We start from the raw sequence: 576,716 nt of genomic DNA on the forward strand, positions 1-576,716 counted from the left end.
TTTATGGGTTTGAGTTTTGTCCAGCCCATGTAATGTCCCTTGTTGACAGAGAAAGATGTGTTTAGCAGAATAATAGTGAGGAGCTGGGTCAGGAGATGGGGATATCAGAGTTGCGCTGCCCATGCCTAACTCTCTATTCTTAATCGGTTTTTTGAGCCAAAAGCTATTGCTGTGAAGTGCAGCAGCACAGATTAGTGGTAAAAACTCTGCATACAAATATATTTGTGGAAGATGACAGTGTCCTGTGCTTTCAGTTTGGGTGGAGAGGCTGAATTCATGATATTCAGTTAAAGCTGGAACTTAATGTTTTTTCTAAGGGGAAGTGATGAACTTAAACCACTGTGTCATCCAAAGTTGGTTTTGATAACCTCTTGAGAGGACCCCAGCCTATCTTATATTACCTCACCAGGGGGATCATACAGAATCTTGCTGTTTTCATTAATTTGCATTGTGCATACTTAGTTGACAGGTTATGAGCTACTTTGTTTGTATTTCCAAACATAATGATTTAAAAAAATGTGCTACTTTTGCTGATAAAATTAGTTTCCCTCATGGCAATTCAGTTAGAATTTATGTGGCTAATAAATATCTTGGCTCATGGTTATTAAAACTATAAATGCTGTTAAGAGCCTGATTTGCAAGTAATATGGCAAATTTGAGTTTTAATATATTTCCATTTCCTGTTAGTTCCACAAGCTTGGCACAGCATGGCTTTGATTGCTGTAAGGAGTGTGAACACTCATGTTTTTATTGGCTCCTTTGATAACTTCGCTTAATGAATGTATTTTCTTAAATGATACTGGATGGAACATAACCAGCAACTGCTGCTTCCTAAATACAGTACAGTTATTTTGGTCCTCCTAGTGTGTCCCTCCTCCTGCACTGACTAGTGATGGGGGTAGTTCTCCACTTAAGAAACCACCATGTGTGTCCTGACTGATCCAGGGCTGTAATAGCTACATTTTGAAAACAGTCCATAGAAGAGAATTCAGTCCTAAATTTGAGGGAGAGTGTCTGTAAATGCTTGAAATTCTGCTTTTCCCAGTGTTAATACAGAACTTCAGATAATTCCCTCTTAAATCCTGTTAATGGCTCTTGTATAGCTCTCCTGACACTAGAGACTGCACTTGGAATTGTTGGTTTAATGACGGAGTGGTGGTTCTTAAATGCTTTTCTGATTGTGAGCCACTTAAACCCACTATTTTTCTTAAAGAGTCTCCTGTGTCCTGGCAACACTCTTGTGGGTCCTGCAGGACTTGAACCGCCCAAGAGTGAAGGATGAAGCTGAGGGGGAAAGACACTTCTCAAGATCAAGTAATTAAAGCAGTGTTGTGGGAGACTAGATTCCAGTTCCTGCACGTTGGCTGCCTTGTGGATTCGAGGCTTTATTGGGGTTGTAAAGGAGGCAAAAGATTGTAGGGTCCCGGGTATTTAACCTTTCCTCTCTTGCTTTCCAGTTTCTCAGGGTTTGGATAAATCTCAGTGCTTGAGTTAACACTAGCTGAAGCTTAACTTACTGACAAATCAGCAGTATGGAGAGAGTACCTGCTTTTAAGAAGGTACTCAAATTGTGTTCCCCCTCCAAAAGAAGCATCTGGAATTTGAGTCCTGATCTGTGTGTCATCTGATGGGCAGTGCCACATGAGGTGTTTCTACCACAGCAGCTCAGCAGCTTGGCTGTTCCCTGAAGGGACCAGGTCCCTTCAGGGAGCACGTTTTAAGGAACTGGCATGTGTCCAGAGGTGAGAATTGGGCAAGCTGGGGCTCTATGCTGGAAGCAGCTCTTCAAAACAGCTGCAGTTATTTCCTCCATGTTTTCTGCCTCTTATGCAATCCATCTAAATCAGAGTTTCTGATGCCCACAAGCTAAAAAAAGAATCATCTACACAGAGCATTATCATGCACAGGGACAGAGCTGCAATCAACCTTGCTGACTGGGAAGTGCCAGGGGGAAACACCTCCAATGTTTCTTGAACTGAGGACTGGCATTATTTCTGTGGCACTTGGCATGCCTTCAGTACAGCACCCAAGGGTCCTGCCTTGCTTGAGTCCATCAGTTCCGTGGCTGGGAATTAAACTCTGTGCAAATGTTTTGGATGAGCTGATTAACATAGCGGTAGAGGTTGTCAAATTCATCCACAAAGAAGGAATGCTCCTTAGCAGGGTCTGATGCAATGGCTTCCAGTTCATCTGGGGCTGCCCAAGCAACTCCAATGGAATAAGCGATGACTCCTGGAAAGAAACCCAAAGCTTAGAAAAGCATAAAAGTTTTCATTGTGGTAAATCTAATTTAAGATCAATACTGCAAATGTAGTTTCCAGGCCACAAAAAAGTGGGAAGTGAGTTTCAGTGGTCTCTGTATTAAATGGGTATTTTCAAACTGGGGAAAAGTTCTAGCTTGTGCTTTGGAAGTACTTTTTTCCAACAGCAAAAAGGTTTAAACAATAGAGAAGCTTTTGCTCTGGGTCTAAACAACAGAGCCAAACAACAGAATCAAGAACAACAGGATCTTGTTCCAGTGCAAATGTGTTGGAAGATATATGCCTATCTTGACTAGAAAGGCAAAGGAGTCCTGTGTTACTAAGACAGCAGAAATCCCTCGATATCTCCAAGACATAGCTGTGTTTGTGATGATTTATAAGTTTTTTTTCTGAAGTTCCTTATTCAGCTATTAAACAGATGCTGATCTTGCTGGAGCTCAGTGGGACCCAGGGAAAAGTAGTACTCTTCCTTCATAAGGTTTCATACAGTGCCTTCAAATTACAGCAAACTGCATTTATTTGACGTGGATAACTGCTGGGGCATAAGGGGAGAGCAGGCAGTGATAGAAGACCTTACCATTTTGGTGAGCTGCCATGGCTGGCACGCTGACATCATCGTAAGACCTGCCATCTGTGATGAGAATCATGATCTTCCTTTTGTTGGGTTTGGACTTGCTGAACAGCTGCTCTGAGGCGTAGCTGATGGCTGCTCCCGTGCTGGTGCCCCCACTCCAGTAACTGATCCTCTTGATAGCGTTCAGCACGTCCTGCTTCGTGCTGTACTTGTCAAAGCTGAACTCCAGCCTCTGCTCGTAGGTGTACTGCACAGCTCCAATGCGCGTGTCGGTGTCTGAAATCTCGAACTCCTTGCTGATGTTGGCCACAAACTGGAGAACCGTGCGGAAGTTGCCGGTGCCGACGCTGCTGGAGCCGTCGATCACGAAGCCGATGTCGGCGGCGTTGAGGCAGGTCTTGCTGCAGGCCAGCCGGTCGGTGTCACACACCCGCTTCACCAAGGGCTGCACCACCTTCTGCAGGCTGAACCAGCTGGGCACATTGATGGAATAGAAACCATTTGTCCTGCACACTGCCTGCAAGGCAACACGAGGATAAATGCAATGGGAATTCAGTCTGCCTGTTTCTGCTGGGGTAGGTAGCTAAACTGTAAATAAAGGCTCCTGGAAAGAGCAGTGCTGGAGTCTGAAATGGCTTCTCCAGCAATCACCATCTTCTTCCCTAGGAAACGATGTCAGTGTAACATCACAGATACTTGTGCAATGTGACAGTTTTTCCTGCCTTTTTTTTTAAACTGTGGGATGGAGCTGATATTATAGTAATGAAAGAACTGTAATAAGCACGTTTGCACCTGCCAGGCTGTTTTGCTTGAGTTACATTACTCATGGGAAAAGCATCCTAATCACAGAGCTACTCTTAGTGTGGCTCCCGTGGATATTACAGGAGCCTGTGCGTTTGCCAGGTCACAATTTCAGCACCCATCATTCAGGAAAAGAAGGAAAGTTTTTTCCTGCTGACAAACCCTACTGCTTTGAAGTGAAACCTGGGACTTAAGCTGAGGCTAACTTGGTTCATGCCCTTCTAAGCAGAGAAAACCCAAGCTCATTGTGTTGGTTCTGCCAAATAGCAAAAAATCCAAAATAACCCCATTAACATTTATAAGTAAATACTCATTAGGGCCAGATCTGCGGGAGGCTTCTGTAGGGTTAGTGGGAGTCAGGTGAGCATGGGAAGGAACTAGGACTGGCACAGAAGAGGATGTGAAAGAGGTCAAAGGGTGGAGGAGGGGAAGGGTGGGGCAGGGAGGGGAGTGATACAAACAGGATGGATCAGATTGTCTTTGGCTTTGGTGCCATTTAAATGCCAATTCCTCAGATCTCTGGGTGAGACTATTTTGTTAAGCCAGGCTTTATCTATCAGCTTTGTGATAGTGTATCTGACTGTTTTAAATGACCAAGGCACTGGCCTTGACTTGCATGAAGCCTAACAGCACCCAGGAAGTTACAGCTCCTTCCAGTCTGGGCTCCTCATTGTGTCCTGCTCTCATGTGCTCTTCTTACTGTCTCTCTTCTACTTTAGTGTTATGATGCAGCAGTATCAAGCCACCATTCTCTCCTTACTTTCCTGTTCTGAGCCCACTCTACTCTCACTGCTGGTGTGTCCCTGGCAGGTTTACAGAGCCTCACTTTAGCTTTAGTCTTTTAAAAACATTAAGTGCAAATGAGACTACAATCCAATTATATGCTGACCACAGACAGTGTAGCTCTTTGGAGCAGCTCTGAAACCCATGGGAGATTATTTCATGGCAGAGCAACCCAGCTCAGATGGGAATCTGTTTTCTGAAAATACCAGATGACTCAACCCTGTTTCCTAGGCCCAGCCTGGTCTGCCACTTGGTAGATACCTCCTGCCCTAACTGGGTACCAGCTTGTCCTGAAGCGCTGTTGATCAGACAGTGTTGGTGCCAAATACAAATCAATCAAAGCTTGAATTCTCTTTTTTTTTTTTTTTTTCTGCACGTGGCAGGGATTTACCCTTTTTCGAAGAGCTACCATGAAGTCCATAGCAACAAAAAGAAATAACTGAAAAATATCCTTCATCAACAGTGAAAGGAGAATGTTTGAGTTATCCAGTATAGCTGAAAAACTAGGATGTGCCTGTGTTGGGACTGTGGCAACCTTTGCCTGTGTGGGACCTGTTTGTAAATGCAGCATTGGTATTAGGTTGACAGGGCTCCTCACCCTTTCCCTGGTGGGCAATGCACAGCAGGAGGTGCATGAACAAAACAATTTCAAATTGCTCAGGCTACAAATGTACTTTGTCACACATACTTGGTGTATTTGGAAAACCACTAGTCTCGGTACAACTGCAGGTATATGCTAAGGTTTAATCAGTCAAAAGCCATTTGCTCGATGGTTTTTGTACCTTAAACCAGGACTTTACTGACTTCATCTCCTTTCTGACCTCAGCATTGCTGCCTGGTTTTTGAGAGAAACATAAGACAGTATGTTCAAGAAGAAAAAGAAATAGCCATAAGTGGTAAGAAGGAAAAGAAAATGTCCTGAACAAAGTAGGTTGGAAAGTTTAGTCAGAGCCAAGCTCCTGGTCAGACTTAGCCCACTAAGTACCTTGTCCACAAAGTTCGGTTCAATAACGTTCTGCTTTTCACTTTGAGCAGCTGCTTCAACAGTGACAAAGAAAATGTTGATCCCTGATTCCCTGGCCAGCCTGGAGGCCTCTTCCACCCGGTCGGTTGGCCACCCATCCACCATCACTACAACCACATTGGGTGCTCCACCTCGGTTTCCATTACCATCCAGAAAGAAGTTTTTGTTAACAAATGAAAGTGCCTTCCCTGCAATAAAAGAGGAGTTGAGGAGTTAACTGATCTGGAAACACTTTGTCTGATAATACCCCATGAAACAGTAGGCAGAGAGCTGGGGAAAGCAGTTTCTGTGGCTGTGTGAGCAGCAGGGGAGGCCAGTGCTACTGGTGCCAGTGCTTCCTGAGCCCTCCTGCACTGAACCCCCTCCTTATGCCCCAGAGAGGCTGGGGATGACGAGCTGGGTTATCAAGGATCCCCACAGCATTGATGGGAACTGCCCACAAGGAGATTGGTATGTCCTGTCAACTCGTGATGGATTTGCAGTGCCTGGGATGGGGTCACATGCTGGTCATGGGGGGAGCAGTGCTCTCTCACCAGCCTGGCCCTAGCACTAAGCACTGTTTGGTCCCAGTCTGTATGCTGTGAGGAGGTGTGAGCTTGCTGTAGCCCAGGCTTTGAAGCCCTGCCTGAGCTGAGGATGTGCAAGCAGCCACATCACCTACCAACATTGGAAAGGCCCCCTTTCTGTTGAATTTTCTCAATGGCATTCCTTAGATCCTTGGAGTTGGAATAGGTTTTTAAGTTAAATTCTGTGGAAGGGTCATCACTGAAAGGAGAAATTAGAGCAAATGTCAGTGTTTTGTTTCACATACAACACAAAAGCCTTAGGGCTGGTCTGGCTGCAGTGCAAGCTGGTGAGGCCTTTAGCACGTATCAGCTTAGAGCGACAGCTGCCGGAGTGTGCAGTCATGCCCTATGGCAATGAGAATGTCTGGGAAACTCTTACCCATACTGAACAATGCCCATCAGAGGACCAGCGCTGCCAATGCCAAGGGCTTGAGCCATGTTACCAAGGAACCGCTTCTGGAGCTGAAAGCGGCGTTTGCCAATGCTCCAGCTCCCATCCATTAAGAAGGACAAATCAACCTTGCAATCTGAGGAGAGATAAAGAAACATGGAAGATATTTTTAGTCCTTTCTGATTGCTCTGCTTCTTGCAAGCAGCAAAGGACTTAAAAGTCTGCATCCAGTGACTTGTCCTGCTATGTAAAATCTACAAAAAAAGCCTTTGACAAGGACAAGTCACATCTGGCAGCTCAAGTGTGTCCTATTCTTTGGTAAACACAGTTCTTGGCATGATTTTGTCCCACACAACATCTAAGCTTGGCTGTGTGATGAAAGGGCAAGAGTCTTTTCACAGGGGTCGGTCTGGGAGCACTGCATTTTGGGGGCCGGGGAGGTCAGCACCACAGGAGCAAGCTGACTTGTATATCCTGTGCCCTCAGAACCACACCTTGGCTCAGCACGCTTTATTGGCAGCCCAGAGGTGATGGGAGTTTGTAAAACCAGCCATGGTGCTTGTCTATTGTGGTCTGGTCACCTGCAAAACACAGACTAAGGGGATTTCCTTGGTGACACTTTTGTGGACTTAAAATAGACATAACAGGAACAGTTAATGTGTTAATGTTGCTCAGGAGGGAGGGAAGTTCCTGAAATGTGTGATTCCTGGGATGAGCCTCAGGGAAAGGATACTGTGGAGTCTCTTCAAGGTGATTGCAGTCCAGGATTACTGACAACAATCCTGGAAGCTCTGCATTTCTGAATGAGAATTATTAATCTGTTTCCTTCTGGGCTGGAGCTAACATCAAGGGTGATGATTTTGCTTGGGATGTTCGGACTGAGTGGGGGTTGTTCTTTTGCAAGTTATTGTAGCCTTGTACCCGTGTGTGCAGCAGCAGCAGTGTGATATTGTGTGTTTCCTCTCTGGGCTGAAAGCAATGTTCTATAAAAGGTATGCCGGTACCCAAACAAACTCTTCCCTTTAATTACACAGATGAACCTCATCTTTATGCCGCAAATGCTGCCTTCATCACTGCCAGGCTGCCTTCACATTTCTGCAAGTTAGTGGTGAAAAATTCATTTTTGGTCTGCGACTGGGAGTGGGATCAAAATTTGGCTTACAAGAGCGCTAATTAACATTTTCCCCCTCTGGCGTCTGGGTCATCCCCATCTCTTGATTTCCCTCTGATGATGCCTCCTACCAATCAGACTGTTCAAACTACTGTGTTTTAATCATTAGGTTGCCCGAAGGCTACAAAGCACCAATTGTTCTTAGTGGCTTATGCAACTGCCTCCCATCTTGTTACCTTCAATTTTTTCTCCCATAGCTCTCTCTGTTTTCTAATTCTAATAATGCTGAATTACAGGAGCGTGACTGAGAACTGTGTCCGCTCACAGCAGATCGTGAGGCAAGGTCGGGAACCCAAAACAAATACCTCAATTAACAGCCAAGTTTTCCTGAATTTCTTGTCCTTTCAAGGGAACTAGCTCATGAGATCTGTATGTGGAAAGTGGGTAGTTTGTTAGCCAGCAGGGTCTGGGGAGGCAAACATTTGCATACACTTATAGACAGACTTGGTTTCTGGAGAGGATTCAGATTCGGTGCTGGGACACAAGAGGGACACTGCAAGAGCACAGTCAAAAGGTTCTGCGTAGGGAGGTGAGCACTTTCTGATTTTCAGGGAGGCAAGATCTGAATTAGGGCTTTTATGGTCCTACAGTTAGTGGGATGAAAATTTTGTTTCTGGTGTGACTTATTTCAGTTTAACTGCTGGAAACACAGCTGTCCTTGCTGGTGTCTCCACTGCACCGAGCTCTGCTTTCCTGCAGTGCAATGGGGTCTGTAGGGCAGAGCCTTCCCTTTTTCTTCTTTCCCTTATTTCTGTATCAGTTTCAGGTGTATTTGACATCTTTGATAGGGAAAAGAATTCTTTAAATATTAAGAGCAGTGCCTGGGAAAACACAGACATTTGGCTCAGTAGTTACCGTAAAGAGCCCAGACAGTGGCCCAAGGATGGGCAAGTGAGGACCCAGGCACTGTTGGGAGTGTGAACCCCCTCTTTGGGGTGGCTTCTAAAGAAGAGGTGGCAGGCTACCCCATCTCTCCACTAAGAACTTGCTTTGTCTTTCTTCTGCTACTTTGGGCCTCAGCTAAAGACGGGTTAATGGGTAAATCTGCCTTTATAAAGGGCTGTAGAAGATTTCAGAGTAGGGGAACCTGCATTTTCCTCTCTGAACTTGAGTGGTCCTTGATGCTCCCTCTGCATCCTCTCTCTCCTGGCTGTGGCAGGTGCTGGATCCCTTTCTCAGGTGTTTTCCTTCCCTTCCACCTATTGCAGTGGGAAGGGTACCTGCACACAGCATAGCCATAGGAACCTGCTCTGGTCAGCAGGGCTTGCTCATCTAACCCTGGCTGCAGCACACTGGATTGCTGTCCTCTGCCACCAAAGTACCTGAGTGAAGAAGCTCTGTACACTGGGAGCATGGAGCTGATACTGCCTGGGAAGAGGTGGTAGGGAGCAACCACTATCTCACTGTCCAGGTAAGCTAAATTTTGGATGTTATTTCTTTCCCTGTAGAAGAAAAAAAACAATTCTGTCTATAAGAGGGGTCAGCAGAGAGTGCTCACTTTCTTTCGGCAAGGGAAAAACATGCTCTTGGATTTTCTTAGGTTGTCTTCAAAACTTACCTTTTGCTATTTAATTTGAATACATTCTAGCAATATGTAATTAATAATGTCATTTAATTATGAAGTTAATTCAGAAGTACGTACTCTGATTCCCCTGGGAGATGGGTTCCAGTGGCTTTGGATTCAACTCTTCCTTTGTACTGAAGCCTAAACAGAGAAAGGAAAGGATCTATCAGTGTGTGCTTGGTGGCTGCCCTTGCTCTTTAAGGAAATGGGTCACAGGGTCACTGCAGAGATTCCCCTGGCCTGAGGATTGATGTGGGAGGGAAATGAGGATGGGGAGAACATCCTTGGAGATTACCTTTTTTCATCTACATCACTCTTGGGGTAAAAGAAGAGCAGAGACATTTCTAGGAAAGCCACCAAAATCTCTTAGCACCAGCTGGAGGTGCTTCTCTTGGGAAGTCAGTCCCCTAACTGCAAGGGCTTGGGAGCATCATGCACAAGTAGTGGGCTCCTCATGAGCAGAGGCTGGTGGCCACAGTGTGTGATGGGGACTCCCAGCAGTCTTCCCTGAGGACCAGCACTGCCACCCCTCTGGCTCCCTTTGCCTTGCAATGAGCTGTGCAAGGTCTGAAGTGGATAAGCAACAGATTTATCATATTTTTTGTCTGGAGAGGAAGGCACAGGCAGCGACTCACTCCAGTTCATTACAGATGGGGAAATAATGCAAGCCACAGCTCTCAGGTGCCCCCAGAAGTCTGGGTTATTTTGCAAAGCACAGAAGAGATGGTGACAGAGAGCTATGGTTAACTCACGGGAAGGTCTCGTGGGTCACTAGTGGATTCTAGTGAAGTATTTGGTTTGTAGCAGCCTTGAAAATATGAACTGATGTCCTTATAAAAGGTACTGACTCACAGGACACCATCAGACTGGCGTCAGAAGGTCTAAAAATGCTGAACTTCACTCATGACTTGAATGTCTGGAAAGACTCTCCTACAGTCCAGCATCTCCCTTCCAAGCAAGGGCAAAGAACTCTTTCTTTTCAGTACAGCATGACAAGATTAAGGGGGTTTAGCTGGGATAATCCTCAGAAGAGACAGCAACCATCAGACAAGCTACAAACTGAGCACTCACCAAAAAAGCTGTTGGTCTAAAGAACAGCAGAACAGCTTATTATTTTTGTAAACTCCATGTTAGATTTTTTTAAAGAAAAGTAGGAGGAAGACCTTCTTAAATCTTCATCACCAAGTTAGTTGAGGCAAGATTACTGACTTCAGAGACACAGTGAAAAGGTAATTTTACAAAGTGTGAGCTTTATAACAAAAAGGATGGAAAATTACTAGGTACCACAGAGTTTGCCTTTCCACAGCAGCTAACCATGAGCAAGCCAAGCACAAGAGCATCAGTATATGTGAGGGGACTTCAGGGAAGGTCACCACCTAAATATGATGGGAGGTAGAACAGCCTAAGCTGAAGGTATTCATGATCAAGTTATAATAAGGCAGAGTACTGTGAAGAAAATGGGGAGAAGTACCAGCTCCATCCTTCTCTGAAACCACTCCTGTTTCTATTCTGATTAAGTCTAAAAATTGACCTCTCATAATTGTCAAATACAATATTTTTGAGTCCTTCTAGCTGCATGCCCTTCTAGCTGCATGCTGAAAGCTGCATGTAGTTTTGGGTCAGGGTCTATGTTTGTGTCAAGTCTGAGTATGCAGGACCTGGTGCAAAGCTGACTTGATTGGTACCTGATCCCTGCTGGGAGGGTTCAGCACACCACAGCATCCTTACAGGATAGGGGAGCTTTGGCTTCTCAGTTTGGAATTCAGCTGCCAGTGCACAAAGTTTCTACTGCAGGGATTAAACAGAGCTGCAAACAGCAGCACCAAAGCAGTGATTTCCCTCTGCTTTGCTTGTCCCCAGGCATCTGCTGATGCCTGTTGCTAAATCCAAGACATGGAACTAGCTGGAGCACTGTGCTTGTATGGGAGCCCACGGGGCTGCCTGTGAGTGAAGTAGGCAGAGGGTACAGAGTTGTCCTGCTTTGTTTACAGCAAGAGTTGGTGATTGGTTTGTGTGTTTTGTTTGAGAACTTCCCTGCTATGTCTGGCCAAGTTAGGAGAACCCCAGGGCTGGTGTTGCTTTTTGTCACTGGGTATGTGGTGCCTGCAGTGCCTGCACTTGCAGCCTTCCTGTGCTCCTGCCCAAACTTTGGACAGGATACTTTCTGGACTGGGAATAGGAGCTCTCCCCCCATCCTGGCACTGGCTCTTGTGACAAAAACGCCTCTCTCCCACTGTTAGTGGAGCTGGCCCTCTAGTGCCAGAGCAGGCTGGACGTGTTCAAAAGCAGGCTGGCAAGCCAGGCTTTGGCTGGCTTCATCTCTTTTGGCTGGAGCTGGTGTCCAGCACATTGCTGGCTTGTGCCTCTTGTCTTGCGTAGTGGGGATGAGCTCCCAGGCAAGGAGCAGGGAAAAGTGTGCCGGGTGTTGTGTATTTGCCCATGGGAGCCCATTTGGTTGGGGGGAACACCAGCAGGGAGAGGCAGAGTGTTGGAGCTGGGGCAGCACTCCGGAAGTGGTTGGACACTATTCCTGACTGAGGAATAATGGTGTGGAACAGGGGTGACACCAAACAGTTCCATTCAGTGATATCTGCTGCAGGAAAAATTTCTGACCTCTCTCAGGCCTGAAGGCCTTGCTGACAGGGACCAAACCTGCTGCTGAAGGAAGGCAAATCTTATGCAATTTATGGTTAGTTTATCTGATGTGGAAGTTAAAGGCAACGTGACTTGGCCATGCACAGCCTCTCTTTGTCAACCACACGGATGACAATGATTTGGTTTGTTTTTTATTTTTTTTAAAAACCTGAAATAGTAATCAGCCTACCTTCCTGACTGTGTATATTCCAGTACAGGCTTTAATTACACAAGCACATAATAATTCCTCAGCAACAGACCAAAGCCACACTTCATCCTGCAGACTGCACAGTGCATACCTCGTATATGCCAGCTCGGTATCCCATATGTGCAGTTCCTCCCCCCACCCCCCTTGCCTTATTTGCAGAACAGAAAGTAGGTGGATTTAACACTGCAGTGAAATTAGAAATTAACATGTGCCATCCATTTTAGCAACTAATTTGTATATGAAGGGTAATTTATAGTTAGCTATTTGCCTCATGCATTTATCTACATCCTTTAAAATCCATTTTCTTTTCCCAGGCATACAGCTGGCATTAGCTTTGTCAGCATGGAATGCTCAAGTGTAGGCAGTGCAGCATTTTAAATTTTTATTTGCCATTGCAATTATCAGTTCTTGAAGGTTGTGGGTCAGCTGGCTGATTTGTGCCTAGTGGAACAATATGGTCACCCACCAAATACTCTTCCCCAGCTAATTGGGGAGGTGGTCAGTCTCTATGGGCCTCCCTGTTCTGCCAGTACAATTTAATGTTGGTATTGCCATGGGAATTTCAACTCGCTGCATGGGCAGTCTACACCATGCTAATTAAAGTTCCCTTCACTGATTGTCACAGCTGTCCATACTGATTCCCATTCATTTAAGTAAGACAACAGTGATTATATCCAGGCCAGAAACCACTCCTTTGAAGTGACAATCTGAATTCATCAGACTTTATCACACTGGTCTATGCCAGCACTTCAGTTGCTGAGAAACTGTTAATTCAACATCCCTTCCCCCATGCCTAACCTTTCATTGCATTTAATGCAATCTGCCATTTTCTGCCTTAGAATACCCCTCTGCACCCTGGCCCTCATGCCATAGCTTTTCCTGAATAAGCACACTAACAACTTGGAAACAAGAAGAGTATTCAAGGAAATGGCCTTTACAAGAGCCACCAGCACAGCCCTCTCTAGCATCAAAACCAGTGGTGGGAAAGACCTCTTGCACTGGATGGTCAGGCCCCTTTTAAGAGGGAGAGTACCATGTCGTGAATTGGTCTGTATCTTTTGTAGTCTGCTTTTAATGTTCCCGAGGAAAGGGAGCTGTTAAATCTGCAGTTGGGAGCTCCTCCTGATTAAGGGTTGTACAAGTCTTGGTCTTGTTGCTACTAGAGCCTGTTACAAATGTAGGGGTTTTTTTTTACCTTCACCAGTACTCATAAAAAATATTCTTGTCTCCATATTGTCAGTTTTTAAAGCTAAAATGTCAGAAAATTTCAATGATGTTCATTATTCTTTACGTTTGACATAAATCCTCCTTTTCTTATCTCAATGTCTTCCCTAAGTACATTGATATCAGGATAATCTGTCATGTTCTTCACTGATTGCAGCTCTACACTGTGATCTCAGCTGTTGCATTCCCAAAATACCTTCTCATTTACAAATGGATTTCAGTAGCTAGAACCCCTTTCTTGTAGTGTAGCTGCCAACTCTTTCCAGAGCTCATCTCTTCTGCTCCTGCTTTAAGCAGGAACTCAAAAGTGATAAAAGCGCAGCACAATCAGCTAAAATGTAAACAACATGCCTTATTTATAATTTCAAATGCTGTAATTACTTCTTAAAATGAGATTGTTATCACCAGTGTCATGGGCCTATTGAATAAATAGATTTTGCTTTTCCCATGAGTGATGGAAATTACTTACTCCTAGACTAGTTACTAGATGCTTTAAGTATTTACCTGTGTCAAAAAGGCTCAGTCCAGGTTTCCATGAGTCTATTTCCATTGCTTTCACACATGAAAGAGAAAAAAAGACAAAAACAAACAAAAAAAAAAAACCCAAACTATTACTGCTAATAGTGCAAATACTAGAGATCACAGTTCTGACTCAGTTTAGAAAAGTCAGTTCAGACAGTAACATATTAACGACTTAGGAGCTGAGGAAATCAGTAAACCTGGGAACTTTTATGTGCACATTTCAAGCCATAATTAGGAGCCTTATATCACTGCCCTCAGAGCACTAACCTTTTTTCAGGTTTTAAATACACCTCTCTAGATCTGTTTTGGTCTCGTTCCTCTAAACTGCATTGACGCTGAGGCACAGATCCCACTATGTTTTTTTGTTTGCTTGTTTAGATTGTTTTTCACTGAAAATCTGCAAGTACCTCTCACCTACAGATTTCTCTATCCCCTCAGCCCATACAAACACAAAGAAGTTGTCTAAAAATTGCTTTCCCCTTATTAGGCATGGATAACTCCATCAAAATTGCTGCACTTATAAATAAACCCCAAAATGTCTTTGTTTTTGGAACCTGCTGAAATATGCTCCCAAGAAATGAAGTTTTACTCTGGATTGCAGGCAGATGAATGTCCTTGCATCTGACTAGGACAGAAACAGTTCCTGGGAATCCCATTAAGAAAATATTTAACTCTATTGAAGACCCAATAAACTGCACAGAGCTGGTGTGCCCTTGACTAGAGCCAGTGGGTGAACTACAATATAGGCTTCAACAAAGATATTCATGGGCTTGCCCGTGTCCTCCAGCTTAGAGAGAGCACTGCCTTGTCCTTAGCTTGCTTTTCCCATGAGGAGCTATCAGCTTCTCTTTGGGAGGGAGACTTGTTGGATGAGACTGATGGCTGAATAGGATGTGTGGTCTCCCTTAGGGTAGGAGGAACCCTGTCATGTTTAATTGCTAAGGTGACTTCCCTCCTTATGCTGAGCCCTACTTAAACACCCTATGAAGGATCTAAAAACTGAGGAAAGCGAAGGGCTAAGTCAATCATGATGAACACAGAAGTTTTTTCATGATTTTGCTTGGGAGGAGAAGTAGGGTAAAGGAAGGGAAGGCCTGGGTGGTGGGAAAAGAAACTAGGAAATCCAGGAGGAATATTCTTATATTCTGGCAGTGATGTTTGCCAGTTTTATACGTCCTTCAGCAGAGTCATGAGCAAACAGCAATGACAGGAGCTAGGAGTGACGGTTGCAGAGCAGGGGGACCCCACCCACAGGGAAGAGCTGATGCTCATTTGTTATCAGAGTGACCAACATGTCTCCTGAACGCTGTCACTGGGAAGAACAAGTTTTAGTGAAACCAGGTTGTGAGTAGATAATCTCCAAAGGTGTGCTTCCTCCTCCCAGTGACTGTGAAAAAGAAAGATTCATATGAAGCTGATATTCATCCTGGCCAGCTGAAAAGAAAAAAACAGATAAAGAGCAAATTATGAAGAAGACCCTTCACTTCTCAAATCTTCTGTACAAATATGCCGCTCTGTGAGTTGCAGTGGCAAACCTGTTTAAAGCAGTAGGAGCTGTATGGCACGTGGAACCAGCTGAGGAGCTGCCTAAAGATTTGCCCTCTTTTCTCATCTTCATATGTAGTGATGTGGGGTGAAGGATCAGAGCAATGGAATGTGCCCATGTCACATGTCACAGGTTTGTTTCTGCTGCCACCCCATTGTCAGGGAACATCCTCAGAAACCAGGCTCCTTTAACATCTCTGACTGTTTGCAAAAGACAGGCAGATGCTGAAAAAGACTGGTTTTTATCAGTAGGAGCAATGCTGAGGTTTTTCTAGATTAACAATTAACAACTTTAGCTCAGATATCCACAGGTGCTCTAGTCTGTCCAAATCCCTATAGGTAGGAGGTATCTATTTCTTCTTCAACCAGTCTTCTCAGTTCACCCATTTAGAACTTTCTGTGGCAGTTTACTATCCTAATGAAGAAGATAAGTACCAAGAACGCAAGATTAGTACCTAGAATTTGGAGTAGCTGGCTGCAAATATGCAAAATATACAGCTTTTTGAGTGACCTGTTTATCCAGGCAAAAGCTCTATTTCTTGCATATTGTCTCAGACACTGAATGAAGAAAGGTGTCCATGAAATGCATATCTGAAAGTGAAATGACAATTTTTATAACTAGGGCTTTTTTTCCCCCTCACTTGAAGATGCCCATTAAAAAAAAAAGGTTGATTTTTAAAATAATCCAAGTCCGGTCTCTTTATAAAAGAGAAAGACCACTACCAAAACTCTTCAGTACAATTGCCTTGGAAAACATTCTTGAAAACTCAAGACTAAGTAAGTATGGGATTTCAAGAGAATTAGTGTGCATTTCACAAGTAACTGGTGTGTTGGGGAAGGCATTTTTCCTACCACACCTTTTTGGTAACCTGAGCTGATGGGAGGAAGTTCCTCGACATGACAGCCAAACCCTCAGAACTGACTGCTGCTGCTGCTGCTTGCACACACTTGGTGGGATCAAGAAGAACAAGCTGCCTTTCCAAGACAGCAACTTTGTTCAGGAACTTTCCTTTGATTGTTAGAAAAATTTGCTGCTTGAAAGCAACACATCTTAGTGGGCCACATTCTGGACTGAAGGAAGGGTCAGGGCATACTGAGAATGCAGCAACTATTTGTTTGTATTTCTTTTCCTCCTTGTTCTGTGATGAAGAAAACAGAATAATTTATGATGGGAAATCTGTGCTTTGTAACTTTAGGGTGACATTAAGGTGCCTTCAGCAATTAGGTGAGGTCAAACAATGACTGATTTAAATAAGACTCAGCAGTATTCTCCTGTTTTTCTGTATTTGCCTTGCCTGAGAATTAGCCACCACATCCTGTGGTATGGCCAAAAAGGTATGAGAAAGACAAATACAGATGGAAAACGGAAGAAAGAGAAGGAGATTGAAATGAGGAGTAGAAAAGTGAGGGAATGGAGCACATCTTAGGACAAATACATTTTAAATATGCTGCAACTAGGTCAACTACAAATTGTCATTTTGATCAGGAGATTGCTGGGTGAGATTACTTGGCTGGAATTATCTGGAAAGATAATAACATATCCTGCATAATAACATCCTCTAACCTCATAGTGAACGACCGCTGGGCTCTTCCCTGCCGCAGCACTCCTCCTGTGATTCCCAATTCTCACCAAAGCCCTCAGGGCCCAGGGACACCTTCATCTGCTGGAGTCTCTCCCTCCCCAGAGGGTTTGGCTGTCCATGCCAGAGGTCAGCACTAGTACAGGACAGCACTTGCCTTGGCCAGGGGCTGTGTGTGAGAAAGGGCTGTGGGAAGCATCCATGGGACAGCACAGAAGTGCACACCCTCGCCTTTGCCGCTTGTACCTGTGCCTTGGCTTGTGCTTTGCTATCTTACCCTAGAGTTTGCCTTTCTTACCTGGTGCCCTGCCCCAGCTGGTCAGACCTGTCTCATTGCTGGGGACTTGCCTGGCAGCCTGGGCTGTCGGGTCATCCTGGGAACCACCATGGCACCTGCTCTGCTGCTCTTGTTGGAGTTTTGTGGCCCTTGCTGCAAGCTGGCTCCCACCCTGCATCTCACCCTGAGCTCCCAGACAAAATGTGTCTCTGAGAAACTCTGCTGTCCATCATGGGAGAGGGAGTGCTTGGTATGTGTGCTGAGAGCTCTGGAGCTCCTGGGATGAGGTTGTAGACCTTGTAAAATGCTTGCTGACTGGGCTGCTTGCTGGGGAAGGGTCAGTTGCACTTCCAGGAAGAGAGAACAGCACAAGTGGTGTTTCTACCCTCAGTATTAAAAGCAACCTCTACTTTCACTGTCAGCCTAGAGGTTTCTGGTTGTTTGTTTCTTCTTTTGACTAACAAATAAGAACATTTGAAAACACTTTGTAGATGTTGATTCCCATGGCCTGAAAAAACAAGTCACCAGTGACCGAGCTTTCCTTTGCCTTTCCCTTTCAGGAACCTGCTAGTTGGCATTCAGTGCACGAGCCTTGCCCTGGTCCTCCTCCAGGATGCAGGAAAACAATGTGCACTACACACTGGGCTAATTTGTGGTTTCTAAAACTGTTAAAGAGAGTGGAAAACCTGCTGCTAGCAGTCTTGCTCACCCAGGTGGACTGGAGAGCTGGCAGCCCTCTGGAAGGTGGCAACAGGCTCTTGGCGCTGAGCACCTGCATGATCAGACAAAGAGGCAAGAGGTTAAATAGGGGCCAGTGAGCAAGGAGAGAGAACCATCAACCCAAGGGATCCAGTGGCCCCAAATTGTCTTTCTGCACGTTTTCAAACCACAAAGAAAAGGAAGATGGAAGCTATGAATTAATTAAAAAAAAAAAAAAAAGGCCAGAAGGAGGCTAGCAAAAGAGTTTAAATGTTAGTGGGTGCTGCACAGTGCTGCTGTTAGCTGGTCTGCTGGAACAACTGGCAGTGAGTCCTGGGATGCTGACCATGCTCAGGGCCTGTGAACTGGGTCAGTCCTGAGTCCTGCAAACTTACACAGACACAGTGCTCACCTCACATTTTGCAACAGCAAGTGTTATAATAGATCTCTATAAATTATTTTAGACTACTGTTTTAAGAACAATTCCAAGTTTCATCAATCTTCTTTACTTTTTTTCCTTAGAAGTTACATTATTGTCACACAATAACCACTGTGATATCTTCTCTCACTGCATCCTGCTATGAACTTGGTTAGGAGGGAAAAACAGTGTGCTACTGCATGACTTAGTAGATGTAAGTGGTAAAAATATCTGCGGGGTGGAAATAGAGGAGGAGTGCAATGCCTTTACCTGTATTGTGTTGTAAAATATTCCTGTTACTTGCAGAGGTGGAAATGCCCCTGAATGCTTTGAAAATATTATATTGATTAGCACATGGAACTTAAACACAAGATTTTCTAGTATTTGAGCAGTAAAAATCTAGTGGTTGTTGTTAAATTAAAACATACCTGTATTCTGTCCTCTTCCTTGTGCGGCCTGAACCTGTCCTGAGTAGACATCAAAGTGGAAAAGTGATTTTTTTTAATTGAACCATGTTTGGTTCAGTACTACTCCCACCTAGCTTTTTCATTGAATTTCACTTTACAGCTGTCAGAGTTAATGGTTCATATATACAGTTGTCATTAACAGACTTTCTTAGATGTTAGCTAGATATTTTGAGCCTGTTTAAAAAGGATTGTCTTGCTCTGTCTCTCATACAGATTAGCCTTGTTAACGTTCCCTTCAGTTATGGATATTACTTGCAAAGGTCTCTTGTCTGCATTTAAAATATCTGCAGTTACTTCTGTGGTTTGGTCTCATCTGTAATTTTCTTTCTCTCACTCACACTGGTGCTCTGTGTTTATTTCAGTAGCATCCAATTGTCCTGGTTGTGTGAGGAAGGTTTTAACCTCAACCCCAAATGATCCCCCCCAGACCAGATACTACCATTTCTGCAGAAATTAAGTGGATATGAGCAAGCAGGTAGACTGTAAGTAACGAGACTGTGGAAAAACAATGTGGGAGAATTCCTGTGTCTTACATGTCTTCTATACAAAAGGCTTTTTTAAAGGTGATCGGGTTATTAAATTCCCATTGTTCAAAAATACTGAAAGCTCAAAGCATTTGCAGATGAAAACCATGTCTTTATTCATGCCTTTAATTTCATTAATTATTCTTAAAAAGCCTATTAACAAACTTCTCCTTTAACAAGCCTTCATTCATTAGTTTTCCTGGAGAGATTAATTTGAAAGCCTGGTGAAATCAGTGGGAATGTTCTAGCTGACTCTATGAAGACTGGACAAGGGTGCAAGAGGTTAATTTATCAATAAGATGTCATCAATGAGACCATTTTGAATGGCTGTCTCAGAAAACAGGAATTGTTGCTCCTTGGGAACTTGACATTGCAAAATTAGGTGACAGTAAGTAGCTTGTGTTTGACCCAAACCTGAACCTTCCAGGCCACTAGAAGGTCTTTGATGGGATTTCTAGGAGCTGTCCTGAGAGACCCTGTAAACTCCAGATGCCAAGGAGATCCTGTTTATGGAAGTAATGGGCTCATCTGCCAAAACTGGTGAGGCTTTTAAAATCTAAGCTTGTAAGGCTCCAGATGGACCACAGCTATACCAAGCTGAGTATTCAGATTTTGGAGGGAAAAATATGTGTGTACAGCAGTCAGTGTTGTATGGGGTTGTGCAGGGCAGGCTTTACGTGCAGGAGATGTGTATGTGCCAAAGTGGTGGTAGAAACTTATCTGAGTCTCAGAGCTGCCCTTGTTTCATGTTTGCCATGACTGAGCCCCAGTGTGTATCTAACACTCTTTACAGGGTCAGTGGAAACAGAGTAAAAGAGGGTAAAAGAGATATTACCTCAGTATCCAAGTATTTCATGCCACTTTTAAATTTTAATTTAATGTTAGCAATGTGTGTTTCTCTCTATGCACCTTTTGACTGTGCTGGGCTGTGGGGCTGGTGCCTCTTGCTGTACCTCCCAAAGGCACATTACCCCCATCCCTGCAGTAAGCTGCTTTCTGACAGGCTTTAGTTGGCTGGGGAAAACATGATAGTGGTAGAGAAGGAAAAGTTGGAATTGCACTTCCAGGTTGCAAGGCTTGTTCTTGCTTCAAATCTGAGATGCCAGTGAGGCTGTGGCATGGGAATATGTGTTCGTAAGAACAGAGCTCTCTGCAAGCTGGAGGCTGAGCCAGGACTATGAGAAGTCTGTATGGGGATGGACAGTCACTGAACAAATTCCAAGAACTGGGTCAAGAATCAAAGTAGTGGAGCAGAGAAACCTTGGTTGGAAGCAAGTTCTGTGGTGAGCAGGGAGGCATGGAGGCAGGAAATGATGGGAACAGCAGTTTACATGCAGTTTAAAGTGAATCTTGTTAAAAAAAAAACGAACTGACTTGAGAAGAAGAGCAGCTACTCTCTGCACAAAACATGTCTGGCCATCTGCAACTTGGTTGGCACCCTTGATGGCCTTAAGTAGTCAGGGATAACTTGGGGAGAAGGGCAGCATCCAAAAATAAACACCAGCTGTTCTCCTTGGTGCCAGGATGGAATGTTTGTCCAGTGCTTCCTGAAGGCATGAACCCTACTTGTCTTCCTGCTGGAGAAGAGCTTTCAATGCCCTCTCTAAAATTTACACAGGCTCATATCCTTTCAATACTTTTCTGTTTCCCACCCTATTAAGTCACAGCTGGGGATGAAATCTGTGTAGTGTACCATGGTAAGCAGTGCCCAGATTAGAGTCCCTGTCTGAAAATAGATGCAACCACTGAACTCATCTGGGCACAGAGGGCAGTAAAGCACCTCACCTGAGGATACCCAGGCAATCACTGCCTGATGCTTGGTTGTCAGCTCAGTGCTTCAATGTGGCACCAAGGATCATGACATGATTTATGATTGCAGTCTTCACAGAAGCACTGGATTTAGTCCCAGTCCAAGGGTCCAAGCTGCTGTGCAAAAAAGTTTGCTTGAAGAACTGGGATGGGAGAGAACAAGTGAGCTTGTATCCCTTGGGAGTGTGCTGGGTTAACTGCTGTTGGACAGAGGCAGAAGCCCTGGGAGGGCAGGCAGGAACCAGCTGTCACATGTCACACACTAGTCATATTAGTATTTTTTCATTTAGCAGTTTTAGCACATCAAGTCTTTGAAGGAGGGGTCTGGCAATGGAGCAGAGTCTCCATTATTTTTTGTGTTACTCTGTCTTTGACAACCAGAATATAAAGGGGAAAGAACAGCAAGAACTAGGGCAGCAGTTTTGCCCCTGCTCTCATGCTCTAATCTGCAAGTCCTGCTTTTCTTTTGCTCCTGTGAACTACTGCCAGTACCAGTGGCTGGAAATGGAAATGGTGTGTTCATTCTGACTGTGCTCTGTTTCACAGCTATTTACTTTTGAGGTGTCTTTTGTAGGCAAATGACCAGTGCACAGTGAGAGGTAGATTTGTGAGTCTCTGTGAGCCAGGACGGACAGGAGAACATTTGATTCTGTTCAATCAGGCCAAACTCTGGTTATGACCAGAACAGAACAGAGCAGAACAGAACTCTTGTTAACAACCAGAAACTCTGGCCTGAATAATAGCAGTGGGTCCTAAAGGCTCCCCAGACAGAGAAACTGATAAACTGCTTTATGTACGGTCATAACATCAAAACTGTATTTGTTATTTCTGTATTTTTTAAAATTTTTTTCCAGCTTTTCTCTTTCAGAATCAAGATAGGTTCAGGAGAACTCAGGAAGCCAGATATCAGGCACTGACATGCTGGACAAAATCCTAGAAATTAAGTCTGTGAAATCAGAAGTGGGTCTCTACCACTCCAGCTCACAATAACCTGTTCTTAGCTCTGATCACTTTAATATTTTGGGAATTAATTTATGCTTAGAACTTCAGTAAAGAAAATCATGAAGAAAGATGGATCCAAATTACAATTAAGTGACCACCAAAAGCATTGGAAAACATGAGAAGTTTTTGTTTTGGGATTCTTGGTTGTTTTTTGTTTTGATATGTTTGGGATTTGTTTTCAATTTTTTACTAAATTACTTGTCTTGTTAAAGACAAATACAACCTTCCCACTGATTTCAGTGTTGCAAAAACTTTACTCTCAACATGCATCTCTTTCTGACTGGGGAACCTCAAACAGGGATTCCTAATTGCTAGTAAAGACAGCAAAGGCCTCCTAGTCTGTGCTCAGCCTGTGGCAATAGGAAACAGAAAAGAAAGCAACAAGCAGAACCAAGTTAACAGGCACATTAGGTACTGAATGATGCAGATTTCCACAAAATTTAAGCCCCTTTGAATTGTGTGGTCACTTCTGTAAATCCTGCCATGCACATACCTACCTGCCCGTTTGACTTGGTGAGATTAATCCCTCCAGCCCTGCCATTATTCTACACTCACAACTGAATTTTACTTAAGTATGCTTCTCTTCAAGACCTGAATTACCCAAAAGATACTTGCCCTGCCATGTTCTTGGCTGTGAATTACTTGGCAGTGGGGATGACTGCAGTAATGTATGTGAAAAGAAAGCTGGGTTGAAAGCACTCAGAAATAGCTATGGAGCATGAAAGCTGATGATAGCCCAGCTCCCTTTCCACTCAAAAGCAATCATATCCCCATGCTCAGAACCTTTCAAACAGTTGAAAATATTCTCCTTTTCTTGACTGCACAGCTGAGCAATTGCACAGTGTGTGGAAAAACACCTCTATATGCTTGCATTGCAGGCTGTGGGCTGGACTGGGAGCATGCTCCTGGACCGCGATGCAGAGCTCTGAGCAGCCACCAGTCTGCTGTCAATAACAAGTGGCAAGCCAGGAATAACATCGCATGTATGCCAGGCTCAGAACCACAGCCTGAGGTTTTTGAGAGAAGAGTGCTTTAATTTATGTCAGCATCTCAGATCTTTCAGCCCTAAGCTTAGATGGCTGTGCTGCCCCCTGCATCGTGTATTTTACAACTAAATCAAGTCTCCCTTTGTAAGAGTAGCACAGAAGGATGTAATGGGAAAACATGATTCAAACAGCAAAATATTTGTCTCAAGTTCTGCAAAACCCAGCTTTTGTCACAGCTGAAATGGGCAGGTACTTGCTAGAAAGGCTTCCTCAGGACTATGGGTCACCAGCACCTTTGACATTCAGGCCAAGAGTCTGTTTTTCAGTTCAAATCCAGACTTGGATTCAGTTATTGATTTGCTGAGGCCTGAAAGGTTATTGAATCATTGCTGCCCTAAAATACACTGTGCTGCATGTCTTGTGGCATACTTTCTTCACCATACTTACTTGCTGCTGCAGCTACCACAGATGCATACGCTGGGTGAACACTGCTAGAACCTAAAAATGAGAGATTTAATTTTCAGCTATTGAAGCAAAACCCCACAATGCTAGTGAATAATAATAAATGAAGAAGGAAAAATTGAGGAAAATCAGGTGTGCAAAAAAGGATGAGAATTCCTTCACAATGTTTTAATCTTTAAAATTCAAAATCTGTTACAAAAAATATATTAGAATTTTAATCTATTGAAAGTTATCACAAAATTAATTCTAGAATGAGTATTCACCTATCTGTTGAACTCTCAGTCTAGGCTTGAGAATCAAAGAACTATTTATTGACTTCTATGCCTGAAGATCATCACAGCATTTAGGGATGGAGAGCTTATTCTCACATGAATCGGTCTGCTGGATTTACATATTTTTTTCCACCCCTATTTCTACCATTTTCCACACAATTTCTACACTGAATTACTGAACTCATGATTCTCTAAATCATGGTATATCCAGCTGCATATCTTGTTCCTTATATTTTAGGAAAGCTGTCAGTCCGGAGGAAAGCAATGCAAACATCCATGCTACTGACCCATATCTCTGACCCTGTGCAGTCCAGGTCTAGCCTTGGCTGGAGCTGCTGTGGTTCTGGTTGCTGCAGGTGTTGTGGTTGGCTGTGGCACTGTGGTGGAAGGATCTGTCGTCGTGGTCGTCGGTGTGGGGGTTGTGGTGGCCATTTGCATGGTCGGGGTTGGCGCTGGAGTTGTCTGATACTCTTTGTGGACTGTGTCCCCTGTAGGAATATTGACATGTCACTGTGGCTGGGTGTGTGGCATGTATGGAAGCATCAGCAGCAGCATTCAACATTTAAGGCAACCCAGAAACTGGCATTCTCTTCAGGATGCCTACAAGCATCCTCAGATGTGGAGTCATTAGTGCCTTCATTGTGGATGTGTAGTGCAGGTGCCTGAGTGATGCTCTGCTCTCACAGGGTTCTGACAACAGCCTCTTGCAGCATTAATGTTCCCCCTACACTTTCCTGCTTTGGCCAGGAACACTTATCAAACTGACAGATGTCTCAGACCTTTGAAATGTTTCGACCAGCCAGTTGCAGATTCTGTTTTGGCATTATCTTTTTTCAGTGTAATTCAGCACTTAGAGGGTCCATATAAAGGGAAATCAGCTGCCATCTGGTAGTAAAGATGGCCAATCTGAGTCATAAAACAGAAAAAAATTGCAGCACTGAAATGTTTTTGACAGAAAGGCAACTTTCAGATAAGGATGATTTGGGGGAGTTGGTCAGAGCCAGAGCAGGGAGCGCTGGGGCTTTGGCTGAGGGTAGTGGGGGAGAGCACCACCTGGAAGGTGCCAATCTCATCTAAGTTTGACTCATCTCACAGTTGCTACTACTTTTAAAATGTGTCATCTGTTGTGAGAACAGTGACAATTCTAGTTGCAAAATATACATCCTAAATATCCTTTTAAAAATCGTCAACATGCTCAGGTTCTTCCAAGTAACTTTTTCCAAAAATGTTCTTCACTGTTATCTTTTCCATCTAGCCACAAAAAAACTGCCCTAAAATATATTCCATGTTAACCTTGGTCTTGTTCCTTTCCTCCCTGCCGATAGCCCTGGGGATGGCCTGACACTGACACACTGTCTACATTGAAAGGGAATGGTGCACACTCTACTCCCTGCTGCACAACACAAGCTTGTATTTTATTGCTATTTCTGGATGTTCTCCTTTTGGAAGGCATCGTTGGGAAACTGTCTGGTGGATTAATTATCACCTAATGCTAGGCTGTGAAAAACTCAGATCTCAGACAGTTTTAATGGAATAATGCTGAAAGAGGGCTCAGAAGAAAAACAAAACAACTCAGCTGAAAAAATCAGCATGAATGGCTCTTTTTGGGCTGAACACTGTGCTGCTCCATGAAACTGCGCTAAAAGAAAGAAAACAGAGGGCACAGTGAGTCTTCCCCTGTGCTACTGAAGGAGGGAACAGGCACACTGGCCAGCTTTATACCCCAGTCTGTGAGGAGCAAGGAAGCTGGAAGCTAACAGTATTAGCAGAAAACCTGAGAAAGCAGCATAGTAAGAGCAGAGAAAAGCTGTTGCCTTGGTGCATGTTGGCTGGGTTTCTTGTGAATCCTTTAACACAAGAGGAAGGCTCTCGAGGGGTAGCTGTTCCCAGTGCTCCTGTGGCAGGCTACCCATCTCTTTCACAGTATCTTCAAAGGATTTGCAGGGCATGTGCCCTGCATAGGAGATTGCCACGAACCATAACGCAAGATTTTCAAGTTCACAAAGTCTGAAGAAATGTCACAAAGAAATTAAACTCTGCGGGTGCCCTCTTCTCTGAATTAGCAGAAGTCCTTCAAGCACCAGCGTAATTTGGTTTGGTGGGAAAGGGCTATGGAGAGGAGGTTGGATGGGGGAGGTAAAGCTCTCTGTGTAATCAGTGTCAAAATGCTTCCTGTAAGCACCTGCAGACAGACTAGGTGGGTTGGATACTGTAAAAAGCACCAAGATCCCCATCCCTTACCTTGGTCTGATGCTTTTTCTGATGTGTAAGCTGTGTCTGCACTCTTCGTACCTTTTAGGTCTTGCTCTGGTTTTTTAGGCTCTGAAGCAAAATTCAGTGCATTAGAAAAGAATTTACTGCAGTGTTAATGTTTTCCTAAAATTTTGTACTCTTTTTCCAAACATCTTGTAATAGTTTTGAGCAGCTGTGAAAATTAACTATTTTGGGAAGGCTTTTCTTGCTGTGCTCAGCATTTGAGAAGTCCTCTAACCACCAGGACCATTCAAAAAAAATGTCAGGCACAATGAATCTTTGGCATCTCTGGGATGAAGATTAAAATTGCATCTCAGACAGCTGATCAGGTATGAAGCAGGATTTTTTGTTAATCTGACAGCAGTGAGTGTAATACTCAAAGGTCTGCTCTTGCCTCCTCCAGATAATGGATTTAAGTATCAAAGTGAACGGTGTGGTCTCTAAAATTAGAAGAAAAAAGTAGCTTTTTTTAAATATTAGAAAGTCAGTAGGAAATTCTCTTTCACAAGATGGCCCTGGCTGCCTATTACAGAGATTTTTATCTTAGGGATAAGCTGTTTCTAACAGAAAACAGCTGAGATGGCTGAGTTGAGGTGGCAGATCTAAGGAAGGCTGATAGGGAAGCCCTCAAGTAGGACTTGAGGAAGATAGGTTGTGACCATTGGATCTCTTTGCTACCTGTGGGACAAGGCTGGGCAAAATCAGGCAGTGACATTGGGTTTGATGCAATAGTTGCTTGCTCCTCTGATAATCCTGGGCTTTCTCTGCATGAATGCACTGTCTTTGTTGTTAGGATCCTGACATTTTCATACACATTATTTGATTCAAGAAAAAAGTGAAGACTTGTGTCTTTGGTTTGCTGCAGGAACAAGTTCCTGGTATTTTGTTTGTGTGACAGAACCCTGACTGATGATGCTCCCCATTTCTACACTGATTCTTGTATTATGTGGCTTTTGGCACTGGTGGAAGACACCATTGCTTATAGCCTGCTGAGCTCAGTCCTGATTGTGATCGTGTCTGATCTGCTGTGAAGCATTTGGGCTGATATTTCAAGTATGGCTACACTTGGGAATGACGAGCTGTGATTTAACAAACATTTTTCAGAAAAAGTCAAGATTCCTAAGGTATTGCCCTCCCTTCTATCAGTGCATAATATTTGGGTCAAGTAATTTCTGCATATGTGGTCAAGAAATGTACATTTCTCTACCTATTTGTTTGTAAATGCGAAGATATTGCAAATTAAAGGCATGGAATTGAGCGATGCATATTTGGTCTGAACAACTACAGCTTTGAGATTTAATTTGCTTATGTTCAAGTGAAAAGATGAAGGTCAATGAAGCCAGTGAAAAGGCAGGAGCACAAGCCTTAGGAGGAGCAGCTGAGGGAACTGAGTTGTTCTAGCCTGGGAAAAAAACCCCCAAGGCTCATAGGGGACTTAATGACTCTTTACAAGTACCTGAAAGGAGGTTGTAGTGAGGTGGGGATCAGTCAAGAGGAAATGGCCTCAGGTTGCTCCAAGGGAGGTTTGGACTGGATATTAGAAAGAATTTCTTCAAGGAAAGTGTTGTCAAGCATTGGAGCGGGACGTCCAGGGAAGTGATGGAGTCACCATCCCTGGAGATATTTGAAAGACGTGTAGATGTGGCACTTAAGGACATGGTTATGATGGACTTGGCAGTGCTGAGTTGTACTTGATGACCTTTTCTAACCATTGTGATTCTGTGAGAAAAGAGCTCTGTACTTTTCTTCCAAGGACTAAATGATAATGTGCAGGAGAAGAGTAGGTCTCCAAGTAACCTCTCTGTGATCTTGGATGAATGCACCCAATGCCAGGCATTTGAGTTCATGGAGAAGATACTACACATTTCCTTTTACCACAGCTCACAGTGGATATGCTCAGGAAGGCTCAGGCTCAGCAATCAGCAAAAGGACTGTGTAAGGGAAGTGCACTGTAGTATGAGACATTCACTTTCTTTTTTGCTTGCATCCCCAAGGAAGAGTTTGAAATTTACACAGCTGTAACAGGGAGCAAAACCTAAAGTCATTTCAGTGACAGAAGTAATCCATGCACACTTGAATGTCAGCTACTCACCAGTGTGAAACTTGATCAAAGACCTCTTCAAACAACTAAATTATTTAAACTGAGTTGAGTCTTACGGAGTAGGATGCTGACTAAAATGATTATACAGAGTAGTGCTTTATTGTAGCATTCTTATTTAAGCTGCTGTGCATTGCCATCTCTGTCATTTGTATTATATTACTATTTAATATTATACTCTCAGCACTGACTATCCCAAGAGATAACATGAGTAACATTAGGAGAAAGCCAACAAGTATAACTTGAAGTGCTTGCATAAAACCAGCACAATATCATATTCGGTTACAGATCTAAAGCAAGCAAGAAGTTATTTGGAAACGGAAGTCTGTGAAACGTGGTATGACCAAAAAATAGAAATTGTCTGAGATGATTTCCATATACTTAAGATAAAAAAAATACCATGAGTGATTTGGATAATGTATTAATGGATGCATGAACTTCTGCCTCTGAATAGTTATGACTTTGCATTATACAACTGTGAAGCTATGGCAGATAGTTGTGAATAGATGTAAGGGAAGATCAGTCACAAATACTTGCCTGATTTAACAGCTGTACTTTTTGAAGAAGAATATTCAAGGGTTGATGGATACGTCACACCTTTTCTTGGCTTGCCCTCTACAAAAAATATATATTAGAAAACATCACAAAATATCCTAAGTTTTCATGATAAATTTCTCATCTAACATAGGCATTCAGAATCAGATCCCTTTTTTTACTGCCCAACTCATTTTCATTAAGATTTCTTTCATCTGACAGCAGAATCTCAAAACCATACCACTAAAAATATTGGTCTCTAAATCCAGCATCATAAAAAATGAGTTAGAAAGCATGAAAACACAGTACAGGGGAGGATTTGCAAAGGTCAGTTCACTCTTTTGCTCTCAGATGATATTAAGCACAAGGGGACCATTCCTGAAGGACATCTGCACAACTTTTAATTAAACCCACAGCTTCCCTAGGCAGCCTTCTCCAATGCCTGACTATGCAGTTGACTTGGAAAGCATGTTTGATGTGGGATTCATTTCATCACACACACAGCATTCTTCTCTGACCTCACTTCAGCAAGATGCCATTTCTGGCAACAGTCTTTTGCAGTAATAACAGTGAGAGAAGGCTGTGCTTGTGTGTGGGAACATATGGTACCTATATTTAGATCTAAAATGAGAGTCCTGTCTTGAAACAATGAGGTATGTTTCCCTGTTAAGCTTTAAACCACAAATCTTTTTAGTGCCAGAGCAGCTATCTCTGTTGGTACGTGTGGCCATGTAATTCCATCTCTTGGGACAGTTTTTATATTCACATACAACACTGAATGAACAGTGTTGCAGAAAAGCCCAGCAGGGAAGACTGCTTTGGCCTCTAGGAGTTGGTGGATATGGGTCTTCCAGACCCTGGTGACTGTCTCTACGAGATGCTGTGCTGTGTCACGTATCTGGACCACCTCTGGTGAGACCACCTGACCACTTCCTGCAAAACCTGAGTCATGATGATCTCTCTTCCCTTGGAGGATTCTTTAAGGAGGTACATATGGCACTGCAAGCATGTCAGTTGTCATCCCGGGTGATTAATGCAGAGACCAACAGCATGAACAGAATTAATTCCTACATACTGAGCCACTCCTGGGAGCTGGGGGCTGTTTCCCCCATAATGGTAATGCCTTAAGTTTTTAGCTTTTATATTTTTCAGATCCTGTATTGAATGTGTGAAACTCTGAGCTCCATATAGAGTATTAGTAAGCTCCCTTCACTATTTTGTCAGGTAAAACAATCCTTCCAGGCCTGAGAACTGAGGACATGCTCTGCCTCAGGCCCTGAAAAGTATAAACAAAAGTGAACTGGAGGGGGAAGCAAACCAGGGGAATATGACTTCATTACCTGAAACTATAATTGTACAGTTAACCCCTGATATGCAAATAGACCAAACTTATATCTGTCTGAGAAACTGGGGACTGTTGTCTCTCTTGGGTGTAGCCTCTGCAAGGCTTTTGCATTGCCCAGGGTGTCCAATCTATTGGAGGCCTTTATGAAATACCTACTTTATTCTTTTAGCTCTGTCTAGCCTCTGTTCTAGGTAGCCACTCCAAGGCATCAATGGCACACAAAGGTACGTGCTGGAGGAACTCTAATGAGCAGGGATGTCCATGGAGCTGGAGAGTTCCTGTCTTTTGTCCCTTTTCATATCTCTATCTCCTTTGTTTTGCTGCTCTCTGAAATTTCAGATGTCATTACAAAACAATAGATAAAACAGTTGGAGTTGCTAACAAGGTAATGCTGTAAAAAGATATTCTATTTCTCATTTACAGTGATTTAAGCTGAGAAAAGCTCCACTAAAGTCAACACCAATCCACCAAAGACCAGAGCTGGTAAGTTAGCATGCGTGCACAAACTGGAAAGAGCTTCTTTCTCCCCTTCTGGGCTTCTCTCACAGAAGCTGGTTTAAGTGAAGGGCAGCAGGTTTTCACATCCATTTCCCCCTGAACTAAAACTGGGATCAGGAGCCAAGAAGGACTAGGGAGATATGCTAATTTGGTAGAAAGACAGAAAAATTACAGGTCTACAGTTGATTTCTAAATGCTTTCCTTTATCCCCAACAGAGAATGAGTTGTCAGTATGAGCAGCTGATACACAGATGCAGCAATAGCACGATAATCTTATCTCAATTTGGAATATTTCTGTGCTAAACTTTGACCTAATGTAAACCTGAAGCCTGCTGCTGTGAAAATATGCTAGCTAGGGTAGGGAGGCTAGATTCTGGGATTTTTGATCAACAGAAATTTTCATCCCATATGTGACCAAGAGGCAGGCCTGAGGCATGACCTGAATGTGGCCCTGCTCTCTGGGGCAATGGTAATATGTCTTTTACACTATTGGAAAAAAGTTACATCTAGGTTGGAGTTTGCTTGACATACTTAAAAATGTGTTTTCATGTGGGCTGAAAACATCAGCTTTGGCCATCGAAATACAAGCTGTGGCTTGGTGGCTGCTATAGTGCAGTGGCTGCTCACCCTCTCACACTTATTTGTGACTAGCAAACCCAGAAGTTCAGGACTATTTTCTTAACCCACTAGCTGCAAATCTCCCACTAAACTGAATGGAGTCATTCAACGGAGTGTCAAGGCATTTCAGTGCTTGAAAGTGAATACCAAGGCGTTTGCATATCTCCTGGTGTGCTGGCTGCTTTAATAGAAGAGGACAGACCTCCTTCTCCACTGTCCCTTATTTCCTGGGTCCCCCAAGGATTCCTCTTCTATGCTCTTTTGTGTGGATGTTAATTCACAGTTTAAACATCACAAACTCAGTGACAATATCCTAACTAGGAATAAGCTGTTGGCACATTTCCAGGGTACGTTGTTGCACATAGTCTGGTCTGATGAAAGAGAATTTCTGGAGAATAGGGGACTCAGTTCTAAAGCTCTAAAGCTGTCCTGGAATTAATGCCTTAGGTGACTTTATATATTTATTGGGCAATGCTTTATGCAACTCTGGCTTTTTATGACTCATAATCATAAAAAACATCCCCAGCTCCTTTCTTTCTGAGAAGGAGATCTGAATGCATTCAGCCTCAGGCTGCTGAGATGAGTAGCACAGCCTTCCTGGGTTTTAGGATTCTAAAATTCTCTAACATTCTAAATTTCTCACATTTTCAGTAGGTATGGTGAAAGTTTTCTTCCTGTTCATATACAAAACATGGTATGTATGTTTATAATATGTTAGATTTACATTTGAGCTGATTTATAAATTAAGAGTTCTACTATCATGAGTGAGAGCACGCAATGTGCATAGAATTAAGTGCACAGGGGAAAAATCTCATTATGCCTACACATACCCAGGTTTCTCATCATCTCCTTTGATATGCTCTTGTAATTTTCTCTTGTATCATCTTTTATAAGTGTCTCATTAATTAAGAATAAAGACTTATTATCATAAATAAAAAATTTCTAGAGTTTTATGGGATGACAACTGAGCAGCTGCTGAGGCTCAAAAAAAGAAATCCTGTTTCCCACTTATTTACTAGAATTACAATGTGCTGTTTGTTGGAGAAAAAGACTGCAACAAGTACAAGTAGCGATTCAGCTATTCCAGGAAATTCCTACTCATTCAAAATAACTCCTTCTCATAATATGGCAGACTCATGGCAGACTACTGTAAAAAAGTGCATCCAAATACATGAATGCAAAATTAAGATGACAGTTTGTTTTGGTCAGTTTCTCAGACCTCCTTTGCTGTCTACAGATTTTCATATTAAAATATTATTTTTAGTAGCTGTTCAGTTGCTTGAGATGTTGATTTTTTTCAGGAATACTGTATTAACTAACAACAATTGGTTGTACCTATCTTAAACCTCCAAAAGTGCAGACCAGCAAGAATTTGTCCAATGCATCAAGAAGTTAGATTTAGAATTTTTACATAAAGCAATGTAAAGCAAATTCTCTTTTACTCAGGTAGAGTGAGTGCAAGTAGGTTTAAAATAATGTGAAGTTGGTGTAAAGGGGGTCTAATTTGAAAAAAAAAAATTAAAGTCTGTGAATTGGTAAATGCAAGTGAGTTCCTATATATACTGTGGGGAGGGGAAAATAATGGACATTAAATTAAAACTCATTTACCTGCACTGATCAGATATCAAAACTATTTGACTAACAGAGGTGGAGAGAGTTCCTGACATACTTGGGATGCACCAGTCAAATTGCTTAATGTAGGGTTTACATACACACAGTAGGGCTACATGGGATTTGACATAAGTCTGAAGTCACTTCAGGAGATATAAGTTCAGGTACAGGGTGAGGATGTTTCAAATAGCCAAAAGGCCTTCCAGCTCCCTCAGCAGCACTGCTGACCAGGGTGGAGAGCAGTAGATTTGATGGATCAATAGAGGGAGTTAAGGTGCCTTCCAAGGCTCAGTCCAGAGCAGCCATCACCACTGCAGTGGGCTCAGGTGCGTGTCCCCTTGCATGGGGAACCCAGAACAAACAGTGTCTCAAATGCCCAAGTTCCTGCCAAAGCTAGCTGGGGTGGGCCTGTGGTGATTAAGCAGGTGTGTAAAACAAGAGGCTGCTTGCCCCTGCACCCATTGCTGCTCAGCAGTCAGTGGTGGGGAGTGCCCCAGCCCGGAATGGTACCTGACACAAGGAAGGACTCCCTCCAGCGCGGCAGTGACAGCGACCGGACACCATTGGAGAAGCTCCCGCGGTAACCAGAGTGCCCGGCGACTTTCTGGACAAGAATCTTCCCACCTGTGTTGTCAATTATACCACTGCAAGGAGGAGACATAGTGTCTGAAGGTAGAAATTCCACAAAAGCCTTCAAAGATGTTCTACAATGCAAGAGGTATGAAGCGATTCCTTTTACCTTTAAAGCAGGGTTGGTGGTGGGGCTATGATAATACTACTAAGCCTGCTGCTAAGAAATATTTGTGCTCCTTCCACATAGAGAAGGGCAGTTTGTTGCAAAGTGCTGTCAGGATCTGTTTGCTCTTCCCACTGATCTACTGGTCCTCTGTTTAAGCTTGACCTAGTTGCACACAAGAAAAAGCTACTGCCTTCGTTAAAATTCTTGCAAGCTTGATTGAATGGCTGAAGATACAGGCAGAGGTTCTCAGAGGAGTTTTCAGGCCAACCATGTGACTGAATGTGTTTTCTTTGAGTTTTCTGCAAAAACCCGAGCATGTTTCTGACCTCAGCCTGGAGCCTGGAATAAAAATATTGCTGGAAGCTGTAGGAAACCTGGCAGACTCCAGGAGTGGTGCACATCAATGATGCTTAACACATGCTGTAACATGTACCTCAAAACAAACAGAAAACCTAGAGTGTATGCAGCCTGCTCTGGCATCACTAGGATAGCAGGTCAAACGGGAAGCAACTGCAGCTGTAGGGGAATTGTAGGGCTGGGCAGTAATGACCAGGCAGGAAAATAAATGCTGGGCAGCAAACAGGGTTGAAGAGTATGTCATGGGTGTATTTTGCTGTGGTAATTGTGAGAAGCTGCTGTTAAAATAAATGTATGGAGAAGAAATTCACTTTCTGTGGAGCTGCAACATGTAAGCTAACAAAGCCAAAACCAGCTGGCAAATGAGAAAAACTGAAATCCTCACTGTAACAATACAGCCAGACAGGCTGCAGGGAGACTGCAGTTGCCACCAGTATTTTTGAACTTCTCTTTGGTACTAATTCTGCATACCGAGACAATTTCCATTGCACACTGGTGTCTGGGGGAGGAATTTGCCTCTGGAAAGCCATCACCTACCTGGCCGTCATCTCCCCAGCGAGGGCTGAGCTGCAGCCAGGAGGTGGCAGCCCTGTGCCCGCACAGGCACATCAGCCTGAGTGCTGCAGGGCCAAGGGGAGAGCTCCCCAAGCCTGAACTATCCCACTTCATCCGAGAGCCCAGGTATTTCACGGAACCGGAAGCACAGCAGTTGCTCAAATAACTCCAAATTAAGTCGAGTTGTCAATCAGGCTTTTTAACTTCATGCTGCATTTTTTAGCTGGATACATCCTGCCTCTGCATCCCACCTCCAACTGCAGTGTGTTTTGATTGTGCAGTTAGAATTCTCCATTAGAATTTTATGCACATTTTTACATGGCTAATAAAACTCTGAAAAACTTTTGCTGCAAAATTTATGTTACTCATTTCTTTGTGCAGCGTCCTTTTATGTGGCAGGAAAGCACATTACTCAGTCTTTGATGTCAAGGACAGTTAAATTCAAACCCAGAGAACCAAACCAATCCCAGAAGCATGAGAGTTATATGTATTCATCACTGGTGATATGCCTATTTTTTTCTGAAGATTTATTAGTAGTAGCAGCTCCATCTCTATCTTCCACTTGAATAATAATAGTACAATAGTAATTTTTTATGCATGAATGAGAGATCTGGAAATCTCAAGACACTTCTCCAAAGGCTGAGAAACTTCTTCAAACAGAGCTACTTTCTATAGGAATACAGGATTGACAGCACTTTGTAAGAGTGGATCCATTCCATCACACGTGGACTTTCTCTCAGGTTTTCTACAGCAGCCTGCAATCAAACCTACAAGGAAGTGGGAACTATAAAGAATTTGAGAAGTCAGATTCTCCCTGCACTGAAATGTTTTATCTGAGCGCCTCAGTCATTTCAAATCACTCACCTGTGAATTGCAGCATTGCAGACACTGGAAAAAGAAGCATAAATGTCTGTGCCATAAACACGGTATTTTACATCTTGACATCCAGGAGGGCATTTTGCAATGAATTCTGGATTGATTATCTTCCCCGCCTTGACATCACAATCAATCTGGGGTACATCTGTGAGTGCAAAATCCTGATAAAGTCAGATTGAATACTTTCATGGTTGAGTGATCTTGTCATGAGACAGTGAGTAACCGAGTGACAGGGATGCCCTCCACCTAAGCCTTCATACCAATGGTTTTGGGATGCAAGACATCTGTGTCTTCTGCATCTTCAACATAACACATAATAACCCCTATACCGAGGGATGTGGCAGTAACTAAGGATGGAATAAAGAAGCCTGTGGGTATTTCTGACCTTCAGTGTTTGCTTCTCCGAAGGAAATATCTGTTCTGACACTTTGTTGGAGAGAGAAAGAAGTGTAGTCATCCAGCCTGTGGTTAACACGTGGGAAGGAGGGGATGGGGATGCTTCCCAAGCCTCCTGCTGTGCTCATGTAGCTCTTGTGCCATCTATAATGTCAGGCTGAAGTCACAGCCCATTATCTTGCCCTTAATTTTTAAAACTTTTTGTTGGGTACAATTTACTTTGAGCAAGGGATTTAAGTGTGCATTTACAAGCTCACAGCAGGCTTGTTTGCCAGCTACATGAGCAAAATAATCTGTGGACAGAATGTTCCTGCAGCAGGATAGCTGAAAGTTAAATATCCTTGTGCACAGAGATGCAGCACTTGCCTCAACACTAATCAGCTACATATGCTTTGTGTTACAGCTGGTCCATTTCACTTATGTCTCTCTCTGTGAAAACCTTAGTGCCTGCTTTGATCCTTGTGTGGTACCTAATACCTATGAAGACACATTTTATTAGTGAATTACAAAATTTTCTCTTTATAAATGTCATGTGACACACACTTTACTTAGTGATTTGTTTTCAATAAAACAATCTTTTAGCTAATATAATGCCGTTGACTCTAGACAGTTGTGAAGAGTTACCAGAATATAATAATCTCTCTCTGCATCTTTCTTATGCATTGGACAAGTCTGCTGTAGAACAGCAAAAATTCTGCTGAGACCACTTACATAGCTTAGCCTTTTTTGTCTTCTTTGTGGCTTCCTTGGCTGTGTATGTACATGTAAGAAACACACCTAGAACAAATAAACATAGTATCAGGAGAAAGGTGGACTATCAATATCAGTCACCACAAGCTCCTCTGCATGAGATTTCTCAGATTCACATCAACAGGCTGAAAACCTGAAACAGGAATATTCTCAGCCACATCTAGGTTTCTATTTGGTGGTTAACTTTGCAGTCAAGATGGCAACTGCTATGGGGAAGTTCTTTGAATAGGATTAAAGATCAGTTCAGTTCACATGTTCATCTATGGAACTCACTACCTAAAGATGCCATGGAGTCCATGTGGTCCATAAAACCACAAAAATGTTTCCACAAGCAGTGGGAACTATTTGAAATTGGTGTGATAGGTGTGTTAATGAAACAGTGTGCTCTGTGCATAAAGCAACTGGGAAGTTTGGGAGCCAAAGGTTCTTCTTAATAACCCTTTGGGAAGGTTATTCTGTAATTTTGTGTTTTGACATTTCACTCACTGGTTGCAGCAGGTGTGGGATACTGGACAGCATTACAGACCTTATGAGGTTCTAGGGTGGCATGTCCCAGCAGGGGCACTAATTTTCTTCAGTTAGCAGGATTATGATTTGAAAAGTGTAAAAGAGACATATACTGTTACATTAAAAGATACATCCCAATATATGCATCTGGCTTACCATGTTATGTTTACTTGCTGAGTGATGACATACAAGATCTCTTTATTCTCTGTGCTTATTTTATAAGCACTGCATTATGGGTAATTGATAACTGCATTACAAATATCTTGACTTTCCTATTCACCTTTCCCTACTCTGGGCTTTCAAAGAGAATTGTAACTCTCTATGATGTGTCAGCTGATCCTTTTATCATTTGTTAAACTTATCTTACTAGAATGTGCAACAGAAGTAATATCCTTCTTTTATTCTCTTCTCCCCCTAGACTGATTACAAAGAGTTTGTCAACCTGATAATGCTTAGAACTTGCTCAAAAATTAAAGCAGTCTCACGCTGTCTGAAGTGACAATGCATAGGTGCAGTATCTGGGCCTTTGGTCACCAGTGCAGATGTGTAACCATGGCAAAATTGTAGTTAGTTAAAAAAAAAAAAAGAATGATTGGGTGGAAAATAAAGTGCAATATCTCAACTACTTGGAATGTTAGAGCATAATCTAATGTAGGGAAAAGTAATCTGGTATAATTTATGTAGAAGAACTGTATAGATTGCTGTGAATTCGAGTTAGGAACAACTGTCCTGACAGACTTGAGGATAACAGCTAGCAGGAATACTGTCTGGGAATGTCACAACCAGAGTGTTCATGTAAGATGAATTGCAAGTTCTGGAGTTTATACATGTTCCCAAAAAGTGAGATCCTGTCTGACTGCCAGGGGAAAGAAAATAAGATAATTTTGTAACCTTTTGGTACCTGTTGTTCATGGAAAGAGCAAGAACAGGGAGAACTGAAACAGCTGATTTTTCTTTAGAGGGAATTTTTATATTATAGACATTTTTCCAGGCCCACCTGATATGGACTGCATAACTGGTCATATACTTGGAGATTTCTGCAAATAATCAATATTTTTTTTCTATGCCAAAGTCAAGAAGTTTGTGTAGCCCTTTTCTGAAGAGCTGTGCCAAGGCTTACACCTGCCACTAAGAACTTCATCAGCCATGGAGTCCAAAGGGAAGAGAATTAGTCAGTAGCCACTGGGCATGCAGGATGGGAGACTACCAACCCATAAACTACTAATTGCAGCACTTCAACTGTACTTACCAAAGAAGGTTGCAATGACTGTGGCCTTCATGGTGAGTAAAGCAAAATCTGGATGTGTTGCTAAGGAGTACTGAAAAGGAAAAGAAGAGTACATCAGGCTGCATTTGGAGGTATTGCAGGTGACACTGGAATGGTGGGGGAAAAGGGACTGTGTGCTCTTCTTTAACCTTTCACAGTCCTCATGTGCTGCATCCTCTTATTACTCTTTTTAGAGCAACTGATATCCATCCCCAGAGGAGATGGTGTTTGGGCTATCACACTCCTATGGACTCCAAAATTTGTCTTTTGCTCCAGGAAACAAAGATTTTATTCACACACTTATTCATAAACTGTTGTCAGGAGAGACCATGATAGGCATGGACATGCTCTGACATCTATTCTAATCTGTTCATTGCTCTTCTAAGAAATAATCACAGAACCATACTTTCTGCACATCAAAGCACACCAGGTAATCTTACATAGGTATGGGGAACATAAATCCATTTACTCCCGAAGGAATGTTGCGTAAAGTATTTTGCAATTGTTCCATCTTTTGTGAGCCAAATTACTGGTTTCTTTCCTTTTCTGAGGATGTGTATGTGTGTATATGTGTGTGAGCACCTGAGAATAAGAGGATTCTGTCAGAACATCTGGAAAACATTTTTTTTCTGGGTCTGCATACATAGTTCATGACCCCAGCCATCCCTGAAGCCCTTGGCCAGGCTACAAGAATTCAAACTTATCAGAGATCACCCCTCTCAGCCCCTCCTGAGCATCACCTGCTGCTTTTGCTATTATTTCATGATTGTTGAGAGAATCCTGTGTTGGGCACTCATAGTTAATCATAGTCATTAAAATATTATATAATGTTTGACAAATAGAGTAAAAAGTTTGAAAGGGAGAATATATTTGTCTGTTTTACAGGGAGAATCTCAAGGATCAAAATAAACTTGATCTTTAGAGAAACTTATTACATGTGTACAAGTGGAAAGATTTGTGCTAAAAAAAAAAAAAAAAAAAGAGTTCGCTATCCAGAAAAAGATATGAACGTTAAATAAGAATGTTAAATCTGCATATGACCAGGGAAAGCAAGATATCTGCCTCCTAGAAAAATGGCAGATTTAATCCAATTTCACATAGCAGTTATTATACTCAATAGCAGAGCTTTGGTTGCTCCAGAAAAAAAATTAGAGAATAAGGCAGACACAGAAGAGAAAGTAGAAAAAAAAAAAATCTGCCTTCTGTCTTCATGTACAATATTTCCATATTTTTACTTTAATTGCTCTTCTTTTTCAAGCAAGTCACATGCTATGAGTGAGGATGACTAAAATAGTATGCTAATCTAAACTATATAATTAATATATTCTATATATTTTCTGTATAATTTATAACTCTTTTTACATAGAGCAGGTCCGCCTCTGATTTTCTTTTCTGTGCTACAATTGGAGAACTTCAAACACTAGGACTTACTAACAGTGTCACTTCCTAATAGCACAATGTCCTTCCTTGGTGATCTCCCTGAAAAGGTTTTCTTGCTAGGCTGCTCAAACTGAAAGCAGCAGAGGTTTCTCAGAAGTCACTGAAATCCGGGGTGTATGGAAAATGGCTCAACATGGTCACTTTATCTTTCTGAAAAAAGATGGGCAGTGCAGTGGGGGTGACCCCAGGCTGTACAAGCCATATCAACACTATCAGTTAAGTGGTGATATTCTGCTCTGAAGGTTATTTTCTATTAAAAAGTTGCCCATCTTTGGAACAAAAATCCAATTTAAGCATTTACTGCAGTTTATTTACTCTGTTAAACTGTTATAAGCAATGGCACCAAGATGTAGAAGAGTGCTCATAGAAACTTAGCTCAGGGGCTTTTCTCCTCCTTTTTATATTTCAACCCATTAACACATCGGAGGTATCAAGTAATTTCTCCCCTTCAAGGAATTCTCACTTCAGGTCAATCACAGTAAAAGGAAAGGCAGAATAAGAGTTGCAATTCATTTACAGAATTACCATGCACCATTAAAGATTGTACTGACACTGGCTTAGATTTTGCAAAAGACATCTTAATATAAGCATTCCCAAAATTTGCAGTGAATAAATTCAGCATTGGCATTTTTATTTAAAGTCAAAGAGATCTATGTGAATTTTCCCTGACATCATTTGGCTTGGTGCTGAGATGTTTTCATCACCAGTTTAATTAGAGTAGAAGAGGTCTGAGATGGTAAAGCATCCATGTAAAATCTGGCTTCATGGGTGGGCTGCTGTGTGTTGTGTGGAGAAGAGTCCAATACTGGCTTTACTTTTCCTGTCTTACAAAACATGTAATCACCTGTATCACCAGTGCTGCACAAGACTTCCCATTGCTTCCTGAAGGTCCTGCTGTCCCCAGGGCATGGCCAGCCACTCCAGGAGCCATCCCTGTCCTCCAGGGTGGCAGTGCCCTAGGCTTGGCTGCAGTTGCATTCTCTGCCTGGTTGGCTGGTGGGCATTGCTCTTCAAGGCAATAGGAAGTGGGCTTTTGTTCCTAAGTTATTATGAATTCACTGCAGAAAGCAGCCAATAAAACTAAAAGGATTTTAGACTTAAAGCCTGTCAAGGTTTTGGCAGAATTCAGCAGACCCCTTAGCCTGCAATAAGATATGTTTATCAATAAGAAAGGTACTGGAAGCATTTAGACAAGGCTATTAGATTTGCATAAGAGTTTTGTTGTCACAGCTAAACAGAAATGCATCTTATTGTGGACTCTGTATCTTTGGTGGCACAGTTTATACTGGTATCCTCGTGGTAATAAATTATAACATTAAAGAAGCTTGGTTTTGCCACCACATTAATTTCTACGTTAGGCACTGGCATATCAGGAAAAATGCACAGATATCCTGTGACACAGCTCTGGTGACAGTGCTCCAAGGGGTGGTCCTGGCCTTCAGACCTCGGGCTGTCACATGGGGAAATGCACAGGAGGATTTACACTGCTGGCTATTAAGTATGAGGCATAGAAGCTTCAGGCTTTCTGTTGTGGGAAATCTGTGTGCATTCATTGTATTGAATGCCTAGGGTGTCACCTGATTTAAGCTGTGTGAGATCTCCTATACTGTGCACCAGCATGGCATCTGCTTCTTCAGACTGGTAAAGGGAGCAACAGCATGGGAAAAAGCAGTGTTTTTTTGTTTTGTTTTGGTTTTTTTGGTTTTTTTTTTTTTTTTTTTTTTTGTTGTTGTTGTTGTTTCTCTGGGAGGGAAAGGGAAAGCAGGGAATTTTCTGCTCTGTATTAGTCTGGAGCATGAGTTTTGCTGAGATTTTTCCTAATGAGATTTCCATTAAGGCATTATTTACAGTCCCAGTCAGAACTGGGAAGTAGTGAGTATCTCTATAAAATCTCCTACACTGTGTGCTGGATCTCTGTTTATCAGAGTATATTTTCCCATCTGAATCTTTCAGACTGTCATAACAGAAGTTACCTTTATGCCAGAAAAGCTATTAAGTATATGCATGACATTAACATGTGCTTAAATTCCTGCTAAGTACAAATGTAGTAAGAAGTATCTCCTTCGGTGTTTCCCAGTGCCACTGATATTTTTCCTTTTGAAAGATCTAAGTCCTATTTTAAAGAGTGTGGATTACTTTTTCCTGACCATAAACACTTGAAAACTCTTGAATGTTAGTGAAGAGACAGAATTAGCAAACTATTCTTTCTGCATATAAAGTAAGATTTTTATACTGACCTTTTATTAGCAACTTGACGTTTATAAAGATCTGAGAGAGCTGCTACATACTACAAGCAAACAGATGGTTTAAATGCACATAAACTGTCACTGTATGGCAAACTGTAACATTTTCTGGAGGAAGTGCAGATTTTAAGTTCTTGATTTTTGGTGTCAGTTTTGCTGTCCGTTCCACATGCAAGCTGAAATTCTTTGCTAGTGCCATGTGCTTTACCTCTGCAGGAGTAAGCAGTTTATCTCCTGTAATCTCCTGTGCCATAAAAATTTATTTGTATACTCTCTTTGTACCACAATAGTGTGTGTCATTGTTCCCCTTTTCAAGGGCTTCTAATATCTCAGCAACACTGGCACCATAAAGAAAAACAGAAGTGGACTTTGTCTGAAAGCTATTTGAGCAAGTAGCATGGAGCTAACAGTATGATCTCTAAGTACTGTGGGCTGAGTTAAATATGTGCCCTTTATGGGAGAATCAAGTGGGCTTTGTGTAGGTGTGAGTAAACTGGTTTGGATAAACAAGAGCTGATCATTGTCTTCTAGAGGAAAACATTTTTGATTATTTTTTGTTCTCTTTTTCTTTTTTTATTTTTTAAAAATGTGTTAATTCTTTTTAACCCTTTCTTTGTTTCATGCTCATACTCTGTACCCATGGTATTATACCTTGCTTGACAGTGCAAGAACTGTTCATTTTGGAGCACACTAGGTAATATGACTAGCACTTGCTACACGTGATTTAGTTTCACCCCCTTTCTTGTCAGAGGGATGAAGTTACATACCCTCAGTATACTTCATTACTCTGAAAGTTTGTACATAAAAATATGTATCTAAGTTTTCTAAGGCTGTTTTCTGAAAAACTGGAAGTACTGAGTTCTGCTGAGACAGAAAGGTTGAATTGATAGCTATAGTTCATTTCAGAGGCTTAGGCTGTCCTATAGGAATACCAGGCCAGGTCACAAAATATAAGATCCAAGGTGCTGTTTTGTGAGGTGAGCTTATCTGCATAGGAGGATAGACTTTACACTTTGTGTGGTCTGAAGCAGAATATAAGCATCCAGGAATTTAAAAATATCATAGACTTCATCACCTACTGCCATAAAAAAAAGGTGAATGAATGCTCACCTGTTTTCCTTCATACATGAAAGAACCCAAAAATGCTTCCTGGAAGCAAGCTGAGTTTCAGAGCACTGTAGTATTCTCTACTTAATTACCCATTGTCTCAGCAAGCTCACAAGGAAACCCAGGTTTCTGTGGCTGCAGGTCTTTCCCTTGTGGTGGATTGGTTGTGAGAAGTATTTGTGTGTCACACATTCAGCAGTTGTGTGTTTAGTAAAACAAACAAGGGGACCACTATTAAAGGCATCTCTGGGCCTGGGGACAGCTTGAGCTTTTCCCTTGAAGAGTCTTTGTATTACCATACTCCTTTACCTCCAAGCCACAGTAGCCACAGCCTGTTGGCCAGATGTTTTCCATGGCCATGTGAGTCCCACACCCAGGCAGTGGGGATCCCCCACCTCCAGGGCAGCCTCTTCTTGCTGCAGCCCTGTGGTTTGCACATTCACATGGGGAACAACAGGAGGCAGGCACCCTTTGACTCTCCTCTGCTCCCAGGCAAGTGGCTAGTGGGTGCCCTTTTCACTTGCTTTCTTTCTGACCCCACGTTTGTCATTCGTGGTTGCACAGGGGTCCTTCTTTGTCACAGAAAATTGGGGTCTCCCAGCTTTTTGTGCCCTGGAGGCTGGTGATGGGGGACTTCTCCAGTGATGAGGAAGACATGGGCCCAAACTCTCTGAGGCCATGGACAGTTATCCCTGATTAAGGATTCTCAAAACTTCTTTCTTTTTGCAACACTTGGATTGCTGTGGTTGCCACATAATGTTTTAAATGGTGCCTGCTCTGCTCTGTGAGGTTTCTGACTCATAAGAGGGTTGTGGGGACTGCTGGTAGCCATTACCTCTTGCAGGGTACCTCTCAAGTCACTCTCAAGTCATTGAAGTGAGATACGGGTGGATTCAGAGGTCCAAATTCTACCTAAGTTGCACTTTGGGCACAGTAGTTTTTTTCCGAGGTGATTGAACAAGTGTTTATAGGCAGGTTGGCAAGAGGAATTTAGTTCAAAATAGCTCTCATTCAGGTAGGTATAATGAAGAGGTTATATACCCAGAAATTTAGAGACAAATAGAAACATGCAAGCAGCCCTGTACTACTCATTTTGTGTTCATGCAATGCCCTGAAATTAAAACACAAGGTTGGAGTAGCAGTGATGATGACTTCTCTACTTTCCACAGAGCTCTTTCAGAAGAAAGTAATTTATTTAAGACTGCAGTGTGATTTAACTTGCCAGACCTTTCTCAGAGCTTAAATAAAACCGCAATGATTATATATTTTCATCTGTCTCAGCAAGAAAACCATCAATTATGTTGGTCAGACCTGCCCCTTCCAGCAAAGGAAGAGATACATTTAGAATATGTCACCCACCTACAGAGAAAATATAATTTAGACTATCTGTATGATGATGTTGTTGGGGGCCATTACACTGTACTTTCCTGGTTTCTGCTAATGTATTATGAATTAATTTTTCATTTTGATGCACAGCTTTCATGCTTCATTGGGAATTGCTGTTAGCTTAAACCTGTGAATCACTGTCCATAAAACTTCCTCCCTCTAATCTCCTCCTCACCATGGTTTTTGTCTGCTCATGTATCTGCCCCCTCACTCTCAGGTAAACTTCTACTTTTCTAATTTGTCTACTACTTCTGCTTAATATCATTCAGACCCCAGTCAGATGCCATTGATCTCTGGCACTCCAGAGATCCATTTTCCCAAGAAATAGAGGGCAGAGGAAAGTACTTGCAATTCAGTAGTGCTGGAGGGCTGTGCTAGCTTTGTAGCATGAGATTTGTGACCACATTTCTTTCTTTCTTTTCTTTCTTTTTTTTTTTTTTTTTAGAAAATGTGTCATTTGCTATTTCCAACAAATGGTTTAAACAAGTCTAAGTGACTTTAAAGTGCAATACATGGTTTCTCAGATTGGATGCATAATAAAGAGCACTGAGTAGCCATGCTATTGTGCTGCCTGCAAACTAAGAATTAGTGTCATGTGTCAGAATTCCCCTGAAGGTACATATTTAGTCTAGAGGTGAAGAATTTCTGTTAAAGGCATTGAAAAACAGCACATAACCCTGGGAATGGTTTTGGAATTTCTGTAGCATGTTCAAACAAAACAACATTTTTTAGGTAGAAACTTAGAAGCAGAAATTTAGAGAAACTTTAGGATATTTACTCTCTGCTTAAAGCTACACTTAACCCTTTACTACAAAAGTGAATTATATGTCTAAATCAAAAGCCAAACTCAAGCATGCTAGTAAATTTATACAGCAGCTCACAGAAAACTTTACTTGATCCAGTATCTCCTACAGTTTGATTATTAGTGATGTCCCATGCCAAAGTCATGGACTGGTTGGATAAGGATTCAGAAAACATTTGTAATAAAAACAAAACAAACAAAAAAATCTGGTACTACTCTGGCATGTGTCACTTGTTTGAAGTAAGGTTGAATGTCGTGAATTCATTTATGTCTAGTAATGACAACTTGATCAAGGAAGCATATTTTACAAAAAGTCTTCAGCAAATCAGGAAGCCTTACTTCTATTTGGAAATGTTTTATCCAGGCCTTCTCCATTAAATATCTTTCTGATAACGTTAATTTCAAAAAAACTAACCTGTGCTACAAGGGAAGCAGCTACCAAAGGCAAATCAGAAAACAACCCCAAACCACCTTCTGCCCCTGGGTCATCTTCTACTGCTGCTTTGTTGGAACCTCCAAATCACTTGTCTCCTTGCAGGGTCAGCTGCTGAGGATGCCCAGCCCCACATCCCAGGATATTCTGCATGGCCACCTCCTCCTTGCCCTGCCCATGACCCTCCCCATCCAGTGGTCATCGCTGCTTTGGCTTGGCTGCAGACTGTTCCAGTTGTATCCCTGCCAGCTGGAGCCGGTCTGCAACCCACCTGCAACCCAACAGGTGCTCTCAGGCTGAGGTCTCTCATCTGACCAGGCTGTTCTGGGGAACAGCTTGAAAACCGTGGACCTGTGAGTGGCGTTTCCATTTTTTAATGACTGAAGAGGACTCCCAAGCTGCTTTTGGGAGGAAGGTGAGCTATGGATTAGAATGAGTGCCAGCATTATAAATGAGGTTATTACGGGTGGTGCTGGCTTCCCGAAGACATGCTGGTGGTGGAGGGGCTGGTAAGAGACATGACATAGCATGGCCAAGCTGTGTAGACTTATGGCATGGGTGTTGGTAGCCCTTGGCAACTGGCAGGAGAGGTCTCTGTGGGTCATGTGGACAGCATGAGGAGTAGCTAAGCTTCCAAAACTACATTCCTCAGCATCTGAGTGCCCTGGAGGGGAAATGAAGAGCTAGAAAACATGGTGGCAGAGAAAGAGGCCTTCAGAGACTGGTCCTGGGAACTGTGACAATGTAGATGCAGACAGAAATTGCTGAGAAATGTGTCTCAGAACCAGGCTAACACTGTTTTACTAATTTTGCATATTAGAATATTCTAAAACCTGCTAGTTTTGCATAGAGATGAATCACAGGATTCTGTTTCTGAGAAACCAAGATCAGAAAGGGAAACCATATGGACTGGAAGCAGGAACTTGTAATTTGTGGTCTTCTGTTTTGAAAACAAACAGTCCTTAGTATTGCATATTCTACTTCCATGCTCAGGAATTTTGAACTTTGGCTTTAGGAGATTACCATAAGAACTTCTACTTCAAATCTAATTATTACCTAACCTATGTATTTCTTTCTACATACAGATTTCACCAATAAGAATAGAAGATGTAGACCACAGAAAACTAACTTTCTGTCCCAAATTGCCATGTATTTTGACATGCAGTTTGGGGGAAAGGCTTTCTCCAAAACAGGGTGCGAGTAGGCTTTTCTGACTTATGCCAGTATTTTCCTTTGTAACGTTTATAACAAGTTGCTCCATTGGAACTATTCTAAACTTTAACCTCTCACCCCCTTCATCTGGACACTCTTCTCCTTCCCATGTAGCCTCATTTCCAAACACCCTCTTTCTTCCTTTGCTTCTTGTCCTAAAATCTCTTCAACCAAGCCCAGAAGAACAAAATTCTCAAGTGTGGAAGATGCATTGCAAAAGAGGTGAGAAGGATGGGCTCCCACCAAGGCAAGCAGGATGGACTTCCATCATCCTCAGCTGGCTGGCAGCTGTGAAAATACCACTGCAGTCAGGGAGTCCTCACCCTTTTGTAGCTCTGACTCACTCAGGTTGTCCACAGCCAGAATACACAGCCCTGCTGCCAGCTTTCCTCTATGTCTCACCCCTGTTCTATGGGCTGAAGGGCAAATTATGTATTTGGGGGAAACAAAAAAGAATGGAGCCTTCTGAGTCCCTAAAGGAACCTGGCAGTGAGATTGAGAGGCACAGACATGGCCGTGTCCAAAATTCCCTGTAAATGAGGGATTTTTGAGAGGTAAAAATTTCCACAGTTTTGTGTACAAGCCTGAAGGTGTTGGAAATCCCCAGATCATCCTGGTGGGGACATTAAAGGACTGCATGAAGCTACACAAGAGCATTCAGAATTTTCCCAAAAATTTTCGCACATGCCTAACTGTCACTTGGCAATTTGTGCTTTTTTTCATGTGAAGCAAGCTGTCAGCTGAAGGACTGTTGGCTGCTGTGTTACATGTGTTACATTTACAAAGGTATTTTATAAGGTGGTAAGCTGAGTAACAGTTTGCAAATGCAAGCTGAGTGTATTTCTTATATCTGTGTCTATGGGATGTTCTGTAGAATGAGGCACATTAAGGATAGCTGACACAGATTGTGTTCTTAGTGTGCCACTGACCTGTTAATGCTCTCCAAAGTTCTGGAGATAAAGCAAAGAGGGGATGGACTTTTATGGGTGCTAGAAATTCAGTTCAGCCACTACAGTGAGACTGATGCTAAGAACGTCGGGTGAACCAGAGATGGTTATAAATACTCTTCCAAGTGTGAATGTCTTTCCAGGTTGGGATGTGAGATATAGATTTGGGTGTTCTGCTTAAAAAGGGAAAGAAAAAGGCTGCAGATGGTGTTTTTTTTTTTTTTTAATTGAAATGTATTTACATGAGAAATATTGATGCTTCCAAGCCATTGGGAAATTTTCTTTCTGATCAACACTTTCTGTTTTTTTCCCAGGCCTCAGTCACTGAGAAATGAGCCCAAAGAGGAAAGGCAGCCCAAGGCAACCCAGCCATGTCCTGCTGCACAGGAGAACAGAGGAAATGGCAAGAGAGACAAGGGTGAGCTGGCTGCAGAAAGAGGGTATGGGCTCTGTTCTCTGCTGGCAGGGCACCTGGAGAGGATGTGGTGGCAGCCCTCAGACACCACTAAATGTAGAGCTGCCCCAGAACAGAGCTAGAATGTTTGCAGAGCCCAGAGCAAACACTTGGGTAGCTAGCCCATGAGTTCCATGCTGCCAGGACTGCCCAAACCTGGCACCTCCCGGTGTTTGCCAGGGGCAGCTGTACCCACACAAGCTGCAATCACAGCCGGGCAGTGCAGCTACCCCATAGATGCCTTTGGAGCCTACAGAATTTCACTGGATCCTGACTTGTCTCTGGGCCACAGTGCAGGAAGAAAAGCTCATCAGCAATACACTCTCCTGTTTTATCTGAACAAGTCCCTTCCCATCCCTATCTTTTTTTTGCATCGGCTTGTTTTCCACAGGGCATTATCACGAGTCAGCACAAAGCAGTTTTACTCCAGCCCTGTGTCACGCTCACAGCGGTGCCTGCAGCCCCTTGGGGCTGGGGGCTTAGAGAGCTCACAAGGGCGGTGCAGGCTCTGGCAAGACAGACAGAGCTTCATTTGCTAACAGAGATACAATCCAAACACCTACAGATTTTCTGGGCATTTCTGTGCCTTTCTGAGCCTCTTGTGTGGCAGCGGGAAGCTGTGCTGCCTGTACAGCATTTACCCGGGTTTTCCAAGAGGCAAATGCGCAGCAAATAAAGGAACTGGGATGCAAAAGAGTGGCAGCTGCTTTAGGATTGTTAGAGAGGCTCTTTTACAGACGAATGAACCGTCAATTTGTAGTAAGACATTGTTTTCTAAACATAGCATGAAAACTGTTATCTTGCCTGGCTGGTCATTAGAAGAGAGATAATTATAGTCTGTGCGACAGCCGGACCCAGAACAGGGGCTGCATTGTCCCAGGTCCCAGCTGAGCTCTAGCACAGGCTCCTCAGGCAGCGCTGGGACAAGGGGGCTCCTTGTGCCCCGGCAAGTTCAAAAGAGGAATTGAAGTGCTCTAAGTAGGTGTTAAGCACCTATTTCTCTCTCCCACTCTGGGCTTAAAAATCTGTTCCACAAGAGAAAGATGTGGAGGGCAGACCCGTGACTACTGTAGCAGCGTCATTCCTGGCTTTTTGTACAACACATGCTATGATTATTATTATTTTTCTTTTGTAAAAAAAGAAAAATCAAAAATCAAAAGGAAACAAATCCCAAACCATCAGTTTTGCAGTTCTGTGTTTCTGTTTTTCAACACGGACTAATAGGATCCTTAAGAAGGAAGGACATATTATATGTTCAGTGTCCACTTCCTGAGCCCTGAATAAGAAACCTAAATCTCAGCTGATGCTGCAGCAGGCTGGAGGAGGCTTGGTGCGCACCCAGAGCTTCACGGGGTTCAGAACATCCCTCCAGGACTGCCGGGAAATCCCAGACTTTTATTTTTCCTTACCCATTCAGAAAGGACACTGCCACTCTAGCCAATTGCAATGGGCCGACACACACCTCGCTGCTCTGGCCCTGCCCATGCCAGTCCCACTGCAGGGGCAGCTCATGTTTAGGAGTGCCACAGCACCTTTTTTTCAGGAATACAGTCACAGCTGCAGGTAGTGAACTGAGCTATCACTTTTTCTTGCTCATTTCATCCAGGCACCTTAAATGACTTACCTTTCAACACTTAAACTGAAAGAGAGTAGGTTTGGATTAGATATTAGGAATATTAGATATTAGAAAGAAATTCTTCACTGTGAGGGTGCGAATGCACAGCCACAGCTTGTCCAGAGAAATTGTGGATGTCACATGAAGTGTTTTCTGACTAGAGCTTTATTTGTGGTTCAGAGGGGAAAAGGAAAAAGTTCAAAATTCTCCAGGCAGAACAGATACAATCAAGTTTTTGATGCCATCATTACATAAACTTCAGGTTTCTTTTTAGCAATGTTTTCTAAGAAGCAATGGCCGGAAATAATAGATAATTCTGACGTTTCACATGAAGTAATTGGCATTCTGTGTTCACACTGTGCTCAGGTAGTCCTCTTTAAGAAATACTCTAATTAATTTTGACAAAAAGGAGTGTAATTAATTTCCTGTGAAATTAGTAATTAATTTTCTGTGAAAGTCAGTAACTGGGTGAAAAGGGAACACCTTGTTAATGCCTCCTCTAAAGGAAAGGCTTTTGTAGGATCTCATCGTTGTTAGACAAAAAAGAATCCACGTGGAGTATCTTTCCTGCATTCCACATGTGAGGAAACCTGGTGTAGCTAGTAAAACTGCTTGGTTCAAACAGTCAGTGGTAAGTACTGCAATTATACCACTAGGGAAAGAAGTGTCTTACATTAAGTAAAGGTAGGAACAATTAAAGACCAAATTAAGAACATAACATTACTACTACAGGTGGAAACACAGTATTTGCAGTACATTCAAAGTTTCTTCTTGAAAAAATACTTTTTATGTCCTGAAAAACTAAAAGACAGGAAGTCCTTTCTGTCATCCCAGTAAGAACCACCCCAAAAACTCAAAGGATTAAATAAAACAAGCAAGCAAAATAAGTCTATTTAATATGAGATTATTAAACAGCATTTGAAAATTAATGTGCTTGTAATAGAGTTATTTTTGCTTGAGTTCTCTTTGCATCCCTGAAAGAGAGCAGTCTTACAACCATGACTGTCATTCAAGTGATGAACTGAGTAGTCTGAAGAAGATGGTAACAGAGAAATGTGGATTTTCTTTGAGTGTAGACAAATGCAAAGTGTTTTTAACTTCAGGATGTATATAGGAAAACACAAGCTATAAACATATACAACTCCATGGCTTTTCTCAGTAAAATGTATTTTAAAAGACATCTAAACAAAATTTTCTCTATGTGTGCTTTCTTGTTTTGATGTTTTGTTTACATTTTGGAGAGGTTAGAGAAAAAGCAGTGTACTCTAAGGAGGACTTGCCTCTGTAGTGTGTAATTTTGCTTTCTGCTCTGAAAGTGGTGTAGTTCCCATAAACTCTAGGAACAAAATATTAACTAGAGTTGATATTTAGCTTGGAGCATTTGGTTGGTTCATGTTTGTACTAGTTGGAGAGAAATCACATTTTGAAGAGACTTATCAAGACTCTAATCTCTCTGCAGAGGGCTAAGTGGCTGTGGCAGGCTTGACAATGCTATTCATTTTTGGAGCCTCACCACCAAAACAAGCATTCAGCACAAAAGGATGTATGGAGTCTAGGCTACTGTACTGTTCATACATCTGTATTTATCCATTACCAAGAGAGTTCACACCACAGAAACACACATCACTGGAATAATACCATTTTCCATTCTGTGCCTTGGAGATTAGTGTTCCCTAGTGTCAGGCAGAGTTTATTAATGATACAACACACACCTTCCTATTGATCAAAAAGACTTTGCAAAAAAGGCTTGAAACTGAAACAGTTTCAGACTGAGGAACTAGTTGCATTGTCTATCACAAACTGTTTGAACAGAAGGCTTGAATAAATATCTATTGGTGTGTGGCTTATATACACCATTCTTTATCACACAGTTAAGCCCTTGCTGTTCAGGCAGTGAGTGTATGTGTCCACTTTAACAGTAGGGGCTTAATGCTTTCATAAACACTTAATGCAGTATATATGAGTAAAGTACAGTTTCATTCTACATTTATGTTTTCATCTTCTTAGGTCTTTGATCCTAAGCACACAGCTGGAATGCTGAATAAAACATTATGTCCCTACAGTTTCTCAGCAGTGAAAATATTTTACTATTATCAACAGGCAAAACCCACAACTTCCCCCTCTCCCCCCTACATAAATATAGCAGAAAAACAACATCAGAATTACCTTGCTTGAGGTGTGCAAGTTTTTATTCCTTTTCTCCACACAGTATGAAAGGGGACTTTTTTCCAATCTTTTCTGTACCCCAAACTTCAGCCAACATTATTCTAGAGAAGGAGAGGCAGGCAGCAGAGGGAGGCCTGGACACCTTCTTTCTTTCAGAGAGGAGCTAATCAAACATTCCCATCAAGCTCCGAGCTCTGTGAAAGGCACATTGCTCTCTCTCTCTCTCTCTCCACCTCCCTCCCTCTGCTCCTCTCTCCCTCTCTGTCTCTCTGTCTTTCCCTCTCCCTCCCGCACACAGACGTACAGAGCTCCTTACACTGATTTAGCAGCCGAATTAGGCGGTCCTATTTTAAATATACGTTCCCTCCCACATATTTTTGGTAGGGATTTCTATGCTCCTTTTGCACTAGCCTGTCAGATTTGTCAAGTTTTCTCCCTTTTGTGAAGTGAAGCTTTACTCAACTGATGTGGTGGCTCATTTTTTTTCAGTCTCCCTCTGCATTTCAGCACTGTAGTGAAATGACTAGAACTAGTAGATGAGAGTAAATCACACGGTCTTAAAGATTTTAGCTACCAGATTAGTTAACTGCAGATCAGGTTTAAAGAGAAAAAATAACTTTTGAAGAGACAGACTGTGATGCCTTTACTTACGTGAATAGCATCGTATTCCCCCAGCAGTTTTCCTGAAGTCAGAGAATTAGTGACAGAATAACTCTGTGAGTCTGGGCACAGAGAAGTAGAAGTAGAAGTATGGCATGAGGACTCTTTCTGATGGAGTTGGATGTGAGAATTTAATGAAATGCACTCAAAGGCTCATAAACTGGTGCATGTTGAATGTGACCTGGCCAAATGAGATATACAAAAGGACTCATTTCTTTAAGTATCTATATGCAGATTTCCTAGGATTCTTGGGTAACTTTAAGAAGAAAAATGTACTGAGGTTATCAAAATAAATAGCATTTATGAGATTATCACAGAAAGTGCTGGTATCATATTCCAGGATACTAGAATGTTAACTGTAGTTTGCAATTCAATCTAGGTATTCAGAAGTGTATAGGTAACACCCAGTGGTGGACATACACTGTTTTATCTAAGATCATTATGGATGAAAAAAAATAAAAATCTAGTATACAGGAGATTGACTTCAAAACACACATCAGAAAGACTTCTAATTCCTGATGTAACAACCCCCTAAATGTGTTTAGTTCAAAGGGAAAGTGATTACCTGGTACTTGTAAATATCTATTCAAGTACCTACAGCAACTGTATAACATCTCAGCATATTAATAAACAGTACAATATCAAAAGTTTATCAGCAAGTTCCAACTGTGTTACTAAAATATAATAATCCATAATTAATTTGATTCTCTTAATTCAGGAGCTCTGGCTTGCCAATGGTATGTCCATGCAAGGCAGGATGCAGTGGACTGGCAGAAAGCTTCTTCAGACAGCAAATCTGTTAGCAGTTCTACCTAGAAAATCTACTGAGAAAACCTGAAACACCACCAGCACCCTTTTTATAAGGCTTTGTGAGGTTAAGTTATTCCCAGATAATGAGGGACAAAAGGGCCAAGACCTTAGGACTACAAGTTTAGAGGTATATAGGTATTAGGGGACAAATATCTAAATACTGGGGTTCTGTAGCTAAGTGGCTATGTGTTATTTCCCAGTGCTGGTGAAAGGCTGAAGTCCCCATGACAACTCCTTATCTGCAGATGCTGGTAGATATACTCAAAAATCCTTAGGCACAGACCTAGCAGCTTATTTTCAGAAATCCATGGGAATCTATGTAGATGTTGATTTGCCTGCATTGCTTTACAGTCTCATGTCAGTGGGTTACCAGAGAATCTTGATCTCAAACCAGTGCAAGTGAGAAGACTGAAGACTGAGCTTCTGGCAAACCAAACCATGGCTGGGTGGCAAAGGCACCTGCAGAGCATGCAACAGTACTGCATCAACCTGGCTGGACTGGTGTTGAGTGATGGAACTGAGAAGCCAGACACAGCAGATGATTGGAATAACTGGTACAGGCAAAAAGTCCTCCTGAGGTTCATCTTCTAGTACCCGTGTCAGCTCACTGAGGGTTGTAGCTGTTGGTGTGTCGAACGTTGTTGACAAGGCGTCAAAGTGAGAGCAACAGCGCCTACACCAAGGTCATGCTTCATTGTTGTTGCTGCAGGGTGGCAGTTTTACGAAAGAAACAGCTGATAGATCCACTTTTCATTTTCCATGGATGAATTATCTTATTTGTGGGTAAATTGTACCATGGGCAAAAAGCCAGCGTGGTCCTGGCAGGACTTTGGTCAAAGTCAATGGTGTGAGAACAGAGCTTTATTGCTTCCAGAAAGACAACAGTGGTGCAGTCCTGTCCACTCTGCACCCACCTTACTCTCCCAGCCCTTGCTGGCTCCATTCCTGGCTCATGGTCAAGAATGCTGCCAGTTGGGTGGCACATTTCTGCATTACTGCCTGCGAGCTAACCCGCCATCCTGGAAATGAGCATCCCAGGAACTGTGAAGCAGAAACACTGAGTGGGCAGAAAAAGAAAACTATCTGGTTTGTTATTATTCAGGGTATTCAGCCTCTCATTATCGTTTGTAATGGAGAACTGAAGAGTATCAAAACAAAACACTGAGGAGGGCATTGACTGTCTCTTTTTATCACAACATTTCTGAGTGCCATCGCCTGTGCTCTTTCCTGACAGAGGCAATTTCCAGCCACCCAAGAGCTGGCAACACAAAGAGCAAAAACAAGAGGTAGGCCACATTGAATGGCTCTACTTTGGTGCTGGGATTTGCCACAGGGAAAAATTTGTTTGCAAAAGAGATTGCTGTGCAGTCAGGAAACCACTAATTTGAAGACAAAAGTTATTGAACACAATTGTCTAGGGTACGGACAAGTGCTCTGTACCTATTTATATGTGTTTATGTCTCCCACCATTGCTTCTAGTCTTAGGCCTCCACCTGAGTTTTCTGCTAACTCTTAGTAGTATTTGTGGTAGTAGTTTTTAAATTTTACTGTACTGTATTTTCATTTGCATGTAAGTTAAAACAGGATGTATCACAACCAATTGAAACAAAACCTGAAAGCCAAAGAATGCAGACCTCTTATCTGTCCCCTGAAGCAGCCAGTGAATAAGACAAGAGAGTCAGAGAGAGTTGAGAAGGTTCTTAAGTTTTTGACGAAAATTTAGTGACCTACTCAGGTATTGCCTTCACTCTGGAAGATAAAACAGCAGAAAGAAAGATATGATGTAAGCAGTGACAGAAGAGATAATCTGCCCAAGACTCAGTATGGAAGTTTTGTATTTTCAAACAGAGGTAGCATCAACCTGGAAGACTAGACACTTGCTGATAGACCTTAGTTCCAGACCCTTAAATAAATCTGCATTTTGAGAGCATATGTCATGCAGAATTTTCAAGGTACGCGGTGTTTGTTTAAAAAACATTGCTTTGGGTAACAGCTGGGTGATAGCAGCTGAAAATCTGACTTCACTGAAGGGAAGCTCACTGCACTTAATCTAATCCTCATTAAAATCTGATTTCAACAATTTTTAACAAAGCATTTTTTAAATAACTTAACTAGTAGACTTACATATTTCAGCCAACACAAAAATGTAGGATTCCTCATGCTTCCCTCTCTCTGCACACAGTCATTCACAGGTAAATGAAATAGGGAAAAGCTGCCCTATTTTGAAATTCAAATAAATTCACATGTTCTGGGTCTGATGCTCACCAACTGGTATGGCCCCTGATCTGAGAAGAGGCTACTGTGGGGGAATCCTCAGAGACAGCTGTAGTTTTGCACTTTTTACACTTACATGCCCAAATTCAGTCCAAGCTCATTAATGACTTGGTCCAGTGTATTCTTATATATACTTATGTATACTTATTCACATGAACAGGTCAAACTTTTGTTGGAAGAGGAAGAGAGAAAGGTTTTACTGTGTTCACAGAGTAGGTCAAAATCTAAGTGAGAGCAGAGGATGGTGATTTCAAAGGTCATAAATTGCTTCCTAGAGGTCTGTGCAAAAGGTTGACAGGCATATAGATCCTGTGGAGCAGGTGTGTGCTGTAGCTCAACCCATTCTGTTCATCTCTTCAACACTCAGAGGAATTTCTGGCTCCACTGCTGTAGGCATAGGCAAAGAAAATACTCCTCAGGTATGTTATAAAACAAGACATGCCTGCACAATTTTTAGAGAAATCTAAACTTTGCAAAATTTTCCCCACTGGAAAGCAGAGAGTTTCTCACAGACCAGATCTTTGTCCCACTTGTGGGACCCAAGGTGCACACTGCTTGTCTGGCATGAGGCTGTAGCCACTCTTCTAAAACCACGAAATTGTTTGCTCACCAGGTTATGAGTAGGAAATATATAAGACCCAAGACTGAGCTAACTGGTTTGTGATCATTACACAGGAAGTGCTGAATGTATCTTCTCAGCTGATCACTGTGGGCTTGATAAGGCAGTCCTGACTCCGCATACAAGGACAGAAAACAGACAAATTAAATTTTTTCTACAAGGGAATATGTAGCTATGTGACATCTAACCCAATCCAGGTGCTTAAATGGAAAGGAAAAAGTTTTCTGCTCTCAAGCAATTACCCTCAAGTCTTTTCAAGCAAGTACTACCACAGGAATCAGAAAGCAGAATCTTACAACACCCCAAGATGTCACAGAGAGCCTGGCAGTGCTGGCTCTGTTCAAAGAGAGCATGGTTGCACATGTTAGAGTTACCTCTTAATAAGTGGCAGTGGAGTTCAAATTCTGCAGTTTTTCCATATTTCTCAAACTCGGTGTAATAAAATCTTATCTTATGCATTATTACACTTAAGGCAAATTCTTCTTAAAAACCATTTATACCTGAAAAAAACAAGTCAGAGAGAACAGAGTGGGAAGTTAAAAGTAAAATTGGGATGGCAAAGCAGCTAGGGGGTTAACATTGTTTGGCTTTAGCTGCTTAAAGCACTTATATTGAAATAGGCCTGAGGTAAATAAAACAACCAATGTCCTGCAAGGCTTATATAAAATACACTGATGTGTTTGTCTAGTTTTTGAGAAAGGTAGGGAGGCTGAATTATGTGTGCTGTAACCCTTGCCAGCATCAGAAACATCTTTAAATAATTAGAGCAATTGGGTAGCCAAGGCTCTGTTTTTACTTTGTTTTTATGAATGAAGAGACCTCTTGGGCCAAATGAATACATAATATTGGCATGCTTGGTTGAATGGATTTATACCAAACTTAGAGTGCGTAAATGTGAACTACTGTGGGTTTCTCAGAGAAGATGGCAAAGGGCACGTTTCCTGAAACTGTAGAGAAGTAGGGCTCTGTTAGCAAGTCCCAAGTCCCAGGTTCTTTTGTGTGCCATTGAAAAAAGTGACAAAAGATGGCAAAATCAGCCCTTTTAGGTTTGCTGGAGCAATATTCAAGAGAGAGCTGATAAACTCCTTACCCTGGGTCTTCTGCAGCATATAGCAAGGGAATGGGGTCCTGGGAGCCTGCTAGCCCTATCCCAGCTGGGCAGGCTCACAGGCTCCAAGGATGAAGGTTTGTAGTGGGGAATGGGAAAGAGACCCTTCTTCTGTGATTGGCGTGTGAAGAGCCCGCGTCTTTCCAGATGAACCGTGGCCATTTTAGCTATCATGGATTTAATTGCTGGGGTTTTTTTTAAAGCTCTGAGAAGTCCCTTTTGGAAACTTTTGACCTTGCCAGCCTCTACAATTATCAAAAGACATAAGAAAAAGTGAACTTGGTCTTGGAAGAAGAATCTGATAAAGCGTTGGAGTAAACTCAGAAGTTACTACTCTGTTATGTTTTTGTACTCTGAGAGCCTTTTAACGTGTACTGCATTAACTGTGGACATGCAGAAAATACTAGTTAGGACCAACAAGTTTGGTGCATTTTCTTACAGTTCTTGGACTGTAGCAGAAAGAACTAATGCTCAGATATTGCTATCCTTTAATTATTCCAAGATATATCTCTACAGAAAAAGAGAAAACAAGTGGAGGATGCACTTGCACTTGAAGTACAACACAGAGCTACCATGGGCATCAAGAAATCTTCATTTTTTTTGCCATGCAGCTGAATCTACCCATCCCTCCTATGCCCCATACTCCCAATGCCTGAATTAGAAGAGAGGCTGCCACAAATGCTATGTTGAAACATAAATACAATGAACAGTAAATACAGGGGCTGGAAAAACCTCCATCACGTTTGGGATCAGGAAATGCCGAAGGTGGTACTGAAGAGGAGTTTGCCTCAATTGTGTCAGCAGACCTTTGGATTTGAAGAGCTGTAACCAGCTTTAAAAGCTGTGACATTATGGAGGTGGACGGTGATGTTTGTATCTCTCCAGTCTGCTTTCAGAAACCAAGATGCTGCCAAAATGGAAATCAATTTTTGGCACCATTTTCTGAGCAGAACTTGCAGTTATTGCAGACAGAAGCGTATCGTGACTGAACAGAACTGGGTCTGTAAGAAGTGCAGCCAATGAATTTTGTTCATTTAGAATCCAGTGTAGGTAGGGATTGAGTCTTCCCAAGTTAAGTGGGATATATTTCATTGCTCTACTACCTCATATAAAACCTGATTCATCACCATAAGACTTCTTTTATGAGGAATAAAATAATCTGTTCAGGAGAGTGCTCTTTGTTAATCAGAAGTCTCAGAAGTGATGGATTCAGTGTTGAAATTTGCAGCTGGGTGCCAGAGCCCTCAGAAAATACAAATTACTTTTCCAGCATGGTTTCCCTGTTTGCCCACTTCCAGTGCAAGAAGCTATGTACTACCATTGCCACTGTCAATTCTATTTGCCAAGAATACCAGGTCTCACTCTGGATCCCAGTGCCCCTTTCCTTGGCGGTAACTATTCACAGCAAATCAGGCCTGGAAAATGTAAACCCAGTAACAGTCTTCTGTCTGTTTCCCTGACTACTTTCCTGATGTGTTTTCTGTTTATGCTCTGTAGGGCATCAGGTGTCAGAGTAAATAGGTGATGCCAGTAAAAGTCACTTCGCAGTAGAGAGCTTGTGGCAGCCTCCCAGCAACTGAATGCATCCCCTCTGTGGTGCCCTTATCCTTGTCTCCTCCAGCTTTGGCTCTCAGCACTAAAGACTGTTCAAAATGCAGGTTGTTTCTGGAGGCAACATGCAGAAATTAGAGTGCTGCCCTGGCAAGCAGAAGTGTCCAAATATAAAGCAGGGCCAGAACTGCCAGTGTGTTTAGCGGATGGATTAATGGATTTTCTTTACTGCTATTTGCCAGAGTTCACGAAAAGCCCTTCTGCACGGGACCCTGTGCCTTGTAAGGCCTAACACTGTTCTCTCCCAGTTGCGTAGTGGTGGCTTGGCCACCCTCTAGGGTCTTCTTGTCCACTGTTCTTGTTGAGACCTTTGCCTCCAGGCAGGAAAAATTTCTGAGGGATGTAACCGGTGGAAGGGGAAATGGTTTGGCCTTGTGCTGGTGAGGGTTCTCAGTATGGGGCAGCCATACATAGGTTCCCTTAACTCCTAGACGGTGTTGCACCCATATGAATCTGTTTTTGTGTGGATTCAGGTCCCAGCAACATCATTACTGGAAGATGGTATGCACTGTGGAGGTAGAATGTCCCATATTTCAGCACAGTTGAACTGAATTGGGAAGCAAAGGAGTGAGACCGTAGGGTCCTGGTCCTGGGGGCTGACAGAGTGGGGGAAAAAGAAGGGGAAAGCTGGGACTCTACTGGAGGGATGGGGCAGGAAGAAGGTGCTGGGGGTGCATCTGGAGACCTATGATCTAGGTACAAGGAGGATATAGATTGGCAGAAATGCCAACACTTTTCCTTCTTGTCAACCCTGTCCTGCCCCTGTGCTCCTTTCACTTTCAGCAGGATGGGAGAGAGCATTTCTTGTGGGTTTTTTTAACTTGGCCACCACAAAGGTGTTTATTGCTGTGAACAATACTGTGAGAGCACTGAAGCTCCAGACTGCTGTCAGTCACTAAAACCATTCATAAAACTAAAACCATTCCAAAAATTATCCTGCATGTGTGAACCAACCTGACATTGGAAAGGCTTTGTCTGCCCAGGGCAGCAGAGCAAGCACAGCTGCAAACAGGAAACTCACTGCCCTTCTTCCCCCTTAGGATATTTGTGACCAAGGTTTTATTGCTGTATTATGTGCAAAGGGGTCAGGGTTGGGGAATGCAGGCTGTGCCCCTTTTTGCTGCTCATTTCCACCAGGCATCAATTTTGCAGCCCTGCAGAACAGTACATTTCCAGTCACAGAGAGGGATAGGGTATTCCCTAAGGGACAGATGTAAACAAAAGTTTCTGCAGTGCAGTAGCCTGTATCTCTGCTTTTTATAAGGCAGCCATTTTTCATTATCAATTTCCACTCAAAAAGCAGAAAACAGGCAGTCTGCTTAAACCTGACTCAACACAGTAGCAATTCCATTAACTATAAACTTGATAACATAGAAATAGAGTAGCAAAGAGAGTAATCTTTCTTCTATGATGCTTTTGAGGGCCACACAAATTTCTAATGCAATTTTAAATCCTTCTCTGAAATCAAGCCTTGAGAAGAAATGCTGCTCTTTTGTTACATGTAAAAGAAAGGAAAAGCCTCCTCAAATCTTATTAGAAAAATAAATCTGTCTGAATAAACTCTATTCCCCATTTCTTGCCTCCAGTATCACAACCATATATCATAGGGTGAGCTCTGTGTTTTGATACCCAAATCAAGTAAGTTACTTCTAATATATTGCTCAGTCACAAGTACAGTTTAGCTGGAAACACCATTTGCATTCTTATAATTACCAGCATTAAATCTTCCAAAGAATTGTAAGAGGAAAGTCTCTACATTTTCTGCTTGCTAACTCCTCAGAGTATTTTATACTGTGAAAAATACTGTAAATGCTTTCCAAGTATTTCAATAATTGACATTTTCTACCTTAGGTTTTCAAAGCTCTTTTCAAAGAGGGACAAACAATGAAAGAAAGTGACAAATAGTTTTGGGGGACAGAAACTTAAATCCCTTAATGCATGTTCTTAAAAAGTATCAGAAGAAAAGAAAGGCAAGCAGCTCTTATAGAAAAAAAAAAGCTGAGAAGTGCAAAGCTTACAGAACCAAGTCTGAGAAGGTATTTTCAGTACTTTCAGTACTATAAGTAAGACAGGGATAAACATTTTAACAGGGATTGTTGCAATAGGTCAAGGGGTTTTAAACTGAAGAAAGGTTGATTGAAATTTAATAAAAGGAAGAAGTCTTTTTATAATGAGGGTGGTAAAACACCAGAACAAGTTGCCCAGAGAGGTAGTGGATGCCCCATCCCTGGAAACATTCAAGGTCAGGCTAGATGAAGCCATAAGCAACCTGAAAATGTCCCTGCTCATTATAGAGGGGTTAGAGTAGATGACCTTTAAATGTCTCTTCTAAGCCAAACTATTCTATGATTCTATGATAATTGCCTATTTTTAATTCAGAAAAAAAGAAAAAGAAAAAGAATGTTGCAGACAGGTTAGGGGTTTACCAGCCCTATGAGGGGTGCCCACAATCCCACAGGCATTAATAGAATCATAGAATCAAAGAAGATTCAATATTGAAAGAGACCTTTAAGATCAAGTCCAGCTGTCCACCCAACAGTACCACTGCAATCCTTAAACCACGAAACCACCACCCAGGGTCACCCAGGTGTCTAAAACACCTCCAGGCATGGTGACTCTGCCTCTTCCCTGGGCAACCTATTCCCGTGCCTCACCACCTTAAAAGTGAAAATATTTTTTTCTAATATCAAACCTGAATCTCTACTACATCAGTTTAGAGCCATTCCCTCTGGTCCTCTCACTGCAGACATGGTAGAAGAAACTGGCCCCAGCTCACTACAATCTCCCTCCTGGTGGTTGTGGAGAGCCATGAAATCCCACCTGAGCCTTCTCAACAAAAGACCAAACAAATCCAGCTCTCTCAGCTGTTCCTCATAAGATATGTTTTCTAGTCCTTTTACAAGCCTTCTTTCTCTTTGCTGAACATGCTCCAGCACCTCAACATCCTTTGTAAAATGAGGAGCCCAGAACTGAATGCAGTGCAGCCTCACCAATGTTGAGTGCAGGGCAATGACCACCTTCCTAATCCTGCTGGCTTCATGATTGATTCTTGAAACATTCCAGGTTGTCATTGGCTTTCTTGGCCACCTGGGCACATCTGGCTCATGTTCAGCCTGCTGTCAACCAGCACCCCCAAGTTCCTTTCTGCAGAACAGTCCTCAAGCCATTCTTCCCCCAGCCTGTAGTGCTGCAGGGGATTGTTTTGTCCCAAGTGCAGACCTGGCACTTCACTTTATTGAACCTCCTGCAGTGTGCTCAGCCTCATTGGTCAGGTCTTTCCAGGTCTCTGCACAGCCTTCCTACCCTCAAGCAGATCAACATTCCCAGCCAACTTCGTGTCATCTGGAAATTTACTGAAGGTGCACTCAATCCCCACATCCAGGTCATCAATGCAGATGTTAAATTGGACTGGCCTCAAAACTGAGCCCAAAGGAGCACCACTAATGATTGGCTGCCAAGTGGATTTGACTCCATTGACCACAAATCTCTGGGCTTGGCCATCCAGCCAGTATTTTACCCATCAAAGAGTCCACCTGTCCAAGATATGAGCAGCTATTTTTCCTATGGGGATGCTGTGGGAGACAGTGTCAAACACTTTGTTGAAGTCTGTAGAGACCACGTGCACAGCCCTCCCCTCATCCACCAGGCAAGTCACCTTGTACTAGAAGGGCTGTGACAAGGCCACCGTGTCATTCAGGGTTCTCCAGACACATGCTGTGAAAATGCATGTGCTGGGGAACAAGCAGCTCAGGACCAGGCAAAAGGGGAAGGTTTCCTACTGGTTCATCTGCAGCCCTGCAACACCCTGATGGATCAGAGCTTGGGCTTCGGTTTGCAAAATCTAATGGGTATTTTTGTTGCATCCAGGTAGGGGTTGTGAGCCCTAGACAGAAGGCATGGGAAAAGTAAAGTCAAGGCTGAGTGAAGCCTCTCTTGTGTTAATTTTGGTGAGTTACAGCCACAGCCACACCTTGGTGTGTCCAGATCCTGGTTCAACCCTTTTGTGTCTCCATTGACAGCTCACCAAGGCAGAGCACCCCAAAATTGCTTTGAACTCTGCATGGTGAGTTTTTGCTATGCTGTTCAGTGCTAGTGATGGTTTCTGTGAACCCCTTACCATAAAGATATTTATGATTGGAGAGAGACATCTGGCATGTTGTGTTTGTGCAATGCACTTACGGGAGGAACAGAGGAGACAATCCTGATTCACAGCAGTATGACAGAAGGAGGTGTCAGGCCTGCAGAGATGCCTAAAATGCTGTGTTCCCCTCCTGAGTGAGCTAATAAAGTAGGAAACCAAGCTGTGCCAGCTGCAATGTGAAATATTACATGCTTGCCTCTGTTACAGCTCCCCGAATGCCTTGGCTGTTTGCTGCAGCATGCTGGAGCAGGGAAGCTGCTGCTGCCAGCCCAGGTGAGCTGTAAATAGCAGCTGCTGAGCTCTTTGGTGCAGTGGTTCTGTGTACAGCCCCCGCTGTGCTTGGTGAGCTCCCCTTTCATGTGTCCTCCTCACAGGCTTTCTGCCATCCAGCCATCACTGCTGTGGATTATCCATGGATAATCTGAATCTTATCCATGGATACTCTGAATCACTACTTTCAGGAGTTACCTGACAGGAGACCATCAGTGGCTCACATTGTCTCCTTTGTGGCAGTGCATGAGAAAGCCTGTAAAGAACCTGCAAATGTTAACTATAATTGTTTCCATCCAACTATTCTAGCCCAGATAAGCAGACACTAATTTTTTTTGAAGTTATATTTTAGAGATTCTGCTGGTCTAAAGTGAATTTCTTTGGTCTTCAGAAAACTAATGTTTACAGCTTTCTTTTTAAATTTTTGTTTCTTCTACAAGTGAATACATTTTATCATCTAGAAAAAAAATCAATTAAAAAGAATGAGTAAGAGAATTGAAACAAGTCCTGATTTGTATGTAATAAATTAATAGGGTTAATTTGTGGAAAGTAATTGGTTTCATTTTTAAGTCTTTTGCTTCATTTGTTGAGGTTTTTTTTTCACATGCAGGAGTGGGGAAAAGGAATTAGTGTTACTGTGAGTGGTGCATTTTGCCAAACAACTCTGCCTAACTATGGGAAGTTCTGAGTGAATTCCATGTTCAGTTTGTTCCACATTTCCAAGGCTAAACTTTCTGAAGGCCACAGAGTTGGGGCACAAAATCAGGGTGATGTCCACTAAGGATCCAAGAAATGAAAGACAAGAGATAAATTGAATTCAAGGGACATCTGCACAGCGTTTTTTTTCCATCATCACATCTGCTCTTCTACAGTGGCAGTTCATGCAAATTAAGACATACAAACAAGGAGTGCTTATAAAGTGAGTGATCAAGAGCTTAGAATCACCTGTAGGAAACTGGTACAAATCCTAGATTTTATTTCTTTCTCTCTGTCTTTATTTTTCAATTTTTGAAGAGGTTTTTGAAAACATCTTGTAATGTCTTTGGTGTTTGAACCACAGGAAATTTTGACAATGCAAATGAACCTCCATGGTATCAGTTGGTATGAAGAAGATGGAAGTTAGGAACTAGATGTTTGTACTGGGGCTGGTATTTCAGAAGAAATTGGCACCATCCTCACTTCTACCATCAACTGTTTCATAGAGTGGAAAGCAACTGGTTTGGCTAAGAGCTGTCTCAGATACCCCTGAGACGGTGGGAGAGTGGAAGTGGTATGGGCATGTTCTATGCCATAAACAGTTGATGGAGAGTGTCTAATTTTCTGCTGCCAGTGTGGTTATTGTTTCTAATCTACAAAACTTCAAAAAGTTTGGGAACAGTTTGAAGCACAAGAATTTCAATAAAAGAGACTAACCTTATCCTGCAGCACCCAAGCACTTGGCCTTGGTGTTCTTTCTCAACATTTCACATGTTCCATGACTTGGCCTCACCTTAAGAGCATGTGGATGAAGTCTTTGCAAGCTGCAATTAATAATTTTGCTGTTGCTTGCAAGGGAATAGGATTTCTGTCTCATATGTCTAGGATAAAGGGATGACCTTTTCTCCCCCTGCTCCAAGGGACAGACAAACATGTAAGCAAGGGCATGATGGAGAAGGGAGAGGGGATGTTTCCTCTCAGATGTCCTCTAATCCTCCTTCCTTCCGTACTGTGGGGAGAAGTTGTAGGGAGGCTGCAGGCATGATCCTGGCTGCTTGAGTGTGTCAGGAGAAAATGGGGAAGACCAACAGCTTTTTCCTCAGTCTATCAAGAACAAATCTTACAAGCCTGGTTGTGTCCTGATATTGCTGTGGCCATAAACACTAATGTTGAGTTGTTACTTGGGGCTGGGAGTAATTTAATCCTGAATTTGCAAGGGTTAATATTTGTGGTGACTCTTCCTGAAAAAAGATGTGCATGGTGGGATTTGTTGTAGTCACACAGCTTCTTTATCACTAGATTTTGCACAGTGAGGCTGAGGATTGGAGAACTGACACAAAGAATTTGAACCAAAGCCTTTAATTTTCATTCTTCCAGGCAGGCAGAGGAATTCTCTCTCTCTCTAAATGATATTTAGGGATTTCTGCAGCTGAATGCCATTATCAAAGAAAACATTTCAAATGAATAGCCCTACACATATTCTCCATGGTTGCCATATGAATAACTACGAACATTTCTCAATCTTCCTCTTCCCACTCCCCTCTCCCACCTCAGCTAAAGCACAAACACTCATTTCAAGTCTAATATACTCTTAAATAACTTCTGACATTTCTTTGTTGCTGCCTAATGAAGGCTGAGTTGATGAGCTAAAGAGAAGTTTTATATAAGCCCTTGCTGAGATGTCATCGTAGGATCAGAAGTGGGCAGCTCTCACAATTGTTAGCTTTTGCCCCTGGAGTTAATTTAACTGCAGGTCTGTATGTCTGTATGTCTGCATGTCTGCATGGCATACAGGGCTTTGTTGTATTGGTTTGGAGCCCCAGTGATGCGTCACAGTCCTGAGGACTGTGGGGTTCAAAGAGCAGGCTATAGTGCTGTCCCTGCTGTGCTAACAAGGGATTTCTGTGTGCCCATGTTTGGAGGGACACATCCCACCAGGGATATGCCAGCTGCTCTTCTTGGCTTTTCCAACCCTTTTGAGACACTTTTACAGTCTGCTTCTTCCATTAATTGGATTATTTGTTTTTTAAGCTTGTTGCTGAGGAAGTCAAATTGATCACGCCTGGTTAACAAAGCCTGAAATAATTGTGAGTAAGTCAAAGAGCAGTGCTGAAGGGCCAGCTACAGAGACCAGGCCAGTTTCCTGGCCCTGCTGAGTGCTTAATCATTGTTGGGTTTATCCAGGTGTTATAGAATGGTACCTGGATGGCAGCCGGAGATGGGAAACATGTCCCCTTGTTACCTGGTCTGGTCATTCATCCTCTGTTTGTAACCTGTGCTAACACAGGGATTTACAGACCAACAGGAATGAGCTGGTTTTCCTGTGGGGTATCTGGAAAAGCTGTCTTTTCTGTGTTGATCTTAACAAATGAAAATGCTCTGCTCATAACAAAAGCTTTCTGTTGTTATCGATAGGTAAGGGTGGCAGGATGCTTCTGCCCTTTGAAATTTAGGTAGGTCAGTGAGATGCTGTGAGTCTGGGAGACCAACAGATGAAGGAAACCTGCTGTTGTGATTAAGCAGTGAAAATAATTCAAACACTGCAACTGCCTATATAATAGCTAGTTTTTTACTTTGCTTCCTATACTAAGAAATTAAGATAAGGGTTTTTTTATGGCAGAAGTTCTTTGAGTACTTATTCTGCAACTCAGAAAGCAATCAAATTCTTCAGGATTAGAGGCAGATGAGGTATGTCATCTTCTTCAAAACCTTTGGGATCTACAGCTGAGAGACCATATGTTTAGCATCCTTGGACCTGACTGTGCCCATTGAACTACAAGTGAACTTTCTGGGTGAAGTCTATACCAGATTTTGCAGATGGAAACATTAGGGAAAAGTCTTTAGGTTATTGAGCAGATTCACTGAGTGGGTCTTATTTGGAGACTATAATTTTATAAGACCAGAAATATCATTCCAGGAATAGATTGTGGCAATATAACTAATGTTGTTAGCTTAATTTGTATTGCATACACTTGTTAAGGGGAGAGGACTGCAAAATCCATGTTGTCTTTGCAGGATAAGTTCAGGGAGATTACTCTCAGTAGTGGTTTTTGGATGTATATACTAGACCTATTCTTTCTGCTAGTATGGTAAATGTTTAAAGGGTTCTTTGTACAAGAACACATAAGAGTTAACCCTGTGGAAACTCCCCATGTTTTGCTATTCTATGGTGACCCTCCATTTTCATAGTAGGTTGGGTGAGAGAAAGTATTTGACAAAAATTGCCCTTATTAGGAAGTGTTTTGGTGGTGCATTTGTCCCTGCTAACTTTCTGATTGTCGGCTGTGCTCTTCCCTATCTGTTGTCGAAGCCCCTCCCGATAATGCATGTTGGGTTATTATGGAATGTGTCAATAAAGCAAGCTGAAAACATGAAGCTTGAAACATGGGATTTCTGTTTGACTGAAAATGAGGAACTGCAATCCTGCTTCTCCTCAGGTCATGGTCAATCAATGGAGAGGTGAGTGGACACCACCAAACATTGCAGAGAGCCAGTGAGTGGGGCACAAGCAAACAGGAGGTCTAAACTAACCTGAGAAAGATTCAAGTGTGCTGCAGCCCAGGAGCTGATAGAGTCTTCCTCTAACCTGTTCTAATTTCTGATGTTAAGCTTTTTGGCACCTTTATCAGCATACATACCAGTCTAGTTATCGCAGTGCTAGCCAGATTTTTTTCTCACAGCCCACTAAGAATCACATTTCCCCAGACTTCCTGAGTCCATGTGCTTTACCTCTTGTAAAAGCTCTGCTTTCCTTCAAAAGTCAAAATACTTAAGACTTCCTTGTGAAGAATGTGTAGCATCTTTCAAACAACAAGGTGCATATGCTTCCCAAAGTGGATGACTCCAGTGATGTGGAATGGTCTGGCAATAGCTCCTCCAAGTTGTGGGCGGACATGGGTCTCATCTCTGGAGCCAAGAACTAAAACTTTCAAATTCTTGAACTGGTCATTTGCCTGGTATGATTTTTTCTGGATGGATACACAATAATACTGATGTACTGGACTGCCTTTCAGCAAAGGAAGCTGAGGGCTGGATTGTCAGGTAACATGGTATAAGTTAAAGATGAGCTAAAGCCCATTTTCTAGCCCCTTTAAATCCTTGTATAGGCTGCATGTTATTTCATGACTGGTTATCTTGTTATCAGAGAAGTTAGTGTTGTTCATTTCCCACAGCAGTTTCCAGTGGTGCAAAACATGCTCTGAGTTCTCCCAGTTCACTACATGAACATTAATGTGATATGAATCCATCAGAAATTTGTCTTTGGCACATGATAAGGTTTTGCCAGGTCACATCACAAAGAGATGCTCATGCTCTCACTTGTGCTGCCAGACATTATTCTTGACTTCACACTTTGTTTTGCAAATACTGTGACAGATGTGACACACAGAGGTGCCTTGTGCTTGGGCAGCTTGCAGTGACCTTGTACTGGAGCCAGCAGAGGTGCCTCTGGCCGCACATGCACCCTCCAGGACCATCCCAGCTTTGCTCTAGCAGTGATTTTTTTCCAGGCTGGCTGGTGTACAGTGTCAAAGGCTACAGAATGCTGTCCAATATCAGCCAGGGAGGGAATTTATTGCAGTGGTTTCTGTAAGTCCTTCCACTCTCCTTTTACTAGGTTACATCCCATTACATAATTAAATGCTGTTTGTTATACCCAGAGGGCCTTTGTCTCGTTCACTGAGCATCAAAGAAGATTATTATTGGCACAGACAGCTGGTTGTTCTTTTTTTATTTTTATTATTCAGTGTAGCCCTGTTTTTTCTATTAGCAACGGGTTTATTACATTCCATTTAATAATTTTCTTATTGTTTTCTGTTCCTAGTGTAGTATTATTGGACATTCATTGAATCTTGTATTTATTCTTTTGCTTCTCCTGCACACCAAGACATTTTCAGTGTTGCTTCCCTTTTATGATGATACAGAAATAATCCAACCCAGAAAAGAAAGTCCTTGAAGAAGTATGTATTAAATACATGTATGTGGGTATGAAGCTATAGAGAAAAGCATAGGTCCAGAAGACAAGCTTCTGCTCTCTCCTGCAATCAGTGCAATTCATTTACCTCTTTTATTCTGAATCTGGGTATATGAAGCTCTTTAAGACTCTTCCAGGCACAAAGCTTCTTGCAGGATCTGTGGATATGTATATCCAGTCGTAGTTTTACTCCATTCTTCTGGGGAAGACCATATTTTCAGTTTTGACCTGTTTCATCTGGAATCACCTGATTGCCATCTCCCAGGAAGCAGAAATATCTGATGATCATGAGGATCTTAGAGGTATTTTTTCCCAATTGCACAAGGTTGTAGTTTTTCATATTCCTTCATCATCAGTGCAGGAAGGGATTAGGGAGTCTTTCCTGCAGGCAGGAATTAGGCACTTCAGACCGAAACAAAACACAGCCCTTTTTGCCCTGCAGGCACTGTCATTCTGGTCTGCAGAGTACCTGAAGTGCTTGCAAAAACCTTTACCATTTGTTGATTTACTGAGAAGGTTGGACTCCACGTTCACAGCAATTTGAGAGGTAGACAGAGAGACACACACAGCATTGCAAGAAAACTTGGTTTGCCGGGCTGGCTTGAAAACAGAGCCAAGGTAGAGTTACCAACCCATTTCATTATTGCCTGAGGTGAAACTATTAACCAGGGTAGCAGCAGAAGAGTGTTCTCGTTGAACTCTCTCCTCAGGAAGGGGTTTTGTCTCCATCTGTCTCTTCTGAGGAAAGTGCTAAGCCATAGGCCATGCTTGGATGGGCACACTCTAGATCTCTCTTATTGTGTCAGTCTGTGCAGCCAAGAATGAAGAACTTGTAGGTTGAAGAGACAGCCTGCAAGGGGGTCCAAGCCTAAGTAGTTCACACTGTAATAAAATTACTGTCTTAAGGGGGGGATGAAGGGTTTCTTATTTTCTGGTCTCTGCTACAAGAAATATTTTTACATGAGTCATTAGATAAAAATGCATAACAGCACTAAGAACAGGGACTGGACTGGAGTAGGCTATCCCACTCCCTCCAACTACACACTCAAGTTATTCATGTTTACATTAGAAATGTCAAACTATTAAGAAATGTTCTTATGTATTTAAATGTGCCAACATCCTGAAGGGTTTTCAGCTTGGCAAAAATGCTAGCAGGGGAAATGTGGGCCCAAGAGGTTTTTTAGCATAAATAAACAAAGGATTATCATATTTTTTTCCCTCTCCTCAGTTCAGAAGAGGCTATTTTAAAATGTGGAAATTGAGTAGAAGTAATCCTGAACTAACAAAATTGTTTGAACTCTGTAGCCCCAGTGAAAGGGTTGTGTCAGTGATGTTGGTAATCCACTTGCAAGGCCAGGTTGTACATGTGAGTATTAATAACTTCACTTTATGATTAATAACTGCAGTGATTTTGGTATAATACTGATTTGTTGATAATTATGAATAATATTGATATGAAGAAGTAATCAAGTAAAATCTGATGAGATTCTAATACACATGAATTATGTGGCCATTAAGAACTCACCTGCTGAGTGTACTAATCAATAGCTAATCAGAACAATCGGGAAATGGTTGGAAATGAATATGTAGAGTAGATAAAGGCATCATTCAAAGGGTGGCTTATGGGCTTCAAGCATTTTTCAAGGTGACTTCATTATGCACATCATTTTTGCCAGGGTGTTTTAGCAATGTCAAAAAGGCTGTGATTACAGAAATGGATAATGAACAGCTATCAAGGAGATTTGGGGTGGGTTCCTTGCATCTAGAATAAGATCTCTGTCCCAGATCCTGCTGGAACAAGACAGAAAGTGCTGACAGCATCCTTCAAAAATGGTAGAATTGGTTGGCCTGCTACCTTCTGCCAGATGGTGCTATTGCTTTGGTGTGCCATACATGTAAACAAACCCAACAATTACAAAATCTCACTGTAGAATCCAGGGCTGATCAAGAGAGACAGTAGGAGCCTACAGGTCAGAATTTCTATGCCAAAGGGAGAGAGATCTAAATATTGTTGTCCTACCTCATGACAAGAGACCATTTGGATACTAGCAATAGACATGAGATCTCATTTGTGCAGGCTGGCACTAAGCCATTCAATGCAAACCACACTGAAAGAGGCCCATGGCTGAGGCAGTGGGAGAAATAGGTCCTGTTATGGGGTCCATGCAGACTGCCCACTCTATGCCTTCACAACATGGGAAGTGGCAGCACTAGGATGGATATCTTGTGTCATGCAGATACAACATACAGCCCTACCTTTGGTACACCTATCAACCTTTGGTATTAGAAAAATGTAAAAATATAGTGTTGCTAAAGAGAAAGCAATGGGAGAAGGTAGTTCTTTGCTTCATCAAGATGAGCAGGACCTCCCTTGTAAGACCATCTCAGCTGGAGAGCATTCAAACCTGCAATTTTCCATGGAAGCCTCCTTGCCACAAGAATATCAGTCAGGACAACAGTCTTCTCACACTTCTGCTGCTAAAAATCACCAGCTGTGAAATAAAATCCGAGGCTGAGAGGAGCAGCAAGGTTATGGGGAGAAGTGATTTGACTTTAGGACTCTCTATGTTGTTTGTACTTCATTCTTGCTAAATAAAAATCATGAAACCCCACACCCATCTCCAGCATACTTACTCTTCACTGCCTGTCTCCAGTCACCAAACCCTTTGCTCCTTTCTGAGAGGCAGCATTGGCTCAGCAGGCTGTGGATGCCGTAGCAGGGGTCAGACTTGTTCAGGCACATGAGGAACCAGAGACAATGGGAGGAAATCCAGGATGCAGGAAAAGTGTTATACAAATGGATTTGTGCTGTTTCCCACACTTAAAATGCTGATATGCATTTCCTTACATGCACTCCAGTAATGGATTCTGGACCTTTTTTCCTGCCTTTAGCCACTTGCTGGTGTGGGTGCAGCTACAGGGCACTGATGCTTTTGGGCTGGAAGCTTTTTTACCTGGGTAACTTTAGTGACAAGTGTGGTCTTGCTGTTGCTGAGCCTGGAGCACAAGCTGGTGTCTGGAAAGACACCTTGTGAAACCTGTGAAACCAGCTGCTCTACAGCTGTGCAATCCTGTGGTATCACCATTTATCCACAAAGGGCTGGAGCTGCTGGCCTTGCAGGAGGGAGGTCTTGGATGGTCCAGGAAAGGCTTTTTCTGTGTTGTTTATTTCTAGCTCTCTTTCAGCAGGTAAGCATCTTTTGACTCCTGGCCTCTTGCCCCCCTGCTGATCTGGTTTCCCCCCTTTTATATTTTTCCTCCACTCTCCTCCTATTCTATATTGTTTTGTACTCTCTCATCTTCCCCCAGTCTAACCTCATCATATATGCTCAATGGTGTATGAAACATTAGAGATTTTCACTGGAGTTAGGGGACAGTCATGGAAATGGTCTTGTGCTCTGCCTTCCTCCTTGCCTGTTCCACATCTTTCTGTGTACGAGTCTGAATCCTGCAGATCAACAGCATTTTTGAAATTTCCTTCGGTATCTGTAAATTAGCAGAAATACAGATTACTGGCCAGGCTAGCACCTATGGCCAGAGTGCCTCTGGGCAGGTGCCTGGCACACCTGTGTCTGCGAGTGCCTCTGGGAATGCAATGGGGCTGCACGGCACTGCTGCCTCTCTGTGGAACAAAACCCAAGCATTTTCAGCAGTGAGAAGTCTTGATCCATCATGGTTACTAAGGTGGATTTTGTTCTACACTTAGAAGCTTTCAAAACAGTGTGCTAGCTTTGGTTAGCTCAGCCTGGCATTACCCAGCTGCTACAGGACTTCACACCAAACAATTTAATCTATTTCTACAGCTACAGCATTCACTTTATCTGGAAGCAAACTATTTACTTATTTACTTATTCACTTTTCATTATTTATGGTAATGAAATGGCATCCATATATCAAAATTCTCCACAAAAATGAATACTCTTCCAGTTCAGATCTGTGGCCATGAAAGAAAGCACAGTTCCCCAGTGTTGCTTATAATGTTTATTTGTTTTTAACTTCAAAACACAGATAATTTTCTGAAAATAAATAGAGTAATGGGGGAAATGGAGGTGGGCTCTCTTAGTAACTTTTCCAAGAAACACATCTGGAAGAGCATATTTTTTGCAAAACAACTACATTTCAGCACACCCAGATAGCAAGATTTCAAAAGGTCATAAATAGCAAAGGCTAGCAAAGAGTGTTGCTCCTCTATTAATTATTATTATTAATAATTATTAATTATTATTATTGTTATTATTTCCCTTCTTTTTCCCTTGTTAAAGTTGAAAATGGCACTAAATGAACCCACAATTTCTATGGCTAAGACAGGGACATTTTAAAAGAAATTTTTGAGTATGTAGCTAATTTACAAGATGGGGAATTATGAAAACATATCTCCTCATTTTGATTCTATAAAATAAACTTGGTGATATAATTGGCTATTGCAACATCTGGTAGTCTGGCAACTGATTCAGGCCTACAGTATAGTTATTTAAATCAATATCCTTAGTTGCTACTTTGTTAGGTTTCAAAAAAGTCAGTCTTTACCCATAGGCAGGTAACAATACTTTCTTTAGAAGCAAAAGTGAAGTGTTGGATTATATTTTGTAAATACCTCTGATGTACTAATGACGATCCTCATTAGAACTCTTAGAACCTAAGTTTTGATTTCATTACCTGAACATCTCTTGCTCCACCTTCAGAGGAAGGTAGAAAAACAATCAGTTTGGTGACAGATCAGTAAAATCAAAAGCCAGCTTTCCTGAATCAGAATGCCACAGCCAGACCCTGCTCACCAGGGAGGTTGGCAGGGGTGGAAATAATTCTGCAGACTAGTGGGGAAAATATGAAGCCACTGCTTAGACTACATTTTCTAGTGACTAGAAAATACCAGGTTAGTACTTTCAATATATTCCAACTCCTAGTCCTTGCATAGACACACACAGAGTCAGGCACAGGCCATCAGAAGATGCCCTATGAAGGCGATCTATGAAGACAGGCTGAGAGCTGGGGCTGCTTACTCTGGAGGAGGGTTTGAGGAAACCTTATAGCAGCCTTCCAGTACGAAAGGGGAGACTACAAGATGGAGAGGGACGTTTTACAAGTGATAGGACAAGGGGGAAGGACTTTAAACTGAAAGACAGTAGGTTCAGATTAGATATGAGGAAGAAAGTCTTTACTGTGTGGCTGGCGAATACTGCAACAGGTTGCCCAAAGAAGTTGTGGATGCTCCATCCGTGGAAGCATTCAAGTCCAGGCTGGATGGGGCTCTGAGCAACCCGGTCTACATGCCCCTGTCCATGGCAGGGGGGTTGAAACAAGATGATCTATAATGTTTCTTCCTAAACAAAGTATTCTCTGATTCTATAATCAAACATACTCCTATGAGGTTCTTGTGGGGCCTGGGATCCCTCTGGTGGGCACACCTGGGTACCCTGCAGGGGGAACATGGCTTTTTCTGCCACCTTGCAGCATTTGGAGCTGTAGCAGCTCAACAGCTATCTTAGAAGGGCTAGTCCTATCCTACAGCCATGGCTGTGAAGCACCACAGAGTTACAACAATCATCTACGGCTGTGACTGTTAAAGAGCAAAAGACATATTTGGAAATGTAGTCCAGAACCGATAAAATTTGGATAGGAATGCATTAGTTAATTTTGCTAGCTAATGCCTGCTTCCCTGAAGTCAGTCTTTCTTTTCCTGCATGCATGTGAAAAATCAAATGTTTCTGGCACTGGGTGTGCTGCCCACATTTTAATGTTCTTTGGAGCATTTTGTACCTACACAGAAGGAAAATATCTCTTTACCATCTGATTTGCTTGAGTTGCATAGTCACCAGTGCTATAGCAAGAAACAGATGGAATGGGAATTAGTAAATTACTCAAGCGCTTCTCTATAGAGGGTCTTCCTGAACACAAAGTGTGTCTGCATTAAGCAGCCACAAAACTTACAGTCTATCACATTCAATATTGGGGTTGTTGGATGGTGTATCGAGAATACCAAAATACACTTCCCTGTTTGCTGGGGGTGGGGTGTTGGTTGGACTTCCCACCCCGGAATCAGGGCTTGGCGCCGGGTGCATTTCTGGTGTGTACTTCTCCTCTTTCTGAGAAGGCTGTGGCTGCTTTGGTTTGAGGTTTTTGAAACGTTTGAGCTTCACAGGGTCCTTGACTTCCTTGGCACAGTGGAACAAGATGAAAATGTCCCTTCGAAATTTGGAGCTCATTCCAAAGTAGATAATGGGATTGTAGAAGCTAGCAGACTTAGCAAACAAACTGGCAAGGATGCTGGTAAGGTTGGGCACAGGGTGACCATAGGCAGACCATATAGAGATCACAGCATATGGTGACCATGCAATAATGAAGGCTGTGCAAATGACAATAGAAACCTAGAAGACAGAAGAAGAATAATCTTAAATCTGTTTCTGCAGATTACATCAGGGGAGCAAAACACTGAGAATAGTAACTTGAACACTTGGCTGGAAGGGAGAGGTCCGGATTACCCTGAGGGTATGGCTTGTAGGAGAATATGGGCAGGCAAATGGTTTGCTTTGTTGCAGCCAGGCAGACTTAGGAGCTACGTAGTGAATTTTGGCATGGTCTTGTGGTGGAGAAATGCCTCATCTAACGGAATAAAAATAGCTACATTCTCATATATTTTAGATGAATATGGAGGGTTTCAGGTAGACTCAACTAAACAGTGAGTAAACTGAAATCTCCTCTCTAAATTCTAAGTATGCTCAGAAGTAGTGTAACTTCTGAAATAAAAGAGCACATGCCAAACCAAATTTCTGGGGTTTGTGCTGTATAAACCACTCCAATTATATTTAGATTATTTTTTAAATGTGATGTAACACCAATGTTAACCAATTGATGAAGTAGAAATTTTAAACAAGCCTCATGTTCTGCACTGACTTCAGACTCTGTCACTAGATTTATAAAGAAAGGAAATGAAATTGATTGGTTTTGCTCTCTTCTGTTCTAATTGAGATCAATTTTTGGAAAGACAGATTTCATTGAGATGAATCCCACTTGATACAAAACCCAACTCACCCTGGTGACATCCCGCTCTATTCTCCTCTGTCTGTCTGTGGGATCACCCAGTCCTGTCAATGCATGGCTCAGTTTGACAGTGTTGATGATTGACACATATGAGAAGACCATGACTGTGACGGGGAGGAAGAAACAGCAGATAAAAATGGAGATGATGTAGGACTTGTAGATCGTAGAGAAGTTGGCTTTTGCCCAGTCTATCTCACACGTGCCATACATACGATCTGGAAAGACGGAATATGTTGGTTAGCATTTTTAGAATATTTATCTGCTTTTGAGCAATTAACTTATTAGTTAAAATGCTGTATTTTTCTTCTCTTAAGTACTATAGAATGGATTGATCTTTCTGATTTAATGAGACATGACATTACTTCCTACATAAACAATTTTTCAAGACCATTTAGACTGTAAAAAATTTAATGTGTATTATCATTCTGTTGAGTTTGTACTGCCAGTGTAAATCCATAATGCACAAACTGTTGTTTCAGAATAGGAAACTGTGACATTTTATTGAAAAAGAAAAAGGTTTTATATCCTTGATTGATACATACTCTTATATTTGTCATAATACTCTTCATAGTCACTTCCTGAGCACTGCAACAGCATAACAAGGAATTCCACAGAAAACATGCCAAATGTAAGAAGTCACCACTTAAATAACTAAGCAGGAAATAAAAATATTGAGGCTCCTTGAGGTAATGGAACTTCTACTGCAGTGAGAGCCATGATGCTAAATTGATACAGCTAATTATAAAGATTACAAGAAGATAAAAGATATAAATAATTAGAAAGATATGAGACCTTTCAATATTTGGGAAACACATAGTCCTGCAACACAGAGATGCAGACTTTTGAAAGCAAAGTCAGGCAGATTGCAGGGTCAACTACTAGTGAGACACTAGCTGATCAGGGGCTTAAGGAAAAGGCAGTGGGAATAACGTGTAGTCTCTGTCTGTAACACTTTTATGAATAAAAGTTGACTTCATTAGGTTCCCTGATGTGTTTGCAAAGATGTCTTGATAGAAAACATGAGTTCTATAACTTTAGAGGTCTTCTTATAGATGGTGAATTGCTTATTTTTTCCTTTTAAGTGGAAAAAGCATTTTTTGTTTGTTTTGTTTTGTTTTCTCTGACAGATATGAATTATAAATAAATGAAGCATGAATCAAAATTAGGTAAATCAAGTATTGACAGGTCCCGCAGATACAATACAGGTGAAGACAACATGATTTAGCAGCAGATCCCTCCCTAACATCCAGAGGTAATTTTGAAGAAAAAAAATTTCCTTAATTCCTCACAGGTGATAGGAGATTTAAACAGGAGGAATTAATGAGCAAAAGCTTAAAATCTCTTCTGTGATTTTCATCAAAAAAGCTTGGTATTTTTATCACCAAAAGCTCTAGATGTTGCTGTCTGAATGTGTTCTGTAATAGAAATAGATTTTTCTCTCTGCATTTTTTTTGTCAGTAGACCTCAAGGTTCAAAAATATGACCATAAAATCTGGCTTAATTCTGGGTTTCTGCTTTTGAAAACTTTTGCCTGAAAAATGAAACCAACCTTCAGATGACAGGAAAAGAAAATCTGGCAGATTTTCCGCAAGTAAGAATTCAGAGCTATGCTTTCCCCCTCTGCAGGGACCCAAACAAGTGGCTTTCCCAGAAATCACTGGGGGCCCCTGAAGATGTTTTGAAGTCCTGAAAGGCCCAAGGCAGCCAGCTGTGATGTGTGTGATCTGCTGGTGCCTGCTGCTGGACTTGCCACTGCTGAGCTCCCACATCTCTGTGGGTGCCCTCACTGGAGGGGTGTTTAGAGACAGATAGATAGCCCAGGAACTCGATATTTCTGTGAGTCTCAGTAGGGGAAAGCACTCCTAGAAGTCTTGAAAACTTCTGTCAAGGAATGGAATTCAAACAGGGTCTATGGAGGCATTTGAATGTCCTGACAAAGTAGTGTCACCCAAAAATTCCCTGGCTCCATTTTAAGGCCAAAACCAGACATCAGAAGTCCCCCCATAAATGAAGAGCTGGTAGATTAATGTAAAAGGAGCACAGATCACCAGAAGATACACAGAAAATTACCAGTGCAAAACAACCAAGTTCACTACACGTACAGAATACAAAAATATGACACAAAATTCAGACCGTCTAATAAGCAGTTTGAATTTGTCTCAAACCAAAGGTCCACTGAGCCTAATATCTTGAGAATATTTTGGTTTGTGAAGGATAGAACATTTAACCAACCATAGGAATGGCTGCTTTTCTCACTCCCATACTTCAAGGGTCTAGAGGTACCTCAAAGCTTATGTATTTAGTAAGTAAGAGAGTCTATGTATGCAGATGCTTCAGTAAGCCTCCATAGATTTCATGACTTCTCAAATAATGCAGAGGCCTACAGCATGCAGACAGGTAACTGCTGGACAATGTCAGTCACATTATTTCAGTTGTTGGGACTTCTGTGTCACTACCATTTGTTCCTAGACATTTGTTTTGTTTACTTCTTACGGGCTTAAATGGAGGCAATTTCTCCATCTTTCCTCCACAAAGAGATTTTCTGGTCTGTCACGTGCCTTAGCCATGGAATTTCTGCAGTGTTCACTATACAAGTTTTTTTCTTTTTTTCTCCCTCACCCTCCTTTTTTTGATGGCCTTATCTTGCACCCTAATTCTTTCTTGGACTGTCAAACTTTCCAACACCTTTGAGTTCCTTTGCTATGTAAGTTTTCATATTTTCAACATATTGTTTTGCCAGATCTTTCTGGCTTGTCTTATTATAGTTTTAAATTTAACTTGCTGGAACTTAGGTTCTTTGCTAAACTAAACTTTTCTAAACTTTGCTAAACTTGACAGTTTTTGAAAGATGTCTTTTGATAGTTTTCTTTATCTCACTCCATAACCACGCCAAGTATTTCTGGCCTCTCTTTTTCCATAGGCAATACGCACTTGGTCCAAGTCTTTCCTGTGATATCTTCAAAAAAATCTCTTTATAACTGATACCAAAGCAGGCAAAACTTTGCACCTACGTGACACACGATGAATGATTTCCTCAGCCCCACTGATAATCCATCTGTCTTATCACAAACATGGAGAAAGAAAGGCAAGTATCTCTGTTAAGTGGAGAGGTGCCAAGTAGGTACAACTGAAAGACATCTGTTACCTGTATAACTGCCCCAGCCAAGCAAGGGAGCTGCGGACCAGAAGAAAGCTGCCACCCAAATGAGGACCAGCGCCACTGACATGCTGCTGTTGCTGATGCAGTGACCTGCAATGGCATGCTTGGGTCAGGAAATAATACTGGGAAAGGTAAACATATCTCTGAAACCCAAATGCACTCTTATAGCGCTGTCTTATAAGTAAAACAGCTATTAAAAAACTAATGGAGAAAAATGTATATTCATAAGAAAAGTTTGATTTTGAAAACATCTGTCAGGCTCGTGTTCCCACTGAGAGTGGAAATGAATGGTTTTTAAGATGTAGACAATGAGTTTGTTGAGCACCATGGAAATAGTGAATTCTGAGTTAGAATCGTGCTTTGAAATTTTGCAAAATGCAGGAAACAGTTGTATTTTACATAGAAATTAATAAGATAAATCTAAATTAAGGGAAATTTCTTACTCACATCAAGGCTTTTCCCTGTTAAAAAGGAGAAAATAGCCCAGCCTCTATTAGCCATTCAATACAAAAGATTCAATCTCTCCTGCTGTTTTCATTCACTGTGGCTATTTCTTCATTTATGTGGGAAATACTTACGCATCCACCAATCTCTGCACCTCAATACTTCTGTAATGTTATACAATATACTGGGTACTTGCTCAGATTTACTTGAGATTCAAACATAAATTATGCACACAATCAGATGGATATGTGGTAGAGCACCACAAAAGAGAAATGCAGTCTTTAAATATGACTTCTTAACAGTCAATGAATAGAAGATGTAGGATTATATCACAGCCAAATTCTATCAGCTCCAACAGCAGTTTGTGCTGAAAGTGTACTTCAACAAGTCTATCATTACACCAAACTTCAGAAGAGATTTCTAAGGAAAAATTACCTCCCTGAAGAAGTTCTTTTCACAGCAAATAGTCCTCGTGCTAGTAAAGAGAAGAACTCATCTGATGCGTGCCATGCACTTACACAGTGCTTTACTGCAGACATTGGTAGGCTCCTGCCTGAAAGATGGTGCAAGCCACTTGCAACAGAGGCATGAAAGTGATCTGACCCCTGACCAGAAACTTCTCAAACATCATTCCATAGAAGACTGATTTTTTTTTCAGTGAAATCCAGACAACGAAGTATCACTTAGGAGCAATTTGAGTCATTTTTGGAGGAATACAGAGGGTCAGCAGTATATTTGTGTGGTATCTTTGGCACAAGGATGAATTTAACCATGGTGACCCAAGCACGCTTTTAATAATTTAGCTTTTACTGGAGTTAACCCTGAAGGATTCTGTGCAAACATTTTTGCAGTGTAAATGACTGTATTATGTCCTGGTTTTCAATGTATTTAATTGATATTTAATATAGCCTGCCTGCCTGATAATAGTGACTGAGAGAAATACAAATTTGTACCAGGTTCAATGAAGGCAGAACTGGACTTGCCTTTATTGCTTACCTCTCTCAGGATGGCAGCCCTTGATATAGCGTGTCACACTGATCACTGTAAGGGTATTAATGCTAGCCAGGCCAAAGAGAAGTGTCAGGAAGCCATCAACCTGAAAAATAAAGCAGTACAGGATGTTTTGTTACTGCAGAGAGTTGAGGGGTAAAAGAACCATAGGAATTTCTCCTGTCATTTTCATGTTAATGAACTCAACATTTTTCCAGAAACCCAACTAGCAGGGAAATACAAAATGTCAGATGCAGTTATCTTCTATAGGATCAGTGAGCAAGTAAATGTTCAAAAATTATATAAGTGCTCTGTCATGTACATACAATAAGCAAGCAAGCACACCCTTACATCTCTGTTTCCCTTAAATGACTTGCTAAATGAAGGAGAAAAACTTTGAACTGGAAAGAAGAAAAACCCTGAACAGGCAAAAATGCCCTGGATGCAGCTGCCCTGCTTATACAGAACAAACATGCAAACTGATCCTAAAAAATTTAGGCCAAAGAGGGAAGAATGCAGAAGGTGAAGGGCTGGGCTGAGTGAGAAAAGATTAAAACTTTTAATTTTTAAAATTTTAAATTTGATTTTATTTTTAAAATTTATTATATATTAATTTTTAAATAAATATAATTTAATTTTTTTTAAAAGACTCCAAAACCTAAATAGCTCCAGTAGACTGAGTCTCAATGTCTGGTGCTGCTGTTTGCCTGCTATTTCTGAAGCCCTGATCTTTATCCCCTCACTGTGACGCAGGCAGAGCTGTGCAGCTCTGTGGCTCCTGCTGACATCAGTGCCTCAGCCACATCCCAGGATGGCCACAGCTCTGAGCTTCACATCTGGGTATAACCAGGCAGTTCTGCTGGCTCTAGCAGACCTGGATGCAGCCATCTGCTAGGGAGCACTGTGTGACTGGGAAATGATGCAGGCAAAATGCTGACAGCCAGTCCCTTATCTTTTGGGAATCTTGCAATGATATATTAAACTGTCCAGAGCAGAGGAGCTCTTGGAGGTGCCAGTTTTACACCTAGTGAAGCAAGAAAATTAAGCAAGTATCTCTGGACCATAGTTTGGCATTAAAATACTGAAGTTATCAGTGGAAACGCACATCATTACTCTACAGGAACAAACTCTGTCTTTGTATGAATGGCCACAACTCGTGTGGAATTCAGTTTATCCCAACACTGAGTCTGGGGCTTTAATCCAGGCTTAAAGTTAAAACCCTGGCAGATTGTATAAATTAAATTGGGTGAAGGGTTAGAAAAAGGACTGCTTCATCACTTCTTTCACTGGTGCTTTTTTCTTACTACAAGTGCCCTCATACTGACTCTAGATACTTCTTATTGCCAACATTTACAGACCCACCACATTTTAAATGCAGGCAAGGCTTGCTACTACAATAATCTACATTCACCTGTGCTCTGATTGCAGTCAGCTCATACTTGGTGCATGAATGCAACCATGTTTAAACCAGACTTTCTTGGCTGTCTCAGCTACTTACTAGAAGCTGCATCTGGCTGATTTTGGCCTGCTGTGTGTTGTGGATGCTGGTGAAATACCAGGGAGTGTAAATGTGCTCTGTGTTTCATTAGCCTTATTGGTGCAAACAGCTGCCACTTCTCCAGTTGCTCTAACAATGTTTCATAGATGTGGAAAACAGAACGGCCACAATCTTAAGGAATTTAATTAGTTATTAGAATAGAAAAGAAGCACTATTTCAACAAGGATGCTAATAAACACTTTGAAGTTAAGTCTAAAGAGCTATGAGATTGAATACTAAAAGATCAGAACAGGCTTCTGACCGTGTACCATAGGCCTATGTTAAAAGCGGGAGAGTTTTTCTGAAATAGATCCATTTGTTTCATCACTGGCAGATGTGATCATTCTTCTCTTGCCCTCCTTCCCTGGATGTCAGACCAAAGAGGGATGATTATATCAAGTGATCTGTTCAAACAGCCTTTGAGCACGCGTACAAGGGAGGAAGGTGGGTCTAAAAATACACTCTTGGCCTTTAAGATGAAGCTGTCACCATAAGAAAAAAAGCCTAAATGTTTTCTTTGGAGTAGTGCCTTGCTTAAAAAAATGCAGCTTTTTCTAAACCAACATAGTTCATAGGTTTGAGCCATTGTCAGAACCACATCTTGTTTTCATATTGTTTCCTGCCAGCATTTCATCAGCTCTTCTGCAGGTGTGAGGGCTACCACCACAGATGTTATCAGGGCCAAATTGTTTGTAAGTGGCTGAGTGGCAGAAGCCTCCCAGGGCAGTCACTGCCCCCATGCTGGCCACAGGCTCCGTGGCTCCGGAACAGGTGACAGCAGGAAACATCATGAAGCAGAGGGAGCTCTGGGGATGACAAGAGCTCTGATGAAATGAATAAAGGAGGTGGATGGTGGCTCTCAAGCTGAAGAACAACCCATGCAGAAGCCACATCTGGAACATTTAACCACAAGAGACCATCCAACAGGCTGCTTTGGGAGCATGATGCTCAGACCACTCTTGTCCCAAACTTTTTTCAGCAACAACTGGCTTTTGAGCCCTGCTATGCATAAACCATTTCCCAGCAAGTTTGTCAATGCTGCAACACTTTGATATCATTGTCACATAGACATATGTCTTCAGAGTAAAACAAGGGATCTTCCTCTAGATATAGCCAGCTTGCTTCAAGCTTACACCTACTGGATGTGGAAGAAAGATCTCTGCATTTTTTTCTGCTCTTGAACAGACAACACTGACTGTAGGTCATGAGGCAACTGCTAGGCACCCAAGTAGGTAACAACAGAAAAACTGCTTTAACAAAGTCCCAGTTTCTACAGTCAGAGATTAATATCCACAGGTTACAAAAATATGTGAAAATTTCGGTTTTTCTGCATCTTTAAAGATATATAGAATGACAGCCAAGGTAATACTAGAATATTAAATAACATTTAAGTACTTTGGAAGATTGATGCTCTTTCCTTACACAGTCCTAGTTTTACTTTTATTCTATCCCCCAGCCAGATCCTTCCTTTTATAGTCGTAATATTTTCTGTGTTTTTGTGTAATGCAATTTTGTCCTTCCTATTATTAATTATGATAAATGGCAGCAGTGTTAACAGGCAATAATGAATTCTGACATAAACACCAAGTTGATTGCATGGCAATTTTAATACACCAGCTATCTTTTTTACCCAATAACAAGCAGAGGTAGATGAGCCGTTTTAAAAGCTTTTCTCTCAGTGCTCTACCAGCATTACTCCCTTGGCTATACAGATACTCATAGAAGGTGCTCATTATCTTTATGCTGCCTGGAAGCTAAGACACAGCTGAAGAAGAAATTGTGGGGTTTTTTTCTACTTTGTACTTTTTGCCTGATTTTAAATCTCACTAATGCTCTTGGAACACTATTTACAACCCACAATACATAGAGTCCCTACTGCATGCAAATTCATTTCCTTCCACACAGGGAGAGTTAGGAATCTCAAATGCACTATGAAACTTTTAGCTGTGAGCTTGGGTGTGCCTGACTTTTACTGCATTTAATACTTATGAATCCCTACTGATTCATAAGGGTTGTCTTCATTTAAAGCAGAGTAAAATATAACCTATTGTTCTTATTATTGGATTAATCAAGGTTTAATTGCACAGAAGCAGATTGCCAAAATAGCTGTTACATTTCACTTCGGGCCAAAACATTGATCTCACCAGCCACAAAGGCTCCTCTGGCCAACTGCTAAATCTGTTGCAATTTCCCAAAGTCTGTATCCCTTCAGAACCACAGTGTCCTGTATTTTTCTTCTATTGAAAATGAGATAATAAATGTGCAAAGAAAAGCATAAACTTCAAACAGGGATTGTTTGCCCACAGCATATACTTAAAGTTGCTACAATAAGCTCTCTCAGAATCACTGTTGCTTTTTTTTTTTTTTAAATATGGATCAGGGTATTCTGAGATCATAATGTAAATAGATAATGGCCATAATCCTCATTCAACATCAAGAAATGAAAAAGCACTTAAATAAATCTTTGAGAAACACATTTGTAAAAGTAATTGCAGATACCTTTGAATATATATTTTACAATTAAAAAACTTAATTTTAAATGTAACAATTTCTTAAAGTTTGAGGCAAATGCAAAAGTATTCCACTTGAGTCTGATGACATAATTTTCCCATGTCTCAAATATACTGTGATGTGTCAATTGGGCTACAGTAACTCCTTAGTCATAAGTTCCAGAGGAACTACTGAGTTCAATAATCAAAATTAGTTTTCACAGAAGACTACTTAAAACTCACAATGCATAGTGTTTCTAGAGCGCTGAGATAGCTTCTTTGACAGCTTCTTTGACATCTTCTACAATACAGGAGGTGAAAGAGACTTATAATTTACTACAGTTCCCACAACATCTTTTGGTCATGAGACATTGCTCTGGTATGTTTGCATACTGCCTTTTAAAATGTCTTAGTAGGTTTCACGGGTAGCTATGCTTAGAGGTGATGGCATTAACCCAAGCCATTAGAGGCCTCTGACACAAATGCCACTCCATGGATAAGTAAACAATAAGAACTGATATGCTGCAGGATTAGAGAGTTTAAACCATTAAGTGAGAGCATCAGACATTCAGTATTTTGCACCCACAAAGTGATTAAATCTTTCTGTGGATGGCATATATTCTAAAGATAAAAAAACAAGAATGCAGTATTTAGACTATACTATAATGTGTCCAGATATGCAATTATACTAAATAGTTAAAGTATGTTCAGTGCCACTATTAATATATGCAGGTCAAGTTTTGGCTTTAGTAAACCTGGGGAATCCAGTTTCACCTACTAGGTTAATCAATTGAGGTTCAAGGTATACTTTGGGCTGACCTTTAGTTACTGTAGTTGTAGCCTCTCAGACCACAATTTCTACTCCTAGTGGTAGCTGCCCCTATCAAGGAGCACATCTACAAATGCAACAACCCCATCTTTGGTGGGGATGCCCTTGAGGGCATGGCATTTGATGAACAGATAGAAATTGTTTGCAGAGTTTCCTTACATAACCTCTTCAGATAATAGTCTTACTTCAAATACTCCATCTCCAAACACTTGGGAACGCCTGCTTTCTAGCTCTGGGTAGATGCCATGGAATCATGGCAGGTTTTGTGCCTCTCATCTCCCCCCATGAAGAATAAATGGGGAGCATGTAGTTCATACCACCAGATGATACAGACACAACGGGAAGATTCCCACCTTCAGGTTAAATGACGAATTGCCATTGTCTTTCTGTAAATTAGTGTAGAGAGAAATTAAGAAGCACTAGATAGGAAAATCTAGCATTGCCCTTTGAGAACATCTGTGCTACACTGTAAAATTCTTTTCAGTGGGCCTGAGCCTAAACTATACTTCAGTGATGTTAATTCAGAGTCTATTTCTTTACTGTTAGCATCACCAATAATACAAACAAACAAACAAATACACAGATAAAAGAAGAGTCACCTGTCTCATCTTTACATTATCATAGAAGGCAAGGCTTAGCTTTGTGGCCTGTAGATAACTGAGATCCATGAACATCAGATCAGAAACACACTTTTGTTTTCAAAGTATTTTCTTAAACATTTCAGAATACCATGTTAATTGTTTCTTGGGGTTTATGCTCCTCAAGGGGATCAGAGGTCCCACTGTTCATGAACTTTGCCAGGACAGCTCAGAGACTGTAAGACCTTTCACATTCTCCAAAGGACAATCATCTGTGCTGCTTCCCAGCAAGAAGGAATCTGCTTATGTAGCCACCCTCAAGTTTATACAAGGACACCTCTGAGTGCTGGCTGAACGTCTACAACTGAACTTGCTCTTCTGCTCATGAAGGTCCTAGGCAAAAGACAGGGCAGGTTAGTGATGGTACCAGATCAGCCTTAAGTGGCCAAGACAGGAACAGGTTATTTTCCTGAAAACCTGAAAAAGCTGCATGGCTGCTAGCAGATCTCCTCTTAGGTTAATACTCTAGTCCCCTATGGATCCTGTACCAAAAGAAAAGGAGAGTCACAAGCATTGCCAAGGAGTCCCAGTAGATCAGGGAAAGCATAGAAGGAAGTGGAAAAGATACAGTTTATTCTTGGCCTTGAAGAGTGATTTGGAAACCCATCAGATGCAATGTCATCCATTTCTGCAGGGACAGTGGTGTGGAAGTTCTGGATATCATGGCATATGCAGCCCAGTGCAAGCAGGAGTCAACTTGTCACTGATTCACTCAGCACAAGATCCAGGTCAGGACCTGATTTACTTCCCAAACACTATCAGTTTACTCACTTAATGGAATATATTTTTGTGATAGAGAAGATGAGTAAATGTCAGATAAACTATATAAGGTATTTACAAATTTCATCAGAGTGATATTTAAATTTCAGATGAAATTTTGCTTAAAAGCCAGTGAGAGGATGTGGCACACAGAAAGGAATCAGAGGAATATAATTTGTTGAGTCTTATGGTGAGAAGATCTTGAATAATAACGGAAAGCATTTTTTGAAAGAAAATATTTAATATTCTAGACATCAGCTCAGAAGGATATGGAAGGCTACTATTTTCCACACAGAGAAATAAGAAAAGGATATTTCAAAACCCACTGGGAAAAAAGCGAGTACAGAAATCAGATCTTATGCTTTGTAAATTCCTGGTTCTGTAGGACCACTCTCAGGCAGCAGTGTGTCGTTTGACACTGTCACAGCAGGGGCCATATCAGACTTGTTAAACAAGGAAACAGATAGTTTGGGCATTCATAATTTTTCACTACCAAATATTTAACTAAATTAGTTGCAATTCACTGCAGAAATAATAATCTAGAGAAAAATGAACGAGAATTCATGACTAATGAAAACTGGCGGAACTTCCCTGAAGTCACATTAGTTACACTGAAATGATCTTCTATGTTACTAATGATTCTGTTTGTGCAAAGGCACTCTTTTCCCCCTTCCCTGCAGATGAAATACGTTTCTCATTAAAATTCAGCTCACAGATGCCTGCATGACTTGCCTTTACTGCTCTGACTTCAAGGTGTACACTCTTTAGATTATATGAAGGCAAGCCAGAAATAAAAAAAAAAAAAATAGGGAATACTAGTACCTCTGCAACTTTATATTTCAATATCCAAATCTCAGGTAGGCAAGGAAACAAAAGTGGGGATACATTCCTGTATCCCCATTACAGGATATAGGATGTCCTATATCCTCAACATTCCTGTTGAGATATAAATTTGTTTCAGAAAAAATGAAGGAAAAGAATTAATGGATGACGGATCAATGTGCATGGGTGGTTAAGTTGGAACAAGTCTGACAAACGATGGGTACAGACATTTGGCAGGATGGGCTGTCTGGCATTTTCCTTAGTAATCTCCCCAACAGCAGTACTGGAAAGACAGTAAAATGAAAACTTACAAGGTTCAGTTTTGGGCCTTCCCATCTGACATGCTTTTCTCACTGCACTTCACATGGACTGTGAAGCTACCACTGGTCTCTCATCTCCCCAGAATGTGAGAGAGTACTACTCCACATAGAATAATGTGTAAACACTTCCTTGGAATTTATAAAACACATAAAATCACTAACCAAGTCAAGAGAGTAAATAGTTTAGCTAAATAAACAATTGGTTAGTTTGATGAGATGTACTAAATGGAGAGAAATCAATGTGCTCCAAATTTACTTTCTTTCTAAGAATATAAATGACTTTAGGGTTTTTGATTTATCAGACAATTTACAGATTTTGTTAAAAGAGGAAAGTATTAATCCTCTGTTTCCTCCTCACACAAGATTTAGCAATATTTTACAATCTGTGTATAGGAAATTAGATAAATGCATGTTCTGAGAAAGCAAATGCTATTAATAAAATGCAAAAGAATTTATTCAAGATTAAAAGCCTTGCCCTCAAAACTTCTGAAAAGATCCCATGTGTTTTCATCATACTTTCCTCAGAACTTCCTACAGTTGCAATTTTCTTTTTGGTGTTTCAGATATTCAATTCTAATTTTTACAAAAGGTGGACGTTATTTCTCCTCAGAAATGTCATGATAGAGCCCTAGATATTTTTAGAAAGCCTGACATACTGTAGTTTTTTAGGTGCTAGCAAGAGGGAATGGCTGGAAGTTGAATCTCCAAAAAGGGGCAAGGGCCAATGTGCTCAGCTTTGCAGGCTTTGGTCACTTGACTGATGAGAGGAGGATTGTGGCTCTGAGCTCTGCTCCTAGATTGGAGGTGGCAAAGCTGGTGAGCAAATGAGGCTCCTCAAGAAGCCAACAGAACAAAGTGAAGAGCATGTCTCACACTCTGTTTTATTTTTTCCTTATTTTATTTCTCATCACAAAAGATTGTGATTCCTTGTTATTCACAGCCATTTCCTTCCCTTAACTGTACAAGACCTTTCAAAATTAAGCAGTGTCACTACAAAAAGCAGAGGGATTGCTGATCCATTCTCCCTTTATCCCCATGGACTGTGGGGAAGAGCTGGATTCACTTTTCTCCATTTAAAGGTGCTCGGACCCACATTCCCATCCTTGGAACATAGACCCAACACTATTCATCATAAGGGGGTGCCCAACTAATCCTAAAGCAAACAGATGCTGGGGCTAGAGACTAAAAGAGGCTCCCTGTGTTAGTGACAGACATCCATTGGAGGGAAGGAAACCCTCCTTGTCCAACAGCAGCATTGTTAAAACAGGGATTTCATATGTCTAATTTGGCTTTTCTTAGACATCCTTATTTATCTGGGATTTCAGATGGCAACTTGATCAGCTACACCACCACAATCTGGAAAATCTTCTAAAGTGAAAGGAATCCCAGACAGCTGTGGGCCACTTACTTCTCAGTGCATACACACTAAGCCTGGTGCCTCCAGATAATTTTTGACTTCCTGGCCACACCATGCCCTTTTGGGATGCACATATTGCATAGATCTGGCCATGTCAGGCAAATTGTGCATGAGCATATTGGGGCTAAGAGAGTAAAACAATAGCTGTGTGCATTAGTGCTGACCAACACACTGCTCTGTGCTTCTGTCCAGGGTATACCAGACAGGAATAAAGAAGCACTGTGTGAAGCATGGAAGCACTGAAGGATTCAAAAACAGATTTCCTCCCTGCTTTGTAGTAAACCCAGCCACAGGATGAACCAGTCGTTTCTCCCTTTTCTGCTTCCTTCAGTGCATTTATTATTCTGCACAACATGAAGCAGCTTTGTGAGGCTGAAGGCAGGTCCTTGAAGGCTGGCCCTTGTGATGGTGAGGGCAGGCTGCAGGGACAGAGTCAGTGGGGGCTGGATCCTGTCACACAAGCTACTCTGGTGCTCACTAATATCTCAAAGTGGAACTTTTTTAAATGGCTGCTCCAGAGGCTTTCTGAGCAGAGACAGACCTGCTGGGGATGCTCTGGCACCATCTGGCTGGCCAGATGGACTGGGAATACCTAGGCTGAGAGTGAGGTGAGTGCATCTGTGGTAACAGCGTCAGTCAGCACGTCAGGGACAGGGGGTATGTCTGTGACAGTACCATGACCTGGAGATAAGCACCCTGTGCTCTGGGGTGCACAGCCCAGACACATCTTACACGTAAGAAACAGCCAGAAAGAAGAAATGTTTTATAAAATAAACCAATGACAACAGAGGGAGCACACGGTAAGAGCAGTCAGTTTTCTTGATCCTCATAGTAAAACCTTTAAGTGTTTGAAAAATTAATGTATAAATAACCAAACTGCAATTTCAAAACTAATTTTTAAAAATTAGGAAAGTGGACTACTGGAAACAAATTTAAACTGAAGTACGAGGATTATGAAGGATTTTTCAGACATGACTGCAATGTACCTATGGAGTTCAGATAGGTTATAATCCTTTCCCTGTATTTAGAGTCTCCTGAAATCTGCATCTTTTGTTGTATTTGCCATGTGATTAAGAAATACAAGTAAAACTTTCTGTCATTAGATTAAAAAAAAGTTCAGAAAAAGCCATATTTGCCTGTTGAGAATGATATTTCTCTACTTTCTACATGTAGGAACATTTGCACACAATGTTACTTGCAGGTTTCAGCGCCAACTTCTGATTCAGCACAGTATACAAATAAAAAAATATGTCAAGGACAAAAATATATTCTGAGATTGCTTTTCACTAGAAATATGGTCAATGGGGGAACAGATGGCTCTTAGTCACTGGGTTACATTCCCTGACCTGAAATTTACCATATAAACCAATTTACTTACTGATCATACTGGGAGAGGCTAAAAAATGGATGTGCCAGACTGTCCTTCCTCTGTCCACTTCAAGAATGATATGGTGGTAGAGCACAGGTATAAGAGTGAAAGCAGATTCCAAAAGCCACCATTAGAAAATTGTATTTGTACAGAGCATTCAGCAGAGGCAACATTTGGATATAGATATGCCATGTAACCTCATTCATGAGAGAAGAGCCCCGTCAGACTCAAAAAATAATGTTTGGCATGGGAAAGAAAAGCATCATTGCTTCCATGCAGAGGAGAAGAACAGAATTCCTCTCTGTCCCTTTCAGCAGGTATGCTGCAAGATGGTCCTTGTTGCTGGAGATGCATTTTTGTTACAGAGAGTTTTCAGAGACTAGGCTTTTTTGAGAAAAGTACTCTTTGTCTGTCTTTTCCCCACTCCCTTCAACCCAGGCAGCCAAGCATGGTGAACCTTAATGTTGAAAAATGTTACCTGAGGGCACAGAAGGAGACCCGAGTCAGAGGAAAACAAAATAGTTAGGTGGATTAAGTGAGGTGAGCTCATGAAGTTTCTTCATAAACAGAAATGACAGGCTAGCTTGGGAAAATAAAATTTCCCTAAGCATACCTGACAGCAGAAGCTGATTGATCAATGGGAGCAAATGTGTAGTGAACCAGACAGTGACAGAAAACCAAATGAGGCTGTCCTCTGGACTTGGCAAAACAACCCAAATAATGGAAAACACATGGGCTGTGCTAAGGAAAGAGCCATGCTCATGGATGCAAAGGGCCACCCCATCTACTTGCAGAGAAGCCTGGATGCATGAGGGGAGCAAGAGAGACATCAACTTCAGTGGGTCCTCACAGAAAGCATGGGCTTTACCCAGGTACCCATGCTACAGTGGTCCTCATTCCTCATGTTCTACCTGTGAGATCCCTTCTAGTAAGGCTACAAGTTCAGACTGCAGCAATCAAAACACTATTGCTGTTCAACATTAAACATTTTCAGAATTACCTCTGTGCTGGCTGCCCACATATATGTGGAAATTTTCACCTTTTTTTTGTACAGAAGCTTCCTGATATTTCTGTACAATACTCCTCCTAGAATCCAGCTGCTTTATTTCCATAGCCTATTTTTTCATCACTAGTTTCTTTTTTTGTCATGTTTATTAATCAAGAAGATGGATATCAGGGTTTACACAAGTTTTTGTGGTTCCCCAAGATAGAAGAAAATCTCAATGGAAACAGGAATCCTACATGATGTTGTCTCAACAAGCCATTACCAGCTTGACCACTCAACAAGCCACAACAAATCCAAACTTAATTCAAATTACAAATTTAATTTTCCAGATTACTATTAATTTTTAATTAGAATTAATAACAGTACAAATTCATATTTTGAATGGTTAATATTACCCTCTAGAGCCTACCAAGGACTACCAAAGCAGAAATGTCCTTTAATGTTCTGCAAATCAGGGTGTTAAGAAAGTCAATACATTATTAGTGTCATGCACAAAATCCTTGGACCCCAATACCTTAAAACTTTGCTTGATATCCAAATTTTAGAGAGGAACTATCTTTAAAACAAAAAGATCCAAACCAAATTACTTAACACACCCTGACCAACAAACTATCTGCATACCCTAAAAATGTTATGGACCACTTCTCCCCTTGAAAAGGCAGTTCAAGTACAACAGGATTAAGCACACCTCCATCTCGCAAAGTTCAAACAACTCTCTACCCCAGTATTTTTAAACCTTTAAAAAAAAAAGTCAGCTCATCATAACAAGACTTAGTAGCTCCAAGTCAGCTGAAGAGGGATTCCCAGGCAGAAGATTAATGAAAGAAATCTGTAAGGCTGCTGCCAGAAGTTCCTGTGCAAACCAAGTTGCACAGACACAGTGTGCCATTCCTTGTGAATTGCTGTGTGCTGTTGTATACAGCCCCCCAAAAAGGAGCCACAGACTGGACTCTGAAAGAGCTTGGAGTAGGGATGAAGAAAGGTCACTCAATGCTACCTCAATCAACCTTGTGGGTTGTAAGCATTAAGTTACGCCTCTGACCTTGGGTCGGGATTTCACACTGACTGGCTTACCCTGTCTTACACAGGAAATCTGCAACAAAGCCAGAACCAAAGCTGGAGATTCAGATTTTACCTTTCCTTTCTCAGTCATAGTTCTAACCTTCCTTGAAAGAAGGAACGAATTCATCTGTTTAATTCCATGTATGGTTGTGAATTTTACAGTTTTCAGATATATGCTTGTTTGTCTGATGACTTCAAAGTTTTCCAGTAATGAAAAAATTCAGAGTTTCTGCTCAACAGACCTTAGATTGTAACTGCAGGTGATCTCATTAGAGAAAGAGTGCAATTTTGCTGAGGAAATAATTAGCTTCATTTTGATAAATCCTTTTCTGCCAAATGATTATAGAGATACATTTTAAACAATGAAATAATATTTTTTTAGATCAAGCTGCAGCTCCTAGGTTAATCAGTCTCCTACAGGAAGCCTTCCTCTCTGCATAAACTGAACATTTTTATTGAAATGGAGGGGACATGACCTGTAAATATTCTTTCATCTATGTTGCACAATAGCTCAACTTCCTCCCTAAAAATCCCCAAAAAACCAAACATCCAAGAAAAGAGGATTATTTCACTCTCTTTTTCCTTCATCATGATCTTTCTTACACCTTGCTGTAGGCTATCCTGTCATTTTCAGATTTTTGATTCCCTGATGAAACAGAGTATAATCTTTCTCAGAGATGTTGCTGAAAGCACCAGGGAGCCAGCTTTATGCCTATCTGTCCATAGGGTGCATTTATATTCTGCCCACACAGGTATGTTTTAGAATTAGCGTTAAAAACTTTTCCCAACAAAATACTCCAACAAAAAGCTGTCTCCAAGATCAGGGATGACTGTGCCTTAAATCACTCATTCAACCACAGGCAGTGAATTAACCAAGAGTTTAGAAATCTGATTGAAGAGTTATAACTGAGTAAGTGCAAAAAGTTGCATACTGAAATGTATGGTTATGCCCAAATGCTGCGTGGAGTCTTTGCTCTACACGCCTTGTCAAGCAGGAATCAACACTGGCACTTTAACATTTGACTTAAAGCAGCAACCAAGTCGGCTTCAGGTGACCTGAAGACAAGCACAGCCTATCCCTTCATTTTCCAACATGAGTGTCAGCTCTGACATAAAGTAAAAAAAACCTCAAGCTAGTAAGAACTATTGTGAATACACAGGAAAAAAAAAAAAAAAAACACTGAAAAGTGATGAAGCACCAATCAAATGCTTAGATTTATAGGTGTAACAAAAGAGAACACTGTCCTTTTAAAAGGTTAGTGACTACCTCCTTTCATTCTTTCGGTCTTTACTGGTTATTTATATACAGCACACCCACAGAAATAGCTACACCCCTTTTGTCTAATTAAGCATAATCCAGTCTTACCTGGCAAGTCCATACTGATGTGATAATGAATCCATCATCTCTGAAGACATTGAAGATTTCAATGATGCCCCGTGAATAACCAAACACAGAGATACTGGCATCTGACACTGCCAAGTTAAATGTGAGGTAGTCGGTAGGCTGCAGAAGATGTCTTTGCTTATACAGGACAAATATCACAATGCTGTTTCCAAACCAAGACAACCAACCTGGAAAAAAAATTAAATTCATGGAACTTGATGATATTAAAGTCCCTTCCAACTCAGTCCATTCTATGATTCAATGAAATAAAAAAGCAAATAAAGAAAGGACCTGTTGAGTGTGTAAATGTATCTTCTAAAACTCCCTTTTGTTCCATTAGAAGCATATTAAACCAGATTATCCACTAGAAAACTGTGCATGAAACCTTTCTGAGCAGCTGAGTGCATTTCAGAAGCAGGAGCAAGTGAGTAATTGAGTGTAGCAATAAAACAACAAACACAAAGAGCTGCTGCTGCACCTACTGAAGATCCACCTTTTAAAGGTCTAAAGTGGACTTCTTTCCCTAATTTTTTTTTTCTTTAAGTGGATAGATGAAGTGGCTTTATCAATTCTCCTTAGAAAAGTGCAGCTAATACAACTAGGTTTGTTCTCTTAGAACCAGCTGGGATCTGCTTGCAGCAAAGTCTGTCCCAGATAGGAATATTTTTCAGTAATGCACATGATAATCTATATGAAGAGAATGTTTGGAATAGAACTCAAAGTCCCTTTTATTTAATTTTACAGAAAGTTGTATTCTTTCTTACTCTCTAGGAACAGAGATGCCTGACTTGTATGTGTCTAAGGATGTGAGCAAAACACAAGTGAGACAACTGTAAAGATGATGAAAGTCAGATACTCACTCTGCTGGAGAGACCTAGAGTTTCCAAATGTCCACAGCTATTGCTGTTCCCATCAGTGCAAGACCCTGCTGGCTTGCATCCCACTTGTTGAAATTACATATATGGGTAGGAATGAATGACTTTTAACAGAAAGCATATTGCTAAGTGTCAGATTCAGTGTTGAAAATGTGGCTTAGCCAGTTAAGGGGGTGGAAGGCTGAGCAGCATGTCAGGCAGCACCTGACTCCCCACTGGCTCTTGCTTCCATCCCACAAACCAGCTCTGCCACTTGTGATATCAATGTCCTCACTTCACCTTGGCAAGGTAGAGCAAGACATGACCTCTTTTGAGTGTCTGCTGCCTGTGACAGGATAAGGAATGCAACACCTGGTGGCTTATGCCAAGTTACAATATTACCAGGTGAGGGAGAAAGCTGACCCACAGCCCTCTGCCCAGGCACAAGCAGCAGATACCCCAGAGTAAGGCAGCTGTATATTGACCCAGCAAGAGATGAACAAACACAATAAAGAGGGATGTGACATGATGGCAATGCACAGCACCTCTGGATATTCAAAGGAGTCTGTATGATGAAAGATGGCTGATAGGTTTAATGTTGTAGCAAGAGGGCAGCTTGAAGGCAGATGCCTTCCTTTGGGAAGCACCAGTGTCAAGAATCCAGCACTTCACTGCCAGGCTGCTGGGGCTAGGAAGGGAGGGGAGGAAATTGCCTCTCAGTCTCCAGGCCATGTGGGAGTCTCAGGAGCTGAAATGCCAATAAGCAAGGCACTTGTTCTGTAAAGAAAGAGATTGGGCAGATAGCTCCCGGTGAGGTGCTCGGGGTGCTTTGAGGTGGGAGGGGGGTGGTTGAGGGGACAGTCTCTGTATGGTTGTATTAACTGCTTCTTCTGAGGGGCAATTTACTTTTAATAGCTTTTATTTGCAGCATTGCCAAGTTGCTGCTGCTCTGCCTTGTTTAGTAAACACACCATGGTTTACTGCAAAGCATTTGGACTGGGAAGAGCTGAAATGTCTTGACCAGAAATAGTCACTGGTGCAACGATAAACTGAGATACACACTATATATATATATTCTATATATATACCTTGTTAAAAGAGCAAAAATAATAAATATATCTTGTTCTGGCCGCTAGGTGACAAGGTTTCTTAAGTCTTGTTTTGAACAACTGCATGCACTTTAACTCGGGGATTTTCTGACTTATGTTTGAGTCTGGGTATTATAAATAGGCAGAGCAGGGCACTGGTGGAGTAAGGCTTTGGGAATGCATGAAGACAGCCTGAAATGCAAACATGAGAGTTGTGTTGTTTGTGCATGTTGGTTCCACCTTCTGCAATGTAAGACAGTTATACAGGCAGTAGGTTTGAAATATTTTTCCCTGTCCATATGAAGACATAATGCTAAAAGGGCAGACAAAATAAAATGGCACCTCCTTTGTAATTAGCAAAATTTTGCCAGTGCAGTGTAATAGTGGATAGGAGGGTTACCCTCACAGTGTCAGACTCCTGCCCTTCCTGGGAATATACAGAGTAAACTTCCCCTAGCCTGGAGGGTAAGGGAGTTTACAGTTAAAGTGTTTAAAGGAAGAATTTGAGCAAAAACATCACATCAAACAACATTGCACATTTCAGAGCAATAAGAGGTGAGAGAGACACAGTTCTTGTAATAATCTTTGGGATCTACATTCACAAACTGAGGTTGGAGATGAGGGAAGCAGTGAGGGAGATAAGGTTACAGAGCGAGTATGATTTCTGCAGGTAGGCACAGTCCTTTTAAGCAAAGGAGTGGAGAACTTGCACTGGCATATCCAGTCTCTAAAATGGTCTGTCTGGGTAATAGACCATATTAATTCAGATTTTAAAAAACAAACAAAGGCAAACAGAAGAGAATAAATTCTTAGTAAACAATGCAGTAACAAAATCAGTGGTCACATAAAAGTGCTGTCAGCTAGAGTAGTGACTGTGGGACACTGGATCTCTGTGCCATCAGAAATGTGTGCTAGTCTGGGTTGCTGCCTGTATTGACTTAAAAAGCCACAAACAGACCACTCCCAAAACAGAAAATCACCCCAACCAAAAAGAATGCTTCAAACCAACCAACCCCTCTCCCTTCCTATCCCAAGCCCTGAGAGCATAATAGGGAAGAAGGTTGAAAATGCAAGGCAAGCCCAGCAATAGCTCTGACACTCTCAGTGAGGGCAGAGATCTCCTCAACTGCATTGCAGGTGGTGTGTGCCTCAGGGGACATCAGAGGTAGATCAAGAGCCCAGAAAGAAACCTGTGAACTTTGAAGAGCCTTCATGTTACCAGGCGTCATCTCAGTAAAACAGAAGATAGAAAAGAAACAACCGAGGGCACTTGTTCCATCTTTTGCAAGTTGTCACTAATAATTACTCCTAAAGGTATGCAGAGAAAAACCCAAGCCAACCCCAGAATCCAAACCCAGCATACTAAAGTAATCCTGGTGAAAAAATATTTCAGCTGAGGTCAAAATGTGGCAAGAGAGGGAAAAAATGGCAGCTAGGTAGAAACTGAGCACTGCCATCCAGCATAAGGTTTAGAGAGGGATCACTACATCTTTCCCATAAGCACAGTCTGACATGAGCTGTTCATCAGAGAGATGCTGTATCTTCTGACATGGCAAAATATACAGATAATATGCAAATACTGAAGTAGTTTTTCAAACATTGTGAGGTAAGAGGAATAGGATGGACAGAAGTGTTAAAAATGCTGTATCGCCCCTATATAATTAATTAGTAATCCTCCTCTTAGAATAACACTCCCTAAGAGAGCATTTTAATCCACAGATGTCAAAAGCACTCCACAAGGGAGTCTGGTGCTGTTATCCATGATTTCTTGGGGAGGTACAGAAGAGCTGCCAAGCAAGCTGGTGAAAGTCATCTTGCTTGGCAGCCCTTCAGCTATTCACAAACTCCTGTGTCAGTGTGATGCCCACCAGTCCATGCAAAGAAAGCACCAGAAAAGTAGCCAGAAAAAGTGACTAAGGAGGCTGAAAATCTTTCTGCTGAAAGCGACTGAGAACACTGAGATTGTTTAACTCTTAAGAATATCGAAGAAGTACAATATAATTTTACAAATATTTCTGTCAGATCACTCAAGCCTGTGCATTGAGACATGCCCTGTTTTTCTCTCAGGTACCTGAGATGGTCTTTGAACAAGCAACAAGCACTTGAGGCTGCATGCAGTTTCATGGTTAACATTGTTTCTGAAGAACCAAATTTGGCACAAGTGAATTGATAGCTCTGAGCTGGTCATCCACAATTCCAATAGATTTGTTCACCTATGCCCAGCCAAAATAGGTTAGTATGCTTTCTACTTAGACTTGCTCTTATTAGAAATTGTTGCACGGCCCTCACTTGTAAAACCTGGCAAGACTGAAATAGAAACATGGGTGCTACAACACAGCCATATTGAGTTCAAAATATTTATGAAACCTTAAGCGGAAGAATTCAAGAAATGAGAGCAAAAGGTGAGGCTCAGCATTACAAGACAAACTAGGCTCTTTCCTCAGCAAATAACCTTTCTCTAGGACAGGAATTGGATCGAGCATCTTAACGCAGAGCAGGCACGAATGGAATCAGTTACTTACGCAGCTACACATACACAAGCATAAATTCCTATCAGAAGAGGCTTGCTGCAAAAAATTTTCTGCCCAGGAAACTTTAATGAAAACAGTGATAAAATCCAGAGAATTGGCAAAGCTGTCATTAACTATTGCAACTGTGAAGTGACCCTATTCTGTTTTCAGACTTCACTGCCAATTATACACACACAATATCCTGTCCAGGGCGTATTGCCAATTCTGACAGGAAGGAGAGGACTCATCTTGTTTTAGAGTTGACAAGGCATGGATGGATTATTTGTTCAATAAAAACAATAATTTTGGGGATGAATGTTCTGTGAATAGCTTGTTTCCTTTTCCACCTTCTCAGATCTATCTGTCAAACAAAATCCCAAAATAACACTCATTCTGTCACTTGTCAAATAACAGTTTACTATTACCCTTCGGAAGTGTGTGCCTTTTAAAGGCATGTTTGGATCTTGTGGTCTGTTCTGATGGGATTGGTAATGCAGTCAGTATGCCTTTCTGATGGAACCACTCACAAAAAGTCAGAATTTGTTCTCTAATATAAATACTCTCTCCTATTGATATATATTTCCTTCTATGCTGCCTATTTACTCTAATAGGCCCAGCTAAATGTGAAACTAGGGGAAACAAACAGAGAACAAATTATGTATAAATGCAGAAGAAAACCAAGAATTCCAATCAATAATTATGAAGCGAAAAATGTTTTCTATTTTTCCCTGGTGACTAACAACCAGAAGCAGTGGGCAGTGCTTTTCAATTTCATTTCATAATTTAAACTGTACAAGGACCTTCCACAGTACAGCACAACTTATGGCATAGGCAAAAAGGGGTCAGATGTAATCCCAGCAGCAGGACAAGTTTCACCTGTCTGCTAGAGACAGTTCTGAGCTCATTGAAGGGAAGGATGAGAGCAGAGTGCTGCCTTCAGAAAGAGGATGCTGATGCAGGTGACCTAGCACAGGTTAACACAGTGGCTGATATCACTTGCAGTCCTTCCAAGAATGGATCACTGCTGTTGGATGGGCATTGCACCTTCCCCCCACCCTGCTGGTCCCATGGCCAAAGCATTAGCAAGGAGAATGATGGAGCAGTGGCCTGGGTGTCAAGAAGCAGTGCAGTGGTCTCAACATCCATCAGCATTTGCAGAATGCACGGTGCACTCTCTGCTGGTTTGCTCGTGGTGTCAGCGTGTGACACCACTGTGCTCAGGCTGCCAGGCAGGGTGCTCTTCGGGATCCCTCATCTGAATCCAAAAACTGCCTGGCTGCTGTACCTGTATGTACAGGACATACATCAGTGTCCCGTCTGTCACAAGTGACAGCTGGGCTACCTGTAACTGGTGAGAACTTCCAGAAGGGGACACACAGAGGTCTTATCTCAGCAAAAGGTGTCCATGATTCTTGGATATTCATGTCCTCTGTCAAGATGTGTGACTCTGGGAAGATTTAGCCAAATATAGTTAGGTTTTTAGGACTTTATCCTGTGAAGGTGAGGAGGTTCAGAGGAACCCCAGCTTCTGGATAAATGCTAATACCAATCACATACATCTCTTTGGTTTTGGAAAAGTACATCAGAAGCTACCAGAAGCTGCACTGCCATACTTAGATCCAAAAGAGAAGAAAACATTTAGTAACTACAGAAGTGTTATTCCTGAAGCAATTTTCCAAGGCATCAAAACACCAAGAGTATGAAATATGAACATCTTTGGGGCTTTGTGTTAGACTCCTGAAAATGTAGGCTGTCTTGCCAGACCCCTAAAGCACCAGAGGTAAAAAGAGCTGGTGAATGGACTGGTCTTTTTCTCTGCTGCCAGAAGGGCAAGAGGGTGTGTGTATGACACAGAACTTGTTCCGCCACATCACAGCTGCCTGGATAGAATGAGTTATTGGTGTACATAAAACTATTAACTATAAATTGCTGTAGCTGGTGCTTGCAGAAGTGTGACAGTAGACCTTTGAGGAGAAAAGAAATTAAGACTTTCCTGATTTATGTATGACTAACAGATTTTTTAAAAACTTATCATTTCCAAAAGGTATACCTACATCCATCAGTTTTAACCAGATCTACACTACACTTAACTTGGAGTAGTGCTACTGCTGGTTGTACATACTCTGCAAGAAAAGGAACTTGAGTTTTGAATCTTGAGGTAAGTTTCAAGAACAGCAGCTATGACATGCAAAGCACTTGTAAGCTTGGCTGAAAGATCCAAAGAGATCAAACCCCAACAGCCAGGCTCAGGCACCTAGATATTTGCTAGAAGATGTGAGATCAGTACCAGGAAGCAGCAGAGGAGGACATCTCTGCGGGTTGATTGATGGAAGAAGTTTTAATCACCAGCGTGATGCAGAGGCAATACTGGGAGGGATCAGTAGAGTTGATAGAGTGTAAATATGAATCCAAGACCTTGCTTGGATGCTGTATTCAGTCCTGGCTATAAGGTTGCTGGGATGACAGGGGAAAAGATGCTATGAAAGGAGATATATATATAGATATAGATATAGTTATATATGTTACCCCCTGCCCCACAATCAACCAACCAACAAATTAAAATTCCCTCAACTCCTTAATATAGGGATACAGAGGTTGACCCCAAGGTATGATTGTTCCTTCAGGAAGACAGATTGGCCATAGGATGTCATTTGCAGGCAAAAAAATTATTTCAATTAAAAGGAGTGACCAAAAAATATATAAAGTTGTTGTGATCACTTTACCTAAGAATTTAGGTGAAGGCTCCTATCCAATAGAGAAAAAAATCAGGAACATGCTTTCCATTGGAAGAGTGATAAAAAACACCAAAAAAAACCCCAGCCAATTATATGAGGGAGCATAATAGCTGTGTAAATGAGATTATACTTTGTCTCAGTAGGAGACTGGCCTTGCTGACCTAAGATGTTCTTTCTAGTCTTAAGTGCAACTGCTTAATTCTTTAGCTGATGGTGCAGACATTTCCCAGCCATTCAAGAGGGGATATGCAGATGTGAACAGAGTGGGGATAAACTGGAATACCTCTGATTTACCTTACAACCACTCCACTAATCAACTCTGTTAAGATAGAAGCCGTACATATTTCTACTGGAATCTCTGTTTTTGTTCTAAGCACAACTTTCCCTAGTTCCTATAGCTAAAAATAAGAAAGTCTCTCCCTAAAATACTTAGCATTCAACATTTTAACTTCCACAGGCCTTTGTCAAATATAAGCAGAGGGCTAATAAGTTAATTGAAATATGTAATAAGTTTAGAATTTTAAAAATCCATTAGACAAAAAGAAGAAACCATTTTTGTACATGCTGTTTAGAAGAACTGATTTTAAAAAGTTAAATTTTCTTCTTTTTTTTCTGTGAGGTTCTATGGTTGATATTTTTTTATCTAGCATGCTTGCACTCTTTGAAATTTCATAAAAATTCTTTGTGTTAGCCAATAACTCTGCCCAAAATAAATTTAAATAAACAAAACAAAATTACAGTGGTGTCAGAATGTATTTATACTGAATGCCATTTTCAAATCCCTGTTACGTACTTACAATAGCTGTCTTCCAGCAGAACTAAAAGAGACAATTTGTATTGTGACTGCTAACACAGGATAAGGTTCCAGTACCTAGATCTTCCTTAGATCCAATTTGAAGAAGTCAGTTTCTATATGTATCCAACATTTAAAGCAAGAACAATACAAACAATTAAAGCTAAGAACCACAAAACATATTTTGTGTCTCTCCAGAAAATAATTATAGGATGCCAACTCATTGTCAACAGCCAAAACTCTGAGAATCAGGGAACATTTATTCAGTACTACTAGAACACAAGAAGGAATTATCATGTACTTCTGATAAGGTACTTCTTTTATCTTCCCACATATTAAGCTTAATGAATATTGGTTGAAAATTTACAGGCTTGACTATTTATCTTTTCTCAAGATTTCTGAATTAATTATAAATCTCTTCTTAACAAAAGCAAACTGTGCCTCTCTGATCTTGCAATTGGTTAAAAAAAGTGACATTTTCTACCATCCTGATCCATTAGGGATAAAACCCAAATGAATCCCTTTGAATTTGATAACAACATCTATTTAAGAGTTTCCTTTCACACCCAAGCCAAATACCTACCTAAAGCCAACAGGTAGAAACCTATGATAGTCTCTCCTTGCTCTGTTACAGCTGCCTCTCTGGTCAGAAAACTGACGTTGTTGTTCCTCCAGGGTGCCTGTGCAGAAAACTGGACAGACATTTTCAGTGGAGCTTCTGACCCAGAAATCACCCTTCCCCAAAATGTCCTGGTAAAAGAATGGTTCCAGTCTTTCCCTCAGTTTCTGCTCGCTGTATTCAAGGGAGCTCTCTATAAGACTAATGATCTAAAGAAGGAAATCTCGAGGGACAGGAGCTTTGCAGCCTTCTGACTGATTCTTCTTCACTAATCCTATCTATTAATACAGCCTGTGAACCTGTGGCCAGCAAAAGACAGCAGATTTCCTTGTATCCTCATTACTGCTATGTGCAAAAACCTCTAATGAAGACTGTATATCTGACAAAAGAGACAACTTCCTTTAAAATAAGGTGGCACCACATAACCTACAGGCTCACAGGCTCACCCACACTATACTGATACGTTGCTTATATAGCTGTACTTTCATCTTTTTTCTTCACTGAAGGTGAGTGGAATTTTAGTTCAAATAAAATTCAGGAAAAAATTCACACAAATTAAAAAATGGCACAGTGAAAAAAAAACCCCACAAAAACAGCCAGGGAGGTGTCATCAACTGAGAACAAAGCAGAAAAAATAATTTACTAATTTACTTTATCAGCAGGATAGTTGTTAATTTAAAAAGAAAGGAAGGTAATTTCCAGTACAGTCTGGAAAAGAATGTAAGTGCTTTGGATCATATTTTTAGACTGCTAAGCACCCTCCAGTCTTGGAGTAAGCTCCAAGCATGATGTGGGATTTTTCCTGTATTATTGAAAAATTAAATCTTGTTTTGGTTGAAATGCATAGGAATTGAGTCAGCCAGGAATACCTTTAGTCTTTTCTGAGGTATCAATGATTGTAGTTTAGATATGGCGTCTCTTACCAGTCAGGTTGTAGTCATAACTAAAAACTGAGTCTAAATTAATTCATCTGGATCAGCAAAGTTTCCTGGTGAGCAGCACATTCTCATTGCACTGAAATCCCTTTGCCTGTCTTGCCCTGGCTTGTCCTTCTCACCCTGGGCAGCAAACTGTGCCCAGTGGTGGTACCTAGCTGAAGGAAGCAGAGCACCTCACTGTGAATGTCCCCTGTCTGTCCACAGGCTGAATTTGTCCTTCCTGGAGCACACTGACTGCTCCAGCCAAGCTTCCCCTGTGTTTATTATGGAAGCATCACCACATGGGAAGGGAATTACGGTAATGTGACAAGAATTAAAAGGGAGAGCAGTCCTTAACAGTGAGGAGGGACACGGTGCCATGTTGCCATGAAAGAAAAACCTTCCTGCTGAAGGTGAGGACAGTGACCCACACACTTCAGCAGTGTCTTGCAGGGGTCGCAGGCTTGATTTGTCCCCAGCCTCTTGCTCTTGTACCAGGCCCTGGACTGCTGCTCTTTCTCTCTCTGACCTAAAGTGTGCAAGATGGGTCTGGCAGATCCTACAGGTCACGTTTCTGCAGCTGAGTGGTCTGAATTTTCCAGCCACTTGTCATAGCTCACCTCCTGACTCCTTATGAGACCTATCAATAGACAGCTGGAGTTGAACCCTGACAAGTCTCCTTGGCAGGCTGTGGTGGAGTGACCAGGGCTTACCAGCTCAGTGACTAAAAATGGCCCTAGCAGTGCCCTTTATGCCAAAGGCCTTCACTGCTGTGCTTCTGCAACAGTTCCAGGTTGCCCCAGTATTCCCATCCCACCTACTTCAGGCATCTCTTGATCATGCAACATCTCTCCCAAGGCTGTCTGGCATGCCTGGCACACGTGGCCTTTTCTCTGCTGAGGTGCTGCTCTCTGAGGTTGCCATTTAGGTACTCTGGGCCCCCAGCAAAGCCCTGGATGTGCATCAGCTTCCCCAGGGATCATCACACATTTCCAGCAATGAGCTGCAGCAGCCATTTCTAGCTAGTTATCCATCTGGGAATGGATCGGATTCCAGTTCAGATGGAGGGCAAGGATAGACTTCTTGCTGAAGGCAGTACCCGAGGATAGCCACAAATGCTCAAGAAGGCCCACAAAAAAGCACAGCAATATCACTTATTTCAGGACAAGGAACTTGGGTCAGAGAAGAGGTCCTCAGCATAGAATCCATCACAAAATCTCTGTCCATGAAAGCTCATGTCTTCATTGGAGTGTAATTATCAAATACGAAGAGAAAGAAGTACAAAAGCATAACACTTTACATCGGGAAGAAACCTGGGCCATACTCCCTCTACTCTCTCACTGGAAATGAAACAGCCACCCAACAGCCCATCTGTGGGACAAGTCCAAGGCCCCTGGGCAAGATTCCTCTGCTTAGTGAGAGGAAAGAGAAAAGTTCTGCAGGAGCCTCCCCTTGCAATGAGGGCCAGCTCACACAGTGCAGACCTGTCCTGCTGTGCAGCAGGACCTGGTATCCTGGAACAGGGTGTTGTTTCCCACCTTGCAGGAGCCCACACTCATGGCAAGCATAGGGTGTACTGATCTGCTACACCACAGGCAGTGCTGAGGTGGCAGAGCACCCTTGCTAACCACTTCCCTTCATGCACAAGCTGTTTTCCATGGCATCTGACACAGGCCCAGGCTTCCAAGTCTGAGCTGGCATCTGTTGTCACACTAGTGCTAGATCTTCCTGCTTTGATTAAATAGGGAGAGGGATGACCAGCAGAGAGTGTTTTTCATGCAAGGAAATGGTATTATTTATGTGTCCTCTTCAGGCATAAGCACTTTAAATGGTAATAAGTAATAATGATAATTATTCCTTTTTGCCAAAATAAATGCCAAGTTATATTATTTACCCTGATACCCTAAACTTGAATTTTGATTTTTCCCAGCTGTGAGTTTCTTCTGGCTTCATAGAAATACCTCAGCTCCATGGACACTTCAACTTAACATTTCAATGAGAAAGTCTTCTGCCAAGCCTTATCCCTTGTATTAATAATGAGAAGGAAGAGAGACAGAATAAAAAAAGTCTTCTTTTGGCATTTAAGGAAAAAAAAAATCTGAGTCAACTGCTCTCCATGGTTAAGCATCTTTTTTGACGATTGTTTTCCCCCCCACTCCGGTCTTCACGCACTAGGAGTGATTAATACCTTGACCGGCTTGCAGTTTTGTGCGTCCTCCCTCTGGTGGCATCCTCCAGCGAAGAACAGAGAACTTTGCGAAGTGCTGTGGTTTGTTTGGTCGGTCTGCAGGTCACCGTGCTTCCAAACGGGAGAAAGGCTCCCTCTGCAGATGGCAGGAGCCTGGTTTCATGTCTCAGTGCTCCGGCGGTGACCAGTTCAGTGGCTTCACAGAGATTATCCCCGAGTGCCTTCACAATCTTCACCGCGTGCTTTGAAAGGATTAGAGCAGCATATGCTATGGGCAGCTCTATAAAAGGACAAGAAAACTAAAATGCCTTCGTGGTACAGAGAAATTACTGTGTTTGACACAGCTGTGACTGCAGGAAGGCATGTGAAAAATGGACTTGGATATGAAAGGAGGTGCTAAAGCATCCACCCGTGCAGGGAGAGACCTCCGGAGCGAGCCCCGGCTGGGAGCAGCCTCACAGCATCCCAGTCCTGCTGTGGGGCGAGCTGCGCTCCGCAGACCTTCGGGGTAGGGGGGGAGGAGGGAGAGGGGAGAGGGGGAGAGGGGAGAGGGGGAGAGAGGGAGGGGGGGAGAGGGGAGAGGGGGGAGAGAGGGAGGGGGGGAGAGGGGGGGAGAGAGGGAGGGGGGGAGAGGGGGAGAGAGAGGAAGGGAGAGAGGGTGGGACCGCAGTGCCGGGGTCAGTCCCTCACTGCCCCCAGCACTGCTCCCAGCACTGCCCCATCCCACGGCCGCCAGGGAATCACCGCTCGGCCGGCACCGCAGGGCTCAGGGCAGCTGCTGCCCGAAGGTAAATGGGCGAGGAACCCCCTGAAAGCACCGATACCGCAGGACACCCGGCTGGAGAGAGTGTGGAACGACCGGGTTGGGACACACAGGGCGATAAAGCCCACCTGACGAACATACCAAACCAGTCCGTGGGCTCTGCGGCAGCAGGCAGAGCCAATTTAGGGCAGACATAAGACAGCAGCACCTTCTATTTGGGCTGCTGAAATGAGCAACAGCCTTGAATCCTCCCTATTTGCCTCTCTAAGTGCTTTCAAAGTGACATATGTACCAGCACAAAAAGGCAAGTGCCACAGCAGCACGGACTGGCTTGACATACTCGGACTGCTTGCATTAGAATCCAGTATACTGTTTCCAGAATAGAAAAATCCTAAAAATTCAAATGTGTGTGTGACACAAAACACACGATGAATGTTCCTAACAAGCACCTGCTCTCCTGCAGGAGCACAGAGATTTGGGCAGTTGCCAAAAGGAGTGATTCTGTCAGGAAGCTGGTGGAAGTTCTCACAGCACTATTTTTTACACACTACCTGGTATAGATGGGTTAAAGGAAAGAAACATAGAATGAGGAGGCAAAAGGAAAACTATTCAGAAGGGATGGGTTAAAATAAACCGTAAGAAGGTAAAAAATTGGTTGTGTGGAATGAAAATACAGCTTGTCTCTGTAAGGCATAAAATTTTCTGAGATTTTACAGAAATGTATTTGAGGGTTTTCAAGGCAAATCAAATGATACATTAGTTGGAACATGTCTACGTAGAGTATTTTTGATAAATTATTTTCATTTTTGCTTCACATTTTTAATTAGAATAGTCACTACAAAATGCAAAAACTATAACTATCCAACAAGACATCACTTTGTCTTGCAATGAACAGTCACACAGTGATGAGTTACGCCTATAGATTTCATCGAAGTAGCCAGAAAATGTATTTTATATCAGTGACAGGAGATCTTTTCAAATTCAGATCGAGTATTTTTTCCCTGGTTAAAATAAAATACGCTTATTGAAAGTATTTGCACAGATTCTTCTCTAACACATATTGAATGAAAAGGAAAAAAATCCTGACATCAGGTAAGTTAGAACTTGCTGATGGACAAATGGAAATGACTGTGCCTGCTGCAAGCTATTTGGAATTGCTTACCTGTAAGAACCAAATCTTTCAAAACGTGCCTGTTTAACCCTAGACATTAACCCTTGCTGTGATATTTTAGCATGAAAACAACTGCACCCTATTCATTCTCTAGTTAAGTATCTAAACCACATTTCTTCACCTGTGCTGGGTTTGCCAAACTCAGTTTAGAAAATGGTTACATAATGTAATGAATATATTGTAAAATCCATACTTCTGCCATGACTTCCATGGACTTTAGCCTGCTCAGTTTCATACATTACTCTTGTCTCATTACTCCTGAATGCTAATGTTTCTCTGAGGGGTTGTGTTCTGTAATTTGTGAGAAACCCAGAAAACTACCTGACAGAAAAAAAATTCTTGGACAGTGCTTATTACTGCAATATACAGTTGGAAATGAACTATTTGTCAAGGAATACTGTTTAGATTTATGCTAATATGAAGACAGGCTACCTTGCTGCTCCAGATACATGCTGTTTTCATGTTGAAAGGTGATTGAAGAGAATGGAAAATACTTTGTGCAGATTAGGTGGTTGAAGCATTGTATTATTTAAGCTCCCTGCTCGGAGATGAGGACACACCGAGTAGGTTATATGGTAGTAAAGGAAATTAAAACGTTTTGGACAGCTGAATCAGTTTGTGAGAGATCTCAAGTGAAGTGTGGGAAATCCTGCTTCTGAGGTGACAGAGAGTTTCCTAAAGAGAGGGAGGGCCACTCTTGGCAACCACTGATAGGGTAGCTAAAAAGCAGGAGCCTCTCTGTGGCACAAAGCATACAAGATTTGAGCTCTTTTATTTCTAACCTGTCTTCCTGAGTTGCACTGAATTTTTTATTTTTTTTTATTTATTTTTTTAAAAAAACTTGGCTTTTTGACTTTAAAAGCCTTCCAGTCATCCTTGGTGAGCTCATTGCAGTAGCAGGTTGAAACAAACCCACTTCAAAAGAATGGCTGGCTGTTTTTCCTGTCACTGGGGTGCCTTTACTGTCTGTGTTGCAGCAGGGCTTCACTGCTCCCATTCGGAGGGGAGCCCAGTGAGAGCATCAATTTTCTCCAAATATGGGTTTGTATCATATGCCTGCAACTTCAAAATGGTAAATGTTTTGAAACATGAAAACTGATCCTTAATTTTTTAGGTGTTGGTGCAAAAAAGCAGAATGTACTGGGGTTTTTCATCTTACCAAGCTCTGGAGCACACTAACAGGGGCAGATGCACTGAATGATCTGTGACTGACTTGTGAAGAAATCACTCTCTGCAGAAAAGGCAGAACAAAACCTCCAGCATTTCATGTATCAGCAGGACTTTAATGTCAGGAGAAACTTAAAGTGACATTCTAGATAATGAGCAAGCTATTGCACATTCAGCAAATTAGGTAATAAAATGGGAAGAAAAAGGGAAGCATAACGCCTTTCAAACGTATTTCATTTATGACAAAAGAAAATAAGTAAAGAAAACTAACATGGGAAAAAGTCTCAATAACTATTCAATACAATGCATGCTTCCTAGCACCTACCATTCTCCCTGGTGTTATACTTACCTTTCCACTCTTTCTCTTGAGTCTTCAGGCAGTTGGCTTCAGTAAGGGGAGGAAATGGTCACTGGGAGCATCATTTTTCCATTTTTTTTTCTGTAGGGAACACGATGGCAGTGCCCAAGCAGCATGATATTGAAATCACTGATTTCTTCTTCCTTTTCCTGAAGTCTCCTCAGGGCTTCTTTTGGTACATTTTCTTTCTTACTTTACAGCTTATTCTTTTTATTTGGTCTGCAACTCCACATTATGTCTGAATGACCCGAATGATAAAATAATCTTACATTTGTTGTATACCTCTTTTCTATTTCCTCCACTACCTATAAACAAATTTTGCCTGTGTCCAAGGTTTACATTTAATTGTTTGCCTGTTTGCAGCTGAGCTGTCCATGGCTCATAAATGACATTCCCATGCCCTCTTCTCTTATTCTCTTCATGTCTGCACTCCTCTCCCCTGCATCTTGGGTTGCCACAGGCAGTCCTTAATTGCCAGGCCAGACCAGACATTTTTTTTACACTGCAATATTAAGAACATGGAATAAATATTTCTCTTTATACAAAATAATTACTCACTACTCTTGTCTGTACAAAAATTGTGGTTCTATCCCATGATCAAATCAGGAAACAGTGACGTGATAATTGAAATAAACTGCTATCATGGCTAAGCCAGCTAAAATGAAGTTCCAGGCAGGCTAAGACAATTTGAGGCAAAGCAAGCCTGACGTGCCTTGACACTACAGTGTCAATACTGTGGTGTATCACTAGCAGTACCAATAACTGTATTTGTGAGCCTACGGGTTACACAGATCAGCCAGCCCCGGGATAGAGCTACACTGGCTTCACTAAAGTTTTGTTCATCACAAAGCAAGAAAAAAGCTTGCCTCCCTGCTGAACTTCATCTGTTTTTGTGCTGTGTCAAATTATGCACAGTTTGAATCTGACCACTTTGAAAAAGTGTGGGTTTCCTTTTGATGATGGTTTTGATCACTTTTGATGACACTGAGCATGCTCAGCACCAACATCCAAACTAGCAAAACAACACAGACTTTTATCTTAAAGTGTTCATATGAGCTTATATGCAGGCAGCATCAAATAGAGCAAAACCTAGGGCACTGTGCTTTCATTGCATTAGCTTTCCCATCATGTCAGAGAGCAGAGCCTGTGAGGGCTCTGTCTTCATTACTCTTATTTGTGTTTGCCTTGCACAAAACATCCAGAATTTACAGGGTAGTAAAGTTCACACCCTGAAACTTCCCATTCAAACCTCAGGTATGTCGTCTTCCTAGAACTTCCATTCAAAGTGATGAGCTTTCCAAGGATTTAACCACAATTAGAATTTAATCCTGGATTAAGAGAATACACAACAGGAAGACGAAATCACTGAAAATATAAATAATCTTAACCTGGTGTTGTGCTTCTGTCAGCCGAATCCACTTCAATGTTTCCAGGTGCCAGCTACTATTACAAAATACATCCTGTAGACTCCTTTGAAGTGTTTAATATTAGCATTCCTGCAGGTGTGGGAGCAGGTAATAGGAGTGGCTCATAACAATTGACCAGTCTAGGAAACTGCTGCATTAGAGGAGTCCTAGAGATGCTGGTTTCTTCTCTTTATGGACTCTTACCCTTTATGTACCTCCTGTAAGTTTCTGTTGAAAATCAGAAAGAATGCATCCTCCCAGAATCCTGAAAAGGAGAAATATTTCTCTTCTGATATCTGATAGTTCATGCTCTTGCACACCTCATGCACTCACAAGAATAATGGACATTTCCAGAACACTGAGAATGTCATTCCCACAGACATGATTAGAGCTTGGAAAGCATCTAACATTTTAGGAGGTAGCTTGAAAACGGTCTAAGTATTTAGACAATCACTTGCAAGCTATATAACAATACACAGCCAATTCGAGGCTATAAAGTTTTCTGGACAATAAGACAGTTTTCCTTACTTCCTACTTTGTTGCTTAACATCAAATATTACCCTTTTAATTATTCTCTTATACTGGGCTTGGATCCATACATTAAAATATCGGTACTCACAAGCATTTTTGTCTGAGCTCCCAAGAAAGAGGAAAACAGAAATTTCTTTCCCTTTATATGATTTGGTTTACTTCATGCTAGTACTTTTCCATATATCAAAAATGAAAAAGACCCAAATATGGTATTTATACTTACACAATGGTAAATGTCCCTTGTTGAACAGGATATATGACTCTAAGTCTAACATCCACATTCTGGAAAGTTAGTAGGACCATTATTCTTGGACAAACCACTTAAGTTTTTCTGCCAAACTTGGGGAAGAAGTCAGGAGTGCAATTTCTAGAAAAGCAAACTGAGATTAGGATGGCCACTATGTACCTACTGGCTCTTTTGTGTGAGTGCCAAAGGAATTCTGCATGAATCCCAGGTATCTGGGGCATAAGGTAAAACCCACAAATTTTATCAAAAATATTATTTCCTCACACAGTTTTAACTGAAGCATCATTATGCCACAGGATCCAAGTGTTGCGTGAAGGGACTCCATTCTGTCTCAGAATTTAATTTGGCATTTTATATCAGACAGATTTCTGCCAATACACTGTGTATAGACAATATTTTATAATCAAATTGTACATACTCTGTTAGAGAGGAAGGAGCTGCACATCCATACAAGCAGTGGGATTTTACAGAAGAAACTTTGATTCCATTAAGCTTTTAGTTACTAAAGACAAGACTCATGCTCATTAGCAACAACACCAGTGAAAGAAAGCAAAAAAATGTCACAAACTCTTTGTAGTTCATAATGCCAGAAAGCTCTGTCAAATTTCAGGGCTTTGGCTTCCCTAAGAACATTTTGGAAACACGTTAAGTGCATTAGAGATTACCCTACAGGTGAAACACAATCAGTTGGTGACTCCAAAGCAGTGCACCTCAGAGGCAGAGCAGGAGAGGCAGCACTGCTGCCCCACTGACTCTGTAACACCTGAGCCCCAGCACCAGCTGTGCTTCAGCACCAGCACCTGTGAGGAACAGCTCGTGCCTCTTGAACTCCCAGTGCAAGAGCCCCAGGTTCCACTTTGAAGGTAGAAAAAGCCTGCATGCAGACACACACATTTGCCAAGGAATGGGGGTGATGGGATGACAAGAGCACAGGCAGATGCCTGTTTCTGTTGCAGCACTTCAGCCATCTCTCCCCTGGTCACCACTGCCCATCTCACCTTCTCTTCCTGGGCTTTTATGTGGAGAGGGGCTGATTCCCTTTAAAATCACTTCTATAAGGATTTAATGGAGCTGAAGTACTCATTTATTTTCTTTCCCATCCAAAACCCAGGACCTGTACAAAATCAGAATGTATGCTCTCAATTCACTGGGTTTATTTTGAGCTGACTGCTTTCTAAAGAAAAAAAATCAGGTGTGCCATCACCCTATCAGCCTGCTCCTCTCTGAAAATTTAAAGCAATGTGCCAGTCCCACAACCTACAACAGAGAAGTAGTTTCAGATGTAAGGACTACAAGAGGTTTCAGGTAAAGCTTTCTCAGCCTATAATAATGTCAAGTGAGAATTACTAATAAACTTTCCTAGCCTCTTCTCTTAAAAGGACATTAAAAAAAGGACAATAGCGGTTATTTGTCTGTGTCTTCACTACAAGGTTGGGATCAACAGTCTTACAGAAGACAGAGGTACCATCACCTCAGCAGTCTTCAAGATGCCATGGTGGTACACAGACAGGCTATAGATGCCAGTCTTCCTCGTGGGAAACACTGATGCAAGACATATGTAAAGACATTTTTTTTTGTGGTTAAACTTCCAAGCATTTCACATTTCTAAATTATGTCTATAAAAAATGGTATTGATACCACAACTTCAGATTAAAAGTTTTGAAAAAAAAAGGTAATGGGTACCAGTAACTTCCACTGAAAAACACTATGGAGCTACAAAGAGCTTTTCCAAGTGAATGAATGCATCATTTTACAAGAGGAATAGCTTCAGCAGAACATAAGACCTACAGAAGAGAAAACACTGTCTCTTCTTTCCCTGGAAAGTTTTAAAACATCAATGCTCTTTGCAGGAACTCTGCTCCGAGATGAATTTATGGAAAGAAAGGAGGCAGGTGACTTCTTAGAGAAGAAACAGGAACAGAGAACTCCAGCAGGGATTTCAAAATGGCTTGCCTGAAAATCACAATCTCTTTGATAGTGTAAATGAATGGCAAAATTCTTCAGCACTGCAAAAGAAGCAGTATCAGCTTTACAGGGCTGTTTGCCTGGTGTATAAATTAATGGGCTGCTTACTTGGGCAAGAGCACATGCTACCAAGCAAGGTCAGAAGAGGTGAGGAGATACATGCAAACTGGAGCTTGACATGGCCAAAGAGTTGGGCACTTCATCACATTGCCCACTTTTGCTCATAATCCTTTGAGCAGGTCAGCCAAGGCTGTATCTGCTGAGGGAAAACAGAGACCATCACTGTTCACAGACACACAAGCAGTGAGCTTTTAAAATACTTTCAGTTCTCAGGTCACTTTACCAGTGCAAACTGGAAAAATAAAGGATAAAATTTGAACAGCATTTTTCACCATAAGGGTGCCAAGGATTTTCACAAAGGACATTTTATTTTCCCAGGCAAACCCAAAAATCCCTGTCAGTCTCTGGGCTTGACCACAATTCAGCCAAATGATCTGAGACTTGCTTGCACCTGAGGGGAGTTTTAAGGTTCTTTTCTGATACTGGGTCAGAGATACTTGTTTTCTCATAATGCTTTCAATTACATGTGATCTCTTGAGAAGGAGAATTATAAAGCTCAAGGCTACTGGAACTTTCCTTTAAAAGGCTACAATAACTGATTCTCTAATATCCTGACTAGAAAGAGGAGTTGATAGAGCTATCCATATTGTGGCACTACTACTACTGAACATTCACTTCCACTTGGAGCAAGAAAAAAGACTGAAAGACATCTGTGTAATTTCAAGTGACAGAGGTAAACGCAGAAAACAATAGCAAGTAGACAGAAGGTTGTGTCTCCATTCTCTATGATGTTCCTTCTTTCCCCAAGCAAAACACCCAGGGAAGCAATTCACAGCATGGCAGCCAAGATGGCTCTCTGCAGAAATGCTGAATTTTCTACTCTGTTTGGAATTTCTGGGAATGAAAACTGATGGCAACAGGAGACTGAGAATGGAAGAATACCAATACTGCAATCAGCTGTTAGTCAAGAACAAGAAGCGTTTCCTTCTGACCTGTGTGACCAGCAGAAGGAACTCTCCTATCAGATGCTTCTTGATGCCATCCACACGATGAGGTGTACAGCTCAGGAGCCTGCATTGCTGTTGCAGGAACAGCAAGTGGAGAGCTCTGAGAGAACACACCTAATTCACAACTATTCTCCTAAATCTTTACATCTATAACCTAGATCTGTGTGCCACGTGGGATAGTACAGACCTTGCCAATAGCTCAATAGTTCCCTGTCTTTATGTATACCTGCTAGAATCTCAGCAATGAGGAGGTATGCTTTGTTAAACAGATCCTTCATCCCACCTCTGGCCTGACAGCTTCAATGATGGTAGATCTCAGCTGTGCCTTTTCTACCTCCCTCAGGGTTTTCCACGTTTTGTTTTCTGACTCTAAGCATCTTTACACCCATCACCAGAGTATGATTTCTGTCATTAAGATTTGGATGTGCCCCAATTTATCCCCATTACAAGCAGCCAACACTGGAAGGAGTATGTCTCCCACAACATGGGAAAAGGGGTTCTGCAGTAAAGAGGAGCACAAGTCTTTCTTCTGTCAGTATTATTCCTGTAACAGCCTCAGATTATTTACTCTGGTGATATAAAAATGTGTCATCCCAGTATTACACTGTCTCAGGATATATTCCTTCAAATGCCTGAAAATGACTTCTCAGACCTCAAAGGGACATGGCATCAAACAGCTGGGCAAAGACTCTCAAGGCTTTCCATCATCTGTGCAAGGAAAAGAATTGATTGATCTGGAACAGCAATTGATACATTGATACATTGCTGTGTAGACTAGCAGAAGCAGACAGGAAAGTCTGGAAAGTCTACCTGTCAGAGTGCTATTAACAGCTTTGAGAAAGTCCTGTGCCTTCTCTACTACTGGACTCTCCTTACTGAGTTATATGAGAATATTATCAGCAAGACAGTTGTCATTTATAGCAACCGTTTGTTGCTCATGGTGAAGCTAAGACTTGCCTTCATCTTACACTTTTACTTTGTTACCTTTGTCATGGTGAAGCTGAGCACCCCGCCTGAAGGAGCTCAAGCCTGCTCCCCTGAAGTCCAGGGCTTTCTCTCTGTCACTTGCCTTCCTCACACCCCCCTTCACATCAGCCACCATGCAGACTGGCTCATCCCTGGCTTTATGCCCTGCTGGAGGAGTTTCTAGTCTCTAGTGCTCCCTAGGCATAGGATAGCTCTGGTTCTGTGAGAAGCTGAGACACCTCTGCAGAAGCACCATTAGGATTAGCACAGCTCATGTTTGTAATCATTATTGGGCTTGGGGGTGAGACACTGACTTGCACTCTAGTGCTGGGGTGCACTCCCGTGGTGCTGGACAGGGAGATGTGTATCCCTGGCTGGGGGCAGCATGATTTACTGTCTGCCAGGGCAGAGAGCTTGCTAGCTACAAATCCTGTTTTGCCCCTGCACTTTGTGATGTTTAAAACTGTCTTCTCTAACAGAAAGGCTCAGCTTTCATGAAGTAAGGGCTTTGAAGAATAATTTAATTTTACAAGATCCTTTACATGGTTATGGCAATAAAGTCCCCTCGGCTTTCACAGAGTCTTCTACTCAGTGCTGGGGCAAATCAGTGACCACAGAAGCAACCCGAGACTGCTACAACTGACTTAGATGCATGGATATAAAAGTTATTATTTCAGAAGAAAAAATAAATAAATCACGTTATTGTTTGTTTTCAAACTTGCTGTAAGTAGTTGTACCTACACATGAAAATAGTAATTACTGGCTCCAGGCACTGAATGTCTTCAAACAGGCCCTGAACTCCAGGGAAACAGAAGGTATATTGCAGATGAGCATCACACTGTAGCCATGTATCATTCAGATGGCCTTAGGAAGAAGAAACACATGCCTAAAGGTGAAAACCCCTCAGAGGAATTGATACATACAAATACATACTCACGGGGGAGCATTAAAAAGGATTACTTACCTTACCCTCAGCATGCAACCCTCCACAGAATGAACTCCCATACCAACTGCTATAAAAGTAAGTATTCAGAGCTCATCCCATTCAGAGCTCATCCCTAGGGCCAGCTTTTGTAGCTGAACAAATTATCACATTATAACAAACGTTGTAAGCCACAGCTCAAATTAATTATGAGTGAGTGTACACAAAGTCGTTCCTTCTACCCCCACAAAGGTGATGGCCTGTGATTAGCTTGTCTTTGGGCTTCATCTTGAGATGCAGCACTCAGACAGAGCGATGCTTCAGTGGTGACGGATTGCTGCCATCCTGTGGCAGGAGCATGCATTTCAGACTGACTCCTGCCTGAGAAAACGGTCCTTTCAGCGTGTCGTTTTAGAAAGAAATAAACAGTGTTATTTATTCTTAAATGCCACAGAAGAAAGTCGTCTGTAACCTGCAATATTCAGATCTTAGAAAGCCATGAGCCATTTCAGCGACTGTACTACAAATTACTCTCCGAAGCTGAAAATAAGGACCAGGTGGGAATGAGCTCATGTCACCTATTTACTAGGAGAGGTACTGCAGCATTCAGCGGTCAAACTCCAGAAAGGATGTTAACCCTACCCCAGTTCTAGTCCTGACTATTTCATACTGCTAGTTCCAGAATGGACGAAAATAAAAGGATAGCCCTGATATCATGGCAGCTGCGCTGGTGTTCTCAATTAGAAAAAGCCATCAGACACCTCAAGTAAGGTGAGCCCTCTGCTAAGATTGTATCCAAACTTAATACAAATAGCACCATTCCTAACACTTAGTCTTTGGGGGGTTTTTAGGGAGGTGTGTGGCATAAGTGAACCGTTGAATGACCAGTTGTTTCTTTTTGAGCTTCTCTTTCTCATATATTGTCCCCAATTCTAGTATTTGGTGGGACGAAGTTTTCTTTAACATGGCTTTGAGACCCAGGCATCTGGGAACACGTGAGAAATTGCAGATTGACAGTGGTGGGTCCAGTATTGTTTAACTTGTTCATCAATGACCTGGATGAAGAGGCAGACACCTCTGCAGCAAATTCACTGGTGACACAAAGCTGGGAGGAGTGGCAATGCCCCAGTGAGCAGTGCAGCCCTTTGGAAGAACCTAGACAGACTGGAGAGATGGGCACAGAGGAACCTTCTGAAATTCAGCCAAGGGAAGTGCAGGGCTCTGCACGGGGGGAGGAAAAGCCCCCTGCACCAGCACAGGCTGGGGGCTGACCTGCTGTAGAGAAGGACCTGAGGGTCCTGGTGGACAACAATCCATCCATGAGCCACCAGTGTGTCCTTGTGGCCAAGAAGGCCAATGGAATAATGGAATCCTGGGGTGCATTAGGAAGAGCATTGCCAGCAGCTCAAGGGAGGTGATCCTGCCCCTCTGCCCAGCCCTGGTGAGGCACATCTGGAGTGCTGAGTCCAGTTCTGGGCCCCTCAGGACAGGAGAGACATGGAGCTGCTGGAGTGGCTCCAGTGGAGGGTAACACAGATGACTGAGGCACTGGAGCACCTCTGTTAAAAAGGAAAGGCTGGGGGAGCTGGGGCTGTTCAGGCTCGAGAAGAGGCACTGAGAGGGGAGCTCATCAATGTCTGTGAGTATCTGCAGGGAGGTGCCAGGAGGATGGAGCCAGGCTCTGCTCAGTGGTTCCAGGCAATAGGGCAGGAGGCAATGGGCAGAAACTGATGCACAGGAAGCTCCACCTGAACTCGAGGAAGATCTTCTGTACTGTGTGTGTGACTGAGCACTGCAACAGATTAGCCAGAGAGACTGTGGAGTCTCCCCAACTGGAGAGATTCCAGAATTGTGTGGACACAATCCTGTGAAATGTGCTCTGGTATCCAAGTTTTACACACTAAAAAGGAGAAAAAAAAATGCAGCAACAAAATTCAGTAACTAGATCTCCTGGCTTATAGAGTTTCTTTATGAATTATTGTTAGCACTAAACAGTGATCAGCTAATCCAGACAGCCATTGCTGATTAAGACATTCAAACAAAACAGAATTCCTGAGGTAGGTCCTGGTCAAAAGAATGTTAGCAAGGGAACAAGACATTTCATTTCACCAGGACAAACCAGTTTAACACATTCCTTCTGTTTCCTCAGGTGTAAGAAACTTTGTAAGGAGGGTAACTAGCACTTCTCCATCATTAGATAGCCTCTATGAAATGCTCCAACACCACTTCTACCTGCAAAATTGTAGACACCTTGAAAATAAATAGTATTCTTTGCATTACAACAGGTAGGTAGATTGCCTCTATCACATAGTGTTTCTGTTTGTGGTTAAACACAGGTTGGGCCCACAAGAGCAGAACACCAAATTCACACAATGTGACTCAAGATGCATTTTGTTCTGAGATTCTGTGTTTTTATGTATGACAGTCTCAGTGGTTTTTGGAGTGTCTTTATATTCAGGGATAACTTGGGAGGTTCATGAGTTTTAAAAATCAGAATTAGTCAATAATAGTTAATACTCAATAATACTCAAATAATAATTCCACCATTGCCCAAAAGAAAGATACACTGCAGAATGACATGAGGAGTCAGTAGGTACTGGTTTGGATCCATCAGAACCAGGAGCACTTACTAGAAAGCTTTGCCAGTGAGGCTGCTGCTGTCCACACTCTGTGGCTGCCAGAGCTGGAGAAGCAGACTTCCTGCTGCACAGGCCCTGCACCACCAGCTTCATGAGCTGAAACCCAGACCATAAATTTGGAAATGTTCCTTTGGAAAGGAGGCAGCTGCTGTGAAAGGTGCTGTGCAGATACACACTTGATTATCACCACTGTTGGCAAGCATGCAGGGTTCCATTTCTGGTCTGGCTATGGTTCCCGAGTGACAAGCACACACAAAAGAATCCCAAGGTAATCCACTCTGGAAGCTACAATGAAGTGAACAGCTACCATACTACTCCAAGTTAAAGGCCACAATTATCTGGCACAGTCAAGAGCAGATGCTCTTTATCACCAATTCCCTACACCAGCTGAGAGTCCAGCTACATCACTGTCTATCACCAGAAGGGAACTGATGTTGTTTTCAAATTTCTTGCCTTAACCAAAACCACAAAATTTTAGGACTCTGACAACCTCTGATATCCTGTCCAGACAGACCCTGACTCAAAATTTTAACTCTGTTCAGGAAGCAAATAAACTTGAAACAAAATAGCTGAAACACATAAAAAAGGTTAGATAAAAACAAACACACAAATTAAGCAAATGATACAATTAAACTAAGAACCTTAAAATTCAATGACTTTAGGGCAACTTTGCTTCTAGGACTCTTCATATAAAAATGAGTGGATTTTCATGAAATCTCTGCTAAGGTATCTGAGCTGTTTTTGGATGGCCATTTACAACTGCCATATGCTAAAACTAAAAAGAAGAATGAAATCAATCTCCATGAAAGAATGCAAGATTCAATAACGGATCTGGAAAAAAAGATGTATAGTAGAAAATACAAAGGACGTAGAACTCAGCAGAAAAGCAGATTTGCATGGTTCTTTTTATTCAAATGTTTTGAGATCTGTTTTTTTTTTTTATGTACATACATAGGTATACATATAATACTTGCCACACTTGGCAGCTGTTGTTTAATGCATACAAGGTAAACAGGTACTTTTCATAATGAAATACTGTTTAGTCTGATGAGAGGCATGAAATTCCCAAGCAGATGCTTTGCCCACTAAAGCTGTTTCCACTTTAATTACTTTTAGTAATTTGTGACTTTAAGTCAACAAAGATTTTTTACAAGTTACAAACTTTGACAGAAGTTTTTTTGTTGTTGCCTTTTTTTTAAACCTCTCTCTTAACTGTTTTGTTTTATTTTGTTCCATCTTCAAGCCTCATCAGGAGACTGAAGCACCTCTGAGTAATCTCACACAAAGACATGGCAGGTTTCATATGTGCACCTTTTTTAAAATAAAGCAGGGTCATCCCCTTTGCCCATTTCCAGGCATTAACAATCAACATCAAGAATTTCTAGAAAAAAAAGCATGCCATAATGAATTTATAACACACCAGCTACAGAAATAAATGGCTACTCTCTTTTTAGAGAAACCACAAATGAATTAAAATAAAGCAACAAAAAAACTTCTTCACATATGCCACATTTCTGGAGAGGATCTATTTATTCCTGAGCAGGCTGGCAAGTATCCATTGGTGGTCAAGGGGGGAGAGGGAAAAGGTAAAAAAATAAGCTGAAAAAGGCACAAAAGACAAAAATACTGAGGCCTTTAGGAAAAAAATCCTCAAAACATTGTGATAACCATCTTCAAACCATGTTGTTTTACTGATTAAAATAGTATTTGGTGATGATAATGAAGTTGAACATTAAAGATGATGCAAGGTATTCAGGATCAAATTTCTCTTTAACTAACAAAACCCCTGAAGACTTCAGATGGAAAAAAACTGAAGAAAACATGTTCATCTTTTTAGAACCTCATATTCCAATACCTTTAGATATTCAGTATATATATCTGGATGAAGAATCAATAGGAATTCAACCTAGAAAAAAGTAGGGTTTTTGGTGTGGTTTTTTTTTTAATTAGTACTCCTTACATTTCAATCTCATCTTTTAGAGTGGCAAAATGACAAGTATTTAAAATTGAGATTATGGGGTACATTTCTTTTACAGGATTTATAAAATACATTCTCATCTGTTTTAATGCAGGTATATCATTGCAGAGGAGACAGTGCACACAATTTACAAGAGATATTTGTAGTAAAATTCAGAGATACACAACAACAAACATCTCAATATAATACTAACTCGGAAGCCAGGTGCAAGTTTTTCAAACTGTACATGTACTTTTAAAAAGATATTGCCTTTTGAAATGTTTATATATTGAAGCATTTTCATTAAGATCAAACACCTTTTAAAACTGGTAAAATTATAGCAGCAATATGGGAGAATATCTAAGCCACATGAACATTATTAATTAAAATAAAACCAATCATGAAGTGTTACATTAGTCAGATGTTTGTGTTAATACCAAGAACTAATAACACACAATTACTTATGTCAAACCAAGAAATCTGGATTTGTTCATCTATGAACAAATCTGTTGTATAGCTCAAAGCTACCATTTACAAAGCACTGTTGATTGCTGACTTTCACAAACACCTTTCTGGAGCGTCCTGGAGAACTCACTTGAATCTTAAATTCCAAGTCTGACTAACATAATTCTTTTCACCTTTGTTTAGAAACTAAGGATTCTTTTAAATATGGATTCCTTAAAATGAGGCTTATTTTATTTACACTGTTCAAAGTTTACCTTTCCTTCCAACAACAAAATGTGTAGGAGGATTTACTACATGCTATACAATGTAAAAACAGACTTTAAAAAGTCAGAACAATGCAAGTAAAACTGTACAATGTTTGTTCCCTGCTCCAGTTCACTGCATTATTAAGTTAAACTTGATGAGTTGTCATGCCCAGATGACTTAGTGTAGGATCAGAAAATCCACACACACGGAGGAGGTAAATGAATACTGCTTTAGGTATAGTGCCAAAAAATACTATGGTATAGTGCCAAAAAATACTATGAAAAAATACTATGAGTTATATCCAAGGAAAGCTTCTCATCACAGAAAGGAACATGGCTAATTCTGAAGGCAGTCCTCTTCATGTAGGACACAGAACTGCAAGAAAAACCACAAATACACATTGATAAATATCAGTGAAGTCGGTCTGCATAAAAATGTAAGGTATATACTAAAATATTTAAATGTTGGATTCTACCCTATTAGTAACACAGTAAAATCTAGTAATCAACTGAAACTGGCAATTAAGTTTTCAGCCTCTCTCAAAAGGTAATGAAGTGACACAACCCACTATCTTTAACTAATATTATCCAGAAATGAGTTAACTAAAGGTCATGTCTTAAATAGTGCTTTTTAAAGTGTTATATCAGAAAACAGAACATTAAGTAACAGGTGATGCATGCAGTTATATTTTAAAAATATGCACTGACAATTTGAGATTCTAACTCTACTTTCTAATTCTGGTGCGTGTACTAGAATCACACAGTGGCAAGATAAGACATGTCCTTCATGTGTTTCTCATTCCTGTTTCAATGTAAGACACAAACCTCAGAGCAATCCAGCTTTCAAACCAATGCTAGCACAACACAAAAGCAAATAAAGAAGTCAGGTGTAACAATAAAACAAAGTTTAAAGGCAAGAAAATATATGCTCTTATTAGCTGAAATACTTGCATAATTTAAAGATAGAACAAGGTACATTCTTGCTTCATTAAAACACAAAAATTATAAGTTTTTACTTGAAAGATCAGGTATGAAATACCAAGGAGTAAGACGGGCAATTATTCTGCTTTCATGACATCTACATTCAGAAAAAAGAAGAAAACAATACTAGATACTTCATGCATTTTACTAACTACTAATGTATAGCAAATTATTTTTAGCCCTCTATTTTTGTCACAATTACTGTTTGAGGACAACTGGAAAAGAACAAAAACCTTAGCAGTAAATACATCTTATAAAGTTTATTGTAATAACACATCTGATTTCAAAGGCAATAATTTCAGCTGTAAGTACATACTTATATGTTTTATGTAATAGTTATATAAAAATTATTTTTGTACACAAAGCTAAATCGTCACATTTTGTAAAAAACTGGAGATAAAAAAGTAGTAATCCTGAAATAATGTGTCTAGAAGTGATACCAGACAACCTACCCTAATAAGTATTAAGTAATACTTAATTCTGTGTATACAGTGGTTAACATTTCATATATATTATTGAATTGTTCTGGAAATAGCTGAATTATAGAATTCTTGCTTCTGGATTTTGTCAGTTATGCTCTACTACCCATATAACAATAAAACAAGACAATTGCCTTCCCACAATGCTGTCCTCAGCTTCTACTTTAAACCTGCTGTGAACTCCATCCCTGCAGACCCTGCCCATGCTCTCATGCCCCCAGAGAAACAGGAGCCCCTGTATGGGCATTCAAGAAGGTGAATACATCAGTCTGAAGGAGATACTGGCTTTTCAAGGCAACAGCCATCAGCTCAATGCACACAGCAGTTTCAGTCCTTCTCCTACCTAGATGCTCCCTACAGTACTTCTGTTACTCCCACAATACCTGCTTCTGTCTTGTGGGGTTGAAATTGGCAATTATTATTTGTGAGATTGAAGAGGCAAACAACTGCACGGAGGCATTTTCTTCAGAAAGCAACCTAAACTTTCAAACTGCAAAGACTACAGATGCAACTACACTACATATAATATACATAATACTAATAATACAAATATTAATTTTTATAATATATATAAAGTACTACTTGCATTATTGTACTTGGCTGATTAATCATTATGCAGAAAGTCATTAGATTACACACACAAGAAGACTGAAAGCTTTAAAAAGAAAGTAAAATTTCAATGAGCACTGTCCATACAAACACTTTCATCAAAGGATATTGTTCTTATTACTGTTGCAACACCTAAACCCAATGCAGCTACAAGGTATGACACAAATATCTCCATCTGCTTTACAGTTAACTTGTGCACAAAAGACTTAGCTTATTTAGGCCTTTCAATGAACATAAGCACTGTGTTTTCAAATCACATTGTATTAGTTCAACCATCAAAAAGGGTCAATAGAAAGATGGGAACAAACAGCATTTAGACACTGCGACCTCACTAAGCTGCCAGCTTCAGTCCAGAGGTGTGCTTTCTAGGATAAAGAATTTCAGCCTTGCTTTGGTATTTCTTTCCCTTTCAGTAAATTCATTATCCTACCCTTTTTCAAATCCCAGTTTCTCTTTCATGACTCCTGGTGATAAAATATTATAATAACAACAATACTGATATATTAAAATACAATCAGAAAAAAATTAAGCATAACTGCAAATGCTGATCAATTTCATGTTACCATCTACTTTAAGTCTAAATCTATAAAATACAATATGACTAACATGCTAGTGGGAGAACTAGAGTTCACTTGCACAGCAAATCACTAATTCCCTTTCATTACTGTTAAGTTCAGCATAGAAATGTACTGAAAAGTACACTGAGAAGTAAAAACAAACAGAACCTCACAAAAGGAAAAATACCACCTTGAAAATAATTTAGGCTGCAATAAGAACACCAGGAGCAAGAGAAACTGCTACACTGTACCAGACTCTTCACAGTGTATGTACTTAGGCTGGCTTTGGGATACTTAGCTCTGAGGAGATATTCCTTACAGAAAAGATCCAGGGGAGAGCAAAAGGATCCCTGGAAAGAGGGACTTAAGCATGACAAGGAAAATGATGACATTTTTTAATATTTTGGGGGACACAAGGGGGCAGTAAAAATTGGGGAAAGAAGATGCTTTAAAGAAAGCAAGCACCAGAATTAGTTTCAAAACTAATAATCCTACTGAGAAATTCATATAGAGGTGAAAAGCACCGAGTTCTTATTTTTAATTTCTTTATTACACTGGATATGCACACACCATGTTTTGAGGACTTCTACTTCCAGCATTTCAGAAGGACTAGCTGGTTATGAAAAAAAAAAAATTCAGGAATGATCCACGATAGCACAGAAGGTCAACAGCAAATCTGGCTGAAGAACTGTCCTTCAAGTTTCAGCACTTGATAAAAAAACTTTACTCAATCATTATTAAATCCAAATAGTGAGTATTAGACAACACACACAGAGGGGTTCTGTGTGTGTCTTCCTACATGATCCAAACTTCTGAATTATTGGGCATTTAGTTCAAGTTATTCAAGATAACACAGAATTTGTGAATTCTACAAGACACACTGGAATTAAAAGAACTTGTTTCACTATCCTCAGAACACTAGTCATGTGGCAAGATTCCATGTTACATCAACAGTTATGGTCAGCCTTATGTTATGGCTCCATTCACCTTTCCATGTTCAGAGCATTCTTCTATTTGCTCCTTTACATTGTACTAACAATTCTTTGGCAATAATCTTGACATTTTTACTTCAGTTCGTGCCTCTGAACAATTTTAGTAACTTCTCAAGACTTTTCAACAGTGACCAGTAATATCTGGGTAAGTCTACTAATAATTCTGTGGACCCACATAAGACTACATATCCTAATTTTTTACATACCACAGAACAGCAAGACAGTACTGCTTTAAAAAAATAATCAAAAGTATGTTTGTAAGATTTTTTTTTTTGTTCTGTAAAACAGAATATAAAGTTTGAAAGAAGATTTTACCACTGTGCAGTCACACACCAAACTGGATTTCCCATAAAGCTACACATATCCTAATTCATATGTAATTTACTGCTTTTTTTGTGGCAACATGTACTTAAGAGATTTTAACAAGTATGAAGTACCTTTGCTGATATAATTCACACATTTCAGAATTTCATTTCTTGATTAAAGCTTAAGAAAAAGCAATAAAATCCATTCAGTGTAAAATGAATAGAATTACCACTATACCATATGGATTATAACACTGGGTTCAGAATTTCTTTCAGAAAACAAATTTAAACCTTAAATCTTCTTCAAGATTTTTACCTTGCCAAGACATTTTTAATCTTTACAGTGAAGAGAGAAGAATCCTCAAAAAGTAGGTCACTCCTTTCATTTTGGAATATAAGAAATGGGTTAGAATTTCAGGTATTAAAGCTCAGCTGAAAATTGATCTAAGTGGTTGTGAAGAATTCAACCAGTCTCCTCTTAACAAGCTATAAAAATAATATCCAGACAACAGACTGGTGGTTGGGAGTATTTTGTGCCATGAAAGCCTTGCGGGAGTTTCAGGCCAGAATTTTTTTTTTTTTTTTCAGAAAAAGAGCAATAGGTTACAACTTCAGAAACAGCTGGAAGACTTTGCCTGTGCCACAGAATAAATCTACAGTACAAGGTAACACTGCTAGCTGAGTTATAAATATTTAACATAATGCCAACACAGCATATGAAGCTTAGTTAAGGCTATACTGAAAGGAAGAGTAAAATTCTATGCTCACTAGCTCTGTGCTCACAACTGTCTGCCACTGAGCACACAAACCCACACCAGGTGAAGAAAGGCTTGGTTCTGTTCACTAAGGAAGTGGTAGCTGGGGAAAATTGCCTTTTCCTTTCACTATGAGTGATATGATTACTTTTCATGTTCCTACAATTTGTGTTTCACAATTTTAAGATAAAAGTGTTTTCATATGATGGATGACCTGTTTAATCCAAAACACTCAATACATGGTGTTTTTGCAATTGTTGCATTTCACTAGTAGAACATCCTTGGTGATTTTTAAGTAATGAGCATACAAGAGGCAGGAAGAAACTTCAGTTCAAGCTTTCTAAATCATCCTCTCATATGTTCAGATAATCTAGTTTTATACGCCTTCTTTGCTTTTAAAAAAGATTTCTCCACTTCTCTAAGCTGCCAGCTTCTTCTCAATATCCCAGTAATCTTAAAGTTCTTCTGGATAGCTACATCTAAAAATAAGAGCAGACACTGTGAAGGGCACTGTTAAATCCAGTCACTCACTACCAGATGTATTATGAAGAGCAAACAGTTTTAATTACAGACAACAGTACGTCCTCTTGGGTCAAAGATTCTGCTTCACAAAACTATGGTTTAGTGCCATCACCACTAAAAAAAACCTGACCGTGATTCTACATGGCTCACGCGCAAACACATCTGTCTAATTTAGGAAGAATTTTTAGAAAGAATAAGTAAACAATGGAAAAATCAAAGGAATCAACTGAAGGGATCTCTGCACTCTTATTATATGTGGTAGTTCTCCAGCCCTACACAAAACTTAGAAACGCATCTCTTTCAACAGGAAGTCTGTTGGAGCTTCTAGAATACTGAATGGCTTTTTTCAGATTTTCTGAAGTGATTGCACACTATATGTCATCCATAACTTAAACCTGGAAATACTTCAAAATATCTGTGATATGAGATTATGAGTGTGACTGTACGTTTGTGTAAGAAATACAAAACCTGTTAAAAATCATATGGAGTGAGTTAAGTCAAAATACAATACATTTGAAAAAAAAGATAAGATTTGGAATGCATGATACCAAAAGAAGAGAAAAACTTTTGCAGCCTATGAAAAGTAGAATATTGTAAACATTTTGGTGGCAAACAAAATGGCATCCATCATCCTTCTGTACAGGTATTTGTTCAGATCTCAGGAGTTTGATGCATTTACTAAATTTTGAGCACTTAAGAAAACTGTTTCATATGCCAAGAATTAAGTAAGAACACAGGCATTAAAAAGATCTAGGTAAAAATGAAGTCAGACGAAAAACATTTTAAAATAATTTAATAACCTGCAAACTACCTGAAACAACTTCTTAAAGCTAAGGCAAACAATATTTTTCAATGTCTGACATTCTTTAAACACAGTCAATGTGTAAGACTGGAAAATAAATGATTCATACAAAAACTTTTTAAAACAATAGCTGAATAAGCTATAATAAGTAAAATAAATACTTTTTATTATTGATTAGAAGGTAACACTTGAAGCTGTAAGTACTTTGCATAGCAAGTGCCTTATTACCATGGGCAGTTGGAGTTCCAATTACTGAAAATCTGTAAGAAAACTGAAATTTTAACCATACCCATTTCACTTCATAAGCCAGACTCCTTTGTTCCTGCTGATGTCATTCAGCCGTTTAATATTTTACTAACACTAACAAAATAAACGTGTCTTATTTATGAATGGTATGCTCAGAATGCTTGCACAAAACAGAACATAAATGAGAGCTGTGTTTGATTGAAAGACAACATAATTCATGAATACTGTAGGATCACTATTTTCAAATGCATGTTATATGCAAATTAAGTTGATTTAGAATCAAATAAAATCCCTGCTGAGAAGCATACTCACCCTTTAAAATATAGTCTGTTAACAAGCTTGGCACTTTCTCGCTATCCTCTTTCATGGCATGCAGAACTAAAGTATGAAAAAAAAAAATCAGATATTCAGTCATAAATTACACACAACACTTAAATACCTTGAAGCAGTTCCAACTACTCATGGAGATACTACTATGAGATGTAAGAAATCTCTTAACTGAAAGATGAGAAGATACAAGGAGACACCACATCCTCTCTACCTTTCTCTTGTGTAATTCTCACTGAGCCCCACTGTTCATGGATGCAAGAGTCCCAATTCATGTGGTTAATATTACAGTAAAATGCTATCAGTCATAACAACAACAACAAGCACCTCTTCCCAATAAAAAATTCTCACCAAAAGAAAGTCATGACAGCCAAAACTGAAGTATGCTAACAACTATTGATGGGCTGGAAATCTCAGGACAGAAAAGTATGCTCCATTACTTAGTATCTTTGATCATTACCTCAAGTAATGGAAAAATACTGCAAATGATTCTATGGAAATATTAGTGGTGCTTTTTTCCCCTCCCCAAAATGGTAAATGTCATCTGCTGTAGGTTCAAAAAATCTTAACTATATGACCGAATTTGGCATTAACTTACAATAATGCAAAAATGACATTTTGTTACATATATGAGTAGATCTTGTCCATCTTGCCTTTTTCTAAAGAAGGAAAACACATGGACAAACTTGACTGGACACATACAAGCCTGTCCATCACTACATAAAGAAAAACAGTGACTACTCTTTATGAAGTGCTCAGGACATGACTGAGAGAAGCAAAAATACAACAATTCTACTGAAAAGCAGTATTTAATAAACTCCAAATTCCTCATATGATACTATAAGCTCAAATTATAACAAGTGTTCTATTTCAATTTTTACATTGAAGTAAGACACGTTCATAACTATGGAGTAATATCAAGCTTTGAAAGAAAAAAAAACAACAGAACAACCCTAAACACCTGCTTTACTGCGTGCCTTAACAGCAGAGACAGTGAGTCACAAATCTGCAATTGACTCACAGGATCAAGTTCTAACCAGCCCACAGAAATCAATACCTTTAATAGCCTTTACAATGCATTTGTGCAAGACATTTTTTTAATAAACCACAAAACAACACAAAACGTTTTCACGAGGCTTTAACATGCACTTAAAAGTGTTAAGTGAAAAATAAATATGGCAAGAGGATAAAATTTCATTGCAAGAATAAACATTAAATGAGAAATCTTTTGTCACAAAGTAAATACAAAATTACACCTAAGGCTGCCTACTGTAGAAAAATAAAAGGAACTTTAATTCCTACTTAAACATTTCATTTACTCTAGAATTGATATAATATTTCTTTTCTCTTTCCAGAAAACAACCAATGAGCCCTTTACCACCTCTCAGCTACCTGTGGAATCACAGAACTTCTGCTGAAAATCACCTTAAAGACAGTGAGATTCTCCACTGAGATCTGATCAAATGCATTGATGCACTCTACCATCTATATTTAAACTGTTCCTATAAACATCCAATGAAGGAGATGCTACTGACTCCTAGAGATGCTCTGTTGTATTAAACCACCTTAATAATTAATTTTTTAAAATACAACCTTGATTTCTTGTAAATTAGAATTTTAAAAAAAGCCAAATAAAATCAAATAACCAGAGGACTTAGAACTTAAAATAATTTTGAGGATCTGGCCTAAAAAAGGTGTGAAGAACAGGGAATTCAAAGCACTGTCAAAACTCTGTTAGGTTTGGAATTCTTAATTATCAAACTTAATTAACAACAACCCCCCCCGCAGCAAAACCACAGAGAGAAGCAGGCTATTTTAAAGGCAATCAAGTGCAATCATTACAAGTATCTTGACATCCACTCCATTTTGTCAAAGTCATTACAATAACCTCAATAAAGCAAAGCAAATGTAAACAAACAGGGATACATCAGGCACAGTAAGACCAAATTATATGATATGCAGCCAACATCAAAACATGGGAATATTTGCTTCCTGATACATGCAGGTTTCTGGCCTTCAGGGTTTCATACAAAAGCTAACATGAAGGCTCAGAAAACAAGCTGGCCAAAACCTATGGTTAAAATCATGCATCTTTACATACATGTGCTAGGGTAAGGGGGAAGAGAGAACTGGATAGATTCATTGGCTTTGAGCAGCCACAACTGGAAATACAATGAGGAAAGGATCAGGGGAATTTCAAACACTCACTTTTGGTTAATGTTTGAAGATCTTCAACAGATGGGGGTCCATTTTTCTTCTCATAAGGAATGACAGTTGTTAAGTACTGTCAAATGAAACACACAGTTACTTGATAGTCCTTTCATGCAACTTTGTTGTTTGCATTGTTTTGTAAAAATTGCAGCAATTGAAATTGCTAGCCACAAATGATCATATTTCAGAACAGATTAAGATTTTACCTTTCTATCTCAGAGCTTTTATAGCAGAAACCAAGTGGTTTGGCCTTTTTTCCAAATTATGTGGCCACTAGAAGTCATGCAGCTAACTGTCTTCTCTGCAAAGAGAAGGATGCTGTCCCACAGTTAGGTGAAAATGGAAACAAATGGCTTTCACCTGCTGCTGCTATACATTTCCAGTCAAAAAGAACAAGGCAAGCCTAATGAAACATAATACCCCAGAACACAGAATTTTATTTAAATTGTCAGTTTTAATAGTTGAGTGTGCTAACAGTTTCATACCTACTCCTTTTTAATTCTAGTGACTGAAATCTTTAATTCTTGTCTGATTTAAATTAAAAAAACAAAAAAACCCCAAACAAACAAACAAAAAAAACCCAAAAAACAACCCCCTCCCAAAAAAAACCCCTACAAAATTTCTTAAATCTTTCAAGATTTTCATACCTGCCGCACAACTAAGATTAGTTTTCAAATTCTTGATGTAACCCTGTTGGTCTTTTATTATATGCATTTTAGGTGACATCTTACTCTGCAGTCTATATGAATACATATTCTCCTTACAGGTCAGAATTTCAAAAGTACTAAAATAGCTGGAATTTTCCCCAATGAATAAGCTTCCTAAAACTTCTCTCAAGTCAATTTTTAAGAATTACAAAGGAACTTTATTCTGGTTTTACAGCTACAAGGCAGTAGGCAATGTAACCCCCAACGTCTCACTCAGCACGACACCTAGGAAGTTCTCCAGGCAACAAGCAGGAAACACATTACAAACAAGGTACAAGGTCTCCTCCTTGGTAACAGCCCTTCAGTGAGAGCCAAGTGTAACTCAGCCCATGGTGAAGAGCTGCACCCTGCAGCAGGAGGCTGAGGATTGCCACGTGCAGCTACAACCACTGCCATGCTTGCAGCAGGAGCATGCACCTCATACCCAGCCACATCATCTGCCTAAAAGCCAAACAGACTCAGTTCAGCAGCACTTAACCAACTGTACCAATTGTCCACGTGGCACTGACACCTCCCTGAGACCTTCTGCAAGCATAGCGTGCTTTTCTCCCTCCCTTTTCTTTTCACATTTTCTCATGTCCACGCAGCACAGCAAAGTATGCAATGCTTCTCAGGAAACAATCAATTTTCAATTTCTTTTCCAGGAGATGTAACCAACAAGTATCACCAAGAGAACTGCGCTCTTAATGAAATTACAGAATCGATACCTAGATATAAAGTTGATGAATCTGCCAATGGTAGAGATGAAAGTGGATCTACTAACACAGAAATCAGATTTCTGGCTGCCTTTCCCAGCCTTCAGAAGTAAGTGGCATTTTGCCCTTTACCTGGACAATAATATACTAGGATATTTCACTCTACCAAATATCAACTAACCCTGCTTCCCTTCTCCTTTAAATTTTACCTTCCATTTTTCTTCTCTAACAGTAGCAATTAAAAACAACAAAAAGGAACTTCTTAGTTTCCAAAAATACTTTCCTTCTACTCATCAACTTGGCAGCCGTAACAATCAGTCTCTATAATAACAGTATAAAAACATTTCCTGAATGGCTGTGTGAAGGATAACATATTAAGAAAAGAATGAAGGAGTGACTGAAGTGTAGCTTACTGACAAGACCAAGCGCTAAATCTGCTGTGACCTCTAAATTCTTGAAGCAGATTTGATAACATAATAAAGCAGCAATCCCCACTGCCATTTTTCACCACCTATGAAAAGTGCTTGATATGCCTGAAAATCAAAATGAAGATGACTGTCTTGAATTTTATGGAAATATGATCACAGGAAGAGCTACCAACATTTCAATGTCTTTTTTTTTTTTTTGACCATATTATCAGATAGGAAAAGGGAGTTCCCACTGGAAGTTTCTCTTTACATGGTGAAAATCTCTTAAGTAATTTTTACTTATGTCTCAAACACAAGCACAGAAAATGGGACTAAGATTTTAATAAGAGAAGTACCCACTATAAGATGGTAGTAGAAGGTGGCAAATACCATTAAAGTTAAGAAATGGAAAAGAGTTCTGAAATAACTACAAACTTGTCAAACTTCTTTACTTTGTAACCTTATATGTAGGAACTTCTGGCTTCCAAGGTACCCAAAAATTGTCTGTCCTTGCATTTTTTAAATCACAATTCCAGATTTCTAACTAACTCTTCCCTGCTAGCAGAAAACACCTGAGCGTGAGTTTATAATTACACCCTGGAAAAAACTCTCAAATTTATATTGCGAGAGCAGCATTAAGAAACTTAAGATTTGATACTTGTTCAATTTTGCAACTTGTTGCAACAAGAAGATCACACCAGTATCTCAAAAGCAGGGCCAGAGTTTGGTAATGAGACAAAAAATCCTAAGCAAACAAAACCCTCTCATCTCAAACAGAAAACAAATGCCATAGGGAAGAAAAAAAAAAAAAGACTTCCAGGCATAAATCATTACAGAGCTGGTATCTTTTCTACCTTTCTATCCTGTATTTCATTTTAAATTCATATCACTTCCATGATTTGCTTTAAGGTACAGGAAGGGGAATAAAAAAGCTCATAACCATAAGGATATAGAAAAAGATAAATCAGGAGAAAAATATGATCAACGTAAAGCATAACATTAGTAAATTACCTTAAATTTGACTGGAAGAGTTATTCAATCACTGTTATTTTTAACATATGATTGTGCTATTTATGTCTACATAGGAGGCAGTGAAAGTCTTTTAACCAGAAGTATGATGGGGTGACATGTCTAAATAAGCTCACTTTATGAAAATATATCATATTTAAAATACCTAAAGATACAGGTATAAATTGCTGTAATTTATGGTAATGATAGCCAAGAAAAAAAAACAACAAAAAACCCACCAAAAAACAAAACAACACACAGATACAGCTTTACTAGTACTGTGATAACACAGAGTGATAAAAACTCTTGTTAGGTAAGCTCTGTGCCTGTGTTCAAGATCCCCAAAGCTGAGGACAAACAATAACTGGATCAATGTATTCATAAAATCTCATACATACACCTTGCCTGAGAAAGTAAGCAAGTCTGATTTCTAGACTCATGACTGCAGAATGACTTGAGAGGAGTTGTTTTACCTCTCAAACTCTTCTGCAGGATACAACACTCATCTTCCAGACAAAAGCCTAATCAGCCTTAACTTCTAAACTGCCTGTCAATTTATTGCCTCAATGGACTTCTCACCAGGGAAAAAAATAATTCTGATGGACTCCTCTGACAAAACTGCATAAACTGAAATAGCAGGTGCACATTAAATAATGTGAAATACCAATATTTTGTAGCGTGCCAAAAGACTAAACAACAGCATAAGCATTAGCAGTACACTAAAATTCGGAATGTAGTTAATAAAATACATACTACAGAGCTGAAACAGCAGGCAAGCTATTACTTTGAAATAAAGCATAAGAATCTGGCTTCCAAGGTACACACAACATCTATATGATGCCCAGTGAAGCTGTCTCTCTGTTCTACATTTCAATATATAAATAGCCAAAGAAAAGACACAAACTTGCCTACAGATCGTGTATTTTATATTGGTAATCTGCACTGCACATATCTGGCTACTTTTAAGATCATGCAGTTTTCAAAGGAAAAAGACAATACAGACCATATGTTTTCCAGGTGCTACTCTGTTTTTAGATATATCAGCTCTTAACATTTGAAGAAAAAAGAAACAACCTTTTTTCATTATGCAAGTTGCTAATGCAGAAGGCTGAAATGCTACATGTAACCTGATACACATTCTTTGACTGGTTATTAGATTTTTATAGACGTGCAATGTATCTAAAGCATGCATTATGCTAAAACAGATATTTAGTCTGGGCTAAGAAACACGGGTTATTAGCTTAGTGCATCAGGGTATCAAGTCTTGAATCTCTTGAGCTGCTGAGGAGAGAAAGAGACTGCAGGAAATCAGAAACCTGAGGTAGGGAAGGAGCAGAGATTCCAGCATTTTATCATTGTTTTTCCTGTCCCAGCATTTATCTTCAGCTACTGTCAATTTTCAAGATCTCAGCTCCTACCAAGAAGTGCAGGCAAAGAATGAGAAAAAAGGGAGAAGATAGCCCAGCACCTGTTTCTCTCCACTTGAGTTTCCAAACGTGTGGCGGAAGCCATTCTGTATGACATTTGAGATCCCTTCCATGCTGAAGCGCTAAAAGCAGTGAAAACATAGCAGAAAGAAAAAAAAAGGGACAGAGAAAAGTTCAGAAGACTATTAATCAGCATTTATCAAAACTATGAAAGACAAATGGCAAAGACAACCTCCAAGTTGTATTTCAGCACATTTCTATTTCTTCATTCACCTAGTTTATTTTTTTTAATTGAAAAGCAAACCTTCTAATGGCAGTTAAGCAGTATTTCTACATCAAAATTCATTCCAACAAAATCTTCACACTGCAGACCCGATAATGGAGACTTGCCTTTTATGACTTTCATTCAGAAATGTAAAAAAACAGCATTTTTCAAAGTTCAGCTCACAGTAAAATCCACTCTAACATTTGTGTCCTTTTCCACAACTGAAACAACAATTAGTATTCCCTATTTTCTGTAATATCATAGAATATGCACAATTAGATAATAATACACCCATATTGATTTCAAGCTCCATTGCATGGAATAAAAAAACCCCAAAAAACTGCTGACACAGGGCAGTATGATGAGCACAGCTCAGCATGTTTATCTGAATGTATTTATTTATGTGAGGGGAATAAAATGTGCTGGAATACAGTATTCTTTTACCTTCTAAAGCACACAAGGTCAGTAAAGACATACATCTTGCCAAAACCATCTTAACTCTTTTAAGATATCCTACTTGAAGGAAGTGGTATCTTCAAGCCCTGACTATTTTTAACTGTTCCCCAGTTTCCCTTGTGAAGGAGGTAAAAGTTTAGAAGTCAAAGAAATTGATTTACCCAAAGGTGGTATCAAGGACAAAAAAAAATTAAAATACCTACTTTTTAAAAATATTCAGTTATAATATCTACAGGAGAATTCATTTTCTTAAGAGTATGACAATTTACTTCCAGTCTTTGTTTTTAAATGAGACTTCATTACAGTTAAAAAAAATAATCACTTAATACATTATTAACAGAAACTCAGTCTGCACAAAGCTACTAGAACATACCATGTGTATGCACATTCTCAGCACTTTCCCAAAAAAAAAAAAAAAAAAAAAAAAAAAGAGGAGAAAGGGGTTGTTGAAGAAAGGAACCTTGAACCTTGCACCTCTTTCTGGGAAAGGATGCTTAAATCTGTGCTTGATGACAGTGAGATCTGTTTTCAAAGGAATCACAGATGCAGCTACAGTCTCACCTGTGAGCTAGTCTGTTCAATCCCTCTTAGAAAGCCAACTGACACATCTGTATCCTGAAGTGACTAAATATGAAAATGTCTTATCCTGGGACCATGCAAGTTATACCTCAAAGCATCATTCAAGTCTCTAATTTTTAAACTAACCAGAACAGTTTATGAACCACTGGACTCAAGTTTCAAAACAAAGTAATTATTTTTCTTTCTACGCAGAATATCCCTTTTTGGCTTTCCATGACTGGGAAGGAAAAAGGAACTATTCACTGCGCTCTTGTAAATGGATGGAAGTTTTGTATGGTCTTCCAGACATATACTTTCTTAAGTTCCACTAAAACTTAGCTACACACACAAACATCTCTCATTTAACAGATGAGATCAGAACCCTATTTGGGTTATATCACAGGTGTCTTATGCTTGTAAGTTTAGAAATAAATTCTGAAGTATTAATATTTAATTATAAATGTTTACTCCTTACATTTGAAAAGCAAACTCTAAAACCTTCTGATGTTGAACTGAAGCATTCCTTCTGGGACTTAGCCAAGACCTACAAAACCACAATTTGTGTGTTCCATAGGAGGCACTAAGAAATTCAAACATTAATACCTCACTTAAGTAATTTCAAATTATACTAGACAGATAAGACAGAAAAAATTGCATTTACAAGCTGATAACCTAATTTCTTTCGTTCTTTGACTCCTCTTATCCAACTCCACTTGAAAAATGTTTTTCCTTTTGTTGCTATGCTCTGTACAGAATAAAACAAATTATCTCCACCCTGTACACATGCACTATACTTTGGCTTCCTTCCGGTCTCTTGTTGAATGTAGTAACTTTGCCACAGGTTAGGAGATCCAGAGTAAGAATTCACTTTTCTCCTACCTAGAAAGCAGCACAATCAATAAATATCTGTGCAACTACAGCAACAATAGTACTGAATTTCCTGCAAGACTAACTAAAATGTACACAGTGAAACCAAACACATAAATGAGTTTGACTACTGATAACAGAACACAGAGCAGTACCCAAAGACAGTATTTTTTGCAAGAAAGGTGTGCTAGTTCCAGGCAGACTTGCAAACAGTAAAAAAAAATCTTTTCTGAATATAAGAAGAGCAAAATATATGACCCTGTGAAAAAAAAATTCTCAATAGGAAGAGCTTAAACCTTGTTTGTGAATGAAGGCATGAAAGCAGGAGTACCAGGTGTTTTAATATAATCTAGGACTACTACTACCCAAGTGCAAAGAAACAAAAAAAATCTTTAAATGTATAAAGACTTAAAAAAATTTCTTACTGTTCCAGGCATATGACCTCTTTCTTGTTTGCCATTCTGAGGACTACCATTTTTGAGCTTTTTTTTCTTCTTTGCTGTTTCTTTGTGTTCTCGCTGTTTGTTTTGTACTTCGATGAGGACAGAAATAAAGCTGTTTTTCACTTCCTTCTCAAACTCTAACTCATCTCGTAGAGCCAGCTGCTGCACCAGTTCCTCAGAATAGTCCTTAATAGCAGTCTCAATTTCTTCTAGCAGTTCATTTAATTCAGCAACAGACAATCTTTTCACTCCTACAAATAGTCACATAAAAAAGCAATATATCAGGATTTTAAGCATGAGAAAACTTGTGGGAGTTACAAGAAAAATGTACTCTGAAATTTCTCAAAACAAAAAATTCAGTTTAAAAATGACATAGAACAAAACAACATTCCTGAAGGAATAAACACAACCCAGTGGTGACAAGATTACCAACAAAAAGATGATTGAACTTCCTTCTTACTTCTGAGAAATCTGAGATAATCTGCAAATATGAAGAATGCGCTGGTAGTTTATGGTGGAAGCTGGAGTAAGTGCTAAACTTCTGACACAACTGTGAACTATTACTTTCCTCTGCACTCACTGTTCAAATGAAAAGGCCTTCATATTTTCTAACTATTGCGTGGTGCGTTACAGATAGTGCAATTACAATCAAGGAAATGTTTTGAGGCTTGCTTGGGCTAAAAGTGAGCAGATGTTTGAGGACTGCTTTCTGTTCCAGTTTAGGTCTGCCACACCTAGGAAGCTGGCAAGTCCCAGCAGTTGCTGTGTCAAAGAACATAATCTTATCTGGCACTTGAGAAAAAGCTAGTCCTGATTACACTGACAGGCATAATCTGTCTATGGACACTGCATAGGTACTTGCAATTATTTAGTTTCTTTGAATTAGTCTAGTAAATATCCTACCTACAAGAATTTTTGTTTTGGAAAGCAGGTACAGACAAGTGTTGAAAAATACAAATAAGGCAATAAACTACAAAAAAGTGTAGCTCTTAGAACCATCAAAGGTAGTAAGTGAAATGTTAATATTTTCTCTTAAATTACAAGCAGGGAAAGTTGATTGGAGAAAGCTCCTTGTCACTTACTTAACTGAAGAGAAGGCAATGAAACCTCTTAAGACATTTCTTTGTCAAGGAGCCCCAGATTTTCACGGTAGCTAAGGCCTTACATTCTGTTCAAACACTGTAACAGCACTGATAGAGTGCACCTGTGAGTCCCAACACTTAAGAACCAGCTTCACAGTCTAAAAACCAATTGTTCTAAAAACATAGGTGTAGGTTACCCAACTGCAGTCCTGACTGATGACAGATCAGTAGTCATTATCAAAGTCTTGAAACTACATAGGAAATACTCAGCTAATGCAGCTCAGTGGAGACAGAGGAATTCAAATACAGAAGACTACATGGACTGAAACTTAGCAGACTGAAGAACTCACTTGTGTAACCAGAGCTTTATTTTTGGACTGCTGTAATGTATGTCTTTTCCTATCCGAGAAAAAAGTAAATACACATGATTTCCTGCTCTGGATGCTAAATGAATGAAAATATCTGATCTATCATACAAAAATCAGATAGTTTCTAGGAATAACCTGCAAAAATTTCAGACAGATGCAGACCAATTCTGAAGCACCTTCACACACTAAAAATAGGTAGCAAGAGCTTTTCATAAAATAGTGACCTGAAAGCAGATTCTGAGAAACTGGTGAAGCACAGTTAAATTATCTGCCAAAGTAACTCAAGGCATTATTTGGTTGAGACTGACATTTAAACTGTAAAGACACAACAGACAAGATGGGCTCCTGAGACAAAGCAAAATAGATATGATACGAAGTACCGAGCAAGCTTGATTAGCTCCAAATCTTAAGACATATGGAACTGTCAGAAAACCAGGAAGCCCTGCTGAACACAATACATTTTGCTTTCACATTCCTGAAATTTATGTGTTGAGATAGTAAGGAGACCATTTTCATGGCTGGAATCTCTTCCATAAATCTGGCAATGTAGCAGAAACTCTAAGTCATGCCACAAGAGGTCAGCTAGTTTTCTGAATCTTCTACAGAGTTTCTATTGTTGACCCAGACTACAGGAAAGAAAGCGTCAAACTTCTTAAGAAAGACCACAGTAGAAAGATCATCTATCAAATACTCTTTGTGTCCCTCCTGCCTTCTAGAATTCATGTCAACAAATGCACAGATTAAGCAAAATTTTCCATCGGGAAACTGATTAGTCACAGTTTTTTACATATAATTCAACTGACTACAATTAAATTATTCATCTAATTTCTCCTTGGCTTTTGTATAGGGAAGCACGGATTATTTAATTTGAGTAGGAGATAAAATCTATATTTTTAACTTTTAAGCTTTCTGAAGAGGAATGGAAAGGGAGGAACAAAAAATATGCATGGTCCTTATAGGGTAAAAAAGAAATGGATGCCTTATTTTTGTGCTACTCTCTATCAAGATATGTTGCAATGACTGAAACTGTACCAAAGGTGTGCTAAAGCTTTATTTACTGAATAGCTTTAGAGAGATTTAGCTGATCTTAAACAGTGTACTGGCATCAAGAAAGTCAATCTCACTTTACAGAAAATAATGAAGTTTAATAAAAAAATGACCAACTTATCACTTTACCCATGAAGGAATCTCATTCCACTGTATCAACCTTCAGAATATTTGCTTTAAATTGAAATTCTATAAAGTCTTATTTTTGTTCTTAGTCATCAGAAAATGGACAAAGGTAAGTCCTCTATGTACTAAATCTAGGCTATTATTTCAGGACATTTTTAAAATATTTTTGAATTATTTTTGAATTCTGGCATTTCATAAGAAATAAGAATTTTAAAGAGAAGAACCTTTAAGAAGATTCTAAGAATCAAATATGTGGCAAACTTACCCTTTAAACTATTTTCAATAAGCATAAGACCAAAAATACTAAATAAATACTGCTTACTCTCTTCATAGCTGTTGTTTGTACTGGATCTCTTGAGGGTCTGAATTTCCTGGGAAAGTATAGAGAGCCGATCTGACTGGGTGGGTGTTTCATCATCTTCTGGATCAGGTGATTCCTGCATCATTTCCTCTATTTCTTCAATCACCTTTGAAAAACGAAAACCCTTATGAAAACCCTCCTACATTAAGTGCTTGCAATTTGAAGCTAAGCTGAATGAAACTATCACCAAGTCTGCATGGAAGAGGATCAATAAAATCATACTGACATTTCCTCCCCATCCTTGCTCTCTGAGAATGATCACACCTTGTAACAAGTAAATGGCATAACAAGCAGTGTGTTGAAACTATGGGGTTATTTCTATACAAAGGTACCCATGATTCTGTTTAAGAGAACTAAATTAAAGAACAAGCTGGAGTATCTTTCCTGAGTATTCAGTTGAAGGAAGACATGACAACAAAAATCAATTACCTCCCTCACTCCCTACTTCACCACATTTCTCTATGTAAAACAAATACCTCTCCCTCCTCCAACAAAAAAACAACAAAATGAAAACAAACAAAAACAACAAAGAAAAACTCACTAAAAAACCTCAGAAAAACCAATGAGCTGCTCTGAACAGCCTGAAAATCAACTGTGCTTGAGAGAAGTTTTTTGAACTGATCTACCATAACCTGAAGCTGATTTGCATCCCTGGGCATAAGACCTGAGCCAGACAGAAAGTATGACAATAGAAATTCTGTGCACAGATAGCTTACTTTACATCACATAAATGATTACATTTCTACAGGCCAAATTTTTTAACTAGACATCCGAATAAATAACAAAGCAACTTTTCTAAGCTTAAAGGCTGTAGTCAGTGCCGAGATCCAACTGACAGTAAGAAAGAGACAAGGCAGTTCAAGCAGTCCTGTCTCCTGTACTGTTAATAACCATGTTCATCAGAGCTCACAGCTTTACCACTGCTTCACCATTTAAGCAACAACCAAATAGATTATTTGTTTGCTTACTAAAGTAGGATCTTAATAGACCTTACTCTCATTAACCTTACTCTGAAGAGCAATTTTCAAGATAACTGAAATAAATCCATGGATTTGAAGACTCCAGATACCAAGTAATTTGAAAATTTAGTAACAGATACACTGATCTACCCTCATGTTAGGCAAAAACTTCAAAGAATTCTTGCTAATGACAAAGCCCTGTGAAACTGTGAACTGCCACACAGTCATGCTGGGAAACTACAAATTTTACCATACCACTAAGATTCTGAAAATAGTTTTTAACACATGTATTTTATTTAGCAGCATTCCTGACTAATTCACAGTAAGAAATATACAAAGATTTTAAAGACCCTGGATTATCAACCTCACCTGAAGTACTGAAACACTTTTCAAATCTAAATGACATAATGATATCTCCCACATTACTGAAACCCTAAACAAAGAACAACCAAGAAGCTTAGCTACAGTGAAGAGCAAGAACAACAAAAAATAAGAACAGACTAAAAAAAATTCCACACCAACAACACTGTCTATGCTGAATACTTTACCTGCTCTGCTGTGAAGAGCGGCTCCTCATTGATACAGGAAACAATGATAGAATGCATATCCAACTGTTCTCTCAGCTCTTCATCATCTGACAAATCGAGGTTCAAGTTGTCGTTTACCTAAAAAGCATGAAAAGGTGTTTTTATATAAAAATATATACACTGTAAGAGTAAAAAATGCATGTAACACAATGTATGTAATGCATGTAACAAAATGCATGTTCAAAAAAAAAATAGGGAATTATCACTGAATTTTAAAAATGAAGCTGAATCTTGGCCCATAATAATGGAATCAATAGTTCTTTCTGTCAAATAGCCTGGAAAATGAAATCAAAACTGCAGCTGGACAAAATTAAAATAGTTGTCAATCTTCAATATTTTTAAGTAACGTCTGTATATAAAGACCATATGCACCCTGACATACAGATATCTACTAGGAAGGCTGTCAAGTAAATATGTAAATCTACACTGAAGATTGACAAATGTCAAGGTGTGAGGTGAAAAACTTGCCTCTAATGCCTAATGTTACACAAACCTCTTACTTTAAGTGCTTTTATGATTCCGTTTTGTCACATAATAAAAGACATGGAAAAAAGCTCAGAAGAGCTGATATTGAATGGTGATATCAGAGCACTGGTATCACCCCAGATTATTAAAAATAACATGCGTTGTTGAATATCTCAGAGTCTTTTCAGAAAGAGAAGCAACACTGTTCTCAAATATATACCACCAATGATATTTATCCTTTCAAACCAAAGATACATATACACTATGAGACCTAAGTCCCCTCCTTAATAAGTCAGGCATGTTTCACTCTCACACAGCGATATATCCTGGTTTATTTACAAAATTGTTTCTGTACTTTGCCTGTCACTAGATTACAGCCTAGAAAAGCCTCTCAAAGCTTCCAGCTCCAACATCTGCCATTTGAGCTCAACTGGTTTAACTGATCTTTGGGCTAATTTACAAGCATCATGACTGGCTGTACAAAGATCTTGGTCTGACAGTATCAGTTTTCAATTTTACTTGCAATACCTCAAATTTTCTCAGTTTCTTCAGAAACCTTAATAGTTCTCAGATTCATTTTTGAGCCTGCAAATGATATCCCCAGATAGCTCATCTCTAGGGGAAAACATACAATTTGCACTTCTTCGGCCCTCAGAATGAAGGCAAACATCGACCTTTTATTTCCACAATCTGAATTCCCGTAACTGTGCAGTGACAAGGCTCCACTGTGACTCTCTCTTCACCTACTACACAGACACAATCAAATTTGACATTTTTTAAATGTCTGCTGTCCTCAAATATTTTTTCATGCACATAGGATATGTCAATGATGGGACAGTAAGCTAGGACAAGTTTATCTAGAAGGAGATCTGCTTTCCCTCGTGACATCTCCAAAAGCAGAGACCTTCTAATACCTTTTGATAACACAGTCTAATAAACCACCAAAAATGCCATCAGCTGTAATCTGGACTAAAAGAAACACCTGACTTTCCACCCAGCCACACTCCATGCCTCCTTCTGTCCTCCTGCTACCAGGGAATGATCCATTTAAAAGTAATCTAGTGAAAACAAAACAAACAAGGAATTGCACAATCCCATTCCTTGTACCACAGTGCACAACACTTCTACCCAGCTACTTCTTTCATTGTCAGAGATGTATAAAAGTGTGCACAGACCTGTCATGTGAAGGAACCAAGATCAGGCAAATCAGCCTTATTGACCTTATATCTTTCCCTGCTAAAACAGGAGGAGAAATGCTTTCTGCACAATTTTGGTAGCATATTATTAGTTTCAAACGCATCAGGGAAGTGTTGCTTAGCTGTTAGTTTCCATTGTAAGGAAGATAAAACAAGATACTAGCTGGTCCATATGTGCTGTCACATATCCAGCAATACTGCTGAAGACAAAGCAGCAGAAGAAAAGTATGTCAAATGCTCCCCACAGCCCTTACACATCAGAAGGCATGCCATGTGGAGTGAAAGCTGGAAAAACTTGAGATATGTCTAATCCATGAACTGGTTTTCTCTCTACTGGCAGCACATCTAAGACTCTTTCTAATCCAGCAACACCAGTTTACAGTTTTTATGTACTTTGTTCCTGCAAGTAACTTACAAAAGCTATACCAAACATTTTCTTATGTATTATACTGAGTTCCTTATCAAGAAATCCATTAGTCTTCCAGTCCATTTTTCCCTGACACAAGGTCACAGCATGGCAGGGTTGTATTTTTTGTTAAAATAAATTAAGAATTTAATTACTCTGAAACTACTTATAAAATCTGAACAAGGACTCAATAAAAATTAGAAGAAACACAAGTCAAATTCAAGGGACAACCATGAGAGTCGAATCAAGAAAATGAGTTCCAAATTTGCACCCTCCTCTACTGAACCCCAAAGTATCCTCTTCAGTAGAACAATCTTTGCTCCTGTCCCAGTAAAAAGCATCTGCTGATTATGTAATGGATGGCAGAAGTAAAAGCATTACCCACTTCTCAGGTTGCACACTCAGATAGTTTTACAACATAACTGAACTTCACTATGTTTAAAAGATAAGCCACTAGTTTTCCCCAGAAAATCTGTGAGATGGGAATTCTTCCTAGCTTTTCTTCCTGAAGTATTTTAATCCACTTTTAAGATCATCAGAGGACAACCCCTTCTATAAATTCTCTGAAGCTCTTAATCCCCTGTTCCCACCCCAGAGAACTATCCTAGCTCTTAAATAAGGAAAACTAAACAAAACTCTTGCACTTCAGTGTCTCCTGGGCCACCTTTCTTGTTAAAGAAGCCATCTCTAGACTGTGAAATTAGATGAACTTCAGAAAGTCCTTACTGGATTCACTAAATCAGAGTACTCCTGCCTCTTTTCCTCCCTTAACCAGACCAGTGTTCAACATGAATCATACAGCAGAAAGATTTTACATGAAATACTTCCACATTTTACAATTTTTTTCTATCACGCTCTGGCTCTAATGAAGAGCCATCTAAAACCATCCCTGAATTATTCCAACCCAGGGAGATGCAAACATACATCATTGGTTCTTTGATTTTTAAAACCACTTAATAAGCACATTCTTTTATACAAATGTAAACAGTTTTACTTCCCTGCTGAGTACCAAAGATCCAAAGAAGGTACTTCTGCTGATCAGACCTTACCCCTTTTTCTGCAAGATTCAGTGTTGGCAAGTGCAAAGCTCTGGTGTGGGAAGACTTCCAGTCAACTGGCATCACGTTACCATAATTATCAGTCAAGGCATTCCAAATCCTGGAGAAAAGAATAAAGGAACAAAAATGAAGACCTCAAAACAAGCAGCAACTGAATCAGCAATAAACATATTCCTAATGATCATATATCTCTATCAGTAACTGTATTTTCCTCCCTACAGACAATATTTTTAGTGTTTTAAAGCCATGGGGAAATGGTTTTTGATCAACATAATTCCCTTCCCTTTTAAAACAACAGTTTATGCACAGCATTGAAACAAAACAGTAAATGAAGGCCTGGCTCCCATACTAATTATGTAACTACACTCAAAATCTTTTCTGGGATGGATGAGCCTTTCCTTCAACGAAATTTGAGCTGAGCTAAAAATTACATTCCTAAAGTTGTTTAGCAGAGGCCAATTTTTTTTTCTTTCCATTTATCACAGAAAATGAAAATGCATGGATCAGACTAAAATTTTGGAAGAATTAATTTTTTTTCTAGAAGTCCTCTTGCAGAGGTCAGCGCACCACTCTTGTCCTCAGTCAGCCTTTACTGTTTCTAGAGTGTACATCCTCTCTGGCTGTCCTGGAGGTTTGCCTATGCAAACCTGAGGCTTGCACAAGCAGACCTGTGCTGGTGAAGCATCTCAGCCTTTAACCACAGCAGCTCTGTGAGCAGACTGCTTCCTCAAGTCCCCAGCCAGGCCCTACCTCCAGGCGCTAAGCTGTGGGTGGATGTTTGGAATGGTTGCCTAGCTAAGGCTCACAGGAGGTCAGAGGAAAGGCCGAGGCAGATACAGAAGGGCAGACAGAGCCTCATCACTGCCCAACGTGATTCATGGCTCACTGAACTTACCTCACTGTTTACACCACAGATCTAGTATTTTGCTAACAGGCTTTTTGTTATTCATCTCTTAGAACAAGACATGCACTTTAGTTACCTTAAAGTAAGACTGCAGTATTTTTAATGAAGATAAGCTGACTAAATTTACAATAAAATAAGAAACAGAAATATTAGTAAAACAATGTTAAAAACTGTACAGCAGCGTGGCTGAGAAAGGCTCTGTTCCTCAGGGGTAAAAAAACCGAAACAACTATCGCACTTGCAGCTGCGATTTGCTCTTCGCCTGCTTTCTGTATGTTTAATTTCAAGCACTGAGACAACGGGCTCTTTGCAAGAAGCCAAACAAATACGAACCACGGTCACCGCACTTCAGGAACAAGTACTTCTCGCTAGCTCTGGGATGCTCACACGCTTCCCTGGCAGTCAGGGGGGATAAAGCCGGAGGGCTGCACGCCAAACCCGCGCCGCGGAGGCCGAACGTGTCCCCTCGCCGAGGCCCGGCGGCTCCCAGCGGCAGCCCCGGGGGCGGGGAAAGGATCCGCTCCCGCAGCCCACAAGCCCCGCTGGGCTCGGCAAGGCCCTGGGGCAGCGCTCTGGCAGGGCAAGGCAGGGCAGGGCAAAGCTGGTGGGCCGCGCTGTCCCGTCCTCAGGCCGTGCCTCCCCTCCGCTCCCCCCGGCCCGCACTCACTCGTCGTCCTGCAGCGCGCTCTGCTCCGTGAGCGGCCGCAGCGGAACGCGGCTCTCGCCGCCGCCAGCCCGGGCCTGCGGGGGCTCGAAGCAGAGGGACAGCTTCGCCCCGAGATCCCCGCCGCCCCAGCCGCCCTTGTCGCAGGCAGCCTCGGGGCCGCTTCCCGGGGAGGGCTGGAATCCCGAAAAGTCCTGCCAATCGCCCGGGTCTCGCTGCGAGGCCGCCGCCGCCGCCGCCATAGCCGCCGCAGCTGGGGACGCGGCGCTGCGCGTTCACGGCGCTGCGCGCTCCCGGCGGCGCGCGGCGGGCGGGGCCCGGCCGGGGCAGCGATCGCAGAGCCGGACCGGACCGAACCGGACCGGACCGGGCTGAGGCAGGGATCGCAGAGCTGGACCGGATTGCACCGGACCGGACCGGGCTGGGGCAGGGATCGCAGAGCTGGACCGGACCGGATCGGACCGGGCTGGGGCAGGGATCGCAGAGCTGGACCGGATCGGACCGGACCGGGCTGGGGCAGGGATCGCAGAGCTGGACCGGATCGGACCGGACCGGGCTGGGGCAGGGATCGCAGAGCTGGACCGGATCGGACCGGACCGGGCTGGGGCAGGGATCGCAGAAGCCGCAGACAGCGGTGTCCGTAGCAACTCACAGGCGGCTCATTGGGCAAGAGTGGGAGGCGTAGAATGGTCTGGGTTGGAAGGGACCTTTAAAGATCACCCAGTTCCAGCACCTCTGCCGTGGTAGGAGTATTTGCAGTGGTTTTGTTGAAACTTATTTGTATTACTATGATTGATGCCTCCATTCAGTCACCTAGTACGCAAGAATCTAAGCTTTGGAGATACTTTTTCTTACCAGCACTGTGACTTCCGTGCCCATCCTTTGCTAGCTTTGTATTGTGCCTTTACGCACAAAAGCTTGGAGTGGGCTTTTTTTTATCTTGTATTTTTTTCTTTTTTTGACCAGCCGTGATCTTTTCATTATCCTAAAGTACATACCAGGAATTTTCTCTGCTTATCTTCCTGGTTTGGTTTTAGCCTCCTTTAATTTTCTTTTTGCACTTCCTACTTCACGTTTGGCAACATCGCAAGTGGAAAATGCATTCCACTTAAGCATCTGAGTGCCACTGAGGTCATTGGAAAGATTTGCATCCTATCCTACTCCGGATTATGACAAGCTGACAAACCCGAGTGTAAATAGGCATTCCAAATATGATCCTTTCAGACACTGTAATGCAGAAGAGGTCAGGACTACTTATGAGTGTTTAAATGCGGATGCATCATTGTTTTATACATTAGTACAATGATGTTTTGTTTCATTTTGATGAAAACCCTAAATGCTGGCAGAGTTTGAAGATGCTCTTCTAGAAGATGTAAGTCTGACATAGCCTTAGTCTTGGGAAGGAGCAATAATGCTGGAACAGGTAAGTAGCAAGGGAGAAACAATTCAGCATATGGAATTGTAAAGGGATGCACATAAATACAGATCTATCCTATTCAATTATGTGCTTTGCAGTAACTACTGGGCATTTTCTATTATTGCAGCTAGCTCTGTGAGAGCTCTGACTCAGCCGTCAGTAGCAATCCAAACAGTAAACACCATGCCAGATCCAGGGAGTACCACATGTGAACAACGTGGGCATTTTCAGTCCCCTTACCCTTTGTCTTCAAGGGTATACATCGAAGGAATGATGATGTACAAGGAATGAATGGCAAGGTTGGCCATAAGGCATAGAGCGACTCCTAAAGAATCGTATCTTGGGATTATTAACAAAAAATGGAAACAAAATACAGGTCTCTAAGTTAATGGGTGACATATAAATACTGATTTATAGCTGCTTTGAATGCAGAATCAGGACTATTATATGAAACCATTAGGAGAGTAGGTTCAAAGAAAGCAGGCAGCTTTTTACAGAGCAAGTAGTTAAGCTGGAAACCACCTTGCCTCAGGATCTTACATAGTATAACTTGGACATCAAGTTAATTAACTGAAAAATTACTAGAAGAAAAAAAAAACAAAAACCCCTATTATAGCCTCATAGATAAGCAGTTGATCTGCAGCTCAGGAAGTCCATGACATGCAAATTCTGATTCCATACACTTTTTGTAGGACCTTGCATCAGAATCTTTATTTTTAATAATGGCTTTCTGTAAGGTAATACTAGACCACATAAACTCCATGGCAGGGCAAAGGCCAAACTTTGCATTTGATTCATCTTTACTGCACGCTGGAACTATTTGGAATTTCACAAAGCTCTCTAAAGTGAAAATCCTTGAGTGTAATATGCAGAACTTTCTGTATCTGCAAACTCTTCTTTGCCCACAGCACTTTATACAACATAGCAAACTATACATAGTATCAAACTATAAACTAATGTCTCAAGGACCAGTGTCCAGAAGTAATACATAGAAACATTTAAGAAGACAGGCATCCATAGGTTTAAAATTTTTTATTGTGCTGCCAAGAGCCAAATTACAAGAAACCGCCTTACAGTTAAAAAAGTAAACAAGCAATCTGCTGAACCGCAGTGCACTCCGAGTGCCACATAATGCATCTATTTTTCAGAAAATTATATCTGCATTTCTCTTACAAGAGCACAACAGGAACCAAAGTAAAAGAGTGTAATGGATACAGCACATAGGATAAATCATATCTTTAAAATAATAATAATAAAATAATAATAATAAAAACATTTTACACCATGTCCTATATCCTGCTAGTATTTTCAGAATATGGCCTTGATTGTAAAACAAAAGCAAGCATTTACAATTTCTGGATAAAGACTGCTTACTCTTATGCAAGGAATGGATGTTTTGTCTTGACAAAATCTCTGTAGTTACTGGACAGAAACATCTCTGTTTCATTATCAGATTGAGTACAAAACACTGGGGAGACTACATTTTTTCTTATTGGTGGTTGGAAACTGAAGTTATATAAGCAGAAAAAATGTTGACCCTTAATGATACACCTATTTTTTCTTTGATGCAAACACCTAGAACACCTTTTTGATATTCTAAAACAAAAAAAAATTGTTAATCTTCAGATTAATAAATTAGGTCATTATAATAATAAATTAGGTTTTTTTTTTCAGTTTTAAAGTTCAGCAATCTCTGACCAAGTATTTACAACAATACTTGAGAGTTCCTTTACAAAAAATACATTTTCTTTTCACATTTAGCATACTGGGTATCTGTGTCTCTTATGACAAGCATTTGTAAAAGAAAAAAGGCAATGCACAAATGGGTAATTAGTATAAAAGTGCCAAGACCTGTTTGGAAAGTTAACATTGTATTATACAGTCAGAGTTATAAATGAGGCAAGCTACAACAAACTTCCAGCTTAACGCGGACAATATTCCAGTAGTTGTTTCAAACAATCGTTTGCAAAAAAAAAAAAAAAACCAACAAACAAACAAACAAAAAAACCCCAGAAAAACAAAACCAACCAAAATCCAGGAGCTGATCGTATTATTTTATGGAGTTGATTAGTGCTGCATGTATATTGTCATCAGTGTCTCTAGCCAATGCATTCATTAAAAAGCCTTTTTAAGGCTAAGCAGGAAAAGAAAAATAAGAAACACCCTGAAATGTAGCAAGTAGCAAGAGCAACGCTTACTGCTATAATCGTGCACGAACTGAACACACGCCAACACAAGAGTGCACATACACACACACACACACACAAACACTTTCAAATCAAATCAAATCAAATCAAACCAAATCAAACTGTAGGTAGAATGAGATGCTCTTTTCTTGTCTTTCCTAAACTCACAAGCAATTAAGCATTGATATGGAATGCCTGTTATCTGTTTCTGCTCTGGGTAAAATCTCTCTCGGATAAAAATACATTCAACAAGAAAAAAAATAGAAAAAATATATACTGTATACATAATATTTTATATATACAGTATATATATGTATAGTGTATATACACATGCACGTATATATACACATGTATACCTACATGCATTTGTATATACATATATATACACAAACATACAAATACTTTTTGTTGTTTTTAGCATAATTATATTTACATAAATATTCCTATAATGCTAAAGTTTAAAGAAGCATGATCTCCTTTTTTTTCTGAGCTTCAAAAAAGGTGCTTGAGTAATATACAATTAAAATTAAGCAGCTTCCTAGCATGGAAGTAGTTTCTAAATCTGCATACCAGTAAATAAGAACATCAACAGGAAAAAAAAAATCAACCTTAAAACAGTCTTTTTACTCTCTTGTACTCAAGAGCTTTGTCCAACAAAAATATTTTTCCTTCTCCTGTATGAACAACCAGAGATTGATATAAAATAACAAAACAAAACCACAACAGACAAAACAAACAAAAGCCCCTGGAACTGCATGGTGTTTTTCCTTCCTTCCATCCTTCCTTCCTTCCTTCCTTCTTTCCTTCCTCCCTTCAATACTGCTGTCAAAAGATCCAGTGCTCATATCAGGAATTACTTAGGCCTCAGTCATTTGCTAACTCTGCTGAAGTCTGGCTAATCTAGCCAATCAGCTTTGAAGAAAACAAAAATAAAAACAAAAATAAAAACAAAAAGCAGCACAAGGTATAATTTTATACATCCTTAATAAACCCACCCTTTATTTTCTGCTATAATCTTTTCCTTGCTATTCCATTAACTACTGCAGCTTCTCATCATATAGAAAAATATTTGCAGCTACACCACACCTGTGATGTGACAAACTGTTCTAGGAGTATATTACTGTAGCAACAGCTGGAAAAAAATAATCAGACCTTTTCATATTTTTTTTTCACCTGGGGTTAGGCTGTTGCTGCAACAGATGCAATTTTAAGAGCAACGAGGAAAACCACTATCCTGCTACTCAGCAGTATATTTTCATCTCCAGTCAAGCGTGACCAGCTTTTCTTCTCTGAAACTTCCTTTTACTTCATTGCCTACCCCTAGCCCCTGATTCCCCCTCCCAGAAAACCTTTACAGCTATGTTACAAGCAAATACATCTTAACAAGTTTTAAAACTTTGGTTCTAAGAAAACACTTGGTCAGTTATCTCAAGGAAAAGTGGGAATGCTTTTTCTGGCACATTGCAGGAGTCAGAGCTCATCCCAGAAAGGTCTTAGAGCTGTACATGTAGTCACAAATCCAATACAATCCACTAAGCAACTGCACAATTCTAATTTTATTTTAATAGCAGACTGTCTCTCATTCTCTTTCTTTCTTAAATCCTTGGTAAGGGTGCAATTCTTCAAACTGTTTGATAGAAATTATCTGCCTGTAGGTTGTTCTGTTTCTGCATGCTGTAAAATCCACTGTATCTTGAATCTGGGTCTGCAATTCTTAGCATCCTCTGAGAACTGTCCACCTGGACCATGGTACCTTTCTTGCAGTCCACATATACCAGTTGATTGTTTAGGCAAGAAGGCTGTCAAAACAAAAAGGAAATACTGAGTAAATCATAAATTTTTTTTTGTATTCCACACATAATTTTAAAAGTCCATTTGGTTCAAGTCCATAAGCACAAAACAAAATCATACTGGCAATGAAAAGGTTTAGACTTTCATTAAAGTTGGCTTATGTCAGACATAGTAACAGACCAACTCTCTCTTCAGTCACCATTTCTCATCTTCTGAATGGAGCTCTGGTATTTTCATCCCAGCTGGGCTGGTTTAACTGTTCTCTGTTAATTCAGCACCACACAAAGGCTTAACCTGGTTGCCCTAGATGTGCAGCAGCTTTTTTCCCAGACTTTTAACAGCCCCTTTATTGGTTAACATTTCCCACAATGTTTTATTCCCGGTTTCATATAAATGGGAAAGCCTGGAAATAGACACGGCACCTTTGTCGGAGCTTTGTAGCAGGACACTGGAATCCACTGTTTTTTCTGGTTGATGAGCAGGAGCACGATGATCAGTAACAGCGCTATCGTGATTGGGATTGTCACCAAGGCAACAGAGCTGACGGAAGCATCTTCGCTGGGGTGTGGCCCACTGCCACTCCGGTATTCTCCCTGGAGATGGTTCATGTCTGCAGGGCAATGGGAGCATTTGTTAGTAATTATAAATGGGTCTTGCCTGTAAGGAAGAATGTAAATTATAAAAGTCTCAGTTGTACATCTTGTCGCTCATACGAATTTGGACCTTCTCTCCTGTAATGTCACCTTATTTACATAAATTAGAACAGCTGGTATTTTGTAGAGGGACTATATTAGTCAGGAAAAGGCCATCAAAAAGAGAGGAGAGAGAAGGAAATCTAAAGCACAGTAACGACCAAGTCTGACAATAACCTCTTAACTCAGTTGTGTTTGCATGATCTTATAGGATCACAACCAAATTCCCACTTGTAAAAAAAAAAAAAAAAAAAAAAATCAGACTTGTGTTTCCAGTCTGAGGAGAACTTGGAAATCTTAGGATGAAAGTAATTTTTTTCCTTTTTTTAACTTTTAAAAACTGGTAGGACAAGTATGATGTCTTCACTCTCTCATCTCTTGAGAGGTTATTACAATACCTGCAGCACTCAGCCTGTGAAAACAGACTGCTGGCAGTGCACCAGACTCTAGCAAGTTTCTTGTGTAAATGCAAAGACTGGTAGCTTTCAATGACATACAAAATTCCCTCACAGTTTGTAGTGTGTGTTTATAATCCACAGGCAGGACAGTTACAAGCCAACTACTAATGCCTGAGAAATTACAATGTTGTAGTTATAAAAGCGTTAAGCTTAGAACTTTGTAAAGCAGTTACATTTCATGCATCCCTTCTCCAAACAATAGAATGCTATGAGATCATCCTCAAATGTAAAAAAAGGACATCCTCAGATTAAAAAAAATACATAGTTTAGGTTTTCCTTCAATTAGAAAAGGTTAACAAAAACTGTGGCACACTGGAATAATATTACAGTATAGTTTTAAACAGAAGATGAATTTACATCCTTAGACCACTTTATTGGCTGTGTGTCACTACACCTGAGGTGTTTTTTTGTCTAACGTCTGACATCATGGCTATGTTACATGTTGGGCTGTGGTATATGTTTTTCCATCTTTGTTTATCTATTCCTGAGAATGTCAAAAGGATCAAGGTCTACCAGCTCCAATGGCCTGCTTTCTAATTTTTGAATCAGAAAAGACACTGAAGAATCACTTCTGATTCATCATTTTGTTGTATTCTTGATTTTATAGAATTCTATCATACCAACACAGATGGTGATAATGAGACCAAAATGTATAAATATAATTTAATCGACTGATTCATCTTTATTCAAAGCATAATGCATGTAAGAACTATGCACTGAAGAATATTCTCTTCCTGCTCTAACTGCCACCTGAGTAGAAAAAGTAGATTCATTAAAACATGGGGAATAAACACATAAAGTCCTAAGTTATCCTGGCTGATATCAGATCTGACCTCTGTGAATGTGGATTATATCATTTTCACTCGGTGTTGGCCAGTTTGGTACTTCTAGTTCAACATCTCGGTGATTTGTCTTCTCAATGGGGATGTTAGTGGGTTCAGGTACATACATCTCTGTGAAATGAGAAAAACGTGTTTCACAAGTTACAGGCTGCTTAACTTCTCAATGCTACTCTTAATCGAGGAAATACACTTGCCCATTTGCAGTATTTGCATTCTTGTATTTGTTTTGGAATTTTCATCATTACCCTGATTTTGTTTGAAAACTTACTTCATATTGTATATGGGAAACATGCCTGTTGCCATTACCCTTATCATAATGTAAATGAGACAAAGGACTGGTGTGGACAAACTTGCTCTTGAAAATACCATCTCAGAGTACATGTTTTACTACAGGCTTGCTCCTCTGTGATACTCAACAAAAAAAAAATACTCCCCCCAAAATAAAGAGAAGGCTACATCTCCCCAGCTGATATGTAAACACTCCCTTACTGGCTTCTTTGCCTTGCTTTTTTTTTGTAATCCTCAAAGGAGAGGAATTGCAAGAAGAGGTACAGCTAAATCTCCCCAGTTGTCCTATCAGAAGTAGTTGCTAGCTAACGGAATAAGGTGAGCAAACTTCTGCAGAAGTATATCAGGAGTCACATTAAAAACCACTTGCAATTCTTATGCCTCTTTTGCCCATAGCTATGAAAATGTCACATTGCTTTTAAGCCAACTTAAAGTGATAAATAAAACAATGTGATATTTGAAAAGTAACCAAGAGTCTCAGAAAAGACAGAAATGTTAATCACTGCAACCTAATCTGCAGAAATGTAAGGATATTAATTTTCCAACTTCATTAACGCATTTCCATAGCCTTGTGAAAGGACAAAACAGGGATAAGCAAGTAATTTTTCAGTTCACAGTTCTCAGAATAAGTGAAATTCAAGCTATATTTTTGCACAATGTGCCTATCTGTTAAGAATATTAATTTTCCTGAAGTCTAAAAGTCTGTTGCCTTTGTGATGCTGTTTAAACATGGACTGACATTCAGAACCCAATTAAAAAACCTTGTTATCGGCCCTAGGAAACCAGCATCACAATAAACTGGCTTGTCACATCACATTACCTGGGCACATGGGACAGCAGCTTCCCTCCACATTGATGGGCTCAGCACAAGGCAGAGGTGGGCAGCTGACAGTGGAGCAGAGAGTCTGACCCTGCAGGCAGTAGCAGTGTGTGCAGCTGTCAATGTCCCAGCGCTCCTCATCCGCGTACGTTTCTCCACTGAAGTGGCAGACCACTTTCTTTGGCACTGTGTCTTCTGTGGAAGGAAAACAGTGCTGTGATCACGCAGTAACAGCCAATTACACACCAATCGGATTTCTTCCCTAGACACAAAAGCAAAACAATTGCCACAAAGGAATCCCAGCTGTAATCAAAAGGTCCTCTCTTCATCTTCCAGAAAATCTGTGTGAAAAAAAGTAATTTCTGCTTCTTTATGAAGTACATAATTAGCCTGGGCTGCTTCTCCTCATTTCCTTAATGTAAGACGCTAGAGAATGGATGATTGGGACATGAGAAGATTATATATCAAAAGTGCTGTGAAAATTAAGAAAAATTCATTCTCTTTGACTGTTTGAGGCTGCCAACTACTTATCTTCCTCCTTGTTTTCTAGCAAATCCTATTAAGCTAAAATAACCCCAAACCTGTAACTACCCAAAATTCTAACTACCAAAGCTCAAGAATGATGAACTCTGTCTAGGACACTTAGGAAAGCAGATTAGGCAGGATGCCAAGAAGGATTGGAGCAACTCTCAGGTGAAATAACTGGAAGTGCTCAGACTGTAACAATAAAACAGATTTGAAGGGGATCTGATAATTCCCTGCAACTGCATCAATGGAAAACCCTAGGAAAAGAGCAATAACTAAACTCAGTACATTTCTTAATAGATAATATTATATAAATTGGAAATCAGTGTGATCTTTCTGCCTAGGCATTCAATACACCACTTTTTAATGTTGCATCCTATGCAAGCCTTTTAGGCAGTGTGCAGTAAAATCCTGTTTCACTGAGTAGGCAGTAATGAATTGCTTAGACTAGGATGTTTTTTGGTGCTGGAGGACTTTAAGAATAGCCAGAAAACCTCACAGAAAAACTCTAAAAGGCACACAGCACCTCATTTTCATCTTCCTCCTACCTTTGTTTCTTAGAGGCAAAAATTGTTACGAAACCTGCTGATGATCTGAGCTTGCACATTAAAGACATGAATGAGACAACAGAATGAAATCATAAAATTCTTAAACTTTCAGATAAATACTGGTTTAACATTCAAACAGATTATGCATCTTTAGGTATGCCAGTTAGATGTATTTACCCTATATCAGCCTTACTATATATTTTGGCCATGAGTAAAGGTTTTATTTAGTGACAACATGATAAAGTGACATAATTTGGAATAACAAGGTTAGCGGTCAGCAGACCAATCCAACAGACCTGAGAGAGTAAATTCACAAATACAAAAGAAGACCAACAGGAAGTACTACTGTGCAAATATTAATGGAATTATCTGAAAAGCACAAATGGTTCCCAAGATCCTTGGTATCTCATGGCATTCATGGCTTTTAGTATGGGTCCCAACCTCTCAAAGGAGATTTTATAAGTGAAGTAGTGTGGGCATGGGAAAGGAAGAGTGGGAGGAAAAGGTGGCTGCAAGCTGCAGGAAGAACATTAGGTTCTTCCCTAGATGATGTGCATTTTGGCATACAGAGGCAGCAGAACCCTGTGTTAGGAAGGTGTGCCCAGGGACAGGGCGAGGCATGCAGCCTGAGCGTGCCTCTGCTGCTCGTTACCTATGCAGACCTAAAGCTGAGTGCTCTTGGCTCATTCACATTTGCTCCCAAAAGGCTACTTTGCTTCACTTGGGACACCTTCTTCAATTCAGCAGGTGGTTTGTCTGGAAAAGTCCTTTAACTTGCTCAGGCTTTTCCAAATTTGTGAAGAACACATCACCGTGTAATTCAACAGCTTTTTTTTTTTTTTAGAAGAATGAGCAAAGGTAAAACCACAATTACGGTGCTGTACCTTTGAGCCTCAAGGGGAAAATTTTAAAGTACTATCCTGTGAGTGTCTCCTGGTCTGGTTCCATCTCTATGAAAGTATAAATAAGGATGGAGATGAGGGCCACAACACCAACAGGTGCTCAAGGATGGAGGAAACAAGACAGACTTGTGGTAAGAAACCCGCATACAAAAAACCAGTTCAGTGTCTAGCTCTACCCACTTCTCTGAAATTTCTTCTAGCTGCACCAGAAAATCAGTCTCATCTGGTAAATGACTGGTAAACAAACAGTAATTGCTGTTTTCTTCAGAAGACTAATTTTGTCTCCAATCAAATAGATACCCCTTTATCCTCTCTAAACTAGAAGATTATCTTTCCAAATTAATCTTTCTTTACATGAGAAAGACAAATGTTGAACACACAGGATGAATTTGAAGCATCCAAGACTGTAACATTTTGAATTTGAGTCTATACAAACGGGACCAAAAAGAAGCAGAATAAAATAATGCAGTGTTAAAATCCTGCATAATTTCTGAAATTCCAAAAAATGAAGAATGCCTGTTTCCACAGAGTTTGCCTATGCACAAGGAAGTTGACTGAATCACCATCCCTAAGAGTATTTGAAAGATGGGTAGATACAGCATTTGGGAACATGGTCTAGTGGTGGACTTGGCACTGCAGGGTTAACAGCTGGAATAGTTAATCTTAGAGGCTTTTTCCAACCTAAGTGATTCTATGATTCTAAACATTTTATTAAGTATTACATGAAAAAAATTAGAAAGAATCTGTATAAATATGTACTCCACAGTTCTCAAAAATGAAGAGTAAGAACCAGAAAGATGAAAATTAAATGCATGACCTGACTCCTCTTACATGCAAGAGGATACATAATTCATGGAAACCATAAAAAAAGTTAGGTTTCCATGAATTTCAGTTATTTAAACCACAACACATTCTGACTGCATAGGACAATATGGATGAATAAAATGTAGCATCACTGAAAATATTTATATCTGAGTGTTAATTAAAATCTGGCTTATGTATTTTGCTTTGCTGAGCAGTTTCTAACAAAAAAAAATAACAGCTCACACATTTAAGCATTTGCAATATTATACAAATATATAGGATTCAAACTAAATTAATTACAGCTATATCTACATGCTGTGCGTATATATTTGCAAACCTGACATGCAACATGTAGGCAACAAGATTTTAAAGGTTTCATTTTTGTAGGTCATTGCAAAAGTTCACCTGGTGTATCCCCTCCTCACCCTTAGAATTCTCCAGTGCAGTAGTAAGGCTCATGTTCTGATGCTACTGCTTTGATTGCCCAACTTTTCAAACACTCTATATTTTTTTTAATGTTAAAATGTTTTCTGGATTAAAATTATTTCACGGTTCAAACTCACTGGAAGAAAAGCCTGCAGAAAGACAGTTGTGAAAGAAACTTTAAATTCTTCCCATTTTGTATGCAAACCATGAGTATAAATAGTAATTGGATTAACATTGTACTTTTGCCTCAAAATGACCTCATCAGTAATCTAAGTAGGGTTCCAAAGGTAACTGAAGCTTGGATACTTTGTAACTTTTCCAGGCATTCTTCCATTAAATTCCTTGCACTTCATATAAAACTGAAACACCTGTTATTAAAGCTATTCTGCAATGATATAAAGATTTCAAGAGTTGTACCAATGTCTGAACATAGTTCACAATCTTTCTGACATCTTTCTGATGAAGTACTGTTTTGTTTATAGATGGGCAAGTTGACTCACATGTTCAATTAAATATTTAAAGCCCATCAATTTTCTTATACTCCTTCTTACTGTTCTTTTCTACTGTATCTACTTTTGCAAATGAAGGTAAGTAAGCTTTGAATGCTTCCCAACAATACAACAAAGACTTAAATTCAGCAAGTACATGATATGATTTTTCTCTATCAGCAGCTTCCATTCTACGGCCTTTGCATTTACTGCAAATTCACAAGAAAAAAATGTAACCTGCACATAAATTCTCCTATTCAACATACAATGGAAAAGTGATCAGTAATCTCCAATTTTTCTACTTTAAAAATACCTGGCAATTTTCGCTGTCTACAGCAACCCCCATTTACTTCAGCTCTGAATTCAACACCAGTGCATGGCCCTAATTCTTTATGCATTTTCAGTATTTAAATATATATATTTTTTTTCCTATTTTTATCTCAAAGATATTATCATTAATGAAATTCCATTTTTCCTGTATTTTAATTTAGATGCCTTATTAACTGTTCTCCATTCTGTGAAATTGTAGAATGCTTCAGCTCATCCTCCGCAGTCATAATTAATGTTTTCCTCATATATCACATAAATCTTGACATAACATACGTGTTACCCGACAGATCTTCCTTTAAATGAAATAATTTGTAATGTCTTCATCTGATAAGGTGTGTTACCAAGATTCCAGGAGGGTGACCTCTAGAGTTTGTAGGCAAATTAGATGTACTATCTCTATGCACTTCTACCTAAAAACCACAAATCATGATCCTCAAAGCTCCCTATGCAGACTCCACTCTCCAGTTCGACTGGTGGCATAGACTGCATCTCACCAAACAGGGAAAGCATCTCAGTTTGGAAATAAAACTTCTCTCTTATTCCCAAGAAGGGAACAGCAAGTTAACAACTATTTTTAGTCACTCACCAATACAGTAAGGACAGCACTGTCCCTTTCTCAAAACAGGTCTCTCACAGGATACTGGTGGGCAAGACTCAGAGTAGCATCTAATCACACCTTCCATGCAAATGCAGCTAGTGCAGACATTGGGCTTCCAGGACTCAGCTGTCAGAAAAATATCTCCATCATCATTTTTGCAGTAACTGGGCATGCTCTCATTGCTTGATGGAGAGGGCTGAAGCGTCTCATCTGTAAATATAAACAGATTAGGTTATTTAACTTACAGTGGGTAACTTCTCTCATAGCTCCTTAACAGAGGGTTCACTCTTGAAGAACACAATGGAAGTGTTACACATTGGCTCACTGCTTTAGAAGAACTAGAAGGACAGAACCTCATGCCTCTTCAGTCATTATATGGGATGAAGACCTCATGATACATTCTAGCATAATGCTTATTTACACCTTTATTGAGTTTACTCAAAACAAAGAAAAGAAAAATAAAGCAAGAAAAAAATTAAAAAGAAAAAAAAGCTTGGAAAAAGGAGAGCAGATAGAAAAACAATCACCATCAGAAGCAGCTCCTTAGAAAGTGACTCTGAACACTTTAAATTGCATGGTGTATAGGAATTCATCTCAAAGAAGAGATTAAATTTTAAATCTAAAACCTGAATCCCATCTTCTCCCATGTCAGCCCAAGTCTTTGAATGATGCAAATGAAAAGCTATTATGCTGCTGTCACCTTCACTAGTGGCCTTAGATGAGCTAATTAGAAGCTGTTGAGAAACAAATGGAACTTGATAGTGCTTCAGCCTGATGCCAATGGTTTGCTTTAATTCTCATGCCCGCCCATATTCCTGCAATGAAGCTGTACCTTAACAGACATTACAGGGCAAGAAACAGGACTAAGAAAAAGAGAAGAAAAAAAGGATTCATAAGGGCACTGAGATAAGGCTCTCAATCTAAGTGCATTAAGCTATGAGACTAAGCTTATTATACCGCCAGTGAGGAAAGATCAGCTCCTCTGAAACAGTATTTTGAAGTAAGAAAATGTCCATTATTAATAATGGAAAAAAAAAATCAAAGTCGGGAGAATTGGCTACCTTGTTTACTGTAAATATTTTGTCAGGAAAGAAGCCCCACACCCAAACCCAAACAAACACCTTGTAGCAAAACCTAATGGCAAAACCTAACTTCTATTTTTTCCTTAAGTAAACTTTTAAAATTTGGTTTTAATAAAGATGTATTTTCTTAGTGAGTTTACATGCAATTCACAGGTTTGTACTGAATTTCCACTGCAATAAACTCTCCCATTTGCCATGTAAAATAGGAATTTATGTTCATTTATAATTGAATATCTTTCCTTGGGGGAAAGAAAATCCTGTTATCTTCTTGACAGCGTTAGGGAGTCTAGGAGGAATCTGGCACACCTGCCAGGCTGCAATGCTTTGATATTACTCAGCTGCCTTCTAATCACTCTTAGAATGACACCATGTGAAGGTAAAAGCAAACAGAAGTATGTTTGAGACCAAATCCCAAACAGACAAAATAGTGATAAAAATTGTTTTTTCTACAGAAACCAAGGTGTGTAGAAAGAAAAAGAAACAAGCCTGTATCTACCTAACACTTTGACTGCTTTCAAAGTTTCTCTACTCCTGCACGTATCCATACATGAATGCATATTTCATATACTTTCCAAGGATTCTGGTTCTTACACAACCCCTACATTATTAGATTGTCTTCAAGATTTTCCAGTTTCAGGGCCGCAAGTCCTCTTTAAACATAAGATCTCTCTTGCACACAGTCAAGTTTAGCAATTGAATTAGAGGACTGCAGGCAGTCACTCCAAGCTGCTGAAGAACAAAGGCACCACAACAACCATCTGAGCTCACACTGAAGCATTCTCATACTGAAACATCAGACATCCTCAGATGAAGGAAGGGCTCTGATGAAAAGCTGGATGTCAGCACATACCTGGGCACTGTGGACAGCAGGAGTCCTGTGTGCGGGTGGGGTTTTGACAAAGGAGAGGTGGACAGACTTCAGTCTCACACAGGACACGTCCACTGTGGCATGTGCATTGTGTGCAAGAATCAATGTTCCATGTCTCTCCTTCTACAAAGTATTCCCCACCAGGAGCATGACAGATTGATGGACTGGTGAGCTCTGGCTTTTGCACTATTATTTCATCTGGGAAAAACAGAATTGGAAGACAGGTAAAATCAACTGTGAATCTTATAATTAACAACTGTACACAAGATGAAGAATTTCTGTTATTATTGAATATACATATATAAATTATTCTTAATGAAGCTCTTTTGACTTTATGGCATCTGCATCTTATGAAAAATGGGAAATATATAAAAAAGAAACAATTTGAGAATCAGTCTGAACAAAGACTAGTCAATATAAATCAGAGATAATTTCAAGTGTTCTTGGCATTTCAGAAAAAAACAAACTAACTTGTGGTTTAGGAATTCCAAGAGACAATTGTCATTGTCTGAAAAATTCTAATGATCAGACATTTTCTTAACTGCTAAATATTAATTTCAGATACATGAAAGGATTGATAAGTAAGCTTCTCCTCTGGGTATTAGGAAGTCCAGGTAAAGGTTACATTAAGGTTACATTTTCCAACAGGTGAGTGTCTATATCATCTGTATTATTAGATGCTACATTAAAATAACAACCAAACAACCCCCCTTCAAGACCCCAGCCCACCAGAAAAGAGAAAGCAAAACACAGAATCTTCCCTCCCCAGCCCCCTAAAAATGTATAAGCACTTAATAATGATGGAAGAGTTCTCTGCTTTGTTAAAAAAAAAAAAAGCCATATTTGAAAAAAAATCCATACTGGATCCAAGTAAATGCCAGTGTGTAGCCTCATCCTTCTAGTAATGGTATCTTACCAAATGAACCTTACTTTCTTTTCAAACAATTAATGACATCACCTCTGCAGCCCTGGCTAAAAGATTCACCCTGGCAGTTTGGAGAACAAATTTGACCTCTTTCATGTTAAGGAAGGAACTGAAACTGTTCCCCTTATTTAGCACGAGTGTCCTCCAGCCCCTGGGGTATTAAAAAAAATGGGGGAACTCTTCACCTCTTGGTGTTTTAAAAGAAAAAGAAAAAAAAAAAAAACACCAATAAACCCACCTATCTGGTACCTTGAGTGCTTAAGCACTTACCATCAAGAAAAGGTTATGCCATTATCCTCAGCCTGCCTAAAATACTTTGAAGCCCTTCACACACTAGGAGAATAAGGGCAATAATAATTGCCTGCTTACCATGCTGGTTGTTTTGGATCTGGAGTGAGTCCACCAGCTTTTGCCATGCATTATGCATAGATACCAAGATGCCTCACACACCATGCTTTTTCAGCTGCAGAATCCATGAGCTTGAAAGCTACAGGCTATAAAGTGAAGCTTCAGGCTTATAAGTGATGCCCTTCAGCCTGAATTCAACCCATTTAACATTAGATGGCTAAGTTAGGTGCCTCTGCTAAGAAGTAAACCTCCTCAAGTTTCCTATGCTATGAATGGAGGAAAAGAAAAAAGTGACTTCTTTGGTAACTGTGCTACATCTCTAAACCACTTTCTGAAGGTGCCTCTCTCTTACTTCATTATAATGATGCCCAGTGTGAACATCATCCTAACCCAAATATCTTAGTTAAGGAGAGAAAAATTAAGTGTAGAGCAGCTCCCCTAGTCATTTAGGCAGGCCAAGGCTCACGAAGTGCTTGTGGCTTCTCTTCATGTTTCTAGCAGTGCTGTTCCTGTCTGGAGAATGGTATTTGTGCCCTTTGCTCTATGACACTGCCATGCAGAAGAAACACCACTCAATTGTTTGCTTTCATTTCTGGAGAATGATCAGTAGAACTCAAGGAAGCTGACTGGCTGATCTTACTGTATTCATAAAGTACCTGTGCTTTTCTTTCAGGGAATTATTTTATCTTTCACCAATTTGCTTATGCTGTGCTTTTCCAATTGCTTACATTTATGAACAACATACATGATTCAGCAGCATTTACTTGAAATAAGACTGCTAGTCTGCTGCCTTGTCACTGTTAGATTTTTATTTCACCTGGAACAATATATTACATGTTATGCAGGAGAATCTTAACTCACCATGGCAAAGGCAACACTTAGATTTCCTGGAAATTTTCTGAGTCATCTCCTTTGCATTTAGTTTTCTGCAAAGTCACAGGTCTTTGCTACAGCTCATTACTGTTCCTGATCAAAAAAGCACAACCAGATAGCACTGCTGTACATGTTGCCTACTGCTCCCTTAGCAGCACTGATAATGATTTATCACTGCAACTGAAGTGCCACAAATGTGCAACTACATTACCTCAAGAAAAAATTGGTTAAATAAATACACACTTTCTACATAGCATAGTTCTGCAAAACACTAGAAATTAATAGCTTTTAAATCTTACAGAAAACCTTTAACATTTTCACAAGCATCGTGATGATCCATGTAAACCTCTTAATATATAGAAACATGATTTTAAGGGATATTTTAGCATTCAAGGTATATCTTGCTCTGCTGAGAACTAACTGAATGTGGAATTGAATGTAACCACTTTTTTCAGTTTGCAAAATGATGTCTGAGAGCTGCCACTACCTTGTTGATAGGTTAAGAGTGCAATTGCAAACCCAGTACATCAGGACTGCTAATTACTTCACTATCTTCATGGCAGATACATTTGAGTGACATGCTCACAGTCTCACAATTCCAAACGGCATTCCAATCTACTTAGAGCCATGATATATATTTAACATCATCAGTGGGGAAACAATATGTTGCAAAATAAAATCAGAATTACATTTCTAACAAATACATGATCAGTGGGGAGAAAAAAAAACTGCACCAAGACTAATTTGGCCATAGTAATTCCTACACTTATATATGCCATCTTTAAAATGCTGTGTCTGCCCTAGCACTGTAAGGGTTTACACCAAATATGACTTTTCTTACACAGAATGTAGGTGACCAGTGTCTTGAAAGCAGAATTGATGTCAGACAGAGAAACCTATGCAGACCCTCTCTCTTGAAGGATTGGACATTGCTGGCTAAGCAACTGCTCTTTTATAAAAGAGACCAACATTGCTGGTGCTCAGAATCAAATGCTGATCTCACCCACAAGAAATGCATAGTGTGAGATAATGGGTCCTGCTAACTTCATTTTGACCTTTCTTCCACAAACTGAACATTAGAGTTGGGAATGAATTTACCCAAACTCACTCTCCATACCTGAAGTAACTAGTTGCTGGTCGGCTGAAAGACCAAAATTACTATTATTCTGAGCTGAATGCTCAGAGGTGCTCTGTACATGTTTAGTAAATCAAGATGCACGATTATGCTGACAGTAGAATGAAGTCAAGGATGACTCTTGGGGACCTAACAGGACAATTGCTGGAATTGGAACAACCACCATACATTTTAAATTTTGAATCTGATTTGTTTATATAAGGCAAGACTGGTATGTTAACCTGCTCTCATCCATATGAAGTATATCATCCCCTACAATATCACACATATTATTGTGAAAAGGCTGTAAGAGACAGACCCTTTGGAATCTTCCATCTTTCTGGGGACTTTTTCCAGTTACTAGAAGGTGTGAGCTGGACTGGAGATCACCATTTGTCTAAGCAATCTAAAAAGATTGGTTATCTTAGGTGTCACAGGGAGGATGCAGTCTTTTCTGTCACTTTAAGAAGGAGGATCTGCTTATTTTTCCCCCTAGAATTTCCTGTTCTTTATAAAGAATTTGAAAAAGTTCATAATTATTTTTATCCTGCCAGTACCGACTCACTGTTCTGCTATTTATTGAAACTTCATGAGCCTCATTATTCTTATCCTAACACGAGTTCCAATAAAGTCATAGACAATATCACTGTATTACAAATTAATCTACTTAGCACATAAAATACTGTACAAAGTGTACTGAAAACAGAGGGCATTAATCTTACATTCTACCCATACATTTTCATAGATGTTTCTCAGATTAACACTTATTAAAATTGTACTGGAATGCAACATGAATAGTACTTGGCCTTCCCACTGAAAGTATAGAAATTATCTACTGCTGGTGGCACAGGAGCCTTCCCTCAGAACACAGAATCATAATGTTAAGACATCTGTTTGTGTAGATCTTTGAGGGGTTGTAAAATACAGATGAAGAGATACATTTTAATAAAACTCCACTTTAAAACGGAAAATGAAAATGTAATGGCTTATTACAGAACTTGCTGTTATAGGTAACAGACTAGAAAATTTTACTTACTCTTACTAGTTTAAAGATTCCAATGTGTCAAAGATTAACATGTGAGGACCCACAACATGCTTTAAATATGTAAGTACCCATTTTCCACAGCTGAGGACTTAATGACAGCAACTCATTAAGCTACATTAGGGCATAGAAACCTTCATCTCTGTCTACTACTGAAGTATGCATGAGATAATTTTCATGTATTAAGAAACAGAAGTGAACGCAAGTGAAATGAAACTCGATTACAAAGCATGTAGAAGAAATCCTGTGTTACCTGGACATGAAGGACAACACTGCCCTGGATGTATGGTGGGGTTGCCACAGCTGGGAACGGGGCAGGTGATCAAGGCACACATTTCCCGTCCATTATGGCAGTAACATTCCCTGCAGCCATCGTGCCAGCTCTCCTCATTCTCATGCCGGCGCCCATCCATGGACAGGCAGGAGCCTGTTTTAACAGGAGGCATAAGAGAAGCTGTTGCCTCTGCAAAAAAAAAAAAGAAAAAAAAAAAAAAAAAAAAAACACAAGAAAAATGAGGTGTCCTGATAAGCCTCTGCTGCTTAGGAAGAAACACCAACTTCATGACTGGATTGCATTTATTTTTAAAGCACATATAAGACCAAGTAAATAATATGAGTGATTACACTTAAAGTAACACACAGGAAACAGCTAAAAGGTATATTGAAGGGGACAACAGGATGTAGCAGAATTTCCTATAGTATTTCCTGTAGTATTTATTTGGAAAATATAATTTCTTCTGTTGAACCTATACTTTTTTTTTTAAATCAAGCAGAAATACAGTAGTGTCTAAATAATTAATGTAAGAAAAAGGAGAAATGCAATGGAGGGAAGTAGCAGATAGCATGAAGCATATTTGAAATTAAATACTTAAATACCAAAGCACATTAGATTATCTATAATGTATCTGATAGCAAGTAGAATATAAAAACATTTAAATGAGCTGTGGATGGTTTTGCGGATGATAAAAAATTGCAATCAGGTGCTAACAGGGTAATGGTAGATATTGGAAATATTCCATAAAGTACTTCCTGGGATAAATTATTTGTTTATATTACTAAGATAAATTAGATATTTGGAAGAGAATGATGTGAATTTAATCTCTCATTTCTTTTAGCTTTTACTGTGATGAGAATGCACTAGCTTAGACAGTGGCATCATACTTGCACTCTGTCAGAACACAAAGGCAGTTGGTCTAGGGAGGGTAAAGTTTCATTTGTATCTTAAAGGGTATTTAAGTGGGGCAGGATTCAGCCTCAATATATTTTTCGTTGATCAGCAGAGTGAATTTAGAGCCAGACACTCCCTCATCCACATCACTATTATGATGAAGGATGCAGGATCAGTTTGCCAGTGAACTGACTTGTCTTCACGGTATGTCAACCACGTTCTGCTGACATATTTATAACGCTATTTGTGCCAAGTTCTTAATTTCATTTCATTTTAAAAAAGGATAATGCATGAGAAGTAGTAATGTTTACATGTAATTTTAGGAAGTGTTCAGCTATTTTTTTTGTTTGTTTTTGTTGGAGGGTTTCTTGGTGTGGTTTGTTTTTGGTTTTTCTTTTTTTTTTTTTTTTTTGCACACTAGTATGTAGGTCAGGACTTCTTCAGCTGTGGCAGATCTATCAAAGATGATCTCACAAGCAGATGGTACAGTTAGTTTGACGCACATAATCAGGCTAGAAAACCAATACATGGAAGTTACACTAGTATATCATTTTGTGAACTAAACAAAAATGCTGCATAAAGATAAAATACTTCTTAGAACAGACTTCATCCTGCTGTATGAACAGAGATTCTATGAAAAAACTTAAATCCAGTTACTATACTTTCATACTTAAGTATCAAAGTATTTAAATTAAGATTTGAATTAATATCACTGGAATACTCTTTTATATTAAAATAATTATTGACACTCAGAAGTCCTAGATAGTAAGACTTTGTTTATTTAGCAAAGGAAAAGGGTATCTGAAGCAGTCAGACATTTTTTCCTGAAATATTCTAAAGTATACTCCACAATTTGGAGAAACATACATAAGCAGGTATTCAAAATTAAGTTCACAAACTCAGATTGTAATTAAAAATTGAAAAGTGAAAACAATTAGTACAAAAGCTAATACTTAAAAAAATCTAATGTGTAAACACAAAATGGGAGTAACTAGCTACTAAGTGCTACAACTGAAATTATCTGAGATAGAGTAGTTCACAAAGAAAAGAAGTGTTTAATGTGACACCACTGCAGAAAAGGCAAGTTCCATATAAGACACAAGTACAGGAGTGCTGTAGATTTAAATACAGCACTACTACTTCTACTAATCTTAAGCTTTTGCTATAGCTAAAGTACAGTATCAAATTTTTGAAGAGTGATGAGAAACCACAGTAAGTGGGTTTAGAAACCTATTTCCCACCCAAACAATGTTTATAAGTCTCCAGTTGCAACCCCTTAAATATTGCAAGAATTCTAAAGGGAATGGTGCTTAGCTGCTCCATATGTCTGCTAAGTTCAGGACAAGAAGTAACCAGTCCAATGTGTATAAAGGGAGACAGTAATTTTAGAAAATTCATTTTAAAATGTCACATGTTTCTAACCACAGGAAAACACTATTTCAGAAAGGGTTGGTTTTTCCTCTTTCCGTTTTGTTCTGGTTTTCTGTGCCTTTTGAAAGTGGAGATTCTTAATAAATTAAATCTTAGACAAACATCTGTCAAGGATTATCTAGATACACTCCATTTTATGCAAGGGCAAAGAAATGGACTCTCAGTTTTCCAGAGTACTACTCCAGGCTGTGCTTCTATGGTTCTACTTCTATTAATCCTAGCATAAGCTATTTCTGGCAGAAGCAATTTAGAAAGTGCAGCTAATTCACAGGCAGGGGATTTACCCAAATCTTCCTCTTACTTAAGGATTATGGGTTAAAATTTTAACAAGTATTCACATTCTCCCCAGAACATACTGGTGATTGTTCTAATCATTCTTTGACAAAGCAGCTAATGAAGTGATATTGAAGTGATATGCTCATGGCTTGGTACCTTTATGATCATGACAACAATAAATACTGCTTAGAAATGGATCAAGTTAATTTCACTAAATAATCGTGCACGTTTCAAAATCTTTACTTGTTAGAGAAAACACTTAAAAGTGTGCATGTACATAATTAGTGACAAAAGTTTATAGTCTGGGAGGCAATTACAGTACATCTAAGGGAACACTTTGTGTCTATTTAGTCACAGCACTATGACAATCTGGTAGAGTTCTGATTGTGAACATGGAGGCAAATGACAAGCTAAGTGATAAGAATTATCTCAATGGGACACCATTTAGCAGTTACCCTTTCTTATTTTATTTTTTAAATTTTAATTTCTAGTAGAAGTCATATACAGTAGCTTATGTCAGTGAAATCTCTGCTTCTCACATCTGCAAAATAAAACACTGCAACTTTTATTTTGCTAGAAGTCTGAAAGCTTCTTAAAGTGTCTGAAGTGTATTGTTATATAGAAAAAATATAATGCTGGATATTTTTTATTCATATGATCACGTTTGCCTTCAGCTACAGGGGAGTGACTTCAATAACTCGCATTTTCTTCCAGTGCTGTGTTCCCCTAGATTATCCTTTTACATTTTATATTTTTTTTTTAAATGCAGAAGAAATAGCAAAAAAGTTAAGAATAGTCATTACACAAAACAATGGGAATGTAATCAAACTTACTTGACTACAGCTACAAACCAAAACACACAAGTAACAATCAAAGAAAATAAGTATGAAAGAGCAGTTAGGATCAGAGAGACACTGAGCAAAACCAAAAAGTTCTTAAATGCAACACATGGAGATGAGCAATGAAGCAAGTCTGATACCCACACTAATACAAAACATAACCTGAAAATATTGTAGAGAAGAAACATGCTAAAAGCAGCACAAGTATACGGCAGACAAGAAATGAACATCTGATCTCAGTATCCAGCTTGAACTTGGTGGTTACAGGCTTGGGATGTGGCATGTGTGAAATTTTTAGCTTGAGAATACCAAGTCCTCTCTCGTGGGCAGCTGTTCTCTCTACTCATTGTTCATTAAGATTGCCTGAAAAGCATCCAAGCAACAGCGCTCCAATTTTAGGTGATATACTGGATATCTATCAAATCCAGCAGTTGTTTGTAAAGAAAAGGCAGTGGTGAAGAAGCGAAGATGAACACCACCACTGAAAAAAATGGCCTTAACTAGCTTATTATTAGTAGTTGCTAATTAAGAGCCCGATCTAATTTTTATAAATGATAACAAACTTTTTGTGACTTTTTAGTGGGAGATGAAAGCAGAGCCGAAGCATTCTGCTGAAGCCAAGATGAACAGATTATAAAATACAATACATTCCTTTGAGCAATGTTGAACTGGTTCTCCCCCCAGTTACCATATTTCAGTTTGTAGATACTCTGTGCAGTATTGCTCTTCTTTTATCCTGGTTTCCACCTGCTTTGAAAACAAGTTGTAGTTAGAGGTGGAAATGCACTGGCACGTACCTCTGCATTTGCAGATAACACAGCCGTGACTGTTCTGCTGGAAGCCCAATGGACAGATTTTACCACAAGGCAGGTTGGGGCACTTCTTACACCGACAGATTTCACAGCCATGCTTGTTCTTCCTAGATGACCAAAATAATTTGTAAAAGGTCAGCAAGTCACCTTAAATATCTACATCTTTAAGGCAAGAGCACCCCTCCTTAAGGAAGTGACTAATGAGGAAAGAAAATTAGTGTTAATTGTCGCCCTTAGATTCAGTGGTTTTAAGGGCTGTACAAGACTCTGTCCCTGGCATATGCTCCCTCCATTCCGTGAATCCTATGCTGAATGTTTCCTTGTCTTTTTTCAAAAAGGCAGATAATACTATTCAAACTTTCAGCACAGATGTACAAAACAAAGAAAAGACATGGGAAGTTATAGAACATGATCTAGGAGGATAGAGGAGAAATAAATTATTATGTAGATCTCTAGAAAGCCTGGCTCCAAGTTGTAGAAAACTTTATTGAATTTTTAGTTAAAAGGCTGAGAAGTGTTGTCATACAGTAGAGTGGAGATTGAAAGACTTTGTCTTCCTATCCCATCAAAAGGAGTACTTCTTTCCATTACTATGTAGAGCTTTCAAACAGAGAGCTTTATTTAGCAGATTTTGTCAGATCATTATGAAAAGGTTTTGGTTTCTTTAAAGATGCACAAACTCAGTATTTCCAATTATTAACTTTTAACAGTCTTAAAAAAATCACAAATATGATGATTTCTCCTTAACTGTTCACTCTCTAATACACTTTTAGTATTTCCTTTTCGTGTCCTATTTGTGACTAAATATTTACATTAAAATAGAGATTTGTCCTCCATTACACCCCATGTTTTAAATGATCACAACGCACATGGAAGTCAAATATATAGTATTTTAAAAAAGAATTTTGCATAGTAGTAGCAAACTGAACAAATATGCTATACAACCACAAATCTAAATAATTTTCACACCAAGGTAAAACTCAAAGTGAAATGATCCTAAAGGAGTTCTTGCAACAACTTTAGCCCTTTATACTATGAAGAGTTCCATATAAGTTATCTTTAAATGTTATTAATTTCATTCACTGCAATTATTATATATTTTGTAGAGAATGACAAGATTAGAGTGCTCATTTCCAATTTCTAAAAATTTACTGGAAGACTTTATTAAACATTAATAATTTAAAAATACCAGCCATTGTGCATAAAATTACATTCTGTATGTAAACCCAGAATTTAAATATAAAATTATTTTCCAGATAGTTTAAAAAGGTTTAAAGTTCATATATTTTTCAGGTGCACAAAAATGGATGGGAAAAAATCATCCCAAAGACAGGATTCCTGAAAACATTGGCATCATCTTGAAATCAACTTGTTTTTAAAACATCTTAATCTTACAACTATCATACTATGCCCATTAAACCATACTGCAATTTTTAAAATGCTTTTGCTACATAGTTCACATAGAATTTCTAATAAAACTGTTTAGTACAAGCTTGAGCTAAAAAAAAAAAGTGTGGTTCTCTGTAATATATATGTCATCTCTACATGTTTTACCAGTAAATTTTATTTTTCATGGGTACATTCCATGTTACTGCCTTCTTTTCATAATAGTTTAACTTCTACCTCATGACAGCAGATCTTCAGGTAACATTCAAACATAAAATTTTTTTAGGCTTTTCAATGGAATTTACTACATTTGCAACTCCTAGTGTTTGATAATAATACTCCTTAAATTTCTGGTTCATTTTAGAGTTCTCTTTGGCCCTTATTCATAAATGTTGCAGGTTTTTTGAAGCCATCTTTACTGTGGTGTGTCCTCTCAGTACACTGAGTAGTAAATGAGAGAGGAAAATAAGGGATTTTAAATTAAGGAGTTAATAAAATTATCTTCAGGCGTGTTGACTTCAGGAATGGCTGAGACCTATTGTCAGTTTTGCAAGTGAGAGAAAGTAGAACCAGAGGGAAGTTACAGAAAAGGAATCCCATAAAGAGCAGTCATTTTAGTCTGTATGTACCATGAGTTTAATATATTGACCTACAGAGCATAATTACAAATCACATATGTGATTTTCCTACTTAGATAAGATTATCAAAGCATGCCAAAAGAATTTGAAAAGCTACATGTAAGAGATATTACTTGTGAGTAGCTTTCTCATGTTGTTTGCCTAATTCTTCAAAAAAATTTAAGCACTGATTTCCTTTTATAAGCTGCTGGTTTTGAGTTTCGGATCCTAAATCTGTTGATCAAAACCCACTTTGAAGAATACCACCCCCTCCCCCATTTCTATTTTCCTACTCTTCCCCCGCTATGCCACAAAGCAAGCCCAAGCACCAAGCACGTACGCCTGGGTTTTAGCGCATTTTCAGTACACACGGGGATTGCGTGAAGCGTGCTTCCAGGATGAGAATACGTACAAGTATCCAAAGGGACAGTACTTGTCACATACAATGGGTTTGCACTTCTTGGGCCGCGGCCGGCACTGACAGATCTCACAGTTGTGGGCGTCAGTCTGGAAGCCGAAGGAACAATCCAAGGAACAGCCCGAAATGAGGCCGGTGCACAGCTCCTCCCCTGCAAAGGACACACGCAGCTTATCACCACGTGAAAACTGGTTTTATATCAAACACATCCACAGCACACTACACCTTCTGCTCCCTTTTGTGTTGTAACTTTCTTAAAACAGCTAGGCCTTACCTTCTGACTGGCCTGTTTTTAAACTATTTGATGGAATTCTCCAGTAACAACCCGAACTGTATGAGCAGACACTAGAGGATTCTTCAGTTCCTGTCAGCAGCTTGGGAGTACCAGCTGGTACCACAAACTAACACGATTCTATGAACAGATGCACAGCCAATGGAGTCCAACACCCATCACTCCAATGGCTTTCAATAATACATCTAAAATAACACATAATTGCCACACATTACGGGTTTAGTAGGGTTTTGTTCAATATAGATCACCTTTACTCCTCTTCTACTGATTTTAATAAATGCTGAAATGGTGGGATCTATTAAAAACTTTTATTCTTTATGCTGTTTGCTGTCAACTTGATTAACATCTGCTTTTTAAAAATACAACTGCAATACCATAAGATGTGATTGAAGCTTAGAGATGCTAGACTAAAAGATCTGTCTCTTGAAGTCCAGTACCAAGTTTCATCTGCCTCTTGTGGCAAGGAAGATGTTGAATTGTTGACATCTCAATTTTTCTGGTACAGAGTTAAATAATGGTTATTATATGCCCTGTCATTGCAATTTACTATTTTGAGATTGATCAGTTTCTTTTTGCTCTTCTTGAAAGAAATGCCAGAAAGACCACTTTTAACATATCCTAGGATACAATGTTCTTTTATTGTATGCAGAGATGAGAGGAAACAGAAGATTATGGGTTTTTTTACACTAAGGATGCAAAACATGAGAGAAAGAAATGACCATTATTACAATAGCTAAAGTGAGATCAAAATAGAAAAAGAGGGAAATATAATTAAGATTATTCAATAGAAGAATGTGATGGGTGATATCAAAGGCCTGACTTTGAGTGATGTTGAAAGGATGGCTGATCTCTAGCTGGGACATCCACACCACTACAAAATATTGGTTGTACAGAGGTCAGATGAAGATTATTTTTCCAGATGTGCTCCTCAACTGAGACCTGAAGATCACTTCCTTTTAGGGGGAAATGAATATTTAGGGACAAAGTTCTTCCAAGTATTAACATTGACTTACTCTCTAAAACAGTAATTTACTGAAGGAAAACTACAGAAGGAATTTTGCTTTACTTAAATGCTTCCTTTCTGTTTTTGTAATGTTGCATTTAAGATTCCAAAATACAGACTTAACCAGATGTGGATAAGCCAAGTGTCTCCTTATCTATTCTACCAAGTTAATGCTCATTTGGTAAAGGAAGCATGTTCCTTACCGTGTCAGACTGAGACCAGAACCTCAGAGAAAACCAGAAAATTCACTGCCTACTTCTGAGGTGGAATTTGGGCATGCAAGTGCAATACAACATAAGAGTCTCCTTATTTAAACTCTCTCAGTTTAAATACAATGAATATAATCAGGGTCATGGCCCTGACCTCTCCACTTTTATGCAAATTTGGTGTCTGAAGCAAAAAGGATGCAAGTTCAGGGTTGTTTTTACCATTCAGAATACAGAAGTAGAAATGCCAGCTCCTTTCATAACCTCTAGAGATTGTGTCTGGAAGCAGAGAATCAATACCATGAGATTTAAGCATCTCTTCTTGGTCAGATCTAACCTTTGCACAGCAAGGGTAACCCTTTTTTTAGGTTTTTGCTTTAGGGAAAAAACACATACAAAGATCTTCATGAAATTTTACACATTTTTTGAGTATTAAGTCAGGCTGATCTACAAAGAATACTGATCTTTGTAATATGTCGCCACTAATGCAGATTTTAAAACAATATAATGCGGAGGAAAGTTCAATATTTTTCTCTGGTAATGAGTGACATGTGTAATACAAAGACTTTTATTGAAACAAGTTAAAATAATGAGAACTTGCCTTTCTTTTATGAACTTTTATACTAGGATGTTTGTACAGAATTATTCCCCAGCAAAAATAAAATTAACTAAATTTTTCATTATGCAAGATTTTATAAGGTAGTCATCATTTTTAAAGTTAGGCTTGAACCTCATAAAGAATGTATGGAGAAGTACACTAGGATATGTCCAAAAATAATTAAGTCCAGTTATGACCTTTGATATAATGTAAGTTATGATATCTCCTACAGATGCTCAGAACTGAACAGTGAATAAACCTGGAATTGCACAGGTTCAACTGAGCAATTGAACTGAACCATTCCTTTTCTGAAGCACACTTTGTCAGGGAAACGATATGTTTATATGGCTGTCTATAGACAGTAGGATTAGGAAGATAGGTGAAGAAAAAAGAAGGTACCTATGCAAAGGCATGGAAAGAATAAATAGGTATCTTTAAAAAGTAAAAGGAAGAGCTGGAAATAATAATTTTTAAAAATATCAAAAAAAGCCAGAAGAAAGAACCTTTTTTTTTTTTAGTTGGCATATTTCTTTATCTTATTTGTCTCCAGATTATCTGTTAAGGAGAGCTATCAAAATACAACATCCAGGTTTGACTATGAAGTTATACAAGATTGCAAAATAATGATGCCTCAGAATCCCACAGCCAAATACTTCGTTCTCAGTCTTCTGTTGTGCTCTGATTTGGCTAGTGAAACTGCTTTTCAGAGATGCAAAACAAGTCTGCCACACGTAAAATTAATATACTTCATTAAAAGGCCTGGGATGTCTAAGGGCAGTGCTACAAAGCAGGAAGACATCCCAAGTGTCTCTCCCAAGTAGCTTATGATGTTAAATATATTTAAAACTCAATTAGTCAGCTGACATACTAACCAGGAGATCCACTCTCAGAGCAACATCCTCCTTGCTTAATCCTTTACATAGTGAGTTATCCTCAAAAGAATTTTCACTTTGTAAGTGAAAAAGAAAGAAAGAAAAGCTCTTTAGAGCCTTGAGGTGGGTGACTAATAATCACCATTGCCTCTCAGAAACAGACAGTGAAGAACATATGAAAAATCAGCAAAATTCTGGCTATGTCAAACATAAAGGGAAAGTTTGCTGAAATCAGTACAGACAACTGCTGTCTAGTGTTATGTCAATGTTACATATGAGGTGATCAGGATCATCTCCACAGACCTCTGCTCACAGTCTTTCTAAGAAGATGCTGAAAATTAAGTTCTGATAAGATGCTTTTTACTGAAATTACCATATTACTTCATTTAATTCTGATAGTATGACAGTAAAAACTGTGGAAAGAGATTTTGAATAGTTTTTTAAAAAAAATCTCTATATAGTGTCATGAAACTAAGAATGTGAGTTCTGGTCTGTTTTCTGAATTTACATCTAATCATCTAAATGTCTCCTATCAAAACATTATTAAAAACATGACAACAGCAGGCAGTCTCTAAATAAAGTATCATCTGGTACAGAGAGCTTATGTCTGCTGCACAGGCCTGATGAAGAGCATAGTCCAGCATCTTAAGCCAGGTATTTTTTTCAGAAAATTAAGTGAATTGCCGATGTTGCAAAGCAAAGCGCAGGAAAGAAAGACAGACAGACAGACAAAGACAGACAGACAGACAAAGACAGACAAAGACAGACAGACAGACAAAGACAGACAGACAGACAAACAAAGACAGACAGACAGACAGAAAGAAAGACAGACAGACAGAAAGAAAGACAGACAGACAGAAAGAAAGACAGACAGACAGACACAGACAGACAGAGACAGAGACAAGGAAGGAAGGATTCCAGGAAGGAAGGATTCCAGGAAGGAAGGACTGATTCCAGGAAGGAAGGAAGGATTCCAGGAAGGAAGGAAGGATTCCAGGAAGGGAGGAAGGATTCCAGGAAGGGAGGAAGGATTCCAGGAAGGGAGGAAGGATTCCAGGAAGGAAGGAAGGATTCCAGGAAGGAAGGATTCCAGGAAGGATTCCAGGAAGGAGAAAAACAGAAAAGGATTGAGAAGATTGCGAACCTAAATACTCAAATGTGGATCAAATTCAGTGTGCACAATTGTCATCCTGACAATTTTTCTACAGCCTTAGCTATTGCTTTAAATTAATCACTACTAAAATAATGACTAATTCATTATGAAAGGATAAGTAAAACCAGATTTTTTGCTAAGGTTTTGCATTTTAAGTTACACATACTAGGGGACAGGGAGAACTAGCTCATGAAAGTCAAGTGCAATGAACTGAGGAAATCTATTATGACAAAATGTTAGGAGGGTATTTTCCCTTAATATCTGAGGGTGTTTTCCATCTCTGCTTAGATAAATTTCACGTGGAAACTGAATCCCAAATCATGAATGCATTTGCAGAGAAGAAATCTAGCCCCACCTGGTCTAATAACGGCTTCAAAAGTGTATCATGGCAACCAGACAGGCTGAAATGAGGATATAGCAAACATTTTAAAAGCTAATGCAGAAGAAAACTACCATTCAGAGTTTGACAGAACTGCATTATGCACTTGCACATCACTGCAACTCTAACAGAATGGGATTAAGCTTCATTACATAAGCTATTGTTTTTGTGACTGATTAGTTATAGTGACATCACATAGGGAACTAAACTGATGGTTTGACAGAACGTAGAAGACTAAAACCGAAACAAAATGATGGACAGGAAATCAGTTAAAGGGAAAATATCTCTCATTGTGGTGCTTAGGGAAATATGTGGATGAAGAGCAGAATTCTACATGGTAAGTAGAAATATGTTCATTAATTTTTTCCTTATAAAACATGAATTGTTGATAAGGTCATGCCAATATGGAAAACAATTTGCACGACAAGCTCTGAGTTCAGACGCAGGATATTGGATGATTCCGGAATGATATTGACGAGCTATGACTTCAGGAAAAGATTAATGTGTTCTTCAATGTCTCAGGCTCATAGAACTGTATTTTTACTATAAATACTAAGCTTTTTAATATGATGACATCAGCTGACATGCCACATAAAATGCTGAAATAATCAAGTACGGTAGAAGGCTAGGACACTAAACATGAAAAGGTGGTTTTGTCCTGAACCAATGACGTTATTAAATAGCCTCCTGCTTACAACTAATGCTCGCTTGAGGACTAACAAGCACCAAGTACTTATAGCACTGAAGCCTGCCCACGACAGGACCATGCAGTTTTCTTTGGCATATGCAACCACGGCTGCAAAAGCAGCAGCAAAGTCAGTTACCAACAGGTCCAGTTGGTAGTTCACAGTCTAATCACAGTCTTCACTAGCCCTCAGCACACTGGCAAAAGCTATTGCTTACAGACTTTGAGTCCTCTAAAGACTGCAGTGCTAGCAAATACTTCGTTCTGTAATTTGATACAATTAAACACACTATATGCTGTCTTGAATACGGGAAATTCAAATTATTGTATTCATTTGGATTAACTTAATGTGATGCTGATGGAAAAAATACAAGTAGAAAGAACAGTTGAAGATGAATTAGTCTTCTAAAAAAAACAAAAACAAACCCATTTGTGACTTATTAACAAATAAACAGATACTGGTGAGGTATGAGGCCTGGTCACCATTGTTCATAAACTCCTGCTAAATATAGCAATTTCTTTCCCCACTTCCTCCACACACTTACAAACCCTTCCATACACACAGACTATAATACATACTGAGAGTTTTGGAAGAGCATTACACTGTTTAAGAGGAATCTCTCTGGGATATGGAGGATAGGACAACACTGTAGAAGAAAGTCTTGAGAAATGATGATTATCAAGATATGGTGAGCATGCTACACACAAAAAGTGTTTTGAAACTCTTTTCCAGTAAGTGTCTTACTCTCAACACTAACATCTCAACATCAACTCTAGTTTTAAAAAGTTGTCTGATATCTGTAAAACTGAGTCACTGGCTGCTGAAGGAAAGAAAAACCTGTTCAAAAACCAGCATGTAAGAGCAGCTGACATACTGATCTGACCTACTAAGGTCCCACCTTGAAAACAAGACAACAAAAACATTCTGTCCCTTGATATGTTAGCAATGTCTGCATTTGGCAGAATTAACTTAGCAGTGGAATATTTCAGATACAACGCAACCTCTCCTTCTCACGTGTGGCATCTCAGGGGCAATGCATCTCGAAAGGAATCACAGTCTTTGTTCTAAATTCAAAACACTGTTTGCATGATTTATCCCTGATTTCAGAGTGCTCACATCCCTACATCACATGAACCTATGAATATCTGGAGTGTTATAAAATATTGCCTAAAAAAACACCTAAAAAGTAAACAAAATTAAATTCTGTGAAGTGCATGCTAGCTCTAAAAAGGGTCTGCTTGACTTTCTAATAGCTTGATTGTAGTTCCAGCTCTTCTTTTTTTCTAGCATATATATGGTGTTTAAATACCTTTAGGCTCTTATTTATGTTTTTCCAATATATTATTTTACTTATGGACACGCTGATGTTTGTACCATAAGGACTGAAAATCATCTTACTCTAAAAAGTTTTGAAAATGCATTCTTTGTTGAAATACTTTTAGTTTTCAGTCCTGTAATTCACAGATGAAAAAAACAATTGCCAGAGAATATTAACAGATACATGACAAGGATTATGTCAGTATTTCAACTTGGCTTAGGCTGGTGTCCATTTTTACAAATTTGTAGCATGGCTACACAAAGCTAGCTACATACCTTTACCAGTATTATTTTCTTGACGCTGAGGACAGATCATATCAGGAGAACTGTTTCACAGTACCTTTATAATTAAGCACTCCTCAGCCGTCCTCTCGGTGTGGATTGCTACTGCTGCTTAATCTTCGGGGGTGGGGATCTGGGGAGGCAAATTTATGAAGGAGAAAACTAGGTTACTTAACAGTAACTGGAATTCTCTGAATATATTGCCTCCACAGATCCACACTAACCCTCCCTCCTTTTCTTAGATTTAAATCATGATTCACAAAAGCTGGATAAAAATGAAGGGACTGGGCGCTGTGATGCTAGAAAACCCTGTTTAAAGAAATCATCTTGTGAGTCCGTTGAGGCAAATTAACCACTTGGATATGTGCTCTAAACAAATCTAGGATTCACATACAACACATGAATTCATGAAAATGAAATTGTAGCAGTGATATATCAAAGGTGGAATTACTGTAGAATGATCAAGCTTCAAGCACGTTGTTTTTTTTTTTCTTTTTTTCCCTCAAGTCAAGCGAAGTGAAATTCTTATCTGCTTCTGTTGCACTAGATATATTGTAAGCACTAACTCCAATATATTGTAGTCTTCAGAGATCCTGCCAAAGACTTATTCTAGTGACAATACAGATAATATTTTTTTGACATGAGTTGTTGATCATAATTCCATCCTCTTCTGGGACAACTTCCACTATCTTACAAGTGTTCTTAAAGTTAGTACTTCTACTAAGAATATGCACTTTTTTCTGATCTGAGCCTTAAAGTTTTAGGAAACATGCTGCATCCTAAATTTTCCGTGGTTGTATTTCATTAACTCAAGTCTTGCATGTAATAGGAATTCCCTTCTACATCACTGCAGAATAAGTGAAAGAAATAAGATATCCCTTTTCTGTCTTACAGAATTACTCAAAAATCTAATATGTGCTCTCTTTAGCACTACGGAAGATTACATGAATTTTTATTTTATAACTTTTATTTTCCATAGAATTTGTTATGAAATCAAAGCAACACTGCAAGACAATTGATACTAAAATAGAAAAGTGTTACCTAATTTATATTTTACTTTACTATTTCTAGGAATTTTGCATTGCCTGGAGTACATTTTGTGTGATTAGTATGCAATTACTGTCTGACCTCCTTTGACATAGAAATAAACACAAAATACGCTTATTTAAATGGGAAAAATGGACATTGAGAAAGTTTAAGTGTTGAGAGCACCTGGACCTGAGTATGGACTACTTACAGAAATACAGGAAGGAAATATTCAAATTTTGACTATATGATTGAAAGTTTAGGACTCTTAATTACTGAAGAACTCACATGCAAAAAAATGAGGAATTGAGATCTGTTTTCCCACTGCAGTCCCTGTAAAGTTTTCTTAGGCTTTTTGCCATCATCAGTCCCTGTGGTTTTATCAGAGCCTTAACTGCTGCTATTTATAGGCAGCCTGTAGAGGAACCTAGCTATGTTTTCTCAAACCTACCAATCCTGCCTTTGAATGCCTACGCAACTAAACAAAGACCCACATTGTCAAACCCAAAGTCCATGTTGGAATTTCACTCTGTTTCATCAGCTATAAAGGGAGATGGTGTGACTTTGCCAGAATATTGAGGACCACGCTTCTGGTGCATGCTAGTATAGACTGAATGATAATGCCTCCTTTTAACTCCATGGTAGACAATGTGTCCTTCTCATGAAAGGAAAAGGTTCCAATACTTCCAAAGTTATTTCTGTGTGTATCTATAGGATGTGTTTTGGGGAGAAGGTGGTTTCATGTTGAGAGGACTGTGCAAACACATAATATACCAAGATTTCTTATTTTTGAATAGTGATTGCATGACTTGCTTTGACAGACAAAAGAGACCATGACATGAAGTGAAAGAAGTGAAAGGTGATGCATTACTAAGTGAAGGGAAAACGACTCATCTCAGCCTTCTCCAGTTGCACCTCTCCATAACGAGTCTGAAATTATGGAAACTGGATGACAGCTGCATCTTGGAACTGCAAAAGTAAGCCTTCTAAACGATGCAAATAATTTTTAAATTTTACAGCAACACTCTAATTTAATTCCATTTTAGCAATTTTTAGAAATTTAGAAATGTTAAAAAAAATTAACGTCATACACGCTAACAATTATATCCTGAAGAGTACCACATGTTCAAATCATTTGGGTAAAACACTAGTTTCAGTGGCAGGAGAAATTTTAAAGGGTTTTTTTCCCCATGAAAGTAATCCAGGGAACAGACAAGGCCTGCACTGCATATAATTGCTGAAGAATGACTTTGTGTGCAGCAGTAACTGCCAATCAGATTTTAAATCCTGCGTTGCTTCAATCAGCAGGCATTATTTAATAAGCCATTCATTTTCCTTGGGGCAAGAGGAGTCCTGCCTCACATACAGCAGACCACTGGTCTTCCACAAGGACTCCTGTGAATGGATTTGTCTTGCCAAAGGCTTTGTTCCACTCCAGTTCTCCCTATGAAAGTTAAGGCCTAGACACTCCAAACACAAGAGCAATTGCTGCACACTACATTTTCTTCCTTATTTACTTTTTTCTGTTTGTGTTTTGCTCTTGTATCATCTTATACCATCCTACTTTCTTTCCATATCAGTCTATGCTCACTCTTTGCTCATTGGCTTGTTTTTTTCCTCCCTTCTCTTACAGCTGTGATCTGGCTCTGCTACTTTTGAAAAATATTTTATTTTATTTTACAGCAGGTATGTTTTTGCTATGTGTTGCTACAGCATGTTTTTTGCATTCACTGCAGAAACAGAAGGATAAAAGACAAAGTAAACTACTTGTATTAAAATAATATTATAGAAATGTTTTGATTTGCTTCTTTCTTCCTTCTCATTCTGTAGTTGGCTTGAACAAGGAGGGATAGACTTAAAACTAAATTACCATAATGCACCAAACAAGCTTCATTATACTGTACTTACACAATCATTCCAAATAAACTTGTTGAACTTGTTTCAGGCAGCATGAATGTAAATGAAGGTAATAAAGGAGAACAAATTACACCTTCACTCTATGTTTTTCTACTTTGCTTTTATTTTGTCTGAAATAACTGAAGTATAACAAACCTTCAGCAGAGCTACCTAAATATAAATTAACAAAAAATGAAACTTCACTAGAAATAGATTTTTAGAATCAGGATATGATGACTTCAAATGATTATGTGGGCACAGGGGCTTCCTTGTTGAGGTAGTTAAATTTAACTCTGTTGAGCAGCTTAGACCAGCAAAAAGCAAGTGGATGCAGCATAAATATAATGATGTTCCCAAAAGTCCACATGAGTCTATATGAGCTAATGATAATACATGTTCTGACGTCCTTAAGACAACCAAGATACAAGTGAATGGGTTTGGATATTAAAGTACACAGGATCTCAAAACACAGAGAGCTAGCACAGTACATTTTCAGCCCATTTGACCTAAGACCCCTCTCTTCTCATTTCTCACACACACTTTCATCCACAGGAGAGCCTTGCAAGCAACAGACATTACTTGACAGAAAAATTCAATTTCCGTCATTTTGATTGATAACCACCAAATGATGAAGATTTCCAAGCTGTTATTTTTCTTCACTTCCTTAGAAAAGAAAGGTCTCCTCATTCTAAATGACTGAGATTTTTAAGCAACCTAGTAGTCACATTATTTAATTGAAAAAAAAGAGATGATAAATGATACTATTAACTTTGCTCCAGACAGTTTGCTACTGTAAAATGAAGAAAATTTCAAGCAGATCTGGCAAGAGAAAAATTCCCCTGAATAAGTTCTTAGGCATTATTTAATCAGAAATACTCTAAGCAAGAACATCCTGAGACGTGGCTTGTGTCCATATGCAGTCTGGTAACCTAAGACAAAAGAAATCACCCTTTGGAGTGGTGTGTCTCCAGTGTACCAAACTGGAGGGAAGGACTGCATGCACAGGCATAGATGCTGAAATTTGCCAAGTAGGTCCATCTTGTTTGTGCCAAACTCATCAGTCAATTTAATAAAACAGAAGGAAAATCAAATAACAATGTTAAAAGCAGACCCTAACATCTTTAACATTTTCCTTAGGAAGCAGAGCTAAGTAAGGCAAGTATGCAATAGCTTGGATGTAATCTAAGGAAAGTCATCCTTCCATGAATACCACTTGTAATCAAAGGTATTACTTCTGTATTGCCATGACAATGTTATGGCTTACCATATATTTACTTTTGTTAAGATGTCCTCTCCAACACCAATCCATTCCTAAAGCCTGTTAGTTTGTACTAGTTAAGAATTTTATTTTGACCATTTCCATTGGGACCCCTACAATAGTCACATTGGTTGGTTTAGAAAGTGGCTGAGAATGAGTGGACTGAAACCAAGAGAAGAGTAATGGAACAATACTTTAGTTGTGGAAGCCTTAGAGGCTGCAAAAAAGCTGAAAAACTACAATAACAATACAAAAAGAGTTCAAACCCACTCCTAGGTTGGTTTGGCAGCCACAGAGATGCATACTGCAGCTGAGACTAGTACTCCACAGGTGTCCTTTGTTGGCCAATTCTAAAAACCAACCTGATACTGCTTTATATTTCACTTGTAAACACTGAAGTCTTAAGGAAACATATAGAAAATATGCTTTTTTTTGACACACACAAAGTTCTCACAAGGCAAAGCTTTTTCCTTTGTGAAAAACTAAATGTCAAAGCCTGCAAAAATGCTAACTGAAATATTATATATGTATATAAAATAAGAATATATTATAGAAATATGAATATACTTGTATATACACAAAACCCACTCCCAAGCATATAGTTTTCAAACGTTTATCCTCAAAAATCTAAATTTTGACAAAAAAAAACTAAGTTGAAAATAGGCTGTTTAGTAATAGGAGTTTCTGAAGTGCAGAAACCTAGATGCTCTTAAAATTCTTTAAACAGAGGAAAATGAAATGTGGAATTCTCATAAGACTTCTTAAGGTGTGTATGAATATTAGGTCCCAAATTATTACCTTTTCTAGCCAGCTGTTAATTTTTTACCTCAAAAGTCAAACACTGTACACTTTTCTCCAAACACATTTTAAGCAAGCAAGCAATGTCAGAAACCAATTATTTGAAGATGAACTGCTATAAAGCACACACATAATAACATGACATATAATCAACATTATGAATGAAGAAAACCAGCATACTACCATTTTCACATATAACTTGATAGAGAAGGTAGAAGCCACCATATTTCTGCATACTCACTAGTTTTGCACTGACAAATGCGACACCCATTTTGGTCCAGTTTGAAGCTATAGATACAGTCTTTTTCAGTCAAAGTGCAGTTCACCAAAACCTCACAGGTGGGTGGACCTATTGTGATATACGTTGGTTCTGGGGGTAAGAAAAAAACAAAAAGAAAACTTGAGATTCTTGAATATTTTAACTAAGTTCACAAAAATCCATGCACAGTGTAACAGTAAAGAGTAATTCTAATTACTTTTGTTTCTGGTGAATATTCTTGATGAATAGACTTTGTTTCCAAGAGATGTACACTCAACAAAATCAGCATGAAGCTGCAGAAAATTTTTGAAGTATTGACACAGAAAAAAAAATAGCACTTTATTTTTGTTCACTATGAGATCAGCTTTCCTGCACATGCAATTTCAAACGCTAAATATTTATTTTGTCCACTTTTCTCCAGAAGTATTTAATCGAAACTTCAGATGCAGATTTTTTTGCCTTCAAAACAGAACAGAGTTTCTCTAAAGCTGAACTACTGAGCTGCACATCAAACATGTAACTCAGAAGTCAAATCTTTCTTTGTGTGAATAACATCACCTCTACTGAAATTTATAGCAGAAGAGACTCTGAATACCAAAAGGGAATGTAAAATGCACTGCATGGGAAAGATCTCTGGAAAGCATTTAGTATGGCTATTTACTGAAAACATCACTTCTTACAATATATAGTGCATTCCCAGATTATGTTTTCTGGAGTTGAGGAGACTATTGCCGATAACAATTATTTATCCACAGTATATTTACTTTCTGACACCATTTAAATATGCTGAAGTACAGAATTTGTTTTGATACATAGGGTAGACAGAAATATTAATGCACTCTAGTACAGAAAGTTGTTACAATAAAACAAAATCCAGAGACCTATGGAAATAACACGAAACCTGAGAATGACCATCATAAAACAGGACACAGAAGGAAAATAATATTTAATCTTTTCTTGAGCAACTTTTTGCTCTCTGAGACTAATTTTGTCTACCTTGTGCTCTTCACGGAACTCAGGAACTGAAGAACCATTGAGTTCATAGGTGTGAGCATTATTAACATTATACAGAATATTCAGGAAACAAAAAATGCATGATTTAAAGAACTCTGAGCTTTCATTTCAGTGCTTCAACTCTTCAAGTGTACTCTGTTTCTCCATCTCAAAAAATGAAGATTTATACAAAATTAAATTTTAAAAGCCTTCCATATTTAAAGTGATACATTGTGAAAATATGGAGAAATTATATGGAGTAGAGGTGGCCACATGTTGCCATTTTTCATCCTCAGACCACAGATTTTGCCTTTTTTATCTATAAGCAGCTAATCTGTTCTTTCAGAGTAAGGGTAAAATATTACCCAAGGCAGATTAAGTTGTTAGACGCATACAATGTTAAACAAAATACTGATTTCTGTGCCTATTGGCTACATTTCAGCAGGCAGCTTTTGCACCCATGCCTTCCAGTCAACTGAAAATTATCCTATTACAAGAATGAACTTTTCTGCTTTCATTGTGTTTCACAAACTTCAGCTTTCATAGTTCTCTCCAGCCTTGCTCTTCCCAGCACAACAGATAATGCAGCCAATGAATGTTTTTAATCCTATTAAAATTAGGTTAACTAACTAGAGTTTGGAATTTAAAAACTGCATTAAAAACATTACAATTAAGTTAGATAACTTCAAACTTATCTCATAGGTCATGGTTCACATTATGCACTTGCTGAGCAACATTCAAATTCTGTTGCTTGTATAATTTCTAGTAGAAAAGTAGCTACACATTTTAAAAATATATAGAACAGTGCCAACAGCTTTCTTCATGCACATACTGGAAGTCTGCATAATGGCATCATGTCTCCCTAGATCCCTCAAATATCTTCTTACTTAAATTAAAATTTTCCCCTTTTTCTCTTTTTTGGTAGGGATTTAATAAATAACACGTTAGGAGAGCAAAAAGATTGGTTTCCATCAATTCTTCATTTCACAGCTCTGAGTTTGCATGTGTAGTATAGAAGAATAGCCATAATGAGCAAAGTATTTCAAAATCCATGGATTTCCAAACTAGACTTCTTTTAGTCTAAATGAACTCTTTCTTGTTGTTTTCAAATTCGTTTAGTAAAGTATCTGACTAAATCATACTCATGTCTAATACTTAACATTTGCAACTTCCCCAAACCATTAGTTTAGGAACCATGAACATATTGCTATATATATGAATGACATGATAAATTCCATTAGTTAATCCTGGCTGTTTAGGCTTCTGAGTATATAAACTAGTTCTGCAACCAGACTGATTTTTAGCATTGCTCTGTCCTCTAACCAAAATATCCTAAACATGCAAAAGGTCAGAAGGCAAGAGCCACCCTGAAGCTACATTCTGCTTACTGGTCAGCCACCTTACACTTCAAATGACAAAAAGGGCACAGTACAAATGCTTGTACTCACAGGTAGCTCAAACCAGTGCAAATCACATGAATCATTACTGCTGCCCAGAGCAAAGTTCACTGACAGTAACACAAGCTGGAGAACTGAAGGAGACTGCGGCTTTACCATCTGACTGCAGATGTGAGGTAAAACATGTTGATTAAAAAAAAAAGCCTTCCGAACCTCACTGAAAGTTGAGATGCAGGTTAGTTAGTATTCATTGATCCACTTGGGTGTAAACTAAAGCCAGAGAGCAAGACAATTGTGTTTTACTCCCCATCATTAAAGTCTACCCCGCAAGGTAACTTCCCTGTAATTGCAGGTATAACTTAACACTCTAGGAAAACCATTCATAATTTTATGCATTTATCTATATATCTATATATATTAGTCGCATAAGTTTTCGTGACTTTCCAAAATGGAGCATCTGTATTTTGCTAATCCCTTGCCTTGGACACACAGATACAATTCTTATGCCTTTGATACATGCAGTAATATGGTATTTCTTATAAAGGATGAAATTAAACTGGTGTTATATTAATTTGAAAGGTTTTTTTTTTCCTCTATTCATTGTGTTTTATTATTCTGTTAACTTCTGCTTTTGGGCCTGCTTTCAGCATCCTCAGTGTTTCCAGTCAAGCTTACAAATCTGTTTCTTTCTCCCTTCTCTCCCTAAAGGTAAGCCCTGAGATACAGTAATTTTATATGCATGCCTGCTTCTCAATGAGCTGCAAGCAGAGGACAAAAGAAATAATTTCATTCCCTACCCCCACATGTGCAAAAATGCAGCCGGGGGGAAAAAAAAAAATTCAGGCCTTTTCACTTCACTAGACAAGACTCAACAAATAAAGCCAGATCTGCCCTGCCAGACTTCTGGTTATTTGAATAGGCAAGCAATAGCTAAGCTTGAAAAAGCATGTACCACCACAAGATCTGAACTGGGCTTTCAGTGCTGCTCTTGGTAGAAACGGCTGAAGAAAGATCCAGTGCACAAATGCAAAGACAATGGGTGGGAAAAACGGGTGCTGTTTCTGCCTGTGTGCTTTACCAACAATACAACTATACCATAGAAAGAAAGAGAGAAAAATAAAGAGAAGGGGATTGAAGAGAGTCTGGATGAAAACAATGGATTATTTAATGGAGCACAGATTTTGCTGATGCCAAGTGTTAATATATAAAGTTAAAAGCAGATTCCTAACAGAACACCATGCTTCCATATAACCTCTCTGATACTTTCTCTGCTGAATTTTTGTGAAGATAATTAATTTGATTGCTGTGAGGTTGATAAAAATGTTTGAAATAAGTTTTTACAACACCATTTACTTTAAAACAACTTAAACAATTTTAAAATCTACAGGGGATATTTCAGCTGCTGGTGGACCTTCAGTGTGACTAGTCCACTGAAAAAAACTACAATATGTGATCAAATGCTGAATCTCATAAATTGTTCCAGCTTGAAATCGAACTGCATTTATGGTGAAAGAAGGGTGACATTCAAGTAATGTCTGGAGCTAGCTTTGTCCTTAAGGACCTACGTTAACAATACCAACACAAAAACTGGTTGTAAAAAAAAAAAAAAAAAAAAAAAAAAGGAAGAAGATATCAAGGTGGAGTAGTATTTTCACTGATCTTTTTCAATTTGGAATACTTTTGATTGTAAGCAAAACCAGTTCCTACACCTCTCTTTTTTGATTTCTGAGACCTCCCACCTCTCCTGAGTGATGTGACACAGCTTGTAGTACAAAGAGCAGATATTTACTACTATTAACAATTTGAGCTACAATAAATACATGCACAAGAACACAGCATGGTCAATCTGGTCTAGTACTGTGTCTTATGTTTCTTATACTTTGAAGAGTACTGAGGTACTAAACTGGTGCACCCAAGTTTCAGTGAGATGAGGGAAATTTGTTTCTCACGATTACGATTTTATTATATACACAATTTGATCAATTATTAAAAAAAAAGAGAGGGCTTACACTTAACTGCTCTACCGTAAAGCCAAATATATTATGAAAGAACCAAGAGTTCAGTTTTGGTTTGTGTGAAGGACAAGAGGGACCTGCATCATCAGAAGCAGAACTTGCAGGTACAAGGAAGTGATGCTTTCCCTCCATTTAGCACTTGGAAGCCTGCAGCAGCTGGAGTAGTGTCTGTCCAGCTTTGGGCTCCTCAGCAGAAGGGAAACACACACCTGACACACCTGAGCAAATATGACACCAGGCCACAGAGCTGGCCAGGGGCTGGAGAGGTGGCACATGAGGACAGGCTGAGAGACAAAGCAGGGCTTGCTCAGCCTGGGAAGGAGGGTCAGGGGGCATCCTACTGCTGTCTACCACTCCTTAACCCAAGGTACAAAGATGGCAAGGCCTGGCGAATCTTGGAGGTGGCTCCAGGCTGGGATGAGAGAAAACAAAGACAAGCACAAAATGGGAAATGACAACTTGATAAAAGGTGTTTTGATCTTCCTTTTAAACCATGTGGATCACCAAACTATTACATGGCCATGGAGACTTGTGAGATCTCCATCCTTCGAAAGACTCAAAATTTAACTGTGACAAGAATCTGACATCCTTCTGTCACTGGACCTGCTCTGAGCAGGAGACAGGAGTAGAAAAATCTCTGGTGGTCCTTTCCAACTTGCATGACTCTAGGAATTTCATTTTCATATAAACTCAGGACATTTCCAGTGAAAGCAGCAATATCCTTGATGAATCCTAATCAAGGAACTGAAATCAAAAGACAAATATTTCAATTTCTGATGATTTCTGCATGCTTCTGCCAAGTACTGATAACCTTCCTTTTGCAAAGTAAAAGAATTTGTTTGCCTAACATTATCTCTCTGAATCTACTTCATGACTTGAAAACTACATTTTTCATTCAGGAAGCAAAATTTCTTCCAGGTGTTTTAAGAGCAATTCTCTGTTAAGGGTTATTTAGTAAGAGCCCCAACTAGCTTTAATCAGTCTCCTTTTTTTGTTCTCCTTTGAGTTAATACATTTGCAGGCTTCACCTCTCAGCAAGGTATTATTATTACTATTACTATTACTATTATTATTATTAGTACTATTGCATGTAAAACAATTTCTTTGCTTTGTTTCATTTGGAATGCAATATTTTACCTCCAAAAAGTTTTTTTTTTCCATACTTTCCGTAACATCACATGATGGAAATAGCTACTCCATGGCTTTACAAAATTGGTTGTAAGTAGGGAAATAACTATTGTATTCTAAACTTTTTCCTCTGCACAACATTTCTTGTGAATAAGCTCAACAGAATAGGATTCTAGCATGTCCAACATCTCTTTTGTTTTCATAAAATGAAAACCTCTTCTGGGGGAAAAAAGAAAAAAGGAAATAAAAACCATGTTCTGAACAAGGAGAAAGATCTCCAGCATGAAAAATAAAGAACATGCCCCGTGTTTGGGGAAAGTGAAATAGCTCCCTCTTCTGTAGTAACTCACAAAAGAGACTACACTTTTAAAAGAAATAAGATGTTTTGATCCTATGAAACCAGCTCCAACTGACTTAAAGAAATTAAAAATCAGTGCATTCAAGCATTTACCATAAAAAACATAAGGATAAAACCCCCAACCAAACAGTAGTATAACTTTTTACCTAATGTTTTAAGTGATAACTGACTCGGAACTGGGCCTGAAGGGTGTGCTGCTCAACAGCCTTTCACTCGAGTCTGCAGACTTGTTTAAATTTTGTCTACTGTCCAAAAAAGTTAACTGCAGCCTACTAAGCAGCAGCATGTGTGTTTACTTAAGCTTCCTGTAAAAACATTCATATCATTCCAAGAGTGACTAAATGTTTTCCATCCTCATAGTTTGCATTCCAGCCTTCCCCGCCCCTCCAATTCATTACATGAAAAATATCAGCCCTGAGTCCTGGGCTAAAGAATTTCCTTCCTGCGTTTGAAATACCTAATGCCTCACAGGAAATTTTTTCCCAGAATTTGGCTCTGTCAGCTCTCAGGGTTCAACAATTCAGCATCACACAACAATTTATAAATTTATGCAAGGACTTGGGTGATATAATTTTCTAATATCACAAGTAACTCTGAAAATACTTCATTAATACCTCCAAACACATAGTTCAGTTTGGCAGCCTTTTGTCTCCAATTTTATTCATGCTGCCAACCTGAAACTAATAAAATAAACTACTAAAATTTTTCTTTAAAAGTAACTATTATAATAAAAGACTATTTGTTGCTGCAGGGTAAAGAAGCCAGAGGTATTCTTTGTAGTGATGCAATCAAAATGCATACTTTCTACTCCCAAAATGTGAAGTTAAAACCTTTTTTCTGTCATAATCAATTGTAGCAGATTTTGGTTTAACAGGCATGTATACTCTTCAAATGAATTTTAATGCTGATAAGAACTTTTTTTGACAATTTTAGGTGGAATGACACTAAGATTCTCCTTGTTGAAGGAGAATCAAGTCTATCAAGAAATGCCCAAGAAAGCCATTCACTTATTTTTACTAGGTGAAGATAAACACTAAATTAGTGTACATCTGGAACAAGTCTATGAAAACCACTGCAGGTGAAAAAAATTAGGAGGATCCATGAGTTTCTTTATAAGTGAGACATTCTCTGACACATATTCATTAGGATTCTCTGGTTACTTATCCTTTCAGCAGTCTTCCACTGAATTCAACGATGAATCACTGAAAACCATGAAAATGTTATTCCATACTCGTATAGTCTGCCTGAATTTCACTGGCCAGTTTGGTTTTGTGATACTGAGGTTCAACAGGCTCAGCTGCCTTCTCGAGAACCACTACACTAAATCATGACCTGGCAAATAGAAGCCCAGATCTCGGCAGCGTGGCCTTTGCACCCCCTAATTGATGCTGATGAAAGGGCTGGTTGGGAGCTCCAGCGCTGCTGCTGAACAATAACTTACATTTCATGCTCTGAGGAGGACTCTGGGCCCACACCCCGTGTCAGTGAACACTGCTCACTACCACTGACTTCATCCCGAATGAATCAAATTTCTTTTCACTGGACTCTGCTGCCTGTTTTTACTTAATGAAGTGCTAGACACGCTAAAGGAACTGAACTGAATTGCATCTCAGCTAGAGTTTGGATTCCTTTATTGATGAACATGTTAATTTCTTTTTTGCGAAGATAAAGTGTCAGCCATAATGACAGCAAAGTACTGTGGGTCTTATTCATGAAAATCCTCTGAGGGGATTTTGTTTAACACTTAATTTCTCATTCACAGCTTATGCTGGCACCCTGCCACTTGTACCTGAGGGCTCTTTTGCAGAAGGACGTGCTGTGAGATAACCAATTACTGTGTATCAGCTTTCTCTATGAATAGCCTGAGCCTCTGAGAGATGCAAGGGAATAGAGACAACCACAGACTTTCCTAAGGGACATTTTTGGCATCAGTGCCAGTGCTGAACACTTGTATTTATTATCTCATTAAAAAAAAAATAATCATACTATCCTAACCAATATTTATTTCCTGTGAACACAGCTATTATTCCAATTTGCAGATGGCTGTCCACAGATGCAGATGGCCTGAGGGAAACAGTTATTTCTATCACTGTAGCTTCTTTAGAATTCTTCACTTGCTATTATATATTCATAGGGGATATTCCTTCTTTTTTTGTACAATTTGTTAAAAATTGAATTGCTATTTAAACCACAGTAATGTTACTTAGAAAGCAAAGTTATTAGTGCAGCAAGAAGCAAGCAGGTCTGTAAGCAGCAGTACTAACTGCAGCTGATTGCCTATGGATCTGGCTAGCTGCAGTGGAACAGGAACCCAAACCTGACCCATGAAAGAGCTGATCTGAGTTAAAAAAAGTGTGAGCACTTATCAAAATTTTGCAATCCCTTATGGCACTTGAAAAAATCCCATTCTCCCTCTACCTAGCTGTCTGTTTTAATCTGAAGAAATGTGATCCCTTTCTTGTGCTGCAAAAATGAGTCATTAGGTCTAAAACCATGGGGAAAGCACAGAAGGCAAGTATGATTGCCTAAGCCTATGCTCTTAATGAAGAGAAGTCTAGAAAACAAAAAGAGAAACCAAACTAAACAGATAATTAGATAATAGATTAAACAAAGTGAAATCCTAGAGGGCCAATATTATTACAGGAGCTATGAAAGCTATATAGAAGTATCCCTCAGAAGCTTAAAACTAATTCTTTGTGCTGAATCCACAGAAGGGAATGGGCCTTGCTTTTCCCAGCTCTCACCAGAGAAAGGAGGTGCATGCCTTGAAAAGCTGTGTCACCTGAAGAGCTTGAGTTTGGGGACATAAAGGATAAAGAAAGGTCTACCCCCAAATGCCCTCCCCCCTCCAAGCCCCCAACTATATATCAGGTTCAATACATTGGTAAGCTATAGCCCTCACTTGCATGAATACTGAAATCTACACGTGAATTATCCTTACTGCTTTCAGATATGCAAGCAATTTCCTGAGCAAATCTCTTTTCACTAAGGCTGAAAATACAACTCCCATGCCCTGAACACATCAAAAAGATAATCTTAGTCACAACATGCCATAGAGGGAGTTTTGTTTTCCTCAACAACTTTCTGTCTTCCTCTAAATCCTATCTATCTCTTTTGTAATCCAATTAAATTCTTTTTTTGTCTTATATTTTTCTTTGCAACAACCTTTTAGGCACTTGAGGACTGCTATGTTCACATTCTGACTTCATAGTTTTATTTTAAGCTGAACCAATCCAATTTACTCAGTCTGTCTCCCTAGGATGTTTTACAAATTTTGGACTGTGCTCATAGCTTTCAAACACTTTCCAGCTCCCACCTTTATCAGAGAAGCAATGCACAGAAAAGAATCAAGTACCTCCTATGTCATCCAGGGACATACCCACCCACAGGAAAGAGAGCAAAAAGGATTACTTCAGATCTTGTGAATTCTCCTCTTGATCATAATTTCAGTATGGCATTTGCCTTCTCAAGGCCCTGTTAATCCACTTTCAATATGTTCTTTCCCCTTAATCACAAACTTCTCCTGGAAAGCTGCTATTTAACATTCACTCTGGTTCAGGACTTGTGAAAAATCTCCTCCAAATATGTCACGTTCCATTAAGGGGGAACTGTGGGGGGGGTTCTTTTAAAACAGAAGATCTAGGACAGAAATAAACCAAACGAGGCAAGTATTATACCTGAGAACCGCTTATTGGTTACGAAAAGGGCAATGCCCAACTAAAGCAGAGTAGGAAAGACAGAAAAGGAGGAAGGAGAAGGAAGAAGAATGGGGGAAGGGGGGTCAGAGAGACAGACAGAAATTGAGTGTTACCACCAGAACTTGGGAGGGCACCATCGATGTCCGCGTGGCCGGGGGTGTGCACAGCAGCTGCCAAGGAGCCTGTGCAGCTCCCAGAGAGCCACGGCTCTGCAGGCACAGCTCCCGCGGCCACAGGACCGGACATCAGGTGTGCAGGGAACGGGCAGGAGCTCCAGAACCCCGGACAGGGCTGCAGCAGGGATTGTGCTGATGAGCTGGATCGGCGGCGTAGGGCTGGAAGCAGGTGGCTCATGCAGGAACCTGGGCAGGAACGCAAAGGGGCGGGACGGGTGATGGCTGGAGCAGGTGAGGAAGATGAAAGTGGTAGGACAGGACACAGGAAGTGGTCAACAGGTATCCAGCCAGCAAGAAGGAGAGCGAGTGGGTGAGAGCAAGCAAAAAGAAAAGAGCCCAGCATCTTGTGACACAGTTATTTTTAAATCCCCAGCTCCTCCCAAGGTGTCCTCGCTGGCAGCAGACTGCTGGCCCAGTTGAATGCTCAACTGCAGTCCACTGGTGGAGACCTTTTGCCACCCGACTGGAGAACCTCTCTGGAGGACATAGCATCTCCTTTGATGTTCTCCTACTGACTACCCACTCCATGTGAGATGTGAAATGGCTGTTAGGCAAAGCCTTCCTAGAGACAGGGCTTTCCAACATCTTCTCCTAGCTGCCTCCTAAAAGTGGCACATGTGCAGCCCTTTCCCCATGCACCTCTGGTCAAACAATGTTGAGACAAAAATCAAAATTAATCTGGTTCCTCACAGCATAGCATGCTGTATTTTCCCTTGTTGAATTTGGTCAGCATCTTTCTGTCAGTTCTCTGCTTTAATACATATATGAATTCATACTCTGCCTTCCAAGACCCTGGCTGTTCTTTTTAGCTTTGTTGTCTATAGACAAAATAAATTTAGCTTTGATCTGAGCTAGTAAAAACATCAAACAGAGCTGGTAAAGATTCCAGTGGATACCAGCTAGAGTGCAACTCAAGAGAGGCTACCCACAGATCTGGAAATTAAATCCATATACAAACCCATTGTTTTAGCACACCACATCATAAATACTCCTCTCCTTATGTACCTACCCCCCTATGCTCCTGTCTCTTTCTCCTCATCAACCTCCTCAGGGAGCTCCAGTGTAAAGCATCTCGAGCACCTCACTCAGCATCCCCTTCCAGCAGCAGCCAAGACTGAGGTGAGGGGAGCAACTGTTACCATCTTCCCCAAGTCCAGCAAACCCAAGACAGGCATTCAGAAAATTATACATTTCAAACCAATCTGGGCATCCAATCAACATGGGAATGTGTACTGCATAGCACAAATACAGGATATACAACATGGACACATATACAGCAGAATGTTAGGAAGAATTAAAAAGGGTCTACTGCAGAGAAGAGATACAAATCAATTCTGTATAGTAACAGAAATATCACAATTGCTCCGTCTTGGGTCTCCAATTTAGAGAAGTGTCTACAGCTACTTTTATGTAACTTGAGTTTCTACAATCCTCACAGCCCAGTTTTCTCACTGCAGTAGTAAGAACATGAGGATTTTCTTCATGAGGAAATGGGAATGCTCTAATTTGGTCTGAATTTACCACATTCAAAGGCTGAATACATTTGTGTGCTGACATAGTGTGCTCATATTTCAAGAATCTTTGTACACAAATTTTCTAGTACGTTATACGTGATCTCTGGCAGTAAAATTTTTTTGCAAGTGTAGTCCAAGAAAAAATTTATCCTTATGAAGCTGCTGGAATGCAAACTTATCTAGGGGAACAAATATGTCCTTCATTGAAACTGATTATAAACCAGCCAAGAAATAACTGAATTGGCAGGACTGCAGGTACAGCAGCATTTAGATCAAAGGCAGAGAGGAAGAGTCAGAAGTGACTGGATACTTACAACCTTTTACTCTGGATGAGCTACAGCCAGGCCAGATCCACAAGCAGCTTTGATTAGAATTTTCTCATCAGTTTCATGCCCCACAAATCCCTGTATCCCTCAACACTCAAACCAAGATATACGATAGAAATATCTTTGACTAAATGTTTTCAGTTTGCATATTAAAGAGCTTATATCTGACATGCTTAAAGTAAGCTCACACAACTGAAGCTGGCTTCTAGAATTGGGGTCTCTTTCAAATGTAAATAGAAGTCCGATGAGAAATAAATGCATGCTTGAAAATAGTGATATGCCTATAAATGTCTTCCTTATTATTCCTTATCTAACATTTATTTCTAAATAGAAATATGGGCATGAACTCTTCTCATCAGTAACTAAACTAAGATAGTAGGGGGTTTTCAGCAGGTTCCATTCTTCTTTCTGCTTTAGATCTGAAGCTTAGTTAAGATTCTAAAATAGAAATTATTATTTCCTACACTCTGCATTAATCTCCACAAAAAATTTGAAAAGGTTAATGCAAAAAGAGCTATAGCTGAATCAAGAAATGCAGTATACAAGTAAGAGCAAAAAAGCAAAGCATATTCACGATGCAAGTGCATAATGCGACTTTTGAAAAGAAGTAATTTTAAACTAGTCTGCACAAACAGTGTTATTCCTCTATGGTATATACTCTTGTTAAGAGTGTTGAGATATGAATGAGAAAAGCAAGTCATTCAAATGAGGTATTCAAAATGAGGTATGTTTATCTTTACAATCACTAGTAAACTACTATTTCAAGATCAGCTGCAAAGTTTACATTATTTTTGCTCATTTATTGAGCATGTTACTAAAGTACACTGCTTTTTCTGCTTTAATAACTTGCACAGTTGAAAATACGACACTTGTATAAAATAGACCTTTGCCCACACTAGATAAGAATTCTGCTTCTCTTTCCTCAACAGTAGGAAATTAGTGAAGCAGAAGGATGGAGGAACTGAACTGGAGAGCACAGGACAGTCAATGCTTCTGCTCATACAGTGCACTGCAAAATTCAGGTTAAGCTGTGGATATGCAAGTGCAATGAGGTGGTATGCAGAAAAGTTTCAAGTGGCTAACAATGGATGCTTTTTATTCCTCTTTAGGAAAAAAATGTGCCTGGAATTTACTTCATTGCTTGTAGCTCCATTAAAATGTACTGCACATTTTTTTTTTTAATTAGAATCATTAAAATCAAGGGATTGATTTGTCAGCCAACTTCCCAACCAGGACCTTATTCTCCCCTATTCCTGCCACCCCCGCAGATCATGGACAACACAGTGAGCATCAGCAGCAGAACTTCATCAACAGAAACAATGCTCAGGAAAGAGTGAGAAGCTGATTGAAAATGGGAAGGAGCACTGATCCATGCAGCTTACCTGATTAAGAGAATAGAGATGTCAGGTGGCTGGATGATGGTAGAAACAAAACAGCATTTTAGATGGGACTAGGTTGTCATTAAAATGATATAAGTAAAATTTGGGAAAAATCAGTTGTGCAAAGGAAGCAAAAGTTTTTAACTCTCTTCCCATGGCATGCATGCTTCTCCAGTTCAGCCTCAGAACAAGGAAAAAAATCAGAGAACAGAAATCTAAAGAAATTCCTTCCCTGCTGGGTTAGCAAGTGACAGCTGCATTGTAATGAAAGCAGACAGAACTTGTTTCCTACCCCACACATTAAACTCCAAGTAGAAACACTACTAATCTCAGATTTAAGGCTTAAGACACATGAAGCTGTCTGACCTTGGAGGTGGGCCAGAAGTCTATAGTTAACACACAAGTCACTGCTGCCATCAGCTCAAACACTACATTTAAAAAAACAAAATAAAAATTAAGATACACATTCTTAATATTAAATGCAGAGAGTCAACATCTAACAAAACACCACACATTGCTATTTTTCCCTAATATTTCAGGATTTTCTTGACATGTGCTTTCAAAGAAAAATGTTAACAGATTCAGAAAGACACACAGGGCTGATCCTTCAAATCAGGTAATATGTTGCTGTCACGTAACTAGATACTTTTATTCAAAGTAATAATCACAAGGCTGCCAATCAGAAGGTACTACAGCTGTGAACTTGTTTGATGCCCCAGAACATAACTTCAAGAGATTTGCTAGTAACCTTGATGGTTCATTTCTCAGGGATTTTTTAATTTGTTATTATTACAAGATAAATAGTTAAATCTCAGATGTTGAATAACTTCTAATCATATCTATTTCTAATATCATCCAAAGGTGCTTCTTGCAAACTGGATCTTTTAAATCTTGGGTGTTAGCATCTGAACTCATTACTGTGTTTTAACAGTCCAGTATTTTTTAATCCTTGAAATAATCCCATATCTGCGTTCCTGGAATTAGGTAACTTGCAATAGTCAATCATAATGATCTGGTTTAGTTATGTTTGTTTGCTGTGGGAGAGGGGAAGGAAAAAAGAGGAGAGGATTCAAGTGTTTTCAGATATTCTCTGACCACTGGCACCTAAGTATCCTGAAACTTCATCCTACCATGAACTAGAAGCACTTCTATTAGTTGTTGGTTCTATTACTTACGTAATTTCATTACCTATTGAAAAAAACTCACCAAGGCAAATGTGATGCTTTTAAGCTTAAAACTTAGGACGTTCCCCAAAATAGCATTCAGTATCACTGCCTTCCAGATGACACACTCAAAACTAGATGACTACAATTAAGCACACATCATACAACAGCTAACAAGACAAATAAGAAGCCGGACTATTTTTAAAAAAACCCCACAATTTAGATGACACAAGAACCTCATTTAAATATTGATTCCATAATTCTATTGTGTCAGTTTCTGTCCATTTGTATCATAAGTATGATTGCACTCCAGAAATCACTCACCCATGCAAATACAGAACAACTTTTATGGACTTAAACAGTTGTAGCTACATCATCTTCTAAAAGTAGAAACTTGTTACTGCATAGAATTAGGCAGCCTCGTCCAGAGGACCTAACTTGAGAGCACTGCACAGGCATTACTGTGGTGTATTAATGAAGCACCAGCTTGTTTATTTTGCAACCTTTAGCAATGAAGGATGGAAACCTACACCTGACCCTGTGTTTGCTTCCCACGGCTCTTCATAATTAGCATTTATATACGCACACACACACACACACACACAAACATTTAATTCAATTATCTCTCATCAATTTTCTCCAGCCTGGAAGATGAAAATAGAGACATGTGCCTATCCTTCCCTCATCAGAGGAAAAGAATCCTCTCAGTGTATTAACATGTTGAAAACACTTCCATCAGTGTCTCTGTCTCTCTGTACTGCCTTCCCAAGCTGGCTCAGACACCTAGATAACGAGGGGTGACAGCACAGGCTCTGTGATACCCATCCTGAGGTGATCACTGGGGATTAACAGCAGTTAACCTGCTTCCTCACAGTGACATTAATTCAGTGCAAGTAGAGCAATTCTGTACAATTCACCAGCAGCTTTTACACATCACATCAAACACCTTCATGCCTAGTGATACGAATTCTGGAGTTAAAGAGCAACTGTAAGAAATCCGTATGCTCCTCAGATTTATCCTAAAAAGTAAGTATCACAGTGAGCTTGCTTGGGTGGATCCTACAAACCAAGAAGGGCTCTGATACACATGTAGATATAAAATTTTTTTTTTATCAGAGATGGAATGAGAAAAACTTGAGTGGCAACTCACTAAGCACCCACAAGTGTTTGTATAATGTGAAGATAGCTCTAGGTCCAAATGAACCATTTCTAAACTTATCTGGTGTTTTTTCTGATAAACAGCTACTCCATAAAATGCAGCTCTAGATGTACATTTACATATGCAATTCAAAATATTTTTTAATGTCTCAGTTTGCAAGTCTTCACATTTCCATTGTCAGGTTGGGTGAGCATTTTACCTTATAGTTAGGTAAATTTCAGTCAGTTGTACCATATATACATGTATTTCCACAAACAAATGAAAAAATAATTGTGAAGTAGAAAAATTAATCTATCTCCCAGGTAACAGCCTTTTCTATAAGTTTCACTGAAATAATTATGTCCAGTATCAAGTGATGCCGTACAAAGAGATTTTTAGTTGCAACTGAATGACAGTGATGAAGAAGAAAACAGGAATAATCCAATTAACAGTAATACCTAGTGATAAACATTTTTACTTTCTAACTTCTTCTATATTTATCAATAAGGTTTAAGCAAAGCTACAAGGAAAATTAGTAGATAATGATGATCTTAACCTATCGACAATGAGAGAGAGAGATGGAGACACTGAATGGTGATCAGAATCCAATTTTTACTGAGCACTACATGTGCTTATATACCATTTGCAGGAAGGCATGTAATATTTTTCTACAGTCATCTAGCTAACCATCACATAGACAAACTTTACATTCCAACTTAGTAAAATCTTATTTCCCATAAGCCAGACTTGATTCAATCTTTTTGCAGTCAGAGCTCTGTTTGCCCTTGCCATGGCATCCTCGTTATCAAGTTGCCTATACTAATTAAGCAGTACTGCACTACTATCAGTCTCATGTGCATTACCCATATCCACATTAACCACCTCTTATACTCTTTGTGCCAAAGGAGTACCAGGGATTGCCAACATACAGGTTAAACAACGCTGATGAGTTCTACCCGCAGTAATTATTCAACAACCAGCCAACGCCATATTCCTCAATCCTCCAAAATTTTAGAGGAAACTGGGAATTGCAGGTAAGCAGCAGCCACGGCAGACCAAAGCCCAGTGAAGGGGAGTACCACTCTTACCCTCACAGACGGGGCAGCACTCTCCAGGGACCTTGACAGGGTTCAGGCAGCTCTGTCCACAGGCTGTGGCCACACAGTGCGGGTCCCCATTGATGCACTGGCAGAACGTGCAGTCGTCCTCGCGCCAGCGGTCTCCGTGAGCTTGGATCTGGCCATTGGCATAGCAGCCAGCAGGGTTACTGACTGGATAAAGTGGGTCTGGAATGAGAGCAATTGCAAGAGAACGTGTGCTTTAATTAATGTTTTAATTTATTGTTTCTGTTCTTCAGGACAAAATGGTTCTTGGATCTATTGTTTCTTTCTTCGTACCAACATTTCTAAATGACCCACTGGAATGACTCATGTCAGCACTGCAACACCCTTTGACACCCATGAGCAAAGATGAGGCCTCAGGCACATTTGTTGCTGGAACAAGAAGAGTGCCTTTAAGCTGCACCTCATCCCTCTTTCAGAGATACACCTTTTTGAACAGGGTCCAGTTTACAATTTCATTTCAGTTGAAGTTTTTGGCCCTTGAAAGCCACAAGTCCCCAATTACCTGCTAACAATCAAATTAATATCTGGGTATTTTAATTCCAGAATTTTAGGGAGCATACTTTGTGTAAGATTTCTCCTCAAGTTCCATGCAAGTTCCGTATGCTAACCCATTACTTGAAATAATTATTCATTACTTGAATAATTTTACTCTTCAGAAATAACAGTACTCCGGAGATGTGGTAAGATGCACTGATATTAATAGTTAAAAAGATATATACATTACATGAATGTATACAACATATGGTGGCTAATAAAAGGTGTCAGGCTGAGAAATGAAGTATCTGAGAATATACAGTAAGTAGGTCAGGTTTGCAAAGCAAGAAATACTACAAATTACATATTAAAGCAAATTTAATAAATTAAAAGCAATAAATATACCTGAAAACATCTTTTTAAGCAAACATCAAATAAGCACAAATGAATTATTGTAAATTAATTTTCCAGGAGTGTTAACACGGGAGGACTTGACAGAAATAAGATGTCCTATCTGAAGGAAAAAAAGGATTGAATGAAACTTGGATTATTTCTTTGAAGTTTCATCAGTCCCCTTTGGAAGGAAGGCAATGCATTTTGAATGTAGAAAAATCCTGTAGCAGTGTCTTACGTGTTGTCTTATTCTAAGCCACTTTATGACACTTCAAACATTTGGAGTGAAACAGCACACAACATCATCCCCATCCAGAGCTGTACTGATATTCAGAATTTCAGTAAAATTCTGATTAAGCCCAAATACCAGATGCTTGTGGAAATAAGGCATTTAAAATTTAAAATGCCTCCTTAACTCTTAACTTTTCACCTTTCATGTTTTAGCATGACCTTGCATCTGTAAATAACTGGTTTGAACTAACCAATAATCAAATCATACACAAAGAAATTATATTAATTTTATCATTCATCTTATGTACAGGATTCTGATTGACAAAGGAATAAAGAAAAAGCACAGAAAAGGCACACAAGACTTGTGCTACTTGCAACAGTCTTCTGTGCAACTCAAAGCACAAAGTTCCTGGTACTTTTAAAAGGTCAGTAATGTTTAAAGATATAAATTGAGTCCATAAAATTACATCTCCTAATGCTGATATAGCCTACAGAATTTTGAGAACTCCTCCTGCAGTTAAGTCAAGAAGGGCTTTTGCCTGTACTACACAACTCACACCAAACAGTACTTGCCATTTTAGATTTCTTGGAGAAAAAATAAAAAGCTTTTTATTTATTGATATTTCTATTATCAAGTAAATATTGTTAGGAAGCAACAAATCACCTTGATGACAAGTCATTAAATACTCAACCGAAGAAGAGCAGGTAGAAAAAATGCCACTTCTTCAACAACCAGAAAAGCATGAATGGGCAGGCTGATATGTTCTGCCCATTTAAAATACTTGACCTTGTCAATTTAGGTGTCAGCTTTACCCAAGTTATTTAAAAAGGACTAGAAGCACCTTTTTTTTTTTTTTTAGTGTTTAAAGGAACCAGGACAATTGCAATATGTCAATGATGCCAGCTGCCTAGGCTCACTTAAAAGAATGCCACTAAATCAAGAGGGATTTTTAGTAAAAACCACCATGTATCTTACTATCCAATCATTCAGAATTCAGAAGTCAGACTTCCTTCATTTAGTGCCATAACCCCTATGAGAATACACAACAGAAAGAAGCAAGCCATTATAGCACCAGGTGGTTTGACAAAGGAGCCTGTAACTTGGCATTAAGCCACAGTCTTTACTACTCGGGGGACTTCTCAATAATTATATAACATTATCAATTTTATCCTTACTAAGGACCAGTCTTAAAGAAGAAATTTCCACTGCAGACTAATATACACCAACTCATTGACCCGAAATGAAATGTTATCAGGTTGTCTTGCTAGTCTGATTCAGATGTTGCAAAAATGAAGAAATCAAATTTACTGTGGTATGATAACATAACAGAACAATTTATTGATAAATAAGGAGGCAGAATATTTAAATCATCAAAGAGGATAGAGGAGATTCCTAGATCTGCAAGTCCAGTGTGAAAAATCAGCACCCATATCTGAATATGACAGAGAGGACAGATAGAGCATATGTATAGATACATTATTTATATATCTATATATTGTCACAATGATTTCATAATGCCAAATCTTGGAATATTCACATATGAGAAAAAATAGTAATTACAGGAAATGAACCCAAGAGATTTTACGTATTCCATAAAGTCAGCAGCTCCTACAGCAATTTCTTCATGAGTGGATCTGCACTTACTTGGGGGGGAGGAATGTCACCACATCAGACATGCTTTCTCTAGACTTTTTCAATCTGTCATTAAATGACAGTATAGCACTTTTTTCCTTACAGCATGAAGGCTTTTGTAAGTGTAGGTGCAACTGCACCAGGAAAGACAAAAAATCTAGGATCCTGCCTTCAAGTATAGGCAGCAATAAATGTCTAGGCCAGGTCTTAAACTCAGGGCAAACATGGATTGGTATGTCTCTGGAATACTTAAATCTACAACATCTGCAATTCAGTTTCTCTACATGTGAACACCACATATCAACCTGATACAAGCATAAACTAAAATGTATAATATATACACCAAAAAAACCCCAACAAATACTCTTTAAAAAAATGGCTTCCTAACTTACCCACCTAATGTTTTATTATCCATATTTTAGGTTCAAATCTCTCTTCCTTCCAGTAGCTTGTAACAAAACAAGCCATTTTTACCAGATCCTGTGCTGAATGAGAAGGTCCAGCTCTTACAGCTGACTCTATTAGACATATTTTTATGAGTACTCTACTTTCTAATTCTCTGCTTGGAATAAAACATTACTACAATGGATCTTATTCTGCAAAGAACTACAGGATTAATGGTATTAAGGAGACTGCAAAGTGTTTGAAATTCCTAGTAATTACTAGATTCCTCTCCTCTGAGGAGGAGATTTCAGATTTCCAGGTGATTTCACTTATTGAGAAGATATTCCTATGTCCACATTTAAACAAAGGGACTAAAAGTGATTCACAGGTCTTTTGACTACCTGGTGGCCATAACCTGACCCTCACTGAAGATCCAAGTGCACAGCACCACCCCTGTCTTCCTCTGTTGGAAATCTGGTTGCATTCTGGCAGAAGATGCCTCCAATACTTTCTAATATAAAGACTCAGTGTGAGATTTCCCACGGAACCCTTTTTAGGAGGACTGCAGGCCAAGCAAGGCTCTCAGTAGAGCAAAGGAGAAAGAGTAAAACCATTGACATGGGATTGCTGCCCCATTGCTTTGCTGTAATGGTAGAGGAAAGAAGTGTGCATTACTCTAGCTGAACAGAGTAAGAAGCAGGTTGCAAAGCAATCAAAATTTGTCTCAGGGCCACAATGGCAGCTCTGGAGATGCCTGTCGAAATGTCTGTGCAGAAATTAGAACAGCTTTTTATGTTATTTATCAAGAAGGCCCCCCAAAAAGCACTGCACACTTGACCATGTCTAAGAAGTAGTGTCAGAGTCAGGGAAGCACTGCAAAGAACATGACAGCACATTCAGGAACAGCAAAAATATAATAATAATAACAGAGAAATAAATGGAATTATGGAGGAACCTGCAAACTTCAGAAGAACAAAAGTCCTTGTTTGCTCATTACCATTCAGCAGTCAAATAAGAAAAACCCTGCAGAATTAAAAGCAGACAAGATGAAGAGGAGACTGTACCTTCACAGACTGGGCAGCACTCTCCTTCAGGCACATAGTACCTGTCACAGTGCAGCTCACCACACTGGGCAGAGAAACAAATAGAGACTCCCCCTTGGCACCGACAAAATCGACAAGCGTCCATCCGAAACATGTCTCCATCATAATATTCCATGCTGTTAAATATGCAAGTTGGCTTCACTTCTGAAACAAAAAAAACCAAAAAAACAAAAAAAAAAAAAAAAAAAAAAAAAAGGTATTTTACAGATATTGTTATACAGGAAATAGTTAAGCTTATGTTGCTACTGACAAAAACAGGTACAAAAGTCAGTTGATTTTTCTTTCATTTTGTAACCTCAAATACAATTTTGTTTTAAGAAAATTGTATATTTTATTTTCCTTTTCAACAGTGGAAGAAAGTAAAATGCTGTTCAAAATAACCTTCAGAGCAACTGTCTACAACTAACATCTGCAATTAAAAAATTAAAATCCTGGAAAAAAGGTTGCAGTACTAGTATTTCTTTGTAGGTATTAAATATTTCTCACTCTCAATGAACTTGAAACTACTTTAAATTTTAGCACACGAAACACTATGTTTTTCTGTTTTAAGATGTCAGTTTCTGATATTTCATAAGTATAATCTTCCTCTCTCTAGGACTTGGCACTCAGGTGGATACATTGCACTAAAGCTGTCCAATTGATAGGTATAAAAACCCAAACCAACAAATCCCAACCCATTTTGTGACTCCATGATCTGTTTTGCAGAACTGAACACTTCTTTTTTTCAAGCAACCTAGAGCTGTAATAGCCAGCTCACAACCATACTCCTCACAACCCCCCCCCCCCACAAACTCAATTATAATAATAGCTACATGATCATTTTAGCATTTCAAAAACGTAAGATGGGTATTTCTTGTATGCCTCCATCTACAGCAGAGCATTGACATATAATTACAGCCAAACATTGTGGGAAACTAAGAGCCTCTCAAAATTTTAAGTATTTTGGGAAGAACATTGCTTGTTTACTTCAGCAATGTTAAAAAAAAAAAAGGAAAAAAATAGCTCATTAAGCCAAATAAACAGTCTGCAGATTTAATCAGACTTTTCTCATTATTATTATTATTATTATACACCAAAGGGGTTTGGTTCCAGATTATGAATATCTACACATCATGTATATATCATAAGGTCTTCATAGAGATTTTGACCTTGAAGTTACCCCACATTTATGAAGCCACCTCCACCACCTACTGCCAGCAAAGCCCACTCAGTTCAACCAGTCCAACTGACCCCCCTCTTCCACAACACTGTGCAGCTCCATGGCTTAGGGCTGAATCATTGCGACTCAAGACACTGCAGAAAATACACTTCAAATTTATGTTCAACTACAGTACTCCACATTACTCATTAGGAAATCAAGACTTCACAGTATCATCATTACATTACTCAGTGACTTAAGCCACCTCCCTCTTCCCCAGTTCAGAATACAATTTTGGCCTGCTATTACACACTTGCCCAAAAACTGTGAAAGAAGCCACCTGAAGTACAGCAGTACCTAGTCCCCCACTCTGTTTTTTTCAGAAGCTGTATATCCAGCAGCCTGAAGAAACAAAGGATCTGCAAACAGGAAGTTATTTGTTTCAGCAACAACATTATCAAATACTGTAGGTAAACCCAACATCTTTCATTGCATTTGAAGCAAACAGCAAAGAAAAGAAAGGACAACTGTCCATGTTTATGATTTCTGTAGAACAGATGGTAAAGACTCTTTACTTATATATGTAATGTCTAGCCACATAGAGTTGAAAACTGTGCCCACTTCATGGTCAGGTGATTTTTCTTTTACTTAGTGATCAATCTCACATGGGAGATGAAATATATTTAAATGAAAAACCAGCATTTGCAGATTCCTTTCAATCCACCCCAATTCTCTTAACTTTTGGGAGCTAAAAACTTTACATCTGGCTTCCTCTTGACAATGACACAGGTTTTCTTTAAAACTCTAAAGCATTTCAAGTATTTCTTTCAACATGTTCTTATGCTGTGGTCCAGCCTTGAGTCATTTGAAATGATTGTAAAGCATTAGAGTTGAAACTTGGAAGTATCCTGAGTGATGTTTGATTTTTATATGCCTGTTCTGTCTTCAAGGCATAATGCAGAAAGCAGCATAAAAAGTAAGAGCAAGAGGAGGAAATACCACTGTGTCCGGGAAAACAGCTATGACCTCATTAGAAAGCAATTCACATAAACAAACACTTGAGAAATATTTCAAGTTTATGCAGCTCAAGCTGTTAGTTTAAAAACCTCCTCAAAAAGGAAAAGTGCCAACAAAACTCAAAAGGCCTTTAATCCATTTGCTTCTGGCTTCACTGTTTTGATTGCAGCTCTCCAGATTTTTACTGATTCCTCCACACCCGAACAGTAGAGATTAATTTCTGCCTTATTGGAAGTTGAAAAATCAACCCCCACTAATTATCATTATTTTTAATATCCAAACAAGAGTATGCAAGTAACTTCCAATCCTGTAAGGAACAGCATGTTTCATTCCTATAATGAAAACCACTGTAGAATTTCACTATGTGTGCTTTTTTACTGTCCAGCCTTACGTTAAGTGTATATATTCAGACTAAACTATAGACCTAAGCCTATGCATCCAGCTACGAGACAAGGATTACTTTTGCTAGAACCATCTGTAAGATTCTAGTCTTGAGACTGAGTCAAGGCAAAACAAGCATTTAAACAAAGAACTCAAGCTTTAGATACTGCAGCTGGAAGCCTGATGAAAGAGTGAGCAAGATACAGTGAAATTATTATAATGCATTTCTTCCACCACCATGGAAGGAATCTTTGAGATTCCATCTTTCCATCTTTCAGATGCTGAAAGATCTTTCAGTTCCCCATTTTTGGTTTATTTTTGTTTGTTTGGTTGGATTTTTAAGTTTTGTTTTGTTTTTTTTATTCTAAAGAGCCAATTTTATTGCCTTATTGATCTAAGTATGACAGTCACCAAGGGATAAAAGAACATAAACTTAACGTTAAATAAATGCATCTTTTCCTAAATTCAAGAATTCATTGTTCTGCCAAAAAAGAGAAAACTACAGGTAAAAGTCTTCAAGCTTAGAATGTGTCACAAAGGAATTAAAATTGCCAAAACTTCATAGCACAAAGCAGTTAAACATATCTGAGACTCCAAATCCTGTTTGTGATGCAGACTACCACAACAAAGCAATGGGCATGAGAGACAGGCCATAGCTTTGTGAACATAAATTCAATGTCTGCTAGCTCTCAGATAACCCAGTAATACAAGATCAATCCAGCCTTAGCACTGACACACAATTGCCCACCTGTGAAAGAAGCCAGGACAGAGGGGATGATCCCAGAAAGATACAGGGTTTTTTCTGGCAGTGGAAGAACAAATGACATCTCTGCTTCTATACAAAGTCAAGCATGACTACGATGGACTTGATTTGGCATTAAGGTTCCTGACACAGAATTAAAAGAAAAATAGTTCTAACACAAATTTAGCTCTACAGATCCCATGGCTATGGCCTTTCTGTCATGGGTTGAGAGCCCAAAAAGGTGGCACTAAACCCCACAGCCTCACACAACACAAACAGTGATCATTTCTCAAACCTTTATAACCAATCTTAACTGCAAAGGGACACAATCTGTTTTACCAAATTAGTTTTCAAAGGTATTTTACCTTCTACACGCAGATCTAATGAAATACACACTAGTTCTATGGGCTGAACTACTCCAAAGTAAAACTTCTGTTATTGAGATTTCTGTAGCTTCCTAATACTTAGGGTTTTCTTTAATTAGACACACAGAACAGCTCAGAAGCACATGCAAGTTTGGCAAACCTTCATCCCTTGCTAGGCAGCAGTTCTGCACAGTTACACCAAGCCCATAAGATGCTTCAGGGCATCAGCTCTCTGCAGGCAAGTTTGGGCATTTTCTTTTGTAGTATCAGAAATTCCAGCTCTCCCAATCCAGAAGAAAGATTCAAAACAATTTTTTGTTGTTTAAAGGATTAAAAGGTTCGTGACTCCAGGACTTCAGATTTGCCTTCAGTATAAAGAAGTATTTGTACCAGAGCCTTGGAAGCAACTCTGGTAAGTGCTGTGAACTTTCTATTAAATGAAAAGGAAGGAAACCAATAAATTTGAATCCTGTGTCTGTATAAAGAGAAGACAGAAAAGCTTTCCATTTTTCAAAAGCTGAACTGATGGAGCATTTAAAAAGACAAGGTTACATGTCATTGGAATTGGCCCATAACAATGTTATAGGACAACTGTATGCTGATGCCTCCTTGCAAGGATATAAAAAACAAGCTAGGTAGAAAAATACGTGGATTCTGACTCTTCAGGCAGCACTGCTTAGTTTCCCTAAGCAGTGTATTTCTTATTATTGCAGCAAATTCCCTATTAACACAATTACAGGACTATTCTGGAAGTCCTTTGGTCCTGCATATTCTAAAAAGGTCATCCAGAAACAGAGAAACCAGAATTAAAATACAACTGTAACTATTATTTGCAAATGAATGCATTTATCCATGCAATTACTTAAAAATACTTTCACAGCTTAAAGGAATGAAACACTATTTTGTGGCAACTGCAGTCTGTAGAAGAGATTAAAAGGTACTAGGGATGCTGAGAAAACCCGAATTCAGCTATATCTGATACATCCCTGTCTTAATATTTTCATTAAAACCACCAGAAATGGAGGAAATGCAACCTCACTATTAAACAATTACACAGTTTTATCTGCTGTAACAGAGTAAAAATCATGGAAGGGTAATAAAGGTTAGACAGAAACAGCAAACAAATAGAAAAGGAAGTTTCCCCTAAGCTTCATTACATTTCTCATCTTTGAGGTCTCATGTTCTACAGTTTTTTTTTTTTTCTGTCCTCCAGACTATAAATTTCTTGCTAAGAGGACTCAGCCTCAGGGCACCTCAGGGTGTCCCCGCCTACATCATCTCTTGCAAATAAAATGTATAATAAATAATAATAAAATGTATACCTTTCATTCAATTTTAATTTTTCTCCATCAGTTCATGTTTTATAAGTGTTTAACTGTTTCTGTGACTTTATACAAGACTGTCCCCTCCTTCTTTCTCCTAACTCTTTCTAGAAAGTAAGCAGTGCTGCTTTTCAACATCCTGCAGTCCTACTACAGGAAAATACCAGGACAACAAAGGAGGAGCTGGGGCCACAGAGGGTGGTGGCTATGCTCTAAAACTCCCAGACAGTGACAGATTTTTCTTGATGAAATTGTGAAACAAACCTTGGAAGCAAGACATGCTCTTCAAAATAGAGGAATGTGTTTAAATCCCAGTGGTCTCTGTCAGTCCATCACAGGAGAAAATACATGTTGTGATCAGGTTAGCCATAGGCATGTTAATAGGGCACAGACATCTGAAACAGTACCACTAATAGGTACTGACACAGCCCACCATGCATTGCCAGGACATTTGTGAGAGGCCTCTAGTGCATGAGAGAAGTTAAGAACTGCAGTGGGAAAAAAAAATAAAAAAAATCTCCAAACTAGTAACAACACAAGGCTGTGGTCTGCCATTATAACAGGTCTTCCATGCTTTGAGAAAAATACTGAATTCTAACCTTGTCCTCCAATGTATTGGCAACTTTGTTCAAGTTTAAAATCCAGCAGCATCTGAGCCAGAACATTACTAAAGGTATTAGTCTACTAAGACAATTCACTTTGGCAAAAAACATTAATATTTCACCAAAGTAAACACTAGAAGTATATACTTAATTTTTTTTAAAAAAAACTTTTAAACCCAGGCAGAACTGCACCATTTGGCATCTAACATTCTTTCTACATGTGATATCATTTCAAAGAATATATACAGAGTTTTGTGTTTGTTTCATTAACTAACATGAAATAAGTGAAATAGATTTTGTCTTTTTTAATTTAAAAAATAACTTTGTTTTAAAACTCAGTCTCTACTTCCAGTTGAACAATCTTCCCACTCCTAGTGAACCACTGTAGAGTTTTGAATCTGGTTTCACATCCAGTTTTGGTCCTGATAATCCCCCCATCTTTTTTATCAATTTATCTACAGACAATTTTTACCAGGAATTTTGGGTTGCCCAGCCTTCAGTCTTCTGTCTCCTTTTCTCTCCTGCTTTAAATGTAACTGGTAATGACTCACATTGTTTCACAAACTTTTCCCTATTTCACTAGGGCAAGTATAATGAAGGTTCAGAGGATCTAAAACAGTTGACTTGGTTTGGCAGACTGACCAACTTTTTCATTATACCAGACCAAATTCTCATAGAGCTGTGACTGGTGATCAGCCATGATTTTCAAATACCTTTCAGATGTTCTGACTGAATTAAAAACCATAAACCCCAAAACCAAACCTCAGCCCACAACAACTAAATCCCTCTACCTTTTTGGTATCAGGTTATTTTCCTCTAATGTTCATCTTATTACGCACCAAAGAATTTGTTACCTTTTTGCACCTCACAAGCTGCATTTTGCATCTTACTTTTTAAGCAGCTGCCTATTTGAAGTCCACCACAAAAATCTGTGGTTTTGGACGGCCAAAGAGAAATATGCAGCACTGTTCAATTAGTATTAGTATTATTTACTGCTCTGCTCTGAGACAGATTGTTACCTTGGTCAAATCCTTATTTCTTCAGAGCATGTATAAAGTGAGGTCAATGAAAGTGCAATAAAGACTGCCAACATTAATGCAATAAATAATGGGAACTCCATGGTAGATTCTGTCTGTGAGGTACTTCACTTGGATTTCATTCCTCCTTCAAAGGTGAATATTTTCCTTGCTGACCCTATATTCCCCATCAAATCCTTTTAGTATTCATTGATGCTCCCTTTAGAAACAAGCCATTCTTATTTATTTTAGAAATAGTGGAATGACCTTTATCCTTTTCTGCACCATGAGATTAATAATGGAACTGCAATTGCTGTGAGGAGCAAGTGAACCAACAGGTGACAAAAAGTGTGATTAAAGAAAATTTTTAATCTCTCTTCCAGTGCAGTACCACTATAGAGATGCAAGTGTGAAAAAAGGCGAAAGGCACAGAGGAAAAAGAAATGCCTACTTTATGTCAGTTTATCATCTCAAATGAGGAAAAAAATGCATAGAAACAGTTCTAAAATACTGATTATGAGTCACATCAAGTGGTCTTACTGATGTAGGAGGTCACTTCTGTACTACTACACAATTATCAGTACAGCTTAAACCAGCAGTAAAGGGTCAAAGTCCTCAGTCCTGGGGAAGGTGTGATTTGATCTTCCCAGGATCAATGCCAGTTATTTTCATGCATCCATCAGGTAGTCCCACTTCCACTGGGTAGGGCAATGAAGGTTCACACCTCAACCCCCACGGAAAATGGGCTGGGACTCCACAGCTATCCTTGGCAGATCTGGACTCTGTAATCACAGCTCACACACAGCCATGGCACAAGGCAGCCTGGTCCCCCAACCTTGAACCATGCTGACAGATTGATGAGGACCACTCACACACGTAATATATCATATTTCACAAACCAATCGGCAATATTTTTGAAGTAGCAGTTGTTTTCAAGGAAACTTACTGAGAAGTGAAAGCCCTGACTGACAGAAGACAGCGGCTGCAGGATGCCTGGTAATTGCTTTCTCAAATTTCCAAGGCACAGCTCACAGTCAGTATGTGCTTTGAGTGCAACTTGCATTCAAGAGATCCATGCATCAATACCTAATTAGAGAACAGGCAAGTTTGGATACTTTCTCTTGTTTCCTGGCACTTGAACTCTTGCTGCACATGCAGCTTTTAATCTCTTTAGACTCACTTGTTGATGCTTGTAATTTAATGCCGAATCAATTTTCTTTTCTTACAAGCTCCCCCATGAGTAAAAGCAGCACACCAGGATTAGCAGACAAAAGTCCTGGTGAATAATATATTTTGTATGGATCAGAAGAAACTAGCTTCTGTAAAATGCAGGATTTTTTGGAAGGCTGCATATCTTGGGGATCTCTCACTCTCCAAATAACTATCACATACTATCTAGTATTCTCTAGATGAAAAGCAGTTTTCAGGTAAGTGGAAGTGGGGAAACTTCACAGCAGTTGGCAGAGTCTGCCTTTAAACAAAGCAATACTGACTCTCACTTTCCCTGAAACAGGGCAGCAGAACCACACAACAGACAAAACCTCTTCATTCAGTTTCATAAAGTAAGATGAAATTATTTGCTACAGATTTCCCATGTTGCCTTATTTCCTTTATACTGACTTCACCCTTCTCAGAAATGAGTACATTTGACTATGGATGTAGCTCTTCCCTGAAAACTTTACTACTGAACATCACTGTGCAAATCTCTGATTCCCATATGCATAAAGCAGTGATGTACTTAGTTGCAGCGGTTATACCTCTAGTGATCCTATTTTATGTATTTAAATAGTTTTAAATTTAGCAATTCATACTTCTGTCTCCTTCAGGCTAAAACTGTGTTGCATGCACGAACTAGGGCTTGCTCTGATGGCCATCAAGAATACAAGATTAGGAGAAACAGCCAGCCAGCCATCTAAGCATAGATGACTGACAAATCATATCTCTATTGCATTTTAAATCACTGTTTGCCAACGCTACAGTTGCAAGGTTTAAGTTACAAATTAAACATAAAGACCTTTCTCCTGGCAAGGAAAAAGGAGCAAAAAGAAATAACATGTTGCAGCCATCTTTGTAGTAATTTTCGATATCCAAGGGCCAGTCAGGGTATGCTCAGGGATGGCTCACATACTCATCCTCGGTAAATCATGACAAGGAACTTGATCACATCAAAAGGGAGCTTTAGATTGATTCCTACCACCACTTAAAAACACAGAATGATTTTACTTACAAAGATGCTTCCCTTCAAAATAAAGGAATCAATGCATGCCTTAAAATTGACCTTTACAATTGACTGACCTTTGGAACACATTCTAATGACAGTAAGCATTAACTGTAACAACAAAATCTATTAAATACAGCAGTGCTTTAAAAAGCACAACTTTATGTCTCTAGTTAGTGTAACAGCTTTATGCAACATGCTCTGTTATCTGCATACATTCAGTATGTCTAAACTATCACACAGAACTATTGTAATCTGTCTGCAATACAGGTTTTTTTTTTCTTCTCATCAATAAGAAAGTTGTTCTCAGGACCTCCTAAATTTTTTTGTATTAAAAAAAAAGAAAAAAAAAAGTTTGACCTATGCAAAGATTGGATAATTACAGGCAGTAGCAACTTAACAACAAGCTCCAATTAAATGAAAATACCAGGATCATTTTCCAAGCAGGAATAAATGTTATTTTGGTGATTTATAATGTCTATATAGTTATAGAATAAACTATGAGAAGCAGCAGATTGCATATGATGTGAAGCATAAGGATGCACCCAATATCAATCTGAAGCAAGAAAATAAAGACTAGTGTATTGACTTCATGCTGTATTTATAATCAAATAAAAACACTGCCATTACAATCTGCAAAAGAAGCGATTACTGCAGAAGTTTCTTTTGCCACAGATTAATATGTTTTTCTTAGACCAGCTAACCAAAAGCTATATTGAGACAGTGTGCCTCAGTAGCAAAGATAACCACACAAAATCTACATATATATTGTAGAGTTTCTACATCAGTTTTATATTAAATCCAGAAAAAACACGTGCAAAAGAACAATGGATCTGTCCCCAAACTGCTGACAAACAACAAAGAGAACTTACTGCAGATTCTCTCCATGATGTGTATTTTGCAGCCATTATTAACTATCCCCTCAACACTGGCCACTGTTATTCTACAACTACAGCAGAGCTCTTTCCTACATAGTAAAGCCAACCTGGCCAAGCTGTGAACATATAATTCTGCATCTATCACATTAGCACAAAATTACAATAAATACTGCAGAAGTCTGACCTGCTTTAACACTCTGATCATTATTAGGGTTACCTAAACATATAAACTGGATTTTTTGCATACACTAATTTGTAATGGATACCCTTATATTAAGGTAATTATGATCAGCATTCTTCCTGACTGCTCCCACCTGCTGCAAAAGAAATTATTAAATTTTTAATTATTTAATTCATTAGATGTTACAATAGCTGGAAAACTGTACTAATGTATGTACATTTCTTTTTTATTCCATCCTCTTGCTTGTTTTCAAAGGTTTTCAAACACAGACATAACTAAAGAAACTTGTTGGTAATACTGATTCAACAACTTCCCCAGTCACCATCTATAAACTCAATAAATTGCATTTGATTAAAACACATGCTTTAAAAAGGCATCTAATCCTAATTGGAAAGGATAAGGAATTCAGCATCCTCCCAGCAGTTTGTGCCAACAGCTAGCCACCCTTACTGCTGAGAACAGCTTGTCCTAGATCTTACAGATTTGACTCTTCTTACTTGGAAGGCATTTTTTTTTTTTTTAATCAAGCAAAGAAATTGATCTAAGCCTATAACTGTAAGATATTTACTCCATCTGTTACTGATATCAATTGTATCTCCTCTGCACTTGTTAGTATTTCAAAATACCATCAAACCCAGAACTGGATATTGAATTCAATTATCAGTTTCACTGAGAACATTTCCTCCTCCTCTTCATTTTAAACTGACAAAAATAATGGTATGGATTTATTATACACATACACACACGTACCAGTTTGTCATTGCATTAAACATTTATCTAGAAGCTCCTGTCAGAATTACTTTTCTAGGAAGTTAGAAGTTTAGAGGGCTTATTTGTAGTAGTTGCCCTGAAATAATAATAATAAAAAAACCTAAACATGCTGAAATGCATTTGAAAAAAATTGAAAATTTGAAAAAAAATTATAAAATTATAAAGCAATGTCATGTTTTACAGCTATTCTGTCTTCTCTACTGCCACACAATACAAATGTCACACACTCATGTGTAGTTTCATGATTGCTCACAGACTGTTATTAAAATTATTTATCATCTTCAGGTTTATAACTATTTCTTCTTTCCAAAATGGAGCATCATTAATAACTGCACCTGGAACTTTGAATGAAGCGCTTTAAAATCACATCATACAGCATTAGTTTCTAAAATTTGTTTGCAGCATTAAGTAATGTGATGACAAATGTGATTTTCTAAAAAAAAAGTAATCAATTTTTCTGACCAGTTTTCTCAGGATTATTTTCTTTTTTAAAAGAGTAACTTATTAAAGATAATTTTGATACTGGCCTGGAATAGATGAATATATTTTTAAGGACATATATAAGACAAACTTAAAAACCTTGATTTTTCTCCAATCTGCCCTTTCTGCTTCCCTCTGTGGCACCCCTTTTCCTTCAAAAACTCCTATTTCTTCTTCCAATTTACTCTGTAGTCATAGGCTACTAAGCTATGGAAAGCCTGAGGGGCAAGAAGGAATCTTGATCCAAAAACAGCTTGGTACTTTGGAGCGAGCTACAGTGCACAACGAGGCAGTGCCCAGGGCAACAGTGCTAAAGACAGTCCGAATTCACTGTTACCAATGAAAAATGAATTTAACTTCTACTTGGAAATAGGACACGATAACGCCACAAAAAAATAAAAAAAAAAAAAGCAGGCAATTTAAACAGCTCCATCTCACACCTGCTACAATGTAAGTACTGCAACAGTTTTATCAGCAGCACCCACAAATAACATGCAGGCTGAAAAGAAGCAATTAGCAATTAGACTTTGTATCAGAAATTGCCTCTATACTTCTTGCTCAAACTACAAAGTAAATCCTGAATTAAACATTGCATTGAGGTGTCTCAGGTAAATCAGATACAGAAATGATACTTAACAGAATGAAACAAATATGAAACAAAGAAACATGAGTATTACTTTAGTGTACATAAACAAAAAGTAGTTAAGTTGCATTTATGCAAGCTTAGCCAAATAGTAAAAGAATTCCTCCAAAAGCTAAAGAATCAGTAACTCTTCCTGATAAAAATGCTTTTATTTATATGGGAAAACTTATTTTTTAAATACAATATCCCATTATATGTGCTATTATTTTTTCAATCAGCATTTGTGCATTTAAGGTATTGCTATGTGTAAAATAACACAGACCCTCTCCTGAAGAAATCTCTCTCCATTTGCAATGACAATTCTAAATGTTTATAAATGTTTGTTTCAAACATTTGATACACATACCACTAAACAAGATCAAATATTGCTGGATAAATATTCATTAATAAATACTGTGATAGCTTTGTAATTTTTAATGGTCAGAAATTATCATGCAATCCTTCAAGAGTATTTTCCCCCTTACCAGCAGTCAAATATTGTTTCTTTGCAATTCACTGCATACACACAATAAATACACTGTATAGAGCATACAGCTCTATATACAGAACAGTCCTCAGATAAGAGTCACTTGCATGACAGATTTAAGGTTTTTTAGGTGTTTTCTAAACATTTAGACTGGAAAGCAAAGAATGATAATAAATATATTCCTACACAGTCTTATAATTTCTAAAGGTTGTACACCCGTGTTAAAAATTACTTTGCATTTGATTCTTAAAGCAAACCCCATAATCTGACCACCATGCTTTCACTGACAGTGCTGCCACAAGCAGCTGTGATGGTTAACAAAAATATCACTTCCAGAAGGCCTCTAGTGTTTGCTATTGGCAAAAGACTACATGAAAGACATGCAGTGAGAATCTTGCTAAAACCTTAATTCCCTGAGTCACAGAGAAAAACGCTTCAGAAACTAAAGCTGCATTACAACTTCAAAATTGTCAGCATCTTCATCCAAACTTCCAGTTCCATCCTGCTGAATGAAATTCAAGAAAACCAATTCTCTTAGACCTCGATAACATAATGAAAAATAACCAAATGCCCAGCATCCCCCAGAGAGACATAAACCCCTCCTCTTCAGGTGCTAGGGGAAGTTTCACCTACCATTGACGCATTCGAAGACATCACAGCACTTGCCAGGCGTTCCATCTCCACGTGAGACTATCTGGGGCACGGAGCCTGCCTCGCACATGGGGAAACCACAGAGACCAGTGAGACACTCGCACCTGAAACCAAAGAACAGCCAGGAAAACGCCCATCAATGAAGGAAGCTACATACAAGGTGAAAGAATAAGCAAGAGGCAAATATAAAGTCAGAGCACAAGTTAGAGCTTTGGCATATTTGTGTCTTAGAATAATTTTTTAACTCAACAAGCAAGATATTTTATCAACCTGAAGTTCTCTTTTTACCCATCCAAACTCTGTTGGCTGTCAAGCAAACAAAAAAGTGGTAGCGTGTGACGCCAATAGTGCTCTTGTGCTCTGCGTAAAAATTTAATAACTGTAATAACTCTGCTCTCCAGACTTGCAAAATAAATCTTCTTCTCCAATTCTGTCATGAATAATCAAAACTGATGAAACACTAATAACAGAAGTTGCATTTACTCATCAGAAGAGTGTTCCCACATTAGGAAACCACATTATATCCTCTGTAATCTTGGGAAAAATTAAAGAGAAAGGAAGACCAGATTAATTAAATCTAAGCTGAATGAAATTAATTGGAAGTTCTCTTTTGGGGTTGATAGTGATGCAGTTTGCAGAGAGGGAAACCAATTACATGTGATGCCAAATAGTGTGGGAAGCTAGATACATTAAATACTGTGGTTATTTTTGGATCATTCTAAAAGGACTACTTTCTCCACGTAAGTAGTATTTATCTGCTTATATAGGAAAACAGCCTAACTTACTGAGAGATATAAAATGTGGATAAAAACTAGTAATGTTTGCTTCCAGATTCTTTGCTTTATGATTAACACGACAGTTTAAAAGTCAAACTCTTAAGACTTTTGATAAGTTTACATTTAACAGAGTTCTTGCCGGGAACAATGGGCACATTATAGGGATAATCAGCAATGATTCTATAATCAAAGATCCTGTAACTAAAGAAATAAGAGCTCTATTTGTTAATAACTATTTCAAATATTTTAAGTATTCCAAGATAATCCCCACATTAAACAACCCATTAGTAAAAAGCAGCATCAGCACTTAATGCATTGGCATATTCTTTATGCTGAAAAAGCAATAAGTTTGGTTCTTGTTTGCCACGCATGTCTCATTAATTGCCCAACAGTCATTTCATCTCAGATCAGCATCAAATGAATGAGGACCTCTCAAAAGACCTCTCAACCTCTCAACAGACAGGTTTTTAATATCTCTGCCTTTAACCTCATCAGTGTTAGATAAAATTATTATATTCTTCAGTGTAAGGTATTAGTCAAAAGGACCTTTGAAAGAAATACAAGTCAAGGAATCTCACATAACCTCTACAAAACTATTTGACGAGGATTATTAAAATACGGCATTACAGAAGTATGTTACTGTAAAGAGATGAAGTCCATTTCATGAATAAAGTTAAGTATGTCAAGATAAAGTGAAGCAATTTAACTTTATGTGCACATATATGCTACAGTATAGTAACAACTTCAAAGCAGTTATTTGAAGGTTTCATGGTTTTTCTTTCTTTGTTGGTTTGGCTGGGGTTTCTTTGCTTGGTGGGTTTTTTGTTTGTTTGTTTTTTTAATAATACTATGCTTCCCACAACAGTAAAGGATAACGGACTAAACAAAAAGTAAGTAAAAAATCTAAGTTTTATTTATCCCACCTTTGCTTGTGACTTTTTCTTCTCAATTTATTTGTAAATACAAAGACAGAGAGAACCCAATTATTTTCTTTATTGTGTGTTGTTTGTCATCACAGATACAGAAGGAAGAAAAGACATTCTGGCTTCTACTACATGTGATCAAAAAATCCAAAGGACTTTTGACAGCAGTTTCCCTTTAATATGACTTTATAAATAATTTTACAGTATTACTAATATCTCTCACTTTTACTGTACCAATAGTACAGGAAGATGGGGGTTAGGTGGGAGAAGAAAAAAATATGACCTCTAGTAATCAATAAAAAAGAAAAATTAGCAGTCTCAGATTCATGGAATTTCTACCTTAACCCATGTAGCAGTTTTAACCTTAACCCATGTTTTGAAAGATGCTTTTCCTATCTGAGATGAAACCCAGAAATAACGACCTACGTATTACTAATAAAAAAGAAAAAAAAATCTTTTAAAAAATTCATATCAGAAAAAAAGTGCAAACACAATCTGAAAATGGTATTAAAAGCCTAAATAAAAATTGAAGTTTCACTTCAATAGCTCTATATTCAACAGCCTGATGACTTCTGGGAAAATAGGTAGATCAAACTTCCTGAAAATTCAAAGAAGATAGCACACTTTAGGGAAATAGTTGTAGACAATGATTTTCCAAGTTTCATGAGCTGAAATTAACACTCTTAGTTCTACTGCCTTCACAATAAACTTTCTCAGAAGTATCTTCTTTCTTTTTGTCTCACATTCCTTGTAACTCATAGAACTGCAATATTAAATGATTAGGTTAATAACTTGTACTTTCTCCCTCTTTTTTTTTTCCAGTCAGCAGTTTTTAAAAAAAACAAACAACCTAAAACACAAAACTGAACCAAAAGAAACTATGAATCACCATTTTAAATAACTTAAGATAGGACAATCTTCCATAAAAGGCATGAAAGAGATATTTAAAAGATTGGTGGGAGCTAACATTATTTTTTGCAGAAAAGACTCCCTCTTATTCAGAGTAATGAAAGTTTTGCATACTCACAGTACAAGCAAACAAAACCTCAACACTCCAAAATTTTATAAATTGACTTCCCATTTTGTTAAAACATAATCCATGCATAGGAGAATGTCAAAGCAGAAAATGATCTCAGATGGACTTTTAAATAGCCTGCATTCTTTTCAGCCAGCTCTGCTAGGAAAACCTTTGACCACTGTCCAGGCTATTAGCATGGAAAACATTGTTTTGGAGACAGAAGTCTGTCAGAAAGAAACCCAAGGAATTCTGGTAGTTGAGCATGACTGTCATGCTGCCAAAACAACATCTGGAAATTCAGAATAAGTGATCCCATTCTCAGCAAGACAGCAAGATGAGCTTTATAGAACTAGATTTGTCCGAAGTGCCTTTTGCAGCAGAGGGATGGACGAAGAGAAGTTGCAGCCCAGGTCTGTGCTCTGCCACAGGCAGTATCCACCTGTGTATGTCTTGCCCCGGTAATGGAGCACTAGGCTTCAGGAAGTTCAGCAGGTCAGTTTGAGTAAAGCCTGTTGACAGTGGCCATGGTTCCCCTCAGGCTCATTTCTCTAAAATTCAGCTGCTCAGACTGCTGTGCAGTGAGGCACCATGCTGGTCCTGAGCTGCTCCCCCATCACTGCAGCTTGCCTAAAGAAAACAGTCACAGCAGAAGTTGCTACAAGGAAACCTACCCCGAGAGAACGCTGCACTGTAGGGCACCTTCTCCTTTCACATGGCCTGCAGTGACACCACTGCAACATCAAATGGCATTGTGGCATCCAAAAGTTCTAGCATCAAAGGAGGGAGGGCAGCACTTGAGGTTCTGGGAAGTTGGCACCCAGTATCTGCCCCTGACACACCTTATTAGCAAAGGCTGCAAGGAAACAAGCCTCTGGCATGTTGTTCCCATGACAGCACTCAAGCCAAGCCAAGAACACGTCCTTTTAACAAGGAAGAGCAGTCCTGCACCGGGGTACAACGTTACCTTGCAAGAGGGCCCAGAAAGACACAGAGAAGAATCAAACAGTAATGCAAGAGCCTTTATGGCAGCTGAAAAGGTGTTGCCATGGCCTGGAAGGAACCAGGATTCCCAAGCAAGAGGTTTGCTCCACTAAAATTTTGCAAATACAGAATCAACCTGACTGACAAAAGGAATTATCTCCAGTTCTTCAGGCTAAAAAAACAAATAAAAAACCAAAAACTACCACCCCAAGAAAAGCCCAACAACAGTAATCCTAGAAATATCAACAACTGAGCAAGGCAAACTTCAGTACATAAAAAAGCAGAAATGAGATGGTGTACATTAACCAATGCTTTATATAATGAGGAAGGTGACTCCTTCAGTAATAGAAATGGCCTGATTTTTAAAATCAGTTGGTAAGTTTTTCAGAAGATAAGTTGATTGACAGTTTAGTTTATGTTTGACATGTGTTGGTAGTGGGGTTGTTTTTGGGTTGACTTTTGTTGTTTGGGGTTTTATTAATATAATTGCTTAGCTTTTTTCTTTATGTCTCCAAAAGTGCAAAAGAGAAAAGGAAAACGATAAAAAAAATAAAATTGAATACTTGTAAATGATAACTTTTACTTCAAATCCAATTATCTTGGTTCATTTAGTTCTGTTATTAAACAGATTTAAAGAAAGAAGAGCTTGCTTAGCCTCAGAAAAGATGTTTTGATGATAGGATCAGAAGAGTTCTCCAGGCACAAGGCATAATGGCTATGAAAACAAGAACAGGCACCCTAGAAAAAAAGATTTAGTATCAGTGAATGGGAGGGCTGAGGCAGGGGTGTATAGAGGAGAGGGATATTTATTTTGAGGATCAAAACAAAATTAAATTCTAAAGCACTAAGACTAGAGAAAAGCATTCCTGAAACATACATCACATTCCTGTCGAGATTTTATCACAAGTCCTTTTTTTCTCCTTTGCAGCAATCTAGCACAATTTACATTGATATTATTAACATTTATACTAGTCAATGTAGTAGATAAAACTGCCACAGATGTGTTAATAATATAAGCACTTAAGGATACTGAGAAATTAAGAATTTTCAGAAGAGAATTATCAAAGTTTGACAGTGGCAAAGAAAAGTTTAACTGCAAGACCCCGGCTACCATCAAACACATGATACGATGATGATACAACAAAATTAAATATTGACATAGCAGTCTCGTGAAAATATTGAAGAATTATTTCTATGCTATTCACACCTGAATCCACATTGTGAGTTAAGCAGACCGGACAAAACCACTGCCTGTACTGCAGGCAAAGCTAAAGCCATTGGGACAACACCATACATGAATTTCAACTAGAATTTTCCTACATATTCATAGACTGGATTCAGTATCCCTAATTCAGTATCACTACTTCATGCCTTTTTTGGTTTTAAATATAGTATTCAGAAAATCTGTAATGAAAATATTATTTTTAATGGAAATCTTCGTGTATTTTATTTCAAAGATCAATAATAAACCTCTAAAGAGAGATGATAGAAAAGCTGTGGAAGCTGCATATAACAAGTACTATGAGACTGTTTGCAAATGCCCAAAAGTTTTACATCACTGCTGTGTAAACAGACTCATATGGAAGTTCTTCCAATTTTATTTTTTCAGGGGGCTTACTTCTTGAGAACAAATTTTGTATGCTTTCAAGTAAGAATTCCTTTTTAAAATCCAGATCACATTAGAAACACCGAACATAACAGCAAATTTTTCCATGAGTATAGTAATCTTTATACACAGGGGGCTTTTAAATATTACAAAAGGCAACTATCTAGCTTTTAGTTAAATATACCATGAAAGGGAACTTCTTTGTGCACCTTTTGCATATTATCAGCAAATAACAAACAGATGCTAAGCAAGGGAAGTTGTCATAAAAATCAGCATTTACATCAAGTAGATTCCAAGGCTGATGAGGACCTAGAGAGTTCATCTGACTAAAAAACTTCATTTCATCCTTTGACTAATATTAAATCAATTCCTCTGTTTCCCTGAGGGCTGAGACAGAAGAGGAGGACAGTCACAAAAGAGTGATGGCAGAGATGCAGTAGGCATACAACCAGTGGCCAAATGCACTGACTTTTCACGTGCAGTGATTTTTTTCAAGTACACAGATACGTGTACAGACCCTTTTGAATTCATCAGTATGGGAAATAAACTAGTTCAACCCTGCATTTTTTCTCACATTTTGCCATACCAGTGGGTGCTTTTTTCTGTTGATGGTCTCTGTGGTTTTTAACAATGTATATCTCAGTTCCTCTTTTTTCAGGTTTATCAGCTTTAGCCTTCATAATATAACAAATATTTCAAATCTAAAAATAAGGTACTAGTTAAGATGTGATACAAATGTTAGTTTTCCGATATTATGAAATGCTATTTTTTTCTTATTCAACCACTGTTTATTGAGGAATTATAAATACCTGGTCCTCTTACAAATAAAACATAATTCCTGAGGTCTTCTGGTCAAAAATCACTTATAGATAATAGTTTTATAAGTTATTCATAAACATCTATATTCCTGTAACTTCAGGAGTATTTCTTCCTCCTGAATTACATATCTCCCTACAACTAAGCCATCAGAGATGGCTTTGCCATAAGAAAACAAAAAAACTCCTGAAAACTAAGAAAAAAGCAAAACCCCCCACAAACCTTCCCAAAATTCACTATTGTTTAATTTATTTGACTGTTTAATTTCATCACCACTTTCTCCTCTTTGCAAGAGGAAAACCCATGCTCTAATAATTATTTCATGTTCTGTTTTTCCATGACATTCATTCTATTAAACACCTCTCTCAAATCCCTGAAATTCTGTGCAAGTTTAGGAAAGGTTAAAAAAAATGGTTTGGGTTGGAAATGATTCTTTAAAGGTTGTCTAGTCCACTCCCATCCCTGCAAATGATCAGAGACATCTTCAACTACTTCATGTTGCTCAGAGTCCCATTCAACCTGACCTTGAAAAAAAACATGAAGACCAAAATTTGCTCCAAAATCTAAGTGGTTTTGAGACCAAACAACTCCACTCAATTAATGAGACCCTTTCCATGTAGCAGAAACCATGCATGCAGGAACTGTAACACTTGTAGAAACCAGACTGAAATTCACCAATAATATTTCAAAGAACGCCAGTGAGAAACTACTTTTCATTTTAAAATAGTCCATGACCTTTAGTTCCACTTTTAAGTTATTCAACAATTTGAGAACGAAGAAAGAAACAGAATTTGTGGCTGCTGAACTCTGACATGTCATTTCCCACTATTTTCTTGAGGAAACACAACTTCACACTCTTCATATAACCTCTGTAATGTTGATATTATCATCTGCCCCAAGTACCATTGGAAACTGCTGGGGATTTCTGGTATCTACTTCCCTTTTAAAATGCAAGCATCCAAATTATAATTCTATTGCATTATTATGTACATGGGTCTCCCTAGACATCTGTGCATTTGTGAGTCTGAAGACAACAGTCAGATGTTATTGATCTCTGTGATACAAACAGAAATTTGCCTGTTCAAGTCAGAAATTATTCTCAACCAAATCACTTACTCAATTTCCAAACAAGCTAATAGCTGATTAAGTAGATTAAATGAAACAAAACACAGTGGGGAGTCTAAGAAGAAAGAGGAAAAACTATATTCACTGTGATCAAGGTATACACTAATTGTTAAGACTGACAAGGGAAAACAAAAATTGAAACGGAAAGACATATCTACCAGCTTATTATAAGCTGAAAGAGTTCAAACACCAGCTTGCTTGTAAGAATGGAAACAAACCCGAATTCTATAGACACGACAACCTCATTCAAATTTCAAGCATAAAACACCCACCTAAAAGTAGATACAATTAGGAGTCACTTCAATTTATCTGGCTTAAAATTTCTTACCAAGTTTCACAGTGTAGAAGTAAATACACCATCAACCCAGTACATGGTCAGATTAGAGTACTACAGATATTTTTCCATAAAAAGGCAACTGCTTGCATAGTTATCACTGATACTTCCTTACCCAGTGCAAATGGGTTCTTTTGTTTTTCTCTTGGAAAATGTACTTCTTCCTTTAGGTTGCATTGTCTTTCAGGTTTTCCAATTCAATACTTCCTAGAAGCTGATGGAAGACCACCAATGTATTTTTAACAGGTCACACAGGCACAAAACGCTGATCTTATAAAAGATACAAGCAGGGACCTCTGTATTTACAATGTTTTACAGCTTCTTCTGCAAAAGATTTACATGCAATTTCTTCTGCAAACATTCTCATGTTTCCTCTCCTTGTCTGAGGTCTCTGACACTCAGGAGTCAGCCACTGGGTTCCTGAAATGTCTCATGTTTCAGGAGCTTCTGTTCAAGTTTTACTGACATGGCTTTAAAGAAACCAACCAACACACACACCATCTTTTCCTCATTTGTGTACTTCAGGAAAATATGGTTGCTGTCCAAATCAATCCACATGGTGAGGCTCAACGCCAAGGCAGCAATAACTACCATCACACTGAGAACACATGGGAATTCCTGAGGCAGCTGTAGTAGAGAAGGGCAATGCTTGAACTCTGAGCTCAGCAGTTTATTACCTCTCCTGGAAGACATCAGGAGAAGACAGACATGAAACATGGGTCACCTAGAAAGGGAAATGCCCTGTTATCCTTGCTTTTTGTAGACATTCAGTACAGTGCAGACCGTAAGCACGACTGAATATCTCAGCAGACCTGAATGAAGCAAAATGGTCTTCCCAAGAAAAATATTCACCATTTCCTAACTGCTGAGGATTTTTCACTAAAGTGAAGGTGCCTAAACACCTATTTCCAGATACTACAAAACTTCCAGAAAATTGCAGTGTTCTATTCACCACCCATTTGGTGGTGAATATTGCCTGCTGCAAGCCTGAACTGAACATGAGATGTGTTCAGCTGTCATCAGTGTAGAGCTTTTCTTCAATATAAACCTGTCTCTTCAATAAGGAACAGTCTCCAGTTCAACACCAAGTGTTACACCACCACAGTACTGACGAACCTGAGATGGCAAACTAGTCTGCTAGAGTCCAAGTGCAGGAGAAACAACCTTAACAAGTTGGCCAGGGTTAGAAACCAGAGTTTCTAAGAAGCTGATGACAGAACTGAAGGCATTAAAAAGCTTCTGCAGAGTCCTTAACACAGACCTTTGATCCAGCTACCCAGGTTACTCAGGAGCAAATCCCTGAAGAGAAGTCTCAGGAAGATACAGTTCTTGGATCCATGATTGGTCTTACCACTTCCAGCTGAACCTTCCTTTAACAAAAACTGGGATCCACAACCACTTTCTCTTGGATACCAATTCTTGAGGATGAGATGGGTGGAGGAGAAGGATCTAAAATTCTAGAACAAATACAAGGGAGACCTCTGTATCAGCAAAAGTTGCTTTAGAGAGGTGACTGGTAACAGGGGAAAATGAGGAAAAAGTTACACTCGCTGGAAAACCATGACTGTCCTCTAAAGAAGGTTGAAGGAATCCAAGTGGTGAATGCTGTACAGAACACCAAAACATTATCATAAAATGAAGGTCTTCCAAAGACAGGTAGATCTAAGAAAATCTAGACAAATGTGAGAATCACAAGGAATGACATAGAGAAGATCTGAAACAGCCAAAAAGCTAAGAATTAACAGAACGTGTGCACAATACCCTTCCTAGTAAATGGCATAGGTGCAAAGTTAAAGGGATTCAGAGGCCATCTCTACAGCTGATGCCAGAATAAAAACATTATCCAACTAGCTGTGTATGGCTGCTCTCAAATACAGTGCAAATGTATTTGATAATAGGTTAAAAGGAAACTTACAACAGTAGACTTCCCAGTTATGATTCTGATAGCTGACGCAGAATGAGAAGAAAACAACTGTGCTGGTTTTTGTGTTGCTGGCACTGGATTGCCTAGACACTGGTCTAACACAAAACACATAGCACTGGCTGGTAGGTCTAATGATGTGACAGGTTGTGGACACAAAATATGATACAATTATAACACATCCAAGTGCCATAAAAGCAAATAAAAACACCTCTCCAAAGAGGTGTGATTTTTATTTTTGCATAATCATCTGCCATAAGACCCTTGTTTTAATTCACTAACATGAAAAGACAGCATGTCTTTTAACATACATACAGGTTTTCTGAAAAATGCAAGTGAAACAGCTAATGGTAAATTTCTCAAGTGGCATCTATATTGTGCCTAAGTCAAAAGTTTTTATTAGAGACAAAAGATTAAAAGTAACAAAATAGGTAATTTCTTCCTTTGGAATCAAAACCAGTTCAGCAATGGTGTATATACAAATTTTAGAGCTAGATTGCTAATCTAGATTGCTACTTAGCCTTAAGGCCTTTAGAACTGCTAAATAATGCACACACGTTAATTTTTTTTTTAGTACAAGACAGATAAAAAAAGAGTGCTCTCTTAAGAAGATCCTTAAAGTGAAGTACATTTTTGTAGATCTACTTTTTCCTACTGTGTCATAAATTGAAAGGTAATTAAATATGATAGAAAATTCTAGTCTAGTTCTGTTCCAATTTATATTCCATTTCTATCCAGATACAGCTTAAATTAAACTTTGTCTAAAAAACTATTACCCACTGCATCAAGGTATTACTCATTTTCATAAGCTGTACAGAAATGAAAGTACTTAAAAATTTGGAGTTGGGGGAAGAACTGAGAACTGGACTGTTTTCTAAGTAAATCTTTAATGCACATATTAATTGCCCCTGCCCCCCCCCCCCCCCCCCGACTCTCCAGTGGGGCTGAGTAGGTGATGAAAATGCAAAACAAGATTTTATCATCCAGAGACTTAACACTTGGATTTACTGACCAAGTACATTTCACTTCTTTACCACTCTGCAGACCCAATGGTGGCATTGCCATTCACAGTAGCCCCAGACTGAGACATTTTAGCCACTTACAAGGAAAAAATGGCAAGGCAAAGACTACTAAACAAGGAAAAGGGAATTCTATGACTAATGTGTTTTAAGAAATTTTTTCAGAGGTTTTCTTCTACACAATACCAACATAATCCTACTCCTTCATGCTACTTGAGCTAGCTGAGAGGCCTTCATTTGTAATGTCATTCAGTTATCTATAACTAAGTGATAGTGAAATGGTCCAACTCAAAGCATCGTCATTTGCTCATCCATCAAGCCCAAGCCTTTTGGGCTCCAATCTTGCAAGACTGTATCTGCAAAAAGCTTTTAATCACTTCTTTGGCATATGAAATTTACCTGCTCCTGTTATGCTCAACTTAAAATTGCTTTTTCTTCTCTTCATTCCACCACATCATTCTTGAAACTGTTTTTTTTTTAAAGCTAGGACTCAGGTAGGAAAAAAGTGCTGGAACTTTTGATAGATAAACATATATCTACTCTTTCTGAACTTTTTCAAAGCTAGAACATATCTCAGGATTATGGTGTGAGCTTTTTAAAGTAGTACATGAAGCAAACTTATTACTGGGATTTAGTGAACATACTCCTGGATGCTTCTCTCCTCTCAGAAGAATACTCCTATATCCCATATTATCAGCAAGATATTCAAGCCAGCACGCATGTGCTGCAAGAGTTCCTCTTGGGAGTTAAAGGACAATGATGCTGACTCACTGAGACTGAGTCACTCCCAAAATCTGAGGGAGGTGTGGGAAATGTCCTTCAATGTTAAGTAGTTTGGGGAAGGGGGTACATTTCTATTTTTTAAAGTAAACCTTGTGAGACAATACTAACTTAAAAGTCCTAGTTGCTTTTAATTTGTTTGTTAGTTTTGTTTAAAGCTAGAATCCAATTAGAAAAAAAACACACTAGTGACACTGGAAGACAGAAATTGAAAAGGAAGGCACTCTGATGGTCAAGTTTTCAAGGCAAGTTTAGTGTCTTCAGAAGCCAAAATCAGATTCCAGCAACACTGGCTGCTTCTAGCTATAATTACATCCTTTAATCCTTAATTCAGTCCTCTATCAGTTTTCCCACTGTTTCTCTCAGAACTGATAACAAGACAGCCAGATTTAACTGCTTAGGTTTTGTTCTTAATATTGGCACAGTGCTAACATCTCGTTGTTCTCTATGGAGTTTTCTTGGTTATCTGGTTTTATTAAAAGACTGAGCAAGAATAGCTGGGGGTGGGGAGAGGAGTGCGTGTGTGTGAAATATCTCTGAGAACAGAGCACTGAATGAATCTTGAAATTACCAAATCTTTAACAGATGACAGCACAGAAGCAGGGGTATAAAACAGTAGCAAGAAGCAGAGACCTTATAAAGACTAAACTTCCAATTTATTCTGACAACAGTCACAAAGAGAAAAGATAATCTAAAAATATTTGGTGCAAAGCTATCCAAACAAGCCATATACGAAGTAGTAAAAATCTTATGAAACATGTACAAATACTATATAAGCTGTTAATAATCAGGATAAGGATTCTTACACTTAAAAGTAAATCCCAAAGGAATCTGAAAATTTGAAGAGACTTCATTTACAACAGGAAAAACTGGGAACATCCAAAGGAAACAGATTCTGTAAACTTGATATCAATCACATTCAACTTTCTAATAGAAGACTACGAACTTACATTAAAAAACTATGGTGATGTTTTTCGTAAGAGCTCTAATATATTTTTTTGTCCAACAACCACCTTGGAGAAGCAAGTATCTTTACCAAGACCAGAGACAGACTGTTCTAAGCTTTCCTAATATAATAGCTGCTTTCCTGTTTTCAAAACATTCAGCTTTCTTAACATAATTGCTGGGAATTTAAGATAAGTGTCTCATAACAGCCTGATGAAAGCTGAAGCAACTGGTATTTTGATGTTGATGCCAAATCAGTATGTTCTGTTCTGTCTGAACCACGGCATTAGAAGTCAGTGTGAAACTAAACGTAACCTCTGAGTGCAAGAACAAGAATTTATGGTTTCAGATGTTTACTATTCCCACTTTTTCCCTGGCACTGCTCAAGGAGTTTTCATTGTTATGAATATGCATTCAAGAGTTTGCTCACCAAAGAAATGTCAATTTATTGTCAGATTTAAGGATCTCCATTTTCCTAGCATATTACGTACAAGAAACAGGCCAAGAACAAGATGTGAGGCAGAATCTGCTCCTACTGTATGTCAAATTATCAACTACTTGTTAATCAGCTCAGTGACATGCCATCTGCCCTTAACCATGGCACTCTCCTTTAATTGCTCTCTGGTTCTGCTTGTATTACGCTTTTATTTCAGTGGCAGTAAATGAAACAGATGATCATAATTTCTTCATAGAGTTCATAGCCTTAAAAACACAATTTCATGAAGCCTAAATGACTGCCTAAAGTCCATGACTTTATGGAACAATGTCTCTGCTTGTAATAAATTATTCTAACCAAAAAAATACAGGGCCACTTCTTTCAAACTTAATTCTAACAATGAAAAAAGTGATATGCAATTAGGTGATTCTAAACTGAATCTCAGAAAAGGCAATGCAGCTATTTCGTGATTCTTAATATTTCACCAAGAAATTTTGAAATTAAAGAAAACCATCCTGTTTTCCTACCACAGACTCATTCATTCATAAATCGGCGCTTTTTTCTATAATTCTGACGTGCAAGTCTTAAGGAGACCCTTCAACTAAAAAGGGTGCCAAATGGCTCAATTTCCATGTTCCAAGTAACTGCACTTTGTTTCCCTTTCTGTTTTCTCTTTTCATACATGCACTTCTCTTTCCCTAAACTTTTTTAAAGCTTTCTTCTCTATTATCCCCACGTCTGTATCCCTTTACTCCCTCCTTAAAATAACATCTTTACTTACAGCACATGAATGGTGACTATGGCACTGTCTTCCTTAAGAAGCACAGTAGTATATGAAAATTAAAATAATTAAATATATTTCTAGCAGGCATACAACACATAAAGCATCTGGATGCTCATATTGCTACGAGATGCAGTTGTACTTCTTTCCTTCTCACCTACTCCTTTAAAAAGTGTATTATTGCTTTGGCTGATTTAAGGCAATCCAAATAGCAACCCACATAACAACAATACACAGCAATGTAGATTGAGCCATGAAATTAAAATACAGTGGAGGAGTACAAGACACCTACAATTGTTTCTACCTGCCTGCAGACATACTAGGTCATGCTAATCGTGCAGGTATTTTGCAGTTTTATGCATCAGGGAGGGCAGAGGTATTAACACAAAGCCCCCTTCGACCAGAAGATCAGATCCTAAGACTCCAGGAGCTAAGTACTCATCTATCCTAGCTCTGACTTCTTGTTAAACTCTGATCTCAGGAATGTGAAACTACTGATTTCAAAGAGGTTTCAGGAATTCACAGTGACCTAGTAATTCACAGGCTGTAGGCCTGCTTGTACAACTGGAACCTTTGTGCAGAGCAGAAGAGAAGACTGGTTTCATCACTGACTTGCCACACATGCAGACAAGGACGCTTCAAACATCAGTTAGCTCTCAGCAAACTGACTTTGCTATTAAACATTCTCAACAAAATAAAAAGATTCTTTCAAGAAAATGAGTGCTGTAGGTGTTTTATTTAAGGTCAGTTCCCACTTGTATATTAGAAATAGAAGATATTTCAAATTGGTAATTTTTCTGAAGCAAATGAAGATTTATTTTCTTGGTACTCTGTATTTCCTGTTAGAAGGAATATTGAAGTTATCACTGACGAAGAATAAAGTGGATAATTTTCATTCCCTTCACCCAAGCACTAGAAAAATCAAACCACAAATCATATTAGACTGCATAAAAATAGAACATAATTTTATTTCTGTGAAACAAAAATAATTTAGTTTATGTATAATTTTTTAGTCCAACAAGTTGAAACAAATTTGGAAGTAGAAATGTACCATTAATCTTTCTAACGTATCAACGTTACTAAGTGTTAATCTAAACTCTGTATGTATGAAATATTAATCTGTGACTGATTCTTTGACTTTATAATCTATCTTTCTGAATACAGCTCTTAGCAGCATTTTATTCTAGTTGTCTTGATCATAATAAGCTATATTTGCAACAATGATGACTGTATAAAATCTGCAGACTTCTGCACAGTCCCAGCCAGCCAGGTCAGCTCTGAACTGATACATCATTGCACTTCCTAGGAAGTTTACTGAAAATATGTCAAAGAACAAAGGGAGGATAATGAGAAACCATACCATGTTCTGGTATACAAAATTCAGAAAACAAGAAAATAAAAGAAAACATCTCTGAACCAAATAACGTTTGTAGCATTCACAAAGTAAGGATAATAAGAATCAGACTACTATCAGTATTCTACAATTACAAATAAAACCTGTCAAGTTTAGAAATATATTTTCAAATTTAAAAGGCAGGATTAGTGCATGAAATTATATTTTTCCATATCTCTTTTTCTGCCTTATTAAATATCTTTGATTCTCCACGCAATTAGAGACTCTCATATGTTATGGAAGCGACAGTTTTAAAGACGATGCCACAGTAAATGTGCACCCAAAGGGTATTCAAAAGAGAATAACCTTGATTATACAATCTTTGCCATCCTCTACTTTCTGAATTATTTGCAAGTTTTTTACTACTTAACACAAGGGGCTGAGAATATGACAGCATTTATGGCTGCAAAGACTAAGTAAGCTGACTAGCTACATCTACAACAAAAAATAAAAACAAAACTATTTTTGGTGCAAAACCTTTTCATTTATGTTTATTTTTACTTGAATATGCACTTATTTGGCATGAATCAGATTTTGGGAAATTTGTTGTAAAAACACAAACTCAAATAGTGGTGCATAATTGTGGAGCAAAACCAACTCTAAAATGGTCTTTGTTTTAAAAACACAGTAAGTTATACCTATTTGAACAACAACAGAAAGTAAAATGCAAGAAAGTACTTGGAATTTCCGTTTCCCTACAGTTCCAGAGAATTCCATCTTTCACTTTTTAAAGTGGTCATACAAAAAATTAGACTTTGTTTCTCCTTTAAGTAGATGAGATTTTTTTTTTCCAGCATGTCTTCTGTCATCTCCATCACTTAACTTTAGAAGGTGTTTGATGGTAAGGAGTTAACTTTTGCAAAATTAATTTAATTAACTGAAAGTCAACCTAGAGACATATGCTCCTCAAATAATTTTAGCAAAAACCAACTTCATGCATCTGTACCGTGAAGACTTTTTTCCTGCTTTTAAAGGACAAGATTCTGTATTTCCATCAGACTGATATAACTTACTTCACATAGCTTTTACTCGGTACCAGCATTTATTGTCGCAGAAGTACGCATTTTCATAACGTATTTACAGCACTTGAATTGTCGTTAACATTCAAAACTTAAACTTTGAAAGTTAAAAGCACTGAGCCATCGAGACACCAACCTTGTGGGCAGGGTGCAGCAGCCATCGGCCGTCAGCCTGACTTGGGTTTCATAGCTATCCAGGGGGCAAACAACTTGCTGAACAGGAGGACACTCGACCGTGCTGCAATCCACACTGAACACTACGGAGGAAGGGAAGAACAACATTTCTTTTACTCATGCTTTAGAAGCTTTCTGCAAATTACCTCCTCATAAGCAACCACTTATGCATCAGCCTTTTAAGGCACAAAAGTTATCCAGTGAATGCGTGCTTGATAGGTAATGTCACAAAATGCCTCCCTTTCTCTTTAAGATTCACTTTTTAAAGTTATTAGGAAGCAATTGAACTAGTATTAGTCAAGAAAAAATTTACATGTTAGGCAACCTTACAGAATCATTACAACTGTGAATATTAGCTAACAGAAGTACCCTAGTTATCAAGAATATATATTCCCCACAGCTTTTAAAACAGTAAACAATTCCTTGTTTAGTTTTTAACTAATTAAAATCTGTTTAAACAGCAAAGTACTTAGTTATAGGAATAAAAATAGATACACTGCAGATATACGTGTGCATGTGTAAAGTACATTTTAAAGACTATTTTATTAGGTTGTCTTGTTCGTATACTTATATATGGCAAAAATTAAATGCAAATTAAGAAATCTTTCTGCATTAGTGGGATGAAGAATTCTACTTAACAAGAAAGACTGACCAACAGTTTTTAGAAAGCAACAAATATCTAGAAATGAAAATAAAACAAAAACAAACCAAACCAAACCAGGCTAAATATATATTTAATGTCCTAAGTTATACTCAGGAAAGCTGAAACACATCTTTCTCTTATTTGCTACTAAATCTCCCATGTAACAAACACTACCAGCTCAGGTAGTATGTATCTGCCATGCCTTTTCTTAATTACACTAAGAAAGTGCAGAATAAGACATGGTTCCCTCTTTAAGAAATGCACTACTTTCTGACTGAGCTAGCAGGATGAACAGAATGTTATCAGACTGCAAATTATGCAGTATGGTATCCCTGATTACTGATTAAACTGCAGTGCTGTATTGACACTATCACAGCATCTTACTGAGCTACTAAAGCAGCCTGACAACACTACTCACATTTCTTGCAAGAGCTCATAGCCTTCAAAGGCCCATTTTTTCTCTTCTGGTTGGTCCTGCATTTTCCAAGCTTGATCCTCAGTGGTACATAGCAATAACTGATGTGGCCATCATGAGACATCAGTCTCAGAATTACATCTGCTCTGCTTATCTCCATTGCAGTGGTTACAGTGTGATAATACATGGCTCACTAATGCTGAAAAGCAGCCCAGTCCGCCTCTTTTAATCAAGTACAAATTCAAAAAAATTACAAACAAACTTCAAGTTAAGACTACTCAAACATAATTTTTTCTCTTTATTATTACATCATTAGATTAATGATAAAACAGCTGAGGTAGGATAGGACCTGTTAGGGGTCCTTAAGACAGGCCATGTAGATCTGGCTGCCCAGGATTATGCCCAGCTGGCTTTTCAGTATTTCCATGGATGGAGACTCCACTACACCTCTCTGGAAGAACTGTTGGTGCCCAGTCACTCTCATGATGAAAAAGTGCTTACTGATATTCAGAGGGAACCTGCTGTGTTTCTATTTGTGCCTCTTGCCTCTCTGGTCCTGTGACTGAGCACCACTGGCTTTGCTTTTACACCCCTTTCAGGTATTCACTGCATTGACCAGATCTTCCTGAGCCTTCTCTTCTCTAGATGGAACAGTCCCATCTCTCTCATACTTTTCTCACAGGAAAGAGATGAAGACAGATAAGAGAGGAAAAATACTTGCAAAAGGAAAAAAGGTTCCTACTTTCTTTCAGATTTGAACAGGTTTCTCACACTGGAAAAAGTATTGACAGAAACTTATAGATAAGCTGAAACTATTCTGAGGTTACAGAAGAGCCTGTGATTGGATTCTTCACTTCTTTAAAAGGTATCTCCCAGATTAGCTGCACTACTGTCCTGAGAAATAAGACTGCAAACATTTGCCACTGACCGTTTAGTTTTCTTTTTGCATCCTATTGTGACTCCAATAATTAACACATGCACATTTCATGAAGTTTAGAATAAGATATATAGTAACAGCTTATAATGAACTCTTTTTTTTTTGTCTATCATAGAAACATCAAGATTTAAATACAGTATGACAAATCTGTGACTTCAAGAACTCATAAATACGTTCCAATTTCCTATCAGTGAAGATTCACCCAATCAACCTTTGCTTACAAGTCTTCAAGAATTTTCTCACATGCACTGAATTTGTATATAAAAGCATCTGAGACCTACCACTTTTCTACAAGAATGTAGCAGAAACTCTGTCACAGTTGCAGAGCCTGACATCTGCAGTAATGTACTACTTCCTTTGTAGATTACAAAACCAAAGGTTTTGAAACCACTAATGAAACCAGGTGAATAAAACTTTCTAGTAGAGTAAGTTGAAGTATATTAGGTGTGTTACGTTTCACTGTGACATAATTCAACTAATAAAATGGCTGGTTTTTCAACTAATACAAGGTCTAAATAAATACTTAGGCATCTAATGGTGAAGGAACAAGTCAGTATTTGCATTTTTAATGAAACAGTGGCTCAGCACAGGCTAAGGCTTCAAAAGTTGCAAATTTCTGAGGGTTCAGTACAAGGACACACAGTCTGCTTTTACAGCATGGAAGCATTACATGACATCCTCTGCTTTCAGTTCAGATTCATTTCAACCGGTTACTCATGAACAATGCAACACAACACAACTACACATGGTAATGGTAGTCACATTGCCTGCCATGGGAGAAGTAGAAAGGAACTCTCTATCCATTACAAGGCATCCTTTTTACATTCCGACACTTCAGAACATATTACCTATAACCATAGCATTCCTGGACCTCCAAAGCAGCTATACCACTGCTTGAACCACTTTCTTAAGTGTCCTATCCAGGTATTTCCCAACATGGATCTCCACATTTGCTGTTTCTTGTCCCCTCCCTCATCTTCATTATGAACTTAAAAGCCATTTCTCCCACTCTGTTAGAAATGGATCTGTAATTCTTCCTCACCATTTTTGTCCAATCCTTTCCCACTCCTATCTCAAATTCTGCCAACATAAGCTTTTAACAAATCATTCAATAAAACAATATAAGTACTATTCTGTAAGTAAGAGAGGATAAAAGAAAAACATTATAGAATTCTATTTCTCTGAGCTGTGTATAAAAACTTGATTTTGCTGACCCTTGTCCTTAGTGCAAGACTGTATAAGCTCCAGACCTGATTTTCAATGCTGAAGCTGTATCAGGGTGGAGCACAAGCTACTTCCCTGTGCATCATTACATACTACCTACTAAATCATGCTGCTGATCTCAGACTTTCCATCAAGCCCTGACTGTAGAGAATTCCCCAAAGTAAGATAAACAACAACATCTTCTTTACAATTGTGTTTAAACCAATATTTGGTACATTAAAAATAGAGTAATTTTCAGGCCATGCTGGAGATGAGGGAATGAAAGCTCTGCCCAAAGACTTCTGAAAAAATGACAAATGAGTGGTCTTTTCAACACAGGTTATGTCTTTCATGACAGGTATTTTCCAATGCTTTCCCAAAGATGACAGAAACTAAAAGATGACACTCTCCATTGCACCATATATAACAAGAGAAGTTATCAAAAAAGGTACAACAAACATCTGTTGGACAACTGCCAAAGTATACTCTCTAACTTGTTTTATTCAGAAGTGACAGCTAGAGTTCCTATCAACACTTCAGCAAAATACATTTCAATCTAGATGTTAACTCAGTCTTTAAATAAACAAGCATGATTTTTAAAACATCCTTGTTCACAGTGGTTTAGCACATACTCTCCCACAAATCTTGTTTTGGGTTATTTTTATTTTTGCTGTTAACATATTATGCAGTTCCATTTGAGATTGCTTATTCAAACTATCATTAAGAAAAAAAAAATGTTTGAAAATACATTTTGAGAAATGCAATCCTCCTCTTAAAACTAAATTCAATGCACACAGACAAAATTCCCTACTTATGAATGGACAGTTACACACATCTAGGCATAAAAGGGGCTGCTTATGGAACCAAACCAGGGTTCTCCCATCTCATCTCTGAGCATTGCAAAAAAATGAGCATGACACACTTGTGCTCAGTAGGTGCCACAGCTGTGATGAGATACTTGGTGGAGCAACAGGTAAGAACATTTAAAGCAGATTAATCTGGAGGTTAATAGACAAGTATGACTAAGTTTCTTCAGTATACATTTTAACTGAATACCAATGCCTTCAATTGTATTCCTAAAGTAAAACGGGCAGAGGAGGAGATGGATCTCAAAATGAAGTATTTTATTTTTATTCTAGCATTTAGTGTTGAGGAAGCACTTTCTATTTTCCTTTCACTAACTCCACTGCAAACCACAGCACTTGAACATAAGCAGTTCTCAGCAGAAGGCTCCCAACTCAAATGCCAGAGTAAACTAGAGAGCAGGGGTGTCTTTTTAAGGAACAGCAATAAACACAATTTATGGTTTAATTGCACAAGCACTTTATCTTGGCATAAAGCAGCACTGCTGTCATAGGAATTAGTCCTCCCAGCTTTATTTCCACCAGAAAGCCCTTGCTGGTGTAAAACCCCTGTTGATGCTGGTTAAGCAGACATCGAGGTGCAGAAGGAGTGTTCTGGAAGCATTACTCACAGAACTAAAGTTTTCAGGTCTGTGGCAAATAATGGAAACATTTTTCTCTGTTTAACATGTTAACTCCATAGACTTGCTGACACATTCAGTAAAACTGATGACATCAGCCCCACAAGAGTCTCTGCATGAACACCAACCTTGCACACCTTATTCTGTCCATTACCCATATTTTTCTAGCAACATGGCACTTCGGTAACAATTCATATAGTTCAGGTCCTCTCCAACTCTTCTTGCCTACAGTTCTTCAGGATACCAAGTCAGATTCTGAAGATGCAGAGTTTATTACCAGATCTCTCAGTTTCTAAACCCCATTTGCAAAGCTCTGTGCTTCCCTTAAGTCCCATTACTTTCTTTACTTCCCCAATTTCTTCAAAGCCCCTGCTCTCTTACTCTCCTAACACACACCTTCATTTCTCCAGTCCCACGTACTTTCAGTTCTTAAAACTTCCTACAGCAAAAAATACAGACTGCTTCAGAAAACAAAACAGAGTTACAGAAATTCACTAATGTGATAGAGAATCATATTCAATTTGAAGATTCTGTAAAACTAGCAAGTTTAAAACAGCTTTCAAGAAGTAATTTCCATGGGAAAGTCTGGACAGACTTATTTGCCAATTACAAGACGGGAATTCAAATAATATTTGGGAGGACGTGATCAGAGCAAAAATTTCTTTTGAAAATGATAAATAATCCACAGTCGGCAAGACAAAATTCAGTAAAGGCATAATTGAAGTATATAGGAGGAATTAAAATGCACAAATATAACTGTTCAGTAGCAGTTATACTACAGAAAGACCCTGGCATCACAGGAGTTCACCAACTAGAAATACTTCTCGCAAAACAGTTAAAATCTTATTTAAAGTTTTGCATGAGAAACAGAAGGCAATTACCTTGAAGTATTTAGCGCTGATGAAGAACTCTCCCAAAATATTAGTCTGCTTTTGGATGACACATATTAAAGTGTGGATTAACTGAAAAAAACTTACAGAAGGGAAGCATATCCGGGGAGGAGTCCAAAAAGACCATGTCACAAGAAATTACAGCTAATTCTAGATGAAAGAAGCCCATGGTTGACAAAATGTTCCAGAGCAAAGAAATTATAGTAAAGACTTGTTCACCAACTATTCAGGACATGGTACAAAATAGTCTGCTTAAATTTCCACACAAATTTGCACTGAATATTAGGGGGAAAAAAAACACAAAGAGAAAGCACTAGAAGATATAAATACTTCTTCTGTGTAAGATTTAAGAAAATGTTAAACAAGCATAGGAAAGGCACAGTTTAAGCACACTTGAAACTGTTTGCATATAATGTTTTGGATTATACCATTTTATATGCTTGCTTTCAGTCCTCTGTTTTGACTATCTATCTTACCAAAGCCTGGATCAAAGAGTGAATTACATCTTCCACTTCACTTGGAATAATAAATCACAAGAAATGGTGATTTGTGTTCTCATTAAATAGAAGACAAGTAAATACTGAAAAAGTTGCACAGTTTTTTAGTATGCCCCTCCATAATCCTTAAAAATTTTGCTCTGCAATTTTTAAGGGTCAACACTTGATAAGATAGAGAGATCTTAGAAATACTAATTCCCTGTCCATGCACAATGTATTCCTATAATGAAAAACCTCAATAATCTAATCAATATATAGAGTATGTCACTTGCACTAGCAGCATTCCCAGAAATGCAATATTCTCACTAGGTTACTTTTCCCTTGCTTCTCAGTTTAAATTGAAGTCTAAAGAAAAAAGACAGTAAAATCTACTATAATATTTTTATCTTTTTTTTTTTTTTTTAAATGGGTATTGCATACATATAATAACTTTCAAGAATAATCAGAAGATTTAGAGGCTGGATAGGCTTTATTGGATGCAATTATATAGATCATTTTTCTTGTCAGACAGAAAAAATTGAAAAATGGAAAAAGAAATTATATCTACTTTTACCTGGCTTGCATTCATAGAGATCACAGCATTCTCCTGGCTTTCCTGATGCCTTAGAAACCAATATATTCAAATAGCCAGGCTGGCAAACCTTCCTCAAGCAGCCTGCAGGATTACACACACAACGGCTTGGGAGTGGACAGCATTCACCAGGAGGTGCATAGCCTTCAATCAAGATGGAATCTTCTGGACATCGAGGAGAAAACTGGACCTCACAGCGGGCCTTGGAGCAATCAGGTTTCTCTTCTGAAAGGGAGAGAAAAATCATCATGCCATATGTGTCAGTAAATCACTGAAGTTGTAAAGATTAACTCAGATAAAGCTCCCTCTCTTCTCCCTCCCCACAAAACAACAAAAAAGAAAAGGAAACAGCTGCTGCTGAGCTGATAAGCAAAAATTAGCTTTAAAAACTACAGTTATTGGCAAGATGCTAGGTGTCTTATGAAATATTTTACAAAATTTATAATTCAGACGATGTATATGATGGCTGAACCCACACAGTCTCAAGTAGAGCTGTGAACTTACGTTTGACCAGGATATTAAACAACTTGTCCTATCATGCCAGCCCTGATGTTCACACCTATTCCTTCAGTCTTCTATGACATTCCATTATGGACTGATTTAAATGGATTGATTTATTAACCTGAACTGAGCACTCACATATTCATATTTGAAAACATTAGCAGAAGAGGATTTTTCCTGTACACACTTCCAGTGTTCACATTAGAAGTGTTGTCCATACATACTACAGCATCTTGAATACTAAGAGGGAAGAGGTCTGACTATGGTGATGATGAGGTCTGTTGATGACCCTTATGCATCCCTTCTAGCTCAGGATATTCTATGATTCCTTCATGTACAAGTATTTTATGTTTTTTTCTTACAACCAAAGATTACTAATCTAAATATGCTACTAGATAGCATTATAGCACTTTTCTTACAGTTAAAAATCCTCCTATTTCCATCTATCTTTAAAACAACCTTGACTAGATATGTATTTTGCCTAGAACTTAAATAACATTTTTAAGACCAATGGCTTTTTTCAAACCTACCCTTATGTTTAGGTTCTTAGCTGCTTTATTAAACACATTGTTCAGACAGAACATTACTGATCACAGAGGTTCACTGCAGAGAGCTGTATATATAATAGATAACATACTAGTTTCAGTATTTAATTGATAGCCTTTAGTTTATGGATATAATAAAAGGCTTGACATTGTAGCTTTTAAAATTATTTTCATTTTCCACTGCATGTTTGCTCAACATGCACAGAGAAGCAATAGAACTGCTGCAGTAGCAGCCCTTAAAGTACATACTCATGATAGGCTCTTGATAGACCACTTGTACACATGGTGACCCTTAAATTCCCACTGTTCATTACTTTATGTGCCTTAGAATTATGCATCCAGTGATCTTCCAATTTCCTTAAATACTAGATAGAAATTGACACGCTCTTTTTTACTTGGATGCATTTACATATCTAGATGAAAATAAGCATTTCCTTAAGGACTGCTTAGATAATTCAATACAAATAAAATTTGAGCTATGCAATTGGTCAAATACATGAAAAACTATTTGTGATCAATTTGGCTAACTTTCCAAAAGGCAGGTTTGTCAGAAACGCACATCAAACTGCTCAAATTCACACTATGTAGGACTCTAGATGCATCATTTTGGAAGAGCAATGCAAAGTCTACTGATGGAGTTGGTAAGATCACCTAGCAATGATATAAAAACAAGGGCATGTCACTACCAACACATAAGAAGCATCACAAGCAATAGAAGAGAGAAATTTATTACAGAGAACCATGACAAGTATTTTTGTATTAAATATTCACTCAGAGTTTTGCAGTTATTTTTGATAGTTTTTCCACATTAAAGTATTGTGCTCACTATAGTTAAAGGTTACAGACTGTGACAGGACTCTTGCATAAAGCCAGCACTATTTTCAGAGGAAATTATTTAAATATAACCACCACCTCACAAAAGATGTGTTTATGTTTTAATACCAGGTAATATAACACCAGTAGGTATTTATAAACCAAAGGTTTTCTTAATCCAGTGTCATTGTCACTTTTGTACTTCATAGTCCTGAAAAATAAAAACAAAACCCTACTAATAACACCCTATTAATACTCATGTAAATATTGTGCTTCCAAATTACGTCTCAAACTCTGTACATGTTGAAACATTCCCTTCCCAATACACAAATGCAACTGAGCAACAGGAAAGTCAAATATATTCACCCAAGCTGGATCAACCAACAGACAACTGTCCTTCAGCTTCCCAAGCTCTAGCCCACAGCAGAGTCAAAAGCAGGTTGAGAAACTTTTTGCAGACTACATCACGATTTGTTTCTTGATTTAGATGTCATTTTCCTTTATGGAAAGCAGCTACTGAATAAAACAATACGTGGTCAGCAGTACATAAAGTGTTGCCTTGAATCTTTATCTAAAACATGAAAATCCAGCAGCCCCAGGTGTAGCATTATTACATGTTAGCTGAAGCTTTAATCAGCTAGCATCACACTAGTGTAGCTGCTTTCCAAGTCCAGAATTCACTGCAGTGTAAGATGGCTGCTCAGTTTTACTGCATTTCAGTAAAAGCTGATGTGGAATCCTCATTTTGACACCAAGTTTGGATAAAAGACATTACTTCTAAGCAACCATTCAGAAAAGTTTCAAGGCTTTTCTTCTTGTTAACTCAGCAAATGACAAAATCTTCTCTATCCACAGGGATTCATTACACTAAACTAGTTCTACCTTTTCATTACTTCTTCAAAGGAGGCATCAAAATTTCATCTGTTCTCAAAATAAACTACAAACATTAATACAGCCATAAATGTCACTGCTTTAGCAGAATTCCTGATTTAATTCCTATACATGCAGCTATTAAAGATTTCATCTAACAAGAACTGCTTAATAGCTTTTTTTTCCTTTATTAACAGACACTTCTACCCCTTACAAAAGGAACATTAAAAAAAACATGTAAGAACAAAATAATAAAAAAACCACCATCCGCCTCAAGACAGAAACCAGGGTAATGCCAGGCTGTATCCCACAAAAAACCACTATGAAATCACTCACCACTGATACTTCTGCTACTTTGCCCCTTTTACACACCAGACAGACTGTTTCAAAGCAGCTTCTCAACAGACTGAAGTAGATTCACAAGAGCCTACTGCCTCTGTCAAACAGACACGTACTCAACAATACACCAACCTGTCCTCTGGATGTTTTAAGCTACTGCCTATTACACAAATCAGATTCTTCCTGACCAATGTCTTCACAGTCAAACAATGCATCAGGACTTAAACTCCATTTTGATCATAAATAGAATAGAAACAAATACTATGTGTGTCCAGAAACAGGAGAACTTCATTTTTCAAAGCACCATGGTGAACCTAAAGAATTGGGCTTCTAAGGACAGGGAGAACTGTATGTGGGACTACATATATATGACTTCCTATGAAACAAATAAGTATAGCAAATATATACATATTCCTGAATAACAGGGCATCTTAGCAAACAGATTATACAGCAAGACACATGTGTCACATTGTACTCACCCATACTGCAAATTCCTTCACAAGAAGAATTTCATACAACCCTAACTGCATGTCAAGACAGTAAAATTGCTATAGCATAAAACTCAATTGCATTTCAATATGTCCTTCAAAAAAAAAAATACCCCAACCATTAATAAGGAGAAAATTACTTTTTAGAGATGCATCCATCAAGTTTCCCATAAGAGTTAGAACTGATAATTCACTAAGAAAAACACAGTTGGGGGCAAGTGATGCCTTTATGTTCAAAAAAAAGCAGCATTTCAAATAGCTACACAAAGAACAGAAAATACTGGTTGGTTTTCTGATGAGGTTTCTCTGTGGGACACATTCTCTTCATCAAACACCACCAAAGCTAGAAGCATTCTGGTATTCCTGACATCTCAGCAGCCTGAGCCAACAAAGAATCTCTACAGAGATAAAGAAGAGTCTGGATCAATCAAGCTTTCACAAACTATCTATTCTAAGACAGACAATTTTCTTAAGAAATTCAGAAATGTTGCTAGAAATATAACATTCTTAATAAACCAAACACAATCCAGACAGGGAAACTAACATTTTGATGAATTCCAGATAAGACTTCTATCCTTGGAAGTAAACTTAATCCCTACTCTAAAAGGCAGTTCTAGAGATCATTTCAAATGAAGTTCCTCATTTTATCAGTGACAGTGATATAAACTACTACTGGTAAAAGTTTTTAATTTCAAGACAAACTTTACTTTCTGTAGGTCTGAAGGTTCAGGCTTATTTGTACTTTGCTAAGTGTCTGCAATAAGAACTTGCCGTTATTGAGCACATGAGAGAGTATACCCTACAATTATTAAGAATAATCTAAGTTACAACATGTAATTGAAACATAATAGCTGAATAAGGTACAATGCACTATGTGCTTTATAATTAAAAACATGGATCATTCACTTAAAGAGTTAGGATGTCTCAAAACCAATTCCCCTTTCATCTCAGAAGTGTACAGAGAAGTTGAGGCATAACAACATCCAAACTGACCTTTCACTGTAAGCACAGCCTACTTGTTATAAAACACATGAGGGGGAGGAGAACAACAATCAAAAGATATAAGAAGAAATCAAGACATGATTTTTTTTTTCTTTCCTTTAACATTAGAAAGTACCTGTCATAAAGCAACAGCCATAAACCCAGAACTTTGTCACAAAGTTTCTCCATATCAAAAACTACAATGTGTTTTTAAAATTATACTTCCCATGCCCCTATGAATTTTTTAGGGGGAAGTGGAGGTATAATAGCAAGTTACTGAAACACTTGTGCTGCAACCAATGCTTCCTCTGGGAGAAGGCAGCTTCTTTACCTCCCTGAAAGGTTTATGCAACACTCAAACTGGGTACTAGTCAGGTAAGTTTTTATTAAGACAGTCACTGAATATAGAAAGTCTAGATCTCAGACATTTTCCAATTATTTTGCTGAAGTAGAGCAGTTGAAGAAAAAAACAACCAAGTCAAACCACCCCCCCAACCCTCTCCATCTCTCAATACCAAAGCAGCACAGAAATAAAAATAGCTCCTTAAGAAAAATTAAACACTTTGCTTTCACCTCTGTATCAAATTCTTTTCCTTCATTATGTTTGCATGCTCTGCTTTGACATGCAGAGAAAGTACATGCCAAGTTTATTTAATGAGAAAAGCAGAACAGTTAAAACATTGGTTAGTACAGTGAAAGGATCTTGGGGCATAATCTGGTGTGGGAGAAACAGAGAAGAAAAGCCCCTACGGGGATGGGAGGGTCTTCTCATTCTTCAGGTGAAACAGAACAGATCCATGCTTCTCAGGAAACCATTTCAGGGAGGAATTTTTATCATTTTGTCAGAACTTCATGTGATGCTGTTACTCAGTCACCATAGAAACGAGGGCAGAATGTTTTATTGGAGGAGATGGCTGAAGAGAAATTGGTATTTCTCATGTCCAAATGTTTCCATTGAGATATTTAAATGGTTCTACAGTTGATCCTTTAAATCAAATTTTTAATACATATGCATATACACAGATATTTATATACACAGAGATAGGAGGAGTAAATTTTTTTCTGTTAAGTCCACGCAAAGAATACAGAATAAGAAGCACTTTGAAATAGCAAGCTTCACATTTCATTTTTCTGAGCAGTTCAGAAAGACGAACATTTTGCATGACTAAACTAAGCAATTCACTACAGCTGGCACACATGCTGTGAAGGCATGTGTTCAGCTTTGCATTTTTGTTTCACTGTAAACCATTTTTGTGAAATCGAGGCTAAAACACAGTCACTTTGATTGTACAGTCTTACAGTCCTCATTGAGATACGTTCCAAACAATAGCCACACTGTACTGTTATACAGTGGCAGGAAGGAAATATTAAAAAGGATTAGGGATAAACAAGAAAAATGATTACCCAGCTGAAGCAGTCAGACAGACAGGGATCGATATCGGAATGCAAAATACCCAAAAGGATTTTCAACAATCAAAAGGGCAGTTATAGGAGATTAAAAAATGAGATTAACTTACACATACAATATGCACAGTACTGCATACGGATGAACTGCTACAAATAAAAAAGGGAATTAGAGCCTGACCTTTTACCTAAAACTGAACTTTACTTAAAATTCATTATATTTTCTAAATGGGTCTTGCTATAATTCCCAGCATTCTGGCACTCCACATTTTATGTACTGCACAGTGGGACAATCTGTCTCACCCGTATAAAATCCTAATCTTCTCATAATTTAACAACCAGGAGCTAACCGGGGTTAAAAAAAGTCACACACAAAAACAGAGGCACAGATACCAGTTTTAAGAAACATGCATTCATTGACACACATCTTTGCAACACAGTATGCACTACAGATTTGGCAAAGATTTACCATTTTGAGAACCAAATAACCAGAAAAAGGGTTATATCACTCAAAACAGCCACAGTGAAGGAAGACAATAATCCCCTTTGGGTAAATAGCAAAGCTATTACAATATTATAATTGCATTTCCCAAACTAGTTTCCTTTCCTGTACTGGAAATATTAAAAAGGTGGTAATTCAAAACAAACAGACCCCAAAAAAATGCCACACCAGAATTACAAACAATCCTGCCTCCAGACTGATGCCTTTCAAAGAAAGAGTTAACAGACTCAATGAGTATCTGTCAAACACCTGCATCTAAATGGAAATGCAAGTTCTAGAAAACCAATAGTATTTGTGGCAGTAGTTGCATTTGGGTTCTGACCTCCCAGCATTCCTCTGCTATGCTTATAAAAAAATGAGGTCATTAAAACTCAAGAGAAATTTTAATATTCCTCCATGTCTTTTAAAACCTGCTTTCAACAAATATGTACTAGCTAGACACCAACAACTTAATCCAAATCAATAATGGATAACGTTAGCTGATAGAACTGTACAGGAAGGACTGAGCCCAGCCCACTGCTCAGAACATGGGAAGCTGTGCCATCCCTGGGACAGGATCCATTTCTACTGCTAACTGCACTGCTTTCAATAGAAATAAAGCACCTTTAAACTTCAGTAGTGAAAATCCTCCAGAAGGAGGAGAAGCGAGCAGCTAGCTGCAGTTAGATTTACAGCTGTGTTGCCTCTATTGTAAAATAACATTTAAAAATGTTTTCAGTATTGTCATGGCTGGAATAACACTGTACATTGCAATTTGAGAGCCTATTACACTGGATGAATGGTACTACTCCTACTATTGCTCAGTCTTAATATTAGCAAATTCACTGAAATTTTCAAAGAAAGAATATGCAAACAGTAATGAGATGGTCTCACCTACAGAGTGAGGACTTTGAAGAATGCCAAATCATTCTGGGAATAAACCAAAAATGGAAATACTAGATTTATAATCAGTATAAATTGCATATACTTTGATGACTTACAAAAATGTACACTAGTAGTAGATTTACTTAAAGCAGAAAGTATAATTTACTGCAACAGTATATTCAGCTGCAAAAGCAAAGGTAATGTTGAAGGAGTACCAAAATAATGACAAAGCACAACCATTTGGAACAATTCTGCTTAACGGAGTTTAAGAAAACAGTATGAGCATAGCTGATATCTGGAGAAATAATCACAAATATTCACTGAAGGAGAAGCACTGTAAAGTACAGTTTGATGTGACAAGGAGAAAGGGATTTTAATCTGAGGACACACCGTATACCTCCCAATGGACAAACCTCTGTAGGCAGCTCAGGATGTAAGGAGCACCAAACAACTACCACATAATCACACCCAGCCTAATGTCTCAAATTTCTCTTTGCTTCTTACTCCAAGTCTGAAAACATAAGCAGAACAAGGTCTTAGAAAACACCTGTGTTTGCAATAAATGCAAATTATAATGAAAATACATACATGAGTTTACAAAGAAGAATTCACATATATATGGAGCTAGCAACTGAGACTGAACAGCAGAAGGGGCAATCAGTTTTCTAGAGCTGATTAACAAAAGCAACAGAGTTGTAAACATTAACTTAGAAATCAGCTGTTTGATATTCAAACAGATGTTATTTTTGTTGTTAGCAAAATTGAATCAACTCCTGTCTGCCTTTCAGTGCTTTGCTTTGTTAATTCAAATAAATTTAAGGTATGTGATTTCTTTTAGTTCTCTCTGATAATTGCTAATGTTAAAAGGCCCCACCAAAACCCACAACCCCAAGCGCATGCACAGCAAAAGAAGGACCTAAATGCTTTAAGACACTTCTGGCAAGTCAGCTCCAGTATGCAAACAAGTTTTCCCAGTTATTATCTTCAAAGAACCTCCATGTCTTACCAGCTTAACCTCTGTGTGTTTATTAGAGGCTTAACCATGTGTTTCCAAAATTCCCTCACAGAAACACTCAAGATGCATACTATTAAGAAGATCAACCCTGTTCAACATTTTGGTGCTCTCTTTACTAACCTAAGATACCACAGCAGCCAGAAACTACAAAGGGAAGCATAGTGTCCTCCTTTTAGGCAAACAGAAAGTGACTGCTTTCAGTGGAGAAGGCCAACGCCGCTGTGTTTCAAGACATTTTCACACTCCAACTGCTATGGTTCATCTCTCTTGACTTGTCTGGGTTAGCTTCTTCCTAAGCCCTTCGAAATAACCTCTAATTTAAACATATTTTTATTGTACAAGATTTTCCATATAACCAGAAACCTTCCCAAATTCTTGATTTCTTCTTTATTTCTTTTTTAACATTAACATTTCTGTTAAGCCTGCCTCCCCAGAATGAGTTTTAATGTCAACTCACTGTTCCTTTGTTACTCATCAGTTACCAAACCTGCATCGTTATTGAACAACATTTCCATGAGTCACTTAGGACAACAGAAAACAACTTTACCTATAATAAGAAATATGACAAAGCAAAGCAAAAAGGGGCCATTATAATTTTAGGGGAAATCTATACTGACAGAGAGAAGCCTGATGTAGAAATTCTTGGTGTCTTGCAGCGAAGAGATTCTGCAAACTTCTTACAACATTTCCAAATAGAAGAGAAATTGCCAACCTGAAGGAATTTAAACAGCTCAATCCTCCAGAAAAAGTAGATATTGGTTCTTACCAGATTTATTTTTGCTGAGAAATGACACTTAACAAAACTCTAGTTAGGAGCATTTCACTGAACACAGAAATGGTGGATATTACACATAAAACATACTGTTTTCTCTAAAGGCAAAGTCTTCTAATAAACTGCCATATTTGACACTTAAAATGCAAAATGCAGAAGAAGCTTATCAGAAGACTCCAGTGTAAAAGAAGCTAAAGCACACTGTTCTTGGCTTCTTATACTGAAGGTAATTTCTCATATTCCTTGTAAAAATATGTAATGAATAAATAAATAATAGTAAATAAATAACAGAAACTGTGCTTTCTTGATTCCAGAGAATATTTGCACTAAGCAAAATAAAATAACGCATCTAAAAACCACACAAGGAATTCTGCTGAATTCCAAGATCCTGCTTGCAATACCTGTTTTCAGTGCTAGTTTGAATGTGTTTCTGCATTTTTATAACTGTCATTCACACAAATAAAGAAAGAAAAACAAAATATCTATTTGGAAAAATAGCAACAAGACAAAAAAGCACAAGATATTTTAATTTTATTCTAAGATCCAGACAGCTTAAGCTTGAGAAGGCAGCTACCCAGCTGCTTGACCAAAGGTTTTTGAGAACTGAAGGAAAAAATAAACAGACACTTGGAAATTTGAGAATAATGTTACTTGTCCTGCTTTTAAACTACAGCAGTATCCTAACCAGAAATACCTACACATTTCAGGGGTGGTGGAGGGTGGCACGTGTGCAATATAGGCACACATGGATTCATACCCAGCCCTCACACACAGCAAGACCACAAGGAATCACAGTATGAGACGTTTGTTCTGCTCTGCAGTACTGCTGCACAAAATGTAAGAAGCCAGATTACTTTTAAGACAAACTGAGAATCATGCAATATCCACAGTTGTTATTCCTCAGATTGCCAAAAAACAGGTGCCTGCACAGGACTATGCAGGTACATAAATAAAATATTTGATGATAGCAATTAAACAGAGCTTCAAGTCCACCATTAAATGCTATTAGATATCACCACCCTCTTGCAGTATCCTTATTCTACCTTAAAGCAGCACATCCCACAGAGGGAATTAAATGTCAAAACTACGAAAAAGCAGAAAGTCACGAGTTTACACAGCACTGAGCTTATGTTAACCACTAGTACAAGTATTTTGCTGACTTCAGTAGCCAATAAACTTGGACTCCTCTGCTTCAAACTGGATGAAAGCCAACACCTTGTATTACAAACAAAAGACAGCAATGTCTGGAAAAAGACCAACAATCCTATGCCAAATATATAAAAATAATCTCTCAATTTCAGAATGCTGTTGGCTGCAATGTCCTTTAATTAGATTCAGTTTCTAATCTCATTTGAAGCATACAGTTGTGTATTAACTATGTGGAAAGTTTGTTTCCAAGAGCAGCTTAGAGGGAAATGATCTAGAGGATTGTAAGCATGGTAATCTGTTTTTCCCCAAGTGTAATGTTTCTTTTTTTTTATTCATAACTACCAAAAAGTATTACAAATCATCCTGACTCAGACATTTTTTCTCATTCTTCACCTTCTGCTTTTCTTACTCTCTCTTCTTCATTGACCTTTCCTTTCAAGTTATCTACTTATTATGTCCTCTTTAAAGCAAAACTCAAATACAGTTTATTTCCCATCTTTTGTAGCCTGTCTTTCCTAATATACATCTCCATCAGTACAATACCCAGCAACGTACTTGTTTTCTGTAAAAATCTACCCTAATACAAAATATTACTTTCTCTTTAACACAAAAGAAAAGCACATGCGTGGCATTTTGCACAGCAACTTCCATGACACAAGTGAAAAAAGAACAAACTAGGAAATTCAGACATAGAAGCTTTAGATTAGCATAATATCTTAGGGCAGTTTGGCAAAGCCTTGAGTGCAGATTAAATTTACAAGCACTAAGATGTAAGTTACATACCACTGTGGACTATTATGCATCACGGAGGAAGCTACTGCCAGGAAACTGCAGATACAGTTGCACTTCCCAAGTGAAGCAAATTAGTATTATTTCCAGCAAGATTCCCATGGTGGCACCCTTTGCACAAGTTTGGGGTTCAGTCAGCTCCAAAGCCATTCCATTTTTAGATCAAACACATTACAGTGCACGGCACAGGAGACAATCAGTGTACACTAACCCTACATATAAAGCCTAGCAGCACACATTACAGAGTATGTGGTTCTGTGACCAGAGACAAGGCAAACTGGCTTATTAATAAATTGGTCAAGTATGAAGATGGCACATTATCCGCGGAAGTTATTAGCATCTTTAAACAGTTGAGAACCACCAATGTTGTATTTGGTGAGGACAGACTCTTTGTCAGACCTGGGAAAACTCTAGGAGTGGAAAGATGGCAAATGGAATTTTGAACAGTATCTTCTAAGTGCCCCAAGGAAGGAACGGGCTCTGTACACTCTCATGCTACAATGACAGAGGATTCTACCTCACAAACACACCCTGGGAGGCAATGGGAGCAGCAAGACCAGAATTTTAATTGAGAGCTATTGTGAACAAAATGAAAGTTCTGTGTGCTTAAAACAGACTAATGAAAATAGAAGAAAGGAGTTGAGGTTAGTAGCAAACACTAAGAATTTTTTTCTCAAAAGATGTGATGATCCTTGCAACCATGGTACAGCACTGATGCTATAAACTCACACAGTACATTCAAGAAATCCCAAGGCTCAGAATTTATTCCTTCATAGAGGCCAAACATTGTAGAAGTGAGCAAAGCCTGAGCACTGCTAACCAGGAAAGCCTGTTGAAATTCAAAAAGATAACAGCAGTAAGCAAAAGCCACCAAAAAGCCTCATTAAATACCACAACCACTGATGCCTACACATCTCAAAGCAGAGATTCCATGGTTTTCCCCTATTTGGCTGCAAAAAGACAGCAGAGAGAATAAAATCTAGTATTATGTGATGAGGTATCCCACATGTCACTTAAGATATCTCCTCCACCGTACAGCTCAGTGAACAGCAGTCCTCACACTAAAGCAGCAGCAACAGCAGTAAATGAGAAAAAATGAAAATATCAGGTCATTAAAGCAGTTGTAGGTTCTAATTGCTAACAAAGGCAATATTAATGAGGTGAGTTTTAAAGGAGACTTTTCATTAGCACAACTCAAAATTCATTTTTTTCAACAATAAGGACAAGGTGCAAAACATGCCACTGAGTATTACTGCTGCAAATCAAACAATTCTGCTCTAAGCTTCCATCCAATCTATGTGATGAATGCACTTTCTCAACACAGAATAAGTACTTGCTTTCATGGAAATCTGGATCAAGACTTGCTAACATTTATCCAAAGTCTCTGCAATATAACCAACCAGGAAATACAAGATTAAGTAATACTAGTATATGAATAATAGCAAAATAGGAAGCAACAATGTAAATTCTATCAATTGCATACCTTGTGAAACACACCTTCAGAATCCCACCAGACTAAAAAGACAGAATAATTGAAATACAATAGAAGAAAGCTAGAAATGTTATTTCAAATTTCTTACTATATGCATACCTTCCCCATGCACTATGACCTATAAACCTCTTAGGTGAATGTTTAAAAGGAAACAAAGCTAAGTTGAATAAATCTCTTGCACTTAATCTCCCACTTAGCCTACTAATGTCCTCTAAAGCAGGATTTCTAATTATCATCTTTAATAAACTGGTCTTCTCCCATTTCACATTATTTTCTTGAACTATGCTGTAGATTTTAAGACATTTTAAAACATATTTAAGCACCGACTATTTCAGCAAAAAGTTAAAAAATAAAAATCAAGATGACTAAATATCAAGTTCAGCTACAATTTCTATTATGCCACAAAAAGAAGCAACACTTATGATCACATAAGAAAGTCTGAGTATTCAAGAAAAAATGGACAAGTTTTTCTTCAATAGAAAAATTGCATCCGAGTAGCCATCCTTGACTAGATTCAGTTGAAAAAGAAGGCAATGCAGATGCATACTCACTAGTCAGTCACTAGCAAGTAGCTGTGAATTGGTCTTTTGCACAGAAAGTTCAGTTCACTCAGTTCTTAGTAGACAGAATTCAGTCTAAACCAAAGCATGATGCATCCATTTCTCTTCTTTAAATTAACCTTAGACCCTAGGCTATAGACCCATATACAGTTAAAGAGTTTGCTAGAATCATACTATTCTGATCAGAACAAAACACATTTTGGTTAATCACCCCCAAACAATTTTTTGAGAAGGGAGCTGCTTCTAGAAAAAGGTAGAAGAGCCAACAACTGTCCCAGCAGGATGAGCACTATGGAATAAATTCGCAAGGATCTCAAATGCATCCCAAGAATAAAGATATAGGAAATACAGACAGCAGCTAAACCAATCAGGTTATGTATTATATTAATATCTCACAGGTGCCACCTTGTGATGTATTCATGTCTCACAGAAATGATCTGTTCCTACTGACATCATACAGAGAAACAGAAAAAAAATTCAGGTAACAAGCAGTCCAGAACTGAGAACTGGCACCAAGAAAGGTGCCACTAAGTTAAAGTTGCGAGCATTTTCCTCCATGGCAAGTACTTTCAGAACTTTCAAGGCGAGTTGACCACTTTTGGTGAAGACCTATCATATTCAAGCCTGCCAACTGTGGAGTAATTCCAGTCCAACTGGACATGGTAAGTTCATGTGGTCCCCTCCCCTGCTGTGAGCAAAGCTTATGCTAGTCAGCTGCTCTGATCCGGGTGAGTTCAGACAACCCTGAGGACAGCAATTCCTCTCAGGGAAGTTTATCCCTCCCCTATCCCACCGTGTAATCGGCATATTTTTGTTGCAGCTGATGCCTGATACTTCTCATCCTTCAGCTGTGCACCTTGGTGCAGCACCTACCCGCATCTTCTCTGTGACCAAACACGAGGCTGCTGAAGACTGCATCGAAGTCCCTTCTTCTTCTTCCTTTCCTTCAGTCAGAACAAAATGTTTCCTGGCTGTAGACGGTGTTCACCGGCTCCTGCCGGGGCACGGCTGTGACAGGAGGGATGCGAGGATGTGGAGCAGCCCAGCGAGGAAGGTGTGCGGGGCTGGCAGCGCTGCTCCCGCAGCCCGGGCTGCAGTTGGCCACTGCCACCGCCAGGGCACACTGCCGGCTCGCCATCCTCCCTGCATGGCATGTAATGGCACGGCATGGCACAGCCAGGGCACACTGCCGGCTCGCCATCCTCCCTGCATGGCATGGCACGGCACGGCATGGCACAGCCAGGGCACACTGCCGGCTCGCCATCCTCCCTGCATGGCATGGCACGGCACGGCATGGCACAGCCAGGGCACACTGCCGGCTCGCCATCCTCCCTGCATGGCATGGCACGGCACGGCACGGCACAGCCAGGGCACACTGCCGGCTCGCCATCCTCCCTGCATGGCATGGCATGGCACGGCACAGCCCGGCACAGCCAGGGCACACTGCCGGCTCGCCATCCTCCCTGCATGGCATGGCACGGCACGGCATGGCACAGCCAGGGCACACTGCCAGCTCGCCATCCTCCCTGCATGGCATGGCACGGCACAGCCCGGCACAGCCAGGGCACACTGCCAGCTCGCCATCCTCCCTGCATGGCATGGCACGGCACGGCATGGCACAGCCAGGGCACACTGCCGGCTCGCCATCCTCCCTGCATGGCATGGCACGGCACGGCATGGCACAGCCAGGGCACACTGCCGGCTCGCCATCCTCCCTGCATGGCATGGCACGGCACAGCCCGGCACAACCGGGGCACACTGCCGGCTCGCCATCCTCCCTGCATGGCATGGCACGGCACGGCATGGCACAGCCAGGACACACTGCCGGCTCGCCATCCTCCCTGCATGGCATGGCACGGCATGGCACAGCCAGGACACACTGCCGGCTCGCCATCCTCCCTGCATGGCATGGCACGGCACGGCATGGCACAGCCAGGGCACACTGCCGGCTCGCCATCCTCCCTGCATGGCATGGCACGGCACAGCCCGGCACAGCCGGGGCACACTGCCGGCTCGCCCACCACCCCACACCGCTAGCCCCTGCTGCCACACACAGCCACTCCTGCCCACCACAGGCACGCTTCTGCCCCCATCAGCTTCTCTTGAGTGCAAAACAACCTCTACAATTAGTAACATAGTAAACCAGTGGGGCACCTTAGTATAGTAAAATACTGTATTATCTAGCACAGTAAAAACATTTTAGGGTGGGTTTTCCTATCCCATCATTGGCAACAGCCAAACAAAACTTCAAAATCTACAATTATTTTACTTTGGAAAGAAGTTTATGACCAACAGATGTAAAGGAAGTTCAAAGACATGTATTTTTAACCTTGGATTCCATTTTTATCCTCCATCTATCTCAGTTATGTCTCCTGAAGTTGTTCAAACATTCAGGAGTAGCACTGGCTTAGGCACTGCAAAAAATAGAAATTAATTTTGTCCACAAATTGCTACTTCAGTGGGGAGTTTATGCACTCCTCAGCTCTTAAACTGTGACCTGAATTCAACTTTGCCTGTAGTAGACAAAACCTGAGTAAAGCAGAGGAAATTTTCAGAGTGCTTCACTATGTTTACTGCTCCATTTGTAGAGAAGTATTTATTATTAGGAACTTCAGCTTGTTTGGGCTATGAAGGAAACAATCCTGCCTAGCATTTTTTTATCCACCCTTCACAGTTTCGGTATGCAATATAACCTCCACAGAGACAGATACTCTTTTCTGCCCTTGATCTAAATGTTAACCCTGAACTTAGCTTAATTCATTAGTTGAGAGAGCCATATAGACACTAATGTGTAAGTAAGCTTCCTCCTAGAGTTAACATATGTTCTTCAACAATTTATTGACTTGATTTGACATAAGGAGATAGTGCCAGTATCATTAGGGTGAGATATGACAACCTTCCCACTCATCTCAGCATTGCTATTTCTAGTACTTGAGGATGGTGTGCAGGGGGTGTGCTGTATGGAATAACAGCTGAGGAGAAGCAATAGTACTCTTCCCCTCAACTCCAAGACAAATTTGTCCCTAAATATTTAATATAAACTTAAGTTATCCTAGAAGCACATTTGTTTCCAAGCAAAAGCACCCAAGAGGGCGGCACAGTCTAGGAGTAATCGTGTCCTGGATCTTGACTCACTGCAGCCCCTCTTCAGATGCCCACTCCTGTCCAGACGAGTCTGAAAAGACCACAGCCATGTTTATGCAGCTCAAGTAGGAGGCCAGTCCCAACATACCAGCCTTTGATACAACAGGCTGCATTCTTCCATCTAAACACACCCACCTTCACTAAGAACCACAGTGCAGCTATCACAAACTTTTGATTACATTGAGGTTTACCACACATGTTGTGGTAAGTCAAAATGACCACACAGAATAACTAGACAGATACGTGTTATTTACACCTGCACGGTGTTTAACTACAGAAATGACTAACCTGCAGTAACATTTTCTCTTCTAAGAACTCAACATTAGAAGTGCAAGATTTTCAATAAGCAATAATTTTCATTTCCACTACAAAGCCTTTGCCTCCAAAAAAAAAACTTGGTTGTGACAAACAATGGAATAAAACAAATACAATTGCATTCGTGCCCATAGCCACAGCTCTGTGTTTGCCCTGCAATACCAGTCACACAGATGCTCCAATTGCAGATGCAGTTATTATTACAAAGCATAGCACTGTAGTAATCATCTGAAAATAAAGTTGTACAATGGCCAACAGTAAGTGGGTGGCATTTGTTATGCTAACAAGGCTCAGATGCTATAGCTACATAACTTCTGTGCTTCAATAACACTATCATGTTACAGTTAGGTAAAAATAATGACCTATTTTACAGTGGTGAAAAATGCAAATTATTTTGCTAAATTTTTATTATCACTGTATCTTTCAGAGATTTCAAGCATTGTTTTTCTTTATACATAATAGTTAAACATTGTTAGAACATTTAATACAACATAACTAGCATATTAATATATTTGTACTTTTATACATAGATTAAATTCAGATCTGTATATTAAGCATGACTAAAAGGCAAATCTACCACTGAGGAACATGAATACTGGAATCTTTCCTCTCTCCTTTTAAAGTTAAAATATATTTTTTTTAAATTTTACTTCTAAACAGAAAAAAAATACTGCTTGGACTTTAAAAGAAAACATACTGAGGACATAGTGACAGGACTAGAATATTGTATATTAAAACCAAACAATATACACATTAAACAACACCCAAACATCATCTTACAATATGTATGTGAGGAGTAGAAAAATTTCAACTGTAGCAGGCTCACTGCAGCCTCAACTTCACTACAGTGGTTCAACTTCATGAGCAGTAGTATCAAACAGTTTCTGTAATGCTTTAGATTCCAGAATAAAAAGTCAAAGTGAAATAGAGAAGTGTCAAACCTAACAAATATGGTGAAGTCTCCAAATAAGCAAGCAAACCCTTAAGGCACGTATAGAGGAATCTATACAACATGTCACTGGCAGATCTTGAAAGCATGTGAGCATCCAGATTACTACTTCATATTAACTCAGAACATTCAGCAGACAATCAGCCAAACTTTCCAAGACTTCATTTTGATAAGTTCAGTTCATTTGTGAAGGTTTGTGTTACAGTTTAATCCCAGTTCAAGTACCACACAGCCACTGACTCACTGCCCACCCACCACTGGGATGGAGAGAGAACTGGAAGGGCAAAAGGGCAAAAACTAACACATGGGTTGAGATAAAGATAGCTTAAAAAGTAAAAAGGAGTAGCATAAAAAGAAAAACAAAACTCCTCAAAGAAAAATGAAACAACCACCACAAATAATGCAAAAATCCCACAATTGCTCATCAACAGCCAACCTGCTGAACTCCAGCCATTCCCAGAGGAGAGGCAGTGCTGGCAAACCTCTCCCCTTCTCCCCATCCTTTGTTGCTGAGCATGATGTGGTATGGTGTGGAATATCTCACAGCTGTCCCAGCTGTGTCCCCCCATCTCTTTGTGTACCCCCAGACAACTTGCTGCTGGGGCAGCATGAGAAGCAGGAAAGGCCCCCAGCTCCATGCTAACACTGGTTACCAATTCCTAAAACACCAATATGTTATCAAAACTATTTCATCACAACTCCAGAGTCTCATATAAACTCCTGTGGAGAAAAGCAATTCTTTCCCATTCTAAACAAGCACAATGTAACATCAGAAGTCATCTTGCAAGATAGTATCCTAGTGAATGCACACAGCTTCACCCACTGCTCTTCAACAGATTAACCCTTTCTGATTATTCTGAGATTCAACGAGAATTAGAATTTAGTTAAATACCCTATTTTCTTCCAGCAGAATGTTTTCCCTAACAACTCAGTTTCCAGACCAACTCTATCCACATTAGTTTATGCATTTCCAAGTCCTACTACTGTTGCCTAGTAAATAATTAAATGCAGAAACATTTTACTCCATGACAGCAACTAGAAGAGTACAACATAAAATACAAGATGCATTTACACATCCTTTTAAATGTAACTTCACATAAACCACATGAATTCAAGGCTTCGAGAGACAACAATTCTCTTAGAAAGTTGCATTTATTTTTAGGACAGAATATGAATTTGCATCATTTGGAGTTGTATTAATTCACGAATAAGAAGGATACTTATAAGATTCACCATATTTTTACAATGCTTGCAAATATTTTCTAATGATAATACCTTGTAAGGCAGGGGAAGTCATGAATTTCTATCTGGACCAACATTACAGTGACTCAAAACCTAACTAACTTGGAAAGTAAATGGTAAATACACAAAATCTGTCAATTATTCCAAGACTGAATTGCAGAGAGTGAAAGCACAAAACCACAAATCTTTGCATATCTTCCTTCCCCACCTCCTCTTCAAACATTAGCCCTTATCACTCCCCCAACTATTTCTTCCTTTCTAAATTCCTTCCTCTGTTTCCTTCATCATCCACTCAGCTCATGTTTAATTGCCTAGCCCTCTCCCTCTTCCATACTCCTCCCTCTCCTTCTTGAGATCCCATCCCTATTCAGTTTCATTCAAACAACCTCCTTCCAATGCACTGTCCAAGTTTGAGGGGAGAAGAAAGAGCCCAAAAGTCTATGCTTTCTTTCAATCCTTACACCTGACAACACAGAGCTACAAGACTGCATGAAATCCTCCCTTGCCTTCTCATGCCCAAAAGCCCACTGATGGAAAGATAATTTTCCTAAATCTCTACTGAACTTTTGCAGACATTTTTTTAATTGTTTACATCCTGGCCAACTACAAGCAATGCCTATTTTGAGAGATAATGTCATCTCAAAAACTAAAGAGACAGGTGGTAAAAGAAAGCATATAATGAATACAATGTCAAAGTTAAATCTGAAGTTCTGAGTGCCTTTTTTTTAATAAAACATTAAAATTAAAATCTGCTTAATACAAAACCCTTGAAGAAAAAAACCAACAACTTAACCAATTATTTGCTCTGGGATTGCACTTTGTTGTTTTTACTTTACTTTTAAATCACCAAGAAGCAGATGTAGCAGAAAGCACTTCAATTTACATGTTTAAAGTTCAGCAACAAAAATATCTGAATCACTAAATTATGTCAACCCTAGTTGTAATTTGCCCCCTCCCTACCTCTCTCACACAGGAAATGCCACCAAGAATGCAGGAGAAGAGTACAGCAATGATCAGGGCAGGTGTGACAGCCTTTTTGTCCCACACCATATCAGGCACACATGGAAACAAAACAGTAGAAGGAAACACACCTCATCGACCCTCTTAAGGCTTTTAAGTAGTACATTTACCTATTTTTAAAGGTGTACATGCTGAAACACAAAAACTAGAATTCATCCTTATTTTGAAAGATGATTTGATAAAGGACAGACAGAACCCAAAAATTGTTGAAATCTTTTGGAGACAATACTATAACTGAGAGGCTAGTAATACTGAATTTGCACTTGAAACATGATACCAAACATGGTCCTGATCTAGTCACTAACATACAGAAAACTAAATGCCCAGTGTGCTTGTGTGTTTGTTACACACAGTACAGCTGTACCAAAAAATAACCACTACCGTGCCCCAATGGCCTAACCACCAAAATTCAGGCAACGGAATCGCTGCTGGCTCTGTTGAGTTCATCAGCATCATGATAGTCAAGTTATCCACAGTGCTTAAGTGCTTTCTGAGACAAGTGTGTTAAAACGTTACACTCTTAGTATGTACTTTATAATTGCCATAGTGGTGCAGCAACAAACTTCAAGAGAAACCAGGGAAGCCCGCAATTGTATATTTACTCTCCTCAAAATGCCAGCAGAAGATCAGCAATATAACAGTGAAAGTCAACTCAGTTTTCATACAAAGACATTTTCACAGAACAGCACAAAATGATGTGAAATTAAATCCTGAGGAACTTTTTATTGACAGGAGAAAAGCCATAACTATTACAAAGAAAACTAGGTTGTTAAGATTAGGTACTGCACCTGAGGTATTCCATGAGCAGTGGAATAAACACTATGCTCTTAAAAAGTAAAAGTAATTTAATTGTAAGGACTTTACATCACAAGCTAGCCCTCAGAGATCATATGACAGAGGAGTAAACACATGCAGTCACACCCTAACAAGTGAAACATTGTAAGTTTACACTCCTAGCTGGCAACAAACACTAGGAATTGTGTCATTTGCTGTCTGCTGGGATTCCTTTTTACTTTTTTTTTTTTTTAAGTAGTTTCTTGCTGGTCCCAGCCCAAATCTGCCAGAGTTAGATTCATTATCGCTGACTCACGAAAAAATGCAGTAAGAAGAGAATACATAGAGAAGCAATGCTCATAAATGAGATGCTTAGAAGAATAAATTAAAAAGGAAGCTTTTAACATAATTGTATCAGATTTCAAGAAAACTAATTTGTAGCACTGAAAAGGAAAGACTACTTTAAGACTAAATGCACCCTCCCCATTACATTATGGGTTTAGTTACTGTATCAGGCATGATATAATGGAAGCAACTACACACATGTATGAATACAGAAGGAAAATGCGCAATCCAATGAAGTATAAAGCACAGCAATTTGTTTGAAAAAGTAAAAATGCAATAGACAAGAATGATAACTAAGAAGGGATGTTCCCTAATACCAGATGGTAAAAACTAAGTTTTTATTAGAGAAGAAAAAGGTACAGAAATACCTTCTGAAATACTAAACAAGCAAACAACAGAATGAGTGCACAGACCCGAAACAACTGGCTGGATGTTACAACATGTGTATGCTATTTCTTTGTTGTGTCCAGTAACAGAGGCTATAAATATCCCACGGACACAGTGCTGGAGCTTCTACGGATATGGGAACAACTAAATCAGTCTACTTGAACTAAGTTTCCAACTTCATGCCAGAAGTCACCATCTTAATATCAAGTGAAATTGAAATTTTTGCAACAAAATTTTCAAATGAGATACTCTTTATTTTTTCCCATTGTTTAGGAATAGAAAATAAAAATAGTACAAGAGAAAAAAAAAAGCTACATTTGAAGCTTATTCAGATTAATTTTTTTAAAATTTTATTTCAGAGCTTCATTTTGTCCTAGAATTACTTTTCTGTGCTGTAAAGTTATCTTACTCTTTAAATATTTTTGCCAGTAACTTCCTGATTAATGACAAAAATCAAAGCTTCAAAATTATTTAATATTCATATGCACAGCCAGTAACAGCTCTTCACACATAAACAGCAAAAGAAAATAAATGTACAAATGCAAATGCAATATGCAAACAGTCACTTGGAAAATGTTTTTGCTAGTTCAAACTGTAAACAAATATTACACACAAACAATGTTTAATATTCTACTCTGTATTGCAAGGATGGAAGAAAGCAAAGAAATTATTTAATCTTGTTGAGAGAAAAATATTAATCAATAAAATTCTCAATCTCTTCATACAGAGGTTCAGAGAACTGGAAATGCCCATGGCTTATAACACAAATTTATTTATCCCTGGATATATAATCACTTCAATATCACCATATAGCAACTTCTTAACATGTAAAGAAACCTGCCTTAATATTACTCTACAATAAATGAAGCTAAATATCATTGATTACAATAATAACAAGGAAAAAAAGCAATTGCTACATTACTAATCTAAGACTGTTCAACTTAAAATAAAACAGACACCACCTCTATTCCATTACTATTACCAGTGTATTTTTCTCACCAGCATACTGGTGAGAATACAATACCAGCCCAGGTATTTCTGACCATGCTGAACTATGCATAACATTGGAAAAACATGCAGTTCTTCTTTGAAATGATATAGAAGCAATGAGCTACTTTATATAGGTTATGAAACAGTGTGCTGCATCACACTATGAAATTTTAGTCAGACGGGTCTGTAGTTTTAGTATATGTTTACACACACACACACAAACACACACATGTGTATATGAACAAAAAAGCCCCCCCGAACATTATGACATAATGGAAAACCCACTCAGTAAAATCATTATTGATTTTGCTACAGTATTATCCATACAGCTTCTGCTACTGATAACAGCTATGAAATGTATTAGTGGATTTTTGTGCTATTATTGTTAACAGTAAATCAGAAACACAAAAATCACTGGGAAAAAGAAAGATCTACTAGACCTGAATGTCCGGAAGAAACATGCTACTGTCTCTTCAAAAAATATATTTCTAGAGTATTCAGATCTCTTCAGTCATATTCTAATTTCTCTGCATCACCACCAATGTGGATGAGAAAGAAACCCATATCAAGATCAATCAAAACAACTCTACTGTATTCAAAAGAAATGGTGTTTGCTATTGCACTGGGCATACAGAGAACGCCAAGAACACCTCCCTCGGGCAGCACCACTGAAGTGGCTAAAAGTAAACGAACAAGAAGCACTTGTTTTGTCTGGAGACAGAGAAATTGCCCAGGGGTACCACAAATTTGGGAAGAGGTAGTTATCCTGGATAGATCACAAGGAACGGCACAACTGCAGTACACAGCAAAGACTGAGAATAATCCTGTTTGTCAAACAGGCAAAGCTGCATAGAGAGAATCATTGGCACTGACTGCAGGCATTCCCTGTGCAAACTTCCCTGGCTTGGCCTCCTGACGGGACAAACAGCACCACAGAAGCCACAGGAAGCTAAAAAATAAAAGATGCAGCTAATGGAAAAAAAGTCAATGTTTTGATCAACCTGGCACAGAGTGTGGCGCTCAGACACATGCTGGAAGCCGTGAATCGAGAACACATCAAAACAAACCTGCAAGCAGCTCAAAGCCTCCTTTGCCCCACAGGCAGCCCTCAGCTGCATTTCACACACATGCTTTCTCCATTAAATGTTACTGCCAGAACCAAAGAAGCAATGAATCCACTCATCCACTTGGTCCATAAAAGAGAAGAAATATTCAAATTAACTTCTACTGTTATTTTTAATGATGATAGTGACACGAAATACACAGAGCTGACCAGAGTATCAGATGGTTTAACTGGGCAGCTGAAGAGACCGACACAATTCTGCCTGAAGTTCAAGTCAATATCAAAAAGAAGCCTCATGCTACCAAGAACATTTACCATCAGATGTGCAAAAATTTAGCTTGGGAGAAGTTTAAAGGAGTGGAAGAGGTGACAAAATTGAGAAGGAGTATCATACTGTGTAAATGGCTTTTATGCAGTGACGCAGCAAACGTGAAAATTCTCCCTTGGTGTGAGGCAGAGTAAACAGAAGAGGATTAACACCAGAGCTCAGATCTCTACCTGAAGCCAGTGCCAGGGAAGGCACCCGACCGCCCACACCGCTGCTGCAGGCAGCTGGCACCATGGCTTTGCATGGAGCAGAGGGAAAGCTCCCAGGGCTGCCTGCTCACTTACAGCCCAAAACAATCCCAAGCTGGACTTGGTCTGCATCCTGCTCCTCAGTGGCATCTCAGCAAGCCAAAGCAGCTCTGGCCATCTGCCCACTATCTGTTTCTCTGCAACAGAAATCACTCCTGTTGCTCGCTAAGAAGTCAAACATTGCAGATAAACAGAAGCACGCACCTACGCACATTTCTCTCTCTGATCAGCTTTTTATGGTGGGGTAGAAAATATATCCATCAGAGGCGATTTTCATACCACCTTCAGCCTTCGTTCTAATAGTGAAAAATTATTTCAAGATACATTTCTGACAAATGTATAGTATGCAGCTTCATACTGCAAAGATCTTTCCACACAGAGAAAATGGACATAATTGTGCAATGGAATTCCAAAAATCATTGCATCAGACACTTAACACAGCGACTATTCCTTTCACAGACACCAAACAGCTACATTCACTATGTGGATGTGGAATTTGTGCATTGACCAGGTCAGTTTTAATAGACAAGTGTATCCCACCCCTCCCCAAGTCTTGCAATTATCTAAAATATAATTCAATTAGCCAGAATCAGTAGCAATATCAACCAAAAAGATCGATAAAAACAATGATATAACAGTAATTTGAGTTCAGATAATGCTTAGTCTCCAACTTGTATTAAGTGACTTTTTGTATAACTCACCACTTAGCCACTCTTACTATAATTACCAACACCACCATCACTCATTATTTAACACATAAAACAGCACTACAGCTGTCTGCAGACCGCATTAAAAGAGCAAGACTCAATCATCTCCAAATAGTATCTGTTATGATTTACCACCCTAGATGATATCAATAACTGATTGTTTTTTTAAACTCCTGTATTTTCTAACATTAACACAACAGCAGCAATATATGACTTAACACTGGACCGGACAACAGCTCAAACAGTATATGTTAACAGGTATTATTTTTCTGGAAGGAATTTTACCACCACAATTAAGTACAGAGAAAAAATAAAGAATTAAAAGAAGTAACACACGACCGAGATCAAGACACCAGTAAAGAAACATCGGCCATAAAAAGTTTCAAGAAACTGAAGACAAAATTTCTTCCAAGTTTCCATATCAACTACAACTTGAAATGAGAAAAGCTCCAAATTAATATAAGTAAATCTCATTTTGTAAACAATACATTAGTTTTTAATCAGAATTTGACATTTCTTACATTGCCCTGAATAAGGATTCAGTAAGTCTACTTTTATTGACCACAGCCTTGTATATAACATGGAATTCTACAAAACAGTACTCAACTCAAATGTTGAGTGCCTAAATTTGAGTACTATTTAATTAGGCAAATGAACAGAGATTCTAATAAATGAGCTAGTCTTAAAGAAGATGAAATAATCTTGGTATAAGGTAAAAAAAAATACTTATGCAGGTACTGTGAAAACCTTCTCCACCTCAAAGTACATTTACTTCAGAAGTCTCCTCTTATTCTTCTTGCTTGCTTACACATTTTTTTGTAGGTGTGTAGATGCACCTACATATTTTAAGTAATGGAAGATGCTAAGGAATGGCAATGGTCCTTTTACCACCACCTTATTTACACTCTCGTTTAGGTAGCTTTGTAGTCACCACAAATTATTATCTAGTGCTGGTCCACAAACTCAAGCACCCATTTACTAAATGCTTTAACAGATTATTGTCACTAAATCTTGAGCACATGAACCTCTTGGATGCTCATTTAATACTAACAGCTACTATACAGCTTTTGAACTACCTTGGTTTATATCAAAGACAGCATTAGCAAGTCCTAAATTGAGCTACTAGCTAACAAAGTAATGCTCAGCATGAAGGTGACTTAATAGCACCACTTAAGGAAAGCAAAACCTTGATAGTTTGAAAAGTCTTGTCTAACTTGTTGAATCAAGCACCATTTCAAAGCACCACTCCCAACCAACATGAAAAACTTCATAATCAGTGATTATCTTGTTGAACTACTTCAGTCAAAAGATAAGAAATTGGTCTTTAAAAAGAAGCCAAACTGAATATATTGTTTTCAACCTATGATTTTCTTTTAGCTAGACACCTCCAAAACATACAGGTTACAGGAGCCCTACTGTAAAAAAAAAAAATAAAAACAACAAACCAAACTGAAAAAAAGATGAAGTTTTGTTGGCTCTTCCCACACCCATTGCTAACTAGTAGTTCTGCACCAATTCCTACTAACAAAGCAGGACTCCAGATTTCAGTGACTGATCGATGAAGAAGAGAAACAGGAAGCACCAGAATATGTTCAAGCCATGACCTGTAACACCTGGTGGTCTTTTATCTTTGTGACCAAGATTTCTGATGGAAGGAACCACAGACACTGAGAGGCCCATGGGAATGGATGCTTCTTCCTCACTGCAGTTAACAGACTAACCAAGAGCTGCCACATGACTGGGAAGCTGTAAGAGTTTTTCTCCAGATAAAAACTTTTGTCAAAAGACCTCCTCCACTATGTCTGTAAACTGGAGGGAAATGCAAATGCTGCATGCCAAATAGGTGGAGTTTGAGAGGAATTCACAGGCTGCCTGGCAAGAAGAGAATAGGGGCAAGTAGGAGGGAGGAGAGGCACTACTGTCCAGGCCTCCATCCCAATGGCCTCTACTCACCCACGGAACGGCTGAGGCTGCTCCTCCCGCAAGGAGACCATCTGGGCATCAGCAGCAGTGGGAAAAGTCCCACTGTGCAACCAGGAAAGAAGGGGGAGCACCTACAAACAAAACGGAACAAAATGTAAAACTGAATTTAAGGAAGATGAGATAGGTAAAGCTCACCGGATTCTAAATTCCAAGGAAATATATTTGAAACTTGAAAGGAAATCATATCATGTATCCCAAGCTTAGCAACTGTTGTGTAATGTGTTTTTAATAAAATAGAAGATTTTATCCCAAAGAAATTCCTGGAAACATCCTGGCTAAAAACAGCTATATGAGAAATTCAGTTTACATACAAACTAACTTCATGAACAACAGATACCAGCTAACTAGAAGAAACCTGAGAAACCTGCATCCAGTAAATTAAATCAGTATTCCATGCACAAGCATTTCCACACATGTCAACCTACAGCAAAAAACTATGTCTTTGTAATTACTTATTGTCATCTGGGCAAAAACAAAAGCACACACGCTCCACCTGAAGAAAGCTGGGACTTAAGGGAAATGCAAGTGGTATTTGTCTATATAAGTATTTCCCCTCCCCAATTTCCAAGTTCTTATTACATCAGAAGAAAATTATAGGGGATTTCATTGCACCACAAAGTGACACACATTACACCATAGTATCCCAGTCTGCACCTGGAGAACTATCAATATTAATAAAAAACAGATGAAATTGCCCATGTAAGCCTATGACAAGGAACTTACGAGTTTGTTTATAACATTTGGTTTAAACATAAAAAAAATACAAACTCGGGTATTAATCTTTTTTGTCTGTGCTACAATGTAAGCCTTCAATGGATCTACCCATAACTACCGCTAATTAAATAAGTATGCAAAGAGAATATTTTCTTCCATGTAAAAGACAGCTGGCTAACAACATCTTAATTAAATTGTAAATCCTGTATTGAAAAAAATATTAGATAAAAACATCTTAATCACCTTTGACAATCAATCTCATCCTAAATATTTAAAATAATTAATTATGTTGAAGGTAGATGAGTTATTTGTTAAAAGGCTACAGTCATAAAGCCATTAAGGTCTCACATTTATAGAGCTGTTTAGAACTTACACAAAGGCATTTTTTGCCTGAATAGCTTCCTGCAATTCCAGAATCCCTGGAATGCAAATTCAGTTATGAAACCAATTAATCTTTTAAATTACTTAATTATCTCCCAAATCCAACAAACAAGCAATTGTAAAATACGAGAGAAACAGGAGGCAGAATGAAGGTATTTGTAACTGTACAATGTCTAACCTATTCCAGAAGAACAACCGCCCTCTGGAAGTGGCAATTTCCTCTGCCAGGCAGGAGCCCTGGCACATCTGCAAGAGCTGGGCTTGCAGCACTCTGGCTGGAGTGTTTCTCAAGTGCCTGTATATACTCCATTTGAGATCTGCACATATTGTCACCAGAAAAAGTGAATGTGATATAGATTGTCAAGTGCAACAAGCACCTTGGATGCAGCCTTCACTTCAAAAGGCTCATTTCAACCTTTTTGAAGCAGAAGGTTCAACTGTATGTCCTACTCTGAAGTAGCCTGAGCAATAGTCTGAGAAATTTTACTTTAAACATACAAATATATATTACTTCTGAGCCAAAGTCAGGTTTTCTTGACTGCAATTTATCAGATTTATTTTGATTTAGCACTAAACCCTGTTAAGAAATATTTTTTCCCCGATTTACTTGATTTTTGCTAACTTCCTCTTATATTTTGTCTATTTGCAGCATTAATCCTGCACTTTCATCTGCAGAGGTTTGCCCCAGTATAATACTGGGAACAGTGGTAAGTAAATATGTGGTTCATGTTCTCAGGAGACCAATGCAGTACTTTACACACTTGCCCGTTACAGACTTCCAACCTTTTCTTCAGCTCTGGGTAGTCCGCAGGAGTTACCTTCTATTGCAAATGGAAGCTGCTCACTTTTTGGAAATGTCAAGATAAAAGATTTTTAATATAACTTTTTTTAAAAAAAAAACCAAAAAACACAGCATTGGCCTATTCCATTAAAAAAAAAAGTCTTAAAATAGCCTGTTTATATTGTTTGCCACACAGTCATTAGGTCTGCAAGCCCGTTCAGCACACTGCCCTTGATTTCAAACACTTTTCAGATGTACGTGTCTGGCTTTCTTTGACAGAAAACCACAGGTGCCATAGATAGCGCTCAAAGTTTTAAAATAAAAAGCACATCATGCTGAAAGACTATATAGAGGGGAAAAAAAATACAAACCCACAAAACAACAAAGTAAGGTAGCATTAAAAGTCTCTGGTTAGACTACATTTCATCATTAGAAATTGTAACTAACACTTTTTATCATTTCCTATTGAAATTATATTTTGGTTGCTTCTAACTGGCACACTTAGCCCTTTAACCCAGAACTCCTTGTATTTCAGCACCAGTATTTTCTATTAAAGAAAAAAACATCACATTTCAGCTACGTCAATTTGGATTTCTTCAAGGAAAAAAGAGAAAAAAAGTAATACTGGCATTTCTTGCCAGTGCTAAAAGCAAGTTAATCCATTTTTATTTGAATTTCTCAGGCTTGCTTATGCAATCTGCTAGAACCTCTACTTGAGAGGTTTTTAACTGGTTGCCAATTTCAGTCAAAGACAGTTTGAAACACAGGAAAATAAATTATTAAAAGGTAAGAATAATGAAGAACAAAGCCAGTATCTGATTATTGCTATCATTTAGTAACCTGGAAGACAGAAAAGTAGAAAAGGTGGTCTCTTTGTTGTTGTGTTTGGGTTTATGTTTTTGAGAGATGGGGTGGGTGGGGGATTTGGGGGATTTTTTTCATTTGTTTGTTGTTGGTTTTGGGTGTTTTTGTTTGGTTGGTTTTTTTTAAATTCAATGTTCTTTTGCCTTTTAGAATAGTTGGCAATCACCATACGTTTATAGTTGTTAATTACATATTATGCATCTTTCTTTGCCTAGTGCAGGTGCCATGGAAGATGCAAAAAGAGGCAGAAAAGCATAAAAAAAACAACACAAGCTTTTCTAACACTGACAAGGAGCTTTGTATCACCTAGACATGCTCAACTTGAAGCATCCAACTGAAGTATCTGAACTATGAATAATTTCCCCATCCTGATATAATGCTATGGACAAGTCTGGATATCTGCAAAGGCATTTCAGACCTTTGGTGAACTGGATCATCTTCCCCACTTCTCCTGTTAACCACAATGCAACATATCCACACTTTGGACGCATTGAAAAAAGCTCAGAATGTATCACAGTTACACCTACCAGAAACTATCCTAATCCAAACAGCCCAGTAAAATCTTCAGCTCTTTCAAAAAGTTGTACCACTATACGTAATATAGGTTTTCTGGGCTTTTCTTTGAATAGAGATATAGTAAAATAGATTATTATGCAAGGACAAAGCACTCTAGAAAGGAACAGTTTCATCAGTTGCTCATATTTCTAGCATCAGTAATTTTTACACTAAACTTATGCTTGTATGCTAATAACCATGCCAAGGCAAAAAGAGATGCTGCAGTGCTGCTAGACACCATAGTCTGCTACAAAAGAGACTATTTTAAGTAGACTAGAAGTAGTGAGAAAAGACATAATTATTTGGTTTTTTATTTATGAACTTTGTGCTGTGTACAGTATGGCAGAAGGTAAGAGCTGCAGTGTAGAAGAAACATCACAGGAGGGGTCAGAAGAGGCTGATCTGGACCAACAACTAGAAGAGGGCTGAGAGAAGCTGCTCAGCCAGCAGAGGAGAGAAACTCTCCATGCTAGAAGCACTCACCATTAATCATCAGGTAGTTTAAACTGCTACAACTGCTAGCTGAAGGGACAGCTTTAAACTCTGACTGGCTCTTCCACAGGGCTGCTTTTTGAAGGCCTTTTACTTCAGGCATAGAACTAAGTTCAGCTGTCCTCACTAAGTGAAGTAGTTTTGTCAATCTCCAAATAGTGTAACACAGGCTAGTGGCAGATGATCACTTCAAGACATCTGTCGAGGTTATACTGCAAGCAGCAAATGAAAACAGTGAGCAAGTACAACTTGATTTTCACACCTTCCTCAATGAGGCTTTAGAGATGAAGGTTTGAAAACAAGATGCCTAAGGCAATTCTTACACAATAAAACATTATTTTTGTCCTGATGAAGTTCTCCTGGAACAAGTCAGCACAACATGAAAAGCATTTTGAAAAATAGAAATACTTTCTTAGCTTTAAACTACCTCCATAAATTAAATGATTAAGCACTTAATGGAGAAGTATAGAACAGTCTAAAATACTCTACAGTATCTTTCATCTTTTGGAATTTAAAGCAGCTATTACTATAATAAAAAAATATTAAGGTTTAGTCTACTGTGTAATACAGGATTTTGAACCTGTTAAAGTGCTAAACTCTGTAGCACTTTCAGTGAACCAGAAAAAAACCAAAGCTCTGCTGAGGCAAAGTAGGACACTCATGAAAAGCAGAAGGGAAAGGTACAAAACCCCAAAAGCAGAACAACAAAAAAAGCTCTTGCTGTTATTCCATATTTACTTGCAACAAACTTTCCTGAAAAAGTCAGTTTTTGGATGTCAACATTTGTTGAACTTTTTCATACCCCAAAAGATAGATGAACATTTTCTGTGCATGTATATTTTTAAACATTTTGTTTTAAAGATGGGATTTCTCACAACTTCATGGCTACTTCCTCTACAATGCCAAAACAAGAAAAGAATGTCTCAATTGAACTATGAAATTAAAATCCGGATGGTTGTATATGTGGTGAGACATACTACCAAGAGTCAATTTTCTTCCAAATCTGAATGGTGATAGTATGAAAATCAAGTCACACTCTAAAGCATAATAATTGCATGTTGCTCACCCAAGGTTTTAGGGCAAGAGATTGCAATATCTTGGCATTGTAAGACAACTATTAAAGCAATAATTTATTGCAGAATGCAGTTTTAGTATTTTTACATAATACAGCACTTGCAGTTTGAAGATATTAAGGTGAAAGCATACTAAGAAACAGAAGAATAAATTCAAATATTTAATTCACGATCATCACAGTTTCTGAACTGGATTTTATTTCTGTTGCTCTACAATTGTTTCAAAGAAGCAAAACCCTTAAGGCTTTATTTTCAAAGTTGCACTGACAACAGTGATTAGTCTCTATGTTCAAAGGAAAGAACAGTATGATCCAGCCAGTGACTTCCTGTCTTACATGCCTACCCTAGAAAATTTTCCCTGCAGTAAACATTGCATTTTTTTCAGCCAAGCAATAGATATATCACTCTTCCTCTTCCTTGAAGACCTATGCTGAAGTTCACAGCTGTGTAGAAGACAGCACAAAAGCCCTTGCAAGTAGCCTTTTTATTTTTAATAAATTCAATTTTTCTTCCATAGAACAAAGTCAGTTGTATTATTTTATTTAAATCAGGAAGAGAGAAATACACAAGGTCCAAAAATCTACTCAAGCAGGGCCATCCTGAGCAAGCTGCCCAGGATCACATCTAGATGGCTTCTGTGTATGTCTAAGGATAAAGACGCTGGTTTAACCTTTGCCAGCACTTGGTCACTCACAATGAAAAAGTGTTCCCTGGTGTTCAGAGCATTTCTGTGTTCCTGTGTTTCAGTGTGTGACCATTGCCTCTGGTCCTGTAACTGGGTACCACTGGAAAGAGCCTGGCTCTGTCTATGTACGCCACCCCTTCAGGTAATAATTGCAGAGACCACTCCCGAGCCTCCTCTTCTACAAGCAGAGCAGTCCTAGCTTTCTCCAGCCTTTCATCACAAGGGACATCCTCCAGTCACTAATCATCTTTCTCCTCTTTGATGGAGACTCTCTGCTATGGCCACATCTCTCTTGGGAAGCCCAGAGCTGGACACAGTACTCTAGGTAAAACCTCATCAGGTTTCAGTGGTGGGAAAGGATCACCTCCAGCTGACGGCAACACTTGAATGCAGCCCCAAGATGCCATCAGCCTTCTTTGCTGCAAGCGCTCAGAGCTGGCTCATGCTCACCCAGCCAGCCAATGCCTTTTCTGCCAAGCTGCTTTCCAGCTGGGCAGCCCCCAGCATATACTGGTGCTGTCTGGGGCTTTTCCTCTTCAGAAGCAGGACTTGGCACTCCACCTTGTTAATCCTGCCAGCCCATTTCTCCAGGTTGTTAGCATCCTTATGGATGGCAGCATCACCTTCTGGTGTACCAGCGAGTCTACCCAGTTCTTGATCATCAACAAATCTGCTCCATCACCCAAATCATTAACGAAGATTTTCAGCAGGACTGGTTCCAGGACTCACTCCTGGGTGCACCACTAGCTGCCAGACTCCAGTGAGGCTTGGAACTACTGACCACCGCTCCGTGGACCTGGCCATTCAGCCAGTTTTTACCTCACTGTCTGCTCACCCAGCCCATATTTCATCAGCTTCTCTGAGGATCTCATTGGAAGCAGTGTCAAAAGCCTTACTGAAGCCAAGGTAGGCAATTGTCCACTGCTCTCCTCTCATCTACCGAGCCAGTCATATCATTATGGAAGATTACTGGGTTGGCCAAGCATGTCTTCACTGTGGTGAATTGAATCCATGCTGACTAGTCCAGATAACTTTGTCTTATTTAATGTAGACCATTACTCCCTTGCTTTACAGTCCATTCAAACAAATTTTGTAATCATTCGTACATATGCATTCCCAAACTATTTCAACACCAAGTGAAACAATCAGAATTATATAAATTGACTTCTATAACATTCACATACCACCCCACCAAAAGAAATAAACAAAAAAGCAGGTAGTGTCTCCAGTTAAGCCTATGAATCTTTTCAGAAAGATACCCAGAGCTTGACTTCAAAACTGCACATGATAGGAAGAATACTAATTTAAAACTTAACCAGCCTTAACAGCAATGATTTTCCCCCTAAGTTTTAGCTTGCAGGTTCTAGATCTTTTACACCTTCATCTTTAAAATCTGTGTATGTATCCCATTCAATGGGATCTCTTCTCCTGTTACAGAATTGTAATAAAAATAAACATAACACTTCTCTTTATACACTAAACACACTGAAGAATATAAAATGAACTTATCCAATTCTAAGAAAGCTACAAACACATCTAGGAACCTTTTCCTAAGGGCACATGCTAGTTATTATTAGTCAGGTTCTTGCACTGATTAAAAAAAAAAAAAAAAAGAGCTATGCACTAAAAGCAAGTCAAAACGACCACAAGCAGAATGCACAACTAACACAAATACCTAAGGCAAGGTTTGGCTCACTGCCATGGAAAAGCAATCTATATTTTAAAATGACCTGCTTAATAATCAAGTAATGAATATATAAGTAGCATAATTATTTAGATGTATTGCTTCTGTCTCACTGTAACCATAACCTAAGAAAGAAACAGAAAAAGAAAGAACAATTGAATAGCTAGGCTGAAGGACAAATGGTCACACTCAAAAATAGTGCAGCTTTCACCCTCAGATTACTAGACTGTCCCAGTGCCATTATCCCTAGAGCCTAACTAAGCTCTCGCTAAGATACCAAATACAAATCTTGACACTGCTACATTTCCAATGCTAGCCTTCATGCTAACCAGATTTCCACTGATTTGTTGCAGTTACACATTTGCTGGTACCCTGCACTTACTTCCTAGGCAAGCTGAACAGGAAAAGATGTTTGCTTTTAACGTGTGTTAATCTTAATGTAATTTTAGATAGTCATCCAGGCTTACATTATGGCAATGTCCTTTTAAAAATTAAAAAAAGCAACAGGACCTCAAAACACACTATCAAATGTAGCCTGTCTTTACTGCTAGCCACATGAATCAAGCTACTTAACTGCTATACTTAGAACTTACTGCTATACAACTCACAACAACAAATAAATATTGGTTGTTAATACATACTGTAGGTAAAATCAAGTGAGAGAACTATTCATGAGCACATGACTACAGCAAAAGACTATGCTGATGATGTAATATTAAAATTGTTATCTCCTGTAATTCAAGATTCCTGTTCAGTCACATCAGCTAAATTCCAATAAAATTAAGCTTTCAACACAAACCAGCCGGCAAAGTATGCACTTTGAAACAGTATGATAGATGACAGGGCAGGAGACCAGAATGGCTGACTAGGCCTCAAAAAAGAATTGAAGTCCTCAGCGTAGGAGAGACTGGTAGGGAATTCATCTCATATTTAATAATCACAGGGAAAGTTCAAGTCTGAAGATTCCTTGTGGAAGTAAAATGTCCTTCAGAAATGCAACACTTGGGAATGGGTTATTATTATGAAGCCTTAGTGAAAAATTGCAATGGAAAAAGATGTAGTTTATTTTAGATAGGTGATTTTTAGATTTACGTCATTTCCTTGTCCGTACTATTTGTAGAACCCTGCCTTTCTCCTGCCTCTGGAGCTGTACCAGCATTGGAAACAGCAGCTGGCAATGGTCTCAAGCCAGACTTCCTATGGTTCACCACAGAGCAATGACCCTGTGGTGAACCATAAGCTGCAGTGATGTGGGGCCACTGCAGCAACCCAAGGTAGACCATGGTCACTGGAGAATTCTGCCAGGTTCCCATATGGCCACATCAGAAAGGAGAGACAACAGATGAACCTGTCAAGCGCTCATTAAGACCGCTATGCTCTTCCTGTAGTGAAGTCAGGTATCTCAGAATGTGCAGGGGTATCCCCAGGGCAGTGCTCTGCTCACTCAGGGGCACACTTGTAGTACTCAGTGCTGAGTGTGCTGCTCTGCAATTAAACAAAGACTCAGCATTTGGTGAAGAGCCACGAAGAAGACTGCATGTTTGCTGGGTCCAGTCTGTGGAGCTCTTTCAGGTGACATCTTACAAAAGACAGAAAATATCCCTTTCCCTGGAGGCAGCTAACCATCCCCAGCCAGGGGAAGATGTCACAGCCTCAGGATGAGACAGCAGACAGGCAGAGACACAGCAAGCCCAGGAGGTCCCTGAGAAGGCACACAACAGGTGAACAAACCAACCACAGACTAGGAAAAGACAGCAGCATCTTCACAAGCTCTCAAGGGATTTGGAAAGGCTTACCATGAATCAGAAAGCCTGTGAAAACTGCCTGGTTAGAAAGCAAAATTCTGCAAGACAGAATAGACAGTTCTGATTCTAAACCATTAATGTCAACATTTCACCAAGCAGACATAAGTTAAACTGCATGCCACAAGAATTTAAGATTTTGTACTCTCACATAATCTATTTTGAAAGTGAAAGCTTAGCATTTTGGGAGACCTACTGTAATCATGGTACAGGACAGCTCTACCCCAAAGCATCCACAGCAGAAAATCCATTATGGGAAGTAGGAAAAGTGCACTTTGCTTCTCTTTCCAAAATATTAAAATTATTAAGAGCTCAAGTTTTGAAGTTACATACATACAGTTTTTTATCTAGCACCCCTGCTTTTGTTATATAATCTGAAAACAACTAGCATGGATCCCCATTTTCATCTTAGAGTAAGAAAGACCTGAATAGAAATTTAAAGGATTTTTGGAAAGAAAGAGAGTTCTATGGCTTATGGTGTATACAACATCTGAGCATTTTCACTGGTTACGGCATATGAGTAATCTTGCTAATGATCTCTTCAATTAAGTTTCACTGGCTAAAATTATAGTTGTCATTTTAAACTGGAGGTCAGATTGGATGGTATCTTTTGGCTTAAGATACAAGAAACTGGTGTTGGAAAATGCTGAAACCTGAAAATATGCTGAATTTTATCAAGAAAAATTACATAGGAGATGTGGCATAATTAATAACCCTACTGGAACTACTACTCTAAATATAAGAGCTCCTTTTAGAGTAATAGCCAAGAAACAGGTGCCTGGGTTTCATTAATTCCTATTATTTCAGAGTAAACCTGTTATAGGCAGCAATGTACTATCCACATTTGTACTGCAGCACAAGGTGAAGCCTGACATGATTAGCAATTTCACAGGAAAATCCTTAAAATGAGGACTAAGCATTTTCTCCATTGTGTCTTGGCTTGTCCTCTCAAAAATGTTCTACTTGGTGCTGAAAAATATTTCTCCTTCCATTCATAAATATTCTTCCAAAAATTTAGAAACTTCAGAATTGGGATATGATTTTAAGATTATGAACTATCAATAAAAATCTTAAGAGCTCTTCGTAAGAAACCACAGAAGTAGGAATTTATAATTAATGAGCAAAGCAATTGCATGAAAAATTGTTAAGGACAGAAAAATGTTAAGGACATAGTAAAAAATAAAGTGCCAAATTTCCTTGAATAATGCAGTTTCCAGAACGTTATTTTCCTGTAAGCTACTGCTAGATCTCTGTTACAGTCCAAGTCAGAAAGTTTTAAGCAGCATAAACTGTTCTTTCACATCCTAAAAATATGACTGATACACACATTGAAACATGCTCACTTTAAAAACAGGGAGCTCTGTAAACACAAAAACCTGTATTTACTTCTCCGTGCAGAGATTGCTACAAGAGACTGATGATAAGAAGTAGGAGATGCATGAAATAACAATTATGATTTACCACATCTAATATGCCTATTTCTGAAATCTCAGTATGAATAGAGCCATGTATATATATATATCTGGGAAAAGGAAAAACTAGTGAAGGAAGATGAAAACCTTGATTCTCAGCAAAGCTTCGGGAATATCTTTTATTCCAGGTCATCAAATAATCTAATTACAGGACGTCATTTCAGCTGTATCCCAACTGACTTTCAGTCATTATATTGTTCATGAAATAATCAGTTTTTAGTGTCCCCTCCCCCTCCATAATGACTTCAAGTTTCTTTCTCTTTTTCCTCCCTCCAAAATATAAGCAGCATGGTCAGAAGCTCCTGGTTTCCCTGGATATACATTATATACTCTACTTCTTGTAAAACTCATAATCATATGGAAGCATTAATAAATATCCTACCACTTCCAGACTGATAGCAATACAAAAGTCTACTCTTTAACACAACACAGTACCCCAATGTACTGGTACTCCAGCATTCGACATTCTAGCATTTAGCATAGCCCTGCATTGTACTTCTGCTGCTCTCCAATACCTCTGTTTCAGTTTCTGGTGCAATTAGGCAAGTATTAATTACTTAGTATTCCTGAGGAGCAAAGTGAATAATCATTAACATTATAAAAACTGACTGTTTTTGCCACCCTTCTTTCCTATCTTGCTTAACATTATATTACTCATGAACCACTGATACAGCTCCTATCACTTACTTAATAAACTATGAAGAAGTGTTGCAGTAAATTATAGCCAATGAAAACAATGAGGGGACTACAGATCACCAAGTCAATGCAAAAAATCAAAGGGAGGAAGAGCTACAAAGCATAAGATTCTTCCCTGAAGTTTACCCACAGGAGAAGCCTCACAGAATCTGAACCTTTTGTTGAGCAGCTGACTGTGGGAAGTGCTGCTCTGCCCCACAGGATTTATTAGTCACACCCCCAGGCACAACATCACTCTCCTGCATGCCTTCAATATGTATAGCACATTTTCTGTTCAAAACAGTTATTAGAACTTTCTGAATGCTTGAATTGACTAAGAAAGCATGAAAAAACTTACAGACAACTATTGTCATTTTCTTTCAAAGATTTTCACATATATTGGAATAAGACCAATTTCTTTTCAATGCCAAAACCAATTCAATTAGGACTGGTACTAAGAAAGTAACTCCTAAATGCTCATCATCTGGCCTTTTGTTTGTTTTACTGATAAAATCTATCAAATGCTGCTTTTCTAAAGCTCTTAAGTGTATAATTCTTTCTTCATACAATGTAATCAAGAAGACAATGTATCATAATATCTTGGGAGCAAAGACAGACTACAATAATGCTTTTCACTGAAACTTTAATGCCGAGTTTTAAAAAAGCCTCCTTCCTTCCTCTTGTGTACCCAAAAGACAGCTCACCCCACTGCTGCAAATATTTATTAAAATTTGCTGTCCTTGTTGAAAAGGGTCAAGTTTTTCTCAGTCTACAGTGTGGACCAGTCCATATATTTAGTATACAATAACCAAAGTCTGTGAACAGCTCAAGTTAACCCAACCTTTCCTGGGCACTTCCTGAGTAATTTATATAAACTCAAAAAAAAGTGTTTGTGGAGTTGTTCTGGAGCTTCTCGGAGACAATTGCTCAGACACACCAGGATGACATTAAGAAAGCCAAAGCTGTACCTCAAACTGGTGGTGGGGGCAAAAACCACAGGGACTTCTGAAGGCTAGAATGACAGCAAAAAGAAGATTAAGGAAAGCAAGAGCAACTACCCAATGGAAGGAAGACCTAGCAGTAAAAATATATGTGGAAGGTTGATTTACTCTATGCCTCCTTTGCCTAAGTCTTTGCTGATAAGGTCTGTTTTCAGCCCTTCTGGCTCCCTGCTACTGCACATTCATGAGGATGAAGGACTATAATGGGATTGAGAAAGATAAAGTTCAAGACATCTAAGAGCAAACTGGACTTACAAAATTCCGGAGTACAGAAGAATAATACAGAGCTACTGTGGAAGCTACTTCTGGGTACATGGAATAAGTGACTCAGAATGGCCACTATTGTTGGAATTACACCTCATCATTGCCTATAACAAAAAGACTGTTTTGGTGGTTGATGGGAGAGCAGGATGTAATTTACCTTGACTTTAACAAAGCTTTGAACATGGGTCCCCTGTAACACCTCTACAACCAAAGGGAGAAATTGGCTGGACAGGTGGAATGCAAGGTGAGCAAATACCATGGTAGACCAGCAGCCTTAAAGCACAGTGGCTACAGCCCTGATGACAGCAGGTGACCCCTTAGTAGCAGGGCTGTTCCAGCTGCTGGGTCCAAGTGCCTGGCTGGAGCTACTAAGAAAGCAGCACACAACTCTTCAGAGAAATGCCCAGTGGGAGAGTGGGCACAACAGAGTCACAGACTGCAGCAAGTGCCACTCCAGGTCAACACACAGAAAATGTGCTTCACAGAAGGGTGGTCGAACACCAAATCTGTCTGCCTGGAAAGCAGCCTGCAAACATGACACTTTCAAAGTGTTACTTCACTTACTTCAAAATTTTACTTCTTAGCTCTAAACAATCTTATGGGTTATGTGTGAGATTTTTCTTGAACACACATCATTTCAGCCCAGTGTACTAGGTTACAGTGGGCATTTCTTGTTTCTTAGGAAGCTGGCTACATGCTTCATCACTTAAGACTTCAGGGTTGGTTTTTTCTTTTTTTTTTTAAATCACATTGAAGTACTTCTCATTCCATATCACTAATCAACTATGTTCCACTGCTTTCTGCAAAACTGTTCATCTTTGATTCTACAAATTTTTCCTAACCAACCAGTTGTCTTTTCTCTGTCACTGTAAGTAGGATACACATTTGAAACAATTTCTGGTCTTGGAGTATTTTTTTTCCTCTTTAAGGTCCATGCATAATTTATAACAACCACCATTAGCTATTATCATCTATAAACTATTAATTATTAGACAGATTGCTAATGGTTCCCTGTGCATGCAATGGAGTGCGAGTAACTATGGCACTTCCACATCACATCATACAGTTTCGTAGTTAATGTCCTTTGATCATCTCCATATGGGAAGTTTCAGACAGAAGTAGAAGTTATTCTTCATATCCATATAATCCCTTTGAGGAGCAAAATCAGCTGTTGCCAGAGTGGGGAAATGCCACTTTTCCAAATCATATGGGAACAAGTGGAATGAGAAATAAAAGCTCTACAGAAACCTGAAAGAATATTACGACTACAATTTTCTGAACAACTCAGAGCAGTAGGAAGAAAGCAGTGAAGCAGAGTTTTCATTTTTTTTCCTACAAAAAGTGAGACAATTAAAAAAAAAACCAAAACAAAACTGTATTGCATTGAATCTGTTTGCTGCTTCTTGCAGCTGACTATTAAGCCCTTTGCTCCCAATCAGAAGCAGTAAGATGGCACGGGTACTAACTAGATATATCAAAGCAGAAATCAATGTTGTTTACAGCTAGAACTACCAATGGGCATTCTCCCAGTAGCATCAATGCAAGAGACAAACTATTTGTGAAAGGGTCACTGTGTAACTTAACAGCAAACTAAGGGCTACATACATGCCAGCCATTAACACACGTTTTCATTTGAAGTGTGTAGCCAAAGTGTTTCTCTCTCCTTCAAAACATCTGAAAGTGGATACAAGTTAAATACTTATGACTTTTAATAGCTCCAAGAAGATGCCAGCAAGTTTTCAGTACTAATTCGCTATTTTCTTTTCAGCTCAAATAACCTCACTAAAATGTAACTGTCCACTAAAATCAGCTGTGGGATAACTCCATTTATCTTCAGAGCCCAGCAAGCCTGGCCCCTTATCCTCAACTGCCTTGGTTATTAGACATACTAAAACACATGAGCACTCTCTGGTTTTTGTTAAACTCACAGAGATACATAGTAGTTTCTCAGATTAAGAAATTGAAGCAGAAAGAATATCTCTATTTCAAAGGGCTTAGGAAGAATCCTGCCACACTCACAGAAAATTTCATGTATTCTTTCTTTCTATACTTGCTGAGCTACCGGACTACATACATACAGAGCTGAAGCTAAGAAAGTCTGATCAAGCATTAATATGGTTTTAAAACACTAATATTTTTTCAAGGCATGAAGTGTGGAAATGTATGATAGCATGGTAATGTTGCCAAAAATAACTCTAGCTTGCAAAATTGATGACAATAAAACCAAGGGAAGTATTAATTTGTGAATCATCAACTGATTTTTAAGTAAAACTCTTTGAAGGCAATGCTTCCATGCAATAGGAGGTCAAGTAAAAGTTTGACATTTGCAAAGATTACAAGGTTAGTTTATATTTACATATTTAACAAAAAGCCCAGCATCAAACCAAGTGTGTCTCATTCTCCAATTTTCCCATTCTAATTAAAATACTGTTGAAAGATGCAAGGGACAGCAATTTTAATTCATAACAATGCTTTATTCTACCCCGCAGAAAGGAACCATTTATCCTTGCATACTCAAGCTCCTAAGGCAAACTCATGTGATACTCACTTGTAATCCATCTGTCCTCCTGCTTTGCCCATAGCTTGTTTATCACCCTGCAGATTTCAGCAAATAATGCAAAAAAATTACTTGCCTAAACAGATTTCTTTGTCAGCATAATAACCTTTCCATCTCTTCTCAAGGCCTTCTGGAGACTTACATTCTGAAAACACAAATTTACCCCAACTCATTGCCCACTCAGAAGAATGGCAACCACTGTTCAATGAATGAGGATTCCATCACCTGTTTTTGTGATTACACCTCCAAAACTATTGCAAAATTTACCTGTAAAGCACTGTAACTTTCCATTTACTGTGACGAGATTTTTTTTTACCAAGTGCTATCATTGCCTTCTAATGCTTTATGAAACTTATCAAGTGGCCCAAGGGCAATCTGGACAATTCCTGAAACCTCTCCAGTAATTTTTAGTGCCAACTCTGGCACAGTAATTGTGCTCATGCACTTTACACTGAAAACCAACACCAAATAAGAGCTGCAATGCTGATGCTGAACATAAAACTAGTAATTTTAATCACACAGCAAAAAGCATTGGGAAGTCACCAGCTTTTCAAGGCTACACTAATGGCAACACATATCAATTTTAAGTGGCACCACTCATTTTGCTTAAGTACAGAAGGATAAGACTATTAGCTGTCATTTTTTCATCCTTCTCTTCCTCTAGTTACAAATGCATGTGCTGTTTTATTGGGATTTACTGATACCAATATCCAAACACAAAGTTGTCCATCCTCAAGCATATTTTACAAACACCCAGAAATCTTCAAGATTTTAAAAGTACTAGAATGAAACACATAATTCCAAACACATATCAGAGGCAATTCAATTAATGAACATATGTTTGCCTACAACACCAAAATTCTGTACAGGTAGACAGCAGACATAGCTTTGAAATGTCTATATTCCTTTTGCAGGGAAACCATGCTCTTCTATTTGACAGTCAAGAACAGAAAGTTACCTCGCAGCAAAAATTAAAACACTAACATTGTATTTGATCACTTTTAATCCAGAAATATACCTAAAATACCTGCTACTCTGAAGCCTTTCATATTGAGACTGCCCTTTGCACCCTCAAAAATTTGAAACAACTGTTCTTAGCTACTCGGACATTCTGAGAGCTTAAGATATGTCACTAAGTAATACAGAACATTTTCTGGGAAGCCTCAGGAATGAGCCTTTTTCATCCAGAATCAAACTATTTTTTTTTCCAGAACAATTACCATAAATTGGGAGGACTTTTATGGGAGGGGAAAAGTGTTACTTACCAGTTATCCTTTTTATTGAAGTCTTCCTCTTCCTCCAGCCTACAATAGAGTCCTTATACTAAGAGGTACGGCTCCCACCTACCAGGAAGCAAAAGAATTGTCAATCAGGGTCATCAGGGAAGTGCCAGCCTGTGAACTTCTATCTCAGCCACATCTCCATACCATGGATATCTAAACTGCATGTGAAAATACAGAAAAACCTCATCATCAACCCATAATAATGAAGAGAAAAGTAATTTCTTGATGCATTAGAGAGAAGCATTGGCTTGTTGAAACAAGTTGCCACATATTTCTTACATAGGAATCTCTGCTGAAGAATTCAGAGAGAAAAGAAAGATTGCTACAGTTAACAGAGGCCAAATGCACACATGAGGCATGCGTCCAAAACTGAGCAATTTAAACAATAGGGGAACTGATGAAGCTTAATGGGGTATAGCAAGTTACACAGAAATAGAACTGATTGCTGTTGGGGAAACTCACTGGTTTTGCTATGGCAAGACCATGTGCTACTAGGCAACAAAACTTCAACTGTCTGCAGTATTTAGCTGTATTGGCTACTGCCCTTTGAAGACAAAGGATATGAAAGAACTTAGGCTTCTCTACTAATGCAACCTCCAGAGAACGATCACACAAAGATTATATACATCACTCCTATATTAAACTATTCTGTATGTACATGTGCATCAGTAAATACTTTGATTGCATTGTATACACAGCTTTTTAAAAAGGGTCTGGACAAGCATGTTATACTTACCTATTCATTTTTTTGGAATTTAGGAAATTATCTGCAAAATTGATCTAATCTTTGTACAGAGGGAGAAAAATTATAAATTCTCAGAAGTCTTTGAAGAGGAAGAATATAAAATGTATTGACTAGTGCAAAATACTGTTTTTAGGAACTGTGTGAGCTAATTTAAGACAATTTACCTGTCTAAAATGAGGACACATGACAAAGTTGTCATAAGATTTCATGCTTCTAACATGCTTTTTCCAAGTATTACAACCGTTTTATCAAAAAGGTGGCTTTTTCTTAAAAGTAAAAGTGACAGGCATCTCAGCTACCAGTTACTGACAGTATCACATTTGAAACTCAATCTTTGTGGAGCTTAGAGGTATAAAAAGCTTAACTACAGACAAGAGGTTGATGTGATGATACATAAGATGATGAGAGAAAACAAAAATGAGGAGATCATTCTATTTGAGGTTCACCTTCCCCGATGTTAACTTTCTTTACAAGAAAGTTCTCTAAAAGTTTTTGAAATTCCATCTTTTAGGAGTTGAGAATCAAAAATAATCCACTGCTTCCAAAAATGGTACAGTTTTCACGGACAGACACATTTTACTATCATTTACAGAAAACATTCTATAGCTTAAAAGCCTCAAAAAGCAGCTTTTTTTATTTTAGCTCTGTCCATCACATTACTTGTAGTTGTAAGCATCCAGGAACTACAGCTACCTAAGAAAGAGGGGTGAAATGAGAAACAACAGTAAATGAGAAAAGTTGTCATCAATTGATAAAGTAAATTAAACCACAGAAAACATCCTCTGTGTCAAATAAATAGAACACATCAATGAAATTACATCTGTTGGAATTATTGATTTGAGATATCTGTCAAGCTCACTTCACTTAAGGTAAGCAGGGCTCAAACAACACCCCAACACCAAGATGAAAAAAGTTGAAGAAAACTGACTCTTCTTTACAGACTGCCAAGAAGTATTCCTGGAGGGATACTCACAGGGATAGCTTAAAGTGTTAGCTGGAGAAACAGGCTCATGGGAATCTCATGTGGTTTAACAAGAGCAAGTGCAAGGTGTTGGACCTGGGTTGGGGCACCCTGGTACCAGCACAGGCTGGGGATGAACAGATCAGAGCAGCCCTGCCCAGAAGGACTCGGGGGTGCTGGTGGGTGAGAGGCTGGACATGAACCAGCCATGGGCACTCATGTCCCAGAGAGCCAAAGGTGTGCTGGGCTGCATCCAGAGCAGAGTGGGCAGCAGGGCAGGGAGGGGATTCTGCCCCTCTGCTCTGGTGAGAGCCCACCTGGAACCCTGCATCCAGCTCTGGGGTCCCAGCACAGGAAGGATGTGACCTGTTGGATTGAGTGCAGAGGAGGGACACAAAGATGGTTAGAGGGATGGGACACCTCTACTATAAGGAAAGGCTGTGAGAATTTGGTTTGTTCAGTCTGGAAAACAGGTGGTTTTGTGGTAACCTAATTACAGCCTACCTGAAGGGTGTCTATAAGAAACACTGAGAGGGACAAATCAGAAGGGAATGTAGAGACAGAACAAGAGGGGATAGCTTTAAATTTATTAGACACTAGAAAGGAAGTATTTACTTTGACAGTGGTAAGGCATTTGAACAAGCTGCCCAGGGAAGTTGTGGATGTACCATCCCTGGAAGAGTTCAGTGCCAGCTTGGATGGTGGAAGGTGTTCCTGCTCAGAGCAGGTGGGCTGGAACTAGATGATCTTTAAGGTCCTTTCCAACCCAAACCATTTGATGAATCTCTGATTCTACTAAAAGGCTGTAGTTTCCTTTCTCCACAAAAATAGAGACTGATGTTTACATTTGGGCCTCTACATTTTTCAGACAATTCTTAAAAACTACTCAAAATTATGGTAACACCTTTACCAGCAAAATGCAAGCAGAAAAACCACCGCAAAGGAAAGTTAGGAGTTAAATGGAATGGGGAACGAAACAAGCATTAAGCTTGTGTAAGAACAGAAGGAACACAGAATCTTCCTGCCATTCAAACACACACAGCACCCTAGCAAAATGAAGAACTTTTGCATACGGAATTAGACAGGAAAACTGAAGAGGAGCTAAAAATCCCCAGTTTGAAGTCAGAAACTGAATACCTCCAAAACATTAAAGCTTAATAAAACATGTCTTTTTAAGCATGAAGACCAGCAGGTTTAAAAAAAAAACAAAAACATGCATACCCCAGGGCACTGAAGATTTAACCCACGCTATGGGATCAAAAATCTTGACCCAGTAGGTACTCTGCAAAGAAGTGCTCAAAACACCTTCAAGCACCTAACCAATGCTTGCAACATCACTAAGTGCTACTCCCACTCACTCACTGCCCGTCAATATAAAATTAATTACAATAACAGAAGGAACATTTCTTCACACAAATCCATTGACCTAGAAAAACAAACTTGTAAGTGGGCAATACTGCAGTTCTTCACCCTGACACTGTGCTTTGCCACTACTCAGTATCCATCTTATCAAATGCTCCCTGAACACATTTGTAAACCACCTGGCTGCCAAAAGCCCTTCAACAGGTATTTAACACTACAATGACTTTTCAGGATGGCAGTATCACTTCTGTTTGATGCCATGTTTCTGTCAAAATCAAAAGCAAAGAGAGCCCTTAAATTCCAAATCCACAGCTGACCTTTCTGCCCCAGAGAATTAATACTCTTGACTTTGCTCAGTTGTATCTTCTGTGCTTTTCCCTGTCAGTGATTCATCATCCAGTGAGACAACTTTGCTTAAGAGTGACACTCTTCCACTCACAGTGACAGGTGCTCTCAACTGCTCTCAAGCATCTTGCAGCCTTCTCAAGGCTGTCTTATCCTCACCTAGCTCCAGAGCTAGGCTTTTATTTAGTTACTGCCTTCTTCACCTTCTCCTTTTACCTCTTCTCAAAACTACACGAGTTACACACATTGTTGCCTTCTGCAGTTCTGTTATTAACACTTCTTTTGCTACTTCCATTCCTAGACCTTCCTGTGCATCACACCAGCTACCACCATGCCTCAGCCTTTCTTCTTTGATATTCACACAGACCTTAAGCTGTCAACTTTGTCATCTCATCTATTTAGTTTCTCTCTTCTGCTTTAATACCTAAATCATCCAATTCTTGGTCACACCACTGCCTGTATTTCTTTATTCAAAAGTTCCCACCAACAGGCATCACTGCACTTCTTACTCTATCCCATTTCAGTTTTCAGTTCCTTTGCAAGTTAACAAAACCCACATACACACACTGTCACTTGTTTGGTATCATTTCACATCTTGAAGGTAGGCATTTCAGGACAAAAGCAGCTCATAAGAGAACTTTTGCAAAGCAGCATCTGTCTCTCAATATTCAAGTGGATGGCTTCAAGTTACCTGTCCCTTGAGTTTTTTGTGTCTCATACCTAAATTAACTTGGAGTGATGGAAGCCCCTTAGAGCCTTAAGCTCCAAAATACTACCTGGAGACAGCATGGCATTTACCTCAGTGTTTACTGGAGTTAACAGATGCTTCTATGAATGTTTAATAAAGCAATTGTTACAGAAAGCCTGTTTGCTTCTCAAAGTTCACTATTAACTACATCAATAATTATAATATAGAAAAGCTTTACCAGGAATGACAGCACCAGAAAAGCAAAATGCTATTGAGAGTTTTCAACAGCTGTGCAGCAGTGGGGACAACTAGTATTTCAGAAAGTATTTCTGCTTTTGTTAATGTAAGCTAAGTCTGTAAGATAAGCAAGCAGAGATTTGCTTAAAATGCTTAAAGTCTCTCAAACCACTAAGAACCATGTTTGAAAACAATGAAGGGAAACAAGGATTCCAGCCTATACTAATAGAAAGCCTTCTTCTACATGCAGCCCCCCACATAAAAAAAGAAAGAAAGAATAAAAGCACGCAGAAGTTCTAGGTGTCACTGGGATAAAATCATTCGTGGTCTAAGTGTAACTTCTGCAAAATTTTTCAGTCAATAACAAACATCTAATACCTGAAGCTACTCAGACCTATGCATCTGAAGGTGTCTGGAGTTGACAGAATTAACTAATGAAAAATTTCGAATTTTTTTTTGGGGGGGTAAAGGTAAGGAGGGTTAGGAGGATCAATTCAGAGCAAACATTACCCAAAGTATCTGAAAATGCCTGTGTAAATTTTTCCAGGAAATTACCACAATGAAAGTTTCTCTAAAAGTAGTTACAAAGATCTATTTTATTGCTGAAGGGCTCTCTTGGCTACAAAACAAAACAAAAGCTTAATGTAGAGCAGAAGTAGTGTATAAAGCAAACACAGTGAGGATAGAAAATAAGGCTGCAAAATTATGGTCAAATTTTAAATTTCCACTTCCAGTGATACCTAGAACACGAATTATGCTATATACACTGTGTTAATATTACCTTGTCTTAAAACAATAGCACTTATCAACAACAAGAAATGACAGGGTGCTAACTCTGTCCCACCTGCAAATTCCAACTAAATCTAGAAATCTGAGTTTGTATTTGCATTAAGCTAAGCAAGTGGACAAGAGCAGTTACAAATTAGTGAGGTGACATTCACCTAGCTATTATCAGATCACATATCCCCCACATCTTAGAGGGACAAAGTAAATCTGATTACAGAAGAATTCAAAATGGTTTGAGTGTATGCTCAACATAGTTAGCAGCAAGACTTAAGTGCAGATATAACACACTTTGATACATGCTTCCATGGATATTGCAGGAAGCAATTTTCCCCCTCCACCAAAAAAAAAGTAGTGTTTTAAGTATGTGAATGAGTAGAGCTGCTGTTCACAAATATTCTTCCTGTGAAATGAACAGGAGAATATATTGTAAGGAAGAAAGACAGCCAAGACAGGTAGCAGGCTAGGGAAAGTAACTTCTTGTATTGTCTGAAAGAATTGGACAACTCTAGATCCAAGATAAGAGAAGAGATGCATTAAAGAAAGGAGTAACATAGCATCATTCAACTTGAAAAGCAAACAAATATTTTCATCTAAACAGTAGTCCAATTGCAGGACTGCTAAAATTAAAAGACCATAGACAATGTTTTTCCAATTCATTTAGTACACTTACCAGCATTTGCTGTATAGACAATTTCATTGATGAGTCAGTTGTACTTCCTCTCTAAAGTGCTTTGAGGGGAGCTCAAGTGCATCCTCTTCCTCAACCTTTGAAGTGTTTACCTGTACCACCAGCTTTGAAAGTAAAAGGCAACAGGCAGGCAATGCAGAGACAGGAATGAGGCTGAGTACAATAGTATATTACTCCAAACATATTTTAGTGTTGCTCTTCAAATATTACAGGGACAGACAGTCCTTTTATTTTTTTAACTGAGACTTTACATACTATTTAAAAGACACTTTTTAAAATTAACATTTTTAGAATTCAGTCAGCAATATATCAGTTAACAAGAATAAAATAATAGATAATCTGAAATCATAGATATTATATACACAAATACATAAAGCAAACAGGATTCTTTTCAGTGAATAAAATCATAGGTGCATTATAGGAGAAAACAATTACAAAACTCCCAATATTAAATAAAACAGCATCAATAGCAGGAACTAAAAACTAATGGGAGCACATTGTAATAGGAATGTTATGAATGTGGAATTACAAAAAATAATTACAACTGTTTAAACATGTCAGAGTGAATTCCAACAGTGGTAGAAATACTGCAGGTAAAGACTACAACTGGCAAAGGTTTGGCCACAAAGTGGGGAGGAAGGGAAGAGGGGAACTACCAAAAAGAAAAATTGAGATTTATTGAATATTCACATTAAATATTTTATATTCCAGAGAGATTAGAAAAGCTAAAGGACTCTGCAGTCTGTCACAATTACTAATAAAGTTACTTCCAAAATCGAAAAATAAATAAATCTTAAGGAAGAAATACTTCATACAAGAATTGAAAACAACTAGCAAGGAGTCAATATTGAGTACTTCTATTTATGTTACTCCTCTTCAAGTTAAAAGGATGAGCATGTGGTGAAAGCATGAGAACAAGGTTGTGTCTGAGCTGAAGACTGCAACTAAGGAAATTTCCACCACACTTAAATGTTAGAAAGCTCTCCAAGCACTTGGCTTTCTTGGTATTTGTAATATGTCTGCTGACCAAGGAAAAGTAACTTGCTTCTTATACAACCCGGAACTTGGAAAAAAGAAGGTCAACTTCTTCATTTTCTTAATCAAACCTAACTGGCACACAGGCAAGCTGCGTAATACTAGAGAATCTAAACATTTCTATGGAAGAGCAAAATATTGAAAATTATTGCAGTTTAGATTGCATCTCTTCTCTATAGCAAAGACATTGAAAGAAAAAAAACAGTGGTTTTGTCCAACTATTGGGCTGTTTTTTTCATTTTGGGATGTATCCGGATTGTTTTACTGTTTTGGGATTCTTTTTTCATTAAATATAATTTTTTAAATCCTCATTACTAACATCTAAAAACACACTTAAGATTTTTTTTTTTCCCTTGACCATGAAAGTATAGAAATGCAAGTACTATAAACAGTGATAAAAACATATCCTGTACTTCCACATGCAATCAGCAAGGAGCAATTTCAGCATAATATTGAAGTGGGAGCATTTCCTAGTTTCTGGGGCACACAGAACAGAACAAAGCAGATGACTTGACTACAAGAGAAAGGATTTTATTATCAGGAACAATGAACCTCTCCCTAAAATGTTAATCCTAGAGGTAAATTAAGTGAAATGTTAGAATATAAGGCTCCCTCAACTAGCTGAGAAAAAGTCAACAGAAATGTCAGCATGTAAAAAGATAAGTGACTACAGTTAGAAAACTGTAAGAGCAAAATGACCAAGAAAAGTAGGCGCCATGTTACCATCATGTTTGTTGAATTAACAAAAGAGAGTTTCCATGTCCAGCTACCTACAATGTAACATGGATTATAACAACTCCTATTTGCTACATCAGAAGCTTCAGTACTGAAAACTACAGTGCATCAGTACTGTAATTTCCAGTGAACACTGGCTCGTGGCAATGTGGCCAAGACCTGCAGTGGGGGCAGGCGAGTTGACTCAGACAATGGTCATCATTCCTTCCACTGCTGCACAATGTTCACTGAGGAACAGTAAGAATTATAAATATCTATATATCCCCTCTTATGCCACAGATAGTGGAAGTCTCAATCACATGGTTATTTTTGGACACTAAGAACCACAATCCACTGAAACTTCTAAACAAGAAAGCTGTATGATCTGACTGTACCTGAGAGATACTTAATGTTGTCCACAGATCAAACATCTGTATGCTTAACATTCCTTCTGCTGAGTCTTAATGGGGCAGTAAACGCAATAACCACTTACTGCACTTGAAAAAAGGTAATTCTACCACAATCTTCTGGAAAGGAGGTTAGTACCTTCACACACTCAAAAAGGGTGCCTCAAAACATTTGAAAGGCATGGCTCTTGCTCAGCTCATTTGTTCTTGCACAGTTCTTTGGACCAGCTTCAGCATCACTACTGCAGAGCAAGATAAGTGAGAGCATCCATCAGTAGCTTCTGCAGATGCTTGGTGCCTGCAGCTGCAGTCTGCAATTTGTCTCCCAGCCTGTCCAAACAGGACCACACAAGGAAGAGCCACAGAACTACTCTTGAGCTCTCTGTGATTCCTTTGGATCCAGTGAACTTTGTCAGACTCAAAGTCACACTGAGAAACATGAGAGCGGTGCTCAAAGTTATAGTAATTTGGCATGTGCAGCATTAGTAATAAAGGACTAAATACACAGCACTCTTACAATTGCCTCTTCAAAAACTAGCTGAAAGTGATTCTGGGTTTGATGGGGTGGTTTTATTCCAAAGAAAATTCCCTTTTAAGGGACTTACCTTTTCCAGTGCCAACGAATCCACGGGCTCAAGACTGATGGAAGCCAGGGACTGCAGAGCTGATAGACTTAATCCACCTGCTAAAAAGGATCATGCTGGAGCTGGTAAGAACCACTGGCTGCACAGTCCAAATCTATTTTACTTAACACAGTGTGACATCTCTAGAGAATCTTACTGCCTAGCTTCTTGGCCAGGCAGAGTCACAGAAGCCCACTGAAACCAACAGCCCGAGGTCCCTAAGGGGCACAAGACACACCAGACCCCAGTGTGTCAGTCCCCAGACAGACTCTTGCAAATAAGCAGAAAAAGAATATAGCACATCAAGCTACACTGGAGAATCAAATCATTTGCATCCCGGTTAGCAATTACATCTACCGTGAAATGAAAAAAAGAGCTGCAAGGATGAAATTAAATTTCTTCATGCAGATGTCAGCAGAAAATTCATTTGAACCACAGCCACCTTCTGGACATTCAAACAAGCATTCAGTCTTCTCTGCATCTTGTTTCAGGAAGACTAAAAGGATCACCATTACCATTTCAAGAATTTCTAAAAGCTCACGGCACGCATACAGCCTCAGTACAACCCTATACATCAGGACGAAACAGTGTTTTAAAGCCAAGCCTCTTTCCAAGAGTGTCATGCAATCTCATGGGCAGATAGCAGAGCATTTCACATATTTCAAAACAAGGTCTAACATAACCCAAGGCTGATGAGTTACACAAGATATTTTCCCTCATGGTGGATTTCCAGTCCTCCTCTCTGTAAACAAAAACCCATCAAGACCCCATGCAAGACCTCTACCACAAAGGGGAACATCTCCTCAGTATTAGTCATTGTCTCATCAACAGGACAGAAATATACCATTATCTCTAACAGTGCTGTTCTTAATGCATACTCCACAGCTATATTTGGAACTGCAGTACTTCCAGTGTCTCCACATTTCCTTTCAGTAAGCCCCTTTACCAACACTCAACTCTTCAGCATCTTGGGTCTGCCCAAGCTTCTTAAGGAGTACTTTCTCTCTATCTCACTGCAATAGCTTCATCAAGAATCACCACTTCCAAACAGTCAACAAAATTGGGATGTCACATCCAGACACCACTGCTCATCTGCTCAGCACAAACTTGTTCCCATCATCAATTTAGTATGCTAAGTTTATAATATCTCAAATTACAGTAGCAAGATTCATCAGCCATTACACAGATTTCTGTGTTGGAGCTCTCAAGTTGCAACAATCCAACCATCAGCAGTTTTCAACAAGTCACAGGAAAACACAATCAACAAATTTCCTTTCTGAATGGAAGATTGCTTCCTATGCACAGTTTTTAAAGTTCTACTTAAAAGTAGGAAAAACAAAATATAATGCAATGTAACAACCAACTTCAAACTTTGAAGAAATACCACCTTTCCTACTGTATGATGTAGGAAAACAATAACTTGAGCATAACTTGGAACTGATGGCAGATTATGCATAAATACTCCTTGTCTGTTACACCACAAATAAAGCCTGTTGAACAATCTCCACAGTATTGGTTTATAGGCAGAAATTATAGAGTTGATGACATGAACAGGATACAAAAGAGAAACTATAGCATTAACTCTGGACACCAAGATTCTTCAGGCATTTCTATCAGCATAGTGTATTTTTAAAAACATATTTAAATGAAAATCAGATGACTTTTTGGTATTTGGGGTTGTTATATCAATTTACCTTTTTATGACAAGGAGACTAGGAGCCAAAATACCACCTTCCTGAAAAGAACTTTTTTTTTGGCTGTATTTCTTTTTCTCACAGTACATCCTTCAACACTTCCATACACACTTCATGAAGATGCTTCAAGCAAACACTAGTAGTTTTAAAAGGAAATGTAGAGACAAACGACCTTCAGAAATGTGTGCTAATAAAGAGCTCATCTAAAAAGGCCATGCTACCTGCATCTGAAAGCCCAAAATCTCCTCCTTAAAAAAAAGAAAAAAAGACAAAAAAACCCCACCCAAGCCCACCCTGTCCAGGTTAGAACAGACTTACATCTAGCACTACCAAGAGTAGAGGTTCACAAACATCCCTATCACACCCCCAAAGTGGTACTGCAGAGCTGGGCAGTGGCTGCAGCAGCACTGGCATTTCTTATTCAGCTCTTCAGAGCAGATCCACAGAGGATGAAGGAAGGAATGAGGCATCCATGAGGTGTGGACATGCCCAGGAAGAACATCAGAAGCAAGGAATGATTTGATGAAGGGTAGCTGGAGAAGAGATAGTTAGAAGTAGGCACAGTAGATGTACGGAAAAGGTAAAGAAGACTGTGCACAGCTGACTGGAGCATTAAAAGAAAACTGAGGTGAGAAAAATTTGCATGCAAACTTCTACTTGAACTTACTGAAATAAGACACTTGTACGATTCCTCTAAGATGCTGCATTCAAAAGGTGATTCTCCTTTATACGATTATTCCAGAAGAGAAAAATAAAGTTATAAACTAGCCAATCTTTACTCAACAAATGGAGTAAGCTGTTATCCCTTCATATTTCTTTATAGGTGGTCAGAAACATATGAATAAAACAGCCCTCATGCAGCACAGCATCAAGTGTATACAAAATACTGAGTAGGTATCACATTGTTAATTTGAATTAACAGATTAATTAGAGACTAAAGGTTAATTCTAATACCTTTTGAAAGCCCTAATTAAGTTGCTTTGAAATCTGGCACTTCAGTTTTAATACTCCGAACTGAAATATCTATATGATGTTCCTAAAATCCAGCACCAAAAGAAACAGACCCATACTGCTTTTAGATTCATCAATCAGCATTTATCAGATTTATTACTAAGCATGCACTCACAGACATCTTCATTAAAAGAGAATGCATACTTATGTGTAGATCATGAGGACATGGATGTCTCCTGCCTAGTAGCACTGTACCCCCTAATGCAAGCTGAGGGCTGTATCCCAGTCAACACAACATACGAACACACCTAACTGCAGAATTTATCCTGTCCCCAACACCCACAACTACATAGTCCTCTACTAGTAAATAGAGGCAGGCAATGACTCTATTCTTGGACTGTTTTCAGCCACAATCTCAGCTGCTCTATAAGTCAAAACAACAATAAAATGAAGTTAAAATTGTGATCTCCCACAATGAATGGATGACAAGCACATTGCAATCAAAGACTAGCACTAAGAAGAGGAACCTTACTGAAAAGAATCATTAATAGGTATTCTTCAAGACACATTTATTTCCCAACTGATAATTACTCAGCTACAGGGGTCTCACCAACAGAAATGAGTCACCCAAAAATACTGAGCTTCCAACACTCAAAAATCACACCTTCTACCACAGGTTAAACTATTCACCATCTCCATGTTCCTGCTACTGTATTCTTCACAAAGCATTCCTCTTAAATGTCAGTGTAATCTCATTTCTCATCTATTAACGGAATCAAGAAAAAGGGGAAGAGTTTTGTTGACATCTTAGTGCAACTAAATGCAAGCAACTACTTTGAGTAGCAGGCTTTTCACAAGGGGTAGCAGTCTGAACAAGGGTAAGAGTGTGCTGCAAGCCCTCCATGTTTCCCACAACAGCAGCCAATATGAGCCCAATTAGGATAGCACATAAACAGCCCTACTGATGTATTTTCTCATTACACAATAGCTGAAAAGCATTTTCAATATACTCTGATGAAGAATCAAGGCACAAAAAGAAATCCACAAAATAGATGCAGGGGTTCTGCCACCTAGTGGCATCTAGAGTCTCCAATTACTGTATCTACCATATTATTACTTGTTTGGTTTTTTTCTGAAAGCATTTGACAGAAGAGAACAGAATAGAGAACACACAGTTTCACTAGCACTGAAATTACTGAGCCTGGTTCCCTGCAGCTTCATTTCAGAACTGCATTCTGTAGCACTCAAGATGATGAGAGTTTCAATTGAATCTTTTCTAGTTGTTCAAATAGTAATAGTATACTTCCCCCTTTATCAGTCCTCCAGCTCCCACAGATTCTCTCGTGCCTCATACTGAAGTGGATTTCCTGCTGCAGGGTCTCAGTCACCTGCCCATATTCAGTACTTGCAGAATAGTAATATCTTTGAAGTCCTTACCCATTCGCTGAAATTGTTCAAATCTTAGAAATCTCAAAAGTAATCATGAACAGGAAACAGGGAAAAGCAGAGACTGAGAGACGAAAGCAGCAGAATGATAAAAGCCTCATTTCTTAACAACATCATCTGAATCACAATTTGTCAATAAAGAATCTTTGTTGGCTCAAACAACCTAAGGGATTCCCCTCTCCAGGTGGACATGGACACACAGCATGCCATGCTAAGGCAACAGGGAGAAGAGACACAGAGGAGCAGAGAAACATGAGCTCCTGAAAGCAAGAGGCAGCAGAAATCCCCCTTTTCACCAGGCCATAAACTCAAAACCCCCTTTTCCACTTGGGATTCAAAGCCAGAAGCATTTTAATGCCTCAACTAGGTCAATCTTTGTTTACACAAAACACAGATGAGAAGAAAAAGGAAGTATCAACTTGTTCAACTTAGTCAGGATGGGTCAAAACCACCGGACTACAAGGCACAGAGCAGCTTGCTGGTTTTTTATTTATTTTTACCAAAAAAAAACAAAAAACCCTTATCAAAAGCACATTCAGAGAGCTCACCTAACACAGATGTAGCAAGACAAAAAACAATTCTTTTAACTTAAGACAGATATACTTCCTCTGTGGGAAAACTGACAAAGAAATTTAAAGTGATGTCATATTTTTATTATGCTATACCTCACAATTACTTTAGGTTTCAGCTCCCATTTGGCAACTTTTGTAACCCTGGAAGATGATGAGGACTTTTGGTCTGTCTGATCTACTATGTATACCTTAGTAAATAACTGATAGGTTGAGGTATTTTAGCTTAGTTCAAGAAAACAAACAAATAAATAAACCCCAAAGAACAACAAAAGCCTTCACTCAGCAAAAGAAAACAAGCCACCATGCTACAAAACAAAAAGGACAAAAAAAAAAAAACCAAACCCCAAACCATGAGCAAAATCACAAACCTGATACAGTTGTCCTATCCTTTTGACAAGTATCCTTTGCCTTCTCAAGCTTTTCCTCCAACTCCATAGCAATCCTTGCACTCCCCAGAAAGTTCCTTAACTGTATGTAGTCTATGATAATTTTGCCCTTAAGAGGTGGGGAAGAAGAGGGAGGAGAAAAACAACAAAAAAAAGGGAAGATCTGCCACAAGGGGTTCAGAGGTAAGCCAATCCTGAAGACCTAGAAACGATTCACAGATTTCCACGGAGCTTTCATGAGAAAGTAAGATTTCAGTAAACTTTATTTCTTGCTCCATATTTCACAGATTTGAATTTCAGTAAAGTAAAATATCAAGCAAGTAAGAACTACCATAGCAATGGAAAGAGGTGCACAAGTGACTTGATGTGAAACCATGTCCGATCACACAGTGATGAGTTTTGTGGACTGCAGCTGTAAAGACAAGCTAGATTTCTGCTAGAAACCAATGTGCTCTTTCCCTTGTCAATGAGCTGTTAGCTTTTACAGCAATAGTCCCTAGGATTGAGAAGGAAAACAGAGATTACTGCATGAATGAGTGCACTGGAAAAATCAACGCTTCACAAATGAAGGACCCTGAGTAAACTCAGCGTCAGACACAGACATTTCTGTCTGCAGCCTCCTGAGCCAAACCAATGGTGGCCTACAGAAAGTGCAGGGCTTTCTTACAATGGACACTCATGCTCTGGTCTGCATGTAGGACAGCTACACACACCACTGGAATGCTAGACTGTCATTCAAAATAAGTCAGGGAGGTGTTATTGTGAAGTTACAGCTTTATCTCAGTTTTCAAGTTTCACTTTATCTCACTTCACATTAGTACTGAACAGATCTGTTGAAACTCTTCTGCAGTGTAAGGAACTTGCAGAACACAGTAGTAAAGCACAGTTCCCTATCCAGGGCAATCCACATAAGGGATTGTTAACTGGGTTAGCAAGAGTCCTTAATCAACCTCATTTCAATAAACAGTTTGTTCAAACAATGGCAAAGGACAGCGTAAAGTGTTTTAAGGCAGGACCAAGGTGTACCACCCCTCCATATGATGCTAGCTCCTACAGGCCTGGTTTAGGAATCTCAGTAACACCCCACAGAGTTTTGAAAAAGACTAAGCAAACACATGCCTAGAAAACAAAAATCTTGCCAAAGTTAGAATAATTTGATGCAGTAATGAAAAGTTCCAAAACAGCACACTTGACATGTTGAAAATGGCAACATTTTCCTCTTCCCCTCATTTTCTACCATGCCTCAGACTCATTCATTAGGTGATATGTATATCATGTTCTGTAAGAGATTCAGACCTATTAGTGAGCCAGTCAGATCACGCATTTCTTTGTAAGAGCCCTGATAGCCAGGTACAGCCCTTGAGCCAGGATCCAAGTCCCATCCACCCTCAGTTACCTGTATGCTCTCCCAAATATCCACTGTCCTGGAACACTCAGTTTCTTGCTTAACATACCTAAGGTCACACAACAAGCAGCATTAGCATGCTGATCCATTAAGCATTTTAACACTCCAACACTAGGAGGAGATGTCAGGGGAAAAAAAAAAAAAAAAACCCAAAAAAAAAATAAGATGGGTATTTCCTCCTCTTTTCATTCTCTCCTCCTCCCCTCCTCCACACACACGCTGCACTTTGATCCTTCTTGGCTCACTTGGAGTTTGCAGTTCCTAGTAAAGCTGGGATGAGGAGTCCTGCCTCACTCTGCTCTTCTTACTCAGGACTTGGCAGCTGCCAGCATCTTGTTCAGGGGCAGACCCAGTCCTAGGAGACTGACAGGATTTAACTTCCAATAGCTCTTCAGCTCTAGTAGATGAGTTCCAGGCTCAAGGTGTTTGTCCTCCTACCTGGTATTCCTACGCTGCAGGACATTCAGTGACCCAGCAGAAGGTATCCAGTTATTGCAATCTGGAAGCGAAGAGTAGTGGCATGCACCACGGTAAGGACTAGATGCCCAGACTGATGTCACAGATTGAAGTAAACACCTTAAATCTTCAATTGATATAGCAGTATGAAGTGCAAGACTTCTGAAAAGCAACAGCATCTAGATTGCTATTTTAGTTTTCTATCACATGTGATCTACCCAGGTAAAGAATATCCACATTGCCCACAAACTATAGCATCAAAGTAATTAGAAAATTTTGTTTAAAAGACTTTACATCTTGTTTTCTATCCATCATTGTAGTATGGTATATCAGTCACAAGTTTATTAAACCATTTTGGATGTTTGAAGTGGTTCTCTTCAGAAGCATCCAGATTAACTTCCTAAAAATATATTATTTTTACTCAAGCTATAAAACCTTGTTACTAGCAGTCTATCCTGATTTCTAAACATGAAAATTTTAGGAACTTGTGCTTAAAACTCCCATAAAGTAATAAATACAAATTACAGAAAGCAGAAAGATGAAACATGTTGATTTTGGGCATTACTCTGTTCCCTATTTACATCTACAAGAAGCCTGACATGACAACTGCAAAGAAAGACCTCAGATGTGCCCATAGAAGTGTGCCAAAAGGGCTGGAAGTCCCAGCTCACATGATGAGAATGTCAAGCATTTCCTCTGCTGCTGTGTATGACTGCACCTCCTAATCACGGGTCAAAAGCAGATTTGAGTTTCCAGTTTGGGGCTTGAGGGTCTTTTTATACTTGCTTTAAATCAAAGTGCTTTCTTCGTACTTCTAAAGTTATATGCTAGTGCCAAAAATGTTCAACATTTAACATTATTAGTGCAGTCATTTATAGAAGCTGCAATTTTGGCATATATATCTGACAAGTCATTTAAATTCTAGCACCTTAAATTATGTCGATTGGTTTGTTACTATGACAACAATTTTTACATGTATAAAACATACAATTTTTTTTCTGCTCCTTATTGAAGTCAAGAGTTTTTGAAAGCTTTACCTCTTCTGGACAGAAAGGCAGAACTTACATAGCATCTGATTCTAGACAAACTATGTGAGTTATTTGTTGAATGAAGGAAGTTTCCATGAACTTGAACAGCTACAATTAAAAAAATATTTTGAACACAGAACACTTGAAGGAATCTAGAACAACAGGGAAGAAAATATGAATGCAGGAATTCAAGAATGGGTAAAGCTCTTTCTTATCATCATTAAGACTAAAAAAGTCTTTGAATAGTTTTCTCAAAAGAAAAATCAAACCAATCTCAAGGTCAGGCTTCACATTTAAAACCAAAGTTTCTCTAGAAGCCAACTGTTTCAAAGGAACTTGCTTTGATTCAGGTCTCCATACATACATGCATCTTGGACACAAACACTTTGCTGGTAATGCTTCATGCTATTACAAAGCAAAAATAATCTGGTGATGTGGAAGCGTTTATTTAGAAAACACAACAATTTCAAGGCCTAAATTTGGAGACAAAGTGCTAAAATAGTTTGTCCCATGCTATACAAACTGTTCAGAATTACAAAATATTGTTATATCATTCATTTAAAGAGAACTGTGAAGTTACTGGAGGTGATCCAGCAACAACAAAAGTTAATTTTACAATAAACTGTTTCTTATTATTTATAGAGATACAGCCATTGTACTAAAATTGTCATATTGACCAGTATGTTATTGATAGCACTATCACTTCATACATTCATTCAACACTCAGTTATCTCTGTCAGCATCAATGCCACATATATCCAAACAAAACTTGCCCTGTCAAAACAAGACCTGTGACCCAGCCACAGGAATATAGCTTCCTGCTACTACACAGCATTAACCTAATGTTTACACACCATTCAATTTGAAATCTTTTCTCAGGTCTCTTCTGTCACGTGTAGCTAACTTTTGATCCTTAAAATCAACACTTTATCTGGAAGCATTCTGTTGAAAGTCACCTGCTCCATTTTCACTCTCTTACTCAACTTGAGCAGAAGTAAGGTCAAGCATTCATTTAAACCTGTAGCTTGCCACTGCAGTTAAAGTGGACATATCTCAAGCACAGCCTACTTGCCAACATGCAAAAGAGCTTTTGGAAGGCACAGAATTTATCAAGTGCAAAATCTGACCAGCTATAAGACACCTGCCCTGTTTTTTCCTAGTCTCATAGAAGCTCCAGGTACAATCAATTATTTTGTATTCAGTTTCAGGTGAATGCAGGTAAGCATCTGAAACAGGAAAAGGCAAGAAGAATGCTCCTTTGTCTCTAGGAACAACCCTGCTTTGACCATCACATCTGACTGCTGGCTTTGTAGGTGGCATTTGTCACACAGACCTGTCCCAGGGCCTGCAATAAAGGTTACACTTCTGTCCACAGCAATTTCAAAAACTGCCAAGTTTGAAGGCAACTGAAGTGTCACAAATTAGAGATTCAGTACGCTGTCCACACCTGCTATATGTCCAAGGACATAGATGTAGAAAAGCAGACCCACACTGCAAAAACACCACACGTTTACATAAAAAGGCAAATAAATGGCAAGGAAAAATAGAAAAGATATACCACTACTTGCAATTATGAACAATTTTTGCGATGGTAACACTTTCAGGTTTTTAACCAGCTGCTCAGTTTTGTGTTCTGTATTCAATCTTCTCTCCTAACAGTTCCTGCAATGCAGCTCTTTCCCTGTTAATACAAACTGCATTATTCATAATCTAATTAAGCCTAAATTTAGGTATACAGCCACATCAATACAGAAATATGAAAGTCAGATTTCCCTTTTGATATCTTTCTGAAAGTTCTACAAGGTTTTCCTCTGGTTGTCTTGAAATCCCATGGCATAGATTTGGGCTGTGTGATATCTTGCCTTAAAAACAGATGCTAAAATAGCTATTGGCTATATTGGCTAAAAAGATCATACTTCCCTGATCAAGGAACAGTTCTCTGAGGAACTAGAGTCACAAAAAAGTGACAAGTCCTGCAAATTTAACACTGCACAGTCATGCTGTGAAAGCAACTGCACTGCCCAGATGTGCCACAGTCACAGAATCCTCTCATCAAGTTAGTGATCAAGTTCTCTTCCTTTCTTGTTTTGGAAAACTACTTTTCCAAAAGCAGTGTGGAATTCCTAATTGGTATTGGTATTCCTAATCTGTATTATCTCCATATCGAATGTGTTTTTTCCCTTCTGTCTCTAAGCATTCAGAATAAAATCCCAAAAGCTGCACTGCTGACTTTCTCTGTGTTCATGTGAAATTTTGCTTTCAAATGCACTTGGCTCTCACAAGCATGTTCAAGGGTAAAATCTGGATCTTTGCCACAACTGCATTCCTTATTGCAAATACATGCCAACCTTCAAAGTTCAGTTATTTGAGCAAAAACATACATTAATTGTTGTGCAAAGGGAGTGGAAAGTATATCAGATTAAGCACATCTGAAAGTATTTCACTCCATTTTTTGCTTCATAAATCAGCATAAAGCTGGATCTATTCTCTTCTAGTTTTTCAATACAGCTATTAAGACCACACAAGCGAAGTTTTACACAAAATCAAACTTAACAACAACCAAACAAGCAGTCAGAATAAAATTACCTTCTCATATTTGTTATTCCAAGACTGGTCTAACAGGTATTGCAACATTTGTCAGCATGAAGTTATTCAGTTACATGTAAAAAATAATGGAATGCAAGGAGTGTGTTGCAATAAACCAGCTTCATAGATACCAGCAGCTTAAAAGACCTTTTCCTTTCACCTATGAAGGACAGCAGTGAATAGCTTGAAAAGGTGCAAGGCAGGTAACCAAGAAGCAATTCTTAGAAAAACAGTTTCAATAATTTAGTATCAGCAGCACATTTTACATGTGGACAGAGATACAAGTGAAAGAAGTTCATTTGCCTAAAGCATTAATCACATCTTCCATCAAAAAAGGCACAAATTTTATCCTTCACATTTGTTCTGAATAAAGACCGAGTTCAATTTTGATAGGGAAAACGCTTATGGTTTAGTGGGGTAGAATTGATGAAATTCACTGGTTTCTCCTCTTACAGCTCAAGTGTATACTGAAGCTATGAGGCAAAACCACCATCATTGCTATGACCAATGGCACTTATGCTGTCTCTGGAAAACGTGTTTGTCTGTGTCACATCACAGCCCGACATTATCAAAGCAAACTCTTTGAAAGAACCTGCAGACTGAAGTTTTTAATTAAATCATTCAAAGAGAACCCAGCCTGTTGTACAGCCCACCTAGTGAAAGACTGGATGCACTGACTCCAAACTTTCCCGTCACTTCCCAGAGTGAAGAGGAGATAGCTATTCTAGCAGGGAACTTTTATTAAGAAGTGAGCTATCATTTGAAGACCTGATGATGCCTCTGAAGCAGCAGCTCGTAAGAGCACAGATCCAGGCCTGCTCTAGTAGAAGAAGAGGAGGAGCAGGCTCAAGAGCATCCTTAGGTTCCTGTTCTTTAAAACTCTGTAGAGCTATCTGGACTGGCACCAGGCAGGCATAGGAGGAGAGAAAGCAGAAGACCCCAGAACTGGAACACAGTCACTGAAACTGGATTTTCAGCTAACTGAACAAGCACTACAATACAAGTTTTCCATGCTACTTCACATCAATGCCCTACAAATTTATCTTGATAAAAAAAAATTATTTCCTCTATTAATACTTCATCCCCAAACCTCAGCATCACACACCAAGTCTGAAGAACTGACTCTTGTGCTAGCTGCAGCTAATTCTTTGAAAATTGTGACTGCAAGAATGCATAGATGCAGTTTTATTAACACTCCTGTTTGCTAACTGTAGCTCAGCAGACAGAAGGCATCTTATCACTTTCCACCCCCTGGCCATTTTTTTCCACAGTCCATTTCAGCAGCCCAAGTTCAACCAAGCTGTCACCATTAGAAGGTTCCTGAATAGAAACAAGCTTTCCAAGCTCAAGAACACAGGATTTCCTGAACCATATCAGAACAGGCACTCATCAAGACAATAACCAAAAGCATTTTAAACAATAACAAAAATGAAACCAAACCCAAACACTGCAACACAGGAATTTATTATTGTTAGTATTATTATTACTAGGTATGCAATAGCTTTTCCAGACAGTTTCTTTCTAAGCCCAAATGTCGGCATTTCCTCATGGTAGGATGGTTTATGACTTCTATGCAAAACTTCTCTATGTAAAGTCACTGATGGTCCATGTGGAGAAACAGGTATTTCAAATCTGGTGATGGAGTTGGGAGGCCTCTAAGCATAAATGTGCTTTATGCTATATAATCTGTTGAGTAACAACTCTTTAAACATTTCCAGCATGTCTACCTGAAAATTAGACAGAATTTGGCTACCAAGTTCTATGACCAAACCAATCCTTTCAAATGTATCTAATCTACTGTTTTCCAGGAAAACAAGGGCAAGGGAGATGACAAATGCCTTGAGTACCTGCATTAGTGAGATTCCAATTTAGCCTCACCATACTTTCTTCCCAATAGACATCAGTGCCGCTAAAGAGGCTACACACAATTGAGTAAAGATTAATTTCTTCTCATTACAGCCTTTCTCAGTACAGGGTAGAGCAAGTCTCAGGAAGACATAATAAAGAACACGGCTTCAGGACCTGTCAGTGACATCTAACAATGCGACATTATAGCTCAGGTGACCTGATTTTGGGAAGGAGGGATAGAAGAAGTCATTTTAAGTGAACTGGAATACATACAGAGTTAAATAGGTAGGCAAAGAAATGGACAGACAGTAAAGCTGGAATGAAATATGAGGTGCTCAGGAAGGCAGGCAGAACCCAAGCCAATAGGAAAAGAACAATCCTACATGAAGCTAACAAGAGAAAACTTTGGGTTAGCAGAGTAAGAAAGCTAGAATTGACATCAAGCCCAGAAGGGAAGACCACACACAGGCTGAAAAGCTTAAGACAAATTAGATAAAGAAGGAAGATGACTGGAAAGGCTCTTGAAAGGGATGGTGCTAGCAGAAAAAGGCACAAGAAAATGAAGTACATTCAAAAGCCTTATTCCCTTAGCACATTCCCATATGGAAATGGGATTCCAGATTTCAGCTCACTGTTAGTTACTTGTCAGGTTGTATCTATGCAACAGATTCCTTATCTGCAGGCTTTCAGCAAGCCCTGCAGTTTTCTTCAGAAACTCTGATTATGGTGTATCCATCATTCAGGTATTCAACTTACGTCTTTTTAATCACACTGTAGATTTAATTATCCATGTAAAGCATGGTGAGGAGAGAGAAGTTACACTACTCTCCCTTGGTCCCACTTTCCATGGCAACAGATTCTATTAGAGTATTTAAAGCTTTAAATCACTAGTTTCAAATCTTCCTGCTATTATCTTTAACAGACAAGCCAAAAGAGTGAAGTATACATCAGTACTTTGGATTTCAGGAAAATCTTAATTTGACATATTTAACAGATCTTATGAATCATCCCTTTTTACATGACACTACACTTTAAGATTTAGCTTGCCTTAAATAAACTGAAAGGCTTCTCTGTTTTAACATGCTCATAGAGCTCTCTGGTTTGTGTACTACCTAAGCCATGTTTCAGGTGGATTTTCCAAGTGGCTGAATTCCATTTCCAAACTATTAAAATCTGAAAACCTTGAAATATTCAAGCTGCAAATACTGGCTTGGACACACCAAAGTGTCTATTCCATTTTACCTAAGAGACTTGGCTTGCTTAGAAAACAAGGACGTGGCAAGCACCAGTGGAAAAAAATTATTCTTCTTTTCCGTTAGCTTAGGTACAGGATGAAGTATTACTTTGGTTTTAATTACCAAAACAAGAACTAATGCATTTAAAGAAACAACCTCCATTAGCAGCTAGCATTCAATTACCAATCCTAGTTGGTGAAAGAAAGGGTGTTAAGCATTTACAGTGCAAAACCCAGTAGACAAATTTAACAGACTGTATCTGTAAAATGCAAAAATCAAAATTATATGATGACTTCTGCCTGTCTATTAGGAAATACAAAGGGATTTACCTTCCAACGTCCCTCAGAGGTACAGTTTGATAGACTGAGGATGCAAATGCAAATTCCCATTTTCAGGAGTACAAGCTGGACTGTTATAACACTCAAGTTGTAACTGCCAGACTTCTGTTATTTAAAGGTACTGTTGTTGCTTCAACACTTGCATCAGCCATCCTTTCCAACTGTGAAAAATTAAAAAGTCAACAGGCCCTAAACACTTCTACTGGTGCCCCACAGTCTGAGGTTTTAGAAGAACACTGTCCCCACTCCACAAAGAAACAAAACGGAGGGGAAAAAAAATTTCACCTCTGAAAAAATAACTGCACCAGAGCTCTTACACCAGACAATTTACACATAGAATATTGCTACCTCGTGGCTAATTATAAAATGCTGGATTTCAAAATGAAAATTTAGCTGGAAAAAAAAAAAAAAGAGATCACTGAAAGCAGGTGACTCAGAATCAACCTGCTTCAGCTATGCCACTCCACAAGCTAAGTCCATTTTTTCCAAGGCTGCAAAGTACAAAAATACAACCCACAGCAGATTTTCACAGCGAGTTAAGCACACAATGAACTGCCATACCAGTGGAGTCTTGCTGAAATACTACAGACTTAGTCACATATTCACAAGTCAAAAGAGAAGCAGTAAGACTGAAGAACACATACATGCTATTGCCCACTACTACATCAACAGACCAAAGCTTCTGCCTCTGCTCTTCCTAGAGTTACAACAGGAAAAAACCCCACCAAAATCCCAGACCAAGCACTTGTAGGCCTTTAGTGAACAACAACACAACCAATGATCATGAGAATGTTTCTTCAGTTTCTCATATCTCCTTAGTTGAAGTCTGTAGCACAAAACTTAACACAAAAGAAGTACAATAGATAACATCACATCACACTTCCTTAAGTCAAAGCTTCCCCTAACTTAAAATATGCATTACAAATACATTAACTTTTTCAATACGACTTTAAACATTGGTTGAAAGTAGTCTAATTAAGCAGGTCCACACCACTAATCAACTTCTGCATGCACCTGAATACTTTGGAGAATAAACAGTAATTACAGCATCATAGAAATGGTCCAAGATCACTCCTTTAACTACTGTTCAGAACAATCCAGAAATACGCCATGTAAATTTAATTTCAGTTGGATATATTTGAGCCAACTAATTTCCAGTTTAGCCATAAACAACAAAAAGAAAAAAGAAAAGCAAAACAAATATGGATGTACACATAAGCATAAACATATGGGGCTTAATACAAATCTAATCAAAGGAACATTGGAACTGTAAAATACGAGCAGTAAGGTAATGTAACATTATGGAAACTTAAAGAAAATAGCAATTCATGAATTCATACAATAAAAGATATAACTATAGTAACAAATCCTTTTTCTATGCCTTTACTCTTAAAATCCACTGTGTTTATTCATGATTCAGTCACATCAACACCTCTAAAGAGTATTCCAGGCTGCTTTACAGCTGAAGATAAGCAAAGGTAGCTACCACAAACTACAAACAGAACCATTTAATCTTAAAATCTGCAAACATGATAGCACACCAAGCATGCTTTTCCCCCCCCCATCTTAAACTAAAGCATTTGGAATTCCAAGCTTATGAGGTACTATCTTCCTCTAAAACATACACCTGTATTATGACAGGTGGAAGACCAGAGTGACTTGTGTGAAACTACACCCTTAAACATATACACTAGTTTTTCATCAGCTGCACAGAAAAAATTGCTAACTCTGAAACACTAAAGACAAGTGCTTACCTTCAATCCTTTTTAAGGCTGACAGACAAGTATCCCGGCTTGGAAACTCAAATGGATTATTACAGGTCCGAATGGTGTCACATTCACACTTCCCGTTGATTATGTTACAACCTGTTATAAGGTTTTCATTGCATGGTTCAAATCCAAGAAGCTGATCATCATCCCAGTTTTCATCTAAAATAAACAAACAAACAAACTCGCTCACTGTCGGATTCCAGCTGCAGTACGTAAATGTCAGCTGCTTTGGAGTTAGGTGCCATTCACTTCAAGTTCAACACAGTGCTAAACAGAAGATAACAGATGAATCTAAACAGTGGGGTTTGCCAGATACCATGTCTCCCAGCTGTTCTACTGCCCATTTTGCTAAAGCAACTGGCATTGTTTACTTCCATCTGTATGAAAAACTATGTTATCTCAGGAAAATGCATAGCTGTAGTACAAATGAATGCTATTCTAAAAGAAATAACTTTCGCAGATAGTTGAAGTTATATTTATAATGGAAGTGAGAACATTGTACAGAACCTGCAGTTGTTACAGAAGTCAAAATTGAGTCAGAAAGAGAGCATTTTAAAAGATGATTAAAAATGCATGACACAGAATTCACTCCATGGAGATTACTTTTTATTACAAAAAAGCTGCAAGGTGCCAGACCTCTGATTCCATTATTGACCATAAATGAGTTTCCAGCAGTCCAGAATTATCAGACATTCTTGGAGAACTGATCAAGCACATTGCACACTTCGCTGTCAAAGGTCTAGGGATAGAGGGGCCAGGGCGAGTCTCTCTGCTTAAGTAACTCCGTTCCTTTTGAATCAGTCCTGTCAAATGTGTGTAACTGGTGCTCCCACTCTACAAGTGCCCATCTTCCTTTTAGGAGGCCACATGAAATCAGATTTTTTTTTTTTTTGTCTCCACAAAGAAATACAAATCCAGTCAAGCCAGAATTTTAAATGACTATCAGTCCTACAATATCTCAGTTTCCTTAGGTTCGAGTGCATACAGCAACATCACACCATCTCAGAAGATTAATCAAGACAGAAAAATAGAACAGCCTGGAACTGAAGAGACCTCCAAGACCACCCAGTTTCAACCCCCCTGCCATGGATAGGGACACTTTCCACTAGACAAAGTTGCTCAAAGCCCCATCCAGCCTGGCCTTGAACACTTCCAGGTCATCCACAACATCTCTGGACAACCTGTTCCATTGCCTCACCAACCCCACGGTAAAGAATTTCTTCCTAAAATCAAACCTAAGCCTGTTCTCTTTCAGTTTTAAACCATTCCCCCTTGTCCTATCACATGCTTTTTAAAGCAAGATTGAAGAAACAAAACTAGGCATTAGGTATTCTTTGCTGCAGAACACCAGATGTTTTACAGACAGACAAGCTTGGAAAATTTGGTGCCACAAAAGAGTTGCACAGAGTCCACTAACTTCTACTAATGACAAAAGGAAAAAAATAGATATTTTTACTCTTTATATCCTTAGATTCAACAGCAGCACTCACACTGTGCATTTTAAGAAGTTCATTCCAATTTTATTTACTATCAACAAGCAAGTTTCCAGTACAGATCCTGCCAAGAAAAAGTTGAAAAAAGGGTGGGTTTCTTCTTCTTGTTGGGGTTATCAGAGGCTGTCCTCCAGTATGAGAGGCCACAGCCAATACAAAACTGTCATTCAGTAGTCTGATGCCCAACAGAAGCCTAAAAACTAATAGCAAATAACATCATATATACACACATGCCGAGGCCGACAAGTATATTCCTTCCACTCATGGAAATATGCAGAATATCCACTAACCTGAAGTCTTTCCTGTTTTGGGGGAAAAAATAATCTAGAAAGAGTTATTTACCAATTCAGTACTGTATATGATCTACAGGAAGTGCCACAGCAGATTCTGACAGGTATATTTCTCCCTGTACAAGAAACTTCTTGCCTTCTATTATGAGCTGGCAAAGTACACTGCTGATAAAAAACACTGATAAACAACAAAGTCCATTTTAGGTGTGAAGATGGGAACCTCCATGGGAACCTCATGGCTCTTCTCCATAAAAATAGCAAAGAAAGAATAGTCACTAACCCCAGGAAGTAAATTTTTTCTTAGCTTAACTTATCATCCAATGCAGCAACTGTATCAATGAAAGTCAAAGGAAGCACAGAAGTTCCTGAAGAGAAACTATTAAAATTCTTTCAAAGGAAGATGCCTCTCCAGTAATGCTTGGGACACTCTCACTGTGATGAGGTCCTGCATACACAGAAGGGAGGGGAAAAAAAACCCAAAACAACACAAAACAAAACAACAAAAAAAGAAGCCCTGAGAATTTGAAGAACAATAATACATCCTGTTTTTGAGAAGCCGGAATACAGCCTGGACAATTTGTATTTTAGAAGTCACAACAGTAATCCATGTAACTACAAGAACAAAAGCTACACACACCTATGGGCCAAGACTGTTTGAAATTCAGTAACATCAAGGACCACAGATCAGCCTAACAGCCTGAAAGTGTTTGTGTTGCTCCCGGTTTCTGACAGGAGCGCTCCTGCTGTGCTCCTGGCTGCAGGACAGGAGCCCAGAGGCAGTGTGTGCACTCTCAGTCCTGCACCTCCCACGCCACTGCAGTGCACACTGGAAGGACACACAGACAGCAGCGCTCTGCTGCTTTTCTAGCAAACCATTTTAGAGCATTTGTGCTGCTTTGCCTTGAGGTATTTCAGCATCAGATCTTCTCAGGGCAGACAGATCAGCAGGATTTTGTCACGCAAGAGCTGCCCACCCCACCTAAGGTGGGACCCAGCTGGCACGAAAAGCAGAGTGGTCCCTTACCCATGGCAGAACACCTGGATGCAGATGCCCTGCACAGTGTAGCACTGCACACACCAATTTCCAGGACAGGTTAATGGTTGGTACCACATCTGCCAGCTCTCATAAGTTTCCAGAAAAGGAGGTACACAGGAAGCATGTGGCCCAATAGTAGGTGCACCTAAAGTCTTCACTGCCACACACCTCAAAAATTAGCTCAGTAGCCATTAAAGTCTTAATGAGAAGAGAAATGCCTCAGTAATACTTCTAACATGCTGAATCTTCAAACAAGTTATTTATTTTTCATTGCTCAGTGTGAACAGAAAAGAGTTACATCCAGACAGGAAGAATGCAAATCCAGTTTTAGCCAGCACATCTTCTACCAGCCTCCTTTTCACACCAGTTTACTTAGAAACAAGATTATTCCCACCAATGCAGTAGCAAACATGTAGCAAGAGCTTACTTTGTTCAGTAATTCAGTGCCAAGTCTACCATGATTTTTTATGCAGACTAAAGACTGACTCCTTTTCCTAGCTGATTTAGTCCACATGAAAGAATTCATATTACCTAAAGGGATGAATCCATCATATCCTACCAATTCCAAGCTTTGGATCCTTGATGCAAAGGCACCTAGTGCTGTCCTTGATGTAGACAAACAGTGGTCCAGTACAGCATGCTTGCACCTTTAGCAGTCAGCAATATTTCAACAGACAGTGGACTGATACCTTGTACAAAACATATAACCTAGCCTCTATTACTCACGAAGATCATCATGTCCTGGGGACTATTCCAAAATAAACTTGTACACACCAGTGATTTGGGACCTGGTACAGTTCACAAACTACTCCAGGCTGCATACATTTGCTTGCATGCTCTGCTTGACCTCTATGGCTTCCTTTTCAGAAGACTATCTTTTTACGCCTACCTCTCAAGTCTGGATGATGTGAACAAAGAAACTGAAATGTAATAATTTGTGAAAGCTTTATTTCTCTGCAAGCAGGGCCAACAAACCCCAAATATAAGAATCTATGCCTCAAGCACATTTTATCCCCTAGCTACTTCTAGGACACCTAAAAATACAAAAATCAAGTAGTTAAGAAGCTAAAGTTTTTAGAAGCAATGAAGCTGAAAAGAAGCTCAAGTAAACTATTAGCTTTCATCCAAACTGATCTTTGTTTAGCTGCAATTTTCACCACCTTATTGTTCTGGCATGAACAGGTAAGGGCAAAATATCAAAGGGCTGCACTTTTTAGCCAACCTGAGCTGTCACTGGAGTCTTGCTGTACAGTCACTCAAGTACTTTTTGCACACAAGCCTCAAAGCAGTTCAAATGCTCCCAGCAGGCTCATAACTACAGCTTCAAAGTCATTTCTCTTTCAAATAATTTCCATCTACATGCAGCTCCCCATTCTTTCCAGCTCATTCAGGTAAGTTCCAGATAATAAAGTTTCAGATAATAAAGTAGTTCTCCATTTACTCAGATCATAGTTAAGTCTTAGACATAATACCTTGTTAATTCTTCTAACTGTGCTTTCATACCAAAAGGAAGCAACAGGAAGGGAAAATTCACATTCATTCCAAACTTTTTTCCTTTTCTCTTCTATCATTCATATAATCACTTGCTTTCTGCAAAGCAAATGTCTCAGCATGCTAAAAATTCACATACTGCTCTGGGTTGCTGAATTCCCAAGTCCTGTCATAGCACGCATCTAAAGTAGGGAAGAGGATTAAGGCATTAACAAGTTGAACAAGAGGTCCTTAAACAGGTCTAGTCTGGGAAATAGTCTGAGAAATACGTCTTGGTAAGCAGCATTCCATCACTTCTTCCATACTAAATCCTACATACCAGCACTCAACGCAGCACCATGCAAGGCACGATGGTCACACTTGAAGCATTCATCTTCTTTGTCTGAAGAGCTTCCCTTTTTTTTTTTTTTTTCAAGAAAAGCATGCTACTGAGAAACTAACTTTAAGTCTTACTTTCAAGGCACACACTACCTCATTATAGTTACATTTATTATTCCCCATTGACAAAGCTCATGTCAAAACAGGTGCACTCTAAAAGCACAAGGAAAGTTCTTTTTTAGAGACTGTTTCTCCATTGCTTAAATTTTTGCTTTCCCTTCCTTCAAGTTCTCAATTCCTTCCTGCCTGCCACAGACACTTCTCTTTCGTGCACCAAATCCTCTTTTTCTTTCTGGACATTTATATCAGCTATTGTTTGGAGAACACTATACTGTTCACCTTCACAGTTGAGATAATGCAAGAAACACAAACACAAACTCCAAAGAGCAAGAAACACACTGAAATGATCACTAAAGTATCACTGTTGAAAATGAATACACAAGCATTTTGCCCAATAATCTTATGTTTACCAACACAATAATCTTATGTTTATCACCCTACCCTTTGAACTGTAATTTAACTGGGGTGGACTGGGTCAACTCCCATAATGTACATTTAACTGCAGCATGTTACTTACTCTGCTACTTCCACCCCGTTTTTTTAAAGCATCCCAGGTAGTTCTTAGGATGCTGAAAAGAGCAAAGACACCATAAAAATACATTGATGACCTGAAGGTGAAACTGTCCAAGTCACATCTTACAGACTCTTGCATCCTTTTAAATTCACATTTGAAGACAAGATAGAAGCAAACCTTATTGAGGCAGGCACTGCCCTCTGGGAACTGGGAGGCAGAGGGGAAAACTTTTCAGAAACTCCTCCATGAAACCAGACCCAAGGTCTGAGCCCCACCACTCCAGCACACTGGCATACACAACAGCATTTTCAAATCAGTGGTATTCATTAAGATGGTATGAGACACTGAAAGGATTCTAACTTGCTAAAGTAAAAAAAGGAAACGCTTCTTGCCAGTAGACTCTCGCTTCTCTTTGAACAGGAAAAAAAAAAAGAATGATGGAAAGGAAATCCATGTTTTGGAGGAGCTGAACAATAGAAATGACTAATTACCACTAAAGAATGTTTGAAACCCAGCCCCAAACCCTGAAAAGCAGCAGAAGGAAAGACTACCCTTGAAGTGAGTTTGAGCTCATACACTGGCTTCAATCCTTTTCGATCTTGCAACTTATTCCTCCACTGAAGTCATGAATCAATAGCTAGATCCAGAAGAAACTTATGATAAGACATACAGCTGAGAATTTTGTGAGAAAGCATTTTTTTTTCCCACATTTCAGAATGGTCCACTTCCCAAGATCAAATCTTCATGTGGAATGTACAGCAATACAAAAGGGTTTTGCAGCTTCCTGAGAAAATTTCTAGTCAAAGCTAGAAAGCAGAACTGTACCACAACATTTAAATACCTCAGGAACACATGTATGTAATGCTTGTCTCCAACCTGACTGCCTGCTTTATCTTAGAATGTATCTCAGGTGATCAAATCCTCAATGTAGTGAGAAAGACTTTCATTGCAGCAGCTCTTCATGTGTCTAAAGACAGTTATTTCATACTAAGGAATGCAGGAAGTATTTAAACAGACCAGCTTTCCAGTGAATTATCAGAAACTCTACAGAAGTCTTGAGGAAGGCAAAGAGATCAATGGAAAGGTTAAATGAAGCATGTGACACGGACAACTGCTGCAAGTTCTGAAGTTCTCTTTTCCCGCACACTATTGGGAGTATTTTACTTCTTCAGGTACCCCTCCACCTCTTTTCGGGGAGGGGGAATGGAGGGAGGGAGGAACAGGGAGAAGTATATTTTATCTTTTGGTATTTTTTTTTTCTTACTTTCAGTCTCAGGGTTTCCCACAGCAAAAGTAAATGGTATTTCCAAAAGCCGCATTCATTCCCCAAAGATGGTCTGAAACAATAAACCACAGGTTTTGAAGTCTGACTCCTACACATTTACACACCGGAAAAAAGATTAAAATACTTGCAAGCAAATTATTTTAATCGGATGACCAGAAACGGCTTGTTTGTAAATAGCAGACTGAAAATACCACACCGTGTCCCAGGATTTAACAGGTCAGAGAAAGCCTCTGCCAGTACTCTCCTGATTAGAACGAGCATGGACAGCGGTGTTTCAGCTGTCATAGCAGATTTTTCCTCTAGCTCTAGAAAACTCTTTGCAAAACTAATTGCTAAAGCCTCAGAAAAGGGCCAAAGCTTCATAACCAAACCAGTCTAAAATTACAATTTTCTTCTTTTTTTTCTTTTTTTTCCCAAGCTTCACTCTGCACCCACATGCTTCAGAAGCCTTCATGTACAGCAGCACACATCAGCTTCACTGCGAACAAGAAGTTGGTTGGCAGCTTGTTGAAGCTGCTAGGCAGAAGCAAAGCTGACAGGAGTAGGAAAAGTTTTGCCAAAGACAAATTCTGGAACAGGGCCATGAATAAAGCAACCTATACCAAGAAAAGTCGACACCATTGTAAGAAATCTGATATCCTAAATATTTTGCCACTTTCCCCCCAAGTCATTAATGCAGCACCACTGAACACCATAATTACAACATGTTTCAGAGGAATTGCACCCCATCTCTTAGTGACAGAAGACTACAGGAAAAATTCGAGCCTGGATTTAGAATTACCCTCAAGGCTTCTTTTCTCTTCCTAAAACCTAACATAGAGATAGACATCAAGTTTCGCATTTCTATTGTGGAAGCAGCACAGGTTACATCAGTGCATGTAACACTATGATCAGTATGACCCCAGTTTTCTATCAACAACCCATCAGTGAGGGGAAGAAATACCTCCACACACACATCCAGCCTTTCTGAAAAATTCTTGAGTACAACACAGCCTGCAGCAAAACACTGAAATTTAATTCATTTCAAGGATAAATGACCCAACAGAATGGCTCTCTTGGATTCAGAAACATTACACTTGCTAGATTTTTCACCAATAAATGAAAACAAACAAGCCCATCCAAACTAACAAACCCAAACCAACAACTGAAACCTACAAGTGGCTATCTAAGGCTTAAAGTTGAAGAAATGAGTAAGAACATGGGAATTGGTGCATTCCTATAAGCCAGTCAGTCTTTTTACTCCTGCCCACAGCCCTGTTGCCTATTACATTTTCTTATTCAGTCCTAATAAAAACTTAAACAATCATTACCCACAAGGTGTTTTTAATATGATTTGCAGATTCCCAAATTAAGTGGGAATCTGCAAATTCAAAAGCTTTTACCCAGTATACCCAGTGAAAACTGCTGGGGACTGAACATTGCCTCTGGTAAAGGTGTGAATTGCTTCCATTCTTCTCAAAACATTAGGAAGGGCTTACTTCCCCAAAACAAGGCTAAACTAGTCTGTTTAGACAAGAGCTCCCCCCGGGATTATTTTTAATCTGTATGTTTATGTGGAATTTATTCTATATGGCCTCTATGCAAAGTTATCTTCCCACCTTAGTTTATGTTGGTAAGTTTCTCCATATACATAAGCTTTCTGTATCAGTATCAGTCATTGTCCAAATTAAGGCATTGTCAGACACAAACAGTGTCACTCAAACTCTCAGGCAAAACCCTGAGTTCATGATTTCCAAGTTTACATTCCCTGTGGATTAAATGCATTCTCAAATGAAAAGCAGTTTATAAGTCACAAGAGATACTTAATGGGTCACCTCTACAAAGTATTTAATCCATTAAAACAGAGAAACATTCAGTTCTGTCTGCAAGATCCTATAAACTTATTGATATGAAGAATCCTTAAGGGGGGGGGCACAGAGGAAAGAGGGGAAGAGAACAACATTTTTGAACCATATTAATGGGTTAATTATTGCATAATATGCCTGTCAGTTAAATGACATTTTGGTTGACTAAGTACCAGGCAAGAAGTTAAATGATGCAAGAATCCTTGAATTAGCTAGAAGGTGCTTAAACCAGAAAAAAATGCCTATAGGCAAGTTCGAAAGTAGTTTAAAAAAAATTAAAAAGGAAAAAAAAAAAGTTTATAAGCATCATGATTTTGGGGAACCTGGTGAAATTATCACTTTCTGTGTGGAAAAAAGTCACATAAGCAGAGGATGCTTATACAAAGTTTTAAAAACTAAAACTAAATAAAGAGAACATTCCTCTTACAAAAGTTAAAAAACAAAACTTAGTAATCCAGTCTATTTACAGTGAGATTTCTAGTTTTAAACTAGTTGATCCACAACAGAAAAATCCTACTAGTGCCTGCATCATATCTGTTAGACTTTTCAATTTAATTTTTTGCTGAAATACTGGAACCAAGTCATTTCTAAAATTGAAACACAATGCCCAGAAACAGAGAGGAAACCATTTCCAAGTCAAATAAGCACCTGATCCAATTCAAATTCCATGCCACACTCAGAGTTACATGTTCTTACTGATGTTGAGATTTCAGCATTGATGGAATACAGAGTAGAAATAGCTTATAAATTATCTAGTCTGTGTATAAGAAGTCAGCATTCTCTTACTAAGTGTTTTTGGGGGCAGCAGGGAGGAGGAGTAGGGGAAAGGGACTATTAAATTTGATCAAGACTAGCATACCAGAAGCTGAATATTCACCAAAGAACTACTTCTCATTCCAGTTTCACAGCTTAAGTATTTTTTCTGATAGTTTTCTTTTTTTGGCAACATAAATATTTTTTCTCCTTGTCTCCCTGATAGTCTGGATTGTTGACAAGCCTTTGAACAGTACAAAATACTTGGACTGTCTTCATATCAACAACCATTGGTACACCACTTACTATTGATAAAGTCCCCAACTACATCATCAGTTCTAACACTCGATGTTACTGAAAGAAGTTCCCTGCACACACATGGACATCAGAACCACTTGGACATTTCCCCAGCCATTCACTGCATAACAAAGAAAAAAAACCCAACCAAACACAAAGTTAAGAACTCTGAGCAGCACTGTTCCAGTCCAAACAGATGTAAACAACTGGGTTACCCACATGCAATTTGCAGATTACTTGAACTTCAGTAACTGGTACTGAAAGCACAATACTGCCTGATCTTTAGGGGTCTGGACTGCATCACAGGCAAGAAGCCAAGCATGTAGTATAGCAGTCTGTCTGGAGACAGAGCACCAAGTTGAGGCCTTTGTGTCCATTGACCCAGTAGAAAGTACAGTACTGAAAACAACCAAAGCCAAGGTTCTCCAAAGGATAATAGCTACCAAAGTTACTTATGATAAAAATATTATCAAGTCTGCAAGCAAGAGCAAGTTGTTCTTACTTCAGTAAAGCAGGGAATAACTGCATTAGCACACATGTAAACTAATGCCTGAACAAAACAAAACAAAACAAAAAAAAATTAAAAAAAAAAAAAAAAAGATCAGCTTTCCTCTTCCAAATCTTGGAAAAACAGCTAGGCTTTCAAGGTTTAAATTCTTCTCATCAGCTCCAGTTTCACTACACTTCAGTTACATATCATACACTGTGTCCTTATATATTTCTCAGGGAGGAAAACTAGGCAGACTTATAGGTGGGGAGAAGACAATGGACACATCCAAACTCTCTCAGCTTGTCCCAGCAAGGAATCAGACTGTAATGCTCCAAACTCCCCAAAAAATGCAGTTCAGTAAATGAGATTAGGACTAGTCACAGTAAGAAAAGCTTCTGCCACCATCCTAGGAAATTAACACATATACTTCCCAATACTTGCCTAAAATCTGCTATAGCAACCCTCTCCTGCTCCCAAGGAAACTTCAATTCAGACATTATCCACTAGGCAGACAAGCCTCAAGTACTCAACTCAAGCCTTAAATTACCTATAGTAAGCAAAAGTAATGCAACAATAACTGTACCCCCACCACCAAAAAAAAAAACAAAAACAAACCAACTAACAACTAGAGCAAAAAACACCCAAACCCCACTAAAACCAAACCAATAAATCAAAACCAAACAAAGTAATAGATATTATTGGTAAGCTAGTGGCACAGTGATACCTTTCTTTCAATGTCTGCCTAGAGGCTAATTCATATAGGAAGTATATTCTAAAGAGAAAATAAGAACACCTTCAGAGTACCTTCAGACTGTGGTATTTCAAATATACCACAAAATATCACATTTCTGTTACACAGTTAAAAATAATTTCCAATCATTTTCAGTGTTATAATATTTGCTACTGTCATGACTTTGAAGAGTTTAGCAAAGCAATTTAGGCCTCTTCATCTAATGGCACCAGAAACTGGAGACATAGGGAAACAGACAAAAAGAGTCATCTCAATAAATGCCTTCACAGAGTAACCTCTTTGGCTGAGCTTTTTCAAGGCTCTCTCATCCTCTGGAAAGCCAGAGCCCTGTCCAGAAGTCAAAGCTAAGGTGTTTCTAGAGAATTTCAGTCTAATTCAGTGGTGGCTCCAGGCCAACCTTTAAAGGTAGAGAGTAAGAACAGAACCTGCTTTGCATTCAAAATTTCTAACCTTAAGAGTCTTTGGAAGGGTGTGTAGGCTCTCAACACCTCATAGAACCAATCCAGCAAATCCCTGTAAAGGATGTTGTAAAGTCAACAGAGGCTGGAGGTGTGCAAAGTCTCTCAAGAATGCCCTTTAGGAGGTGTAGCTACCAGCATGAGGACCTCAGAATTATTACTTACTAAGAATAAATCTGCATTCAGGAAAGGCATTTACTCACTTCAGAATAACAACACAAACAGAGCATTAGAACTGCTTAGAGATGTGAACAGTTAAGGCCGTAAGATAAATGAGAACTTCCTTCAGCTTTTAGAGTGATAAAGGAAAAAAAAAAAAAAACTCAGGATCAGCAACATATTTCATTAAGAAACAGTGATTTGACAAAGAATAGTCTGCTTTAAATTTCAGAAAGAGAAGCTACCAGCAACAGATGCCACAGAGGCTTCTCCATCAGGTGTTATGGAACATTTATATCAAGTGTGCTAAATGCTAAAAACAAGTTAGAAGACAAGTACTTCTACCTGTTGCTATCCCAGCTCTCAAAGTCTTCTGTAGCCTAGCATGTGCTGATAGTCTGGAATACGACAGGGATGAAGCATCAAAAATAACACCAAAAAACATGCATATAACTGTAGCCAGTAGGGGTCATTTCAGTGTAAAAAATTGCAATGAAAGAAAAGGCTAAAGAAAGGAAGAAGAGTAAAAACACGAATTTCTATTCACACAGTTCTGTAAGACATTTCCATTTCCTCCTCCCCGGACTGGGGAAGGAAAGGGTTTGCACTCCCAATGTGCAAGACGACAAAAAAAGTGCAGCCTTCATTCTGTTAATGGATAAAGGCATGGCTTAATACTACTCACATCAGGCATCACCAGCCTAGCCTGTTGCGTGTGTGCCTGTAAACTGAACAACTGTTTAGGTCATCACAATCAAAGAAACAGAGCTATTCAACCTCACATTAGAGATCAGAGGCAGTACAATCAGTACCCTTTTTATCCTTGCTGCCACCTCATGTGCAAAACATGCACCATGAAGAACAGCATATTACCTCTGTTTCTTAGAACAAGGCAGTTTCCTGACAATTCACTAATAGGTATTCCAGGACTATTTATTAGGCTGATAGTTCAGCTCAGTTCCTTTTAATTTATGAGAATGAAAAGTAAACAGATAAGTTAAAATAAGAAAATTAAATAGGAAAGTTATCTCCCTTAGTTAATTGATTGTTATCTTCCTCCCCTAGGACTATTCCTATAGGGACAGCTGGAACTAGTTTCTAACCACAACACTAATTGAAACACAATCTTGCCAACAAATGCTTCATACTATTTTCAACAGTAGATGGGACATGTTATGAGTTGAGCTACAGCAACGTACAGATTGCATCACTTCAAAGGAATGAAATACTCATAAACTGCCAAAGATGTCCATACTGTGATACAGTAAGGGAATTGGAACATTAAGGCCTTTAATGACTGTAGGCTTTTAGTTCCTTTAACCATCGAGAAGAGGGGAAGCTATTTTAGCCCAGCTTTTACTCGAAAACACACTCCTGCAAAACCAGGTAAGTTTTCCAAGTACCTTTGCTATAACTTTTCTATTTACAAAAACCTTGCCAATACATATTAAAAGTAAGAGACTACAGCAACGTACATATTCAGCAACATAGTCTCAAACAAAGTTTTCAAAATAGTTTAGGGCCATTTAAAAATGTTTAACAATCCAGCTTTTAATCTAGAGCTCATCCTACCCAAGCATCAGCTCCCGAGGCTGACAGCATTGGTTGTAGCACAGGCGGGACACACTGCCGTGTATGCTGTGGTTTGCAATTTATTTGTTACGGAGGCAAATGGAGTTTTAAACTAATAATGAGCGTCAGAACAAAGGTCAGCTGCCCACTAAAAATGACCGGGTTTAGCTTTCTTAAAATAGTGCATCATTTTAAATGCAAGGTTTTTGGAACCAGATGCTGCCTCACCAGCTCTCTGGACTTTCTACTGCCCTCTACCCGCCGAGAGGAGACCGCCTCCGTCTCCTTTTCCAGAATTGTCGAAGCTCCGGCTCCGAAAACACATATACATTTATACATATCTCAAACTACTGCTTATTTGTAATCTCTTTACAGCGCCATGTTTTCCCTCAACTTGGGAGAAAAGGCAATTAGAGGTACAAGAGAAAGAAAGACTATAAGTTTGTCTCCGGCCTTTCATTGATTTATAGCATATATAAAAAAAACTTGGGAATTCTGATAGATAAAAACCTGAAGGGGAGTGAAGTCCTTTTGCATTTCATACCAATTCATCACCTCCCAAGACGGCCGGAAGCTGAAGTGACTTTGAGAGGAGCTCTACCGTGGGTATTTCCTTCCCCCCGTTGATGCTCCAGCAGGGGAAAGGACACCCCTTATCACTATATGCCGAGTAGGACAGGCAGAGAGATATTAAGTGACAGGAACAGGAAAGAAAACTTTATAGCAGATGATCAGTCTTTGTTGTTTCTTTACACAGGAGGGAATTCGGAACAGGATCATACATGCAGGACTGACCTCCGCCGATCTCCATCTGCTAAACTCTTCCCAAGTCCTTTATCAAGGAATTTTACTTGGGCATCAGTAGCTGATACAAGCCGTTAGCAACCCACTGGCACACTACGGAGAATTCGTAGAACCCCAAGGTTTAGGGTAAGAAAATTAAGAGCAAAACTTCTAAGCAGGAGTTTGTGGGGATTTCTAAGGAGGGAAGAAGACACGCTCGCAGATGGGACAGGCGGGCGGGCTGGAAGGGAAGGAGGGCGCACCGGCGCCTAAGACGTCTTAGGTGCGCCCTCCTTCCTTTCCCGCCGCCCACCGGGTACCCCCACCCCGGGGGATGGACGGAGGGACGGATGGATGCAGTCCCGCCGCCTCTCACCTTCGCAGACGCCCACTTCGTACTCGGTGATGGAGTCTCCGTTGAGCGGCGGTCGGATGACACAGCGCAAGCCCCGGTCGCAAGCTCCGTGCAGCCCGTAGACTCCCCCGCAGCTCTCGTTCCGCTGCCGAGCGCACATGAAACAGCAACCGCAGATCCCCAGCACGATGCTACCGGGGCAGCTCTTCGGTTCTTCGCATTTGGATTCGTCGCAGGGCAAGCAGACGAGAGCACGCGTCCCCGACTCGCCCAGCAGCAGGGCCAGCAGGAACAGCCACCCCGCGGCCGCCAGGTGCCAGCCGCCGTCTCCGCCCGGGCGTCTCCTCCCCGCCGAGACCGCTGCCAGGTACATCCCAGCCGCCGCAGCCCGGCCTGGGCCGGGGGGAGCCCCTCGGAAGCCCCCTCGCCGGGCGGCGGACCCGAGCGTGCCGCGGCTCCTTCCCGCCGCCCCCGCCTCCGGCCCCCCGAGGAAAGTTTCCTCTCTCGGCGGCGGCTGCGGCTTCAGCCAAACTTCTCCTCCGGGTGGCGGCTCCGCCCGCTGCCCCCTCCGGGAAGCGGCGTCCCTCAGTCCGTCCGTCCCTCGCCCGCCGGCTCCCGATCGCGCGGCGCCGTGCGTGCGAGCGGCTGCGAGCGCGGCTGCCGCGGCGGCTGGCTCCGTCCCCCGCGCGTCCCGAGTCCCGACTCGCCTCCTGCCTCCCTCTCGCCCCGCTCCAAGTGCGCCTTCTGCCCTGCCCCCATTGGGCGACGATCGCCTCCGCACCGCCCCGAGTGCCCGTCCGCGCCTCTCTCATTGGGCACTGCCGGGGCTGGCCCGCCCCCTTTCCTCCCGCGCCCCCCCAGCCCCAGATCCTGGGGCTGGAAGAGGCGCAGCGGAGGCGAGGAGCAGCCTGGGCCCCACAGCGGCCGCCGCCTCCGCCTCCCCCTGCACCTCCCCTCCCCCTCCCGGGGCTCCGGGCGCGGAGCGGAGCGGGGCGGCGGCGCCAGACCGCGGGGACGGGGCTGGCTGCGGCCCGGGGGACACCGGGGGCGGGGAAGGAGAGGGCCCCGCAAAGGGCGCAGCCCCAGCAGGGCGATGCTGCGGAGAGCCGTGAATGGGGCCTCGCCGTCCCCGGCCGTGGCGGCGAGAGCCTCCTCCTCTTCCTCTGCCCGCTCCCTCGAGGGGCGCGGGGATCCGGGACGGGGAGCGGCTCCGCGCCCTCTCAGCGCCACGGGAAAGGAGAGCCGGTCGCGCCCCGCCCCGTTTCGTTCCGTTCCGTCCCCGTAGCCGAGCTCCGGGGCGCGCCCAGGTGCCCCGCGGGTGCGGGTGAGCCGCGGCGAAGCCGCTCCACGGGGGCGGGAGGGGTTGTCCCGCTCCAGCGGCGGCGCAGCGCTATCCCGGGCCGCCCCTCCGCCCGCTCATAAACAAGCGGCGGTGCCGCCGCTCGCCCGCCGACCTCGGCACCAAAAAGCTGACCCCGGCCGCCCGGTGCTCTCCGTCGGCGCACGGGCAAAAGGCGCCCTCGGCTGCCGGCCGGTCTTCCCTAGCGAGCTGCTGCCGTCACTGCCCGGAGCCGGCCCGGCAGCCGCGGCCCTGCCGCCGCCCGGTGCGCTGGGGTTTCGCGGGCCGAGGACGGCCCGGAGCGGCTGCGGGAGGTGCCGTGGCGCTGGCCCTGCGAGGCCGGCAGGCGGCAGCGCTCGGCGCGGCGCGGCGCTCGCTCCGGCGGAGTGCGGCTGGCCGGAGCTGCCTGCCCCGAGCCGGGGTGAGGGGCGGCGGGAGGGAAACCAAGAGGAGCTGTGTTGCCGAAGGTCAAAATGCTGCTTTGTCGGCGGGCGGCAGCGACCGGGCGGAGTAGACGGCAGGAAACAGAAAGTAGTTGGCCGCACAGGACAGCCCCTCGGTATAATCTCAGAGCGGGACCTGCCGCTGCCGTGTCCTGCCCAGCCCAAGGTGCGATGGCAGCTTTGGGGACGATAGATCCCGCGGTCAGGAACGCCCGGAACTGGGGTAATTTAGAGTATGAAGCCACTGGCTCCGCAAAGTGGATTTTGTCAGCCGCAGGGTGCTGAGCCTGGGAATACTTGGGTTGCGTGTACCGGTGCCAACAGCTTGGGAATGAGGGTCTGGAACCTTAATAGAGATTATTGCAGAGAGGCCAAGGTATGGGTTCTACAGTTTCTCTAGTCCCGCACACGTGTCCACTTTGGCACAAACAGTTCTCATGTCAGCCGAGGAGTTGCTATGGAAGAGCAAAGCTCCAAACTTGGCAATGCAAAGTTGCCACCAGGAAGAGAGGACACTATAGTCTAAAGCTTTGTCAGCACTAGCATACCTTTGAGGCGAGTTTTAAAAGCACTGTAACTCACTGTTGTTGCCTCCAGCCTAAATACCTACTGTAGCAAAGATTCTCCATTGGTGATGGAAACAGTGCTACCATGTAACATGATGTTAAAAAATAAAGCATTTCCATATTTGTCTAAAAGAAAGTGTTTTCCACATTTGTCTATTTTTAAAAATAATAATGGCTTTGATGTAGCAGAATAACATTTTATTATGATCCATTCAGAATTTAAACTAAATTGTAGGAGATACTTTTCAAGAGCTACAGTGTGTTCACGAGTCTCAGTCGTTTGCAAGACATTGGTGTGTTTCTTAGTGAAACCCCATTATGGCAATAAAACACTTGATACAGCATACATTACATGGATTAGGCCCATTCAGCTGACATATCTCAACAACAAATGGACATACAGTGATTTACTGGGCAATAGTATATGAAGTAATACCACAATATATTTTTTTAACAGATTTAGAAAGTAAATTACAAACTGGTCTTGCTAAATGCACTGTGTTTTGGTGTAAACAAACCCAGTGTATACATTTGAGGGCAACTAAAAACCCTGTGTGTTCCCGAGTTCTGGAAAGCAGTAGGTCAGGGAAGCACACTGAAGGTCGTATTAGACAAGGCCTCAAACTCTGACTGTTACACAAATGAAAAATACTCTCTGGTGAAGCAACATACCAAGTAATAAGTTTTGTGCTGTTTCCTCAAAAATGCAAATTCTTCCCTCATCCTCAGTCCTCTCAGTTTGTCAGTTTGCCGAAGCACCTGCAGGGGTCAGAATACTTTTTATTCACCAGTAATTTTCACCAAAAAACCCGACTTGATTTGGATGAGAGTAGTTTGTAAAAACCTACTGTTTCCTACAACGTGGAAACACTGCTTTTTGGCCATGTATTTTACTGATGAGGTGCATGAACGAGTTTTGCCTTCCATGTATAGCATTGCTGAGATTGCTTTTTGAATGAGGCATACAGTTCCTACAACTATTTTTAAAACACAGTTCACAAACCTGAGATTGTGCAGAAAGGAATCACAACAGTGATTTTAGTGCTGGGGAGGATGCTGTACCATACAATACGTGGTCAGAGGCTTGAATTTAATAGGCTTAGTTCATCAAAAGATGAAAAGTGAACTGATTACAATGTATTAATCCCCTCATGTGAAAAAATGAACTGGTCTATGAAAAATACGTAGGTATTTTTCCAGGACTTATGTACATAGCCAGCATGGAAATCCCAGACATGTTGGATTGCATGCTCAGGCAGTTCAATATTTCCCAGACATGCCAGACCTACCCGTCATGTACTGTACTGATGTACTGTATATTCAACACACAAAGAATTCACTGGACCTACTGTGCCTGTTTGCTTGTGTGGGAATGAACAAAGAAGCTCTAGAAGCAGTACAAAAACAGATGAAGAGGAAAGCTATGGACAGCTTAGATAAGAATGTTGTAGGGCCCTGAGAAAAAGAGAGCAAACTTTTGAGCTGACTGCCAAGTGAGACGCTTCAGCTCTGAACAGGATTAGTACCCTGATTAATACACTGTTTATCCTGTGATAGCTGCATGTAAGAGAGGAAAATACAGAAATATGTATGGAAGAAGGACCAAAATTTAGGCTTCTTGTCTCCTTAGGTCTTACCCTTTAGGTACAAGTCATAAATTGTTCATGCTTATGCTCGTGTTTCCCTCTTTGGCTCCAGGAATCAAAAGACTTCATTGCACAGTGGCACAGATTCAACAAGAAAGGTAGAGAATTCTCTTGCCCCAAAACTGAGAGGAGTCCATAGGGACAATGAAGTACTCCTTGAAATCAGCAAATCTGATACCCGATGACTTTACAGGGAAAGTGAATATCCCTGCTTTCCCCAGCAAGAAGCAGTGGATCAATCTGTAAGATGGATCCTTACTGGGAAATTCACTTATCCCTGCTCTTACTGCTTCTTGATTTATTAAAGTTCTACTGATCCAAATAGCTTAGGAGTAAGTGGATTCAGCTACTGAAGTGAAACCCTGCTCCTTATTTCCCCTAGAAACAGGTTAGTAACTACTGCTAAATACAACTGTGGGAGGAAAAGAAGCATTCTGATAAACAGGCTGTAGCAGCTGAAATTTCCTGGGCTTGTTCTCCTGTAATGTTACTGTTGTATTGAAGCCACATCTTGGTTAGATGAAGCTGCAGCAGTAATTGAGTAGAGCTGTATATCTTTCTTGGTCATCATGGAATACGGAGCTTTTGGAAAACCACACAGTGATATGAGAAAACTACCATCCCCTTCACTGATTCCTCAGTTCTGTACTCACTACCCTTCTTTCTGGTAAATCTCCTCATGTGAAAAATACATGTTCAGTGTCAATTTCCTGTAAATCTGAAATTCACAATAGTGATAACTGAAATTATTTCATTTTATTACATGGTTGAAGACATTTAGACTACCAAAAATAAAAGCATCTCCCTCCCCCCCCCCCCCCCCCGCCCCAACACTAAATAAAAAATAAAAATATCCCCATTTCAATTCAAAAGGCTGTTTCCACTGTGCTGATATATGCTGGTAACTCCCTATATATCTCTGAATTTGGGAACACATGTGCTCTTAATACCAAAGTTGTATTTTTTTCCAACACAAATGTTTTGTTTCTATTCTGTACCTCATTGTGTCTTTGTTGCACATTAAATTTATTTTTTCATTCTTTAGTTCGTTAAGATCATTTATGTCTCCTTTGTAGCAGTCTCTTGACATAAACTCTTTCGTAAACAGGTTATACACATGAGCAATCTCTACTACCAGAAAAGAAAAAGGATCAAGATGAAATCTGCCACTAATACAAGCAGTGCTGAATCAGTCTAAACCACATGAGAGTAATTTCTCTCATCTTCACAGAAATATCACGGGCTTATTACATTAGTAGCTGCAAGGTGTTTCAAAATCCCAAAATTGAAAATGGTGGGAAATTGAGAAAGTGAATATAAGAGTTCATTTTAATACAAACAATCTGTGTATGAATTGTTTTGGACCAATTCATAACAAATAAATATCCCATCAGGAAGTCTCTAGGGTGTTTTTTAGACCTGCAAGTTTTTCCTCTCAGTTGAATCCTTAGCTTGGGACAGCTCAGTAGTTCAAAATTAAGTCTGGAATACTTAACAAGCAGGTTTGCAGCTTTTTTCTAATACATCTTTGATTCTTCATGTGGAACATAGAAGTAAAGTATCTGCTTTTTGGCCTCAGAGCAACTGCATAAGTAATTTAAAAATACAATTGCATGACAAATTTCCTTATTAATATTTTTTATCAAATTGAGAACCTATATATTAATAAAATTGTAAATAAATAAGCTATAAAGGAATAGAAATGGCAATTTACACGTGATAGTTCTTCACATTGCACTTAAGCCACTGAAACTGCATTCAACTGTGCATTCATTTTTTCAGACCTTAACATGCTAGAATATATAACTTAAAAATTGCAAAGTTAAGGAACTAGGGAGTCAATATCTATTTAAGGATATGTACAGAAACATATTGGGAGAAATAACTACTATACAGAGAAATGCAGTGCTGTATTTAAATTGATCACACTCAAGGTCACGTTGGATTTAGCTTCTTTAGCATGAAGAAAATATTTTTAACAAATAAGCATACTTAGCAAGGAAAGACAATTTGCTGTCAGTTTACAGAAGAAAAGTAGAAGTATTTTAAATTGGTATGTCATTCTAGGGATTATTTGCATTTTTATTACAGAAAATCTGGCCACCAGAAAAGTAGGTGGATTAGATCAACATCCACAATCCTCTTCATAGTGCTGCATACTGATAAGATTTAAAATGTTAGAATATAAATCTGAAAATACTGTGTTTATTTCACTGCAATCTGCCATGTATCAATAACTACAGTATAAAATAGATGAAATCAAATAGGATCAGGGATACACTGGATGTGAACTAGGGTTTGCCATAGCTAATCCCCTATATTAGTAGATCCATGGAAAGTTCATTGTATTCTAGTCAAGGTACTTCCTATTCTGAACACGTTTCAGCTCAAGGTTTTGAGCTCTTGAAGGGAAAGCAGGAAGGCTGAAGCAGGTGGGTACAGCCAAAGCTGGTGGGTAGCTGCTTATCAAGGTAAGCCAGAGCCCAGCTGTAATGCCTTCTATTTCAGTTCAAATTCATCAAAACTTGTCTGAGCTTGAAACTCTTCAAATGACTGATTCAAATAGGGGCAAAATTGCTTGTCCTCTGGTTTTTGGCTCAAATGTTGAAAAAGGAAAGAAAAAAAACAAACAAAAACAACCTGAAACCCAAACCTACCTCAAACCCCAGGAAGTATAGGATGAATGCAAGATGGTGTATGGGATCATTCCATGAGAATGAAATGGGGAAAAGAGAGATCTGGTGACAGTGGTGACTGCAGAGGGTGGGGACCAGGGAGGTGTGGAGCACACCAGCATGTTGGTGTCCTGCCAACACAACTCTCCTTCTCACAGGTGGGAGCTGGCTCATGTGGAGCCTTTCAGGAGTTTCTAGACTACTACGGATAGTCCATAACCCAGACAAGCCATCAGCAGCTGATTGAGAGGCAATTACAGCTGATCCTGCTTTACGGCAAGAAGGCTGTATAACCTGCTGTGAGTTTCCTGACAATGTTTCTATAATTTTTTCAGGCACCATTGAGTATTCTGGCTGGAACTCAGGGGGGCCAGAGGTTGTTACAACGATCTCAACTTGCCCCATTACTTAGCAAATTAAACCTGTTTTTGATGTCTTTATTAAAGCTGGATAGAAGCTTTCATTCCAAGAAATCACAGGAAATTTCCAATGTTTTTTCTAGCTCTTTCTAGATTTTAATGCTGCTAAATATAACTGGCCATAAAGCCACCTATCCCTACTGACTCAATTCCCTTCATGTCTATAATCGCCTTCTCAATTTCTGTCAATGATGATGTGGGTCAGCAAAAATGTTTAGGACAATGTGAAAGGCTGTTCTGATGACAGCAACTTAATGTATGCCAAATTACGAAATTTGTTTTCTGGGATCAACCAAGTATGTTGAGGGAATCAGATTTTGCTAGTTCATCCATTAATCCTAGGAAGATAATATTGCTTATGACAGTAAAGCAAAGACATTTTCCCAGATTAAATGTGTATTTCTATAAACTGTTTGAGCTTCTTTATTTATCTTGATGGATAGTTAGCAGACAGTCTATCTGCTCAGCTTTTTAATATCTTGGTTAGAACCACATACAGCTTAGATACCATTTGCAAAGTCTTTATGTCTAACGTTACTGGGGTATGGTTACAGTGAGAGAACAAGGTAGATTAGGTCAGCATTCATAACAGTTGTTTAGTCTGTGTTAGTTTTTGTAACATCTTAAGGCAAACCCCACAGATGACTGGGTTTTTTTCCAAGGATTTAGGCCTTACTTATTCATTACTAGGATATTTTTATGTTAGTATTTTCTTATTCATATCATGATATGAATAGGCCTTCCATGGCTGATTTCAGTATATTAGCAATATCTATTTGCTAATCCCTGTTTTTTTTTTCCCCTGTACATAACTAAAAATATGGTGATTCATATTCAAATTGCTAAGTACCCTGAGAGATGTTGCAAGTCTGGATTTTGTAGGCTTCAACAAATGTTAATACACTCGTTTGACATTAGGAGATACTCAATATCATGCAAGTTCATATACCTTTTCTTTCAGTGTGCAGGAAGACATGTTTAGTAGATTTCCTGGTCAGGCTTGGCTGCAAGAAGCAAATGAATGTAGCTGTATATCCAGTGCTTTGAACAGCACGTATCTGTTCAAGAGTGACCTTGGAATCTTAACTTTAGAGACTAGGATGGAAGGTAAGGAAACAAACAGGAAGATAAGATGACTTGCTTGTAACAGTGGCAGTAGTGCAGTTAGGATCTCCTGCTTCTCAAAACATTTCTGCCTCACAAATTACCATTTCACATGAAAAATTGTGGTGGGAGGAAACAAGCCCTGAGGAGAAGAGCAGTCTCAGCAATAAGAAAGATGGGAAGGAGGATGGTTTGATTATTTCAGACTCATATAGAACAGGCAGACAAGAAAGGTTTTCTCAAACCAGGGGGATAGATGGGTTGGATGGAGTTATGGGGATTCCTACCATTGGTAGGAACTTGCAATATAATAGCAGTTTCCTAGATGTTTCAAATTCTATTACTTCCTAATGATAAAAGAATAAAACCATAAGACACTATCAGTATTATTCTCCCAGTCTTTCCCTCTTAATATATCAGGGATGAATGCTAACAGCCAACTGTGCCATCCCTTTTAAATCAGAAGAGTTCTTCTCTCAATGTTCAGGTCATCATTGCTTTTGAGCTGAAGAAGACCCCCTTTCTAGGAAATGCCCTTTTTTTGGAATTATGTTAAAGCAACAATTCCCATCTCCTTTCCTAGTTAGTTGGTCTAGCCCCCACAGCTAGATTACAAAGATGATTACAGCCTTTTATAACCTGCTCCCACAGTAACTAGGTTCTAGAGCATGTAGGTAGATTTTAGTGTGCTTTAACTCATGATAGTGAGTTTAGTTATGAAAGACTTGGTAAAGTTTAATATAATTAATGCATTCTCTTGAGTGTTTGACTAGGTTTGATTTTTTTCTCCTTACTTTTTTATTATTAAAAATATGTTTTCTTCAGAAAATAAGATACAAAGCATTTAGGTTAGAAGTTTGAAAAAAAAAAAAAGAGTTAATCAACTCTCATAAGTTAATCTTTGAATTCTACCAGAAACACTGCTACAGGTTCCTGTCACCTTATGGCAGTGAAGCTGTTAGAGTTTTTGTACTTAGGAATAAGGAGAAAGATTTGCTGTTATGCTGTGTCTGCTTAACTCTTCACAGCCATTCAGAGCAGGTATTCTTTACTGTCCAGTTGATTTGGTTCTACAGGTGATTTTTCATTACTAGATTTGCAAGCAGAAAGCAGTCACACTTGTGATTATTGTAGAGGCTATATTCAGCTTTTTCACGTTCTGTCTCAGCAACAGTCCATCTTGGGGAAGTATAGCACTGTCACTATACTGATGTGCATTTTGGAAATGTTTTTCTCAGCCTTCAGCTGGATCTTGTGGTCAGCTCAAGACTAGAGTGGTGTTCCAGTCCTGTTGACATACTAGTCTTTGTATTAGATTTTATGAGGATAAAACCATTGATGCTATCACATGCTGAACAGAAAGAGGACAATAATTTGCAGTTCCCTTGACCTACATGAAAGAGACTCAGAACAGCTGGCAGTGGGATATAAAAAAGTCCACGTTCTCTCTACACAATTCTGTGTTTATGTCCAGCATTAAAGCAGGAAAAAAACATCTTGAATCACCTTCCTCTCCTTGGTCATGCAATATTACTTTCAGCAGATCAAGGTGTGCCAACACATTTTTTTCATAACATTTTCTTATGTCTCAGATTACAGAGAGAGTTTGGTGGGGTTTTTGTTTCTTTGCTTTGTTTTGTTTTGGTTTGGCTTTTTTTTTTTTGTTTGTTTTGTTTTCACTTATACAATAAAGTCTGGTCACTGATTCAGCTTAAGTGATGCAATTGGGTTTGGATCATGTTTTATAGAGAACCTTTTGGAATGAACACAACCAAACTTTACAAATGGATAATTCTTAATCTTCTAATTCTTAAAGTTCTGTGGGTATTCATTCTCAATATAACAATTCTGAGACACAAATTTAAAAATATGAAAATATAAGGAATATTTAATTATTTAGCTGAAGCTTATAAAGACTGTAATTATGCAATATGCAGTATTTCAAGTCCATCTAGGAATTTATATTACTAATTATTCCATAATACCTTTTACATTTTATATTTGTTATGAAGGGATTTTTTTTAATTTTACAAAATAGGCAAAGAAAACTAAAAATTATCAAATGTAATACTCTGTGGGCATTCAGCATTTTCTGCTAATCAATGAATTTTTCTAGATCACCCTGAATAATTCAAACAGACATCTTAGTTTGTATTGAATGCTTTGTCTTTTTGCTATTAAAATGGAATTTTTAGTAAGTGAGATTTAAAGCCTAAGAGTGACAAAAAGAGTTTGGTTTAAATATAACTGTCTGATGACCATATTTTTAGTAGAAAAATCTTAAATTGTCTAAATTCTAAAATCCCTTGAAGCTAACAATCCATTACAAGAACTTTATGCATGTGACTAAAATACATATCACCTAGTGAAGCTGGTAAAAATGTTTTAATTAACTTCATAAAGTTTTACCTAATAATTACTTATATGAAATACATGTAACTTTATTCAACTATGATTCTGATTTCTTTTTTTTTTTCCTTTCTTTTTTTTGGTGGGCACAGAAGAAATGTACAAATCTGGAATGCTAACTTTCCTTCTAAATCTAACTGCTTTCAGAATTTTTGTACATAAGTATTAATAATTTAGCTGGACTGTAACCATGACAATATTGATAGCATATGCAGTATAAATAGGAAACAAGACTACTTACCCAGGAAATGTCAACACATAGAAAATTAGCAGGATATTTGAAATTCTCAGACATGAACAAGCCATTAGTTACTAATAATGTATCTTATATTATAAGCTATTACAGGTTAATTTTTTAGTTGTTTTTTCCCTATTATACATTTGTCTATCAATAGTCTCAACCATTTAACAGTCGTGACATGTAAAAGGTTAAACTTGACAGTTGTCCTTTAGATTATATTGCTTTAAATGCCAAAGTGTGTCTTTCTATTTCAACCTTCTGTTGGGGAAAATATTAATTGAGGAATAGTGTTCACTATTCAGTGTGGAAATATTAGTTTAAATTGCAGCCATATTATCTGAAATTACTGTTTGGAGTTCAAATAAGAGCAATCAAGTGCTCTGTCTTTTGCAAAACTTCCCATTCATTCCAAAATACTATTTTATTTCTGCCTGTTTTCTCAGTTACTTTCCTGTTTTATTGTTCGCAGCTTTCATTCATTGGAATCAATACCAAGGTGCACTAGGGCTATAAAATTAGCTTTTTCAACAATTTGGGGACAGTGCAGACAATGGCTGTCACCTGTTGTGACATGTATTTCAGATGAGTGAGATGAAAGCTCAAGCTCTACCATGTGCTGGCAGTTTCTGTCAGGTGGGACAGGTTATTGATGACCTTTAATGCTGGATAAAACCTAAAGGAAATCAGAAACTGCCAATATGTTTGGTGAAGAGGGGCAGAGAAATGGTTAGTAGTCCCAGGCCTCCATTTAGGTATATTTTTCTGCTTATTTCGTAGCTACAATGTGTGCAGAACACTTCCTTTCTCTTTATTACTCTTGTAAGAACAGTAACAAAATCACCAGTACCTTTAAAAATAACGCTGAAGTGGCTGATGTTAATGTTAGCCAAGGGGCTGTTTCTATGTCTACATGTATTTGTAGATCTTCCTTCAGGATATATGAGGGTTAAAACTATATTATTAAAATATTCCAAATACAAAGACTGAAGAAGCAGCAATTACAAATAAATATAATCTCAACCTAACATAAGATAAACTTCTGTAGTCCACTAACTAATGCTGAACTTCTAGAATGGTGATTTTTTTTGTCAGAATTTCATTGTTAGTTTAATCTATGTGCTGCTTTCAATGCAGTTAGAGCCAGTGCTGGTGAAGGAAGGGAGTGGCAGTGGTGGAAGAGGAGGGCTGGACATTGTTGCATCCTTTGAGAAAGATGTGACAGGAAAGTTGGTACCTGGCAACTTTGTCCTGTTTGGGTAGTTGGGGTACCACTGGTCATAATCTCATCTGTCAGGTACTGGGACCTTTGGAGACAACACCTCCAAATCCGTATTTAGCTGGAATTCCACTAAGGACTTCCTCAGGCCTAAGGAAAGCATTACTAAATAGAAACAAAATTTCTCTGAGATACAGGTACGTATGCATGTGTAAAGCAATGAAATTTGGACATTTGGGGGAACTATCTGTAAGCTGCTTTTATATCTGCAAGACATGTTTCACCTCTGTGAATATTCAGCCTTGGTCTTCTTTAGCATTCTGGCTTCAATTCTCCTCTCCTCTCCTCTCCTCTCCTCTCCTCTCCTCTCCTCTCCTCTCCTCTCCTCTCCTCTCCTCTCCTCTCCTCTCCTCTCCTCTCCTCTCCTCTCCTCTCCTCTCCTCTCCTCTTTTTCTTTCTCTTTTTATTTTTTTTCATAAATGTGAACTGTTATGAAGAGATTTGTGATAGGCAGGTTTAAAAGCCCACATCTTCTACAGATTTCACAGAATCGCAGCTCTCTCTATTCACACAATCCTGTGAAATTGAATTTATAAAAACTCAGAAAAATATTTCTGTATTTTGGGTATTTAACAGAGCTAATTTCTTACTTGAATGAACTCTGTTATGTTATGTGTAAGTTCACCCAATGATTTTTGGAATTATTTGAAGTGCTGTCTAAAAGCGTAACTTCAGTAAAGAAACTGAGGCAATAGGCAAAGGATGTAGCAGTAAATGAGGGAAGAACAGTAGCTCAGAAGAGAGGCTGAAGGTAAGTTCCTATACACAGAATCCTCTGGCACCAAATACACACCACAAAAAAAGGGTAGAGAGTGAATATTGCCGCTTGGCAAAAGTGGTAGTTAATAGACTAAATTATCATTTTACATTAATTTACCCATATCACATCAGTCAACAAGAGCATATTCTGTCTGGGAAAAAATGACATTTTATGACATGCATTAAAACTGAGTATTAATTAAAATAATTTGTTCAAATACCACTTTTTGTATGAGGAACATTTTGTAACAGATAATATAATTAAATTATCCAGATTCTTGGAAATAGAAGCATATGTGCTCAACAGATGACGTTTTTAGCTCAAGTCTCTTCCTTCTATACCAAAGCAAACAACAGCAAATGTAGTAATAACATCTTTTCCAGTACAGGAGGTACAACAACAATGATAATACTGTGTCTCAGTGACCATTCACCTCCATCAGCAAAAATCAGCTGGAAATCTAAAGGATAATGTGACAATTTTTATACCCCAGCAAGGTAGATGAGAAAGCTGAGCATTTTTACATGTATCCAAGTGTGCTCTACACGATCACATGGATTCTTGACAAGCCAACCGTTATGAAATTCAGTCAGAAAACAGAAAATGAATTATTCAGCACAATATGAAAGAGTTTGTCTTTGAAGGGTGACACTTATTTCTGCTGCATTACACAAAGAATCTTGCTTGGGGGTGCAAAGAATCTGAGGCAATCTTGGTGGGTTTTTTCTGTTTATTTTTGGGTTTTGGTTTGTGGCAATTTTTTATTCAGCTGTCAAACTAATTACACAGACAATAAGGGCATTTGAATATTTTTATTTCTCGTAATCAAGATCAAAATCTGGAAAATTGAATGGAACCCAATTCGTCCACACTGGGGAAATCTAATTTTTGATTCTCCAAAGCTGATTTTTGGTAGCTTTTAGGCATCAGTTTGCCATTTAGGACACTAAAGTATTTTGGGCTTTAGGTACACATTGATAAAAGTCAGGGAGATGGAAAATTAGATTCCTAGTGGTATTACTGTCAGGGCTTTTCCTCATATCAGACAGCCTAGGAAGGGGGGAAAGTGTTAAGGAGATATTTTCTCTATCTGAGAGGACTTGAATCTGTATTATGTTCCTTCTTGAACAGTATGGCCACAGCACAGCACAGCACAGGTGACTGGGCAGACCCTCAGTCTCTTTAGGTAGGGTCACTTCCACTCTGCATTAAAGCACAACATTGAGCCCAGATGTTTCATCTTTTCCAGCCACCAACCACTATATTGTCTCTACATGTCTGTTTTTCTAATAGGCCTCTCAAAATGGACAGTATCAGCCACAGCACTGAGAAAGCCTCAGTCACAGTGAGGGGATGGTCCCATGCTTGAGTAACACTTGTTCAAAACTTCTTAAGAGGCTGGAGAGCAGCATGCATCTTTCTTTCTCATCTGGATGATGTAGGCCTTCTTTTTTTTGCCTTTTCTGTCACATACTTAAACAATATTATGTTGAAAAAATCCATTATGTAGATATGTCAATTACTACTTTTTGATATTTTAAAAATTATTCTGCTAATATTGCTTGGCAAATTCAAGCCAAACTAGTGACCGTTTTCTGTATTCTTTGGTGACATTCTCCCAAAATGTTAACATATAATTAACATATAATTAACATATAATGTCAGTTCCTATGCAGCAAAGCCACTACAAGAATTCTAAATACACTCTGAATGATATTAAACAGGACTTTAACAAAATATTACAGAAAGGTAAAAATAGAAGAAGGAACTCTATAAACAAAAAACCGTACTGCGTTACATTCCTACTATCCAGGGAAAGCTATTTCTATTTGAATACTTCAGAATTATTACATACAGAATAAATAAAAAATTCATAACACTTCATTTCTATTTCTGCTTTCTTAAGAAAAATAATCATTCAGATAATCTTCCTTGATATATTTGTTCCAAGTTATTCATAGACATGGTTAATTTATTTAATGAAGACTGATTTCTTGCTGTTTTGGTAATAATTTGATCCAGTTTCTCGACGGTATTCTCTTGTGGCAGTCAGGTCTCATTTACAGCAGTCTTGCTTTTCTTGAGATATTTTGGGTAAACCAAGCTGTAATGCAGTTTCCTAAACTCTGAGTGTCATGCTGTCCTCTTTAGCTCTTTGCAGGACATGGTGATCTTACAGAAAGAACTTTACCCAGAATTACTGCCACACAAGAAGAGTAAAATAGGAGTATGATTATAAATATTTTAAATTAAATACTACTGCCATAACTTTTCACATCTTCCCATCTGAAGATTTTTGTCCCAACTAATTTGGTCTCAGTAGAGTCAGTAGGATCAGCAACCAGTTGATGACTTTCTCTTAGAATAGACACCTCAAATGCTCATACTTAAAGCAAAAATAATTAATTTTCTTATATATGTATATGTAATTTTATATATGCTATTTAGTAGCAAGAGAGGGAGAACTTGATAATACAGTTTTTGGGAGAAGTAGATAAAAACTGCCTTTAGAAGACACAGTAGTTTTATGTCTGATTGCTGCTCCTGGACCCTGATGAATCCTGTGAGAGTCCCTAGGACTGGGCCCACTGATCATTCTGTGGAACACAACCCCTCTTTCTCCCTACAAGAACAATACAGTGGAAAATCTGCAAAGACTTTGCCGTGGAATTTCCATCCCCCCGAAGGATTTTCCAATACAGGATTAATCTGGACAGTTAATGGCTTCTTAGCTGAGCTTTAACTTAGGTTCAAAAGCATACGAATGCTCTCTTGGGTGAAATAGTAGGCTACTGGAGGATATGAAATATTTCCTCAATGGAGGCATTTACCAAAGCCTCTGTAGGACTTCCATGAATCCATGAAAGCCAAGCCTTCTGAATATTCTCATGTTAATTTATATAGATGTTTTTAAAAAAGAGTCATGGAATCCCATACCTCATATACATTAATTTTTCCATCCAGCAGAGTAACTTTGGCCATCTTGCACTTCAATGAAAACCTCCTCTGTAAGTAGAGTGTTACTGAATAATGGAAAGTTTCATTTCCAAAATATAATAAAATTGCAGGAATAGTAAAGGAAGTGAACATTACTTGCACTTATGGTACACTCATTTATGACTTTATGAATATGAATTTGTGGTTTCCTTTTATGCTGTTGTTTTGTATAAATGAAATCTATCACAGCATTTTAAATGGATTTAAATGTTTCTTTTGTTTCTACTTTTGAGCCTTTTACAAAATAATTATATTTTAATGTTAGTATTATAAATGCTTATGCATGGGCCTAGTCCGATTACCTCTTAACTTGGTGGAAAGATCCCTTTGATGTTGATGGGAGCAGGATCAGGCAAATACATTAATATACAAAATTGTTAATGATCCATAAATTAACAAAGATATTCATGTCATCTGATTTTCCAATGTGGATACATTACCTAAATCAAGTAGTTCCATAAACAGTGGAATTAATGAAGCCTTATTTTATATTATTTTTTTCTGAGGGTGAATTTCCATGTGGATTCTACTATGCCTAACCATGATTGCACTCACACTGCAGCCTTTGCTGCCAGGAAGCAAGGTCTGTATCCTCTCGACCTTTGCGGCCAGTTGTTTTCATGAGACTTGTAGAAAATGCGTACAGAAGAGTCTTTCAGCTCCCTTTTGAATTTGGGCAGAGGTAGCTAACAGATTTTCCACGGGCTGGCAGATAGGCAACAGGAAAGCTTATAAATGCTATAGCTGCAAGCCATTTTCCTGGGGAAACTGGACTAAAAGTAAAGGAATGCACATACTGGACTTTGTATCATCAGACTTTGATAATATGCAAAAGGAATGGTTAATAAGAAACCACAAATGCAGACTTAAAAGGGAACAAGAAGTAATCTAAGTTTTAATAAGCAACACAGGAAGCCTGGTTATCCCCGTAAGCACAGCTCAGCATTACACAACCTCATGAATTCCCAGGGGAGGCATCTTGTTCCACTGAGACCCCAATGCCTCCTGGAGCTTCCCAGCATACAGTTGGTATTTAAAATATTTATGGTACTGCTACATGCCTTTGGGAGCAGTTGACTCCACCAAGAATTAAGACTTTCTTTATAAGCCAGAACAGGATGGGAACAGACCTTGGCTTGGTTCCCTCTGCCCTTTGGTAAGCAAAATAGGGAAAGATTTTACTTAATTTCTTGGGAATGCACTCTTAAGAATGAGGAAAGAGTCCTTAAACCAGCTAGAAAAGGGAAATGAGGAATTCATAGTGTCAGACCTTACAGCCTTTTTTTTCATTCTTCATTCTTTCCATCCTTCTAGTCTAGTCTCCATTTTCAAAAAGACTGCTGCAGAGGCAATAGTAACTGTATGGACTGTTGGAATTGACCTTGCTTCAGTTATTCTTGGAGGAAGTTGATCCTTACATTTTTTTTAATGAATTGATTAATAATTAATAATTGAAAACATATCATAACATTCCATAAAAATTAAAAGCCTTAATTCCAACACATTTCCTCATTATGGAATAGATATTTTTATGCTGCCTCCCTGGAGCCCAGATATGGGATATTACCGGGAGGCTCCCTGTAACTAATTCAGTCCTCTGATTATTACCCTCTGCTGGTTGTCCACATTGGCAGTGATGAGGCTGATAAGAAAAATACCAGGATAATTAAAAGGACTTCTAGGCTCTGGGTTGATTGGTTGATGGGACAGGAGCACAGGTGGCCTTCTGCTCACTTCCTTTAGTAGCAAGGATGGATGATCAAAGGAACAGGAAAACCCCTGTTATCAATAAATGGCTAAAGGGCTGGTGCCCATCAGCACAATTTTGGGAGCAGAACAGACCCCTGTAATCCAGGAGGAAGCAACTAGTGATCTGCTGAGTCACTTGGATGCTCACAAGTCTATGGGACCAGAGGGAATCCATCCTAGGGTGATGAGGGAACTGGCAGATGAACTCACCAAACCGCTCTTCATCATTTATCATGGGTTCTGGCTCACTGGAGAGATCCTAAATGACTGGAAGCTGCCCAGTGTGATGCCCATCCATAAGTAGGGCTGAAAGGAGGACCTGGGAAACTACAGGCCTGTCAGCCTGACCTTGGTGCCTGGCAAGGTTATGGAACAGATCATCTTGAGTGCCACCACGTGGCACCTACAGGATGTCTGGGGGATCAGACCCAGGCAACATGAGTTTAGGGTCAGGTTGTGCTTGACCATCCTGATCTCCTTTTATGACCAGGTGACCCGCCTGGTGGATGTGGGAAAGGCTGTGGATGTTGTGTACCTGGACAATTGTCAGCCAATGGCTTGGAAAGGAGCACTCTTTGCTGGGTTAAGAGCTGGCTGATGGCCGGGCCCAGAAAGTGGTGGGCATTGGGGCTGCATCCAGCTGGTATCTGGTCACTAGTGGTGTCCCCTAAGGACTGGGTGCAGTCCTGTTTAATATCTTTATTGATGATCTGGATGAAGGGATTGAGTTCACCATTAGCAACTTTGCAGATGACACCAAGTTGGGTGTAAGTGTCGATCTGCTGGAGGGTAGGAGGGGTCTGAAGAGGGACCTGGACAGACTGGATAGATGGGCTGAATCCAACAGTATGAGGTTTAACAATACCAAGGGCCAGATCCTTTTTCCCCAACAACCCCCTACAACACAATCAGTTGGGGACAGAGTGGCTGAGCAGCCAGGCAGAAAGGGACCTGAGGGTACTGACTGACGGCAGGATGAACATGAGCCAGCAGTGTGCTCAGGTGACCAGGAAGGCCAATGTGGCCTGTATCAGCAATAGTGCGGCCAGCAGGACCAGGGAACCAGTTCTTGCCCTGCACTTGGCACTGGTTAGGCCATAACTTGAGTCCTGTGTCCAGTTCTGGCCCCTCAATTTAGGAATGATGTTGCCATGCTGGAGTAGGTCCAGAGAAGGCCAATGGACTTGGGGAAGAGTCTGGAACACAAGTTCTATAAGGAGAGGCTGAGGGAGCTGAGGGTGTTTAACCAGGAGGCACAGGGGAGACCTTGTCACTCTGTACAACTCCCTGAAAGGAGGTTGTAGCCAGGTGGGGGTTGGTCTCTTCTCCCAGGAAAACAGCGACAGGACAAGAGGACACAGTCTTAAGATGTGCCAGGGAAGATTAAGGTTGGGTACTATGGAGAAGTTCTTCACAGAAGGAGTGACTGGGCATTGGAACGGGCTGCCCAGGTGGGTGAAACACAGGATTCACATTTATTCTTTGTTCCAAGCAGATTTTTTATTTTAACTTAAATTCAAAGGAAAAATAATGAATTAAAGGTAAAGAAGTGTCTGCAAATGTTCTGTCATCTCCTCACAAATCATTACTTACTAGAACTCTACCACTGCCATCAAGATTACTTTAAGAGACAGAAAGAACAGTCCTGAAATAAGACAGATGAATGTACCAATCTAAGGAATATCCAGGCAGAATCATCTAAATTATAAACCTTTGAGAACAACATTTCTATATCCTCAGTAGAGTTTGTTAAAGATGTACTGATAAAGGTCTCAAAGCTTCTCACTTGCACTTCCTGACTAAACACTTCAAGTGGGTGTCATTCTGGTGCACATAACATGTTGTGTAACCTTCATTTGGCTAATTTAGATGCCTAATTTACGCCACATCCCTCTCTGCCATTTAGAATTTGAGATAGATGGTAAATCAAGCAGAAGAGACAGAAAAAAAAAAAGACATTTTCTCTTTTACTTAGTTTTACCAAAGTGAGATCTGCAAAAGCTTTACTTTGCCAGGAACTTTCGTGTACTGTAGAACAAAACTGTTACAGTGCATATGTTCAAGTAGGTCAAATCAAGGTTCTTAAATTCATGACATTTTATAATTTTCCTACTTTAATGTACTTTTAAGACAATTTTTATATGAAATCAAGTGCATCTGATTGCTTTAAAATTTACTACTACATTTAACAGACCATAATTTACCTGTGACATACATTAAAAGGTTAATCCACTGTTGTTCTTTAAAGGATGTTAGAACTCATGGTGCTCTAGAGAATGATTTGTATCCTTGGATGCTCAAGAGGGTAATTTTTCAAAACTCTACGTATGTCAGTGTTTTTCTTGCAAATGCTTTTCTGGTCATAAAATATAATACGGAGATGTTATATCCTGAATAGGTGGTTTATTGTTCATTAAGTAGTGTATTATCTTATGAAATCGTTGCCATATTTTTGTGACTGTGTATCCAGCCTGTTGCAGACTTCCTCACAAAGTATTTTTTGTGGGGGTTTTCTGCAAGATGAACATTTAAAGAGTTTGAAATTAATACTTCATGCTCTGCCATGTAGGTGGTATCCAAAAATCTCTTCCAAATATAGCTATGTTTTGTAACACCTGTTTCACAACTTCTTGGTGCCTGCTCCCCTTATGGGTGAGTATTAGCATTTACTCCAGTAGATAAAACATCTAGTCCAGTTTCGGTTGATAGTCCCACACAACATCAACAGCTGTACTACTAGAAAAAAAAAAAAATCAGATGACTATGACAAGCTGGCCCACAGGTCCTTCTTGTCTTAATCCTTTGGCTATTTCTATTAGACTTCAGAATTTACTACTTTGGGTAACGTGGGGAGGAAGCAAAAGCTATACTTTTGGGATTCTGGTAAAAACAACAGGTTACAGAGAAATTATTTGCACACTACAGCTTTCACAGATGCTTTATGCAATCCTCAGCAATTTTTTTAATTTGTTGTTTGTTTGTTTGCACCATAGCATGCTGCTGACTTGGGAAAAGGCATGGGCAACCAGTGAGCCTGTACAATCTACCTCTGCCCCTGTGAAGGTCAGAGGAGCTCAGGTCTGCACTGGGGAGTGCTTCATTTGCTGTGGCTTTGTGAGGCTGTGAAAAATCTATCCTTACCCACTGATAGCATTCTGAGCAGCAGCATTTGAGGCTTAGCAAGAAAGCATTTTAATGGAGCACTGCAACAGGGGCCAGGACTGCACACGTGAATGTTTGTGCTGTCTCTTGTGACAGCTTATGAGATCAGAAGAGTTTATGTGTAAATTCTTAGCTAGAAGTTTATCTTCTGCTTACAAAATGCCCACAAGTGCAATGGGGGCTACAAATTAGGCTTCCTGATTTTTTTATTACAGTATTTCACAATAAGTGTATATTACATCCCTGGGAAAACTCTGATTTATGAGACCTTTGAGGTTTAAGTTTTAAGATTCTTTTAGCTTACCAGAACAGAATATAAATTTTTAGCATATTTGGGAAGCAGGGACAGAAATTTAAACTTTGCTGGTACATACCTGATCATGAATGAACAGAGTCAGTGTCTTTATTATTTAAAGAAAAATTGCTCTAACAATTACCAGTGACCCTGCATCTGTCTCCTATTGTTTAAATTAAAAATAAATGTAAGGATTGTAGTATTTTCATTAAACATTTTAAAGTACTTCACAGAAGAGGTCAAGATAATAATAACAGAGAAACTGAGGAAGAGCAAGAACCAAAAGAAAACAATATAACTCCACAACGTTTTTCTCAGTGTTGCCAGGTAGGTAACACAAGTAGTCCATGCTCCCACTATGGGACATGAAGGGACAAAAAGGCAGATACCTGTGTGACAGCTACCCAGTGCAAAGCTAAAAACAGGACAATCTTAGCTTCTCCTTTGGAGGAGGGAAGCAACACATTCTACCCCTTTCTTCCTCTTTCATCTCAGGATGAAAATCTGTGAAAAGTGCTCTGTACTCACTTTCTAATGGCATAGTCTAGTCCTTAGCATATGGTCTGAAATAAAAATACTTTGCTGAACTTAATATTAGCTTCTCAGATAAAACTAGTTTACTATTTTTTCTACAAAAAAGAAGTAAACAAATTCTTAATGTTGAATGTACAGCCATTATTTGCTATTAAGATTCTCGTATGCTTAAACTGGTGGTATTTTTTTCCAGTATTATGAATCTTCGTTTGGCAAAAATTGACTGTGTTTAATATATCCTAATTTGTTCTAGGTTATCATTGCCTTTGCAGCTGAACTTTAACCCTGCAAAAAATGAGGAATGCAAAGGCAACTGTTTGCAAGGCAGAGCTAGACTGAAGTTTTATCAGAGTAAGAAGTCCAGGATTTCATCCTCTGAGTAGATTTTATTTTCAAGGCGGTTTCCCAGAAGCCACACAGAAAAGGGAAACAAAGCTAAAATTGGGACAAGGTCAGATGGATATAGAAGTGACTGTAACAAACCTCAAATAGTTCTGTTATTTTTGTTTCAGCTAAAGTTCACAGAATTTTTATTAGGAATCTAACCTAGATATTTACACAGGAATTGGGAAAAACAACTTTCTAATGGCTGCCCAGCAGGGAGGTTGTATTCATAACTGGTGTTAACTTCATACTTGATGCTGACAGATATCAGTTTAAATATTCAGACATTGGGAAGCAGCCTCCCTTTATGAAGGGTATAACATATTAGAAAGTAAGATATTGGAAAAATATTTTGAGCCCTTTTTTAATTTCTCCTTTTCTTGGAAATATGTATATATATACATTCATGTAAATGTATGTATTTTATCAGAATAAGATAAGGTTCTTTTTGATTTTAAGGGCTTCACAATCAATGTGAGTAAGAATGTCAGTTCTTATTTAAACAAGACACAATATGCAGATAGTGCATATTTTTCAAGCAGAAATTCACAATTTCTAATCAATTGCTAGGGCTAGTTTATCTCAATTAAAGAAAGACACACCTTTTACTTTAGACACTCCTCTTCTAAAAGGAACTTCATCTATCATAGATGGAGCAAATACTTGTATGCCTATGGTGTCTTCATGTGGGACTTCACCCTGCTGCCCCCCCTCCCCCAAACTGCTCAGAAACATTAGGTATCAGATAACATAAGTCACAGAGGTACTCAGAATTTCCTCTGTTGCTAAGAATAGACATTACTGTTAGAGGTTTCTCTGAGGTGTCTGCAAATTAGAATCCATTTTCTGTCCAAACTAAAATAGCTTAAATTTATTTGTTCACCTAGAAGACATGTTACTTTAAAATGAGAAATGCTGAATATCCCAAACTGGTATTTACTTGGAACTTTTAGATCTGGGAAGATTTAATTTAGATCGTTTCTACATTTCGTTGCTGATGTGCTTATACAACGAATATTCTGTCCTTTTGGCTTTCATTTTTTTGTGATGATTTTATAGTTTTTCACTGTGGAAGCATATAGATATTATTTTATTTTATGTGCATTTCAGTAAATATTAAGTGAATATATAACATACATAAACAGCATACTGGGAACATAGGTATACTCTGTATGCTTTTAATGAAGGCTGCTGTTCATTCTTCTGAAAGACAACACTTGACAGTTCATGCGACATGGAAAATACAGGGGGTTTAAATAGGGATGCAGCTAAAATGCAAAACTCAGCCAAGGGCAACAATATCCCTTGCAAACCATTTTTAATAGCTGTAAACTGCCAAATCCTTTAACAACAGAATTAAGTTTAACTGACAACTGAAGAAAAGCACACCTGATACTTAGACATCAACATGTATCATTTTCAGCCTCATAAAAAGATAGGCTAGATCTAACCTTCAGCCTGGATTCAGAATGTCATGATACAAAGGGAAATGCAGTTTCTTTTCATACTCTCCTGGTCGTTATCATATGGGCTAAGTCAGGAGTTGTCTCTAAGTTTTTCTTAAAAATGGGAGCAAGAAGGCAATTTAATGGCATCTAACTGCAAATATACCAGTAGTCTTCATACTTTGTGACTAATCCTAAGGACCCTGTAAAGACAGACCATGTAGAGACCATCTCAGTGGGACTACACTTCTTCTTAAAATCATCAATGTGTTAGATTTGTTCACAAATTATGGTTCTCGTTGTATAATTAGCAAAAACTTTTGACTCTCATTGCATAAATTCATGGTAATGCACGAGGATGGGGACTAAGAGATGAGCTACTTTTTTTCCATTTTACAAAAGGTAAATGTAGCTGCAAGAAGATGGAGAGTGCTGTACAGGCTGGGCAGGGAAATCTTGGCCAAGCCCTGAACTCTTAAGTTTCATATGGGTACATTTACCTAACAGCTGTAATTTTAGTTTCAATTAAAAAGTTATTTATTTACTAATTCCATGTAATGGCAGTTGACTGAAGGAGTAATTTCAAGTAATTTGAAAAGAGAGGATTTTTCTTCTGCTGTCCACCTTAAAACAGCACGAGTAAAATAAACAATTAGAACTAGTTACAAAGGTAAGCTAAAATCTAAACATAATAAGACACTGTTTTCAGCATTTCAAAAGAACCAAATACAACACATCAGCAGCTTCAAAATCCTTTTGAATAAGTGCACTCAGAAACAACTAACTAGCAAACAAAGCTTTTATGAAGACAGTGTGGTCAGTGAACTTTTGGCATGTCAATTCTATAAAATGTAGGCCTCTAGAAATATTCCTCACATTTGAGTAAGTAGAAAAGAGCCAAATTTAGCAACAGCTGCTCTGGATGGGGCATCATGATTTGCTGCTTTTTACAAAGTTTGACAGGCAAGAATTTCTGTAAAAAGAAAAGCATACTCAGTATTGTTAAAAGTATGTAATTTTTCTTACATTTTGAAGGATTGAGAATAATAAAGGGATCAGAATCTCAGAGACCAGCGAGATGATTTTATTAGATTACTCTATATTTAGGTTCTATATTTAACTTCTTTTCAAGTAATACAGACACTGATTAAACAACAGCTCATATCATGGGATAGCTGTTCTATATCCTAGCACTTATCATAATTTCTAGGCAATAAAGCTAATTCTATCTATAGATCATCTTAGTCTAATAGAATGGGTCAAGTAGTACAGAATCACAGAATATTCTGAGTTAGAAGGGACACACAAGGATCATGGAAGTCCAGCTGCTGGCCCTGCACAGGAAAGCCCCAAGAACTGTATCATAAGCAATACATAAAAATTAATGTCCTTTGAAAATAAAAATTGTATTTTTTATCTATTGATTTCATGTAAATATACACATGAAGATTTATAGGAGGAAAAGTGCTTCAACCTCAGTAATAACAAAAATGATAAGAAATAAATAGGTAACTGTATCTCATTGTCTTCGGTGAATGTCAAAGCAGAATCAGCAGTTTCAACAAACATAGCGTTGGGATGTTTCCCTTCCTGTGTCTTTCAGAAGGGCTGTTTTACACCTCCAATAGGAAATCTTCATGCTTAAAGGAGGATTGTAAAAATGCCAAAGGAGAATATCAATTACTAAAAAGGATAAGGGCATCAAGGTGGATTGATTCTACTAATATGATACAAATTGCTCTTCCAACAAAATCTATTAAAAATTGCACTAACAAATTTGATTTCCTAGGTTTTGATTCAGGAAAATTATTAAACACATGCTTAAAGTTAACTTTCCTGAATTGGAGGCCTTTAAGAATTAACATGGGCCTCTGAAAATGGGATACAGGATAAACTGAAATATGCTAGGCTCCCAAATAAAACAGGGCAGAAATTACAAGATAATGTCTAACAGTTTCTTGTCCCACCAGAACCACTAAAAGAATCACAACAGCAAAAGCAAAGCCAGAGATGCATCTATGCCTGGCTTCAGCACATGAGAAAAACAGGCCTGCCTTTTTGGTTTTGCTCTTCATTAGTTCTCATTCTGCTCAGAATTCACAACAAAGTTGTTTGTACCATCTCAATATATCAATTGTTTTAATAAATTTTGTTGTAAGTTTGAATTGTTTCAGCACTGTTTATTTTGTCTTCCTTTATAATTGCATACTTTAGAGTCACATAATCTATTTGTTTGATTTCTGGACATCATTTTTTTAGATGTTTCATGGATTCTTAAAATAGGAAAGATATTGTGTAGGCTTGTGTCATTAGAACATTGTTCAGCATATTGTTTCATTAAGAATGGGTATGTTGCAAACTTTTCATGGCTATTACTGCAATAGAAGCGCTTGTTTAGTTTTCTTAAGTTTTTTTTCCCCACTTGGTTTCCCATTATTAAATTCAGATAAATTTTTATGATGTCACAGTTCTCACAAAACTTTCATAGGGTTAAGACATGTTCAGATGAAAGATACAAAAAATAACATGTTGATATAAAATCAAAACAGAAACTCTGGGCAGCATAATTCAGATCCCAATAGTCAAAAACAGAAATGTAGCAGTAAATGAGAGGGAAAAAGAAGTGGGAAAGGAATTAAGATTAGACAGAAAATCAAAGCTGATAAAATACGTTTAAAAGAACAATGCTGTTCCTCACTGGCATCTATGGATACAACTAAAATCAGTTCTGTGTCATTCTGATAGACATAAACATTTAATTCAAATGACAAATGCATTTTTTCTTTTCTTGAGAGTTACTCAAAACAAGTAAGAGTTCCTTCCCCAAATTATCCACAATGAGAATGCATTCAATGCATTTTTTAATTCAATTATAATTTTCTCAAGTATCATTATTGGACATTTGAATTGGTATGCTTAATTGAGTAGGCATGGTAAGTCACACATTATTCACGTTACCTGATAGGATCAGCATCTAAGCTGCTCTTAAGTAAAATAATGAATGTTTTAAATTCTATTTCTGTGAGCTCAAGCCTGCAGTTTTTAAGTTCAAGAAACATAAATGTCCCAAATTCAATTGCTAAAAATTCCCAGAAAATACACGCTGGGGCTGTATTTATATATTTTTTTAACATGGGTGATGGAATTATTGTTGAGTTTTTGCAACAATATCCTGACACACTTTTTTTGTTGTCATTCATTTGTTTTTCCCTCTTGTTTTTTGCCTGATCACTGTACTAGGCACAAGCTCAAAGCTATTTATGGATAAAAACACTAATGATAAAACAAAAGCCAGAATACAGAAGATATTAACAACTTCTTAAATATTTTATGATACTTTGAAAAAACAGAAAGCAAATTCAATTGTTCAGACTAAGATACTGTATTTTGCTAAATCTGCAAATACAGTAAGGATAGAAAAATTATTCAAAAGTGAAAATTTACTACAGCCTTTGAATCCCCAACAATCAGACTTAAATAATTATTTTAATGTAAGGATGCATTTCTGTGGAATCTAAGTACTGAAATGAATGAAAAATGTGGAAGAAAATCAATGGAAAATAAAATTTCAATGAAAAAAGTTAATTTATGGAATATGTCTTTTATCATTGATCTTTTATACAGTATATTTGTTTTCCTTTAATGTAAAGCTGAGAGGAAAGAAATGTACAAAGCCCAGGTACTCCTAATCATCATTCAGAACACCTAAATTTGACATCAGCTTTGACTTTTATATGGCTGTTTTGAAGTTGATCTATACTGTTGCCCTGGAAAAGAGCAGTCCTGCCTTTTCCCTCTCCACCCCCACCAGAACTGATTGTTTCTGCCCGCTCCCTTGCAGCAGCTACAGTGTCTTGTTCAGTCTCAGGGTGATCAGGTCACTGCACTAGTGTTGCTTAAAACTCATTACATTCTTCCAGGGTTAACTTTAAATTGATTTACCTTGATAGTAGAAAAGAAGAAGCAGAAATGTGGTGAAAGCTGGACCATGCATCTCAGCATCAGGCTGCCAGGCTGTTTTTAGGTCAGCTTAAATTCATCATGAAACTGGTCTTCAACGAGATGTCAAAAAAAATACAATATGAACAGGCTTTGGTTTTCTCAGTTCAATAAAAAATGCTGATGATATGAAATTTCTCAGCCAACTCTGACTCAGGCTTTTATTCACTTTTCTTGCTTGTTTAATGGCAGGGGACATAGAGGACATTTTTCACTGTAGTTTCTGCTATATCTGTTGAACATAAGTTCCAGAATCACATTTACCTTCTCTTACTTCCTCAGCTATAATCCTTGTTTTCAATCACCCACTTTACCATGGTGCTGCTCTTTGTATCAGTGGTAGATATTACTGTCAAGGCTTATATTGATACATATATTTTCCTATTTATATCAGAACTTATAGTTCAATGCTTAATAGGAAAAGAGATTTCACTTATCATGCTCCCAACAAAACCTCTCAAAACCTTCCCATATTCAAGCTCAGAGGTAATTCTCCAGCCTTACCCAGAAAGTCTTTCCTAAACAATAGGTAGCCCCATTTTCTTCAACATCACACATGCCTCTGATATCATTTAGACTTATCGGCAACTGTGCTGTAGTGCTGTGCTTAAACCCACAAATGTTTCCATTATAGCATCTCTGAATATGCCATTTCTTTTTACCCTGTGAGACACCTGCTACATCTCAAAACTATCCTTGTTTTTAACATTGAATAATATTCACCTCTTCTCTTTACTCCTCTAGGGCTGACAAAAGGAAGGGGATTCATTGACAATTCTGCTGCAAAGGCTGGTTTTCTCTTTCTTGTCTTTGACAGATTCATCTGTTCCTATGCATCAATATGTGGCCTCCCTGTTCCTCAACTGTACAGAGCAGTGTCCTGCTCTTCCCACTCAGGCTTCCTCCCGTATCATTTCTCCCACTCATCTCTTCAGATCAGGTTTAAAATCTTGCCTCCGCTTCCTGTCATGTTAAGATTCTAGCATCTATCATCCACCTGTTAACATTTTGGACATGCCTTTTCTGAGTTTGCTTTTCACACAGTGAGAAGGCCAGGGGTTGTCCCTGTGAACCTGTGCAAAGTTAGCATGTCATCTGCATGCAAACATTTCCTTAATAGTCTCCTGGGCGACATTTTCTGCAAATCTCCTGAAAGCAGTCAGATTCTTCTCTGATAGTCAAAGGTTGTCAATCCATCATATTGATCAAACTGGCTTTACTGTTTCTTGAACTTCCCTGTTTTAATCCCTGCACTACAAGGGACTTGAATGTACCCTTAAATTTAAAGGCTTTGGGGAACTGGTTGTTTCTGCTTGCTTTCTCCTATGGTACAGTATTATTACAGAGAAATCTCAGCTATGACAGAGGTTGTGACTGCTACGGTAAAAAAAAAAAATCAATTATTATAACAGATTAGCAATTATTAATTTGAGCATATAAAAAATAATATACCATAACCAAACTCTAAGCCTTTTGTTATTGCTCTAGTATTACATTTGTAACCAAATGTTAACGTTTCAAATTAAAAATTTCTTTATCTGTTTAAAAATCTCTTCATTCTTTAAATTAAAATTTTACAACAATAGAAAAAACATTGGTAGAGTTTCTGTGCTTGAAAACTGCGACTGATGGAGAACACACTTTGGGAAAAAAAGTCACTGGATGGCACACAAAGAAGTGGCTTTCTTCTCTTGGTACAGCCCATATCAAAGAAAGGGGCCATGAATGGCTATGGAAGTTGCTGCTGGTATTATTATGGTAGGAGTTCTAAAAATGTTTTATATAGATATCCAAAGGAGAGATCAAGTTATCTAATTATATACGGAAAAAAAAGGTATCTAATTGCAGGTTTTAAATGTATGTATGAACAGAGAAGAAACACCATTTTCCCAGGTTGGATTCTTGTTTTCCTATTATACCACACCCTAAACATGCTCCTTAAATTGTGTATCCCTCTGTGTGCAAACAGTAGGCTGATGTTTTGCACAGAAGTCCCCTTGATCAACACCCACCTCCTAGGATAATCCAGAAGCAGCAGCAGTAATCTTCATCAGTGATGCCATCAGAAAGAGCTGCTGTGTGACCTCAACATTTGAGAAAAATGTCTCCATACATAAAGTAAACGATTAGATTATTTGTGTTTTTCCTACAACTGTTCTACTGCTTGCCCAATTCAAATAAGAAACGGTGACAGCTCTTCACAGAAAGCAAAGACGGTCTTGGTAAGATGTAGACATTCCTTATTGTCATTAGCCTCATTTTAGCATATCAAAAAGATCCTGAATATAGAGAGGAGATGAGCTGGATCCATTACCACATGTGTATTATTCCTAGGGTTAGACCTGATTATGCCTTCTGGCATCAAAATCTAGTAGTAATCCATGAGGACAGCCCTCATTCAGAGTAATCTAACTTTTAAAGGGCCTTCTGCTTTTCAGTGTCGTTTCAGTTGCTGCAGAAGACATACTGCTCCAGGGAACCTACTCTGAGCTCCCTCAGGTCTCCAGTCCCTTTGGGCTGGGGAGGTCAGGGATGGCCCATGACAGCTTGGTGATGAAGTGCTCAACACTTAGGACAAGGGAAGCATGAAGGAATGATTTAACAGATGTATTTGTGCCTGCAGAAATTTATGGGCATGTGGATATTCTGTGCCAGGACTTCTGAGCTGCTGGCAAATATCCTTGCCAAAAGTCATGGAGCTCAGATTTACACAGAGTATATTTGTCATTAGGGTTGGTATTCATCAAATGTAACCTCGGTATCTTGTATTACTAAATGTCTTAATGTGAGTTGTTTTAATTTTTTCCAGAGATAACCCTGGAATTCTCTTTAGAGCACTCAACATTCAATCCCCTTCTCTGGTTTTGCTTTTGCTCAACTCCCAGCTCTCTGTGTTGAGTGTGATTGGTGACATTTCTAAAGAAAGGCATCATGACTCAAAGTTGCCTCACTGTCAATGTCCATACTGTTACGGTTTGGAGGCAATGATTTTTTATTTTTTTTTAACTTCTGAAATACCACAAAAGCTTTGGCTTCACAGAAGATCTCACACCGCTACAATAGGTGACTGCAACTTGAAGGGGTGACCTCTACAAGCTGCTGGCATATGGGTTTTATGTATTAGGGTCTGTAAAGGAGATACCGCTTGCAAGGATTTATAATGTGCCAGGACTGTATGACAGATGGTAAAAGCCATATGAGTTGCAGAGTTCTTGAAAGATTTTTTTTTAGTTTGTTTTTGTTTATCATAGAGAATACGCTTCTGGGTTCATAAAGTTTCAGCATGTTCTGCCTACTGCGTCATGGAGAAAAATATTAACTCCATCCTGAATCCAGGCCACCAGGAGAATAAAAATAGTATTTTAAAAAGGAGGTAGGCAGGCTGTTTCCTGGGACAGAAAAAATAGTTGGTTTAAAATACATTCTTGCTATTTTAATACTAAAATGAATATATTCTTACTGCTGTTATTCTCTGAAACTATTTATTCAGAAGATTATCAGAGTTCTTTGAAACAAGTGTATTTAAACACTCTGCCTATCCTGTAGACCAGGAAATGCAAAGTTTTTCCTGTTATAAAGAATTACTCACATTTGATTTTGAGCAATATGTTCACTCAGTATCAGGGACGGTCTTCCCCTACCACAAATAGTTGGTATAATACAGGTCCCAGGCCAGGGAAGCACATGTAATCCATGGGACACAGGACTAGCAGGAACTCCAGGTACATCCCACACGGGAGTAAGGATACGATGGGAGTAAGGGCACAGCGTGCACGGGCCATCGGAGGGTCGCAAACCAACTCCAAAACAGATGTACAGCAATAAAGAGGATGCAGCATCAAGGTACTTAACTGGATTGTCCATCTCCTTTGAAGCCAACTACTGTGCTTGTGAAAATTCATCTAAACCCACCGTTTCTTCACAAGAAAGAAGACATGTGACCGCAGGAAAACCGCGGGGACAGGGGGCTGAGGGCACCCTGAGGGCAGAGAGGGCTCCGCGGGCCCAGCCCCCAGGCCGCAGGCAGGCGCTGGGCAGGCCCGCCGGCAAAATGGGAGCTCGCCCTCCTGCTTCGGGGTCGGACTCGGACTCGGCTGGGGCTCGGACTGGGGCTGGGGCAGGGTGAGGGCTGCGGACAGGGTTAGGGCTGCGGACGGGGCCGGGGCCGGGGCCGGGGCCGCTGCCGGTGCCGCCAGGTGGCGGAGCGGGCCCGGCGGGCAGCGCTGGGCGGGGCAGCGCGGGCGGCGCCGCGTGTTCCTGCGATTGTCCCTAAATAGCTGACCTTGGGGAGAGCGGCCCCGCTCCCAGCCCCGCGCTGCCGCCCGCGCCGCCTTATCAGCCGTTTGTTTAGCTGGGTGGGAAGCCGAGCCCCGCCTGACCGGCCCGCCAGCAACTTCGGGGTTTTTCCACCGGAATTCCCGCTGGATTTTACCAGGCTCCCCGTAGCAAAGTGTCTCCAAGCGCGGGGAAACGCCCTGGTTTTCAAATCTGTGTCCCCCGAGGCGCGCTGGGGAGCGCGGTGCCGCGAAGGCGATCGGAGCCGGCTCCGAGCTGCGCGCAGAATGCCGCAAGTTTATGTGAAAATGAAGTAATCGTAGGTTCAGCATAAATTCCTGTGTTAAATCCCCCACTTCGTGCTTTGAATCTGAGTCACTTCAGCTAGACTACAGCTACCATTGACATACGGGCTATGGATGTGATCCAGGAAAACAAGATATTTTGGGACCGGTGAAGGGCATCTCAAGTTTGTATTGCTTACTGGTAAAGTTATTCATTTTTTTTTGTTGAAACCTGCAGCTCCTGGCTGAACAGTGCTGTGATAAATAGGGGTAAAACATGGTTTGCTTCACTATTGATAGTAAGCTGCCTGCCGCGTTTTGTGAGTGAGGGATCACTGCTGCTTGTGGAGGCGTCCCTGTCTAATCCCTTCCGTAGACAAAATTGACAGCACAGCCACATGGTGTACGCGGCAGAGGAAACTGCATGAATGCTTTATGTTATTGAATTCGAAGTGTAAATTGGTAGTGAGAATTCTTTTGTAACCACCAAAAATAATCACCCCTTGTGCCAATTCTCCTCCATGTTTTCTGATATGTGTTTGTTTTTCTTTTTGTCTGCTGCAAAATATAGAGGCTCTCAGCCATTTCAGGCATTTTTTTATTTTTATTTTTTTCCTTTTCTAACTGAGCTATCACAATGTTGTTTTCAGGCATCTGGGCCTAAGAGATTTCAATGGGCATGGGCATTTATGCTCAGAATGCACTGAACACCCTCATTTTACTCTTAGTTATTTGGAGCCAGTTTGCTAGCTTAAATGTGCCATTGTACATACTTAAGTGATTGCTTTTTTCCTTTCTCTGTTCCTTTTCTCTGTACTAGCATAAAAAATATACTTTCAAACAACAAAAATTACGACACAGGCCAAAGTATAAAGCGTTGAGAAGCTTCCAGTCAGACCCAAACTTGTAGCTGCTGAACCAAAGTGTTAAGCCAATTTTTGATACATCTCATATATGGGAATGATTCATCACACAGAAGCCCTTTACAACCAAGAAAGCAGATGCAACCTACATTTCCAGAAGGGAACAGATCTGTAAATGGAGACAAAAAGCTTATAGAGAATAATTCTTACCCAACAGATCAAGCTGGGCTTTTTGCATTTTTTTTTTTTTTTTTTTTTTGGTAGACAAAGACTTCGGAGCTGTTTTTCAGAAGTTTGTGCAGCTGTTAGTTTGGTTGGGTAGAAGGAGGTTTTGGCTTTCAGTGTAAAGTAAATATTTCAGGGATCAAAGAGTTGGGAAATGGGGGTGAGGTGAGTGTGCATGTTGAGAGGTAGCTACTCAGCTCTGAGTGGGCTATTATACAAACAGGTATTATGTCTATGTTTTTGTCTACCACAGATCTAATACCCTCCCAATGAATAAAAATGTATATTGACTTATATTTTGGATAATTAGAATAAAACAAATCCAGAATGCAAAGCTGAGAAGTTCTTGTTTTTATGGTCTCCTTTCTCTCTCATGACTCCACACCTTTCTCTACTGACAGAAATGAGTTGAGTTTCATTTGGAGGGGTTTGGGTTAACCACTAGCTAGAGGTCAAGAAATTCTCCTTTCATGTGGAGATGGGCCCTCAGTCTGAGTGTTCTCCTTAATCTAGCTACTGCACCTTGAGGTTGGTCTTAAAAGCTGGTAGAAGGATCTATTGGGTATTTCAGTTGTCTTCAGTTCTGAGAAGAGAATTTTGGGATCTAGGCACAAATATTCATAAAACAGATACCTCTAAAGCAGCAGCTAGAAGCAAGGACCCAAGCCTGAAGGCATCTCGCAAGGTGAGGAATGGAGGCCCTATGGAGGCGTCTCACAGCTCTTTCCCAATAGTCGGACCAACGTGACACCACTGCACCACAATGTAGCTGTCCTTAGGTACAGGCAGCCAAACCCCAGAGATGGAGCAGGAGACAGGTTGCAGAACCATTGAGAGCATTCAGGGCCCTGACAGATGTCGGCTATCATGAACACCAGAATCAAAAGAACTGCTCTGAGATATTTTTATACTGTTCCTCAACATTTTCTTTATACACAGCAAAGAGGAGGAGATGTAACTTGTCCCTTCACAGAAGAGGAAGAAAGCGCAGCACTCATCAGGCCTGCAAGGGCTGCACAGAGCTCTTTCAGCTTGAAGTCTGATGGTTGTAACAATCAGGTTGCAAGGATCACCTCAGCTTCTTGCCTGAACTAAGTACTTCCTCTGGCTCCCCATGCTTTTTGTCCTTACTTTCATGGGTCCTTGAGAATTCCCCTGCAGCAGCCAGCTTCTCTCCCCACAGAGTTAGCATTTGTCAGTCTCTGGTACAGAAGTCACCGACTTCTGCTGCTCTGTGCTGTTCTGTGTTTATGGAGAGCCTCCCTTGAAATTATTTGGAGAGCCGTTCATGCTCTACTCCTTCAGATCATCTGTTTTAAGATTCCTCATAAGGAGGATGCATTTAGAAAATCAGCCAATTACATTAATGGTGGCTAACCTGAGGGGAAGGTAGGAAGAGGGTGGAGAGGGGTTAGGTACTGTAATATTAAAATAATAATTATCTATTAGCATGTTTTTAAAATGATTTAAAGGTCAGATGCATGTTATTTACCAATCGCTCAATTTCATAATTTTTATTAGATTTTTAGATACAATCTCCAGTTGATTTGGTCTTAAAAATAATTTTCCTTCACTAACTAAAAGAGGTGATTAAGAACATCTTAATTATGGCTCTGATTCAGAAAAACAGACAAATTAAGTATGTCCTAAAGAGCTATGCAAAACTGGAACCAAAATTAATAGTGCTACTTGTAGTATAATTTTAGCCTGTATTAATTTCTTACCTTTTTCTTAATTGTAAAAGATTAGTTCTTTCTCTGCTGGGGATTTGAGCAGTGAGAGTATTTGGTTAACCATTAGGTTAAGCTGCAGGACAGTTACTTAGCATTTCGTGGACATTTTATTTTTCTTATTTGCCTTAATTGAAACATAATCTCTGACTTGTCATGAGCAAGGAAAAAAATACTTTGAAAAAAGATGACAACAGTTAGTCGGTTCTATCCAGTGTTAATATGCCCAACCTCCTAGCAGCATAATATTTCTTTAAACAAATATGCCAGAGTTATTATGTCCAGAACTAGAAGAGTTCAAGTATTCCTAAAGCATGGAGGAGTGGGCACTGAAAAAGCGCCATGTGTTAGTATGCAGAATTACTTTGAATAAGTAGACTTTTGAAAGAGTAGCCTCGCAACATATGTTGCTTCCTGAGAATGCAGTTTGTAACTTTAATAACTGCTCTGGATGGTAAAGTGACAGAAAATGAATGGGATTGAAATCCTTAATTTTGTCACAGGACACTTAAATGAGACAGAAATTATCTAGATTTCACAGAGATTAATTATCAGTCATGTAGGTAGCTATAGCTGGTGCCCATCCCAGCACATAGCTTTGTTGACTGGCCAGAATATCAAAAACTCATAGAGTTTATTGATTGTTTCTGGATTATTTGAAGAAATTGTTTTGAAACCATTTCAGACACATTCACTAAAGCATGTTAGAACTGCTGCTTATCTCCCAGGATCAAATGGATAAACAGGGCTTTTGTACGTACATTTGAAAAAGCTCAGGGGAAAATTAAGCAGAATTTTATTTGCAAATAAAAACTCTGTATCAAAGTCCACCATACCGGCAACTTTAATCAAAGGCTTTCTAGACTTTATGATTTGTTACAGATAGCATGTATTTTGCACAGGAACTGGATAAATATGGTGGAGGAAATAGAGTCTATAATATATGCCTTCCAGACGTTCTGCATCCATCAGTAGGATGTGCATAAAATTATAAAGGGTGAAACAATTAGGACAAAGGTGTTGTCAAGGAGGTATATTACTCTGAGCATGACATGGCTGTTTTTGGAAAAAGGGGCATAATGAAGAAATATATTGACCAGCTGTTACGAGACAAAAAAGTTTAGGAAGAGAAAAGTGTGCTGAAATTAAAGCTGATGTCCATGCAGTTACTGGGGAGGAAAATGATTATGCTTTTTATTGGCCTGAAGGTGTTGTAAATGAAAATGTTACAGTAGGATGTGAATCTTAATACAGATGAAGGGCTGAGAATGGACAAGTGCCAATTCCCTTCCTAACAAGTTACCTCCAGCTGTAGGGCATATACAGAATAAAATCTAGGTTTAAACATGTCATGGCAACCATGTTGGGTATATGTTACACGTGGCTCCGTTATTCCTGAATCTATTACAATGAACAGTAATTAGTAAATACATATTCTATAGATGTATGTATAGATTAAAAACCGTCCTGATTTAGGAAGACTTTGAGTTATGTGTTTAAAGAAAACCTCTCTTTAAGTACCATTGAGTTTAGAGCTGTGCTTGAGTCTTTTCTTGATCTGGAACCTTAGGCAGTTACTTTCCTTTTCTGGGCATTGTGACATCTTGAAACTCACATTTTGCAAGGCAGAGTCAATATGATATGCTACAGAAAAGTATTTTCTCATGAAGACTTTGTTATTGTTCCCATTTTCTTTCATCTCAAATAAAAATAACTCATGCTGAAAATGCAGTCTGTGTATACTGGCAATTAAAAACAAATCAGGAAATCTCTCTGCTATATTAAATCACACATGCCTAGTTATGATTTAACATGCTGGGGAATGAAACCAAATTCCACCCTGAAGTATCAAACATTGGTTTTGTAAACACTAGGTTTCTCATTCAGAATAATTTTTCCCCCCATGCTTACACCATTAATGTATGCATCCCAAAATTCCTGTGGAGAATGAAATTATTGGGTTACCTACCAGTAAATACATGTGGTTCCCGTTTAAAGCAATGTTCCAGGTAAGTGAAAATGAGAAATCTTGGAGAGCAGCCAGATTTGCTTTTTCAAATGCAAGCAACCTATCTTGCAATTTGCTATGTTTCTTCAGTGAAAAGACAAGAGGAGAAAGCAAGAGGAGACATTAAAAATAGAGGAAGCAAGACAGAGAAAGAGCACGTGGGAACCGAACACAGCACACTAGGTACAAGTTCTACCTTTGTTTTCACTGAAGTGACCCTACTGAAATAACTACTGCAGGAAATAAACCTTGGTTTATCAAGGTATTCAGTAAACAAAAAATAACTGATGTCACTGTACCTCAAACTGGAGATGTGCCAAAGTTTCTGATATAGGACATTCAGCCAAGCTTCTTGGTTAGTCTCATCAAAACAAGTTAATTCTCTTGTTTTTCACAGATCTGTTTCAACTGCTGTCTCTCTCTAAGCAGGGAGACAGTATACTGAGTTTATGTAAAATATTTTCTATGAATAATCACAGAGTCACGAGGCTGAGATCCAAAGCACATGTAGGCAGTTAGTGAAATCTTTCATGGAGAATTAATATTGAAAAGTATGATGATGATGATTTTTATTAATATTGACTTCTGAGGGAATATTGAAACAGGCCTAAATAGATAGTAGATAGCAAGTTCATATGGCTGCAATACAATATGGCAGTAAAAAACAAGAGTGGTAATTTGATGCTGCATACAGGGAAGCTGTATCAGAGGGGAAAGAGGGAGCTGCAGGAAAGCGCCAATGTAAACACTACCTGGAATTCTCTTTTTAGATTGCTGGCCAGGATGCATGGCCAGATAAGTGACACCCAAAGAGCAACAGAATACCAGAGAAACGTACAAGGAAGACTACAGTCTTGAGAACATTTTTTTTTTCTTCTGAGAATTACTAAAGAGAAATATATTTTAAGTATGTAGATTTAAATGCCAAAGAAATGCAAGGATAACAATTAGAGAACTTTTGTAACTTCTTGGTATCAGGGCCGCTTGGTGTGCTTGTTGACCTTGCATACATTTTTCTCAGCCTCTCTCATTTGGACTAGCTGCTAGATATGATCTGATTGCAGTGAACTATCTCAGGACACTTGTCATCTCTGATGCTTGCAATTAGCCTCATCAAAATGTTAGAACTGTAGGCTGTTGAGGATATGACTGCAGGCAGAGGGGACCCCTAACAGGCACTGTTGGAGCCCTTCTCAGTCAGGAAAGCTGGCAAGGCAGCTTGTAAGCTGGTGCACCAGAGAAGACCCTTGTTCTTTGGGTATCTCATTCAAGACAGACAGGGCCAGCTTGCTGCTCAGGCAGAGTAGTAAGTGGCCAGCAGCAGCAGAGCCAAGAGCTTTGCCTATGCCAAAGGGCACAAGGACTGTTTGTAAGAGGAGAGCTTGCTACATAAACAGCAAATTCCTGACTCCTTCCCCTCCTCCTCTTCCTCCTCCTCCCCCTCATCCTCTTCCTCCTCCTCCTCCTCCTCCTCCTCTGTTCCATGGCTGTGAAAGGGGTGAGAGTTTCCCAAAAGACAAGCATTACTAAATTTCTGTTTTACAGGCACCTTTAAAAAGGTCCACTGTTCCATTTCAGTTTGGCCGTCATACCCCAGGGTCTCTCCAAATTCTTCCAGCCCCACCATCTGTCCCAGTGACCATTAGCTGAGTCCTTTTAAGTCCTTTCACTCCACTGGTGCGTTGAGCCACCTTAGTCTTTTCCCACCACCAGGTTCTGTACAGTACATTCCCTAAGACAGTCAGTTCTCCCTGTATAGTAAGTTGCTTTGAGGGATTTAGTTTTACCACCCAAAAGACAGATGATTAGTCACATGAGGCTGATTTTTTACTGCCTCGAAGGGATATCCTAGCTTGGGATAACAAGTTGATATAGTAACTTTCACAGGATGAATGTTGGCCCCGGATTAGGTCTGCATCAGCCAGCAGAACATCTCAGGGTGTGCAAGTCTGTAGACCAAAGCAATTTGGAGTACCCGTACGAACATGCCTCATGCATTTTGGGAGTTTGTACTCAGCTGGATTTCTTCTGATACAGTCTGGAGGTAAAGTACACAGTAGCATTTGAAGTGTCACAGGTCTGGTTTATGCCTGCATCTTCTGATTTAGGTCTGTCTGGAAGAAAACCTTGTGCATTCTGAGGCAGCTCCACATCGTAACCCAAACCACAGAACTCTGCTGTAGATGCACTCTCAAATGATATCCAAATATTCTTGAGAGCCACTTGTAGGAGATTTGGTTTTCAGAAGTCTTTGCAAAGAACAAATAAATTGTATCCATCCGTTTGCTCTTATCTATCATTGTGTTAATTCTTTCTAAGAATTTTAATGGGATAAACTTGTTTACTATTACAGAAGCTGAATTGTTTAGTTCTTATCATTTCATATTAATCTGTGGTGCTTTTCAGCTCTCTATTTAATTATGTTCTCATCTGTTTTTCTTTGCAGTGAAATAAGACTATAAACAGGCTCCACAAACATACTTGTAATATTGAACGTGTAAAGCATCTCTTCTCAATCTATCAAGTGAAAGGAGGTTGTTTTCTGAGAGGAATTTTGAAAGATCTTTGCCAGATTTTCTGCCTTTCAAATGTTTGTACCATTTGTAACAGCGAACATGTCACTGAATAGATGGTGAGTAAAATCTTCCCATTCAGTGAGACTAGGAGATCAGATACTAGATCAGACACCATGTCTGGGAGATTATCTTAGAGGCCTTTCTTGGTCTAAGTGTAATTGTCATGGCTCAGTGGGACAGCAGGGAGCATAAACAGAGGAAAACAGAGGATTTCCTGTGAGTATGTAGGAGGTAGTGGTGGGCATTGATAGGAGTCAATGGAAGAATGAGACAGGGTCTGCTGCTGAGAAATGTAATGTTTGCTTCTCTCTTGTATGGGCTGAAACTAAGGAGAGAGAAGGGTCCTAGGAACTGTACTGTGAGAAAAGAAAGACTAAAACTCTGAAGAAAGAACTTCTCTTGAATCTTGGGTTCACACATTCTGATCAGCTTTGCAGCTTGTTATTTTTCACCCTTTCTTTGACTCCTAGCGATCATGTTCAGGTAAACAATGCTGCTTCTCAGAAAGTTGAGGGTTCCCAGGATATCCCTTTTCAGCAGCCAGAAGTTGGCAGTGCAGGGCCCTTCTGTGTGTGCATGAATACTGCAGGTCTGTGAGCTCCTGCAGGGGCAGTGACTGGCCTGTCTGCCCTACTGCAGTGAGGTACCCACTGCCTGTAGAACTGCTTAAAGGCATCTGGAGAAATGGCAATTTCAATGTAAAGGAAGTTATAATCGTGAACATGAGAATAATAGCAGGAAAATATATCTCGTCCTTTCCATGTAGCAATGCCATGCAGTACAACAAAGGAACACTGGCACTGAGTTAAATCTGAACTAATGAGCTCAAAGTAGATGTGCAGGAAAAGATAGCACACAATAGGCCAGAGAAAGAAACCTAGTAACTTCAACAGCACCATCTTTCACATGCATTTGTCGTTGGGAGAGCTAATGAATTTTGATTTTTTTAGGTCTGATGCAGCCAAATTTTCAAAGAAATCAGGATCCTTGATAGTTTCTTTCTATCACAAGAAATGTTCATCTGATAGGATATGATCTCTATTTGTCATCTGCAATGCATGATGGAATCCTTTTGAGTCGTGTTTTAAAAAATATTAATGAAAGCAAGAAGACAAATGGAAAAATTGCAATGAGAAAGTACCAAAACAAATGAAGTAACTTTCTTTAGAAAAATTCTGAAGCAAGGTTTTAAGTGCAATTTAGGACATCACATAGAGGAAATAAGATACAGGATAGAAGATAAGCTTTCTTCTGGAGCTTGAAATTAAATTGTGAATCAGCAAGCTACAGAAATATAATGCAAACATTTCAGACAGGAGGTGCTGCAACTAAGTCCCCATGAATATTATATAGCTAATTATTTTTGTATTTTCTGTATGAACTTAATTTTAGGTCTTTTTTAATAGATTCACAAATAATCTTCTGGTAACAGTATTAGTGGTTTAAAACATCTTCTGGAATTAAAGTTGGGAATCAGTTGATGCTTACCAAACAAATTTCGGCTTCTGAAAGGTGTATCTTATTTATTTATAAAATTCTGTCTTAATTAGGATTTATGCTGGTATTTTTTTCTCACAAAAAAACAAAGTCAGACAAAAGGGAAAATACAGATGTGTGGTGGTGTTTTTTTGTTTGTTTGTTTGTCTTTTTTTTTCCTTTTCCCCCTGAAGTATAAGCCTTTGATTCTTATGAAAGGTACTGATGTGTGGGGATTCAGAATACCTCAGGTCAGAGAAGAGACTGGAACTAAAATAAAATTGGGGATTGATTGATGTGCATTGATAAAATGTAACCACTTCCATGACACAGAGTTCAAATGACTTTATATAACGGATTTCTTTAAACAAGAAATACACACTAACTAAGAGAGGGGTAGAGGATGCACAAACAATAAGGTTTGCCAAAAAACAAAGCAGACTCTCACTGAATTAGTTAATTTCTCAGCCTATGAAAAATATATCAGGCTTCATTCCAAAATACTCTATTGTCATTCTGAGAAAAATAACTCCAAACAACCTTGGAATGTCTAAAACAGTTTGAAATGAATCAGTTAGCATTCACATTTTGGAACAGTTCATGAAAATTTTGACAAGCACTATATTCTTCTAACAAGTTTCAGTTTTGATGGATTTGGGTCTTTACACAGAGTTTTGGGGTTTTAGATTGAAGCCTGTTTCTCTTTTTGCAGCTATACAAATTGGCTGTTGCCATTGTCCCTGCAGCTCTCACATTTTACAGGGAAAATGCAAAACTGAATTGAGGAAAAATCAGACAAAGTTACTTCTGTAGGCTGCAGAGGAGGCATCTATGTCCTGATAGCTTAAGCATCAGTCTGTTGTAATAATTTGTGCATTATCAAGGCTAAATAAAAAATAGTCAAAATAAGATCCATCCTGTTGTGAAAGTTTAAATAGTGCTTTCAATAGCATGATTTTTTAGCCTGCACCCAGCTGAGAGCCTGATGGCTCGGGGTGTGAGTGTGCACTGTTCTGGGATGCTTTGTCACCAGGTGCAGGCGGTGCATTGTGGATTGTAGGGTGCAGCGTGGTTCCTCATGAAGTGACAGCATCCACATCTCCCTCTGGAGGTGTCTGCAAATATCTGGACTCCCAGGAGAGGAGAACCTGTGATCCACACTCCACTGTTTGTGGAGTGTGTGTTTGTGTGTGTTCATGAGTGTGTCCTTAGTTGTGTGTACGGGGTAATAGTCCTTCTTGGGATTACTTGTAGAAAGCTATTTAGAAACTTATGAGCATTTTATGGTATATAATGCTATGGTTTATTTGGTTTTGTTATTGATATTGGTCATGATTGCCAGTTAATGATGTCATTAACAAAACACTTTGATTCTAGTTTGGTTAAACTAGGTTTTCCCTGGGACAGGAGAAGAGAGGATTAATCTCTTCTATTTCAGGAATAAGAGAGAATGCAGACTGCCAAAGAAGAGTGGATGAGAGCCCTATATTAGCAACAAAAATAGAGTGGCAGAGGTGGATTCATGGGCTACACGGAAGAAAAAAATCTTACCAATATACCTCACTTTTATGATAGGAAAATTAAGCTGAAGATTGAGACCTGAAGAATTTTTGGACAAGCCCTGCAGAAGCACTTTCTCACACATGTTGGTGGGGGTCTGAGTAGTGGAAGTAAAGGTGAAAAAAGAAACTTTCCTGGACCAGGGGAACAGTCAGTATTAGCTGCATTTGAAGGCATTGGGGAGACACATCATGAAGAGCCTGACAAGTTTCATTGAACAACTGAAGTTGCCAGCTGAGGTAATGAAGAGATAGAAAAGTCTGTGACTTAGTAAGGGAAAGGACTAAGGAGAAATGCCCTGGTAAATTATAAAAAAGAACATAGACAGGAAGGCTTATTTCAGAAGTGGAGTTGAATCTACTCTTTTTCATGGCTTTGGATACAACAAATACTCCAGGTGTAGACCTGAGCAGTAAGAGCTAGGCTGCTCTAAAAAGGAGCAAGACTGTTCCATATCCTGTGACTATATCTGTACCACTGCTGCAGCACTTATCCATGCATGAAAATCTCTGGCAACAACACTAGAAGCTGAACCTTGAAAGAATTACATAACCTTGGTAATTTTCAGGAAAAATAGGGAATGTGGGGCATCACTAAGATTATACCAATAAAAAAACCCTACCACTTTTTACATCCATATTGTTTATGGGATTCTATATTTATGTGGTGGTATTGTTTATTATGCTCACATAGTAGATACTTCCTCTTCAAAATCACTCACTTTTAATAATCTCCACAGACATTTGTCTACATAGAGATGTTACATTTTTTAATATTTCTTAACTTCATCCAACTTTACTAATGGCAAGTAAATTTTTTTTTCTTTAAGTTGCTGGTTTGCAATCAGAGACTAATGATGCCATTTCTGACCAAAAATAAATTGGAAAATATTAGTTTTTCAGTTTTAAAATAATTGAAAACCATTTAAAATGTGCTGATTTGGAAGTATGGGATGGCTTACTGAGACTCTCAGTTCTATTTCTTATTTTGATAGTGTAAATAAAATTGATAATTCTCAATAATTTTCAAATGTTTCAACAACAATGCAAGCCCCTTTCCTTGCATTTTAACTTTGATAAAACTTAGCAATATGAAAATGTAAGTGTGAATATTGAAATTATTTTTATATTTATATATAGATTTAAGTCACAAGGAAACTTACGCAGAAAACTTTTGAAAGAAAATATGATATTGTGATATTTTTACATAAAGTTTAATTGTGAAATTTATTATTAGATAGGTAAAGTAAAATAACAACTATTATTACATGAACAGGCTCTCACTTTCACATATACTTAAAAATCTAATGTCAAACTGACTGTAACTAAAGTATTGTTGGAATAAGTTGGTTTTCAGCATTACTTTTGGCACCCTTTGTTCCTTGTCTGATGCTTTCTTGAGTTGAACAATTTTTTTCCTTTACTGGTTTTATGAAAAGTTTGTTAACTTTTATGGCTCTTCCTTTCCTATAATAAATTAAAAGGCTTAGGGAGGAGTTGCTCCCTTGAGTTACTTCTAAGTTCCAAAAGTTTTGGCACAGCCAACTTTTAATGTTCAGTAATTTTCTAAAGAATACAAGCTTTCTGAGAGACCTGCAACAGCTTCATCCTGTAACTTTGGGATTGCACTCACTGTTCCAAAGAGGAGTGGCCTTTTAATTTGGCACAGAGGCAGTGTGTGGTCTAATCAAGTGTTTGCTGCTCACCAGTTATTGGAATGAGGAGGTAGCCAAGAAAAGTTGCTATGGTAAAGGATTGTTTTGATTTAAAAAAAAATAGCAGGGAGGGCAGCACAGACCTACTACCAAGAATGACTGTGTTGTGATGCTGTATTATGAATCAAAATAACATAAATACTGTGTTAGTAAAATGACAGTTCTGAAGGCAGTGGTGATGTAGGGCTGAAAACAGATTCAGGTGAAAAGAAGTGAAAGAAATTGCCTTGGGAATTAATGAAGACAGGATGGAAGATTTCATTTTTACATCAAACCTATAATTAATTTTCAACTGGTAGTGACTAAGCTGTATCATATGAATGGTAGTAGTTGAAAAAGGAGACCAAACTTTAGGGAAAAAACCTAATGAAACAGCGACTAATTATTACATAGGTTTTGAGCCCCCCAAAGTATTTTCTCTGGCAATTTCAAGGCTTCATCCTGTGCATTATTTAAATTATTTTTCAGTTAAACCAGATTGACTTCATCCTAAATTGCATATTTCTCACAAGGTTAATGAAGCCATTCTCTTTGGGGTGGCTGGTCCCCTCCCCTCCACTCAAATGCACGTAACAATGGTTAAACAAGAAAACCATCTGTCATCCCCTTAAATTCAGTGGTACTTGTGAACTTTACTGTATGAGAAAGTGCTCCTTATTTTGAAAACCTTTCCTCATGGGGTGGGGAACCAAGTTTGACAGAGTGAGTGCTTGCTTGGAGACCAGTGCAAACCATCACTCATCCAATTTGCTGTCAGCAGCTTATAGTCATGCACATCCATATCAGATGCTGTGCTTCCAGACAAGAAAATATATTGATGCTTTGGTATTTATTTATTTATTTATTTATTTATTTATTTATTCATTTATTTTTTTACCAAACTGTGCCAGCCCTCAACAGAGAGAGTGAGGAAGTGGGAGGAAGAGGTTTTTACCTTGGCTGGCACAGTGCAGGTAGTCCAGTGGGGATCACTGCCCAGGTGACACAACAAGGGATGGATCTTGTGGGACATTACGTCACATAATGGACTGTGAGAATGAGAAAGGAAGCAGCCAAGCCAATGGAGGTTGGGCATTGGGATACACAAGACTTATGAAGATAGACCCAGCTCTAGAATGGGGCCAGAACTTGTGATGGATCTTCCACCTTTCAGCTGCAAGAGACAGGGGATTTGGAACAAGAGTTTGGGCAGTGAACACAAGAGAAGTATTTTAAATGCAAAGAGTGTAGTGTTTATTTGATACATGTTCTTCACTGATGTAAAGGAACTCAGACCAGTATCTACACAGCTGAACAAGGCAAAAATAAATTACCAGTAATACCCTGTTCTTACACAATGCTCCCCACCCATAGATTTCAAAGTTCTTTCCAAAGAAGCCTGACATTATTATTCATACTTTTCTGAGGGGGAAGCTGTGGTGGAAGACAAGGGAATGACTTCTCCATGGTTACCCAGCAAAGCAGCAATACACCTGGGACAAGGGCACAGTTCTCCCAAATGCCACTGTGCAACTATGCATGTGAGAAACCTGCCTTTCCATATGTGCCAGTGTCCTGCTCTCTATTAAGGATTTTCCTGGTTCTAAGAATGTGTTTCTTAATATTTCAAGGTAAATAGGAAAAAATCCTGCTAATCTAATAATTAGCATAGGCAGATTTCATGCTTGAGCATAGAATAAAGCTAACCATCTTCACAGTTCTTAAGAACTTGACCAAAAAGTGGAATACATTTTGCCTTTTCATTCTGTGTGTCCATGTGACTCTCTAACAACATCTGTAAGAGATCTGCGATCTGTCCTTTCACCTTTGCAGATAATTTACTGGTTTTTTTTTCTAAAATGTTCAATGGGTGATACAGGATTGTTGTTTTCTGTAAATTATTAATGGTGATGCAGGCTCAAAAACTCAAACCTATTCTCTTTCAATGGAATGGCAAAATTTGTGGCTATCAAGTAAGTTTCAGCCTTTATTTTTCCAGTGGGTTAAAACCACATCTACAAAGGCCACTCCTTCTGAATATGAAGTGATTCAAAATGCGTCTGGCTGTATCTTCAGGCCACGGAGAATAGTATAAGTATATGGCCATACACCAAGGGAACCAGAGATGAAAAAGCTATGGAAAATTTGCAATGAAGCATTCCTGGAGTTATCCTTCTAGCAGAGATTATGTGCAATGAAAGGACAGTTGATGTTAATAATTCATTCAGCACTAGAAAGGACTTACTATGTTTTCCTTGATTGAAATGATAGCTAAATGGTCCAAGATTTTGTGTGCCTGGGTCGGGAACATGTTGCCTTGATCTGCCTAGAACCTCTAGTAAATCCATGACTGCCTTAACACATCATTAACAGAACAGTTTAATACATACAGTATTAAAATGATCAGATACTTTGAAATTCAGCCATACAACACACAAACTCATTTCCAGGACTGATTTCTACCTCTCTATAGTTGCCCTCCCTGTTCTCTCCAAAAACCACATGGTGAGAGAAAGTCCTGAATTCTAACCTTTTTGCCTGAAATCAGGAGCAAATTTCCAAGATACTCTGCATGTCTTAATTTTTAGATGAAATAGTCTGCTCTTCTTTTCTCTAGCCTAGGTGTTGTTTCAGCATGTTTATTCACTTGGTCACATGTGCAGTCCAAGGTGTGGAGAAAAATCTTGCACCCTTGGGCTGTGCCTCAACTCTTCTGTTCGGAGCTTTCTGTGGGCTCAGTACTGATCAGTTGTTGAAGACAGTACAGGGCTAAAAACTGGGGGAGGCCTGACGGAAATATTCCCCAAGAGCCCTCAGAAACATGAGCAGGAAGGGCATAGTCTACATTCCTGAGGCAAGGAAAAGGCGCAGGTGCTGTTAGTGATGAGTCTGGGGAGCAGCCCCACCATTAGGTGTGCCAGTGGGGTACATGGATTATTGCTGCTCCAAGACTGCTGACAGCCAGTGCTGGGCCAGGGCTGGTGCTTCTGGAGTCTTCTCTTTTTCAGCATCCCTGACTCCTGCGGTCTCCTAGGCAGTGTCTGTCAGCAGCTGTGCCTGCATGCACGAAACCAGGCAGGGATGGGGCTGAGTGCAGCTGGTGGCAGCAGCTTGAGTGGGAATAAATTATACCTGTATGAGAAGCCTACAAGTTGCTGTCAGATCACTGGTTCTGTTTTCCTTGTCTGTCTTCATTTTGCAAAATGGTAGGTGAGGACCTGAAATGAAAGACTATTAAGAATCAAGTTTTTTGATTCCACACATTGAGAGAGAGAAAAAAAACTATTTACTGAGGAATTTCATCTGAAACCTGGAAAACTGCTTGCCAAATCACAAATGAAACGAGTACTCTATGTAACGAGTACTCTATGTCACAGTCTTTAGAAAACTCTGCATTTTGTTTTATTTTCGAAGCAGCTGGTTATTGCTGGATGGTGACAAGGCAGAAGATGGCAGTGGAAGGGTCACCCTTCAACAGAAGCTGTTTACCAAATTCTGATCTAAAGGCAATCTTTAAAAATAAATGAAAAGGGGATGCAGTCTGTATGAATTCAGAGATGACCTAGCACACAGTTTAAAAATGCTTAAAAGAGGAGAATTCAGTGTGTGTGTGGGATGGAGACCTGCCCTGTGTTTGGATATGCAAAATAAATATCTGTTTTGTAAAGGAGCTGAGCACCTGGAACTTTCTTTTGGCATTAGCTTACTAGTCAGATAAAAGAGATAAATGCTAATCTAATCAATCTATTAAATAATTATTTTTCAATGAAATAGAAGCTAGAAAAAAAATCTTAGTAACAAAGCTCTCCAGTCAATACCTTTGCATAAATAGTGTGTGGATACAGAATGCTAAATTGAGGCTACACTGATATTTGTGTATACACAGAATACACACACACACACACACACACACACATATGCCTTCTCCCACCCATATCTATACTAGAAAAGACAGGATAGCTGATGAATGAGCCAAGAAAAACATTTGTTTTGGATGATACCTTTTTAGAACCAACTTCCCAGCAGAATTCAAAAAATGTGTTTGAAATTAGAGAGGACTGTTTATAGAGGATATAAAAAAGTAGATGGAAGAAGAAATCACTCAGAGAAATGCTAATCTCCTCCACAAACTGCCCTTTGCTATGACCCTGACCTTTACTTCTGTTGGTTGAAAAGATCCTTAAATATTTGTTGTGATATTTTGGGAATAGACAGGTACAGATAGAGCTATATGCTGGCTACTCTGACTCATTCCTTCTCTACAGATGAAGGTGTAAGGAAAAATCTATGTAAACATGCAAACAGACACATTATTTGTCATACTCTAAGGCATGCGTGTTTAAATTAAAACAGCCCCTCAAAGTTATTTATTTTTATAAGTGCAACACTGAGCTCTGAAACATGAAATAAATGCGTAGTGATTTCAGTAATCATCACACTTGCATATTTTCTTACTGCCTAGTTACTTAACTTCTATACTGTCTGTGCTCACATGGACACCCTTTTTGCTGAGCACGTTTATTCTGTCACAATCTGCAGTTGTCCATGCTGTAGATGTCCTGTTTGTCTACACCAAATGGGGTTTCACACATGAGAGAGACTGTGAGACATGCAACTGTGAAAATATTTTCTACTTTTATTAATGCTAACTGTTACCTTGCCTGCCAAATGCTGTGCAAAAATTACAGAGGACTACCTAATATAGTGGCCAGTGGGAGAGGAAGAGACTCTTTCTTAGTGGCATAGTCAAATGCAGCAGCTTTTTTAGGGATAAAAACATGCACACAGCTGGCTTCTGGGCAATAGCTTTTGTTTGCTAAAACACTCACTGTAACTGCACATAAGCAAAGCATGAATTTCACATTCTTGGCATTATAGTTGAAGATTTCTTGTTGATTTGTTGGAGAGTGATTTTCTGTCATGCACTTTTTTTTATTATATGAACATCAAACAGTGCCTGTGTTGATTGTGTTCCTTAAACTCAGGTTCTGAAAGACTTTGTAATCTGTCCCTCTTCCCTTTGTGATAATCTCAGGATGTAACCAAAACTCTTTTGAATAAGAAGGTAACTTGGAAAGGATATTTTGTCCTAGTCCAGTGCATGCTGGCTGCTACCCCTTTGTGAATAAGGCTCATTTCAGATGTGTTGCTGTTTGTACACCTGAAAATGCTGCTTATCTGTGCAAAAGTAAGCCACTGTTTAAATGAATGATGGAAAACATAAAATCAATTGGATATCCTGTACAGAACACTTGGGGATTTTTTTTTAGCGTTATCACTGGGGGATTTTTTTTTAGTGTTATCAAGTTTATGCCATATCAGCAATTTGAAATTACTGTTGAGCCAATAGCACTTATTTTAGGAAGAATGAACCCTGTGATAATTTTTGATATGATTATTTGGTTTACTGTGCAGCCACATTTTACATTGTGTAATTGTTTCTTTTCTTGAGTTCAGGGTTAGGTTGCAGTATTTCATACCTACTTTGCATGACCAGAAATGACCCATTGCACATATGACACATGTGACAAAACAACCAAAACCCAAACTCATACTTGCAATTTTATAAACCCTTAAGAAGTGATTATAGTCTCCTCCTAATTTGTTGTGTTTATGCAGTTAAAAATACTACTTATTATAACTCAAAGATGGGTTTTGTAAGCTAATTTAAAGCTGAAATGTGACTTGTCTTCTGTGTGTCACACAGAAGAATGTACTATCGCTTAAAAATTAATTATCTTGCTTCTTGGAGTTGCTTTGCAGCTATGTTGTGGAGATAACAGTGTCAAACACGCCTTCTCTTTTCAAAAGAAAGCAAGCAACCAGCTGGGAGTGATTCCCCAAACCGTCATTCATCGTGCAATGTTCAGAAAGTCACAAGTGGAGATGCAAATATCTCTCACTTCCAGGGCTGCCCTACATATGTAGGACAATTGACTTCCTTACAATAGCAATTAGAAAACTGGAGCTTCTGCTGTTGTGCGCTTAATTTTAATCAGTGTAAACTCAGAATCTCAGAACAAGCCAATAGCTCACAAATACAGCGAAAATGTGGATTTATGATGTGTGTTATCAGTTTTTGTCTTCTTTACACAGAAAATCCCTCCCCTTTCCTCCATCTCTATATTCTTGTCAAGCCAAGCTGATTAGAAATAGCCTGTACTAATATCTTAGAATGCACACTCTCTCAGCTGGTAAGATCTTGGTCAGAGAGACTGACTATTGATTAATTAGTGCTCTTGAGGTCATGTACTTAAAGGAAAAATGTTGATATTTTGAGCATTTTTTAAAGTAGGTTCTGATGTTTTATAAATGAAACAGACAATATAAAATCTGAGGTTCAGTAACATAAAATACAGCACACTGAAAAATCCACATGCTGTGATTTTACCAGGAGTGAAAACTTACTTTTACTCTAGAGAGTACAGAGACTTCTCACAGTTCAAATAATAGAAAAAAAGAGGAGTGCTTTATTGGCATTTTTAGGTCATGTTTCAATACATACTGAAATATTCTCTTTTATTCCAGAGTTGTTCCAGATTGAATTATTTTCATATTTCTTCCAGTGAATTCTTTAATGGAGTTCTGAACTCTCATTATAGCGATGATTTATTTTCTCCTTTCAGTTGTGTAAAGCTGCAGGAGTTGTGGGGCTATATTGGGAGCTAACTGGGTGGCAGATGTACAGAGGTATAATTAATACAAACCAAATGCACATCCACTGTAAGAATTATATTTGCACTTAATCTAATACGTATTCATAGCACGAGTGAGGGGATGACTTCTTACTCTTTCACCTTCAGAGTTTAAAGTAATAAAGTTCACTATGAAGGAAAAAGACAACAGTGAATATAGAATTCAGTAGCATAAATGAAGGAGAATCTGCTTTCTTTTTTGCATGTAAAATGTTGGGATTTTTCTTCCAAAAAAGAAAAAAAAAGGAGGTGGCTGGTATTACAAGTGCTGCTATGTGTGGCTATAGCAGCTTCCCAAGTGAGTCATCAGCTGCGTTTGGATCCAGACTTTAAATTTCACTGCGCAGACACCACCGACTTAAAGGAAAGGATTTCCTATGTTAGCTGGCAGAAACAGTAGGTTTTTATAGTCTAAGGATCATCTACTTGAGGAAAAAGAACTAACACTGAGTTGCAACTTCAGGAATTGCTTTCATGGCTACATTTGACAGAGCCTGTCCTGAGGGGCTGTGGCTGCTTGGTTCAAGGGAGAAATGGACAGATTGGTTTCACCTCTCATTCTGCAAAAGAGGCAGCCTCTGGCTCCCCGTTTGCTCCTTGATAATAAATGCTGCAAAGTGCATGGCATCACCACAGGGAGCTGAAATACTCACACAATTCAGGATCCCCTGTGTCAGTTCCAGTATGAAGTGCTACCTGCACCTGGAATACAGAGCAAAGGCATCTTTTCCCTGTTTTTAGAATTATGTATCTGGGTGTCATTGGGCATGTCATTAGACGCCTATATGCATTTTCCAACACCTTCTTAGTTTAAAGAAGTCTGTATTTTTAACGTATTTTTTTCCTGTGAAGAGAATCTAGAATAAAGTTAAACCAAGTCTAACCGTTACAGAAGAAATTTAGTTCTACACAGATTCTGATATAGAGGAGAATTTAGTTACAGTTTCTTTTGACAGATACTGTAAAAGATGATCCTGACATAATTAAATATAATATCAAACCTGTTTTGATAAAGAAGCCTAGGTGGGTTTTGGCAAGTCTTTTTTTTTTTTTTTCCCATTTATACTGATTTTTGTGCGATTTTCTGTATGAAAAATCAAAATGGAACAGAAGATTGATGTAAGTGAAGATGTCAGTCTTTTAATATGAAGATGTCAGATGGCAAAAAATCCCAAGCCACTTTCTGAACAATTTTATTGAGCTTGGAACTATTCTGTTCATCTCAGTGGAGTTTTAGCAATTTCATGTTAATTTTGTTCTTTTTTTTTTTTTTTTTCCCCCTGTAAGAAAGGGTAGGATTGAGGATCTGCACAATTTGTTGTGATTGATGTCTCATTTTGGCTGTCAGTCAGCAGTGGGCTTTGCTCCCAGTGGAGGTCAGCTGTGAGAAGGCAGAATGCTGGGCAGAGCTCGGCCATCGTGTCCAACCCCGGGAGCACTCAGCTCTCTCCTGAGATAACTGTAATGAAATCCCACATGTTCAGTAGATGGACTCAAAATGAACTGTAGCAGCTAGTTACAGTTTTTTTGTTCACTGGTCCTAGCTATATTCCTTGCTGATGGCCAGTGTCAGTATGTCTTCTCCTGCAATGTACTATGCAAATATAAAATTACACAGTTAAATAGTCAAAAGTCAGGGAGTGAAAGAAGAGTGATACCTTCACTCAAATACCATTACCCCAGAGTTTTAGCTGTTTCTTCATGCTTCTTAATCAAACTTGCTCAGATGGATTAAAGGAACATCTCCCTTTGCATGGAGGTCTCCTTGAGCTTTCTGTGACACAGGCTGATTAATCTCTTTCAATTTAAGCCTGTTTCCTTTCAGGACACATATTAGTGTTTGGGAGGGGAGAGTCCATCTGTGACTACAGGGATCAATCACATGGGTGCAATTAGTGTATAACAGTTCATAGTCTCAGATCAGTTCTGTATGAGAGTGTTTTTCACAGCTGCCTCTGACTTATGCCTGTATAAATTCAGAGTCACACTAATTATTAAAATTTTCCTTGCAAAGTATAACTTTTAGCTGCTGGACAGAAATAAGTGTTCCTATGTCCATTTCTGGGATATTTATCCTAAGAAATTTGCTTGGTGACAAGAAAACTTTTTCTCAGCTGCAAATGCAATCCACTTTTTAGTACAATGCTTTTATAATCCCGGGTTGGGAACGAATTCATCAGAAAGCTAGAATTATTTTCAATTCTTATAATTACCATTTCACATATTGTAACTATGTTGATTTTTCTTTTCTTTTGAGAGGCTGAAAAAATAGCAGAAGCTCACTCTTCACTTCTTATCAGTGTTAGAATGGATAGATACTTCAGACTTCAACTCTGCTATTATTGTGTATCACAGACTATTTTTATTCAAAATAAAACCTTCATTATGCAAGCAAAATTTTCCTACATTATCACAGCTTTAGATTTTGATGAATTTAAAGGGGCCATTTCAGGCTACTAGAGCAGATGAATATGTGGTCTGACAGAATTTGGTCATTCTGATGTCCATGGATAGACAACTTAGATGACTGGGGGAACAAGTCCGCCCTTAACCTTAAAACACAGACTGTTTTCATTCTCTACACCAAAAAGTGTCAGATCTATGGTATCAAAGCACATTGACTTACTTGCTGCATGTATGTTGTCAACATACCCTGTACTAAGGAAATTCCAGGGTATACTGGTCCTGTACATGCTCTGTACTGTGCCCATTTACACCAGGACCTGCAATCTTGCATCTTTGCTGTCCTGCATTGCAATAGGGGAATTCCATGTAAACTTGTTTCCACAAAAAATTAAGCCATATGTAATACACTGATAAGACTTTTCCACATGGTTATAAATGAAAGTGCTGTTCTGCTTCCTTGTCACAGAATTTAATTAACTTACACATCTGTGTCCACAGAACCAGTTTGGCCACTCGGTTGTTTAGTCACTAGTTCAAAACCCAAGCAGAAGCTTGCAACCCAGTGCAGACTTGCCATAAGCCAGTATCTCTAGCATGCAGAGTCCATTTTGTTTGGAGAAAAATGCTCTTTTTTTTTTTCCAACAAAAAGATATGTTACTGAAGTGAAAACTCAACATTATACATACCATACAGCAATTTTATTGTAAAGAAGTTCTTAGATAAGCATCCTGTGGTCTGCATGTGCCTACAAAGGGCTATGTTAATGAAAAATATATTAGCAATGCAAGCAAAATACCTGCAAACAAAATTAACTCTCAATGTGAAACGTAAGGAAAATAAAAAGCCAGGACACATTTTTAAAAATGAAGGTATCTCCTGGTGCTCCTTCTCAACAGTCAAGAAAAATTATTAAGAGAAACACAGAAGGGGCTTTTGTTGTTAGTATTACTTTTCTTTATTGTTACTATTTTTCCTAATTAGATTTCAGTAAACTGATAAAAAAGGAAAATCTACACATATGAAAACCATCCAGCTGTAGTCTTGAGTTATAGGAGAACTGCAGGAAGGCAGGCCATTGTGTGGACATTAGTGATGATGAGAAATAAGAGGTAACAGGGCTGCTCATGCTCCTTTAGAGCCCCACTCAAGGGCTGCATGTCCATGTGAGGGCATCTCCCCTGCAGCTGCTCACCAAGAGTGTGGAAATCACGGGGCTGAGTGATTGATCAAGGTTCTCTTCCTCAACAGAAGTAACTTTTCTGTGGCCCTTTTGTTTAATGAGCCAGCTATTTGAACTACTCAACAGCGATCTGAAGTATCACTGCAATGGCAAAAACTGTTTTGATTGACTTTGCTTTTGGTTCTCCTTGAACTGCTTTCCTTTTTTGTCTCTGGAAGGCTGTACTGGGCTCATCATGCAGAGGGACAGAGGCGTCAACAAAAGGCTGGGAACCATTAGTGAAAATAAACAGTGGGAAGTAAACTTTTCAGTGTATTTTGCCCCTGCCCAGAACTTCTGAGAGGTGAGGTCTTCCTCACTCCCAGGCTGTACCATGACTTACTGTATTCCCTGGGACTTCCATTGGAGTAAAGCTAGTTACTCCTGGCTGCTTCTATCTCTGCACAGCTGGTGAAAAACATATCAGATTCTGAGTGTTTTAAATGTCTACAGTGAGAGGTCTTCATTCACCCAGATAATAGCTACATCCTTTGTCCATATAAAGGTAGTTTAGGATTTTTGTCATTTGACACTTTTGAGCTATATACAATTCTTAAAATTTATTACTTTTACAATTCCATAAAGCAGCAATTAGCTGAAAAGGAAAATAGTTATTTCTGTTTAAGCATAAAGAGGAAAAAAATACACCTGAAAAGGTTTAGTATCTTAACTTCCTCTCAGAAGTTTACCAGGGGTGATCTGGCCTTAAGGTTTAAAGTCTAAAATACTGGGAAAAAAACAGAAATATTATTTTGACAAAATATTTTGCCTTTCCTATTTTCTCCCAGATATGTATTTTTAAATTTTATTTTATTGAAATCTTAGTTACAAATTTTATTCTATCTAACAATAGGTTTAGCAAGTAAGTCAGTCCTTTTTCACACCCTATTGCTACTGCTATATTCTAGGCAATTGTGTAGACATTTTTGTACGTTCAAGTGGACATAAATTATCTTGGAGGACATTCATGGTTGTTTTGGGGTGTGCACTGGAGCCAAAGCAGTATTGCTATGGAAAATCTTTGAAACAGCGATGCCTCAAATTTGTAAGTCTCCATAGCAACTTAAAAAAATAATGACAGCTGTACCAAGAAATTTGTTAATAGAAGGCCTTAACACATTTGTCTAGACTCAGTCATACTTCATACTCATTATGACCTGTAGAAGGATTGTAAGAAAATGAAACGTAGAGAAAAAATAGGGAACATCTGCTTTTCCTGGAATTTCATCCTGGCTTCATTTAAGTTACGTGACATTGTCTATGGCAAATATAACCATAACAGTGAAATTTCAAAATATTTAATAACACGGAATAATTGCAACTCATTTATACTCTAATATATACAGCATTTCATTTATTATGTGCTGTATACACAGCAGAAATTTCTCAATAATTAGCATAAAGCTAGATGTTCTGAAAACAAATAGGAAGATTCCCATGTTGACAATGTTAAAATTATTTGCTGTAACAATGTTGAGAAGACTGAATGAAAAACACAGCAGCATGAGAGAGATTCTGTTTTAAAATGGCCTCGCTCAAGTTCAAATTACAGGACATGGATAAAAAAAGAGAAGGGTTCTGTAGGATCAAAGCACAAGAGAGTTTGCTAGCTTCGGTCTTCTAGAAATGCACAAACACACTAGAGAATAAGAAAATTGGCTGTGCAACCATTAAGCTACAATCTGTAGTAAGAAAAAATATTTTTATGGGTTGGCATCAGTTCGAAAGACGTGATATAAGTTGCTGATTTTAAGGCAGCCTTTGAATTTTAAAAATTTTATATATATAACAATTTCCTATATAAACAAAAATTGTTTCTAATGGGGCAGAACTCTATTCAAGACCTTATGAAATGAAGAGTTAATCACAGAACTGAAAAAATAGATGAAACTGATTTTATCTTGATTACATTTTTATTGTGAGTTCTGCCAAGAATTCATATTCTCAGGGGGTTGAAAAGGACAATTTAATAAAGCTGAAAATAATACTGAGACAATCAACTGGAGAAAATGTAAACAGGAACATGAGAAAGATAATTGTCCATTGTTGAATAACATTTTACTAGATGCCCAAATTGCACATTTCAGAACGATGTTTTTGCAGTGACTTAAGGAAAGAGCAGTATGGGTCAAAGCAAAATGAAAAACATCTCTAAATCATAGTGAAAGTAAAAAAAAAAATGCTGTAACAATCATAGTAACAAGTCTCTTGGATTTTAGGAAGAAGATATTGGAAGCAAAATGTTAAAGACAAATATCTGTGGTTATCAGATCTAAGAATGGAAAAGCAGAGGGAGGAGTTCCCAATTTTATCGGGAATCCCAATAATATTATTGCTCCCTGACTGTATGATGGCAGCAGAACTGACAAGAATTCCTGGAAAGTAGAATCTCAGTCACTTGGATTCTGCATTTGGGGAAGCCAGATGGTAAAGTAATATGACATGATGGTGCAGTCCTTCTAATTCTAACCAGTTACACAGCAGTTTGTTTAAGTTAGACATTTAGGAATCTGAATGTCTAATTAACTTCCATTTGATAGTTTTAAAAGAACTATTTTTTGGTGATTACAGGGTTGAAACACAGGAATTTACAAGTTGGGAAAAATTAAAATGTACCACTATTTAAAAATTATAACCAGACTAACTCTGGAGATAAAGGGCCTATCAAGATAGTATTGCTTAAGCACAATTAATATTCATCAAAATTAGTTTCAGAAAAATAATTTTTGCCAGAATAATTTGATCCCATCTTTTGCTAAAATTACAAGTCCTTTTCAATCAGGATAGTAGTGCTGATGTAATAAAATTTTTAAAGGACATTCTCTCACTCACACCATAAGACATTTTGTTAAGAAAAAGGAATAGAAAATCTAACACCTACGAATTTTATTAAAAATATAATATAAATATATTTAAGTATAATTGCAAATAAGGAGCTATCATGGTGAGGATTTGGTCCTCATGAGGTTCATCTCCCTCACACCTTATCTTTCTTAATGATCTTTCTTAATGAGACAAGAAAACATGAAATTTTCTTCATGAAGTTTTCTTATACCACTAAAACTAGTGGAGGATTAAATTATAAATAAGGCTGGTGAATGACAGAGCAATCCGACTTTCTCTACAAAATGGAACAAGTCATTTTTTTGGAAGCCTGTGCAGTGAGGAACAGTATGAGCCTGTAGGATGGAATGCTTGTAGGGTGGAAAAGACTCCATGCTGGGAAATAGGGACTGAAAGGGATTTGATTTTATAATGGATAATCAGATACACGTGGAGCTCCTGCAGTGTGCCACGGCCAAAGTGCTAAAATGATCATTGGACTATAATGAGGAAAATATGAATAAAAGCTGAGAGCTTGCATTATTCAGGTGAAGATTTCCTGTGAGAGAAAAGTGAAAGTGCTACACAGACTGTAGCCCCTTGGCGAGGGAAGCCTGGAGCTTTGTGCCTCTGCTAGAGGAGAAAGGGAGGCACTGCACAGCTGCTCCCAAGTGCCACTGCTGGGGTCCAGCAGCCTGCACCGTGCTTCATCACTGCTCATCCTGCCCTCTGGAAAAGGATTTTGGACTTCTTTCTAATACCTTTTTAAAAACGTTATTATTTATTTGGTTTTCTTTAGAAAGAAGGATTTGATAGCAACTCTGGTTGAGCTTAAAGGACTGGCAAATGTACTGAAAATGAGGGACCGCAGTTCAAAATCTTGACTTACTAAAGAATGGAGAAATGGTACAAAGGCGTCTCTAATTTCTCTGGAAAAGACTAGCAAAATCCATTGCCTGGAATTAGAGAAATTTAGCCTTGAAGGGATCTGACAACTGGAAAAACTCACTGTAGCCTCCAGTAGACTTTGTCTGAAGAGAAAATCTGAAACCATGATCAGTTTTTATTCTGGCTTAGCTGCACTACTGATACAGAAATTCATTTAAGAGAACCCTGTAGATGTGTGATGTAAGAAGTCACATTAAATGATCAACAGAACCCTTCTGACATTAATATATTTCAGTCAAAAATATGAAATGATCATGCTATTCTGTTGAGATGATCTGCAATAAGGTCTTAGTGGTGTTTTTTAAAAATTTACTTTGCAAATAATTTTAATTTATGAGCTAAATAGCAGACATATAGAATATGAAACCTTTAAGTTCGCCACTAAGTAATAAAAGATTGATTTTTCTGAAGGACATTAAAAAACAGAAATTCACCTAGATCACAAAATCTGGTCTTCTGTTTCCAAATAAGCATGTTTGGATACCTTCTGACCATGTAGGAAGAGGAAAGTACAAAGCCCTGTGGCTCTAGAGGTTAGTTCTGCAAGTCAGGAGGCTCTGTCCTGCTGCAGGAACACAACCCCCAGCCCCAGCCTGTCCTTGGGGCACCCTGGTGCTCTGGCATGGGGTCATGCAGGGGATGTGTTGGGGCTGGGCTTGGGGACAAGGGGAGAGGTGACAGAGGGGCTGCAGTAAGGGCGTAGATAGAGACTGCTGCCACTACTGTGATGTTAGAAATCTTCTCCTTTATACCTTCTCCCACCAACTTCTGAAATATCTGTATAGTTTTCCTAGGTTACCCTCTGCCTCAGAAGCATTTCTATAAAGGTGCAGCCTCAGCATTACTTCTCTTCTATGTGTGTTTGAGCGTGTGTATGTACTATCTACATCTGGAATGAGGGGCCGTATTAAAAATAAAATAATTATAAAAATAAAATGAAATGGCCTCACACGGAAAGCATTTGGAAAGGAAAATACCAGAGTAAAAATGGAAAAATAAGTACGTGTCAGGCCAGCTGCAGGTTGGGATCAGCACTCTGGAAGCCAGTGGGATTTGCTGGTGCCCTGCATGGGAAGGCAGAGACCAAGCAAGCACAGCTGCCCTGCAGCACTCTGGTGACCAGGACTTCAGTTATGCCTGCAGGAAGACTTTAAACTTGCTGGCCTCAGGAGTATTTCTCAGAAGCTAAAGACGTCAACTTTAGCAAGGCTGTGCCCATAGATAGTAATGACCAAAAGGGAAATCCCTGGGGCAGCCTGCAGGAAGCTTTTGAAGGTATTTGTGCCAGCAGATATCCGGGCCATGGGCATAAGAAAGTGAATTTCAGTCAAATTCATATATTAAAACCTTCTCAATTCACTCCTGCACAAAGGATAAAGGGACTCTATGCTGCAAACAGACAGCATACACTGACTTATTTGTCAGCCTCTAAATTAAGAAAAGATTTTAATACCTTGCTTCGAGAGATTTACTCACATGATTAAAGTTAGGCATGATTTTAGGAATCTCAGAAGATCAGCCACCTGATAAACTCCCTGCTTCAGGTTAAAATAAATTACATTAAAAAAGCATGTTTCTTGAAAAAAAACACAAGGAAGAGATATTACAGCAACAGAAGTTTGTCTTAAAAATTATTAAATTGTTTGGTCTTTCAATAATTGAAAAGGCTTCATTACCATACAAACAAAAAACAGGTTGGCTGTTCACCTTTTGAAAGACGGCATTTACATTGCCATAGTAGGAGAAGAACCTTAGAAAACTAATGAAGGAGCATAAAAATGCAAATTACTGCAGCTAATTGGCTGTGCCTTCTTACAGCTTCTGAATTATTAATTTATGACCAAGTAAATCTGCCCCTCTTAAATAATATAATAAAGAACAACATTGTGTTCTATGCTGTTGAGTGGATAGTGTTTGTTCCCTTAATTTTATGGTGAGTTGCTCTTGTTTGCACTAGCAAGATGCTTGCAGTGCTCTGTATAACTCTGCAGGTCCAGCACTCATCTCATGCAGACTGACACCATCTTATTTCCTTTTTCTAATTCCTGACTGGGAAAAAGCAAGACAAAAGATGATGCCATTATTACAATAATGCTAATTATATCTTTATTGCCATTGGCAGTAAAGTTTAATCATAAAGCAGCCTCAGAATTCTGTGGAGACCTATTTACATGCCAATATGTGAATAATTCCATCCAGTTCAGTGTAGTAACTTAGAGCTGGTTGCTGCCCAGGGGGTTGAAGAAATAAAAATATAATCTTTGATAACTGGGGTTGATATATGCACATTTTTCCCATAATAGTATTTCTTCTCCCACAAAAAATTTGGGAAGACTGAAGAACTGCTTATTTCACCTGGGATTCCCAGCCCTCTGATACAGCCCTTTGGCATACATGGGCACAATTTTGCAAGTGCCAGATATTCTGCCTGGCAGCCCTGTACATTCACAGTGTACATGTATTCACAGAAGGCCCTCACACCCCCTGTGCACACTCACTGGGCCTGTGCAGGGCATGAGTAGTGTGTCCATTACTTCCTGAGCTTGCCTTATACTGCTTGAATTCTCCACAGTTATCCGAAAAACTTTGGAGTCATGTGTTTAAGTAATTCTGTAGAACAAGGGCTAAGAAATTAAGCTCAGCTTTTATGATTTCCTTTTCCCCTGGTGGCTTTGCATATATCCCTGTAGCATACTTAAATTAACATTTTTTCATTTAAAAAAGATACACTACAGCACTGAGCACCTTTGTGTAGGTGGTGCCTGTAAGACCAAGGTTGGAAGAATTTGGCCTGTGGGATGGATCATTGGTTTAGAGGACACAGGCAGACACCATGTGCAGCAGGAGGGAATGCCTTTCCTTTTCTCCATCTGTAAGGTAGAATGTTTTTCCATTACAAAAATCAGCCTGTTGAGATTACATTTCTCATTCTCCATTTTAGTTTCCAAATGATTTCTTCTTTAAAATGTAGCCAAAACAGGTTTAACATTTTGTTGCATTTGGTTATATGTTGCTTAGTGCATGCTCCTCCAAACCAAAAAGAAATTCCAAGGAACTCTTTTGTTTGTTTCAGCCACTGCTGTGGCTGGGGTGCCTAAACCAGCTACCACAATGAGGCAGCTCATGGAAAAAGCTTTGCCTGAGTTGAAGTGTTCTGGCCAGCTCAAGGCTCCAGTTATGAAGACACCACAAGGGAATAGCAGCGAGTACAGGGAAATTTTAGTGTTGAAGGTAGGTAAACAAAAGCTGAAGAATATTAAATCTGATTTTGTTTATCTTCTAGAGCTTTTATAATTTGACTGTGCACAAGCTTTGCCTAGGTCTTCTTTAATAGCATCCAAATATCTCACTAGTACCAGTGCATTTCCCAGATGGGAAAGAACATTATCTTCAGTTTATAGAAATGAAATTGAGAGATGAAGGTTGGGTAAAATATCTCCCCAAGGCTGCCTATGAAAACTTGGGCTGGAATCTGGACTGTTATCCCACTTGTTGCAAAAACTATTGAGCCATCTTTTTTTGCAGTATGACTTTTCAGAGTATTTTCTAGATAAAATAAATGAATACCTACCTTGCTCTAGGATGACAAAGAGATACTGTCTTCTTAGGCAAAGGAAACTTGGTAGCTGTAGCATGCCAGGTCTTGTTGGGCAAATTTCTATGAATCAATCACTGAGGAACTGTCTGTAGCGGATCTGTGGAATATTAAAATCCAGGACCAAAACCAAACCCTTTGCCATTTGAAAGGGTCATATTAAGCATTAGGTTGATAATATGTGTTACCAAAAATATTAATGGAGTATGTAATGGGTGTTAAACTAAAGCCCACAGGAGCAGTGAAGAAGATATCCTGATATATTACCCAGAGGAGCAAGGAGGAAAACACTCCAGGGAGAAGCATATCAGTAAGAGGCTATAGGTGTTAATTAAAGGCACTTAGACACAGAAGAATTTCATCCAGAGAGATGTTTGGGGAATGTAGCATTTACCAAAAACTTGCTGATAGTGTCTCCTTCAGTCATCTCTGAACACTTGGAATCTGTTAACTAGAGAAGAGTAGCAGATGTTTTTATGCTCTTAGAGTTGTTGAAGAAACAAAAAATACCTGAAGGAGGTAATAAGGGTCCATAGATCCACAGGGAGAAAGAACAGGAGTACATGGACGAGTCGTTTTTGTTTGTCAACAGGCCAAAAACTAAAGGGATTAGCTTGCAGCAAATTAGATTAAACATAAATGAAAAATATGAATTAGTCACGAAGGGAATATTTTAGAATTAACATCATTGAGACTGAGGCTAAACTTCCTAAAGCACAGCTGGAGACGGTTTAAGGTCAGTTTAAGCCTCCCATCACAAAAAGGACAGCGCAGCTTGCTAGGAACGGGCTCCTCCCACATTCTAGCCATGGGCTGTCTTCTGAACCTCAGCGAGGGTTTTCTTCTCCCGTCTGGAAAGTGACTAGTCTGCTCGAGTAGCCCTCTCTCCTCCTTCATATTTTAGCCCAGTAGCTGTACACATCCTACACGGCTTTCTCATTAGCATCTGAGGAAAAGCAGACGTCTGGAAATGTGCCCTTCTCCCTGCCTTGCTGGGGAGGAGGTGGAAATGTTCATTCACAAAGGCATGGCGTTTTCTGCAAGACGGGAGAGTAGTCGCCATCTGAGCTTCTTCACAGCCGGGGTTTTGAAGACAGAGCCAAAGGAATACTTACTACCCCGCGAGGAAAGAAACCCAGCACGGTGACACAAGTGCTACATTGACCATCCCCTTGGGAAGAGCCACGTCGTTCCTTCCCAAGCTCTGCGCTTCACCCCGAGGTGACTATCGCTTATCTCTGCTGGCAAGGCTGCAGCATCACCTGCCCAGCTCCTCACGGCAGCATCCATCACACGCCCCCTTCACTGGGCTGAGCAGAGAGCGCGCTGCTTCCAGCACGCCCCGGGTGTCCAGGCGGGAAATCCGCCCGGCCCGTCCGTGCCCCGGGGACTGCGGCGCGGCACTCGCCGGTCCCGGAGCGCCCCCTAGTGCTGACAGCGGGCCGGGCCGGGCTGAGCTGGGCTGGGCCGGGCCGGGCTGGGCTGGGCTGGGCTGAGCTGGGCCGGGCTGGGCTGAGCTGGGCCGGGCCGGGCTGGGCTGGGCTGGGCCGGGCCGGGCTGGGCTGAGCTGGGCTGGGCCGGGCCGGGCCGGGCCGGAGCCCTCTGCCCTGGGCACCGCGGGAGGACAGCACCTGCGCCTCCAGTACCTGCTCATCGGGAACCCAGCCCTGTGTTAAAGGAGCCTGGACCGGCCGTAACTCCACTGTGCTGCTTCTGCCACCCGACATTGCTATTTTACCTTAATTTTCCATAAAGCAGTTCAACACGGAAGACACGGAGTGATGGGCGACTCGCACTTACGATATTCGTGAGGAGTAAACCCAAACCATTTTAATTTATTTAAACTCATTAGAATCTGAAGGGCGTGTTCGCCGAACGCGAGCAGGGAAGCCCGCTCTTTGTAAGGGTGACCCTGTGCTGCTCAGCAATTTGTGTACCTGGGACTGTTTGACCTAAGAGAAAATGACTGGCCGTGTGTGATGCAAACAGACTAAAAACGAAGAAGGAAAAGATTTTTAGTTCTTGTCTACCCTCACCTCCTTTGTCTTGTATTTTAACTTGCCAGCTGGTGGGAATTTTATTTTTGAAATTACAAATGTGAGGCAGCTTTATAATACTGGTTATTTCCAGGTGACTTTTGAAATCTCGTCTTTTCAGTATCTAGGTCTCCTAAAATCTTATTAGAATTAAAATGAAATTATCTACTTTGCATTAAGTCTGCTGCTGGGAAAGTATTGACAAACCAGAGAGTCTCTTAGGGACTGCAGGGCAAAAACACCCATGTGATGTGCCACCTGTAGGACGTGCCACATCTGCTCCTAGGAAGTTGGAGGGTTGGGGGTTTCTTTCACTGCGGGTTGGGGTTTTCTTTTTGAAGAAGATACTCCTACCAGTTCGGACTGTTGTGGAGATAGACTTGGAATGTAGGTGAAGATACTGTTGTGGTTTGACACACAGGAATATTGGGTTATAAATAGGCTTAAGAAGCTCATGAGAGTAAGTGACATGCTTGTTGAGCCCAGATGGGGTCTTCAGAGGAGAGCCTGGGTGAGATATTTCGAAAGAATCTTTACATCTCTTCTCTAAAGATTTGCCAGCACTGAATGCACTGCTCTTTTAATGACTTTAGGAATTACTGACAACATATCTTCAAGCACTTCTCTGGTAGGAATTTCCATTTTGTATTATCTTCACTGTTAGTCAATCCACGTAATTCCATTTTCATGTTACTCAGTATTGTGAGTGAGAACTGCTTCTGCAGTAGCCATCATTTGCTACTTCAGGTAGTTACTAAGGAACCGAGAAATGATTATTTAGCAGGGCTTCATCAGAGGGAATAAACCACTTATGACTAGATGAAGACATAATATTTACCCTCCCTGAGAACTTGTTCCCAACTGTGTATTCAGTACCTACCCGAAATATTTTTATGGAAAGTGTTAGGAAACACTTTCTGGCATTTGAACAAATATTAGAAAAACCCAAACTGCTTTTGATGTAGTTTTCAAATGTGACATCTCTCCACATATTTGATCTCTTTGGCAGTAGGAGATAATTGTCTCAAGAAGATAAGAGCCTCTTGGGGAAGAAGGCCATCAAACTGGTAATAATAATGATGAACATGAACATGCTATCGTTGAATTAAAATGAATACTCTTTTTCCTGTGTTTGAAATAGCTCACATTAGATTGCTATCTAATCTGTTACTTGGAATAACAGAGAGAAACTACAGCTTTAGTACCTATGCATGACAGCATTTATCTTTGACGGCAGAGCCGTAATTAACCCAATGATTTATTAAGGGAAGGGACTTTAGAAGAATGACTTAGATTAAGTCGTGTGAAATACTGAAGCAGCTTCTTAAGACATTTTTCTTTGGCTTGCCCTAGAATTTTTCTAAAAACTAAAAGTTTTTTTTTAAGTGTCAAGAAGTCTACTGGCTTATGAAACTTGTGGAAAAATGACAGCTGGGGTGAAGTGAATCAGAAATCAGTTCAGGGATTCCTATTGAACTGAATGTTTAATCTACTTAAAATAAAAAAAAAATGCTTTGACTTTGGTTATTTTAAAAACAAACCCCAAAATACTGCTTCACTTCGACCTTTTTTTTCCTTATGCTTTTTTTGGCATAGCTACTGACAATAAAGCTGATGAAAAGAGCCAGGGAGGGCTCCAGACTCACCTATTTGGTGTGGCAGAATGATGCCTTTTACAATTGATTTGCAAATGCTCTTCTTGCAATAGTCTTGTTTATGGGAGATTCTGGAAAAAATAGCAAAATGACACAAACAGAAGCTTTGTTCAAGTATTTCCCTTTTATTGAGTGATAACCTCATTAACTGAAGTCAAGTGCTTCTGTGGAAAGTATGTCAATCTGTACAGGCATGTAGGAAAGAAAGGCTGAGGTCACTAAATAATTTCTGGGGGCTTTGGGTAGGTTCTGTTGATGGCAGCACTGTAAAATTGTTGATAATTAATAATATTTCCAGAGGAAGAGATTTAAATTGCTCTGGTATGTTTAGCACATAGTGTCCACAGATTTCTGCTCATAAAGTTTTTGCTTATGAGCTGTCCCTAAAACATATACAGGCCAGGTAAGCTTTCTCTAAAATTTCTAAAATGCTGCTGCAGACCTAGATTTAGTGGATGTTAATTGCTCGCTTTGGACATCTGGAAGGCCATGTAAAATTTGTTTTCTTTCTCTGAAATGATGTGGTTCAGGACTTCAAAAATAAATGGTATGCAAAGTTTTACTTCCAAATATAAAAATTTAAAAATGCTGAGCCATTTCATTTCAGAGAACTCAGTGCTTTAGAAAAATCAAATTATTTTTCAACCTAAATTTAGGCTCTTGCATTGAAAAGATCTGATGTTTGTTCCAAAGAAATAAGTTAATAGAAATTAATTATCACCCTAACACTCAGCTTTAAAGAAAAGTATTTTGAGTAATAAGAAATCTGTTAAAAAAATTCCTACAGATAAAAGTACTTTAAAATGTGAAAATTGTTAGAAACCAGTGTGAAGGCCACCTGGAATAATTTCTTGACAGAAATAGGTACAACAAAAAGCAAGCTGGTAAGAGCAAACACCCGAGACGTGCTGACAGGGCTCAAGTGATTTTTCCTAAGCAATCAGGAGTTCTTCGGAAATTATAGTTTTACTCAACAGAATGTAATAGAGGACAAAAAGATGAGAATTCAGAAATGTGGGGAACCTGGGAAACACAAATAATCAGAGATAAAGAAGACCAAATAAAGCTTAAGTCTTCAATAAAGTGAAATCAGAAAACCAGCATGAAAACAGGTAAGTTTGCTGAGCTGTAGCTAAGGAGGATGAGTACTGCAGTATGGTGAAAGATTTATCTCAATCTTCACCATGTGACTTAATAGCAGATATATTTTTCTGAAGCCTATTTTTTATAAGGTACAAGATCAAGGTGCTGATACATGGTGACACTGAAATAATATTCAGATATTTTCAATCCAAACTGTGCTTCATGTGATAAATCATACCTTCTATGTTAAAAAAGATAACACCTTGAATAAGTTAACAAAAATCTAGTAAAGAACAGGATGACATTTAAGTTGGATTTTCCTTCCAGAAAATTCTTCATCCCTTATTAGAGGTATGACTGAGGATGATATGTTTTCATGGAAGAAGAGCTGAAGTCCTGCACTATCCAGACTGAAAATCAAGAAAACCTCACTAAAGTGGGATTAAATTGTTAAATCTTAGTAAGGGCAAAGGTTAATATCAAAGTGCCCCTGGCTCCCTCTCTGCATGCGCATGTTTAAATGTATGTTTTTCTTGAAAAGTAGGTGAACACTGAGATGAAAAATATGCAGTAGGCAAAGTGATCAGGGTTAGCTTGGATAAGAGATGACTGAGGGACTTGAGGGAGGAGCTAAAGTATGGTAGAGTGGAAGCTGAAAAATATCCTTGAGTAATGCAACGCAAAGAACACGGAAAGAATAATTGGGAAAAAAATAGCCTCAGCTACTCTGGAAAAAGGAAGAACAAAATGTTGCTGCTATTTTAAGTGGAGGTCAAAGTAAAAACAAGCACGTTAGAATTCTTAAAAGAAAAACAAACAAACAGAACAAAACCAAAACTCAAAACCCTAGAATAAACCAATTCAACAAACTGGTCACAGTTATGGGTGACATTTTGCTGCTAGAGAAGTAAGTGGAAGAAAATATCTTGCTGACAACTTTAGAGTTAGGAATTCACTTGTTTTCATTTTTAGTTATGCTTTAATCACAAGGATATTAAAGTTGAAGACCAAGTTCATCTGCATTGGAGCTGTAGTTGTTGCAAATTTCACTCAGTGGACCACTGGTCCAGCATTATTATTCTTTTGGGAAAGCAATCACTTGCTAAAACTCAATTTAAGAAAAAGGGAGGTCCTATGTAACATGTCATAATTAGAAATGCTCAGTGAAGGTTTATGATAAATATATTAAAATACATGGAAAAAATTATTAATCTGTCACTTTTCATGACAGGATGACATCTTTTTGTCACTATTTATCTAATTTGGACATAAGTGCCTGGGTTTAGTTGCATTTACCATATCTCTGTTGTTTTGTAAAACTGCTGTGTTTATAAATAGTTGTGTAATTTAATATTTGTAAAGTGTGATTTTTATAGAAGCACAGCACCCTGGTAGCTGTCCCTAATATTACTTTATAAAGCAGATAAGATAAAGTGCTTTAATTTATTTTTTTAATGTAATAACCACAAAGCTGTAGGTATGGAGCTGAATGCAAAGTCAGTGAGTCATTTCAGGTTCCCAGAGATTTGGATCATCTCTCTGTTCAATACTGATCCCTTGCCAGACTGTTGGCTTTACTTCACGATGTGTGGCACAGCAGACACAGCACATAACAGAGCTCTCAGTGAATCAGGTTCTACCAGGGGAAAGAGTGGGCACAGTTTTGGCCTTATATCACAGCCTTGGCATGTAAATGTAGGCACTACCTGGCTTTTCTCTAAGGCAGCCTTCTGAACAAAAAAAGGAGCTCAGCTACCAGGGAGTTTGAGAAAGCAAAAATGGCTATCACATTTCAGCTTAAGCAAGAGAGAGCTCACACCTTCCTTGTTGTCTTGGCATTGCAAGAATGAGAGTTACAAGTTAAAAAGGGGAAAATGTAAGCAAGCATATATTGCCACTCTCAGACTTTGGGAAAGCTGGCAGTGTTCTCTAGAGAACCGGTTTCCTTTGGTCCCTTTCATCCCTGCAGGACAGCAGGGTCAGGTGCCAGTCAGCAGAAAAATTATGCTGCTCTGCTTCTTGACCAGGTGAGAACAGTGTTCTTGGGGAAGGAGCAAAGATTAGCAGAAGAGCTTGTTTATCTTAACATTTCAGAATGCAAGTTCACCAGCATAATGGCATCCACTGGTTTGCATTCCTGCAAAGTTTGTAAGAACTCCCAGTGCACATTTTTTGCACTGATTTCAATTAGTTGGAAGCTCGCTGTGCGGGAAACCCAACTCCTCATGAAGTTGAACAACGCCACTTGCAGAAGTCATGTTTTGTCAGAGGTGTTCTGCTTCTAAAATTTTCTGCTTCCACTTAATATATTATCTAGCACAGTACAAAGATTTTTATTCTTTTTAGGGCTTAGAGGATAGTCTGTGGGGTATAATGTACTCTTAGCTACCAAAACAAACCACCTCACTGGTTCTGAAGAGAAGCTTGTAATAGCACCGTTTGTTCAAATACCGAAATAAAAGTAAAGCAGTTAATCTAAGAAGTTCTGACAGACAAAAAGCAGTAGCAATAAAAGCTAATTGTCTGTTAGCTCCAGGTATATTTTTATTGAGTGTTTCAATCCTAGCCTAGAAGCATATATTAAGAAAAGGCTCTGCGATTTTCACAGATCAAGCAGCAATAGGAGCAGGCTGCAATCTCATTTCTCTCTTTACTTTCCTTCCCAGCCCATCCCTCCCTCAGCTGTCTGCTTCCATTTCAAGGAGCTTTTAATGCCTTCGTGTAGCTACTCCTGAAGCTTTTCTCAGCAGCCACAGTAATAAAACAATTTCCTGATATCCCCACTTATATCTAGTGAAGCTAGAGGAGGTCACTGTAGCACATATGTAGAAGGAAGGGGCAGCTCATTTTCACAAGAGTTTGATTTTTTTCAGTGACAGAAAGCATACTTTTCTCAAGGTCAGTAGCATAATCAAGGCTTTCATTTATTACTTAATGCACTTTGTGTATGGCACACTTTAGACATTTCCTTGGTAGGCAGAGTATCTGCAAATTTTATGCTATGCTTTTGTGTTTGATTTTGTTTAATGCAGCCTTTCTCTCTGGGCATCAAGGAATTAGATTTTTTTAAGACAAGATGCTCCAAGTTATCTTCTATCTTCTGTGACTCTATCCAGTCTGGGTTTCTGTCAATGAAGCCTTCTCAGATTTTCCACTAATTTGTTTATTCACCCAACATCAATAAAAGCCACAGACTTCAGTGACTTCAAGCTCCAACCAGTATCTTGGTTTTGGGATTTGGTTTTTCTGGTATATTTATACTAATAGTTAATAAGAAATCAACTATTTGCTTTTCCCCTCCAGTAATGGATCATGACCAGCAGGACTGTGCAAAAATGAATTATGAAGTTGTTTTCTATTTCAGGTAAGTTTCATGATTCAGCTAACCCTTAGTAGACCAAAGATGGGAAATGAGTTTTCCCTTTAAAAGACTCTTTGTCATAACCCACATTGATCAGCACTAATGTAAACATACTGTATTTAGTTTTTTTTTTTTAATCTGGCACGTGGCAGCAACTTGTGCATCGCTACTGAAACCATCAGCTGAGCTATTAAGAAGGAAGACACACTTAGTAATCCCTGCAGGTCTCATCGCAGCTGGGCTAAGTCTAACAGTGATGTTAGTAGCATCAGCACTGAATTTCAGTGCTTTTTTTTATTACATTGGCCTTATTTCATTAGAATTCAGCATTCTTCAGGTTTCTTACAAAATGTATACTGTGTACTTTGCAAATTCTGTTGGCTGTTGTGGGTGGACTGGCGTGGCTAGAAGACCAAGTGACAGTGTTCACAGAACAGAGGGAAAAATCAATTTAACTTTAAAATGTAAGCACTTTTTGAGGCTAGAGATTAAATAATGGAGGCAGACTCTTCTGCCTAGCATGACAGGGGGATCTGAAAGCAGAATAAAATAGAGAGGAAAAACAGAGTAAGCAGCTGAAGCGAAATGACATGTTTCTTAGGCAGGAAATCAATAATCTTTGATGGGTGAATCCCATGCAAACCTTTATTCTGGGCCTGCTATGTTTGGAAATTGCAACAAAAGAAACAAAAGCTTATTACTCGGAAAAATGCAGCCTCTGGTTATGCATGTTTACCAAGCTGAAGGAGTGCCTGGAATCATTTCTTTGCAGAAGAAAAGCAAGTGAGGAGGATTTTGCTGGTGGAGGCTGCATGCATACTCCTCTGGGAACAGAAAACACGTGGATTTGATCACACCTCTTTTTCCTTCCAGATATCTGTGCTTGCCTGAAGAACGCTACTCTCCTGGGGTAGTCCAAAAAACCAACGTGGTCATTAACTTTTCCAAAAACAGCAGTGGGGAAGCAGAAGCTCAGGCAGTGCAGTGGTTCCTTATGTGACCCTGGAGAGTTCCTGGTGCATCTTAGGAGAAGGTCATTTCAGGGGATGCAGTCTGGTGGGGACAGTGGGAAGTGGACCTAAGGGAGCGGCTGGATTGTAGGAATGTGTTTTCTAACCTGCTTGCTCAGATTGTAGCACTGCCAATCCCAGATGTTCACAAATCACAAGAAAAGCCTGAGAAAGGCCTGAGATTAGTTAAAAACTTAAAACTCAGATTTTAAAAATTAAATAAGTTTAGGGTGTGGTTTATTACCTTCAGGTTTCTTAGCCTTTAGGGTACACTTGAGTCATGTTTTTAAGTTTCTCTTTGCTACTATGAGGTCTAGGAAACTTACTTAAAACCATAAGCCAAGACTCTCACCTAATCATTTGGCCATGGAAGCTGAAAAATACAAACTTATGAGAGGTGCAGCACTGACTGATGGGGCCATGCATATGGCAAATGCTTGGGAAAGTGTATTCTCTTGGAGTGGGAGGGGAAGCAGCCTGGGAAGAGGGTGCAGCAAAAAGGCCTGGGAATTCAGTGGAGATAAATGCTTAGAGGAAGGCAGGGGAAGATGGGCTCTTGGGGAAAGTGAAGTTGAACATACCAAATTCAAATTTTCAAAGGATATGGAAAAGGGTTTCCTACAACGAACTCCATCAGTTAGCCCTTGCGATTTCTGTTTACAAGGTGAATTTGCTTTCCCACAGAGATTATTTGGTTAATTTACAGAGACAATATGCCAGCATAAGAATGTCACCAGCTCAAGGGAGGTGATCCTGCCCCTCTGCCCAGCCCTGGTGAGGCACATCTGGAGTGCTGAGTCCAGTTCTGGGCCCCTCAGGACAGGAGAGACATGGAGCTGCTGGAGTGGCTCCAGTGGAGGGTAACACAGATGACTGAGGCACTGGAGCACCTCTGTTAAAAAGGAAAGGCTGGGGGAGCTGGGGCTGTTCAGGCTCGAGAAGAGGCACTGAGAGGGGAGCTCATCAATGTCTGTGAGTATCTGCAGGGAGGTGCCAGGAGGATGGAGCCAGGCTCTGCTCAGTGGCGCCAGGCAATAGGGCAGGAGGCAATGGGCAGAAACTGATGCACAGGAAGCTCCACCTGAACTCAAGGAAGATCTTCTGTACTGTGTGTGTGACTGAGCACTGGAACAGATTGGCCAGAGAGACTGTGGAGTCTCCCCGAATTCTCTCTGAAGATATTCAAGAACCAGCTGGACACAATCCCATTCCCTGTGCTCTAGGATGACCCTGTTTGAGGAAGGAGGTTGGTCCAGATGACCCATTGTGGTCCCTTCCATCCTTGCCCATACCATGATTCTGTGGTTCTGTAATTGTTAGTCAGAGAAGTGGGTACTTGGTCTGAGCTGAGGATGACAAGTAACAAGCACAGATTAAAACTAACTGATAAGAAGGTGATCTGTGGCAGCCCTAACTTAGCTTTTCAGCATAATAATACAGTAGAAACCAATCTCTTTAGAGCCTGAAGAAAGACAAAGAGCAACTGGACTGAAAAGATGATACAGTTTTAAGGTCTTGAACATTTACATTTCTCAATCTTTTAAAATACCAAGTCAAGACAGGAGTGCATGAGGGTGTTGAGGGCTGTGAATTAGCCTCACTTTAGCTGTGGGGTGCTTGCAAATGCAGTGCAGAAGTATAGACAAGGCTGCCTTGCAGTTCAAGCACGAGGTGAAGATTCTGGAAATTGCAGTCCTTCTGTCAAGTCAGTCACCACCAGCACGGTGAGTATACTCAGTGAGACCAGTGTTATAGGTGAATGTAGGGAGCTGTGTGTGCAGATCTGAATCACTCTTCCATGTCCTCGACCGTGGAGCAAAGAAATGGCACAAAACATTCCATGAGGGGTTTTTCTCCACTTCAGCTATCTCTCTCTCCTATCAGAAACCCCTTGGCTGAATGCAGAAGTTGCATTTACATTTCTGCATGCTCTGTGGGATATTTGTTCTACCCAGTGTTAGGGATATAACTTAGAGGACTGGTCTCTGGCAGGTGGAAGTAAGTTGTTGCCAGTGGTGAATGTGAGCGCAGCCTTCTGTCTCCTCTTGCAGTGCACTTGGGCTCTAACTGGACACTTCAGGCAGCTGCGTCTGGCTGTGCAAATACACCTTTTCTGTGTCCAGAGGCATCCTTGGGTGGCTCATGGTATGCAAGCATGGAAGTTCTGTTCTGTCTTAGACATTGTTGAAAAAGATTACTCTAAAAATTAATAAAAATGAGTCAAAAGGAAACGGAGCTTTTCCCCTCTTCCCCCAATACCTACTGCATTGGATGAGGCTTTTGTTATGCTTACTGAGCAAACTCCTTGCTGCACTGAGAGCTAGTTGGTAATTTGGGTTGGCTAGCTCATACTTACCCATGTCTTCAAAGACTCTGCAGCGATACTGCATACTGAAAAAATTGTGCAGATTAGGCACTTTTGAAAATCCAATTTGAAGGATAAGTTCAATATATTTTGTTAAGAAACTTCAAGTAACATAGAACCATGAAATCAAAACCAATCTAGCATTAATATTCCACGAAAGTAAAAGTGGAACATTACAGGCATCAAATCAAAATCAAGTCAACAAACTGACTGCGGCACTGGATCCGAATGGAATCAAATTGCCAACTGGATAAAAACTTACAGTATTTATGAACTCCGACAATCTATGAAAGCACGTGTCTATTTATCCAGGAATTTCAAAAAGCACATTTTCCCAGAGCCAGACAGAAGTGTAGCACTGAGCTGGGTTATTTTATGGTGAAACCACCATTTCAGAGCCAATTATCTAGCTTCCTTCTTCAAATCCTATTCTTCAATAATGAGTTAGTCCTACCCCCACTGCCCAAGAGCTGTCATATGTAGCACATTCTCAGAAAAGGACACTCCTGACAAGCAGAAGTTTGTCAAAAGTTATTTACCAGAAATTGCAGATGACAATTTCAAGTCTTCCAGGATCAAACAGAAGCCCTAGAAAATACATTAAAGAGCAATTTTATGCAATGTTATATGTAACTTCTAAACTTCAGGGACTTGTCTTCCTACTTCTTTTTCAGAGGAATTTGTGCACATCTGGAATTACAAAGCTACATTTTAGCACTGGGAAACTGAAGAGTATAAGTGACCTGGTTGTCTTCTACCTAAGAAAATAAAGAAAAAGTAGATGACTAAGATAAATGAGTGTAACTGCCTCTTGAACTCTCTTAGTCCTTCACACTAGCAGAAGAGGGGTGATAGCTACAGTTGAAGAGGGAAATTGAAGTGGGCACAACCCAATTTGAAATAGTCTGATTGAGGTGTTAGGGCATGGGTTGGGCTCGATGATCTTGGAGGTCTCTTCCAACCTAGTGATTCTGTGATTCTGTGGGAAATCAGCTGTTTCCCACTTTTGGAAAAGACTCATGAAATGCTGATGCTGCTGGCGGGTGCTATAATTCCAAATAGCCAGAGTTCTTAGAAGATCTTAAATTTTAGTCCTTTTCCAGCAATACAAGCTTCTGTCCTGAAATCAAAGCATATTTGAATTTTCAGATGTCCCTCAATCAGATTTTTACTACTTTCTTCCAAGGATGATCTCTGCAATTTGGTATAACAGGGCTCAAATGCACTCTTAGACATCAAGTATAATTTGAAAAACACCTTTTAAAATCACAAGAATATGGTTCTGTGAAAGCCACAGAAAAGGATATCTTGATAGACTCAAATGCATAATATGGATACATATCACTAAATAGCAGGAGCACAGGTGACTGCTTTTGAAGGAACTGCCATTATCTTTGGTGAGACAGAGGTTTCAAGATTGCCCTGTGCCATTATTCTCTATAGTGCTCTCAGAATTTAAGAGTTTTTTAAAAGTAGCTGTTTGGGAAAAACAAACTCCAGAACAACTTGGCAACAAGGGGTGTTGATACTCTCTTTCAGCAAAATTAAGATATAAAAATGCAATGTGTGTCTCATCACCTCAGATACATTTTAGAAGTTCTAGCTTTATGTCTTATAAATGAGCCAGACAGCTTCTCAGCAGGAATCTTTGTCTTCATATGCTTTATACAACAATATTTATCAACATGGAATTTACCATAAAATCTTACATTTTATATGCAATCTGCATATAAGCTATTTTTTTCAAAACTGTATTTTAATCTCTTATTTTTACAGTATCATTTCTGAATTTTTATCATTCTTGATCCTCTTGATTTTTATTGCGGAGTCACTGCTAGATATTAAAATGCCAAAAGACCAGCACATGATCAAAAGGGAGTATGGTTCCTGCCTGAAACCTACTGATTTGACATCACATGTGCCCAACTTCGAAATGCAAAATTCTGATTTTTTTTTTTTTTTTTTTGGTATGGTAGACGACATTCTGCCAGCTCTCTGGAAGAAATTCTGCAGCTCAAATTCTCACCCTTCTAACTAGCATGAGCACACATGCTTCTCCCTTTGAACAAGCTATTATACTTTGACTTATGGCTCTTGTCTGTGCAACTGGGGTGACAATAGCAATTTATCTCATAAGAACAACGGATTAAATATTTGAGATTTAGGCATTGTGTATTTCTAGTTTTATTAGGAGTAAAATTAATGCTTAGATTTTAATTTCTTTTTTTTTCCCCCCAGTGGATATATATGTGTGTATTTTTTGTTTTCAAAACTGCAGAACACCAGAGAGGAGGGTGACTGAAGAAATGTAAGGAGAATCTGTGCCCAGGCAAGAGTAGCTGAAGGAGAATAAACTTTGGGTCAATAATTTTCCTTCTAATAAAGTTCCTTCAGAGTTAGGAAAGTGTGCGGTTTTCTTTATTTCTTTATTTAAGTGAAAACTCAAGATTAAAGTCAGCCAGTAAAAGAGAAGCCTGGCTTGAGATATTTTTTAATTATAATAAAATTTATCAGAATTTAGCTTCCACATTGAAGCTCAGTTTACTATTGAATTTAACTTAGAATGCACTGGAATGTTAAGAAATGTTAAATACAAAACCATCTCCAACTTGAAGATCCCACAATCTGGAATTGTTTTGAGGGCAAAAGGGCAAAATTCTGATATAATATCTTAGATAATTGGAATTTTAGTGTTGCCTCCAACTCCAGAACACCGTTTTCATATTTTAATAAAACTTGAGTTGTTCTCTTGCTTTGTAGAGCTTAGCTGAAAAAATTCCCTGAAACAAAACACAAAACTGTACCCATACTGAGTCTTAAGGTTACAAACATGATGCTGTTATTTCTTTTGCACAAAGTTTTGCAAAGGAAATCGCAGTTGTGTATAAAATATTTGTTCAAAACTAGTTTTCTGTAAGGGAACATACTAAGCATAAATACCAGGCACCAAGTGAAACTGGAGCTTTCAGGTTAGCTTTTATGGAATGAATTTCCTCTGTGGCAGAGAGAGGCAGCTGAGATGAATGATAATTTGACTGGGTAAAAGCTCTCTTCCCAGTCTGTGATCCCAGAGATCACAAACTAAAAAAAATGGGATCATATTGTATGCCCTCAGAGCCTTTCCCTAAAACTGCAATTATGTTGCATATTTTAATAAATGCAAAATACCTGTAATATGTACCTCTAATGAATGCAAAGGCTAATTCCAATGTTTTCTTCCCAACAGAAAATATTTCCTGTCTTTTTAACAGCAGAATTCAGCAGATATTTACATCAGTTGATGCTAGTGGCCTGTTCCACACTAGCTGCAGTGAGGACTGGGACTGATTTTTGTTACTTTCAATACCTGCCTTTTTATTCTGCAGAAGTCATAGACATGAGCTTTCTTTTTGATGAGAGAGCTGTTCTGAGAGTTTCCCTCAGAATTAAACCTCAGGTGTGTTTGTCTACTGCCTCCTTGTACCCTGATTTGTGTAGCTGTCACTCACCTCATCCTTCTGATCACAGAAACAACACTTGCAGTAGTTACTCAGGTTTTAAAATATTTTCTTAAGGGACTTCTATACTGCAGATTCACAAGCATTTCTTTAGTTTGGAAGAGGGATGTCAATCAGTGGCACTGCCACTTTATCAACTGCTCCTATATCCAAAATCACTTGTATTGTTATAGTCTGAAAAACCAGCCAGAGTTCAAAAAATTGCTGGCTCCAGGGGCTAATTCAGCTCCTTTTTGTGGTGTTTCATTCTTTTGCCCTGCCATGATTACCGTTCCAATTTTTTTCCAATGGTTGCTAAATCACCAACTAATTGCGTATTATCAAAGCTGCACAAAACAGTGGAGTTTGTCTTGGGGTTGATGGATATAAAAAGAAGCCAGGTGAGTGAGTCAGTCAGGGTACAGATGTGCCACTCCACCTGGTGACTGTGTTAGCACTTATTCACGCCTTCCCTTTGTTCTTCTGGGCTCCTTTTGCTTTTTACTGCACAGCTAGAATAGGTACTGACTGATGCATTATGTGTGCTTTAATGTTTCTTTATTATTACCATGGGAGAACAAAAACACTCATAAAGGTGTATTTTCTTTCTGGCAAAATTTCTCAGTAATGCAGGAGCTTCTTTGTTGGGGAACTTGAACCTTGGAGAATGTGATGAAGACTACTAGATGCCCACTTAGTTTCCTAGCTGCTCAGGCAGTTATTTGGAAGAAATGAAAAATCTCTAAGCCTCCTTCCATGCTGGTATGAGTTCAACAGTCTGCAAATATCAGTGTAGAAATTTACATGCTTATCCCTTGAGAAGCCTGTGCACATATGGTATTCTTTTTCAAATTATTTAATTAAAGCTCAAAAAGCACATGAAATCTGGAATGCTCACTTCCAAGAACACCTACCACATTAAATCAAACTCCCCAGGTTGAAACATGGAGGGATTTTAAAAAACGTAATTTACTTTTCCATTTTGTATTCTTCCCCCCTCTCCCCCAGTTCCCTCACCTCTAACAGTGATGTTAGTGAGAGACCTAAATTCTCTTTGGCAATTTACTCAATTGCACAAGTGAACCTGTGCAGAGATGAACCTCTGCAATACTGAAATATGGAGGTTTCTACCTTACATGTTAACTATTTTTTAAAAATATATATAGAGGTGAAAATAAAGGTTTTTGTTGTCTGCAGAGTCTTGTTCATTTTGGTAGGCAGAAATTCTAAATTTTCAGGTCTCAATGTGACCTGACAGCATTCCTTCTGTGTTTGTTTGGTGCTTGGTAGTTGAGGAAGTACACAGCAAGGGAAGACAGAGATTACCCACTCTGGGGTAGGTAGGAGGTTGGGAATTGCCTACTGTATTCAGCTGCCACTACATAAAAAGAGATACTGAGCTTGCCAAAGCATACAGCCTATAACTATTAAACCTGTCAATTTGATTTCTGCTTTGAACAAATGGGGAAAAAAAAACCAAAATCAAAGAAAAACTCCAACCCTAATGAGACTGTAACTATTTTTCAGAAAAATGTGATTTCCTTTGCCAAGATGTTTACCTTGGTATCTTGGTGAGTGCATGGGGAACAAATCCTGGATTTTCACCGGGCTGCTCTCAAAGGAGCATGTGGAGCATGTGGAGCTATTGCTGGCTTTGTAATGAGCACCCACAGACTTCTATGAGAATGTTGTTCTACCACAGCCCCACTCTCTGCATCATGGACATGGGCTGGCAGGTTACCATGAGGTCTACAGCTCTGTCTGTGGTGTGCTCTGCCTGGTGGACTACTTCTGTAATAACCAAACCAGCTCACAAAGAAATGGGCTCAATTTCTTCCATTTCACATGTGGATTCAATAACTTCTGCCTTCTGCTGTCTTTCATGCATGGTCAGAAAGGATCGATGATTTTCAGCTCCAGCCTTTATAACTCAAGTGTGTTTTTAAAGAGAAAAAATGGAGCCACATCTGCTCTCCTGCCAAAACTGCTCCTGATGTTCATATGGACACTCCCAAAATGGCTTGAAACAGATAATAAAGTAAGTGTGGTAGCCCACAGCCAAGCCCTTGCCAACCTTTGGCTCCCTGGGCAGCTGCAGAGCTTGGTATCTTGCTGCTGTGGCTGCCTGCCCAGCAGTGCTTCAAATGGGTCTAAAATGCTGCAAATAGGGGTCTAAAGACTGCCTCAGTCACGGTGCACACAAGCTTTTGTCACAAGCAAGTGACAAAATCTCTAACTACATCTGTAGGGTTATATCCATAAATACGGGAAAATGCAAGTCATTGAAATCTCACATTTCCACAGGATACCTCATTCCCCCCCTTGTTTCTCCTCTCAAGGTGTCCCTCTGGAAAATATGCAGCTAACTGCAGCTTGTCAAATTACTGGGGAACTTCGGAGAGCTGAGGCAATTAGAAGAAGTTTCATTTTGATTACTTTGTGCAAGTTTTGTACAGAAATGGTGCTCTGAAGACTCGTTTCAGAGAGAACACGATTATATCAATGTAGGTGGCAATTTCTCTCTGATACAGCAACTCTTGGTTTCAGTGAGGAAAACTCCATGACTGCCTCTTCCAGCAGCGAGGTCTGATGATTCTTAAAATGGGGGACCCTTAAAACTGGGTTGTGAGAAGTAAATAATTACCCTCAGTTATAAATAGTGCTAATTGTAGGAGTAAAGGAACCATTAAAAGCTGTAAACAGCGGGTTCTACTTAATTTCTGATTCTGCGCGCTGTAGCCAGACGGACCCGTGTGGTTGAGGGAGCCTGGCAGTGAAAAACACTGTTCTACAACATTCACCTGAAAGTGACAGCCCAGAGAAAAAATAGGTTTAAACTTGCATCAACAGCCCTTGGATTATTTTCATGTGAATGGCAGAGTGAAATAATTTGTGATTGCAGATAATGCGCGAGCAATTACCAGAAATATGGTATTTTGGCCCAAGGAAATTCATGTTCAGGCAATAATTTCAAATGTTTTAAATTCTATACCTCTGTAGTAGGTGACACAAAATCCTTTTTTGGTAATGATTATATCACTAAGTCTGTCCTTGCATGCCCTTCCTTGCTAGCTATTCAAGCATTAAAAAGATTTATTAACCTTGTCTTAGTTCCAGTAGCCTCTTTTTTCCTACTTTTTTTAGTTTTGCAGTGCTTGACATGCAAAATGCTTTTAAAACCAAGTGCTCCAAATAACAAACTACTGCATTTAAGAATAAACAGTTGGCTTTACTCTTCTCAGTTGGACCTGGAGATGTCTGTACAGTTACAGAAACCCCAGCATCTCCATTCTTGGTAAGTCCTGTCCAGCTGCAAACAATGAAGCTGATAATATTAGATGTTCCAGAGGTATAAGCAAATAGTTCAAGATGAACTGTGTAAAGCAATCAATTATTTAATAATACACTAAGAATAATGTGTGGATGTTTATTCTGAATTATTTTTAAACCTCTGATTTTTTTAAACTTTGAAAATTTAATTAATAAATAAACTTTCAACAAGCCTTGAAAAAAATTCTAGTCCAAAGGGGAAGCATCTTTTCTTTTTATGACAGAAAAAGGATGTACTGAATTGTTTTCTTTAAAAATCCATCATTAGATATATTTCTCTCTAAATTTTCTCTCTAAATCTTTGCAGTCTGTCCTCTTATGGATAGTCTTCTAGTTTCTTTATCCTTTCAAAGTATATTTTCAGAACCCTTCCTATATCTACTTTTTAAAAAATAACATGAGAAATACAACATTCCATATACAACACTGAAAGAAAATAGAATTAAAGTGTCAGTATTTTTTTCCTCATTCACTGTGCTCTCTGAATTTTGCATCCTTTCATAGCTTCTGGGTTACACAGGTTACTCCGAGGTATTTTTTTTTCTGAATACTGCTACTTAAATTATGTGCATAATATTCGAGGAAACTAGAATCAAAATGAAACAAGAACAGAAATTGAAATCAGAGGAAGAAAGAAATAGAGCTGCAATAAAGGACCAGAGGAAAAAATAAAGAGATCAGCCAACAGAACCCAGGCTTTTCTATTATTAATACCTTCTGGAATAAAAATAAATTGGCTTTCAGGAGACACGCCTCAAGACTTTTAGCTGGTGTAAATCTTTGAGCCATTGCCTCCATTGGGAGTGGGGCGCCTGTGCAGGGACGTGTACTGGACACGGCCATTTCAGCAGCTTTTCCAGCCTGAAGAGTGACAGATCTGCAGGAGAGAAGCAAGCTGCAGCTCCTCAGTTTGCAGGGAGAGGAAAGCCAGCGGTGGCCTTTGGCTCAGCCAGGGTTTTGCATGACTAGAGGTGGCAGCAGTCTCTAGCAGCTGGAGGGAAGATGCCACTGGGAAGCCTGGGTGGTGTGGGCTCATCTTCTCTGCCACCATAGGCAGCTTTGGAGCACACCCAAATGTGGCTCAGGTGCAATTGCAGAGTTCACTCGTGAGGGGAGTGAGTGACAATTCACGTTCCTGGGGTTGTGGAGGTCTCATCAGTGCCAAGACCGTGCAGCCCCAGGCTGTGTCCCCACCACCACCCCAGTGGTCACAGCTGGGGGATCCTCACCTGGGGGCACTGGTGGACCATGGCCACAGCCGTGGTGTGGTGCACAGTGGTGAATGTCTGCACCAAAGGGCACACCTGAGGCGTGCTCTCAGTGAGCCTGCAAGTGCAACCTTCAACACTGCTTCCCTTCCTGGAAGTGTGGGCAGCCCCGCATCCTGGGATGAGCCTGGTAGCCCCTGCTTTGCATGGTCCCACGCTGATGAACTGGGGAGCACACTGTGCTCTGGAGTGCTCCTGCAGCTAGCCTTCATCAGGAAAGAAACTCTGATTTGGGCTCAGAGATGTGAGGTCACTTTATTCATTTTCAGCATCAGCCTCAGAGGAATGCAGTGAGTTTGCTGAGCAGCACACTGGGCTTGGCACTTTTCTGCTGCCCTTGGGAGGGCACTTTGGGGTGGTGGGGGAGCTCTGGCACTGCCAGGCCTTCTTTTCTGGTACTCTTTGGGACACTGGGGTATTGTGGGGTCCCCTGGCATTGTGGGGTCCAGGGGAAACTCTAGTCCCTGAGGCAGGAGGCTCAGTGTCTTATTCCAGTGTCCAATCACCCTATGGGTGAAGATTCTAAACCTCCCCTGACACAGCTTCAGGCCATTCCCTCAGGTCTTGTCACTGAACACCACAGAGCAGAGATCAGTGTCTGCCCTTCCACTTCCCATTGTGAGGAAAGTGCAATGAGATGTCCCCTCATTTTCCTCTTCTCCAAGCTGAACAAGCCAAGGGCCCTCAGCTGCTCCTCATACAGCTTCCCCTCAAGGTCCTTCACCATCTCCGTTGCCTTCTTGATGCTCTCTAATAGCTTAAAGTCTTTCTTGAGTTGTGTCACCCAGACGTGCCCCCAGCACTGGAGGTGAGGCTGCCCCAGCTCAGAGCAGAGCAGGACAATCCCTCCCTTGCCTGGCTGTGATGCTGTGCCTGATGTCCCCAGGACAGGGTGGGACCCCCTGGCTGCCAGGGCACTGCTGGCTCACATTCAACTTGACATCAACCAGGATACACAGGTGCCTTTCCTTGGAGTTGCTCTCCAGCTTCTTGTTCCCCAATCTGTATGTACCTCAAGGGCTGCCCTGTGAAAAACTAAGAATGCTTCTCCTACCCCAAATGGGACACTAGCATGAGCTATAACAGCACACACTGTAATACTGCTGTCTGCCTCTAGCATACATGACATGCCTGGGTAGATATTATTTCATTATGACCTGATACCATCTGTAAATTTTCTTTGGATAGCAGGGTGGAGAAGCCATTCTCCCAGCTGTGGATGAAGAGCTGAAAATATGTGCACATACTGCTTATGTGCTGTGGATGTGTTAAAGCACTTTTTTCCCTCCCAGGAATGATGCATTGTGACAGGGTGGGGATGCGATCAGTCACTGGTGTTACTGTTAGTTTTACAATAATTATCTTTTGATATTTGCTCTTAAACTCTGTCACATATTTTTCTTATTCCATCTTCAACAGGTGTTAATCTCTTTGCAGAAGCAGCTGAACATTTGGCTTTGCTCAGCTGTTTCTAATCAGCCAAAGGCAGTCCTGAAACAATCATAGTATTTTTCTTTTTAAATTGTCTGTGCATATTTAAAAAGAAATACTGCATTTCTGTGCTGCTCTAACTGAATGCGTGTCTTCCTCTGCCTCCAATCTACCTGCTTAAAATAATGAAAAGCCCAATTTTGCCCAATGAAAAGCCCCCAGTTGCCCAATTTTGCTCTTTCAATACACAATGAAATGTCCAGGGGACAGACACAAAGAGGGGAAGAGCCAGCCAGTGAGTTTCCCCTTCATTCTGATTTGCTGCAGGCACCCAGTACTCTGCAAGGTGGTTGGGACAGACGGGCAAAGTCCCGGAAAATTGAGATCATCTATACAATGGTGGTGGTGTCATGCAGAGCAGGCAGCATCACTGGCTTTAATAACTGATGTTAACATTCAGAAAAACACCTCTAATATCCTTGGAAACTAATCACATGGAGAGCAAAGAATATATTGCATATCTGCCACAGGAACAGACTCTGAATGCAGCAGCTCAGGTGATGTCTGTGCCTTGCTGAACTTGCAAGTGACTTTGGGGGGTGTCACTGCCTCCTCTCCCTGACCACGTGTTCATCAGAGAGAACCTTCTGGGATGGCATTTTAGGCTTTGGCCACCAGAAGAAATTTCATCAGGCTGCACCTGTCAGTATGCTGAATGAGATTTGGCCTTTGATGTAACTAAAAATTAATGTTTTTTTTAAGTCTCATCAGACATTCTGGTCTATCGTGTACTCACATATGAAATTTCTGCATTTGAGGACCACGTTGTTGCAACAACTACAATACCTGCTTTAGTACAGGGGTATTTTACTATCTGTAAATCTCATACTGCTTTACAAAGGAAATTCTAGAACATAAATCCTGGAAATTCACAGTAAATGTCAAACCTGGAAGAAATCCAAACACATACTGCTATTAAAATGTGCATACCTGAGAAATGCTATTAATTTGGTTTGCAAAGCAGAAAAGGCTGGTAAGCAGTCAGTTAGGCATTCCTTTCTATCCATCAGGAAGTATCCCTATAGAAAAACCCTGGAGCAAGGCTATCTCAATGAAATGGTTTGTGGTCCTGTGGCAAAGCAAATCCTCACTTCTCTCTCACTGCAACTGTTCTGTCGCTGCCATCTGAAATGCTTCTTTCTTTCTTTTTTTTTTCTTTCTTTCTTTCTTTCTTTCTTTCTTTCTTTCTTTCTTTCTTTCTTTCTTTCTTTCTTTCTTTCTTTCTTTCTTTCTTTCTTTCTTTCTTTCTCTCTTTCTTTCTCTCTTTCTTTCTCTCTTTCTCTCTCCCTCCCTCCCTTCCTTCCTTCCTTCCTTCCTTCCTTCCTTCCTTCCTTCCTTCCTTCCTTCCTTCCTTCCTTCCTTCCTTCCGTCCGTCCTTCCTTCCTTCCTTCCTTCCTTCCTTCCTTCCTTCCTTCCTTCCTTCCTTCCTTCCTTCCTTCCACCCAGAGCCAGTCCTGGTGGCTGCAGAGCCCTCAAGCTGTCCAGGATCAGTCTGCCCTGAGGCCTGAGTGAATTTGCCTATCATTCCTCCTTAGCAGGTGTCCTAAATATAAAAAGTAACCTCCAGAAAATCACAATAGTAAAATGTGCTGTATTTGTGTTATTTCTGAGTATGGTAGTAGTCCCTCAGGGTGGTTGCAGATGGAGGGACTTAGTGCAACCCTGAAAATGTCCTAATGGACATTCATCCACAATTCCTAATGGAGCTATTTCTCCACATCTAGGGTTCTTTTAATACAAAAGAGATATGGATATAGCCAAAGCCCCTATATTTTTAAACTTTTATTTGACATATTTTAGAATCATCTCTATAATCTCTGTGTTCTATATTACATTGTGTTCCAGATCTACAGTATGGTTAAAGAAGTCTATTTTAATTTTTGTTACATTCTGTCACACAGGGGGCTGTTTCATGTGGAGTGCAAGAAGGGGGCAGGGGGAGTATAAAATAGTCTCAGAAAGCTCTGAGAGGCAGCTTAGGTGTCAGGACAAAAGACCTAACGCGTCTTGCAGTAAGAGCAGCAAATTTGGTGGGCTGTGTTAGAAGGATTGCTCAAGGGTTAGGGTATCAGTGCATTCAGTATCAACACTGGAGGATCCTGAGCTAATGTGGAACAAACTGGTAGTTAGCTGCAAGATGACAGGCTCTTTGTGGCAGTGTGGGAAGTACAGACCTTTGGGCAGGGCTGGTTTGCCCTTGACTGTGAAATCTGCCCTTGTCTACTCTCCATGCATTCTCATTTACTCATGAGGATCATACTTACTAAGTCATTAAGTAAGTTCTTGGAGGAGCAGGAAGAGAAAGAATATTATAGGCTTTTGACAAATGCAGGAAACAAAGAACACAACTGAGAAAGCTTTAAAGAACTAAATAATATTTACTTGTTCTCTTCTTTAAGAATTAAACTGACCAGTCTAATTATTTTAGTTTTTCACTTTGTAGATATTGAACAAATAGGCAAGAAATGAAAATGTATCTCTCCAAACAAAGCTTTTTCAGCAGTATTAAAACTAAAATTTCTTCTGATCAAGTGGCAAAAGAAGCATGTTACATGTGTATGCTGTCACATGTATGCTGCCAGAGAATTGCCCAATTCTTATTTCTGCTCAGATGTTGTAATTGCATATGCTACGAAAAGGATTTAAAATTGAACACTGTGGAGAACACATAGGGTTACTATCCTACAATAGGCAGACAGTTGGACAAATCAATATCTGAGTTTCTATTTGCTTTTTCCTCCTCCCCAGATCAAATACACCTATTAATTAGTGCTATCCGTGATGCTGTTGCCCTTTGCAAAATATACTTATTAAAATGCTTCTTGTTTCAAATAGTGCTTCATAAATTGTTCTCAACTGCTGTTTACAAATAAGAGAGAGTTTGAAGCAAAAGTACATAATGTCCAAGAGGCAATCGGAAAATAATAAATAGAAAAAAGATTTATCTTTAGAACACGTGTAGCACCGTAACATTATTATACTTTAAGCCTAAACAATAAAATGAAGAAAATCATTAAGTACCTATTAGGATTACCTACAACAGCTCTAGAGGGTTGGATACATTATTTTAAAAAGCAGCATTGTAAAACCACACCAAATCCCTCAGCTCAGACTGAAGTTCATTACGGGCCCTTTTGCACACACCCATCTGTGAGTTAAAAAGAGTCTTTACTACACAGCCCTTTGTGCTGCAGAGTGCTGGTCATGGTCATGCAACACCTCAGAAATTGGGCCGGGGGCAAATTCCCTGAAATCTGTTTCTTTACTGCTTGAGCAGCTGTCTCGGGATGGCTAGACACAATGAAGTGCTGTACATAATTATTTTATCCATGGCTGAATGATGGCCAGCTTTGCTGGAAAGCCAGCAGCTGTTTAATGGTCTATAGTCACATGCTGTACCAGTCTATCGAGGGAAGGGATAAATACATAACCCAGCTGATGTCTTAGGTTGTAGTTGAATAACCCAATTTAGGAAGTAAGTCAGAACAAAGGGGCATCCTGATGGGTTCATTTTACCACAGAGCCCTTAGTAGCACCAGGGATGCCCAGGTGATGCCTTTCACCCAGGTGGCTTCTCAGGAGTGCAGTGTCTCAGAGCAATATTGTGCTGAGCACTTGGCATAGGGCTGTTTAACAGCTGTGACACTCCTTTGAGTATCCTTTTGAGACTCAAACATTTCATATATAATGTCTTGCACTGTATTTGCATTTTTAGCAAGGCTCATTGCTCCATGTTTTCATAGTGTTCCCCAAATCTGGTCAGTGCTATAGGGTTTATTAAACATTTCCCTGTTGGTCTTCCCAGGAAGTCCTGCAAGGGATGTGAGTGACTTCTAGAGTCATCTTACAGGGTGGTCTTCGTATGTGACGCCAGGAGAGGCAGGGGCTGTGCCTCTCCCCCAGTTCCCAGAGGCAGGATGGAGAGGATGAGCAGGGCTGTCTGTTGAGGCTGGATGCCACCCCATTACCTGGGCAAGGGACCAGTGGTGGGGACAGCCGCTTGCGTGCCCCACAGCACAGCATGGAGTTTAGGACTGCAGCTACCTTTTGGAGAGCTGTTTTGTTCTCATAATACTATTTTTTTCCTAAATTCAGTCTTGGATTTATTCATATATCAAATCCTTTTCTTATGTACTGTAGCATAAATGATGTACAGGAAAAGCCACAGACCCCACTCCCCAAGAACTTGAACTCCTTATGGCAGCTGGTGTCCAATGCTGCCATCCTCCTCCTTCCCCTTTCCTGGTATTGCATTTGGTTGTCAAAACAAAGCACAGAAAGCCAGCCAGGTTTTGAACCCTTTTAACAATGTGATGGATCCTACTTCTAATAAAACTTTGCTATGTCAGTAGAACCTAGAGGAAAGACCAATTTGACTTTCTTCTGTCTCTTTTATTGCTACCTGTCCTGTTTCAAATTTCCTTCTAAAGTCTAGAGGTTTGGATTGTACTACTGTCCTTCTGTCCCAGAAGGTTCTGGCTTTAAGGAAGGAAATTAATTTTGAGTACCTGTAGATGTGTTTCATTTAGAAGGTGCAATAAGAGGCCCTACTATTGGTTTCTGATTCGTGCTGTCAGATAGGGTCAAGTCCTTAACATGAGCAGAGGAGTAGGGAAAAAGCAGGCTGCTTGAACCTTATTAATTAATCTTTAACAAATGAATATTCAATAATAATAATAATAATAATAATAATAATAACAACAACAATAATAAAACAACCCTAGTATTCATAGAGTAAGAATCATACACCCAGGAAGCAGTGAAAAGTCACCTTCCAAAACTGCCATGGAAATGTAGCACCTTGTGATACAGAGACTGTGTTTCTCATAAATTATTTTTTAAATTGGAACTAAGAAACTTTATATTAAAGGAACTTGAAGACTAATATAAAACCTAGACTCACCTGTTCTCAGGAATATCTTTGAAAAATATTAGCATCTTGATAATTTCCCATTTTGCTTATTATCAGCTAACATTCATATCAGACTGCTATCAGTGTGAATGAAATGTCTTTCCTTTGAGGGAAATTAGTTAAAAATACGATTGATGGTTTAGAGTGACAAAAATGGGAAAAGACAGTCTTCAGCATTGTCATCAAAGAAAAAGAATCACAGCATTTAAAGTATATATTATTCTCCAAGGAAAATGTTAAGACAAATGGGACAAATAGTCCATATTTGGCAAAAGGAACATTTGAAGTCTTTCAGTGTTTTACACTAGTTGTCAAAAATACTTCAAAATAATTTATCCTCTTTCTTATATTCTGTAGTGTGGGGTACTTCCGAGCTCTCTAGGTCAGGATCCTGGATGAGAGGAAATGTGAAAATACGGGTTGTGTTTATCAGCAAACAAAACTGAGAAATTTCTCACCTGAGCAGTGAATTACCTAAAAAGAGTTGACTGAGATGATGTAGGACACTGCAAATGTGCATGCTGCTGTAGAGCTTCATGTCAGTAGAAGTATTGGGCTGCTTTTAATTGGATGTTGTATTTCTATAAGGGCCTGTGAAGGCAGGTCTTGTATTGAGATTGAACTCCTTTACATTAGCATAAAAATGGATGACTTTTGATCTCTTTCATGCAGTTTGCATACGCATTTTCACAAAACCCAGAACACAGTCACTGAATCACAGTAGCAAATAATTAGAAATGGAAATGCCCTGCCAGGTTATTGAGTTCTTTCCTCTTTAAATGAAAATATGTTTCCTGTGATACATGTTTTTATTTGTGAAGTTCACTCTTGAATCATGCTTCATGACCATTTCATCATTTTTCTGTGCATACCAACCCACAGATTCAAATATTAAGTGCTTCACTTATGTCTCATTAATCTTGGTTTTATCTCTTGACTGTATCCTTGTTATCATGTTCTCTAAGAATTAAGGAGAGCTGTGGGAAAATCTGTTTGCATGAAATGACATTTAGATTTCTCCAAAACTGCAAATGTAACATTTTTGAGGTTCAAATATGTTTTGCTAACCTTTCACGTTTGTTCATCCTTTGAATTTTTTCATTTCTGATCAGGACAAGAATCTGAAATAGCAAAATACATAAAGCAAATTATTCCTATGATATTTTGGGACAGAAAGAAAATTAGTACCTCATAAAGCCTCCCTTCTGTCTAGGTACTTTTTGAGAACCAGAAGGAAAATTAATTAATTTTGTGTTCTTCTGAATACCCGTGAAATTTTCCCAAGTAGTGTTTCATTTGGTGGGCTGTTTCCCATATGGTGGACATAAAATATGATCTATTCTTCAGAGCAAGTCTGAAAAATAGAAATAAGAAATATACATATTTGATCACAGACCTTACAAGTATTCAAAATAAACTTTATCCTCTTAGTTTGGAGATCCTAATTTGACAGCATTCTTGGAGAGTTATGGTCTACTAATATTCCTGGATACAGTTGAGAGAATAAGCTAGAAAATTACTGGTGTGCTTTCTTGTTAATTTAATAAAGTATTTTAAAACTTGTTTGGTGCAAAGTAACTGTAGCCCTGATAGGTCTGTTACCTTAATAGCGGAGAAAGACTGTGCCATGGCTCAGGAAAGGAAGTCCCTAAGGTGCAGACAGGCACAGGAGTCACTATCTGGAACTGAGAGAAGGTTCAGACAAACCTTGCCATGGATAGCTGGTCCAGTGGCATCCAAGAAGATATTGTGACCACTCACCAAGTCATGCAATTACTAAGAGTCGGCAGAAGCAGGGATCTGCCCTGCAAGAGGATTGCCCATGGAGAGCAGAAGAGGAATCTTGCTGACTGCTTCATACACATTATGAAAACTATGAATGTATTTAGAAATCCCAATGGCTCTTCTGTAGGAAAAACAGCTACTCACTTCAGGTCAGAGTAGCTACTCCAAATTCAGGTCCTGTCTCTGAATTATTCACCACGGCTAGCTTTATTTCTCCAGCTTCCTGTGAACATTTTGTGATCCTGGGAGTGAGCGACTTGATATGCAAAAGTCCTACCTAAGCCTCTGTGCAGGGGGCTACATTTCCTCTCTTCTTGTCCTGTATGCAGCAGCCCACTAAGGAAGTGTTGGAACATCAATTTTTGTCCCTTTGTCCAGCCACACTTGATAGTGAATCAGATAAAATTTAATGGAGGTGATAATTGCTTTTTCCAGTCACTGTATTTTTCTTTTTAATTTCATTGTTGGCTAACGGTCTGTCTATTTTTTCATCTCACATGTCTACAGGGCTGAAGAACAGTTCCTCAAATTGCTCCCAGGTGAATACATCAGCAAGTGGCTACTTCCTAGGCATTTTATGATACTCCACAACTAATTAAATCTATTTCAGGAAATGTAAATCAGGAAGGATTTTTTTATTATCCAGCACTTTAAAGCTGCATATCTGAAAACTTTCTGCAAACAGGAAGGAAATGCCTTTATCCCTTTGTGACCAATGAAGCTTCTTTTTTGACAATATTTTGGTTTGTAACTCAGGTGTGTGCCTCGTAGACCAGATGGACATTGCTATTCTTGGCCTTGCTCAAAGGGAGTGTCTTTATCCATGTTTTGTGCAGTTCCGGCTTGTGGACAGTCTCTACAAGCAACAGGGATTTTCATTATTGTGTATAATTTGCGGCTGGGAACACAGAGCTATTGCATGACACAGGAAATTTGTCAGACAGCTCGAAGTTCTGACTCAGGTGGTGCTTGACCATGACAGCTTTGCTTTTGGTCTGAGCCCTGCCCAGACATAGAAAACCTATAAAGCCATAATAGTTGAAAAGTGGTACTTTTGAAATTATACAAAATGAACTTTTACTTGCAGGTTCAAAGATGACAAAGTGTTCTCTAGTCCAGTAGTGGCTTTGACAGGTTTTTGTGAAGAAAACACCTTGTTAGGGGACACTGCTTTCTTTTTTCAGGGCTGTCCTGCCTGAGAGTGGGGAAATGGCAAACAGAAGAACAGGGAGAGTTAATATCTTGATGAAACTATTCCTACCTTCCCCATTTCCTGTCTTCCATGTCTTCTGATGGATGGGGTGCCATGCCACTCATTCATAATTTACAGAACCTCAGTAAGGTAGCATAACCCCATGTAGGTTTAATGGAATCTGGAAGGCTTATATAAATGTCGAAAAGACAAACTTCTCCAAAATGTTGTTAGCCCACATGTCCCAACATGTCTTCCACCAATATTTGGCATTCATGTACAGATACAATCCTTCTTTTGTAATTGATCACTTCAGGCTCAGGCATCTAAATGAGGTGGGTGCTCTCATTAGATGATGGATGCTTTTGTGTGTTTGCAGAAACACAGTAGAGGGTTGCATTATTTTCTTAGTCAATCATCTGAAGGTGGAGAAATGAAATGCAAATTATTACATACATCTTTTCAGTGTTTGTATGTCTAGAAAACTAATTGTGGGAGAATTCATTTTGATAATGAGCCATGACCAAAATTTTCTGGTCATTAAAAAGTAAGGAAACTTGGGATATGAGAAATAGAGACCGGGCAATGGCAGCCTGATTAGGGAACAGAAAGGGCTGATGGTGAAACAAGGAAAATTGCCTTTTCCCTCTAACTTAGGCAAGGGGAGCTTTGTTCATCAGTATTTACAAGTAGTAAATCCAATATGCAAATGGCTTATATTGGTTTACTGCTGTTTTTCGAGTTCTTTCTGTTCTGACAAAGGCTCCCGATATATAAGCACAAAGTTGAAAGTCCTGCAGTTATCAAAACTATGATTTGTTTTAAACCCTTTCCTGTGGGACAGAGACATATTCTTTCTTTTCAGATTTATTATGCTGTTTAGCATCCCCTTGGTTCTGGCAATACAAATGTTAGTGGACTCTTACTGAAGAGTAGATCAATGAGATGAGAAATGATCAAAGGCAAAACAAGGTCAGGACTTCCCAGTGACTCCCAAATGAGGATTATTAATTTTTGAAGAATAATCCAATGGGGTGATCATGCTGAAACTAATGGGGAAGTTGGGTTTTAATTATGAAACCATCCAGGAATACAATGAAGCAACAGATTAGGTGGAGATGACCAAGAAGAGTTGGTGACTTTTCTTCAGAAGATACAGACAGCAGAGGAGAGAATTTGGCTTTAAATCCTAACCATCAGGCTGTGAGTTCTAAGAAGGGATGAATGCATAGAGCTTCTGACTCCTGGGGTAGGAAGGAGAAAAAGCAGCAAAATGGAGACCACAGGTGTGCAGAAAGATGGAGTCAGCTGAATCAGAGACCATCTTGCTCTGGGCCCTCAGGAAGCAAATCTTAGTAAAAGGAGCTGAGGTGAGTTGTGTGCTGATGACAAAAACAGTATGAAGAGCACAGCTACACACCCTCCCTGTGCTAGGACAGTGAGGAAGGGTCATGAGAGATCCATTGGCTGAATCACCATCTTCTCACTTACCCAAGCCCAAGAAACACTTGTACAGAAACTGGAAATTAAGTTGACTTAGATTAGCATGAGTACAAAAAGTTATTGCAGACAAAATAAAAAGGCTATCCTGTATGGTTTGATGGTTACAAAGACTTTGAAAATGAGCAAAAATAGGATGTGTATAAACCATACCAGAAAGAAAATAATTATACTTGCCTCACCCTGTCACCTGAATATTTTTTTCTGTTGTTCTGGAATATTTACTGAACTTATTTTTTACCTTCTCATATCCCTACCCTTTATGAAAAAAGGAACATTTCCTGTCATAGTTTTGTTTTGGAACAATGGGACAAACTTTGCTACAATGAAGAGGAAAGAAGAATCCAAAAATGAGAAAACCAGTGACAAAACCACAGAATTCTTAGTTTAAAATCTCAGAGAAAATGAGGTCATTTAAATTAAGAACCACTTGCAAAAAACGGGGCTCCCTTATAATATACTCTTTGTAGGGGTGACATGTGTGGTGTGCCCTTACAAAATTTCCAAATTCCCCAGAGCAAAGCAAGCACCTGACATGCAGACGTATCTGAACAGCTTAAAACTCCCTGCTACAGCAAAAGCCTGGGGCAGACAAAGCCCCCCTTTAAATGTGCTCCTAAAGTAAATAGATGAGAGAAAGGATGAGAAAAGATGTGCTCCAAGAGACTTCTGTCCCAGCTGGAGTTGATCCCTGAGCAAATACCAGGGTTTCTTAACCCTATTGCCCAGTCATCTAAGTGCACCGTTCTAGCACCCAGCCTGTAAAGGAATTCAATTCAACCTGAGTTTAATCCTCCCTAAAAACAGGTGTTGGGACTTCCTACTATTATCTGTGACCTCCTTAGTAGTTTTCAACTACTCTCTGGTTATCTTACTTTTGCTTAACCCTCTACTTCATCCTTTTCTCTCCAGACTTGCCTTCACCTCTTTCCCACTGTAATGATTGTCACTGTGCTATGCCTGATCATTTTTTGTCTTTGAATTGCCTGGACTGGTCTCTCCTAGATACCTCTTTTCTTAGAATTCCCCATTTTATTCTTTCATCCTTCACCCTAGGCACAGCTTAGTGTTCTTTCCTTCAAGTAGGTGCTTAGCAGGTAAAGTTTAGTAGCTAAGGTTTAGACCCTGTGAAGAGAGGATTGATTCTTACCAGGTATGCCTATGCAATCAGATTTTTAGTGGGAGAACTTCAGCTTATACCCTTCGCTGTTTGATAATAGGGCAGGCTCTCACTTTATGTACATGTATTTGAAGTCAGCATGGAGACTTGCATCCTAGTCACTAATTGATGCTTCAAAATCTTTCTGCTGTATCCATTACCAGATCATTATTTTTTCCCAGTGTTCTGGGTAGAATGTGTATTCTATGGAATTTTTAGTAATTTCTTGGTGTCTGTGTAAAACAGTCTGATATGATACTTGAAAAATTTGGGGACTGGGAAATTTTTAAATTATTGTCACATTAATGGCAATGAAAGTGAAGCAGAAACTGTGATCAAAAGTACTTATCCTGTTTTTTATTTTAACATGAGAATTTAAAAAATGCCTGCAAGTGCAAGCTGAGTGTTGCACTTTCCTTTCTTATAAGCTCCCTTTCTTAAATCTTCAGAGTTGCTAATTATTCCTCTCTAGTAGTGTGTGTTAAAACCCTGTCATTTACTTCTTGTTCACTGTTCTACCTTGTGGGGAGGGGAAGAAAAAACTCATCAGATGAGTCACACACCCTGAAAACAACAGTCATGTGAGTTAGGGTGAAGGCTTCCTGAAATGCACCCTCTCCTGCTCCTTTAAACACCTCCTTGCTTGCTCATTACTGGATGCCTGCAAGGATGTGAATGTATGTGATATTTCTATAAAGCACAGATGGTTCTGGAGATCTGCATTCTGCTGTACATTCATTTACACAAATATGATGGTGGTATCCTTATAGAACCCTTTCAGTATCCGAATGGAACCTACAAGAAAGTCAGAGGGGGATATTTTGCAAGGGCATGTAGCTACAGGAAAAAAGGGAATGACTTCAAACTGAAAAAAAAGGAAGGTTTAGATTAGATATTAGGAAGAAATTCTTTACTGTGAGGGTGGTGGGGCATGGCAACAGGTTGTCCAGAGAAGCTGTGGCTGCCCTGTCCCTGGAAGTGTTCAAGGCCAAGTTAGATGGGGCTTTGAGAAACCTGGTCTAGTGGAAGGTGTCCCTTTCCATGGCAAGGGCATTAAAAGTTTTTGACCATTAAGGTCCTTTCCAAGCCCAACCCTTCTATGTCTGTCTGTATTTATGATGATTCTATTCATGTCATTCTTGTCTGCAGTAGTAAAGCTGTCTAAAGGGAAAGCTAGAGGTGGAAAAAGTGGACAAGGAGAGTGCTACCTGATGACCCACTGATGATCTGATTATTCTTGGCTAAAGTCAGAAGATGAAAGGAAAATAATGAAACTTTTGTTTCTTTTCTCAGGGGCTATATACCAGGAAGTTACGTGACTTCAGTTCATGCTGGTATTGCAGTGACATGACTGTTCTTGAAGGACCTTTGTTACATGGTTTCTTATATCATTTGCATTTATATATTTCCTGGAAATGTTTATTAAAGTTATGAAACTGTGAAACTAATTTAAAAGTTTATATTTAAAGGAAAATTAATATAAAACAAAAAAAATCAGTTTCCATTTCAATACTTGAGCTTTTTATTTGATTTTTTTTCTTTTTAAAATATGTTTGTACCTTGATCAGGATGTATTTGTTTTTTTTTTTTTTTGTCTAAGCCTTTATCAATATTAGAGAAAAAATTATCTACAAATTGCTCCTATAACAATAAAAGTAAATTGTTCTATCTTTCTCAGGGCCCAGTTGTCTTTCCCGGTGCTTTCCAACACAAGTTATATTATTATGCTCATTAAAGTTAGACTAATGCTGAGTTTGAGATCAATATTAAGTAATTTAAAACACATTTTAAGAAGCAATTGCTGTCTCTAGAGCAGCAAGAGGGGAAAAAGGCAGGAGGTGCGGGTGAGTAAAACTGCAGAAACTCTGTATCACAAAGGATGCTCCTACCTCAAAGCCTTGAGGCTCATTACTGCACCTCTCAGAACTCAGGGTGGCAAAAAGTATGCCAAAATCTCTTGGTCTGATGAAAAATCACACCTTGCAGCAGTCTCACTTTTCTGCCCTACTTGGTCCTGCTCTGAAACCATTACTTGTCCTTAAATGTATCTCCCGTGGATATTGTTTCTCACCCCTGTCCAACAATCAGGTGCATTTCCTCTAAACCTCACCTGGTCTAATGCATTCTACTTTTTGTGCCAGTCTCTGTTGTTTCCTCCTCTGACCTCTCAGTCCTGCTTCTTAGTCCTGCTGCTGGTGGGACAGGATACCTTTGGCAGCATTTCTGGGGAGTTTCCTTGTGTAACACCCCACTCCCCTGTGCCTCCAACCTCCAGCACCTCTATTGACCTTTCCTGGTAAGATTGGCTCCCTGTGCCTCTCCTTCATGAAGTTATTCTTACGGAGGGAAGGGATGGGGACATTTATTTCCCTCTGCTGTCAAGCCTGTTGCTACCTCTGTGAGTCTTTGGAGGTTGGAGAGGCAGAATCATCCCCCTCCTCTTTGGGGTGACTGGATCTCCTTCGTCTTCTTTCAGTTTATCCATGATCTTTATTCCTTAGGTCCTCTAGACATTAAATTAATTTGCAGTGTTTCTTGGGAGATCCCAAGCTGTTGTGCTTAGAATGGAAATATTAAAGATTTTGCACAAAATTTATTGAAAACCCCATGGGATTCCTTTTGTTCTTTGAAGGCTGTCAAGATCAAGCACCACATTTTCAAAATATTTGGGATTAAGTTATTTGCAATGCAAATCTGTATCCTCTGGAATGCACGTCTTCAAAAATGTGGCCCATAGTGTTTATGATAGAGAAAAAAATCTAATGAAAGGAGCTTCATTCAGGTTTGTGTGCAAGGTGAATTGCAACCAGAGTCTTTGGAAGTCAGCCTAGAGTGAGGATAATTTTCACATTTTTTAGAATTATCTTTCCCTTTCCTATATATTTTGCTAATTTCTTAAACATGCTTTTTTTTTTCCCCTCCCAGCACTCATAATTTATTCAAAACTTGGTTAAATGATAATAATTCTCTGGGCAATTTAACTACATTATTTTAGATGAAATCTAAAGAATCATTATAATTTACTGTCTAGTCTAATACTGTGGTAAGACAAAAAAAGAAATACTTGAGCATCCTTTTAGTAATGTGTAAATTAATTTCATCTCAGCTGCAGAAACATTTTGAAGAAACATTTTGCTTTCATGGAATTTAAAACATGGAAAATCAGGATCAAGGTTTCATTTTCTTAAAATGAAGCCAGTGTAGTAACTCAGACACTGTCTGGTGTAATTTAGAGAAGAATCTGATCCTTGCATTTCTGCTGAATTGTGCCCTCACAAAGAAAAATGGAAATAAATGAGAAAAACAGGCTCAATTTACTGACAATCTGCATGACACAATCTCCACAAATTGCGCTAATAGAGCAATTTATAAAAATTGTGGTTGTATATTAGGGAGAGCAATTTACAAAATCCTTTTAGAATAATAAGATAAGAATTTCTGGTAATGTATCTATATTTTCAAATACTGTTTATGTATAAAACAAATTGGCTGTCTGTTCTTGTTATGTTATATTAATACCAAGTATAGACAAGTGTGAATAATGAAGTACTCCAATTTTTGTTTATCTACAGATTTCATTGATGGTCAACACATATTTTAGATGCATCACACATTTTTTGGGGGGGAAAAAAATTTCTCAACTGGTCTATCACTGGGGTTTTTGCTTATGAGTTACTGAAAAATGATTTTCTCAAACTGTTTACCTTGCCACTCTGACATAAAACTCAGCATATGAAATTAATACACTAGGACTGCAGTAAGCCATGCTCAGCTAAATGAAATGCTTCAAAATCCATTTGGAGTTTAGTTGTACCTCCCAACATAACAGTGAAGATTTAACAGGAGATGCTACAGTGAAGTTTTACATGGCTGACACTGTGTAAGGATTTAAGACAAATCCTTAACAGACAAAATAATGGAAAGACTACAAGATGTGCTGCTTTATCCCTGATCGTGCAGGGATAAATGCTGCCCTGCAGTTGCTCAGCTCCTGGAGGCAGGCTCCTCTGAAGAATGGCTGCACTGTCCCAGGTTGTTTGGAGAAGCAGGATGACATAAAGTCCTGGAGGCAACTGAGTTTGCACCCCAAGGGCAAGGGACTCCCCTTGTCTGAACACAAAGCCACTTGAAGAACTGGGTCTGTCCTGCCAACCTTATGTTGCCTCCTCCTTACTCTCTTACTCCTGTAGCACCTTGGTGCCCGTCAGCTAAGCAGAGCAAGCTGGAACCTCTGGCTAAAGCTGGCCATAAGGGACTGCGAAGTACTGTAGCGTATCCAGCTACTGATACAGTCAGGATGAGGTGGTGGGGGAAACAACTCAATCTACTACTTTCAAGGCACTTGTACATAGGGTTCCCCCCTTGCTGAGCTCTAGGATGCTAGAAGCTCACCCCAAGCAAGGACTACCCCATGGCATGGGTGAGTTAGAATGAGTCTGGGTTGAAGACAAGTTTGGATTTGTTTAAAGAAAAATGCATATGCAGTAGTGGGATTTTATTTCATGTTCTTTTATCTGGCAAGAACACATGGCACTGCAGAAGAGCAAAAATAGGAATTGAGGTGTGTCAGTATGTGTACAAATGGAGATTATAAATATGATGACCTGCTCCAGGGTTGGGGTTGATGGTTTACTACTTCCCATCTCTGACACATCAGGGTGGTGGAAACAAGTCTGAAGCTGCAAAAAGGCCCTCAGGCAGTGCCTTGCACCTCCCTGCAGGGAAACAGCATGTACAAACTCTCACTGCTTACGGGTACAGTCTAACTTGCTCTTTAACATCCCCTCCTGGAGAGGACTGCTCAACTCTTCCCATTGTCCACATGTTCTGCTGCCACAAAGACAAATAATTTAGTTAGAGCCCTGGGGCATGCAGCAGAGATTAACTGCATAATTCTTAGTTCCTTTGTGGTGACTTACTCATCTTTAAGGAACCCTATATCTGCTTAAAACTGTGCAAGGGATTTTTTTTTAATAATAGCATAAAGGTGAAATACTATGGGAGTAATATCTGCCTTCTCACACTATTTGAAAGAGGTCTATACATAGCTGTGCCACTATTGAACACCTCAATTTTCAGCAGAAAATTTAATTTAATTCTCTTTCAAAGATATCATTCAGTTTACTTTAAGGAAGCGGAAGATCAGCCGACCAGTCCCTCAATATTCAGGAGAGTGAAGACAGATATATTTGCATATTCTTTTAAAACACTGCTGAGAGTGAATGTTTCATGATAACATTTGAAATAGAAGTTAGAATAATTTGTAAGCCAGTACATACGCCTGAAAGAAATCCTAGCAGACAGGGACATGAAGAAATACACAGACATAAAATACAAAATATTTTCAATAAATACTATTTAACTTTTTAATTTGTAAAACTTTGAAAAAAATGTTTTTGAATAGTGAAGATTTCCAATTTATCAATTAATTACTTAAATGCAAACAAACACGTGGCACTCCTACAGCATCTATTTTTGTGCCAATATAGTGTCCATATACTTTTAATAGCAGTCTTTGCTTTTCCACTGTCTGCAACCTGATTTTATTTTGATTCCTTTCGTCTCTTGCACTTCAGTTGTTTAATAGATTTCTGGGATGTTATCTTGCCTGCTGTCACTGCCAGCTCCTGACAATGGCTGATAAGTGGACATGTCTCCAGTCACTTCTTTCTCTGCGCTGAGTTATACAAGATGGGGGCGCAGGAATCAGAGCATATGCACACTGTGCTCACAGGGAAGTGGACTCCAGCTACAAGGCCTGACAAAGAATGTGAAGAGAAGATGGAGATGGACTGGGATTTTCTTATTTACTAAATGCAAGAGGTTATCTCAACATAACTTTGAAGAAAGCATAAATATATGGCTGAGACCAGAGTTTTCAAACAACAAAAACCCCTAAGACTTGTCCTGTCTTTGACTGTCAAACCATCCACAGAAAAAAACATTGTGTGCATCACATGTTACGTCAGTGTGTTCATTAGAGAAAATATATGGTACTGAAACAATTAAGAGTTTATTTTCTCTCTGGTGAGAGTTACAGAATGGTCTGACTATTACAGAAGCATCTGAAAGAGGAAGGCACACTGCTCCTAATCACTGGACTTTTAAAGCTAGTTAAAGGTGTCTAACAGCCTAAGAACCTTGAGCATTATAAACATATAGGAAATGATAATTAATAATCTGTGTGTCAGATTACAGCAGAGTATTGAGCAAACAGCACTCAGCCAGAAGGCAAAGTTCTTACTTCCTATGGATTTCCTAAACTGAAGGAATAGCTGTTTGTAATTTATGGGTTGAACACAGCTTATTCTTTCAGTTGGGAATAGATTTTGGTCTCAAATTATCCTCAAAACACTAAATGATGAGGCAGATTCTTTCACTGGCGTAGCGCTACAGCAGTCAGGGCATTCACATTTTCTGGCTAGTTTGCAGGACATCTGTGTCAGCGCAGAAACTCATATTTACTGTGAAAACATCTCAACAATTTGCTGGCTCTTTCTATATCAACTATTTACTCTTGAAAGAGAACTGGAAATCAGGCAACCACAAGATATTAACCATACCAAAAAGTTAATAGTTGTTTCAAGTAGCTCGGGTGTCCTCACTTTTAGTGGGGAAATAGATATTTTTTATTATCTCTTTTAAAGAAAATATTTGATTCAGCTTAATTAATTTTAATGGGTGAGATGGAGAGAACAGGTAGATGGTGTGGTGATGAGTAGTTGTAGGGAGAGTGACTCATCTTGTGGAAGCATAACCAGGTACATGGGAATTGCAACCTTCAGTCTGGGTGTTCAGAGAGCAGGATAATGCTACAATGGGACAAAGAGCATAAAGTGCTCTCCCCATACCAAGGATTAGAAATCAGAGACCTTACACACATGGGGTCATAACAGCTTTCAAATACACTTTTAAAATATTTTTATTGAAGAAGAGATGGAGGCTGTGGTAAGGTAGTAGTTTCCTTTAGCTAATGGTGATGTAGGCATGCTTTGGAAAAGGGATTGCAGATGGATAGGCTATTTTGCTTTCTAGAAAAAACATGATCTCTCCTGATTTTCTACTGCTAAAATGATAATTTAATGGGTATGGTGATAATTGGTTCTGGCTCTGTTTGTATCTAGTTTAAAACCTGGGCCAAGTATTTGTAGGAATTGTTGTCTTATTGAGGGAAATGAAGGACTGCTTTCTGTAGAGTGTAATAGAGTTGAATGCAGGGGTGGGGTGGGTGACAATAAACACAGTGCTCTAGGTGGGAGGAATATGAACACAGTATGAAGCATGTAGTATGGTGTTGTCAGATCAGAGAAATATCCCCTCCACCCTTTATTTCCTTAAAAGAAGGAAGTATTCACGAGTGTGTGTATCCCTAGTTTATATGTAATAAAAAAGAAACTGCAGCAAACCTGCTCTCAGCTCACAGAAACTTCCTGAAATAACTTGGGGAATGCCTTGTTCTGAAGCACTTCAGAAATAGAGATCTGAGACAGGAAAGTGTCATGAACTTCTTATCTGACAGAGTGACCGAGGAAAGAACAAATAGGAAACTTCTGCCAGATCCTTCAACTCATTAGGAGAGCCAATGGCATCAATTACATTCTTGTAAGCAGGTACTGAAATAATGGCCAAACCAAAACAGGATGGGATTAAAGTGGAAGGGTGGTAAACCTTTGGAGAAGCATACACCCAGCTACAGATGTAACAGGTGATGAGAGACAGGAGATGGGGCTGTGCAAGCTGAGGACGAAGGGGTCTGAATGAACAGGATATCCTGAAAACGTGGGAGGTTCAGCACTGACAAATGACAAAATCACTACAGGTATGCCCAAAGCCTGTCAAGAGATTGCTGGCACAAGCGACATCTCCTGGATACCCCATATTCTTAAATTGTCTCCTTTTCCCTGAGGCTTCCTTTGAAGATCCCCTTCATTTGTTTCTGGGGTGGGAGTTCCTGTGTGCTTTCTTGAGGACTCTCCTGCCAAGCTGTGCCAGGGGCTGGTGGTGGGATTTCTTTGCAGTGTTGGTGGTTTGCTCTGTGCTGAGGAAGACAAAGGTGTCCCTAGTGCTGTGAGTTATGTGTGCAGTCCTGAGAGATGTGATCACTCATCTCAGCTATATCTGGATAGTGTTGGCTCATGTTTCCTATTAATGCAAAGTAATAAAAATATTATTATGAAAGTCAGGCTCAATGACAGCCTGAAATAATGAAGGAAAATTCTTGGCTGCCTAACAAAGTCTTCTTCTGAATAGCATAAAAGTAATTTTATTTTTGTTACTGTTTTATTTTGAACACAAAATGTGCCCTGGAAGTAAAGGAAATGTATTGTTTTGCAGTGCTTGAATAACACATGAGCTCAGGAATTCTTTTTCATTTCTAGAAGAAAAATCTCAGTTCAGGATTTGGAAAAAAACTCTGAGAGCAGCAACAGCAGCAGAACCACTCTGAAATACCACAGTCACCTTCGGGATTCCTATGGTGCTTTTGTTGAATAGTGAGCACCTTGAATTTATTTGACAACCATCAGCTATTTCCCATCCTTTCCCTCAGCTATGCACGTTCAGTGTGATTCACTGAGAAAAGTTTCAGACTTTTTTTTTTTTTCCCCCTTCTCTTTTCTCTACAGCAAACAAAACCAAACTCAAATCAGAGGTGTTGGGCTGGTGCTGCTGTGGCTGGAGGGGGAGCACACAGAAAAAGTGCTTCCACAGAAAACCCTGTCTGTATACCCTGCTGCTCAGGGTGGTCTGCTAGGGCCACATCAAGCACAGAGGAAAGCTGGATTACTGCCAGACACAGGGCTCTGAATCTGGAATAATTCCACTGACTTCAATCCCATTTTGGCAACGCTGCTCTGAAGAAAGAGGTACAAGGCGCAGGGTGAGACTGGCAGTGGAAGGCTGGCAGGGTGGCAACAAGCCTGTTTATCAGAGGTTATGGCTGGTGTACTTAACTGCTCTTGGTCCTCCCTGTGAATGCTTGCCTGAGTTAACTCTGTGCAGAGCTAAGCCAAAGATGCTGCCTCGTTGGACCAAGCCAACTTTTCTTCTTTTAGGAGCGCCTAGGCCGTCCTGACAAAAAGTCACGTTTTACTTAACAATTAAAAAAAGAAGAAAAAAAAAATTGACAGAAAGGAAAGGAGGCCCAGCCTGGCTCTACTTTATTTCAAATGAACGTAACAAGATTTTGTCAGGAACGAAATCCATCTGAAGAGACATTCTCCTCACAATTGCACCTGAAAGCAAATACCTGTTTCAGGGCTGTAAATGGAGGCCTGAGACTGAGGTTCCTGTTCAAGTCAAGATGCCAAAACACTGATTTGTATGAATGGGAAGGGTGCAAAATCATTATTAACCAGTTCTCCTATGTGCTGAACTCAGCCAGATTTATGAACTGACCTGTTTCACCTCGGGAAAGAAGAAAAAGGAGTTAAACAAAACAGCACAGAGTGGAGAAAAGACAGAAGCAAACTTCCCTTTCTGCGGTAAATCTCCCAAAGTCCTTTCCCATTAGCAGGATCTCCAACATTCAAGCATGGAGTTACAAGTCCCAGTCTGCCTCTTTGTCCAGTGTTACTCATGTAAGATAATAGCTCAGTCCTGTAGTCCAGCCACCCCACTCTTCCCCTGGCTTCTCCATGGGATTCAGGGTACCTTTGTCTTCTCAAGGCCATTCCTTGGAGAATGAAAAGCTGTGGAAGTTAATGAACTTAAATAATACTTTTAACATAATTAACACAATGAAAACGAACATTACTAAGCACTGGATTTCTAGGTTATTTCTTCTTGCTCTTGGATGCTGAAGTTTGTTGAAAATTCAGAGTAAGTCTGGGGCAAATGTCAGGAAATACAGATGTGAAATGGTGCCAAATCACAATATAGTTTCAATAAGTGTAACAGGCTAAATTAGTTTGTTTCCTCTATTACAGCAATAATTTGTGCTTTAGTAGTTCAGATACCAGAACTTCTTCTGAGCTGTCTACATGTGTCAGGTGTGACTGGAAAGACATTCCCATGCACTGGGTCAGAAAAAAAGGATGATAAATCTTAGATAGATCAATCCAACGCAATGACTAAAATAAGCAGAGATGACGTTTTATTTAATTTGTATTTTTCACAATAAAAAATACAGAGAACAATTGCAAACACATGCAGCAACAAAGCCTTTATGTCCACACAAATCTGTCCTCAGGGTTCAGACCTGACCTCTCGATGCTCTGCAGAGCTGTATGAAGCTTTAGGTCAGTAGATGGCTTTCCCAAGTACAAAAAGAAAATACATTCATAATATCAGCATAAAAATTCAAACCTGTTCACCAGTTTACTTGAGCAATTTATTGATAATCTTACCATCATAAAAGTAATTAATCTAAAATTTGTCATTGTGTTTGCTTAGAGAATATTTTGTGCGTAAAATCTCCAAACAGGACTTAAAAAATGGGAAGTTCACCTCCAGAATGGGTTGGGGAGCGCAGGAGGAAATATAGGAAGAAAGACAAATGAATGAAGTTTGTGCCTCAGAATTTATTTTAAATTAAAACATAAAAACTTGGGAATTGTACACTCAAACAAGTCTCCCACAGGACCTGATTAGCATCTTCAGAAGGAAAAAAATAAATCAATTTCTTAGATAATACAGTCAACACATTATAATTAATGCATTTAAATATGTGCGTTTCTTAAGGGCAGGTACTATGTTAGCAATTATGGTTTCAGTAATTTTTGCAAAATAAGCTGCATGTCATTATATAACCTTTTAGACCCATGTTATTCTTTCATAAAGGAGCCTGTTGTCTTGTTTATGGATTCTTGAGAGAGCAGAGCTGGAAGCATTAAGTATTAATGCAAATGCTTGAAAGTACATCACTGGAAATTCAATCTCTTTCTTTTCCTTTTCATATTATTTCCTTTTTCTAAAACTGGTTTTGTTGCATTTATAATGTTATATATGTCTGTGAAAAAAAAAGCCAACTTCTTTTGCAGAAGCTCTAGACTTGTACTTTTTACTCAGCCAGAACTCCTGACTTATGTTATGAGAGAATCCTTCCCTCATAACATGTAAATTTCAATAATAAATATAATAATTAGTATAAAATCAAATTAACTCTTAAAATATTAAGAGAAAGGACGCCTCATGTTACAGCGTTAAATTTGTATTTAGTGTCTCCTGGCAATTCACAGAACAAAGCAGGAGATGATTAACTCTGTTCTCAAATAATTTTATATGGTTATTTGGTTACTTTATGCAGAAGCAGAGTTAGAATAAAAGGAATAGGCTTTTACTCGCCTCTTTCAGTGCCCAGTCTCCGAATTACATTACATACACTGATGACAACTTAGAATTGCATCTGAAATGCTGGAAGTAGAAAATGCAGGGGCGGTGAAAGCTGTTTATACAGAACAGACACTTTGCAAGTTTACACCAGAGTGTTTTATACTCACAGTGTTTGGACCAAGTTCATGAAACGCTCACGCCCCTGAGTGATTGCTGCGTGCCCTTCTTTGCCCTGTGCTGGCCACGCTCATCCTGGCTGCTGCCCATCCATCCAATCTGCCAGGCAGTACCCTTGGGGAACGCTGAAACCACAGAAATGTCCACATGTAGGGACAAGTTGGACACCCCCTGGCACAGGGTTAGGGCACAACTCTGCAATTGCTTGAGATTTCCCCAAACACTGTGACAGGTGCTGGCTGAAGAGCTTACGTGTGGGGCTTGCATGAGACCGTATAAGGAGCCTTCTGTGCAAAATGAGGTCACTGTGTTTTCTGACCTAGTGTAGGGCAACTCAGAACTTACATTAATTTGAATTAATGTAAATAAACACTCCTCTGTTCAGCTGTTCATCTCCAGAGACCTGTGTAACCCTGAAGATGCACTCTAAGGCAGTCAGGGCTTCTCAGAAAAGAACTGCAGACCCCTTTCCTTCTCCAGGTTATTTGGAAATCTTCCTCATCACAGATACATCTGTAGAGACTGAGAATTTTCATGCCCTGATTCACACTTGCACCACAGTTCTACCTCATAGGGAGCAAAAAAACCCAAAACCAAATACCTTTGTCAGCCAGAAGTTCCAGTTTTTCTTACCTAACTTTAGATGTTCTTAAAGTAATCTGAGCCATGCTGTGATCACTTTATAATCAATGGAAAAATAGAGGAGCTCCAGGAGGGAAATTTATTCCATCCTCATGAAAAAGCCAAAAACTGGTCAGATGAAACACACCCTAAAGGACCTATTTTCTTCCATTGACTGTAAAGACAAAGATTTGGCTGAGGTGTAGATATGTTTGCTTTAACTGTGCAAGGTTAAAAGAGGGGAATACCATCCCAAGTGACTTCAGTGGGCATTAGATCAGGTCTTCTCTGGGTCGTAAGGACATGCGTGTGAAATCTGTATAATGTGCTCAGAATTGCCCTTTGAATACAATACCATTGTGTAGCTTTAACACTCAGCAGCCTTTTGGAAGGAGGTCAGTAAAACTGTGGCTGCTTCAATGATGATATTGCAGAGCAGACTTGGCTTAACCTAAACGTCAGGAGGACAGACTGTAATTCACTGGTTTCTACTTTGCTGTCTGCTGGTTAAAAGGTTTCAAGGAGGAAGGAATTGTGTGTAGTATAATTTGCAGTGTGCCAATCACCATTCCAAAAATGTGGAATATTGAAATGAATTTTTTTTTATAATCACCCAAAGATTAAAAATGTTTTTACTCAAATTATTTGGTGAATCCTCATGTTCAGATCAAAATCCTAAGTTTTTGGACTATTTGAGAGCACACACAATTTAGAAATGTTTAACATCAGTAAATTTGCTTGTAGGCAGTAGAGATAATGTTTGCAGGATCAGGATTTTAATCTGAAAAAATAATGCTATAACCAAGGAAAAAAATAAAGTATTTATACTGATAAAATTATATTGTCTGGTTCACTGGGATGTAAATTCTATTTTATTTACTCAGCAACTTCACAGGGCACAATGGTTTTCTGAGGTAGCCATCATAGATCAGAACTTCTCTAGATAAATACATAAATGAGAGTTTATCTTATTTACAGTACAGCAATTTTCATCCTGTATATAATAGAATTTTCCTGTATTCTGTGCCTGTAATTGCCTTTTCTCTTTTATAGTATAGAATCAATTACTTTTTATAGTCAGGTACTTCCATTTAAGTGAATTGAAGTTTTATCATTATATTGCAAGTGTTCATCAGAATTTACTTTCCTGCAGGTGAGAGTAATTGCTGGCCTTTCCCAAGAGAGGCTGAAAGTTGATGTCTATTGATTTAGGTGTTTCCCTGAATTTAGCCCTTCTTGCATACATCCAGATATTTTTAATCAAACTCCTCCTTTATACCCACAAACAGTAGTCTTCCACTCTTGGCAGCTGAGTCAGCCCTGGATCCTCTGTTGTGTGGCAGTGACATGCACCAGACTTCAAACATGGTTTATTGTAAATATAGTGCTGATAGAATACCAGAGTTTCTTGCTGATGGATGAAGAATTTCCCTGCCAGTTTGGGACTGTATATTATGCTCTAAATGTGTTCTACTAGTGCAGCTGAGTGTATATACTCACATGTATGTACTTAGAGTGTTTCACAGGGTATGGAAAAATGTACTCTCAAAGACCAGATTGGTTGGGAGATTTATATTATATAAATCTGCTATAGTGCCTCCTATGAGGCATGTATTAATTGGAAGTTCATGCTCTTTTCTGTTATCTCACATTGCTCCAAAAATAGAGGGAAGAAGAGATGCCGTCCATCTATGACTTCTTCTCTAGCTGAAGCGAAGCTTTTTCAAAGTGCCTGTTGGAGCTGAGGGCATGAGGATTTATGGGCAGGATGAGGAGGGAAGGGGCATCAAAAGGGTGGCAGTTCACCCACCAGCCCTCCAGCACAGCACACATGTGCCATGGCTGTTTTTGCCCAGTCTCCTTGTTCATATTATGGTTGTGTCTTCCCAGAAATGATGCCTGTCTTATAATTTAGTACAATATTACGTGTCAAGGCTCCTGGGAGGTCTAGAGACCATCCAGTAGCCTTTACATAACTCTGGTTGCTAGGACTTTACATTTCAAGTTAATTGTTGCAGTAAGTAAATTCCCCAAACTATTGAGAGACTATTTTCCTGTGATGATTTTTTTAAATATTCAATGGGAATGAGGAAGTGAGAGCTTTTGTTAGTGATCTTCATAAATTTCAGGTAATTTGTTCCTGAAAGTAAGGAGCAGTTGTAAACAGACAGCTTATTCCCTCATCATAGAAAAATGGATAAAACCTGTGTGGAAGTTACAGACCGAGATGTAAGTGCTGAGGATCATCTCTTGTTTTGTCAGAGAAACAAGGTCCTAACCTGACACTTCTGCTCAATCCTGAAGAACGAGGATATCTGTTTCCTCTAGAGCTGTCCTGTTCCAGGCTTGCTTAAATATTCCTTTGCATGCCAAAGGAGAAATATGACACTCTGTGATCATAACACTCCCTTGTGGCCTTAGAAAGCTGTGAACCTGCTTAGCGTGGGGACAGACCAACAGGGCATACCTGCTCTGCTCCCTTGGGAATCTTGGTAATGTGCTGCTCTGGGCAGTGACTGCTACGGGGAAGTTTGCCTATAGCAAAGATATCCTGCCATGCTGCAGCAACCTGTGCTATCGCAGGCAGGCACACAGACAAGTGAAAATGCTGACAAAACATCCACAGGAAGTCCCTGTTGTGAGCATTATTGTATGAGAGGACATAGATCATGTTTACATTGGAAGGGAAAGGATCTTGATTATTTAAGTTTCCTCTAATTAAATCCAACTTAAATCTTACCCACATAGTATACCGCATCCATCTGTTTCTGGAGGGTGGGAATTAAAGACAGATCTGCCTGAAGGATTACAAACCAAGCTGAACATGGGATCTATTTATATGTTTAAGAGAGTTACATGGCTTTGTTTTACAGCTATCATTGGCCAAAACAAGAAGCTTTTAAAAAAGGTAGGAGGGCAATGAGCTGTTGCCAGGCTTTGAGACACACTGTATGCTTGGTGGGCATTTCTTTTAATAGACCCATCTGGAATTTATACTTCCATTTAAAGCTCAATGTTCACCAAAATACAGAGCTCAAGACCTCTATATTTGAGCAAAATAATTGTCAGTTCCTTCTACTTTTCTTGGACTCTCATGTAGTGTCAGTGACTTTTCCCTAAACTGTTAATTATTTTTTTATTTGTTTGCCAAATGATTTTAAACAACCTTCTCTGGTTTGTGGAAATTCATAAGTTGCAGGCAGTGTGTCTGAAATTTGGTAGTTTCCTTTAATCTCTGTGATCTAATTCATAGGATTGAAGTTCCTTTTCCTAATCACGTATCCAGATGCAATGAACAGAACAGCTGATTAAGCAAATAATTGCAGGCTATCCAAGCAGAGTGAAAACTGCTTGAGCTATTCAGCAAAAGAGATGACTTGTCTAGGGAACTACAGATACAGATTTCCTTTATAAATCTTTCCCTCACTTCATTATAAATTGAAATATTTTTCATAATACTTACAGGTTTCAGTTATAAGTTCCTGAGCTTGACTCTTGTGGCCATTCCACTGATCCCAACAGTTGCTTCCCAGCTGGAGAACCCATTGTACACTCTGGGCCGTGCACACTGACCTTTCTCAGTGAGATGCATGGGGCCGGTATGTGTGTGTGTGTGTGATAAACTCCTGAGCCTAAATTTAGATATCTGAGGGACATTTTGGTGTATCCACTTAAAAAATAGATGTACTGTACTTGAGAAAGAGAAAATTTGCAGTCCATCTTGGTGCCTGCCTACCTGAGTTCATATCCTGCTTTATTTTATCACTGTCACACTATTGCAGTAAATAACAATAATTTACTCTGGTTATATTAGGGGATTAGAAGCCCTGACATTTATTTAACTTGTTCCATGTTAATATGCCAGGATTCTGGTCACTGAACAGAGGAGGCTGCTGTGTATTCTCTGTACAATCAGACACATATTCCACATATGTGGTTTTAAGTCCACAATCTTTAATGGTACGTCCTTATCCAAGCCTTTCGTTTTATTGTGCAGCTTAAAAAGGGTCTCTCAAGACACTGCTGTGCCTTTACCACTGATTTCATTGTAATAGAAGTAATAGACCATGGGTGAACCAGCAAGACTTTTGAGAGTGTTATTTGCTAGAAGATGCACCTGAAATGCATTTTAAAAATTGTTAGGTGTTTTCTTTATGACCAATACAACAGGCAAAATTGAGAACAAATCAAATAATTATGAAAAGTAGATTTTACTCAGAAATAAAGTACTTGCAAACCCTCTGAAAATGCTCAGCTGCATGTAGAGCTCTGCTGCTGTCAGGTGAGAGTGGTGAGAAAGGAGCTTGTCCAGGAGAGATGTGGCTGGATCTCATTCCAATTTTTCCAGCAGCCAGCCCTTGGCCCTGCTTTTGCAAAACCTGTAAATTAACGCAGGTGCACACTGTTGCTCCAAATAGTGTTATTAAAATATATTGTTTACCGACTGCTGTAAAGTAAAGAAAAAAAATGCAGCCTGGTTGCAATTTATCTTGTGCCTCTTCCGAGAATGAAGGAAAACAATGAGTGATTCTTATGTTGACCCTTTCCTTAGCCTCATCATTCACAACTGGAAATGGAAACATTTTAACTATCTCTTAACAGTGCCAGGGATTTGTCACCTTCTTTTGACTTCCTTTGTCATCCCCTCTCTGCAGTCCCTGGGTGATACTTGTGGGCAGGACCAAAGCTGCATACCTGCCTGCTTTGTCACCAGGTTAGTGCAAGCTGTAGCCCAGAATAATGCAATGTCTGTTTTGTGTGGCTCGCTGCCATGTTAAAGATAATCACATCTGGGATCATGCAACCCCGTGAGCTCTGGAAGCCTTTACCTATGGCTTGTCTGTGGTTATTTAACATCTCTGTGCCTGTGCCAATGAAATCTTCCGGGTGGGACCCCAGGCTCTTTATCAAGAGCACACGAGAGACTTCGCTATTAGGTAAGTATATACATTCATGACCACCAAGAGACAGAATGAAATATGAAAGCACAGGAGAGAGGGCAGAAAGAGTAGACATGCAGGCAGGTTTACTGCCAGATTTGGGTGACTTATGGCTCCTCTGGTGCCTGGGAGCTTCTGGAAAAGGTCAGAAGGTTCCTCCTATTTTGAAACATGAAACCAGCACTCAGGAAAGGGCTTCTCATAAAGACTGCTGTACAGAGAGCAAGGAAGGTATTTCAGTGAGGATGTGAGGATGTGGGAGATAGTGGGGATGGTTTTAGCCACTAACAATAAAAAGGTTCCATGGTGTGAAAGGGGCCAGCAACCCCTGTGTATGTCTTACTTCAAGGCAAGGACTGAGCAATGCAATTGGTGGAATACTTAAGGTGAGACTTGAAGCCAAAAAGCCAATCAGATGTTTCTGAAAGGCAATGTATGCATAGAACTTAGGAAGAGGAATTCCCTGTATGTAGATAAAAGTAGTTGAAGACATGTAAGTATAACACTATGGCTTGGAGACAGATTTTTCAGATGTGTTTCTTTTTTTTTTTCTTTCTGTTTTTTTTTAATTTCTTGTTTTTCTGTTTTCTTTTGGTTTGGAGGCACCAGAAACAAGCTCTGACCTGAAAGAATTCAGATGATAGTGAAAATGTATCAATAATTTTGATTCTAGTAGCAATAGGTACAAATTCTTCATATGAAACAATCTTTATTGTAAGACTCAATGTACTGTGACGAAAATAAATCTGGCTTATGGGAAATTCTTCTAGATATGAGAAAATATTTTAGGTGATGTGAGACCGACTGCATTTCTTGCAACAGGCAAAGCTCACAGTTAAATGGGAAGAGATTTTGAGTAAGTTTTGATATTTGGATATCTATTATTTCTGAAAATACTCCTGTGTAAACTTTCTACAATTGCTAGTACTATTCCTTTTATAGATCAACAACATAAAAAAAATTAAACTGAAAAAACCCCAAATTTTTGGTAGATTTTTCATCACTTGGTGCAAATAGTCATTGCTTGGTTTTTCATGCTCTTCTATGCTTATACAGATGTTTTGAATACTCTCATAAGCCAAAAAAAAATCCTAGGTAATCTCTTCAGACATATCATGCAAACACTAGGCACAGTTTTTTCATTATTTGCTTGCTATTCAGATTCTAATTTTTTTGAGGAAGAAGTGGGATTTGAGGAAGGAGGAAAAGGATCTGGTAGTATATTGCATTATCTGTACCAATTTAGGAAAGGACCCCTTTTTATGGGCTAGGAAGAGAATATATAGCATAGTATTGTAATGGTAACAGAAATAATAGTAATAGCACTGTCACAAAGCTGAAGTCCTGCCCAACCTGTATTTGTTGTAAAAAATGTCAGAAAAATTCTCTCCTGGAACACACAATTTCCATAAACTTTTGGAAAAGACAGGGGAGACAAGAGTTGTAGAGCTTGGGCACAACATCTCTAACACACTCAATTGCTACCTGGACTTATAAAAAGCTAAGAGTGTAACTTTTTGCATCTGCTCTCTGTAGAACAGTTAGCTTATTAGCTTTAGTTAACTAAAACACCATGATGTTCTCGGGGACTTTTCATTATTTGTCTCATTTTAAGGGTAAATTTGACACATACACAAGTAAAAGCACTACAGTAATAGTTTAAGTGAATCAAAGAAAGAGCAAACAAATTAAAATTAAATTACACCACATATATAAAAAAAATCAAGAAAAAGGAAGGTTGTAATTTATCTCGGTTAAATCAAAGATAGTACAAAATATAGTACTATACTTCATAAAAGTAATTAATTTAAGTAGTGTAAAGGTCCCCAAAATAAGCACTAACATGTATTTGTAAAAACATGATCCTAAGCATTTAATGAAAGGAAACCCTTCATAAAGCCATCAGAGTTCTCCTTTTTAAAGCCTCTTTATGGTTTGTTAGTGCAATTTGTTTACAAATAAAAAAATACTGGGAACAAAACTATACTGATACTAAGAAATGTCCAACAAGTTCAGCACATACTTATCTTTCAGCACACAGGACAGCATCCATTCATATTTTTTAAAGCACTTTGGCATGCGTTTACGTTTACATATGTGATATATCAGCCATATTTATCATATGGGGATACACTTTGAGCTTAAATTTAAAAAATGCATTGAAAGTTCATCATGTGCTTAATGTTTTGCGGAAGTGAGGCCAGTTCACAAGAGAAGCTTTGTCTGCTGTAATATTAAAATGCTTCTGTTGGATACAAGAAGAAAGGAAAGATATTGGAAAAACCCTCTCACTTGGTGAGAGCTTTTGGAAAGTGTTTGAGAGGGTGGAGTGGAATAGCCACTTGCTGTTTAGATGGTATAAACTTGGGCATGGGGATATATAAATCCTGAAGATTCAAGGTACAGTGAGATATATTTCAGGAGGATTTCCTTTGCATTAAAGCCAAGAATGTTAACACTAACCTTTATTTTTTGCTGTCCTAAATGAAACTTCCAAATGAACGCTTAAGTAAAATGGAAACACCATGGCTGAAAAAGAACTGCCAGTGGACATAAAATACCTGAATATGCAGATACATAATTGTATTTCTAGTAAAGCAAATTATCTTCCCAAATTTAATACCTTTAGACAGACTCTTTGGATAGTTTCGTAGATTTAAAAAGTAGCAGGGTAAGCATGTAGTACCAGAAATTCCTATTTCAGTCTCCTAAAAATTGCCTAGAACTATAGCTTCATTTAAAAAACCCAAACTTCCTAAAATCACCTTACAGTGACTACAGCTAGGTAAAATGTATATTTGCATATTCTTTTTTTTTTATACTATCTTCAGGGACAGAGAATCACTAAAATCTTTTTATCTCAAGTAACTGTAACATTTTGAAAATTATTTTTAAAACTTAATTAGCTTTTAGAAATATTTCCTATAGCAATGTCTCATTTTTTCCAAAACCACTAAAACTTTTCTTATGTTTCGTGGTGGTTTACTAAAACAGATAATCAAATGTTTCCTTTGTGGTGCATCAACTACTGTTATTTTACCAGTTAAATAAAAATCAAAGAAAATAAAATGAAGTCTGGTTTTGCAGATCAAACTAGAAGCTTGCCTAATAATCATCATCACCATCATCATCATAATCATAGTAAGTAGCATTTTTGCCTGATATTTCTAAATAAGCAAGTAGGATTTATGGTGAAATGTTATAATAGTTTATATTACTGGTTCTAAGAAGTGTGAGACAACTTAAATCTGGTTCACCATTAGAGATTTGATCACCTGTGGTGACATTGCGCAGCTTGTCTCCTAATACACCATGTGTGTATTCAACAATTTAAGTTTCTAAGGTCATAACATTAAAATTTGTATCTTTTAATCACACCGGAGATGGCAGAAAGTTATGAGAAGAGCATCTTAGAATCATAGAGTCATTTTGGTTGGAAAAATCCTTTAAGATCATCAAGTTTAACCACAAACCCAGCACTGCCAAGTTCACCGCAAAACCATGTCCCCAAGTGCCCCATCTACACATCTTTTAAATGCCTCCGGGGATGGTGAGTTAACCACTTCCCTGGGCAGCCTGTTCCAGTGTTTAACAACCCTTTCCATGAAGAAATATTCATAAACATCCACTCTTAACCCCCCCGACACAACTTAAGGCAGGTCTCCAGTCTCGAGTGGTGGGGCCTGTGTGCAACTTCTCCCCTTGTACTCTGCAGCCGCTTTAGCTCAGAGGGCTTTGAGGTCTTTCAGCAGACATGCCTCAACAATACTTAATGTATGTTTAGGGAGGCACACAGAGAGGATTTTCTACTTGTTTTCTGATGAACTGTTAGGACATCTGAGAGGCTGAGAAGTGCCAGTGTCTGACACTGTGTGAGCTGGCTGCATAAGGCTTTCCTCACTGCCAGACTCCAATGACTTCTTGTAGAGAGTGTTGTGCTCCAAATGCATAAATTTCTCTCTAAATGGACACGACACTCCCTTCCTGTGTTCATAAAAAGGCTTCCAAAGGACAATTAACAGATTCTTTCCTGTGTTCTGGTGCTCCTGAGAACATTCCCAGCTACTACTCTGCTGGAATGTGTAGTTCTGCAGGAAGGTAAAAGCAGCAGTTTTCCATGCCCAACATCACACAACAGAGTTGTTTGTTGTGAAATAAAATGTTTCAGCACGTTTCATTTAGTGAAATTTAAAAGACGGATAGGAGAATAATTTAACTAAACTTGCCCATTTTTTCCCATGTGTTTATCCTCAGCTACAGACTTTTTTGTCCTTTTCTAATCCTGCATGCAAAATACCTTCACTGGAAGGTTGTGAGTAGCCACTTGCTATTTAGACTATTGCCTCTCAGCATCACACCTGTCTAAGTGCACAAACCTGATCAAAGTGTTGAAGTATTATCATAAGTGGCCAAAGATGTGTGCCAGTGTTATGCAGAAGACACACACTCTCAGGATCAGATTATGTCTTCTCAAGCCACAGTGTAAGAAGACCCGAGAAATGTCTTCATGGCATATATACATGTGGAAGGAAGAGCCCGGATTCCAGCTTCTAAACAGCATTGCTGAAAGTCACGCTTTGTACTCGACTCAGTCAGACGAACTCAAGGTAAGCCAAGTGAAAAGTGCTTATCCTAGATGACTTCTAGATCTACTGGCAAAGCTGTCCTCCCCTAAAGGAAATGGTGGGTGTTGGCAGGACCGAAACATCATCCCTTCTTTATTTGAAACATCCTGTTCCTGTTACCTTGGCCGCAGATGCTGGGTGCGTGTCTGCATCCCACCGTATCTCATCTTTTTTGTGTCTAGCATGTAAATAGGTCAGGCAAAAGGAGGGCCGTGCTTGAGGGCAGCCCTGAAATAGTTATTGGCTGGGACAGGGTGACTAGAGTGCAGGAAGATTAAAGCCTCCAGAAGATACATTCTGATATTGAGGTCTACCCTTCTGCAGAGCACTTTCTATAATGAGCAGTAAAAGCTTAAATGATTTGGTCACTTAAAACTAAATTTAATAATAAAAAATAATCGTGTGCACACTTTTAATTTTTGGTTAATTTTAGAGTGTCATGTCTATGAAAAAGATGACCTAGGTGGTATTCACTCTATATGGTTATTGAACTCTTCGGGATGTTGTAGATAGTTACAATATGTACCGTAACTTTTGGAACTAAATTTTACCAAGCTTACCTCTATTTGGTACTTGCCTGCACTTAGCAAACATGGAAAAGTTAGTTTCTCAGCAAAGAGCACCACGGGTCAAAAGCATTTATTGAAGTTTGCATCAAACAGGAAATTAATAAGAAAACTACAATAGTTTTTTCTTATACCACTCCTTCGTATAAAACCCAAATATCTGTGCAGACAGAAGTGGCATAAAATAAAAAAGGATTTAATTTACTATGTTGAGGTCTGAGTGCCATGTAATAGGAGGATTTCCAAAGGATAAAGGTTAAAAACATTGAAGTAGAGGAAGTAATTGTAAGCCATTGCTTTTTAAAAAAATAATTGATTTTACATGCCAAGTGACAGTAGACTTTAGCTTCACAGTGGGATACACAGGGAATATGCAAACTTTATCTGTCTATTAACAGTGTTGAACTGGGAAATTAAAACTGTCAAATTGCTTACAATCAAGACAGCAAAAGAACAACCTAATCAAACACAGAGCAACATACCAGTTTAGCTGTTCAACACAATTTAGTGTTATATATGCACTTCTGGGCCTGATTCCATTTTTAGACATGTCTAATGGGACACAAGAGAGCTTCTGAAATTTCCATGATGAACTACAGATAATAAAAAGATGAGTTTGCTAGTAGGATTAAACAACACCTTAGCTTTTTCTAAGTACTCAGAAAATAATCTCTGTTTCAGTTGAAATGAAAGTGGGCCTCATAGTTAGAAAGGAAAAATCCAGCAATAAACCACCCTAACACCTGTATATGCCGTTTATATTGCTAAAAACAACAGTGGGAAGAATTACTGAAATAGCTGGCTATTACTTAATTTCTTTTTCTTTGTAACAGATTACAATGTGTTTAGAATGCAATCAGTATGTTCTGAAGAGAAGATAATTCCCACTTTGAGAGGCATCAAATTACTATTTGATGTTTAAAAGAACTGTTGAAATTAAAATGCGTTAATTTTAGAAATGTTATCTAGGCCACCTGAGAGCAGTGAAGTGTTATTACACTGAGGACAGTGGTTTACAGCCTGTTACTGGGGACATCTGGGGGGCTTTGAGACTGAGATGATCCCTTGCCTGATGCCAAAGCAGCTGCCTGGGGAGAGAGGCAAGTTTTCCTTGGGATGAGCTCTTTAGCCTTTCCAGGACTATCCATTCCTGGATGCTCCACACCTTCATCTGCACTGCTTGTGAATCTTGTCCTGAATCTAACATCCAGATGAACCTTGTAGATAATCATTGGGGTCCATCTTGTTCCTGGCAAAATGGCAATATTTTGGTTTAGAATAAAAAATATCCTCCGAAGAGTCTGATAAGGAAAGAAATGGCTTTCACTTAGGCTCCTGCAGAAAGTGTGAATACAGAACTGACTGGGAGGACAGGGCAGAAATTGGAGGGATCAAGGGCACAGGTGTCCCAAATCAAAGATTACTTCACGCCTAGCTAGCCTCTGGCTTTCCTGCGAGGTGGAGGTTGACCTCAGGAGCTGTGGTTTTTGGCATCGTTCTCACTGAGCAACAGCTACATCACTTCAGTTCCATAAAAACAATTTACTCCTATACTGGGGATACACTTGCCAAGATTTAGCCTGATGTGAATAAAAATGGTCACATTATAAAACACTCAAATAGGCAGGTCTTAATGGGAGAGCTGAAAGACCCTATGACCATTCAGTGCGACTTCCCAGTTGGGTGCCACTCTCTTAAACAGTGAGAGAAAACAGGCCTTTGGAAAAAAATCTTTATTAAAAAAAAGGATAATTATAAAGACACATGATGTAACATCAAGCGCCTTTGGAATACAGAATGTCAGATTTTATTTTCTTTTCAGGGGTTTTAAGAAAGACACTCAAGAGACAGGGTTGAACAGAACTCCCTGGAGGTTAAAATAAACAGCACAACTATTATACTGAGACCTAGATTATACACTTCCACTGCTTATGAGTTTTGAGGAAAGTAAGCTCAATTGTGTGTTATTGTGAAAATGTTCAGTTTCCAATAGAGGAGAGTAGTGAGATATCAGTCAGCTGCAGCTTTCCAAGCTGAAATAAGGGTTCCTTTGTTTTACTTTAATAATTAAAATGAAGATTTATACATTCACTCCCTGATCAGTGACAGCCACATTTTTAACATAAATGCAAATGTAAATGTTCTATGGCTTTCCCATGGAAAAAAAATCTATCAGAACATAAAATTTATGTAGCAAGTCTTACTGTAAAATAGTATATGAAAAATAAAGTGTTTCAATTCTGTTTGAAAATTTTTTATTTCCCAAAGTTGAATTTCTACTGGATTATAATTTGTATAAATAGAAATTACATTCTTCTACAATAATTAATTTGGGAACCTTATTATGTAGTTTATAGTTACCTTATATGCAGCCTTATCAACAAATGTTACAAATAAGAAAAGGTTTAGCCTACAAACCCTCTTTTGTTAGACTAATAAATTAAGAGTGATTCATCTGTGCAGATCCTACTTTCTTTTTTTGGCTTCCAAATGCATATTTTTGAAGGCATGAGCAGAAATCTTTTTATCTGGTTTTAATATGGCTAAGGAGAAAACCAAATATGTCATTGTATACCTCTCAGCAAAGAAAAGAAATTCCACAAACCACCAAATAATTTTTAAACAAAATCCCTAGTCAACCATTTTGCAATAGGTAACTTGTCTGATATCATATAGATACCTCCCTGTTGTGTTTAATGGAAAAATGAAATAAGCATGGCTAAAAAAGAACAGGGTAACTGTAAACCTTGAGATGCCATGCAAGAAAAGTTCTACTAGCAATGTATTGTCAGTCCTTTGTAGACTCCAAAGTCTTATCTGAACATGGAAAATATAATTCTGGATGGCCTTAAGTTAATAGACAGGAGAAAAAAATACTACTAATTGTGCTCAGATGTTCAAAGACATAATAACTAACTGCTATTCACTGAAGCTACAAGAAGCAATATTTTATAAGCCTTGATTTAGGTAAGCAGCAAGTGAAGTTGTAGAAAAAATGACATTATAGAAAATAACCATGGACCAAGTGAACATGAACTAATCCCATTTGAGACACAAATAGAACAGCTAAGACTAATAAATTAAAAAATTAAACTAAATTGTTTGATTAAATGTGGCAGATAATTTTAATGAGACTGGACTGGAGAATATAAAGCATCAGTACAGAGGAGGGTCACAAAGCTGTTTGAATCATTAAAAGTTTGTATCAGAAGTGACATGGAAAGATTTTTCAAAAGAAACACTGGATGTAAACAGATAAATAAATACCTTATTGATACTGAACCTGGGCTGTCAGACAGAGAGCCTCTAAGAAACAGAAAAATTTTGTGGTGGGTGAAGAGAGCTGTGTGTTATAAGTGAAAAATCATAGTGCTGAGGTGAGAATTGCTAAGTCAAGCTGACTCATAACCCAGAAAGAGCACTCAAAAAAAAAAAAAGGCATGAAGTTCTTCAGCTGCATATTTTGAAAGAAAATAGTGAAAGAGAAGGTGACATGGATACAGATTTAGAATAGGCAGGTATTACTCAAAACTCAAATAAATATTGAAACTTCTTTTCCATAGATGAAATGAGGCTTCATAGGGAGTATGCATCTTGGAGACAGGACTGTTAACAGGAATACACCTGGCAATGGATCCTATAGGCAGAAGTAGAACTGCAAGAGGTTCCTGTAGTCAACAAGGGATAAATGCTTTCCCAGGATTTTGGCAGAACCTCTGCGTGAATTTGCCTGTCCAACTCTATATTTCTTCTAGAAAATAATGAAAATGTGTTAATATCATGAAGTTGGGCATTAGCAAAGATAATATGTGTATTTAAGGAGATGGGAACAGAGGCAAGGTGTTGGCAAATCCATTTTTGTGTGCATGGATGTTACCTTTTGTGGAAATGTTCAGTCCTGCTGATGCCTTTCAGCTCTTCTTGGTAGAGTCTGAGGTAATTCAACTTTGCTGTTTTTGAGGGCACGAAGGGACTCAAGAGTTCTATCTCTTTCCAATAAATAAACACTCAACAAGATAAAATTTTAATAGTGTTATAATAAATGCTGAGGGCTTTTGTAGCAATCAATACTAGTTTAACAAAAACTTATTTTACAGGTGACTGTAAGAAAAGCCAGGATATCCATAGGGAATAGGAAATAGGTTTGGCTAAATTTCTCAGAGATGGGAGAAAATTTTCAGAGGATTCAATAAATACAGAAAGGTACTGGTCTGAAAAACAGGACATGAATAAAAAAGTTTTCAGTTTCCCAAAGGAGATCAGAGAGAGGGTTAATGCCTATGAGATTCTTTGACCCCTACATTTTGTATATATTTCTCATGTAGGAACTGAATTTTACATGAATGATGAGATCATCCAAAGTAAAACTAATAGTGGTAATAAAAGGATCCCACAAGGCCTGAAACTTTATGTTTTGGAGTAGAAGGAAATCTCTGATTTGGGAGCAAGGAAGAAGACTTCCTGTTTGCAGACATGGGTCATTTCAAAGGGCCTCTTGCACTGTTTTCTACAGCCCTGGCTCCCCTTGAGTAGGAGAGATTGCAGTGGGAGGGTTGTGTGGAGTGTCCATGAATGGATATTGGTTTGCCCCTGGCTCTGTGCACGTTTTTCACTGGGTCACGTCAAACCCAGCAGGCCACAGCAGGAGGGAAGGAAAATTTAGGTCACTCTACCCAAGCAAAAAGTATGGGAAGTTTAGATTCTGGACTCCTCTGATGATTTCTGGAGTAATTTTATTTCTTAGAGTCTTAATGCCATCTGTGCAAGAAAAGGGGCAATAACACCTGCTTTGACTCCTGTAGATAGACTGCAAACTTTCAGACAGAAAGAATTCTCTTTTTTTCTGTGTAAAGAGCACCTGGAAAAAAGCAATGTGGTTATCTCAGCTGGAGTCTCTTTGTGTTACTGTACTACAAATAAATCCTACATGCATATTTGCCTTTAGACATCCAGGAAAAGAAGGCCTCTTTCTATGAGAGACCTCCTGCTGTTTATGCAGGAAAATTCACTAAAGTCTAGAGGTGGTTTATGCTGATTATCAGTTGCTACATCACTTTCTTTTCCTCAGAGAAACTCAGAAGGATGAAGAAAAAATCACAAATACCGCCAAGTATGGTATTTAGATAAGACCAAAGGTTGACATTTCTTGGCCGTGGAGTAAAAATGCAATTTCCTATATGATATCTCAACTACACAGAGGCTTTAGGTTGTATCGTCAGTTACCTTTATACAATTATCAATGTAAAGTCTCTTTTTCTCCTGTGTTTTCCTTCTCCTGTTTAAATTTTAAAGTGCTTTTATCCAAACCATCACATGAACAATTCTGCCCTTCATTTTCATGTTAAGAGTGAGAGGCAGCAGGACAAACCTGGTGAGGAACATTAAGGTCAGGACCTCAAAAGAAGAGGCTTTTCCTAAATATTTCCTGGCCTTAAGGATTCTGAGGGCCACATCCTACCATCCTCTTCCTGAACAGCACCATTTCCTCCAGGTCACAGCCAGTGGAACTGCAGTCCAGCAGGGAGCAGTAGGGATTTAGGAACTTGCCCACGTAGGATAAAAAGGGTTCTACTGTTGTGCTCTGAAGGGGAGGCTGGGGTTGAAGAGAAGCTTGATGTTTAACTTGACAGTATTCATGAGGACATGAACAATGCAAAAAGCACAGCCCATACATCATCTCTTAGAGTATACAAGCAGCCACCATCACCTTCTGGGCTGTAATGGAGTTTTCAATATCTTGTGCTTCATGGAAAATTGGTTACCTTTTAGGAAAAAAGCAAATTCCTTCCTTTGGTAACAAAGAAACTGTATGAATTCCTGACAAACTGTTCTATGACACACTGCTAATAAAGTCAGCCAATGGTTATTTTGGACTTCGAAAACATGATTTCTTTTGCTGATCATATTTCCAAAGAGCACTAGATCCTGAAGTGTTTAACACCTAACTTGATGAGGCAACCCTTTTTCATTTTTATATGATGTGGAGATAATTCAGTATGATGTGTGTGTTTGTTATTTTATTGTAGTTATTTAACAGCTAAATATGTCAAATTTTATGCTCTACGTGAAATTTTGAGGTCGTGTCATAAAAGACCCAGTTTTACAAGTGAGGCTGGCACAAAAATGTATTTTGTGAGATTTTGTATTTTTTCTTACAAAGAAATCCTGCAGCATGGCAGTAACTGAACTAGTAGAAAGAAGGAAGAAATTTGGTGAAAATTGTATGAAATTCTACTTGGCAGATTTTAAATGCACTAGCAACCTGGTTCCCCTTTAGGGAAAATATCAGGGAGAAGAGAAACATTAAACAGCTTAGCCCAGTCTAAGCTTCGATGAAAGTAAAATTTCTGGGCCAACCTGACATAACCAAGCCCCCTTTCCATGTAAAACTAGGGATGACTTTAAAGACATATTTTCTCCCAGGGAAAATAATAATCCTTAAGATTTCTCACTGACTCTTATGTTGAATGTGTTTCTGATTTTACTCACTCTCCCCACAGGCCATCGGCTCCCTCTCAGCATTTCCATTGAGCAGATTAAAATGTGAAGGGATGAGAAGGTAGGAGAAAAATCAATTCACTAAATACTTACAAAACCCCTTGACTTTTAATGGGAAAATGCCATAAATAACAGAAATTCCACTGCATGTTTCTTTCAGAATCATCTTTTACACCTTCCTGTCAGATGAAGAGACTCACAGCTGACTATGATCTGATGCTTTGTAGATGGCCAGGCTACAGCATAAACTGTGGACAAAACTCAGAACTGCAAGAAAACCTCCACCTTTTTGACAGAGGCCTGCCTTAAGTGGGGTCAGCCTCCCATTAGGTTGGAGTCAAGCCCTAATTAGTGGCTCTCTTTGGCCCAAAGTGCCGGAAAAACTCCCAGCCTTTTGCCTGGTGGGTCTTCTCTTGATTGACAGGGACACCATCATGGACAGATACCCCACTGAAACTATACAATCCACCAAATCTCCAGGTGCCCAGGCTTTTGCACAGGGCTTCTGCCAGTGTGTGCGGTGCATGGGGATGAGAAGGTGGGTGCAGTACACTCCTGATGGCTCAGCTGCAGATTGAGATCCAATTGAGGCAAATTAGATGATGTGTTCATTTTCTGCATGTTTTCCTAATGCTTTCTTGGTTCTGTAAGCATTACAGATGGAATGTCCTGAGAGTTTAATCTCACTCAGATACATTGCTCAGCAGAAGATGATTTCTAGCGAGAATCTGGTTGCCAGTGTTTTGTAGGAGGCCCTTCGGCAAGCCCACCTGGTTCCATTTCAGCCCCACATACCAATTAATACTTACACACTTTCAAATGCCACACAGATTTCAGTATCAGCCTGCTAAAAGCTGTCTTCTAGCCTAGAAGTACTTGCAGAAGAGTAAAGATGATTTGCAGCTGCTGTAGTCAGTTTTCAGTGGCTACATTGCATAGCCTGAAGAGTTAATAGTTGGGGGATGACAGTCATCTTCTTGAGAAAAACGGTAGGGAATGAATGAAAATACAGGTGAATTGCAGCCTTTGCCCTCCCCATCACTGTTATCTGTTATTGCCAGGGTCCCTACTGAATCCTTTGGACTACTTCTGTGTTTGGCAGCAGCTGTTTCAGATGCCTTGGGATATCAGCTACCTTTACATGTATTCACAGACACAGACTGATGCACTGGTAGCTGCCTACTGCTGAAAGTATATGGGAAGAGACAGCAGTCAGTATTTTTAGAGTTTCTAAGCTTCTCTCTGGCTAAGATTAATCCACACTTTTTATCTTCCTTTCCTTCTGGCTCTGCTCAAAGTTTGCCACATTTCCTTAGCACTCAGATTGTTCTTGGGCTTTATATTTATTATTATTACAATTTTAGTTTGTAGGACACTGGTTCTCAAGGTAAAGCTAGAGATGGCAGCTAATCATTTGATTGATAATACCACCATTAAATTAATCTTTGTTTTTTTCAATCCAATAAGTTGTTCTTAAGCTCACGACTGAAGGTCTCTTAGATGGAAATTGGTCCTGTAATTTAATAGAGACATTAAAATCACTAAAGGAATGTCAAAGAGCTAAGCAAGGGAGTCTGCTTATCTACTGAAGGAATTTAATAACTCAGAAATCTACATAGTTGACATTGGTTTTAATTGTAATTAAATCACATTCCAAAACTGAGCAAATAATTCCTGTTCATGCCTCAGTTATCTCTGAAGTGGATAAGGGAGTGTTCACTAAGCATTCAGATGTAAAAGCTCCAACATTTATTTCAGGGAGATGCAAGTTGTCCCCTGGCTGCTGGCCTCCCTCAGTTTTCTGCCAGAGCTACTGACCCAGCACAGTGGCCAAAGAGCATCCCATGGACCTGCCCCTCTGCTGTGGGAGTTTGCTGTTCTCTGCATTGGGTTAGAGCACTATTTAGGTTTATACTGAGTTCCATGGAGTATGTGGAGGTCTATGGACAGTAGTTTTAATTATTATTTTAAGAAATGGAGGAATAAAATTTTTTTCACAAGTAGTCAGAACAAGGTCTTGATTTTACTGACTCGAAAAAGTATTGATTTGTTGGAATCCTCAGTGGTACAGCTGAAGATTATCTATCTAGCTAGATAATGATATATACGATGGTTATGTTTGAAGTCTTTCAGTTGTCCTAGTAAAGGTCCAGAGTGACACTGGGTACCAAAGAATAAGTGCATGAACTGTTACATGGTTGTGTTTCATGGATTGTTCAGCATTTCCACATACTTGGAAGACAAAAAGCCTTATAAAAATTAATACCACTGAGGAATAAAAGGAACATATGAACTTCACCAGTGCAATCAGTGGAAGTGGCAGAGGCGATTCCTCTAAACGTCTTCAAGGCAGGGTTGCTTTAAATAAAAAATAACATTGTGTGTGACAGAGGTGAAATAATGGTCTATCAAAAGATAATGAAACTGGAGTCTGACAACAAGAATGAAATGTAAGGATGACAAGCTGATGTGGGAAAGCAATGTGGTGCATACAAAAGAACAAAATGGCACTGGATATGCTTAGACAGGACGTTAAGAATTAAAAATATCTGAGGGCTCTGATAGTACAGCAAGGTATTTGTTAAAAATTGAAAAGGAAAGAGTAGCGCCATGCTGCATTTACTTGGAGGTTTGCTTGGAAGTTAACCTCTTAACCAACATATGAGGAGGTAAGAGATTTGCAGTCTCTCTTGACATCACTTTTGATGCAAAATTAAAGGGTGTATTAAAGACCTGCCTCTCTAAAACTCTCCTTAACCCAACAACAGTTCTTCCCGTGGAGCACACATTTTTGTCTTTGCTCCATTGCTCTAAGCAGCCCTTGACAGAGGTGTTGCCAACACCTGTACTCTGTGTGTTACAGGCAGTGGCCACAAACAGCTTTTGCAGAGTCTTGTGAATCTCCTTGACTGCCCCTGGCTGAAAGACATTCACTCTTTCTCCCTGAACTTCATTCCTAGGATAGACCACCACATAAAATAAGAGTGAATGTTGCAAATGGTATAAGAGAAGGGAGAACGAGAAACATGTTCAGGAAAATGTGCATTTGCATGGTGAGAAAGAACAGTGTTCCAGCCTGAGTCCTAGCTTTTACCTTGTACAGGGCTTCTATTGCAGAACTGTGCAAAGACATAGGAAATTTGCCCAGATACATTTTAGCCTAATAACCATTATTTGGGAATGAAAGAAAAATATTTGGCTGTCAGCTGTAAGTAGAAAATTAGAATCAGTAATCAAATAACTACCACCTCCTTCCGCCCAAAGTTAAGCAAGCATTAATAATTAGCTGCAGTCCATGGGTGTAATTCATTACAATGTCTGATTATTTGTAAACGTCCGTAACATTTTTGCCACAGCAATCAGTCATTCTTGTTTTACTTATCTGAATTCTTACACGACAGCCATGAAATTGTAAAACATGAGTATTGACAGCATTGATAGTTTGCTTAAGATACTATGTTTTTGAGGGCAGGTTTTAGAAAGATCACAACTCAGTAAGTACTATGTTAGCTTACCACCTAAGTAAAAAATAATATGCTCGCAGAACAAAAATATGAATATAGATATTTTTTCCCTTTCAGGAAGAAATATGAATTGTAGTCCTTCACAAAACAACAAAGCTTGTTCTTTGATAGGAAAACAAACAGACTATTTTGTCTGCATGCAATTCAGACATCAACTTGACAGTGACCAAAACACCCCCTCACATGCTGAACTGATTAATTCTTTGCCAGGAGGGATCATGAGAAACCTGGGTCTAAAAGGCTTTTGAAAACATCATTTGTCTACAAAGCCTGCTGCAGTTGTTTGGTCAGTTGGAAACCTGATATCTATTCTCTAGTATATACTGGAGATAAAGAAAAGCTGTATGTTTCATTACAATATGTGGTCCACTCTGAATTTTTCCTCCTGCTTATGTTTCCTGTCTTAGGTATATTTGTTTTCAGATGCAAGACAGGTAGCAAAGGAGAAGGCTTCATGGTATAGAGTGGATGGGCAAAAGGGAACCCCTGGGATATGAAAACCTGCTGAGCTGAGTACAGATCTACTCTTTCAGGTGTCTCAGACCCTGTGCTCATCTCTCCGAGGAACAGAGAAAATAAAAAAATTGTAGGAGTGCTTCAAATAAAACTGGCGAAAATATTAAGAATTTGTTCCTTGGGAAAAATAATTAGGATTTGTGGGTATCTCTCATGTAATTCCCACACTAGGCTAATTTCTTCTGGGGAAAATTCCACAAGAACCTAAGCAAACCATGAGTTCAAGTCCAGTTTTTAAATTTGACTTGTACACAGGATCTGAAATGCCTTAATTAATAACATTGTAGTTAAAACCAATTTTGCATTTCAAAAAGCATCTTACTGGAAAATGAGAAGTTAATGCTTCTTAATACTATTTAATGCTCCTAAGTTTCGAATGTTTGGTGCAAGGACACCATCAACACTTGCAAGGAGTTGTGTGACTGGTATCCATGTAGCTGTGGTGGGATGGTTTGCCTTGCTCTCTACTCTATGCCTCCAATGGAGACGGGGTCCAAAACCTCCTTGGTCCTTTCCTGACATCCCAGTTGCCAGGGCTGGACTGAAGCATGTTGTAAGGATATTTAAGCTATCCTGAAATTACCTGTGCCAATTGTGCAGTGGCCCCCTGCACTTCTGCCTCACACCCATTCTCACCATCCCCCAGGTACATAGATGTCTTAGAGGGAAGATGGTCTCATGCCTGTCTGGTTTTGGCATTTTTCCTGTCTGTTGCTTGTGGCATGCTATAACACTTCTCCTTTCCAGATAAATTATGGAAACTCTAGTGCAAAACAAGGTAATGAGTGCCTGGAATATTTTGTGGAGTAAACAGTTGCACTGAATTTCCAAGACTTGCAAGGACATTTAGAGTGCAGCCTAGACACCTGAACGCTTCTTGAATATTGAGTATCATGAAGCTACAAATTAGGGTAGTCTATGCCTGTGGTTTTCATATGAGGAAGGAAAATTCAAATGAATTCCTATTAGAATTTTTTATCCATCTTTAGTTACAAGTCTAACAAAGCAAAAGCAGACTAAGCTAAAAGAAAAATCTGTATCCCCTCATGTGAAGATAACGTCTGAGCCCCCGTGTACGTGACTGTGACACCTATGATTTAGTATTTAAGCTTCATATTTCACTTTTAGGTCAACATTTTCTCACCACATTGGACTCCTAACAATCGTCTCGAACTTTTGCAAAAATACACAGAGTACAAGCAGAAGTGAAAAATAATGAGTCTGCTCCCAGATGCCTTTTATCAGCCTGTTTTTCCTGACACATTGGATGTGATGCACAGCCAGCTTCTCTAAAAGCAGGCTGAGAGCTCCTACACTTGATAATGCTTTCACAACTCCTGGGCAAAGTCATAACATTACTAAACTCAGTCCTTGTTTATTTCCATAAAACTAAGATTTTACCTTCAGAATATGCTATTTCAGTTCATTTACACAACAAAAGTTTTCCTGATGAAATGTACAGATTTAAGGCTCATTATAAATGAAAATTGTATTTACTGATCTTATTTCTTAATTTTGATAATAAAAGTGCAGAGTCCTTACTTTTCAATTTCTCTGTCACAATCACAAAAGGACAAAGAGAATTTGCACTTATTTCAGGCGAGATTTTGTGTAGGTTTAAGGACCTTCTAATGGGGTTGATTGTAGAAAATTACCTTGCATTGTATGAGCAGAAGTTAAGATTAAGTTTAAAATAAATAGAGTCATTTTGGGAAAGCAAAGTTTTTGAAATTGAAGGAAGTAGTTAGTAAAGTCAACTGGACTGAAGTGTACAGGGGTTTGAATGTGGAGGAGGCTTGAACTCTCCTCTAATCAAAATCACAAAATCTAGAAGGAATTTGCCAAACAAGCAGAGGGAGAAAATTGTAAGAAAATATTCCCAAAGCTATTTGAGTCAACAGCTGCCTGTGAATGATGGTAGGAATGAGCATATCCAGCAAGCAAAAATTTTACATGGACATATCAGGAAAAAGTTGATCCATACAGATCAGAAAACACAGGAAAAAGTAAAAATCACAAATATTAGGGTGAAGTAAGCCTTCTAAAAATGTTAAAACATATTGAAAAAATTATTTGGCCTTCAAGTGATGGGCTTGAAAAAAAGTAGTACAGGTGAAATACCTTCAATATGGGGCAGAAGTTCAAGCTGACTAAGTGTAGCTCAAATTCAAAAGTATATTTTTATCAAGAAAGAGAAGGAAAATGGCTCCTAGGAATCAGGAGTGGCAGCAGAAGGCATTAGAAGAGAGAAAAAAAATCAGCTGGCTGTAGAAACTTTTTCCATAATTCTGAAATATGCCTGAAATAGCACATTTGCTGCTTTAGGCATGGAGGGAGCAGAGCATGTGTCTCTGAGCTCTCTGGGATGTCCTAATCAAGCAGCTGGAAACTCAGCCCTGGAACCTTTAATCTCAGACCCTTTCCCAGACCCCGTAGCATCAAGGAGGAGCTGCCTGTGGATCTGCTCCATACTTTTGCTTGCAGCAGGAGAAGAAACCCCTGGTCCTGGAAGCAGGTGGGTGAGAGTGAGAGATGGAGTTTGTGCACTCCCCAGCCCTAGGTGAAGCTGAGGCTCTCACTGCAGGGCACTGGGTTCTGAACATAGATCAGAGGCCAAGGGCTGGGTGAGGGATGACCGAGCCAAAGCTGAGAGACAGGATGCAATACAAACCACACACCACAGGCAAGAATAAAGAAATTGTCACAGGAGAGCCTTAGAGGATAGTCCTGGAGTTTCTTCTGTTTTCTCAACATAGCCTGTGATTTCTCTGTGTAAGAGCAGCACCAAAAACAAGTACAGGATTTGAAATTTGCCAGTAAAAACCAGGTTTTCAGTATCACTCACTAGAACTTAAGAAAGTAGCAGTTCTGAATTTCCTGTGTTTTAACTATGTACTTTTAAGGTGTAGCCTACCCAGTCTTGTGAGTATAAAATTTTGGCACCACAGATGAATAGCTAGCTTTTTAAGCTAATGGCTTGGCTCATTTATTAGCCTTCCATAAGCAAAATTTAAGGAGCATTCAGTGGAGGAGGAAAAGATTTTGAAAGAAATGATAATGAAAAATAGAATGGAACAGAGGACAGAATTCAACAAAACCTGCCAAAGAGCAGTTCACACCAGACTGATCAGATACTTAAATATTGATAAGGCTAGTGATTTTCTGAGGAAGTGAAAAATAGTACATGTACAAGATCAAGGAATGAGATCCAGAATATGTACAGATAACATGATGCCTAAATATTAGCCTTGGAATTGAATTAACTTTCAGGTGTCAGGCTTGTAGCCTCCTATTGCTTATTTATACAGTGAAGTGGCACAACAGACATTCATGATCAATTACACAGTTGTATATCTAAGAAGAAACTGCACAGATGCCATGAAGCCAAGTTCATCAGGGAACCCAAAAAGCTAATTAATATAAGGTACAACAGATGTGTCCAAACACTCTTTCTCACTCCACTTTAGTACACCTGTACATGGGCTTCATGGTATAAATCCTTTCTCAAGGATTCCACATCTAAACTGTCTCTTTTGGAGCCAAGGAAGGGAACAATACTCTTTTAGGAAGTTTTCCTGAAAGAAAACCTCTGGGTGTTGCAGGGAGTGTTGCTTCTTCTCTCCCTCCTCAGTTAGCTGGAATGTTTTCTTACCAATTGTGGCACTTCTCTGCAGTTTTCTAATGCCCCATATCTCAAGTTTTCATACTCAGGCATAAGCTCTTGCTGTCTCTTCTTTGCATTTTGTTACAGGACAGGGAAGGGTGAGGCAGCCTGTGGGCAGGAAGAATAATGTGGCCTTCTCCCACTCAGGAAGAATTTTCTTATCCCATTTGCATCACGCTATGGTGCTCTCCTTTGGAACTGAGTTTTCAAATTAGGCCTCTTCTTACAGCACATTCTTTTCCCTAAGAAACTGCAGGATTTTCCTAGTCAAAGTCTCAGAGGCAGAGATGTCCTAGAGGCAGAGAGGTACCTGTCCCTAATGGCTGGGAGAAACAGCCATGCTAATTTAGATCTGCCCATCTGTTTCAACACCTCTTGAAAACTCAAAGGAGAAGGCAGCATTTACTCAGCCAGTGAAACTAGCAGAGGAACAATCTGTCCCATTGCCTTCTGAAGACTGCTTCATCTCCTGTTCAGTGGCATCTTCTGGAGAGATAGTATCCTGCTTTTCAACTCACATCTGAAGACCCTCTGGCTGCTGTGGTCAAAGTTCATCTTTCAGTCTTCTAAATCTGTAATTGCTCAGATTAGAGAGAAGGAGAGATGATAGAAAGAGAGACAGGGGAGGGCAGTATGGCAAAGACTTGGATAGTTCCTTACAAACAGGTCAGAGCTCTGGCCAGCTCTTGCAGCCTGTCCTCTATTCTTGTGAAAAAGAGGAAAGTTCACACCAAAAGCACCACACATCTACAGATTTGTTAGAAATGCCAGAATATCTTGGGCTAATTCTCTGTGAAAAGGCCCTGTGGAGTGCTGGGGCCACATTACTGACCAGGGTCCTTGAGGATCAAGGAAGCACCTCAGAAGAGTGCTAAATAAAGAGCTGCGGCCTCCAGCTGTTGACCCATTCCTTCAGGACTGGGTATCTTGCATGCCTCACTGGTTTCCTTGCAAGTCCATCTCAAAGTCTGGGTGCCAGACAGGTCTGGACACCAGTTACTGTCTCCTCGTATTCGCAAGAGGTGACAATAAAACAGAACCAGATGCACTGATCTTCCCAGCCCTTTTGTGAGTTTAGGACCCACAATGGAAGCTCCTCATATGTTAAATGCTGAAACTAGTTGCTTCATCAAGTCCCTTTTTTTTTGTTTTCATTTTCTCCTCTGTGCAACCAGACTTTAATTCTGAAAAGGCTTTTAGCTGTTTCAAAACTGCATGTCTGATGGCTAAATATTTTGCAGAAAGATGTCCCATGCAATCTCTCCGTAACTGTGAAAGACCGACTTCCTTCAATGATGGTGTTTCATTTGCTCTAGGTCAATGTTCTTCTTATCAAAGCCCATCTGCCATGTTTCCTCTGCCTTCTGCTCTCCTTATCTGTAAAAATTATGCTGTTCATATCAACAGAGAGGCCATCAAAAGAGGCCAGGATACAACAATTAAGTGGAGGAAACAATTTAGGCATGGGCGATATAATCATACATGTCTTTGTCGACTAACATTGCTTCAAAACAGACATTTTTCAAAGTGGCTTTTAGGTGATTTTTGTTCACCCCAGCTGCTAAAGGTTTTAATTTCTTGTCAGCATCCCAGAATACGTATGTTGTGAGGAGGAATTTGAAGAAGGAGATAAGAAGCATCTTTCTGGCTTGATTCAGGGAGCGCGTGCAAAAGGATCAGCGAGGGAAATTCGCCTGAAGCTTTACAGATACGCCAGCAAAAAAGAGAGAAATATGCATTCAAGATTGGCAGAACTGGAGTGGGAGAGCCAGAAATTATGTGACAGGAGACATGATAGATGTAACTATTATGGTAATGCTGCTTTGGTCTGCTACAAGAAAATTTAAAGCTGTACGTAGTTTTGTAGCCCTTTCGCTTTACCTCTACGTTTTCAGCTATGCCTTGATGTAGGGCAGGATGTTCTGCATAGTGATACTGAGAAATTCTGTTTGCCTACAGCTTCCCAAAGCTGTTTGTAGATAACTTCCTAATCCATTACCAGGATGGATATTTGACACATTCACTTGCATTAATTAAGCAGATGTAGGAATAGAAGGGTCATTTTTCAACAACCCTTCAGGACTTGTTCAAGAATCCAATGGAAAAATTCCATATTTTTTCCTTAGGAATTAATAGGAAATGAATGTTGCATAGATTATTTGCATATTTAGCTAGTTGTCCATTCAAAAACATTTACTCACAACTTTTTTTCCTCCTATTCATGCTGATCAAAACATCATCTGTTCACCGTTAAAAAAATGCCCTTTTGAAGGGGGGAGGTCCCTATTAAAATCAAATACTTGTATTGTTATTATGAAATCATAATTAATGTGCTATTTATATTTTCTAATATTTTGCAAATGCTTTGCAAATATCTTGACAAAAACGCTGCATTTATTGAAAATGGTTTCTTTATTTAGAAAGGAATATTTTCTTTCTTGCATGTTCTGAGAACAGATTTATTATATGGAGCAGTATTTTCTAAAGCATACAATGCAAATGATTGTCACACGTCTGTGCTATAGCCTCAAAATCATGAAAGTGTAGCATGGATCTGATGCTCATGTTGATACGGATTTGAATACAAATGTGATTAAGGTAGCACAGCTATTTTTTTTTTTTTCAGGACTCCTTTGATAGTGCCTTTGTTTAGAGTGCTGCTTACTTCCAGGAGGGCTCCAGGAGGTACAAGGCTTTCTACATGCCCTCCTTTCAGTTGTTCCCAAGGAAAACCTTTGTCTTGAAAAATACCCTCCCTCTTGTTTTTATCAGTAACATTTGCTATTTAAAAACTCTTTATCAAACTGTGCTGCAAAATACTTTTCTTGTATATGCAAATGAATCTGGAATATGACATGTTTCTCAAATGCAACACTGGCTCTGCCTCGAGGAAGTCTAAGGTTGCTAAGCTCACAATGAACTGAGAAGAAAACAAACTTTGCTCTATTCGTTGAACTTTCTTAGTAGTTGAATTTGAGAACACGTTCAGGTTATGATAGCTGGAGCAGAATTTCCAGCAGATAACTGCTCCAAACACAATAACCTCTTTCTTTCTGTGCTCTAAAAGACTTTCTGATGGTGTGTTTTTTCCAATGTAGATGCTTTCAAAGAAAGAAAAATCACCCTAAATTAAGGAATCACAAACTCTCATAGGGCAATATGTACTAAGGAGAAGATTTTTATTAGGTACAGACAGATTCTAGATTCATGCTACAGGGTATGAGCAAATTTTGATCCTCTCCAGCTTTGCAATGTTTTTAGTTAGGCCTCTTGCTTCTATAGATAAATTACTAACATGGAACAGAAGATATTTTCAAGGGCTTGCCCCTGATTAATGAACACATTTTTAAGTCTAAATACCTCAAAGTATTTGTTTAAAGAAATCCCTATTACTTCCCCCTCCCCCTTTTTTTTTATTAATAGTAAGGATTTGTAAACAAATTAAGTAAACTCAATTACTCATCTTGGCCTAATCATTTTTGGACATTTTTCCCATATAAGAGTTGGTAAAAATCAGGCAAGTATTTTTCAATTTGGTCACTTAACCCTCTGTGAAGGTGAGGGGTCCTCTCCAGCCAGGGGCTGGCATAGCTCCTTTCCCATAGAGGCACGGGAGGACACTTGGACCAACCACTGCAGTAAAGTTATAGCGTGTGCTCTGCATCTCACAGCCTCATTCCGTTTTGTTACCGGTGGACATTTTATTGGATGGGATTGAAGACGCAGATGCAGGAGGACAGCTTGGTTCGCGCTGCTTGGAGCTCGTTTTGGCTTTTAACAGCTGGGCTGCATCTGGGGGACCTCACAGCCGCCCTGATGTAAACAGAGCCCTCCCCCGGCGGGATCTGGCTGGAGGAAGGACAGCCTCCCTTCCCCACAGCTGCAAACCGCGGGACAGTCCGCACCCTGCCCAGCGCAGGAAGCAGCCGCTTTCCTTTTCTGTGTGCCGTGACCCGCTGGGGTCTGCCGGCTGGTCCGGGGAACGCGGGACCCCAGCCCTCCAAGAGTGAATCTCTCTTCTCTGCCTGCCCGGTGGAAGTGGCCGGCCCTGGGATGGAGCTGCGGCCGGCGGGCAGGAGCGGGGCCGCGGCGGAGCCGGCAGCTGCGGGGGGACAAGGCTGCGCTCCAGGCACACCGCCTCCTGCTCCTCGGCGGCTCTGCGGAGGAAATCTTTCATGTCTTCATCCCTGCTCCCTGCTCCCTGCGCGCCACGGCCGGAGACAAACAACCTAGGCGTTATTGTATTACCCAGTGCAGAAAACAACCGCCCTGGCTAATCTTGTTTTTGTATCAAGGGAAAATAAAGTAGCTTTTGTTTTTTTTTTGGTTTTTTTTTTTTTTTTTTAAACCCAAATGAAATCACGGTGCTTTATGGGTATTTGTGTCATCCTAAGAGGATGATTCCATTAAGATTAAAACAAAGGCTTCTTTTTGCTAATAACCTTTGAAACGAAATTTGTTTTCTCAAGAGCCCTCCTTTTAAATAGGAGTCTTTCTCTTAACTCCGGGGAACAAAAACTGGCATTGTTTTTCATAACTAATCAACAGAATTCTGTATTACAGTAAATACGTGGCTATGTATCTCGCAATGAGCAGTGACTCAACCCTTCCTCTTTAAAAGCTTAAGGAAAGATTGTTATTTAAATTTTGAATTATTTTCCTAAATGCACTGTAGATAGGTAGCATCAATGTGTTGAATTCAATGTAATCTTAGATAAAAATGGTAAATTATTAAGGCAGTGGATGAAATAATTCCTATGTGCAACAAATGTGAACAGATGAAATAAAAAATCACAGCTGAAATTTTGAAATTTGCTTACTAAATAGGTAATAGCCACATAGGTTGCAAAGAATATAGGAGCTGCATAGCTTTAAATAATCTCTTCTTGTGCTGCTGTCGGTGCAGATGTTTGCAGTGGGAACAACCACTCCTTGTGGGACTCGATACTACAGATTACTTCCTGGAAAACTTGGCACAAGGTGGATTAAAGAGAAGTTTGCAGATCTTGGTTTTGCACTGGCAAGTGGGAGAGAAAGAGAAAACAAACCGTGTAGTAAGTGAAAAAAAACCACAGAGAACTTGCACATCCCTTGCCAGCTTTTGGGGGAATGAAAGCACTTGAGATTTTGCAGTCTTACCGGAATAATTAGAACTACATAATATTTGGAATACTTAAACCCAACAAAATCTTGGGAATATTAAAAGGGTGATGTTAATCCCCTGTCAAGAAAGGAAGAGCCTGGCCAGGTTTTCAAAGGATGCGCAAACGGGATGATCTGTGGTTTGTGCTGGATGTGCTGTCTCACTGCTAACAAATTCACACAGATGTGAGAAATACAGCATGAACGAAAGCTAAAAAGAAAAAATAATCTGGAAGAAAACAATGAAGTGATACATTTATTTAATTTTTCCAGTTTTCTACAGGTCTAGCAATGCAGGTTTCCCAGCTTCCACTTTCGTCAAACTGATTTCATCACCTGGAGCTGTACAGTGTCAGATAAGGACAGAGTGTTGGCATTTATAGGGGAAGTTGTTTGCAGTGTCCCACCTGTCTGGTCCTGCTGCCAAGGGGTCAGTGGCTGTTTAATGACAGGAACTCTCATTTTGAAAAGCAGTATGACAAGTGTGATTCAGGGCCCATTTCTGACAGCTTTCTCATATGCTGTGGGACTTCTCACAAGCTCTGCTCATGCCTTTATGTACTACACACCATGAATAGTAGCAAAAAACTGGACAGCTGGAAAATAGATCCATGGTGGCAGCCATGTGAGTGACCCCAGTGTCTTAATTCCTGAGCGCAAAGATGGGGATGGAAAGACTGCTGGCACCGGCCCACAGCTCAGGAACAAATGTATGTAAGGAGGATTACATTCAAGATTAGACAGGCATTTTTGTTGCCTTTGATCTTGGTTTTGTAGATGACAGCAGGTTGCTAAAATCTTTAAGGCTTAAGTGAACAGAGAGGATATTTCATAAAAGGTGGTAGTTACACCAGTAAAATGCAGAAGGGATGAGTGAGGTTACCACTGGTGGGTTTCAGCTGGCTGGCACTGACCAGCACAGTGAGCCACATGTGGTGAGGGCTGTGCTCAAACTCTGCTCAGATTTCAGCATCCCTCCTTTCCTAGGATTGGATGAAACTGGATATGTTCTTCTAGAAAGTCACACTTCGAGCATGAATTAGAGATAGGTGTAATTCCAGGAAATTGGAGGGAAGAAGATCTGCTCTTTTCTCTCATCCAGGGTTTGCACTTTAATTTATAGAAAATCTGTCTCTCTTCTTACATCAACTGTTTTCATCAACAGTTGCAGAAGTATCAAGTAGAAACCCATGAGGTGCTGATGTCAGACTGACCCCTGTGTCTGCAGTCATGGACCAGGCTCTCACCAAGCAGACTCAGACCAAAATCTGTGATCTGAGTAAGATAAAGCAAGGATAAGATATCCTTCTTTCTATCCTCATATCACTGTGGGGGCAAAAACCTCTCTCTCTGCCTCTTAACTTAGAAACGTTCTTTGGACTAAAATACCAGTTTTTACAAATTCATATTTTCCAGTAAAGGAACTAGCCAGAAAATTTCTGGCCAGTTCCATTCACAGTGCCAAGTCTTATTTGCCAACATTTAGCTGAGACTAGAAAAAGTTTACTTTATTCCTAGTAGACTTAAGCAAGGCATCAGAGGTGACAGAAGAAATGCTCTGATGACAATTACCAGCTGCCATATTAATTTGCAGGGAAATGGTTTTCACTGTCATCCTTCTTTCTTTTGGGGAGGGAAGCACACCTATATTTGACTCACCAGTAAACATTTCGTCACCTCTAAGACACATTCACACTGACTGTCTCAATCTGTTTAATATTCTGGAAATATGAGCCATGCTGTCCAAGGAAAGGGAGTATTAATTCTTCCTAGTGTCCTAGGTTAGGCTGTAAGATATGAACAATTTCCTTCCTGCCCCCACAGAAGACAGCAAACTTCATTTCCCTCAATTTCTGCTCCATTGTGTTGCTTGATGCAAACCTCTTCCCATCAAACTGCCTTGCATTGACCTTGAAGACCTATTTCCTCCAGCACAAAAGCTTTTCTGAGAGCTTCTGTGTTTCACTCCACCAGTGATCAGAACTAGGAGGCATCTCCTGGATCTTGCTATCTGTTTGGGCTTGTGTCTTCCCTGCAACACGTGTTGAACATGTGCTGGGTGAGCATTTTCCCTTCTAACATAAGTCACATATCTGGGTACTGCTGCATCGGCAGCATCTGACTGGCTGGGAGCAAGGAAGGAAACAGTGAATGCATTTGAAAAATCCCTGATGGCCAGGCAGCTGAAGGACATGACATATAAATTTTTCAGAAAATGCTTCAAGGGGCAGACATTCACTTAACCCCATCTGGAGCACGTAGCAAGCTGTTTGATTTTGTTCATTCTTCTGAACAATTTTAGTGACGACAGCACCGGATACTATTTTTGTGAAGAATACCATGTTGTGAGCACCTGCATGAATTATGCTCTCAGTCCACAGCATTTTGCCTTACATGCTCTCTGTGATCTCCATTTCTGTGCTGAGTTGCACAGTTTTTCCAGTTTAAAAATGCAGAATTGGTATTTTTTTACAGTCTGCAGGAGAGGTAAAACCAGCCAAAGCATATAAAAAAATTGGAGGGCTGAAAACAAATGGATGCCTGAAAAATGTCAGATGAAAATGACTCTGATCCTGACAAATTCATTATTTTGTCCTCATGCAATAGCAAAGGCATGGGAAGGAAGAAAGCTGTGATGAGCATTGAAAATATTTGTTGTTTGCAATGAAAGAGGTTAAAATGTGCTAACCAGTTATCAGGTACACAGAGAGGATATTGTGTCAGATGCACAGATTGATGGGTTTTAAAATTATTTCAAAACTGAAGGTGATATAGATGGCATACTGCAAATTAGACATTTAAGCAGATGGCATGGGTATTCACTAGTCCACCTGGCTGGAAAAGGGAATTTTCCAGTGCTGTACAAAAATATCAGCAGATAAATAATACAAACCAATTCAGATAACTGGGCTAAACTGTTGCAATTACTTGTAATTTTCCACATTTCTGATCTTGTTCATTTTTCACTTGCAAAAGTTTGGTTTTCTAAATGATAACATTCAGCCTAGTCCCAGGCAATACAAGACACCAGGAGCATGGAGGGGCAAAACTCTGAGTGAAATTTCATGTCCAATTAGTGTGATACGCACCTTTAAAATCTTTCCTCTGGGACTGCAAAAGTAATTAGTAAGAAGGAAAGGAAATTTAGATAGCCATTCTTGTACCTTGTCACTGTCATAAGCAGCAGAGAGGGAGATGTGGAAAAGTGAACAGGAAGGGGAAAATAAGCCCTGTGAGAAGGTCAGGATGAGCAAGAGACAAAGTAATGAGATAGAAAACGTGACTCTTAACTGCAGGCCCTCACAAAATTCCCTGTGTAGAGACATGATGTGGTTGACTTAGCACAAAGGCAGCATCATGCCAAACTATCTGGAAAGTGGAAATAAATGTAATTTTGATTTTGAGGCAGAGCTAGGAAATTTCTGGCACCTGGTCTTCTTAACAGACCCTGTGGGACCTACTGCTTGTCCATGTCACATATAACCCTCTAGCTGAGAGAAAACCACCTTCCTTCCACCATCAGTTCTTGACATAGACAGGGCTGTAATAGAGAGGGAGGGTGGTTTCATTGGCATCACAAGGCAGTGGCCCATGCCCTTTCTGGGATAGGATTCATTGGCATTAAAATTCAATGGAAATGAGCCACACTTACACAGGAGAGATGCTGGATTGATGGGAATGGTTAATATTCTCCTGCTGTTCTGTTTTTTGTGGATTTTTTTTTTAATCAAATAAGAGGCTCAAGAGGAAGTGAATGCTGAAGAGAGACTGCACAGTGTCAGACAGCTATGATCCCAACAAGCAACACATTACTGAGGCAAAAACAGAGCCTCTTTCTCTGCTCCTTGAATAGTTCTAAGTCAAATCCTGAGAGTGGAAAGGTCAGAATAATTAGACAGAAGCACTCAGCTTCCTATTCAGTGGTGAGAGAAGGGAACTTAGAGAATTTTATTTTGTACTAAGGGAGGATGCATTGCTATGTGTTCTTGTTAAACACAGTTCAAAATAAATCTCAGCTACAGAAGTACATGTCATGGCCTCAAGATACCTTTTCTTTCTTGAAATAATGTGCAGCTATGTTAGAGATGAAGGCATTACCTAGAAAATGAGGGGTCCTGCTGCAGAAAGGACATGACAATCCACAACAGTATGCAGCAGAGCTGCTTCCCACCACACCCTTCTGCTTGAGAGAGAGGTCTCATTGCAAGGTTTATTTTTTTTTCCCCAGCTGACATAGTATTACTTCAAGAAGCATTCTCAGAACAGCAACAGAGAAGTATTCTCAGAACAGTGAGTTGGCAGTGGCCTTGTTTTGAAGACAAGCATTGACTTCCACCAGAAAGAAAGGCTGTATTTTAAGGATCATGATGAATAATGAAGGAAGAATAAGACCCTAAATATTTTGTGGTGTTTTTAAAGAAATTTCTTTCACGCAAAAATGCATAGACATTCATGAATTTAATTGATCAATTGCTCACCAGCTAATATAATGACCTTGTCTCTAGTCAGCAACCTGATTGAATGTACAACAGTCCTACCTGCAGGTAGAGGGGATTCACTTGATTCTGAGATGTTCATTTTTAGCTATCAGGGTAAAATTTGTCCTCTGCCTTCCCACCGTGGGATCTTAGAAGAAAAAGGAAAAGAAGGTTGTTTGTCCTGTGGCAGTGAAACAGTTTAGTTAGTCCAGTGCCCACTTTCCTAGAGGAATGACAGTGGATGCCTCGGGGAGAGCATGAAGCAAGGCCCAGGCAATACTTCCCTAGAGTGCTGCCAAGCTCCCAGCAGCTTGTATTCCAGCTACCCAATAGTGTCCTTGTATTTAATGTCCTTATTAGCTGCTCTGCACAGCACTGCATGAGAGAATGGGGAAAAATTGCCTCTTCTGGCAGCAACCTGCCTGCAGGTAAGTGGGACAAAGCAGGAGCAGAAGGAGCATCTCCTCTCAATTGCACAGGTGACAGGAAGCTGAACTTACACTGACACACCCAAAACCTGCATGCTTTGACATTCCTCAAAGCCTGTGGTTTTCATGGAGTACCATGGACTCCTGGAATGGTAAAGCCAATATCTTCCTGTACCTTAGAGGACACTTGTGGGGATGGGGGGGTTCAGAAGCACACGAGGAAATGCATCCATGCATGACTACCTGCCACATACCTGGCTCTTGGCCTAAGCCCTGACCCAAAGCTTTGCAGCTCAGCCCTGCATCCACAGTTTCTGTGCTCATCAGGCACCACAGAGCTTTTCCGCACTAAAAAATGGCATTAAGCGTGGTTTTGAGCTTTGTGCTTATTTTTAAAAGGATTATCTGCCACCAAGTGGAAAATGTTATCACTTCACCAATATTTAAAGATTATTACCAGTAATAATCTTAGCATTAATCTTGCTTATTAATATAAATGAGTTCAAAACAAGCAGACAGATAGAAAAATGTGATGCTGAGACAGAGCATCAGTCATTTTGCTAGTTCCTTTTCAATATGGATTAGAGACCTTGCTGAGGCACAGCCTGCTGGGTGCCTAAACACAGAAAAATGACAGAGGGGCTGTGGTGTGGAGACAACCTTTCATTCTTCAGCTCTACAGCTGGGCCTCTTGACATCAGAGATAATTCTCCTGACATACAGGAACAGCACAAATTCACACTCAAATTTGAAATTTCTGGAGCATTGGTTTCTAACTCCTGTACCAAGCCTCATCTGTTGCTTTGACTTGAGCCATTTTCAACTAACCCTAGCTACAGCAAAAATTAATGTGTTTAATTGCAGAAATCTTAGGAGTGCCCTGATGTATCAAGAACTGATGAGAACAACTGTTTTGTTTTTTTCCTTTCCCATCCACTGCACTTTTACAAGAGCTTCAGCAGGGACCAAAGAGACCTCTGAGAAAGAGACCTCTGAGAAACCAAAGAGAATTTATTCCACTGGCCTTGGATGTGTTGTCAGCAGTTCCTGGCTGCTCACGGCCAGACCTTCAAATGGTAAAAGTCAACTCTTACATTTCTAGCTCTGCTCCAGGCTCTTAACATGTTTCCAGACACAGCAGAGGTGACTTAAGGGAAAATAACATGACACAATGGCAAAGAAAGGATAGAGTAGAAAGAAAAAAAAATGGAAAGAAGAAAAAAAAGCCACAACAACATTTGGGTTTGATTCTTCAAACAGGCCAAGTACTCCACTGTGTTTGGTGGGATGGCCAGGTACTACAGGAGAAGGTCCCAGTACTCCAGCCCAAACTTAAGGACAGGCAAGAGGTGGAGAAGATGGACTTGGGGAAGGTCTGGTGCTGATGGAGATCTGAAACATTACAGAACACCAGGCCAAAAGAAGTCTGTGCAAGTGCTGATGGAGCCTGTATTTAGGAAGCCACACATGGGTAAAGTCAGTGTGGAGGTGCTGGCATCTTCCATAAGTAAGAAGTAATTTTGTTATAGCTTCTGTGCTTAAACAAACACAGGATGTTAAACCAAGTTTTGTTTGCTACTGGTGAGGCAGGAACAAGCAAGATGCAGTGACATTTTCTCTGGCCACTGAATGGACCAGCAGCTCCACAAAATGACTTTCTTCCACTTGGGAAGCCAGGCAAAATATGTAAGTACTTAATGAACTTTTAAAAATGTCTAGATAAGACACATTTTATTCAGCTTTAGATACTCCAAAATGGGTTAGAGTTCTCTGCCCACACAAAAATGCCATAAAATGCAGAAGAATTTACTAGGTAGTAAGAAATGTTTACAAGATGGCTTTTGTATAAAATAACATCATTTTATGTGTTTGCTTGTAGACAATGCAGGCTGTGCTCTTATACATTCAAGGCTGTATGGCAAGTATTTTCTGGGAGGAAGGGATTGGTTTTTGAAATAAATATTTTTTTAGTTGTGTTTTCTTATCTGATCAGCTCTGCAGCATGGAAGGGAGTAAAACACTCTTTAGATGGAGGCTGTACAGGGATGCTGTTGATTCTGTTTCTTTTAGACATTGCTGGCTTGCTCCAAGGAGCAAGTTCACACTTGCCAGCTTACGTGAGTATGAAGCAAACTTTGATTCATACCATAAGTTTATCCTGGAGTAGCAGTGGTGACCCTTAGCACAAATGTGTGGGGTTTAATTGATAAATCCTGGACCAGGTCTTAGCTGTGCAATGGAGGAGACAGAAGATGAGTGAAATGATAAAACTGGAAATACTTTATCTTGACTGTAGAAAGAGAAATCCAGCTAAAGCTAATGATGTTCAATTCCATATCAATCAAAATTGGGGGGTAGGAAAAATTATGTGCTCTGTAAATAGATAAAAATTTTTGTTCTTTAAATGTACTGGTTGAAATAAATTTATCCATAACTCATATATTTGAATGTCTTCATGAACTACTGAAACTGCATGTCTCTGTGATGGGTGCAAAAGCATAAAGTCATTTATGTCTCTACCTATGCAGTCATCAGAATTATTGGCACAAACACCTCGTGGCACCCTGTGTGGACCACTCTCCATGAAAACTCCGTCCACCTTGGGCTTTCATTAAGTTTACATAGTAGTCTATAATATCAACTGTAGGGAAGGTTCTAAGGAAACTACCTATATTTTTCTGTCCCAACATATCATGTTAGCAAACACAATTTCAAAGCCTTTGGGAGAAACAAGGTTCCTGATCTTTTACCCAAAACACTTCCACTTTTCTCCCTCAAGGTATCATGCAGTCTCCCACCTCTTCCCTACCTCCTGTCAGCTGGAACTTACTCTTGCCTTGCTGCTGTGAGCTCTCGGTCCCTCAAATCTTGGATTTTAAGTGTATCCACCTGTGTGAAACACAGTTTTGCAAATACCTTCCCAGTGTGTCAGTCTCAACTGTTGTAATGATCTCAGTCTGCTGCTCCTTGTGAGAGCAGAGGTTTGTTCACCCTGGCTGCAGGCAGGGCTCTTGCAGCCTGTACAGAGATGCTTGGCTGCTATGAAACTGTCCCCACATGCTGCTTTTCCTCGTTCTCCTTCCTTATTTCTCTGGCACTTCCCAGGCACTTCTGAGGACTGCTCACACATGCAGCTTTAATTGCTTTACTGCCACCCTGAAGCCTGAGCACTTGCTGTGGGACAATTTGATTCTGGTTCATCCTTTTCCACAACTGCCAGACACACTTAAAATAGAGTTTTAAAATATTTAAGGATAAGAAAGACTGGAACCAAGTAAAAAAGGAGGAAAATGCAGTTTGACTTAAACTCAGCCAACAGGTACCTTATTATGCTGTGTACTTAATCCAGTCAAATGGCTGCCAGATATCAGCCCTGGTCTCCAGTGCCCACAGCAGCAATCCTAGCCCCAGGCAGCATCCCCAGGCAGCTGGAGTCTGCAGTGACACCCTTTTATGGACAGTCTTACATGAAGTTTATGCATATGTCCTGAGGACTGATGGCTCTATCTGGAATTGGACATTAATTGGATGCTTAATAATGGCAATTTCCTCCTTGCCCTGGCTAGGAGCTACCGTGAAGACTTCTACCTGGATGCATTTCTGAAGCATTAAAGATTTTTTTTATTTTTATTTTTCATATGTTTGGCTAAGTGAATGATGTAAGCTGTTGTGTCCATAATAAAGTTGCTAGTAGCATTTATTAGGGTTTGTACCCAGTAACAGACTTTGTAGTTGAGGAAGACCATGGTCTCTAGTACATCGTTATCTGTGTTTGGAGAGCAGATGTGGCAGGTTACTAGTATGGGACAGATCTCATTAGGGTTGCTTTGCTGGACATTTCTGTAGGAATAAGCTTTTCTTGAACTTGGAGGTCACATTACACCCCTCCATCATTCTCTGGCCTCCTTCTCAGCTACTTAGCTTCATGATCTGGTTCCTCCACACCTTCAGGGGCTTCAGCTGCTGTTGCCTTCCACTACTGTCCTACCTCCCATTCCCTCTCTCCCTGGTTACTTCAGCCTCTTTGTACCTTTCCAACATCTGTCTATTGCCTTTCAGTTATCCTCTAGCCATCCTGGATATAAGATGCATCCTCCAAGGCACTACTTCCCTACTAGTCAAATTCTTACCAATAGCAAACAACTTTGGTACTATTTCTACATAAATAGCTCAATAAACTTGGCTGAACAATTTCGCAACTTCACTGATAATTTATAATCCATTGCTTCACTTGCTTGGACCTTATAATTCTGACATATTTGATGCAAAATTTCCAAGGAAGTGATTATGATTAAGGTTGATCTGCATTGGTAGCTGACTAAAACTTTATTGGGTGCTATATGATAAGCCTAAAAGGACCCATTAAACTGGGCCTTGAAGCTGGGAATACGGCATTATTTTTCAGAGTTCAAGAAGTATATTGTCCTTATCACAAATATGAGCATTATCAAAATTGAAAAATCCAGATTTCATATTGTTAAAAGGATATAAAAATGTCTAAGCCTAGAGGATGTTTAAAACACCCATATAGGTTTAACTCAGTCTGAACATAGAAACAACCAAAGGAATGCCATTGAGAGTTACAACAAGACTGAGAAACTGGGAAGAGCTAAAGAAATAGGAAAGGAAGGAGGGAGAAGTAGAAACTATTGAAACTATTTAAATGTATCCAATATCTAAACTCACAAATTTAGTTTAGCAAATGTAGCCTAACTGAGATGGTTTGAATAACAGCTTATTTTAGTTTGTGAGTAGACTGGGATATTATAATTTTATTCCAAGTGGTCTTACAGTACTTTTACCTTCTTCAAGGTGTTGAGGAAAATGAAGGCTTTTGTTTGCCATAGAACAGATGACAACTTAGAAAGGGAGTTTTGTTGAATAAACAACTTTAAAAATGAGAACAATTTGAGTGAGTAAAATACAGGGGTTACGAGGCAGATTTGTCTGCTTTAGAAAATATTTCAACATAAAATTAAATTGAGACAAACTGACTTCAAGGATTTGAATTCAGCTCATCAGTCACACACTTATTTAAAATATTGCAAATCAATATTTCATTATTTGCAGCAGAATAATTTGGTGTTTCAAAAGTCCTTTTAAAACTACTTATGACATATTTATTAGGAGTTATTCATTGAGTATATGGGTAGATATTGTTTACAACCTATTTCTGCCAAATTTTATTTTTTCTAAATACTTAAAAACTTTACTCTATATTGTATATAACAATGGGCAGTGGGTAACCATAAAAATAAAACATTTTTAATTACTGTGTTTATGCAGAATTACAGGTCAGTTTATTTTAAAAAAATCAGCTAATTCTTTAAAAGAATAATAATAATAATAGTAATAATAATAATAATAATAGTAATAATAATAATAATAATAATAATAATTTCTGAGTTCTCATCAGTAATCCAGAACTGCTGTGATACATAGTATTTGGAATGATGTAGATCTATATGAAAAAAAGATAAGAAAGTGTTGCCATGCCAACTGCATGTGATTAGTGATGGCAGACTACTGTCAGCCATTCTTAGCCCTATAGTCTTACTTAATTTGAGGTAGCTCAAATTAAAGGCATTGTCTTAAAGGCACCTCTCTTCTCTCTTCCTTGGGATCACTGTCTTTTAAAATAAAAACCTACAATTGTTTTTATGAGTATTTGTTGTATTGTGTCTCATTATTTTAACATTTGTATTGAGGAGCTGAGCCCTCCTTAATGTAGAAACATCCAGTACAGACACTGGAGAAGATGTTCCAATCATCTTTGTGTGACCCATGGGTCTATAAGGTGTTTGCCAGGGCTGGAGGTATGAACAAGAATGTGAAGCCTTCAGAAAACCCATCCAAGCCTGTGGATTTTTTGGGGAACCTTTTTGATTGTTTCTGTTTTTGATATACAGTACAGAAGATTCTTATATTGCTGGGAAAACGATAACGAAACAGCTGGGTGATTTATTTCTCATTGTTAGAGGCTGGCAGCTGGGTGACCTGGAGGCCATCTCAGGCTGGCTGGAGAAAAAAAAAAATAAATGATTTTCAGTTAATAATACAGTGATAAGGGATTTTCTTTACGTTTCTACAAAATACTTCTTGCTTTCATCATCAAAAAAGTAAAAGCAAGAAATTAAAACAAGAAATGGTGTTCTGCTGCGGTTTAAAATATGACAGTGCAGGATGATCAAAATGTGACTATAAATATAGATAAATTTCAATGAATTTGTTGTCATTGGCTTTGTAAAAGGCAGCAGTAACAAAATGAGGGGATAGAAGAAGATGATAGAGGACTTGCCTTTGCTTTACTGTAAATTGATTTTAATCTTGCTGCCTTCTTCTGGAGATCAATTCACATCTGACTTTCGTGTATCCTTCTAAATGCCAAATCTGTGCATGACAGAGACAGTATTCATGTTACAGACTTTGATAGCATCTCCGTATTCTTGCCAGTGTGAATTCACATTAGTATTCAGTATAGGAATAATTCATTTGATGTATCATTATTCTTTGTAAAGAGGATTCAGATATGCTTTTATGGAACTGAACTAATATTACTTCAAGAATATCTTCTTGGGACAAAGAATTTTTTAAAATTATGTGGAAGAACTTTCTGTGTGTCTCATACAAAAAATTTCTGATTGCATGTGCCAGCACAATGTTTACACTTTTTGCAACAGTATGAGACTGGCAACTTATGTTCAACCTTTGATTGTCCACAAGTGTTAGAGTCCCTTTCCTGAAGATGTGATGCCAAGTGAATATTTCTGCAGAACATTTTTTCAGCTTGCTAAGATATTTTTGAATTCTTACCCCATATTCCTTTTTACTGTGTTATATGAAAATGTAGGAATGAAACCTTCTGCACTGTTTCCAGACTATTAATAAAGAGTAGTGTGAGCTCAGGATATATCTGTGGTGAAATTCTGATTGACACTGCCTTCTTTTTTGACTACTAACCTTCCTCTGCACATCTGAGCAACTTTCCTCCCCACATTTTAGTAGTTTCACCTGGACCAAATTTCTCTGTCTCCTTTGCTATGTTACTTGAGACAGTGTCAAGAACCTTAAGAAATGAAGATTTTTGATATGTTTTCCTCTGTCCACAAAGCCTCTTCCCTGTCAAAGAGGGAAATTGCATGGATTCAGATTGATATGTGCATGACAGACCAACCTGGCCTCCTACTTGCTTCTTTGTAGTCTTAGTTTTTACAGATAGTAAGTCTAATTTTCTGGCATTTCCTGGAAGCTGATGCTAACTATGTCTCCATTCACTTACATACAGCTTTTGAAACAGGTAGCTTGTTTGATCTTTTTCAGTTTTCCAGACCAAACCTTTATGAAGGCAATCACTAATGACTCTGACACTTACCATATTTCAGCAGCTAAGGTGAATTCTACTGGGCCAAGCAATTTGAAAAAAATAGAAAAACAGACCCCAAACTAGAGTGCTCAGTAGCTTGTCTCTCCCTTAAGTAACCTAGATTCTCATTCCTCATCTGTGATAGCTTTTCTTATCATGTGGAATTTAATAAAGACTGGATCAAAGGAATATACCGAGCATTTCAGTATTTTGGCTTCCTCTGTCCTTTTTTCAATCTCTCTCTCTCTCTCCCTCTCTCTCTCTCTCTCTCTTTAACCTCTGTACGGGACTTCTGGATTGTTTTGTCATCCCTCTGACTTGTTTTGAGTCATATCTCATTTCACACAATGATCTCTCCAACTGCAGTAATTCTGAGTAGTCAAACTTTGTTTGCACTGCTGGTATACCTCTTTCTTCTCTCAGAGATCCTCATGGTTTTTCAAACTGAATTCCTGGCACATTTCCTACCCATTTTCTCCCCAGCTGACTAGAATATTCCACAATTTTGCTTTTATTACCTCCTTAGGGGTCAACAATTCCGAACTCCTTTTCCCTGTTTCCCATGGGATCTTATTTATTAGGTGTTCAAGTTCCTATTTGAAGTCCAATATCTTGTCTTTGCTTAGTTTTCACTTGTGGAGACTCTAACTCTCATTTCCTCAGCTCACTCCTGTTTTTACTTTTCACTCTGACATTTTCAAATAACTTTTCCCTAGAGGCTACGCTGGGATTCAGACCTACTTCCTTCTGGTTGCTTGCACAGTTTTCTGCATCAAAAAACCATCAAACTTCCTCTTTGGGAAATTTCTGGAGAGCCTGCTCTCCTCTTTCCCAGGAGATGCTTAGAGCTTTCAAGCTTCTTACTGTGAAGCCCTGTACCTTGGGGGCTTTCTGCTAATTTCTCACAGAAGTGCCTTCCACTTGATCCCTTTGGTTTGATGGCTGACGTTTGTCAGGATAGCACCTTTGCTTTTTCCTCATTATTATCAAGATGCTTCTCTATAGATCTTTTTACATTCTGCCACTCAGCAGCTCCTCTTGCCTGCCTTTCCCTGGCTGAATAAGCTGGTAAGTATTCCAGCCATGTGAGTATTCCCACCAGATCTCTGTTCTAGTTGACTCATAATTTTGTTCTTGTTTAAGGACATCCAGCTCTGCCAGATAGCTCCTCATGCTTTTTGTATTAATACACAGGCATCTGAGATGTTCAGAAATGCAGCCTGTTCTTCCTACGATGCTGTTTTCCTCTTTTCTGTTACTCTTGTCCCTCATCCAAGTCAGCACTGCTTACACTTACTTCTCTCACTTGTTCCCAGCTAGCAAGCTTTTGTCCCAAGATGCTGTTTTTCTTTGGAGTAAGACAGATCCCTTTTCTTCTCAGACATTCTTCTGAGACCCTCTTGACAAAGTTAGCTGTGCATGAAATTATTCTGAGGATGTCACTGTCTATGCAGCTATTAGAAAAAAAGGAAAATCTTATTAACCTTTTGATATAAAATGGAGGTTTTGGCAATGGTGCTGAAAGTATGTTTTTGTATTGTATCACTTCCCACTGCTGCTTACAGTGCCTCTCCTATTGTTATTATTTCAGATATTTCCTGGGAATGTTTTAGTATCTTGGAATGAAGACCTGCTCTGATTGCACATCTGGAAGAGAGAGATAACTACTACTAACTGTTCTTTGGAGTATATATCATCACAACAGATCACTCACTCACCTGCTCACAGAGCTTTTTTCCCTAGGCTTACTTTGCAATAATGCATCATGATTTTATTATCTTTATCCATTTTCTTCTCTTCATAGCTCTTTGCACTCCCACTGGTGCCTGGAAATTTTTCTGAGACAATTTTGATGTCTCCTATGCTGACATAACTTCATACCTACCTAGGACAGTTAACTATTTTGAGTTTTTTCTGCATTTTGGGTTCACGTAGAGCCATGGGGAAGAGATCTCTGCATTTTTTTGTTATGAAATACAATATTCTGTATTTCTTTACCTTTTTCTATTATCTTTGATCTTGTTAGCTGATTGCAGCATAAGTGATTTTTATCATACACTGACATAATTAATATATTTTCGAATTTCTGTTTTTATTGTATGAAATGCTGTTGGAACAGAAGGCTTGCTTACTTTTTCATGGCCACATTGTCTTATTACAAAGTGTGCATTTATATGGACTGAAGATTTTCTCGATGTCTACAAAAGAAAAGAAAATCTATTTAATTTTTTAACTTGGTGCAATCTAAAACCAATTCTGTTTGTTTGTTTGTTTTCTTTTTTAAAAAGTATGTCTTTCTAAAGCTGAGAATAGCTGCAGAGAATACAATACTGGAGAAAGATATTCAAAAGTTCGCTTAAAACTTGATGGAGGTATTATGCAGACCTATAGTAAGAACAATTTTACTAAAGAGGGGAAAAAGTTCTCTTGTTACTCCGGATTATGCATTATGTTGTTATGCTGCAGAAAGAAATGTCAGGGTTTTTTTTTCCATCTAACCTAGGAGAGTATGTGAATAATCATTTAAATTAAGCACTGACATCTGCATGTGCTTTACTTGGCTTGCTTTTAATCAACAAACTGTCATCTTATGATATTACTGTAAGTACACAGTTCAAGTGCCAAGAAATTACAGGCCATTTTAAGTCCTGGGTCTGTGTTGGTTAGTGAGTTAATACAAGTGCATCTAAGATGTATGCCTCCTGCCTGAACAGATACAAAGTATGCTTATTTTGGCTGGTGGAAGTACATCCTGGAATGTGTTTTCTGACTTAGAACAGCTTGTTGAAAAAAAAAAAAAAAAAAACCAAAAAACAGAAAAGTAAAAAAAAAAAAAGGAAAAAAGACAAGAAGTTTCTAAATGCCAGTGTGTCTGATTTGAAGGTCATTAACTCATCAAGAATTTAAAAGTAGAATAGTTGCTGGTTTATGATGGGAAAATATGTATAATGAATACAGGAACAAAAGCCAGGGGGAGAAAAGAGCAATCAGGAGGAGAGATTTACTGCACTGTTAGTATTGCATGAGCCTATGTTTGCTCTCACTTGCCATGAACTCCCTGAAGCTGCTCTTCCTTTGATGTGGCCGCAGCAGCTCTGTTGACCCTTTCAGCAGCAGCTCTGCAAGGCAGGGTCTGCTCTGGGCCCTGGGACTTGCTTCACAAAGGAAGGCAGAGGCCAGCTGGCATGATGGAGTTTGGTTCATTGACTGTAGCATGATGGAAAACATTCCCATTCACCAGAAAGCTGTGAATGTGAAACTGTGCCTCACCCATCCTTTTCCTTTCTTACTGCTTTTTTCTTCCTCTTCTCTCATTTTCTTGTTCTTTCTGTTCCAGAACAGAGAGTTAACAGTGCCAACCCAGGAGAGTAACCCTCAGCACTACTCCTCCAGTCTTCTTTAATTGGAGAAAACAAAGCTGGAGAGAAAGAGAGGCTGGTGTTGGGCTCATTAGGTACTGATCATCAGAGATGCCACAGATTTCAGAGTCTGGCAATCCTTGTGTTAGCAGCACTCCTGGAGGAAATGCCACTGCTAAGGTGACTACGAGCAAGGTGGCAAGTCTTCAAGGCAAAGCTGCCTTAATTTTGTGCTAGGTCTCTTGATCAGCTGTGCAGAGTGTGACAAGCAGCATTGGAAGGCCAGGTTGATACCATGACCTGCAGTAACTCTTGTACCCACAGGAGAAACTGTCAGCTGCAGAACCAGAGAGCAAATAAAAGTGCTGCTTTGCCATGCTCGTCCTCCAGGTTGTAAAAGAAGTGGTCATACTCAGCAAGAAATCAGTTTCTGAGCAAAATTTGAGGATGTGAATGTGATACTACATTCATTGGCACATATATGAAAATGCTAAGTTGCAGAAAGGGAAAAAAAGAGATGAAGCTCCATTTTCCATTTAGAGAAGAAACACAAAAGTCTCTTAAAAATCCTGCTTCCTATAATCCCAATGCATGGTTGAACAGATGCATTTTCTTTCTCACTTCCCTGTCTTCTGAGGCATCAGATACTATCTGTTAGATGCAGGATGCTGGGCTAGTTATGGCAGTTCTTATGCTCCCAAAGGATTGCTCTGCTGGGGTTGCCACTGCTCGACTGCATTCAAAGATGGATTTAAATTGAACTGATAAAGAAAGAAAACTTGTATAAAGCATACAGTAACTCATTCTGTTAAGGATTTGGCATGGCATTCAAGGGAAACCAATTATGATTTATGTAAATACAGCACAGATATTTTCCCATTGATTGACTGCCAGATCCTTCATAAAATAATGAGTTAGGCCTGATGCCAGTGATTCTTGAGCACCATCAGGCCAGTGTTTCTATTTCATATGCCCTTGACAAGGCTTCTCTCAAAAATATGTAAGTTAAATGGGTTTATAAATTCTCTTCAAATATGCAGACTCAAACAAACACAAGCTGTGATTCCCTTACGTGTTAGTGGGGTTTTGAAATGCATTCTCTTGTCTAGGCATTTGGCTACAGGTCTAGCAAAAGTGAGTTTTCATTCATTACTTACAAACCAAACAAACAATAGGAGTTTCTCTGTTTGCTAAGGATTACTCTTAGAAGATTAGTGTATGCCCATATTCCAAGAAGTTCTGAGAGAAAAGTAACTCATGATCAACCCTGAAGTTATCTGGAAACAAAGGGTGAGTCTTGAGAACTAATCAGTGTGGGGAAAATCCTCTATACTTATCTGGAAGAGTCATTTACAAATTTTCTATTGCTGCCAGTCACTGTGTAGTGTGCATGTTCATTATTCAAGAGACACAGAACTGAATTTTCCTACCCTAAGGATGATGAGATGGGGGCTGGTCATGTCTGAACAGCTTGTGGTGTGGGATGGGTAAATGGTTGAATCTCCCTTTTCAAAGGTGTGAGTGGATGAAGGCAGCAACCGGTGCTTCTGGAGAGGACATACACCCTCTGTCTCAGGAGAGTTTGCCATCCCAAACAGAGCTTGTCCCTTGGAAGTATCTGCAGCTATTCTGTTTTTCTGCTCCCTTGCAATAAACCGTCAGGTCACAGACATCTGGTGTGAGCAGTGCAGTCCTTTTTGTGCTGATTTTGGCTACGGTGGAGTTAAATATATTCCTAGTAGCTGGTAAAGGGTTGTGTTTTGGATTTCTGCTGAAGACAGTGTTGATAACACAGGGATGTTTTGGTTATTGCTGTGCACTGTTTACACAGAGCCAAGGCCTATTCTGCTCCTCCCCCTATTCCACTGGTGAATGAACTGGGGGTGCACAAGGAGCTGGGAGGGGACACAGCCAGGACATCTGACCCCAACTGACCCAAGGGATATCCCATACAATACGATGTCTTGCTCAGTATATAAGACTGTGGGAAGAAGGAGGGATTTTTCCTTCAATTTCCCATGACAAAGCCTGGGTTCCCTGGAGATGGTTGAACATCTGCCTGACCACGGGAAATAGTGAATGAATACCTTGTTTTGAGTGTGTAGTTTTTGCTTTACCTATTAAACTGTCTTTATCTCAGCTCATGAGTTTTCTCACTATTACCCTTCCAGTTCTCTCCCCAGTCCAAGGCAAAACGAATGAGAGGCTGTGTGGTGTTTTTTGCCAGCTGGGGCCAAACCCATACACTTTCCTACTGCTGACAGTCTTCTTCTGTCTTAGGATACTGTCTTGCCTATGCCCAGCTGTATTCAAATCAGTTTCCCTGAATGCTGCATATCTAGCTATTTAGAGAACTCTGAAAACTTGAAGTTACTGCTGTCCAGACAGAAAATCTAGAAAACCTCTTGAAAACAGTCTTCACCTCCCCTTCTGAGAGAAGAGAAAACCAGTTTGGTGGGGTTTACCTGGAGGCTCACAGCCTCCAGGGAATTTGAGTAGGAGCACAAAAGAAATAAAACCTTTGTATGGTGAGGAAGAAATTAATTCAAAGGAGAAAGCAAAAAGATATCATCTGGAGGAGACATAGTTTCTAGCAATGAAACAAGCCCTATGAAGCTTGGCATTTTTTAGGTGTTGGGTAAAGTGAAACAGCTAAAGCTGGAATACATGGAAGGTAAATTAATAAATATATGGGAGGTAATATGAATGTGAAGTGTTTTAAATGTTTATGTAAAGTTTTAAGTCTTGTTCTAATGGCTGTGGGCTTTTTTGGTTAATAAATACTGCACTCTTTTCAATGGAAGAAGTTTCTTGTGTGCACTTAAATCAAAAGTAGTCTCCCAAATGGAAACCTATTGACAATGGCAGTTATATCCATAGTAAATTATAGATGGAAAAGCAGAGGAGCTGCAGATTCAGATGCTATTTAATAGTAGGTGAGTTACAGATATTTTTTCTGTGAGAAGACTTTGATTAACTCCACTTTTAGTGCCACAAGCCTAAAAGCGCTGCTCACCTTGTGACTGTGGGAGAGGTGAATGAGAACATCCATTAATACAGACCCTTCCAGTTCTCCTTTCTTTACACACACAGAGGCCAGGGCCAAACAGGCTCCACAGGTGTCCCAGCTCCCAACCAGAGTTTCACATGATACTTATCCTGCTGCCCTTCCTGCCAACCCTGGTAGGAAGGGTGAGAACTGCCTGTGTTAACTCCAGCAAGAACAAGGCTTAGTCCTAAGGAAGCTTTAATGTTTGCCAGAATTATATCCATTAACAGCTTGAATCCTTGTGAAACTGCCTGCTCTCTATTTCAGCTGGTATGACATGAGCCTGTAAATTCACACACAATTCATAAGGGTAGCAATTTCTTCTTTACTGCATAAAGCAGTGAGGAGGGGTAAGACAGACAAGGAAATGTGGTGTAATTCACTATCTTCTGTGTACAAAGGTTTCTGATAGATCACCCTTACTCACCCTGACAGCATTCTGTAATTGTTCAGTGTTATTCCAGAAAACACAGAAGATGCTCCCTTTGCATGATAATTTTTCTGGTGAGCACTGAGGCATAGAGATATTTTACTTCATTGAGGTTTCCACAGAGGCTATGACATTTAATGTTCATCTTTCGCTGCTCACTGCTATGTGGGATATGAATTGAATGTGGTCCTGCAAAATCATCCTCTCCATAGCACTTCAGCAGATGTAAATAACAATCCGTTGCTCCAAGTTGTCCATGCATGAATGGTAAGAAAAAAATGAAATTTAGTTCCACCAGATCTGTTCCCATATGCAGACTGCAACAATTCTCCAGAATAATAAATTTTATCTCCTGTCCCCAGTCCCAATCAAGAATCCTATGGGAGCACATTGAGCAGGATGATAAGCTGAGCACACCTTGCTGGCCAGCAAATCTGGTTTCTGCTGGAAGAAGAGGCAGGCTGGCTTCCTTCAACAAATGGCCTTTAAACAAGGACTTGCTTCCACCAAGTCACCCAGCGCCTTAGCTGTAGAACTGCTCCTTCAGAGTTGCAGCCTGTCCCATTTGATGCAGTCTGCAAGGAAGGAGGAGGTTTCTGAAGTGCCCTCAGCTTATGCCATAAATGATTCTGTGGTTTAAACCAAACACACTTGACCTGGTAACTAATGTGTGCTCTTGGAGATGTTCCTTCCCTGGGAGACACCTGGTGGGTTGGGTGCAGATGCAGAACAAAGTGAAATGTTTCATCTGAACTCAGATGCAATACACAACACGCAGCAGAACAGTGCTTGGAGCAGAATAAGCTGAAACATCTAATGTCAAAAAGGTCACAGCCTGACATGAGAGAGGTCTCCTTAAGAGAGATGTTTCTACACAAGAGCAAACTCAAAAGGTGCCCAAGCAGCCCCACATTGGAGCAAGTTCTGTGAAAGGCTGCAGGCCATCATGAGAACCTGAAGCTGACTGAACATGGCTCTAACTGGCTGTGACGTATTTGGCTCAAAAATTCAGCAAACAGGAGCCAGCTAACACAGCTCTTCCTCTCTTTCTCAGCTACAGGAGAGGATCAGCCTCAGTTACCTCACTGACATAATGTGAGAAATAGGAGTTCTGGAAATTGGCATTAAAAAGCAGTGGACATATGCTGGTTTTCCACTTTTAAATTTTAAATGGCTCATAGAAAAATATTTCTGGTTTGATTTTCTTAAACACTGTATGTTTAGCAACAGACTAATTTTCATCAAGTGTACTGCCTAGGTGCTCTGGGAGTGCTTAGGCAGCCTCGTTTGGAAGCCAAGCAGGTTGTGTGAAGGCCAATTTTCTTCTCTTGCATTAGAGTGAATGTCTAGCTCAGTTTTCCACTGCCAATTCATACAGCAAGGACTACAATTCACTAAATGGATGACCAGCCAGCTCATTAAGAAGTAGTTATTCCATAATTTTGTTCAAACTGACAACAAAATCCATCCAAAGGATCCAAGTGATGACACCCCCGTAGGAAAGCATCTGTACCACCAGAAAGTCTTTGTTTGGATGAATTAAGGGTTATTTGAAAGTCAAACTTTTAGATTTCTCTATTGTTTTTGAAAATTAAGTTAGGTAATATTAAAATATCTTGAAGCTATATTCATTCATAAGTCCTACAGCATCAAAAATGTAGCAAATTCTTTTGTCTGAATGGGAATCAGTCCATAAGTATACAATCTTACTTTTTCCCTTGCAATAAGATGCAATTTTAAAAATTGAGCTTGATTTTGGTATCATCTGTACTGAAAACACTGAATAAATAATTGTCCAGTATATCATGTTTTAGGTCATTGCAAATGAAACAATTAATATTAACTATGTGTGCCACTAAACTTTGTTCTGTTTTTTAGTATCGCTAAGATGTTTGATAATCTTACCCATTCTCTTTTGCTTGTAATTTTTCTCAGTGTTTGAGAGCCAAGATGATGTTGTACTCATGAAAAACAAGCAAATATAATGTTTCATATTTTTCTACCACCTTTTTCCTTATAGGACACACAGTAGATCTGTATTTTTTCTAACTGTTATTTCCTCACCTCACCCTCACTGACAGCTGTTTTCAAGGGTTCATTTACTTATACTAAAAAGTTTGTACACCACCTTTGTTTTCTTTTCTATGTAACTTAAGGCTAAGGAGAGTGAATATTCTAGATACTTTCTTTAGTAAGTGTGGAGGTTATAATGGTTTCAGTTCCAACTGCAGTGTTTTGCCACCTAAGCTGCTGCTAGCTGTGGATTTAACACTGGAAGTGCCTGAACTGGTGGTGAAGGGGAGTGCCACTGCTCTTGATTTTTGGAGCTGCTTGAGTACATACAGAGAGGACAGTCCCTGAGCAAGGGGATGAGAACTGTAAATAAGAACAAATATTAGAGAAGAAGACTGAACTGTTCCTCTTATCATTGCAAGATCATTGCTTACTATAGGTTTGCCTACATTTGTCAGAGCCTATTTTAAAAGTTCCAGACAATACAGCTTCCACCTCACCCCTTGGGAATTATTCAGCAACTAATACATCTTGCCATCTGGAAGTTTTTTCCTGATATCCTCTGTTAATTTTTCCTTTAATACCTTTTCTATCATAAAAACATATTAAATTGGTTACAAAATTGCATCTTCTCTGTGGGTTACTTGAATCATCAGGATAAACTGAGCAATTATACCTCCCGTACAGAATTCTATATGATGAAATTAACTCCCCACCAAATTTATAGAATAAAATAAGCTGAGTTGGAAGGAACCCATCAGGATTATAGTATAGAATCATATCATAGCATAGCATAGCATATCCTGAGTCAGACAAGGCTCACAAGGACCATTGAGTCCAACTCCTGGGCCTGCACAGGATGTCCCAAAAATTCCTATCATGTGCCTGACAATGTTGTCCAAATGTTTTTTGGTGCTGCAACCACATCTCTGGGAAGCCTGTTCCAGTGTCCAGCCACCCTCTGGGTAAAGAACGTTTTCCTGATATCCAAACTAAACCTACTGCATCTCAGTTTCATGCTGATTTCTCAAGCCCTGTTTCTGGTTATGAGAGTGAAGAGATCAGTTTCTGCCCCTCTGCTTTCCCTTGTGACAATGTTCAAGAGCACAGTGAGGTCTCCCCTCAGCCTCATCTCCTTCAGGCTGAACAAACCAAACGACCTCAGCTACTCCTCAAAAGGTGCTTCTGTATTACATTTATCACAACTTCTCTGAAATACGGCTTTGGAACAAATGAAGAAAAAAATACCCCAACACCCTGCTGGTAAGTTGTACAGAACTCGGTGTCCAGCCTGCTGTGCTCTACTCTTTTTCATGTGTGTCTTTCTTTAGACACTATTTTATAACCTTAGGAGAAACCAATTTTTCAGCTACTGGTTTTAGGACATTTAAAAATTAAGGATTGCTGATTGGTATTATTATCTTATACTCATGGTGTTACTATCCTAAGATCTGAGGGAAAAAAATGCCCTTTATTAAAGTACTTCTTATCCTATGCTTTTTCTATCTAAAGACATAGCTAATAATTCTGGGCTCTTAGTCCATTTTAACCCTGGATAATGTAAACTACTCTCAGTTTCCTGCCTGTTTTTCTGCCTGAGTTTTAATGTCCTCTTCCCTTGGATTTAGAGGAGATGAACAAGGCATGCAACACTTCCCTGGGCACACTGCTTCATGGCCTGGAGTATTAATATAAACTGAAACTGAATCACTGGACATGAACTAACTGGAATTAAAGGTGCAACGTGAGTGTTATTGCAGGGTGAGTCCATGGAGAGCTCTGTTGCTTGTATGAGGCTGAAATCTTTGAAATATGAGGCTGGAGGGAATTAGGTGATTGTCACAATTACCTTATTTATTAAATCCTTTCTGCCATTGCTCAGGGAAGATGGGATTCCAGTGTCAAAAAATGGCTTTGCAATAGATAAACTAAAGATTGAAGAGATGTGTATTCTGAACAAATTCAAACACAGAAAAGTATTGCCAAACAGCAGCTAACCTATACCTCTGCTTGATAAATGTCAACCTATGATGCTTATTAACTTATAATATACTACCAAAAAGAAGGTGGGTAATGAATTTTGAGTTGCCCTAATATGATAAATCCGTTAAGGATTTAATCAACAGGTCTTAATTTACAACCACAGTGCCCATTTCCAGAAAAAGATAAATAGAAATAGACTGATAAAAATAGAAATAATCCACAAAATAGATGAGCCTAATGTGGGAATCAAATTGTTTGAGAGTCTACAAAGGAGAGGGGAAGAAGGAAAAGATGGTTACTTTGCCTTTGCTGAGAACCTAAAGAGTGTAACAAACAGATTTCCAAAGGACCATTACAATTTACTTTTGAGATATGACAGAAGTTCAGAGTATTTAGCAAATCAGATGATTCTACTGCATTTTTTGCAAAGTCACCTGGACATAATGAAGGCAAAGGTGCGCACATTTCCTATGTCCTTTTGGGAGCTCCGTGTCCAAAAGATATGCTCAGAAAGAGTATGGCAGGAGAACATGCCAGTGTGTGCATGCTGCCTTCTGACCACCTTGATGGTCACCAAATTCAGGGAGACTAATACAGTGATGAACCAGGGCTTTGAGGATAAGACAAAAGGGAGAGGAATGCCTGGATTATTCCTCTGTTTGTTTCTTTTAGCTTTAAAAATCTTTTAATGTTCATTTTGTCTGGTAAGTCCTGCAGACAAAACTTGTGATAGGACAAAACAATCGTTCTTTGAAATGAAAACATTTTTCCCCCACTAATGCAGCAGCACTTTCCTGTAATTACTCTTCAAAGAATTACAGAGACTTCTCTGACCTTCACATGCATGAATCAGAAGCATATCCTTTGTGTCTAGTACCCAAATTAACACCAGTGTATTTGGGACTGGGATTTGATGTGCTGTCTTGATTTGGCAGTGGACTGGAAAGACTCATGATTTAGGAGCTGTTGTACAAAATAGCTTGAAGAAAACAAGAATAATGGTTCCAAATGAAGGACGGATATTCCCTAGAGAAATTATGATATTTCATGAAGCTAAATCAAAAACTAGAGAAACGTGTGTCAAAAATGTCCAGGCCTATGAGTAAAGTTGAAGCATATTCTTGCAAGGCTATTTGGTACATTTATCCACAAACTCGGCTGACACTAAAAGTAGTCAAAAAACCCAACACATGCAATATGATGTTTATCACAATTCAAAATACTCAATATTCTTGTGTCAAGTTACCACTAGAAATGTCAACATGTCTCAAAGGCTGAATCAGGAGATTTTTGACCACAATTGAGTGGTGAAGATTAGAGATTTATTATTGGAGTGTATTGAAATTTGACACATTACATCATGGATCTGGACATTATTGCAACAAAGACATTTTATTTAAATACTATCTTAAAAAAGCATCTGAGAGAAGTGAATCTGTAACATAAACTGTCTGGTTGGTTATATAAATTGTATTTCTTGTCTGTTTGATTCTGTTTGATTTGTGCAGTTATTTGTATAGCTCCAGGTTCATGTTTTGTCCCAGCTATTTAGCTGTGGTTGAAGGGGGAGTGAACAGGCTGCCTCACAGGAGCTAGAACTATCACAAGGCTGCTCTGACCTGGGCTCTGTATCTAGATCCTCTAAATGTAACTGCAAGGGAGTGAGAAGACTCAATAAAACTTTGGCCCTTTTGACTTACAACCCTGAGAGGGCAAAGCAGAAAAAAAGCGTAAGAAGAGGAAATCTTGCCAGTACACATTTTATTCAGTATGGCTGTTTCTGTGGGGTTTTGTTTGTTTTGTTTTGTTGTTGTTTTTTTGTTGTTGTTTGGTTTTGTGGTTTTTTTTTCCCTGAAGTATCCCTTATCATGTGCCATAGAGCATCAGATGAACACTCAATTCTGCTGTACATCTGTCTAACCCAATCTAAGTTAGGATCAGTAATCAAGTGGTAAAAAAGGCATAAGATCCTGGGAGAGGAGGGTGCAAAATGCTGCCTTCCTGTGCCTGTGGATATATTCAGTGTTCAGAGAGGAACACTGAATTTGGCAACTGAACGTGTATGAGCCACAGGTAGGGACAATGATCTGTCATTGCCAGAGATATTTGGGTTCTGTTAACTGGAGCACATCAGAACATTATTTTATTCTGGGAATGAGGACAAGTTATGTAAAAAACCACTGTTCCTTTAAAGCTGATCATTCCATAAATACACCCAGCTTTGTCCTTGGTATTGCCCATGGCAGGGACTGCACTGACCACTCGGTCCATACTTCATATTGTCTATGGCTCTGTGTCTCAAGTTATTCCCCCTGGTGAACCTGCCCTTCCTCAGCCTTTCACCTTGTTGTTCTGGGAGCTTAAGTCCCCAAAGGAGATTCTCAATCTTGAAGAATGCTGTTGACCATAGGTAGATGCCTGGTGGGCCTCTCCAGCATGGCTCATACTCTTCACACCATGCCATTGTAACTCTCTACTAATAGCGGGTGAGTACAGCCCTTGAAAGGCTTTGTTTGTGCTCATATTTGGATAAGGCTGTTTTTTTAGTGCCAAAAAATTGCTCCACAAAGCGAAAAACATGAACAAGTTAGAAAAAAAAAAAGTCTAATGAAGAAGGATGATCCTGTTGTGCACTGTCTTTTGACATTTTTCCAAAATTTAGAGACTGTAGGAGTACCCAAAAACGAAAAATAAACTTACTTCCCAGCAACTGTCTTTCTTCACAAGGGGTTCAGAGTTGATTACAAGCATATGCACATGCATACACACACAAGTATTCCACCTGTGGAAGGAGACAATTTCCGACGAAGTTGTTCACAAGCCAGTAGTGAGAGTTAAGAGTCCAGTTCTGGTGCAGCTGGTTGCTGCCAGGAGGAAGCTGATCCTGGGTCATTGGGCTGTCCTAGAGGTAATCACTACCCAGGTCCTGGCGTGGGCATTGCAACAAACAGGGATGAATGTGCAGACCTGCTTCCAGCTCAGACCCACTAGAAAAGCACTCCTTTAGAAGAGATTCATGGCTTCAGCTGAATATGGTCTTTCAATAAGGCCCTGTTGTTGAAGGTGTGTTTGGGAAGCTTGGCCTTTTCTTCACCAGGAACTGGGCTATCAAGCTTGGCATCATTAGATTTTCCCCAGCTGTATTGGATGAGCCATTGCAGCTGAGTGCATACAGCTTTTTTTTGTAAACCTGCTTATGGATCTGTTAAAACTTCTCAGAAAACACCATCCATCTTTATATGTATCATCACATATTTGGATCCAAGAGATGCGTCAAGAGAACAATAACTGCATATCATTGACTGATACTCAATAACATTTTGCGTGCTGTTAAAGAGGCACATAGCAGATGCTTGCTTCAGCATCACTAATAAAGGATGTGTTGAATGCAAGGGCTTTCCAGATGTGTGGGTGTTTTACGATAGAATAAAAGTGACAGTCATCTACATACACGCATTTTCATTTAAAAATCCACTAAGAAACCAGAAATGAATGCAAACAACCCACAAACAGTGTCATCAGAATATTCTCTATCAGATTGTTTCCTTCTATCAGATACATTTGCACAGGATTTCAGGCGAGATTTCTGCTTCATTATGGATTTGAAATAAAGGCAAGAAGGGGAGCTTTGCCTAGCAGAAATACTCAAATGCTTTTCAATCACTCCTTTCCTGATTAAAGCATTTTATTTTAAACAATGGTTCCTGCTCACAGGAAAGACTTCACAAAGTTTGGGAAGCACATATCCTGAAATAATTTCTACAATGCAGAGTAGGTATTTTCCTGCTCCCCAATTACACAGACTGTTAATAGGTAATTGGAGGTAGGCTAAGTGCTAAAATCTGATACCATTACATTGAATGACACTCTATAAAATAACATCTGTCTGTGTGTAACATGGCCTTAATTCCCAAGTACACTGACAATCTGTAATGAAAACAGTATGCTGTAAGCACTGAACATATATATATATACATTTAAAAAAAAGTACAAGTAGAGTGCTTTTTAGATAGAATTCAAGTAGGAAAAAGCCAGGCTTATTTATTAGCTTCCTGCAGTTTATAATATAATTTTATTTTGTTAAGTGCATTTATACATCTGTCTTTCTATTCCCCTACAGCATACATATATACACACACACATAAATGTATGAAAGCATAAATATTAATGTGTGTATATACATATATAAATATTTCTGTATGTATATATATATAAACACAAATATGTTTAAATGTGTTTGCCCAAGAAGTTTAAATACTAATCATATATTAAAGTCAATGCAAAGATTCCAACTGGATTTACAGCTGGAATCAAGATGAGGTTGTTGCAAGCTCTAGATCTGCATACCTTTCTTTTGTAATGCTGGCCCTGATCACAATATTATCTTTGTCTTGCTTTGTTACACCCTCCTCCTAAGAGCTAAAGGCTCTTGATGGTAGATGGGCCACATGTGAGGTAAAAATAATTTTATGTGAGTGTCCCATTACAGTGTATTTTGTGTTTACAGATGATGTCACAAACTGTTTGCAGTTAAACTGATCTTAGTCAGGGAAATCCAGCCTCTGGTGAAATACCAGCTTCCACAGCTGACTGAGACAATACATTCAGATTTTAGGACTCAAGAGTTGAAACTACAGAACTGATGAACCAGTGATGAAATTTTATCTTGACCATCAGACCATTTTCAACATTGAAGTTTAGCTTCATGTTTCTCTTTTTTATCACATTTCATTTGATGTAAGATAAGCTTACTAAAAATGTTAGTACATGCCCATAAAAGTAGCTACTATTTTTTATTTCTATGCCAAAGAAAAGAGCAATGTATCAATATTTTCCCATATGATGTCTCTTTATCTTTCTAAGCTGTGCCTTGATAATTAGTACAGCATTATCTTATCAATTTGTAAAACATTATCCAAGAATTATATCAGCTCTGACACATCCAGACAACATTTGAATAGATATATATTTGCAGTTACATTCACATTTACCAGAAAGTCATGGTTTTTGGCATGAATGACAAATAGAACTATTGATATGTGCTCAGTGTTAGGAAAATGTTTTAGCAATGTATAACATTACTTGCTGCTGAGAAAAGCTTATTATACAGAACCATTATATTAGTCTTGGAATAACAAACAAATTATAACAGAAAAACAAACCCAAAACTAAACCCCTCCATAAAATAAAAGAAGAATGAAAAAATGATGGAAAGAAAGACATGCTGTCATGACATTTCTTTGCTTTCTGTCGAAAAACGGTAATTTCTTGACATAAACTGGCTTAAAGTGGCATTTTCCCCCTAATGTGTTTTGGAAAAGTCTCATTTTTCCTCATAAGGGTGCTGAAACTTCTTATCTGGCATAACTTCATACAGAATGTCTGACACCTTCTACATATATCTGTTCTAGGGAAGAAAAATGTATTTTGTCAGGTAACAAATTTTTCCTAGTTGAAGGAGTTCTGTGAAAACTTGAGCATTAGAAAGCAGCATCCCAGGCTTGGTGACAAAATGGTGTTTTTTCTGTCCTCACACATATGAGTCACATGGCAGCCATTAATCTGGTGGTTATATGTTGCTTTTCTCCTTGGGATTCCTATTCTTGAGGACTTGGCTGCATTTCTGAAGCACATGTTAACATAAGTGCAAGGTAGTGCTTAAGCATCTTCTGACATTTTGGGTGAGGCAGGGATTTCTGCACACGCCCTTGTAGGTGTTTTTTTTGTGCATTTGTTTTTGGGAACAAGCACAATCTTACTCCTCTCACTTTTAGATTTCTAAATTGTTTTGTAGTGCAGGAACTGGTGAAGAGAATGTTTCTGTTTTGCAGTCACTGGCATGGCTCAGGCATTAAATGGACCCCCTCAAGGAAAACTTTAGCAGTCCTTATGAAAAGGGATATATGCAGGCAGCGTAACTAACCAGAGCAGGGAATGAGAATGTCTGTTCTCCATCATAAGCACTGCAGTTCCTATTGAGTTTTTATAATTCTGAGTCCTCAGAGACTGTAAAGTCTTTTCTTGTGATGATTAATTTACAAAGGCACATCATGTTGCCATGCAGACTCCTATAGGACAGAAAGAGAAAATTCACTATCGGGTCATGTTCATCCACATATTCCAAATTGCTCTTGTAAAAAAACGTCAACAGCAATGAGTACTTCAGTAATCTCTAATGCGATTCTGCTTTATCTTTTCACTTGGAAAACCCTGTTTACTTCATAATCTGCTAGTCATAAAAATGATATTCTATAAACTATTTGCTCAGATTCCTGATATGCATTAGTTATTTCCCCCCATATATTACAAAGAAAATCCTTTGATTAAAAGGACTCTCCATGCTCTGCTTTTCATTTTCTTTAACCTGCTGTTTCCTCTCTCATAATGTTTTTCGGGAAAATAAAATTAATTTTGTTTTATCAGTTGCCAGATAGTTCATTATGGGAGGGAAAAAAAGAAGCAAAAGCATAAGTTGTCTGGATTTATATCCTGTCACTGCTTAAGTCCTAATTCTTGAGCCTGGAGAAAGGATGGAGATAAAATTGGAAAATCCAAACCAGACCATTGTCCTGACTCAGCTGCTTTGAACACTTCACATATTTGATATTATAGGGAAAAAAAAAAAAGAAAAAGATCAGTTTCATGATGACACGACGAACCCCAGCAAATTTAGCAATATATTGGCAGAGTAGTGCCTTGTTGCTACTAGATGTATTAGTAAGTAGGTGTCCAAGGACAATTTGTCTGCAACATACACACAGGCTAGTGTGGCTGTAGCTGACACCAAGATTACCCTGGGGAATGATGTGCCTATTAGCTGGAGGCAGAATACCATAAATGTGAAGGCATTTCCCACAGTGATGTGGAATGATCAGTGTGAGCCCCCTGGAGACCCCTGAAGCACAGATGTGGAAGAAGGAGGAGGAAGAGGAGGAAGAACGCTTCTGGAGAAGAATGTAGGCAGTGATAAAGACAGCCTATCTGTATTTCTCTCCCAAGTGCGCATGTATGTCTCTGTGTGACAGAGTAGGGAGGCCAGAGATCTCTACCTTAATGTGCTATGGAAGATGCAACGAAGTTTTAAGACACACAGGGGAATCAGAAACAAAAGGAAAGTGTTATATAATTACTCAGAGGCTCAGTGGAAGAGCTTAATTACTCTGAGACTCAGGGACAAGTAAATGGCTGAGGGTTCAAAGGATGTGCCAGCGAGCACCATACAAATTATCAGGGAGACAGTCAGGACTTCACTGAGGTTTCAGAAACCAGGGCCTTCTCCTGCTTGCCTGGGGTTCCAGGCAGAGCCCACACCTCTCATATCCCAAGGTCTGAAGCACAGCATCAGCAGGGTCCTGCTGTGGGCACTGGCTGACAATCCAGGCTAACACCCGCGTGTCAACAGCGGTTTGCTTTTGAGCTTCAGTGGTGAAGCTCAACTCCCTGAAAGACTGTGCAGAGTAATATGTATGACTTTATTTGTTAGATGTGTGCAATCTTTGGGGAGAAGGTGATAGTGCCTTTCTTCACTAATTTATGTTGCATGGAAAAAACCATTTAAAGCATGTTACTCTAGAAATGCCAGAAGTGTCAAGTCTGATATTCCATGTTTTCAGAGCAGGGGATGACTTAGTTGTGAGAAGTGCAGCACTTAGGGTTTTTAAAGTGTGTTGAAAGAACAATGTATATCAAAGCTTACAGTTTCCCAAATATTTAAAAAACTCAACCAACCAACCAACCAAACAACCCCCCCCCCCAAAAAAAAATAAAAAAAATCCCTACCAGAAAATCAAAACAAAGGATTTTGGAATATACATTTCCTATCTCAATAAAATTTCACTTCTTCAGTTTGGTTGTCATGTGACCATCACTACTGTTGTTCAAGTAGAAATTGAGGCTTTCAGGATACATTGAGAGTGAATTTCTGAAGAGAGAAAACAAGTGAAAAAGAGTTTTTTTGCATCTGTACAGGGGTTAAATATTATTTTTGTTGGCTGTAAAGCACCACAAGTTCATATTTTTCCCTCTTTTTTATTAGTTCATCTCGAAATTCCAGAACTTCTGCCTTCCTTATAGAGTAGTCCAGATTTGACACTCATATGTTTAAGATTTCTTTCCACGTTATTTTCATAATACTTAATTTGAGTTTTGAACTCTTTTTAAAGCAGTCATTTTGTTGTCTGCAAGGCTGGATTTGCTTTCTTGGTCATAATACTTCAACCTAATTTCATGTAGTAGTGTAATTAGTCTTCATGGTGTCAAATTTGTCTTCTTCTGATTGGCTGTTTTTAAACCATTGCTTTGATTCTTGCTAATATGTTTCTTGGTCATTCTCAGATTTTTGCTTTTTTTAAAATCAATTCCCAGCTGTAAAATGAGAAACTTAAGGACTCTTATATTTCCCCAGCCATAGCTCCTCCTTGGAAATTAATTAGATGGAATAATGTCCATCATTAATCGACTTACTGCAAATTGTCCCTTTAACTCTATTTAGTGGACTATCAACAGTCCCTGTTTTGCTCATTAAGCAATGGGGTGTCCTTAACTGACATGAAACCTTGTCCCTGGGATCCTGTAATAACACAGTCTTCCTGCTTGGAAAGAGCACTTCCCTTCTTCTTTCTGTCTAGAATGCAGCATGAATGGATGTGTGTCTGCAATGCAGCAGTAGACAAGGCAACTGCTGGGTTTTGATACACACAGAAAAAGCAGGACGTAAAGAAAGCCAGGGCTCATTGAGCTGAATTTAGCAAAGACACCCTGGTGTTGCTGGCACAGGACCAAAGTTCCTAAGAGAGAGAACACTCCAGGTATTGTATGATCTTAAAAAGCAATTTGCTTGTTTTGAAAGAGCATCATATCTTTCCCAGGAAACCAGCTAAGCTGAGCACCCACGTGCATGAGGTGAAGTTGATTTTGACTGGCAAAGCCCTGCATCTTGAACTCCCTTAGAGCCTTTCCAGGGAAAGCCTGATGGATAGTCTTATGACTGTGGACAAAGCTCAAGAATCCTCCCTCTTCTCTCTTCCTGTCTCTGTGCTGTGGTCCTTTCCCTGCAGCAGCAACCTTCACTCCCCACAGATGGAGCTTTGCTGGTCCTTCCAGCAGGGGACACAAATGTTTCATGGAGAAGTGGTGGCTTTGGTGGGTTTTAGCGATGGCGACATCTGGAAATCCTAAGAAGCTGATGAATGTTAGAGTAAATTACCATTTGTATAGAAAAATAACTTAAATAATGTAAGGAATGGGTCAGTTGGGTGGGTTAATTGTTATAAAGGGCTGAGTGTATCATGTGTGTATGAGAATGGCTACCACACATTGCCTGTACAGTGCTGTCAAGAACAATCCTGAGCAGAACACTGTGTTCTGGCCTGTAACTCCCTCTGAATGAGAATGATGGGGCCCAGTCCCCAGGGGTGACCAAACAGGGCACGGTACATGGTCTTCTGGTCACCAGTCTGCTCAGGGCTGTGCTGGAGAACACAGCCTATGCTGTGCTGGTATGTTCTGCAGACTCCTGCTGGGGTCCCACACACTGCCATTAGCTGGGGGTCTTCCACCATGGAACCTGAAATGGCAACACTGCAAAGCCTGCAATGCTTCCTTGAAGTTGGATGAATTCAGTTCGAAGTCTGTGTTAGGCTGGAGCAGCATAAAATGACTGTGCCATGGGCCAGGATCAAGGGTGAGGTTTCACTCCTGGCTGGGAGATGCCTGTGTAACCTGCCCTACTTGAGCACCTAAAAATAGTGTGTTCTTATTCACAATAAATTATTTTCCTTCTGCAAATTACTGTACCAGGAAAGTACATTAATAGATGCTGAATAATAAGGTTTTTCTAATAGGAATAATTAAGTAAACAAGCAAAAAAAAAAAAAGGGGGGGGGGGGGCAAAAGAAACTCCAAGTTTCCCATCTCCTATTATTCAAAGCTAAAAACCTATCTTTGTAAAAACTTTCACATGAATTATCCCAGCTAGTATGTTGGGATTTTTCAAGATCCTTGCCCATTTTCACAGCTCTGAGACACTTCTGTATTTTGCTCCATTTGGGCAAAAGGGTGAGGAACTGAAGTTTTTGTAGGTGTTTGCAGATCAGACCCCACTATTGGTGATTAATTACTAAAAGATTATAAACTTCTTGCAAGACAGCTTAGCTACTCTGTTCTTTAATCTCTGTCGTCTTTGCTTGTCACTTTGTCTTTAACCTCTGGAAGGACAAGCAGCAGGAGGCTGATTTATGTTCTTAAAGTGATTTACTTTCTTTTGCCCTGTCACAGAGACTTTATCTGATTTGTTACTTACTCCTTTAAACAAGTCCAGGCAGAGCTTTCTGAGGTAAACATGAATGGCATGCTCATAGAAACAAGGGTCAAACACTTGCTACCAAAAATCTCCTACTCATATAAAATTAAAGGTTGAGGGGAAAGTAAAAACCTTGAATAACTTCAGCCTAGACTGCGGAGAGAGCATGCAGCCCTCCTGAAGGAAGAGTTGCTGGTTATCCATCTAAGAGTAAGATGCCTCTGACAAATTCCACATCACACTGGATGCCACATCTGTGTCCAGACTGCTGCAAACCCCTTTTCCTCCACAGTCTGAGATTACTCGGCAGGCATTTATGGAGTGAAGGATCAGCTTGCTATTATCATTGCTCCATGACTCCTTCAAGCTCCCCAGGAATGGTGGGAAGCTCCAAAGCAGGGTGGGGCTGGGCTGCAGTGCCATTAAAAATAAGGCCCCTCACAGAGACTACCAGTGAGTTTGAGTAGAACAACTCTAGGTCTTCCAACCTGGCCAACATTGGGTCAAAGTCTGGGGTCAGTCCTGAGTTGGATGGGCAGTAAGACAGAACACAGGCCCTGAGCTATGTGGTGAGAACATAATTGTTTCCGAGAAGTATCATGTGTTTGCCTACTATAACCTCAGTAGAATAAATTCTATTTCCTTTGTACTCCAACAAGAGTATGATCTGCTGTGCATGTGTTTTTCCCTGTTAGAGCTTGCAAGTGTGGAACAAGCTGACTGTATGCTGTTACTCAGCAGACCTTGGGGCTGGCGTATGGAAGGTGGAGGGCAATCCTTATCAGGAATTCATTGGGGTATAAAGTGCTTTATAACATTGTGTAAGATGAGAAAGGATTCAGGAACTTTGGTAATGGTTCTTCAAGAGTTAGGAAGACTTGGATGTGGAGGAGACCTTGAAAGCATGCAACCCATTACCTGGATATATGGAACCTTGTTTTTCAGCTCTCAGAGTGGGATTAATGGGGTAGAGTGGCAGTGAAAAACAAAAACTGTCATTAAAGGAAATATAGGAGCATTACCTTGCTGCCATGGTACTATTTCACAGGAATTTAGTTATCCATTGACCTGCACAGAGAAGCAAAATCACTTAGGGCTGTCTCCAAATGATACTGGTCTTACAGCAGAATGTTACTAGGAAAATATGAAATGGACATCAGGTTGGCTCCCTTGGCTACTTGAATGACGTGGTTTCCTGGAGCTATGGAGGCCTTTTCTGAGAACCTGAAATACCCATCTTGAGGGATGACTGTTTAAAAATTTTTTGATCCCTACAGAAAAAACATATCATAGGAACTTAAAGTTGGACAAGAAAAAATAATTATGGCACGAAGCTGAAGTGCTAAGTAGGCTTGCTTTTTCATTTCTATAAAGACAGTAAGGTCTTCAAACATATTTCTTTAGACATTCACAGCCAATTTCCATTACATTAACCAGAATCTCCAGGGCTGTGTCTGTAGATTTTGATCAGTTAAGTTCTAAATAGAATTTTTTTGAATGCTGACTAAAACCCCTTGGAATATGAAATTGATTTAAGGAAATCCTACTTCTCGGAAGAACAGTAATAACTTGTGCTGCGGTTCCTTGTCTGTTAAGTGGTCTTTGCCTTCGCTGCTGCATTTACCGCAGTCATCCTGTGAAATTCTGCAGTATTGTCGCCAGCTACTCAGAACAAAACCTGTCATTTAAGACCTCTTCAAATGCAGTTAAATGACGTAGTGGTCTCTCTCACTGGAAAGACAAAGTTCTTTTTCAAATATTCCTGTATTGCTGCTAGTCAAAACATAGCTCTGGAAACTAGCAGTGTTTCTAATCTTACCAGAAGTGAGTTGCTCAATTGAACTAGCCTGCTCTTCAGTAAGTATAACTTTGATGCTACTGAGCTGACTGTCAATAAACAGCAAATTATGCATTGTATTGTAATGGTATGTGAGTGAATCAAATTTTTGCAAAAGAACTTAATTCAGACAGATTTTTCAAGGTTTCTTTTATACATAAGTTCTCTTGCCTTGAAAAATGAAGCTAAGCAGTATATGAACAAATCACTGGTTAAACTTTTAAACCTGAAGTATATTTAGTAATTTTAGGGAGACAGACAAAGGTGAGGAAGTGAAAATGTGCTTCTTTTTCTTAAATTAACCCTTACTTTGACATATTTCAGCAGTGTCTGCCACATGGCAGACCGTGAAGACTACACAGAGACTTCTAGTGACATTTACTTCTTCATCCCTGCAAACTGACTTGCATGTGTGTAAGTCAGAAATATTACAAAAGAAGACCTAATGAAAAGGATCCTGGATTCTAAAGCATTGCAGATAGTTCTGGGTTTAGAATTCCCCAAGTATTTTTGTTAAAGGCTTTGACATAATCCTGTCTGGCTTTGCTGTGTGGAGAGTAGATCAAAGGTGCAGGCATATTAACCTCCTCTGAATTTCAGCCCTCCTGGGGATTAATTTCCTAGGGATATCCTAAAAGTTTTCCTCTAATGCAAACACAATATCAGAGGAGCTGTTCACATGGGCTGAAAGTTTAAATTCTCAGTTTATACAAGCACACTTTAAAGAGTCAATTCTTTTGAGCACAGTGTGCAGTACCTTAGGATAAACGTCTCCCTTGTTATCATTACCAAATGCACACTACACTAAACAAATTATCATGCTATACAGAAAGGGTATTTGAATTTCTTTAAGAGATAAAGTGAAGATAATCACATTCAAACATCTGTAATGCCTCCCTTTGTCTTTCAATTCACACTAAAAAGTGCTTCTATGAAATTTTGCATGGGCTACTGGTTGTACTGGACAGCTCAGCCATTATCATTGTTATGCACCAGTGGGGAAAGCAAACATACATAATATATAGTAAAAAATGCACAGCAGATGAAAATAATTAAAGAACCCCAGAAAATAATTCTATGTACTTTCACAGTGAGATTTCTGCTCTAAAGGTATATTTTAATGATACCATAAAAACTATGCAAGTGATTATGAGGAAATTTCTCCTGGCTTTTCTTTTTAACAACACCATGCCAAGGAACTGTACAGATGATTCACAGGCTGCCAGTAGGTTTCTGGAGTTAGGGTAGCAGTCCATTTTCCTGGGTGTTCTCTTGTTAGGTGGTGTTTTTTTTCCCTTCATGACTAGCCAATTTACATTATTCTATATGGTTTACTGGCTTTTGACAGTTCTTTCACAATCTGCTTCACTTTTAGGATTTTGTTATAAGGAAGTGTTAAAGAACATCTTTCAGGTACATCAAGAGATACAGGACTCCTTCTTGAGCTGGGAGGGCTAATCCTGGGAGGCGCTGAGTGCTTCTAATGCTGCTGAAGACCTTCTGCTCCTGCTCAGCCTGGTAACCAAAGAAAGGGCTCCACATATCAGACTTTTAAAAGTCATTAGGGAGATGTGGCCCAGATGTGACCATCATTTCTCCCTTTGATCACATCACATTGACTTCGTGGTACTAGTTCTGTGAATAATTACTTGACAGGGTAAATGAAGTTTTTACAGACTATTGGGAAACTATCCTTGCAAAGGTTTTTCTTAGGGAAAAAGCTTTGTTTATCATACAAGTTTTCAATACAACTTGGGCCAAAGATATTTTGAGTCTGAAAAGAAATTGGTAAATAATTACATACATTATATCATTATATAATGATATGATATCATTATATAAAAAGCGTTTTGATAATTCAACTATAAAATAAACATAAGAGGTTATCATATGACATGCAGTATTGATGCTGTGAAACTGTATAAAATCAATGCAAACATGAAAAAAGAAACCAGAAAATTTTTTGGAAGTGCTGAATGAAACTTGAGGTAATTTGAAATGCAAATCTACGCTACAAAGATATTATTTCTGTAATTCACTTCAGTTGGGTTTTTATTTTTTGCAAAATATTACTCTTTCAAATAAATACAAAGCTCTGAGTTTTAACTAGGTCTTTTCTCAAGCTGGTCAGCAAGGCTTTTGTGATACTGTCAAGTGGGGACTCTGGTTAGAGATGCTGTTAAAAAATACTGGGATAAGATGGGGAGATTTAACAGGAGGCAGGGGGCCATCTGTACTGGGACAAGTGATGAATGGACTTGGAAGAAAGAGGGTGGAAGAGCAGGGTCAGAAGGACAGTTGTGACCTTGCCATGTCCCTGAGGTATCACCACCAGCACAGGGTGCTGGGGCAAGTGGCAAATGACTGAACCAAATGGACTTTGTTGCAGTCTGCCTCTCCACAGCAACAGGAGTGGGAGCTGGGGATTAACTCTGTCTTGGTAAAAGTCAGTTTTATGAATATCTTCTTCCTTCTAAAGCAGATTGTTGACATAATTGAATACAAACACTTTGTCTAAAGGATGTCCTGATAAGAATTTTCTGTACATTCCCTATTCTGTGCCCCTGAAATGCTAGAATGTGTCACCAAAGACCAAGTTTTTTTCTTCTTAAGGAAGTGTAATTACCTAGGGTTTTATTGAGGTGACATTTAGGACACTCTTTCCATAGCTTTCACTGCACAGTAAACGTGTCTGAGAGTCAGAAATGTCACCAGTTTTGTTTGGTGAAATACAAAGGAGAAGAAAACACAGCTCTGTGGCAATATCATCTGTGTATGCACTTTTTTAGAAGAGTATATTTGTGACTTCAGTACTCAGTCCTTTGTTACAGTTAAAGATCATCTGAGCTTTTCAAATTATTTTTTTCTCCTTAAAATGTTATTATAATTTTTTTTCTTACAGTGACCAGAATCATGGATTTCATTACAGGCTGCTGTATGAATTATCTTCTTTGCCCCATCCTGTATTATTAAAATGTCTTTCTACAAGTGATGCACTGAATTTCTCAAAGTAATGTCTCCATATTTCTCATACAACTATTTTAACACAAATGTTTGCTTTGGTATTTGCAATTTTCTTTAGTATTTGCAATTTCCCACTTTTGCCTATTTCCCTGATATTTCTTATTTAGTTTTATTTCATTATTAGCATAATTTTCAGTATTGCTTTCTCAGAAATTAATATATTTTTCTAATTCATTTGATATTATTTTAATTCTTATCTTAATTCTTCCTTCTTGAAGATTCATACCTTGTTTGGATTCATTGGTTTGATGAGAGCTTGTACATACTGGAGTTAAAAACAGTTAAAAATACAAACTGAAGTACCAGAAATCTTTTATTCTTGGCAGTGCTGCTTAATATACTTTTGTTCTTCCATAATTGCCATTTGTAATTACCTAACCCTCAAACTTAAAGAAATTGTCAATTAACTTAATAATTTCACAGTTCAATTATTTTTAAATACAGTGGGTAGCCTATAAATCTAGTGGTCTATAATTAATTCACTCAGTGCAAGATTTTCAATTCCATTCCATGTGGATTGCCAGTGGTCCATAAATCAGAAGTAAATAGCAGAGCTGTGAGTGAGGTGAGTGTGTGTGTGCGTGAGGGCAGTGCACCGCTGCTGGATGTGGCAGGACTCATTATGTACTGCTGTATCCAGTAAATAAATATATGACCTGCTAGGAAGAGAAAAGATGGCCAGATAAGAGGAGCACACATTATCCCTCTGTGATTCCCACTGCTGCTTCCCTAGTGTGTAAGCAAATATCTCTTGCAATCTTCGTCTCCGGCTTGCGCGACACCATGAAGGCTGTTGTTGTCAGAGAACTACCCGATCTCCAGAATGCCTCCAGGTTGCCCTGGCAAGAGGCTGGTACACAAGGGACTGCTGGCCTATACTGTCCAGGGATAACAAAGGGTTGATTAAGCAACAGCAACGAGATAGTAGGAGATGCAGGTGCAGAGGATGCTGAATGAACAATTGCACAAACATGTACTCCCAACTCTTGATCCTAGCAGCGAGTGCCTTGGTTCATCTCCCAGAGGACATTGCAGCACTTTGCAGGCCAAACCAGCACCAGCCAGGTAGCTCAGCACACCCAGTGAGGAACTAAGGACTAGCCAGACCCAAGGCTGGTCTGTCCTGGCTGCTGAATTTCACTATTCCTTTTCTGGCAGCCAAGTGACAGGGGCATGGAAATTATGGCATTAGTCTTGTAGCACCATACGTGTTGCATGTACTGGAGCTGTGCAGTGGACACAATTGCAGTGCAGGGTGCTACCCACTGTTATTCAGATTGGTTTTTGCTTCCTTTAATCCAAGATATTTATGTTGTTGTGCTTGCTGCTGTATTATGGATCTCCTGATCCTCCATCTGATAGACCTAGGTGTGTTTTGTGACTTTCCTGGTGATGCTTGTAGGAAGTAATTCCACAGAGACTCACTATATCTTTCCCAGACATCACATATGGCTATAGAATAACCCAAACTGTTGTTGTGACCTAGGCAGTCAAACAAGATGAATCTTGTGTCACTCTTCATTGGCACATAATTTTTTTCTGTGAGAATCTCAGTAAGAGAAAGGTACCAAGAGGTCAAATCACAAATCACAGAGCATCCTGCAAACCTTAGGACTCTGAGTGTACAAGCTATGATCGATTGCCTCATTTCTCTGTTGTCTCTTGCTGTAAGAGAGAAAGACAAAAGGGTGGAAAATTTCCACTGTTCTCTGATTGATACACATTTCCACATACATTTCTAATGTATGTGTTATGCGATTTCATCTGTCACTAGGAAGTCAAGTAGGTGAGACCTTTTCAGTTAGAAATGTTAATATAGTGGTTTCAAGAAGTTTATCTGCCTGTTACTGTGTTCTCCAGAAACTTCATTCAACACCCAAACTTTTGAGCAGATTTAAACTGATGTCTTTTTCCCTCTTTGTTGCAGTCTAACCTTCCACACATTTATTTCCTTTCCCGAGCAAATGCCTATATTTCTTCCTAAAGATATAGTAGTCCTTGTGTCAGAAGACCAAGCAAGAGTCCTGTAAAATGGTCAAATTCCATTTAGGTAAGAGTTGCATAATCTGTAGATCTCAAGAAAGGGAAAATGATATTTCCTATGACAGGAAAGGGATAATATCAAAGACACTCAGGATTCACGTCTAGCCCTAAAAGGGCCTGAGGCAGAGTTTTGCAGCTGTGAGGCTGATGTTTAAGCTGAAGTTTAGAAGCATATTCCCCAAAAACACTATTTTATCTACCAGGGCCTACTTTTGTGGCTTTCAGCACTGCTCTCTGTCTCCACAGATGTGCCCAAGACATGCTAACTGTAGAGGGGATTGCTGCCACCCTACTGTGGTTCCTCAGCATTAGGGACCTAGTGACAGGAGATGTACAATCTCTGCCAACACCTGGTAGAGTAAGAGGAGACAGATGTCCATCCTGTGCTCTGGAGGGAAATTGGAGCAGAAACTTGACAAGAAACTCCAATGCTCTCCAGGTTGTTCGAGTGTGAGACATATGTTCTGGCTATTTCTTTTTCAGATATATTTCTCACTATTTTGGTACATTTCTTTCCTTTTTTCAGTGCAGAGATATCTGTAGACACACACATATATATATGCCTGTCTAAACACAGATGCCTATTTATAAAGAATATACAGAAATCATGGATGTATTGCTTTTTCAGAACTCACTTGGATGTAACAATAAAGGTCTCAAGTACTTGTTGAGAAATATGATACACCAGACTTCATGCATTATATCTATAATGGAAAAAAATCTGTCATTCTTTCTATTCATAAACCATGTTTTATATAGCAACAAATGTATATTAAAAAAAAAGAGTGATCTTTTCTTGCTTTTTTTTCTTATTAATATTAATGTTACCTCTGTGACAAAACCCAACCCAAAGCTTTTATGTCTCATTATGCAGCGTTTAGCATATTAACATGGCAGTTCAGGAGGACTTTCCTTCCTAAGTGTCCCTAACTTCCAGGACATGGTTGAAAGTTCATAATACAGGGATTTTTGAGGACTGTGGTGCCCGAAACACATACAATGTTTCATTTATGAGAAAAATCTCTTCAGTGCAGTTAACCTGCTTGCTTGCTTTTATTAGAAACTTGACTAGATTGACAACTGTGTTTTTCCATAGAAGTTGAACTATTAGACAATCTTGTTGTTTTTAAGAAAGTAATTTATCCAAACATAAAATCAAGAAACAAAAACCCTCAAAACTCTTCCCAAGTTTCTTCATATGTAGTGTTTCAATATAAGGTTATCTTTAACCAAGAATGATTGCAGCAAAATAGTGTAAGAAATACATTTTTTTTCCCGTTACATGAGAAAATAGCATGTTTGTCATTATCTTTCCACTTTACAAGCCTTTACTTTCCACTTTACAACTTTTCAAGAGGTAAAGTTGAAAATCAGACATAGCACTGGTGTGAACAAACTAATGTGTTAGTTATAACATATGACACATGATACCAGATCAGATGAGTTATGCAGTGATCTATTCCCACAAAGGGCCATTTTCAGACATTTCAGAGATGAGTTTAGAGATTTATAATCATATGTGATGGATGTATGCAAAACAACTTCTTTAAAGAAGTTAAACCAAGGGAGGGAATAGATGGTTGCTGTCCTGCACACTCAGAGTTAATGTCCTCTAAGTTACTTTACATCAGTGTAAGGTTCACCTTGTGCTATCTTCACCCCAACAGAGACACAGATCCTAAAATATTTCAATGCCTTACTCGATGCTGAATATTCTTTAAGAATATGGATTAAGTGGAGAATGGTTGGAGTGAGAGCCCCATCTGGTACCAAAGTACTTACCTAAATGCATAAGTGGAAAATACATGCAACAGGGGATGAGCATCCCCTATCCTAAAGAACACATGTTTCCATGAAAGTATCTGCATGGATAAGCTCAGAGTGACATGTTCTTGACTTTCCTCAATGCCCTGGGTGGCTGGAGATAGAGTTAGTGAGCGCTCAGCGCACATCAGGCTTGGCTCACTCTTTTGCCCCAGTAAGGAGTGAAGAGGAGCTCAGCCATGGCCTTTTGGCTGCTCAAATTGTGGCTGCTGCTGCCTGGAAGCTGTGGATACCTAGACCTAATTTGGGAGTGAGCTAGAACCCTGTAATCTATTTCTTCTTTTCCCCCCTTCTGTTTCCTGTCTGTCATGTCAAGATCCTACTTCCAGAAGGCAAAGTGTTCCCAAAACACCTGCAATCTGACCCAAAAGTTAACTGTCCCCTAAATGAGAGCCAGAAGACTCCTCCATAAGGCAATTTAGTCTCTGGGAGCAGGCAACCAGAAAAAACATCCACCTTTCCTCCTAGATATCAGATACAAGTATATTTGTCCTCCCAGACAGAGATACCCAGTTAATCTGCTCATCCATGCAGATAATAATGAAGCACTAAAAGAGACTGCTAGCCACAATAAATAAGGGTCCAGATCCTTGCTGTATGTAATCTGGGCTCATTCTTTTAAGATCAAGGTGGTAAAAATTTTATGGTAGCTGAGAGACTGGTCTGTAGGGACGTGCAGCAATACACTTCCTGTGGGACTATGGTCAGAGAATTGCACATCTGTGTTAGCAGTATCTTTCCATTTGGACTTGACTGGATTTGTTATAATAAAGTATCTCTTGGGTGGTGTAAGAAAGGGAAGCACTAATAGTGTGCACCTATTAAGCAACCATCTTCTATTGTTGTTGTAATATTGTCTGAATATTGTCTTTTATGAATGTGTCCACAAGCTTTTTACATGTTTGAAATAGTTACTTTTATCAAAAGCCTTTATATTGGCCCTGGAAATGTATTTTTTGTGCATGTTTTTTCCCCTAAGAAGTGAGATCTCCATTAAATAAAACATGAAATTGTATTTTTGAGTTGGATAAAAGCCATTTTCATAGGGAAGAGACATTTCCTTCTAATGACATGCCACAATCTGGTTCATCATTCGCTTTTGTAGTTTAAGCAACAAAAGACTTTTCTGAATAATTTTTTCTATTTTTTTGTGAGGTTTTCTGCCTTTTTTTCTATTCCCAATGGTTAAGTATGATTTCCTAAATTGTGCCTTGTAGGTGCATAATTTTCAGAACACCTCTAGTATTCTGAGTTCAGCACTGCCTTTTGTTTCAGATTTGGACTTCCTCTAATTATTGTTACTGCTATTATTATTGCTGAAAATGTGTGGGATACTCAGCACTCAGGAATGAAAAAAGTTAAACATTTAACAACCTGAAGACCAGATTTTCCTTTTTTATTTTTTTTTCCTTTAAACTGCTATTTTTTTTTATCCCTCTTGGGATAATGTATTTTCAAAGTGAATGTTTATATTTTACTGGTATAATTTTTCTGGTATATTTTACACAGTGTTTCACAAGTGAAACATCCTGGAGGGATCTGTGATGCAGGCATCTTCAGAACAGGGGGCCCAGGTCTCCAGATCATGTGAAGGCTTGGGAAGGTGAAAAGGAAAATGTGCTACTCTGCTCCTGAGATGTCCTGTCCCAGCTTTTCCCTGCAATTGAAGCATGATCCATTGTATATACAAATGAGAACCAGTCATCTGGAGTTTTTATATTTTCTGTGTTTGTCAAATTGTATCTAAGACAGTTGGGTTCCCAGCAAGGTGAATCCCTTAAGGCTGTAAACCTTATTTACAGAAGAAAACCAGTGTCTTAAAGCACTGAAAAATACTCTGATCTTTGGGGTTGTTTTTAAGGTAACTACAGACTAAGCAGGTGGACTTAATTTCAACTGTTTTAACAGATTTCTACAATGAACACCGTGATAATTATACAGTAGTTATCCAGCATTAATGAAGTTATACAGACAATAAGATTTGCAACATTAACTTTTAATCTTGTTTTCTGTGATGATTTTTCTTCCCTAATGGAAACACATGCTTACCTAAGCAGGTTTTTTTGACCGTTATTTTATAATTAAACTATGAATTCCACGTGTTGTAACTCCAGCCTGAACAGGCATTTATATATCTGGAAAGAGTGGATGCATTCTTAAAGCACTTTGAAATTTCTAATCTTGAATAATTTGTCTCTGATGCTTTTCTTAATTATAATCCATTCAGAATAAAAGAGGATGAATTTTTCCCCTTGAGCAAAGCCAGGATAAATTCTAACATATCTGCTCTATATGAAGATTTCTTTTTCATTCTGCCAAAGTGAATACTGCGTCCTAAACATCTTCATAGTTCATTAGTGTACAATTAGGCCCATATTCACTGGTATGTGCCGCCTGCTTTGGGCCATTCTAGTGATGCAAAGCAGCTGTAAACTCGATTTAACAGCCTGGTTAATCCAGGTTTACAGCTGTTTTGTGTGGCTGTTGAGAAGTGATGTGTCTGGGGTGTACTGGTAAATATGGCCTGTGAAAAAGAAAGAACTTGCATTATTATTTTATCACTTCTCAAACAGCGTCTGTCATAAAGCAGCCTCTGCAAGTTTTCATTTGATAAAACCTTGTTTTCCACTTCACTGAATAGCTTTATCACATTTTCTAATTAAAACAGAGGAAAAACACATCATAAAACTAAAGTTTAAACAAGTAAGATATTAGAGAAATATATTTAGTAGAGGGCATGGATTAGGAAGTATTCCTAATTAAGGCAGGGAGATTATGTAGGACAGAGTGACTATATTATAACATGGAAAAAGAAGGACACCACCCTCCATACCCCCAGGTTTTCCCAATTAGCAGCAATCTCCATGCCTGAGAATCACAGAAAGCCTGTACTTCCCCCTGGCAGCTCAGCCCCCAGGTACTAGCTCACCTAGATGATGCAGATCCATGGAGGTAACCAGATGATCCTTATGTACCAATCACCTTCCCGGACATGGCTTGTCGTAACTCCTCTGACAGAAAGGGATGTCTGCATGGCTCCTGAAAGGGATGGTGAGTTTTCACCCAAAGTCCCATTCCTTGTCTGTTGTGAACCCTTAAGAAGGGCCACCTTAGGATCAGGTGAAAGAGGATTTCAGCAGCTGTCCCTACTCTTTCAGGAAATCCCACTGTGCTGGTGTCAAAAATATTAGTGTGAGAAGTTTTCCCTCTTCCATGGCAACATCAGGCAGGACAGTGGTGCACAACACAGTTTGAAAGACAATCAAAAGCAAACCTCTTCTGAAATCAACCAAGTTTTGTCTTTTCATGTTTCCCCTTTAATTCTTTATCCTTCTGTGCTTGATCAGGATTTTGCCATGTTGTGTTCCTTGCACTTCTTGCCATACAATTTACAGAACTCATTCTCCCTCTCACTCTTTTTTTTATTCCTCTGTTAGCAGTCAAATATGTCTGAGCAAAATAAGTATACCTAAATCCAAACCTGATTCAGAACATGCAATCAAGAATTTTAGAATTTTGGAATTAAATTACTGAAAATCAAAGGGAACTGGTAATATCAGCACATCTAGCTCATTTTGAATTTATCACTATGCTTTGGCTTCTTTAATGAATATTTGTAATGTGGTTCTTGGTTTCACATCCCTTCCATTCCCATTTCTGAGTTCAGGGGAAACTGTGGGGATTTATCAGGGCAAATCATCATCAGTGCAAAACTCTGGTGCATGAGGGAGAAGCAGATCAAACAAAAAGCTTGGCTCATTAGGGAGAATAAGGAAGAGTGTTTTCTGGTTGCAAGTGCTATCAGGCACAGTGTTGGTCTAACTGGAAGCAGAAATTAATGTAAATGTAAAGTATTTAATTTATATTATCGCAATGGGAAAATTTATAAAAAATTGATATTTCCCTGGTGATTTATAGATTTGCAGAGCTTCTGTTTTCTCAAAAGAAAATCTTTCCCTAACAGTTGTTTCCATTAGCCACTTTCATGCCTTTTACAAAGAGCAAAGAGCTCTAAAACACAAAAGTATTTTATTTCCCAGTGAGTTAAAATAGTGAACTAAACCATGAAAATATTCAATGGTTTCTCTCTACTGCCACCCCTTTGTGTCCAAGCTTACATAGCGATAGTGTGAACTGGGATAAAAATCTATGGACTTGCACGCTTTACCCATGCATGCCAGTTCTAGTGGAAAGGACACTTCAGCGAGTTATCTTAAGTGATGGAGGGTTGTAAAATCAGATTAGATTGAAATCAGACTCTCCTCCTGTTTCTCAGTGTGCAAACAGATGGAGAGGAAGAGAACCACTGCCTGTAAAAATGATCTGTCTCCACACACCAGTGGGCAAATGGCAGGGAGGGCTGCAGGCACCGAGGAAAGAGGAGCTTTGCCCCCAGCAGATCAGACCAGAGCTGATGTATGGTGAGAGATGGGGCACTGTCCACCTGAGCACCATCCACTCACTGCCAATGGCAGTGGTGGCTTGCATTTCTGTCTGTTCCTGATTCCACGGGAGCCAGGGACCATGAATGGCTAAGGGAAGTAGAGGGGAAAGGGGAGCAAAGTATTCACTTTAGTGGATAAAACCTAAAAACTGCTAGAACCTAAAATGAATACTTCTGTGCCTACCACCTGTTCCAGAGCTGAAGGGCCAAGCAGAGCATCCTGTAGGGAAGTCTGAAAAGTGCATCCCCACTGGAACTGATGGTATCATGGCTGCCAAGGAGGTCATTTGGCAGCACCTCATGCTTTTATTGCTCAGCTGCCTTTTGAGATTCACCAGCTGCAGTGCTTACCATATAGTTCTTCTACAGACCTATAAAAATCGCAACCATTTTCATTTTCAGAAATCACACTGCCATCAGTGTTGCTTCCAGTGCCTTTTAACCTTGCTGACCGTTTTCATTTGGTAGCAAAGGGACCATTATATCTCTCTGTACCTCTACCAAATGCATAACTACCTCGACTATTTTCTCTATCCTGCATTTTTCTTCAATTTTCTTGGTTTTTGATTAGGTGCCATCAAAACTCTCAGATCAGGCATAAAATAAGTGACAAAATAAAATCTTCTCTGGACCCATATGTAAGTTACATTGATGGTCGCATGTTTGGTCTAAAAACAAGTGTTCCCTAAATTCAGTTTGAAATAAAAGATCCATACATTTTTCCTCGCACTGAGGAACCACTTCTCTAGTAGCTGTTAAGGGTGGCTAGTTTCTATCCTGCACTTTAATGCAAAGGGTACATTCCTGATTGAAAATTTGTAAAAGAAAAGGAATTCTAACAATGCTTTTACACTATGTAACAAACATTTGCTTCTTACATCTAACTGTCCTGTCCTGTTACAGATAAATCAGTCACTCACTGAAAAGCAGAGAGGAATTCTCTCTGTGGCCACTCCAAGCTGAGACACATACATTTATTTGCCCATTAGAAAATCCTACTTTCTTTCCCTTTTTGCCTGGATTCTGGAATGCAGCAAAATACTATGAACAAAAGAAAAGCATCTAGACACCTGTCTGGAGAGCCCAGGTCCTTTTTCATCTTCATTTAGTGTTTCTTCAGATCTGATTTGAAATGGATCTGGTGGAGAAAGATGTGACTGTATCTGTCATACTACCAAATAAATCATCTCCCCAGACAAATTGAAAGAAGGATGTTATATTTTCAATAGTACTTTTAACAGTGGTGTAGGTTTGATGCATGGTCTCAAAAGAAGCCCGGTACTTAGCCACACCTTTTCCTCTGGAATGGAAAATGTGGTCAGCCCTGACAACATTATACTGAGTCAGCCATTAGATGTGTGCAAAATTCCAGTTATATTGTCAACCCAGTGAAGTGCTGTTGCACACTTGTAGGCATTGTGCTGTGTGTCTGTCCTGACTAGAACAAGTTGAGGGGCATGTATCTGTATATGCTTGGCATGGCAATTCAGACATCTGAAACATCCTCCATCGTACATTCCCATATGGTTATTTTCTGGACTTTATGAAGACGCTTTGTTCCAGGAAGAATTTTTCATAGAGGTGTCACATCTATCGCCTTCCTTCCTTTCCCTAACTCCAGCTACTGTCTCTTACATCATATATCTTACATCTTACCCACTCTGTATTTTGCTTCAAAGCTTATTGAGCAAGTTGAGACCCAGACCCATGTCTGGAGAGTGGGACAGCATTGCCCCAGTGATGCTGGCAGGCAGACTTGTTTGTTCTTACAGAAGCAGTATAAACCATTTGCTTTCCTCCAGGCAATTATTCAAGAGAAGTGATGACAGGCCCAGGAAAAATGTTTCTGTGTCAGGAAGGTAAACATTACATGCTTCCCAGGCAGCTCCCTCTGCCTTCCCTCTTGGCACATGCCAAGGCTATGTCATGGCCTGTTAAAACACGACACATCTTTAAAGGTTTTTGCCCTACTTTTTTTGCACATCACAGCCATGTCATAGGTTGGTGTGTACCCATTGTATTTCCAAAAGACAGAAATAATCAAGGGCTTGCCTCTATCATCCAGCAGTAGCTGCAGAGAGAATTGTGCTGATCTTTTGCAGCTCTGCTAGCAGTTTTGTTGATTCCCAAAGGAAAGGGACGAGAATGCCCTGCAGCGGGAAGGATGATCTGTTGAGTTGTTTAAGGGTTGACAGTTAAAGGTGTTTGGTAATATTAAAAAAACTTTATATGTTAATATAAAAGAAGGAAGTTTCCTGAGATTTTTTTTTTCTCTGATAAGCATATCTTGCTTATCTTGCTCTTTAAGCCTTAGTGAGGGATAAGATTCCCCAAAGTCATGATGACCAACAACAAGACATTCAAAAAAGGCTTTCTTTCTTTCTTATCCAATTATGAAAGTTAATTATGTGGAGTATCAGAGACTCAAAACCCCTGGATGTCACCACAGGAAGTACCAAGGACTGTACATGGTGGGAAGACTGCTTCACTGAAAATCACATTTCAGTGAAAAAGTGTGTGGTTGGTGGCATTGGGATCATGATGCCTTCCAATATAATATGACAGGTTCTGGAGAAGGATGAAAGGCATTATTTCATTTATAGGTGTTCTCATAGTTTCTTTTGCTGCATTCCAGAATTTTCCATACCCATAGAGAACATTACAATTTCTCCAACCTAATTTAAAAAGGGTACAACTGGAAATACAGGATAACTGGAAGTTTTCAGTAAGGAATTTCTAATTCTAAAAAGAATTACATTTCCACCTTAAATTAATCTAGGGGTGGTGTTTTTCACCTCCTTTAACTATTCTTTGTATTATTCAGAAAAAATGGTGTTAGACAATTTCAGCATTTTCACCCTTTTAATGTCTCTTTTGGCATCATCCTCTCCCACAGCAACATGCTAGCCAATCTCTATATGTTAATGACTACTAACCCCCAGCCACATTTGTCATTCTATTCTAATTTCCTTTGTAATTATCCTTATCTTATGATATTAAGAAGCAGAAATATGTTTTCAGATTTCGGTGTGGAATCATAACAACCAGATTCTACATTTACCTCTCAGATAATATCTACAGCTTGATGGAAAGTCCTTGTCTGTGTGCCATCACCAGTCATACACTTACACCTTGCTTGGAGCCTGGCCCAAGGCCTGCTGATGTCAGTAGAAATCTCTCTAATTACCCTGTTGATGACCTGTGGTACATGCTACAGCCCCATGGCTATGAAATATTACCTCATGCAATTTTGCATGCCCAGAGCTTTGCCTTGTGTCAGGCTGCCATTTCACTTTGCAGAAAAAGATCTTTCTCAACAGAGATTGGCAGATGTTCTGAAGCTCTGAGAAAATTAAATCTTTCTTGCCTGGCTCCTCATTCATACACTCTGCTAAAGCTCTCCTGGCACTGGTACCATCCAGAGATGTTCCCCTTCTTGAAATGTTGATTTTGATCCCTGTTACCCTTCTCCAGATAACATGATTAATTAATTAATTTGCATTTTTGCTCGGAAAAATCTAATGCTGGGTTTTAAAATTTTATTTTTTATTATTTTCACTTTTTGTTCTTTTAAATATTGCTTGGGGGAAAATTTTACTTTGCCCTTTCAGGAATCCAGGCAAGTAAGAATAACTTTTGTAATACCTGTTCGTTAATTTTACCAACATGCATCCTGTAAAGGAGTGTTGGGGATCAGGTTTTGGGTTTTTCTCTTTCCTCTCAATGGAATTTTCTCTATGGGGGGGCAGGGAGAACCGCAAGATCAGCAGCAAGTAAAGGGAGGGGGAGGCTCTTGCTCAGCCCCCGTTTGCTCATGGAGTCAGAGGATGGCCATTGCTGCTACCTCCCATCCCCGCCATCCCTGCCATCCCTATCCCCCATCCCTGCCATCCTTATCCCCCATCCTTGCCATCCCAATGCCGGGAGCCACTTTTTCTACTGTTGGATCCCACACTGCTGCCTTACCCCTCCAGCCTGCTATCTCCAGGCACCCTGCCTAGCACTGGGACCCACACAGTGAGCAAAAGTCTCTCCTCCATCCCTTTCCCACCCAGGACAGCGCTGCCATCCCCCCCATCCCTCCTGCAGCTCCCGGCAGGATCTGCCCCTGCCCAGCAGCGGTACCTGCAGCACAGGGAAGGGTGACTGCGGCCAAAAAGGACTGGGACTGGGATACTGCTCTGTTTGTGGGTAACTTCATAGCTGTTGGTGTTTTGTTTGTCTTGTTAGCTATACTAGCAAAGAACTGTTATTCCTATCCCCATATCTTTGCCCGAGAGCTCCCTTAATTTCAAAATTATACTGATTCAGAGGGAAGGGTTTATTAGCTCCATTTCAAGGGAAGGCCCTGCTCTTCCCTAGCACACACCTCTCTTTTCAAACCGGGACAAGGAGTAATGAAAGGAAAACATACGACATATACTCCAACTTTAATCTAGACAGAGTAAAGGGACGACTGTGTCATAGCCAATATTTAAGACTGAAAAATATTTTTAATGATCTGGAAAACTGCCTGGCTAAACCAAATGAGCTAGACACCACTTTACAGAAGAGGGTTATATTATCTATTATCTTAAAGAAGAGAGATAAAATTAATGTAAAAGGGAAAGAACAAAATTATTACCAGAGATAATTAAATGAAATACTAAAATCTCCTTTGTCATGGTTGATTTTTTGTAATAATTTATATGACTAAAATGTACAGCATTTGGCAGAGTCCACAAAAAAGGCAGTCTTCAGTGTTATAGGATTTTTTCTCTACAGGCCACAGAGTTTTCCACAGGCACAGTGAAATGCTTGGTCTTGTGCAGGAACAGTAAATATAGTGGTCATCAATACAGTTCTTACCTGAACAATGTGTCACCCTAATGACCCTTCTATACAGTCTGGAAAACACAGAAATGTTAGGACTGGGCCCAGGGAGAGAGTAGGTGAAGATTTCTATTGTTCCTATAAGATTTCAGAGAGTATCATTGCACATGATTTGCTAGTTGTCTTTTAGTAATTTATAAATTGTTAGTACATAAATTAATTTATGTGCACATTTATAGATATGGGTAAGGTGACATTAGTCCTTAAGATTGTGTCTGTGGGACACAATTGTGTGACCTCATGATGTCATTTTGTTTCATGCAAAACATTTGAAGAGTAAGGTCTTCCATTATCTTTCTGTTTCATGTGTATTGATTATCTTCCTACTAGTGCAGGCAAAGGACAGCTAAAAGGACAGAAGGAGAAAACATTACTTTTGATTTTGAGATTGCTTGTTAGATGGAGTAATAATGTGGGGAGCCAGATTTTGGCCATCATGCTCAGTTGTTAAAGTCTTACATAAAGCCCAATGTCAGGGAGAATCATTTCAATGATTCAGCTGAAGCCTGAATCAGATGGAGTGAGAGTGTGGCTCACACCATTTTTACATAAATGTCTAATTTTTTTCTCCCAGGTGCTGTACATAAAAAGAAGTGACTGACTTCAGCTATGGAAGTCTGCAAACTGAACCAAGTGCACAGCTACATAGAGTAAGTGTTGCCTTTTTTCCCTGGGGCAAGTGACTCTTGTTCACACTAGGTATAAAAAATATGGAGCAGGGAAGATAATGAGAGCAGAGTCCAACAGAAGGGCTACCTAAGGATTTAAACATGTTCAAAAGTTTCAAGTTTCTGACACAGGAAGAACACAAAGTATCAAAGCTAACTCATTTGAGGAATTCACATAAATAATTTCAACAATAATTATTTTGTAAATTTTGAGGCAGAATCTCAAATGACAGTCCCCAATCTAACACCTGCAGTTACAATCACTTGTATATGCAGGTACCTGATTGCATCTGTAAATCAAATAGTTACATGTTCAAGTAACTTCAGCTGCGCCAGAAAAATTGCAGAGGCAAAAATGAAGTCCTTGCTGAAGGCATGCTGTGTGTTTGGCCCTGCATTTCTCTTAGATGCCTCTAGCAAGGAGAAAACCTGCTCAATGCTATAAAAACGTATGAATTCTTTCTTCCAGGACAAAGTAGCACAAACTCAAAGAAAAGGTTAAACATGACAAAAAAGAACATATCTTTTAGTATTTTTTAGCAAATCTTCATTATATGTAGTAGTTGTGAGTTTCAGAGTGAGAGTATGCAGAAACTCTAATTAAAAGATATCATAACCTTTAGAATTTTATATTAATTTTTCTAATATTTTTTCTGCATGTCTTCAGCTGGTTTTCCAATCTAGTAAAACTTTAATTTTCACTATCAAAATTTAGATTTTGTTGAATAAGTACTATTAACTTATATACAGTGTTCTGGAGAATATACTGAAATGTAAGTTTAGATTATTTTGGCCTGGTAGGGACCTTAAAGATAATTCCAAAACTGAAAAGAATTGTTCTTAAAATAACTTTTCATATCTTACCTAATATTATTTATTCAGTTTTTTTTTCCCCAGAAGGCAAAATTCTATTTTTCCCTTTCTTTATTTTAAAGTAAAGGCACTGGGATTTAGTTTCTTTCCCAATGCAGGAATTTCCCTTATATTTCATCTTGTGCTTGAATAGATTTCAAAACATAAGATAATCTTCAGTAAGAAAAAGCTATGACTATAGAAGTTGAAAACAAGGTCTAAGGTTAAAATATTTAATGGGAAAATTTTCATTTTGAAGTGCAATTATCAGCAATTAAATTCATGAGTGTTTTCATGGCAAAATGATAACTTGAGTTACACATAATTAATCTGCACAATTTGCAAGAAGCGCATCAGAAATAAAAAATGCTACAACAGCGTGAACTTTGTGTAGGCTATTCAGAGTCAAGGTGGTAAGGTACAAATTTTATGCTAATTTTATATTTTCACCAGTAATTTCTGACTGATATGTAAAGATAGCCTCTGACTAGTATGTAAGGATATTTTCCTGTGGAGTGCTAGGATAAAGGAGTTTATATATTTGATATTCCTTCATTTAACCAAACCACTGCAGAGTTACTGACATGTGGATGTCTTCTTCAAATATCATGACAAATAATTTTTATCCATAGTTTGGAAAGATCTTGCTGTCAACATACTCCAGGCTTTGCAGCCTGATGGAGATCTGTAATTACAGGAACCTTTCAGCTTTTTAATGGTGATGCATCCTTTGTTTATTTTTCATACCTTTGGTCTACAACAGCTGCTATCAAACTGTCATCTGCAGATCATTAGGAAACATATGGCAAAATGTGATTAATTTTGTCAGGAGCAATTGTGGCTAGTGACATTTTGGCTAAGAGGACAAAAAATAAGCATTAGCACCAACTGCGCCAACATGCTGGAAAGCAGCAGCAATAATTTCACAGTGTTATGGGGTTCTGTGTTGCTTCATTGTATAATGTCTCATCCCTCATCTTCTCTTTCCAAGATCACTGTGCATCTGTAAAGTGTATACATGGGAGAATGTTGCCAGTCCATGTGCTGTGGGACTGTATAATTATATAACATTTGTGAAAGTTTGAATTAGAAATAAAAATATTACTTGTCAATTACATATTCTTAGCTGCAGCATGGTCTTTTTTTCACCAGGCATATTCTGGCATAAGGCAAATTAAAAGGAACCACTTCTTTAAAGTATGTGAGTTGTATTTAAATATTTGTGAAAACAATCATATAGTGAGGAGTAGCAGATGCAATGGCAAGTTATCCTAGGCAAGGCAGTTTGGAAGAGGGAACAATACAAGGGTATTTCACAGACAGGCTCTTTAGTAATTTTGGTGGAAGTTCAGCTTGAAAGTGTGAGCTAAGTACATGCAACACATTCAGCACTGCACCAATGAGCCTACAGACAACTCGAAACACCAACTCTGTGAGCCATAATCAGCTCCATCCATTTCCTGGGCTGTTAAGCTTGCCACATAAAGATGAACATCTGAATGCCATAATTGTACCGCCAGTGATTATTTCACCAAGGAAATCCAGCTACCTTAGATGTCCAGGAAGTTTCTAAGCTTGCAATGTACTAAAATGCCAATAGTAATCCCTCTATCTTGATAACTTCTAGGATATTGTGAATTACTTGGTGTTGTCAAAATACAGATGAATTAAACAATTATAAAGCCAGCTGTAAGAGAGAAAGATCTGCTGGATCCACTTAGCTGGTAAGTATCCCCCAGATGCTAAAATTTCACCCTGTTACTTTGTTGTTCCTTGCAGCCAATGTATGCTGGACTAATGTACCTTGCTCTTTAAAGGGGAAAAAATTCAAGAATATCAACAAAAAAGGATTCTGACAGACCAGACAGGTAGTACCAGAATGAAATTGGAGGGCCAAAGGTGGTCCTATCTTGTCCAGGCACTCATTTTCTGCAATGTCATCTACCAGGGACAGAGCAACTCCAAAAACACTGCAGTGCTTAACTGGTCGTGTTGAGAGAAGCTGAGATCATTGGCAAAAAGGCCCCTGGGAAAAGAAAACTCTTTGGTAGGCTTCTTCATGTACCCTTCCCACATATCAGATGAGATGTTGCTGAATAGCTGTTGTGTGTTTTTCTTTCAAAGGCGACCCCTCAGTGGCACGCAAGAAACAACAGTATTTTCAAAGTATCTGTGGGACAAGGTATTGATTCTTGACAGTAACAACTTCAGAGCTATCCCCCAGTCAGTTCTCTGGGTCTACCAGACAATTCTGAATCCACTTAAATATGTCTTATTGTTACTGCACCTAATAACACATATTATGAACTCTCTAATGTTGAACAACTTATTGCAATATTCATCATATACCCAGCCTTCCACAGGGTTTAACAACCACACAACCTTGCTTTAAGCACCTGTATTCACAGCTGCAGGTGTCTTTACCATGTGTGTGGAGCAGAAGATGAGGCCAGTGATATCACATAGTGTTATGATATTTGTTTTCTCATGAACCTCATGTAAATGTTATGAAAATTATCTATATATGTCTATATATGCATGTGCTTGTCCCTTCTTTGTTTTCTAGACAGAGCATTAAAGTTGTCAAAGTATGCATTGCTGTGTCATGCAATTGTTTAGTAGCCAAAGCACTTCAGTCAAGAAGTTTATAGCTCCAGGTAACCATAAAGAAAATTGTAATGCTTTCCCCCTTTCCCATCTTTTTTTTCGTACAAGACTATCTTGTAAATTTGTTGACTGTAGTGCTTGAATCCTTGTGGCAATTGCAGTGTTACTCAATTATGGGTAACAGCATAATGCGGCAATTTTGATTTAACTGTACTTCAGTAATGATGATGTCTATTACTAAAAGCTACATTCTGAAAACCCACCAAGTTAATAAAAGTTTTTTATGGATACATGGAAGATTCTAGGAGTTTCTTTTTCATTTTTTTCAGTGGAGTTTTTGAGTAGTTAGAACCTAGCTATTTCTGCAAACACTGTAGAAGCTGGATTTCACATTATGAGCCATTTCCAAGGGTGTGTGGGACTTCTGATCCTGATGTAATGGTCCAGACTAATTAACGAGATCGTTGGTATTGTCTTAAAAGAAAGCAAAGCTAAAAATATGTCAGTGGAGAATATAAATTTTGAATTTGATCTGACTTCCTACCCTGACTTGATTTACATTACATTTATATTTTTTTTCTTATCAGCTTAAGTATATCAGGTTTTTTGCCTGTTCCCAGTATGAAGTCAAACCCTAATCTTTCAAAGCCAACAGAGTGTTGAAGTTGTCTGTTTATGTGGTGCCTTGCAAACAGCACAAGCCTCTCCTATTTTTTTATCTTTTTCTTTTTCTGAAAGGAAAAAATGCTTTGGACTGACCCAAATACTAGGAGGCACAACTGGCCCCTGCAATTCAAGAAACACCAGTTCAGGGTCCTCTCCTGCCTAAGGGACCCGAGCTCACGTCTTGGCACCATGTCTGCTTACCAAGCCTCTAGCTGTTGCAGTGCAGGCTTCCCTTATTCCCTGCTCTCAAAGCTCTCCCCAGCTGTATGCAGTAACAATTCATGAGGCCAGGGAGGGGCTGAGCAGGTCCCAAGCTTGGGAGTTAAGGCACAGTGCCAGGATGCACAGTGCCAGCTCCCACAATCTGCTCCCGAGGTGGGCTGGTTATTTGCTTGGTTATTTACTCAGTGCAGAGCTGGTTCAGTAGGAAAGAACTGAGCCAGACTGCCTGTGCGATCTAAATAAAGTAGATTTTAATTTGTTTTTAAACACACTCATATGAGTGAGACTAGTGTGTATTTTGGGAAAAAGACATGAGTATTATGTGTTTAGGCCTTGATGTGATAATGCTAGGTTTAAATATCTGTTGTCTCTGAAAGACAGATGAGATAAAAGGCATCTGGAAGATAATAAAAAAATCTTGCCAAGTAAATACCATTTTACACTGCTGAAATTACTGGACATTCACTTTGAATGCAGATTTCTTTGAAAATTATTTATTGATGCCAAAGGCCACATAGCTATTTTTAAATCCTAGTCCATGTTTTCTTACACAAGTGATAGTAGATTTCATATTTATGTCATATGTGTGTCATATTTCCTAAACTGCTGTTCATCCCTCTCTTGGAAAGTGTTCAGCTGTTATTGAACAACTGGAATAAGTTATTTGAAAGTTACAGAAGGACTATATCCTACTTGTGTGTAAACTCAGATCAACAATAAGAGTTGGTGCAGAATCAACAGATAAAATGTTCGGAACAAAGAAGGTTTAGAGCAAAATCCTATATGTAACATCAGTAAAGGTGAAACTTTAGGCCTTCTCGGTACAGAGCTGAACGAATTTGATTGTGCTCAGGGGAAAACTCTACAATAGGGACCTGTCTTTAGATAGCTCTGATGCTACCAGGCTGTAATAGCTTCAGTTCCTTCCTGTCCCAGTACACAAAATCTGTTCAAAGCTTGATTTGGGTGATTGCCTGAACTAAAACCATCTCTTAGTCTACTCCACCAAGTAGCATCCTTTTGTTAGTTATGTGAGAAGAAGGGCTGTTTATGCTACCTTTTATTAATACCCATATTCAGTGCTTCAATCAAAAGTGCAATGCCTTGAGGTTGCTATATTCAGTGGAGTTATTCCTGAATAGATCACAGTTTACTGGGTCCAGAGCAAGAGAGCTATGGAGCTACAGCAAACTCCACCAAAGGGCCACTAAGATGTGTATCAGACTGGCAACATGTCTTCTGTGATGAAAACTTAAAGAGGGTTAGGACTGTTCAGTCTGGAGATAGGAAGGCTTAGGGAGTAACTCATCAGTGTGTGCAAATATCTGAAGAAGAGTGTAAAGAAGACAGAGCCAGGCTGTGTTCGGTGGTGACCAAGAATGTTAAGAATCTCTGTAAAGTGTCTGTTCAACTCTTTTCTTGAATTCTGATAAGCATTTGGCTTTGCTAATAGAAGAGCTAATCTGTTACAAGGGTCAACAGTGGAGCAGAGGTGAAAGCTTAATGAGTTTTCCTGTTGATAAAATTCTCCCTAATTTAATGACATATATATAATGGCATTAATAAAGATATTTATTTCAAATCTTTTTATAAAGACTTCTAGATGAAATTTCCCTGTGACAAGTGGGACCCAATGGGAATTAGAAATGAAACATGATTTTGGCACCTAAGAAGAAGAAGCTACACCTAAATTATTTGTTTGATTTATTTCTCTGTGATATTACAGCAACCTAATCAAAGAGAAAAATTCTTATATCTCACAATGCCACTGAAACAATAACCCCGTATGGTATTTGTCATTGCTGGGTGCAAGACCAGTGTACTACATGCAATTGACAGCAATTTAATTTATTAACTTAATTTTTAGGAAAAACAACAAATATGAACTTTTTTCCCTACTGTTCCAATATATTAAATTTTTTTAAGGTTTCTTACTATGGAATATCTGGTGATCAACACATAAAGTTGTAAGAAAACAAATCCTGTGTCTGTCTTCAGAGAGTTTTTAGACAAAAATGTCTGACTTCACAGTACTCTCATTAAAAAAAAAATAGCTGAGCACCAAATCAACATATTGAAAAAGTTTAGTAATATTGATTTTTTTCCTAATTTCTGGTATTATTGAGCTAAATCATATTGTTCAGTTACCAGTAAAGAGTAGGGTCAATATACAGTGGGTTATGGACATAAGCATTGTGCTTCTTCAAGGTGATTAACAAACTCTTAACTTCTCTGTAGATTTTTTTTCATGTGGACCACGATCTTTAGACCCACTGAGGACTTACTGTTGGCCTAGAAAATTTTATGACTTGTAATTCACAAGGAAAAGCATTGATTTACAGGTGAAAAAAACCCAAAAGGTGTCTGTTGAGGACTGAACTGATTGCCCTTTCTCAGTCTGTGTTGTTCAGAGCACCTTGGACTGCTGCCATTGCCTGTGACAGAGAAAAACCTGTCTGTGTTACCGATGTGAAGGATAAAATATCTAGAAAAAATTGAATAACCAAGGTATTTTGAGATCATATCTTACAGGTAGCCTCCTGCTGAGACAACATGTCCTGGAAATACGACAGTGGCATAGGCATAGCACTTTTTTTAAAATGAGATGAAAGATGAATAAAAGACTGTTACTGCCCATTCATCCTCAAAATCTATCTTGAGAGAAGGTGAGATCCAGTAGGTCAGTGTCAGAAATTACAAATTTCAAGCTCAAAACTTAACAAAAGTCTTTCAAACTAAAAATACTCCCATTCCAAAAGAGCAATGTGCTCATCATTCCTTTGAGGTCTTTACAGAGAAATATTTAAACTGCCTACAATTTTCATGTTCCTTATTTTTTACTTTGTTATAAAGGAGAATAATAGAAAACACAGATGATTTTAATATGCATTTCCCTCTTTATTTTATTTTTAAGGAGATTAACAACAAAACAACATCACCCAATTACAATAGGTACAACGATAACTAACTCTTGTGAATTAGTATAGAATTATTCCTGTACTTCATGTCTGATGTTGGGATCTGATATCCATATAACATTAATCCAGTGGTGGCTCAAATCTCTGAGAGAAATGCTATCCCTCCTGCTGTTACACAGCAAATTTTGATTGATTTTAATGGGACCATGTTTGTCCTCTTGCAAATCTTTTAAAGAAATTGATGGCTAATTTTGGACAAACCATAGAAATGCTAATAACTTTATTCTACGTTAAAAAAATTAAAAAGAAGTATTTTAAAATACTAGTTATGAGAAAGCAATTCTATCATAGGCTTTGTCTGGGTTTGTTTTTGCAAATTTGAACTACACAAACTATTTTCAGCCTGTGCAAAGCGTGGAAAATGCTTTTCCTGCCACACACCAAATTTTCTAGTTAAGTGGAACAAGACTTACAAAGTACAAGCAGAACAAATAATTAGAATTTTTGAGGAAGTAAAATTGTAAAAACAGCTGTATCACAGAGGTATTTCCAGAAACATACATGATAAATCACATACATGATAAATACATGATCCAGCTGATATAACTAACTAATGAGTACTTTTGTCCCTGAAAATGTTGAACTGGTTGTTTAAAGAGTTTCAGCTCCTTGTAAAATATATATAAGAATCATATGACCAGAAAGCTTTCCATGCAAAATTGACATTTCATACTTACAGCTAATATTTGCAGAAGTACTCAAGTTTAGAGTTGAGCGATATTTCAAGAGCTTAGGAAAGGACTTCCATTTTTAAGGTTCTTTTAGAGGACCAATAAAGTATTCTTTTTTACACATACCTACAGAAAAAATGTGCTTCTGATAAACAGAGTTGGCTACAGGCAGAGTTAATTTTATATTCTCTCCAATTCACAGATCAATATTTCTGACCTAGAGGCTACTCAGAAGACATAAAAGTGAGATTAGATACAAATCTAATGCCCCTTTAGAGTTTTTCTCACACACACACACAAAGGTAGAAATAGTTTTTTTGGACAGAGCTGCTGTCTGGTGTTCTGGAGGAGAAGGAAAAGCACTAACTCCATGTGCTGTACAATAAAGCTGCAGCATGCTGTATATTCAGCCTATTCATCAAGAGTGAGTGTGGACCTTATTTGGAGTAGCAGCTTCTGTGTGGTTTGATTGCATCCTATACACTCAACGTCCAAGCCACTTTTCTTCTTCTCTAGCAAGGAAGAGATCTAACTCTGTATGTTAGCCTGTACTATCTTTGAAAAACTTAAACTCCACAACCAGTAGACTTCCAGAAGCCACCTGCTTCACCCAGCTTCCAAGTCAAGAGGCAGAAATTCTGGCAGCATCTATTCATAATGTATTGCATTATTTGAACCCTTGGCCACAGGTAAAACATGATGATGGATGGGTACCTGATCACAGCAAAATGCTTTTTCCAGCTGCATGATCCCATATTTCTCAAATTCTCCATTCTCTTCTGAGTTTGGACTGTACGGGACTGTCTGAGCTGTTCTCCAGTCTTTGTATTTTAACTGCCAGGATATAGTCTCAATGCTGTGTGGCACTCCTTTTGGAAAAGCACCTGCTGCCCCCTTCAGTCTCATCTCACCTCACCTAGAGCTCCCACTGATTCTTCTGTTGCCGCTCATGTCTAATGGCATTCCCCTCATGCAATCAGTGTCTTCCTGAAAACAGGATAGTGATTTAAACCAGCCATCTTGGTACTGGCTCTGACCCTTGCAAGGCAGAAGGTGGGGGCAAAGAAACAGACATTGGGGGAACCTGTGGGGAGCAGAGGCATCAGGTTTATCTTCTCCACTCCAGACTTCTGGAGTTTGGAGGATGAGTCTCCTGGCCCAGGAATATTCTGCCCATGAGAGGTTTCCAGATGTGACGGGAGATCATTATTACAATTTTGGAATTTGCAATCCCTTCACCGCATTCCTCTACACGGCATTTATGATTAAAGTTTTGGAAAAGATCAAAGTTAATAAAAATATGGAAAAATACCGGGGCTTAATAATTTTTCTTAATTTATTTATTTGCTCTCTGTTTATTATTCTCTGTTGATTATTACTTGGGAAAGGCAAACTAAAGCATGTGATAAACCCCCTGCCCAGTTACCAGCATCCAGTTACAGCCCCAGACTTTGCTTGCAACAAGCACCTGGTCACTGTTGTCTCCATTACACCCAGATAATTTAAAGTCTGCCATTTTTGGTGTGCCACAGAGGCTGAAGATCCTGTTAACACTTTTACTTAAGTACATACATTTTCAAGGACTAGAATGAAAGTAATGTATTCTCTTTGGACTGAAATTTGCCTTTAATTCTTCTGTACAATCGGCAAGGGGAATGGCAGGAGTCTGACACAGTGAGAAGGTGTTATATGGTTTATAGCAATTACCATGCTTAGTTGACCCATCTTCATGAATTAATAATGTTAAAAGAAAATTACATGGGAAACATTATGGGATACCAGATAACACAGTGATGCCGCATGCCACGGAGACAATATCTTTTAAAATTATTTAATTAGGCATTCGTGGAGAATCCAGGTCTTCTAAAATAAGTTAAGTAATTACTTCTTTTTCACTGAGGATTTTTTTTAACTGATTCAATACTGAGATTGAATGCCTTCAGTGGGACAGAGAAGTGAGACATAAGTGTGAAATAGAGAGGCAAGGCCAGTTGATAGGACTAAGATGCTAAAGACAGAGAAACCAGAGCTAGGTGGAGGTAGAATAAATCACCCACTGGATGTTTCCTCTCAGGGAGCAGAAGACAAGGCAGTCAGAAGATGCAAAACTGAAATTAGTGCAGTTTAAAAAATAACTTCATTTGCTGGGCATTGCAGTAGGAGCTCTGTAGCCCAGGAAAGTGAGACATGGAGAGAGATCTTGGGTATGCTTGCAGAAAGTGGTGAGTTAAGCCAGTCGGTCTGGCCTGTGCAGATGCTGTGGTTTTCCCTTCTACATCAGAGTTATACAGTGTCTTATGTCACCAGGCAAATATGAACAGGCCTGTTCTGAAAATGTCTGGTCTTTGTCACTGAAAACACACAACCCTGTCAGTAGTCCGAGTTCTAAATTTGGTAAACCTCCAGGAGAATACTTATGATTTCTTGGAGCCATTTGAAAGAAACACGGTGAGAAATCAAGGTGTGGAAGCAAGTGATAATCTTGGAGCTCTGGTCTGTACTGTTGTAAAAATGCAGAGTGAGTAACATGGCCAGCAGCCTAGTATTTCATCCCTTTCTCAGGGTGAGCACATAAACCTTGAAGGCATTGCATGGCCCAAGGATCTATGATGATGCTGTCACCTCTAGTGGGAAAGATATCTGGTGTTACATTACACAGAATATTTAATTTTCCAAAGTTATGCTGCATATAATAAGATTTTAAATTATGTAGGGTTTTGAAAAATGGCTGATAAAGCTGTCTGGTGATGAAAAAAAGGACTGTTAGTAATTTTTAAAGTGAAAAATATGTAAGACAATGCTGGCTACCTCCAAACTATTTATTGCACAGCTGAAAGCTGATTGTGCATGACAGGTGACAAAAACAGATCTAATTCAGTTGCATGCTATATTCTGGCATTTTCTACATACTCCTGTTTAAAAGTTGTAATTTCTTCCACATAAACACATGATTGCATTTCTTGGCCTTATAATGCAGAGATTTGGGGCAGAAGACAGCAGAAACTTTTTCAGCCAACATATTTGAGTTTAAAGTTATGCAAAAAAATATCTCTGAAGGCTTCAGGGAGTAGAGCTGAGATCATGATGAATTTTAAATTATACGCTCTACACAAATAGCTTGGGACCACATGATAATTAATAACTACTGTACTTAAATAGTTTGGAACCCAGTTTCATTTATTATTAATTATAGCTTTGTTTAGTAAATGTTCTCCATGGTAATTGCCTGTTTATCTTGTCTATATATGATGTTAGCAGGTAGCTTGGATGAACAAACTGATTAGCAGGAGTCTAAATTATGTTGCAACAGGTGTCCCTATTCTAGCAGGTAATAGCAAAAAACCTGTAAAGCAGAGAAGAAAAGATAAATTGCACATTTCCAACACTGGTATGCATCACTGCATACCAGTCTGCTAGAGCAGTAAGGTCAGGTTTTGTGAATGAGTAAGAGTGAAGAGTAAGTTTTAGAAAAAGATATCCAACAACCCACGAACTACTCAGTGATCAGTGGGGAGTAACTGTGATTATATACAAGAGGATTACTGGATTTTTGTAATGCAGTTCTTACAGTGACCCATGTTCACATCTATAAATCCAGAAGGAATTCTCTGAAAGAGGGCAAACAGAAGAAAGAGCATTGGCAAGCAATTATTTTCTGGTTTGCCATCTCTGCAAATGACTACAACTGTACTCACAGATAAATTAATTTCTTTCCGCAGTGGCAATAATAAAAACTGGCTGTATGAGCAAACAGAAGGAATGCATTAAAAGTGGTTTACAGCTGGAAAAGTAAGAATTTTTATAACCAGCTATCAAACATCCATTGCTTGGTGCAGGCTTAAAAGACTGATAAAGGGCTGCAAGAGGGTTTGGATAATAAGTAGTCAGCTCTGGATCAGGTCTGCTTTTTCCTACCCAAAACCTCCTGAAAATTTATTTTTTCATTGTCCAGTATTTACTGCCTTGGGGATTTTCTTTTTCTTTGGGTGGGGATGTTTCTGAAAAAACTAGCATTAGCAGGTAAAATAATAACTCCAAGTTTACAGTGTACCTAGTCAACTAATAACCCATAATTAGATCAAAACAGAAATAAAAAGAAGAGATTTACAAAAAACTGTGACACCTCATATGTGCAAAAGCTGAAATGTTGCTAAATGAGAAAAATGCTTTCCCCTGGGGTTCTTAGAACACGATATAGTGGCGATTGAGCTGAGAAATTGGTCTTGAGCAAAAGCAGCAAGGAGACATCAATCTGCTCCATTAATCACTAAAAGAAGTGAACTTTCTGTATTTAGTGTCCAAACTATTGTCCTGTTGCTTTTCAAAACATGCCCTAGGGGTGGGGTTTTTATCTTTTTTTATGTAGGTTCTTCTTTTTAAGTGTTAATAATGGCTTTGTACTTGCTTTTGAGCACTTTTGTCATCTCCAGCTATTTCTCTTGGTCCTGATTCTATAGACAGTATATACCCAAATCTAAGCACATGATGAATCTGGTTTGGGGAGAGCACTGTGCTGAGCTCATGTAAATTTGAACTACAAGAAAAGTGTTTTGATTGAATCAGTGCTTAGGGAACTCAGTCCACAAATGGGCATCTAATTTCACCCCCATATTTAGGCATCACAGAGAATCTCACACCCCTTCTCTCATCAGCTACCTGAAGTTGTGAGAAGTAATTTTCTGGTTGCTGTGCCAAGGTACTGACAACACTATTGCTAGCTAATATTTAAAGCTTTGTGAGAAGCTTGAATTGACATCCCATTAGCATCAGGACTGATGAGTCTTCTGAAAGAGTGGCTGTGTGGCACAGGGGATAACAACAATAAAATGGTAGTGCTGCAGATGGTACTGCTGCATTGCCCTGATGGGTCTCTGTCTTTCATGGTGATTCATGTTATGGTTCTAGTTTGGGTCAAAGACCCAGAAAAGCCAAGAGAGGTTAGTGCCTCAAGGATAATAATCCAGATGGCTGGGCAGAAAGGGGAAGGTGACTATGTCCCTTTGAAAAGATTACACTATTCTGCAGAAAGTATCAGGGAAAGAGCAAAGAAAGTTTTAAGTCTCCTGCAAAGGTGGGGCACCAGTAGTGAAGAAAGGAGGAGCATACTGTACCTGTCTACAGAAGAGTTTCAACCACATATGAATTCCAAAAAGGCAAAATCAGGCAAGACACATCTTGGAGAGGTGATAGCTGGATGGCTAGGATGTTGCTTTGGGGTGCAGGAGGCCATGATCCAGTCCCCATTATGAACCTGAAGTGCTTTGGTGGATTCTCAGTCAGGTGTCTAGCTAGAGCATGGCTCTCCAAAATATGCCTGGGGAGTGGGGGGTACAAATCTTAGGGCTGCAGAGCCCATTGGGGCAGGGAATATTCACTTTATAGCACCAAGCTTCCATTGGGAAGTCAAAGTCAGAAAATGTTGTCACTCTCTTTTGTGACAGGTGTTGCTGACTTTGAATGGGGTGAACTTTTATGTCCATAAAATTAGGACGGAGCCATAATTTTTCCCCCAGTCTTCTTCTGAGAAGTATTTTACATCTTTAATCTTCTTCTGTAATAAAATCCAAACCCAAGCCAAAACTAAAACCACTGGGTTTGGATCTGGATGTTTATCTCTGAGCCTGAGGTCGAAGTAGATTTGTAGCTGAGATTTCTGATTTGTTTGATGGCAGAATAAAGATGTCTGGGTCTGCAGTTAGAGAACCAGCACAAGGGTAAATCTGAACAGACATACAGCAAAACCTAAGATTAAGCCTTTTCTGTTGGCTGAGTGAGGCTCAGTGGAGTTTGTGTTATCAGCATAGCACCATGACTGCTCACAGTCATCCAAGTACCGCAGAGCTGAACACTGCCTATTCAAACTGAAACACTCACTAGCTAGAACACGATGAAAGACTTCAAAATTTGCCTTTGCCTCTTCTCTCTAATCTTGCAATCTCTTTTGTTGAGCTTTCTACAGAATAGCCATTAGAGCACTGGAGTTGGTGTGAAGTGCATCATTATAACTTGATCATCTGCCCTTTGTAGAACTGGCAGGAACACCTTTTCTGTTTCAGTACTTTTCATGCATCTCTGAATTTAGGGAGTGGATGACAGTAATTGTAAAAGGGCCTGAAGTCACAAAGTGGTCTTGACTGTCTCAGTCTGCAAAGACATAACTTGATTTTCAGTCACAGTTCAATAGTGGCAGAAAAAAGAAGGAAGTAGCAGGAGTGGAGGTGACTCAGGGCACTAAGTCCATGCAATTCCTCTTGCTTGTTAGCATTAAGTCCATGCACATTTATTCTCCCTGAATGTCCATCATGTGTTTGCATTTAGCAACTCCACACACAATTTGTTTTATGTAGACTTTAAAATATTTTTATTTCCTAAGCTGGTTAGACTTTTGGTCACACTTTCATGTTCAACTCTTTCCTGCCTGTTACTGGGAACTTCTATTCATTTTAGCAAAATCGAGAATGAATGTATTTCTGTGTAGCTGGGACCAGCCTAGTGCAAATTCTTTTGTAGTGTACTCCAGCTGTTTGAGGTATCAGCCATTTCCTATATCACTTTATTTTTTTCCCCCTGTCAATTTTAAAGAAGAAAAATGAATCATGACACTTTTCCACTGCAAGTTCAGGCACTTTCTACCTTGTCTGAACAGAGAATCATTGCAGATGTCGCATTTATAGCTGGTGTCTCAGAAATCCTTGATACGTAGTGAATTGATCTGACACTCTTTAAATCTATCTGGTGGAAGAGCTGCCATCACCTTGCAAAAATGAGCAGAGAATAAGGTGTTGGAAGAAGGTGGGGGTTGTTAATATGTTCATGAAAAGCAGGAAGTGGGAGCTCTCCTCTGCACCACCACTGCTCTCCGCTTGGCTCTTGTCATGCAGAGGCTGAGCCAGTTGAAGAGGTTATAAGTAGCTGAGTTAGGCAGCTCAGAGGTTTACACACTGGTGAAGATAAAGCTGTGCAGGGAATGTGCAGGAAATGTGTAGGAGTTGTGACCTTAGTTGGTAAAAGCTGCTCTGTTTCCATATCTTGGTCACATCATTGATTCCTAACTACAGGAGCCTAGCTTTGAGGCACTGACTGAAATGCTGACATTGATTTCTGGTACATTTTCTCTCCATAAGTCCTTGAGCAGAAAGCCAGTAGAAGCATGGATATGAAAGCCAAGTCTTTAGCTGGACCCAAGCAGTTTTTAATTCAAGCAACCATCAAGAAAAGGCTAAGTTCTTACAACTTCTCAAATTTTACAGAAATTTCTGTTTTAGTATTTATATTATAGTATCATCCAGAGTTGTATCTAGAGTTACAGCTTTGTTATGTTGACAATATTGAAAACAAGTACCATGGAGTATATTCTGATTTAGTGTATCTGGAGGATCAGAAATAAGTTAACTAAGCATAACCAAAAGCAAAGTGTCCAGGAAGAATAAGGCATTTAAGCAATCATCATTTACTGAGCAGTGTCTTGTACTCTCGGTGAAATACTGGCACTATTAAAACACAGTTTGACTGAAGATCCAGATTAGAGGAACTAGTAGAATCCATTCTAAATTACTACAGAAAATAACTCTGATAAACTTGAAAATTTTATATGCCTAGAAATGTGTAAATGGTAGGCTTAATCTTCTCAAAGTGCACTAGTATTTTTTGCTTCTTTATTCCTGATTTTTACTCACAGAGAAAGTGGAGTAATAGAATCACACAGGGGCTGAATTTCCTGACTTTTGTTTTAAATGAGATTTAAGAAAGAAGAAGTTATGTATGAAAAAGTAAATGTTTCAAGCAACATTAAAAAGAGCGTTTTCCAGAAATTGTATTTACAATTTCAATGTTTATTACACCATAAAATTATACTACTTGTGAAATGATGCTTCATTCTTGAAATAGAGTTCCAGGGAGACACACTTTGGGTAAAATAGTTGATTCCAGTAATCAAATTCTGCCTGTCAGTATGTACCACAGTTGTTACTATATTGTCAATGCATTTGAAAAAAAGGTCTTATGCCAGATTTTCTACTCTTGTAATTAGAAAATTGTGTTTTAATTACACAAAGAAAATTTGTGATTGTAAAGCTGGATGATATGGCTGTTTTCATTTGTCTGTAATAAAATTTAGATTCCATAATATGGGCCTTTATAGACTCAAAACCTCACCCACTTTTTACATGGCTGATTTACTGGGTGCACTGTTTCTAGGAGCAATCACTATGAAAATCATCATTGTCCTCTAATTAAATGCAAAAGCAAAACATGTTGTGATATGATGTGGTGATTCACAGAGCTTGGGAAACAGAGATAAAAATTCTAGGTGTGCAACCTGTACACCTAGACTAGTGCTGTCAGCCTGAAACCTTTAGCACCTCCTTGATGGTCCTGTTGTAACCTCAAGAAGGCACAGTCAGATCACAGTGGATTTTAGTGAGCTGTTATTTATTGCACTCAAGATGTTGATGCTCTATGACTTACAGTCACAGTGCCAGACTTGCAAATGCCTCTTCTGTTGTCCAGAATGCAATGACTTTCATCTTGAAGTGAGGCCTTCTCTAAGGCATCTGTTTAAGTTTTGGCAGCAAGAGGCAGGATGGTTGTCAGTCTGTCTTTTCCCTACCATGCTATTGATGTGCAGCACTGGAGCTTAGGAGACTCAGTAGCACAAGATCATTTTGAGAATATGAAAAACTAACTTTAAAAGACCCAACAGAACCTTCTCTTTTCAAAAATGTGTTTTCCCTTTCTTGAACAGCTGCACATGCAAAGACAAACCCTCTAGTTGATTCTGTGGAGACACATAGCTAATTTATCTATTTGTAGGAGTATGCAGAGAACAGATAAAAATATATATCTTTCTTAAAATGAACAGACTTAGAGGAAATAAAATTATGAGTGTACCTTCATGTTCCAGGATTCAAAAATGAATTATGTAATGAAAACAAATTAAGTATTTTCATGCTATCCTACGAAGTGTTTTCTCTATCTGACTTCAAGTGGGAAATCCATGATGATTTGAGGAGAGGCAGGAGAATTAAGATTTGCTAAAGTGGAAGAAATAGTTGAAGGAAATTAATGACTGTATAATCACTAGGTTATTTTATTACACCATTTATTATGAAGTGAAAAGAATTTTGAAATGCTTTCAATTATTCTATGACACAGGCCATGTAAGACAACTCTAGACAATTAGTAGGCTTAAGGTGCACTTGCTGGTCGATTACAGATGAACATGGGATCAACAGTATGCTCATAGAAAATTCAAGTTCCATTGCAGCATTCAGGGCTGCCTTATGGTTGTGGTAAATCCCAAGATGTCAAGTCTTGTCCTCCCCACAGTGGTATACACATAGGAGTTAGGATAATTGTTAACTTTTTCTTGGCAATTTTCCTGCTTAAGTTGCATTAAGTATATCTTTAGCCTGTATTGTGTGCTTTTACCACTTCATTCAACAAACCACTCAAGTACCTGAATATTTTTGGAAGCTGCTGGAATATTATAACCAAATCCATCAAAACCAAAGTGATTAAAGATAAGATGTGCTTAAGTAACTTGCTTTGTACATAATGAGAAGGTGGATAAATCAACTTCTTCCATAGGAATTGGTGTTTATGGAACATTCACGAGGCAAAGAATGTAAGAAAATTCACCCTATAATAAGAAAGCTCATCCCTATAATTTATCCTCAGTACCAAATCCAGGGAACGTAGAGAGTGATTAGGATAACTACACAAGTTCTTTGTTATGGGTTCTATATTTTCCCAAACATTCATTCTATCATAGCTTCAAAGTCATCTATCTTGTATTAGGAGTTCCTTCTCCTTACTTCTCTAGTTGTCTGAAAAAATCAAGAAAGGGAACCAAAAAACTATCCAAACCCAAATAGACAAAAGAACCCCATCACCAAGTCAGTGGTAAATAAATGAGACATTAAAGCTACCAGGACCATTGCTAATGTTCTAATAAAATATCTTCAAATAAAAAGGAATCATAAATGTTCAAAGATGCTTTCAGTGTTTTATAGTATAATAAATGCCTTATATGATCTCATTAATGCCATTAGGATTCTTCTTTGAGTTGAAGAAGGAAAAGAAAAATGCAAACTCTGAGCATGGACTATGTCAGAGTAAATATACAAGAAAAGGGGACGCTGAGCAAGCAGTAGCAGCAGCAGGTTTATTCATAAAGCAATAATTTCAGGATTTGCCTCCAGTTATCATGGTTTGGAATGATTTCCCTTTTTTCCCTGTCATTTATTTATACTTTTCAAACTTATATAACTTCCCCATCTTCAGAGTCTGTAACAACCTCCATGAATCACTACAAGCCATGGTATTTTCTGTTTCTTGCTATCCCATGCCTCAAGATTTTCTCATGCAACCTCACAGGCTACCAGCTCTTACTGATGCCTCTTCCTAAGTAATCCTACTCGGAAGCAGCAGAAATCTTGTTTTAAACTCCAAGCTTTTCAAAAGCCCAAAATACAACTTAAACAAGATCTGAAATGTCATAAAGTTTGGTTTAAAAAGAAATAGATGTAATTGCAAGGATATTGTTGGTTCTTTCTACTTGTCTTTTGTGTGTGTGTGTGTGTATATGTGTGTGTGTGTTTGTGTAAGTTGCCAGGATTCTGTTTCCTAGATTTTTTTTCAACCACTCAGAGATGGGAAATGTGTTAATTTTAAAACTAAATCAAACCTAGGAAGCTGACAATAGTACAAGAACCATTTGCTGAACTAGCTTTTTTTCAACAGTACTGATTGTGGAAAAGAGACAGGGATAAGTGAAATTAAGGTAATGTCATTCCTTGTTGCTCCAGCACATCTTGTTAATTGAATGTGCAGTTTAGATCTTCACCTGTCAGTCACAGGAAGGGAATCTACGTATTGCAAACCAATACTGAGGCCACTACAACAGTAAATCAAGTGTTTTACATATGGCTGGTTCATGTATGTGCCTCAGTTCTTTGATAGTTAATACCTTTTCCTCCTGTAAGAAATTTCTTACACTGTTTTAGAAAATAAGTGTGGTGTCTGAAAAGTACACCAAAAAATCTCAGCAAAACCATTTTTTTTTTTTTTGCTTATGACTGAAGATTTTTTTTTTTACAAGTAATGGTAATAAAAACTGGGACAATAAATCTGTAATACTCAAAACTCCTGGAACCTGCTATTTTAGGGATTGATTTGCAATTTAATATTCCATTTGCATGTATATACTTTTTAGACCTTCAATAATGTGGCCATGATAAATACTCCTGGCTCCAGATAGCATGTACAGTGCTTGCCAAATTCCCATCTTCTCTTCCAGCCAGCTCCCTGGTCTGCTTGAAATACTTTGCAATGTACAGTGAAGCTACATAATCCTGAATTGCCTCTCCCAAAGTACTGTTTATAGAGAGACATTTGTTTGGCCTATAAATATATAGCCACATTGTGCCTTGTTCCAGAAGCAGCTTCTGTCTTCTAAACTCTGTTATTTTAGGAGTTCCAGAGAGCTCTAGAGATCATCTCATTGTAGAATGTTTTGATAGAAAATGACTAACAAGAAGCACTTTTCTGGAGACCTCCTGCTGCAGAGGATATACTAGTAACTAATGTTTCTATTGGCTTAGTATTGGGTGATTTCCTATGACAAATATGACAAACTGTCACTTTTGTTATCAAAATCCATGTCAGTGTTGACACTGAAGTCTAAATTTTTTGGACTATCCGACTAATGAAAGTGTCATCAGTCCTCAGTGGATGATCTGCATAAACAGCAGTACTGATGCATGGTACTTGAGTCTTATAGAAGCAATAGAAATGTCTGTAGATACACCAGGATCCTTCTGGTAGCTCTATATGTCAGTTCTTCAGAACTGCTACCAGCTGAGAAGCCAGTTTCCTTTGACCAAACTGCGGAGGTTAGTGCTCTAAACATTTAAAATCCTAATTTCTACTCCTTATCATGGACTGGGCATGGTCTGTTACACTGTCTTTAAGGTGTTATCTGCTGATACTGGGTAGGGGTACAAGGACCCCCAGAAAATGGCACCAGGGTTAAACTCTGCTGAGCAGGAGCCTAAGTATGGAAGCTTTTCACCCAGCTCTTACAATACAAAGTTTATGTGAATTGTTGCTTGAAATACCCTGTTTTGATTGCTTGCCATCCTCCATGTTTATTTCCCTCAAGTTAATAGTTACATCCTCAATGATATTTACAAGGTGTAAACTTCACTAAGATTTAATTCAGCCTGGGCAAAGAACATGACAGCTTCAGGGCAAGACAAAAAATTAAGTGGAGAATTTGGGAACAGCAATAAGTTCAGAGATGGCTGAAAATTTCAGGAAAATATTTTTCAATAGGTTTTTGGCTACTAACCCCCAAACATTAAAGTTTCCTTTAGCACAGGAACATACTTGTCACAGCTCTGATGTCCATAAAAACAATGAACCACAGCAAGCAGTTGTGCTCTGAAACATTTCTGTCTTTGCTAAAATAACATGGCATATTTTCCCACTTAAGCAGCTCTTCTCCAGGGGAGCAGCAATTAATTCTTCATCCCTCTGATATCTACAGACCTGGACTAAGGAAACTCTGAGGGGTTTGCAACAAAACCAGCTTTAATATGGTGAGTATCTAAAACCCAATAGCCAGGAAACAAAACTACTATAGGATTGATCCTCTTTTTAAACACTTTTTATGTAATACAAAACATTAAAATATTTGTCCTCTTTTTTCCCCCATATTTGGGAGGATAAACTCATGGCTCATATTAATTAGTAGTTGAGCACCTGAATGTCACAGATTTCTCTGTGAAATAGCTGCCTCTGGCCATTTACAGTTGAAGTCAATGATCTTAATGGTATTTTCCAACCTATATGATTCTCTTATTCAGAATGAGGATTTCTGTTTCAATAAACAATGTGAAATGGGAGCATTCTGTAGTATTTCCCTAACAGCATCTGCCTTTCTGGTACATATCTCCTCTGAGTAGAAGTGGCAGGCACCAGAGGAAAAAAAATTTTTCTCTTTGGAAATTATATGGACATAAACAGTAAAAAGACTAAGAAGTATTTCCCAATTCACAAATGAGTGACTCTTTTCACATAGCTTTTCATCTTCTTGTGACAGATGGTCCAATTACAGGAACTAATTAATAAATTTTAAAACTCTATTAAAAAGCCTCTCGTTCAGGGAGTTTCAAGTACATGCTTGATATTATGTATGTTCTCATGGCATGGAAGGTGATTTCTGGAAAGAAAACCAATTAACACACTTTGTCTAAACAAGAAGTAGAAATATGTAGTGCATTTTAAAATTTATTTCAAAAAATCTAATATTCTAAAAACAAAAAGAAAAAAGTTCCTTCCTGAAGGTAAAATTTTGTCATCTTTCTTCCTTCTTTCCTGCAAGAAAGTTGATTAATGATCCATATTTTTTAGATTTTTTTTAAATTCATAATTCTGAGATTACTTATTTAAAGGAACTACATCTATCTTATCAGAAATAGAACATTTATAGCACAATAGCCCAAAGCCTGTTTCCTGAATTTATGTATATATATATATGTATATGTGTATATATATATATATAAATATATATATATATATATATATATATATATATATATATATATATATATATATGAATATATGTTTATAAAACTTTGATACATTTTAAAGACAATGAAGGAAAGAAAAAGAAACAGTAGTGGAAATAGAGGAAATAGGCAAACATAGCCACAATGACTTTTGATCCCAACAAAATGTGAATGGAACATGATGGACCTGCTCTATTAAAGGGGAAGGATTCACCTCTGAATTATAGTTTAATTGCTTGCACATTTTTAACAAAGCATGATAATTAAATTAATCAGGAAAAAAAAGTCAATTTTTAGATAGTTGATGCATTTTTGAGTAATTTTTTTGCTCAATAATGGAACCTATTAATAATATTTGCAAATATTTAATTTAATCTAAAATTACAAGATACTCTTATCATGTTTTAGAAGCACATATTTGTTTCTGTTTTATTTTTTGGGTTTGTTTCTGCTGTTTGGATTTTAAGCCATAAATAAATTACAGACTGGCAGGACTGAAAAAAACAAAAGAAGAATGATTGAAAAAAACTCCAGTAATACTACCAAAACATTGAAAAAAAACCACCTATAAGCTGTCAATAATTTCCTCAGTATTTTTTTCAGATCCATCTTGGTTTGAAAGACAGATGTCTGCCAAGGTAAATCTTTTCCCTTCGAATTATTGAAATTTTGAAATTGAGGTAAAGATACGAGGATAGGAATAACAGTTCTTTACTAGAACGTGTAAGAAGGCACGCAAAACAACAGCTATGGAATAAATAACAAATAGAACCAGGGACCCAAGGACAACCTTCTCAGGTGAGCTGGGAAGGATGGAGGAGCTATGGCCAGCTCCGAGCAGGGCAGGGAGGCTCAGGATCCCGGACACCTGGGGATGGGTCCCTCTTTTAGTGAGGTAGGTGTTAACAAGGTCCCAGGTCAGTGGCTGCTCTCACAAGCAGAAGTTCATTCCATGGCAGAAGCAGCAGCTATGGGCTGGGCTCTGGTGGCAGCAGCAGTGAATTCCCTTCCCCAGGCAGAAGCTCCGACCATCCTCTGAAGCCGAGAGAGAGAGAAAGAGAGAGTGAGAGAGCTACAGGTGCCCCTGCCCCATCTTTCATCAGCCTATATCTCATGGTATCTCTGCCCCTCGGAGAGAAAATCCCAGATTAGAGAAGTGCAACCAGATGTGCCCCTCCCTTGAGCTTGGCCACTTCTGCTTAAGTACTCAGTTGTTAGTGTTTCCTAGCAACTTATGAGAAAAAAATAAAAAAATCTTTAACTAAAAAGGAAGAAAAGGAAAGAAACCTAACCCCAAAGAAGAACCAAACCTAACCCCCAGCAACATCATACTAGGTTATAATTATTTTCCGAAGACTAGTACTTTGTTTTATGTGTTATCGTGCTTTCTTTTCCCTCCTGGGATGCATAAAAGAGGACAAAGTAGAGAGTAGCAATCAGAAGCACAACACAGTAACTATCATTTACAATTGGTTTCATATTCTTCAGCAGATTTTCCATGAGATGGGTGGGCAGTTCAGAAGCTGTGGATCTGCTGCTGCCCCATCACAAGAAGTAGGAGAAGTTGGGGGACATTTAGTGTGCCAAATTAATTACAAAATATTTTATTTTAGGCTCAAATGATGATTTGATCACAAATCTCTAAGTACTAAGTGGAGAGAGGAATAAAACAATGTGACATACAGATTTCAAAATAACAGCCTTCAGTGTAAGTAACTTGGAAGAAGAGCAACTGAGATCAGAATTGTTCTACCTCAGATAGAAATTAATGTCTTTGTGATATGTCAGCACTTCTGACATTTGCTCCCAGCTGGCTGATATCACACTCAGAGGGCAAATACTCTTCAAACTTTTTTTCCTCTTCTGATCGTTGCTGGCTATCACTATGTGCACACAGTTTCTTTATAAATTGTAGTTTGACTCCTGTAGAAGTAATTTCATAGCATATAAGACACCATTACTGTAGCAGTAAGGGAACTAATGGTCAAGTTTTCCGGCTTATGAACTTCTAAATGCCTTTTTAGTTTAAGGATACACAAGAACAGAAGATGGAGTTTGTTTACACACAGAGGAAAATCATTAAAGTGTTGTTTTCTTTACATCATGATCCATTAGGACACAGGAGATTTACTACTAAGTTTACAGGTTTTCCCTGCAAGTTGCATTTTGAAGACATAGAGATTAGGAAACTGCATTAAATGTCCACCCTGTTACCTTTTTTTTTTTTTTCCTGTATACTCCCACTAATTAGGGCTGCTTCTAGCAATTAAGCATCCTTGGAGGGCACTAGTGTTTCAGTCCTCCCTGCTCACGTAGATGTCCTACTTTCTGGAAACCCATCCACTCCTTTCTAAATTCAAATCATGGAGGCACGCCTAATTGTTAAAATTTTCAGGTAGATTATTGAGCAAGGACAGAGCACAGGTGCTGCAGAAATGTATTGGGTGGAGTATTAGAGAGCTGCCAGCCTAAATTATCTTTCACACAGTTTACCCAAGAAAGTTAGAAGAGTATGAAAAATGGATCCCACAAGCCAGAACAGAAAACAAAGTCATTCACAGTGCCAAAATTTAAAGCATGCACTGACTTCCAAAAATCACAAGGGAATTGTGCTGGAAAGCTGATATCCTTTGGGAAAGATTGTTCATAACTTGGCACGGGTTTTCAGCAGGCTGTTCTTGTAACACCCAGTACTGAAATTCCTCTGTTAAAACCCTTGTAGGATAAGCTTAGAGCCATCACAGATTTATAACCATTCATGTTGTAAGTACTTTAAACAAGAATGATGAAGAAAACGAATCAGAGTACTGAGTACTTGTCAGGTAAAATATTATGATTTCAAAATAAGAAACCATCAAATCCAAGTTTATTTTACAGATATACTAGAAATTTTTAGATTTATTATAATATAAAAGTTATGGTGGCATCAATACCTAAATATTTGTATTTTGATTTTAAGTTGCTTTACTAATATCTCTTTCAAATCTAAGTAGCAGCAGAAAAATACACTATATATATATCACAATATACAAATAAAATTATTAATTACTTAAAGTAATATATTTTCAATCAGTACTTCTGTCTCTTTTTGAAATTTACATTTATCATGTTATTTGTTACTAAGTACTGTAGCTATATTTTCCCTGACATTAAGATTTAGCTAAATAAAAATGCAACCTATACCAAACAGTACAAGATTTAGTGTATCAACTCTGTGATAATATTAAGATAAAAACTTTCATTGAAACACTTGAATATGCATTATAATGTAATATTCACTTCCCTTTAACAATTTTTGTTGTGGACATCATTGTGCCATATTTACCTGCCACCATGTAGTTTCATACAATCCCATTTTTCCTTGATGCAAAAATGGGTGAAGTAATCTTTCAAATCTTCTTTAGACTTTTATTTCTATAAATTGATTTTGTGTTACTCAGGGGAAGAGACCATAAGAACCTGTTCCAAAAAAGTGCACTCTGTAATACTGCTGCACAACAATTATTGTAAAGATACCATGGTAATACTTCCTAAAGGTATCCCTACTCCTGTAAAATCAAGAAATGTGAAAAGAAAGAATTGGATCAGGGATGGTTCCATTTATGATCTCACCAATGTCAAACTCTGGGCTCGTTTTAGCTGAGCCAACTGTGATTCTTAGTTGTTGTGGAAGAAAATAAATATATTTGATGAAGTCTTTGGTAAAATCAAGTTTGTGGGTCTAGACAGCTGAGAGAATTGGGAAAAAGACCTGGAAAGTTTTCCCATTACCTTAATAACTTAAACGGGTCTCATGGTTAAAGCAGAAAAAAACGTATCTTTGTTTCTCATTTGTCTCTGAGAAGGTAATTGGTGATCCCAATAAAAAGTCCATGGGAATATAATGGTATAACAAAATAAAAAATCCTCAAACATTTGTCAGATAGTATTTCTCTGTATAAATAAATTTGGGAGACAAATTTTATTTTGTTTGCCAGAAACTACAATTATTTCACTTCTAATGCACAGTTGAAGGGTGACTAAAGAAGTTTAGGATATGAGAAGGGATAAGGGATAAAGGAATATGAGAAGCAGCACCCCATCAGCAATGAGAATGACTGTGCTAACAAAGTGATGCTGTTAATGATGTAAATAAATGCCAAGAGTTGCTTAAACCTTGGTGAGTTTTAAACCCGCTGTGAAGGCCAGGGAGCTTCTCAGACATCTGAGAAATGTCCAGTGTCACAGTGCTCAGAGTTATGCTCCTGGTAACCCCTGGGGTTTGAGGCATCCCTGGTGGTGCCAAAGAGGTCTGGCTGTGCTGAGCCAGGAGTTGCTTGTGCTCTGGTGAGACTCTTGCTCCACCGCTGGGACCTGGGCAGCACCATGACCCTCACTAAGTGCAGAAATCACTTGATTGTGGCTGGAGGCGCTCTGGTAAGTGCAGAAGGCACTGTGGTGGGAGGAATGGGAAGGCAAGTCTAGAGCTGTGCACTCTGTAAGTCTGCCCTAGGATAACAAAGGAAGAATCTGAGGTATTTCAAAACTGCCACTTGTAGAGAGGCTGTGCTGTTTTGTGCATGGCTGCAGTGCTGGGCTGCCTGTGCTGCTGTGCCTAGAGCAGCTGCCTCCAGTGAGCACTGGGAGCCTGAGCAGACTTTTAATATAACTGTTTTCTCTAGCAGTAGTGAAACAAGGATAAAGTGTCACAATGTTCTGTTTATGGAGGAACACGCACAGATATCAAAATAAGTTGTTGTTTGGGGATGTAAAAAAAAAGCATATTTATATTTACTCTGTTGCTTTATTTTCCCCTGTCTGGTTTGGAAATAAACAACTTTACAACAATAACAGACAAATCACAGCACCTGAGCTCTGAGGTGATGTTCACTGAAATCAAAGTCATCAGCTTTTCAAGGCAGGAACAGCTATACCCGTCACAGAGAAACACGAGTTCACAGTGAGCATTCCCACATAGTACACAACACAGACAATAAGAGAGGTAATGAGAAAATCTAGGAGCTTTCTTGGATTCCACAGGCCACAATGCTTTTTAAAAATATGGAAAGGGAAAGAGTATGTTATAAGTGGATTTTTTTCACCCTCCATATTCATATCTGTTCATGTTCTGTTCTATTTCTTATATATTTCCAAATTAGAAAAGAATAAAACCACAAGAAGCAATCAGTCTCCTCTGTTTTAGGGAGACCTGTCTCATTGTTTGTGTAGCATGGCAGCCTATTCTGTAAGTGATTTATATGATCAGTCATCCTTTGAACCGAAAATGTTGTGAATTGGTTATTTTGGGTATCTCATTTGTCACCCATAGTTTTTGTCATAAAATTACTGGTAAGAAGAAAATAGATGAAAAAAATACATTTTTATTCATGAACAAGCTTTGCATGGAAAAGAAGCTCAGCTTCTTTATTCTTGGAATATAGTACCTGTCTTTAGCAAGACTGTGTGTTAAATAATGCTTTGTATCTAGTTCACCTTTATGACCTTTAGAAGAATTTGTCTACACAGACAGACAGCTGATTTGATCTGATAGATTTAATTTAATTTCTAAAATTTTAGCGCATGCCTTCTCAAACTCACCTGAAGTCAAGACAATCTAATTGATAAGATATCCTTTCAAGAGTCCTTAATGCAGTAGGGTGAGATATTCATATATTTCAAATGGCTTTAAAGAAGTATCTCAATTTTTTCACAAAGACCAAAACCCTCCTTCTAAGGACATAGTAACCCATATCTAATTTGACTGTGTATCCTTTTAATCATCTTTACACTTGTATCTTGATATGGTAAAAGTGGAAATCTGGGTTATAGCTTTTATCTCTCCTGATAAATTACAGCATCACCAGGCTCCACTAAGGCTTCATTTTATCTCTGAGAAAATGACTTCAGACAATTTTGTGAATTGACTCAGAACTCCAATGTCCAAGTCTATCATCGTGTTAAATTTTGCTGGCCACAAATTTAAAACCAGATGATTAAATCTTCCTGAACCCTAAAATCTATAGTTTTAAGGGAAAAAATGTGGAGGAAGGAGACATTTGTGAATGAAGTGTGAAGACAGCTGACATTCAACTAAAGCAACTCACAAAAAAAAAAAAAAGTCTTCTGTTTCCATGGAAACCCAGGCTGGATTGGCAAAAATGGGTTAAGCACTGTTTTCTGTGACAGGGACTAATCACTGTTATTTTATAACATTACTATTACAAGTGGAAGGGAGGGCTGCATTCTAAGGAGACAGAGGTTTGTGATGAGAATACTTCTTGCTGAAACTATCAGACAGCAAAAACACCTGACATGCGAAATTTTGATTAAATATACAGGAAATCAATACAGACTATACATAAGTCATAAGAAAACCTGAGAAATACTGTATATGAGAAATCAGTTAATCCCAAAGTCAATGACTAGCAAAATCCAACCATATAACTACTTGACTTTTCAAAACACTGAGAAAATACTCAATTACTTGGTAAATACAGAAAAAAATCATTCTGTCTGTCCTCTTTTCCAGTGTGTGCCTCACTCTCAGGGGAATTTACCTCAGAGAATTTCCAGCAACAAAAATCTCCAGCATGCATTGTTAACCTGAAAACAAGTTTTCTACTTCGTAGTTGAGAACTTAGACTTTTACGGGGTGGAAAAGTTCAGTACCAGTGTTAGGTTTCCAGAGCTTTACTTATGGCCACTAAAACACTTTCAAGACTTATTTTCTTTTGAGCAAGTTAGACAAGAGGAAAAAAAAACAAACAAATCTCATTTCCCTCAGAAACATTGCTTTCTGGAAACAACAGCATCCTCAGATTTTAGGTTGCTCAGAAAAGAACAGTCACAGTATTAGAATTGGCACTCATTAAACAGAAAGCAACAGGCTTGTCTTCTGGGAGCACAACAAAATGTTGATTGTTCCAAACTCTATTTAAAAGTGCTGATGACCATGCCAGAAATGTTTTTACTTTGAGATTCTTGTGTACATCAGGCCAAGCTGAAGATACTAAAGTCATGCTTTGTCAAGTAGCCTTTAGCATCCTGGAAAACAGACCACTTTTGTGAATTATTCCACATTCAGGATGCCTGTACGTACACGTACGTACATGCCTAGATTCCTGAGAATAACCCTTAAGCACCATCAGACTCTTTTTGAGCCCCTGTGCAGCTCCCCAGGTACCTAGAGGCCCTGGCCCTGAGGTTTGGTGTGCAAGCCCACCCTGAGTGGTGTTCCAAAGCCCAGTGCTGTGCTGCTCTGGTCCTGGCTTGCGGTGAAATTTCAGCTGGTATGAGGGAAAACAAACAGGGCAGGATGAGTGGGGCCAGGTTAAGTTCAGGCATTTCTGCTTTAACAAAAACCTCAGGGAGTGGCTGTTTAGGCTGACATTCAGAAGATCCCATCTGATTTATTATAGGTATCTGGAAAGATGTATTTACCTGGGTTTTCCAAAAAGCTGGGCTGCAGGATACCCCATAGTGAGGCTGCCTCTTTGAAGTTGTTTGCTGTGCTTAAAGTGTTTAACTGCTGCTTGGGCAGCAGTGAGAAGAGCTTCTGCATTGAGAGGAATCATTTCCAGACTTGGGGTCTCGGTTTCAGGTCACAGTGTCACTGGCTGGGCCTGGAAATGACCACCCCTTCTACCAGGCTCAAGGCAAAGGTTTCTTCGAGCAAAACAGTGAAAAATATTTCTCTGAGAATATATATTAAACTGAGAAAAACAGTGAAAAATATGAAGAGTCTGCATCTTCTGTGGGGACTTAGGGAAAAGTAAAATAAATTTTCGGTTTTCATTCATTCTCAAGTCCAATAATCCCAGAAGAATCTTTAGCGCTCTGCTTAAAAAGCCCAAAGTAGAATAAATATGCTTTTTCCTCAGAGTCAATTGTCAGTTCATAATCCTGGGAACCTGAATGACTGAAGTACCCTTTTCATAATAAAATGAAAGAATATCTCAAAATGCCATTTTGTCTTATATCAAATTTTTCTGCCTAATCCGCATGTTAGAAGTTAATTTACAAGATGTTGTTAATTGAATTCTATTTATACTTACATAGAAAAGGTTTTTTACTACATTACTTGATTAAAATATTTTAAGAAGTAATACAAGAAAAAGGATGTTCAGATCTGGTATTAGAACTTGTAACTGTGGTAACTCATATATTTAGGCAATATTTTTTGGAGAGAAAAAAATGGAGATGAAACAGGGTAAAGCAAAGTTTGTATAAACACAAATTATTGCATTCAATAGGAAGTGTAGGGTAGGACTGAACAACTGGGTGAAAAGGAGTCAAAAAATACAGCATGTTGACAAGGAATTGGAGTGGAGGAGGTCTACTTTGAACTTATCCCCCATTTTAGTCCAGCACAAATACAAAAAATAAAGTCATGAAGAGCAAAGGAGAGATATGATCAGGGATTTTTAGGGCAATGAAAGCATAAGAGAACAGGAACAGTCTAATTACATAAAAAGCAAAGAGAGCTGGAAAAAAGGAAGAAAAAAGTATTGCAACACTGAACACTGAAGAAAAATTACAAGAGACTCTGGACTCCAACATCACGGTTCGTTGCAAATGACATTTAATATGGGAATGAGCAAAAGATATCAAAGTAAAAGAAAATGAGCTGAAATAAAGATTTGGTAAGCAGAATAAAGAAAAATAAGGCAATAGTTATAAAAGCAGAGAATAGAAAAATAGGTCAAAGGGAAAGCATTCAAGAAAGAGAATGGGTTTATCTTTTGAGAATTTTTAGATGGGGTCTGAGAATAGAGGTATTAGCAAAAGGACGAAATCATCACAAGAGTTGAGAAAATAGAGACCCTCTCAACTGGAACATAAAGAGGCAGGACTTTTTCACTAGTCTGGACTTGGACTGAGGAGTAGAGTGGTAAATTATCTGAGCAAAACAGGTCAAACTGGTGCAGGATTGTGATGCCACCTGCCTGTGTGGTCCCAGACAGGTCCTGGTTTGCCTAAAGCAAGCAACCCCCAGCAGCCAGACTGCTGTCTGGCTATGAGCCACTGTCCGTGATCCCTCTGATGCTCCTGTCTGATGAAGAGAAGAATGTTGGTGGGGGGATACACACTAAACACCCGTGAACCCAGTGCTACCCATATGCAAGGCCCTGACTCACCCATCACTGACCACCCCCTCCCAAAAAAACTTTTCTGAGCTCACTATCTCCACTGCCTCTCTCAGGTACACAAATGCAGACACCCTCATTTTTTTTCTCTCCCAGCGGGCCTCTCCCTTTGGATTTTAAAACACTTAGTGGATTATACCATGGATTATTCCTTCCATTTGTTTTCCAGGATGCTTTCAGTACGTGCATCTCCAATGATCCAGCTATTTATGCCGCACTCTAAGCGGTTCAATAAGACTGTCCTGATGTCACAAGCTATACAAGAGTGGTTTTGCTGGAAAATAAATTCTGAAAACTGCTGATGAGCTGAACATTCCTGGTTTTAGGGCAGACTTTGTACTGCCTTACACCTGCGTCGTCCTTTTTGCTGGCACAATGTGAAACACATATGCTTTCAAATTAAGCCCAGTATAAATGAGAACACAGACTAATGGAGAATTATTGTGGCTTTCTTTTGTCAGTTTTGTTTGTTCCTTTATCACCTCTGTGAGCAAAACTAGCAATAAGCAAAAAAGCTCCAGCAAACCCCAAAAACACCAAAACAAATACAAAATACCCCCAAACAAAAACAAAATAAGCCCAAACAGAACAAAACCCCCAAACCTGAAGAAACCTCAATATTAACAGACACAAGAGGGCCTGTAATTGATGGTAACATTTTTTAGAGTCAGGATTACAAGAGCACTTTCATCAGATGTCCTTTCACGCTTGTAAAACTTATATTAGGAATGTGGACACATGAACTCCCAAGACACACCTCTAAACAGAGGATACAAGAAAGTGGCTTGAGAGGAACCTCCATGCAAGTTAAAGTTTTTCAATAGCTCCCTGACATTCAGGTTAAGCACTTGTGGTTAACAGAACTTTCCAGGCGCTATCAAGTCAAGGTAATCCATACTGACCTTTAAAAGCACTCCAGACACTGCATAAATAAATAAATAAATTAATTAATTAATTAATTAATTTATTAAATAAATGAAAGTTTGTATTTGGTGGAAGGCTTAGGACACGTGGCACTGTGTCAGACTTTTGGCTTATGCACACAGAGGCCTTGCTCTAGCAGAAGAAAAAAGTGGCACTGCACCCCAGATTAATACTTCCACATGCTGCCTTTCATGTGACAATGCCTAGCCACAGTGGGGATCCTTCCTTCCTTCCTTCCTTCCTTCCTTCCTTCCTTCCTTCCTTCCTTCCTTCCTTCCTTCCTTCCTTCCTTCCTTCCTTCCTTCCTTCCTTCCTTCCTTCCTTCCTTCCTTCCTTCCTTCCTTCCTTCCTTCCTTCCTTCCTTTCCTTCCTTTCCTTCCTTTCCTTCCTTCCATCCTCCCTCCCTCCCTCCCTCCCTCCCTCCCTCCCTTCCTTCCTTCCTGGCATGGACATCAGGGTTGCTCCCATCCATCACCAACCTCCATAGACCTATCCAAGTTGGAAATGGAAATTTCACAGCTTTGTTGGGTTTTATTGTGCCAAACGTGTAGATAAATTCCTTTTTAAAGATTAGGGGCCTGTACCTCAGCCAGGATACCTCAGCTCATTGACTTCAATAGAGCTTAGCTGATTGATGCTGGCTTTGGGACTTCCTTGTCTGGTCAAACTTCATTCTGGTTGTTTCATCTGAATGAATGCAGACTGGAGGGAAGGGCTAGGAAACATTTTATGTACAAAAAAGGTGAAATTGTTCTGTGTAAAATCCTGTGTCAATCACCTTCCAAACTGACTGTCTACAGCTCTCAAAATCTGTGGTTCTCCAGGGAAATATCTTACTCAATTTCTAAGTAAATTTGGTAGGAGATGTTTCCTGAAAGTATAAAATTTAGGATCAGTGCTGCATTCCTCATTTTTTAAAATAATTTAATTGGCATACTAATTACAGAAATTTTTAGATGAATTTTTTAAATTTAAAATAATTCCCAGTAAATCTGGACTCTCATGGTGCAAAATACTACATCCCAAAATATGGGGATGCTGAATTATAATTTTTTTATGGTGAATGTAGAAGATAAAGTAAATTAGTGAAGAACTGGTTGTTGCCCATAGAAACTGACTGAAGTCTAACAAATACTGTTAAAACATGGATTGAATGGGTACCACATGTTGAGACCAAGTGAAAAGTTCTTTTGGAACTCATTTTCACATTATGTTCTGACTCCAGGAAGAGTAAAGAGTCTTTTTACACTTAGTTAACCTAGAAGTATTGTTTTAATGGTTAAAGAAGGAAAAGAAAAAGTAACGCTAAATATTCAACAATTTTAACTATCTAGCTTCACTGATTTTTGAGATGCTTCAATAATTGATAAAAGCGGAAAATGCTGGTTCTTCACATCTTCATTCTAACTGAATTTCTGCATCCTGAATTGAAAGACCACAATGTATTTTAAAGATTTATCTGCATCACCACAGTTAATTCTGCCCCTCCCCTCATTAGTTATGGTATTTGTACTTTATAGGTCTCTAAACCTGTAGCAGTAGCTAGCATTTTGAAAACCCACCGGGTTTTTCTCTTGTCATTTAAAATTAAGAAGACCACAAAGGTAAATCCATAGTAATGTCTGAAAGCAGTTACAGTCACATAGGTATCATGAGTAAGTGGTCTTTTGCAAAACCTGAATGATCCTGTGAGAGTACAACAAGTTTCTGTTCTAAGTGTCCTGATATATTCTAATATTAGGATATTATGGAAGCGTGAATGAAAAGGAGATAGTTTTGTTAGTTTTTTTTTTTTTAGTTTTGTTTATTTGCTTGTTAGTTTTTTTCTATAAAGTTAAATAAAAAAGAAATATTCCCTTTATATATTGTGGTATTGTGGATTGTTCTGTCTCATTCCACTGTTTTTTTTCCTGTAGAAGGACTTTGCTCATTTATGAGTTTTTAATTATTATGATATCTGTAGAAACCTGGTGGTCAAACTAATGGGAAAGAAGCAAATGCAGGGGCAGTTGAAGCCTAGAGTTGTACTCTAGGAATAGTACAGGGATGAAGGGCAGTAGTGCACAGATGGGGTGAGGCCAAGGCCAAGACAAAACTGTAACTGAAGCTGGCAGGGGACACAAAGAATATCAGGAAGGGCTTCTACAGGTAGGTTAACCAGAAAGGGAAGGTCAAAGAAGTTGTACACCCTCCCCCCCGTAAAAAATGCTGGAAAACTGGTAACAATGGAAGAGGAGAAGACTGGCATACCTAAACATTTTTGCTTTAGTCTTCAATGGCAGCTTCTCTTCCCCCACCTCTCAAATGGATTGACAGCAGGATGGGGACTGGGAGAGCAAAGTCCCTCCCACTGAAAGGGAAGAACAAGTTCATGACCACCTGAGGACCTTGAATGTACATAAATCTATGGGATCTGAGGAGAAGTATCCCAGAATCCTGAAGGAATTGGTTGCCATTGGTTGCCATTTGTTGCCAAGCCTCTTGCCATGTTATTTGAAAAATGGCATTTAGATGAAGTCCCAGGTGACTGGAAAAGAGGAAATATTGTATAAAAATATTATATAACATATTTTAAAAGAGGAGAAAGGAGGACTTTGTGAATTACCCACCTGTCAGCTTCACATCTCTCTTCCAACCCAGACCACTCTATGATTCTATTTTAGTTATAGTTCATAGGATTTTGTTATTGTTTTTGTTTGTCTACTTTATGCTCTGTCCCTTGTTAAAAATTTTGGAACAAAACCAGTACAAAAATGTTAATTTTTGTCTCCAAATTTTCTTTTAATGACTGAATACAATTTCTGTGGTGAATTTTTTTTACCAGATGGTTTACATTATTCAGTTGCAAAGCCATTGCATTTTTTTATGGATATGAACTTTTATCTGGTGTACAGTGTAAGATTCCTAGAATTCTGAGAAAAAGACGCGCCTGAATAACATACTCCTTTTCCCCATTTTCTGTTGAAAATGTATCTGTTGAAAAGAACCAAAATCCACTAAGCCTTCATGATTTTATGAATTTTGGTAAGGAAAAAATCCTTCCAAAGCACTTTATCACCTCAGATATTTCTTGTTCTGCTGCAGGAAAATTATTAGTATTATTCTATATTGGTTTGGATAGAGAGAGTATTTTTGACACTTAAAAATATGTATTGCAGTTTGCTCAGTTATAACAAAGAATTCAGATTCTAAGACAGTAATCTTAATTAATTAACAGCCTGAGAGAAAAAATATCTCTTGGTTCTTTTTTGTTTGGTTGGCTTTGGGGGTTGGTTGGTTGGTTTGTTAGTTGGTTGGTCGGTTGGTTGGTTTTTATGCTTTTTCTGATATTATTCCTCTAAATGATCTGCATGGTGAGATAAGAGGTTGCACTTCTCTTGGATCTGTGCTCCCAACCAGGGCAGGCTACAGCTGTTATGAAGGAGAGAAGCTGTGGGCTCTTCCTCATCCAGCAGTGCAGGTAGAGGAACTGGGACATGTGGGACTGCAGCCAACTTATGTCCCATGTGCCCTTTCCAGTAACATTTCCAGGTTTCTATCTTCACTTATTTTTTTCATGAACATTGAACAGAGTGTAAACTAGAGTGAGTAAGCTAAAATACAGCTTGCATTTTGCACTCCTGCAAAGAAAAGAGAAGAGTAATTCTTGTTGAGTGTGGTGTTGGGGTGAGCTGACATAAATAAATGCTGTGAACCTCCTTATTTTTCCTCCCTTGTTCCACAGCAATAGGAATGGGTATTTGAGGGCAGATCAATACACTAAATGGGGCAGCTGAGTTAGGCAAGAAATATTGATATTTGCTGTTCATTTAGGCCTGAAACAAATGACCATAGCTTTCCTTGAAGCCTGAAAAAATAGGGAGGGTCTCATGCTCTGGAGGTATGCTGTCTCTTGGGATTTCTGCAGGAAGGAGGTACTTAATGCAGTCTTAAAGGTTAGAATCCCCAGAAATGTTCTGCCTGTGTCTGGTAACATTGTCTTCCACAAACTGCTCTGGACACCTGGAAGGATTAGCCTGGAGGCGCTCTCCTGAGAGAAATCTTTTTCTTTATAAGAGTTTAGAGTAATTGAGCTGAGAATTTCCTCACCCATCCAGCATGGGTCAGGGCTTAAGCATTTCCTTAGAGCAGGGTTCCTCTGTGTAAAGCAACTTCTCACATTCCTCATTCCTCAGAGTGAGGAATGGCAGACCTGGCCAAGGAAAGTTTGGGGCATGGCCGGAACCAGCAATAATCTTGTGAAAAAAAGGCACACCAAATATCATACAGCTGGAATTTTTTTTTTTTTTTCTGGCACAAGAATATAGGATGTTGCTTAAGAGACTGGGGAATTTAGACACCTCCGAATTAGGGGGGACAATAAGGCAGTTATAAATTTGAGTACACGTGTATTTAAACATGCAAAAGCCCCTCTCTGGATTTTACTTTGGCAGCAAACCTTCAAAAGATTTGTTTCCTTGTATGGAGAAAGTAGGGTAGGTAAATTTCTATTTCCTGTTGATTAAATTGCCCCTAAAAATAAGCATTAATTATGCAATTTCTTTTACTGTATTCACAAAAATTTCTGTGCAATTAATGAAAGCATGTGAAAGGGAGACAAAGTATAAAGACTGAAGTAGCAGGGACAGAAATGTTTAAAATTTCTAGATCATAGGAGACTTATGTCTCCAAACTTTTCCTATTTTTAGAGGTTAACCCATAATTTCTATGAATGGTAATCACCCGTGATCTAAAACCTGGTCCCATGAAGTCAGTGGGAGTTTTGCCACAAATTTAGCAAGAAGACCGAGCTGTGTAACTTATTTAATGCCACTGCATGTAGGAAAACCGAACACATTTATTTTGCTTGGAAACAACATTATATAATAATTCCCCAAAATTCTGAGGTTATGGCTGGTAGGAAATATAGTTCTTGGGGGAAAAAGTTGCTCCTACAGATGTCATTTGTAGTATATCACAATGTCAATGTTAATTCTAGTTAATGTGAAAGGAAAGTGTCCAAAATAATTAAAGATGCAAAGAATAACATTTGATGGAAGGGAACTTAAACATAACATTATGATTTTCCAACAGACTTCTATTAAGAAAAAATAGTCTGCCAAGGAGTTGTTCACATTGGGCTACATCATGCCGTGGGTAATGCCTAAAATGAAGACTTTGTTGACAAGTACCCAAAACACTGAGCCTTGGACAAGAGCTTGTCCTCACTGCTCACAGTAGGAGCAGGAAGTAATTTGTGGCCCTTCAATTCAGTGGTAAAGCATCCTTTCGTCTCACAACACATAGGCTTCCATTCCTTTCACCAGAGTATGATGGTGGCAGAGTCTACCAGTTTTTCACTGGGTGTCACCCTGGCTGGTCCAGGGGTACATTTTGGAACAGGTTTTGTGACCTCCTCACAACACCTGGAGATGCCTTTCCCTCTCCTAATTTCCAATACAGATGCAAAATGCCAAATTGTCACTTACGGCCAAGTTTTATCTTGAATATATCCCCAATGAGAGTACACATCCTTATGCACGGTATGCAAAAAAGTTCCATGAAGAGAAATCAGTGACCACTCAAAAATCTGTATGAAGCAGGTACTTGTTACAAAGCAGTATGCATTACGTCTTTGTCTAAAGTTGAAATCATTTATTTAGAACTGGGGCAACTGTGCAGTAGTACAATTGTAAAATTTCTCTATGTGTCCAAAGACAAGAATTTGAATGAAAGCTATCAGAATTTCAAGAGTTCTCAATCACAGACATAATAATACTGTGCTTACTTGTGTGATGAAAATTGCTGTTGGGAACCTTATAAATCTCAGGAGATGTTATCCAGGCTAATAACCTTGACCAGTTTACTTCTTTCTAACATAGTGCATTCATTGTTAGATGCAGTATATCCAGGATATCATTTAGATTATATTCCTTCATATGCTGGGAAATAAAAGATCAGCCTTCTCAAATACTCTTTATCTCTTAAGAACTTCATTTTAAAAACATAGCTGATTGCTACAAGCGTTTAAGCTTCTCCTTTCCTTTTGCTTTCTGATTGTTTCAAGCCAATAAGGCCAGTTTCCCACCTAGGCACAACATGGTTTTTGTTACACACATGGAAGAGTCATTTTGCACACACATGAACAGCTATCGTGGTACTTTTCCCAGCTTGAGGTACAGTGTGGTTTCAAACAGCACGGATGCTGGGCTGGAGTTCTGACAGAAGATGGAGCCCTGCATGCCCCCTTTTAAGACACTGTTGTGCATAGGCGTGTGGAACGCCCCTCTTATAATACATATTGAGGAATACATTCTGTGCAGGTGGCTGAGTGTGCAAGCTGCCGTGGAAGCTGCAGATGGAGCTCAGGGTGACAGAAGCTCCCCAGGCAAGAAGCTGGGAACTGTGAAGCAAGAGGTGTCACAGCCAGGTAAGGGACACCGAGAGATACAGCAGAAACCAGCGACCCCCTGTGTGCTGCAGCTGCAAAGGGGTTTCGGTCCCAGCTCAGGTGGTGTAAATGTGACTGTCAAGTTGGCTCCTGGACGGTCAGACAGGGAAGTTGCATTAACATATACTTCCTCTGCTTATCTGAAAGGCCTTAATTCAGAGAGGGAATAAGACCAATGCATGTGGGGTGATTGGTAACTAAAGAAGGGGCCACAAGGCAAATACTGCTCAGTCTTGTCTTCCTTGCCCACACCTGAGGATAGGTACCACCACAGTCAGTGTTTACAGACTGTAAGTGGGATCCTGGACAAATCCAACCTTGGGCAGAGTCCTGTCTTGCTACTGCTGACAGCTGTTCAGTAAGGGCTGTCTGGGAAGCAGAAGCTTTTAAAACGTTTTTACTTCCAAGGTGTTCCCATTCTTTCCTTTTAGGCCAGAAAAGCTTATCATCAGCTGCCAGAAGTCTTGGCAAGAAAAATGAATACTTGTATTCACCTGTGAATACTTCCATTTGCACATGAATATCAGTATCACTGTGAAGGGCAGGAACTCCACAATACCGGTGATACCCAAAATCTCCTTGCATGAATGGTAACAGAGAGACAGATGATGGTGACAGAGAGATGATCATGCCACACTGAAACACAAGGAAGAACATACTGAGGCATTTGTGAAAATGCTCCTTTCCTTATATAGCACAGCTGCACAGTGTTTTCTGTCATGCATTTGCTATTTATAAACCTCTGTAGAGAATTCCAGTTTGTTATACTGACTCCTACATAGTCTGAGTAATAATTTATAACAGCATAAAGACTGTATGTATTTTAAGAAAAAGGCAGAGCCAGAGTAAAGGTTGAGTCTAACTTCTGCATTTCATGACACTTGAGAACTTGATTTATCAACCTTAATGCTACATTAACATAAGTACAGAATTTCCTAGGAACTTCACATCAAATTTAAGGGGGAAAAAAAAGAAATTAAGAAGGTCTGAGTGTGAAATTACTGTAAGTTCTTTCCATTGTATCTTGCATTATGTCCACTAAGAAAACCAGATTGTGCTTTGTAGCTCTATTGTCCTATGACCTTGGAAGGAGGAAAAGATCTCTTCTGCAAAAGGCAGTTGCTGCTCAGTTGTTCTAATGCTTTTTTTCCTCAATGCATACTGACATCTGCAAGGGAAGAAGGAAGGAGCAATCCATGCTCCAACCAGTTAATCAGAGGAGGTGGACAGGCACTTAGCAGCAAGGATTCCAAGTGTAGGGTGTGGCAGGCCACCTTGGAAGATGTATATGAACTTCCCCAGACACTGGTCGGACAGACTTGCTCTTAACTGCGGTGACAGCTCCTTAACTGTGGTGGTAGCTGTGCATTATTTAATCTTACAACAACTGTGGTTTCTAATATGGGGAAAAATCTTACATTCAAACATGGATCCATGGATGTTGTAACCCTCTGTGATTTTTAAATTTACTGCATTCTTCCTTTGGGAATAAAACAAAATCACTAAACAGACAGACACACAAAAAATTGAAAAATAAAAAACAAATCATATTTTATGCTGAGGTTTCCTGGGTTTTGATTTCTAAGTTCAAATTACCTTTTCTTTGAAGTTTATTTTGACTGTATTTAATAATAATAATAATAATAATAATAATAATAATAATAATAATAATAATAATAGAAATCAGTTAAATATTAAACAGGTATCATTTCCTCCAGAATTAATGCATTATGTAGGCATGTATTCTGGGCTACTGATTTTTCTTTAGAAGAAACCAAACATTTTAGTCTCTCAGGTAAATGGGATTGCAGGAGGTTAAACAGGCCACAGGAAGCTCCATGTCCATTTCAAATTTCAGCTAGTAAAGCTAAGCAGAAAAAAACTTGCCAACTTTTGTGCCAAATTAACTGCTACTTACTTCACGGCCACTTGTTGCCTACTTCCTATTGATTCATGGAGTGAATTTTCCTCTCTCCTTTCCTGTAGATGTGTTACTGGAGCATAAACATTCTGAAGAAGGGAAGCCATGAATTTTTGGTAAGTACTCAGGTCCCTGACCATAGACTCTTCAAGGTAAATCTGTCTACTTTACTTTTTCTTTATGAAATTTGACTTATCAATGCAATACTTTTTTATATGCTGGATGTCTTAGTAATGGTTCAGAGAGGAACTTTATTAGACTTTAGACTAGATACAGTCTTACAAACCAGAAAATATAAAAGGACAAAATACTGCATTTCTATTTTAACATGTATTTAATCCCCTTTATTTTTTCTCTTCCAAAACATTTCTAGTCGACTCCTCTACAGCAGTACAAGGCACTAATTATAAATATGATGTGCTTTGCCAGTTGCAAGAAAAGCCCTCTACAAACCCTTCTGACCTCACCAGTGGTAGACTGAGGCCAGCTAGGCAACTCTTCTGTCTGAGGTGAGCCAAGGTGGCCAAGAAGTTCTGTTGCAACCCTTTTGGTTTGGAAATAGCAAGCTTGTTTTTGCTTGACATTTGCACAACCTAAGGTAAAAATAAATATGCTCCTGTGAGCTCCAAAGAGTTTTTAGTCCTCTGTCCAATTTGCTGCAGTCAAGGTAGACCACCTGTTAGGGCAGAAGAGATCTGTTGCTGGCAAGAGCTAGTTTAGTTTTAGGGAAATGTCATTGATTAACCTACTGATGCTACTGGAGGTTGATTTGAAGACCCAAAGGAAACTAATAGTAATATACACACATTTTCATTCTCTTCCAGTAGACTGACAGGGCAAGTGTGTCAATACCTTTATGAGTCTTGAAAATGCCAGAGGGACAATGTTGCAATTACATTTCTAGAATATTGCTACACTGTACATCCTTTAGTAATTGCTTCTATTATTTCTGCTAACATTTCCCAAAATGTTTCCTACCTTGTCCACACAGACTATACAACATTTTCCAAATTGCTGCACTACTTCTGGTGAAACATTAAATAATTTTCTTTCTACAGAGGAAGGAACAGGAAGTTTCTCACGTAAGACATATTCTCAACAACACGGATAACCAGAGAAAATATATGTTATTACTATGGTATAGAGTAACCCACAGTGTTATTATCTCATTTGGTATATCATAGCTGCTTCCCCATCTACTGTCACTTTACCTGCTGTCTCCTTCTTTACCAGGTAGAGAAAATATTGCAACAGCTTCAGCAAAATATCACAGGCTGGCCTTTGCTTCTCTTTTCACTGAGCACTGCTGTAGGGTCTTTGTGTCTTTGTGAGGTGTGTGCTGAAGGCTGCAAGAGGAAGTGATGGGTGTAGAAATAGAGTTCCCAGTGCTGCAGACATTGTGCCTGAAATAACTGAAGAGTTAAAATTTATAGATGCTTCATTTCAATTACATATTGCTTTAGCACAAACTTCTTTCAGTAACTGAAGCAAAAAGATTTTCATATAATGGTTACCAAGTATGCAAAGCAAGTGTAAAGGACTGACTATGCTTAGTTATTAAGTCTGTGTAATTATTTTAGACTTTGCCTGTCTTCTGCTATAGTGGCTTCTTACTTTCAAGATTAGCTAACAGACATTCTGCTGTGTTCACCTGTATTTTCATATCCCTTTTATAGCAAATAAGATAGAAACTTCCTCTCTGGAAAAGAGAACTAAAATTCAGCATCATGGAAGTGCAGAAGGCAATTCCATTATCGAGGGATTCCTATGACTTTTTGCAACCCATTTTGGGATATGTGGCACCTCCAAGTCACTGTCTCTTAATATAGCTAGTAGGAATCTGAGACCTTCTTAAACTTCCTCTATCCTTGCATGCATAAAAGCTATTAACTTTTTCAGAAAACAAGTATTTATATCCACGGTATAGAATTCTAATACGGGCTTGTTTTTTTCAAAGATGAATTGAACTACTTGATTTTGAACTGAAAGCAGCAGTATTATGCAATGCTTATTAGCCTCCAAATTTGTATTGGGAAGGAATTCATTAGAGCTATCCCCCTTTTCCATTCTCTGACTTATTCCAGCATTGGTGTCTCTGAAATTAGCTATAAATGTCGTTGGCAGCTATGCAAACAAATCTTGCTCCTGCAACCTAAATCGTATGACTTGCTGAGCACTGCTGGAGAGAGGCAGAGCCCCTTCTGCTGCCATTGTCTTCAGCACAAATTGACAGTGACACATCAGCCCTTGCATAGCTCACTGGGCTGGAGGACTGGGTTTATAATTAATTCACAGGGTTTTTTATATGCCTTGTTCCAGACCATTGGTAATAAAAATATGCTAAAATTTGGTGAGAGGAAAAAAAAGTGACAGCAATATCAAAGGTTAAGTCCTGAGCTTGTGTGAGTCAGAAAAGCACAGATGATTCCAGTGATACTGTATCAATCTGTCCCTGCTGAGGTTCTGTTTTAAAAATTTTAATGGCTATCAATTTGGAAGAAATACTTCAGTTATACTGCTAAATAATGGCTTAGATGTCACAGCAAGAAACAATATCATGCCACTTATTATGCCATTTTAAAACAATATAAGCCATGTGTTAGAAATTAAATCTGTCACCCTGGGAAAGAGTTCAGGCTGTCAAAATGGTAATGGAAATGAAATTCAATTACCTACTTTCTGTGTTACGCATGGTAATTCCCCAGAAAATACTAAAGGAAATTGAAGAGGAGATTATCTTGTAAAGTGTTTATGTAATATAATTATTATTTTAATTATTATAAGGAAAATATACAATTCTGCAGAAAACCAGATGAATTTTATAAGAATTGCAGCTGTTTGTCAGACTAAGATTAGCTGCCACCGACCATGACCATGACACTCTGATGGCAGCCACTCAGCCTTTCTGTGGCAATAGTCTGGGAGGGATGAGACTGATGCTGAGCTTTCAGTATCTCTAGGAGAAGGAAGCCACCAGGGAAGTAGATGTAGGCCCTTTGTCTCATCCATCTCTGCGCTCTTTCCTTGCTGGAACTAGTGCAGCTCCACCCTAAGGGTCAGGATCCCTTGGGTGGCAAACACTATCGAAGGGTCAGTGTCTCCCAGACTAGGTAGGAACTGGCCTTCATTTTCCTGCTTGACTTCCCCAGCTATGAAGCATGGAGCTCAGAGACTATCCCTGGCCCAATTTCACTATGGCATGAGGAGTGGAATAATGCTGCATGAGGAACTCAGAGATCCCATTTCATAGCACAGCCTGAAAGCGAGCCGTAGTCCGTAGGCTAACACTGCAACCAGCAGTCATGGAGACCCAGACCTCAATGTGTTTGCTAATCATCAAGATATTGCATAAGGGAAAAGAGGAGCTCAGTATAACATTCAGAATGAAGAGTCAGCTGTGATCTAGGCTCCTTTGTGGATTTAGTCCTAAAGTAATGCATACATACTCTGTATGTGAATGTCAAAGACAAACTGCACTTAATGTATAAAGAAATTAGGATTCCTCAAGGCAAACATTTTTAAAAGTGATGATGTTTTCAAGTGACTGTGTTATGGAAGAGGGTTTTTGTTTGTTTGTTTGTTTGTTGGTTTTTTTTTTTCAGGTCAGATTTGTACAAAAAAAAAGACAAGAAAATCAAAAGGAAAAAAAATAAGGATAAGGAAAAATAAGATAAACAATGGCCATTACCTGATGATGCTCTCAAAGACTGGTATTTCCTACCCTAGCACAACTCTATAAGTTAGAGCCAGCACAGAAGACTGATTATATTCTACATGTCAAGAAAAATACCGAGAACAATGCATGTTTCACTAAGTGTGGGATGAAACATTATGGTGTGAGTTCAGGGTTATGTATTCAAAATCTCCTTAATCAACTTCAAGATTTTGTGTTACCTTCCCAGATTCTTAAAGGGAACAAACTGGAAGTTGTGCCAGAGATTTTAAGAGTAGGTTGTGAACTGTGTGTGTAGTTCACATGGTGGAGAGGCAGCATTGGTGTGTGCAGAGCAGTTCAAGGGAGGTCAAGTAGCTCATGTATGTGAACCCATTTTACTTCTGCAGTATGGACTGAAGAGCACCTGACCTCTAAGTGAGCCAACGATGAGATCTGTAGTGCTTGACAAGATTGTTTCTGATGCTTGAGCTAAACTGTTTACATCTTTCTTGCTAATTTCTCTACTCCTCTGAAGCCTCTAGTACAGAGATGCCCTGATTATTAATGGCCTTCTTGTCAGCATCAAGAAGACTTGTTGGTACTCGAAATAAATGGATAGTGTTCAGGGAACCTGAATCCTCATCAGACCAAATTGTGAATTACAGGGGGAGTTTATATCATGACATTTAGTTATTCAGACCCACACTGAACAGGCCAGTCTCAGTAGCAGAAGTCAAGCCACAGCACAGGGTCCTAGCAAACTAGCCCCACAGACTGGCTGTGCTTATAAACCTAAGCATCACTCTGAGAAGGCTGATTTTGGGTTCACAGTATTTCTGTGAACTGTTAGCCTAGGGCTAGCTTGGGGCAATCCACATGAGACTGCACTGCACTAGGCAAGTGCTTCCTCTTTCTCAGTATCTTCTGATACTTCTCTGTATCCCAGTCACTCCACGGCGGCTCTTGGAAAAGGGTTTAATTTTATCTCCTTTTGGCTCTTTAAGCACATTTTGCATTTCCTGGTTATTTGGTCACATGGAACTCAGAGCACAATTACTATTTGAAGCTGTTAGAGTAGCCAGTCAAGATAAAGAAAGTTGAATGTTAACAATATAGCTGTAAAGAAATAACTATTTAGAGCTAGATCATGGCCTCAAGGGCATGACTTGTGTTTGGAAGAGTTTTCATGGCGTGAATTAAATGTTCTCTTAGTTGGCATGCAGAGTGACATGGAAACTGTTACAAAAGCTGCCACATGATGCCTCTGGCTGAGCCCTGGTCCACCACCATGACTTCCCAGAAGAGCAATTAGGCACAGTGCTTGTGTTCCCCCAGACATCCATGCTATGAGTCTGCCTGACCCGTGTGCCACAGGGGAAAGCTCCTTATTCCTTCCCCTTTTGCTGTGGCCATGGAGACAAGCCAGTGCATAGCTAGTCCTGTTGTGATCAAACAGTTGTGCTATGCTGAGAAGGGCCAGAGGAAAGAACAAAGTACAGTAATTTTCATTCCAAAAAAAGAGAAAGGAAACTGAAGATCTTACTGATTTATATCACTTTATGTAGATAAAGCTGTGGGGTTAAAACTCCCTCTTTGTTTAAGCCCTCGTACCAATGAAGTATTTAAGAACATAAGAAAAACAAGTGCTGCAACCAAATAAATCTAAGGCAAATCCTCACAGCTGAGATGTGGTCTACACAATACAGGAAATATGCTTTTAGCTTGGCTATTCAATAGATGCTTGTATGTTTGTTTTATGTATTAAAAGATAATAATGGCAAGGCTCTTTGAGAACCTGGAGGAAGTTTTTAAGTGTGGCCAAGGAATCTGCCCTTTTTAAGGAAGAATCAGAAGTACTGAAAATTTAGTCCTTTTTCTTAATATCAAGTTTATGCAGCTTTGAATCCTCAGCTCCAAGTGATCGTACTATGCTGATAGACTGTTATTTAATGGATAATCATAATGGAACGAAATGGAAGAATACATTAATTAGAAGTTAAATAAGTCAAAGTTCGTATCCTAGTTTACATTTAAATGTTGAATTTCACATAATAGTTTAATTAGTTTAATTTTGTTGCTTTTCTTATGGCCTTGGGAGGTCCTAGGAACTAGACAAGTTTAAATCAGACTTAAAATGTTTTCATTTTTAGAAATTCTTGAGCATGACAGATTTAGGGGATATTATGCATTATATGTGCTTTTTATAGTTATATCTCTTTTATTTGGTTTTGGTCATGTTTATGTAAAGTTTCTTGCTTATAATTCTATTTCTTAGATGCCTACACCTCAGTTACTTTTGTGGGATTAATATGATTTTCAAGTAGAGATTTTTAATTGTCTGTTTTGATAAGACATAATTATAATGTGATAACTGCCAGGACATTGCAGCTTGTGTCATGCAGGCAGCCTTCTATGAATTCAGAACAATCAACTTTACATCTTACGCCTGCAAACAACAAAAAGTGCCAGCAAAGCAGCATCACAGTCTATCTTGATAGTATATTCTGAGCAAGAAAATCACCAATATGTTTCCATTTTGTAAGTCCTCTCTCAGCCCACTTCTGAATGTTCTGAACTCTGCTTTCTGGTGTAGATGCAAATTTGCCAGGTAATAGCACGCCCATCAAAATACATGAAAGGAAACAAGACAGGCAGCACACCAGACTCTGTAGGAGGTTAAGGACCTGTATTAGCATAGCTATTTTCCTTGTCAGCAGTAGTACAACCCACCCTTCTATTAACACTCTTTACCTCTATAGTTAGAGGACTTCTTGCTGTCTGATTTTTGCAATTTCAGTGTTGCTGCATGGGTCTTTGAGCAGCCTTGTCTAGTGGAAGGTTCCCTAATCTATGGAAGGAGAGTTGGAACTAGATGATGATCTTTAAGGTCCCCTACTGTATTTAGTTTTTCATGGAAACACACATACACATTCAAGAGCAATTCGATAAATGAATGACTTCCAACATGAAGAAATTATTAAAGTAAATTCCAGAAATCTCAGCATCTGAGAGGCACATGGACAGAAAAGACAGAAGGTGGAAATTGATAAAAAAAATTGCTGGGAGAACACCATATTCAAAGACCTTAATGATGTGTTGATGGAGTAAGACAGATTTGAAAGCTAAGACCAGAGAAAATACATCAGAAGTAGTAGACAGCCGTGATCAAAGTCATGATTTTGGGAGTAGCAAAGTACATCATTAGCTCTTGATGAAATCCTCTCTCACAATAAAAGCAAGATATCCTGCTAAAATTCCATTTATGCATATTGTTAATTATTCTGCCAATTCCTAAAAGTAAGGCTAGCACTGAAATCCCTGTCAGTCAAAGATCTGTAATACATAGAATAAAAAAGGAAGTAAAGAAATAGAAGTTAAATCTGTGAGCGAGCTTTGCCACCTGTAACCCAGCCAGACTTTCTACTCTATGGCTTGTCATAGAACAAATCTGTACATGAAGTGAAAAAGCAGCTAAGGCTTCACTGATATTTATTGAAGATATTTTTTCTGCTATGTACATGGATACAAATTTCCAAAGATTTGTCAACATTGAAATTATCTTGCAGATTACTACTAAATGAGTTGATATTTTACAGCAGAAATATGCTTGCAAACAGAAATAGTTCATTAGGATGCTCTTTTTTTCAATTTATTAATGAAAACCTGTTTATTTCTTTATTCACAGTTGGAAGTAGTGGGTGAAATAACCCACAATGAGTAATTTATTTAATGAATTTTGCTAGTCTTTTCTCTGCTGCCTATGAACTACCACAAATATATGAATTCTTAAAAGCACTCATGATTTGAAACTATTAGTATATTTCAATAGATTATGTGAATAACTCTTGCCCCATGTATCATTAAAAAATAGCATTACAGATTATAGCTGGCATCTGTAAACAGGAGTGAATTAAAATGTATCAGATAACTTTTTTTAGTACTTGCAAGTTTTTTTCCTGTAAGAATTTCTATCTTGACTAGTAGTGAGAAACATTAAATGCAGTCCGTCTAACCTGCAACCAGCTCAGATACTTCTCCAAGGCTGTGACTGTCATGGAGCCAATGCTAACAAAGACCAACAGCCCAAGTGTCCACAGAGAAGCCTGGGCAGGATTTCTGAACTTTATTACCTTGCCCTTGGCAGTCAGGCTAGCCAGGGCACGGCTAGTTCAGATAAACAAGGTATACCCTTTGTCTGCACCAGTTCACATAAAGTCACTCTGGGCTAAATTTCAGCTCCAGCAACAAGGATGAAATGCCCTGATGTGCTCTCTCCCAGAAGGAGCCCTGGGTCATAGACAAACTTGCTTTTTGCACTAGGCTTATATCTTACGAATATTGAAAATTTTACTGTTATTGAAAAACAGAAGCCTGCTTAGAAAGAAGTCAGGAAATGCAGGGAATATTTTTGTTGTTAGAATTGCTGTTTACTCTTACACAGCCTGGCAAAAGCATGGTAATGCAGCATCTGGAGTATCCCTGAGGGAAGTAATCTGAAGAGCCACTTTCTTGAGCATGTTTTTTACACCTCTTGTTTAACTACTTCACATACTCATTTTCCAGTCATCATAGCCACATTAGTTAATAAATTAAAACACTGGCAGCATAAAAGAATATTATCAAGTTTGTACAGACAGTTATTAGCATATTAACCGTGGCCAAATTGTTACACTTGATTTATTTCTAAGTCAGAAACAGTTTCAGCAAATACATCAGCATTCCACCTCAACAAAAAGTATTTATTTCCTCCTTAGCAAAGAATCAAGTTGATAATATTCTGAATAATATATTATCTATATCCATTCATCCATTCACCCAGAACTCAATTCTCTTAGGCCAAGCAATGTTTTAGGTTTAAATTTCTCTGTTTGCATTTCTCTAAGGGTAAAAAAGATCTTTACAAAACAGAGTCAAAAGGGCTTATTTTCATCCAGTATTGGGAAGGGATTTCTCATTCCCTTAAGCAGGCAAATTCGTATATATTAATTTACCACTTAGATCTATGTCCCTTAAGCTCCTGTCTTCTTGAACTTACTCCAGCACCTATTTCAGTATTAATCCTACCACTTGCATTTTGCCCTCTAGACCTCCTACTGCTTTTACAACACTTCACATTTTTCATATTCACATTCAGAATTTCTACTGCCCCTCAGTACATTCAGGGCTTTGGGTTTCATGTCACTAAAGGGTCCTTATTGAGAGACTGATATTATTCAGCTTTTAGCTTTGTGTATTGTAGAGACATATGGCACACTATTTCTCACCCTTGTCAGTATATGCAGTGAAGAAGCTTTTTGGCTTTTTCTTAAATGAACACAGTTTACTGGGTCTCCCATTGCTTTTGAGATTACATATGATTCCTGAAAAGCAAATGCAGCAATCTGTGTAACAGCTGTATAAATCAGCACATGAATATAAAAGCGAAGTGTAGAAAAAAAAATACAACCCACGGGGCAGTCAAGACCTTGAGGAAAAAAAATAGCACGCAAATAAAAAAAGTGAAAATAACGGGGATAAAAGAGAGCAGCCTGAAGCAAACAAAGGAAGCTGAATTGAACCTCTCTGCAAGGTGAGAGAGTTACTTTACCAGAAACTATGGCTGGTCCTCTGACTACATTCAACATATTCTCCATTGTGCAAACAGATTGGTCCTCCATTAGAAATATATTGAACTACTCTTGTTCAGACTGAGAATATCCCTTGTGTTTTCAGAGACTTCTTTTTCCATGGTGGTTGAAAATAATTACATGAGCAATAGATTTGAGGCCTGAATTTTGAAAGGAGCAACACTGGCTTTATATGCAGGTAAGCCTGAAAACTTAGGACATAGCTATAATATAGTTTAGGTACACAGAGAGGGTCAGTACTGCTTGAGTGCCTGAACTCCTCACACGACAGCGAGAGGGATTCTTCACAGTTGCTGAAGAAGACTAAAGTGCAGACAACCACATGTAGAGACAGAGCTATTGCTTTCTATCTTTTCCTGTCTTTTTCTTCATGGGAGTCTGGCTTTTCCTTGTGCTTCACATGCTTACACTGTTGCTTGGATGGCAAAAGTTTATGTGGGTGGCAGAGAGAGTTTCAAGATAGCCTTCTCTGGCCAGACCATGTGAGGGACAGTACGCCCTGCTCAGGTGACTGTGTACATAGCACAGGCAGGTGATGAGTCTAGGCTTGGGAACAGCCTTGGAACAGTCAGGCAGAACAGGCAAAGCCAAGAAGGACACTGAACTCACCCGGCCATGGGGGAGCTACAGGTGGAGAAGGAATGTAGCTGACATCTTCCAGGATCTCCAGACTCTGTTACTCCTGGATTATCCTTCCTTACTGAAACAGGAGAAGAACCAGGGTCTAAGACTCAGAGAGTGAAATAGAGAAGGCATTCAGAAAGTTCACACTGCTAAAGTATGTGTGTATGCATAGACACATCTTTCAAGATTTACAGAGGCAAGTGCGTATAAATTCCTGTATTTTGAAAAGAACCTTTCCCCATAGAACTTGGGCAAATCAATTGTAAAAATTAGTATTCTTTTGCTTTTCTTGAGCCAAATTAAAGCAAGGTAGAATATAATCGTGGTGAAAACAAAAAAAATTACATCCAAGGAATGCATTAGTAAGTGGATACAGTTTTCATGTGATTGCAGTAATGAAAAGGAATAATGAACTGTGGCCCTGTTGTAGGGGTTTTTGTGCAATAAATTGCAGAAGCAGGTTTTCCGTCTTTATTTGTATCCTGGATGCTGGGGTTCTTTAATTCTTTGGGAACATTGTAGATATAGCTAGCAAGGTGTAAAATATATCTGTATTTACCAACATAACTTTGGAAAGCTTTATTTTTCATCTTTAAGCAATACAAATCTGATCATCTATGGAAATTCATGAAAATTCAGTTATTGTAGAATATGTGACTCATGCTCCTGAGATGCTTATGAATAATATTGTACTCTCTCATAGCTCTACTAAAATACTTTACTGTCTTAACTTGTGCTCAGTTCTGCAAATTGCAGCCATCCTCAAATTTTACATTTTTTATATTTACCAGTAGTTTTCAGTCTTGTGTTAATTTTATTGTGACTTTTTATTAAACCTCATTATACTTAATTTGTCAATTACTGTTAAAGATCATAAAAATCATCTAGTTCAATTACTACTTTTGTTCTTAATAGTTAGATTTCCTTCACAGTTATTCATGCAGTCTTTTTTTGATTCTGTGAAAGGAAATACTTGCTGACTGCAGACAGAATAGAGAAATTCTAAAATTCCAGAACATTAAACAAAAAATCCCAACCCCAACAAGAAAAGAAGTCTTAAAAAGCTTTGAAAGAAAAAAAAAAAAAGATAAAAAAAGGGAAGAAATAAAAGGAAAAATAATAATGCTGTTCCTTTCCCCAAAATTTTTCCAAAAACAAAATTTTAACGTGGCTATAAGTGTAGCAAATACAGCACCTTAGCAGCACTAAATGGTCTCTCGGGACTGCTAATTGTAGTTCTGGAGGCAGTTTGAAAGAATAAGACATTTCCAAAGAAATTAAAAAGTGTCACCCTCCTTCCAGTTAAAAAAAAAAAAAAGGAGAGGTGACATTAGCAAATGAAGTGATCATTTGACTTGACTGTTATTGTTTTCAAAATAATGAACCACTTTGTATTGGCTTTCCATACCAAGACTACTACCTCGCTTTAAACGTGCTCCACTAAAATCTGAGGACCTACTGGCTAAAATGCACAGTTAAAGTAAAGGTAAGTAGAAAAATATTCTAATAAAAGAGACGCTAATCCAAAACAATTTAAGCTAAGGAAAATAAATTAATTTTCACATGTAGAAACAATGAAACATCCATCTATTCATCTACTCATTCATTTCTTTTGAATATCTAAACTATCACAATGAATTTATGAGACAAAAAAGGCAAAAACTTTCTTTGTAAATCCTGCAAACTCTGAGCACATGCCAACTTGTGTGTGTGAAGATAGAGGATCTTGTGCCCTCACACAAGTATGCAAGATGCAAAATAAGCACTGCCATCCTTCACTTGCCGTTTCTCTTAACAAATGCTCAGAAGCCGAGTCTGGGAGGTCTTTGAAGATTCAGTCAGTCCAAATGGCAAACAAGTAAGTAGTGTGACATTAATTTCTAAGCAAAGCTTCCCTCTGCCTCATCCCTTTCTGAGATATGAAGGAAAGACTTTCAAGGCTTTTGAGACTTTCAAAATGAATGTGTTTTAAATGTCAGGGATACTGGACTGTTGGATCTGTTGTATATTTCAGTCCAGTTATTTATATGCATAAAGGAAGGCAATAAGAGGAGAGTGCTTTTATGTATTCGCGCATATACATAAAATGGAACTCTTGAGAACTCACAGTATCACACACAGAATGGGTCAGGTTGAAAGGGACCACACTGGCCCATTTGGTCCAACCTCCCTGCTCAAGCAGGACAAACCCCAGAGCACATGGCACAGGACTGAGACCAGAGGATTCTGGAATATCTGGAGGTGCCACAACCTCTCTGGACAATCAATTGTAGTGTGTGATCACCCACACAGTACAGAAGATCTTCCTCGAGTTCAGGTGGAGCTTCCTGTGCATCAGTTTCTGCCCATTGCCTCCTGCCCTATTGCCTGGCACCACTGAGCAGAGCCTGGCTCCATCCTCCTGGCACCTCCCTGCAGATACTCACAGACATTGATGAGCTCCCCTCTCAGTGCCTCTCCTCGAGCCTGAACAGCCCCAGCTCCCCCAGCCTTTCCTTTTTAACAGAGGTGCTCCAGTGCCTCAGTCATCTGTGTTACCCTCCACTGGAGCCACTCCAGCAGCTCCATGTCTCTCCTGTCCTGAGGGGCCCAGAACTGGTCTCAGCACTCCAGATGTGCCTCACCAGGGCTGGGCAGAGGGGCAGGATCACTTCCTTTGACCTGCTTGCAATGCTCTTCCATATGCACCCTGGAGGACCATTTTCCTTGCTAGCTCCTTTTATTCTCTTTCCTCTAGTTTCTCAGTCTTTGAAATAGCCTCACATCTCAGGTCTCTTTAATGAGGTCTGTGTGCTTTTCCAATTAAAATGTGTCAACAAAAACTTTCTTTCTGCTGTCCTTCAAACCTCCATCTTTTGCCCAAAGCAAAGAAGCAAAAGTACAACATGTGATCCAGTATATCAAACTATACAACTACCTTCACAAAAGCCTCTCAATAATGATAATTTTCCTTTACTATTTTTAAAACTTAAAATTAAGGACATATCATTGCAAAAGGTGGATATATGTGTGTGTGTGAATATATCTTTATATATATAAATATATAGTAGCTGTGTGTGGAATTAGTTAAAATATTCATTTATTTAATCTTTTTTTTTTTTTTGTAAACATTAGTTTTGTTTCTCCACTCTGCTTCCTCAGACACCAAAGAGCCATCCTGACTCACACTATTTGTACATTTACTCTCTAATGCAAATAGTTCAGCAATGAGCTCAGTCCCTCTGCTAAGCCTATGGGGAGGAAGGATTGGCTGGTAAAAGGGAAGTGTAGTTTGAATCATAGCTCTCCATTTTGCTCAATAAAACATCACAGGATATGAGGCTGAAAAATGAACAGCCCTTTCTTTGTGAAGTGAGCATAAAAGGTTGTACAAACAGGAGTCATCTGTTTCCCATTTGTCACCCTTTCACCACAGCATGGGGGTCTGACTTGTTGCAAACTTTAGGAATCAAGCTGTACACCTGTAAGCTAAGAGACTCAAAATGCAGGACTATTCCTCTGATGAGAACTTTTGCTGGCCCTTTCTTCCCCCTCTGCCTCCAGAAGTCCTGTATGAGCAAGCAAATACCCACTGCTAGTGTCCCATGTCACTCCCGACCTCAGTCCCCAGGCAGCACCAGCCAGGCACCCAGCTAAGGGATCAGCATCCCTGCAGGCATCTCTGACTGCCTGGCTGCCATTACCAAGCACGTTTGGGAAATTGCTTCCAGGGACCTGCCTTCTGACAGATAATTCTCACCAACTCTATTATGTCCCACTGCTAATCTACTGCTTGATCTATTTATTTGTCCATCTGCTGACTCATCTCTCTTCCCGTCCCTACCTGATGAATTAACTAGCTCCTAACTCTTTCACTGATATGCTCTATCCACCACTTATCTGCTCAATCAATACACTGCTGTTTGCTTTTCTGTTCCTCTAGGTAGCTAACTTAGATGGTTAACTGAATCCCTTCCTTTTAAACAGACACTGCTGCTGAATCTGCTTCCTTAGCTAAAAATTTAATTTAATCTGCTAGATTCCTTTCGTCATCTGCTAAACTATGCTTTTGATTCCTTGAGTCCTTCCCTGCAAACTTATGACCCTGTACATCTGCCCTGTCATCATCTCTAGCACTATTCCTCTCTATATACTCTATTTTCCTCTTCTTGGTATTCCTTTCTCATATTTCTTTCGTGTCATTTGTCATTCCTACTGTCCTTCCATTTTGTCCCTTTGACTGCCTGTACCACATCACACTCTTGACTGCCCTTTTGACACCCAAATCAGTCCTTTCCTTCCTTTCTCATTCCATTATTTCTCAGTACAATATATAAAGTTACCGTAATTACATAAATTATCCTTGTAATTGCACTTCAAATGTGGTTTTTTGATACTTGTAAATGTCATGAATCCACAGGTGGGAATCTGTAATCTGACCAGCAGCAACTGTACAATACAGCTTAATTATTGAACCTGGAGAGGAACAGCCCTTGTATGAAGCAGAAGACCTGGAGAATAATATAATAGCTCAATAAAAGTACATGAATCCCTAGTAATAATTCACAGAAAAGCAAAGCAAAAGCTAATTACCAGAGCTGATGAATAGATAATTTTAAACTTGTTAAAATACCCTGAAGCACTCAGGCTGCAAAACAAGCAGCTTTTCCTTTTGCAATAAAGTAGAAAATTGAAAGCAGTTATATTTTTCCTGTCCCTCTTCTTTTTAAAAATTTTGTATTTTCATTTGTTTCTGAATGTAAATAAGGGACTAATCAAGTTTATACCTCTCTTTCCAACCTCTGAATAATTTTGTAAAATGCCTATAAGTTTTAAAAGTTACCCAGAGGAAAATAAAGTTTGTGATCTTCCTACTTGGTAACTTTTTCAAAAAGTTGCAGACAAGCTTCTAAGTAAGGAAATCCAAGGTGTGACAGATTCTGAAGAAAACAAAATTCTTGGCAAATTTGTTTAATTTAAAATAAATTCACCATTAAATAAAAAATAAGAAAATAAAAAGAAAACAAGGCCAAAACAATAAGAAGATTTTTAGAAATCACTCGTCCTTTTATTTAAATTTTTAACTGCACTGCACTATGTAGAAAACTCACAAAACCCTTTCAAAACTTAAAAATATTGACTATCCTACTCCAGTTTAATTAAAATTTTGATTTTGGAGATTTTCAAAGAGACAAGATTTCCCTTTTATTCTGGTGCCAAGCCAACTCATGAGAAGTCAAGAACCTTTCCACAATACATTCTTTATCCAGCTCTAATGATGCATAAGCACTGCAGGTCGTCCTTTTTGCCTTCTGTTGTTACAGTACAGACTTATTTTATATAAAACAAAATCTCTATATTTCTTGCAAAAATAAATGTACTTGCTATTACTTAACTGCCTATGAAGATTTGAAATTTCCAATTTTCTCTACTTTTTGAATTTTAATTTCTGAATTGTAGGCAAAATGAGAAGAGTTGAAGATGTACTGATTAGTATTTATTTTTCTATTTGGTTACCTTATTAACAAATAAATAAGACATTGAGGTGGTGGGACTGTTAAATTACTCACTGCCTTTTGGAATTCAGTATTTTTTTACTCTCAGTCCATATCTTTCTTTCTTGACAACAATTTAATGATAATTTTACTGGATGCCCCAGCCACAAACACTTTCAGGAAAAATGGTTTCGATTTTTTCTTCCTAATTATTTTCAAGACTGATAAATATGGTTGATAGCTGAGAGGAACTGAAGTTCCAGGGAACCAATATTTTTCCACAGAATCAATAGCTTTTTAACAGAGCACTAGTATTGCTCTTCCATTTATAACATATTGGCAAATCACAGAATTAGATGATCTGGAAGGCACCCAAGAGGATCATCGAGTCCAGCTCCTACCCCTGCACAGCACCATCCCCAGGAACCACAGCCTACCTTCCAGTGAGTTAACAGCTCCTCCCAGAGACACTTTTCTCTCTGTGAAGATCGGCATTTCTAAATATGTTGCCATTATTCTTTTGGGGTTTTTCAATTCTTTGAAAAGGCTCACTCTTAAACAACAAAGAAAATACGGAAACACTCTAGGAAAACACTTTCTTTTATTTGCCACTCAGTTTCAGAATGCCTAATTAGGGCCTTGGAAAACACATGAATGTCTGGTTTTGTGCTGATTTTAGGTGTGAAAGTAAATTGAAGAAAATCTGTTGTCATGTGAAGATATCCAACAGAGCAGCAATTAATATAGATAAGAGAGTCTATTTTTACACAGAAGTAAACAAAAAAAAATGTGATTGAAATATAAATAAAATGTCTGAGTCATAATTAGTGAGATAAAATTAATTCTCATCATACATTTATGTATATGTGTATTGCAACTTGGTCCAAGACGCCTCACTCTAGGATACTAAATTCTGAGTCACTTACACTAGATCCATACCAAGTAATTCTATCTAAAGAGCATTTCCTGATTTGTACTTGTGGAGAGAGACTGAAAACTCTCACTTTAAATAGAGAACCTGTGGATAACAAGCCAGTTCTACAAAGCAAGCTGAACACTTTTAGTGATACACCATATCACAGGTAAACCATAGGAGCTAACGTAGAGTCCTACTGCTTGCAATCAATAACTTATAGGGTACAGTGCAGTGTTTTGGAAAGGATGATTTAGAAAAGAACAGGTGGTAGGGGGCTGGAGCTGAACCTGGATTCGTTGTGTCTCAGAGCAGTGAAAGGTGCCTGTGCATGCTCAGAGTAGAAGTGAGTAGAAGTGGAAAAGGCACTACTATTTTGGCAATCAGTCAATAATATACTGTGTACCCTGTGAAATCTACCCTTTGGAAAACTAGTAAGTAGGAGCATGTATAGTTATTAACATAGAAAAGGTTTTACAAGTAGTTTTCTGTTTCGGAAGATGTGTCTTCCTGCTGGATGCTAAGGAAGCTTTATGTATTTAGAGTAATAAAGAGAAGGTTAAGTGAAAAACCTGATCTATTTCACTCAGAACCCTTAAATCAAGATAGGATGTCTTCTCAAATAAATCATTGATTTTGCTCATCCAAATAATATGAGAGGAAGAACTGCTTGGGGAAATTTTGTGTCCTTTGTTATGAAGATCAGATATAAGAAGAAAATATGGAAAGCAACAAGCATGACTCCATTTTTACACCATTTTCTAGCATCAAATATTATGTCTATATTTAGTATTATTGTCAAAGCAGGTATGCCAGCCTCCTGCATTCCTGAAGTCTCTACCATCTTATGTACTGGCTTCTCTCTGACTTTCTCATGCTTCTCTAGAAAAGAACCTTCTGTGATGCTTTGGAATGGGATTTGTCAGGAATGTGAGTAGCACCTGCATGTAGAGCTACAGAGTGTCCCAGCACTTCTCCTAGTCCAGGGGAGTATGGACAGACAGAGATGTGCTGTCAGGGATGCCTGTGGCTGAGCTGTAATAACTGCTATCAGTAACTTTGAAATGTGAAGATAAATGCTGCAGAAAAGCTATTATATTATATTATAGTTATAGTTTTAGCTTTAGATCTGTGAAGAAGTGTGCATTGTCAAACTGTGATGGTGTGATTGTGATTGTTCTGCAATGTAAGCACTCACTCCAGTGAATGCACACACCCTCCAATTGCCTGTTTCATTCTTTCTACAGTTTTCTGGCATGCTTGTAGGTTGCTGTGTAGCAAAACACACTTTTTCCAAGTAATGTAAATTTTCAACATAAGTTAGGGGAAAAAAAAACAAGAACTGAAGTTTTATTTTTGTTACTGTCATTAAAAGCGTCTTCCTCGCTAAATGACTCTGACCTCTGAGTATAGTTGTCACATTTTTCCTTCTAGTCATTACTGGAATAAGCTCATGTGTCGATTGTGTTGTATTGATTTTGGCTAGGATAGAGTTAATTTTCATCATAGTATTTGGTATGTGTTTGGATTTGTGCTGAAGGCAATATTGGTAAGAGGGATGTTTTAGTTACTGCTGAGCAGCACCTACACAGAGCCAAGGCTTTCCCTGCTTCTCACACCATGCCAGGTGTTGGGAGTCAGGGGGCACTATTACATTGATTTCTAATAACTTGGAAATTCATTTTGTAAAAAAAGGAGAAACAGTAAAGCAAAAGACAATGGCCACAGGCTGCAGCTTGGGAGATGCAGTCTGGATAGAAGGAAAACCACTCTTAGAAAAATGTCCTACTTTGAGCCATGTTACCAGGGAAGCCATAGACTGTCCATCAGTGGATGTTTTCACACATAGCTAGGTAAACCACATGTGGCTTGGGCTTTTGACAGCCTAGAATTTCTGTTCAAAGTTCTGACTAGGTGAGCTACAGTGGTGTCTTACAAGTCTGAGAATTTCTTGTTATTTTGAAAAGCCATGCAAAAAGGTACCATTAATTCACCTGTCCTGAAGTATTATGAATTAATTTACTGGTAATTTTTGGTTCATCTTTGCTGACAGTTCGTGAAAAACACACAATACTGAACATCCCCAAAACTTTGGACTCAGTGCCTGTTGCTATAAAAGGTCTATGAAGAATCTGCAACACATATTTTATTGCAAATGCAGTCTTGTTCTTATCGCTCCATATTTTTAGATTCCCCAAAATATTCAGCTGCATATGGCCCATCTTTTCTCTTCCTACACCTGTAATTTATTGAACAATCTGAGGGAAGCATTCAGAAAAGAGATGGAAAGCACCATGTCACCTTTCCCTCTGAACAGCTTTGAATTACTTTCCTGTAATCATTACTGCAGATTAATGCCATCAAAGAGCAGTTCTGCAGGAGATAAAATGAACAGCCTCTGATAAATTTATCATTATAGCAAATCACACCAAGTAGGATTTCTTTCCTCAGCCTGCAGAATGTACAAATGATTTTTTTTCCTTTAAATTTTAAAGGTTTTTCTAGCAGACAAGGACAACCTGAAAGTCAGTATGAAAGTCCTGAAGGCATGCTATTCTGGCCATGCTGGGGGAAACATAATGAAATATATCTACTTAAAACCTGTAGTACTACACTGTATCATTGTGTTGAAAAGGAACTCATATAAGTTTAACCTCCTTTAATGAAACTTTTATTGCCTAAATGATGATAAATTTGGGAGCAGAGGCCACTAGGGAATTATGCATAATTTCGTGGTTTTATTTCCTTTACCTAAGTCATCATCACTTGCATTAAGTAGGATTTAGCAGGCTTCCTGGTTGCACTGTGAAAAAAACCAGAGACAGAGTCAGGGTCACCAGGTTTCTCTGCAGAGTAAAATCTGCTGCGCATGCTTCTCTGTCTTTTATCTCTCACCTGCTCCCTTAGCCATTAAACATTAACAACTATTGAGTGACTCAGAAGAAGGGCAGGAGGCACTTCTGGAAGAAGTTCAAGTACTCTGTTGATGAGAGCAGTACTAGCACCTGAACAGCACAGAAGATATGCTAAGATGCATACTAAGTCATATTCCTCACTCTGCACAGAAAGAGGAAAAAGAATATCAGTGCTAAGTAAAGGAGGAGGAGCGATCATTTAGGCTGAGATAAAAGGTACAATGAAATCACTGGGATTACAGTATTAAACGCCATGGATCTAACATTTAATAGTGCAAAGACAAAAAGGAGTTATTATAGGACTGAAATCTGAATTAAAAATGAGCACCTGAAGCAATGTTTGCACCTGCTTTTTTTCAGTCTCAGTTATATGATGTCTTTGTTGGTGACTGTGGAGAAGTTGACCTGAACCCCAAGGAGCCTTCTGCAGCTCAGACTCCATCTTTCCCACAGGCAGCAAGAGAAACACACGGCATCTTCCCTTGCCACCACCTCCCTATGTTCCACCCTCTTTCTTCATGACTCTTCTTTTTCTCCTGATATGATAAACAGGCACATAGCACACAGTAAAGTTTGTTTATCTATACGGCTGCTAAGTGATAAAATTATTATTAAAACACATTTACATTGCTTTATGCTATGTTGGTGTATGCTATCCTTAAAAAGGCAGTAATATAACACCCTACTATAGGAACATTGTTCTGCATTTTTGTTCAGTTCATTTTTTAGTTAAGTGCAACTCAGAATAATTCTCTCTAATCTGACATTGATTCAATTTATCACTTTCTTTGACATAATTGAATTGGATAATTCTGTCAAAAATCTCCTAGCCATTTTGATCTATCCTCAAACATAGTTAATCAAAGCATGCTTCATTGGTTTAAGGGAAATAACCAAATAATTTTAAATTTTGTGATTAGACTGTTCAAATTCCTGTTATATTTGGTAGGTATATTGTCTTCAAAGAGTGTATGTAGTTTTTGCGTCTTAGAAGATAACTGAGTTGCAAGGAGCTAGCTGAGGGAGGAAAATAGTCTGTGTGCCCTCTTGTTGCTGCAGTTCTTTACCTTCAGGAGAGGGTCTGGGAAGAAATGGGGCTGGAGAAAGGATCTTGGTGTATTATAAGACTGAGTTCTAAATCCTGGCTTTAGCATCAACTCAGTATGCTGCTAAGAACAAATTATTTTACCCTTTGGACTCCTTTCCCTCTGTGTAAAATGTGGTTAATAGTATTTACAGCCCTTGCCTCACTCTTTCGCAGGAATCACGGGGATGTTAATGAAAAAATATATAGCAAGACACCATACTGTGAACAACTAAGACATTGTAATATCAGAATGTACCGTAAAAAAAGCACATCAGTTTCCAAAACAGAGTATGTCTTTCAAAGATAACATTTCCTTAGTAACTTCATTTCTGTTGATGGACACTCTGAAAGCATGAGAGTAAATGGGTGAAAGCAGACAGGGAGTTTCCAGCTCCAGGACCGATTCCAACTTGTCTTCCTTCCTAAAATCAGAATTTTAGTTTAGATGATCATAGAAAAGTCAGAAACTGCTTTCCACCTTTCTTCTGTTTCTCTGTTGCCCAAAAATGCAAGGAAAAGAAATCTGTCAGGTTAAAAGGGTTTTTCTGTTACTGTGTTTTATTTAATTAATTTTCAGTTTATCTTTACTTAGCTGTTATCTTGGCATATCAATATCCTTCTCTCATGAAAGATGACACAAACACGGGTGGAAGGTAGAACTTTGCAAGTTGCTAGTCTTCTTAAAGAATGAGGAATTTGTTTTGAAAGTACATATACTCATAGATTTGACATTTTTTGTTTTGTTTTTTTCTTAATACGAGAAATGAAACAGTGTGAGGTCTCTATTCCTAGCTAACTCTATCCTTGCAGGTATTTACTTCAGTAGTTATATCAAGTCTCAGTGTTATTGCTCGCTTCTACTTTGTTGTCACGTCCCTCTGTTTTGTCTGGATTTGATTTTCCTTTCTATCTGTGCCCTTGAAGTTTTTTCTTTCCTCTGAACTAGTCCTTGACACTGACACTTGTCATGGTTTACGTTAGCATGGTTTAGCATTCCCTACTCTTAGTGCCACCGCAGACATACTCATTCCTCTTCCCCTTCTGGTGGGAGATACAAAAGGCAGAAATTACAAATTGAGATTAAAACCATTTACTGGAAACATCAAAGTGATAAGAAAATGAGCAGTAACAGCAACAATAACAGCAGTGTATGAAAGAGATGGTGTTTTACAGGCAGAATGCTCCTGAGCTGACCCTCAGCATGGGACCCCCTGCTTGACCCCAGAGACAGTGCATCAAATGGCACTCTCACCCTCCATGCCCACATTTTTCTTCCCCATGGCAATCCCTGCTCAATTCCTTCTCAGAAGTGAGAATCCCTTACTTTTACCTCCCAGCCATGATGTCTGCGGTACAGAGAAACAACCCAGGCATGCCCACACGGCTTCAAGTTCCACCCCACCAAGGTTGCCGAGAAAAAACTAACTCTGTCCCAGCTGAAAACCAGCACAACACTGCAACCTAAAAGGGTCTTTGGCAGACTGTTCCTCAAGTAGTTCAGGAAGTTCTGGGAGGGGCGTTTGACAGCAGAAGAGTTTGCAGAGTTGAAGATCTGTGAGGCAGGGAACAAATCTTGGTCCAGGGGGCGTCATGAAATTTTTAAAGGGAATTTATCTTGCTCATGGAAATTTTTCCCTCACAATATAATGTATCTCATGAAATCAGGATAAGGCTGCTCTCTATGCCATGCTCTGACCTGCTGCAGTATTTTCAAATCCAGCTACTTTTATTAATGCTTTTTTCCTCATTATTTTCATTGTAGAAAAAAATAAATTAAGGCAAGCAAACCTAAAAATTAACCATATTTTCCTATTAAGGGACATATATAGTGAATGCACAGATGTGAGCATAAACCAGCTTTTCAGACAGGTTATTGTTTAAAGAGGGTTTTCTCAGAGAACTGTATCAACATTTTGTTCAGTATGAGGCACAACTCCAGGTGAGCTTGGGTCATATTTTTTGGTTATACCAGGCTTTTTAACAGCTCAGAAAAACCTCGGGAGTTTCATGTACAAGAAACACCATCCCCTTCACGATTACACAGTGAGCTGTTTATGACATATCACAGTTTGAGGGTAAATAATGCAAATAGCAGAAGGAAAAAAGATGGAAGGAAACTTTCTATGTGTTGCTTCATACAGGAGACAATGGTCTGAATTAGGTGAAGTATTAAGAATGGAGTACTGAGTTCCTTATAATGCTTTTACAGAAGTTTTTGTGGCAATGGAATGAAATGATCCTGAATGGTCTTTATCTTATAGAGCTTCCTGGGGAAGTTAATGATTCACAGAGCACTGGAAGTTGTTCTGTTATGGCTGTTTAAGCATCTGCTTCTAAATGTCAGGACAGGCCAGCTGTCATATTTCATATATGTCCTTGGAATATAGATTTGCATTAGTCATTGCAAGAATCTGCCATTTCAAGTGTGGGAGCGACTAGTTTCAGGATTGATTTATGAGGATTCTTTCCCATTCTCATACAAGTTTTTAGCTACTGTCTTAATGATGGGCATTGTTCAGAAAAGCATAAGGTGAGAGTGTACTTTTTGCAGGTTCAATATGAATTGTAAAGAAATACTGCAATTGTTCTTCATCCACCCACAGGTTACCAACAAATTGTCTCAAAATCAGGTCGAGTCTCAGATGAGTTTTGTGGTCATTTGTCATGTATGTTTGTACAGAGTATTAGGTTCATCTCCCATTTTTAGAGTTGTTTTCTTCTCTCTGTCTCAGAAATAGAAATACTTCTGTTTTCTGTTCTTAAGGGATAATGTGGAAGGAAGATTTGGTTATTTTTCCCACTGAATTGCATTCCATAGAGGGGAGGGGAAGACAAAAAGAGACACAGAGAAATACCTTTTCAGTTGAAACAGTGAAATTTGCCTTTTGGTTACATGTCTCTAAACAATTTTGGACCATGTGTCCATTCAGATGTGAATGGCTGTGGGTAGACCCTAAACAATTCAGAGGTTGGAAGTACCAGAGCAGCTGGAGGGGAAGGAGAACTTCCAGATCCTCCTTTGCTGCTGGAAGTCACTGACTTGGATGGCATTTCACTACCTTCATCTGGGAACCAGCATGTGTTCCACAGTGCCCCTGATCTCATTGGTGTGCATGTTAGCTCTTTCATGTTTATTTGAGTTTTATTCCCTTCTGGTTTGTTGATTGTTTTTGTTTTGTTTTGTTTTGTTGTGTTTTTGTTTTTCCCATCAAGTTTAGCCTTTAAAGCGTGTTTAAATACAGAACTAAATACTAGCAAAACCTGCACTCTGCTCCCAGATGACTCTTTTACTGTGACCTTACAACAAGCAAATGTTTTCACACCATTAAAGTCCCGTCCTGTCACAGTGTTGTGCAAACACCTGGGACCATAGTGATGGAGCCTGTGTCTATCCCACTGCCCATCCAGGAAGCACCAGGATCCCCCCTGGGATCTGGATGGTTCAGGAAGTGGGCCCATGGGTGGGTCTGGCTCAGTGGGGCACATGGCTGGGCAGGGCAGGGCTGTGGGGAGCTCAAGGCTGGCTGTGGTGTGACATTGTTGGGAGGGGGAGAGATAGAATCCTGGGCCATGGGCAGGTGGGGAGAGGCTGTGAGGGCTAGTGAGGTATCTAAGTGCCCTGGCACCACTACAAAAGGTGCAGCAATAATGTATGGAGGGCTTGCACAATCTGACTGGGCTATGACTGTGTTTATGGTCTTACAGCTTGATCAAAATGGTTCCAGTGATAGAAATTCTGCCAGGAGACCTGGGGTTTGATCTGGCAGATCCAGAAGCTGTGCCTGGCCAGGAAGAGGAGGAAAAGATGTTCCAGACCCTGTTCCCCTGTCACCCACTGCTGCCCATCCCAGTCCATGTGCACAATTAGCATCGTGTCTGGCCCCACTCAAGGGCTAGGGAAGGGGAGAGGGGGGTTTTGTCTGCTCTCCTGCAGGTAAATCTGTTCTTTGCTCCCAGCTCCTTGCGTGTGAATGATGCGGCGCTGTTTGCCCAACGAGAACAAATATTTTGCCAGTGAGCCACAAAGTTGCTTCTCCAGTGTTTACAGTTCCTTTTTGCAGGAGTGCTTTAGTCACAGGGCAGCTTACAATGAACAAACAGGCTGTAAGTGCTGCCCTGGATAATGTTGTGAGGTGCACTCATGGATAGGGCAGAAAACACTCCTTTTACTACTAACACAAAATACACCTTGTACTGGTAAGCATGCCTGTGTTGAAATTACTTGTATCCAAAACCGGATTTGCCTCCAGTTATTATGATTCAGACCTCCAAGACAGAAGCAGAAATAATGCCACACCGTTTAAGTATCAAATTATCAGTCTTTAATTATGGATAACAAATAGCCACTCTGTCTGCTTTAAGAAAAAATCAGTCTAATTTTTCCCTCACAACGCATTTGTATAAAAGGAAAAAAAAAATAAGTAATGTGATCAAAACTGATTAGGCATTATTGGGAAGAAAAAAATATGCTTAATTCATGTCAATAGTGTTTTGATAATGAAAGATATGAATGGTGTTCCACCTGGTGGATTTTCAATGGGCCTGTACCACTGAAGAGACTAGGACTTCATTCACTGTAAAGCTAAGAACAAGTGAAAGCTTCTGAAGGCTTGGAAAGAACTAATATACTTGGGCACTACACCAAAATACATGAATAAGACACAAAATATTTGTTGTTGTGGTGATGTGGTCTAGTGAGCTGGAAGGAAGGGGAAAAAGTAAATAATTCAATAATTAATGATTTATTAATATTTCACCTTCCTGCAGTTTGACACCTTGCTCTGTTTTCCTCAAGTTTTTCCCTCTTCCCTGTTTTTGTTTTTTTTTTCCTTTCTTTTTTTTGCCCTTCCATTTATGCAATATGAAGCTTTTCACACCTCATCAGAGGTATTGAGGAGCTGGATTACTGTTTTGCTCATGGCTGAGGATCCTTGTTGTGGGATCCAGTCAGCACCAAATTCTTGTGGAGCCACAACAGCTGTTGAGCAATACCAGGACATCTTTTGGGAAGGCACCATGAGCACTGGGACATAGGTTTGTGTCAAAGGGCCCCAGGCTGTTCTCCCTAATCTCTGACATTGACCAGCATCAGATGTTCCATCATATGAGCATCATATGAATGGATTAACAAAGTCTCCATGATGAAAGGACAGCTCATCTATGAGAAATTTAACAGAACCTATAGTGACTAATATCATGACCTTGACAGTTTATAATGCTCCTGTTTAGTTAAACTTTTATAGGTGTTGATATTTTTCTATTTCTGAATCTTTCTGGCTTTTGCAAAGGTCTAGGAAGCAGGCATGAGGAAGTTTCCTGCCTGAGTCTGAACTGTGCCTCAAGCCACCACTTTTAAATGTTATCAGGCACCCCCCTGTTCTTATAGCACAGTTTTTTCTTCTCGTTTTTCTACTGAAAAATATCTTCAGGCTGTATTTCATTGCCTGAAATTATTCTTTATTATTTGAGTTTTCTCTACAATTTTGATTGCTGATAATGTCTCCACAAATCATGCAAGATTGCACTATTTGGGAGAAATAATGCACAAATATTCAGCAGCAATTGTATAAATATTTTTTCCTTTGAAACAACTTGACTCTATCAGACAAAGAGCACAGCACAGATGCAACATGGCTTTGATATTGGATCATTGAACTCCTCAGAAGATGCTTGTATGGATATGTACAAAGGATAATGAGTTCATTGAATCTTCTGTAAAATACTGGAAAGGAGGCACATACAACTGACCTTGTCTTTTACTGGTAGAATACAAACATTTTATTTTTATTAGCTTGTTAGGGCACCAGGACTCAGCTAAATGGTTTTATAGTTAAATGGAGAAAGTTTAGTATATTAATATCCCACTTGTCCACACTAAATTAATGGCCTGGAGACTGTGAAAGCTTTATGATAGATCTGGGCTGTACAGAGCAATTTAAAGCTCCCTTTTCTTCAATCTTTGGTGTGGGCGCCTTGGCTTTCAAAGTAACTGAGGAGTCCGAAGTACCCAGAACACAAAAACCCCTGAGTGAGGAGGATTTATTGTAGTTAGGTAACATATGGCTATGCTGAAATGTGGGTTCCTGAAGAACATGGGAAGAGTGGTATTAAAACAAATTTTCCCTGTGAGATGTGCAAGTTCACACAGTCCTGCAGCCACTGAAAAAAGTTGTAGCAGCGCTTCCATGAAAATTAACATTCCCATCCCCCATTAACCTTGGATTTATTTCATGTTCTGCTGCCAGGCAATTATATCACTGTGAGTTTTGTTTTGCTTTGCTCTCTCTTTTTTTTTTTTAAATATGTGCCCCTCAAATGAGAGCTGAAAAATTTAGAGGTGAGACTCTTTGAAATTAAAGGGGGAGACTTATAAAATTAAATGCTAGGAAAATGTAACCACCTTCATACACTTTTAATATGTCTTCCATTTTCATTTTCCTATAGCACTGTTAGTGTCCAAACAAACTTTCTCTAGAGGAATGCAGCAGGATGGCTACCACCATGGACCACTCTGCTGTCTATGGACCAGCCAGCTCCAGATCCTTTTTGTGAACAAGACAGATTAACTGCAGATGGTATCATCCCTGTAACCAGAGTCACAACATTAGTTGATAAAATAACTCATTGTTCTGCAAGGTAGAATTGTATGGTCCTCAGTTTGGAGCAAGTTCCACCAGTCATGATTTCTTCATGCTCATTTTAAGACAATTTAAATTGGGAGTGATTTGTGCCCCCAGTGCAAAATATAATTACTTTTCATTTTGAATTGGTAACACTAGGGAAAACTGCAATGAAAAACTTAAACTACTAAATTAAAGGAATGGAGCCATCTGTGTT

At 39.1% G+C, this 576,716-nt stretch overlaps 4 protein-coding genes across 5 annotated transcripts; all 4 read right to left on the reverse strand.

Moving 5' to 3' along the window:
- Positions 1-2,053: 2,053 nt before the first annotated feature.
- On the reverse strand, positions 2,054-43,835 carry VIT (vitrin). Of its 2 annotated transcripts, XM_062489190.1 has the most exons (19): positions 43,810-43,835; positions 38,151-38,230; positions 36,356-36,421; positions 35,237-35,393; positions 33,232-33,365; positions 28,653-28,730; positions 26,006-26,086; positions 24,052-24,252; positions 23,478-23,528; positions 18,671-18,709; positions 18,513-18,569; positions 17,835-17,897; positions 13,706-13,753; positions 9,214-9,276; positions 6,389-6,536; positions 6,105-6,208; positions 5,405-5,631; positions 2,839-3,352; positions 2,054-2,232 (listed from the first exon to the last, which is right to left on the reverse strand). In XM_062489190.1, exons 2-19 carry the CDS (start codon positions 38,179-38,181, stop codon positions 2,054-2,056), a joined length of 2,241 nt encoding a protein of 746 aa, XP_062345174.1. In that variant the 5' UTR covers positions 38,182-38,230; positions 43,810-43,835. The 2 variants fall into 2 exon arrangements, with proteins under 2 accessions (XP_062345174.1, XP_062345173.1); XM_062489189.1 differs by lacking the exons at positions 18,513-18,569; positions 43,810-43,835 and having other exon boundaries at positions 38,151-38,181.
- Positions 43,836-75,058: 31,223 nt separating this feature from the next.
- On the reverse strand, positions 75,059-106,265 carry LOC134042097 (opsin-5-like). Its single transcript, XM_062489191.1, is given in 8 exon segments — positions 75,059-75,499; positions 76,164-76,387; positions 79,318-79,422; positions 80,773-80,872; positions 94,381-94,586; positions 102,962-103,058; positions 106,103-106,165; positions 106,167-106,265. Coding segments are annotated over 8 exon segments (1,335 nt in total).
- Positions 106,266-122,202: 15,937 nt separating this feature from the next.
- On the reverse strand, positions 122,203-147,055 carry FEZ2 (fasciculation and elongation protein zeta 2). The gene is made up of 9 exons (XM_062489192.1): positions 146,817-147,055; positions 145,237-145,345; positions 142,082-142,198; positions 140,536-140,680; positions 137,573-137,841; positions 135,043-135,123; positions 130,755-130,830; positions 128,532-128,597; positions 122,203-122,347 (listed from the first exon to the last, which is right to left on the reverse strand). The coding sequence occupies exons 1-9, from the start codon at positions 147,053-147,055 to the stop codon at positions 122,331-122,333; spliced, it is 1,119 nt and encodes a 372-aa protein (XP_062345176.1). The 3' UTR covers positions 122,203-122,330.
- Positions 147,056-151,798: 4,743 nt separating this feature from the next.
- Positions 151,799-322,900, reverse strand: CRIM1 (cysteine rich transmembrane BMP regulator 1). The gene is made up of 17 exons (XM_062489193.1): positions 322,534-322,900; positions 308,489-308,662; positions 241,319-241,561; positions 234,660-234,780; positions 218,633-218,754; positions 205,741-205,923; positions 201,526-201,723; positions 185,135-185,263; positions 173,122-173,278; positions 170,692-170,813; positions 166,434-166,643; positions 161,861-162,076; positions 159,917-160,138; positions 155,308-155,502; positions 154,191-154,310; positions 152,630-152,817; positions 151,799-152,215 (listed from the first exon to the last, which is right to left on the reverse strand). The coding sequence occupies exons 1-17, from the start codon at positions 322,883-322,885 to the stop codon at positions 152,039-152,041; spliced, it is 3,129 nt and encodes a 1,042-aa protein (XP_062345177.1). The 5' UTR covers positions 322,886-322,900; the 3' UTR covers positions 151,799-152,038.
- Between the last annotated feature and the right edge of the window lie 253,816 nt (positions 322,901-576,716).

Source organism: Cinclus cinclus, chromosome 3 (assembly GCF_963662255.1).
Source record: "Cinclus cinclus chromosome 3, bCinCin1.1, whole genome shotgun sequence".
Lineage (NCBI taxonomy): Eukaryota > Metazoa > Chordata > Aves > Passeriformes > Cinclidae > Cinclus > Cinclus cinclus.

Bases quoted from the DNA above. Each gene is read 5' to 3' on its own strand.
- VIT (XM_062489190.1), bottom strand. From the start codon at position 38,181: ATGAAGGCCACAGTCATTGCAACCTTCTTTG. The intron at 35,394-36,355 runs GTAAGTGGTCTC...TTGCACTCACAG, and splicing joins GACAAAAAAGGCTAAGCTAT to ATGTACCCCAGATTGATTGT. The intron at 33,366-35,236 runs GTGAGTGATTTG...TCCTCCTTGCAG, and splicing joins TGCAATGCTGCAATTCACAG to TGGTATAATTGACAACACAG.
- CRIM1 (XM_062489193.1), bottom strand. From the start codon at position 322,885: ATGTACCTGGCAGCGGTCTCGGCGGGGAGGAGACGCCCGGGCGGAGAC. The intron at 154,311-155,307 runs GTAATGTGATGT...CTCATTTCACAG, and splicing joins CTGCTGTCCCATGTGCCCAG to AGATGTATGTACCTGAACCC. The intron at 152,818-154,190 runs GTCAGATCTGAT...ATTGCCCTGCAG, and splicing joins TATAATCCACATTCACAGAG to ACATGAACCATCTCCAGGGA.
- FEZ2 (XM_062489192.1), bottom strand. From the start codon at position 147,055: ATGGCGGCGGCGGCGGCGGCCTCGCAGCGAGACCCGGGCGATTGGCAG. The intron at 145,346-146,816 runs GTGAGTGCGGGC...TCTTTTCTCCAG, and splicing joins AGCGCGCTGCAGGACGACGA to GATTTGGAATGCCTTGACTG. The intron at 140,681-142,081 runs GTAAAGTATTCA...CGTTTTTCAAAG, and splicing joins CGCTCTTCACAGCAGAGCAG to GTGATTGAAGAAATAGAGGA.